General features: G+C 41.0%; 7 protein-coding genes and 2 pseudogenes across 18 annotated transcripts in view; 4 read left to right on the forward strand and 5 right to left on the reverse strand.

Annotated features, from left to right (window-relative positions):
• Positions 1-58,932, reverse strand: part of wdr90 (WD repeat domain 90) — a 102,924-nt gene extending 43,992 nt beyond the window's left edge. For 2 of the 3 annotated variants that reach the window (XM_072268872.1, XM_072268871.1), the window contains exons 1-25: positions 58,823-58,932; positions 49,059-49,156; positions 45,146-45,322; positions 43,976-44,114; positions 41,997-42,167; positions 36,582-36,705; positions 35,624-35,694; positions 33,056-33,165; positions 25,494-25,724; positions 21,863-21,922; positions 21,233-21,301; positions 19,434-19,544; positions 18,391-18,536; positions 17,153-17,210; positions 16,079-16,197; positions 13,900-14,061; positions 10,320-10,450; positions 8,164-8,280; positions 6,882-7,117; positions 5,693-5,832; positions 5,419-5,549; positions 4,649-4,779; positions 2,938-3,099; positions 1,887-2,015; positions 1,205-1,332 (exon numbers count right to left, since the gene is read on the reverse strand). In XM_072268872.1, coding sequence (XP_072124973.1) covers positions 1,205-1,332; positions 1,887-2,015; positions 2,938-3,099; positions 4,649-4,779; positions 5,419-5,549; positions 5,693-5,832; positions 6,882-7,117; positions 8,164-8,280; positions 10,320-10,450; positions 13,900-14,061; positions 16,079-16,197; positions 17,153-17,210; positions 18,391-18,536; positions 19,434-19,544; positions 21,233-21,301; positions 21,863-21,922; positions 25,494-25,724; positions 33,056-33,165; positions 35,624-35,694; positions 36,582-36,705; positions 41,997-42,167; positions 43,976-44,114; positions 45,146-45,322; positions 49,059-49,156; positions 58,823-58,856 — 3,185 coding nt within the window. In that variant the 5' untranslated portion in view covers positions 58,857-58,932. Of the gene's footprint in view, positions 1-1,204; positions 1,333-1,886; positions 2,016-2,937; positions 3,100-4,648; positions 4,780-5,418; positions 5,550-5,692; positions 5,833-6,881; positions 7,118-8,163; positions 8,281-10,319; positions 10,451-13,899; positions 14,062-16,078; positions 16,198-17,152; positions 17,211-18,390; positions 18,537-19,433; positions 19,545-21,232; positions 21,302-21,862; positions 21,923-25,493; positions 25,725-33,055; positions 33,166-35,182; positions 35,314-35,623; positions 35,695-36,581; positions 36,706-41,996; positions 42,168-43,975; positions 44,115-45,145; positions 45,323-49,058; positions 49,157-58,822 lie in introns of those variants that run through there. The other variant, XM_072268873.1, reaches the window with a different exon arrangement.
• Positions 58,933-60,977: 2,045 nt separating this feature from the next.
• Positions 60,978-147,535, reverse strand: cfap70 (cilia and flagella associated protein 70). Of its 2 annotated transcripts, none has more exons than XM_072269534.1 (28): positions 147,486-147,535; positions 138,542-138,651; positions 137,705-137,885; positions 134,686-134,784; positions 134,501-134,583; positions 131,023-131,199; positions 127,286-127,456; positions 123,902-123,996; positions 120,465-120,567; positions 119,765-119,899; positions 118,474-118,593; positions 117,013-117,093; positions 113,336-113,427; positions 109,857-109,917; positions 107,805-107,999; positions 102,510-102,641; positions 93,755-93,880; positions 92,890-93,023; positions 91,705-91,820; positions 88,887-89,057; positions 87,591-87,740; positions 83,818-83,984; positions 80,391-80,543; positions 76,897-77,067; positions 75,323-75,412; positions 73,189-73,290; positions 71,790-71,837; positions 60,978-61,229 (listed from the first exon to the last, which is right to left on the reverse strand). In XM_072269534.1, the coding sequence occupies exons 2-28, from the start codon at positions 138,617-138,619 to the stop codon at positions 61,149-61,151; spliced, it is 3,312 nt and encodes a 1,103-aa protein (XP_072125635.1). In that variant the 5' UTR covers positions 138,620-138,651; positions 147,486-147,535; the 3' UTR covers positions 60,978-61,148. The 2 variants fall into 2 exon arrangements, with proteins under 2 accessions (XP_072125635.1, XP_072125634.1); XM_072269533.1 differs by having other exon boundaries at positions 127,286-127,459.
• A 583-nt stretch (positions 147,536-148,118) lies between these two features.
• Positions 148,119-232,667, forward strand: LOC140203090 (bromodomain-containing protein 8-like). Of its 5 annotated transcripts, none has more exons than XM_072268875.1 (30): positions 148,119-148,155; positions 151,466-151,562; positions 159,785-159,854; positions 161,331-161,380; positions 161,478-161,600; positions 165,020-165,100; positions 165,259-165,323; positions 166,377-166,510; positions 169,017-169,241; positions 169,683-169,827; positions 178,834-179,010; positions 183,956-184,233; positions 184,616-184,960; positions 185,737-185,929; positions 186,894-186,940; positions 190,073-190,290; positions 190,931-191,023; positions 193,157-193,225; positions 195,894-196,071; positions 198,175-198,279; positions 199,671-199,715; positions 206,350-206,652; positions 208,551-208,644; positions 212,639-212,685; positions 212,790-212,941; positions 218,204-218,293; positions 221,642-221,710; positions 226,029-226,206; positions 231,006-231,084; positions 232,292-232,667. In XM_072268875.1, exons 1-29 carry the CDS (start codon positions 148,134-148,136, stop codon positions 231,081-231,083), a joined length of 3,771 nt encoding a protein of 1,256 aa, XP_072124976.1. In that variant the 5' UTR covers positions 148,119-148,133; the 3' UTR covers position 231,084; positions 232,292-232,667. The 5 variants fall into 5 exon arrangements, with proteins under 5 accessions (XP_072124976.1, XP_072124975.1, XP_072124977.1 ...); XM_072268874.1 differs by having other exon boundaries at positions 232,384-232,667; XM_072268876.1 differs by lacking the exon at positions 178,834-179,010 and having other exon boundaries at positions 232,384-232,667.
• Positions 232,668-233,445: 778 nt separating this feature from the next.
• On the forward strand, positions 233,446-242,801 carry nhp2 (NHP2 ribonucleoprotein homolog (yeast)). Its single transcript, XM_072269535.1, has 4 exons — positions 233,446-233,647; positions 235,019-235,088; positions 241,509-241,614; positions 242,050-242,801. The coding sequence occupies exons 1-4, from the start codon at positions 233,494-233,496 to the stop codon at positions 242,173-242,175; spliced, it is 456 nt and encodes a 151-aa protein (XP_072125636.1). The 5' UTR covers positions 233,446-233,493; the 3' UTR covers positions 242,176-242,801.
• A 7,148-nt stretch (positions 242,802-249,949) lies between these two features.
• tdrd5 (tudor domain containing 5) lies at positions 249,950-319,891 on the forward strand. 5 transcript variants are annotated; one of them, XM_072268880.1, is made up of 16 exons: positions 249,950-250,061; positions 259,133-259,371; positions 260,147-260,542; positions 260,954-261,126; positions 262,368-262,451; positions 279,810-279,866; positions 281,209-281,362; positions 281,789-281,910; positions 284,633-284,835; positions 287,767-287,979; positions 289,023-289,089; positions 293,729-293,929; positions 294,516-294,671; positions 299,721-299,865; positions 304,881-304,937; positions 317,720-319,891. In XM_072268880.1, the coding sequence occupies exons 2-16, from the start codon at positions 259,140-259,142 to the stop codon at positions 317,968-317,970; spliced, it is 2,511 nt and encodes an 836-aa protein (XP_072124981.1). In that variant the 5' UTR covers positions 249,950-250,061; positions 259,133-259,139; the 3' UTR covers positions 317,971-319,891. The 5 variants fall into 5 exon arrangements, with proteins under 5 accessions (XP_072124981.1, XP_072124983.1, XP_072124984.1 ...); XM_072268882.1 differs by having other exon boundaries at positions 319,028-319,891; XM_072268883.1 differs by lacking the exon at positions 317,720-319,891 and adding an exon at positions 309,110-309,595.
• A 3,549-nt stretch (positions 319,892-323,440) lies between these two features.
• jpt2 (Jupiter microtubule associated homolog 2) lies at positions 323,441-337,972 on the forward strand. Its single transcript, XM_072269536.1, has 5 exons — positions 323,441-323,625; positions 333,922-334,064; positions 334,876-335,018; positions 335,517-335,559; positions 336,723-337,972. Exons 1-5 carry the CDS (start codon positions 323,576-323,578, stop codon positions 336,872-336,874), a joined length of 531 nt encoding a protein of 176 aa, XP_072125637.1. The 5' UTR covers positions 323,441-323,575; the 3' UTR covers positions 336,875-337,972.
• A 4,060-nt stretch (positions 337,973-342,032) lies between these two features.
• mfsd1l (major facilitator superfamily domain containing 1-like) lies at positions 342,033-391,131 on the reverse strand. The gene is given in 15 exon segments (XM_072268885.1): positions 342,033-342,925; positions 350,255-350,366; positions 354,295-354,434; positions 355,050-355,187; positions 357,826-357,937; positions 358,285-358,385; positions 358,614-358,729; positions 361,031-361,189; positions 364,763-364,906; positions 370,636-370,691; positions 374,026-374,135; positions 377,226-377,326; positions 390,989-391,046; positions 391,049-391,078; positions 391,081-391,131. Coding segments are annotated over 15 exon segments (1,527 nt in total). The 5' UTR covers positions 391,123-391,131; the 3' UTR covers positions 342,033-342,817.
• A 25,286-nt stretch (positions 391,132-416,417) lies between these two features.
• Positions 416,418-466,903, reverse strand: LOC140203094 (lysosomal dipeptide transporter MFSD1-like; annotated as a pseudogene).
• Positions 466,904-487,482: 20,579 nt separating this feature from the next.
• Positions 487,483-534,088, reverse strand: LOC140203093 (lysosomal dipeptide transporter MFSD1-like; annotated as a pseudogene).
• Positions 534,089-549,334: the final 15,246 nt, after the last annotated feature.

The raw sequence follows: 549,334 nt of genomic DNA on the forward strand, positions 1-549,334 counted from the left end.
GAGGGGTGAAGTAGAGAGCTGGGAAGTCGATTGGTGAAAGAAATAAAGTGTCAGAAGGCCATGTAAGAAAGGGAAAGGGGAGAAGTACCAGAGGGAAGTGATTGTCTTGGGAGCTGAGTGAGGGAAATAGGAATGGGAACTGGTGAAGGTGGAGGGGGTTATCATCAGAAGTTTGAGAAATTGATGTTATGGAGGCTGGCCAAAGGGCCTGCATCCATTCAATATTGCTCCATGACACCGGAACACTCAATCATTTAATAAATTGCTTTTATAAGCAATTTATGCTGAACCTGGTGTGGATCATGTTCCTCAATGAAAGACCACAGTCTGTGCACATTGGAAGTAACATCTCTACCTTGGTAGTAATCAACACTAGCACAGCTCAAGGGTGTGTGCTTAGCCAACTGCTCTACTCTCTACACCCATGAGTGTGTGGCTAGGCACAGCTTAAATGCCATCTATAAATGTGCTGATGACACAACTATTATTGGTAGAATTTCAGATGGTGAGAGAGGGCATATAGGAGCAAGATATATCAGCTACTTGAGTGGTGTTGCAACAGCCATGCACTCAACGTCAGTAAGACCAAAGAATTGATTGTGGACTTCAGAAAGGGTAAGATGAGGGAACACAAAGCAGTCCTCATCAAGGGATCAGAAGTGGAAAGGGTGAGCAATTTCAAATTCCTGGGTGTCAACATCTCTGAGGATCTATCCTGGGCCCAACATATCAATGTAATTACAAATAAGGCACAACAGCAGCTATATTTCATTTGGAGTTTGAGGAGACACCAAAGACGTTTGCAAATTTCTACATGTTTACCACAGAGAGCATTCTAACTGGTCGCATCACTGTCCGGTATGGATGGGGGGGAGGAGGGTCACTGCATAGGATCAAAACAAACTACAGGAAGTTGTAAACTCAATCAGCTCCATTATGGGCACTAGCCTCCCCAGCATCCAAGATATCTTCAAGGAGCAATGCCTCAAGTAGACAGCATTCATCATTAAGAACCCTCATCATACAAGATATGCCTCTCTTCATTGCAACCATCACAACAAATTTCACACCATACACTAATGATATTAAACTTGATTCTACGAACATAGTTCATTATCCCAAATTACACATTTAAATTTGTCATCAGGAGCAACAGTATTAAATTAATTTGTTTTGTATAGAATACCAATAGGATTTTACTTACTTTGTCTCTTGGTCCTGAGCAGCAGCAAGGAAATCCCAGATAAATATTGCATCTCCAACACTAATTACACTTAGCTGATCTGGAGTAAAAGCTGCTTGTTGAATTGATTCAGAATGTCCAATGAAAACCTAATAAAACAGGAACGAAAATTTTCTTGAAAGTACCCGTTGAGAAAGTGTAAACATTGTGTACAAAATTTAAAAGCCAGCAGCTAAAAATAAACAGATGCACAACCATGGTGTAAACAACATGTAGTGAACAAAACTGGATGACAAGATTTAGAAATCTATCCAATATGCTGAAACATAAGACGTAATGTTGAAAAGGACAATCTAAGTGTGCAAGATTAGTTGCTGCATTGGAATAAACAACACTTGAGAGTTTTAAATAAACAAAGTCAGGGCACCTAAGTCACCTCTGGAATGGTCTTTACAACTCAAAATGTAATACCGATCAAGTCCCACTTCAAGAAACCTGACTTATTTTCCCCCCAATTTTGTGTCACAACTGGAAGTTATTACATAGTTTGGTATGGGATTGGGAATGAAAAGAAGTGTTTTTAAAAACTTCACTTCCCACTCCCCACTCCCCAACTCTTTTAATGTGAAATATTTGTATCCATCATTCAGAAATATGAGATTGGTTTAATCTGTTCAAAAAAATTAACAATGGAATTTCATACCTGGAAATTAGTTTCTAGTTTCATTTGATAGTCCCAGATTTTAATAACCTTCTCCCCAGTGGTCAGTAGATAACGAACATCTTCACTCACAGCTAAAGATGAGGGAAATGTCTTGTGAACATTAGACATCTGTTGGAACAATGCAACCTAATTATCAAGATAGCTTAAGTATGTAAATAATCAACACCAAATAGATGAAAACAAAATTTCTTTTGTGCATAGATCAAAGTCAGAAGAAGATTTGATTATGCCTATTGGTTTTAGAAATGGAAATGAAACTCAGACTTTGAATTAATAGATTTCATTCAACTATTTCTTCCAATATTTGGAGAACATATTTTCTGGAGGTCAACTGCCAAAACCAGTAAGGAGATGTAGATTCATGTTAATTAGCATTACTAAAATGAAAAAGTTGAATTTAAAGTAAACCCAAGATGGTATGATTTCACTGATTGAAGTTTGTGAATGAATTGATGTTGCTATTTTCAACTACAGCTGGGAAAACCCATAACTTTGGACATCGTTTCCCATTTGAAGTCACACCTGAAGTGGCTTCAGGAAATTCAACATCACTGATGACTTCAATTGCTGAAGCTTGGAACAAACTCGAACTCACTTATTATCAGCACAAAGATGTCACCCAAAAGGATACAATGATAGGTGCAAATTTAAATTATGTAACAAACAAAGAGAGCTTTCTTAGGTAAATTAGCGTAACAAGTTAACAAACTGAAAATGTTTTATGACTTCATCTTTAAAATTGCCAATTTAACTAAAAATTAATAGTTTCTTAATTTATATCTGAAATTATTGTGCACCAGTCAGTGTTCTGGTTGATTTAGTACAAGTTAAAGCATTGGATCCAGAATTTCCGCTATCAGTCTTGGGGAATTACTCTCTTTTCTATCATCCGCTATAAAACTGTAACTAAATTTCTAATAATCTGAAATCTATAATGGTATTTTATAATAATGCAGCATTTCTTCCTTCCAATAGTACAATTATAATTGAGTAAATTACTAACTTTATATGATTTACTATGAAAATATACCTCTCGAATTAATCTTCCACTCTTTGCATTCAACCACAATAACTTATTAGAGGATGTAGTCACTAGGAGCTGTTTGACTGTAGCAGGAGGATAGCACACTTTAATAGCAGTGTCAAGGGTGGTTGTCTCCAGGTCCAGAATACTGACATCAACAAGCATTAACTATTTAAAACAAATGAATATGAATAAAGAACAACTCCTACTGGTACAATGGGAATCACACAGAAAAACTTATATTTTAGTTGTCATATTCTGACAATTAGTTAGTTTCGTCATTACCCAACATCATTTGCTGATCAACTGAAAAACACGTTCCAGCTCACCAATAAAACCTGGAGCATGCATGGGATGGTGTGGTCACAAATATGTTATTACTAATTCATGACAGGCCTCAGAGGACAACATAACGCAGAAAAGAAGTATGTCAACTATTTTGGTTGTAAGTGGTACAAAGTTATTTTCAAATGTTAAGAGTTCAGAAGGTGTAAATGTTTAGGGAAACCTTTGTTTCAAAGCCTCTACACTATTTTAATGCCTCAGATTGGGAGTATGATTAAGTACTCATCAAGTGAATGATGGGTGCAGTGGCAACAACAAAGAAAGCAAACATAACCTAGGACTCAACAATTCACTTAGCACTGCATGTAGCAATGAACTTAAAATGTCACCCCACACCACTGCTCAATATGTACTGAATGCATCAGTAACTCAACAAACTTATCTCCCTGCTTCATGACTAAAATTGTTCTGACAGGAATATCACTTCTACTCCAAGTCGCAAAACACTGCAACTTAGATTCACATTTCTATTTCAGCATCACTAAAGGTTCAGTTCTCAGAATTGCTTGTTTAACACTATTATGGTATCCCATTCATCCCAAATAAATGGGTCTTTCCAGTTTAACTCACCCATGTTTACAGTAATGCCCACCTATGTTAATCCCATTTGCCTGCATTAGGTCTTTATCTGACTATGCCTTTCCTATCTAAGTATTGTGAAAATGCTTTTTAAATACTTCCATTGTATTTGGCTCAACCAGCTCTCTTGACAGCTTTTTTTCTCATAACTATCACCCACTGTATGAAAAGTTTGCTGCAAAGATCTCCTTTAAATTTCTCCCATCTCACTTGAAACCTGTGCCCTCTAGTTCTAGATTCCCCTGCCCAGGGGAAAAAAAACTGCTAGTATCTATTTTATCCATGCCCCTCATAATTTTGTAAACTTCAGTAAGGTCATACTTCAGCCACCCATGTTCCAATGACAATAAACAAAGCCCTCTATTCCAGGCAACATTCTGCTGAAATAATATAGTGGTTGATTCAGTTTCATATTCATCACAACTGGGAACGTCTAAGAAATAGGATTATGCCAATATCTCAAAGAGCATTGTCCAAACAAAGCCTTGCATGGAGCAGTGGTCCCTCAAGTGAATTCATGTTACTAATATTACTGCTGTTTAGGAGTATAACAACAGATACTCTTTTACAGTAAATACATTCTCACAAGGGACATTCTCACATTTTTAATTGAGTGCCCAGGCGACTTGCATACCAAGAAGCCAATATGATGCTGGGAATAACTGGTGGAAGACTTCTAACTCGTCCTCCAAGCTTACAAATGACTTAAAAGTATAATAGAACACAAAAAAGATATAACATTAATTCATTCATCAGGAGGATAAAATTGCTCTGGTGAGCAGTAGCAGATTACCTCATCAAGTGAGTGAGCATCCATCACAGTGACAATGTATTCAGATGGGCCCACAAAAGCTAAATAACAGCTATCACTGCTTACTGTTAATGCATCTGGACCATAGAAACTCCCTCTTGCCACAACATTACCTGAAACAACAGAGTAAATACTAAGCAGCTAATTTTGCGTGCTTAACTCCACATGAATTTTTTTCTTCCTAAAAGTAATTTGCTTTTAGGATTGGCACATAAAAGTATTACTTGTACAATAAGGATAAGGAATATTTGTCAGTAAGGTCTTTCTTCTACCTTGTGTTCCATTTCATCAATATATTCAAAAAAAACTGAGAAACTTAATTATGATGTTATTTTCCCTACTCAAATTGCTTTATGGATGTTAATAATTTGCATTTTATTCCAACACTTTGCCAACCACTGAGAAGCAATTTATATTTTACAAAAGAACTGCAGACAGGGAAATATTAAAAAGCTAGCCAGGGGAGTATTGAAACAATCAAAGAGAAAGGTAACAGAAGTATTGAAGATGTGGCCATCAAAGACAAGGGCTTTCTAGCTATCCTTTTCTAACTTTGCTGGGATACTAACAGTCATCCACATTGCTGTAGATCCAGGGATAGATACAGGCACATTTCTGTCCCAGAAGGACAAGAGAAACAGGAATCTAGCAATTTTATTATCACTTTTAATGAGAGCAGCTCTTTATTCAGAATTTGTTAAATTTCACAGCTGACAACCTGCAAGAACTTAACTCTTGAACCTTTCACTTACCCAGGATCCTAATAACACGGTGATCCTCCTTAGTAGCATCATACAGAGCTAATGAACCCAGAGAACCAGCGCTGTACATATACTCTCCATTGGGAGAAAATGTAAGTCCAATCACTTGCCCTCTATGCTGCCTGGAGACCAGACAGAAAATGTCAGCAAAATATGGGAAACCTCAATCATTCGCTCAAAACCAACGCAAGGTAAATAAGATATGTTGCTGAAAATTTGATATGAAACAAAACAAGATTCATTAATAGTAAAACAGAATTCTCACCGCTGTTCAGCCAAGAGACTAGAATTTCCCACATTAAAAATTCGTACCACTCCGCTGCTGAATCCACATGCAAAAACTTGTTGCGATGGATGAAATGTCACTGCACATGGATTCTCTTCAGTACTCACAAAGTCATATAACTGTTAGTTTACAAAAGACAAGTCAATTAATGACTTGAAAATCAACACGCCACTTCTGAATTTAAACTAACCTCCCTCCCTCGAGTATAGTCTTTAAGAATCAATTTTGAAAATAAAAAATGCAATGAAATGGTGCCAAGCAATCTCACAACTGATGGATCAGATGAAAGCTTTTCAGTCTTATCACATATAGGCAAATCACCAATAAAGTGATGAAACTATTTGCTATGAGTGCTCTGTACCAATAACTTACTCACTGATGCCCAAGTTGGCTTTTCCTTAATACACTCAAATCCAGGCCTCATGGCCTAAATAGCAGAATTCCAGGGTTGGTGTGAGACTAACTGCCCTTCACAGCCTGCATTTGACCAAAAGAGGCAAGATGCCCTGCTAAAATTGAAGTCAATAAGCATCCAATGGAGAGCATTTAAGTGGCTGGGAGATGTATCTGAACCAAAGGAAGATGATTGAGCCTTTTAGGAAATCAATCATTTCAACCCTATGTAATCACTGCAGGATTTCCTCAGTCCAATCATCTGCCATTATTTCATCAGTATCCTTCCTTTCATAAGGCCAGAAATAAGAACACTTGCTGATAACTGCACAGTGTTCAGTCTATTTACAATTACTCAACAAATGAAGAAATCTATTCCAGCACACAGCACATGCTTGTAGGCTAGTAAATGGCAAGTAACATTCATGCCACCCAAGTGCCAGGCAGTGACCATCTCCAACAAGAGATGATCTAACCATCAACATTTGACAATCAATGGCATTGCAGTCACCATTCAAACAGCATCTCACACAGAGAAACGTTTCTCAGAGAGCCAGTCATGAAGCAATGTACCAAGCAGTTACAGTATTTCTCTAACCATACACATATTAAACAGATATGCAACAATGATCAAGACTTCCATTGGTTTAAAAACATAAGATATTAAATTAAAATTATCACTTTAGAAAAAGACGTTTTTATGTTAATAATGAAGCTTCCAAATACACACGTGGACAGATTCAAAGCCTTATAATTTCTGGTGAGGAATACACACCTGTTGCATAGAATCCAAGTCCCACACTCGGATAGTGCAGTCTTCGGATACAGTAACAAGATGTCTCCTTATTCCATCCACTGAGAAAGCCAGAATTTTATTCATATGTGATCTCATTAGTGTAGTGTAGCCTCTGCTGGATATATCCAGATATCCAAGGTTACCTGTAGTAGTTGCTGCGAGCACTTTCAACCCTTTGGGGTCAATGGTTACAAAGCTGACACTACCTTCATGTTCTAAATATAGATACAAGGATTAGTAATTCTGAACGGTCAGCCACATATTTACTAACTTGCATTATGCTGCAATTCCTACAAAATATTTTTAAAAACACATACTTCATAACAGAATAAGACCATTCTACTACCAATAATCCATCAACAAAATATGTTAGAAACCTGTTTTTGTACCAGCTATTCTTTTGTTCAAATGAGTGCCTAGCATGTCCATATAATACATTTGAGAAATCTACATCACTAAATTTAATAATTGCCTGCTGGAGAGGAAACATGCTCATGCTATGCCTGTAGTTCAGCTGAAAGAGTCCTGCAATATTCTTTAAAGCTGAATGTAAAGATTTCCAACTCCTATATAACTCAATGACAGATTTAGTAGCCTATGTTTTAACAATGAACTTCAAAATTTTATCAATGAGCTACGAATTTGTAGAGATACTTTGAACCTCCAATAACAGCAAGTATACTTTGGACCAAGAACCTATGTAATTTTCATTTGTTCAATCAGATATTACTTTGTCATTAGATTTTACAAAATGAAGATATGTCTTAGGAACCCCTTTTAAGTGGCCTATTAAGCAATAGGATTCTATGTAACAGGTGCAAGCACTTTTAGCAGATCACTGCATAGTCATTCACAAAAAGCAGAAAGCCCCATTGATGGTTGTTAATCTTTCTGGAATCATCTTATGAACAACAAATGCAAATAGTCCTCAAGGTACATAACACCATGAAAAAACTCATTTCCTATTTCAGAAATTGTTCTTCATCTACATGGACATTTGCATCACCAAGATGAAAAAATTTATTCGGTGTAACTGTAATTGCATGTATTAATTTAACTTGGGCAAACTTAAAAACTGGCTTACAGAAGGCCTAGCAAAAGGAGGGAATTAAATGGGTTTTCTATTCTGACTTTGGGATGATGTATACAAAGTGAAGGCAGTAACTCTATTTTACAAATCTATCTGAAGTTTTAACAATTTGAACAAAACTAAATAAAATAAATATTTTGATGAAGTAGAAATTGCTATTAAAATAGTCACCTGCTTCAAGAAAGACAGTGGAGAAATCTAAGGGCCAAATACGCAAGTAACCATCTTCAGATCCTGTGGCACAGAAAGCAGCAGAAATACTGATACTATTGATGGCAATCCCAGCACCTAAAATTTAAAAGAAAATGATTTAATATTAGGTGTTTAGATATAGAAGAAACACTGATGTAAGTTCAGATATTCATATACCCACATAAGTTAAGCTGCTGCATAACTTCATTGCACTACTGAACTATTCCCTGCCCATTGCTATCACAAATATTCAGGCAGCAATGGAATAAATGTTATTTGTTTGACAACTGCAACATACACAAAATGCTAGCGGAACTCAGTAGATCAGGCAGCATCTAAGGAGTGAAATAAACGGTTGACGTTTGGACCAAGACTTTTCGTTAAAAGTTCCGTTTAACTTCCTGGTGGTTTACATTCAAAAAACCTTGCTTTAAGATTATAAATTGCATCAAAGATGAATTGACAAGATCTTTACTATATTAGCCTGACAATGCCCAATTTCAGTTAAAGCACAAATGCAGTACAGCGCCACCTTCTGTATTTCATAATGAACTACAACTACTTTTTCAATGCATCAGGAAATTAAGAAAAGGTAAATTTATGCTAATAATACACATTAATTCAAGAAGGGGATTAGGGATAATCCTGAAACCGTAGACTGGTGAGTCTCATGTCAATGGTGGGAAAGTTTAGAGAAAGGGTTCTTAGGGATAAGGTTTGTGAGCAATTGGAAAATCATGGACTAATTAGGAACAGTCAGCATGGCTTTGTGCAGGGCAGATCATGTCTTAACTTGATTGAGTTTTCCGAGGAAGCAACAGAGGTGAATGATAAAGGAAAACCTGTGGATGCAGTCTACATGGATTTTAGTAAGGCATTTGATAAGGTCCCTCATGGGAGACTCATCCAGAAGATTGGTGAATTGGCAATTTGTATTAAAAATTGGTTTGCTATAGAAGACACAGGAACTTTTTCTGGCTGGTCTGTGACTAGTAGTGTTCTACAGGGACCATATGGAGACCTTTGCTGTTTGTGATGTATATAAATGCCCTGGATTAATATGTAGATGGGTTGGTTAGAAGATTGCAGATGATAAGAATCGGAGGTGTTGCAGATACAGCGGTACGTATAGTAGATTGATTACAGATATGGACAAAGATATAGAAGATGAAGGTTAACCCAGTCAAGTGTGATGTGTTGCACTTTGGGAGATCAAAGGTAAAGAGACAGTACAATGTTAATTGCAAGACCCTTAACAGTGTTGATATGCAGAGGGATCTTGGGGTCCAAGTCCAAAGCTCCCTGAAAATGGCTACGTAGGTTTATAGGATGGTAAATTACATCATTATTGCAGCCTTGCATTTATCACTTGAGGAATTGAGTTCAAGAGGTGGGAAGGTATGTTGCAGCTTTACAAAATCTAGTTAGGCTGCATTCAGTTCTCTTTGCACCTTTATAGAAAGAATGTTGAGGCTTTGGAGAGGGTGCAGAAGAGGTTTACCAGAATGCTGCCTGGATTAGAGAACATGTGCTAGAAGGAGAAATTGGACAAACATGGATAGTTTTCTCTGAAGCGGCAGAGGCTGAGGAGAGACCTGATACAGGTTACTAAGATTATGAGAGCATAGATGGCACAGAGAGATGGTACCTTTTCCCAGAATGGAAATGTCTAAAACAAGAAAGCATGCATTTAAGGTGGGGGGGGGGGGGAAGAGAAAGAATTCAAAAGGAGATAGACAGAGCATGATGGCTTTGCACAGAGTGGTCCTGAAAAATGTGCTGCCAGGGATGGTGGAAGACGCAATACAACAGAGGTGTTCAAGATGCTCTTGGATAGGCACATGAATGTTCAGAAAATGGAAGGACATGAATATTGTGTAAGCAAGAGGGATTAATTTAGTTAGGCACTTGAGCACTAATGCAATTAGTTGGCACGACACTGTGAGCCAAAAGACCTGTTCCTACGCTGTACTGTTCCTATTGCTCCACGTCATGAACCATGAAACTACTAGTCTAATACTAGTATAATATTTTAATCAAATTCACTATAGTCTACAAAGTTCCACTTAATTGCATTTTCAGTACATATTACAGTAGGCAAGTTATTGACTTCGTATGGAAATGTAGCTTCATACCTGTATTCAGTGTCACTGTTTCCGACTGGTGCGAGTGGTTCTGCTGTGAGGGAAACAAACGACGTGCTTTCTTAATAACAACATTTTTATAATCGATTTCAAGGATGTGTCCACTTTTACTGCAGGCAAAACTGAAATTGTACAGAAATGAAAATAAATAGAATGTATTCAAATTGGTCATCACATCAATCGAAATTTGATTAAAAGAAGACCCGGATTTGTGTAACTTGAAGCCATTCTTCAGCATTAAAGCAAACACTGTACTTCTGGAGTAGAATTATTGATGGAACATAGGAAATACAGCAGCCAATTTTGCATATAGCAAATACACAATCATGAACAATGATATTGATAGTATATTTTAGTGGTGGCAGTTGAAGGATAAATATTGCCTAGAGCAGAGATTAGTACACTGACTCTACTTCAGAATGGATCTTTAAACAAAACAGGAGAGGAGGCAAGGTCACAATAAAACATCTAATCCTCAGCAGTATACTGGAGCCTCTGCTTAGATTTTGTGCTTCAAGTCTACATTACAGTATTTAATCACAGAGCATAAAGTTTCCATTGTTGAATCTGAAGCTAAGAGCACTGGCATCCCTACTAGGACCACCAAGTACAACAATATCTTAGTAACACAGACAATTGAGATAACTATCAGAGTATCCTTGGAGAAAAGAAAGCAAATAATTGTCTCATTAATTCTCCTTGGCAATTCTGTTACAGAACTTGGTAATTTTTTCTACTACAGGGGGAAACGGGAGGTCCATGAGCCAGTCCTCCACAAAAGATCAGAGGTGCAGAGGGTTAGCAACTTTAAATTACTTAGTGTTATAATTTCCAGAGGATTTGCCTTGGGTCTAGCATGCAAGTACTGTACCATTACAAAGAAAGCACGACAGTGTCTCCACTTTCTTAGAAATTTGTGAAGATTCGGCATGTCATCTAAACCTTTGACAAACTTCTATAGATCTGCGGTGGAGAGTATACTGACTGCTGCATCACGGCCTGTTATGGAAACACCTTTTGAATGGAAAAGCCTTCAAAAAGAAGTGGATATAATCCAGTCCATTGTGGGTAAGGCCCTCACCACCACTGAGCACATTTATATGGAGCATGTCGCAGGAAAGCAACATCCATCTTCAAGGATCCCCACCCATCCAGGCGATGCTCCCTTTTTGCTGCTACCATCAGGAAGGAGGTACAGGAGCCTCAGGTGCCACACCACCAGGTTCGGACACAGTTATTTCCCTCAACCATCAGACTCCTGAACCGGGGGGGAATAACTTCACTCAACTTTACTTGCCCCACCACCAAAATGTTCACACAACCAATGGACTCACTTTCAAGGCCTCATCATCTCATGTTTCTTGATTTATTGCTTATTTATCTATTATTATTATTTCATTTTTTTTGTTCTCTCTTTGTATTTGCAACATTAGTTATCTTTTGAACATTGGTTGTCCATCTTTAATGTGTGCAATTTTTCATGGATTCTATTGTGCTTCTTTTTTTTTTATTGTGAATGCCCACAAGAAAATGAATATTAAAGTAATATATGGTGGTATAAATGTATTTTAATAATAAATTGACTTTGAACTGTTCTTACAAATGAATTCTCTGTGACTTTGGTATTGTCTGTGTGGAGTCTGCATGTTCTTCCTCTGACCACATGAGCTTTCCCTAGATGCCTCAAGTATGTAGCTGAGTAGTATAATCTGGAGGGGGCAGGTGGGGTGAGGGTGGGTTAGTTGATGGGAATGATGGAAAGAATGAAAAATGGTTAATGTAAATGGATGTTTGATGAGCAGCAAAGAACGGTTTGTTTCCATGCTGTATGACTGAAAATGTGAGAACCTATCTCCATTTACTGTGAGAATTCATGCAACTGTTTGATTAATTACATTTTTAATTGCCTGACTGCACTAAATGTGTTTTTTTTTAAAAGTTAAGTGGAGACATTAGGAAACATGGTGTTTTAAATAGTCATACTTTATTGATCCCAAGGGAAATTGGCTTTCATTACAGTTGCTCCATAAATAATTAAATAGTAATAAAACCATAAATAATTAAATAGTAATATGTAAATTATGCCCAGGACCAGCCTATTGGCTCAGGGTGTCTGATCCTCCAAGGGAGGAGTTGTAAAGTTTGATGGCCACAGGCAGGAATGACTTCCTATGATGCTCAGTGTTGCATCTCAGTGGAATGAGTCTCTGGCTGAATGTACTCTTGTGCCCAACCAGTACATTATGTAGTGGATGGGAGATATTGTCCAAGATGGCATGCAACTTGGACAGCATCCTCTTTTCAGACACCACCGTCAGAGAGTCCAGTTCCATCCCCACAATATCACTGGCCTTACGAATGAGTTTGTTGAATCTGTTGGTGTCTGCACCCTCAGCCTGCTGCCCCAGCACACAACAGCAAACATGATCGCACTGGCCACCACAGACTCGTAGAACATCCTCAGCATCGTCTGGCAGATATTAAAGGACCTCAGTCTCCTCAGGAAATAGAGACAGCTCTGACCCTTCTTGTAGACAGCCCCAGTGTTCTTTGACTAGTCCAGTTTATTGTCAATTCGTATCCCCAGGTATTTGTAATCCTCCACCATGTCCACACTGACCCCCTGGATGGAAACAGGGGTCACCGGTACCTTAGCTCTCTGCAGGTCTACCACCAGCTCCTTAGTCTTTTTCACATTAAGCTGCAGATAATTCTGCTCACACCATGTGACAAAGTTTCCTACTGTAGCCCTGTACTCAGCTGATGCATCCAACTATGGCAGAGTCATCAGAAAACTTCTGAAGATGATAAGACTCTGTGCAGTAGTTGAAGTCCGAGGTGTAAATGGTGAAGAGAAAGGGAGACAAGACAGTCCCCATAAATATGTTATGACCTTAATAATTCTAACTGTAGGTGCACAGCTTAGCCAAATATTGTTATTTTCCTCTAGTATTAAAGTGATCCAAGTACATTGATTAATGGCATTGTCACAGAAGAACCTGTCATAGGAGCCAGATGGCAAGCTCTTGCAGGCAATAAAAACAATTACCCATTATTTCCAATCCAAAACGTATGCCATACTGAAAAATTACGATTTCTAGGCAACCTATACTTACATTCCATTTCAATGATTAATCTTTCCCAATGGATTATTATGTGAGCTTAACTTGTAAATTCAGAAATAACAACTCATAAGCTTGTTTAACGTTTCCAGAAGTAGCAAAAAGCATTGCCATCCATTGCTTGAAATCAACAAGAAAGCTCTTCATAGCAGCTGCAGCTCAACTTTTAGCCATATAACTATCTTACAGTCATTCTTGTGCTTGCATAAATAACTTTCTACATTACATAACTGACTACACTTTTAAAATACTTCACTAGCTTTCTATTACTTTCGGACTTCCCGAAGTTGTGAAAGGCTCTGTAAAAAGTAAAGGTCTAAATTATACATACTATATAATATGCAATATAAATTGGGAGGCCCGAATAAATCATGTGCAAGTCCTGCATAGGTTAGGTTAGATCATGGTGTACAGATGTGCACACGCTTCTATATTTGTTTTGCTCTTACAGCGTTCTATCCACAGGGTCCTTATCAGCCAGGTGTCTCTCTTCAAATGCTACATCTGTGAATGCCAAACAATGATATTCACCCAGGTTAACTGGGCAAGACCGCAGTGCCCCACTTCGAACTCGCCACAAGCGGATATTATCTCTTCCACATGACACCATCCTGTTAAACGATAAGTTAAGCAATCACTACACAGGCAGACAATAATCAATTGTCAACAATCTACACACTAGAAAATGTGGATTAAAAGAACAAAGGTATCAAAAACAAATAGTTAAAAGCAACATTACAGGTGAGCAAGACAATTAAAATACAGCATAGAATCCTTAACTAGTTGTGCTAAACTTCTATTTGCAGTCCGTACATACTGCTCTGTTAGTCTCAATACTACTACATAGAAGTAACAAAGTGTATGCAAAGAAAGAACTGAAAGGTTATAACCATTGTGAAAGACTGAAATATATTAAAGATTGCATCTTTTGAAAGAGAAACCAGTTGGAAACCTGACAACTTTCCTTCGATTATGAATGGCTTCAATAATATGGATGTATAGCAAACGATTCCAATTAAAGAAATTTAAAATTTGGAAGCTGTAAATGGTAATAAGCTGGGAAATAAAGATTTTTCTTTACTCAGAGAACTTACACTCTGCAAATCAATGGCACAGGAAGCACTTTTAAGAGGAAATTAGATGGCACACAAAAAGATAGCAAAGATAACGCACAAAATTGAGACGAAAGATGGAATGGAAGAAAACATCAGGATTTTTTTTGGGTTGTGTTACATTCGTGCGCACTGCACGTCTGTGTTTTTGTTATATGTTCTCCCTCTGTCCAGATGTCCTTGTTTCAGGTGTGCCATGCTACTGTAAATCTCCACAGAGTGCTACTGGTCCTGCTCCCTTGTCAGGACTGCTCCGACCAGAATTTGGAGAGCACAATTTTAAAAAGAGCCGGCATCTGGGAAGAAAGGGAGACAGAGTCGCTAAAGTATTGCGCTAGTTTCCATATGAACAAACTTGTAGTCTTCGTGTTCTGACCTGCATTTTCATATTGTGGATTTTGGCTTTTAGATTATTCCCTTGGATTTGGTGAACATGTGTAAATACTGTAAATAGGACCTACTGTTTATGCCTTGTCCTTCTCCCGTCACAAACAATGTACCACACTGAGGGTGCACTTGTTTTTATGTTGCTTCCCCATCACCCCTAGACAAGAGCCAACAAGGGAAGGTAACATGAACTGGGTACTTGTCTGGGATACTTCTGTTGGAGTTGGTTTCTTTTGTAAAGAATGAGTTGAAGCTTTTTTTCCCCTTTTATGAGTGATCATCATGATATCGAGTGCTCTCCGATTAAGTTAGTGTGTTCCAGCTGGCGTGTGTTCAGTCCTTCCGGTGGAACACTAGTTTGTTATTTTGCTTTGTTATTTTCCAGTTTTTGTTTTGGAGGGTAATCCTGGGTGGGGAGTTTATCACAGGTGGGGGTACGCTATCAGACATTTTGTCTCAGAGTTGAGCATTTAAAGCTGCCCCAAGCCTGGCAAGCCCTTAAAGAGCACAAACATGAGGAAATCTGCAGATGCTGGAATCTGACGAAGGGTCTCGGCCCGAAACGTTGACTGTACCCCTTCCTAGAGATGCTGCCTGGCCTGCTGCGTTCACCAGCAACTTTTATGTGTGTTCCTTGAAGAGCAGCTAGGATTTAGTTAGCATTTGTTGGTTAGACAGACAGGGACCAGAGGATGCTTGTAAACTGTGCTGTCTGGCTTGGTTGGTGTCACTCATTGTATTTGAACTCACTGCTGTTTGGGTGTAAGCCTCTCAGTGTGGATATGGACCAGTTTACTGTGCAGGCGTTTCTGAGTGATCCTACAGTAAAGCAATTAGACAAATACTGTAAGGCTGAAACAGCATTTTCTTGAGCTGCATATACGATCTATAAACAAAAAGTCCAAATATTCTCCAAAGTATGTCACGTTTGCTCTTTCATATACACAACCCAACTTCTACTCCAAAATGGAATTAAATTATAAAGCATCAAAAACAATTTGCATTATCATCCTCAGGAGAAATGTAAGGAAACATGTCGATATTATATTATGGGAAAGAAAGAAAAACATATTATAGGAAAAGAAAATGAATAAATCATCCCACAAGAAAAAAACATTGATATATTTACCTGGTGTCATCAAAATCAGCTATTTTCATCACCTGAATATCAACTTCAGTATGAGCTTTTGCCATCACTAGCACTTCACCATCCCGATTTACCTTTGACGTGTTCCAAACCACGACCATCTATGAAAAAAATACCTTTCTTATAATTTTGAGGACAACTTCAAATGCTCATTTCTATTTTGACTCTCTTGAAAACAAAGCATAATTGCTTCCATTGGCAGTTTAAACTTTCAGTCCAGTTTATACTATGTTTTTTTTCCTGTTGCTTAAGTCTAGGACTGCTTTGATAGCTTTTCTTTTAAGACTGGATCATTTGGATATGTTGATTTAAGTTCATGATCTGACATTTAATATTTTTAATATACCCTTTCTTAGCCCGGGTTTACTCTGGTCAAATTTCAAGTCTCTCATGTATTCTCATAGTACGATTCTTAACCCAGGTCTTAAAATCTGGATAAGGCTTGTGAAATAAGGAAATCTCTTGCCAAAAAAAGTAAAATCTATTCAAGGATTATGTACAACCTTATTTGAATGTATTAGTTCTTCAAACTGCTTAAATATCTCTATTTAAGCAATGAATGATAACTGCAAATGATTGATAAAAGTGACTAGACTCACGAGTACTGACTACTCTTTCAGTTTTACTTCAGTAACAGTTGCAACTTAATGCTATCATTTGTTTTACAAATAAGCATTCCAGTGAAATTTAAAAGCAGGATTACAATTTTTAACAGCTGTAACTAAAGATTTTTTAAACTTTTTAAAAAAAAGTTTAATTGCCAAATAAATTTAACAGAATATTGTAGCAAGACTGCTTATAAGCATTGCATTAATTATATGTAGTAATATGGTCATTACTGGCATCTCTTAAAGTTTCAGGTATTGGATTTACGGTCCTTCATTTGCCCCAAATGATTTTCTCATTATACCTGGTTTTGTAAATGTTATTGTTTAGTATTTATTTATTTAGGGCTAGATACTCTTGAGTACTGCATAAAGTTGCAATTAATGATCTAGATTTATTTGTATATTGACATGGTGGAAGGTGTCAACTACAAACTTTGGAAGTACTTACTGTTTTACCATGACCATCTTTTCCTACGCCGCATAGCACTCCCCCGCTGAATGAAAAACTAAAAGGAAAAGAAATTTTACTTTTCTGACATCTGAGAAAATCATTAAAGGTGCAAAATATTTCCTTTAATTGTTCTAACATTACAAGAATTATAATTTAAATTAATTTGGCTCAAGCAACAAACATTCGAAACTCACATTAAAAATGCAAAATTGTTTGGGAAGGCACTTCAGAGTGTCAATAAATGTATCCTTTGTGTACAAAGGCATTTCACGGTTGCATTCTTTTAAAAATGACATCACCTTCAATATTCATCAAAGTTGCTGGTGAACGCAGCAGGCCAGGCAGCATCTCTAGGAAGAGGTACAGTCGATGTTTCAGGCCGAGATCTCAGGCCAAAGTTCACCAGCAACTTTGATGTGTGTTGCTTGAATTTCCAGCATCTGCAGAATTCCTGTTGTTCACCTTCAATATTGTTTTTAGGGTCACAAACATAACAAAACTACAAATGTACTAGAAAAACAGTTTTGCATGGCTTATAAGGAATTTTACACAATGTGAAACATCCAGAATATGAAAGGAAATTATAGTCTTTCCTTTTGGTCACAATATATTTGTGGAATAAAGGGACGTTAAATTTACAGGTGACTCAAACAGCTCAGTAAATATTTAATAAGTAAGTATGTTCAAAGTAATTCCATTATAAACACGCAGTAGTAAATGTACCATTATAGCAATTTGGTATTTATTGCATTCCTATGCTGTTACCAAGGGCAGCAATATAATTATTTATTTCTTTATAAACCTTCTAATTTGAAAATACTATTAATATGATGGTTGGAGAGATATAGAAAAAGTTAATCTAAAATGGTTTCCAACATACCATGAATATATAGTGGAATGCAAAAAAAATACAAAGCATTAGAATGTCTGCCTCCATACATTATAGCATCTGTTAATTAAATATCTCTTATTAAGCATGATGGTGACTCTAATAAAATGCAAAAATAAATAAGGATGTACAATATATTTAACACAATAAATATTCTGACTGGATATTTAATCATTAATCCACGGCAGTTGGTACATGTTATTTCTGTACATAATCCTTCCCCATTAAGATCTACTAAGTACGTAAAACCTAAGAAATAATGAAAGTCCCTTTAACTACTCAGTTCATCTTAGTTATAACCAAGGGAGTAATGTTAAAAAAGCAATACCGTGGTCCATGCCCTTACCTGAGGGAGGATACTGAATGCACGTGGGTTTTAAACATTGCCAGGCAGTTACCTTGGTTGAAATTCCAAACTCTGATCAGACTTACATTTCCAGTTTGTGCAGATGCGAGCAGTGTTGTGCTGCCATTAAAAGACAAAGCAGATACCTAGCAGAAGGCATACAAAAAAGAAAAGAGTATTTTAACAGCAAACTTAAAAGGCATTACCTCAGAGAGCACCAATTCATTATTGCACTCTTAGCCCTCACAGGAACATAGTTTCCTATACTTTAAAGAAGGATATCTACGCAAGCATATATGACTACCAAGAACCTGACATGAACCTCTGCTCTCTATGGTGCTTTATCAGAGATCTGATGTAAAACCTGTACAGCTCAGTGTGGAAGGCTCGCTATGAAAGTTAATACCTTGGATTCACTCGGGCTGGCATAGACAGTAAGAGTCATTGTGAGAGACTGACAGGGACTTGCGCAATAAGCCAATTTCTAAGCATTCAGATTTCCAGTAAAGTAGTAGGGTGGGTAGAGTTTTTTACCAACTTACTGACACCAAAGCTGTTGTCATGTAGGTTTCTGCACAACAGTGAAAAGGACAGGAATTTCCACAAGGTTCTGGCAAAAAGTGGAAAGAGCACTGGTCTGCACAGGCTGCTGCCACAGCAGTGGTGTCAATCTTGCATCTCAGTAAACATATAATGCTATGATAACCCCTTGTAACATTAATTCTATTAACATTCTCATTCTTGGGATCACATGCTTATACTAAGCAATACCAGTGTCGATACCTCGGTTTGATTTGTTCAATAGTCTCTGGATCCTCATTCATGATGTATCAAATAGCAAGTTATAAAATGCAAAGGAGCTCATCAGAGGCAGGATCAATCACCTAGCTGATCTCATAATCCAGTGCTTGGCTGATCCAGACTACAAATGTTGGGATACAGTGAGTAACGTGTTTTGACAAGCAGTCCCTTATTTTGAAATGCATATATGTTTCTTAAAATAACACAGTAGGTATCAAGAACAATAAATGTATCCCTACTACCTTATCTGTGTGTCCAATGAAAAATCTTTGCTGTCCAGTATCAATTTCCATCACCACGACAATGGCATGACAAGGATAGGCCACTGCTGATCCAGACTTAGTCCATGCAGCCTGAAAATTTAAGAACTTTATAAGATCTATTCTACAAGTATTAGCAAAAGATTTGGTTTGCATTTCCTGCACAACCATAGTCAACTAAGCTGCAGTTAATTATGGTCACTAAAAGAAAAACAATATATTAAAAGCAAAAGAAAAATTACACATTCAGCATTTTAGTCAATCAGTAATCACAACAAGATCTAGTCATAGTCATAGAATTGTACAGAACAGAAACAGACCCTTTAGCCCATCACCTTTTTTGACTGTCTACACTGATCCCATACTAGGTCCATATCCTTCTATGTCCTGCCTATTTATGTGCCTAGATCTCTGTTAAAGAAAACAACTGTGACCTCACCACTTCTGCTGGCACCAAATTCCGAATATCAACCACATTTTCTAAAAACACTTTCTCTTCTCACGCCCTTAAAAAAAACTATTTCCCCTCACTTTAAATCAACGTCCTCATTTTTAGAGTGGAACAAAGGGGAAATCCAGACCATTTCACGATTTCTTAGAGCAAATGAGCAAACAACAGAGCTCTTAAGATAGATTGCCACTCTACTTTTGCATAAGCATTGTTCACATTGCACAAGATTAAAAAGGTAAAGGAAAAATAATGAAAAGATATCTGAATATTAATTATCGCTAATTCAGTAACTTGGTTGAATGATTCTGGAATAGCTGGGAAGGTTCCATAATTTTTTTTACAAACCATTAAAGAAATAGTTTCATCACTTAACTAAAAGAGTGATAGCCAAATTGTTGAAACATTATGCAATATGTAGAAGAACAACAGAAATTAGGACTTACAATACTACAATAAATTTAACAGTTACTAGCTTTCAAATAAAGCAGAGTGCAAAGTGCCATAAATTTTAACATTTAAATTGGAATCAGTGCAGATCATTTTACCTCTCACAGGGATAAGCTAATTCTCTACCCAAATTATGTTTGGTTAGAGAATTACTGCAAAGTAAGTTTAATTGCTTCATCGTTTTGAAATGAATTCAAAATATTTGTGGTTGTATATATTCAATATCATAGCAAGCACATTTTTTGTAACAATTGAATTAATCTATATTTACAATGGCAGATCAAAGAACCATCTTACCTTAGACATGCATTTCAAAATATGGAAAGTAATTACAAAATCAATATATAATTATTGTAATTTTAAAATCAGTATTCCTTTATAGTATTCTTTTGCCTATCTGACAGTGACTCAAATGGAGATGTCTGTATTCCATAACCTTGACTGAATGTCCTGAAGATTTTATTCTCCAAATCTGCACCTTAAAATGAACAACCTCTATTGTTTGCATTGACAGAATATACACACCTCAAAATGGACAGTTCCTATTTACTAATAAGTGGCACAGCTGTTATTGGAAAAGTATTGTAAATCTTCTGTCATGAGATTATTGAATCAAAGTGAAATTTCAAAACGTTCTCTAAGAAGATGTGCACGTGTTCTTTGTTTGATTTTTCTCTTAAATAGCAAAATGCTATTAATTAAAACTTCGGATTTCACCACCAGCAAAATTGCTTGTGAGCTGTTGTTTTTCCAATTTAAGATATCCTACCTCTAATTTATCTTTCAATCTTGAGCTGGGAGGCCCCTGACATCTGAAGTGAAAGGGCATGTAACAAGATGAAGAGCTACTGTAAGTACCATTTGGGATTCAGAACACACTTACGCATTTCACTGTGCACCCTCCATATCCAATAATCCTCTTTAGCTTTAGTATAGGGTCTGGCTGCAAACCCTGAAAAAAGTGGTTGAGAATTATAACCTTTGCAATAAAATCCAAACTTTCCAACAGTTAAGCATGTAGAAGTAATGTAAACAGAAGATTTTCTAGCTTTTATTTTGGTTACTTCATATCAAACACCAAAATGAGAACTTATAAAAAGACGATTTAAATAAAAGTTGCAGGTCATTAATAGTGGAGTCTTGTGAAAATGTCAAGCATTAATTCATATACAATCTTGCTAGTGATAAAAGACATTGCATAAAGGAAAAGCAAGGACCGACTGAAATAGGTAAAGTGTGATTAAAGGGTGCTATATTTTGAAGTGCTAAAGAATTGTGCCATTAGTCAAAAGCAAGTTATAAATTTAGTGAACCAATATTGCTCAAAGAAAAATAAATGTGTAAAGAACCTCTCCTAACAACCAGGTTATTCACCTTAAACAATTAATTCTAAGGATATTCTGAACACAATATTTCCTATTTTTATCATGCCCTGTAAAAACCCTTTAAAGTGCAGGAAACTACTACAGGTCGAACATCTGGATGAAGAAAATGTTCAAGTCAAACAATTTACCTTACGGTTTTTGAATTTTTCACTAGCAAGTCTGGTAGGTGTAGAGACTTTAGTGCGTACCTGAAAAAGACAAAATGGTCTTCGCACTGTATAACACAGAATTAGTTTGGAGATCTTTATATTTTTGTACTGCAATTCATGGCGCAATGCACTAGTACACAATCAGTATTTTTTTTTACAAATATCAATAGTACAGCCCAGGGATAAGATGTGCTTGACAAGAAACCTATCATTTTTGACTTTGCAGAAACTGCACTTAAAGTAACTTTTCCTGTCTATAGAGAAGACTAATTGCACCATTGTAGCATGCCTATTGATTGCTAGTCCCATTGTAGAAAATTATACTATTACAGAGCTGTACAAGAAAACTTGTAACATTTCAACGTTGTCCATGATATCAAGATGCCCGATTCTTGATCAAGGCACTGTTGCTACAGAACAGAATCCAAGGAATCCCATCAATGGGGTGGGAGGGAGGAAGAGTGGAGAGAAATAAATGAATACAAATAATAGGATCTACGCAGCTCCTAGCAATTGGTAAAGTATCAAAGGGCTAGGAGGAGACATCAATCGTCCTTTCTTCCAAAGCACAAAATACTGCAGATACTGGAAATGTAAATTATCAAAGCAAACAGTTCTAGCAAGTTGTTTTTCTTCCTTTCTTTATAGATTATTGACTGTGAACGTTGATAATAGAGAAAGTGGACCAGGTTTCTTTGTAGATTTGTTTCTCATATTTCCTTGCAACATAGACGGGCACCATTCTGCCCACCGGGTCTCTGCCACACACCTGCTGACTAAAGATTAAAAGATACAATGCCTATATAAAGTTTTCACCCCCCTCCCCCGGAAGTTTTATATTTTATTGTTCTACAATATTGAATCATAGAAGATTTAATTTGGCTTTTTTGACACCGATCAACAGTAAAACTAGAGTGTCAAAGGGAGAACAGATCTCTACAAAGTGATTTAAATTTATTAAAAATATAAAACACAAAATAATTGACTGCATAAGTATTCACCCCCTTTAATACGACACACCCAATGATCACTAGTGCAGCAAATTGTTTTAGAAGTCACATAATTATTTAAACGGAGATCTGATTTTGGAGACCTGTGTGCAGCCAAGGTGTTTCAGTTGATTGTAGTAAAAATATACTTGTATCTGTAACATCCAACTGCTGGTGAGTCAGTATCCAAGCAAAAATTATGCCATGAAGACAAGCAACTCAGTGAAAAGGTTATTGAAAAGCATAAGTCAGGAGATGGATACAAGATAATTTCCAAGTCACTAAATATCCCGTAGAGTGCCGTTGTCAAGAAATGGAAAGAATATGGCACAGCTGTAAATCTGCCTAGAGCAATCTGTCCTTAAAATCTGAGTGACCATACAAGAATGGGACTAGTGAGGGAGGCCACCAAGAGACCAATGACAACTCTGAAAGAGTTGCAAGCTTCAGTAGCTGAAATGGGAGAGGCTGCACATACAACAACTGTTGCCTGGGTGCTTCACCAGTTGCAGCTTTATGGGAGAGTGGCAAAGAGAAAGCCACTGTTGAAAAAAAAAAACTCACATGAAATCTCAGCTAGATTTTGCCAAAAGGCATGTGGGAGACTCTGAAATCAGCTGGAAGAAGGTTCTAGGGTCTGATGAAACCAAAATTAAGCTTTTTGGCCATCAGACTCAACACTATGTCTGGTGTAAGCCAAACACTGCACATCATCAAAAACACACCATCCCTACCATGAAGCATGGCAGTGGTTGTACCATGCTGTGGGGATGCTTGATTGCAGCAGGCCCTGGAAGGCTTGTGTAGAGGGTAAAATAAATGCAGCAAAATATATAGAAATGCTGGAGGAAAACCTGATGTAATCTGCAAGAGAATTGTGAATTGGGGGAAAATTTGTTTTCCAGCAAGGCAATGACCCCAAGCATAAAGCCAAAGCTACACAGGAATGGCTTAAAAACAACAAAGTTAATGTCCGTTCAGGGCTAAGTCAAAGTCCAGGCCTCAATCCAATTCAGAATTTGTGACTGGACTTGAAAAGGGATTGTTTACTCACAATCTCCATGCAATCTGATAGAGCTTGAGCAGTTTTGTAAAGAAGAATGGAGAAAAATTGCAGTGTCCAGATGTGCAAAGCTGATAAGAGACCTATCCACAGAAACTCAAGGATGTGGTTGCTGCCAAAGGTGCATCTACTAAATGCAGACTTGAAGGGTGTGAGTAATTATGCAATTAATTATGTGTTCAATAATTGTAATAAATTTAGACCAATTTGCAGAAATTTGTTTTCACTTTGACACGAAAGAGTCTTTTTCATCAGCGTCATAAAAGCTAAATTAAATCCACTGTGATTCAATGTTGTAATACCATAAAACATGTAAACTTCCAAGGGGAGTGAATACATTTTATAGGGACCACAAATTAAAAGTTGCAAATTTTAAATTGGGAAACTACACTTTAGGGTCTGTTTGCTTTTGATGAAGTCCAAATATTTGTTAACAATTGGGAACAGTGAGCAGCTTTAATTTCCTAGGTGTCACCACTTCTGAGGATCTGTCCTGGGCCCAACATATTGATGTAATCACAAATAAAGCACACCAGTGGCTTTGCTTCATTAGGATTGTGAGGAGATTTGATCTGCCACCAATGACTCTTGCCAGTCTCAATAGATGTTTACTGGAGAGCACATGTGGTTAGATCACAGCCTCATATGGAGGTTCCAATGTACAGGATGGGTTATACATTCAGCCAGCTCCATCATGGATACATCCATCCCCACCACTGAGGACAGCTTAAAAAAAATGGAGCCTCAAGACAGCATCCATCATTAAGGACCTTCACCATCTGTAACATACCCTTTGTTATTACTATCATCAGGGAGGAAGTAAAAGAGCCTGAAGATCCACACTCAATACTTCAGGAACAGCTTCTTTCACTCTGCCATCAAATTTCTGAACTCATGAATGTATTTCATTATTCCTTTAGTTTTGTACTATTCACTTGGTATGTTATTGTAATTTTGTATCTTTGCACTGTACTGCCGCTGCAAAGCAACAAATTTTGATAATATTCTGATTTAAAGAAAAATTAATTAAATTATACTCATTAGCATCATGTATTATGTCATATGACGTGGGCAACCAAGGTCTCATGACTACGATTATTCTTGGCAAATTTTTCTAAGGAAGTAGCTTCCCATTGCCTTCTTCTGGGCAGTGTCTTTACAAGACGGGAGACCTCAGCTATTATGAGTGGTCCTCACAGGCGTCAGTGGTCACATTACCAGGACTTATGATATGTACCAGCTGCTCATGCGACTATCCACCACCTGCTCCCATGACTTCACATGATCCTGATCAGGGTCTAAGCAGCTGCTACACCTTGCCCAAGGGTGACCTGCAGGCTAGCAGAAGAAAGGAGTGTCTTACACCTCCTTTGGTAGAGAGACGCATCTCCACTCCACCATCCAAAAATTATACTTTTTATCCAATTATCTTTATATAAATTACTTTTGAAATTTCACCTAAACTCCAATCAAAAATAGTGATCAAAAGTTCACCAACTATGAACCTAAAATTAAACTAGCAGAAATTTAAATATAATTGATAAATTTTAAATCTCACCTCTGTATCACTGCTGGCTCTGTGAATTACTGCTCTACCACTGTGATCCGCAAAAACATGAATTCCACCATCATCCGCTGGAATCACTTTCATACACTCAATACCTTTTGTTGTATCATCAGTCTCACATTCCCTGCTAACTCCACCATGACTGGATGACAATGTGGTATCCAAATGTATTTCTGGGATGCTCTTAACAACCTGAGGCGATCTCCGATACCTACACCGTTCCTGGAAAAGAAAACAACTCTTGAAGAATAGACAACAAAAAGAGGAAAAGGATTACTCTGTTAGAAGAACTTTAAATTTCAAGAAATGTTAAAGGATTTTTTTTGGAATACATTTAAGTAAAATCTGATAATGAGGTTTCATGCTCCTTCTACCATTTATGTAGGACTTCTGCAAATTCCCAATGCAAGGACTTTAGGTCCTTAATACTAACCAAAATGGCACTTTGTGTGGTCATAGACCAAAAATCAATAGAGATGTTACATGTTTTTAAGGAAGCATTGAGCACAAGGAGGCCCAGAGTCTTTTCCATTGTCTATATGGTAATCTCTTTCTAAGACATAGCCTCAAATAGAGGTTCTTTATCAGTAGTCTGGTGTTAAAAATGTGAATGAGTTGGCCTGCCCAAAAGGACTGAGTGAATGTAAATAGCAGTGCAATACTGGAGAAATTGGCATTGGTTACATTGGTTATCCTTCCAGTAAATTCTTAAGTATTTTGTGGAAAGCACCTCAAGATGCCTACAGAAAGTAGTTATTGTAAGTCTCAAAAGCAAAAAGGAAGACAGAGATCATCGCTTGCCAGGTAGACAGGGTACTGCCAGGTTTGAGATCTTGAACTTAAAATACAGGCAGTCCCCGGGTTACGAACATCCGACTTACGGACAACTCATACTTATGAACGGACTGCCATAAAGCCTATTATATTGAAAATTTGAGTTAAATACAATGGTTCGTAATAATGAACGCACGCACTACATTGTGACGCTCATGAAAACATTACACGGCTTCAGCGGTTTGTCGGCTCAAGGAAGGAGAACGCCGTCCAACATTTTAACTCGGATCACGTTGCCATCAACACTGTGTTGAGTGTGTAACTTTGTATTTGGCGTATATTTTTCTCTTATTTACCCTTGTAACAATGCCTCCAAAGTGCAAATCCGATGCAAGTGCTGGTGATGGATCAAAGAAAAGGAAAATGATCACAATTGAAAATAAGGTGGAAATAATAAAGCGATCGGAAAGAGATGAAACACCATCAGTCATTGGAAAAGAGTTAGGATTCAGTTGGTTAACAATCAGAACAATTTTAAAGGATAAAGTGAGAATAATGGAGCATTTGAAAGGCCCTGGCCCGATGACAGCTACAGTTATTACTAAGCAACGCAGTGGTTTAATTATTGAAATGGAAAGGCTATTGATAATTTGGTTAGACAATCAAAATCAGCATAATGTTCCTATTAGCATTAATTTACTGCAAGAAAAGTCTCGAAGCCTTTTCAATTATTTAAAAGCTGCAAGTAGAGCTAGTGAAGGTGATTGTGATGAACAAGTTGTTGCGAGTAGGGGTTGGTTCAATCATTTCAAAGTGAGGGCAAATTTACATAATATTGAACTGCAAGGTGAAGCAGCGAGTGATTTTCCTGAAATGTTGAAAAAAATTATTGAGGAAGGAGGTTATTTGCCAGACCAAATATTTAATGTAGATGAGACTGGCTTATTTTGCAAAAAAAAAATGCCTGAAAGGACCCACGTTTCGAAAAAGGAAAAAAGTACACCAGGGCATAAGGCATCGAAAAAGAAAAGCTCTGTACAAGCCTCTCTTGATGCCTACTTCAAGAAACTGACTTCTGTAGTAAATCTCCCTTCTCCAGCAGCAGAATCAAACCCTGACTCTCCAGCACCAGGTCCATCATAATGTTACCTCACGAATGCCCCTTCCGGTATGCAAGACATCGATGGAACCATAGGTACTTTTATTATTACTGTATTATGTACTGTATTATCATGTTTAAGATGTTTTAGCGTATTTGTAAGTGTTTCTTATGTGTTTTATATGCACAGAAAGGTAAAATATATACTATATACTAAGACAAACGTTTGACTAACTGACATTAAGTAAGACCAGATGTACCTGTTCCGACTTACGTACAAATCTGACTTAAAGACAGACTTAGAAACTGATCTCGTTCCTAACCCGGGCGCTGCCTGTATCCTTTTCTTCAATTATCAAATACAGTGCTGGCAAACTGAAGATGAATTTTATTATTGCCAGGTTAAGGAAAGAGATATTTTAGGAACTCACCAGGGTTGTACAGTGCAGGCTGACAGAGCTCATTTGTCTTCCAGATGCTGAGCACACAGCCCGCCCTTTCACATCCTCTGAATCAATGATGGCTTGGTGCTCGATCTCCAAGTGCAGCAAATGCACAACTACAAAGGTTTCAGAGACTTTGATTCTAGAGCAGAGGTTCCCAACCGTTCTTATGCATTGGACCCCCACCATGAAGGGAGGAGTCCCTGGACCCCAAGTTGGGAACTCCTGTTCTAGAGTGCAGTCACCATAAATTTAACAAAAAAAAATCCAATATTTTTGAAGATGAGTTTCGCTCGAGGGTTGTTTACGTGAGGCGAGGTTCAGATTTGTGTAAGAAAAATTGAAAAGTATCCACATTATAAAGTAGTCTTGTTTGAAATCCATCTTAAGTACTAGAAAATGGATGATGTCCACTGTGGAGAGAATCCACACTACAACTCAAAACTCCCTTTGAACACTTTCTTGAAAATTGCCAATGACTGTGGCATAAGACCACAAGACAAAGGAGCAGAAGTCGGCCATTCGGCCCATCGAGTCTGCTCCGCCATTTTATCATGAGCTGATCCATTCTCCCATTTAGTCCCACTCCCCCGACTTCTCACCATAACCTTTGATGCCCTGGCTACTCAGATACCTATCAATCTCTACCTTAAATACACCCAATGATTTGGCCTCCACTGCTGCCTGTGGGAACAAATTCCATAGATTCACCACCCTCTGACTAAAAAAATTTCTTTGCATTTCTGTTCTGAATGGGCGCCCTTCAATCCTTAAGTCATGCCCTCTCGTATTAAACTCCCCCATCATGGGAAACAACTTTGCCACATCCACTCTGTCCATGCCTTTCAACATTCGAAATGTTTTTATGAGGTCTCCCTCAGTCTTCTAAACTCCAAGGAATACAGTCCAAGAGCAGACAAACGTTCCTCATATGCAAACCCTCTCATTCCCGGAATCATTCTAGTGAATCTTTTCTGTACCCTCTCCAACGTCAGCACATCCTTTCTTAAATAAGGAGACCAAAACTGCCCACGGTACTCCAAGTGAGGTCTCACCAGCGCCTTATAGAGCCTCAACATCACATCCCTGCTCCTATACTCTATTCCTCTAGAAATGAATGCCAACATTGCATTCGCCTTCTTCACTACCAACTCAACCTGGAGGTTAACCTTAAGGGTATCCTGTACGAGGACTCACAAGTCCCATTGCATCTCAGAACTTTGAATTCTTTCCCTATTTAAATAATAGTCTGCCCGCTTATTTCTTCTGCCAAAGTGCATAACCATACACTTTCCAACATTGTATTTCTGTGCTGTAGTTTCTATGGTTTCATTTGCCACTTCTTTGCCCATTCTTCCAATCTATCCAAGTCTCTCTGCAGACTCTCCGTTTCCTCAGCACTACCTGCCCCTCCACCTATCTTTGTATCGTCAGCAAACTTAGCCACAAAGCCACCTATTCCATAATCCAAATCGTTGATGCACAATGTAAAAAGAAGCGGCCCCAACACGGACCCCTGTGGAACACCACTGGTAACCGGCAGCCAACCAGAATAAGATCCTTTTATTCCCACTCTCCGTTTCCTGCCAATGAGCCAACGCTCTATCCATGTATGTAACTTTCCCGTAATTCCATGGGCTCTTATCTTGTTAAGTAGCCTCATGTGTGGCACCTTGTCAAAGGCCTTCTGAAAATCCAAATATACAACATCCACTGCATCTCCATTGTCCAGCCTACTGGTAATTTCCTCACAAAACTGTAATAGGTTTGTCAGGCAGGATTTTCCTTTAAGGAATCCACGCTGAGTTCTGCCTATCTTATCATATGCCTCCAGGTACTCTGTAACCTCATCCTTGACAATCGACTCCAACAACTTCCCAACCACCGATGTCAAGCTAACAGGTCTATAATTTCCTTTTTGCTTCCTTGCCCCCTTCTTAAATAGCGGAGTGACATTTGCAATCTTCTAGTCCTCCAGAACCATGCCAGAATCTATCAACTTTTGAAAGAACATCGCTACTGCCTCCGCAATCTCCACAGCTACTTCTTTCAGAACACGTGGGTGCATTCCATCTGGTCCGGGAGATTTATCTACCTTTAGGCTATTCAGCTTCCTGAGTACTTTCTCTGTCGTAATTGTGACTGCGCACACTTCTCTTCCCTGCCACTCTTGAGTGTCCGGTATACTGCTGATGTCTTCCTCAGTGAAGACTGATGCAAAATACTCGTTCAGTTCCTCTGCCATCTCCTTATCTCCAATTACAATTTCTCCAGCATCATTTTCTATCGGTCCTATATCTACTCTCACCTGCCTTTTACTCTTTATATACTTGAAAAAGCTTTTAGTATCCTCTTTGATATTAGTTGCTAGCTTCCTTTCATAGTTAATCTTTTCCCTTTTAATGACCTTCTTGGTTTCCTTTTGTAAGCTTTTAAAAACTTCCCAATCCTCTGCCTTCCCAATAATTTTTGCTTCCTTGTATGCCCTCTCCTTTGCTTTAACTTTGGCTTTGACTTCTCTTGTCAACCACGGTTGCATCCTTTTTCCATTCGAAGATTTCTTCTGTTTTGGAATATACCTGTCTTGCACTTTCCTCATTTCTCGCATAAACTCAAGCCACTGCTGCTCTGCCGTCTTTCCCGCCAGTGTCCCTTTCCAGTCAACTTTGGCCAGTTCCTCTCTCATGCCACTGTAATTTCCTTTACTCCACTGAAATACCGACACATCAGATTTCGGCTTCTCTTTTTCAAATTTCACAGTGAACTCAATCATGTTATGATCACTGCCTCCTAAGGGTTCCTTCACCTCAATCTCTCTAATCACCTCCGGTTCATTACACAATACCCAATCCAGTACAGCTGATCCCCTAGTGAGCTCAACAACAAGCTGTTCTAAAAAGCCATCTCGCAGGCATTCTACAAATTCGCTCTCTCGAGATCCAGTGCCAACCTGATTTTCCCAATCCACTGGCATGTTAAAATCCCCCACAATTATCATAACACTGCCCTTCTGACAAGCTTTTTCTAATTCCTGTTGTAATTTGTAGTCCACATCACTGCAGCTGTTTGGAGGCCTGTATAAAACTGCCATCAGGGTCCTTTTACCCCGGCAATTTCTTAGCTCAACCCATAAAGATTCTGCACCTTCAGATCCTATATCACCTCTTTCTAATGATCTAATATCATTTCTCACCAATAAAGCCACACCTCCCCCTCTGCCTACCTTCCTATCCTTCCGATACACCGTGTATCCTTGGACGTTCAGCTCCCAGAGACATGCATCCTTTAGCCACGTCTCAGTGATGGCCACAATATCATACCTGCCAATCTGTAGCTGTACGACAAGATCATCCACCTTATTCCTTATGCTGCATGCATTTAAGTACAACACCTTAAGGCCAGTATTTGGTACTTTTCGCTTTGATTTCACTGCAACTTTTTTGCACTGCAACTCATCCCAATGGCTACAAATTTGCCCCCTCACCTGCCTGTCTTTCCTGACATCTTTACTGCTCACTATCTTGGATTTATTTCTGTTTTCCCTTTCCTCCGCTCTGTCATTCCGGTTCCCATCCCCCTGCCAAATTAGTTTAAACCCTCCCTAACAGCTCTATTAAACTTTCCCGCCAGGATATTGGTCCCCTTCGGGTTCAGGTGTAACCTGTCCTTTTTGAACAGGTCATACTTCCCCCAGAAGAGATCCCAATTATCCAAGAATCTGAAGCCCCGCCCCCTGCACCAGTCTCTCAGCCACGCATTCATCTGCCTGATCCTATTCTTGCCCTCGCTAGCACGTGGCACAGGTAGCAATCCCGAGATTACTACCCTGGAGGTCCTGCTTCTCAGCTTCCTTCCTAACTCCTGGAAGTCTCTCTTCAGGACCTCCTCCTTTGTCCTATCTATGTCATTGGTACCAACATGTACCAAGACAACTGGCTGCTCATCCTTCCCCTTCAGAATATTCAGGACCTGATCCGAGACATCCCGTACCCTGGCACCTGGGAGGCAACACACCATGCGGGTATCTCTATCAGGCCCACAGAATCTCCTGTCCGTTCCCCTGACTATGGAATCCTCTATGACTACCGCATTCCTCTTCTCCCTCCTTCTCTCCTGCACAACAGCGCCAGGGTCAGTGCCAGAGACCCGGTCACCGTGGGAGTCCCCTGTCAGGTCATCCCCCTCAACAGCATCCAGAACAAGATATTTATTGCTGAGGGGGACAGCCACAGGTGTGCTCTCCACTATTCGGGCATTTCCCTTCCCTTTCTTGACAGTGACCCAGTTTTCTGACCCCTGTAGCCTAGGGATGACTACCTCCCTGTAGCTCCTGTCTATCACCTCTTCACTTTCCCTGATAAGCAGTAGGACCTCTTAGGACTTCATTCCATAGGTGGAGAATCGTATTACGAATTCATGACTTAATAGTTCTCTGCCACATTTTAGAACTTCAGCAGGGATACTGCCTGTTCCTGAGGCAGTTTTTTTTTAAATTTCGGGTTGTTCCCTTTTCAATATCTTATTGGCTAGGAGAGATGGCGAGGCTGAACCAATGGGAATACCATGCAAGGAATAAGGACAGTCACATCAAGTACAAAGTTACAAATGAAGTCTTCAAAGTGTTCCATGATAAATGCAATTCCATTCTTGGTCTCAGCAAAGTGATGGCATTGAAAAATCTGTGCATATCAATAGTGGTCTCAGCAACTGGCTGCCTCAGCTGCCGAGACTGGTTACTTAGTCTCTTCTAACGTGGGTACTCATTGTACAGCAGCTACCTTGGGGATATGAAATAACAAGGCCTGGAGACAGTGGGTGGAAGCCCCAGTCCTGGATACTGATTACTGTAGCTAGAATTAGATAAGATCTATTCATATTCCATATTTGATGGCCGTAACCAAATATTACTTCGAATTGAAATTCCACTTACCCTTTCATAAAGGGTTAGAAGATCCCATGGTACTTCCTCAAAATAAATTGTATGTGAATTTATCCACAAAACACTATTTGCTACATTTCAAAAAGATTACCATTGCTTGTGAATCCTTTGCTCTATATTCAATTTGTGAGATTACTAAATAATTGTATATTCTTTGTGATATAACAATGGTAGCTGTACTTCCAAAGTAATCCACTGAAAGTAATCTTGACATCAAGACAAATTGTGCAAAAATAAACTCTGAATAAATTAAAACACTTTAAGTACTGGGTCACTAGGATTTTTGTCAGGTACTCACTGCTTCTGGGCTGGTAATTTGTTGGATGAGGGAAACTCTGTCTTTGACAGCCTTACTGACACTCACTGTGTGTGAATTCATTCTAATCGGAGTGCAATGTGTTGAATGACCTAGATAAGGTAAAACAAAACCAGAGCATATTACAGGTGAAACTGTAGTCAAAAGAGATGTAAGCTTTTAATGCCAAATAGTAGCTTCCAATTTCAAAAGCAATTCTCTACCATCATTCTCTGCTTTCTATCACCAAGCCAATTCGGTATCTAACTTACTGATCTTCTGGACCAATCTCTCATGTCTCATCTTGTCAAAAACCTTATTGAAATCTGAAGATCTTACTTAAGTCCATATAAACTACATCAACTACACTCCCTGATCAAAACATTTTATCACTTTAAAATTCAAATTGGTTATACAGGATCTCCCCTTGATAAAGCCTGCTGATTATCTGACTAACTCCTGCATTTCCAAGTGTAATATAATCCTATCCCTCATTAAATTTTCCTTTAGCTTCCTTTCGTCCTTATACCTGTAGTTACCAGGAACTTATTCCTGTTGCATATATAAACTGCTGGAGGAACGCAACAAGCCAGACTGCATCTATGGAAAAGGGTGAACAGTACACATTTTTGGCCGAGAGCCTTCGTCGGATTGGAAAGGAAGGGGAGTAGTCAGATTAAGAAGTTGGGAGGAAGGGGAGGAAGAAGTACAAGGTGACAGGTGATGGATGAAATTGGGAGGGGGAGGGGGTGAACTAAAGAACTGGGAAGTTGATTGGTGACAGATAAAGGGCTGGAGAAGGGGGAATCTGAATGGAGAGGACTGAAGATCATGGAAGAAAGAGAAGGGGTCTTCTTGACAACTGCATTGGTGCGGGTTCCTGCACCTATGCTGAGCTCATCAATTTCATCAACTATGCCTCCAATTTCCACCCTGCCCTTAAATTTACACGGCCCATTTCTGAAACCTCCCTCCCCTTTCTCGACCTCTCTGTCTCCATGTCTAGAGACAGTCTATCTACTGACATCCTTTATAAATCAACTGGCTCTCACAGCTGTCTGGACTATATCCCTTCCAACCCTGTCACTTGTAAAAATGCCATTCCCTTCTCTCAATTCCTCCAACTCCACTGCATCTGCTCTCAGGTGAGACTTTTCATTTCAGAACAACAGAGATGTCCTCCTTCTTCAAAGAAAGAGGCTTCCCTTCCTCTACCATTAACTCTGTCCTCACCCACACCTCTTCCAATTCAGACACATCTACCCTCACCCATCCTCCTGGTACTACACCAGGGATAGCGTTCCTCTTGTCCTCACCTATCACCCCACAAGCCACTATATCCAGCACATAATTCTCTGTAACTTCCACCATCTCCAACGGGATCTCACCACCAAACACATTTTTCCCTCCCTCCTGCTTTCTGCAGGGATCGCTCCCCACACAACTCCCTCATCCATTCATCCCTCCCTACTGCTTTCCCTCCTGGCAAGCAGAACAAGTGCCACACCTGTCCCTACCCCTCCTCCCTCACTACCATTCAGGGCTCCAAACAGTCCTTCCAAGTGAGGCAACACTTCATCTAAGAGTGTGTTGCAGTCATCTACTGTATTTGGTGCTCCTGGGATAGCCTCCTGTATAACAATGAGACCCGATGTAGATTGGGAGATTGCTTTGTTAAGCACATTCACTCCATCCACCACAAAAAGCCAGATTTCCCGGTGGCCATCCAATTCTACTACCCATTCCTATTCCATCATGTCAGTTCCTGGCCTCCTCTTCTGCCACAATGAGGTCACAATCAGGTTGAAGGAACCTCACCTTATATACCACCTGGCTAACCTCCAACGTGATGGCATGAACATCAATTTCTTGAACCAGTAATTGCCTCCCCACTTCACCAAGCCCTATTCTTGTGACCCTGTCACATCTCATCTCCTTTCCTGCCCATCACCTCCCTCTGGTGCTCCTCCCCCTTCCCTTTATTCCATGGTCTTCTGTCCTTTCACATCAGATTTCCTCTTCTCCAGCCCTTAACTTCTTTCACCAAATTCCCAGTTCTCTACTTCAACACCTCCCCATCTCTGGGTTTCCCCTATCACCTGCCACCTTGTACTTCTCACCTCCTCTCACCTTCTTATTTTGACTTTTCCCCCTTCCTTTCCAGTCCTGATGAAGGGTCTCAGCCCAAAATGTCGGCTATTTGTTCTTTTCCATAGATCCTGCTTGGCCTGCTGGGCTCCTCCAGCATTTGGTGTGTTGCTTGGATTTCCAGCATCTACAGATTTTCTTGTGTTTGTGACTTATTCCTGTTTCCCATCTTCAAGACATAACCACATTTGTTATTCTCTGATCTGGCACCTCACCTATGGCAAGCAAAAATTAGTACAGAAGCATACATCCACTACAACTAAAGTCCTTCTCTTTAACTAGTCCTTAGCAGTGTCAAAAACTTTGCGACTCAACCTATCTACTGGACCTTTAAATGGTAACGAAAGAACTAACAATACAAAGCTGGAAGACCTTTGAAATTCTTCATATTAATCTTGAAATTAAGTTAATTACATTTCTAACCTGTGTTATCTGGGCTTGTTTGACCCTTCTGCATTGAGTCATATGGCATCTTTACTCCATCTGAAGGAAATCTAACGGCAAACATATAAATCAAAGTAAATTCCCATGCAGCAACAAAGCCAAGTGGATCAAACACACGTTTTCTGTTTTTAATTTTTAGATTTCTAGCATTTCCAGTTTTTTGTGCTTGAGCAACATGCACCAGAATCTAAACGCTTCATTTTGCACTGATATAATTAATTATAATTAAGATTACAGTTGACAGGGTAGTTCTCAAGTTCTGCAAACAAGGTTTTTTATGTGGCAGGGGTGCCCAACCTTTTACATTCCATGCGTCAATATTTTCATGCACGAGTTCAGATGCAATTTTTTCACACGCAAGTTCTATATTAACATATTTTTACATGAATTGAATGGGGCTACAAGAGTTGTATGGCGCATCTGAACTTGTGAGTGAAAAAATTGACACGTGGAATGTAAAAGGTTGGCCACCTGTTTTATGGAAACTCAAAAAAGTAGCAGCAAGTTTATAATTGATCATTTGTGAATTCTTAGAGTCTTTCAGTAGAAAGCTCCAGAAACTTAGTCAATATTCAGTTAAATTTCTAAATTCACATTAATGTTACTAATTAACTATAAACTATTTCTCATGGCACATCACTCTCAAGTTAATTGTGAAAGTCAATGAGTTAAGAGTCTCATGCCTTGTCTATTTTGGCACATTTAACTACCTTAGTAACCAATCCCCACAATGAAGTACACATACAACACAAAAAAAATCCTGTCATTCATATATCCTTGAAAACACCTTAAGCCCAACAAGGAGGGTTTGGTTGTAGGCATATCATGGTGTTTCTCTTCTTTAACCAACATGACCAAGAAGCATATTTTCCGGTCACTCACTTATTTGTAATGAGTATTTGCTACAAATATTTTCTCTCAATGCAGCGAAACTGACCTGATATAATCATAGAGATCATGCCAATTTTCTCCTTTAGGCACAAGGAAAGCCATTTCTCGCGGCATTGGGCAAACACCATGCAGCACCAGTCCCGTCTGCTTAGCTTTATGAACTGTCACACCTGAACAGGCAGATAAAGCATTTACATAAAAGTGGCAAATCTTGATTTCTTACATCAGTTGACGTTGATTATTCATTCCATAAACTATAAGCAAGGACGCAAGATCGACTTCAAAAGGAAGTGAATACAGTAATCCTTCATCCTCTTGCTTATAGTCCACCTAAACAGAATCCATAAACATGCTGCTTTGAAATAACCCAGCAGATTGAGTGGCATTTCCAATTCCTGCGTGATTAATTTTGGCAATCTATAACGAAATTTCCTGGACACGGGTAGTTAACCTTAGGTAGCCAATGTCACCTTGCTTTTTCACTCTATTGTCCTGCTCATTCCCTTATTGTGTTATCCTACGGCTTTTCACAGTTTGCAGGGTCAAGGAAACAGAAATTAGGCATGAATGGGTCTTTTTTAATGCATGGTGTGCTACAGGAATTATACAGTGGATTCCAGTTAATTGGGTCACCACTTAATTGGGGCAGCTGCATTTTTGGGACAATTCTTGAAGAAAAATTAATCAAGAAAATAGCCCTTCGTTTATTTGGGACACAATGCTGCTTAATTGGGATAGGACACTGTTGCCGAACAGTTTCTAACTAGCCTCAGTCGCATGCCCTTCTGAAGCCATTAGACACTACACCCTGCTTAAAGCAAACAGTTTTAAATAACGTCAGTTACATGAGCTTGTGAGCTCAATGGACGCAGAATCAAACAGCAGCGATTTTTGATCATTTTGTTTTTTATTTTAACCTTTTAAAATGTTCAGATCCTTGCCAAGCTGCCGCAAGAAGATTTGACACTAGCTGAAAAAATTATCCAACTCAACTAAATTAAAAGCCCAACACAACTCATTGTCAGCTGGCAGCAATAACTGGAGTGCCGAAATCTACAATTGCACACGTATAATACATCAGCAAGATAAACTTCAGGAAGAATGGGCATTATGCGGGGGACAACAGAGAACATCCCAAAAACGAAAGCATGAAGATAAGGATCCAGATGTTGAAGAGGCCCTCAATCAATAGATTTCCATTGTAACTGCATGAGATCTATGTGTCAGTGGATCAATGTTAAAAACAAGTCCGAGGAGCTAGCTAAGAACCTAAATCACAAAGATTTTGAAGCAACAAATGGTTAGTTGCCTCGATAGAAAGGTAGGCACTAGAATAAATTCAAGAAAGCACATGGCAAGAAAAATACTGGTGATGCTGTAAGTGCTGAAGCACATGGAAATTTGCAAAAGTCCCTGACTTGCTTCAAAAATTTTATGCTCATGACATCTACAGATACAATGCTAATGACATAGGCCTTTTTTTAAACTAATCATGCGAAGCCAGACGGTTCCCTTTGTTAAAAACACGCAGCACTATCAAGTCAAAGAAAGCAACGGATCGCATAACTGTGTAGTGTACAGTTTGACATCTTGATAGTTGGCAAGGAATAAGCAGTAAGACAACTCAAAACTGTTTTGTTAATTCTGGTTTCAAGCATTCAGAATTAGAAATGCCTGAAACAGCCGGGAGTGAAAATGAAACAATTTCACTACTTCAACAAGTTAGGGACTACAAGGAAATCAAAAGCATCAACAAACATTTTAGATGTTACAATGAAATGAAGATTTGCACCATGCAATCATCAAAAGCATTATATCACAACATCAAGGCAGGAAATAGGAAGATAATGAAAGTCATGAAGTTGACATATCTGAACTTGAACTAGTCATGCAGGAAGGCAATGAAGGATCATCTATTATCTGCACGAGGTGCTTGCACTGATTTTGTTCATTTATAGCCAATCAAAAGAACATGGCATGTACATTGGATGAATTCCTCCACTGATAATTATTAGGAACTAATACACCGTTTTATACTACTTTAATAAGATTACTAGCGTTCTGATTTGTTTGGTATTTCATATAAATAATTTATTACTCTGTTAAAGAGCAGTTTGCCTTTTTTATACCTTTTAATGATTTCCATGAAACTTCGGCTATTTGGGACATCTGCTTAATTGGGCCAAAATGTACTGGTCCTGATGTGCCCCAATTAACTGGAATTCACTGTATATAAATGGCGTGGGTGAAAATACCAAAAGTATGGTTGACAATCTTGCTGACGACACAAGAAAAGTTAAGAAAAGTTTTGAGGAAGACATGCAAGAGGATGTAGATAGGTTAAGGGAATGACTAAAGATATGGCAAACGAAATTTAATGTAAAAATGTGAAAGTTTCCATTTTCGCAGGTGGATTAGTGTCTTATGAGAGTTGTCCAGCATAGGAAAAGGCCCTTTGATCTACAGCATCTGTGCTGATCATCATGCCCATCTACTTGACTACATCAATTCCATACTGCTCTGTGCCAAAAATTTTCACATAGCTGTGCAGATACCTCTTAAATATTATTACTGTGCTGCCTTCACCACCTCCACTGGCACTCATTCTAGAAGTCAACTATCATTTGTGAAAAAAAATTTACCCCTCAAAATGTGGTGTTTATTGCAATCAGCCGTGATCATATTGTGACAAAGCATGTACAAGTGATTGAATGGACTAAACCTGCCTCTGATTCATATGTTCATTATATATGAATGAGCCAAAGTTTTTCCAGACTAATGCCATTAAGACAAAAAAAACATTTTCTTTTGGCTTCAGGTCAATGGCTGTATTTTTTCCCATTCCTATTTGAAACCATCCCACGTCACTCAGATTATTTACATCCAATTGTACGCAATATTTGTGTCCAGTTTTGCCTTATCTGAGAATCTACATCACTTTCTATTGATCACCAAGGCCACTTATTGCTACTTACTACCATCACTCAATCTTACTTCCCTCTTGATTGTAACCTCTTATTTGTCTCCAGACTTTTGCTGTGTACAATTTACAATGTCTCCAAAAAATTTTCCCCAATGTTCTATTGCATACTACTTAATGTTCTCTTGAGAAACTTCTGATATTGATTTAGGGCCTTTAGCAATTGCAACTCGAGATTCACCAAATATTTTTGGTATTACTCGTGGGAAAGAGATACATAAGTTATCATTATATGCAGATGATTTATTATTATATATTTCTGACCCAGAAAAAACCATTCCTGTAACTTTATCCTTGTTGAATAAGTTTAGTAAATTTTCTGGTTACGAACTGAATCTTAATAAGAGTGAACTTTTTCCGTTAAATATGATGGTTCCAAACTATAAGTGTTTACCATTTAGATTAGTTACTGATCAATTTACTTATTTAGGAGTTAAAATTACTAAGAAGCATAAGGATTTATTAAAGGTTAATTTTTTTAGCCTTACTTGATCAGATTAAAGGTTTGATTACTAAATGGTCACCAATGTTTTTGTCATTAATTGGTCAGATCAACGCTATTAAGACGATTATTTTATCTAAGTTTCTGTATTTATTTCAAGCACCGCCAATTTTTATTCCGAAATCTTTTTTTGACAATGTTGATTCAAAAATTTCCTCATACATATGGTAGAATAAAAATCCTAGACTAGGTAAAAGACATTTACAGAAACCCAAAAAGGAGGGTGGCTTAGCATTGCCAAACTTTAGATTCTACTATTGGGCAATTAATATTCGTTATTTAAAATTTTGGACATGGAATTGGGACACAGTTTCTAGACCACAATGGGTTAATCTTGAATGAAATTCTGTTTCAGAATTTTCACTGGGTTCTATTTTAGGGACCCCACTTCCTTTTGACTTTTCTAAGTTGAACAAACAAATGGATAACCCAATAGTTAAATATACTCTTCGAATATGGTTTCAGTTTTGAAAATTTTTTGGACTGAATCAATTTATTTTAACTAGCCCTATTATATCCAACTTTCTTTTTCATCCCTCTTTTTTGGATCAAGCATATCTGGTCTGGAAAACAAAAGGTATAACACGTTTTTCTGATTTATTTTTAGATAATTGTTTTATGTCTTTTGAACAATTATCTAATAAATATAACTTACCTAGATCACATTTTTTTTAGATATTTACAGATTAGAAACTTTTTAAATACTGTTCTTACTACCTTTCCGATTTCATACTCTACTGATATAATGGAAAAAATTTTGGATTTAAACCTTTTTCAGAAAGGTTCAATAGCAATTATCTATAATATGATAAGGAAAATAAATCCAGATGTTTCCAATACAATTAAGAATGACTGGGAAAGGGAACTTAAGCTTACCTTACCTACTGAGAAATGGCAAAAAATTTTCCAACTAGTTAACTCTTCCTCTATTTGTGCTAAACATGCGTTGATACAGTTTAAAGTTGTTCATAGGGCTTATATGTCTAAGGATAAATTAGCTCATTATTACTCTCATATAAACCCTGTATGTGATAGATATCATTCTGAGATAGCCTCATTAACTCATATGTTTTGGTCTTGCCCTTTATTGACAAAATATTGGGATGATTTTTTTGATATTATTTCAACTGTCTTCAATATTGATTTACAACCTCATCCTATTACTGCCAACTTTGGTTTACCAATGATAGAAAAGCATCATTTGACCCCTTCAGCTTGTCGGATAATTGCTTTTGTTACTCTAATGGCTAGAAAATCTATACTATTGAATTGGAAAGAGATTAGTCCTCCAACTACATTTCACTGGGTTTCTGAAACTATATCTTGTTTAAATCTAGAAGAAATTAGAAGTGTCATTTATGACCCGTCTATCAAATTTGATGAGACTTGGAGGCCATTTATTCAATACTTCCACATGATGTAATTTGACCCTTACTAAACCTATTTTGTGATTTCAATATACGGGGAGAGGAGTGGAAGTGGCGACACTATTGGTTCTATCTGAGGTATCATAATAGCCCTTCCTTTTCTTTTCCTTAGTTTTCTTTTAGTTTGGGTAGATTAGTTTTTTTTAAGGGGATATACTTTTTCTCTTTTTATGATATTTTTCTATTTTATGTATACTCTTTACATATTTTATTGTTAATCTGTGAGATTTTGGGAGGTTTACTAACTATGTGTTACCTGACTGTATACTTTTATCATATAATTATTATTAATTAATACAATCCCAATTGCTCTGTACTTATTTGTTGTAATGTGTATGATGTTGAAACTAATAAAAAGATTAAAAAAGAAAGAAAGAGAAACTTCTGATCACCAATTTAAAAAAATAAATTGTCATTAAATTATTTGATGTGAAAAAAGTATTGAAGGCAAAAATCTATGAATTATTTTAAAAAACTGGGTACTGAAATGCAAAGTATTTAAGAAGTTTTTGGAAAAAATAGGATATCCATGATAATAATATGATCACTTACTTGGCTCAAACAACAAGTCACTGGTAAAGATGTTCTTAACAAACATATTAGAGCAAAGTTTAATGTTTTTCAGGTGGCTGTAGTGTCTATTTAAATAAAATGACAAAATATAACGAAGATCCATCATCAGGCACGTCCATTTTACACCAACAGGGGCAATGCCCACTAGGTCTGTTTAAAGATAAAAGGAAAAGATTACAAGCTTATCCATAGATAACTTCAATATAACTAACAGATAAGATGCATATTCAGTAGTAACTAAAGATTTATCTTTTAAACTGACTCCTATTTATCGTTAACAGAACAGCTATAATATATATGGCACCCTTAATATCTTAAATCATCTAAAGCCAGTTCACATTAAATGACAACTGACAGTAAGAGAGACTAAAAGTGTAGCCAAATGTTTAAAAAGAGAGCATTAACGTAGTTGAAAGAAACATGAAATTTAGAGCGGCAAGTCCAGAGCTCAAAGCCATTGCAGTTGAACACATGGCTGCTGATGGTAAAGTAATAAAAATCAGGAAATGTTAGAAGGTCAGAAATGCTCAGGTGAGAATTTTTAAAGATAGGAGTCAACAGGAGTATTTGAAAGCAAAAATTATATTTATTTTCAAATATACTATGTTGCTTAATCAGGTGCCTATGTAGATCTGAGAAAACAAAATTCAGGTCTGAAACTCTATTGTGATTAAATAAGTTTCTGTATAGCCAGGTTCAGTTGCTTGGAAAGGGAAGGGTAGACCACCTGTTACTCTAGACCAATGATGTTTGTGCAAACTAAACTAAATGTCCTCAGGATGTAAGCAGTACAGAAATATATACACTTATTGCCCAAATCTATTTACGGTACCTCAAGGCATTATCTTTCTTTACCAACTACCGGGACGACTAAGTAAATTGCTAACAACTTTAAAGGGCACCTAGTCCTACACAAACCAAACCAGGTTGGAATAGAAGAACCAGTTGAACTCAAACAAGAAATTCTTCAATTAGTTGTCATGTTGTTGCCCATTCATTTAGTTTGTCCATATCCCCTTGAAGCTTCTTTATATCCTCATTACTCACATTCCCAATTAATTTTGCATAAGCACACTTTGAAGTTTTTGATCCTTTCTGACAAAATACAGATTATGAATATTAGGGACCTAAATAATGCTCCCTATGGTATCAGACTAGTTGCAGCTAGCCGCTTGACCACAATCCAATTAATCTTCCCCTTGTTTTCGTAACTGAGAACAAGCTTTTATTCAACATTAGTGTATCATCCTCTTATTGAAAGCCTTCAGAAAATCCAAATATATCATATCCCCAGGTTTCCTGTCAATACTCTATTGGATACATCCTTAACAATCTCCAATAGATTTGTCAAAATACAAGTTGGAGATCTATTTTCTGTGTCTTAATATTACATCTTTCTATAGTCTGTTCTCCTTCGCCTTTCTGCTACCCTCCAAATCTGAAGGAACTATTCCACAATCTATATAATCGTGGAAGTTAATAACTAGAGTATCCACTACCTTCATAGCCAACTTTCAAAATTCTTGAATGTTGATCATCATCATCTTAGGATTTTACAGGATTCAGTCCTTTTTTTCTGATGGATTTTCTTTTAAACTAATACTAATTTATTTTTATATTTGACACTTGTTCAGCAGTATTTCTGGAAATGAAGTGTCATAATGTAGCCATATCTTTCAACATAAAATTAGACCAAGTCCTGAAAGGCATTTCAGATTTGTCATCTTTTAGAAAAGATATTACATTAACCTATTTATTCAGATTGGTAATCAATAAGGATTTCATTGCACTATTTCAAAGAAGAGAATGGAATTACTTCAATACCAATAAATCACTTGAGAGTTTTGGTAAATTTTTCACAGAAAAGAAAATATAAATTAGTACTATCTTTTTCTAAATACAAGCAATTGAGGAAATTGTGCAATAAAAATAAAGACAGAAGTTGAAAACTCCCTTACCTTGCTTTGCAGTTTTTGCAGTAGCATTATACACAGAGCCTTTCACAGCACCACAAACAAAAGGAAACTGAAGCCATGTGGCCGTGGACTTGAACTCTTTAAATAGGTTAGAGAATGAAATCCGAATGACTTGACTATCCTGAAGAGACATGGATTTAGTTACTTACAGAAAAAGTGCATGAAATTACCCCATAAGAAAAGAAGCACCAATTTTCAAACAATTTCTCTCCCAGGTGCAATGCAGCCAGTCAGTCAAAAGTTGAAAAATACTTGGTATACTATGCTGCACAAACCAATGATCCAAATTAGTGTTTGTAAATCTCAAAGCTTCCAAACATTGTTTATGAACACAGATCAAACTCTTCTTTAACTTGCATCCATCTTAATATAGGCATGGGAATAATTTGGTTGCTCATCTACTTAGTTTCAGGAATGTTAAAGAAAAGCAGCAAACAAAAAGCAATTGGAGAATTCTGCATATGCAGGCACAGTCGTAAACTAAACTGTACACAGAATGGAAACAAATGAAAATAGAACTGGCTCAGTAGCAATGGTGACCACATTCAATTCGCCTGCTATGATTTAACGTCTAGGCTGATGCTTCAAGATTGTCCAACTGAACAGTCTGAAGAACCTAATATATCCTCAGCTCTACAAAATTAAATTCCTTAAGCATCTGAATTATGGTTGCAATTGCCTTGCCTATCAAAGAATTTATTAAAATACAGAACAAAACAAACATTATAGTGGGCAAAGGTAATATAAAACCTTAAAAAATTACACAATGGACCTCTCACAGCTTATGTTCAAAGGAGGACTAAGAGGAGAGAAATGGATGCTCAAAAAGTGGAAATAAAATCAATCTCCAAAGCCAATTATAACTGACTAATCAACTTTTAGAACAGCTGCAGCATTTTGGGAGGGTCTTTAATAATTCCTCATCAATCGAAAACTTTCTAACAGATTTCCTACTGGGTCTTCCTGCACATTTTGCTTCCTTACACCTGAAACATCCATGAAAACAAGAAATTAACAATTTGACTGAAGTGTGGTGCATGATCTTGACAAACACTATTAAAGTTACTGACTTTTTGTTAAGTGCATTTAACTCCATTAATAAAATCAAGCTAACAAACGCACAACATCCAGAGGTTATTAATCAACACATACCTCAGTGACTGCATCAAAATGAACCACAAAGTATTTGGATACAGTTGGTTTGAAGAGGACATACAGGTAGCGACCAACTAGCCCAAGGGATTGAGTAGTAGTTTTTGGTAACTGTATGTAGTTACCAGCAGGGATGGAGCCTCGGATGCGATAAACTGTGCATTTCAGAGTTTTATCCTTAAAACATAAAGTTCAAAGAACATATTCAGTTAAAGCTGCTAAATCAACTTAAACCATACAAATTATGGTTACAAATATCTTATCCTACAACGAATTGATCAAAATGCCTTCGGGGAAAAGTTAATAAACCTCGGTGGTAAAAGAATAAATTGAAGTCTTTCTTTTATAAAATGATTCTACATAATGGAGCAGTAACACTGAGTAATATGGAAAATAAATTATTTATCGGCAAAATAGGCATAATCCCTTATTCAAGTTCCTTTACCTGTATACTCTTTTTAGACAGAAAGAGTAATTTTTATGGGATGTAGAAACCAATTACCTAAAAAGCAAATACTCAATTTCAAGTAAACTAAAGGTATCTTAGCACACTCACAAGAGGTTAATCATACACATATTTTTAAAATAGAAAAAGGGAAAACTCAGACAATATGCACACTCTAAAATTTCCTTCCAATAACCAACTGCAGGGACAGTGCTTAGTTCCAGCATCCTCTATGGCTGAAAAGATGTTTACAATTAAGTCACTACATTGGCTGCCACCATGGATGATGCAATTAAATAGAGGGAAATCACTATCTTCCTTGATTCTACTCTATCTAATTTTAATGTAATCTTCTCATCAAATGGAAACACTTGCAGAAAGACAACATGGCCATTTCTTGAATATCAGATGAAAACATAATTTATGTCATGAGTCTAAGAACAAACTGAGGGTCAGATAGCATCTGTGTAGGTAAAGGTTCAGTCAAAGTCAAGATCCAGCATCAGGGCTGAGAATGTAGAAGGAAGATAGCCAGCATCTTCCAAGGGGGAGGCATGAGGCAATAGCAGGTGATAGTTGGATCTAGGTGGAATGAGGGATGAAGGGCTGATGGAGCCAGGTGGGTGAGCAGGAGGGGTGGAGTTGCAAGACAAGCTGGGATGATAGAAACAGATGAGGAAAAGGGCTAAAGGTATATGACGGGAGAGTGAAGGTAGGGCAGAGGCTAAAGAGTGATGTGGACACACAAGAGGTGTACATGTTGGTCTCTGACAAAGAAAAGTGCAAGTGGAACCAGGTAATAGAAGGCTGATGGGCAGCAGACATCTGATGGGGCGGGGGGGGAATACGGGATCCCATGGGAAAATGTGTGGGTGATAGGTGGATAGAACCAGGTTAGAGGAAGAAACAGAACTGGGTGATAGGTGCTATTGAAAACAGGGTGGGAAGGCCAATGTGGAATCATCCTGTTCTTCACCTTGTAAACAAGACAATGTCTCAGTACATGGACTGGGTTTTGAGCAATGAGGAAGGGTTAATTAGCAATCTTGTCGTGAAAGGCCCCTTGGGTAAGAGTGACCATATTATGGTGGAATTCTTCATTAAGATGGAGAGTGACATAGTTAATTCAGAAACAAAGGTTCTGAACTTAAAGGGGGGTAACTTTGAAGGTATGAGACGTGAATTAGCTAAGATAGACTGGCAAATGACACTTAAAGGATTGACGGTGGATATGCAATGGCAAGCATTTAAAGGTTGCATGGATGAACTACAACAATTGTTCATCCCAGTTTGGCAAAAGAATAAATCAAGGAAGGTAGTGCACCCGTGGCTGACAAGAGAAATTAGGGATAGTATCAATTCCAAAGAAGAAGCATACAAATTAGCCAGAGAAAGTGGCTCACCTGAGGACTGGGAGAAATTCAGAGTTCAGCAGAGGAGGACAAAGGGCTTAATTAGGAAGGGGAAAAAAGATTATGAGAGAAAACTGGCAGGGAACATAAAAACGGACTGTAAAAGCTTTTATAGATATGTAAAAAGGAAAAGACTGGTAAAGACAAATGTAGGTCCCCTGCAGACAGAAACAGGTGAATTGATTATGGGGAGCAAGGACATGGCAGACCAATTGAATAATTACTTTGGTTCTGTCTTCACTAAGGAGGACATAAATAATCTTCTAGAAATAGTAGGGGACAGAGGGTCCAGTGAGATGGAGGAACTGAGCGAAATACATGTTAGTAGGGAAGTGGTGTTAGGTAAATTGAAGGGATTGAAGGCAGATAAATCCCCAGGGCCAGATGGTCTGCACCCCAGAGTGTTTAAGGAAGTAGCCCAAGAAATAGTGGATGCATTAGTGATAATTTTTCAAAACTCGTTAGATTCTGGACTAGTTCCTGAGGATTGGAGGGTGGCTAATGTAACTCCACTTTTTAAAAAAGGAGGGAGAGAGAAACTGGGGAATTATAGACCGGTTAGCCTAACGTCGGTGGTGGGGAAACTGCTGGAGTCAGTTATCAAGGATGTGATAACAGCACATTTGGAAAGCGGTGAAATGATCGGACAAAGTCAGCATGGATTTGTGAAAGGAAAATCATATCTGACGAATCTCATAAGAATTTTTTGAGGATGTAACTAGTAGAGTGGATAGGGGAGAACCAGTGGATGTGGTATATTTGGATTTTCAAAAGGCTTTTGACAAGGTCCCACACAGGAGATTAGTGTGCAAACTTAAAGCACACGGTATTGGGGGTAAGGTATTGGTGTGGGTGGAGAATTGGTTAGCAGACAGGAAGCAAAGAGTGGGAATAAACGGGACCTTTTCAGAATGGCAGGCAGTGACTAGTGGGGTACCGCAAGGCTCAGTGCTGGGACCCCAGTTGTTTACAATATATATTAATGACTTGGATGAGGGAATTAAATGCAGCATCTCCAAGTTTGCGGATGACACGAAGCTGGGTGGCAGTGTTAGCTGTGAGGAGGATGCTAAGAGGATGCAGGGTGACTTGGATAGGTTGGGTGAGTGGGCAAATTCATGGCAGATGCAATTTAATGTGGATAAATGTGAAGTTATCCACTTTGGTGGCAAAAATAGGAAAACAGATTATTATCTGAATGGTGGCCGATTAGGAAAAGGGGAGGTGCAACGAGACCTGGGTGTCATTATACACCAGTCATTGAAAGTGGGCATGCAGGTACAGCAGGCGGTGAAAAGGCGAACGGTATGCTGGCACTTATAGCGAGAGGATTCGAGTACAGGAGCAGGGAGATACTACTGCAGTTGTACAAGGCCTTGGTGAGACCACACCTGGAGTATTGTGTGCAGTTTTGGTCCCCTAATCTGAGGAAAGACATACTTGCCATAGAGGGAGTACAAAGAAGGTTCACCAGATTGATTCCTGGGATGGCAGGACTTTCATATGAAGAAAGACTGGATGAACTGGGCTTGTACTCGTTGGAATTTAGAAGATTGAGGGGGGATCTGATTGAAACGTATAAGATCCTAAAGGGATTGGACAGGCTAGATGCAGGAAGATTGTTCCCGATGTTGGGGAAGTCCAGAACAAGGGGCCACAGTTTGAGGATAGAGGGGAAGCCTTTTAGGACCGAGATTAGGAAAAACTTCTTCACACAGAGAGTGGTGAATCTGTGGAATTCTCTGCCACAGGAAACAGTTGAGGCCAGTTCATTGGCTATATTTAAGAGGGAGTTAGATATGGCCCTTGTGGCTACGGGGGTCAGGGGGTATGGAGGGAAGGCTGGGGCGGGGTTCTGAGTTGGATGATCAGCCATGATCATAATAAATGGCGGTGCAGGCTCGAAGGGCCGAATGGCCTACTCCTGCACCTATTTTCTATGTTTCTATGTTTCTATTTGCATAAAATATTAATTTATTATTATCAACAGAATAGTGCCCAAATAAAAACTGGTACCTCAGGAGGAAAAGGTTACCAAAAGCAAAACAAACAGTACCATAACTGCTGTAATATCTCCTTCTTTTGTTGACTTCTTCCATTCTTCCAATTTGAAATGTTTGAAGATGTTCACATACGGACGTTGCCACACAGACTCTGAATTGAAAAATGAGCACAACTCAACAAAATAAAATCAAACACAAAGTACATATACTTCTGATGTATTAATCTGCTGATACACTTCTATTAAATCTTAGGCAAAAAAAGTTTCTACAGATTAAAGTATTTTAGCTAAAATGTTTAGCAATTTACCAAAAGAGAAGTTCCAAGCCATAGACTTTTAAATAGGATTGGTTGTTGGCGGTATTTGTTGTCTGTGTTGCTTAATAAATGCACTAGTGAAATACCTTTCAAATCACATACATCTCTAAACCACAAATTTAAAAGTTCAACGACTACTTGGTGCTAAATTAGCAGATCTCAGTTGGGAATTGAGAACTATGCTGCAATTGGCTCCAATACATATGGATCTGACCTGGAAATAAATATTCATTCAAGGATTCCCAGTTCACATTTGCTTGGTGGATGGGAGAAAAATAAAATAGGAATAGCAGACTGTGAAGTTCTGCACAGGTAAATTTGTCAAAATGAATAAACTACACTTTTCTTTTGTTCTCAGGATACATCTAATACTTGGCAGTGCCTAGATAAGCTAGTTTTACTGCTGAGATTCTTACTGAAAAAACTCTGTCACAAATGATCCTTGTGAGTAAGATACATACAAACAAAAAAATGTTGTGTTGTATAATAAACACTATGCTCTTTATAGGTTCGAAATGATGAGAGAAATATAGATAAATCAATATTATTTTTAATTTGGTTATTCAAAACAAGGTTGCTCTGTGGATGCTCTGTAGAAATATTAACATTAAATTGAAAAACACCTAACATTTAAGATCCCCAATTTTAAAATATAAATGATCTGTAATCCTTTGAAGTAAGGTATGTGTCGTTTGCTAACAATGAAGTGCTAAAACATAACTATTTGATAAAAAAAAAATCCTGGCAACAGATGCTAAATAGCAAACAGGTGTCATAAAAATGTTGTTTTCAGCTCCTGGAATAAAAACTCTATTATTAACACAATACCACACAAAAAAAAACCGGCATGCAAAGATGTACCTGAAACAATTATCTGGAACAATAAACTAACAAGATATAATTATGACATTAAATAATGAACTGCCAAAATTAAGTCCCGAGAGATTATCTTAATTAGTTTGTATAGTCTCAGTAATGCTGACAGTAATGTTACCCATTTCTTTTCTCACCAAATTTTGGATTATCCATGTTGGTCAAAGTACAAATCAACAGATACTCTTAGTCCATCAGTCCTTGAAAATCAATCTTATAAATGTGATCATCAAATTTAATTCCAGAGAAAACTTTTATAAAATATATCAGATAGAAAAATATCTTTAAGCAACTGTAAGAAAAATCTAGGAAACAAAAATCTGGGAAAGAAGTAGAGTGTGATAATAATTTATCTTTAGCACCTGGTTAGTTTAAGGGAATGGACTATCAGCAATGTAATTGCCAGCCTTAGTCATAAAAAAGGAAAGTGCTGAAAACACTCAGTCCAGCAGCCTCAATGGAGAGAACAGATTAACACACAAATTAGGAACAAGTGTGGGCCACTCAGCCCCTCAAGCATGTTCACAAATTAGTACAATCATGACTGATTTGAATCTAAGCTCTGTATTCCTGTCAACCTGCTGTAACTTCTTATTCTTTGCTTATCATTCTACTTTTCCTTAAAAACATACAAATCTCTACTTTCACCACTCCTGAAACAAGAGCTCCAAAGACTCATGACCCTTAGAAATTACTTCATGTTTTAAATTCACAACATTTCAAACAGTAAACCCTTTTCTAAATTCCAAATCTACATCCACCTTCATCAAGATTCCTCAGGATTTTAAATGTTTCAATCAAGTCACCTCTCACTCTCCAACATTCCAGAAGAGGGAAAGCAGATTGAGAGAGATTCTAAAAAAACAATTCTAAGACTTAGGTCAAGGCACCTAAAAGCTGAAACCAACATAGACTTAATTACTTAATAGATTTAATTACCACAGATGCTGGAACCTTGGACAATGGATAATCTGCTGAAAGGACTCAGCAGGTCCAACAGCATCTATGGAAAGGGGACTTGTCCATTTTTTAGGTTGAAACCATGCATTGTGACTGAGTTGAAGAGGAGAGCAAGAAGGGTGAGACAGGAGGGAGAGTTGATTGGTACACTGTGAGAGGTGGTGGGTGAAGGATCATGGGCAGATCAAGTCAGGTAGTAGTGGGTGAGGGTAGGAATTGGGAGTTACTGCATTATTTTGTTTAACAGTACAATCATTAGTTTGATTTTTACTTTGTCAGCAACATCCGGACCAATGCATGATTACATTCTAAAGTAGCAATCTTTCACAAAGCAAACCAGCCAGTATTTTCAGTAAAATTTCAACTCAACATTTCAATATAATTTCACCTTCTGAAAAGATCAGGACAGAAGTCCAAAGGTCAAGTGCTAGGTCCAAAGCTTTTAGCAGCAATTTGCAGGAGGAAAGATCAAGAATGAGTACTTGCTGACATTTATCAACCCACACTTGAGTTGTTCAGATTCTGCAGAACGCAAGCACAAACTTAATGAAAGATGAACTCAACACCATTCAATCATCAGCAAACAATGCCCTTTATGAAAGAAGGAAGCTGGGTAATGGAGCACATGCAGGATATGCAATGAAACAGCCCTGAAGAACACGTGCTATAATGTCTGGGACAGAAATAATTAGACCATGAACGACAACTATTTCCTTATGTGCTCAAAATTGATTCCAAGCATTTATGAATTTTTCTCCAGTTCCAACCAACATCAATTTTATTCTAGTTCCTTTGATGCCTTATATAGTCAAATAATGCACTGATGTAGGGCAAAAGGCAGAAACTCTCATTTGGTCCCTGAAATTCTGCTAGTTTGTCAATTTTTGGGTTAAGATTGTGATGGAAACTGATGCCAAGTGATCCTGCTGAAAACAGTTCAGTAATGTGGTGAGTGCTCCAGTGAGTACATAATTAATAACCGTTGCATGTCAGGGGTATCTCAAAGTTCAAAGGAAATTTATTATCAGAGTACATATACATCACCATACATATACAACACTGAGATTCATTTTGTTGCAGGCATTCATAGTAGATACAAGACACATAATAGTTAATTACAGCCTGTTATGCCACTGGTGTTTAGGGCAGCAACGAAGGTCCTCCATCTCCGTCTGTCCTTGACTATCTTCTCCATTGTGCCTCAGGAGTGGTTCAGGGTCCTCATTTCTGCCTCCATGGTACAGTACCAAGTTGTCTTTGGTCTCCCATGAAGAAACACTGCAGAATCAATGAAAGACTGCACCCACTAGGATGGACAAGCAACCAATGTACAAAAGACAACAAAAAGAAAGAAAACAAAGGAAATAATAATAATAAATAAATTAGCAATAAATGTCAAGAACATGGGATGTCCATGAAAGTGAGTCCATAGGTTGTGGCAACAGGTCAGTGAGTGAAGTTATCCCTTCTAGTTCAAGAGTCAGATGATTGAGAGGTTATAACTGTTCCTGGACCAGCTGATGTGGATCCTGAGGTTCTCTTACCTTCCTCCTAATAGCAGGGGAAGAGAGCACGACCTAGGTGGTGAGGGTCCTTGATGATATAACTGCTTTTCTGCGACAGCACTCCATGTAGATGAACTGCTGTATTCACAACTTTTTGTCGGCTCTTCTGTTCAAGGGCACTGGTGTTTCCATACCAGGCCATGATGCAGCCAGTCAATAAAATCTCCACTGCACATCTATAGAAGATTGTCAAAGTTCCAGATGACATTGCAAATCTTCAGAAATTTCTAAGAAAGTAGAGACGTTGCTATGTTTTCCTGATAGCAGCAGCAAGAAGACAGCATGGCCTTGAGGATGGATGTTGCTTTCTTGCATTCCGTGTAGATGTGCTCAATGGTGGGAAGGGCTTTATCCATGATGGATCAGGCTGTATCCGGCTCTAGGATTTTCCATTCAAGGGCATTGGTGTTTCCATACCAGGCAGTGATGTAACCAGTCAATATACTCCCCACCACACATCTATAGAAAATTATCAGTTTTAGATGTGATGCTGAATCTGTGCAAACTTGTAAGTAGAGAAACTGTCTTGCTTTCTTTGTAATTGTACTAAAGTACTGGGCCCAGGACAGATCATCTGAAACGAAAACATCAAGGAATTTAAAGTTGCCGCTAAGCCTCTCTACTTCTGATTCCTCCAATGAGGATTGGCTCATAGACCTACAGTTTCTTTCTGAAGTCAATCATCAGCTCCTTGGTCATGCTGGCATTGAGTGAGAGGTTATTGTTATGGCACCGCTCAGCCAGATTTTCAGCCACGCTTCAATATGATGATTCGTCACCACCCTTGATTTGGCCAATGACAGTGTAGATATGGCTCAATGATGGGGAGGGCTTGCCTTCAAAAGGCAATGGAGCTGTGTTTGGCATCACAGTCATAAGTATAAAACAAGTACAGCACCTTTCATTGTTTTTAGTGGTTGAAAGCAAACAGAAGGAGAATGTAAATGGGTGGAATGGACATGAGACCTTCACGTTATTAGGGTGGGGAGGGGTGGAAAAAAAGAAAAATTAATTCGTTGAAGTCCTAGAAAATAACCCATAACAAAATTTCCAATTGTGCAAAGCCACATCATGAATGAATGTATCAAGAAACTCAAGTTGAAAAAGTATTTAAGTTTCCTCATAAATACCATGAGAGAGAATTTGATTCTGTAACACAAGTTTTTGGGTGATTTGTGAAATCTGTAACGGCAAATTTACAGACTCAGAAAGGCTGTAATTGTCTTGTTGTGAACATTAGAAAACCAGCTATTTTTTTCCAAATTTGATTTAATGTTAGTGCTGCACTTTCATTGGAGTAACTGGCTAAAGAAGGGACTAGTTCTAAAATGCAATATTAACACCACAGATGTTTTACAAGGGCCCTCAACCTTTCCTACGTCCATTCTATCTAGGCACGTCTTACTATGGAGCAAAACAAACTCCCCCTCATTGAGAATGGGGAGATTCATAGATCATCTTTTTAAGAGTCGCTTATTTATTCAGAATCAGAAATATTCACCAAAACTTGTAATGGTCTACATTGGGACTTAATCAGATTCATTGCTTACTTATTTGCTCAGCTACCTATAGCCTGCTGATTCCCTAGTTCAGCATGTACAATCCTACATTGCATCAGCAACATATGACATATTGGGTACCTTGGAGTTGCTCGGAAACACTTTCCACGATCATTCAGATGCCATTATTTTATTGAGGAATACACTAAGCTACAAAATGCAATGAAATTCAATTCTATCATTATTGTCTTTGAAGTGTTAGATCCAAACTGACTGAAAAACTTTCATTGGCTTAAACTTTATGAACCCTACCTAATCAGTGATTTTCAAGGAGGTCTGTAACCATGATCTTCAATCACAGAATGCAGCATTTTCCCAACATCTGATACAAGGCTAAGTGTGGATCCCCATTTTCTCTCACTCGGATAGCATTTGTTATCTGCAATCCATTGACAGTTCTGGAACCCAAAGCAGATTCCCAGAAATGCTTATGACATCCCTATGCTACATCAGAGTATCACAGGCCACTTCATAGAGAGATTCTGTCAACTTTTAATCCCTGTAATTACTAGTACTGACTTTCTAAATTCCTCACTCATAAACCTTTGGCTCTGCATTATTTCTGGTATTTTCTTTGGGTCTCATGTATTGCTATTACTTAATATGCCATTATAATATGACTTTTAGATCATAAGACACTGAAGCAGAATTAGGCCATTCAGACAATCAAATCTGCTCCACAATTTGATCATGGCTGATTTATTTTCCTCTCAACCCCATTCTCCTGCCTTCTTCCCGTAACCTTTGACTCCCTTACTAATCTACAACCTATCAACCTCTGCTTTAAATATACTCAATGGCTTGACCTCCACAGCAATTTGTGGCGATATATTCTACAGATTCACTGCCTTCTGGCAAAAGAAATTCTTCAACTCGATTACAGGCCTATGTATATCACTATTAATAATTTTATTTCTTTACAACACTAACTTTTCTCCACATTTCTTACTAATTTCCTTCCATACTCAGAGTCATAGAACACTACAGCCCAAATAGTCCATGCCAGACTATTAATCTGCCTAGTCCCATCAATTTGCACCAGACCATAGCCCTGCATATATCTCCCACCGGTATACCTATCCAAATTTCTCTTGAATGTTGAACTTAATCCCATATCTGATTTCCGCGAGCAGCTCGTTCCACACTCTCAATTCCCCACATTCCACGAAAACATTTCACCTTTCATTCTTAACCCATGACCTCTGGTGCTTCTCTCACCAAAATGCAGTGGGAAAAGCCTGCTTGCATTTACCCTATCTATACCCCTCATAATTCTGTATACCCCATCAAATCTCCCCTCTTTCATCTACACTCTCGGAAATAAAGTCTTAATCCACACAACCTTTCCCTATAACTCAGGTCCTCAAGTCCTGGCAACATCTTTGTAAATTTTCTCTGCACTCTTTCAATCTTATTAACATTTTTCCTGTCAGTAGGTGACCAACACAGCACACATTCCAAATTATGCCTCACCAATGTCTTATACAGCTTCAACATAACATCTCATCTCTTGTACTCAATATTTTGATACATGAAGGCCAATGTGCCAAAAACTTTCTTTCCAACCCTCCCTATTCTGATGCCACTTTCAAGTAATTATTGATCTGTATTCCCAGATCCCTCTGTTCTACCGCACTCCTCAGTGCTCTACCACTCATTGTGCAAGTCCTCCCAAACCTCAACAATTCACACTTGTCTGCATTAAGTTCCACCTGCCATTTTTCAGCCTATTTTTCCAGGTAATGCAGATCCCACTGCAAGCTTTGTTAGTCTCTCTCGCTGTCCACTACGCCCCCAACCTTGGTATAATCCGCAAATTTGCTGATCCAATTGGACCACAAGAACATAAGATCATAAGATATAGGCCTATTTTATCATGTGCCTCCAAGTACCCTGAGAACTCATCCTTAATAATCGACTCCAACATTTTCCCGTCCACTGATGTCAGAGTAATAGACCTATAGTTTCCTTTTTTTCGCTTCTTTCCCACCTTGAAGGGCGGAGTGACATTTGTAATTTTCCAGTCTTCTGGAACCATTCCAGAATCTAGTGATCATTACTAATGCCTCCACAATCTCTTCGGCCAACTCTTTCAGAACTCTGGGTTGGTCCAGATGACTTATCTACCTTCAGACCCTTCAGTTTCCCAACAACCTTCTCTCCAGTTACTTCAAACACTTCACACCTCCTGACACTTGGAACTTCCACCACACTGCTAGTGTCTTCCACAGTGAAGACATGCAAAATACTTAGTTTGTCTGCTATTTCGTTGTTCTCTCATTACTACCTTTACAGCGTCATTTTTCAGTGGTCCAATATCAACTCTCACCTCTCTTTTACACTTTATGTATCTGAAGAAACTTCTAGCATCCTCTTAATTCTTTTGGTAATAATCACATCATCATCCAGGTTGTTGATATAGATTACAAACAACACTGATCCTTGCACCTGAGGCTAGTCATGGGCCTCCAATCAGAGAAGCAATCATCTACTCCCATTCTCTGGCTTCCCTTGTGAAGCTAATGTCTAACCCAATTTACTACCTTAACTTGAACGCCAAGCAATTGAACCACCTATGCAGGACTTCATCAAATACCTTGCTAAAAGATCATGTTGACAACATCTACTGCCTTGTCTTCTTCAGCTTCCGTGGTAACTACCTCAAAACATTCTGCAAGATTGGTTAGTCATAACCGAGCATTTACAAAGTCAGGGTGACTATCACTAATCAGTCCAAATGCTTATATCTGGTCCCTTAGAATACCTTTCAATAATTTACCTGTATATGATGTCAGGCCCACCAGCCTATAATTTCCTGGTTTATTCTTAGAGCCTTTCTTAAAAAACAGAACACTTGCTATCCTCCAATCTTTCAGCACCTCACCAGTGGCTAAGGATGTTTTAAATATCTCAGCTGGGGCCCCTACAATTTCTGCACTATCCTCCCACAGAGTCCAAGGGAACCCTTGTCAAGCCCCGAGGATATATCCACCATAATTTGCCTCAAGACAGCAAACACCTCCTCCTCTATAATCTATACACAGCTCATGACCTCACTGCTGCTTTGCCTCACTTCTATAGACTCTGTCCATTTCCTGAGTAAATAGATGCAAAAAATCTACTTAAAATATCTCCCATTGCTTTCAGCTCCATGCATAGATGGCCACTCTGATCTTCAAGAGTAACAATTTTGTCCCTTGCTATCATTTTGCTTTTAATATATCTGTAGAAGCCCTTGGGATTCTCCTTCACCTTGTCTACTAGAGCAACCTCAAGCCTTCTTTTAGACCGGATTTCCTTAATTGTTCTCTTGCTTTTCTTATACTCAGATACCTCAATTGCCCCTGCCTGCCTCGACCTGCTATCCACCTCCTCCTTTTTAACCAGAGCCTCAATCTCTCGAAAACCAAGGTTCCCCAAACCTGTTATCCTTTTGCCTTTTAATCTGACAGGAACACACAAACTCTGTGCTCTCAAAAGTTCACTTTTGAAGGCCTCCCACTTACTAAGTACACCTTTGCCAGAAAACAGCCTGTCCTAATCCACACTTGCCAAATACTTTCTGACACCATCAAAATTGGCCTTTCTACAATTTAGAATCTCAACCCGAGGACCAGATCTATCCTTCTCTATACTGATATTGAAACCAATGGCATTATGATCACAAGATGCAAAGTGATCCCTTACATAAATTTCTGTCACTTGCCTTCCATCATTCTCTAATAAGAGATCTAGTATTGCATTCTCTTTGGTTGGGACCTCTATGTGCTAATTAAGGAAACTTTCCTGAACATATTTGACAAACTCTATCCATCCAGCCCTTTGACAGTGTTGGAGTCTCAGTCAATATGTGAAAAGTTAAAATCATCTATTATAGTAATAATATTTAAAATCACTTTAATAATTTCCTGTCATGTTTTACTAACCACGTTCCCATTCCGAGTTCAATTATAGGATTTGCCTTACCAATTACCAGTCTTATTTCATTGTAGAATATGCAAACATTGAGAATTATGAAAATAAATCCTTGCCCCTAAAAACCAGAGAACCTTGATATTTAATCCCTTCGTTTGTATTTTCGTTTAATACTTTCCTCGCACCCTTCAAATGAGATTGAAACACTACAGTAAAAATATTGCTTGAACGATGTAAAACTCCACAATGTTATCACTTTCCTTAGACTTAAAACACCCCTTATGGCACGAAAGATTGCAAATGCTGGAAATCTGGATCAGCATATAATAATCCGGATTGGAACCGCTGAGTTCCTCCAGCGTTTTGTGCACGTTAATCCTGCCAATGCCATCTTGTTCTCCACCTGGTCCTTACCCTCCCTCATTGGCCTTTCCCCCAACCCCGCTCCCATCACGCCAAGCCATCCACCTGTTTCTCTCGCACCCCTTCCTCAGCTGTTTACCCCTCCCAAAGCCCATCCATCAAGGGCCCATAACGGTTCAACCGTAACCCCCTGTCCTCCTTTAATGACGATAAAAAAAACCCTTCAGGATGTAACTACGGTTCCTCGCTATAACTAACCCTCTTACCGTGCCGCTCTCGCCTGTCCCCACACCGGTCCATAACTTGACCAACTTCCCTGGTTACGGAAACGGCAACCAATCCCGCTTCTGCTGCCGCGCAGCAGCGTGGGCCAACGGATTCGTCGCCCGCTACGTGACGCCGTTGCGTCATTACGTTGTGGCCGTTAGCCCAATCGCTCCCAGGGAGAAATTCCCGCCGCCCAGGCGTTGGTTGGAAATATTCCGCGCGTGTTTAATCGGTTCAAATGGCTTGTTAGTTAGAAGTGAGAACGAAGTGCTGAAAAACTCAGCAAGTCAGGCAGAACTCTACAGAGAGAGAGAAATAGGGTCAAAGTTTTATATCTGAGACCTACAATATTAATTTGCTTTCACCCGGAATGCGCCTGACTTGACGGGAATTTTGAACATAGGCAGCTTGTTTTTTTTTTATTTCGGTCACATGTATGAAACAATTAATGAAAATGAAATTAATGTGATAAATAATAAAGAAGTGAACGAGTTTCAACACTAAGGTGCATACGGCACCATTCCACTTTTACGTTTAATGTATTTTTGTTACCTAAGTTTCTGACCATTTAGAGCACACCGGCAATTTTTTTTCTATGCAAAGAGCAACAAAATACGTTGTTACACAGCGAAGAAGCAATGATTTGAAGCAAGCTTAAAAAAATCTTCATTTAAACCAACAGTATTAGTTTGGCATAGCTCCAGAACTATTATTAATTTTCTAGGTACATAATTTCTCTACTTCAGTGCTCATCATAGATGAGTTTGTATATTAACTCCTGGTGTATATAGGTAGGATTTCAGCTGCTATGACAAAAAATCCAAACAAATCAAATCAAAAATTGAAAGTTCATTTGACAAATAGCCTTTAATATAGTAAAATGTTTAAAGGTATTGTACTGAAACATAATATGGCGAAATCAAGTCCAAAGTCAAAGAAAGAGCAAAAAGGATAAATTGAAGTGCTTAATAAAAGCAAGGCCAAGAAATAAAAGAATGGAATTCCAGATTTAATACCTTGTCAGTTGAACGTACAAATAGTGGACAATTAAAATTATGATCAGAATTAGACTAAGTCAAGTATAACAGAGGGTGTACAAATAAAGATTGTGAAAAAACAGGGTTAGGTGAGATTACTGAGGTTTTACGTACATAGATTAGAATTTTAAACTAGAAGCATGGTTTAGCTGGGGGTAATGTGAGTCAGTGAGCATCTGATGGAGGTGGATAGTAGGAGAGTGAAGAAAACCAGTCAAGGTATATTGAATCAAGTGATCAAGTGTTAACAAGACAAGAATGAGGGTTACGGTAGAAGATGACCAAGGCAGGAACAGAGGAACAAATTATAAACATGAGAAATTCTGCAGAAACTGGAAATCTAAAGCAACCCACAGAAAATGCTGGAGGATCTCAGTAGGTCGGGAACATCTGTGGAAGTGAATGGTCAGTCAATGTTTCAAGCTGAGATTCTTCAGGAAAATGCAATGACATGGAGGTAAAATAGTGGGTAAGTATTATTTAACATGAAAGTTAATATGGAGCAGACATACCAACAGCACCTATGAATCCACCATGTTCATAGCATTATGGCGATAGGATTCCAAAAGTTTTTTCATTTAAGATGCTTTTTCTGTTTGATGTTTCCAATGGGTACATCTTACTTCCACTAATATTCATGAAACCAACATTAAAGAGTTACTAAGAAAAAGCTTAGAGATATATTATTATCTGACATATCTTAATCTCAAAGAGATATTAGGCCTTTTGTCCCAAGTAGCTAAGATTAGCAAATCTGTGATTTTGGCACAAAAGCATGAATCCATCTCCCACACTCAGTGATTGATGCTCCAAGTGCATTACATTACACATTGAGTCATCACCTTCAAAATATATAAAAATAAATAAATATATTGGAAGGATGAAAAATAATTTTGTTGATGGCGAAATTTATGACTGTGTTATGATTATTACAGTCCAGCAGTCCAACTCTGGAATATTGATTAAGAAGTGCAATGAAATTCATATAACAACATTTACATACCAATCTACAAAATGCATACAGAATGGCAGAAAAAATTAAACACAATGAGATTTACCAAGACCATCATAAGTAGCAGAAGACATGTATAAAATTTTCAAAATCTGTTTTATTCAGTGTTTATACCTTCACATGTTCATTCATTTTTGAGGATACACTAAAGTGCAGACAGGCTATGTATTAACTAAAATCATAACTTTAATTTGTATTATGAAGGTAATTGGTACAAGAAAAATAATTGACTATCAAATAGTGCTGGGTTAATGCAGGTCTGAAGGTTCCATGGATTTAAAGTGAAGGGTTTCCAAAGCCAAGTGTTTGCTGTAGTTGATGAATTTCATCAAGAAGCCGTTTATCTTTAAGATTTAACTATATGAAACAAAATATATTACAAGTTAGCTTATACTAGTATTTTTCTCAAGTTGGAAGTTCACATTTTCTGCCGAAACCTCTTGAACTTATTCAACGATTTCCTCAGCCTAATGTGTAATAATCTTAAATATATGTGTTTCATTAAAGGTGCAGACTAATTGTTATGTCAATCAAGTCAACCTTTAATTCCTCTAACAGAATAGAAGAAAAGAATAGAACTTTATTGTCAATGCTCAAGACAAAGAGATTGCATCACAATGCTTTACAGTAGCAGCGACCAGTGTTCAATTCCCACTGCTGACTGGGAGGAGTTAGTACGTTCTCCCCATGACAACATGGATTTACTCTGAGTTCTCCGGTTTCATCCCACAAACCAAAGGGGTACCAGAGGGTAGGTTAATTTGTCATTGTACATTGTCCCGTGATTAGGTCAGGGTTAATTTGGGGATTGCTGGGTGGCATGGTTCAAAGGGCCAGAAGGGCCTATTCCATGCTGTATCTTAATAAATAAATAAAAATAAACAGAGTCCGTGCCAACTGCCTTGGAGATAGAATTACTGCTTTCAATTGTAATAATTGGAAAGGTTCATTTATTATCTATGTTTGTATCCAATTTACACTTCTGAGATTCTTCTTCTCCAGATAGCCACGAAACAAAGAAAAACCATGGAAGTCAATTCAAAGAGAAACAGCAAACCCACCCCTGCCCGCATGTAGAAAAACAGCAACATGATCTTCAACCCTCCCTGCACAAAAATGCAACAAGAACATCAGCACCCAAAACTTGTCCCCGCACAAAAAAGGGACAAGAACTCCCAGCCTCCCTTTCGGCCACATCCACACCAGCTGCATCAAGTCGCAGCTCCTCAGGTTAGGGAACTGGAGATGCAGCCCGATGACCTTTGTCTGGTCAGGGAAATTGAGGAGGTGATAGAGAGGAGCTTTAGGCAAGTAGTCACACCCGGGCCTCAGGAGACAGATAAGCGGGTAACAGTTAGGAGAGGGAAGGGCAAGAGTCAGATACTAGAGAGTACCCCTATGGCTGTACCCCTTAGCAATAAGTACTCCAGTTTGAGTATTGCTGGGGGGTGGGGAATAGCCTACCTGGGGGAAGCAACAATGGCTGCTCTGGCCCTGTGGGCTCAGAAGGGTAGGGAAAGGAAGAAGACGGCACTAATAGTGGACTCTATAGTTAGGGAGTTAGGGAGTCAGGCAGGCAATTCTGTGGACGCAGGAAAGAAACATGGATGGTAGTTTGCCTCCCAGGTGCCAGGGTCTGGGATGCTTCTGATCGTATCCACAATATCCTGAAGTGGGAAGGTGAACAGCCAGAGGTCATGGTACATATTGGTACCAACGACATAGGTAGGAAAAGGGAGGAGGTCCTGAAAACAGACTACAGGGAGTTAGGAAGGAAGTTGAGAAGCAGAACCTCAAAGGTAGTAATCTCGGGATTACTGCCTGTGCCACACGACAGTGAGTATAGGAATAGATTGAGGTGAAGGATAAATGCGTGGCTGAGGGATTGGAGCAGGGAGCAGGTACTCAGATTTCTGAATTATTGGGACCTCTTTTGGGGCAGGCGTGACCTGTACAAAAAGGACCGGTTGCACTTGAATCCGAGGGGGACCAATATCCTGGCAGGGAGGGCTGCAAAGGGTATTGGGGAGAGTTTAAACTAGAATTGCTGGGGGGTGGGAACCGAACTGAAGAGACGGAAGAGGGGCGGTTGGCTCACATATAGAGAAAGCTTGGAGACAGTGCAAGAGGGAGGATAGGCAGGTGATAGAGAAGGGATATGCTCAGACCAACAGTTTCCGATGTGTCTATTTTAACACAAGAAGCATCATGAACAGTGCGGATATGCTTAGAGCGTGGATTAGTACTTGGAGTTATGATGTGGCCATTACAGAGACTCAGGGGCAGGAATGGCTACTTAGAGTGCCAGGCTTTAGATGTTTCAGAAACGACAGGGAGGGAAGCAAAAGAGGTGGGGGCACGGCACTGCTGATCAGAGATAGTGTCACGGCTGTAGAAAAGGAGGAAGTCATGGAGGGATTGTCTACTGAGTCTTTGCAAGTGGAAGTTAGAAACAGGAAAGGGTCAATAACTCTACTGGGTGTTTTTTTTATAGACTACCCAATAGTACCAGGGACATCGAGGAGCAGTTAGGGAGACAGATTCTGGAAGGGTGTAATAATAACAGGGCTGTTGTGGTGGGAGATTTTAATTTTCCAAATATTGATTGGGATCTCCCTTGGGCAAGGGGTTTAGATGGGGTGGAGTTTGTTAGGTGTGTTCAGATCCCCTCCAGTTCGCCTACCAGCCCCGACTAGGAGTTGAGGATGCCATCGTCTACCTGCTGGACCGTGTCTACGCCCACCTGGACAAGCCAGCAAGCACTGTGAAGGTCATGTTTTTTGACTGCTCCAGTGCGTTCAATACCATCTGCCCTGCTCTGCTGGGGGAGAAGCTGACAGCGATGCAGGTGGATGCTTCCCTGGTGTCATGGATTCTTGATTACCTGACTAGCAGACCACAGTATGTGTGTTTGCAATATTGTGTGTCCAACAGAGTGATCAGCAGCACTGGGGCTCCACAGGGGACTGTCTTGTCTCCCTTTCTCTTCACCATTTACACCTCGGACTTCAACTACTGCACAGAGTCTTGTCAGCTTCGGGAGTTTTCGGATGACTCTGCCATAGTTGGGATGCATCAGCAAGGGAGATGAGGCTGAGTACAGGGCTACGGTAGGAAACTTTGTCACATGGTGTGAGCAGAATTATCTGCAGCTTAATGTGAAAAAGACTAAGGAGCTGGTGGTAGACCTGAGGAGAGCTAAGGTACCAGAGACCTCTGTTTCCATCCAGGGGGTCAGTGTGGACATGGTGGAGGATTACAAATACCTGGGGATACGAATTGACAATAAACTGGACTGGTCAAAGAACACTGAGGCTGTCTACAAGAAGGGACAGAGCCATCTCTATTTCCTGAGGAGAATGAGGTCCTTTAACATCTGCCGGACGGTGCTGAGGATGTTCTACGAGTCTGTGATGGCCAGTGCTATCATGTTTGCTGTTGTGTGCTGGGGCAACAGGCTGAAGGTAGCAGACACCAGCAGAATCAACAAGCTCATTCGTAAGGCCAGTGATGTTGTGGGGATGGAACTGGACTCTCTCATGGTGGTGTCTGAAAAGAGGATGCTGTCCAAGTTGCATGCCATCTTGGTCAATGTCTCCATCCACTACATAATGTACTGGGTGGGCACAGGAGTACATTCAGCCAGAGACTCATTCCACCGAGATGCAGCACAGAGCGTCATAGGAAGTCATTCCTGCCTGTGGCCATCAAACTTTACAACTCCTCCCTTGGAGGGTCAGATACCCTGAGCCAATAGGCTGGTCCTGAACTTATTTCATAATTTACTGGCATAATTTACATATTACTATTTAACTATTTATGGTTCTATTACTATTTATTATCTATGGTGCAACTGTAACGAAAACCAATTTCCCCCAGGATCAATAAAGTATGACTATGACTATGACTATAGCATTGGAGAGGGATAGGAACAGACAAGTTAGGAAATTGTTTAATTGGAGTAAGGGGAAATATGAAGCTATCAGGGAGGAACTTGAAAGCATAAATTGGGAACAGATGTTCTTAGGGAAATTTACGGCAGAAATGTGGCAAATGTTCAGGTGATATTTGTGTGGTGTTCTGCATAGGTACATTCCAATGAGACAGGGAAAGGATGGTAGGGTATAGGAACCGTGGTGTACAAAGGCTGTTGAAAATCTAGTCAAGAAGAAAAGAAAAGCTTATGAAAGGTTCAAAAAACTAGGTAATGATAGAGATCTAGAAGATTATAAGGCTAGTAGGAAGGAGCTTAAGAATGAAATTCAGAGAACCAGAAGGGGCCATGAGAAGGTTTTGCTGAGCAGGATTAAGGGAGACCCCAAGGCATTCTACAAGTATGTAAGGAGAAAGAGATAAGACATGAGAGAATAGGACCAATCAAGTGTGACAGTGGAAAAGTGTGTATGGAACCAGAGGAGATAGCTGAGGTACTTAATGAATATTTTACTTCAGTATTCACTACAGAAAAGGATCTTGGCAATTGTGGGGATGGCTTACAGCAGTTTGAAAAGCTTGAGGATACAGATATTAAGAAAAAGGATATGCTAGAGCTTTTGGAAAGCATCAAATTGGATAAGTCTCCGGGACCGGAAGAGATGTACCCCAGGCTACGCTGGGAGGTGAGGGAGGAGATTGCTGAGCCTCTGGAATTGATCTTTGCATCATCAATGGGGATGGGGGAGGTTCTGGAGGATTGGAGGGTTGCAGACATTGTTCCCTTATTCAAGAAAGGGAGCGGAGGTAGCCCAGGAAATTATAGACCAGTGAGTCTTACTTCAGTGGTTGGTAAGTTGATGGAAAAGATCCTGAGAGGCAGGATTTATGAACATTTGGAGAAGCATAATATGATTAGGAATAGTCAGCTTGGCTTTGTCAAAGACAGGTCATGCCTTACGAGCCTGATTGAACTTTTTGGGGATGTGACTAAACACGTTGATGAAGGTTGAGCAGTAGATGTAGTGTATATGGATTTTAGCAAGGCATTTGATAAGGTACCCCATGTAAGGCTTATTGAAAAAGTAAGGCGGCATGGGATCTAAGGGGACCTTGCTTTGTGGATCCAGAATTGGCTTGCCCACAGAAGGCAAAGGGTGGTTGTAGACAGGTCATATTCTGCATGGAGGTCGGTGACCAGTGGTGTGCCTCAGCGATCTGTTCTGGGACCCCTTCTCTATGTGATTTTTATAAATGACCTGGATGAGGAAGTGGAGGGATGGGTTAGTAAATTTGCTGATGACACAAAGGTTGGGGGTGTTGTGGACAGTGCAGAGAGCTGTCAGAGTTAACAACGGGACATTGATAGGATGCAAAGCTGGGCTGAGAAGTGGCAGATGGAGTTCAACCCAGATAAGTGCGAGGTGGTTCATTTTGGTAGGTCAAATATGATGGCAGAATATAGTGTTAATGGTAAGACTCCTGGCAGTGTGGAGGATCAGAGTGATCTTGGGGGGCCGAGTTCATAGGACACTCAAAGCTGCTGCGCAGGTTGACTCTGGTTAAGAAGGCATATGGTGCATTGGCCTTCATCAACCGTGGAATTGAGTTTAAGAGCTGAGAGATAATGTTACAGCTATATAGGACCCTGGTCGGACCCCACTTGGAGTACTGTGCTCAGTTCTGGTCGCCTCACTATAGAAGGGATGTGGAAACTATAGAAAGGGTGCAGAGGAAATTTACAAGGATTGGGAGGCATGCCTTATCAGAATAGGTTGAGTGAACTTGGCCTTTTCTCCTTGGAGCGACGGAGGATGAGAGGTGACCTGCTACAGGCGTATAAGATGATGAGAGGCATTGATCCTGTGGATAGTCAGAGGATCCTTCTCAGGCTGAAATGGCTAGCATGAGAGGGGACAGTTTTAAGGTGCTTGGAAGTAGGTACAGAGGAGGTGTCAGGGGTAAGTTTTTTAAGCAGAGAACGGCAAGTGCGTGGATTGGGCTGCTGGCAATGATGATGGAGGCAGATAGGTTCTTTTAAGGGGCTCCTGGACTGGCACATGAAGCTTAGAAAAATAGAGGGCTGTGGGTAACCCTGGGTAATTTCTAACATAAGGACACGTTCAGTACAGCATTGTGGGCCGAAGGGCCTGTATTGTGCTGTAGTTTTGCTATGTTTCTATCAAGTCCCAAATGCCCCTCCCTGCACAAAAATGCAATAAGAACATCAACACTCAAATCCCCCACAAAAAACCCAACAAATGTGTAACAAGACCATTGACCCCGAACCCCCTCCTCCCACACCAAACAAAAACTGAGAAGGAATGGGCAAAAACACAGAACATACAAGCCCAAAGACAGATATCAATTTCAAAAATAAAGTCAAAATGAGAGTCTACCATAGCATTATCATGATTTAATCTTCAAGCAAGATCTTTCACATCAAAGTTGCACTTTTTCCAAACTCTTCAGAAATGATATTCCAAGATAGATGACATTGATTGAAAATGGAGATGTACAGCATAGAAACAGACCCTTCAGCCTACAATGTCTATGCTGACCATCAAGCTGTCTAAACTAATCCCACTTGCCTACATTAACTCCATATCCCTTCATCCTTTCCTTATTCAAGTACCTGTCCAGATACTCTTCCTGGTTCCATCACTTCCTGTGGCAATTCATTCCAGAAACCAACTGCTCTTTATGTGAAAACTTACTCCCCATATCCCTTTTAATCCTCTTCACTTTAAATTTTTAATCTCTAGTTTTAGACACCACCTACCTCAGAAAACAGAGGTTGACTATCTATGATCCTCATAATTTTATCATGTCAGTTCTCAGCCTCCTTTGTTCAAGTGAAAACAGACTCCGCCCATCCAATCTCTCTTTATAACTCAAAACCCTCCAATCCAGGTAACACCCTTGCCAATCTTTTTGGCAATCTTTCCAGGTTCATCACAACTTCCCTGTATTTTGGCAACCAGTACTGTACATAATACTCCAACTTACCAAAACGCATCACTTTGTGCTTGTCCAAAATTATTTTCTTCTATAATTCCCTTGTTATCCTAAGTGCAGTTGTAACCTCAGATAATCTTCTTCACTGTTCACTTAATCACCAATGTGCCACTTACTTTCTCATCCAAGTGGTTTAAACAAATATAGTAGGGGTGAGAACCAGTATGATAGAGCAGATGATGAGTCAGCAGGCTTACAAGTAGATAATCGGTGTAATATTAATGTAAGGAAGGACAAGCCAATGATGGGAGATAAATGCAGAGAGAGCAAAGAGTTAAATTGTACCACTGAGGCAAAATTCATAAGGGCAAAAAATGCAGGACAGAAGGTGCTGTATTTAAATGTGTGTAGCATTTGGAATAAGGTGGACAAACTCATGGCACAATTAGAGATTGGTTGGTATGACATTGTGGGCATCACTGAATTGTGGCTAAAAGGCAGCCATCACTGGGAGTTTAACATCAAAGGATATGCTTTGTATCAAAAGGACAGGCAGGAAGGCATAGATAGTATTGTGGTTCTATTGGTAAGAGATGGAATTACATCTTTAGAAAGAGGTAATATAGGGTCAGAGAGTGTTGAATCTTGGTGGGTGGAATTAAGGAACTGCAAGGGTAAAAAAAACATTATGGGAATCAAATATATAGACTTCCAAATAGTAGCCAAGAAGTGGGGTTGAGATTGGAAAGGGAGCTGGAAACGGCATATAAAGGGTAATGTTGCAATAGTAATGGGGGACTTCAATATGCAAGGGGATTGGGAAAATCAGGTTGGTGTCGGATCGCAGGAGAGGAAATTTGTTGAATGCCTATGAGATGGCCTTTTAGAGCAGCTTATGCTTGAGCCTACTCAGGGAAAGGCTATCTTAGATTGGTTGTTGTGTAATAACTCAGTTTTTATTAGGGAGCTTAATGTAAAGGAGCCCTTAGGAGACAGTGAGCATAATATGATTGAATTCATACTGCAATTTGAGAGGGAAAAGCATAAGTTACATGTATCAGTATCGCAATGGAATAAAGGGAATGACAGAGGCATGAGAGAGGAGCTTGCTCAGGTGGATTGGAGGAGGATACTGGCAGGGATGACGAGAGAACAGAGGTGGTTGAAGTTTCTGGGAATAGTTCACAAGGCACAGGATAGATATGTCTCACAGAAGAAGTTGTTCTCAAATGGCAGGATACTAAAAGTTTTTTCAGTTATATAAAGAGTAAAAGGAAGGTGAGAGTTGATATTGGACCACTGGAAAATGATGCTGGGCTGGAAAAGTGATGGACGACAAAGAAATGGCAGATGAGCTTAATGGGTACTTTGCATCAGTGTTCATTGTGGAAGACTCTAGCATTGTGCCAGAGGTCCGTGAGTGTCAGGGAGCAGGAGTGAGTGCTATTACTATTACAAAGGAAAAAGTGCTAAGCCAACTCAAAGGTCTCAAGGTGGATAAGTCACCTGGACCAGATGGACTACATCCCAGAGTCCTGAGAGAGGTTACTGAAGAGATAATGGAAGCATTGGTCATGATCTTTCAAGAATCTCTTGATTCTGGCATGGTCCCAGAGGACTGGAAAATTGCAAAAGTCAGTCCACTCTTGAAGAAGGGAGGAAAGCAAAAGAAAGGAAATTATCGGCCAATTAGCCTAACTTCAGTGGTTGGAAAAGTTTTGGAGTCCATTATTAAGGATGAGATTTTGGTGTACTTGGAGACTAATGATAAAATAAGTCAAAGTCAGCATGGTTTCTGTAAAGGGAAATATTGCTTGACAAATCTGTTAAGAGTTCTTCGAGGAAGTAACAAGCCAGGTGAACAATGGAGAGGCAGTGAATGTGATTTACTTGGATTTTTAAAAGGCATTTGATAAGATGCCACACATGAGGCTGCTTAACAAGATAAATTCCTATGGGGTTACAGGAAAGATACCGGCATGGATAGAGGAATGGCTGACAGGCAGGATGCAGTGAGTGGGAATAAAGGGGGCCTTTTCTGGTTGGCTGTCGGTGATTAGTGGTGTTCCTCAGGGGTCAGTACTGGGACCGCTACTTTTCACATTGCTTGTCAATGATTGAGATAATGGAATTAATGGCTTTGTGGCAAAGTTTTCAGATGATATGAAGATAGGTGGAGGCATAAGTAGTACTGAGGAAACGATGTGATTGAAGTAGGACTTAAACAAATTGGAAGAATGGGCAAAACAGTGGCAGATGGAATACAATGCTGGGAAATGTATGATAATGAATTTTGGTAAAGGGAATAATAGTGCAGACTATTATCTAAATGGAGAGAAAATTCAAACATCAGAGGTGCAAAGGGACTTAGGAATCCTTGTGCAAGATCTCCAGAGGATTAATTTACAGGTTGAATATGTGGCAAATGCAACGTTGGCATTTATTTCAAGGGGAATACAATATAAAAGCAAGGAGATAATGCGGAGGCTTTATGAGACACTGGCCAGGCTACAACTGGAGTATTGTCAACAGTTTTGAACGCCCATATTAAGAAAGGATGTGTTGTCATTGGAGAGAGTCCAGAGAAGGTTCAAGAAGATTATTCTGGGAATGAAAGGGTTAACGTATGAGGAGCATTTGGCAGCTTTGGGCCCGTACTCACTGGAATTTAGAAGAGTGCAGGGGGATCTCATTGAAGCCCACCAAATGTTGAAAGGACTAGATAAGGTGGATGTGGAGAAGATGTTTCCTGTGGTGAGGGTATCCAGAACTAGAGGGCACAGCCTCAAAATTGACGGCGACCTTTTAGAACAGAGTTAAGGGGGATTTATTTTAGCCAGAGAAAAGTGAATCTGTGGAATGCTCTGCCACAGACTACGGTGGAGGCTAAGTCCAGGAGTATATTTAAAGTGGACGTTGATAGTTTCCTGATTGGTCAGGGCATTAAGGGATATGGCGAGAAGGCAGGTGTACGAATTTGGATGGGATCCAGGATCAGTTAGGATGGAATGGCAGAGTAGACTCTATGAGCTGAATAGCCTAATTCTGCTCCTATGTCTTATGGTCTTATTTATATGGCAAATAACAGGGGACCCCTGTTGCAGCACACCACTGGTCATAGACCTCCAGTCTGAAAATTTTAGTCTTCCAATACAACCCTCTACCTTCCATTACCAAGCCAACTTTATATCTAATGGGCTGACTCACATCGAATCCCATGTGTTTAATGTTCTATCATGCAGGACCTTGTCAAAGGCCTCTCTGAAGTCCATGAGGATGTCTAATGCCTTGTCCTCATCAAACCTCTTGGTCAATTCTTTGAAAAGCTTAACCAAAATCATGAGACATGATTTCCCATGCACAAACCTATGCTGACTATCCCGACTCAACACTTGACTTTCTAAATGCAGATATATTCTGTCTCTCAGAAGTTCTTCCAATAACTTTCCCACCACTGCTCACTAGCTGTAATTACCTGGATTATCCTTGCTGCTCTTCTTAAATAAAGTCAAAACATCAGCTATCCTCCAATATTTTGATACCTCACCCATGGCTAATAAAGATACGAAACTATCTACCAGGACCCCAGCAATATCCTCCCTTGTTTGCCATAACATTCTGAGGTACACCTGGTCACGCCCAGGACATTTATCCAACTTAAGGCATGTCAAGAGCTCCAACATCTCCTCCTTTGTTACGTTGACGTTCCCCAGTATTCATTGTTACCTCCTTTGAACGCAACAACTTCCATGTCCTTCTCCACAGTATATAAACATAAAAGTGTTCCCTTAAGACCTTGCATACTTCCTGTAGTTCCACACATTGATTACCACAATAATTGTCTTCACAGAAAGCAACATTAATTTCTGTCCCAAAAGTCTCAATATCTTCAGACGTCCCACCTGTCAGGCAGCTTTCCACCTCAACTCATCTTCTTAGCACAACCCTCTATTATTATATAATAGAACCTTCAGAACAATTGGTATTGAATGAGTAAATCAAAACAAGATTGATGAGGAAACTAACCTTTGATGCATATTTATAGGTCTGCTCTGCTTCCAATTTTCTCCCTGTCTGAAATAATGAAACATGAATTAAATTAATATAATCACATTCAGACACGTTTGATAGTATTTTTGACTGCACTAAATGTTTCCATTGCATTATTTTCAAATAAGGTGCAGAAAAATTTATTCATATTTGATCTGTTTTAATCTTCTTATTACTCTACCAAGAAGTTCAATGAGAAGAATTAAGATATATTTTGAAATGGGATAATTTTCCCTTCACAAACAAGAGAAAATCTGCAGATGTTGGAAATCTGAGCCACACACACAAAATGCTGAAGGGACTCAGCATGCCAGGCAGCATCCAGGAAAAGAGTACAGTTGATGTTTCCTAATTGCTGCCTGCCCTGCTGAGTTCCTCCAGTTTTTTTGTGTGTAATTTTCCCTTCCATTACCTGGGTAGACACTGAGCCCGTTTTATATTTATTTCTATTAATTGCAATGGAAGACTGCACTTCTAACTGAAAAATTATTAGAATTTATGTTCAGTTGTTTGCTGAAAAATAGAAGTATGAACTGTAGGATATGAATATTTTGTATTGTCAAAGTAGAATTAAACCTAAAGTAAATAAAATCTCCTTCTGGAACATCCTATTTCATCTAATTAAAAAGAAAGATTAGATGAAAATATCAAACCAATAAAGATTTTGATATTCTGTAAAGGAAGATACTCATAGCTTCTCCCTTTTCTTCTAAAGATAGCCGTTCAAACACAGTTCCAAGGATTTAGGGCTCACTCCATACCCACAGCTGATAAGCATTTCATATTCTTACCAACATAATCCTAACCAGTGTTCACAAGTTCACTTGTTGCCACGAAAGGCAATGAGGTAAACTTCCCTGGTTAAGAAGTGAACATGTCAAATAAAAGTTAAATTTACATTGAATTTCATATCCTTGGGTTCACAGACCATTCCCCAGTTCCCAAACATTGCAGTCAATTTGCATATAGCAAAGATGATGTTGAATGTATGGCAAGTAGTGACCTGTTAAATTGTGTATCAATTTTACATGAAGGAAGCAAATTGGCTAGGATCTGGGCTGCTTCCCACACTCTACTTTGAATGACGTGGAGTTATTTATATCTTGCTTAACTGCCAATGTCTTGGTATATATTGCATCAGAAAGCTGGCAGCGTCAAAATTGCGACAAAATCGCACAACAATGGAATGTCAAACCTCTACTCACAGACACAAAAACATATTGGTTGGTCTAGCAAGTCCATGGCTCAGTATAGTACACCACCCTGTGTTTTTTATTGATCAACTGAGGTGTGAAATTTCAATACTTTGGAGATGAAAATAAAATTAATTCTGCCACGATATGAAATTATTTCTGTTTTTAAATATCTTCAGTACCTTTAGGCATACTAATGTGAGATAGCCCCAGACTGCTGCATTAGAGTTACACAGGATATTTGCTTCACAAAGAGCATCCTCAGCATCCGTCAATTCATTAAGCTGAGAGTGTATAAGAAAGAATAGAATTAATCTTAATCATACTATTAAAAACGTCTATAAAGATCTAACAAAAACTGAAGATAATTGACCTCAGGTGCCCTTCTAATCCAGTAGAACATGAATTCTTTTAAAAGATTACTTCACTTCATTTCAACTTTAATTTCAAGTTGCTCATTTAACTTTTATTAATTTTCCTTCCAATATTTCTCTCCTGTGCAAATGTATCATTGTAATGATCTTCAAATACAAATCAATGTTATCATATCCTGAATAGATTATTTTTAATCACCGGGTATAGCCATCTAAAATTATCACTCTTATGTTTCTTGAGCTCGTTACTGGAGATTCACTCTGTTACTTTGATCTGGCCCACACCATTAACCTGGTCCAACGCTACTTGCTTTTATTGGGATCTTGCTCCTTCCCACATCTATCTTAAGGTTTAGGGTTATGAATATGCTAAGGGTTAGTGCGGGTGGGATGTAACTGCTTATAGTTGGTGTTGGGGGTGGATTGCAGAGTGTTCAGATTTGAGGGATGTAGACCAGGTTCGTGGGTGTGTGGGCCACTAGATGGTTGTGGAAGTTGGGGCTAAAGATAGGGTTGGGGTTGGAGGTGAGGGCCTGGAGGGGAGAGTGGAGCCTGGCAGGGAGAGAGCGTTTCCAGGCCAGCATCTCCAAAGACTGGATCCCATGCTGCTGGAAAATATCTGCTAACAGGTCTGACCTGGCCTTACCTTGCAATATTACTGAAGTGCCCTGTCAGTCTAACTCTTAGGCTGTTGCCTGCCTCCCCTATGTATGTGATATGGCATTGTTTACACTGAATTGCATATACTAAGTTCTGCAGTTTAAAAGTTACCCTCTGCTCTATTCAGGCCCATGTTCCAGTCACTCTTTTGTCTTTGTTTTTTGATATTCTCAAGTGTTTGCATACTCTACAGTTTCTCCCCCCACAGTTTGGGGTTGCATGTAATTTGGTACTAACTATATGTCCCTCAAGTTTTTACCTCTCTTAAAAGTTGACACTATTGTACATTTTCCCAGTGGGCTCTCATCTGCCTCCTCTCTTAAAAGCTGACATTATTGTGTCACCCTCACTAAAACTCATATTTGTACAGTACAAACAGTTGGTCACCTCTTCTTTGGCTGGGTGTCTATTCCTGTCTGATTTATTCCCAAAATACTTTTCTACGTTAGGGACACTGTTTATATGCACATTAGAGGGATGTTTAATTGTAAACTATTATGGGCAATTTATCAACACATTTAGAACATTGCTAAACTGACTAAAAATTAAATTCTCAGAACATAGTTTTGAACCTGGATAGGAAAAATAGTGAATATACAGGCTTGAGACTTTTTTTTTACTGTGCCCATGGTCTGTTCTTTATCAAATTATGGTATTGCTCTGCACTGCTGTAACTATATGTTATAATTATGTGGTTCTGTCAGTGTTAGTCTTTTGGTCTGTCCTGTTTTCTGTGATATCACTCCGGAGAAACATTGTATCATTTCATAATGCATGTATGCATTTCAAAATGACAATAAAAGAGGACTGAGTGTTCTCATAATCTAATCTAATCTATATGAACATTATTTTATTTTTGTTTATTTCATTAAATTATTTAGTTATTTTCCAAGTAATTATAAATAAGAAGGAAAAATCAAATGTAAAGGGATTTGAATGAAATAAATGACCAAATATGACAGGTAGAAATTAAAATAGGAAGATTTGAGACTGTTGATGTTAGAACTGGAAAGTTCCAATATTTCCTTAATAGTCAGCTTAGGTATATGTACCTACTAACACCATTCACCATTTTGTCCATCCTACTTGAGACAGGATGGACAAAGGTGAGATGTCCATCCTCAGTTCCTCTGCCCTTCTGTATTGGCATGAAAGGAAACTTTGCCCATTTTGAGCTGAGTTTCTGAATCCAGTTCCCTGATGTGAATTAGGGATGCCACTTCCCCTAGTGCTGAGACTGAGGCAGCTCCAAATCTAAAATAATTCACATCGGTACTCTTACCCTATAGCAGGCAATGCCAACTCCTAGCCAAGTCAAGCAGGATGGTGCTCTCTGAGAGGCAAAGAGGTAGACAGATTTTGCCGATTTATACTGAAAAACAAAGCAAAAACAATAACTATTTTTGGGTTAAAAGATGGTTCATAGTGAGAAAGGGATGGGAAAGGGGAGGTTTGGAAGTAATAGTGGAGTTTGAAAGATGGGTTACATCAAAGTTGAGGAGAAGTTCTAAGCAGTAAGAGTAAGTGGTATTCACATTGAAACCAGTACTTGTCAGGGATAGACGCAAAGAAAGAAGCAGAAGTCTGATAGTGTACATCAGGATAAGACAACACTATGGAGCTCCAAGAAAGTGCCATAACTGGTGAAAACTAAAAACATTCACTTTAAATCTGTACATTTGACGACAGAGAAATCAGTGTATGTGCATTGTTATGGCAGAGTAAATACTTGTATATTATATTTTAATAATATTAACAGTCATAAAAATTAATTGATGGGCCACTTATAGAGGATGAAGGTGAATAAACTGAAGGCCCTGCAGAGGGAACAGTGATTACTTTACCTCTTTCACCTAGAAGATGCTTTTTGGTTACAAATAAAGAATTCAAGCTGCATTATTTACTTCCAGGTAGATCTTTACTATTACTCCAATCATGACTTTTGAAAAGTCCTGAACATGATAGAAGTATTATAGTGCAAAAAAGGCCATGCTCATTTTTGAAATTAATATTAAGAGATTTACAGACATAACAAGGAAGACAAATATATATGAACAAATTTAAAATGGAATTTCCTAAATCGAAGAGCTTTCTATGTCCAAGGGGTGATTGATAAGTTTGTGGCCTAAGGTAGAAGGAGATGAGTTATTAACTTCAAACTTTCTGCATTATCACTCAAAGAGTTGAACTGCACGTGCATGTAACGAGAGTGTCTTGGACCTCCAGGTGGTCCATAGCAGGGGTGATTGATAAGTTCGTGGCCTAGGGTAGAAGGAGATAAGTTATACCGCTCTCGTTATATGCACGTACAGTTCAACTCTTATCAATCACTCCTGCTGTGGACCACTTCTGGAGGTCCAAGATGCCGACTTCTACAAAGAAGGGATCTGTATGCTCCACGACCGCTTGGCTAAGTTTGTAAATGTAGGAAAAATAAATGTGCTAGGCTTTCTAAAATTGACTCCTTCTACCTTAGGCCATGAATTTATCAATCACCCCTCGTATGTTGAATTACATTATTATGAATCACCTATCATCATTAATATGTGATCGATGTATGTTTTACCTTTAAAGAACTACTGCAGATTAGGTTGCTATAAATTTACTGAAAAATCATTACAAGTTTAACCTTTCAGCAATACAATAAGTAAGATAAATACTAATTTTAATTAATTATGCTGTTTGCATTAGAAAAGCAACTCCATTGTAACAATGCCACCCTTGTGTTAAAATATCAAAAATAAAGAAAAATAAAAAGAGTAATATTTGAATCCATTCAGCGAACTAATTTAATTTTATTGATTCCCATTCACTTAAATTCTCAGTGAAGCTGATTAACTATTAAATTGTTCTTACAGACTCAATCTCGTTTTCCAGCAGATACATGGATCCTAGTCTTAAGCAGATGGCATGCATGTCAAATGCATCATTTACGTAACACAGCGTGCGTGCATAAAGTTCTTTAGCCTTGGCATAGTCTTCTTTCATGTAGCTTAAATGTCCTAATAAAGCCCACAGGTCTGGATTCTGAAATAATAAATTTATTGAGAAATTAAGATCGCAACTTCTAAAAGAGAAAAAATATAATGTGAAGAACTGGTTAATTTTCTACAATGTAAACCATTAAAGAACATTAGAACCATTCTCAAAAACACTGACTTGCAAATAACATGTTATCATCAAAACTTTGCAAAATCCTCCGGTCATAAGATATGCACCTGCCTTTATATGATTTATAGCAAAATTTGTTTCTGATGACACTGTTATTATCAGAGTTTTGTCACGAGATAAAATGTGCTCAATGAAATATACAATGCAAATAAGTTACTGGTTATCAAGATGAAACACATTTATTTCAAATAAAATTGATTTCCAACAATATTTCTTGCTAAATATTGGCTCCACAGAAAAAAAAACTGGAATAAAATTGTTTGTGTGTTATAACTGAAAGTACTGACTCAGAGAACCAGAGCTAATCCCATTGTATGAAAATTGTGTGGAATACATGAGAATTTTCAAAGCTTACACTGAGATTGAGCAGACTAGAGAAATAGAACAGTAAGACATTCCCAACCAAAATCACACAAGATTGTCCCTGTACAGTAATATTAAGGGTGGCAGAACTCATCATGATTTGGGGAAACAAAATGCAGCATTAGAAGACTTGAAAATGTGTTTATTTCTCCTTGGTCCATCCAGGCTGCATCAAATTCACAGCATTATAGAAGAGTAATCATTTCTGGAGTCCATGACTGCAGGAAGTTGGAAAGAACTTTAAAAGAGTACAAAATTAGTGAAAATGTAGACTGGACAGGTGACGCTCAGGGAGTGAGAAATTTAAAGGTTGCAAAAAGGTAAAGTTTGTCAATAAAAGTAGCCTGGGAATGAATATGAACACATACACACACACTCACGCATACTGTATATGGAGTTTCTGATTCTTCTGTGCGTGAAACATGCAAGTGCACACAAGCAGCAACATTAGGGGCCTCCGAACATAAGCAGCAACATTAGGGGTATCAACAACAAAATAAGGATACTGCAGCAAGCTTAATTGACATTTAAAATGAGTAAAGGATTTATTAAGAATGATAGAGAAAATAATTTCTTTTTTTTTGGCATGTGCCTGCGTGCGTGCGAGTCAGTGCGTGTGCGTCTGCGTGTGCGTGTGTACCTGCGTGTCCATGCGTGCATCTGTGATGATGTCTTTTTCATGGCTTTTACAAGGCGCGGAGCGAGAGAGAGTAAAAAACAGGATGAGGTCCTACAAGGTGAATTTAGGGAGTTAGGAGATAAACTAAAAAGTAGGACCACAAAGGTAATAATCTCTGGATTACTACCAGTGCCACGTGCTAGTCAGAGTAGAAATAGGAGGATATTTCAGATGAATACGTGGCATGAAATATGGTGCAAGGGGGAGGGATTCAAATTTCTGGGGCATTGGAACCAGTTCTGGAGGAGGTGGGACCGGGACAAACAGGACGGTCTGCACCTGGGCTGGACTGGAACCAATGTCCTCGACGGAGCGTTTGCTACTGTTGTTCAGGAGAACTTAAACTAATGTGGCAGGGGGATGGGAACAAGTGCAGAGAGACAGAGGGGTGTAAAATGAGGGTAGCAGCAAAAAGTAGTAAGGTGAACAGTAAAATTTCTAAGTTGGATGATCAGCCATGATCGTGCTGAACGGCGGTGCAGGCTCGAAGGGCCGAATGGCCTACTCCTGCACCTATTTTCTATGCTTCTATGTTTCTATGTGGCGCGCCACTCCTCACACAGACATTTTCGCAGTATTTTCCCTTTATTTTACGAGGTCAAGTTGCGATCTCAACTCTCAACCCGGCAAAGCATACTCGGGAGCGGACCTGACTAGTTTCAAACCCGGGAACCTCTGCTCCCAGGTCCGGCGCCAATGTCATTGCGCCACCAGCCGGCCTGAGAAAATAATTTCAATTATTGAGGAAACCAGACAGAGTAGAAAATTAGAATCATCAGACTTTTACAAAAATGAGTAAGCACAGCTCCATATAAAAGGCAGTGAAATTTTGTAACATGATCCAAAAAAAAGTTGTGGATGTTTGATCCATTAAAATTTAAGAGTGAAGTGGATAGATCTTTGTTAGGTGTTGGATTTTCAGATATAAGGATGATTAAAAGGAGTTGAGCTATGAATGATTATGTAAGCCAATAGTAGAATAGAAAGAAGACAAATGGACAGTTGTCCTTTATAATCAAGAGGCTGGTGTTTGAAAGTTTGCTGTACCTCTACATAGTACAGGCACCTGGAGTAGTAGATATTGTATAAGAAGGAATATGGCAGAGATTCTGATTAGCAACACACACAAAATACTGGAGGAACTCAGCAAGCCAGGCAGCATCCGTGGAAAAAGTACAGTCGACCTTTCAGGGCAGACCCTTCAGCAGGACTAGTCTCAGCCCAAAACTTCGATATACTTCTTCCATAGATGCTGCCTGGCCTGCTGAGTTCCTCCAGCATTTTATGTGTGCTGCTTGGATTTCCAGCATCTGCAGATTTTCTCTTGTTTGAGGTTCTGATTCCTGGAAATAAATAGTTGTCTTATGAGGGAAGATTGAACAAGTTGAGCTAATAGTTACTGGGTCTGGAAGAAGAAGAGGTCAGTTTATAAAAACGCCAATTCTAATGTGACTTCTAATGGTAAATGCTGAAATGTTTACTTGTGGGGGTTTGAAACAACAAAGCATACTTTCAAAGTAAGAGGTAAGCCCTTTAAATCAGCAGCTAGAGGGAAATTTCATCTCTCAGGACTTTGTGAATCTTTGGAATTCTCTGAGAGAGTCAAGAAGACTGAGTCAATGAAGTCAAAGATTATGATCAGATTAGATCTGCTGCGGCCATATTAAGTAGTGGAGCTTGCCTAAAGGGCCACATGATCTATCCCCATTTTTGTAAGTTCTTATATAACAGACTCAAGAAACTGAATGACCAACACAAATTCCAACAAAGATGTCTGCTGCTCATTTGGATAGCTCCCACCACCTCCCCCATCCCCATGTGAAAATTGCCAATAATGCATTGGAACAGAGTATCACTTAAAATAATTATGTATATGTAGTTCTTGAGTCTGTAAATTGCATTTTGTCTCAGATCCACACACATTTTTGGGATATTGGTTTATGCTTTATAGCAAAAAACCTTGAGCAGATAAATGGGCCCACGAATGACCAAGCTCCCGTTCTACGTAATAATGAGAAAGGAAGAGGAGCATGAGAAACAACAGGGTGGACTGGAGTATTGTGCAGCACTGTGTTGCTCCAGAACAGAGGGACAGAGAGATTTTCAGTCCACTTTAATTTACTATCTGAACTCATACCTGATGATTGATACGTTCTGCTTCTGCAAGACATACTTCTGCTTTTCCAAATTCCCCCTGCTGCATATGAAGTCGAGCAAGAACCACGTGATATTCACAGCTTAACCCACTTTCGCTGCAAATCAGCTCATGTGCCAAAGCTCTTGATACAAACTAATAACAATAAAAAAGATTTCAGGAGTTGACTTTGGCTCTACAACATGAGTGCAAATCTAAATTTGGTAAGTTTCTTGAAGAGAGAGAACAAAAGAACCAGATAAATTCATTGAAAATAATGCATTAATGAAGCTCTATTAAGGATTCACTGGTTGATAAACCACTTTGTTGATCAATTAGAATGATAAGTTAAGGCAGAGATTACAGGATTTATACACTTCCTGAAAATAGACTCAGACATACTTACAGTACAATATTGAAAGGAAATAGAACATGATTAATACTTGGAGACCCTCAAAACCATTAGCTTTGGAAGAGGCCTAAAAGCAGCTAAAGGAGCTAATTGGAAAGTGGAAAATTACAAGGTGCTGAATTTCTCCAATTTCCCACTTTAAAAAACCTCCATGGGAAAAAATTAGACTAATAGTAATCCAACAAGTAGTTGCTGTACACTTGCTGAGCAAGTAAAGTTGAACTTTTTTCTCTTAAGGTCTGGATTATTGAATCTTAGTTCTTCAAATTTCCAAATAACTATCTAATTTTAAACATAAATTTTTGTAAATATTTATTAGGTATATACACTATACAGTACATTTGTATAGTGTGTGTGTATATCAGAATCAGAATCAGATTTGTTATCACTGGTGTGTGATGTGAAATTTGTTAACTTAGCAGCAGTAGTTCAATGCAATATATAATCTAGCAGAGAAAAAAATAATAAAAATAAAAATAAAAATAATAATTAAAAAAAACAAGTAAATCAATTACGTATATTGAATAGATTTTTTAAAATGTGCAACAGAAATACTGTATATTAAAAAAAAAGTGAGGTAATGCCCAAAGATTCAATGTCCATTTAGGAATCGGATGGCAGAGGGGAAGAAGCTGCTCCTGAATCGCTGAGTGTGTGCCTTCAGGCTTCTGTATCTCCTACCTGATGGTAACAGTGAGAAAATGGCATGCCCTGGGCCCTGGAGGTCCTTAATAATGGAAACTGCCCTTCTGAGACACCGCTCACTAAAGATATATACAGTTTTATATCTATACAGTTGCAAGAAAAGGTTTCTGAACCCTTTCTGAACCTGGTTTTCTGCATTAATCACTCATAAAATATGGTCTGATCTTCATCTAAGCCACAATAATAGACAAACACAATCTGCCCAACTAAAAAAAAAAGATTTGACTTTTCTTGTCTTTATTGAACACATTGTTTAATCATTCATAGTCAGGCTGGAAAAAAGTATGTGAACCCTGGTACTTATAACTGGTAGAACCCCCTTTAGTAGCAATAACCTCCACCAAATGTTTCCTGTAGCTGCTGATCAGACTTGCACAATAGTTAAGAGGAATTTTAGACCATTCCTCTATACAAAACTGTTTCAGTTCATCAATATTACTGGATATCTTGCATGAAGATGCGCATGAAATGGACTGCTAGCGACGATGGTGGAGGCAGATATGATAGGGTCTTTTAGGAGACTCCTGGACAGGTACATGGAGCTTAGAAAAATAGAGGGCTATGGGTAACCCTAGGTAATTTCTAAAATAAGTACATGTTCAGCACAGCATTGTGGGCTGAAGGGCCTGTATGGTGCTGTAGGTTTTCTATGTTCCTAAGATGCAACTCAACTGGGTTAAGGTATGGACTTCAACTTGGCCATTCCAAAACACAAATTTTCTTCTTTTTAAACCATTCTGTTGTTGATTTACTCTTGTTTTTCAGATCATTGTCTTTTTGCATTATCGAACTTCTATTCAGCTTCAGGTGATGAACTGCTACCCTGGCATTCTCCTGTAAAATGTCTTGACACAACTTTGAATTCATTGTTCCCTCAGTGATTGCAAACTGTCCAGGCCCAGAGGCAGCAAAGCAGCTCCAAACCATTGATGCTCCTTCCACCATGCCCCACAGTTGGAATGAGGCTTTGGTGTGAGTGTGTGCCCTTTTCCCTCCAAACATAGCGGTGTGCATTTCTGCCAAAAAGTTCAACTTTTGTCTCGTCTGTCCACAGAACATTTTCCCAGAAGCGTCTTTTGCAAACTTGAGACGTACAGCAATATTTTTTTTGAGAGCAGTGATTTCCTCTGTGGTGTCCTTTCATGAACTCCATTCTTGTTCAGTGTGTTTCTTACAGCGGATATATGAACAGAGACTTTAGCAAGTTCTAGAGATTTCTGCAAGTTCTTTGCTGTTATCTTTGGGTTCTTTTTCACTGCCTTCAGCATTGCACAATGTGCTCTTGGTGTGAATTTTGCAGGGCACCCACTCCTAGGGAGAGTAGCAACAGTACTGAATTTCCTCCATTTGTAGACAATTTCTCTTGCAATGAACTTTAGAAATGCTTTTGAAACCTTTTCCAGCTTCATGCATCTCTACAATTCTTCTTCTAAAGTCCTCTGAAAGTTATTTTGATCGAGGCATAGTATATATAAACAGATCTTTCTTGAGAAGAGCAGTAAGCTGACTTTATGTGTCTTTTTTATAGGGCAGGGCACCTCAACAATCCACATCTCCAATGTCATCTCATTGATTGGATCATATGACTCCAAATAGCTTTTGTAGAAGGATTTACCCCAGAGGTTCACATTTTTTTTGAATCTAGACTGTGATTGTTTTTCAGAATTGATGAGAAGAAGCACAATTGTTTGTGTGGTAATAGTTTAGGCGGATTGTGTTTGTCTATTATTGTGACTTAGATGAAGATCACACTACATTTTATGAGTAATTAATGCAGAAAACCAGGTAATTGCAAAGGGTCCACAAACTATTTCCTGTGAAAAAAAAATATATACACATACACACACACTAATTTGAACTTTCATCTTAAGCAGACTAAAAGTGATCATCATCTTATATAAGATCCTACAGCTTCCTATGACAAACTCATTCATACAAAATTTTTCGTTGATTCATCTTTATCTAATTATGAACAGCAAGTTTCACTTTTTGCTTGTTAAGATCACTGGCTCTTTCTGGAATTGCCTTGAGTATCATACATGACACTGTACAAGGCCCAACTTGTATTTTGAGACTTAAACAGTGCTGCACTGGAAGTTCATTCAGTGAGAGGATGCAGCAAATGTGGTAATCACTGGGAACTTGTAAAGGCTACTTTCTCATTCTGAATACATTTTTAAAAATTTTGGTTGCCTCCATGCTTCAAACCATTCTGTCTCCATAACGATGACAATTCAATACACACCTATTTCCAAAATGTAATAAGATGCCATATTACAAGAAAGCTTTCCTGAAGGAACAATTAAAACTAACCTGCAATGCATTAACCTCCAACAGAAACATTGCTGTCTGCATGTAAATACTTCTTGTAAAGTCAGAAGTAGTCCCTTTTGGTGGCTGTTTAGCCACTGGAATGGGTACAGGTTTTTGTTGCTTTGTTATCAAGGGACTGCCAATGGGAACAGTGTTTTGTTTTGTTTCTGTAAAAGATAAAACAATTTTTTAAATCTACTACTTTAAATTCTTCATGAATATTTGTTTTGAAGTTGGAGCAACATTCAGTATTCTTGAAGTTGTTTGAACCACAGAATAGATTTTCGCAGATACCTCCTCTTATTTACCCCTCGACCATGACCCCACTAAGGAGCACCAGGCCATTGTCTCACACACCATCACCAACTTTATCAGCTCAGGGGATCTCCCATCCACTGCTACCAACCTTATAGTTCCCACACCCTGCACTTCCCATTTCTACCTCCTACCCAAGATCCACAAACCTGCCTGTCCAGGTAGACCCATTGTCTCAGCTTGCTCCTGCCCCACTGAACTCATTTCTGCATACCTCGACACTGTTTTATTCCCCCTTGTTCAATCCCTTCCCGCCTATGTTCATGACACTTCTCACGCTCTGAATTTTTTCAATGATTTTAAGTCCCCTGGCCCCCACCACTTTATTTTCACCATGGATGTCCAGTCCCTATATACCTCCATCCCCCACCAGGAAGGCCTCAAAGCTCTCCACTTCTTTTTGGATTCCAGACCTAACCAGTTTCCCTCTGCCACCACTCTCCTCCATCTAGCAGAATTAGTTCTTACTCTTAATAATTTCTCCTTTGGCTCTTCCCACTTCCTCCAAAATAAAGGTGTAGCCATGGGCACCCGCATGGGTCCCGGCTATGCCTGCCTTTTTGTTGGCTTTGTGGAACAATCTATGTTCCAAGCCCATACTGGTATCTGTCCCCCACTTTTCCTTCACTACATCGACGACTGCATTGGCGCTGTTTCCTGCACGCATGCTGAGCTCCTTGACTTCATTAACTTTGCCTCCAACTTTCACCCTGCCCTCAAGTTTACCTGGTCCATTTCCAACACCTCCCTCCCCTTTCTAGATCTTTCTGTTTCTGTCTCTGGAGACAGCTTATCTACTGATGTGTACTATAAGCCTACGGACTCTCACAGCTACCTGGACTATTCCTCTTCCCACCCTGTCTCTTGCAAAAATGCCATCCCCTTCTCGCAATTCCTCTGTCTCCACCGCATCTGCTCTCAGGATGAGGCTTTTCATTCCAGGACGAAGGAGATGTCCTCATTTTTTAAAGAAAGGGGCTTCCCTTCCTCCACCATCAACTCTGCCCTCAAACGCACCTCTCCCATTTCACGCACATCTGCTGTCACCCCCATCCTCCCGCCATCCCACTAGGAATAGGGTTCCCCTTGTCCTCACCTACCACCCCACCAGCCTCCGGGTCCAACATATAATTCTCCGCAACTTCCGCCACCTCCAACGGGATCCCACCACTAAGCACATCTTTCCCTCCCTCCCTCCACTCTCCACAGGGATCGCTCCCTATACGGCTCCCTTGTCCATTCGTTCCCCCCATCCCTTCCCATCGATCTCCCTCCCAGCACTTATCCTTGTAAGCGGAACAAGTGCTATACATGCCCTTACACTTCTTCCCTCACCACCATTCAGGGCCCCAGACAGTCCTTCCGGGTGAGGAAAAACTTCACCTGTGAGTCGGCTGGGGTGATATACTGTGTCCGGCGCTCCCAATGTGGCCTTCTATATATTGGCGAGACCTGACGCAGGCTGGGAGACCGTTTCGCTGAACATCTACGCTCTGTCCGCCAGAGAAAGCAGGATCCCCCAGTGGCCACACATTTTAATTCCTCGTCCCATTCCCAATCTGCTATGTCTATCCATGGTCTCCTCTACTGTCAAGATGAAGCCATACTCAGGTTGGAGGAACAACACCTTATATTCCGTCTGGGTAGCCTCCAACCTGATGGCATGAACACTGAATTCTCTAACTTCCGTTAATGCCCCACCTCGCCTTCGTACCCCATCCCTTATTTATTTATTTATTTTCCCTTTTTTCCCTCTCTCTCTGTCCCTCTCAGTATAACTCCTTGCCCATCCTCAGGGTTTTCCCCCCTCCCCCTTTCTTTCTCCCTAGGCCTCCCGTCCCATGATCCTCTCATATCCCTTTTGCCAATCAACTGTCCAGCTCTTGGCTCCATCCCTCCCCCTCCTGCCTTCTCCTATCATTTCGGATCTCCCCCTCCCCCTCCCACTTCCAAACCTCTTACTACCTCTTCTTTCAGTTATTCCTGACAAAGAGTCTCGGCCCGAAACATCGACTGTACCTCTTCCTATAGATGCTGCCTGGCCTGCTCGTTCACCAGCATTTTTTGTGTGTGTTGGTTGAATAGATTTTAATATCATTTGCTCCTTTATTGTATAATTTTTCTCTTCATCTCCTCCATATGTTTACTTGTGTTCATAAATGGTACATGTGAATACTTAGCCACTGAATGTTGGCACAAGAATTAAGAGCAAATATTAATTATGCGACATTTCTGCTACAGTGTTGTGTGCTTTTGTGAGGAAACCAAACTCATTGGGTCTTGTTTGAATCTGTGCCTGTATCCAATGAAAGCACAGATTTAACACATGAACTTTACTGATATTGTTTTATTTTCCAGGCAACCTCAGCATTGGAAATGTCAACTATCTTGCACATCTCTTAGACTTACAACACTAGTCCAGGTTGCATTCCCAAGGCAACCACTGTATTTTTATGGCACAGACTTTGTTTTCTGGGCCTTTACTCAATCTGAAGCCAAACCAAAGTGCTCACAACCTTGATGCCACAGCAAACTAATAGGAGGCCAAATCAGTGGTAAAAAAAACTAAGAGCAATTTTTTCGGACTAAATCAAAGCTGGTTGGAAAATGAGGACCCTCTCCAAAGTATCATCCAGTGTGTGATGGAAATCACTGGCTGTCCATTGCAAGTGAGATAACTAGAAAATTATGCATTTGGCTTGGAGGTGAGGTTTAAATACAATGCCAATAGACCAGCAGCTCCTGACAAGTCAGGGCAGTCTCCTGCGTGAATCAACCTTGTACCAACTGTCCTTGGTCTGAGGAACATAGCCTCAGCCTTCCTAAGTTCAGTGCACTACTCACTCTCAGATCCACTTGCTGATGTGCTGAGCATAGTATCTGGAAAGAGGAGGCACAGATGCACCGATTTCCTGCCCTTCTTTCAAGGTTAGACCTTACCAGGGTGAACCTTGAGAAAGGGAGGTGGAGGTGAACTGATGGGACTGATGGTAAGCTAGAGTGCATAATTATCTTTTTAATTTAATACTGTAAATAAAGTGGTTTTTTTACAAAAGTGGAACAAAATACACAAAATAAGGACCTGATGATTAAAGCCAAAAGGGAGAAAGGGAAAATAATGTGTAGTTGCATAGAAACATCCCAATTGCCACACGGTGCTGATTCTGCTACTTGAAGGTGCTGGTGATTCCAGCCATGTTGATGGTATTCAACTATAGGTCATACATAAAAGAGAATTTAAGTCCTCTGATACAGGTCATATTCAAGTTGCCTGTGGTTGGGTTCTGTTTAAATTTCAAACATGAGCAGGTTGTACACTCTTAAATTCAGGATGAATGTAAAATATAATTCTATTAAAGGGCATAATTCATGTCTCAAAGGGCAGGATATTAAAGGCAAAAAATAAGAAAATGGAAAGGAACCGGAAAAAAAAGAAATACAGTAAAATATCATTAGACCTTCGTCAATAGACTTCTTTCTTTTTTGGCTGGTTGAAGAATCAGATTTTGGAATTGCGTTGGTAGCCATCTCTTCAGGAGTTGCAATGGAACGTGCACTAATGCTGTCAGAAATTACAGGTTCACTTTGAACTAAGGCAATTTGTGGATCTAAGGAAAAAGCAAACAAGATTATATTCATGAGTGTAGGTTAAAAAATAACATGAAAAATAGTAGCAATAAGTGAAATAATCATTTGATCCTCTTCAGTACTCACAAAAACTATTGCGGTTTTAATCAACTCCAGTTTACCAGTATATCTCTATATTTCTTGATTTCCAAATGATCTTAAGTCATAAATATATTCATTAACTAAGCATCCACAGCTTTCTTAGTACAAAATTCCAAAGCTCATATTCTTCTGAAAGGAGACATTTCTCCTTATGTCAATCTTAAGGTACAATTAGTCAGCCTGAGACTCTAAATCTGAGCACGAAGACTTACCAGCCGGGAAAATAGATATTCATTATCTACAATGTCAGGTCTGCTAAAGATTTTTTTCCACATTTCATTGATATCATCTTAATTGTACTTATCTCTATAGAATATATACCCATTCTACTCCACTACGTTCAGCCAGAAGTTCAGAACAAATACCTACCATCACAGAGTGTAATCCTCGAACAATTCAATCCACAGTTGAATAATGATAAACAAAAGTTATGGAACCAGACAATATCTCAGTTCCAGCCCTTCACTTCTCTATTTCCAGTACAATTACAATTTTGGGATCTACTAACATTGTGGAAAATTGTTCATACATGTCCTCATTACAGAAAAGCAGAACAATTCAGTCTTAATCATTATTGCCAATATATCCTGACTCCAAACCATGAAAGTAATAGGGGATATTATTGACAGTGCTATCAAATGGCATTTACTCAGCAAAACCTGGAGGATATTCATGACATCCACAGGACAATGTCTTGCTCAGCTATGTTAATTAGTGATCTTCCTTCCGTCGTTAGGTCAGAAGTAGAGAAATTCAATGATGATTTCAGAAATTTAACAATCCTTCAGCAAAGAAACCACCAAGACCAAGATGATGGGGCTGATAACTTGTAAGTAACAGAGTGCTAGAAACAAGAAATTGCATCTCATCCAAAACAGAGTCCAACCACCTATCTTTGATATTAAAAAGGTATTACTCTCCATATCCTCATTCATTACCCTAAACATCAGTTTCATAGACTAGATCATTTGGTTAAATATGGGTGCTAATTGCATTCAGCTGGCAAACTATCCAAATTATTTTACCTTTTTTATCTTCCTTAGGTTCAGTTTCTGGAACCTTGGTTATTTTTGCTTTATCAACAACCACTTCATCCAGAGACTTTTTCAGTGTTTCAGTTGCTGCTTGAAGTTTTTTTGCCTCTGAAAAAGCCATTTCTGCTAGAATTGTCTGATCCTGACTTTCATAAAACAATCCTGAATACACAAAAATTCAATTGAAAACTATAAACTGATTGATATGTTTTATTAATATTTCAAACAATGAAAATATAGCAAGACATATCTAGATCTGATTAAATACCCATAAGAATTATTTTCCAATGTTTCTTACTTCATTTAGCAAGTTATAGAATCTGTTTATCATATTTGTTAAAAGAATGTACTCGTGCACATCAACTTATTTTTAACAACTAACAGCAAGGTAAATTCAAAGCAAGTAAAAACAGAAAATATGGGAATTAATCAGATCAGCAGCATCTGTGGAAAGAAAAACTGAATTAAAGCTTAAAATTAAAGTTCTTTCATCAATTCTACCCAGATCTATTAAGTATCTGCAACATCTATTTTTATTTCAAATTTCCAGTCACCATACTATCTTGGTTTTTGATGTGTAATGTAAGTATTGTGTTGCTGGGCAGTATCCTTCCAGTAATACTATAAGCTCTAAGCTTGTTTAGCTGCCTCATGTACAGCACCTTGTCAAAAGTCTTCTGAAAATCCAAGTAAACAAAATCCACTGACTCTCCTTTGTTTGTATCGCCTGTTACTTTCTCAAAGAATTCCAACAGTTTTGTTAGGCAAAATGTCCTCTCAAGGAAACCATGCTGATTTCAGCCTATTTTATGATGTGCTTCCAAGCACTCTGAAACTTAATAATGGACTCTAAAATCTTACCAACCACTTTTCAGGCTAACCGGGCTATAATTTTCTGTCTTTTTCCTCTCTCCCTTCTAAAAGAGTGTAGTGACACTTACAATTTTCCATTTCTTTGGAACCATCCCTGACTTCAGTGATTCTTGAAAAATCACTACTAATGCCTGCACAATTTCTTCAAATACGTCTTTCAGAAAAATGGGCTGTAGTCTAACTGGTCTAGGTGGCTTGTCCACCTTCAAACCTTTCAGCACTTTCTCCTTAGTAATATAACTACACTCACTTCTGCTGCTGGTGTTTTCCACATCGAAAACTAACGCAAAATACTTAATCAGTTTACCCATTGTTTCTTTGTTCCCAATACTACTACTCTGATGTCATCCACTGTCGACTCATCTCTCTTTTACCCTTACATATTAGTTGTTTTATATTATTGGCTGGCATACATACATATTTAATCTTTTTTCTCCTTATTGTTTTTAATTGCCTTCTGTTGGTCTTCTAAGTCCTCCAGCTTCCCTCTGATTTCTGGAATATCACATGCCCTCTCTTTTTCATTTATCCTGTCTTTGACTTCCCTTGTCAGCCAGTTATCACCTCCATTTAGAAAGCTTCTTTTTTGAGATAAAAAGATCCAGCATCTTTTGAAATACTCCCAGAAACTCTTGCCATTACTACTCTATCATCATCCCTGCAAGGGTCCCCTTTCAATTAACTTTGGGCAGATCTTCTTCCATGTCACACACTATTCTAACTTGAAAATGCACTCTTTCATCATCTCTGGGTCTAAATCCTGCTGCTCTTTACCTCATAGCACTAATAAGTGTATTCACCATGAGGACTGCAGAAATTCAAGGTAGTGATTCACTACAAGATTCTTAACGGAAATTGTGGACAGCTCAGATACCTTGGACTTACTCATGATGCCCATATCTCAAATTAAAAATTTAAAAAGTTGTTTTTATTGGTTGATTTGCATATTCTTAGCAGATGCAGCCTGCATTCTCAAAAACTGTTCTCTTTGAGATTTTTTATCAGTTCACTGAATAAACTGAGCTTTGAGTTCAAAGACAGATATTTTCAGATATTGGCAGCTCTTGGCTTAGCCACTAATATTGTTGAATACAGTAAATTCTAAAGTGGAAAAAACAATTGACTGTCATACTTTCTTCTACCCTCATTTCACCTCCACCTCCCTTTTCCAAAATCCAGTAGAGGAATGATTTCATGTTAAATATTGTATCAGAGTCAAAACTGTTCTGTGAAAAATAAATAAATAAACAAGTAGTAGGCACACAAAAATGCACGTTCAGACATTTCCAAAAGGCAAAGTCAGTGAATAATCATATACAATTGGATGTTATTTCAATTTGCATATTTGAAGGTAAGAATGTAAATGCAAATAATCAAATTGTTGGAACTTAAATCCAAATTTAAAAGCTGATCCAAACATTTGATTTAATGTTGTCTATAATTATCATTTTCTTATTCCTTTTGGGAGTTTTTCAGCAATAAACAATTCAAATCAAAAAATTATGACTTTCTTTTTTGAAAGCAAATGCCTAGGCATGACAGATCAGAATTCACGTGCACACATATTAATGTATAATATCTGATTGTACATCATGTGACGAAAAAGAGAATGCTACACATTTTTTATCCGGTCTCAGCACCTTTTGAATCACTATCTAAAGTAGGCTAAGAAATTATAGTAAAAAGTGGAGGTCAGTTTTCAATACAAATTATTTCTGATCTTAATTTGAAAGCTTGTGTGATGGAACTGGATATCTTTATTTGCAATTTACTTCTTAGTGTCTATAGTGTAAATAAACACCAAGATTTATCTTAGTATGCAGAATTCAATCATAGTACAAATAAACTTTATTAATGATCATTTCTAATGGTCAAACTTGTATATAAGCTCTTTAAAGATATACGACAGTGAATTTTAAGATGAATCAAGATTTACCATGCATTGTCCAAGCTAATATGTTGTTTGGTTCAAAGCATCTGGCACTCTCAAAGAAATTATCTGCTTCTTCATAGTATTCATTCATGCATGCTAGAGTACCACACAGGATAAGGCTGGACATAAAAGATCAGACTGAATCAACACAGAAATCATAATGAACAATGTAAAATCATACAGATGCAGAATTTGTGTGCAAATGTTTCAAACCAAGTCTACAGAAAAGCTACATGCTGATGTACACTCACTTCTACTTAATGTAAATCATAAGTAAACTTTTTCTACCTTCAATTCTTTACCATTGAATCACAATCTGTGACTTACTCTACATAATTTAAATTGCTGAAATTATTTATTAGCTTACTTGTGTTCATTTGTAGTGTTTAAATGCAGAATCACTTTTTTAAGAACGGTGAATGTTATATATCCTTAAGAAATTTAGGAGGTACCTGCTATATAAGAATTGATCATTCCATTCTAACTCAAGTGCAAAGAAGACTATATAGAGCAGAATCTGGAGATGTAGATTGTAGGTAAAGAATGAGTGTTGTGCACAGCTTCCACAATGAAAAGGATGTGTAACCCAAGATAGTAAAGAAGGGTGGAGCATAGAGCCAAATAATAGAGGCAAGGTGAGTAAATGATGGGAGAGGGAACCAAGGGGGAGGAATGCAAGTGAAGGGCAGATGGAGTAAGTGGAGAGAGGAATGACACGGGATGAAAGGGGAGTGGGTAATTAGGTGTTGTAGTAAGAGGGATCAGAAGGAGAGTGAAAAGAAACAGCAGAGGATGTAACCTTAAATTCGAGTAGTAGATGAATATTCCTATCAGAATCCTTCATATACAGCCCTTTGTTATCTTCAGCTATCACATCACAGCCTCTCTTGCTATTAGTGCTCCATCAGCCTATCATGTGTTCTCACCTGCATTCACCTATTGTTTGCCAGTTCTTGCTCTCCCCTGTCTCTTTATACTGGCTATCTCCCCTCTACCCTAGTCTAAATGAAGCATTTTGACTTGAAAGTTTGACTGTCTATTTACCAATCTACCCTCACAATTGTTCCCTGACATATTGCGTTTCTCCAACAGAGTGCTTTTTGCTCCAGATTCCTGCTTCTGCAGTCCCTTGCCTATTCAATTGCACTTTTTTTTGTTCAAAGCCCAATAAAAATGTAGGACTCTTACCTATTTACATGCTCTTGATCTACTGCAATAGCCTTATGGAAGCATTCTTCTGCTTTGACATAGTCATTTAACAAGAGGTAGAAAGTACCATAGTCAAACCAGTGGTCAGGACTTGACTTGTCATGTGTTAATCGCTGTAAACAAAAGGTGAATTAATATCTTTTTAGGTTTGTGACTCATAGTCAAATGATTTAAAACACATTTGAACAGGTTATGTGGATAGTAAAGGATTAGCAGAATATAGGTTAAATGCAGGGAAATGTAACGAACTGAGATAGATAACTTGTTCACCATGGAACCAAGGGTCTATTTCTTTGCTGTATAACTCTATGACTCTGTGACATCCAGTTCATCTCTGAACTATGTGTTGAATGTCTTCTGTATCCAATACCCAAAGACAAAACTTGAATGTGGAACATATGCCTCTTTCCTGATAGAAAGTTGGGCAGAAGACCAAATCAGGGGCCAAACCTCCAAACCCAAATTCAACATATCTAAACCCATTTTGATTCAGGTAGATCAAAGAGGTATCCTTGATGCAAATTAATAACAAATATTAGGTCCCCAGTCGATATTGAGCCTAATACACTTTTTATAAAATTCCTAAAACAAAACAGATGATTTGCACACTTATTGTAACTCATGAAATTTTAACCAATTTCATCTGCCCCTTAAGAGCTGCTGCCGATTTTATGGTTCTGATAATCCCATCTAACGTCTTCCTGAGAAATATAAATTAGGCTCAAGACGAAAACTGGCACTGAGGATATGGTGCTGGCAAATTGTTTCAAAACAACAAAAGCAGAGAAATAAAGACTAGCTTATTAGCTTATCTAGCGAATATATTATACATGCAAACTCTCACCTCTAAATGGTATTTATTTGCAAGTTCAAAGTTTTTGCCCGCTTCAGCTTCTTTAGCGAAGTGTTTTAATTGAGCAGAACTAAGAAATGATTCTGGAATAGGATCCGGAGGATCCACATGCAACATCTAGGCATAGAGAAAGATAATAATTTAGGCCTGAATTAGTAAATATTCAAAGCTCTGTTGACGTTATAAGATAAATGAAGAATTCAAAGAAATCACAACTTCCAATAGTCCAGCAAGAACTAAAAATTAAATAACTTGTTTTCTGAATTGTTTGCATTCTAGAGGAGAAAATATATTTAGTATTACAGCTGAAGCCCAAGTAGGATGACCAATGCAAAAATAATGGGGAGGAGAAAGTGCAGAAAATTCATGAAGATGTGCAACCTTCTGTCACGTTCACTTTCAAGGTCCTCAACCTTGCGATGAAGTATGTAAAGCAATCAGGAGAACAGGAGAAGTATTTCTGTAGAAATAACCACATGAGAAAAGCTTTCCTCTGTAATAACGGGGGACATCACTGAATCATGGCTGAAGGATGGTTGTAGTTGGGAGCTAAATGTCCAAAGTTACATGTTGTATCGGAAGGATAGGAAGGAAGGCAGAGGGGGTGGCATGGCTCTGCTGGTAAAGAATGGCATCAAATCAGTGGAAGGATGTGACATAGGATCAGGAGATGTTGAATTAAGAAACTGTGAGGGCAAGAGGACCCTGATAGCAGTTATATACAGGTCTCCCAACAGTAGCTGGGATGTGGATCACAGATTACAATAGGAAATAGAAAAGGGGTGTCAAAAGGGCAATGTTATGATCCTCATGGGAGATTTTAACATGCAGGTTGATTGGGAAAATCAGGTTGGTAATGGATCTCAAGAGAGAGAGTTTGTTGAATGCCTACAAGATGGCTTTTTAGAGCAGTTTGTCATTGAGCCTACCACAGGATCAGCTATACTGGATTGGGTGTTATGGAATGAACCAGAGGCCATTAGGGAGCTTAAGGTAAAAGAGCCCTTAGGAGCCAGTGATCACAATATAATTGAGCTCAACTTGAAATTTGATAGGGAGAAAGTAAAGTCTGAAGTAGCAGTATTTCAATGGAGTAAAGGAAATTACAGTGGTATTGGAGAGGAGTAAACTGGAAGGAGCTGCTCATAGGGATGACAGCAGAGCATTAATGGTGTGAATTTCTGGGAAAAATGAGGAAGGTGTGGGACAGACATATTCCAAAAATGAAGAGATACTCCAATGGCAAAATAGTACACCCGTGACTGACAAGGAAAGTCAAAAGCTAATGTAAAAACAAAACACAAGGCATACAACAAAGCAAAAATTAGTAGGAAGATAGAGGATTGGGAAACTTTTAAACACATACAGAGAACAACTAAAATAATCATTAGGAGAGAAAAGATGAAATATGTGAGCAAGCTAGCAAACAATATTGAAGTGGATAGTAAAAGCTTTTTCAAGTATGTAAAAATAAAAGAGATGAGAGTGGATATAGGACCACTAGAAAATGAGTCTGGAGAAATAATAACGGGGACAGGGAGATGGCAGATGATCTAAGTAAGTATTTGGCATCAGTCTTCACTGTAGAAGACACTAGCAGTGTGCCAGATGTTGTGAAGGAAGAGAAATGAGTGCAGTTTCTATTACAAGGGAGATGATGCTCAAAAAGCTGAAAGACCTAAGCGTACATAAGTCACCTAAACCAGGTGAACTGTACCCCAGGGTTCAGAAAGAGGCAGCGTTAGAGATTGTGGAAGCATTAGCAATGATCTTTCAAAATTCATTGGACTCTAGCATGGTGCCGGAGGACTGGAAAATTGCAATTATCACTCCATTCTTTAAGAAAGGCAGCAGAAAAGAAATTTTGACCAGTTGGCCGCAGGGGCGGCACTATGGTGGTGCTAGCTGGTGCTATAGCCCCAGCAGAAATTGCAATAGCACCAGTGTAGCACCACCAAGAAATTAACTGAAATTTCACATACAAATTGCAGCTGCTTTGCTTTCTCTGTATAGTTTTGAATACAGCATGTTTCTCCAGTTGATCTAGTGAAACAGCGCCCCCAATTACCATAGCAACCACGGAGCAATAAAGTTATAAATTCTGTCAGATCCACTCTACACTTCTGCTTATTCGTTCGTTGTCAATGTCTTGCCATTGCTGTCCTCAGATCTGTTAAGCTGATCTAAGATCTCTTAAGGTGGTGATGTCACTCACTCTCACTCACACGAGAGATTGACAGTATACATCCAGGTGCAGATCCATGGTCTCGCGAGACTAACGGATGCCACGCACACACATTGTGCTTTTACAAGCTAGCATGGGCCTGGCACGTGCATTATTTTGGCAGCGTGAAAAATGGATCAATTTTTAGTGAGAAAACGACCTCATCCAGAGGGATCAGTGGTGTCTCAACCTGAGCCTGTCTTAATTGAAAGTGACATGCAGAAAGAAGTAAGTGGGGATGAGGTCGACCGCAGTTCATCGAAGGAGTGTGAGGGCAAAGTAGAGTAACAAGAAATGGAGCGGGATTCAGAAGAGAACATGGATGAAGCTGCTCTTAGCGCTAGTGGAGGTTAGCCAGCAGCCTGAGGAAGGACCCTGTCGGCCAGCATTGAAAAAGTACCCTTCACTGCTCGCAACAGTTTGGCAATCAGCAAAGGAGTTTTATTTGTGGCTGGCTTGACTAACTGGAATATTCAGGTAACTGAGGCGATTAGGGAGCTGGAAGTAAAGGAACCCCTTGGAAGTAGTGATCATAATATGATTGAGTTCAGTTTCAAATTTGAAGAGGAGAAGCTGGTATCAGGTGTATTGATATTTCAGTGGAACAGGGGAAATTACAGTGGTATGAGAGAGGAACTGGCCCAAGTCGATTGGAAAAGTAAGCTAAATGGAGGGATGGCAGAGCAGAATTGGATGAAATTCCTACAAGAAATAAGGAAAATGCAGGAAAAATACATTCCAAGTAAAAAGAAAATCATGAATGGAAAAATGGCACAGATGTGGCTAATGAGAGAGGTTAAGGCAAAAATAAAAGCAAAAGAAACGGCGTACAAGGAAGCAAAAATTAATGGGAGAAATGAGGACTGGAAGACTTTTAAAAACTTACAGAAGGAAACTAAGGAAGTCATTAGGAAAGAAAAGATAAATTATGAAAGGAAGTTGGCGATTAACATAAAAAAGGATACTAAGAGTTTTTTTAAATATATGAAGAGTAAAAGAGTGACAAGGGTAGCTACGGGACCAATTGAAAATGATGCTGGAGAAATTATAATGGATAACAAAGAGATGGCGGAGAAACTGAATGAGTATTTTGCATCAGTCTTCACAGTGGAAGACATGAGCAATATACCTGATAGACAGAGGTATCAGGGAATAGAATTAGGTACAGTCAAGATTACTGGAGAGAAGGTGCTTGGGAAGCTAAGTGGACTAGGAATAGATAAATCTCCCGGTCCGGATGAGGTGCACCCAAGGGTTCTGAAGGAGGTGGCTTTGGAGATTGTGGAAGTATTGGAAATGATCTTCCAGGAATTAATAGACTCTGGCATGGTTCTGGAGGACTGGAAGGTCGCAAATGTAGTTCCACTATTTAAGAAAGGAAGAAGGCAGCAAAAGACCTATTAGTCTGACATTGGTAGTTGGAAAGATATTGGAATCAATCCTCAAGGACGAGGTTATGAAATACCTCAAGGTGCATGACAAGATAGGCCGAAGCCAGCATGGTTTCATGAAGGGAAGATCCTGCCTCACCAACCTATTGGAATTTTTTGAGGTAATCTCAAATAAGATTGACAAGAGAGAGGCTGTGGATGTTGTGTATTTGGATTTTCAAAAGGCCTTCGATAAGGTGCCGCATAAGAGGCTGCTTAATAAGATGAGAGCCCATGAAATTATAGGAAAGATATTAAAATAGGTGGAGCATTGGCTGATAGGCAGAAAGCAAAGGGTGGGAATAAAGGGATCCTATTCTGATTGGTTGCCGGTTACTAGTGGTTTTCTGCAGGGGTCAGTGTTGGGGCCGCTTCTTTTTACAATGTATATCGATGATTTGGATTATGGATTAAATGGTTTTGTGGCTAAGTTTGCGGATGACACCAAGAAAGGTGGAGGAGCAGGAAATGTTGAAGAAACGGAAAGGTTGCAGAGAGACTTAGTCAGTTTAGGAGAGTGGGCAAAGAAATGGCAGATGAGATACAACGTTGACAAATGTACGGTTGTACATTTCGGAAGAAGAAATAATCAGGCAGATTATTATTTAGATGGGGAGAAAATTCAAAAATCGGAAGTGCAAAGGGACTTGGGGGTCCTCGTGCAGGATACCGTAAAGGTTAACCATCAGGTTGGATCAGCAGTAAGGAAAGCGAATGCTATGTTGGCATTCATTTCAAGAGGAATAGTGTATAAGAGCAAGGAGGTGTTGATGAGGCTCTATGGGGCTTTAGTGAGACCTCATTTAGAATACTGTGTGCAGTTCTGGGCCCCCTATCTTAGAAAGGATGTACTGATGTTGGAGAGAGTTCAGAGAAGATTTACGAGGATGATTCCTGGAATGCAGGGGCTAACATATGAGGAGCGTTTGTCGGCTCTTGGACTGTATTCATTAGAGTATAGAAGAATGAGAGGGGATCTCATAGAAACATTTCGAGTGTTGAAAGGGTTGGACAGAGTAGATGTGGAAAGGTTGTTTCCCTTGGTGGGTGAGTCCAGGACAAGAGGCCATAGTCTTAGAATTAGAGGGTACCCAGTTAAAACAGAGATGAGGAGAAATTTTTTTAGCCAGAGGGTCGTGAATTTGTGGAATTCATTGCCACATATGGCTGTGGAGGCCCGATCATTGAGGGTGTTTAAGGAGGAGATTGACAGGTATCTAATTAGTCAGGGTATCAAGGGATATGGGGAAAAAGCCGGAAATTGGAACTAGATGGGTGAATGGTTTAGCTCATGGGGGAGCTGTGGAGCAGACTCGATGGGCCGAATGGCCTACTTCTGCTCCTTTGTCTTGTCTTGTCTTGTGAATATTCAATCACAAAAGATACTACGTTCTGCTTCGCATGCAGGCATGTCCTGTGTGGAGGACATGGGTTCCATTCTGAGTCTACATTCACTGTCACCAGTTACCGCAACTGGCGGAAAGCTACAACAGCTTTCAAAGCCCACCATGTAAGTGCAGCTCATGAGTTTGCTATGGAGGCACGGGCCAAATTCAGATAGAGAAAACAAGGTGGTTCAAGATTGGGAAATATGCTTGACAAAGGACATGCAAAGATTGTCCAAGAAAATCATGAGTATATGAGAGCAGTGGTTGAGTCTCTAGCAAGGACAGACAGTGAATGACACAGTGGAATTTCTAGCTCCAATGAGACCCTACCGCAACGCAATTATAGATTTATACAAACTAATCTGCATATCAGTGACTCTACCTGTGACGTCTGCCTCATGCAAACGGAGTTTCTCTTGCCTCAGAAACCTCAAAAGCTACCTAAGGAATAGCAGCAGCGACGCTCAGAACAGCAATTTGGCCCTGTTGGCCATAAACAGCCGGAGGACCAAAGCACTTGACATCCAGAAAATCATTGATGTTTTCACCACCAATCACAACAACAGACAGACTGTGCTTCTCTGAAAACATCAATGGTGAGTGCAGATGATTTTTAAAAAATTTGGCCAAGACTAATGCTGATTATTATTATTATTTTGTGGTGGATACCGCATAGTCCTTATGTTTCCTGAAATTCCTAAACTATTACATTTACTGCTATTAAGGCTACTGGTTTTGCTTAGACTTCCAAGCGGTGATTCTGTTAATTTTTGCTTTCAATTCAGTAGCCAAATTAATTGAGGTATTGCATGGTCAGAGTATGATTTGTCCATCTCCTGGTAAAGCCTTGCATCTGTTGTTTGCCTTATTTGACTTTAATAACGGTGTATCTTTTGACATTTTCTGTCTATGTAATACAAATAGCAGTGGACATTGTGGGTTAGTGTTGTGTTTTTCAGTTGAAAAGCACGCATTTGACGCTGATTGCGGGATTGGTGCGTGATTCACGTTGTGCGCTATGGGTCGGATGCTCTGTTGGTTTGTTTATTTATGCTCTGTGTAGCCCGGGTTGTCTCTGATGCTGTTGACGCTGTCACAGTTCACTTCTATATTATATTTACCAATTGCTGTTGCTTGTGAATCAACAGAGGCATTTATAGTAGGCACATAATGCTTGAAACTGACTTTTGAACGCCACTCGTCTGGCCTTGTGAATACATATTGCCATACAGCACATCCCTCAGCACCGTCACTGAATAATTCAGCCCCACTGTAGCACCCGTAAGAAAAAATCTCTGGCGCCGCCACTGGTTGACCGGACTTCAGTGGTTGGAAAGAGGTTGGAGTCAATTGTTATGGATGAGGTTATGGAGTACTTGGTGACCCAGGACAAGATAGGACAAAGTCAGCATGGTTCCTTAAGGGAAAATCTTGCCTGATGAACCAGTTGAAATTCTTTGAGGAGATTACACGTAGGATACATTAAAGGGATGCAGCGGATATTGTAGATTTGGACTTTCAGAAGACCTTTGATAAGGTGCCACACATGAGGCTTCTTACCAAGTTAGGAGCCTATGGTATTACAGGAAAGTTACTAACATGATTAGAGCATTGGTTGATTGGTTGGAGGCAGTGAGTGGGAATAAAAGGATCCTTGTCTGTTTGGCTGCCAGTGACTAGTGGTGTTTTGCAGGGGTCGGTGTTTGAACCACTTCTTTTTATGCTTTATATCAATGATTTAGATGATGAAATAGATGGTTTTGTTGCCAAGTTTGCAGATGACACAAAGATTGGTGGAGGGGCAGATAGTGTTGAGGAAACAGGTAGGCTGCAGAAGGAAGTAGACAGATTAGGAGAATGTTGGAAAATGCGAGGTCATGCACTTTGCTAGTAGAAATAAATGTACAGAGTATTTTCTAAATGGGGAGAAAATCCAAAAATCTGAGATGCAAAGGGACTTGGGAGTCCTCGTGCAGGACACCCTAAAGGTTAATTTGCAGGTTGAATCAGTGATGAGGAAGGAAAATGCAATGTTAGCATTCATTTCAAGAGGTCTAGAATACAAGAGCAGGGATGTGATGCTAAGCCTTTATAGGGCACTGGTGAGGCCTCACCTTGAGTATTGTGAAACGTTTTGAGCTCCTCATCTGAAAAAAGATGTGCTGGCATTGGAGAGGGTCCAGAGGTAGTTCTCAAGGATGATTCTGGGAATGAAAGGGTTATCGTAAGAGGATTATTTGATAGCTCTGGGTCTGTACTCACTGGAATTTAGAAGGATGGGGGGGGAATCTCATTGAAACCTTTTGAATATTGAAAGGTCTAGACAGAGTAGATGTGGAAAGGATATTTCCCATGGTGGGAAAGTCTAGGACAAGAGGGCACAGCCCCAGGATAGAGGGGTATCCATTTAAAACAGGGATGTGGAGAAATTTCTTTAGCCAGAGGGTGGTGAATTTGTGGAATTTGTTACCACAGGCAGCTGTAGAATACAGGTAGTTGGGTGTATTTAAGGCAGAGATTGATAGGTTCTTGATTGGACACAGCATCAAAGATTACAGGGAGAAGGCTGAGGAATGGGGTTGAGGAGGGGAAAAAAGGATCAGCCATGATTGAATGGCAGAGCAAACTTGATGGCCAAATGGCCTAATTCTGCTCCTATGTCTTATGGTCTATGTTCTTATTTTAGAAAACAGAATGGCTTCTGAAATGGATGAAGCCTTTATAGTTGTTTATATTCAGCAATCTGCTTTGAAAGGGAGAATAAAACCACAGCTATGAGGATCCCTGCAGCATCCGATGACCCTGTGATCTCGGTCTCAGAGCCGACGTCAGGCTGTCATTGAAGAGGGTGAACCCTTGCAAGGAAGCGGGGCCTGATGGAGTACCTCGCAAGTCTCTGACAACCTGTGCCAACTAACTTGCAGGAGTATTCTAAGACATTTTCAATCTCTCACTGCGACATTCATAAATTCCCACTTGCTTCAAAAGGGTAACAATTATACCAGTGCTCAAGAAAAGGAGTATGAGCTGCCTCAACAACTACTGTCCAGTAGCGCTCACATCTATGGTAATGAAATGCTTTGAGAGGTTGGTCACGGCTAGAATCAACACCTGTCTCAGGAAGGACCTGGACGCTTTGCAATTTGCCGATTGCCACAATAGGTCTACAACAGACATGATCTCAATGGCTCAAGTCCATTGCGACAAAAAAGGTAAATTTCTAATTAAGCTATAGGATGGTCTGCACAAATCCCATAAAAACATTGCATCCATTTCTAGTTACTGATCTAAAAGCAGTAGAGCGCTAAATATAAGAAACAGATGATCTACGGGATTGTAAAGTATGAGGAAATACTGGAGATTTTGTTTTTTTAAGTCTGTAATGGAAGAATTTGAAAGTTTCTGGAATTGGCTGGGGACGTGCATTAGAAAGATCTCAAGGGAACAGACATGAGGAGGATGGACTGGTTGAGGTGGGTCACGATACACTTTAGTCAGAGAAGGTGCATCAAAAACTTAAATTTCTCGGAGTCATAAAGAAACAGAACACATATAACTTTAAATTCAAAACCAAGTTATATATAGGGGGATTGCAGCACATTTGTATTCCTCCTGATTTTAGCAGTGAAAGTTAGGCCAGTGAAACAACATATTTCATCAACAATGAAACAACAGAGCTTTTCATAACTCCAGCTAATCCTTACCTTGTGCAGACAACAGTGCATCTGATCAACCAAGTAAATATACAACTCATTAAGGAATGTCTGAAGCTGTTCTCTATCCTCAAAGGCCACTGTCCGTAAGTATTTTTCTCGCACAATTTTCACAACTGCATGCTAGAGTGGAAAACTACAAGTTAGCAATTTAAAATAACACCATTTGCCATGGTAGCACAGCCTATAGCACAATGATTTTATAGCTTGGGCCATGAGAGTTTGGAGTTCAATTCCAGCACTATATATAAGGAGTTTGTACGTTCTCCATGTGACCATGTGGGTTTCCTCCGGGTGCTCCAGTTTCATCTCCCAGTCCAAAGATGTACCCGTTAATAAGTTAATTGGTCATTGGAAATTGTCCTGTGATTAAGCTAGGGTTAAACGGATGGGTTGCTGAGCATTGTGGCTCGTTGGGCCAGAATGGCCTGCTCTACTCTGTATCCCTAACTAAAATAAAATAAAATAATGTCTGAAATATTTCTATTAATAAAATAATACTAACGTTTTGACTGGGAAATGGCCTCATTCATTTTAATTTTTGTAAACGTTCTTATTTGCAGGAAGATAGCATACTCCATTTTCATCATCAATATCTGTGTTATTCTTTGATGTATATTCAAGAGGCACCAACAAAACCTGAGTCTATTTACCAAGAGGTTTTCACATCATATGAGACTCAAAAAAACTACCAACATTCGTAGCCCAAATCCCATGTACAGACAAGCTTGGGATTTAAATAATAGAGATCCTTAAATCTTGAATGTAATTCATTACAAGGGTCTTCTTTGGGTTCGGTTTTAGGAACTTTGCTTCCTTTTATTTCTTCTAAATTGTATAAACAAATGAATAATCCAATAGTTAAGCATACTTTACATATATGGTTTCGATTCCGAAGATTTTTTGGGTTCAATCAATTTATTTCAGCAAGTCCTATTATATCTAATTTCCTTTTTCAACCTTCCACTATGGATCAAGCTTACTTTGATTGGAAAACCAAAGGTATAGTACGTTTTCGTGATTTATTTTTGGATAATTGTTTCATGTCTTTTAATCAACTTTCTAATAAATATAATTTACACAGATCTCACCTTTTTAGATACCTACAGATTAGAAACTTTTTAATTACTGCTTCTCCTAATTTTCTACACTCATATCCAATGGATACTTTGGAAAAAATTTTAGATCTAAATCTTTCTCAGAAAGTGTTGAAGCAATTATTTATAATATAATTATGAATTTATGTCCTGATGTTTCCAATAAAATTAAAACTGATTGGGAAAGAGAACTTAAGATTATTATACCGATCGAAAAATGGGAAAAAATTCTTCAATTGGTTAATTCATCCCCTATATATGCTAAACATGTGTTGATATAGTTTAAAGTAGTGCACAGGGCTCATATATCCAAAGATAAACTATCGTGTTATTATTCTTATACTAATCCTGTATGTGATAGACGTCATTCCGAGATAGCTTCTTTAACTCACATGTTTTGGTCATGTCCTTTGTTGGAAAAATATTGGAAAGATATTTTTGATATTATTTCAATGGTTTTGAATACAGACTTACAACCTCACCCAATTACTGCTATTTTTGGATTACCAATGATAGACTCAAATCATTTAACCTCTTCAGCTCGTCGGATGATTGCATTTCTTAGTTTAATGGCTAGAAGATCCATTTTGCTGAATTGGAAAGAGATTAACCCTCCTACTGTATTTCACTGGTTTTCACAAACTATGTTGTGTTTGAATTTGGAAAAAATTAGAAGTGTGGTTTATGATCCTTCCATTAAATTTGAAAAACTTGGAGGCCATTTATTTAGCATTTTCATATGATGTAATTTGACCATTTCCAAACTTATTTTACTTCTCTGTACTGTTGGTTGAGAGGAATGGAGTCGTCGACACTAAGGTTTTCTTCTCTTCCATTTTTACGTTGTTAAAATTGTCCAAGTCTTTTTAGTTTAGTTGACTAATTCTGTTTAGATTAGTTTTTTTTTGGGGTGGGTTTTGTTTTTTTTTATTTCATTTTTTTTCTTTTTCATGATTTTTCTCCAGTTCTTTTTTTTTGTCCTGTATTATTCATTGTTATCCTACATGATTGGGAGTTTTGTCAATTTATACTATGTGGTTTCATAATTACTCATCTTAAGTATGACAATGTATTTCCAACAATTTTGTATTATTGCTATGTTATGTTTATATTTTATGAAACTAATAAAAAGGTTGAAAAAGAAAGAAAGAAGGAGATCCTAACAAAATGCCTGCCCTAGATCTAGTCTGGGTACTGTTTTATTATTGCCTATATGTATTATTTTCTGGAAGATTGAATAGTGATTGAATCATGTATGTGAGGCACATCAGCACATCAATATTGTTAAATGTATGAATATCCCAGAGATTCTTTAGAAGAGTTGTGTCATATTCACACTCATGTAAAGTTCTGGAGTGGTTAAGTTTATGCACATAACACCCAAACATTATTGTTAAAACTAGCTGTAAAGGGCTAAGCACTATAACCATGCCAAACTACACCAACTTGGTCGATGAATGCCTTTATGCCTGAAATTTGTGAGCCAAGATCTTCGGGTAAATGAGGCCACCATCTTACAGCATACTTTGTGTGCTTGAGCAGCAATGGATGAGTTCAAAATGTCATACAGATTATCATTCATTTCTGTCCAAAGCTTCTCCAGCCTTGTTGCCCAACGTCACTTTTTTCCTTCTTCATATTGGGGAAGTAAGTGCCTTACATACATTGGATCAAGAAATGTATAGTTCTGATTAGAGGAATGAATTATGACCTTATTTTACCAGAAAAGTTACAGCATGGAAAAATGTCATGCAACCAGCTGAATTCTTTCCATTTTTAGCCCACACAGTATCTCAACAACATCTTTGTTTACTGTGAATCCAACATCTTCACTGGTACACTGATGCAAGGTACTTATTCAATACCTTGTCCATGTCCCCCCTTCAAAATACATTGTTTTTTGGTTTATGATCAACCCCAACTCACCTCTTACAATCTTTTTGCTGTTTGCCTATTTATGGAATATTTTTGAATTCCCTTCACTGCCATTGTTGTCATAATTACCTTTCCTCTCTAACTTTTTTATTCTCACTGACCTTTCTATAATTGGCGTGTTTCACTACCAATAGAACCACCTTATGATCTGTCAAATGCCCCTTTGAGACTCTACTTTTTTTGTGCTCTACATTTGCCCCATTTTCCCACTGCCTTAATGGGGATAGAAATCTTCTTGTTTTCACCTACCACCCCATGAGCCACCGCATCTAATGCATCATTCTCCACAACTTTCACCATCTTCAGCTGGATCCTACCATTAAACACATCTTTACTCCCCCCTCCCCACCCCACAGATTCTGCTTTCTGAGACTCGCTTGTCCATTTGTCCGTCCTGGGACATATCGCTGCAAGCAACAGAAATGCTACACCTGTCCATTCACCTGCTTCCTCACCTCTATTCAAGATCCCAAACAGTTCTTCCAGATGATGCAACTCTTTATCTGCAAGTCTGTTGGGGTCATCTATTGTATCCAGTGCTCCCGGTGTGACCTCCTCTATGCTGGTGACATCTGACCTAAATTGGAGGACCACTTTGTTGAGGACATCAGATTCTCCCACCGAAAGTGGAATTTCCCAGTGGCCAAACATTTTCATTCCTATCCCCATTCTTGCCCCTTTTTTGTCATGATGAGGCCACCCTCAGGGTAGAGGTGTAATACCTCATATTCCATCTAGTTAGTGAACATCAATTCCTCCTTACGTTATTTTTTCTCTATTTTTCCCCTCCCTTCCCTTCTTCTTCCATTTCCCACTTTGGCGTCTTACCTCTTCTCCTCACCTGCTTATCACCTTCTCCTGGTGCCCCTCCTTCTTCCCTTTTTCCCATGATCCACTCTCCTCTCCTATCTGACTCCTTCTATTCCAGCCCTTTACCTTTCCCACTCACCTGGCTTCATCTATCATCTTCTAGTTTGAGCTCCTTCCCCTCCACCCAGCTTTTTATTCTGGCGTCTTCCCCCTTTCTTTCCAGTCCTGACGAAGGGTCTTAAACTAAAATATAGACTATTTATTCATTTTTTTAGATGCTGCTGATCTGCTGAGTTCCTCCTCCAACATTTTATGTGTGTCACCCTACTTTTATTTTTAAACCTTTTAAGATATTCAAAAAGGTTTTGATTTCACTACACTTCTCACGCACAGGAATGTACATTGATTTGTACCCAAGTCATCTCTGCCTTAAATGTTCAATTAGATTTTGCCTGCCAATCTTTGATTTACCTGGGCCAAATCTATTGTCATCTCACTGAAAATGCACCTTCTCCAAATGACTATTTTTGTTTAGTCAATCTCATTTTCCAAATTGTTCCAAACCTTATGATATGATGAAACTTAGAAGATTCTCAGAAAAATTTCAGGAAGAAGGTGAGGTTTATTGCTCTGGGTCAAAATTTAGAATTAAGGAGAAAGTCTCAGTTCAAAGGTTTAACAATTTCGAACAGCGAGAAAGAGTAATCCATCAGCCCTGAAGGCTGAAAATCTTTAGAAGTTTTTACCCAAGGGGTATGCATATATATTCAGTTCTGAGGCTGAGATACTTTTCTGGAGGTTACCTGGGAGAAAGATGTTAGCCAAGTCCTTTTTGACAGATGAGACAAACTCAAGAGTACTATTTATATTTCTCATATTCTCAAAACATGGCTGGAGGATTTTACTTAAAAACAAACATATTTTGTTTACAAAAATATTGTGTTATAAGATGGTAACCTCATTTACCTGAAAATCTTGACTCACAGATTTCAGACACAGAGGCATTCATCTACAGGTCGACCTTCACTAATCCGTCACCATTGGGACCTAAGGAGTGCTGGATTAGTGAAAATGCCGAATTACAGAAGGGTCATATTAAACATAATCAGTGCTGGATCATCGAAGGAACCAGATTACAGGTAGTCAGATTAGTGAAAGTTGACCTGTACTTCAATGGAAGTGTTTGGGCATGGTATAGTATTCATTCCTTGTTAATTGCAACTGGTCATAGATGCCCTTCTGTGTTTTACTCTTCACTTTTCATCATAGCAATGCAATGTTCAAGTCCAGAAGCATAAGAATTTTTAGCATTTTAAAGCATAACTGGAAAAATCTAATAGAATAATGTATTTCTACCTCTATCCAGATAACAGACAAGTACAGTATATCCTAACTCAGTTTAAACATTCTACCAGTAAAACCGAGAAACTCACTCAGATTTTACCTTTAGCTGTTCCTTGAAAGCAAAATATTTTCCTGAGGTGTTCAGCTCAAACATAAGCTTTTGCTTACGCTCCTCTTGATCCTGGAATTCATTTGAGAGTTTGCCTTCAAGTAGCTTCCGCCCAAACATTTCCTGGTATTCATCCATAATGATCCTAGCTACACTGATTATCTGATTATGGTAGTCTGTGACAGCCTGTGACATATATAAATTATCATATAAGAAATATGTATATTCCAAAATCTGAAATTCTTAACAGAATCCAATCTTAATAATACCCAGTGTCACTGGAAAAGTAAATTGATTTTTCTGTTATGCAACCTCTCAAACCATTTCAGAATCAGAATCAGGTTTAATATCACCAACATATGTTGTGGAATTTGATACTTTGCAGCAGCAGTACATTGCAATTCACAGTAATAAAAACTACAAATGACAATAAGGAGCATATATTTAAAAATAAATTAAATAAGTAGCGCAAAAATAGAGGGAAAAAGATACTGAGGAAGTGTTCATGGGTTCATTATCCCTTCAGAAAACTGTTGGTAGAGGGGAAGAAGCTATTCCTGAAACAATTGAATATATGTCTTTGGTCTCCTCGATGGTAGCAATGAGAAGAGGGGTTTCCTGGATGATGGGGGTACTTAGTGATAGATGTCACCTTCATGAGGCATTGCCTATTGAAGGTGTCTGGGATCCTGGGGAGGCTAGTGCCCATGAAGAAGCTAGCTGAGTTTACAATTTTCTGCAACTTTTTCCGATCCTTTGCAGTGGCCAGCCCCTCCATACCAGCTGGTGGTGCGACCAGTTAGAATGCTTTCCATGGTATATCTGTAGAAATTTGTGAGTATCTTTGGTGATATACCAATTCTCCTCAAACTCTTAATGAAATATAGTCGCTGTTGTGCCTTCTTTGTAGTTGTATCAATACATTGGGCACAAAAAGGGTCCTCAGAGACTTTGCCACCCAGGAACCTGAAACTGCTGATCCTTTCCACGGGTGATCCCTCGATGAGAACAGGTGTGTGTTCCCTCGATTTACCCTTCCTGAAGTCCACAAGCAATTCCTTGATCTCACTGACATTGAGTGCAAGGCTATTGCTGCAGCACCACTCAACCAACAGATCTACCTCGCTCCTGTACACCTCTTCTTCACCATCTGAAATTCTGCCAACATTAGCTGTGTCATCAGCAAAATCGGAGTAGAGCAGTGGGCTAAGCATACATCCTTGAGGTGCGCCAGCATTGATTGTCAGTGAAGAGGAGATGTGATTTCTGATCCACACAGATTCTGGTCTCCTGATGAGGAAGTCAAGGATCCAGTTGCAGATGGAGGTACAGAGGCCTAGGTTTTGGAGCTTTTTAATCAGAACTGGGGGTATAATTGTGTTGAACATACAGCTCCAATGCCAATTTAAGTTTACTGATGGCACCACTATCATTGGCCGAATCAAAAGTGGTGGTGAATCAGCATACAGGAGGGAGATTGAAAATCTGGCTGAGTGGTGCCACAACAACAGCCTTTCGCTCAATGTCAGCAAGACCAAGGAGCTGATTACTGACTTCAGGAGGAGGAAACCAGAGGTCCATGAGCCAGTCCTCATCGAGGGAGTCAGAGGTGGAGAGGATCTGCAACTTTAAATTCCTCGGTGTTATTATTTCAGATAATCTGTCCTGTGCCCAACACACAAGTGGAGCTATGAAAAAAACCACAACACAATCATTTGTGGATATAACAGTGTCAAATCATTTCACAGATAAAATTTCATGGGGGGGGGAGGTCTTTAACTGAGCACTGCACAGGAACTGACATCATTCATGCACATACACTGCATAAACATACTATGCAGCTTAAGGCTGGTAAAGATCTGGGAGCATGTCATACAGTTGTTTTGACCACACTAGCCACAGTATTAAAGTAACAAATAAAGATACTTTAAACTGAGTTAATAAATACCACAAACTATTCATTAAAATCAATACATAATTAAATTCCATTCAACTAATACATGCAACAACCCAGCGTATGCCCTTTCCAGTTCCACCACACACCTTATCTGCTCCACTTGTCCTACGAGGCAACAATGGCCGAGGAGGTATCATCTCTGCGATCCTGATTTAGAAAGACAAATAGTCAATGATATATTTTACATTTAATACACTATAGAAAATTCATACTGGGTACATTTGAAAAGTTCAGCTGTAAACTACTGTATAACATTCTTGCCATTTCTCTCATCTACTTTCCTGATGCAACATAGTTCCACAGACACCAGAAAGCTCTGGTACCTTGCTGTGGCCACCATTCTTTATGCATGAGAAGGTGCTCGCAGATTATTCTGCAGCTGTATCATGGGTAAATCCAATCCGGTTCTTATCAAAACCACATTTTCAACAAGTGCCATTGGAGTGTTTTCAGACTGGAATTCTTACTGCTTTTCCTCTTTGTAACCAATGGACAGATAACCCATTTGCACTACACCCACTGGCACCCAATTTAGATCGTAGAAACAAGGAGTAAACAGATCTCTTCAGTTTGTCAGTTAAAAAAGAAGTTGAAATAGAGCCTTGAAACAAAGAGCAAAAATGATCTAGTAATAAAGATAAATGGAACTGCAACCAAGAAACATCCTTTCTCTATAGAGTCATAGAGTAACAGAACGCTACAGCACAGAAACAGGCCCACTTAGTCAAAGGTTCATTTCATATTTCAAAGGTTCATTTTATTATTAAAGTATGTATACAGAATATAGTTCTGAAATTTGTCTCTTATCCAAATAGCCATAAAATACAGAAAACCATAGTAGATGAAAGAAATACATCACTTCCCACCCCCTGCATGAAAAGAAAAAGAAACAAAACCCGCAAATCCCTAACACCCCCAACCCCTCCTTCGCACATAAACTGACAGAACACCCAAACCCCCAGCATACCAATTCACTACAAGAAAGAATGGGTAAGAACACAAAAAAAAACAGAACTTAATGAGGCCAATGTGAACTACAGTTAGATTGAACTAGTGCAATCCATAAATATCATAATTTCAATAACATCTCCAAGAGCATCGGGACCCAGTGGCCCTCCTAGGGCAGCGACTCAAACCAGTTGTCCCTCCAAGGGCTGCAATATGAACCAGTCTGCACCAAATCATTAGTCTGTCTAGTCCCATTGACCTAGACCATGACCATAGCACTCCAGACCTCTCCCATCCATGCACTGTGCCTATCCAAATTTCTCTTAAATGTTAAAATCTAAGCCGCATTCACCACTTGCGCTGGCAGCTAATTCCATACTTTCACCACCCTCTGAGTGAATAATTTCCCTTTAAACATTTCACCTTTCATCCTTAACCCATGACCTCCAGTTCTAGTCTCACCCAATCTTAGTTAAAAAAGCCTGCTTGCATTTACCCCATCTATACCCTCATAATTTTGTATACCTCTATCAAATCTTCCCTCAATCTTCGAGGGAATAAAGTCCAAACCTATTTAACCTTTCCCTGTAACTCAGGTCATCAAGACCTGGCAACATCCTTGTAAATTTTTTAATACTCTTTCAATCTTACTTACATCTTTTCTGTAGGTAGGTGACCAAAACTGCACACACTACCCCAAATTAGGCCCCACCAACGTCTTATATAATTTCCACATAACATCCCAACTCATACATTGGTACAATACATTGGTTGATGAAGGCCAATAAATCTATCTTCTCTATAAACCTGTACTCACTTCAGATTCTGCTTAATACTACATCAACTAAAAGTCAGTTACTTCTTAATCTTCTAGATTCCAATGAACACAGTTCTAGCTTGTGCATCTTCTGCTCAAAATTTAACTTGCTGTAAAATACGTTAGATAGTTCCTGTATTCCTTCCGAGGCTTGTACTCGAAGTCATCAGGGGATGGTGCAATTCTTCCCGAGATTAATAAAAAGAACAGATACCATTAAGGTCTTTTCTAGGTAACAATTAAACATATATATGCCCTACAGTGTTTTACCAGCACCAACTTTCATTAATAAATACAGTAAAACATAATTTCCTTTTAGATACATAAAAGCTATCTTTGAAGTTGCAGGGTGTGAATGTGTAAACAAAGACTGCTCTCTCTTAGAACCATGCACAGCGACAAGTCTCTTGACACAATTGGTCTGGAAACTGATCACTATGTTTACATCCACATCAAATTCATTCTCATTATAAATGTTGTTGTCGTCGTGGCTATCCCTCAAAGTCAAGGATGATGGTCTTCGTTCTGAAGAAGTGGCCCACAGAGTGAAAATGCCTGTGCGTGTATTTGTTTAATGTGTACTTGACGTTGCACTCCTAGAAGCACACGATACTTCACAAATCAACCAACTGATTCCAATGGCATGGAAACCACGACGATTGGAGTTGATGGATTTGTTGCAGCCTTCATCTGCCTTCACAGCTGTTGAGTTCAAAGTAACTTCGTCCGCCTGTTCCACCGTTGAGGTCTTGGTTGGATTGTTCTTTGTCAGGGACCTCACCCTCGACCTTACCGCCATGGGTGACCCTAGCAGGAGCATAGAACCAGACGGCATTGCTCTCGGGATCACAGGACCACACAAGCTTCTCCACCATGTCAAGGTGACAATCCATTATAAATGTACATGGATCCTTTATCTTCACTGCTTTGATCTCTTTTTAACTCCAGAATGGATGATTTTATATTTGTCTACATTGAGCTACATTTGTCAGCTATTTCCTAAATACATATTTTATTAATAACATTTTACAATTTTATACCTCCATCTCAGATTCAGTTTAGTTTATTGTCATATATCCTAGGATTCAATGAAACTCCTTGCTCACATGATGTTCACAATGTAAACAGTATAATAAAATCAATAAATACAACGATAAGGGAAAAACAGAAATGGAGCAAAGATTATAGTGCAGTCATCTAACTTCCTGACAACAAAAGCTAACTAACAGGTCAACAGTTCCTGATTTACTTGAATTAACTTTCAAAGATAGTGGAGTAACAAGTATTCTTTTAAATCTAAATAGACAGTGGAAGGTTATTATTATGGCATCTGTAATGTTTTGCTTACTTCCATTAAAACCCAAAGTTTGCAGATGACACTACCATTCCTTACAAGTTTTGTTTTATGTTCCATTCTTTCGCACCTTTTATTAGCTATTCCTTTATTCTTTTCTTTCTGTTTATATGCTTTAGTCCAATCTCTGGAAGACCACCTCCAAGGGGAGAGGGGATGGTGGTTCTACCAAGTGACTTAACAGCATTGATGTTTCTTTGGTTGTTTGCCCTGAATATGACAGCTATATGACTATATTTTCTGGGAATTTGATATCCAGTATCAGCCTGTATCAACATTGTGTTTTCTGATACTGTAATCCTATCATGCTGTGATATACTCAGACAGTGGGCAATGTTCAATGAGAATAAAATATATTACTAATAATCAGAAGTTCATCATCAACAAGATAAAAATTGTTTATCTGAAAGAATTGTGCATATTTTCTATTTAAAGCTGAAATCTACCTTTGAGCCAGATCCTCTCGAAGTCGCTTCTGGACCAGAGGTTTAGTCAGACTAAACTCCAGAACAATATATGTCCTTGTCTCTGCATATTGCTGAAAAATTAAATGTAAAAGTGAAGATTTTCCCTGTATGCAGAGCTCAGATTTGCTAAAGAAAAATCAGTTAATTATTGTGCAAAAGCAAATGCAACAATTTCAAAACCTAATATCCACAATTAATGAACATATTTAAAGTTCAGACATTAATACTGTAATTACTGTTGTGCTCTGGACTCCCCAATTTTCAAAGATTATGTTTTGAATATTTTATTTAGAGATTTAGCATGGTATCAGGCCCTTCTGGCACAATGAGCCCACACTGCCCAATTGTACCCATCTGATCAAATAACCTACTAACCCGTATATCATTAGAATGTGGGAAGAAACTTGAGCACTTGGAGAAAACTGAACACAGTCACAGGAGAAAACCTACAAATTCCTTATAGGGAGTGGTAGAATTGGACCCATGTCACTGGTGCTATAACAGTCTGATACAAACTGCTACACTACTGTGTCATTGATAAAGCTTTCTAGCCTGTGCTATATCAGGAGCCCTTGCATAAGATACTTGGAAAGTTTATTAAGACTTGAAATAAAATTTCTTGAGGCATCTTGCTTATTTGTGAAATATTCCATCTACAGACACTTTCAGGGAAGCCTACTTTAAAAATATTACATTGCTCTTCACTACGGCCTTCTGCTATTTTTTTGGGCTACTTTTGTGTTGCTATCTACCTTTCATAAAATCTACGTTGACTGCTTCTTCAGTTTCTGTGCTGGTCAATGCTCTTGTAGCATCTAATAGCCTCCTAGTAAGCATCAATTTTGTCCAATAATTGCATGCAAATATGCCACAGGAAGGGGAGTACAAGTTGATGGAAATGAAGAAGTGAAACAGTGCTACACATGGAATGAGAGGAAGGGAAGAGAAGCTGTGTCAATTGGTGGAATTAATTTTAAAATTGCAAAAGACAACCCATTTAGTGTGGAGGCTGGTAGGATAGAAGGTGAAGAGGAGAATCCTATCCTGATTCTTGGAAGGAGGAGAGAGGGTGAAAAGTGGGCAGAAGGAACACTAGCTTCAGAATGCTAAGTATCATGGAAAATCTTGGCAAACTTCTATAGATGTGTAGTGGAAAGTGGGCTGACAGGCTGCATTATGACTTCATATGGAAACACCAATGCCTTTGAGCAGAAATCCTACAAAAGATAGTGGATTCCGCCCAGTACATTACGGGTAAAATCCTCCCAGCTATTGAGCACATCTACATGAAACTTTGCCGTAGAAAAGCAGTATCCCTCATCAAAGATCCAAACCATGCTCCTTTCTCGCTGCTGTCATCAGGCAGAAGGTACGGGAACCTCTGGACTTGCACTACAATGTTCAAGAACAGTTACTACCCCTGAACCATCAGGCTCTCGAACAAAAGGGGATAACTACACTCATTTAAGGGCTCTGTTATATTGTAATATGATGGATGTTACATTGTTATTTCATACTCGTTATTTACTGCTATTTACTTATCTGCATTTGCACTGTTTGTTTTCAGTTCCTGATGTCTATAGTTTACAGTTACTGTTCTATAGATTTGCTAAGTATGCCCACAAAAAAAGAATCTCAGGGTTGTATGTGGTGACATGTATGTACTCTGATAATAAAGTTTACTTTGAACTTTGAATGGGAATGCAAAGGAAATACGTACATATCTGGTGGTGGAATTTTGCTGTAGGTAACGGAAATTGCAGAGGATTATTTCACCCTATCAGCCTCCAACATCAGTAATCATCCTCTAGTTTTTCCAATTTAGTGTATTGCATTTGATGCCTTGTTTCATATAGAGATATCGCGCGAAACAGGTCCTTCTGGCCCATCGAGCCGTTCTACCCAGCAACCCACCTATTTAACAGTTGCCTAATCACAGCACAATTTACTGTGACCAACCAACCAACTAACCAGTTCATCTTTGGACTGTGGGAGGAAACTGGAGCGTTCGCAGGAAACCCATGCAGATCATGGGGAGAGCGTTCAACCTCTTTATTCCCAACGGTGCTGGAATAAACCTCCAAACTCCGGAACACCCTGAGCTGTAATAGTGTCACACTAACCACTACGTGCCTATAGTGCTTGTGCTGATGGTGTTGTCTCACCTACACTGCAAAAATCAAAATGTTGAGTGGATGACTCCTTTGTAGAACACCACCTTTCAATTTGTAAGAGTGATTCTGCACTTCCCGTTACTTATTGTCATCTCAATCTTATTCAGATCTCTCTGTCTTGGTCTCTAATAAGCTTCCCAAGGTGCCAAATACAAGTTCAAGAAACAGCACCGTTTTGCATTTAGAAACATTACAACCCTCAGGACTCGGTGCCAAATTCACAAACTTTGGCAGTCCAGCTTTTCCCCTTATCCTGTGTCAGTACTAGCTAGATCTGGCATAAAAAATAGTAGGCAAAACTAGGAGAGCTGCAGGCTCACAATACTAGGTTTCTGACTTACATATGGAGTTTGTATGTTTTCCATGACTCCAAGGGTTTTCTCTAGGTGCTTTGATTTCTTCCTACATTTCAAAGTTGAGCAGGTTAATATGTTAAGCAGCCACTGTGAATTGTGTAGGTGAGAAGAGTACCGTGGTGCTAGGGGAGAGTGGTAAATTTGGGAAGAATACATTAGTGAAAATTAGTAATGTAATGGGAAAGCTTTGAGAGCATATACTTAGCTGAATGACCTTCTATAATGTAACAGAATAAAAACAAGGAAGTTCACAGAGGAGAAAAATATATAAATATAAACAAATAAGAACTTTCACCTGCAACATTAACTCAGTTTTTCCTCTCTCCATGACGCTTCCTGATCTGCTGAGTATTTCTAGCACTCAGGTTTATTTCAGATCTCTTAGCATTTGGTTTGATCTGCAGCTTAATTTCCAAGTTTTTTTTACTACTCCCAACTTTCTTTACTTACACTCCTCCAGACGGATCATCTATAGTTAAGCAGCATTCATTTACCTCTTATGTGGCATTGAAAGCAACTATCCAGGTGACCTAGTTTACTCTGGTTTGCATCCCATCATGTATATTCCTTTTATTCTTTCCATCCCGATCCCTCTCTACAACTTAAAGCACAATTGTTTTCTCACTTTTACAGTTCTGGTGAAGGACCATTGATCTGAAACATTAGCTGTTTCTCTCACCATGGATGCTGCTGGACCTGCTGAGTATACCCAGCACTTTCTGTTCTAATTATGCCATCATATGCATTTACTTAAAACTTGATTGCATAATTTCCCTCTAGCCTTACCACAACCAAAATGCCACTGAAATATTGCTGCTCATAACATTTTGAGGAACAATTGTTCAAGTATTTTTCCTACCCAACCTTCCATTACCCACCTTCTGTAAGTTTTAATGTCATTGAAAACTTATGCTGTATCAGTCCTATGTTAAGCACTCTTGGATTATTGCCTCATTATATTTAACATTCTTATTATTTTGTTGAAATTATATCATAACCACCCTCATTTATCTCCAAAATCTCTCAGACTTCAATCAGCTGACTCAAATGATAAAGAAGAAAGAGATGGAAGAATATTTCATTGTTGAAATCTCTCAATGCAGGTTACAGGTTTTAGTAGACGTACATCTCCTTCCGTGTTAAGTGAATTTAAAGTTTCATGTTCAAATTCATGTTCTGCGATAAGTGACTTCACATTCACTGAGCTCTACAAAAACAAACAAAACAAATTAAAAAGGTAATGAAATACAATGGTAAATTAAGACCAAGAAATACTTCTCATTTTCTGAAAAATGGTGGGATCTTTCTTTCCAGTGTAAGGTTCCACACCAGTTCCACCAAAGGTTTATCCAATTAAATCTCACATATGCAGAATTAATTCAATTTTGTTCCCCACTGATGATCAAATTTTGATTTGCCTTTCAATACAAGTGGACTAATTTACTAATTTTTGCTAAATGGTGTGCTTTTTTTTTGCTCTTATGCTGTCTTTGGCTTTCCTTGTCAGGCACAGCTGTTTCTTTCTCCCTTTAGAATGAACTGATCCTGAGTCTTTTAAGTACTCCCAGAAGCTCTCATGACTGCTGCTCTATGTTTGCCCCGTTAGAGTCTGCTTCCAATCAATTTTGGTCAGCTCCTCTCTCACGCCTCTGTAATTACCTTCATTCAACTGTAAAACCAATACATTCAATTTTATCTTCTCCCAAAATGCAGGGTGAATTCTATCATAAAATTATCGCTGCCTCCTAAGGGTTCCTTTACTTTAAGTTTGTTAATCAAGTCTGGTTCATTACACAACACCCAATCCACAATTGCCTTTTCTCTAGGGGGCTTGACGACAAGCTATTCTAAAAAAAAAGCCATCTCATAGGCATTCCATAAATTCCTTCTCTTGGGATCTAGCACCAACATGATTTTCCCAATCTACCTGGATATTGAAATCACATGTAACTATCAAGACATTGCCTTTCTTACATGCCTTTTCTGTCTCCTGTTGTACCCTACATTCTGGCTGCTGTTCAGAAACCAGTATATAACCCCATCAGGGATTTTTTTACCCTTTCAGTTTCTCAGCTCCATCCAGAAGGACTCTACATCGTCTGATCTTATGTCACCTCTTTCCAAGAATTTGATTTCATTTTTTACCAACAATGCCACCCCTTGTCCTATCCCTTCAGTATAATGTGTATCCTTGGATGAGGTTCTGTGATACCCACAGTGTCATACCTGCCGGATTTTAGCTGCACTACAAGATCTTCTACATTACTTCATATACTGCAGGTATTCAAATCTAACATCTTCAGTCCTGTATTCAGCACCCCACTTATCAATTTTGTCTCCATATTGCCTGAAGTTAAATTCTTATCCCTTTCTAAACTCTTTGGAGACATCAGAATGCAGAATAAGTAATAACTGATTTTAATAAACAATCAATACAGAACACTAACATTGAAGGAGGGCTTAGGAAGGAAAATGAACAGTTTTAATAGAACACTGAATGACAATAAACATCTCTGATAGCATGTAATACATTATACAGCTCAAATGAATCAATGGCTTATAAGAATCTTTGTAAGATGTGTCCTACCTTCCTCCCGGTTTCCCTTGTTGTCTTTTCATCCTTGAATTTACTAATAGACATTTTATAATGTTGAGATTGTCCCTTCCCTCCAGATGTCTCCCGTGAGAAGCTCTTTTTACGTTTTGTCTGAGTCATACATTAAGAAAAGAGATCATCATGATCTGCTATGAACAACCACGGGTGCCCACCCCACCGAAGATGTAATGTCCTATTGGAAAAAGTAATGGAAATAATTATCCAGATCTACTTAAGAATACAGCCTGATCCGACAGCACGGTGTCATGATGGGCAGCATGGTATTGTAGTGGTTAGTGCAAAACTTTACAGTGCCAATGATCACTGATCGGAGTTCAATTCCTGCAGTGGTCTATAAAGAGTTTGCATGTTCTCCCGGTGACTGCATGGGTTTCCTCTGGGTGTTCCAGTTTCCTCCCACATTCCAAAGACATATGGTTAGGGTTAGGGTTAGTGAGCTGTGGGCATTACCGGTAAAAAGCAGTAAAAAGTTGCCGTAGGAAATGTGGCAACGCTTGTGGGCCTCCCTCAGCACAATCCTCAGACTTTGTTGGTTGTTGATGCAAACAACACATTTTACTGATGATTTGATGTACATATGACAAATAAAGCTAATCTTTAATGTCTTTATAAGGACAAGCTGGAGTCTCTACCATTGGAAAGATCAACAATACACTAACTTAGATGCTTCACTACAATGTAAGCTACACCATAGAAACAGCAATCTGACCTTTAATGTCAATATAGTGAACTTACAATGAGCAATAAATGATTGCATGGTCAAAGTCTCAACTTCCACTGCAGCAGTAATAGCTTTTACCTGCACTGAACGATGAATGGATAAACAGATATTGACATGGAGATAGCCTGTTCTGGAAAGGATATGTGCAAAGCTGTATGGAAGGTTGAAATTAGGTTCTCTAAATTTTCTTACAGGCATAGCAATGCCCTAAGTATTCTGATGAACTTACCCATACTGCTGTATATTACCCTCCAACATTTCATATTGTGATAAAGGATCTTTGACCTGAAATGTTTCGCTTCCCAGGCATGCAGCCAGGCCTGTTGAATGTCTGTGTTTTTATTTTATATTGGAGATTCTCAATGCCAGGAGTGTGGCATGTTTCTTTTCCTTTCATGATCTAACAAGCTAGCATTCACTCTTTAATGTTTCTAAGCAGCATGGCAGAAAATTGGGAGTTTATTCTATAAGGCATTTTATAGGTCTACCCAGACATTCCTATCCAAACTAATGCAGATCCTGTCAGTACATCAACATTACCTTTTCAAATATTTCAGCCTCATTATAAGCAACTATTGGATATGCTCCTCGAATCCGCCTCACACCTGGATACAGTAAAGGTGCCATATTTACATATGCTATTCCATGAAAGGAAATAGGACCCTCATCCTCTGTCTGCAGATAATATAAATAAAAAAATTACCACAAAGATTTAAAAGATGAACATGAATTCTGCTACAATATTTGTGATTGACTTTCCTTTGACTGAGGGTTTTTCATTTCTGGTATTCATTCATGCCTGTCAATTACTTCAGGCTAAGAATCCATGGGATGAAAGAAAACCTTCAAGCAACAAAGCTTTGATTTTGGAAAACCTCTAAAGTTCAAGTGTAAGTTTAACTGTCATTCAACTATACATGAATACCCATGGATACAGTCATTGTTTGGAGACAGTCATTGTTTAAAAATGACTTGAATGAAAATTATGGCCAATCATAAAATAAATTGGAATCCTTACAAGTGATAAGAATATTGTCAAGATAGCCTTGCAAGCTTGTATTTGACGTGATCATAAAGGAAGAGTGATCATATATTTGCTATAATCGGTATTCTTTTTGAAGAAAGTAAAGAAAGCATCCAGGAGAATTACCATATTATTCTACAAGTAGTGTATTAAGAATAGCTCATTCAATTCTTTCTGCCTCTTTTATAGATATGACTCCAGGAATAATTAACTGACCTTATCTATTTTACTGCTTTTCCCTCCTTTAGTCGGACCAGCTAATGGCACACGCTTGACCTCCACAGGTAAGTAAGTTGTGTCTGCTATATGCTTCTGTAAACTGGAAAAGAGATTTAATTATCCAAACTTTAAAAAATCAGATAAATTACTCGTAGTGTTCTACTTCCATAAGACCATAAATATATAGGAGCAGAATTAGGCCATTTGGCCCATTGTGTCTTCTCCACCATTTCATCATGGCAGATCCAATTTTCCTCTCATCCCCAATCTCTTGCCATGTCGCAGTATCCCTTCATGCGCTGACCAATCAGGAATCTATCAACCTCTGCCTTAAATATACATCAAGACTTGACCTCCACAGCTGCCTGTGGCAAAGAATTTCACAGATTCACCTCTTTCTGGCTAAAGAAATTCCTCCTCATCTCCGTTCTAAAAGGACGCCTCCTCTCTATTCTGAGGCTGTCCCCTCTGGTCTTAGACTCTCCTACCATAGGAAACATCCTCTTCATTTCTTTTGATATAATCTATCAATATTGGTATTGGTTTGTTATTATCATGTGTACCAAGATATAGTGAAAGGTTGTCTTGCATATTGTTCATACAGATCAAAATCATTAGACAGTGCAATAAGGTAGAACAAGGTAAAATAACAATGCAGAATAAAATATAAAAGCTACAGAGAAAGCACAGGGCCCGTAAACAATAAAGTGCAAGATCATAGCAAGGTAGATTGTGAGGTCAAGGTATTTTGACCGTATCCATTGACAGCAAAGGGAAATTCAACTGGACTTACAACCTTGCAAATATTTTTATACAAAATATCAGCCAAATAATTTGGATGGAAATCTTTTAGCTTGTCATAATAATATGTTTTAGATTATCAACAAATTTTAACACCAAGCTTACACAATAATATTTTAAACACACTTTGCTAAAAGAAAACACTTTTTCATCAATATGCATAATATCCCCTTAAAGATCTCTACTTCAAGGAAAATTATAAGATATAAAAAGGAAACATACTTTGCAAGACAGATCACAGCTTAATATGAGGGTAAGAGATCGTGTTGAAACTCCAGTTATAGAGTGCAGTAACAAACATTACAAAGGAAGGCAAATTTGGAAGGGATTTCAAACTTGTATATTGCAGATAGGGAGATACAAAGAGGATAGACTTTTCTACAGATGGAGATCAAAACGGTGCATTGACTGAATTGATATTGCACCAGCTACAGCTACAGGTAGCTGTTTGCATGTAACAGCGGCCACACCCCGGGCAACGGCTTCGAAAAGCCAGCTAAACCAGTTGAAGGTAGCTGACAGGTCTCAAACTCTCGGTGAGATAGGGAGTTGTCTATCCCAGCATGTGAAGACAGACCCTGGCGGATTGAGCGGACAAGACCAATGGAAGGTCCAACGGTCAAGAAGGTGGTCTCTGCAAACGTCGTGGAACGTGTAGAGCAGGACAAGACACAGAAGATGTCCTGGTCATCCACTGCACCTAGTCCCATCTCCAGCTGTCTTGACTCTGTCTTGCTACTGGATCCAGATGGGAATTGGGAAGAGAGAGTGAGACAAACACTGCGCAACTCTCCCTCACTTAAATCCAAATCACGCGCTAGTGTCGGCATCATTATAATGGTGTCGAGGTCCTCATCAACATCGACGATGGACGAACACGAACGAACACTATTGCACCAAGACCTTGAACTGAAGACACAATCTCTACTTATGCAGTAAATTGTAACAACGTCAAGCAAAACTAGACTATAGGCTATTTCAACTAGCTTTTCATAAATTAATCTCAATTTACCATACTTCTAAGTTACAAAACACTGGTTTAGCTACAAAGTATTGAGTCTATTTCTGGAAACACAATTCTGGAAGTATTTAAAGATATTAGAAAAAGTATAGATATTTATTAGGATCGTTTCAGGAATTAAAAACTTCAGGAAAAATGTTAGACTGGAGGAAGATGAGAGAATACTTGATGGAGGTACAATACACATTTATAACGAGTAAACAGAGAGGAACCCACTTCTTTGTAGATTTAAAGTAATGAGCCAAAGATTCGGATTTAGTGAGGAAAAAATATTTTTACTTGGATTAGTTATAATCTCACAGCCTTAAAGAATGGTGGAAACAATGATTCAGAGTTTTCTAAAGGGAGTTAGATAGACACTTGAGGGAAAATAATTAACGAGGTCAACGGGTCTGGAACTAGAAAATGAAAATAAGTAGTTCTGATACAGGATTTCAACACAAAACAGTTCCGTTCATCCATAGATGCTGCTTGGCCTGCTGAGTTCCTCCAGCAGATTGTGTTCTGCTGAAAAGGAATAGATTGCTCGACAGTAACTCAACACAGCTGATGGGTTGAATGGCCTTCTGTGCTTTAATAGTTCTCCTGTTCAATGATTACATAGTGGAGGTAGTGTGACCTATCCTGGTAATATCATCTGAAAGATTAGGCAAATGATAAATCTGGCATCAAATCAGTATTGCACACAGACAGACAACACTACATACTTTGGCATTTGAGAGTGCCTGCAATTGCTGCTATCACTCCCTTTTTTGCCATTGGCATAAATTAAGCCATGAATGCAAATGAGCACATTGCATACTGAATTGGAATAATTTGCTAATCATGTAACTTAAATCTTTTACCTGAACATGGTTCAAAGGATTCTTGAAGGCATAAAGCATAATAAAAACTTAAAACTCACTTTATCTTAGGTAGACGCTCAGCTAAAAAGAAATACACACTTGTAAATACCTAAAATATATAAATCAAATATACTTTGTTGCACAGTTTCAGGATTCTGCTCCAACAAAATTAAGACTTCTCCTGCCTAAAATCCAATCATGGAAAGGGAATTATTGGTATCCAAAGTCTGTACTTTAAAAAAAAATTGAAATGATACCATCCTGCATTCAGAAATTTCACCATACAAAATAAGAATCTCCAAGATAAATTGTTAATTTCAGTTATACAGTCAGAAGCATGGCAGGCACATACTTTCATTTTTCTCTCCAGAGGGAGAGATTGTGAAAACACAATATATTCTATAGATGTTGACAAGCCCCTACAGAATACTAACGTAATTGTGGTCTGGAGTTAGAATTTCAATTATACATAACTTTTCATTGAGTGAAAAACATTTTTGTGAATTTTTTAATCACTACCCTCAGAAAAAATGAAAATTACTCTAGCAGTACAACTCTTCCACTTCATACAACAGAAATCTTAAAAGCCACAAAGACAGTTCTTTTCAAAAACTAAGATGTGATTTCATGCTGACAGCAGAGACTTTAATTCCTAACAGTTTTGCCTGGATTCAACTCCAGAGTCCAGAAACAATAAAACATAATACAAATGGTTATTCAACCCAATTCCTGTTTATACTAATATTTATATAAGATACAGTAGTTACCTCGACAAAGCCTCAGGCTCCATAAAGCAGCGTTGCTCAATGTTCCATGTGACACGCTTCTTCAAATTTTCTGCCTCTGTTCTAAATGCCCAGTCCTGGATAATAATTGAAAGATATAAAATTCTCAGATGTCTTTTGTTCTATCAGGAGCAAATCTGTATCAGATGAAGCCATATTGGTAAATACCACCCAGTGTTACTACAGGTGTCATCTGTAACGTTGCTGCTTAAACTGTATTGAACAATTCAATCAGCTGGTTGTGCTTGGTTAAAGTATGACCATCTTTTCAAGTACATTCCTTCAGGTAGCTTTGTTGTTTTCAATTGGGCCCTGTATCTTCAAGACACACAAAATGCTGGAGAAATGCAGCAGGCCAGGCAGCATCTATGGAAAAGACATTTTGGGCTGAGACGTCAACTTTACCCTTTTCCATAGATGCTGCCTGGCCTGCTGAGTTCCTCCAGCATTTTGTGTGTGTTGCTTGGATTTCCAGCATCTGCAGATTTTCTCCTGTTTCTATATCTTCAAAAGCTCATTTGACTGTTGTTTACAAACAAGAGGCAAAGCAAAATCAGCAAACTTGATCAGTCCAACTTTTGATAAGGAACAATTGATAATAAGTTGAGGGGAGCTTTAAAATGCAATTTTTAATTCAATTTGCATCATTATTCCAGCTTGAGCAATAGCAGTGATGGATTTACAGAGAATGAAAGAAATATCTACCTCAGTTTCTAAGTATAGAATGTCAATTTCATTGCAGAACAACTTTGGGCTGCTGTCTGGTGTTATACTATTTGATTTTTTGGATTTAGCCAATAGTGACATGCAAGATGCAAACAGTTTACCCCTTACTTTTCTCCTCTGCCTCAAGCATACACATACCTATTTTTCCAGATACACAAGAAATGCAACCTAGTAAGGCCATGGAAGAATCGTTAAAAAAAAGGATGGTGAAGAACATCTTCAGCTTGATCTTGCACTCCCAGCCTAGAGCTTAGAAAATGAAACCGTACTATAGTACACAACACGTTGTAGATGTACTCTTTACATTATGCCATAATAGGAATATGTGGTCTGAAACAGACTTAGAGAATGCAGAGCATAAACAGCAGCTTACTGGAAGGTGCAATCAGCTTTAAGTTCTGCATGAGACACAGGTGGGGCTATCAGCAGGAGAGTAACGGGAAACACATTGAAAAACTTGCTGCACTTGCTGCAAAACTAGACTGCTAAAAAGATTGTATTTCAAATCAACTTATTATCTTGAGTACATGACTTTGCAAAGAGCTGGATCCAATTCTTTCCAAAGGGGAGGTACAGCTAACCCTATTCACTCACTTTATTCGACCCTAAATCCAATTGCAATGAAATTCAAACTGAAAATGTCATAACCTCTTTGCAGCATAAACAAAGTTCTCTCCAACATCTTAATGTTCTAATTCTGCACAAGGTAAATAGAGAGATGCAAGGTCAGCCAGCTATTATCACATTTAAAGGAATTTGAAGGATGTTACAGCTCTCCAGCAATCTGCATTTACTTATAACAAGAATTATTGAATCAACCCTCAGGAAAGTGGCAGCGATCCTACGCAGCAGAATCAATTAGCTTAATCTATAACTTTGGAGCTGCTTCCTGCACCCAAGTGGAGCTCATCGACTTCATCATCTTTGCCTCCAACTTCTGCCCTGCCCTCAAATTTAGCTGGTCCATTTCTGTCACCTCCCTCCCCTTCCTTGACCTCTCTGCCTCTAACTCTGGAGACAGCTTTTTGACGGATACATATTATAAATCCATGGACTCTCACAGCTACCTGCACTATACCTCTTCCCACCTCATTACTTGTAAAAATGCCATCCACTTCTCTGAATTTCCCTATCTCCACCACATTTACTCTCAGGATGAGGCTTTTCATTCCAGAACTAAGCTCCTTCTTCAAAGAAAGGGACTTCCCTTTCTCCACCATCAAGGCTGCCCTCAACTGCATCTCTTACATTTGGCGCACATCTGCTTTCACCCCTATCCTCCGCCATCCCACCAGGGATAGGGTTGCTCTTGTCCTTACCTACCACCCCACAAGCCTCTGCATCCAGCACATAATTCTCTTTAACTTCTGCCATCTCCAACAAGATCCCATCACCAAGCACATCTTTTCCTCACCCCCACCGCAACTTTCTGCTTTCCACAGAGATCGCTTCCTATGCAACTCCCTTGTCTATTGGTCCTTCCCCACTGATCTCCTTCCTGGCACCTATCCTGCCCCTACAGCTCCTCCCTCACTAACATTCAGGGCCCCAAACAGTCCCTCTAGGTGAGGCGACACTTCACCTGTGAGTCTGCTGGGGCTATCTACTGTATCTAGTGCTCCCAGTGTGGTCTCCTGTATATCGGTGAGACCCGACGTTGATTGGAGATCGCTTCGCTGAGATCACCCAGTGCCCACCCATTTTAATTCCACTTCCCATTCCCATTCCGACATGTCAATCCATGGCCTCCTCTTCTGGTCAGATGAAGCCACACACAGGTTGGAGGAGCAACACCTTATATTCCGTCTGGGTAGCCTCCAACCTGATGGCATGATCATCGATTTCTTGAACCCACCCACTCTCCTTCACCATTTCCCATTTCTGTTTCCCTCTCTCACCTTATCTCCTTACCTGCCCATCATCTCTCTCTGGTGCTCCTCCCACTTTTCCTTCTTCAATGGACTTCTGTCTTCTCCTATCAGAAACACCCTTCTCCAGCCCTGTATCTTTTTCACCAATCAACTTCCCAGCTCCTTACTTCACCCCTCCCTCCTCCTCCAGGTTTCACCTATCAGTTTGTGTTTTCCCCCCCTCCCCCCCCCCCCATGCTTTCTTACTCTGACTCCTCATCTTTTTATCCCAGTCCTGATGAAGGGACTCGGCCCAAAACGCTAACAGTTTTCTTTTCCATGGATGCTGCCTGGCCTGCTGAGTTCCTCCAGCATTTTGTGTGTGTTGTTTAATCTGTAACATCTTTTTTTATAACTCAAGAAATTAATCTCAATGCTGTGCTTCATGTGGCGCTGTTACTTTTAGATGCATTTCAATCTTTACACTAGATCTTTTTGCTCCACTAAGCAACTTAGCGGGTTATTTTCCAGTAAGTATGTGATAACCTTATTCTTCTTAATAAATATACTACCTCACAATTATCTACTAGTAGGTCATTTGTCCCTTATCCTTGTTCTGTATTTATGAACCTTTTCCTTTACTTTCATGCAGTCATAAACCTCATAATTTGCTGACATCCACAAATTTTGAAATTGTATTTCTGAGTTCTGAGTACATTCATATGGATGGCTGACAACAGTGATTTCAGCACCGATCTTTGTATATTACATTGCCTGCCTTATGTCTTACCTCTTTGTTGTTTAGTTCCCCGTCTTCATCTTCATATGGACAAACCTCAATGAAGGAATCTGGAATATTCTGAGCCCCAGATGCAACAATGTTGCTTATTGGCCATCTCTTTGATCTTATAATGGGCTCTTTTTCTCCTGCAGCTTTCAAAATCCCATTAGAAAAAATCACCTTCTGAAATAAAATTCAGTTGACATAATTAAATAATGCCATTTCAGATAACTTTGAACTGGTTAGATATTTAGGGAATTAATGGTTTTTGAATTTAATATGATTAGTTGAACATTTTAAGGGGATTTGAATTTTTAAAAAATAATAAAAATGCTAAACACCAATAAAGTTTTGGTTAAATCATACAAGAACTCTATGCATAATTTTGGTTTTATTGTTACAAAAATAATACAGAAGACCAAGGGTATAGAAGCAGAATTAGGCCATATGGCCCATTGAGTCTGCTCGGCCATTTCATCATGGCTGATCCAATTTTCCTCTCAGCCCCAACCTCCTATAACCCTTCATGCTCTGACAAATCAAGAATCTATCAACCTCTGCCTTAAACAGACATAAAGACCTGGTCTCTATAGCTGCCTGTGGCAAACAACTCCATAGATTCACCACTCTCTGGCTAAAGAACTTCCTCCTCATCTCTGTTCTAAAAGGACACCCCTCTATTCTGAGGCTGTCATCCTCTGGTCTTAGATGCTCCCACCATAGGAAACATCCTCTCCTCATCCACTCTATCAAGGTCTTTCACCATGCGATTGGATTCAATGAGGTCACCCCTCATTCTTCTGAATTCTACTGAATACAGGCCCAGAGCCATTAAACGCTCTTCATATGATAAGTCACCAAATCCTGGAATCATTTTCGTGAACTTCCTTTGAACCCTCTCCAGTTTCAGCACATCCTTTCTAAGATAAAGGGCCCAAAACTGCTCACAATACTCCAAACGAGTATGCTCACAATACTCCTGATGCTGTATTCCATCTGCCATTTCTTTGCCCATTCTCCTCATCTGTCTAAGTCCTTCTGTAGCCTCTCTACTTCCTCAAAACTACCTGCCCCTCCACCTACCTTTATATCGTCTGCAAACTTTGCAACAAAGCCATCAATTCCATCATCCAAATCATTAACATATAAGGTAAAAGGAATCAGTCCCAATCAGAATCAGACCCCTGTGGAACACCACTAGTCACTGGTAGCCAACCAGAAAAGGCTCCCACTCTTAGCCTCCTGCCAATCAGCCACTGTTTTATCCATGCTAGAATCTTTCCTGTAATACCATTGGCTCGAAACTTGTTAAGCAGCCTCATGTTTGGCACCTTCTGAAAATCCAAGTACACAACATCAACCAATTCTCCTTTGTCTATCGTGCTTGTTATTTCTTCAAAGAATTCCAACAGTTTTGTCAGGGAAGATTTTCCCTTGAGGAAACTGTGCTGAACATGGCCAATTTTATCATGCGCCTCCAAGTACCCAGAGACCTCATCCTTAATAATCAACTCCAACATCTTCCCAACCACTGAGGTCAGACTGACTAGCCTATAGTTTCCTTTCTTCTGCCTCTCCCCCTTCTTGAAGAGTGACATTTGCAATTTTCCAGTCTTTCAGAACTATTCGGGAATCTAATGATTCTTGAAAGATCATTACTAACACCTCCCCAATCTCTTCAGCCGCCTCCTTCAAAACCCTGAAGTGTACACTATCTGATGCAGATTACTTATCTACCTTCAGACCTTTCAGTTTCCCAAGAATGTCCTCTCTTGCAATGGTAAATTCACACACTTCATGACCACTGACACCTGGAACTTCCACCATTCCACTAGTGTCTTCCACAGTGAAGTCTGATGCAAAATACTTATTCAGTTCATCCACCACTTCCTTGTCTCCCATTACTACCTCTCCACCATCATTTTCCAGTGGTCCAATATCCACTCTCATCTTATTTTTTACACATTATGTATCTAAAGAAACTTTTGGTATTCTCTTTAACATTATTGGCGAGCTTACTTTTGTATTCCATCTTTACTTTCTTAAAGACTTTTTAGTTGCCTTCTGTTGGTTTGTAAAAGCTTCCTGATCCTCTGTCTTCCCACTAATATTTGTTCTATTATATGCCCTCTCTTTGGCTTTTATGTTGGGTTTCACTTCTCTTGTTAGCCACAGTTGTGTCATCTTGCCTTTAGAGTACTCCTTCCTCTTTGGGATGTACCCTATATATCCTGTGCTTTCTGAACTGCTTCCAGAAATTCCAACCATTGCAGCTCTGTCATCATCCCTGACAGTGTTCTTTTCCAATCAATTCTGGCCAATTCCTCTCTCATACCTCTGTAATTCCATTCACTCCACTGTAATACGGATACATCTGCCTTTAGCTTCTCCTTTCCAAATTTCAGGGTGAATTCGATCATATTATGATCACTTGCCCTTGAGGGTTCTTTTACCTGAAGGTCTCTAATCAATTCTGGTTCATTGTACAACAGCCAATCCAGAATAGCTGATCCCCTAGTGGGCTCAGCCACGAGCTGCTCTAAAAAGCCATCTCATTGGCATTCTAGAAAGTGCTCCTCTTGGAGTCCAGCACCAACCTGATTTTTCCAATCTACCTGCATATTGAAATCCCTCATTACTGCTGTAACTTTTCCTCTTTGGCTTGCATTTTCTATCTCCTGTATAATTTATAGACCACATCCTTACTACTGTTTTGAGGTCTGTATACAATTCCCATCAGGGTTTTTTTTCTACCCTTGCAGTTCCCTAGCTCTATCCACAATGATTCAACAGCTTCTGACCTTATGTTACCTCTTTCCGATGATTTGATTTCATATTTTACCTATGGGTTAACACCACCCTTTCTGCCTTCCTGACTGTCCTTTTGAAAAATGTGTACCCTTGGACATTCAGCTCCCAGCTACAATATTTCAGACATGATTCAGTGATGCCTACAACATCATGCATGCCAATCTGCAACTGTGCTACAAGTTCATCTACCTTTTGTATGCTGTGTGCATTCAAATATAACACATTCAGTGCTGCATTCACACTTCCCGATTTTGTCTGCCCCTTTTGTTGGAACTCATCCCATTGACTGCAATTTTGCCCTATCAGCAGCCTCTCCTGTTGATTACCTCTGTTTGTAAACTGGCTACCTCATCTTCATCCGCCTTTCCTATGATACTTCTTGCATTGAAAGTCATGCAGCTCAGGACGCTAGTTGCACCATACTCAGCCTTCTGATTCCTAACTTTGTCTGAGGTCTTATCAACATGTACCTCCTCACCTCTCCACTAACTGTTCTGGCACTCTGGATCCCTTCCCACTGCAACTCTAGTTTAACAAACCTTCCCACTAAGATATTAGTCTCCATCCAATTCAGGTGCAAACCATCCATTCTGTACAGGTTCCACCTTCCCTTGAAGAGAATCCAATGATCCAAAATTCTTCTGCCCTTCTTTCTACACCAACTCCTTACTTATGTATTAAGCTGTATAATCTCCCTAAACCATTATTTAGAGAGTGGTGAGGAAATAAATTGTGCTACTACGTGAAGTGGTTGAGGTGACTCACAAAGGTATTAGATTGACCAGGTTAAATGGATGAGGCAGAAAGACATGTTAATACGGTAAAATGGTGGAAGGCAGCTTATTTTGTGAGTAAATACTAAATGAGTGAACTATTCCAGTGCCATTTATAATCTATGCAAGGTACTTTCCTGGAAAATAGGGTTCTCTGTTTACCTGAGTAGCTGCTGGAAGAAATAGAGCAACTATATAATTAAATTGTGGTCCTGTGGGATTCCAGCTCTCGGGAACTGAATAAGCAGACTCTGCAGTGATCCTCAGCAAATTAGATGCTTCTAATTGAGCTTCAGAAAGTAAAGGCTCTGGGACAGACACAGTAACGTCCAGGAAAGCCTGCATATAAAACATAGCAACTGGTAAAGTGCAAATATTACAAAGTTATACTGCTAATTATACTTACTTTATATTTTAACAAATTAGTGCACATAAACAGCTCATTAGATTCTAAGATCAAACTTCCAAACTTGATGGTGGTAAGGTTGATGGATTTTTTTTCCCTTATTCTTTCCAATCACATGGGAATTCCCTATGAGCTACTCTGGAACCAAGGTGGTCGAGATATCTGTTTTCAATCATTTAGTTAGGTCACAGCTAAATAGTGCTTGGTTAGCCTGAGTCACTATGTTACAGCAGTGATGTAATAGATTCAGACATCCCACCTCTCCCGGAAGTTCCGGGAGTCTCCCGCATAGCAATAGTTGCTCCCTGACGCCGGGAAATTATATACAATATCCTGGAATAGATTTTTTTGAGAGGGAGAGGAAGAGGCAGAGTGAGCATCCTGATTGGTCTCTCTTCATGCTAAGAGTGGTCCCCAACCAATATGATTTGGCGATATGAAACGATTTGAGTCAGCTGCACCTTTCCTCATTCCCTGTCACACACTGTTGAATTTTAACGCACGCGAGGTCATCAGTGACCCAAGACGTGCAAAGGAATGGGCCCGTGACCCATTTGTGAATGTCCCCAGTGGATCATCCATGTCAGCGCAGGGAAAAGATCAACTCCTCCAGCTTGCAGATGATGGCGGGCTGAAAAGTATGTTTGACATAACATCCCTGCCAGCATTCTGGATCAAAGTCAAGGCTGAATATCCTGAGATTGCTACGAAAGCACTGAAAACGTTGCTTCCATTTCCAACATATTTCTGTGAAGTGGTGTTTTCTGCAATGAATACTACGAAAACTAAACTGCGGAATAGACTGGACATAAGGAAACCCCTTCGAGTATCGCTGTCTCCCATCACCCCTCGATAGGACCGTGTTGTTGCAGGAAAACAAGCCCAGGGCTCCCACTGATTCAGTGATATTGGTGTGTTGCAAAGATTTTATATGTTCATACGAGGAAAATATGCGCTGTGTGTTTAATATCCAAATGTTACTTAAAATGTTATGATGCTATTGACTTATGAATGACTTATAATTCAGTGGTCCCCAACCTCCGGGCCGCAAAGAATACAGTGGTGGCCGGAACGCATCCAGCACATCTTTAAGAAAAAAGCCAAAATAAACAAGGTAATTAATTAGGTGCCACCCGGCACGTAAATGTCGGCCCAGATCAGAGGCGATTGTCGATTGCGTCGTCTCTGATTTGGGCCAATATTTATGTGCCAGGCGGCACCTAATTAATTAGCTTGTTTATTTTGGCTTTTTTCTTAAAGATGTGCTGGGTGCGTTCTGGCTACCGCTGTACTGCTGCATTCTTTGTGGTCCGGAGGTTTGGGACCACTGTTATAATTGACTTATCACTACATTCATGCGAGAAAAATATGCACAGTGTGTTTAATATTAAATTCGTTAGATAAACCCCTTTAGAAACGAAATTGAGTGTATTAGCCACTTACAAGTGACTTACAGTTGACTTATCACCTATATTCCGGTCGTGTTTAACACTGCCCGCCCCACCCTGGGTCGGCCGGTCTGCAAGAATATTGTCAATATTAAACCAATCCGCGGTGCAAAAAAGGTTGGGGACCCCTGATTTAAACTAGCTGGCTAGTTGCCCAGGAGCTACGCTATTGATGTCCTACGTGATGAGGCCACACTCCCTGTAGACTTGCTTAAAGTTGTAATAGAATAAACATGATAATATAAGTACATATTTTAATGTCACATTTTCTGCATATACCCAACTTGGTTTACAGATTAGACAAAATCACTAAACAAAGTATTTCATACACCCTTGGAGGTCGACCGGGGTGGGGGGGAGTGGGGATAAGGGGTTGCGGGGGGTGGGGCGCTACCTCCCTGAAATGAGTTTTTGCAGGGTGAATGCCTGTAGTTTGATAGAGAGCAATGAGGATACATTATGATATTACCAGAGCCGGAGAATTTTGAGGAGAGATTGAATTCAGTTAGTTGTTTCTTTTAAAACAAAGATTGAGGGGAGATGAGGAAGTCTATGAAAATCAAAACAAGCTCCTTTCCTCCCTCCCATCAACACTCACAGACAGAGACAAACAGTCCTCCAACCTTAGTACAGACCACATCCATTCTTGAGGCCTCCTGTAGTCAGGGTTAACCATGAATGTTGTATCCTGGCAGTCTACATATACACAATCCAGGGCAGTACAAAATGGAGAGCATGATGTTGCCCATGCAGCATGCTCCCCCTCTCCACACAGCTGATGAATCCAAAGGACGGCAGAAACTGATATAGTTTGTCACCAGTGGCACTGCAAAACTAGTCAGCATTTGACTCCACATAGGACTGCCTTAGGGACTCCAGATTTTTCTTTGGGTTTACTTCCAAAGCCTTCCCCATGAGTGGGTATAGCCGCAAGGCAGCAAAGGTTTGAGATCAGAGTTTTCCTTCTCATAGATGAGCTGCCAACTACGGCAGACAAGCCCCATCTACCCAGAGTCAATGGTTTTAAGGCACCAGTAATCTGCCTTTGCTCTTGTCAGTGGAAACAGTTCTGCCAGGCTTAGTAGCTAAGCCACAAGTGAAGGCCAGGAGCTGGACTTGGTTGTTAGAGGCTACCTTCCCCCCATTCCCCCACCCACTCAGCCATGACAACTTCAAAGAACCTGCCTCCATTGGACTAGTGGATTTGCACATATTGGGACTTCCAATGAAACTGTATTGCTAATAGGAGCATTTCACAAAAGTATATTCTGTACTGTAACTTCCTCTCTTATCCACCAAACTAACTTGATAATATTATTAAACTTAACTAAAAACTGTTTATGACTAACAAGATGTGCCTGACCAAATTGTGCCCACCACATATCAGGATGACTGAACTAATAGCCTAGAGGTTTAAACTAATAGTCCAAAAAATGTAAGTTTGCAATTCTTCAATACAAACCAAGAATTTTATTTCAAATCCTAACATAATTTTACCAATAACAAATGACCATGGAGCTGTTTTTGTTTAAACACTATTGGTTCACTAATATCCTTAGGTAAGAAAACATGCCATCCTCACCTTGTCAGGCCCATATGTGCCTCTAGACAACGTGGTTTACTCTGAAATGGCTGAGCAAGCCACTCAGTTGTCCTACAACTGTTATATTATAGCAGAAAAATAAAATGGAATCAATCTTGGCATGTAATTTAGATGTGACAAACTCACACCAAGCCCATGCAACCACAAGTCCAGACACCACAAAGCTAGTATTTTACTGATTACCTTAATTTCATCCGATATAGTTTGTTCTAAAGGAGCTCCGCCTAAAGGGTGGATTATAACAGTCTCTGTAAACGTACATTCTCCTAAGGATGAGAAAATTTAACATCAGCTTTTACATGTTATGTGTAATCAGATTTATTGAATAGATAAATCATGTCATTGACATTTCTGCTGATATCACCCACCTTGAACCAGAGGCAGTAAGTCCACTGTAGCTTGGCCAAGTACAACAGCCTTCTCATCTTTTTTTTTCTTTTCCTTAGGCAAAACTTCAAGAACTGTTACTATAGTTATATAGAAATGGAAAAAGCATTTCAAAAAGATATTAATAATTCTCTTAAGAACTTTTAAAACATAACAAGCAGAAGATAAAGGATCATATCATGGACACAAGAGATTCTGCAGATGCTGGAAATCTTGAGCAACATCTACGGAATGCTGAAGGAACTCAGCAGGTCAGGCAGCATCTATGGAGGGAAATAAACATGGAGTTGGATGTTTTGGGCTAAAATGCAAACAGTACTTTTGGGTCAAGTGCTAGAGGGCATGCATTTAGAAAGTGTTTGATGGGTGGGGGGGGGGGTGGTGTGGAGTAAGTTCAAAAGAGATGTCCAGGAATTAAAAGGTTGAGCATGTTGGGACTAATGTTCTGAGGTGTGTAGATTTCAATGCAAGGTGTATTGTCGGAAAAGCGGGTGTGCTTAGGGCAATACATGGGACAGTGATATTGAAGCCATTAGAAAGATTTGGTTGCAAGAGGGGCAGGACTGGCAGCTATTAGGGAATGAGACAGGGCAGGCGACAGAAGTTTGTGTAGGGGAGCATCTTGTGATCATAATGCCATTAGTTTCAATATAAGTATGGAGAAGGTTAGGTCTGGTCCTCAGGTTGAGATTCTAAATTGTAGAAAGGCCAATTTTATCAGAAAGGATCTGGCAAGTGTGTCAGAACAAAGGGCAAGGATAACAGGTTTTGGGAAGCTTGGTTTTTGACAGATATTGTAGTCCTGGCTAAGAAGAAGGAGGAGCATAACAGATATATAGGCAGGAAGGAGCAAATGAGGTATTTGAGGAGTATGAGATATGTAAGAAAACACTAAAGAAGGAAATCATGAGGACTAAAAGAAGGTATAAGGTTGCTCTAACAGACAAGGTGAAGGAGAATCCCAAGGGTTTCCACAGATGTATAAAGAGCAAAAATATAGCAAGAGACAAAATAGGTCCTCTGGTCAACTATACATGGAGATAAAAGAGATGGAGGAGATTTTAAATTGATTTTTTTGTGTCTGCATTTACTTGGGAGACAGACACAGAGCCTATAGAAATAAGGCAAAGCAGCAATGACTTCATTGACCCTATATAGATTACAGAGGAGGAGGTGTTTGCTCTCCTGAGGAAAATTAGGGTGGATTAAACCCCAGGGCCTGACAAAATGTTCCCTTATACCTTGTGGGAGGCAAGTGCAAAAACTGCAGGGGCCTTAGCATTGATATTTAAAATCATCCTTTGTGACAGCTGACGTACTGGAGGAATGGAGGATAACTCACGTTGTTCTGTTGTTTAAGAATGGCTCTAAAAATAAGCCAGAAAGTTCTTGGCTGCTGAGCCTGACCTCAGCAGTAGGTAAGTTATTAGATGGTATTCTAAGGGACCGGATTTATAAGTACTTGGATAGGCAGGGCAGATTATGGATAGTCAACATGGCTTTGACCGCAAGTCCCTACAAAGGATTGTGAGGACTACTGAGAGGATCATTGGGGTCTCTCTTCTGCCCATTAGAGATAATTATCAGGGGCGCTGCACATACAGGGCCCTTAGCATTTTTAATGATCCCTCCCATTCATCCAACAATCTCTTTGACCACCTAACATCAGGCAGTAGGCTCCATAGCATTAGGACAAGAACTGTTAGGATAGAAAACAGCTTCTTCCTCCAGGCCACTGATTTCCTTGTCACAACCCAGGTCACATCACGCATGAAGCATCAGTAGCATTATACTGTTAACTTTTTAAGTTTTGTTGTAAATGCACCCCATTACTTTTTAATTTACTAATGGTAATATTACTTTATGAGTTATGTATCTGAGTTATATGTACTCTGTTGTGCACCTTGGTCCGGAGGAATGCTGCTTTGTTTGATAGTACCTGTATACATGTTTACGGTTGAATGAGCAGAAAATGAACTTGGACTTAAACTTGAACATGAACTATGTGCATAGTAGGTCTTGCCTAATCAATCTCATAGAGTTTTTTGAGGAGCTTACCAGGGATGTTGATGAAACCAAGGCAATGGATGTTGTCTACATGGACTTTAGCGAGGCCTTTGACAAGGTTCTACAGGGGAGATTGGTCAAAAAGGACAAGTTGCTTGGCATTCCAGATGAGGTAGTAATGTAGACATGTGTGAGCAGTTGCAATTTGGGAGGAGAAACCAAGGTAGAACATACACAGTGAGCAATTGTTGCCAGGCCTTGAGGATATAAGTTATAGGGTAAGGTTCAATAGATAAGGATTTTATTCCCTAGAGCTTAGAAGAATGAGGGGAGATTTGATAGAGGCAGACAAAATTATGAGGGGAGATTTGATAGAGGTAGACAAAATTATGAGGGGTAGAGGTAGGATAAATGCAAGCAGGCTTTTTCCACTGAGGTTGGCGAGACTAGAACTAGAGGTTATGAAATAAGGGTGAAAGGTGAAATGTTTAAGGGGACCATGAGGGAGAACTCCTTCACTCAAAGGATGGCAAGAGTGTGGAATGAGCTGCCAGTGGAAGTGGTGGATGTGGAATTGATTTCAACATTTAACAGAAAATTGGATAGGTACATGGATGTGAGAGGTATGGAGGGCTATGGTCCAGGTGCATAGGCAGATTAATAGTTTAGCATGGAATAGATGAGCCAAAGAGTCTGTTTCTGTGCTCCACTGTTCTACATCTCTATGACTCCACATTGTCTATCATATGGTCCAATACCATAGTATAATTAAATTTAATTCTTCAACATTCCCAGATTCACATCCAAGATATGATTATGGTTGATGATTTAAACTTGATTACTAAGAGCATGAAAACTTACTGTCCTGCACCCTTCCAATTAGGGACTGTAATGGAACTCAGTTCCACCATAGTTGTTCTTATAAATTAATGTGAGCAAACAATTATATAAATGTATGTTTACAAATCAGAGGCAAAGGAAACTGATACTCACAAAGTACAGGTTTATGCACCAGGTTGTCCAATCCTTGAGCACCAAATAAGCAATCAAAGTTCGTTGTGAAATTGTACTCTATTTCACCTTCAGCTACCTGAAATTTCCCCGAGTCTCCAAGATGGATGTTATTATAATCAGCACGGATATATGACACTGGACTGTCTATTTTACTTCCTTTCTGCAAGGACAATAGAATACACTAGACATGGGATGAAATGAAAAAAACATTTTGATCTACCTATTGTGTATTTTAAAGTTGAAATCCCAACTACAAAAGCATTCAATTTAACATGGTATTTAAATATAAACCATGGAATCTGATCAAAAATGACAAATAAAATTAAAATTCATGACAGTAGCTGGCTTAAGCACATTCCATGTGCCCTTACGTTGTTACTTGCTGTTCTACGCCATCACACATAATACCATCAGCTCCCAGAATAATGAATTTCCAGAAACATTAAATAGTGAGTTCATGCTGCAGTGCAAAAATATAATGGAGTTTCTTCTAATATGAACAAGGCATCATAATGCAATATCCAATAATCCTAAATAGATGTTGTTCTCTGCCATGACAATAGGGGATGCTACAAATGGGAGATAATCATAAAGTTATCCTTGTACAACTCTAACATGCATTTTGCTAGGACTTGTATGAATTCACTATCTGTACCTGCAACAAAGGTTTGATTTTAGTAATATAAGCAATGGGACAAAACTCACAAAGGCAGTTGCCCTTTGTTTAAACAAATCTAAATGAAAGAATCCCTTCAAGTGTGCAACCACAAACTAAGATTTAACCTCCTTCAGATAAACTACCAAGATGATACATACCAAGTTCCTGCCTCTCAGCACTGTGATCTGCACTGGCACTGGATTGCGTGCTTTGATTTCAACATCAGGGTTCTCCATGTCTACATCTGCTGTTTGCAGTAATATGTAAACTGTTTTGGGAATAAAAACAGAATTAACACTATAATGTATACACATTCCACAACTAATATGCTCACCATATAAAGATTAACCACAGATTTACTGTAGACTACCATAGACCACAGCAGGTTTTCTATCCAGGCCTCTGTACCTCCCTCTGCAATTGGATCCTCGGCTTCCTAACCAGAAGACCACAATCTGTGCAGATTGGTGATAACAAATCCTCCTCGCTGACGATCAACACTGATGCACCTCAGGAGTGTGTGCTTAGCCCACTGCTCTATTCTCTATATATCCATGACTGTGTGGCTAGGCATAGCTCAAATACCATCTATAAATTTGCTGATGATACAACCATTGTTGGTAGAATCTCAGGTGATGACAAGAGGGCGTACAGGAGTGAGATATGCCAACTAGCGGAGTGGTGCCGCAGCAACAACCTGGTACTCAACGTCAGTAAGACGGAAGAGCTGATTGTGCACTTCTGGAAGGATAAGCCGAAGGAATACATACCAATCCTCACAGAGGGATCAAAAGTGGAGAGAGTAAGTAGTTTCAAGTTCCTTGGTGTCAAGATCTCTGAGGACCAAACCTGGTCCTAACATATCGATGCAGTTATAAAGAAGGCAAGACAGTGGCTATACTTCAGTAGGAGTTTGAAGAAATTTGATATGTCAATAAATACACTCAAAAACTTCTATAAATGTACCGTGCAGAGCATTCTGACAGGCTGCATTACTGTCTGGTATGGGTGGTGGGGGGGGGGGCTACTGCACAAGACCCGAAAGAAGCTGCAGGGGGTTATAAATTTAGTCGGCTCCATCTTGGGTACTAGCCTACAAAGTATCCAGGATATCTTCAGGGAGCGGTGTCTCAGAAAGGCAGCATCCATCATTAAGGACCCCCAGCACCCAGATCATGGACTTTTCTCACTGTTACCATCAGGTAGGAGGCACAGAAGCCTGAAGGCACACACTCAGTGATTCGGGAACAGCTTCTTCCCTCTGCCATCCAATTCCTAAATGGACATTGAACCCTTGGATACTACTGCACTTTAATATACAGTATTTCTGTTTTTTGCATGATTTTTAATTTATTCAATAAAAGTATACTGTTATTTATTTATTATTATTGGTATTTTGTTTTGTGTTTTTTTTTCTTCAATATTAGGTATTGCATTGAACTGCTGCTACTAAGTTAACAAATTTCACATCACATGACGGTGATAATAAACCTGATTCTGATTTAGTTTTTTATTCCCATTAGCTGATGAATGTACAGTAACCTCCCTCCATGTTCTATATAATATTAAATAGTTTGATCAAGTGCCTAGTAAATTAGAATGTTTAATTGTTGATTCAGCAAAGGCACAAAAGTTTACTTGAACAATTAGCTAATGTCTTGCAGTGGTTTTATCACTCAGCAGGTCAGGCTGTGTCTATGGAGAGTGGACATTTCCACTCATGACTCTTCACTTCATATGTCATCTGAGGTTACTTTTGCAGACCTTTTTAGTGACTGCCAATGATTTTGTGGGAGGTATGAGAATGTGGTAAAGAGGGTGAGTAGTTTCAAGTTCCTCAATATACACATCACCAAGGATCTCACCTGGACTGTACATACTGACTGTGGTGAAAAATGCACAACTGCGCCTCTTTCACCTCAGATGGCTGAAGAAGCTTGATATGAGTTCCCAAATCCTCATGACTTTCTACATGGGCACCATCGAGAGCATCCTGACTGGCTGTGTCACCTCCTAATATGGGAACTGTACTTCCCTCAATTGCAGGGCATTGCAGAGAGTGGTGCGACCGGCACAGTGCATCCGTGGATGGGAACTTTTTGCTATTCCGGACATCTAAAGTAGCAGGTGCGTAAAAAGGGCCCAGAGGATCATCTGGGTCTCCAGCCACCCCAGCACAAGCTGTTTTAGCTGCTTCCGTCTGCAGCATGAAGGCCAGGACCAACAGACTCTGGGACAGCTTCTTCCACCAGGCCATCAGATATATCAACACACATTGATCTGATTGCATATCTGACTATACATTGGTCTGATTATGTTTCTGATTGTACATACATGTATCATCATCATCATCAGGTGCCATGCCCAGTTTGAACTCTGGCTGCCATGGCCCACACACTTCTGTTTCGGGTCAAGTGGATCAATTCATTGGTATTCATTTCTAGTTCTCTGGCTGCTGTCTCCATCATCATTTGTCTTCGTCTTCCTCTTGCTTTCTTCCCTTCAATCTTTCCCATAATTACCGTGCATTCTAACTCCTCTTTCCTAATCACATGTCCAATGAAGTTACCTTGCCTTTTCATGATCTCATACATTATTTCTCTTTTTGTGTTTGCTCTGTTCATGACATCCTCGTTAGATATTCGTTTTGTCCATGATATTCTTTGCATCCTCCTCAAAAACCACATCTCTGCTGCTACAATTCGTTTCCTCATGATACTAGATATTGTCCAACATTCTGAGCCATATAACATAACTGGATAAACGTAACATTTCAGTACTCTGAGGTGGGTTGTCATGCCTAGTTTAGTATTGGTCAGTATACTCTTCATTCTCGTAAAGGTGTCTTTTGCCACCCCTACTCTTCTTTTGATGTCCAAGTTGCACCTGCCATCTGATGTCACCCAGCTTCCTAAGTAGCAAAAGTTCTGTACTTGTTTTATATCTTCCCCATTTATTCTCAGCCTGCAGATAGGATTCTCCTTCTTTTTGGATATCACCTTACATTCTGTCTTTTTGCAATTGATAGATAGACCCATTTTTGCATTTTCTTCAACAATTATATCAATTAAGTTTTGTAGTTCTTCCTCCGTACTTGCAATTAACACAGTGTCATCTGCATATCTGAAATTATTGATGTTTTCACCACCAACTTTGATTCCCAAGATGTCTCTTATTTTTCGTAATATTGTTTCACTGTACACATTAAATAAATCAGGGGAGAAAACATACCCTTGTCTAACGCCTCTCTTGATTTTCGTAAACTGACTCACTTCTCCATCTATTCTTACAGCGGCAGTTTGTTCCCAGTACAGATTTCTGTTTAGGCGGAGGTCTTTCAAACCTAGATCTAGAGTTTTCTGTAATATTTCAAATAACTTAGTGTGCTTCAGTTTATCAAATGCTTTTATGTAGTCGATAAAACAAACAAATCTTTTTGAACTTGAATAGCTCGTTCTGACAGTATCCTTAACATCAATATTGACAAGAATAATACCAGAAAACATGAAAAAAATCGGTATTTTTCACTCTTCTTCAGAAAGCTGGAGCAATAGAATGTGAATTACATAGGAACACAAATTTAATGAGTCATATCACCAAGATACTTCTAAGAATTTTGATGACTAGAGCTAGAAGTAAGATACAAGCTGAAATAGGCAAAGAAGAATGTGGTTTTATGAAAGACAAAGGTACAAGAAATGCAATATTGATGTTAAGGATAGTATCAGAATGAGGTATTCAAGTGCAAAAAGATTTGTTTGTTTGTTTTATTGACTACACATACATTAACAAAACAATTTTAGAACATAGAACTTTTTAGAAATCTACAGCACATTACAGGCCCTTCAGCCCATAATGTTGTGCCAACCATGTAGCCTATTCTAGAATTTTGTGTACAATTTTAATGTTTGGGCAATATCCTCCCACATTTCCCTTCCTTTTTACTTATACATAGTGATGGAGATGCAACATAAAGATTTTTAGTCCCTCATTGTGAGATGGATGTAAGACATAAAAATTCTAATTCTAATTGTAAGTTGACTGCCCACTGCACCAAGAAAGGTACACGAAAAATACCTATAGACAATAGAGCAGAGATGAGAGTGAAATTTGGTTGTGATTTTGTACTTCTTCCTTTTCTTTGTCTCAGTTCATCCACAGTAGGCATTATCCATGATCCATAAAAACATAAGAAATAGGAGCAGGAGTAGGCCATCCAGCCCATTGAGCCTGCCCCGCTGTTCAATAAGATCATGGCTGATCTGTCCGTAAACTCAGCTCCATCTACCTGCCTTTTCCCCACAACCCTTAATTCCCTTACTATGTAAAAGCCTATCTAACTGCTTTTTAAATATGCTTAGAGAGGAAGCCTCAACTGCTTCCCTGGGCAGAGAATTCTACAGATTCACCACTCTCTGGGAAAAACAGTTTCTCCTCATCTCCGTCCTAAATCTTCTCTCCTGAATCTTGAGGCACTGTCCCCTAGTTCTAGTCTCACCTACCAATGGAAACAACTTTCCTACTTCTATCTTCTCTATCCCTTTCAAAATTTTGTATATTTCTATAAGATCCCCTCTCATTCTTCCGAATTCCAGAGAGTATAGTTCAGGAGTGGCGCTAAGGTGGTGCTAGCTGGGGCTATAGCCCCAGCAGAAATTGCAATAGCACCAGCGTAGCACCACCAAGGAATTAACTGCAGCTGCTTTGCTTTCTCTGTATAATTTTGAACACAGCTGTTTCTCCAGTTGATCTAGTGAAACAGCGCCCCCAATTACCATAGCACCCATGCAGCAATAAAGTTATAAACTCTGTCAGATCCACTCTACACTTCAGCTTATTCGTTCGTTGTCAATGTCTTGCCGTTGCTGTCCTCAGATCAGTTAAGCTGATCTAAGATCACTTAAGATGGTGACGTCACTCATTCTCACTCATGCGAGAGATTGACAGTATACATCCAGGTGCAGATCCATGGTCTTGCGAGACTAACAGATGCCACACGTGCACATTGTGCTTTTACAAGCGAGCGTGGGCCTGGCACGTGCATTATTTTGGCCGATGTGAAAAATGGATCGATTTTTAGTTAGAAAACAACCTCATCCAGAGGAATCAGTGGTGTCTCAGCCTGACCATGTCTTAATTGAAAGTGACATGCAGAAAGGAGTAAGTGGGGATGAGGACGACAGCAGTTCATCGAAGGAGTGTGAGGGCGAAGTAGAGGAACAAGAAATGGAGCGGGATTCGGAAGGGAACATGGATGAAGCTGCTCTTAGTGCTGGTGGGAATACTGTTAAGGATGTTAGCCAGCAGCCTGAGGAAGGACCCCGTCGGCCAGCATTGAAAAAGTACCCTTCGCAACAGTTTGGCAATCAGCAAAGGAGTTTATTCGTGGCTGGTTTGACCTGTACTCCTGGCTGGAATATTCAATCATAAAAGATGTTACATTCTGCTTCGCATACAGGCATTTCCTGTGTGAAGGACATGGGTTCCATTCTGAGTCTACCTTCACTGTCACCGGTTACCGCAACTGGCGGAAAGCTACAAACGGTACGACAGCTTTCAAAACCCACCATGTAAGTGCAGCTCACGTCAAATTTGCTGGTGAACGCAGCAGGCCAGGCAGCATCTCTAGGAAGAGGTACAGTCGACGTTTTGGGCCGAGACCCTTCGTCAGGACTAACTACTAGCTCTTCCTTCAGTTAGTCCTGACGAAGGGCCTCGGCCTGAAACGTCGACTGTACCTCTTCCTAGAGATGCTGCTTGGCCTGCTGTGTTCACCAGCAAATTTGATGTGTTTTGCTTGAATCTCCAGCATCTGCAGAATTCCTCGTGTTTATGTAAGTGCAGCTCATAAGTTTGCGATGGAGGCACAGGCCGAATTCAGATTGAGAAAACAAGACAGTTCAAGATTGGGAAATATGCTTGATAAAGGACATGCAAAGATTGTCCAGGAAAACCGTGAGTATATGAGAGCAGCGGTTGATTCTCTACGCTATACTGCGTGCCAAGGCATTGCCCAGCGAGAATACCGGGAGAATGTTGGATCTGGCAATAGGGGAAACTTTGTTGAGTTGCTCAGTGTAATAGGGAAGTTTGATAAGATTGTAGCTAAAAAAATAGAGGACAATCCTGGAAATGCAAAAAACACCCATCACGATATCCAAAATGAAATTATGGGTATTATGGCAGATACGGTCAGACGTCAAATAAGTGCAGAAACCAAGGAGGCTGGATATTTTGCCGTCATGGTGGATGAAAGTAGACTTGAATAAAAAGGAGCAAATATCAATGGTGGTGCGGTATTTGAATAACGAAACAGTGCTTGAAGAATTCTTGCAATTCACTCCAGCAGAAGGGTTGAACGCAGGGTCGCTTCTTAAAAGCATTGAACAGACACTCGCCCAGTGTGTTATTGATAAGAACACGTGTCAATGTTATGATAGGGTGGCAGTGATGTCCGGGTGCAATAACGGGGTACAAGAGAGGTTCAGGAAAGAGGTCCCGCAGGCATTATACATACACTGACGTGCTCATAGACTTAATCTTGTTTTAGTGGATGTTGTGAGCAATATACCACAAACGGGTGAGTTTTTTGAAACTGTGCAGCTGCTTTACAACTTCTTTTCAAACCCTGTTGCCCACGATCTTTTCATGAAGAAACAGAAAGAACTGGAATCAACTGCACAGCCCGTGGAGTTGGAGATTGTCAGATACACGCTGGGCATGGCAGTATACAGCTTTGTGGGCTATAAGGAAATCACTCCCTGCCATTCTAGCTACACTACAGGATATTATGGGTCAACCAAATGCACGGAGGAAAACGGAGGCCAGAGCTGTAAGTGGACTGATTGACAAGCAGTTTGCTTTACTTCTCACTCTGTTTGAGGTTTTATTCCGAGTCATCAAGTTCATGTCAGACCAGCTACAATCTCCCAGTTTGGAGCTTTCATCCGCTGTGGACTTGGCTCAGTCTGTTATCGATGCACTCTCAGCAAAACGGGGAGAGGAATCATGGAGTGAAATTCAGACAAGAGCTAGGGATCTGTGCGTCAAGGCCGATATACAGAGCAGACCAGATGAAAGCAGACAGGCCCAGCCACCCCGCCACCTACATGATTTTGCTGTTGAGGCCCAAACTGAATGCACACCTGTCACATCCTCTGATGACCTTCGCAACCACTATTTCTATCCTGTTATAGACAGACTTCTGACTGAAATGAAAAGACAGTTCTCAGTTGAGACTGGGAGTGTTCTGACTGGAGTCTCAGCATTGAGTCCCAAACACAAGTTCTTCCTAGACAAGAATTTTCTTTGGCCAATGGCCCACTACTATGGAGTGACTGAAGTGAACCTGACTGCAGAGCTACATCAGATTCGCGTCTGCTGGAAACAAAACAAAAGCAAGGACAGACAGTGAATGACACAGTGGAATTTCTAGCTCTAATGAAACCCTACCGCGATGCATTTATAGATTTATACAAACTAATTTGCATATCATTGACTCTGCCTGTTACATCTGCCTCATGCGAATGGAATTTCTCTTGCCTCAGGCGCGTCAAAAACTACTTAAGGAACAGCAGCGGTGATGCTCGGAACAGCAAGTGGCTCTGTTGGCCATAACCAGCCGGAGGACCGGGCATTTGACATCCAGAAAATCACTGATGCTTTCGCCACCGGTCACACCAACAGACTGATTGTGCTTCTCTGAAAACATCAACGGTGAGTGCAGTTGATTTTTTTAAAAAATTGGGCCAAGATTAATGCTGATTATTATTATTATTATTATTATTTTGTGGTGGATACTCCATAGTTCTTATGTTTCCTGCAAATCCTAAAATATTACATTTACTGCTAGTAAGCCTACTGGTTTTGCTTAGACTTCCAAGCGGTGATTCTGTTGATTTTTGTTTTAAACTCAATTAATTGAGGTATTGCATGGTCAGTGTACGATTTGTCCAACTCCTGGTAAAGCCTTGCAACTGTTGTTTGCCTTATTTGACTTTAGTAACTGTGTATCTTTTGGCATTGCTGTCTATGTAATGCGAATAGCAGTGGGTTCGTGTTGTGATTTTCAGTTGAAAAGCACGCATTTGACGCTGATTGCGAGATTGGTGCGTGATTCACGTTGTCTGCTGTTGCTCAGATGCCCTGTTTATTTTTTTTTGTTCATGCTCCGTGTAGCCCAGGTTGTCTCCGATGCTGTTGACACTGTAACAGTTCACTTCTATATTAGATCTATCAATTGCTGTTGCTTGTGAATCAACAGAGGCATTTATAGTAGGCACATAATGCTTGAAACTGACTTTTGAACGCCACGCGTCTGGCCTTGCGAATACATATTACCATACAGTGCATCCCTCAGCACCATCACTGAATAATTCAGCCCCTCCGTAGCACCAGCAAGATAAAATCTCTGGCGCCGCCACTGGTATAGTTCCGGGCGTACAATTCCAGAGAGTATAATCCAAACAATATACAGATATTCCCAAATGTCCAATAATTTAATTCCGTGTGAATAGCAGTTTAAAAATGTAAAACCCCTCCTAATAATATGTTTCCAATTCATTTTCTGTGGGGAAATAACCATCCTTTAAAGAAGTTAAATGCTTTTCTTTGCTCAATTATGCGTTTCTTTTCTAGGTAATTGTTGATCCTCAATCCGACCGTGTTGTTCACGATCCTCTCTTAAATTGGTCAAGAATTTGCTGCGCTGCTCAGGACTGACGCACTCGGCAAGGGCAGTTCGCCTTTGCGGAGAAACTGTAGTTTCAAGTTGGTAAATTTTCATCAGAACATCATAGTTTTGTCGATGTTCCCCCAGATGCTGCCGGACCGATTTACTGAGAATTGCAGCGTGTTTGTGATGCTCCAGCACAGGCAGTGTTTTATATGTTTTTAAAATTCTGACAAAACAGTGTATTTTACGCAAAAGCGCACTTTCTACATGCCAACCCCTTTATGCCGATCTGTAGGAGCTCTTCCTCTTTATTGCTGATTTAATTAGAATCCCTATCGTTTCGATGTACGTGACAGATAGAGCTAATTTAATCTAATCTTTTGAGATTTCACCGTCTGACAGTCGCTTCGACAAACTTCATCTCTCACCTCAGCTCTCGCCACCCGCCACGAAAGGGCCCCTCGCCTTGTGCGTCGCCGTTGCCATGGTGACACAACGATCAACGTCCTGACGTTCCGTGCGGGCTGACGTCCGACGTGCCGTGTTTCGCCTCGAAGTATCCTCGTTTGCAACAAACCCAACGAAGAATAGGATAATCCCAAATTACTGAAGCAATGAAATGCAATTTACATGAATTTCTAATAGTTTGTCAAAATGCTGTGCCAGACTTTATATTGCCATTCATTATCTTCAAGTTTAAATCCGCACTCGTGGGCCAAACATAATATATTGCATTCATCTTCGGATCTTAACATAACTTGAATACGTATTGAGTTCCGTGCCACAGACAGGAGAAAATCGAAACACACAAAATGCTGGAGGAACTCAGCTGTTGGTGCACTGCAAATATTAGAAATATTGCTTTTATTCAATCCATTGTTCGGGCAGTTGCTTGGTAATTACGAGCGAGCCGCAAAATAATAGGTGGCCCGTACGTCCTATCTTTAAAAAAAAATCCTTCATTAATTATATAAATTCTTAATTGAGGGGCTCTCAATCTATAGGGATTGAACTCATAAAATCTGGTGTTACGTCACGATTGTTCTCTGGGTCAAAGGTCACACTCGGTTGCTGGGATGATGGCGGCGGGGACTGGCAGTGAGTAGAGCGGATAGAGAAATGGTGCCGAGGGAGGGACAGGGATTCAGTTGCCGAAAATCCCGTGTAACTGAATGTGTGTCTAAGGGAAGCGTTACCTGAAACGGCGGTAAAGTCGTGCAGAAGAAAAAATATCCTCAGCGCTTTGTGCTGATCGGCCGACTGTCCTTGTTTTCTTATAATATAGTTCGTCCGTGTGTTCAGTACAATCTTGTTTTCAACTTAGAACGTGTGATCGGATACTGGTCGAGTAACATTTCAGATACGTGTTAGACAGCAAGTGCCATTTTGAAATAATTATCAGTAGTATTAATTCGAAGGGAGTGAACCTAGCAGTCAAGTCTGCAGGAGTAGGCCATTGCATCCCTTCCTCGCCGGTGCTTTTATCTCAATGTAACTTAACTGCGCTAACTTCATTTTCTTTTAATAAAAATATATATTAATATAATATATTCATATATAAAATATTCTAAAAAGTCAATCTTTTTCTTAAATATACTCAACGACTAATTTCTCACAGCAATCTAGGACAAGGGAATTCAGAGGATTTACCACCCTTACGCTGAAGAAATATTTTCTAAACTCTGTCCTGAACAGCTGACACATTATTTTGAGATATTTTAGCCAACTGAATTATCAAGGCAGCAATTACTCTGCCAAGACCCTTCAGCATTACAAAAATTGCTTAGATTCTTGGAGAGTTCTTGGAGGATTGGAAAATTACATATGTAAGTTTGCTACTTAAGGAAGGAGGGAGGTGAAACAAGAAGAAACAGTCTAATATCTTTCATGAGAAATGATGTAACTCATTATTAAAAAGGTAATAGCAGTGCATACGGAAAATGAATACACAAGAGTTTTATATCGTATTTGACAATTTGGTCGGAGTTCTTTGAAGCTGTAATAAACAGTGGCTAAAGGAGAACCAGTAGATGTAGTGTATTTATGGAATTCTGGAAGGTATTTGGTAATGTGCCACATACAATTCACTGCACAAGATAAGAGCAAGTGTAATTGGGGATTATATATTGGCATGGGTAAGACCATTGAGATACATGGATAATTTTTGATTTGATATCAGAAACTAGTGGCATGTAGCAGGCAAACACGAGGAATCCTGCAGATGCTGGAAATTCAAGTAACACACATCAAAGTTGCTGGTGAACGCAGCAGGCCAGGCAGCATCTCTAGGAAGAGGTACAGTCGACATTTCAGGCCGAGACCCTTCGTCCAACGAAGGGTCTCAACCTGAAATGTCGACTGTACCTCTTCCTAGAGATGCTGCCTGGCCTGCTGCGTTCACCAGCAACTTTGATGTGTGTGGCATGTAGCAGGCATCAGTTTGGCTCCTCAATAATTACAATCTACAGTATATCCCTTAATTGCAGGTAACTTTGGAATACATTTATTTCTAATTACTGTTAAATTTTCCTCAGTATTCTTAATTGCAGACTTTTCCCTATTATTTTGCATCTACACATGGAATTACTTTTCCTGCAGTTTGGCCTCAGTAATCACTCCTAATAATGTTTTAAAGCATACTTGGTGAAGGAAGATGAAGGTCTATGCAGGAGTAAGTTGGAGATTGTAAAATTGGCAAAAAATAACACATTGTGATCATAACATGGATTTTGCAGTGTTTTGATGGCTTCTGACCTGGAACTTTATGAAGTTTCTTCAGAGATCTCACAATCTTCATGGCATGGGCTTTGCTTTTTCTGTATATTTCAGTGAGGAACTTGTTGGGTATGATGAATAAACTCTTCTCGGGCTTCCAGCTGGGTACAGGTTTTGATGACAAACTGTGTCATCTTCATCGGGGTAATGCCTGGGCATGACTACTCTGGTGGTATTTATACCGTGTAGTCTGTCCCTCCTAATTGGTTAGTCCTCATCTAATCAGGTTTCCGCTCTCCCAGCTTGCTTACAATCGAATTTCAGCTTTTATTTAGAGTGAGACCTTCGTCTTTGTTAAAATTCTGGACGGAAAGAATTTGAAGGAAAGGAGTTCTATTTCAATGGCTTCCTTTACCAGGCAGTCCCAAAAGCCATTGCCGTGGCACAGATGTTTCTAATACGATGGAATCCAGATGGTAGCCTCGGACATGGCATCTCTTGGAAATCTACTCACACAGGTTTATACCTCAACAATAGCAGTCATCATTATATCTCCCAACGTAGAGCAGTCTTTCTACTTTGATTAACTGTGCAAACATTATTTTGGACCTGGAGAGTCTCCACGAGGAAATAGAACGATTACACACGAGGTTCCTACAGAATGGCTACAAGGTGAAGGAAATTAATCGGGCCCTTAAAAGGGCCGACTGAAAAACCAGGAAGCCTAACAACAAGGAGGAACCCATCGCTATGGCCTGTCTTCTCTATATTTCCATGGTTTCTGGAAGGATCGCCAGGATCCTGAAGAAATACCGGCTTAAGCCTGAGAAGAGTTTGTTTTTCATATATGCTGGGAAAGCGCTAGATGCTTTTTGTTGAGGATGGCATACTGCTAGTTACAATCTTTCCATGCTTATTATAGTATCTGTGAGGGTAAATTAGCTGGTTGAGAGGATCCACATCCTATTTACAAAGTGATGTGGTATCAGAGCCTTGTGAAACATTCATCTAATACTGGGGTTGGACTGAAGCAAATTTGCTATGAAATCGTCGACAAAATCCTTGACAGGCCGTGGGGCTTGACTACAATCTATAAATGCTGCAAATTTTCCAAGACTTCTGGAAGTCTCTGACTTATCAAACATTGAAAGCATATTAAAAATCAAATAGAATATAAAAAATGTTGCTGGCAGAGATGAATCAGCAAATTTGAGATTTCCTAACTTATATGATGAGAAATGAGTATAATTCTATGTGCAAATGATGACACTTCTCAGCATTTTCTCGCCCTTTGAGCTTTGTGATAGTTAAAGCGGTCTAGATGATAGCAAAAAAATGATGTCATCATTTGGGCTATAATCCTCCAATCTTTGAGAATTTTCAAGTAAGGAACAAGGAAAGACACAGTCCAGAGTTAGTATTTTAAATATTTTACCAAGCATGAGTTAAAAATTGGAACATAGATTATTTAAAATATATTATTAAAGATCACCATTTACTTGACATATAATTTTAAAATACGAATTGTGCTTTGCTTTTTTTTAGTTTTCTCATTAACTAGTATTTGTATATAATCTTTTTAAAAATCTCACAGAAACATAAAGAAATTAATTATTAACTTGGAAAATATGACACATATGTTTTATTGTGTTTAATCTGTCAACTGCTAATTTGGGACATTTTCTCCCCAAAGAGCACAAATTGCTGAGTACTGGCCCAACCGAACCATGGTCAATTCGAGAAAAGTTATGCTTGGCATCATCAGTGATGCGGAGTGGAGATCAGAACTGGTAAGAGATACTAAATGCAAATGCAACAATGATACTTAATGTGCAAATTGGCTTAATATTTCAATCTGATACAAAAATTATCTATGAAATACTTGGATCACAGTCTTGTCCTGCCTTGTCATGGAAGTAAATGTAAGACCGAGTAGCACCTGTTCCAATTCAGGCACGAGCATCTGAATAATTATATTTTCTTTCCAACGAGAGACCACACCATGACAAGTACTGATTATTATTTAGCTGATCATTGTCAAAATACTAGAAGAATTCAGCAAGTCAGGCAGCATCTATGGAGGGGGATAAACACCCAATGTTTCAGGCCAAGAACTTCCATCAGGACTGGAAAAGAAGGGGGAAGAAGCCGTAATAAGGTGGGGGAAGGCAAAGGAGTACAAGCTAGCAGGTGGGGGGGTGGTGGTTGACGAAGTCAGTAGCTGGGAGGAGATGGGTGTAAGGGGTATAGGGCTGAAGAGGAAGGAATCTGATAAGAGAGAGCAGTGGACATGGAAGAAAGGGAAGGATGTGGGAACCAAAGGGAGGTTCCCCTCCACTCTTCCTCCCTGCCAACTTCCATTCCAGTCCTGATGAAGGTTTTTAGCCTGAAACATTGGCTGTCTATTCCCTTCCATAGATACTGAGTTCCTCCAGCATTTTATGTGTGTTGCTCAAGGTTTCCAGCAGTTGCAGACTGTCTTTTGTTTGTGATCATTGCTCGATCTGCTTTGTTGTTTCCTTTGCCCTGGCCCTGAAAGCACAGCAGCAAGAGAGACAGAGCCACAAAAAGATCTGAGTTGTAAGCCTCAAGGATTCCACAAAGTTGGCTCCAATGAAGTTCAGATTCAGATTTATTTATTACATGTACATTGAAACAATACAGTGAAATATGTCATTTGTGTTAACCAACACACCCAAGCATCAACAACAAAAGAGCAAAATAAATTACCAAAACAAACCCTTTCCCAACCACCTACCCTCTCACATACACAGACAGGTGTCCAACCCCAGGACAAGCCACCTTCAGACCTTGGCTCTGTGCTCTCAAACAGGCAGATATCAGACCTTCAACCTCCAGAACTTGGTCTGGACTCAGACTCGATATTTGGTTCACTGACTTTGGTCTTCAACCTCTTTGGCTGCCTGGCTCCAGACTCACCGAGCTCTCAACTTTGACCTTTGGCTTTGCACTCTAGACTTCAGTGACCTCTGGGTATCAACCCAGTACTTCATAAACACAGGAAATTCTGCAGCTGCTGGAAATCTAAAGCAAAATGCTGGAGGAACTCAGCAGGTCAGCCATCATCCACGGAAATCAACAAGCGGTGGACGTTTCAGGCTGAGACCCTTCTTCAGGACTGGAAAGGAAGCAGGAAGATGCCAGAATAGATAGCCCCCGTGGGGGAAGGGTAGGAGGATAGCTAGAAAGTGATTGGTGAACCTGGGGCTGGGAAAGGTAAAGGGTTGGAGAGGAAGAAATCTGATAGGAAAAGAGAGTGCACCATAGGAGAAAGGGAGGGAGGAGGGGCACCAGGGGGTGTAGTGAGAAGAGGTAAGAGGCCAGAGTGGGGAATTGAAGGAGAGGGAAGGGGGGAAATTTTACTGGAAAGAAAAATCAATTTTCATGTCACCAGGTTGGAGGCTACCCATATTGAATATAAGGTGTTGCTCCTCCACCCTGAGAGTGGCATTATCGTGGCACAAGAAGAAGCCATACAGCAAAAAGTCAAAATGGGGATGGGAATTAAAATGTTTGGCCATCGAGAAGTTCCATTTTTGGCAGATGGATTAGAGGTGCTCGACGAAGCCACCTACCAATTCATAATGGGTCTCACTAGTGTAGAGAAAGCCACATCAGGAGCACTATATACAATAGACAACCCCAGCAGGTTCGCAGGTGCAGTGTTGCCACACCTGGAAGGATGGCTTGGGACACTGAATGGAGGTGAGAGAGGAAGTGAATGGGCAGGTGTGGCATTTTGGCCACTTGCAGCTATAAGTAGTACTTGCCCCAGTAACTGCTGATCACCGGTTTGACCTTTGGGCCTTGACCGACCTGACCTCTGGGATCACTGACCTTCAGCTGTGGAGCACTTCGGACCTTGACTTCCAGACTCGCATGGACCTCTGATCCCAGAGACCTGGGGCTGTCACTGGCCTTCATGGCTCCTGCCCATGTAGACCTCCAACTCACATAATACTTCATGTGTAACCAATCAGACAACATGATGACATTAACCATCAGAAGCTACTGTGTGAACATGGGGTCTGGACTGCCATCTGGAAGCCCATTATAATTAGTATCTGTGAAGAGACCCTTGGAGCGATTAGATTTAATGAGAATGACAAGGAGACTAAAGAATTAATTAGTAGTACACAGGAGTTCTTGAATCAGAAGCTTCAAAGGAAAAGAAATAACTCCATGTCCAAGTTACAAAAAAAAAATGACTAAGAATGGATAGTGGTGGAAGGAAGACCAGCAACTTGCCATCATGTATGTAGATATTGAGACCATCGAGGTACGGCATAGGAATGGGCATTTTAGCCTATGATGTTGGTGTTGACTTGTGATGTCATTTTAAATTAACCTCACTGATCTGCACATTTTCTATATCCCTTCATTTCCCATCTGATCATGTGCCTATCTAATTGCTTCTTAAGTGTTGCTGTTGTATCTACTTCAACCACCGCCCTTGACCATTTGGTCAAGGGACCTACTACTCCCTGTATATTTTTTTTAAATTGTAGATCTTTAAACTTCGGCCCTCTCACTTAGACCTAGGCCATCTAGTATTTGACATTTCCACCCTGAGGGAAAAAATGCTCAGACTGTCTGTCCTATGAATGCCTCTTATAATTTTATATATTTCTATCATTGTCCCTCAGCTTCAGTGCTTCAGGGAAAACAATCCAATTTTGTCCAGTTTCTGCTTACATAAAATACTATCCTATCTAATCCAAGCAATACTACAGTGAAGAGCTTCTGCACCCTCTCCAAAGTCTTCACAACCTTCCTGTAATGGAGCAACTAGAATTGCATTCAATGCTCCAAATATGACCCAACCAAAGTTTTACACAGCTGCAACGTGACTTTTATATTCAATATTCCAACTGATGAACACCATTTTTTAACCAGCCTATCTACTTTTCAAGCTGCTATGAACTTGTACCCCAAAATCCCTTTGTACATTAATGCTCCTTAAGGGGCCGTGCCATTTAGAGTAATACAGCATAGAAACAGGCCCTTTGGCTCAACCCACCCAAGCCAACCCCCCACGCTAGTCCAATCGGCCTGCTTTTGGCCCATATCCCTCTAAACCCCTTCATTCCTGTCTATTTACTGCACATATTCCTGTTATGTTTAACCTCTCAGTGTAAGGATGGATTGATAAATATTTGAAAAGGCCTTAAGCCAACTGAAAAACAACAAAGCCACTGTTGTCGAATGTGTCCATGCTGGTCTTTTAAAGTTTGTCAGGGAAGAACTTAAGACACCAATTGTCAGCTTCATCTCCCACATCAGGGAGGAGAAAATGCTTTTAGCACTCTTGTCACAGTACACTGTTGTACCTCACCTCTAACAAGCTTCCTGCCGTGGTGGAGCTAATTTACAGTACAGATAGGAAGCTATTTAGCCTTTGTCACTTGTTTTCCAGAAGCAACGCCACTTAAAACAGTCATCAAGCTGCAGTATGCAGGCAATGTTGCATATGAATATATTGGGAGGCTGAGCTGCAGGTTATTGCTGAGGCATATGAGAAAATAAACCTTATGCCATCTGTAAAACCTGCATCAGCTGAAGGAAAGTGCAGTTACAAAATCCTAGCAACTTGGACCACCTTCCTGTCAAGGCCGACATCCATGATGAAATCGACCATAGCTTTGAGTGAGCTGGCATCACTTTTGGTTGACTCAGGAAAAGATTACCTGTAGATCAGCACCTCATACCCTGAAAAAGCTCATGATCCGTTGGGGCCCCTGCAATTCCTGCTTATTCCTGTATGCTTCTAAAATATGGTTAACAAACAATAGGAATTAATATTGAAGTCTGTTTTCAGGCCTACTTTCCCTGCAATGAGGCTTTAATTACCTTTTGTAATTAAAGCCAATAAATGGGGCATATCCTTCTCATGCTCAAAATTAAATTTCTAAAATAGATCTCTACTTCAAATTTATGACAGTAATAGATTACAAGGTAGATAGAGGAACTGATTCAAGGACATTCTCAAAATCATCTTAGATAAAATACAGTATCTCCAGCAGCTTCCTGGCCCATTGCTGCTCAAATCAGGGAACGCTCATTTGGAATGACTCCCAAGAGCTTTGAGTCCTTTTGTGAGAAACAGGCAGAAATGTGGTGTAAATGACAAAAGCAGACAAAACCTATTACAAACTATCCTTCCTCTTGCGGCATCAAATAGCTCTTGGTCTAACTGTGGCAAAGTCTATTAACCCTGCATTTGACTCATAATCTATCTGGGAAATGGTGTAGAGCCAAGTTATCCTTTGCTAAGAAGTAGATTTGTATATAAAACATAAAAGCTTAAATAGAGGCTGCTGTACACCTTCTCAGTAAATAGTTCAGAGGATCAAAGTTCAAAGTAAGATTTATTATCAGAGTACATACATATCACCACATACAACCCTGCGATCCTTTTTCCTGTGGGAATATTTAGTAAGTCTATAGAACAGTAACTGTAAACAGGATCTGTAAACTGTAAACATCAGGAATTAACTAGGAAATTAACATACTTTATTTTCTGTTGATTACCCAATTTTGAATCAGCCATGATCAAATGTCAGAACAGACTTGATGGGCTGAATGGCCTAATTCTACTCCTAAATCTTATGGTGCTAATAATCTGTCTGAGATTGATGAAGTGAAAAATTGCTTTTGTCTGCCATTTGTAAGGTTCTTGCGTGGAAGATGGTCATGCAACTCTGAGCAGCTTTAGTTGGGAACTATCAACTAAATTGGTAAATTCAGTTTGAGTAAGAAAAACCAGTGTTTCAGTTGCATTTGTGACAAACTCCATACGTCCTAGGACATTTCCAGGTAATTACTGTTTGAAGTATAATCGTTTTACTGTAGGAAACTTTGCAGCTAATTTGTAATGAATAGATAAATTTAGTTTTTGAGAGATAAGTATTTAGTGGAATTGATAACTCCCTTACTCTTAACTTTTATAGAGTCATGATATTTTTACTTCAAATTAAGAATAGACAGTGCCATAATTTAATTTCTTAAACAATTTCAGTGCACTGAAGTACATAACAATCCTGGAGTATACTATTTCATTTTCAATTCCTTGTTACATGCCAGTATTATAGAGATTTATAAAATCATGAAGGTGATTTTTCCCAGTTTAGGGGAGTTAAAACTAGAGGGCAGAAGTTTAAGGTGAGAAGGGAAAGATTAAATGGTGCCCCAAATGGCTTGTTTTTCACATGAAGAGTGCTGAGCATATGGCTGTCAGAAGAAGCAGAAGAGGCAGGAGAAGTACAAGTTTTAAAAGATATTTGGACAGCTATATGGATAGGAAGGTTTGTAGGGGGCAAGTATCAGCAAACGGGTCAAGTTTTGATTGTGCATTAGTCAGCTTGGACAAGTTGAGTTGAGGGACCTGTTTGTGGACTGTATAACTTATGACAACAGTATTAAATAAAGATGAGAGTGCTATTAACTTGGTAATAGCTAATAATATACTTAACAGAGAAGTGATAGGAAATGTGCTACTGAGTTGTGCACCCTTTGTTTAATCTGTACCATAATCAAGAATAGCAGGATCCTGTTGTTGTCTGATTGAATTTGGCATTTCTGCTTTGAAAAGTAATAGTTAAACATGGTTAGTAATTGAAAATAACAATAAGACCATAAGACATAGGTGCAGAATTAGATCATTCAGTCCATCTGCTCCACCATTCCATCATGGCTGATTTATTATCTCTCTCAACCCCTTTCTTCTGTCTTCCTGTATTTTTGATACCTTGACTAATCAAGAACCTATTAACCTCTACTTTAAATATACTTAATGATTTGGCTTCCACAGCTGTCTGTGGCAATGAATTCCACTGATTCTCTACCCTCTGGCAAAAGAGATTCCTCCTCATCTCTGATCTAAATAGATGTCCCTCTATTCTGAGGTTGTGCCCTCTAGTCCTAGATTCCCCACATCCTCTCTGTCCAGACCTTTCAGTATTTACTAGGTTTCAATGAGGTCCACCCTCATTCTTCTAAACTCTAGCAAGTACAGGCCCAGAGCCATTAAATGCTCCACGTATATTAAGTCTTTTATTCCCGAAATCATTGGACTCTCTCCAATGCTAGCACCTCTTTTCTTGAGATAAGTGGTCCAGGACAGCTCACAGTACTCGCAATTGCAGTCTGCCCACAGCCTTATAAATCGTTAGTATTATATCCTTGCTTTTATATTCTCGTCCTCTTGAAATGAATGTTAACACTGAATTGCCTTCCTTACTACCAACCAACTCGACGTGCAAGTTCATTTTTAGGGAATTCTGCATGGAGACTTGCAAGTCATTTTGTACACCTGATTTTTGAATTTTCTCCCTGTTTAAAAAATAGTCTATGCCTTTATTTCTTCTAACAAAGTGCATGACCATGCACTTCCCAACACTGTATTCCATCTGCCACTCCTTTCACCATTCTCCTAATTTGTCTAAGTCCTTCTGCAGATTCACTCCTTTCTCAACACTGCCGACTCCTCCAATTGTCTTTGTATCAACTGCAAACTTGGCTTAAAGCCATAGATTCGATTATCCAAATCATTGACATATAACGTGAAAAGAAGCAATCCCAGTGCCGACCCTAATAGTCACTGGCAGCCCATCTTCTATCCATGGTGATACCTTTCCTGTAATACCATTGGCTATTACCTTATTAAGCAGTACTTTAGTCAAAGGCCTTCAGAACATCCACGTATACAACATTTTTCTCAATAAGTAAATGAACAAGTATAATGTTTTTGTGTTATTTTTTCAATTGGGTCCTCTTTATCTAGTTTTAGGACTTGTGTGATCTGATCATATTTTTGGACATTTTTATGCAGAAATAGAAAAAAAATTAAAAGGTTCACAAACTTACTATAAATAAATGATCTTTGGAACGTAGAAGATTGAGGGGGGACTTGATAGAGGTATTTAAAATTATGAGGGGGATTGATAGAGTTGACGTGGATAGGCTTTTTCCATTGAGAGTGGGGTAGATTCAAAAGAGGACGTGAGTTGAGAGTTAAAGGGCAAAAGTTTAGGGGTAACATGAGGGGGAACTTCTTTACTCAGAGAGTGGTAGCTGTGTGCGAGCTTCCAGCAGAAGTGGTTGAGGCAGGTTCGATGTTGCCGTTTAAAGTTAAATTGGACAGCTATATGGACAGGAAAGGAATGGAGGGTTATGGGCTGAGGTCGGTGGGACTAGGTGAGAGTAAGAGTTCAGCACGGACTAGAAGGGCCGAGATGGCCTGTTTCCGTGCTGTAATTGTTATATGGTTAAGTATAATGTTTGTGTTCTTTTTTTCAGTTCTCTTTATCCAGTTTTAGGACTTGTGTGAAGATCTGATCATGTTTTAGGACATCTTTATGCAGAAATAGAAAAAAAAATTAAAGGGTTCAAAACTTTTTTCACCATTGTATATACCTGAAATAACTTTTGGTGTCCTTTTAATATTATTGTTAAGCTTCGTATTTCAGAGGCATTGATTGTGTGGATAGTCAGAGGCTTTTTCCCAAGGCTGAAATGGCTGCCACAAGAAGGCACAGGTTTAAGGTGCTTGGGAGTAGGTACAGAGGAGATGTCAGGAGTAAGTTTTTTACACAGAGAGTGGTGAGTGCGTGGAATGGGCTGCCGGCAACGGTGGTGGAGGCAGATACGATAGGGTCTTTTAAGAGACTCTTGGATAGGTACATGGAGCTTAGAAAAATAGAGGGCTCTGGGTAACCCGTAATTTCTAAGGTAGGAACATATTCAGCACAACTTTGTGGGCCGAAGGGCCTGTATTGTGCTGTAGGTTTTCTAAGTTTCATCTTTTCTCTCCTTATAACTTTTTTAGTTGCTTCTATTTGTTTTTTAAAAGCTTCCCAATCCTCCAACTTCCCACTAATTCTTGCCCTCTCCTTTGCTTTTATGCTGTCTTTGACTTCCCTTGTTCTGATTTTTATGAGGTGCACAGGTTATGATGCAAATTTTACAACAATTTGTCAATTTGCTTTTTCAGGGTATCAGTTAGCAGAGCAATTAAACCTTTTGCAGAACCTGGACGGCCACCGGATTGGTTTTCACAAAAGGTAATGATTAAAGAACAGACAAATTCCTTAATAATCTTAACATTTAAAAAAATATTCTTATATCGTTCTCTGGCTATATCCACACTGGACGGGATAAATCTGTAACCGAAGCTTTTTCTCTTCGTTTTGACCCTCCATCCACACTGAAGCGGCGTTTTCCTCCCCTGAAAACAGCTTTTCTAAAACGCTGTCCAGAGTGTGTAAATCTAAAAACGCTGGTTGGTTGGTGATATATGTACAGGGTAACCGGAGCTTTTTAAACACGCTGTCATGTTGTGCTGGAACAGATGGTGGTGGCAGCACGGCCTTTCATTGTTTTCTTGAACGCATATAGCATGCTTTATAACAGTTGAGGATGTCGTCGTATTTGGTTTGGCCCACGTTCTCCACTGCTTTGCTGACTTTGTAGTTATTTGTAACTCGCAGAAGCAGCTCGACTTCATCGTCTGTCCAAACGAAGAAGTCCAGTCTGCTTTTTCCAGCGGAGGTTTTCTTTATATTCCTCGAAGACATTGTTGAAAACTTTCGCTGTTATAGTTTTTGACCAATGGAAATAGCACAACACCGCCACGGAAATAGTATACCGTTTCCTCTTCACTTGTTTTCTGTAGATGTGTCCTGCGAGGTGATTCGCCCAAATACCTGTTTTAATGTGGATGGAGGTATTTTCAAAAACGCCTGGTGTGGACGCCTATCGTTTTTACGTGAAACCGGCGTTTTCAAAATTATCCGGTCTGGTGTGGAAATGTAGCCTTTGTTATGACTATGATTGCTATGCTAGGTTAAACTTCAGCTATATTATCTCTTGCCTTTTGATTAATATGTGGTTTTCTACTTGATAATGATTTTTCTATCAGACTGACTGGATGAAATAACAAATTGTTTCAGTTTATTAAATAACTTCTCCAACTCCAGTTCTGTTTCCAAGAAGAATTTGATCCCAAAGTTTTTATCACACCCAAAGACTACTTCCACAACAGCAGCTGCTTTGCACTATTTCAGTCTTTGACATTGAAGCACCTATCAATGGCAATTTTATTTGAAAGTAGTTTTACTCAATATTATTAATGCCAATCACAAACAAGAAAAAATCTGCAGATGCTGGAAATCAAAGTAATACACGCAAAATGCTGGAGGAACTCAGCAGGCCAGGCAGCATTTATGGAAAAAAACAGTCGAGGTTTTGGTCCGAGATCCTTCATCAGGACTGCTAATATTCACTTTATTGATGCTAATATTGACTTTGCCACTATTTATTTTTTCCCTTTCAAATCTTTATTCTTTGACAGCAACTATTCTTTCATGCAAAAAGAGCACTCATGTAAATGATTTCCCCTATTTATTCACAGATTCTGTACAGTGTCTTGATTTTATCTAATCTTCCTTAATTCTTACTTTCCCTGTCTACATTGCTTTGTCTACCTATTTCTGACCTTGTGCTTGACTGTGTGTTCATAATTTTTCTCTTTATTTTAGCATTGTGCATCGCAGTACTCTGAATTGTTGGAAACAACAGAAACACCCAAGTAAGTCTGCAACCCAGATATGTGTCTGTGTCTGTAAACATAATTTTGAAGTAAGGGAATGGTTTGTAATTACAAAAACTAAATAACTTCTTCACAGACGGAAGCGTGGTGAGAAGGGAGAAGTTGTGGAAACTGTGGAAGATGTAATTGTTCGCAAGCTCACCGCTGAGCGAATTGATGAACTAAAGAAACTTATTAAAGAGACTCAAGAGAAATACAGGTCAGGGCTTCACGCATTAATTAATTCATTATTTTGGTTAATATACATAAATGATTAATACATAAAAGAATATAATGTGGGTTTGTTTTGAGGAAAGAGGAAAAATAGCCTTAATTTAGTCAAGCATTCTTATTTTTCACTTTCAGAAGTTTATCCTTTAACAATATATTAACTTCCCTGTAAAATAGGATACCTTTTTTTTCCTTTTAAATACATTTTCCTTCTATTTACAATTTTTAAAGATCTTTTCCTGTTCTTGGATTTTTGTTTAATATTTTTATTGTTGCTCAAATGTTTTTGACTCCTCCACTTACAACTGATATTCATTGAGTTTATATCATATTTATTGCATGTATTTCTGATCAATTATGATAAGTTTAATAGAAAGTTACTTACCTGGAATAAATAAAAACAAGAAACACATCTTAAAGTGGTCAAAAGAAACTGCATTATTAAATCTTCAAAATATGACTACTCAGATTTATTTGGCTATTTAACTCGAAGAATATTTCTCAATCAGCTGATTGTTATCCATGGAGAAAAAATTGTAGCCAGTTTTCTGCACAGCAGAGCGCTGCATTATAAAGAAAGGATTAAGAAGGTGGAAGAAAATTAATTTTCTTTAATACAATTTATTTATAATTACTCAAATTTGAGATCCTGAACTACTACTCTCAATTTCAGCAAATAATTGTATGTATAGAAATGTTCTATTGATACTTAAATATCTTGAGATGTGTGCCTACAATGACTTGCTGTACATTCCCAAACCAAAAGCCGTGGATAAACCAGGAGGTACATTGGCTGCTGAAGGCTAGACCTGTGGCATTCAAGTCTGGCGACCCAGTCCTGTACCAGAAAACCAGGTATGATTTGCAGAGGGCTATTTCAAGGGCGAAGAGACAATTTTGAGCAAGGTTGGTGACAAATTGGATGTATAACAACTCTGGCAGGGTTTACAAAACATTACTTCCTACAAAGCGAAACCCAATAGCATGAATGGCAGCAATGCTTCACTACCAGATGAACTCAATGCCTTCTAGGCCCCCTTTGAAAGGGAGAACACAACTACAGCCGTGAGGATCCCTGCAGCACCCGATGACCTATGATCTTTGTCTTAGAGTCCGACGTTAGCTGTCTTTAAGGAGGGTGAACCCTCGCAAGGCAGAAGGTCCCGATGGAGTACCTGGTAAGGATCTGAAAACCTGAGCCAACCAACTGGCAGAAATATTCAAGGACATTTTCAACCTCTCACTGCTACAGGTGGAAGTTCTCACTTGCTTCAAAAAGGCAACAATTATACCAGTGCCTAAGAGGAATAATGTGAGCTGCCTTAATGACTATCGCCTGGTAGCACTCACATCTACAGGGATGAAATGCTTTGAGAGGTTGGTCATGACTGGACTGAACTCCTGCCTCAGCAAGAACCTGGACCCATTGCAATTTGCCTATCGCCATAATAGGTCAACGGCAGACGCAATCTCAATGGTGCTTCACACAGCCTTAGACCACCTGGACAACACAAACATCTACATCAGGGTGCTGTTCATTGACTATAGTTCAGCATTTAACACCATCATTCCCACAATCCTGATTGAGAAGTTACAGAACCTGGGCCTCTGTACCTCCCTCTACAATTGGATCCTTGACTTCCTAACCAGAAGACCATAATCTGTGTGGATTGGTGATAATATCTCCACCTCGCTGATGATCAACACTGGTACACCTCAAGGTTGTGTGCCTAGCCCACTGCTCTACTCTCTCTGTACCCGTGACTGTGTGGCTAGGCATAGCTCAAATACCGTCTATAAATTTGCCGATGATACAACCATTGTTGGTAGAATCTCAGATGGAGACGAGCGTGTACGGGAGCGAGATATACCAACTAGTGGAGTGGTGTCGCAGCAACAACCTTACACTCAACATCAGTAAGAACAAAAAGCTGATTGTGGACTCCAGGAAGGGTAAGACAAAGGAACACATACCAATCCTCATAGAGGGATCAGAAGTGGGGAGAGTGAGCAGTTTCAAGTTCCTGCATCTCTGAGGACCTAACCTGGTCCAAACATATCGATGAAGCTATAAAGAAGGCAAGACGGCATCTGTACTTCATTAGGAGTTTGAAGAGATTTGGTATATCAACAAATACACTCAAAAACTTCTATAAATGTACTGTAGAGAGCATTCTGACGGGCTGCATCACTGTCTGGGATTGGGGCGGTGGGGTGGGGTGGGGTTACTACAGCACAGGACTGAGAAAAGCTGCAGAGGGTTGTAAATTTAGTTGGCTCCATCTTGGGCACTAGCCTACAAAGCACCCAGGACATCTTCAAGGAGCGGTGTCTCAGAAAGGCAGCATCCATTATTAAGGACCTCCAGCATCCAAAGCATGCCCTTTTCTCACTGTTACCATTAGGTGGGAGGTACGGAAGTCTGAAGGCACACACTCAGTGATTCAGGAACACCTTCTTCCCTTCTGCCATTCGATTCCTGAATGGACATTGAACTCACTTTTTAAATATATATTATTTCTGCTTTTTGCATGATTTTTAATCTATTCAATATACGTATACTGTAATTGATTTACTTGTTTATTGTTATTATTTTCTTCTATATTATGCATTGAACTGCTGTTGCTAAGTTAACAAATTTCATAATAAACCTGATTCTGAGGTGCTAATTGAGTAGGTAGATTGATTGGTGATTTTTTAATTTGAATGGCATAACAGTGTACTCTTAATGTATAAAGAGTGCCTGATACATTTGGTACCTCTGGTCTGATGTAAGTAGGTAACCATATAACATTATAACCATATAACAATTACAGCACGGAACCAGGCAATCTCGGCCCTTCTGGTCCGTGCCGAACTCTTAGTCTCACCTACCCACCAACCTGCACTCAGCCCATAACCTTCCATTCCTTTCCTGTCCATATAGCTATCCAATTTAACTTTAAATGACAGCATCGAACCTGCCTCAACCACTTCTGCTGGAAGCTCGTTCCACACAGCTACCACTCTCTGAGTAAAGAAGTTCCCCCTCATGTTACCCCTAAACTTTTGCCCTTTAACTCTCAACTCATGTCCTCGTTTGAATCTTCCCCACTCCCAATGGAAAAAGCCTATCCACGTCAACTCGATCTATCTCCCTCATGATTTTAAATACCTCTATCAAGTCCCCCCTCAACCTTCTACACTGCAAAGAATAAAGACCCAACTTGTTCAACCTTTCTCTGTAACTTAGGAGATGAAACTTGTGGCAAGGCTTAGGTTTTGATTTGGTTGTTTGGGGTCCAGCATAAAGCTGAACATTTCTAAAATTTATGAGAGTTAATAGACAAAAAGTGTTGAAACGTTGTGACAGAATATGTTTGAACCTGCAACAGAAAGTTAATTCATGTTACAATTTGGATTCCATAGAAAGGTGAAGAGAGAAGCAGAGCTGATCCAGGCTGGCCATGTGGATAGCAAGCTTCAGGAAACATGGAATGAAATTGCTGCGTAAGTATAAAAAATACGAATCAATCAAAAGTTATTAGTTTTATGATTTAGCAGTAATGCTTGTCAGACCTTTTACGTTACTTGGATTAAAGTTCCCCCATATGAATTATAGTAATTTATAAAACTTAAATTTTAATCTTTTTTTATGTTCTTATTAGGAAGAAGAAACTTGAAGAGGAGGAGGCTGAAATGAAAAGGCGTGCAACAGAAAGTGCTTATCAGGGTATGAGTCATTCATTAATTCTGTACTATATTTATTGCACAAATGTAAATTAATGTCATGGTTTTGTCATGCCTTTTATACAGCCTTTTTCCATCATAAGATCCTATTGTCACAGTAGTAAACTCATTAATTTCTACAATCTAGTAGTAGAAAATTTTAAACTACATTTTTTATGACCCTGATTTCCAAAGTATTTGTGTAAAGAAAATAACAAAAGGTGTAAGAATTTATATTTTGCAAAAGCACATCTAAATTTTAGTGAAATTTCTTCCATTGCCTTTCTTTATGTTTTTATGTAACGCTTACTAAGTTAATATAAGCCATGCAAACCTTTAGGTAATTATGTAAGTATAGAGAGGTTTAAATTTTTGTTAGAATGAAAGAGGTTAAGAGGAGAGTTCAAACTTCTGTGCATTTTGAGCTCATGAGTACACAGGTAATTGCGAAAGCATAAGGGTACTTGCCTTCATTGGCCATAGCATAGAATAAAGAATGTTATGCCAAACTGCATAAAAACATTAGTTCGCTCACAACTGGAATATCATGTCCAGTTCTGGTTACCACACTAAGGGAGCACTAGAAAGTGTACAGAGGGGATTCCCTGCAGCAAAGGTATACAAAACTAAAGTAACTAGATTTAGAGTAAGGGATAAAACCTTAGATCTCCTTGTTCCACAGCTCAGTATTTGGTGCAATTAACAGCTGATTATAAATGCAGTTGGTTACAGTTGATTACAGTTGGTTATAAATACTTTTGAGGCTCAGTAATCATTAGACGCCCTGTTTGCATTGATGCTTAAAATGTGAGGAGATTTTGGTAGTAATGTCATTCATGTCTATTATCATTCTGGGACTGAGAACATCAGTGTTAAGATGGGGTACATTATGTGGATAAACTATATTTACAGTTTAATGAAGGTTGATGTAAAAGTGTAAAGACAACTGAAAAGTAGACAAATGATAACATAGCTATAAATTTATTTTCTTTAACAATTGTTTTCTGGTGAATATACTTATTTGTCAAAAATCAATGCAATTTATTTTGTGTTGTAGCCCGTCAAGCAGCAAAAAATGCCCCCAAGAGATTGACTAATTTGCCTATCCGGTCTCCAATGGAGTCGAATTCTCCTGGAATAGACTATTCTGTGACAGATACACAACAGGCCAGTGAGGACAGCCACACTAGTGTATGTATGAGGCCATCTTCCCTTCGTGATGCTTTTTGTTTCAGTTTGCTATATGTCAAAATGTATTTTGTCATCAATTAAGGAGAATTAATTTGGGCTGTATAATAAAGTATAGAGCCTGTTATTCCCTGACGGAGACATTTTTTTAAAATTAGGGCAATTTGGTTATTCAGTCATTCATGCAATTACATGTTAAAAACATTTATTAAGTTAATAAGTGAATTGTAGCACTTGTGAAAAGCACAAGGACTATGAGTAAATCGGTAAGCCCTGACAAAGAATTGAAGCAGGCATGATGGGTCAAATGCATTATCTATGTTCTATTATTCTGTGTTTGTGAAAATACCTATTAGCTGCATTTTTTGTCCATGTTCATCATTCTCAAAGATTATGGATAACGCTCTGACAAAAAAAACTAAATAAATTCTAAGAGGAGTATGCAAGCAGTAACATCTTTGAGGATCTTAAGAAAAGGATTGAATTGGGACTGGTTAAGGAGGAGGTGGATATTGTGAGGGACACATTAATGACAGTTTTAAACACCATCTGGATCTAAGAGAAGAAAGACATTGACAATAAGGACCTGTCAAGTCAGTAGTTGTTATGGTGGATGGTCGCAGAATATCAGGAGAATGCCGAAAGTGGTAGGTAAACAGACTGACATTACAGTTTTAATATAACAGCTGAAAAGTCAATTATAAATTCTGGAAAAAAGTTAACGTAACTGAAAACTAAACATAAGATGATGGATCCACCATTAGAATTATCAGTGGAAATAAAAGGTATAGATAATTATAAAGGCTTAGATCTTGCTGATTGTTGCCTAGATTAGCCACCAAGATGGCTGTAAGTCCCAGAGTACTGCGCTAGCATTATCAAGCCTGGAAATCTGGTGGAGTGCTGAATCTCTCAGTTGGCTGTACTGCTTACTTCCACATTTCGGATCTGGAGCATGACCAGATTGATACTTGCTGCCCTCCCTGCCTGTTTTCCCACCACTGTCAAAGCTGTCCAGGTTTATTTTTGGGTGGTCTCTCTGAACAGGGGTGATATTGGCAGTTTGCTTCTTGCCAGTTAAGTACAGGTATTCAGTGGCACACATGCATTCTTCTAAACAGGGAGGATTAGGTCAGCAAGACCTGATTCAATTAAAAAAATTACTAGAAAAACTTTAAAAGAGGCAGCTTCTATGGAGAGCGAGAAACCAAAGTTAATATTTTAGGTTGATGACCCTTTATCAGACGATCTGAAACAGAAACTTTATTTCTTTCTCCACAGATGCTGTCAGACTACTGAGTATTTCCACCATTTGTTTTTATTCAGATTTGCAATTTTACACTCACCTTTAGTCCTCTAGAAACTTGAGTTATTTAAATGCCTGCTTTCTTTACTCTAACTTAGCTGACTCACAGCATCCATGATCTTATTACAGGAGGATGGATTTGTTGGCCGCTGCAGGGCTGCAGGCATCTTCTGCTCTTTCGGCACTTGGTTCATGGCTGTATTTCCAACTTGCAAACTGTTGGTTATGAACAAACCCTGTCAAATCTGGGGAAGGCCTGTAAATGTCAGAGCAGTCTTGAGTGGTCACCTTCTGCTGGTATCAAGCCTTTATGACCCATTGGCCCCCTTCACTGACTGATGTGCACTGGCTTCAGGGGCATTCAAATTTGTGACTTTAAGATTCTCATTGTTTTCAAATTTCTCTAACTTGAAACGCCACTTCTTATGTTCACTCCAAGAACTTTTCTCAAAAGGCCTTCTTGCTCATATCTAATTTTATTAGATTTGCTATTAGAGACTGCATTCTGTTGTGTGGGCTTTAAAAGCTCTCAGACCCTTTCCCCAAGCTCACGTATCTTTCCGCCTATAAGATGCTCAACATCTTTGAGTAAGGTTTTAGAGGGCAGTCCTGATGTGTCCTTAAGTAGCTTTTTCCTTTATTTTCCTGTAAAATGCCTTATTAAGATCTTCATCTTTATTAAAGATGGTGTGTAAACGAAAGGTGTTGATTTATCATTTGTGACTAGGGAGGCTTCTGCACCTCCCAAGACTACATGTAATGGGAATATTTGAGTGTTTGCAATTCCCACACAATTAGAAAATAATTTTTGTATTCAAAACTGAAAAACTTAATTCATTGCAAAACAGAAGATGCTGGAAATACTGTTTCGGGAGTACCTGTAGAAAGAGAAGCAGTACTAACGTTTCTGGTCCGATAAAGGGTCTTTGCCCTGAAATTTTAACTCTGTTCACCGCATTTTCTGTTTTTATTTTATAACTGCAGTTTTTCTTAAATTTGTAACATCATTCAGTGAACCAGATTAGTTTAGATAGATGATCTGAGATTCACAAGGAAACCTCTACTTTAAGCTTCCAAAGTAGATTTCCCTTTTAATTTGATGACGATTAAAAATGTGGTGTGCTGGTCCTGTCTTAAAGGTTTATGTGTAGGCTTGTGCTTACTTGGAAAGGTATGTAAGAGTTTGTCTTTTCCCTTGTACAGTTGGTGTCGATGAACATTGGAAGTGCTCCGACTATTCCAGTGATCTCAGCCCCTGAGACTCCTGGACCTGCTGTTACCTCCACTAATCTTGAAACTCCTCTGACTCCTGTTTTGGAGGATTCGCCCCAGAAAAAGTTATTGGGGCAGAAGGCCACGCCTCCACCCTCTCCACTGCTATCTGAGCTCCTGAAAAAAGGGAGTCTCCTGCCTACCAGTCCTAGGCTTGTAAGTAACCAGCAGGTTTTTATTTAAAGAAACCTAAGTGAAAGATGAAAAGGCCCATAGTGTAGGAAAGCGCAGACTGAAAAGAGGATTAGATAAAACATACAGTAATGGGTATAAAACCATGTTGATTGAAAGGTAAGGAGGTGCACTATTTTGAAGTAATTCTGTGGCAAGTATAGTCACTCCCTGTTAAAACCTACACGATGAGTATCCTGTGATCATACATTTTTTTGGGTCTTTTTATTACCAGAGAACTACTATTCTGTACATTGATTATGACTTATACTGAAATATAGAAATCATAGTATACTTTCGCAGTCAGCCTAATAAAAGTGTGTTTTTTGCTGATACGTCCATATATCGTTTAGGATATCAGTGAATGATACGTCTTATTTCATAATAACAGGCATTTTCTCTCTTTTGCACCTCTTCGTTTTTCAGGTCAGTGATGTTGATCTCCAGATGAACTCTACGCATGTTACTAGTCCCAATGTTCATGTTGAAATGGGAACAGGTGTATCAACCCTGCATGTTCCAGAGCTGCAGCCAACTTGTACCAGTGTACCAGTATCTCCAGCACCTACAGGTAATACTTACCATTGTTCTTATCTAGTTCAATACTATTTAACATAGAAATATGACAGGCTAGTTATTTCACCTATGGAATAACTTCTTTCAATTATTTTTGTTTAAATATGTGGCACTTGAATTTATAGTTCACTCTTAGGGTTTGTACTTTTGTTGTAATTTTGTCTTTGGGATTGATATCTACTAGATATAACCTTAGCCAAAGGTGAGATTAAAGCTGAATTGTATTGGAAGGGGGGGTCATTTTATGTTAAATAATATTAAGATTAGTTATTTTCCAATGTTCACTATTTTTAGTAACTTGAATAAACTGAGAGAAAAGAGATACTGTTAGAAATAAGCAAACTATGGAATAAAAGCTATTGTCAGAATGCAAAGTAATTCTTAAAATTATTAATAATATTCTGGTTTACATTTCCTCTGTATCCCTATTTTGCTATTCTTTAATCTCTTCCCCAGCTCCTCTTCACCCAACCTTTCTTTACAACTAAGTATTGTATTGAAATTTCTTGCTTCTAAAACAAAAATTTCTTAATCAATATGTTCCTTTTTTGTCTGTTTGTCATTTGTATGTGTACTCATATATTCAGCTTTGTGGTCCATATGATGTTCTGTGTCATGACATTGGCACTGGTTAAATAGCTTATTGATTTAGATACTAAATATGCAGCTGACATTTAGAATTCAAATTCTATCATGATAGTTGAAAAAAACAGAATTGTAGAACTCAGCTGTTCTTTAGTGCCCACTGGGGTGGGACTGCTACTCTGACAGTCTGATTGCCACATATTTACTCCAGCAATACAGCTCTTGACTTTCCTGTAACAGGAAGATCAGCAGTGTTCACCATAAATTTAGCCCCCAGTCTTGTTGATGTTCCATCGGTAACTTGTTTAATATTTCCTGAATTGGATTCAATCAGGCAAGCGTTACATCAAATTGGGAGGTGCTAGCTTTGTTGTCTACAGAATTTCACAAGTAATATGAGCAAGGTAATGCTGGAAGGCCAAGAAATTTGCCTTCAAAGTGCTAAGTGGTGTTCATTTCTCGACCTTTTAGAACCATCTGAGATATTCAATCCCAGCCTTTTTGTTGGGACTTTAAATAACATTAAAGACAGAACTAAGGTGTCAAGCAACACACATCAACGTTGCTGGTGAACGCAGCAGGCCAGGCAGCATCTCTAGGAAGAGGTACAGTCGATGTTTCAGGCCGAGACCCTTCGTAAGATGTCAACTTGGCCAGTGAAATTATCAATAGTGCCATACCCATTTTTCACATTTTAACAACCTCTCTGATCTGAAAATCAAAGATCAGTGTTTGGTCTCATTGATAACTGTGTACACAGCTTGTTCCAGGCTTTCCTTGCACCGGGACATTTTCGCAATGAATACAGACTTACAATAAAATTTGTCTGAATCTACCACTCTTGCTGGATGACATTGAGATGGAATGTAAGTTTTAAAGGCATTGCAAGTAACCATGAGGAACATATGGGAGAAGGACCAGAGAACTCATTGCCCAAGACTGTGGTTACAGATCCTACATTTTCATCTACACCCCTGTGTAGTAAGCTCTGTGTAGGTGATATTTCAATAATACAGAGATATATGACTTGCCGTTATGTCAGGACTACTGTCACAGCTGAAGTCGTGGTGGCCATCGCTCTTAACCTTTTTGGCTAAAGATCATTCCACTCTCCTGCCACTGACTATGCAGCATATCACAGTTTGCTGTTCTTTGTTGCAATCAGGTGTTTAGTCAAGAAGACAGAACTTTATCTACTTTTCCTTCAGGCTGGGCATGGACATTTGCTTCCTTCGCAACCTCCTTCAAGGTGCAGAGACTCAAGTTTGCACACTTAAGCATTCCTTACACATCCTTCTCTGGCAATCTTTGCCAGGAACATCTGGCTATAGCCTAGGATGGTCTCCGTGGCCTTTCTGTAGATTTTGTTTTCCTGTCAAAGTTCCTCTAAAACAGGGGTTCCCAATCTTTTTTATGCCATGAACCCATACCATGAATTGAGGAGTCCACCGACCCCAGGTTGGGAACCCCTACTCTTAAAAAATTGGGATCATTTTCATTTTTTCTCTCATCGATCATCATTACGTAATCTGTTCTCTGAGAAGCCACACTCCTCAATCTTTGGAATAATAATGTGTGTCAGGAATTGTCTTTAAGGACATGTAAACAGCTGCATGATATTGAAGCAGCTTAGCATATACTCAAATGGGACATTGTTACACCAGGAAAGCCAATAACACTGTTTAATTAGGATGTTGTATTCCTAATGGTACTTTTTAAAACATGCTTCACTCAACACACAATGACGTTTTTGCAATTAGAAATGCTTTATTGACACATTTTAAAATTGGTATTCTTGCCAAGCTGAAGTAAGTAGGAAGTCTTATTTTTATTTCACCCTTTTACAACCTTATGTTGAACTAGATCACTTTATAGTCAATTAAGTACATTGTTGAGGTGTGATCGATGTCGTATGAAATTAATAGCAGCTGGTTTAAACACAAGCTTCCAGGGGAAAAGAAAACTACTTAGGAACTGAAGCTCAATGCCCCTGCTGGGGCACAGGCCACTGACAGCAGTTCAGCAGAGTTCTCTGTCCTGGGACATTTTTTCAGGTTATCCCCAGGTGTAGCCCATGAGAGATCCGTCCTCACCCAGGCCTTTGGAACTTCTGTGATGTTTCTGTAGCACTGGGTTTATATGAGATGGGATTCCAAGCCCCCCCCCCAATGCCTAACCCTTTCACATCCATAGCGGAGTAATGTGCTTTTTTTCAGTAATGTAGATTGAAAGTAAACATTAACCAGGCCACTGTGCATAACTTCACTGTGCTTTCAAAAATATTGTGCTAATCCAAAATATTACTGCATTAGGAACAATAATAAAAAAGTGAAAAACTACAGATGCTAGAAACTGAATATGCTGGAAGTACTCAGCAGATGAGACAGCATCAACATCATGGCCTCATATTTTGACTTTGTACTCTCCAGCCTGACAGTATCAATATTGCTTTCTCTAACTTCCTTTAACCCACCCCCTCTCTTCCACCCATCTTTGTTTTCCCTTATCCCATATAACAATTACAGCACGGAAACGGGCCATCTTGGCCCTTCTAGTCTGTGCCAAACGCTTACTCTCATCTAGCCCCAGCGACCTGCACTGAGCCCATAACCCTCCATTCCTTTCCTATCCATATACCTATCCAATTTTTCTTTAAGTGACAATATCGAACCTGCCTCTACCACTTCTACTGGAAGCTCGTTCCACACAGCCACCACTCTCTGAGTAAAGAAGTTACTCCTAAACTTTTGTCCCCTAACTCTCAACTCATGTCCTCTTGTCTGAATTTCCCCTACTCTCAATGGAAAAAGCCTATCCATGTCAACTCTATCTATCCCCCTCATAATTTTAAATACCTCTATCAAGTCCCCCCTCAACCTTCTACGCTCCAAAGAATAAAGACCTAACTTGTTCAACCCTTCTCTGTAACTCAGGTGCTGAAACCCAGATAACATTCTGGTAAATCTTCTCTGTACTCTCTCTATTTTGTTGACATCTTTCCTATAATTCGGTGACCAGAACTGTACACAATACTCCAAATTTGGCCTTACCAATGCCTTGTACAATTTTAACATTACATCCCAACTCCTATACTCAATGCTCTGATTTATAAAGGTCAGCATACCAAAAGCTGTCTTCACCACCCTATCCACATGAGATTCCACCTTCAGGGAACTGTAGCCCCTTTACTTTTTTACTTTCCCCTTCCCACTACAACCTGCTAACTCCTTCACCTTCCTCCCTCTAGACCTCTACAGTCTTCTCTCAGATTCCTTCTTTAACCCTTTTCTGCCTACTGCCTTCTAGCTCCTCACATCATTCTCCCTTTTCTCTTCTGCCTTCCCCCTCTCAGCTGCCAGCTTGTGCTCCTCCTCCTACCCCCACCCTATTATTCTGGCTTCTGCCGTCTTCCTTTCCAGTTCTGATGAAGGGTGTTGACCCAAAATGTCAACTGTTCATTTTCCTCCATAGGTGCTGCCTGACTTGCGGAGTTCCTCCAGCATTTTGTGTTTGTAGCATCAACATCGTAGAATATTTGTAAACCTGTTTTAAGTTAGAGAGAAGGGAAGGAGTGGGAAGACAAAATGAATGTCTGTCATAGAGTTGACCAAGAAAAGCAGAATGCCACACCTTCTGATGGTTTGTTCATTCCCTATCACAAAGATTCTTATTGTTTCTACAGTTCTCTGTAGCTGAAAACTTGTCTGGTTTCTAAGTATTCCTAACTGTGTTGAAAAGTCACCAATCTAAAATGTTAGTTTTTCAGTGTCCTGGCATCATACCTGACCTGCTGAGTATATCCAGTATTTTCTGTTTTTATTTCTGCAAGAACAAGGTGGATTTAGTTGATTTGATACAGAGATTCCACTGGTTTTCTGAATCTGTTCACTAGTAGCAGTGTGACCTTTGTGTATATGAATGCAATGGGTCACTTTGTAGGTAATTAAAAAGAAAATGGTTTGTCATATCAAAGAAATTCTATGTACATGCTCCTTTATTATAAAGGCACACATGTGAAAAGGAGCAATCATTTAGCAAAAAAGATTTCCATTGTCTTTAATGAAGGATGGAGCCATAGAAATAAGCTACTACTGATTTGGGCAAAGGGTAATAGTGAACCCATGTATGAATCCCAGGAAAATGCAGACAGTATGAAACAAAGGCATGAGATAGTCAGTACTTAATGTGTTTTTCTCTTCTGCATGATCAAAGAATCTTGGTGAAGTTATTGTACATCATCAGAAACTGAACCATGAAGCCCTCTCATTAGATATTGTGAAATTTAAAGTATATTAATCAATGTCTGCCACCATTTAAACTGTCCTGGATAATACCCGTTTAGGCTTTGGTATTTTTGGTATTATGTCACTGAGGGTTCAGTTATGTGAAGGCCTGGAGAAGCTCAGCCTGTTTAACTTGAAAAGGGAAAGATTAAACAGAGGTCTTTAACTTAATTAAGAGTTTCAACTGAGAGAAAGTTTCCATTGGTACGACTGGAGGAAACATTTAATAAAATTAGATGATCAGAAGAAAGATGAAGCAAAATATTTTTCATGCAGCAAATTAAAGTGGTCTGGGAGCATTTTGATTTTATTGGAGATAGGTTCAATCTTAATGTGCTAAATACAATTGAATATATAATTAGAAGGGAAGAAATTGAAAATGAGCAAGACAGTGGATTTCTTTGAGAGAGACAAAATAGGTTTGATTCCAGCTTTTTACCCCATTATATACTGTACTATATCAGGTCTTCTGCACATAATTTTCTCTGAATCAACAAGGCAGGTTATAAAGTTGCTTTATTATGCAGAGAGCAAGCAAGTATCCTAGGGAATAGTCAAAGCATGTTCCATTTAATTTATTCTCAATTCCGTCTTCAAAGTAAGAGTAGGTAACAGTCCACCTTTTTTTTGAAATGGTGCCTTAATTGTTTTAGACATTCCGTAACTAGAAGGTAAGCTGTAATTTTAGCTTCTAACTTCAGGTCACAAGGCTGCATTCCACAGACTTACTTGAAATATCAGTAGTCCTGTGGCCCATTTTCCCCATTCTCACTCTTCTTATGGTCCCATAGTCCAAACTGGTTCCCTTGGCTCTTCCTCTGCCAAGGAGGATTTAAAGAGAGCACCCAATTGTTGAGCTGGATGAGTTGATTGATTTTGACAGCTTTGAAAATCATCAAAATAGTTTCTCTGCCTGTACATAATAGACTTTTTTAAAGCCTATTGAAATTCAGTTAGATTTTCAAGCAGTTCATTGTAAGTGCAAATTTAAATCCCAAATCCTCTTTGAAAGATGGGAATATGAAAAATCTCAGATCATAGTATTGTTTGGCTCTCAGTATGCTCTGATATGTTCTATTAATTTGGTTATTGGTACACTGACTATTACAAAACATAAGGGAAAGAGTGGATGGACTTCTTGGCAGTGACTTTACTTAAGCACCGTGCAAAGTTGTCTTCACTGATATATTTAGATTGGACACGTTATTGATGATACAGAAGCTGGGTAGCAATGTGAGCTGCCTGAAGTTGCAGAGGCTTTAGGAGCTTAAAGACAGGACAGTTGAATGGGCTAGGAAATTGAAAGATGTTAGTGTTCAGGAGAACCTAGGTGCCTTTGACCTTGTACGTGAAAGTTAACATGAAAATTAAGCGCATAACTGGAAAAACAAATGATAAATTGTCTTTTATTTCAAGAGGATTTGAGTACAAGAGTAGAGATATTTTTCTCTAAGTATATGCTCCAGGTGGTGAGACTGCATCTGGAACATTGTGTACAGGTCTGGTTTTCCTACCTTACAACCAATGAAATGCAGTGAAAGATAGACCATATTGTTTCTGGATTAGTCATACCAGGAGAGATTCAAGAGCCTTGGCCTATAGTCTCAGGAGTTCTGCCATAGATTGAACTGGTGCTTGACAGTGTTCTCACAGCATATCTACCACCATGCAAAGCTATTTATTATAGTTATCAGTATTATAGATCCACCCTGCCTGCCTCCTTTCTCAAATCAGTGACATCCTTCATCGTTTAGTTGGGAGGTGTTACTGTGTTGAACAACCTGGCTATATACACAGTAGATCTAATGCCACAAGTCTGAGTATTTGGGAGCCTCGTAGAATTAAATACAGCTGTAATCTATAATTTCATGTCTGAGCAATTTCTGTCCATCTCCATGAATTACAGGAAATCAAATCCTGTCAAGAACAGAGGCCAGCATATTTTAGAGACTTAAAGCTACAATATGCAAAGCACCAATAGCATTTTCCTGTCAGTAGAACTAAATGGCTATACAACCAACAAATCAAGGCTTCACTTCTCTTAGTATAGGATTGCTTACAATCTGGCAAAAAACCCAGAAGGATAAGGCCTCATGGACGGTATAAGGCTTCATGGATATCATTGTGTTAATCAATGTTAGTGACCCACATGTGCAAACCAAACTGAAATATTAACTGAAACATGTCACATAAATAATGGTATTTAAATAGTCTGGTATATTCCTTATGATATCAATACCTAAACAAATGCAAGGCTATTGTCTGTGATGATACCACCCTTGTCTCTAATATCCTGTCATTCTGAATGCACTGATTACTAAGGCAACTTATTCCAGTGCAGTTATGACATTGAGGAAAATTGCCTAGTTATATTGTGTTCCTAAAAAAAATTCCACGATCCCATTTATTAATCAACTAATGAGGAAAGTGCTGAATATTCAAGTGAGCTGACTCTGAAATGTTTAATTAAAGGTTCTGCCAGAGCTGCTTGGCTTGCAACCTTATTTCCATTATTATACAGGTGTACAACTGATTCGCTGTTCTTGGTGAAAAAGCTCCCAGCACAACAGTTTTTATTGAGTTTAACATGAAACTCTCTAGAGGCTGAAAACATAACCTGATGCAGATGATTATAATTATCAATTTATCAATCTCAGGACAATGCTGTAAGAATTATTGAGACGGCATTCTTGACCCAGCAATATTCAGCTGTCTGACTTTGCTTGTAACATGTCTGTGAAGCACATTAATTAACTTTTAGGACATGAGAATATCTAGAGTACAATGGAAAGCTTGCTTCTCATCTGTTGCTACAACTACAAAGAACTGAAGGACAATATGGTCTGTTTTGTGTATCCCCAACTTCTGACTTTGTTGTTCATCCCGTTTACCACCGCACGGCAACAATTCATGTTTACTTCAGTAATATTTTCAAGCCATTGGCTGGACAACCAAGAAGCACAAGATCAATAAATTCATAAATTGGATGTTTCGCTCTTGGCCCTGCATGATTCTGAATTGCAGATGTGCCAATGATCTTTCATTGTTGGCTGAAATATTTAGTTTTTTGGTGTTGAGTTCAGCAATTACAGATTTTTAATACTTGAATTCTACTAAATGTAAGTAATCTTCAAGTAACAGTTTCTAATTTTGTAAAAATAATTATTACCCCCCAACCTCCATTTGCTCCTGATTAATGTTGAAATAGGTGCTCACAATCTTCTGATTGGGCAGGGAGCTGTAGATCAATCACTGCACAAGTCTGTCAGATTTACCATTTTCATTTTGTTTCTGTACCCTTAATCCTACATTCATCATAGTTTGAGTTGTCAATATTTACATTTTTTGTATTTTGTCATGAATGGAATTGTGTATGTTCCCTTTCATTTTGTGTAATTCCAAAAATAGGTGTTTAATGTATTAGTATCTGCTTGCTTTGGTGGGCAATATATTGATAAGGAAATGAGTAATCTGTATAATTTGTGTGTGGATATGGTCAGATGAAGTCATATTTGTTTAAAATGGTACCACTGGAATTCTAGGCTCTGTATTAGAGCACTGGTTGTGTGTATTGCATGCAGTACAACAGAAAGCGAGACTTAATTATACTCATGTATGGGGTGTAGTTTGGGAAAGATTTAGTTGTGGTCATTATATGACCTGTACTGTTTTCATTGGAACCTTTACCCCGCCTTTCAGAATGAATAATATGAAGTTATGCATTCTTATACAAGTTCTTTACAACGACTGGATGCTGTAAAGCAAATGAAAATGCCTTGCCATGTATAATCTCTTTCATAGCAGCCAATTTGCGCATAATAAATTCTCATGAACAATTTTGTATTGACAGATAATCTGTTTGTCCAAATGTGCTGGCTAGAGCTTAATTTAACATCTCCACTGAAAGATATTCTAACATACTCTTGCCGTGGGGTTTTAACTAAGACTTCTGCGTCTAGTCCCTGGATTGGGAAATTTTTCCCAAGCTGTACCCCATACATGAGAGCAATTTATAGGTTTCGGTTCACAGTGGGTTCAGTTGTCATTCAACTAAGTAAAGAATGTGTGTTGAACATCGTTCCTCTTGCCTACCTGCATGAGCCTTGTATCTTTCTTTGTGCACTTTATGTTAGGAGCCCCTACTCTGTCAAGGCTTTTGGAGGTCGGCCTCTCGCAGTTCACATCACCTTTCGTTCCTTTCTCTACCACCAGCCGTGAGGCACCACCTCCAGTTAAACCTATGCAAATTCTAACTGACCAGGTGTATTCAGCCACCACCGCAACCATGACGCAGAAGAACAGCAGGACAGGTCTGTCACTAGGCAGTGTAAACCAATCATTACAAGATCTCAAAAAAAAAAACAAATCCTGTTCATTTTAAAGATTGTCCCAAACATTTGCTGTTGGATATAGATGAGAAATACCATCAAGTGTGGAATTTAAAACACCTAAAAAAAATTAAAGATCTGATGTCTTTTGATTCAAAAATGCCATGTGAACTTAGATTGGACAAAAATTAATGACATCATAATTCATCCTCTTTTGAATCTGATTTTCAATCAAAGCAGTGTGAAGACACCTTTAGAGTATTTTCCTAATCTTAGTCTGATGGAGTTTTTGTGCAAGCTGCTTTTGTACCCTCCTCACTCTAAACCATCATGCTTGTATTTTTGAAAATTGTACGTGCATAATAAATTTCCTGAATTGGAGAGACTCCATGAAATAATAAATGAACAATATAAGGTGTTGCTGATGTATTACTATGGAAATTCATTATGGCTTGGTATAAAATGCAATAATGACAGCTGTTATTTTGGGCGTGATGTGCTGTCAGAATATGAAGTCAATGAGAGCTCCTAGTTCCAAAAGGGAATTGCAAATGGGAATCTCGCCTGGGCTCTTGACTTTGCAGTGTGTTGTTTTATGGCATTTTAAAGAGCTTCATTTCATGATAGTAATGTACACTTTACATAAGACAAGTTAAAACTTCGGTGAATAGGGTGAATTATGTTCCAGGAAGTGTAATGAAAAAGATAGCATTTATTTAAGATTTTTTTTTGCAATTTAGGCAAATTACAGCCCATCAAATAGTTTTTGATGCATAATCTCTTGTGCTCTTGGTGTACTGGCTTGGTTGTAATTTAATGAATACAGTTACTATTTTTGAATAGCACGTTCTTTCAAATACCATTGTAATAATAAGCAGGTAATCTATAGAAGTGATGTCATTACAGAATGAAAAATGGTGAGTACAATTGGGATAGCTCTCATACTCTTGGTACTATAGGACCTTTTGCATTGTTTTGATAAAGCAAAAAGGGCATCAGGTTAATACAAAGTTGGCTCTGAACAAAATAACATTCTTTAACATTACAGTGATACTTATGCCAAGATATTTGTGTTATAGTTTCTGGAGTGGGCTTGAACTTGCAGCCAGTGACTCCCAGTTTTATTTTGTTCTTTTGAGCAAGGAGGTTCTGAGCAGGGCATGTATCAAACTAAAGGGAGGCAATTGAGTGTGATTTCTGAAATGTATGAATGTGAAAGATATATGATGATTGAGAATGTGTAATGCTACTAAATCTTGAAGGTCATAAATAATAACATTAAATTAATCAGGGCCAACATGTAATTTCCAATAGAAGATCCTTCTTATTGGTTCTCAAGTTACCTTGGATTGCTTTTCTTTCGTAACAATGGGCAGTCTTAATTATATAAAAGCAATATTAACCCGTATTGCAGGATTTGTCCAGATTCTTTGTAAAAGGGCTTTTAAGTTACATAATTCCTGTAGAATGAAACTTTGTTCTTTGTGATAGAAGTGTAGTACTAGAATTAATTTTGTTGAATATTGGTAAGAATTAATGGAAAACTGGAAAGGTTGAAATATGTAGATCTTGAAGGTTGAAATTCACTGTGAAAAGATCATTAAAAGTTTATAATTATGTTTTATATATAGATGCATTAAATAAAAGCAAGCACATGGTTGTTAAATTTGTACAGTACATCAGTTAGACACTAGTTAGAGAATATCTCATCAGAGTGACAGTACAGCCCTTAATAAAAACAGTCAAATTAGAAATGGGTATGCTAGTCTGAAGAAAAATTGAATAAAATGAGTGCATTTAACAAGGTTGAGATTTAATGGAAGTTTTCTTTGTAATTGAAAATTTTGATACATGCATAATTTTGCCAATTAACTGTAACATTAGTAACAAGTTTTATCTCAAGGACATGAAAACAGGTAGAAGAAACGTTCATTTCTTGCAGCATTTAAATTGAGAACAAAGCAAGCGCTTCTGTTTAGGTGAAGTAGGAAAAGAAGACGGCACATAATTTGAGATTTAATTAGACAAAATATTTTAACAAGATCTATAGATGTTAATCCATTTAAGGTATATGTAAAATCCTATGTATGAATGTCCCTGCTGTCAGTATCTTTTCATTTTAAATTATACAACTGCAGAGATTGGAAAACATAGTTATTGGCAAAAGAATTAAATACTTTTAAAAAAAAACTCCAAAGAAGTTCAAGGTGTAACTCGTATCCATAGAAGCAGAATGGAATGGGGAGGAATAATATCCCATAGTGTCATCTATGGGCCAGGTCTGAAACTACAGAAAGACCTAAAATTGTTTAAGTGGTCCTCCAGCAGGAAAACATTTAAACTGTGATAAGGGAATTAACATTAAAATTCTTATAGGTCTTTTGTTTGGAATGATTACAGAACAGATGGATATTCATAAAGTATGGATAAATGTGTATTTTGCACTTCACAGAAAATGATTAAAAGGAATAAATGACCATCTGATTATAAAAGATGTACACAACTTCGATTAAAAAGAAATTGAATGCATATTTGTGAAGAGACAAATTATGTGCTTTTAAAATTCATTTTATGAGACCTGAGAGATATTGGTAAGGCTAGCCTTTATTACTCATTGTAATTGTTGTTGATTTGAGTGTCTTGCTGGGTCACTTCAGAGTCCTTTCATTGTTGTAGCTGTGAAGTCACAGAAAAACCTAGCTGGGTAAGGATGGCAGATTTTCTTTCCTGACATGTTTGAGTGAATCTGATGCATTTTTTGTTTTGTGGACATAATTGTTAATGATTTTTAAACCAATTTATTATTAGAATTCAAATTCCAGAGCTTCCATGGTGGGATTTGAAATTGGAACCTTGGTTGTTAGCCCAGGTCCCTGGATTACTGGTCTGCTAATTTGACTGTTGCAATATCACTGTGACCTAAAGGGAAATTGGAATAGAATGGCTGAAGAACTAGAACCACGCTAGATGTGATGATTCAAGTGGTCTTGTCCTGTGCTGTAGTTGTTTTTGTAATAAGCAAACAATATCTCACCTTTTGCCTTTAACAGAGAACCTGACCAAATTGTCAAGTGCCATTCTTTGCCATATTTCTCAGTTGTTCTTGCTGATTAACTGATTATAATGTTTAAATTATTTTTTTTAACCAAAGGGATGGAATTTCAGATAATAATGTTGGATAAATAACTTTATGAGCAGCATTTAAATGGAAGCACGAGAAACGGCAGATGCTGGTAATCTGGAGCAACGTGCAAAATGCTGTAGGAGCTCAGAGGATCAGGCAGCAATTATAGAGGGAAAGGGACAGTTGACATTCTGGGTCAAAACCCTTCATTAGCACTGGTTCCAGGTCATGAACCAAAACATGAACTGTACCTTTCCACCTATAGATGCTCCCTGACATTCTGAGTTCCTTCCAGCATTTGAGGTGATATGCATGATTTAGTCTGGGATTGATATTGGTAGATCTTCAGAGCCGCCCAAATCTTTTCCTGATTGTGATGGTGTCTAGTTCAGGAAAATAATGGAATATTAAAGAGCTGGAAAAAGTTATTGTGAAGAAATTGTCTGTGATAGTTTTTTTTGTGGATGAAACTCAAGAGCAAACATTCTAAGTTTCATAATAATCTTTGCTTTCCATTGCAGTGCATCTGTAGATCCAGTCAGGGGTCTGATATTCCTGCACAATACCATTCTAAATTTGAAAGGATAGTTGAAATCCTACACACCAAAAGAAACTACTTACATGGAGTAGAACCAAACCATCTTTTTCACAACTGTTAGCATCCTGACATATTTGATTATAGTTCACATATCCCTTACTTAAATTGGTATTTACAGATGCATCAAAAATTATTTCCAAGATTTCTGCTATGTTTTAACCTGATGCAAGCTATGGGCATTTATTAACCTGCCGTTGCTTTTTGGGACAATCTTTAACGACATTAGAGAGAATATGGATTGGATAAAAATATTCACAGTTAGTAATTATTTTACAGTCATTGTATTTTTTGTAGTTGCCAATTTGTGATTTAATCTTAATGACTTTCTGTTACCTTTTCCAAGTACCACATACTGAGGCTTGGTGACATTGCACATTGCATCATCCTGTGGCACAGAAAAAATAATTCCTGCAGTTTGTATAAAAGCAGTGTCTCCTAATGTCAGTTGTTTAGCAGGAGTACTGCTGATCGAATGCCAAGCATCTCCACATAGGAAATGCAATTGAGGGAGAGCTGCCCTGCATTGTTCAAGATTCGCTGATGGTTAACTTTTGTGAGGTCTTCAAAATTGTCAGCTGGATATGTTATTCAACAGAGGAATTCAAGGATGTAATGGGAAAGATAATCTGTAGGCTGTCTTGATAATACCCTATTGAAGTAAGGTAAATACACAAGGAACTGAGCATTTGTTCATTTGAACTTCTTTATTCAAGAGAGGAAGATGGAAAGGACAATGGCACGTACTGTACCTTAACTATTTTGTGGTAGGAACTGTTATGAGGGGCAGTTACTTTATATTTTTTTAAATAACTAGGGTGCCCTGGAAGGATCATGGAATAATTCTGTGCACCTTTTAGTAAACTGCAGGCTGCTGTGGCTTTCAAGTAGCAGATCAGTTACCTGTAAGGTTATCAAGAACCTGTACAGGTTATCAAGAATTTTGATATTTATTGAAAACAGGGAATGAGAAATTTTTGGGATATTCTATGCAGAGATGTGTTTTGAGTGAAGTGCTTACAATGATTATTTGTTCAAAGTTGTTCAAAGTTCTGTTGTACATATGGGCAAACTTCTAAATATCAGGATCTGATGTTAATTATGTTACTATATCATAATGTCTGCACTACAAGATATCTGGTTAGAATTGCGATTAAAAATACTAATTTTTAGAGAATAATTGATTTTTCTGATGCTTATTTCTACAGTTGAGGAAACCACCATTTGTGTTCAGGTAGAGAGTTGTGTGGAGCAGCCAGCTCTCTCAGTATCTGGAGATCTGGCCAGTTTCTCTGTGTTAATTGACTCTGGAGAAAGCAGGTGTCTGCCACCTGGCACTCTGCAGATTGCAAGACAAAGAGAGAACGTAGCAGATCAGCACCGGTCAAAGCAACTTGAAGGCAGTGTTAATACTGGAGTATCTGATTATGCCAGCGTACTTCACTTGGGAAACCCTGCAGATATCCTAGCAATTATTGAAGAAAAGGTAAATAAAGATTTATACTCCATCGTAACATTTTATTATCCTTTTGAGTCTCCTCCCTTTTCCATATATCACTCTGAAGGATAGCTAGGTGTTTGGCTTCCAAATTACTGCTTTGTTGTATGTGAAACGGCTGGTGCTCATATGTGTGATCTGAGGGAAATTGTGAATGTGAGGTCAGTATCTGACATTGAAGAGTACAGCAAAACTGCCTGACCTTTTAAGAATCATAACCACTTGTAGAACATGCTTCTGTTGACTTGCTTTAGGAATTTCCAAATTATGTAGGCCATTTGAGGGACCAATAGGAAAATGAGAATTGATACATGAAATAAGGACAATTTTTGAGCGGCTTAAAGGTCATCTTCTGTTGCTTTTTTTTTAGGTTGAGGAAACACCAGAGCTGATTGACCTTCCTCCTGATGTTGGAGAGCGGATAGCGGCTGCTGAGGGAAATCCTGCCTCCCTCTTTCAGGCAGAACAGATGATAAAGGAGGAAACTGAAGAAATCCAGCCACAGACTCACAAATCAGAGCGCCGATCCAGTGAAGAGACGCAAATTTTGGCTGGATTGGACTCTGCTGACAATTTAGTTATCAAAGGAATTAAACAGGAATTACCAGAGCAAGTCGAGCAAGAGCAAGATCAGGAGGAAGAATCCAATTCAGGACACTTGCAACAAATGGGAAATGCAGGAAAAATGACAACTTTTCGAGGCCTGAAATCTGAGGTGAGATGGCATAGAAAGTTTACGACAAATTATATGCCTTCATATTTTAATAAATAAGTACGTTAAAATAATTGTATTGGAATGATACCCAAGGGAAATTGATTATTAAAGATGCACACTGTAGATATTTTGAAATGCTGAAAAATGATTGACAATATTTATGAATAACTAAAAATACTGCCTGCCCGTTTAATTCTCTTTAAACATACTGAATCAGTGAGAATAGTAAATTTACCTTCAGATGTTGAGAAATCCCGACAAATATATCGTAGCAGTGGTTGGTGGCCAGCTGTTTCGGTGATGTTACTTGTTAATTGTTTAACTCTTAGGCTTTAGTCCAGTAACATGAAATTGCTAAGGGTGCTCAGTGTGTCAGGGAGAACCTGTGGAGAGAAAAAGTAGTGTTAACATTTCAATTCAGTAACTATAATCTGAATCATTACTAGAATTGTCACTTTTTATTTCAGATCCTAGCAGCTGCAGTATTTTTTCTTCTTTAATGATCTAGGAATGATTTAGTTCAAAAATGAAGTAATTTGTAACTTGGAGGTGATATGATTGTGCCATACTCTCATCTCCATGCGAGAGGTCATGAGGCTTGGAGGAGCAGTCAAGGTCCTCCAGTGTTAAAGTTGAGAATACTGACTAGAGAGTGGGGCATCAATCAACCTGGTCCAGGATGGTGCTGAGCTGCAAAAAATCTAGCTAGGCCATAGCTTAAATTTGAAATATATATTCTGAAAATCAGAATTTTCATTTTGTTTCCATCATGATAGGTACTTGGAATGGAACATGCTTTGCCGAGGAGTACCATGCGAAGTAAAAGCACATCTGAGGAAACATCACATCCCTTGCCACGGAGCACTGCACGAAGCAAAAGTACCTCTGAGGAAATTGGACACATGTCACCCAGGAGCATAACACAGTGCAAAAGTACTTCTAATGAAGTGGGACAATCTGAAATTGTAGGTCAGTGGAATAGGAAGTGAATGGGTCTCATTTGTGATAAAATATGGTTAATGAAACACCAACATAATCTAGGACACAATCATTTTCCTCTCAATAACATATAATGATTTTTGATAAAGTTATTTAAGTTTTATTGTTTCTCTCCCCTTTGTGAATATCTGTCAACCTTTAGCATTTTCTGTGCACTAACTTTGAATCCTACCTCCTATAGAGGTAACCTTTGCCAGACCTCATCACTCTTACCTTATCCAACTCTTGATATCATGCTATATTTGGAATGTTGAACATAAAACACAATGGCACAGTATTGACCCTTGAACCTACGATGTTGTGCTGACCTTATAAAGTTCTCTAAGATCAATCTAACCCTTCCCTCCTCCAGAGCCCTCCATTTTGCTATCATCCAAGTGCCTATCTAAGAGTTTCTTAAGTGCCCCTAATGTATCTGCCTTTACTACCACCTCGGGCAGGCTGTTCCACGAACCGTTCACTCTCTAGAAAGCTTAACTCTGATATTCTCTCATAGTTTCCTCCAATTACTTTAAAATGACGTGCCCTCACATTAGCAATATTGTCTGAATAGACAATACTCATTCTTGACATTTGCCTCTTCTCAACCCACCCATTTTAATTAAAGACAGTTGTCAATGATTATTCAACTGACTTTTTAAATTTCTGTCATAAAGCATTTTTCCCTCCAGTCACTGTTCAGCAGTACTGCCTGATAACATTGGTGAACTATCAGGCTGACACACATGAACCTACAAATGGAAACTAATACCTTCCATTTGTGAAGTACTGAGTATTATGCATTAATTTGAAATGTTCCTTATAGCCTTGAGGTAATGAATATTCGAGTGGCGATTATATTTTCTGCTAATACTAATTTTATGTGTTATGTTATTAACTGTTCAGTCATAATATTGACATTAATGTCAGATTGCATTTTGCTTTCAACCTTTAGAAGCCACAAAGGACGAGTCTGGATTAGTTTTAAAGGGCCAAATCAAGGTACTGACCACCTGATATTGTTTCTGTTTGCTGTGATTGTGGATGTTAATACATCAGTAACTTGTTCAGTTGTCATTCGCTTAGGTTCATACTTATTCTGTAGAGAGAATATCTTCATTAAATAATCATAATCTTATAAAATCAGTAATTTTATAAAATTGCCAAACATAAATGCTATTTTCTTCATCATTGTGTTACTATTTTGGTGCTCTGCTGGCAAAATATACAACCATATTTCAAAAAATATTGTAGTTTGGATATATTTTTAAAAAATTAACATCAAATGTTAAGGGAAACAACCATTTTAAAGGGAAAAAAATAAGAGAAAAATGTGTGAATTATCTTTAAAAAAGGTCATTGTCAACCTTGATATAATATTTAACCTAGAAGCTTTAACCCATGTCAAAGCTAAAAAGCCTATTTGAGGTTCAATAACATTCTGCAATTCTGGCTCAATAGCAACTGATTTGCTGCTGGTGCTAGAATTCACAGTATAAGGCCGATGCTAGTTTGGCTTTCCAAAATGCATCACAATTTATCTGTTGAAATCCATTTGATATTCCTCAGCTCCCTTCCCTAAGTGATCAAGATCCCCTTGTAATCTATGATAACCTTCTTCACTTTCAACAGTGTCTCCTAATTTTGTGTTCTTGCAAGCCTTCTGATCAAGCCTTGGGCATTTGCATTTGAATTAGATATATAAATAATGAATATCAAGGTTAACAACACTGACCTCTTTGGTACATCACTTCCCAGCAGTCTCCATTCAGACAAAAAACCTTTGACCTTCTGCTTCCTATCTTCCAGTCAATTTTGAATCTACCAAACTAGCACTTACTGAATTCTATGAGGCATAACCTTCCAGACCAGAGACACAGAGTATTTAACTCTATGTATGTTATAGCACCCAGTTTTGTGCATAACTCAAAAAAGCAGAATTTCCTTTTAATGGCAAGAGAATTAATAGTTTTAATGTTCAAGGAATATGGGACATAAGTTATTGAAATCTAACAAGCAGGTGTTGCAAGGAATTAGGACAAGCAAAGCATGCAGGCCTGTATTAGAGGATTTGAATTCTGGAGGGCAGAGGTTTTACAGCAATTACGTAATACTTTAGTGAGTTCATAGCTGGAGTCCTGTATATAGTTTTGATCATCTTACCTAAGAAACAGCTTATTTGCCATTCATGGGGTGCAGTAAAGATAGAGGTTTACTATATAGGAAGAGATTGTTATAGGATAGGCCTGTATATATTTGAGCTTGGAAAAAGATAAATAAGAATAGTTTTCATTGTATATTACAAAATTCTTGTAGAGCTTGTCAGGCTGGATGAAGGATAATTGTTTCCCTGGCTAAAAAAAATTCCTGGAGGGCTGTTGAGGCTCAGACATTGAAAAGAGATCAAGAGGTTTCTGGATATTCTGGTTTCTGTGGGAATAAAGGGATCCTATTCTGGTTGGCTGCTGGTTACCAGTGGTGTTCCACAAGGATCCGTGTTGGGGCCGCTACTTTTTACATTGTACATCAACGATTTGGATTATGGAATAGATGGCTTTGTGACTAAGTTTGCTGACGATACGAAGATAGGTGGAGGGGCTGGTAGTGCTGAAGAAACGGAAAGTCTGCAGAGAGACTTGGATAGATTGGAAGAATGGGCAAAGAAGTGGCAAATGAAGTACAATGTTGGAAAGTGTATGGTTATGCAATTTGGCAGAAGTAATAAAGGGGCAGACTATTATTTAAGTGGGGAAAGAATTCAAAGTTCTGAGATGCAACGGGACTTGGGAGTCCTCGTACAGGATACCCTTAAGGTTAACCTCCAGGTTGAGTCGGTAGTGAAGAAGGCGAATGCAGTGTTGGCATTCATTTCTAGAGGGATAGAGTATAGGAGCAGGGATGTGATGTTGAAGCTTTATAAGGCGCTGGTGAGACCTCACTTGGAGTACTGTGGGCAGTTTTGGTCTCCTTATTTAAGAAAGGATGTGCTGAGATTGGAGAGGGTACAGAGAAGGTTCACTAGAATGATTCCGGGAGTGAGAGGGTTAACATATGAGGAACGTTTGTCCGCTCTTGGACTGTATTCCGTGGAGTTTCGAAGAATGAGGGGAGACCTTATAGAAACATTTCGAATGTTGAAAGGCATGGACAGAGTGGATGTGGCAAAGTTGTTTCCCATGATGGGGGAGTCTAGTACGAGAGGTCGTGACTTAAAGATTGAAGGGCGCCCATTCAGAACAGAAATGCGAAGAAATTTTTTTAGCCAGAGGGTGGTGAATCTATGGAATTTGTTGCCACGGGCAGCAGTGGAGGCCAAGTCATTGGGTGTATTTAAGGCAGAGATTGATAGGTATCTGAGTAGCCAGGGCATCAAAGGTTATGGTGAGAAGGTGGGGGAGTGGGACTAAATGGGAGAATGGATCAGCTCATGATAAAATGGTGGAGCAGACTCGATGGGCTGAATGGCCGACTTCTGCTCCTTTGTCTTATGGTCTTATATTAGGTGAAGTAAGGGATATGAGAATGGTGGAGGAAAATGGCGCTGATGTAGAACCTCAGCCATGATCTCGTTAAATGCAAAGTACATTTGAAGATCAGTGTGGTCCATTTCATTAAAAACCATTTCCCATTTTTCACTTGCACTTGTGCTCTACGGTGTGTTGCTTGCATGGTATATAATGATGGTCTCAGACAGGTAAAGGAAGCCCCAAGTTATTTCCTTTCAGCACTCTAGTGATGTGGAGGTAGAAGTCACAGTAGAAGATAGTCTGCACAACCCAAACTGATCAAAGAGCCCTTCCGTCTGGTAATGCCAAAACCAGTTGCCAAGATATCCTCTTTCTATTTGTACATGGTTCAAGAGTAATGTAAGTAGAATCCTAGAAACATGTTTATTTGTTTTGTTCATCAGTGCTCTACATAAGTTGGTCTTTCTCGTGTCCAACTAAAAATCCATCTATTTACACCACAGATTATTATTGGACTGTTTGCCATTGTAATAATCTACAATCTATGGAAAGTGATGGGAATGAGAAGTTTCTATGATTTTCTCTTAAGTAATATGTTGCAATAGTGTTAAGTATTGAGTTAACAATTGTTATCTGATTGACAAGAATGTGTCCTTGTGCTTTACAGCTGCAGGATATGCTTATTCCCAAAGAGGAAGATGGAGCTAGTGAAGCTGCCAGTGTGGATGAGACCAGGGAGGAGGAACCAAATGAGGTTTATATGTCAGAAACAGATAATGAACCACCTGTCAGTGAGAGTGACGATGGATTCAGCATTCACAATGCCCATCTGCAATCATCAGTTCTTGCTGATTCAATACCAAGCAGCCCAGCTTCCTCACAGTTGTAAGTTTACAGAGGTTTTTTCTAATCCTTGAGAAATGTAAGATATTTATGCACGTAACATCATATTAATATTTGGTTTATCACTGCGTAATAGAACTTTGGACATCGTTCTAAGTTGCTTCTATTTTTGAAATGATTTTTATCTGTTGGAAAGTATGTTGAGTTTACTTATTACTTTGAATGTATGAACTTACTATTTGGGGATTTGAATTGTTGCATATTAAGCAAAAGCATTTACCACCACTTAGTGATAAATTCCACAATTTTTCCTAATGTTGCTATCAGGCTAACCATTTCCTGTTTTCCCTCTTTCCCCCCCCCCTTTAAATAGTGGAGATGCATTATTACCTTGCAATCTATGAAGAAACATTTTAGAATCAATAACGTGCAACTTCTGCCTCCAGAGCCACCTCCTTCAAGCTCTAGGATGCAGATCATTTGTCTCTGTCGATTAATTGCCTTTTGATTGCCTTAATTTTTTCCAATACAGGCTATTTTGTGTCAATTTCTTTGAGCACCTCACTCTCAGTACAGTTCTCCATTATTTCTAGAGTTTTCTGTGCTGTAGGCTAATATAAAAAATAATGTGTTATTTGCATTATTACTGTCTAATTTTGTTTACCTTGCCCACCATCTCTAGTTCAGTTTGCAGTGAAGACCAGGAAGCCATTCAAGCTCAGAAAATTTGGAAGAAGGCTATTATGCTAGTATGGAGAGCAGCTGCTAATCACAGGTTGGTGTCATTCCGCAATGCTATCTCTGTTTGAAAGGAACATTTACAAGTAACACCTAAATTGCAACTGGAAATTGTTCATGATTGAGGTTAACAACAGTATGATTGTGCACTTATGTGGTGTCTTTAATGGAGGAAATGGCAATAATTCAGTAGTATATTTTCATAATTAACCAGTACCGATAATGGAGACAGCACAGTGCATTAATGGGTGATATTCTGAGCACAGTGGAGAAAAGCATCACCACATTGCGTGAACTCTGAAGGATTCCTATAAACAGATTTGTCCTGCTTTCTGTAATGGTGACAAACTTGAGAAAGTGCCAGTTTTGCTGCTTTACCAGAGCAACTTGGCTGGACCCCAAGTATTTTTCTGGAACACTTCTTCATCTTTGCAGCTGGGCTATTGCTGGGGTAGATTGACTTTTTGTATGCTGTCCACTCAGCCTTTAATTGAGAACATATAAAGTGATCTTAATTGACTGAAGGTTGGGCTCAATAAAAGATGGTAGTAAATCCTTCAATCACAGTATATCGGGCTCTGCTGTCAATAAAGTGATGGTGTTAAAGTTGCATGCTACTCCCAATATTTGTTAAAGATCAGCTTTATTTGTGCATTGAAACATACAGTGAAGTGCATTGTTTTATGTCAAATCAGCAAGGATTATGCAAGGTAGTCCACAAGTATGACCACACTTTTGGGGCAAAGATAGCATGCCCATGACTCACTAACCCTAACTATGAGCCTTTGGAATGCGGGAGGAAACCAGAGCACCCAGAGGAAACTCACTTCATCATGGGGAGAAAGTACAAACTCCTTACAGACAGCAGCAGGAGTTGAACCCTGATCTTATAGCTAGCGCTGCAAAGCATTGCACTAACTGCTACACCACTGTGGACAAATGTTCAATCGGCCATCACTCTATCTGATTTAATTTGATGTGATGGCTAGCGGGCCTTTCTGGTTGTGAGATTGTTTGACTTGGATTTTCAAAGTTCAAAGCATATATGCATTATACAGCCCTGAGATTCATCTTTTCATACACAGCCACAAAGCAAAGAAACACCATGGAGCCCGTTCAAAGAAAATAATAAATACCCAATATGTAAAAAAAAAGAACAAATTGTGCAAATGGCAAAAAAAAAGCAAAGAACAGAATATTAAAGATCAAACCACAGAGTCATTTAGGCAGTCTAGGAATGTTCAGTTTAATTCAGTTCATTTCAGTTTACCACTGTCATTCATTGAGTGCAGGCCGCATAGCCAGTCTACCCCAATCAAAATTGCACAAAATAGCAATAAAAAAATGGAGAAACCAGAAACACATATAACATGAACAGCAGTGTCCAATCTACAAACAGCGTTGATAAAACCTAGCCCATGACCCAAACTTGGCAGCATGGAGCAAGGGGAGGGAGAGAGAGAGAGAGAGAGGCCGACCGGTCAGATGTAGGCAAACTGCACTGAACACCCACTTGCCTTCCGCTCTTGTCCTCATTGATTTCAATCTGAGTCAACGATTTAGTCGGTGAGATTGGTGAGAAATGGAGTCGATCATAGGCTCGCACACTGCCACCAGGTTTCCTGGCCTCCATGCTGCACACTGCTATAAACCTCACTGAACTCTCCCAGAGACCTCAAGGCACCAGATTGCTCAATCAGCCCGAAAATGTACCATCAAAATGTAAATTACAGGTACCAATAATAGCAGAATCGTATTAGAAGAAAGAGGTTAAAAAAAAGTAGTTTCGTGAGCGGTCTGAAGGAAGTCACCTTTGGTTGTGTTGTTTGCTGCCGCCATCGTCTTCAAGTTTTTTCTTTAGTCATTGAGCCATCAGTATTTGTGAGAGGATATACTGAGTCATAATGTTACAACTTGTGGAATACAATCTGCTATTCTTACTACTAACCAGTCTTTGAGTTGCTGGATTTTTTGAACTTCTTACATTTATTGTGATAGATGGTGTCCTTTTCCACCATGAGGACATTACTGGCCATTCTTTCCCAAAGTGGCATAATTTTGGATTAGCAGTGATGCTAATACACTTATAGTTGACTGCTGATCACAGAATCATGTTGATGTTTTACAACTTTTACCACTACTGTTTCAAAATTTGCTCTTCCTTTTTCAGATATGCCAATGTATTCCTTCAGCCGGTAACGGATGATATTGCCCCAGGATATCACAGCATTGTGCACAGGTCAGCTTTTTGAACAAGCAAAGCAAATTCATGATGATTCTGCAGGTTTTCATAAACAGAATTTTGCCCATTAGGGCTCCTGTTAAAATTTGATGGACTTGACCAAATTGACTTAATACTTTTGTGGGGGATTAATGTTAATGATGCTGCAGGAGTAACTGTGATTCTAGGTGCTTTTTGCAAAAATAGTTGGATTCTACTGAATTATTTATGTCTACTGATGATTGAACCTTTATAATGAAAATTTGTAGTTTTAATAATCATCTTCCTTTTCAAAGATCTACTCAAAACTATACTTACCTGTGAAAGGAATCCACATGACAGTATTAAAACTAAAATGTAGATTGTGATTAAAATATCTTGCTAAAATTGTTCTAGCATGAACTTGCATTGCAGAAAATTATTTAAATTGTATAAGCCATTTCACTGTAAAATAATAATCAACATTTTTATGAAAGATTTATGAAACATTTTTATGGTTTTGTTATTACTATTAATTTATTTTTAAAAAATCTTAAACTTCGATCAATTTGGCTCTACTACAAAGGCATCAGAAAAATAGGTGTACAAGTATGGGTTATCTGTAAAATTTATTTTTGTACAGTTTTAATTATGCCAATATTAGGTATCATAATTTTAAGGACAATAAAATATTTCAAAGTGATCCAGTAATTTTGAGTTTTGAGATGTATGTTGAATTGCAGAACATTACATTGTGTACTTTGTACTCTTAGTTATCGTGCACTGGGAAATGCTAAATGAAAGCTTAGATCTTCAAATAAGTGAGCAAGTGATGTGATCAAGTAAAGTTGAAAAATTTAATCTGAATTCAAAAATGTGATGAATCAGTAAAAATATTATTATTACTTTGTGAAGATGCAGCTTGTTGTGAGTTTGCTGCTAAAGGAATAATGAGTGCTGCACACAGACTTTTTTCAGTTTAAGCCTTTGACTCTGAAAATCATTAACATGGTCAGCAATCATTGAGACAAAGGCAGTTATTCTATCTTTTAATGTAAATACCTCATCAGTTATGAGTGTCAGTTTGGAGATAGTTAATATAGAAAATTATTCTTTGAAGATTAGCTTGTTTGAGCAAAAATGGCCCCAATCTTGATCTGACAGATCCCTTATGAAATTAGCCTTTCCAGTCTCTGTCCAGTTGTGTATATAAATTTATAGATGTAAGCTCCAATAATTCACTGGAAAGATTTACACTACATATTCAAAATACTTAATCTGATTCTTAAAATCTAATGTGGGAGTTGGTATTTAAAACAAAATGCGATAAGTATTCCATCTGGTAGCATTAGCTTCCCACATCTCAAACCTAAAATTAAAATAATTCAAGGTTAAATATTTGGATTTGCTTCTTAACCCTATGTTAGTTGCTGTCAGGAATTAAAATACTGTGCACTGAGTTAACATGTGAGTCATGGACCATCACAATGCAATGGAAAAAAGAATCAATGCAGCAGAGATGTGGTTCCTCAGAAGAATGCTATGCATATCATATATGGACAGGATAAGCAACGAAGAAGTTCTACAGAGAACGAAAACAAAATGTACATTACTTTAAAAAAAAAATCAGAAAACAGCAATCAAGATTCTTTGGACACATGCGAAGAGTGACATCAGAGCACTTAGTTACAACTGGAAAGCTGGAAGGAAAAAAGAAGCAGAGGCAGACAGAGAATGAAAATGATAGATGGAATAACATCATGGTTAGAAATGGGAGGCAACAACTACAATTCGGAGGGTCAGGGACCGTGATGGATGGAGAGACATGATCGCCCACGCCGAACGGCAAGGCAGCTGAATGAATGAATTAACATGAAGTGGTTTAGGATGGCGTGTATGTACAAGTATATTTTAGGTTGGGTAGATGCAGTTATTAAGGATGTAAGGGAAGGGAGATTTTAGGTAATAGTCATTCTTATAACACCATAAGATACAGGAGTGGAATTAGGCCATTTGACCCAGTGAGACTACTCTGCCTTTCAGTCATGGCTGATTTACTTTCTCTTTCAACCTCTTCTCCTGCCTTCTCCCCATAATCTTTACTATTCAAGAACCTCTCAACCTTCGCTTTAAATGTACCCAATGACTTGGCCTCCACAGCTGCCCACAGCAATAAATTCCACAGGTACACCATCCTCTAGCTAAAGAAATTCCTCCTTTTAAAGGGATGTCCTTCATTTCTGAGACCCTCTGGTCTAGACTTTCACAATTATAATTGGAAACATCTTCTCCACTATACCTTATCTAATCCTATCAATATTTGTATCACGGTGACCAGGAATATTAAAGAGATAAAACCAAAGTGGAATTCCAGTAGATTAACTGATTGACCCTTTGCTTGACAGTGGTGCGTCAGGGTGAACTGAATATAAGGTGCCAATCTGTTAACAATCCAGTTTCGTGTATATCAAGATACAACTTAAAATGAATGTCTGTGGGAGCCACAGAAGATAAACTCTATACCCCCAGTGAAACATAATATAATTATTAGAAATCTCAACATTTTTAATGCACAGGGAAGTTATGCTAATTGTGCTGTCAAAAAGCTAAATGCTATATTACCAGGAAGTCATTACATGGGAAGGTGGTAGTGATACACAGGTTATCTGTACTAACTGTTGTGTTTCATCTCATTTTTTTTATATAGGCCAATGGATTTGTCAACAATCAAGAAAAATATAGAGACTGGTCTAATTCGCACAACAGCAGAGTTTCAGCGGGACATAATGCTGATGTTCCAAAATGCAGTGATGTATAATAGTTCTGACCATGATGTGTATCATATGGCATTAGAAATGCAACGAGATGTCTTAGAACAAATTCAGGTAGAATACTCACAATTTGTAGTATGTCATATAAATCAAAATAATGAAAATACACAAGTTAGACCAGCCCAATTTTTTTTTGTAAAATCAAACACAATCCTAAAAAATATGAAGCAGTGCATTTTGAGAGAACCAAAGGGTTAGAGTATATAAAATGAATGGTAGGACCCAAGGAAGTAGTGGGGAGCAGTTGGAGCTCCATGTAGGTACAGGGCTGTGGATCGCTGAAGGGCAGCAGTTCCAGAAGATAAGGTGATGAGGATCATTTCCTTCATTACAAGAGCAGGAAGGTTATGGTATAAAAATATATAACATTAGTCCACAATTGGAGTACAGTGCACAGTAGTAGTCTCCACACCACGCAGGAAAGCTTCTATTCACTTTCTGGCACTTTGCTGTAACCTTCAAAACCATGGCAATTTAAGTTTTCAAGTACATCTAAATATTTCTCAAATCTTACAAGAATACCCATCTCCACCACTCATCAGACTGCTTTCCAGATTTCAGTTATCCTCAGGTGAAAATATTTGTACTCTCATTCCCTCTAATGTTAGACTGTACATCTGTAATGCTAGATTGTACATCCCAGTATCTTCTGGGGTGGAGCATTTCACCTACAAAGAGATTTTGGATAGACTAGGATTGTTTTCCTTGCTGTGGAGAAGACCAAGGGGGACCTGACCGCTCTATGCAAAATTATGGGGGGCATGAATGAGATAAATAGTTTGAAACTCCTCCCCTTAGCAAAGTGGTCTATAACCGAAGGTCTGGGTTTAAGATGATTCAGTGACTCTGTAAGTATGGTCTCCACAGTATTCTGTAGATACTTCTTATAATCAGCAGAACTCTTGTAGCCTAGTGACAGGGTAATACCTTTTATGGCCAGCACTATAGCTACTAGATATTGCTTGCTGGAGTTGCTGTTGAGAATAATTTCCTTTCTGATTTGTAAGCAAAAAAATTAGTAAGAGATATCACTGTGATGGTAATTTAGTCAATTTATGCACGTGTAATTTAACAATATTTGCTTATTGTTCATAAATAACAAATTATATAAAATAATATAAAGTAAAGCAAGCAACAAGTGTGTTTTTGATCAATTTGTATATTTCCGTAGTTATTGAGTGGTTTTCTTGATTAAATTAATATGAGTATGCTAATAACACACACAAAATGCTGGAGGCACTCAGCAGGTCAGGCAACATCAATGGAAATGAATAGGTACTTAATGATTTAGACTGAGAAGAAAGGGGGAAGATGGCAGAATAAAAATGTGGGGCGAGGGGAAGGAAGCTAGCTAGAAGGTGATAGGTGAAGTGGGTGAGAAAGGTCAAGGGCTAGAGAAGAAGGAATCTGATAGGAGAGGAAAGTGGACCATAGGGAAAAGGGAAGGAGGGGACCCAGGGGAAATAATAGGCAGGGGAGGAATTTGTTTACCGGGAGGAGAAATCAATACTCATGCCATGGGGTTGAGAGTCTACCCAGGTGCATATGTGTATGTTAACTACATTTACCTGATTTGTTAGTGTAAGCCTGGCATTTTCTACAACAATTAATGTAGGTCATGAAATCAATCATGTACCCACATCTGTGTTTGGTCAGTAATTTCAGTGGAGTATTGTGCATATAGGTCAGTTTTCATTTGCTATTTTACTTCAGTACAATGAATAATAAATTAGAAGGCACTCCAAAATTTGATTGCGTGTTCATTAAACAATTTAGTCTGCTTCTATTAGTCATCTTATTTGACTTTCTTGATTTCAGTTGAAATATGTTTATTTACCTAGTTTCATAACCACCTATGGTAATCCTTTTCTGCATTCTGTAGTCTCCATTTCTATATGAATAAATCTATATATTTTATAACTAATATTAACATGATATATAATTCATAACTTATTCTTTTAAATAGTCCCTTTACAGTTGATTGTGAACATAGAAAACTGGGCAATAATTCTGAGTGCCCTTCTTCTTCTACAACTTGAGAAAATGATCTAACATAATATAAGAAAAACAGTGTAAGCTTAATAAGCCAGTGGTAATATTGTTCTTTTTTGGCTTTAGGTCTAGCTTCATCTTCCTCTTTCTTTTCCCCTCTCCCAGCAATTTTTAGCCACTCAATTAATAATGCAGACCTCAGAATCTGGAATCAGTGCTAAGAGCCTGCGTGGGCGTGATTCAACACGAAAGCAGGATTCTGCAGAGAAGGTCAGTCACAAACCATCACTACTATTGTTTTTATTGTGTTGAACCATGAATCCTGTGCTGTTTTTTTAAAACAACGAACCATTAAATAGCAGACATTACAGGATTTGATCTGAATTAAGAAATTCATTGTCATAAATTACCAGTTGTATACTGAACAACTTATAAGGGTAATCCTTGGAACTGAAGCTTAGATTCATTTTTCCTTCATGTATGGGGCGGGGAGAGGAGAAGCCACATGTAATATATTATTTCAGTGAATTATTTTAAGTTACCCGACACAGTTTGGATGTTGGGCATTCCCAATCAAATGTGTCCCTTAATGTTTTGTGGCTGCTTGTTTCCAAATGTTGCATTCCTGTGCAGCTTACAACATAGAGCTATTGGAGAAGCCACAAAATATTATTTTGTAGTGAACCTGGATAGTGCATGTTATCGCATCCTAATTTTAGAGTTGCTGAACAATGGTAGTAAAGTGGTTATAGATCTATGAGATCACAGATAATGAATAAATGAAATAATTCTTTATCAATTGGGTAATGTGCCAAACTGTTCAATGGTTGGAGCAAACATAGCTGGTAATAGTTATTCAGTGGAAGTTCATATTCTAACCTAAAATTTGGCAACACCTCCTGAGAAATTCCTCTCTCCCAAGATTAGTTGTTTTGTCCATTTTAAGTTCTGAAGATATGGTACCAACTCTAAAACTAATATTACTACGAACAGTTCTTAATGATGAAGAATGGCTTTGTATCCATAATGTAATGTTAAAGTAAGTATTTAAAATTACTTTAACAGATTTACTTTTGCTTACCCTTTTGTCACTTTTCCTCATACGTTCTCCATTTTCCCCTCTCATTTCGCGTGTTTCTATCTCGCCATACATTTACTTTCCCTTAAAGACATGGGTTAAAAGTGCTAAAAACAAATTTGGTTTTCAGCAGCTGAATGTTGTTTAGTGCCACAGGAATTGCGTTTCTAATTTTAATTTGCAGTTTGTAAGCTAGGGTATTTTCAATAATCTTAGATTCTTTGTACCATAGTCCAAGACCAATCATGGCTGTAGAAAAATTCTAAAATCCTAGCCAGGGGTATAATTATAGACAAAAATGTTATAGTATTCTTCTGTATAATATGATCAGCTTAACTCCCACTTGACACATGTCTTACATGCATTTGGAATGCCCTAACTTTCATTACTAATGGCCTGAATTTTCCAGTTCTAGCTGTAGCCCAGCGATAAACAATTCAGATAAATGGATCACTGACCACAATAAAATTACATTTTAGAAATACAGGTTGATGGCTCCAGGAGAGAGTGTAGCTGGTTTGCTTTCGTGTTTGCTCAGGTTGAATCTGATTTGATGTTTTTTTTCTTGTTTGTCCTTTAACAGGACAGTGTCCCAATGGGCTCTCCTGCCTTCCTTCTCTCTCTTTTTGTAAGTATTCAATGCAGTGTACAGATAAGTCACTTTCAGGAGGTGTCAGAATCTGAAGTGCATGCTTTGCTTGGTGTATTTACCGCAGATTATTAAAGTCAATCAGTGGTAAATACTGATTTACTGGTGTAAGTCCTGACACTTTTTCTGTGCAACTTTATTTTGATGAGATTTTTCCAGTTTATTTCATTAGATTCAATAATATCTGATATTTCATTATTATATAAATGTCATACTGATCACAATTCCAAGGGTTTTGCGTGAAGTCAGTGCCAGTTCATGGTTGGTTGAGCCAGTAAGCTGATGTTCAGTTAGGTTCTGCTTGAAGGAAGACTTTTCAATTCAGTTATGGAAATAAGCAACCAAAGAGGAACTTCAACTAGTTCAACATTTGTTTTAATGTATGAGAAGTTAATGAATGGATGTTCATAATCCTGCCTGCCAAGTCTTCAAGATGTGTAAACCAATGAGCCAATATAAGAAAGTATGTAGATGCACATTTGAGTGAACAGATGTAGCTAATACAACAACCTGTTGTCTTACAGGAAAGCCTAATATTTTACAGAGCATTCACTTCAGTATTTGTAGAGGTTTCTGGATGGGATATCACACCAGCATAATTCCCTTTGCATCATGTTTTGGGGATTTCTCAAATATTAAAATACTAGATTTTTGGAAAGTTGCTTTTGGAACACAGTATAATTTCAAATGTAGTCGTGTTACTCAGAAGCTTCAATAGGAAGGGGAAACCTAATTGTGTCACTAATGGGTTATGTCAACAATGCAGCATTCTGTCAGACAAATCTTGCTTCTTTATTATGGTTATTATGACTTTCTGTCTTTTTTAAACATAAATTTGTTAGTGTTTGCTAGTATAATCGAGCTATTTCAGTGCATTGGTCAGTTGGTGAATTCATGAGAGGATTTTCATGAAGTAAGAGTCAGCAGAAAATATTAGTAAAGTGAAATGGGTACCAAAATTCACAAAAATGCAGATATGAATATTTCTGCTAGTTTATCTAAAAATGCATCTTTTCTCTTTACTACTCAATATAATTGTTTTAAAAACTTGGATCAATATTTGGCTGTAATCTGAACCAGCAAAAAAAAATCAGTAGTGATGACTGGTTGTGTCTCTGTTCCTCCAACACTTTAACATTAATGATCTAATTTTATGTTGTATTTATATAGAATCAGTAATTAGTTCCTAGTTGCCATGATTTTTTTTAAATTTAGTGATTCCATTGTTACATGCAAATAAGTGGTTCTTAAGTGATTCTGGTTATGAGTAGTCTTACATTTTTGAATACATTACATTAGATCACCATTTTAAGCAAGTTTAGTTATATATTTCCAAACAAATAGAATTTTCTAGAAGCATCATAACTACCCTGTCATATTCTACTACATCTCCACTTTCCATTTTATCAAGTTAACGCATATTGCAACATAAATACAACACAAAGCAATGATCTGTAATCTGCCATTTAAATTAATTTGTTCATATACATAAGAAAATAAACATGAAAAATCAGGTCCTAGAACAGTGGACTGTTTCTCATAAACAAAAGAAATTCTGCAGATACTGGTAATCCAGAGTAATGCACAGCTTATAATTGTCAATTATAAGAAATAATTATAGTTATCTTCCAAAACTTCTAATAATTTCCATATTGTGGTAGTTTGAAGACAAACCTCACTAGATTTTCAAGTGGGGTCAGTTTAGGCTTTAGGACTGACTTAAACTTTTTGAATATGCCATACATGTACATTGAGATTTTCCTGTGAATGAAATGATGATTGATATTTGTATGTGAATAACAGATATTGAGAAGATACAAAAAGCATTTTGTACTCATTTGGTGTTAATTTTGTCAGAAGTGGAAAATATTGCTGAGCATTTTGAACAGCTTGTAGTCAGAGGTTAGGAGATGAGACTGATTCAACTGGATTAAATATTGCATCAATCAAAGTGCCTTTTATACAAAGACATTTTGAGTGGAGTACATTTTAAATGGGAAAGGTAGGGTGAAATGTAAACATAATATAAAAGATTTTATTTATCTTATATCTGTCATTTCAGTAAGAATATGTTCTTTAAAAATCACTCCATGCTAAATGGCATTCTGAATTGGACAACCATTTGAATTGGTGCTAGTTGATATTGTGAATGTTTGATATTATGAAGTCTGTATGTCCATTATTTTGAGGGAGCTGCTTTAAAACAAATTACTTCATTCTTTGAGGATCTGAATCAAATATCTTGTGTGGTCATATATGCTACAAAGTTATGGTGAAATAAAGTCCTACTGCACATAAAGATTTTAAAGGGTGAAAATTAAGCCAATTAGAATCTTTAAAGATTACCTAATACGTTCTGATGCAGCATTTTAAATTTTATTGCCACACTTTTAAAGAGCTGACAATTTTCATAGTAATATCTTTAAATTGTTTTCCACATTTTGGACCTAACAAAGACATCTGATTTTAAAGAAGTCGATGACTTAAAATCCAATTAAATACTTCCTTAATAATTAATGTATATCACAAACATCATTAGATTTGTGTCACTATTTCTTCATTATGCTCCAGCTAAGTAAATATGTCCTAAGTATGAATTATCAGGTTCTATATTGACTTCTGTTTGGAAATACAGTGAACTGGCTTCAATGGTAAACTGATTTCCTAAAATGTTCCAATCATTCTTCTTAATTATCCACATTTTCCAAGTACATACTTGTATTTCAGTTTCATTACATCCAATCCATCTTTGCTGATATACGCGAGAGTCTTCAGTTACAGTACAAAGATTTTAATGGAGTGGATTACCCACATTAAGATAATTACCACTTCAAGCAACAGGTAGAATTACATCCTCCTGCTTTCTAAATTTTGTAAGAAATTTAAAACAACTTTAAATAAAAATTGCATTCCAGAATAATTTAAGTGGCAGGAGAATGGGGTTGAGAGGAATGATAAACCAGCCATGATGGTGGACTCAGTGGGCTGAATGACCCGTTCTGTTCCTACGTCTATTGGTCTAAATGGACAGACGCTGTTCCAGCATTTAGTTCCAAGCACTAATTCATTTTTTTGTCATTTCATCTGTACAGAAGATTCTAAATGGGTATTTTCCTCTAACCTGATTGCAACAATTAACATCTTTGGAGAGGTCGTTAGCAGATGATGATATCACTATACTGGCTGAACTACATGGAAATCTTGGAGTTTTGTGTGTTCTGAATATTCTTTTATTTCAGCAACTGCATGTTACCTAAACACACATAAACTTCTGTTTTAAGTCAATCAATGATTTTTTTTTTAGTTTAACTGAAACTCGTTTTTAAAAGCTGTCCTATGTTGACATTTCTAGTTTCCCCATGTATTTCAGCCAGCAACAGCAAGCGCTGTGACCTATCTGATGACAAAATACTGTTAACGATCTCTGCAAAGCAGTTAATTGCTTTTACCAGGTGAGTGGAATGCATTGTTTAAATTTCTTTGCTCAAGTGAAGAAGGTGCTAGTCTAGGAGTGTTTTATATATTAAGGTTCTTGTTCTTTATGGAAAATAACATTTTCAAGCAGTTGCTCAATTAATTTTGCTTCTGAATCTGTTAATACACTGGCATCAATCAGTTCTTTTATCAATTGATTTAAGTATGGCATTCTATAAAGTCCTTGCCCTTGTAACGTGGATGGTTTTGTTCTTGTTCATTGTTTTCATGTAGTCTATAAGTAAAGCCCTTTTATTTCCTACTGCTAAGAAAACAATGTAAGCTATTTGTTGCCAATTTGTGCTTTTCAGTTCTTTTCCTTCTAGCATATGTGCAATCTCGCTCATAAATGAGATACTCAGTTAACAAAGAAAATACCTACAGCTGTAAATATTCAATGCCTCCCGAATAGGCAATGAAAAAGAGTAATTGTTTTTTCCATTAGGATGGTGGTACAAGAGGACGTCGCTGTGCGATTGAAGCAGATATGAAAATGAAGAAGTGACTCTCTCCAATTGGACTTGATGTGAAATGTGCAGCACTGTATGAAGCTGTACTACCTTCATCTGTATGGATGGGAATAACTTGTACAGCCTCATTTTAGTGTACAGTTTTTGTTCTGAGAACAATGTATGTGCTGAATAAAATTATTCAAACAGCCTGAAAGGCTTTGTGACTTTTGGAACGTTATATAACAAATGAATTTATGTTAATAACTATGGGAAACAGAACAGCTATCACTCACATTAATTAGCTTTGGGAAGTTTTGGGGAATTTCTATTTATGTTGGAAGTGGCGCATTGCATTTGTGCATTGCTTGAGCTTTTTAAAGAAGGACTTTTTCTTGAATATCCATCATAGGTTTTGAAGTTTAAATTTCTTTGTTGAATTGCCTCTGTAATCGGGTAAGTACCTTCTGTTATGAGTGGAAAGATGAAATTTAAAATAGTTTTTATAGAATTTCAGATTTCTAAGTTTGTTACAAGATAAAAAGTTGCAAGAATAAATTATTATTAATATTACAGAGCAGGCCTTCAATACAATTCAAATTTGAATATGCATAATAACTGAGTTGTATAGTCTCTATAGGATGATGGTAGATTATGCTGCATCTTTCCAGTTAAATGATTCAGCTTAAACTGTGAGGTATACTATTATTAAATTCCATTTAATAGTGTTGATAATATTAGAAGGTGTGATTGTTATATCAAAATGTGCAGCAATACACATTTATAAAATTTGGTTCAAAGAGTATTGTTGGAGGATGCTTCAAAGAAGCTATATTCTACTGTCAGCCCCCATTAAAATGGATTAAAGGTTTTGATGCTTGTACTATTTGCCAACACTGGGTAAATGTTCTGTGTCACTTATCTTCATGAACACAATGCCCGAAAGATAAATTTCTAGCAAAATTTGAGTTCTCTTCTTCAGGTGTGTTATTTTCATTGTGCATGCATAATATGTATGTGCATGGTAACATAACGCTGTCATACATGACAGTTAATTTTGTTACTTATGGCTTAATCATTTACAATAGAAATGCACTTGTTATATTGCATTATATTTTAAATTATCTGAATTCCCTTCTAGTTTTATAAAATTTACATGAATAAAGGGAACTGAACTAGTCTGAACATTAGTCCCCATATCTATGAAGTAATTTAAATAAATCATTGATTAAACATTTGATGTAGAATCTAAATGCTGGTTGTCCATTAGCTTCCAAGCGATGTGTCCCATCATATTGATATGTAACATCCCAGCAGAAGAAATGCCAGTAATGTTTATTACATTTGCAAATATTTGAATTTGTCTTTCTCATTATGTAAATAAAAATTTACAGTGCATGGTAAATATGCTAGGTTACTATATCTGCATCCAGCATTTTTATCTGAAACCTTGTATTAATTACTGTATGTCTGATCCTTTAATATGATATAATTAAAGTATAATTATGATCTTACTGTCGTGTCATGATAACTAGTAGTTGAACATTTAATAAATCTGTAGACATTTTACATTCCATGCCAACCGTTATGCCCAAGCTCTTTTAGGTATGGTGTTGCCTGAGGCTTGACTTCCTTTGAACAACAGTTAACCTCTCTTCTACTATCTAGTTAGTAAATTTATATTCAGTCATTGCTGGGGTGTTGGTTGGTTCACCTCCAAATAGCACTGTTACCCCGAGTCAGAAGGTTGTTGGTTTAACTCTTAAAAGCTTGACTACTTAAGTTATGCTGATTTAAACCCTCATACTGAAGGAATGCGGTGTTGTCAAAGGTGTGCAATCTTATCAATGAGGTAACTTTGTCTACTCTTTTGTAAAATACCAGTGATTGGAGTGAGTATTGTGAGGTGGTAAAGGTACAAGTAAATAATGATATTGAATTTGATGGAATTTTACTAGGTTTTCAAATGGCTTTTGATAAGTTTCCTGAAAAAAAATCAGAGGAGACTGAGTTGTGAACAAGTGGTGGAACGGGTTGCTAGCAAGGCTAGTATTCTTCCACAAGGACCCTGCTAGGATCACTATTGTTCACAATTTATACTGATGATAAATACTGCAATAAAAAATATGCCATGTGTTATTTTGTGGAAAGAATCAAATTTGAGAATAGATGAGCGTATTAATTACTGAAGACAACAATAAGTTACAGGAACTCAGTGGGTGAGCAGCATCTGTGGGAGGAAAGGAATTGTCGTTTGAATGGGTGCAAACTCTGCAAAACTGATACAGATTCAAAAAATAGTGATGTACCTACTGTGAGAAATGCCACAGTGATACTTTGAGCAGGACTTGATTTGAGAAATGGGAGCCTCACCCTGTAGTATTTTTTTATCTGTAGAGACCTCAGCATTCTAACTTGAGATAATTGAATTGGGAATGTGATCATTACTCATCACCATTCTGCCTTGCTTTTAGATGAAAAAATATTTAACGTAGAAAATCAGTCTAAATGTTCAGATTAACTTATGTAACTGTCATAATGAGATGATAATTATGGTTTAGCTGTAGAAAATTGTTAGAATTTTCAATCTATGTGATTATAATGTGTAATTGGCTTCTCAAGTATTCAAGAAAGTATATTGCTAACTAGTGAGTTTCAGAAGTTTATTTCGTACATACTTCTTTCCATAGGCTTTGGAGGTGGAGACTGATATTGCTAAAGAGGAACAAGAAATTGAAATACAGAAAGAAATTTACAGACAGATCCTGGGAATGAAGTCTGAAAGTAAGATAGAAAAGCATGGATCAGTAGGCGAGGATCAAGGGAGTAATGACATTTTTAAAGTCCAGACAGAACATTGTGAGAAAATGGAAATGTGCCTGGAACCTTTAGGGAAAGAGGAGTCAGAACATTTTAAGAGCGTAGAGTATTCCCAGGAGCAAGTTGAAGCAAGAAAAATTGACTCGGAGAAAGTGTACTTAGATCTGGTGAAGGTAAGATATTAATGCTTTGGATGTAAAATATTGAACCTATGTTTACAGCCGCCCAAGCCAAATATAACCCATTTATATTCTTAATCTCTGTTTTATGTTTGTAAATCCTTTCTGCATTCCAGTCATTACCCTGAATACTGTGCACTCTAAATTGGCTTTATAATTTCTGGTGTAATCCCCCTTTATCATAGACCTTTTGAAAAAACAAAAGGACCAAAGGGTATGATCACATTGCTGCTTCGTAATTCTATGGACTTAGTTTCGATCCTGACTTTGTGTGCTGCCTTTGTGGAATTTCTACATTTTCCCCATGACCGCAGGGTTTTCTGTCTGATGCCCTCATTCCAAGGATGCACTGGTAGGTAGTTTAACTTGTGATTGTCTCTTTAGTGCAGGGATTTCCCAGCCTGGGGTCCACAGACCCCTCATTTAATAGTAGGGGTCCATGGCATAGATAAGGTTGGGAACCCCTGCTTTAGTACATGCAGGTGGCAAAATGTCAAAGACGAGGGAGAATAGGTAGCAGGGATATTGGGAAATAAGCAGAGAGGGAACAGGACTGATGGGGTTGCTCTGCTGGAGAATGGGAATATGGACCTCATGGGCCAAGTGGCATTCTTCTCTATCATAATAAGTACAGTAAGTAATTAATTAGTCACATTGACTGCTTCATCTTTATTCATCTTGCTAGTTACAATCTCAATAAAGCCTTAAGTCTTTTAAAATACATTTCACTTCCATAAAACTATGTTGACTCAATCATAATAATACTGCCGAAGTCGAGACTCAGACATTTGTAATGAGCTTCAGATGGAAGTGTCAAGAGAATGATTCACCTTGGCTTCATTGTGAGATTTCCTTCATCAGAAAGGTTAGTCTCCAGCAAATTAAGTTTGTGTCACATGATAACAAGGAACAAGTGTAAGCATTAGGTACAGCAAAGACTATTCAGCAACATTCCAGTACTGAGAATTTATAGTATAGAACTAACCACTGCAATACAATTACAATATTGGCATGTGTCCAGCATTGTGAATAATTGAAAACATAGGCAGTTCCAGAAATCCAGTGTGAACTAATGCTCTATCAGTCTATGTTCAGTCATATGTAAAGTGATGCAAGGTGTCAATGCCCATGCTATCAGATCATGCGTAACATGCTCACCAATGGTTGGTTAGTTAATTCAGTCCCCATTACAACTTCAGTCCAGATTTGGACAAAAAAACGGAATTCTGGAGGTGAAGGAGAATTGATGGGCAGGTGTAAGAAAGAATTAGTTGGAGAGGTGAAGGAAGAGGGAAATAGGTTTAATTGGATTGCTCCCTTGGGTGCTTGCATGGACAAGAATACCTGAATTATTTTATGTCAAGGAGCACCTATGAAACTGAAGCCAATGAGAATCAAGGAAAAAAATCACAAGACATTAAATTTCTTCAAAGCAGTGTCCAGGCCAGTTCTAATACAAATTGGAAAGGCTTACTATGGAGAATTATTGAATTCAAGTTCTGAATCAAGGGAGCTGTCCCTAGTCTGAATCCTTGAGTTTATGTTAGGCTTCCTTGGAACAGGATAAGGATAAAAGGCCAAATATAGAGAGAGTAGAGTTTGTTGAGAATGGAGAATTGAAATGGCAGACAACTAGAAGTTTAGATCACCCTTGTAGGTTGAATGAAGATCTGCAAGCCACTGCTGAATCTACAGTTTGTTTCACATTATGAACATTGAATGCCATTCCGAAAATTGTGGTAGCTGAAGGTAGTGTTTATGTTCTTGGAAACAGCAGTGACCAGTCAAAATAGTTACTGAAAAATTAATACTTTACCTTCATATTTGATTATAAGAACTTATAAGTAGCAAATATTGTTAATTCCATGGCTTTCAATTTCTTGTTTGTCTAGTGCTTTGAGGGCAACTGCAGTTATCTTGCACTTTATCCAAAGGGCAATCCACTTCTAGAAGCACAACACAATATTGCAGGGAATGAACAAATGGGTAAGTGCCCACCGGAAGACTTTCCAAAAAAAAAATCCTTTAGTTTCATATTTTACAGAGACAATTATATGTATTTTACAGGACAAATATCCTCTTCTATTGCTTCATTTTTATCTTTCATATTCTTTACTGTTCTTAAATTGTTCAGAATTTGTATTAATAATTGGTTCTCCCACATCTCCAATTAGGAGTGGCACTGTCTACTAAACTTTTTTTTTATTCAGCAACTTTATTGTCAATATCAGATCTCAAAATGCCACAATCTACTTTTATTATTGTCTACTGATGATCTGGTAGAATGATTTAAAACTAAATATGTGGCTTTATATTTGAAGCTGTACTGTGAGCTAGAAACTTACTGTACAGTATATCAAATGAATAGATATTGTATAATTGTATTAATTGAAATCTTTTTTCAAGTAGTGAGTAATTCTACCTGAGAAAGCATTTGAAAATTATTGGCACCATCATAATTGCTGCATATATGTAATTCTCCTTAGTTGACAACTTAGTAAAGGATTAGAGAGGTAAGTAGTAGGTACTAGCAATGCAAAATATTCTTCAGCATTCTCAAGTACCTTTCACTTACTTTGGTTCCCTTAGGGCTCAAGATTAAATGCACAAATAGAGTCATAGACTGAATATAATCTGTGCAAGGACAGACTTTGAGTGACAGTTATTCATTGCCTGCTTCCTTGTATTAATTTAAGGAATCAATTTAAAAGCATCATTGGAGCAACAGGCATTATTGATGATTTTACTTCTTGTTTCTCTAGACATCATACTGATACAGCAAACCTTATATATCTGTGCTAACTCCCAAGATCTCAAATATATTTGAGAAATTTCAATGCAGGATCTGTAGAGTGTAGTTAACAAGAAAAACTGGCCGAATTTGACACAAGTTATTACAAAATCTGCAGTTTCAAATGGAGGGACGAATAATGGTGCCTGATAGTGAAATGTCATACTATAGGAATGCACATCTGATCTTGAGGGGGTGAAATAGGTTGTCATAGCATTTCAGTTAGAACTTCGTTCTGCATTAAAATATTATACATGACATCAGAATATTGGTGGTCTGAAGTAGTTAAGTATTCTATTTCTAGTGCTGATACGCTGTAGGTGGAAATCCAGTGTCATTTCACATGAAGCATCAATGCATTTCAAAATAATTATCTATGCAGGCATATTGTGTACAAATGTGGTTCACCCCAGGCTGGGTGTGGAAGGCTCATCTCTCTGCTCTCCACAATCTTTAGCCATAACAGAACCTTCAGAACTGAGGAGGGCTGCATTTGAATGTGACCTGACAATCAGCAATGCCAGGGCTTTACAAGGTGTAACGTCTGAAATGGATTTTAATATTTTTACATTGTAATTAAAACAAAAAACAATAAGTAATATACAAATATTAAAATAAAACTAATTTTAAAAAATTAACTTTACTTTCTCTCTACCTCTTAAATCTGCACCTTTATAATCTTCAATGAAATTAATAGGTCTCATTGGCCATAGGATCTGAAAATCCTAGCAGGAGGGAATTGTGCCACTAGATTCGACACACACTAGCAGAACAAGCTGTTAGATTTGGCCTTTGAATCAGAGAACAGGATCTAGCCCATAGTTCCTTTTATTCTATTGAGATCACTACCGGTTATTTCCACAATAATGAACCATCCTTTTCCCCATTTCTCTTGAAAGTGTTGTTTCTTGTTGGGGCAAGATTCCACAGGATACAACAGTAAATGGCCATTCATGGTATGGGTATAACTGCAGGCTGCTTGACAATTCTTGGTGTTATCTAATTTCATATGATATTTTCATAATTCATTTTCCAACAAAATGTTGGAAGATAACAAATATAAGTAGGATTTTTTGAGATATTTTTCCTCCTCTCTCTACCCGAGTCCTGAGCCAATTATACCTTTGCAGTTGCATGCATGAGTTCATAGAATTGTACGGCATGGAAACAGGCCAGTTGATACATATTGTCCATGCTGACGAGTGGACAACCTTCATTTAACCTCATCACGTTGTACTTGTGCATAGCCCTCTATACCTTAACAATTGAAGTGTTCATCTGGACACTTCTAAAATGCTGTCACTGATCCAGTATTAAGCACTCTGTCAAGCAGTGCATTCCAGGTATTTCCCACAATCTGGGTAGAGAAAATTCCCTTCTTAATCCTTCTGAATATCTTATCCCTTAATCCAAACCTGTGTCCTCTAGTTTCATCTAACTGAGGAAAAGTTTCTCGCAGTCTACCCGAGCTGTACCCTCGTGATTTTATATTCCTCAGTCATATTTCCTCTTAACCTTTTAGCTTCCAGAGAGAAAAAAACTCTAGCATGTCTTGTCTCTCTTCAATACTGAATTTCTCTATCCCAGACAATATCCTGGTGAATTTCCTCTGTACCTTCTCTGCAAAATTACACCATCCCATACCTTCGTGGCCAGAACTGTATGAAGTACTCCAGCTGACATTTGGCCAAAGTTTTATAAAGTTGAGGGAATGCCTCCCTCCTTCTGTATTCAGTGCCTGGCTATTAAAGGCCAATATCCTGTATACCTTCCTAACTACATTGTCTACCTGTGTTACCACCTTCAAGGATATATGGACTTGTATTTTGAAGTGCCTCTGTTCCTCAATGCTCCATAAGACTTACCATTCATTATGTATGTCCTAGTCTCATTCATCATCATCAGGTGCCATGCCCAGATTAAGCTTTGACTGCCATGGCCCACACACTCCTGTTTCAGATCAAGTGGATCAATTCATTAGTACTTCAAAAATGTATGATGTCACATTTATCTGGATAAAACTCCATCTGTCATCCTTTAGCCTTTTTCACTAAAACATTGATACCTCTGCAGTCCTAGATTAACTTCCATGCTATCAACAACTACACTAATTAAGTAATATTCACACCCTTATTAATTTTGCCTCCCATATCCGCATCAGTGACTATACTTCATTAGGACTTTGAAGAGATTTGGTATGTCAACAAATACACTCAAAAACTTCTATAGATGTACCATAGAGAGCATTCTGACAGGCTGCATCACTGTCTGGTATTGGGGAGTGAGTGGCTACTGCACAGGACCGAAAGAAGCTGCAGAGGGTTGTAAATTTAGGCCATTCCATCTTGGGTACCAGCCTACAAAAGTACCCAGGATATCTTCAAGGAGCGGTGTCTCAGAAAGGCAACATCCATTATTAAGGACCTCCAGTACCCAGGGCATGCCCTTTTCTCACTGTTACCATCAGATAAGAGATACAGAAGTCTGAAGGCACACACTCAGCGATTCAGGAACAGCTTAGTCCCCTCTGCCATCTGATTCCTAAATGGACATCGAACCCTTGGACACTACCTCACTTCTTTAATATATATTTAGGTTTTTTGCACAATTTTTAATCTATTCAATATATGTATACTGTAATTGATTTACTTATTATTATTTTATTTTTCTATATTATGTATTGCATTGAACTGCTGCTTCTAAGTTAACAAATTTCACGACACATGCCGGTGATAAAAAACCTAATTCTGAATTCTGATTCCAAATAATTATTGTATTTTACAAACACCAAGGGTCCCTGCACCAATCCTTCATATACGCCAGCATCCAATTCGAAAAACATTCTCTACCTTCGTCCTCTGCTGCACATTTCTTAGCCAATGTACCATGGATCCCGTAGGCCCTTGTCAAAAGACTTTAACAAAGTCCATGTAAATGATATCTACTGCCCTGCCCTCATCGATACACACTGCTACCTCTTCAAAGAATTTATCTGATAGGATCTGCCCTTGACAAACATGTCTTTGATTAGTCCCTGCTTTCAAAGTGTTCACTAATCCTGTTCCTCAGAACTTTTTTCCTAGTATCTGTTCAATACATTGGGTTGCTAGACATGAAATGTGACCATTAAAGCTTTACGATTAGAATATTTTCCATCTAAAGAATGTTGACTGTATCTTCATATTTCAGAGATATCTGAGGTAGAATACAACACAATGAGAGACAGTCTGCAGGAGGTATGGTCTCAACATAAATTTTAGTAAAAAGAACATTGTGAAGTTCATCACTGATGCAAGAAGCCATGAAATAATATTTTCTGTGATATTTTGACAAATTTTAGGAAGAAACCACCAGTGAAGAAGAGTTTTGTGATGTTGACCTTTCAGAATTTGACATAGAACTGTCTCTCTCTGAGAGTGGTGTTAGCTTCAGTTCGGAGCAGTTCTTGGTCTTGGATGAGTCAGCAGCAAGCAGTCACACATCCTCCCAGCTGTATGTATCCAAAAATATCTATGAGAATATGCTGAGTTTTATAAAACCAGCCATTTAGTCATTGTCTTGAAATATATGAAATGTAAATAAGATTCAAGAGGTTCATATCCCTTAATGAGAATTTGCATAGTAACCCTCTAAAATATCTGCATGTATGGTACAGTGTCAAATCTACCAAACATCTAACTACAATAACGTCTAGGATTTTCTTACTGTAAGGGCAACTTCAAGTCACTTCACCTTTCATGCATATACTGTGATATATATTCCGAAAAATGTATCTTACAAAAATGTCAGAACAATAAACTGATGCGCTGAGTACCGTAGGAAGCTCATTCCCTCACCCAGTTAATGACATATATTGACAGAGTGGAGGAAGGGGAAAACAGAAATAAATCTAAAATAGTGAGCAGTAAAGATGTCAGGAAAGACAGGCAGGTGATGGGGCAAATTTGTAGCCATTGGGATGAGTTGCAATGCAATAAAGTTGCAGTGAAATCAAAGCAAAAAGTACCAAATACTAGTCTTAAATGCACGCAGTATAAGGAATAAGGTGGATGACCTTGTCGTACAGCTACAAATTGGCAGGTATGATATTGTGGTCATCACTGAGACGTGGCTAAAGGATGCATGTCTCTGGGAGCTAAATGTCCAAGGATACACGGTGTATCGGAAGGATAGGAAGGTAGGCAGAGGGGGTGGTGTGGCTTTATTGGTAAGAAATGATATTAAATCATTAGAAAGAGGTGATATAGGATTGGAAGGTGCAGAATCTTTATGGGTTGAGCTAAGAAATCGCAGGGGTAAAAGGACCCTGATGGCAGTTATTTATAGGCCTCCAAACAGCTACAGTGATGTGGACTACAAATTACAACAGGAAATAGAAAAGGCTTGTCAGAAGGGCAGTGTTATGATAATCGTGGGGGATTTTAACATGCGAGTGGATTGCGAAAATCAGGTCGGCACTGGATCTCGAGAGAGAGTTTGTAGAATGTCTGCGAGATGGCTTTTTAGAACAGCTTGTTGTTGAGCCCACTAGGGGATCGGCTGTACTGGATTGGGTATTGTGTAATGAACCGGAGGTGATTAGAGAGCTTGAGGTGAAGAAACCCTTAGGAGGCAGTAATCATAACATGATTGAGTTCACTGTGAAATTTGAAAAAGCGAAGTCGAAATCTGATGTGTCAGTATTTCAGTGGAGTAAAGGAAATTACAGTGGCATGAAAGAGGAACTGGCCAAAGTTGACTGGAAAGGGACACTGGCGGGAAGGACGGCAGAGCAGCAGTGGCTGGAGTTCATGCGAGAAATGAGGAATGTGCAAGACAGGTATATTCCAAAAAAGAAGAAATTTTCAAATGGAAAAAGGATGCAACCGTGGTTGACAAGAGAAGTCAAAGCCAAAGTTAAAGCAAAGGAGAGGGCATACAAGGAAGCAAAAATTAGTGGGAAGACAGAGGATTGGGAAGTTTTTAAAACCTTACAAAAGGAAACTAAGAAGGTCATTAAGAGGGAAAAGATTAGCTATGAAAAGAAGCTAGCAAATAATATCAAAGAGGATACTAAAAGCTTTTCAAGTATATAAAGAGTAAAAGACAGGTGAGGACATATATAGGACCGATAGAAAATGATGCTGGAGAAATTGTAATTGGAGATGAGGAGATGACAGAGGAACTGAACGAGTATTTTGTATCAGTCTTCACTGAGGAAGACATCAGCAGTATACCGGACACTCAAGGGTGTCAGGGAAGAGAAGTGTGCACAGTCACAATTACGACAGAGAAAGTACTCCGGAAGCTGAATAGTTTAAAGGTAGATAAATCTCCTGGACCAGATGGAATGCACCCGCGTGTTCTGAAGGAAGTAGATGTGGAGATTGCGGAGGCAGTAGCGATGATCTTTCAAAAGTCGATAGATTCTGGCATGGTTCCGGAGGACTAGAAGATTGCAAATGTCACTCCGCTATTTAAGAAGGGGGCAAGGAAGCAAAAAGGAAATTATAGACCTGTTAGCTTGACATCGGTGGTTGGGAAGTTGTTGGAGTCGATTGTCAAGGATGAGATTACAGAGTACCTGGAGGCATATGACCAAGATAGGCAGAACTCAGCATGGATTCCTTAAAGGAAAATCCTACCTGACAAACCTATTACAATTTTTTGAGCAAATTACAAGTAAGCTAGACAAGGGAGATGCAGTGGATGTTGTATACTTGGATTTTCAGAGGGTCTTTGACAAGCTGCCACACATGACGTTACTTAACAAGATAAGAGCCCATGGAATTACGGGAAAGTTACATACGTGAATAGAGCGTTGGCTGATTGGCAGGAAACAGAGTGGGGATAAAGGGATCCTATTCTGATTGGCTGCCGGTTACCAGTGATGTTCCACAGGGGTCCGTGTTGGGGCCGCTTCTTTTTACATTGTACAGCAATGATTTGGATTATGGAATAGGTGGCTTTGTGGCTAAGTTTGCTGACGATACGAAGATAGGCGGAGGGGCCGGTAGTGCTGAGGAAATGGAGAGTCTGCAGAGAGACTTGGATAGATTGGAAGAATGGGCAAAGCAGTGGCAAATGAAATACAATGTTGGAAAGTGTATGGTTATGCACTTTGGCAGAAGAAATAAACAGGCAGACTATTATTTAAATGGGGAAAGAATTCAAAGTTCTGAGATGCAACGGGATTTGGGAGTCCTCGTACAGGATACCCTTAAAGTTAACCTCCAGGTTGAGTCGGTAGTGAAAAAGGTGAATGCAATGTTGGCATTCGTTTCTAGAGGAATGGCGTATAGGTGCAGGGATGTGATGTTGAGGCTTTATAAGGCGCTGGTGAGACCTCACTTGGAGTACTGTGGGCAGTTTTGGTCTCCTTATTTAAGAAAGGATGTGCTGACGTTGGAGAGGGTACAGAGAAGATTCACTAGAATGATTCCGGGAATGAGAGGGTTAACATATGAGGAACGTTTGTCCGCTCTTGGACTGTATTCCTTGGAGCTTAGAAGAATGAGGGGAGACCTCATAGAAACATTTTGATGTTCAAAGGCATGGACAGAGCGGATGTGGCAAAGTTGTTTCCCATGATGGGGGAGTCTAGTATGAGAGGGCATGATTTAAGGATTGAAGGGTGCCCATTCAGAACAGAAATGCGAAGAAATTTTTTTCGTCAGAGGGTGGTGAATCTATGGAATTTGTTGCCACGGGCAGCAGTGGAGGCCAGGTCACTGGATGTATTTAAGGCAGAGATTGATAGGTATCTGAGTAGCCAGGGCATCAAAGGTTATGGTGAGAAGGCGGGGGAGTGGGACTAAATGGGAGAATGGATCAGCTCATGATAAAATGGCGGAGCAGACTCGATGGGCCGGATGGCCGACTTCTGCTCCTTTGTCTTATGGTCTATATTCATGAACCACTCTCCAAATAAAATAATTCTGCAAACCATTTACTGAGGCTTTTAAATAGCAGAAAATTTAATGACATTTTCTGCAATCATGGAATCTCTGAATCATAGAAATGTACAGCAATGAACAAAGCCCTTTCAACCCACATGACCATGATGCCTCTTAATGCTAATCCTCATTTGCCTGTGTTAGGCTCATATCTCTATGTGCCTTTCCTATCCAGATATCTGTACAAACACCTTTTAAATGTTGTTATTGTATCTGGAGATTGAGGGATGGAGAGAAGAACTCAAAAGTCAAAGATGTGTGTTTATATGACAATGTAAACAAGGAGAGGAGATTTTGGGAAAGGAATTCAGAAGGTAGTTTTCATCTGCATGAGAGAAGTAGGGGAAAAGCACAACCTGGAATTAGAACACTAGAAGATACAAGTAGAAATACGTAGCTAAAGAAAATTAGTAGATTTAGGCAGACCACAAGAAAATTGAAGCTTCTCTTTAAAAGAATATCTGTTAACATTACAGTTGTACAGTGGCTTTAGTATTGAATTAGCAAGCCAAAGCTCATGACTTTAGTTTCCCATGGTGGGAAATTATACAAATTAATTTATTCCTCTCATTGTTGGCAACAGAAGAAATGACCATGATTGCTGTAAAAGTACAATTAGTGACTGATCAGCTTAACCTAGGCTGTTGTACATGTGATGTTGGCCCTACTGTGCATTATTAACTTAGTCCCTTCCAAGTATATCCCACAATTTGAACAAATAAGAGAAAACTATATCACCTTTGATTATGGGAGTTATATAATGTCTTAGGTTAGATTGAAATGCTCAACTCTGTTAAAGGATAGATCCCTCTGATGTTGGGTACAACCGGATGATATTTTGAATGATCTTGTGATCTGAGTTTATTTGGCGAGATCTGGGCAGTAGTAGAATATTTTGTAAATTGGGATAGTGATCAGAAAGAAATAGAAGAAAACAGATTAATAATGAGAAATGCCTTTGATTAGTGATATTCCAGTGCTTGGAAATAGGTCATAAATGGATTACCAATCAGTTTCACTTAATACTTTTATATTGAAACAACAACAAAAATAGTGGAAATGCAAAAATAGTGGAGAATGGCTACTGATGGTTCAGGTCTGAACTCCTGACTAGAATGCATAAGTTCCTGTCTTTGCTCCAGATTTTCAACATCAGTTCTTTTAAAAAAAAAAAGATACTATTGGCATTCTATATAGTGTAGTTCACTGTATCCTTTACATACTATTGAAATGCAACCTATTATTGAGTATTTTTAAATTATTGTTTATCTGTGTGTGTGTGTGTGTATATATATATAAATAATTTCATTGCAAGATATATCATTAGACTGCTTTCAAACACCTCTCATGCTGAGATCAAGATCAGAACAGTGAAAATCTACTCACCTGCCTTTTCGTTGCAATTGGTGCATTCCATGGAAGGTCAGATAAGTTGAAAGGAGAAAATATTTTGGGGTTACGTTCATATACAAATATAAAATTTGTTTGACTATGATTTATGAGTTATCAGGTTTCCATCTCAGAATATGTCAATTGCTGAAGCTCGTTAGTTGAGAAATTCCAGAGAAGACAAACTAATCAAAGATCAAGATGAGACAAACAGAAGTGAAAGTTAGTGCTGAGAAAATTCATTTGCCTATGGTCAACAGTTTATAGTGCAGATTCTTGACATACAAGTGACAAATTGTGCATCAAGCAGGCAAGGGAGAAAAGTAACAGAAAAAATAGAACAAGTCAAATGAGATATTACATATGTGCCCATTAATAACAGATTGAATTCTTTTGCAGTGTAGTTTTCATTCTAGTTTTTTTTTATCAGATCCACGAGATTTGACCAGGATCAAATTTCAGCTCAGAGGAATTGGAAGAGGACAGTGTTGCTCATGTGGAAGGAGACAGCCAGTCACAGGTCAGAATCAGAAATAAAATTGAAAAAGTATTTAATTGGTGTTTTACATCTTAAGACCATAAGAAGGTTTAAGAAACAGGGTAAGAGAGGTAAGCAATTTAGTTCTTGTAGCTGGTCCATTCAGTGGGGCTATGGATGGTCCAGGGTGTGGGTTCTCAATCTGGCATCAATGGACCCTTTGATTAATGGTAGGGTTCCATGGCACAAAAAAAAAGTTGGGAACCCCTGGCCTAGTGCCTCACTTCCAAAGATATGCTTTTGAGTGGATCCCATAATTTCTTTACTTAACAAAAGATACCAGTGTAGAATCTTCATAAGGACCATGAAAGTGACAATTTTATAAAATTTCATATCCAGCAAGTTCAGTGCTGGTTAGTCACGTCAGTTATAGGATCTATCTTGGTAATCTAGGTGTATGGTTCATAAAGCATCTGATATTTCAAAATGTAGACAATTTTTTTTAGTTCTGCTGTGCTCTGGAGTGTGCTTTGCTACATATAACATTTGCTATTGTTTGATTATTAATAGCCTTGTATTTTGTACTCTTTTTACTTCCAGGTCTTGTTTCCTATAATTCTTTCATCTTTATTGTCGCCAAACAATTGGTACTAGAGCGTACAATCATCACAGTGATAGTTGATTCTGCGCTTTGCGCTCCCTGAATTACAAATCGATAGTAAAATACTAAAATTTTAAATTATAGATCATAAATAGAAAATGGAAAAGGGAAAGTAAGGTATTGTGTATTGATGTAAAGTTTGTTTTGGACCTTTTTGTATAAATTGACTGCTATACATTCTTCTTTACAACAATGATTCCAATTCAAAAAAACGTAATTGATTGTGAAGTGCTGTGGAATGCTGGAACTTCATGAGAAGCACTCTGTGAATGGAACTTAGTCTTCAAAGGATGTATACTGGAAGATCCTTTTGTGGGGTTTTGTAGATAGTAGTTTACAACACAATGAGAATGGAGACAATTTATAAGGGAGTGTGTGGGTGACCCTTAACTACTTACTTCCTCCGTGTCCTTGCATCCCAAGATATACAGTTTGAAAGGTCATTATTTTAAGAGTCTTTTAAGAGTATTTTTAAGACTTCTTAAGAGACTTTTGGATAGGTACATGGAGCTTAGAAAAATAGAGGGTTGTGGGTAACCCTAGTAATTTTTAAGGTAGGGACATGTTCAGCACAACTTTGTGGGCCAAAGGGCCTGTATTGTGCTGTGGGTTTTCCATGTTTCTATTATAAGGCAGCAGGTCTTTACATTGTGACCTGACGCCTTAAAATTTGAATAATATTGATTTATAAGCTGATAAGTAATTGTCTGATTTTCACCTGAGAAGATTACAAAATGGCAGTTGTAAGCCTCGATCCTTGTGCCTTTTTTATTACACTGATAGAGCCAAAGGTAGAACTGTGTCAAAAGGCCATCAATTCTATTAAGATTGTGTGGTTGCTATATGAGCAAGAAGAACATGTGCAACAAATTAATTGACAACTTCATTTCTGATCTTTAGCTATGGAGCTAATTAATAGAAGTCTTATTTTGTCTCCTACTTAAAATATCCTTCCTCCTTAATATCGATTCTAAGATCCTTACGATTGAGCGGTGTGATGTATTATTATTAACAGGGAGTGTGCTCTCAAAACTTCTCAGTACTATCTCATGAGGGCCAGTTTTATTTTGGCAGCTCTTGTTATCCTTTGTTCAAGTGTGCCATCTTCATACTATTTCATAATTCAATTTGTCTCTATTCATTTTGCTTTTGTGTGACACATCTTCCCAGTATGACAAGTGGTTAAAATTTATTTTGAGCCTTTACAAAAGCTGAAGCAATTTTGCACTCATAAGTGGACATTTATCATTGAGTACACATATCTTTTTAAATTTGGACTGCTATTTGAGTAATTATTAGCACAAGACTCAAGTTGCACTTGAAGATGTTGAAATCTGGATCAGTTGTTCTGACTCTTCAAGGTCTAATTGTGAAAATATATAAAATTGCCTTTAGAGTGAGGATAATTTCTGCAATTGCCACTGCTTGTATTTTTTGTGAATTTCCTGTTCACTATCCTCTATAATTCCTGTATTTTAAAGAGGAATGAGTCTATCAAATAGTTGTAATTAAATCTTTTCATCAGTAGCACTATTCCCATCAATGAGGGCATATGACAATATGTAAATTTATAAAGTTAGTGGGAAATGACATTGGAAATATAGAAAAAATGACTGAATATTTTACAATGTTTTTACAAATGGCAATTATGTTACATCAGTATGCCTTCCGTTCCAATCTTGTTTCACCTAGAGATGCACAGGACCTTTTGCAACCCACATGTAATAGCAAGGGATGTTGTTTCCTATGTGGTTAATACATACAATAAATATTATAAGACTATAAAACCATAAGATATAGGAGCAGAAGTAGGCCATTCAGCCCATCAAGTCTGCTCCGTCATTCAATCATGGACTGATCCAATTCCTCACTCCCCTGCCTTCACCCCATACCCTTTGATGCCCTGGCTAATCAAGAACCTATCTACCTCTGCCTTAAATACACCCAATGACTTGGCCTCCACAGCCGCTTGTGGCAACAAATTCCACAGATTTACCACTCTCTGACTAAAGTAATTTCTCTGCATCTCAGTTCTAAATGGACGTCCTTCAATCCTGAAGTCGTGCCCTCTAGCCCTAGGCTCCCCTACCATGGGAGCCTATCTCCAGATTAGATATGCCATATCTAATCTTTTCATATTTTACAGCCTTCTACTCCCTCTGTACCAGGGCTTAACCCCAAACATTCTTAGGCAACCTGCATGATTAGAAGACAAATTGGCTAAGCTGAACTAATATAGAAATAACTAATGGAACATTCAGCGATCTGAAACCTGCAATCTGGCTCCAAGTCTGATTAGAAAAAGAACAAAAACAAAATGTTCAACAGTCACAAGGAAACAAATAATCTTGAAGGAGTAAGTTTACAATCCTTACAGTTGGCAAGAACTTCACCACCAAAACCATATTTTGAAAACTGCACCTTATCAGAAAATCATGCATGGGATGTGTGCTAAATTTCTAGCTGATGTAGCTCATCTCCAATCAGAATTTGAACTAGGAAAAAATATCTTTAATGGAGAGAAAAGAAAGAGAAAAACAGAATGAATTGAGTTGCATTGTGGATCATTGTTTTTCTCGGTGTAATATTCATTGATGTTATAAAATATGTTTTCTGACTTGGGGTAAAGATCCATTAATGATATAATATGGTTGTTCATAGTTCAAAGCAGAATGAAACATAACTTTCTGCCAGTATATTTGTTATGCTGATCTATTCTGGAATTGCAGATTTGCTAGTTTGTTTCTGAATCCAATAACTGAAGAACGAGTTCCTGGATATCACAGCCAGGTGCACAGGTAAGAGAATAAGGAAAACAGGATAACATTGTTGGGGGTATAAGTAAATTATAGAGGAAGAAAATAAGTGCAAAGTAGTGAATTAATTTTGTATAAGTGCCATCAAATTATGCATTACATGCTCATTGGACAGACTTAGTGCATGTTAAGATTTCACACTGAGTTAGTTTATCACCAAGAAAAAAATCTTAAAAGCATTTACGAATGAAAAATTCATATCTCTATTGCTCTATGGATAAGGTTTTGCTCTAAAACTAGTTTGGATTATTGTTGCAGGCAGACAAAATGATGAGTCATTTAAGATTACTACTTCCACAGACAATGCATAATCAATTCTAGAACACTGGTAATATAAATACAATTCTTTCTTGACATTTAGTAAGCTTGGACAAGCTTCCCCATGATTGTAACTCATTTACACGGTTACTTTAAATTAACAGCTGTGAACAGTTCTCTTATTTGATACAGGCTCTCTTTGCCATTTTAAACATGTATTGTGCGACCTAGCAATTTTCTATTCTGATAACATGTAGCTCGGTTGCAATCCCATCACTTAAAACTTTAAAAATTGCAAAGGCTGTCATAAAACCTCTTTAAAAAGACACATTGATCAGGGCTAAAATTTTACAAAGCCACTCTTGACTTAAAACATTCATTTTACTTACTACGAATGAAGTTCCAAGGAAAAAAACTCATTAATAGTGACATTAATCTGGAAAGGTACTGTAATTAATTGGTTTTGGATACATTGAATATGATGGGAGGAAGCTCGGTCTACCGTTAATGCCAACTGGATTTGTTGAGCCAACTGATTTGCTTCTGGTATGTATTTCTTGTTTGTGTGTGTTATAGAAATAAATGTTCTTAAATTTTCTTTGCACGATTAGAGCATTGATAAGAAATATCATTCCTTGGTAAAACCTCATCAGATCTTATCATGGTTTAAAGGAACTATAGGTTAATTGCGATATTATTCTCCAAATATTCTCCAAATATTTGCCACATTAGAATGTGGATGGTTCTGCAAGCTGTTTCTCTTTTCATTATTTTTCTGATCATTAAAGCATTTCTTTTGTATTTTTAAAAATTAAGCCTGAAAGCTCAGCAAATCATTGAACACTTATGGATAGAACATTTAATTAACTCCATTTTACTCTGTCCCCATTTGTTTACATTTTAGTGTAACCTTTCAACAAGACCCTGATGTTTTTTAATATCCAACATTGTAAATTTGCACACGTTTTAATAGCTGTATCATGAATTGTGTTGCTGGAAAGCAAACATTAGGAAATTTAAGCATTCATATTTTAGCTTCTGCTCGATAATCTAATGGCTTCCCCCCACCCCCCGGAATCAAAAGAATTTTTATTTGGGCAGCAAAAATTTAGTTTCTACTTTTAATTAGGGAATTGATTTGAGGAAAAAGAACATAACAACCAAAATAGTGTGAAGGAAAATGTGAAACAATTTCTACATTCTCATGGCAGTTTACAAAGATTATTTTCCTTAGGGCTGTTGAGCCAGCATCTTTTAAGATGTTTTTAAAAATCTTGCTTTTCTAAAAAATCTCAGTGCCCCTTCATAAAATTGTGCAAACTACCAAGAATTGTTTTAATTAAAAAGGGATAGAAAGGGGGAAAAAAGGGGAGGAGGGGTGCCATTACTGGTCAGGGATACTATTACAGCTACAGAAAGGGTGGGTCCTCTTTTGAGTCAAGATCCCCTTTTGAGTCAATATGGGTGGAAGTCAGGAACAGGAAGGGAGCAGTTACTCTATTGGGGGTATTCTATAGGCCCCCTGGTAGCAGCAGAGATACAGAGGAGCAGATTGGGAGGCAGATTTTGGAAAGGTGCAAAAATAACAGGGTTGTTATCATGGGTGACTTTAACTTCCCTAATATTGATTGGCACCTGATTAGTTCCAAGGGTTTAGATGGGGCAGAGTTTGTTAAGTGTGTCCAGGGCAGATTCCTGTCACAGTATGTTAACAGGCCGACCGGGGGAATGCCATACTAGATCTAGTACTAGGTATGAACCGGGTCAGGCCACAGATCCCTCAGTGGGTGAGCATCTGGGGGACAGTGACCACCGCTCCTTGGCCTTTAGCATTATCATGGAAAAGGATAGAATCAGAGAGGACAGTAAAATTTTTAATTGGGGAAAGGCAAATTATGAGGCTATGAGGCTGGAACTTGCGGGTGCGAATTGGGATGATGTTTTTGCAGGGAAATGTACTATGGAAATGTGGTCGATGTTTAGAGATCTCTTGCAGGATGTTAGGGATAAATTTGTCCTGGTGAGGAAGATAAAGAATGGTAGGGTAAAGGAACCATGGGTGACAAGTGAGGTGGAAAATCTAGTCCGGTGGAAGAAGGCAGCATACATGAGGTTTAGGAAGCAAGGATCAGATGGGTCTATTGAGGAATATAGAGAAGCAAGAAAGGAACTTAAGAAGGGGCTGAGAAGAGCAAGAAGGGGGCATGAGAAGGCCTTGGCGAGTAGGGTAAAGGAAAACCCCAAGGCATTCTTCAATTATGTGAAAAAGAAAAGGGTGACAGGAGTGAAGGTAGGACTGATTAGAGATAAAGGTGGGAAGATGTGCCTGGAGGCTGTGGAAGTGAGTGAGGTCCTCAATGAATCAGTTTTCACCATTGAGAGGGAACTTGATGAAGGTGAGGACAATATGAGTGAGGTTGATGTTCTGGAGCATGTTGATATTAAGGGGGAGGAGATGTTGGAGTTACTAAAATACATTAGGACGGATAAGTCCCCGGGGCCTGATGGAATATTCTCCAGGCTACTCCATGAGGCGAGGGAAGAGATTGCTGAGCCTGTGGCTAGGATCTTTATGTCCTCGTTGTCCAAGGGAATGGTACCAGAGGATTGGAGGGAGGCGAATCTTGTCCCCTTGTTCAAAAAAGGTAGTAGGGATAGTTGGGGTAATTATAGACCAGTGAGCCTTACATCTGTGGTGGGAAAGCTATTGGAAAAGATTCTTCGAGATAGGATCTATGGACATTTAGAGAATCATGGTCTGATCAGGTACAGTCAGAATGGCTTTGTGAAGGGCAGATCGTAACAAGCCTGATACAGTAGAGTTCTTTGAGGAGGTGACCAAGCATATAGATGAGGGTAGTGCAGTGGATGTGATCTACATGGATTTTAGTAAGGCATTCGACAAGGTTCCACATGGTAGGCTTATTCAGAAAGTCAGAAGGCATGGGATCCAGGGAAGTTTGGTCAGGTGGATTCAGAATTGGCTTGCCTGCAGAAGGCAGAGGGTCGTGGTGGAGGGAGTAGATTCAGATTGGAGGGTTGTGACTAGTGGTGTCCCAGAAGGATCTGTTCTGGGACCTTTACTTTTCGTGCTTTTTATTAACGACCTGAATGTGGGGGTAGAAGGGGGGGTTGGCAAGTTTGCAGGCGACACAAAGGTTGGTGGTGGTGTAGATAGTGTAGAGGATTGTCGAAGATTGCAGAGAGACATTGATAGGATACAGAAGTGGGCTGAGAAGTAGCAGATGGAGTTCAACCCGGAGAAGTGTGAGGTGGTACACTTTGGAAGGACAAACTCCAAGGCAGAGTACAAAGTAAATGGCAGGATACTTGGTAGTGTGGAAGAGCAGAGGGATCTGGGGGTACATGTCCACAGATCCCTGAAAGTTGCCTCACAGGTAGGTAAGGTAGTTAAGAAAACTTATGGGTGTTAGCTTTCATAAGTCGAGGGATAGAGTTTAAGAGTTGCGACATAATGATGCAGCTGTATAAAACTCTGGTTAGGCCACACTTGGAGTACTGTGTCCAGTTCTGGTCGCGTCACTATAGGAAGGATGTGGAAGCATTGGAAAGGGTACAGAGCAGATTTACCAGGCTGCTGCCTGGTTTAGAGAGTATGCACTATGATCAGAGATTAAGGGAGCTAGGGCTTTACTCTTTGGAGAGAAGGAGGATGAGAGGAGACATAATAGAGGTGTACAAGATAGCCAGCGACTCTTCCCCAGGGCACCACTGCTCAATAGAAGAGGACATGACTTTAAAGTAAGGGGTGGGAAGTTCAAGGGGGATATTAGAGGACGGTTTTTTACTCAGAAAGTCATTGGTGCGTGGAATGCACTGCCTGAGTCAGTGGTGGAGGCAGATACAGTTGTGAAATTTAGACTATTAGACAAGTATATGGAGGAATTTAAGGTGGTGAGGGTTATATGGGAGGCAGGGTTTGAGGATCGGCACAACATTGTGGGCCAAAGGGCCTGTACTATTCTGGGTTCTATCATACTGTGCCCTTATATTGCAGTCAATCATTGTTACTTTATTACAGACCAATGGATTTATCCAATATAAAGAGAAATATTAAAAAAGGACTGATCCGCACAACAGCAGAGTTCCAGCGGGATATCATGCTGATGTTCCAGAATGCAGTAATGTACAATAGCTCCGACCATGATGTTTTTCACAAAACAGTGGAAATGCAGCGAGAAGTCTTAAAACAGATCCAGGTACTGTACTACAATAGGTCCTTCTCCAATAAAACACTCCTTATTGAGGTTTTATTTAAAATAAAATTCAAGCAAAGAATTAAAGTATAATATGATAAACCAAGTTGAGTAATAAATTTGCCTTGTTGTTTATTTTACTTAAGTTGTAAGAAGCTATTAAGAAAGTGAACAATCCTAAAGTATACCTGACTGAAAATACTACATTACTGTTACTGGTGAGAAAATGCAATATTTGGTGAATGCCATTCCATCACTTTTTATTAAATTCCTGAACAAAATGTTGGTCTTAGAAGGTACATTTAGCAATTAGCCAATAGGTCAGGTGCATTACTTGAAGCAAAGTGAAGCTCTACAAGTATTTGCAGCTTCTTGTGTCTCCTTACTTGGTGATTGTCTGGGTTAGTATGATCACGTCTGTACCCATAGCTTTTGGAATTAAAATGCACCAGAACTTGTGCTTTACATTAAGCCATTGACATCCAAAAACATACGAACATAGTTTAAATACAGGAAAGCACTTTCAGCACTACAGGTTATCATGCAGGATGGCCAAGACAAGGTCAGCCCATATTAAGCTGACAGATTTTGCCTGATGGCAGTTCAGTATCGAACTGCTGATGCAACCTTTTAATAATGGCATGAACATATGCAGAAATGAGAACTTTGTGATACGGATGGGTGATAAAATTCGCTGCCGTTATCCTGAAAAATTACTTTGTGAAGAGTCCATTTGAGTTAAGGTCATCAGGACTCCCAAGGGTTCAGTTATATATTATTCGGTTTTATTGGTACATTTCTTTTTGAAATGAACAATTTAAAAATTAATATGGTAGTATGGCATTGATTTTTTTCTCATATGTACCAAGACATTGAAGTCTTGAATTTGAAAAAAATAACAATAAAAGGAAACATTTTTTGTTGAAGGGATAGTTAGTACAACTTAAAGCCATGTCATTTCGGTAAGAGTTTAGGAGACATTTTTGTGCAAAGAGAGGTAGAATTGTGGATTACCCTCCCATGGAATAAGAGTTAATTTTAAATCTGAGATCACAACAGTTTTGTTAACCATGGAAACGGAGGAATATATTTCCAGCATAAGTAGATAGAGATCAACATGGTCTATATGAACGGTGAAATAATATCGGGGGCTAAATGTCATACTGTGTAGTATATCTGTAAATAATACATTATCTCACAATACATTGCACTGTATGTATATAACGGTCAGTCTACTGAATGAATCCTTTATCAGTTGGATCTGCATTATGTGGCATTGACCATTGAGTGGTGCTGTAGTAATATATTTCCGAGAACAGCAAGCATTTTACCAAAGCTAATCCATTGAAGTGTGAATTCAACTCGATAATCTCTCCTGTTTAATGAGAATATTGATACTGATGCTGTGTCTCTTTTGCCTATATGTTGACAATCAGCATAAAAAACTGAACCATACTATCTGGCACTCTCAGCTACTGAATAGCATTTGGTACAATCACTTACCGGTCTGGTGTTGATCTAACTTCCACTGCAATGCTGGAACCTTATCACTTATAGTTACTGCACCTTATCCAGGATCAGAGGGAGAAATTAATTGCCAGTGCTTTGCTGCTAATTCTCTCAATATTCATGGTTTAAGTAATTTCTACATTACATCCCAGTTTCCTTGGTGATCAGCAATTTACACTCACAATGCTCCTTTAAGATCATAAAATGTCTGAAAGGATTTTCAGAATGTAATCATTCGCTGAGCCTAAGAAGTAGTATTCAGCTGTCAAAATGCATACTCTCAGTGGCTACTTTACCTGTACATCTGCTTGTTAATGCAAATATCTCAACCAATCATGTGGCAGCAACTCAATGCATAAAAGCATGCAGGCATGGTCAAGAGGTTCAGTTGTTGTTCAAACCAAACATCAGGCTGGGGAATATATGTGATCTAAGTAACTTGAACCGAGGAATGATTGTTGGTGGTAGACAGGATGGATTGAGTATCTAGAAAATGCTGATCTCCTGGGATTTTGACACACAACAATCTCTAGAGTTTACAGAGAATGGTGTGAAAAATATAAAACAGTCATTGAGTGGCAGTTCTGTGGGTGAAAACACCTAGTTAACGAGAGAGAGGAGAATGGCCAGACTGGTTCAAGCTGACAGGACGGTAACAGGAACTGAAATAACCATGTGTTACAACAATGGTGTGCAGAAAAGCATCTCTGAATGGTCAAGTTGAACCTTGAAATGGATGGGTTACAGCAGCAGAAGACCACAAACATATAGTCAGTAGCCAATTTATTAGCTACGGGTAATAAGGTGGCTACTGAGTGTATTTGTGGGAATTTCTGATACTGATCCCGTTTTAAAATGAGATAGTCTCACAGAACTTAGTCTGACTCAAGCCTAGTTACATTCATTTTGGCTACTTTGAACAAACCATACCCCTTGCATGCCCAACACCAGTTTCCCAAAACAGATGCTCTATTCTGAACTCTGTCATTGGACAACATTACGACATAGGAAAATGATGAAGAATGTTGGATTCTAATGTACTTGATTTAAGGTTCTTTTGAAAATCAAGAAAGTGGCACAAAGTATGTTGCTTCACAATTGTTTTATTAAATGCTAATAGAACAAAGAGAATTGGAAACATAAGAGTAGTGAAAGTCTAGTAGCAAAGAACAGATAAAGACTAAAAGGTGTATTCAGCCCTCCTATAGATAAGAGACATTCCATTCAAATATATTTTGATAAGAGATAACCAATCAGATAGCACCTATTCAAATAATGCAATACCAAGCAATTTCCAGAAAAAGACCCAACTGTAACCACTAAGGGACACACTGAACAGTTACATGTATATAGATAATTATATGATAAGTATATAAAATACTAGCATGCATAAACTTAAACTGCAAATAAAATAACAATTATACAGTCTAATCAATCATTTCCCCCCTTTGATTCTAAATCACACATTTAGAGTCATTACATCTGAAAATTCAGAGGCATAAAAACTTAAATGTACATTAAAAATAAAATAATCAAAATACTTTCCAAGATATCAAAGGGTGTTCACAGGATTATGTCATGGTTAGGTAGATTAGTGTGAGCTTGAATGATCTCATTAATAATAAAAAGATGATGTAAATCATGATAAGACTTATCAAGACAAAGAATATGACTCATAATGTTGAATCAACCTAGCTTCCTAGACTTAAATAAATTCAGTCAAAGACATCCCATCTATCAGACTGATGTATTTTAGCTGCTTCTTTATGAATATGATTGGCCAAATCAGATATATCTTCAGACTTGTCAGGTATGTAAGTACAACACTCCTTGCCTGTAAATGCACATGTTCCGCCCTTAACTAATAAGAGAAATTCTAATGCCCTTGGCTGTCGAAGAACCATTTTACACATGGTGTCAATTTCTATTGTTACTTTTCTCAAGGGCATCAGCAGTATCATTGCTTACCCTTTCTAAAGCTGCAGAAACATTCTTAACAATGTATACTGCTTGCCACAGCATAAAGTTGAGGCAAATTGAGGCAAAACTAGCTCCTCCTGAGAAGTATACATTATCTCGGAAGTATACATTATGAGTATTTGGCACATTGTGAGCAGGGAAAATTGGCAAAAATATAGAAACAGCAAATAATACTAGAATAAACATCATCATGTCCAATTGATGTCGACTGCGTTTGAGGTCTACTGGCTGGTTAGAACAGCTGTAGCTCAATAGTGTAGGTACTGAGACAGAGATTTCTAGCATGTTAACCTCAGTACTTGTCGTCCTCGTTGGCTACCACTTTAGCTCGCTTGCAGTGGCTGGCATGTATACACTTACTTTTACCTTTTACCTTCTACCTTCACCACTGAGTTGGTAATTAACTACTTAATAAGGACCTTCCATGGAGTCCCAGTGGTACCCGATGTGGTTTCATAATCCAAATTACAAGCATCCACACAAACTGAGGTTTGGGGTGGGAGCGCAGTCTCAATCTCACGGGTTTGGCAGGACCAGAATGTGTCTTCCCTAGACTTGCGCAGCCAAGGAAACCAGCAGGGTTTCACTAAGAAGCTTCCAGAGAACTATAACCACTAGGAGACACATTGAACAATTGCATATACATACTGTGACCACTAGGAAACATATATATAGATAATTATATAAAATACCAGCAGGCATAAATTATCAAACTATAAAGAAAATAACAATTACACAGTCTAATCAAACAAGAATTTACCCAAAGCATCCTTGAAGGAATGTAGCATCCCCACTGGCTGTTGGGACTCTCTGGCCTGGGACCTCTTGAAGTGGAAAACAAGCATTCATGTGGTAATGAGACACCTGGCCATGTATCAGAAGAATACAGGAGTTCTGCGTAATTTACGGAGGGAGTACACCACCTCTCAAATTAACCACACCTGGCCCGCTGACCACTACCTGCCCCAACTGTAGAAGAATCTGTCATTCCCTCATTAGTTATCTGGGAATCCAAAAAGTGAAAGGAAGTCGTGTTTGGTCCCAAGAAAAAGGCAACTTTGAATGAGAATACTGCAGCCAAAAGCTACATAACTTGGAAACATCTGGTGAATACCACAAAAAAGCCAAAGAAAGAGAAAGGATATAAAATGTTGAATGTAGGAATTGGGTTCAAATTTGATGATGTGTATAACAAGATGCTGCACTCCTCTCAGCATTGTATCTGATCCTTGAGTGGATTTTAATGCAATTTCGTGATCTTACAGAAGTTGTTATGGGCTTGTAATATTAACTGTTGTCTTTTTCCTGTATAGGATATACTGGAAGTAGTCGAACTAGGTGACAGTAACAAAAGCCACAGTTGGAAGAGTTTGCATCTCATGCAAAAATGAGGTAATGAATTTTGCTGCAGCTTAGTGCAAAACAAATGTTTTATTATTATTTTGTACATTCTTAGTAACAAAAACGCACAAATAATTATTTGCTGTTGAAATTAAAATGGCCAAATGTTTAATTCCAATTCCCATTACCATTATGACATGTCAATCCATGGCCGCCTCCTGTGTCAAGATGAGGCCTCCCTCAGGGTGGAGGAGCAACATCTTGTATTCTGTCTGGGTACCCTCCAGCCGGATGGCATGAATATCTATTTCTCCCCACCTTTTCTTCATTTCCCACTATGAACTTTCACATCTTCTCACCTGCCTATTATTTCCCCCGGATCCTGTCCTCCTTCCCTTTCTCCCATTGTCCACTCTCCTCTCCTGTCAGATTCTTTCTTTCCCACCCATCTAACTTCACCTATCACCTTCCAGCTAGCCTCCCGTCCCCACCCCACCTTTTTATTCTGGCATCTTCCCCCTTCCTTCTCAGTTCTGAAGAAAGGCCCAAAACCTCAACTGTTTACTCTTTTGCATGGATACTGCCTGACCTCCTGAGTTCCTTCAGCATTTTGTGTGTTTCTTTTCTTGTAAAATAAGATGAATTAATAATTCATGTTATGCCTCCTATAGAGGAAGCATAAGGAAGTCACTTATATTTAGTTGTGTGTCAGTACCCCTACTCTACCTCGGTAAAATCAGAATGTAGGGCTTAACATGGAATTGCAATCAGAAATGTATATTATAATTTGCATGTACTTTTGTGTACCCATACGATAAGCAAAAAGTCATATCCAAAATTTGTAAAATATATCAATATTTAAAACATTGTCTATTTCAGATATCCTGTCAGGATACTTTTATTAAACAAATATAGTGCCCACTCTTATTCAAACATGTCCGCTCTTTATTTGAGGGAGTTAACTTATAACATCAGTATTTTCAGTTTAACCTTCATTTGGGAAATGGGTAGCCAACAACTTTTTGTAATTTTTAATTTATTTATGAAGCTATTGAATAAATGGGCACGATTTTGTTTCTAGAACAATATATTTAGTTTCTGCTGAAATCATGCTTTGTTGATAAAGAATTCTGTGCCACAGTAGGGTTGTGAACCTATACAGTTATTGAAGAACATTAATGCCAGAAATATTTGTAGCTAAATAACCTCAGCATTTTCAATCACTTTAGAAAACTAATATATATTTTTTGATTTACAGTATTCCTGCTGTTGAACACATTGTTGGAGGAAATATTGAAATTAAGTGTTTTGTAGTGTTTTGCAGTTTTTTGAATTTTGTTTTATTTGTAGCAATGGTCATGATGTTGCATAGCCTTAAAGAGTGAGCGACTTGGGTGAAGAGACAGAACTGAGTGCACTCAAGTTATCACAAGGTGCAGAAGAACCACAGGAATGCAGAATGCTGTTTTGTTAACCTATTGTCCTTGCCTCAAAACAAAAAAGTTCCTTAATTTTAATTTTCGATGAAGTTGAAATCACTTAGTGTAGTTGATTCAGATTTGTAAATAAACTGCCTGTTGTTTGCATTTCATCTTTTGTTTGTTAATAAAATTTAATGATTCCATTTTGCAGAATAGTTTATTTCTTTGCTTTTCTCACACATTTCTATATCCTCCATCATATCAAAGTGGCAAATCGATCAGATTAATCTAATTTAATCGTTTTTTAATGATTAGGAAATATATGATCCAAAGGGAGGTTATTTGGCACCTTGGTTATTTGTTCCAGCCATTTCTTACACGTACACCAGCTCTTCACGCTTACAGGCAATTATTAACTTTAATAACGATTGTGCTGGAATTGTGCACCGAGACGAGTTTACTTTCCTTATTGAGCATGCTCAGTGTTAATCTAAGTACTATAGGCATGTTTAATAAAAGAAGCTTGTCTGTATTGAACACTGATTGCTGCATCTTGGGGCACTTTCTCAGGAGCCTTCGTGATTCGTATATATCATCTGGTTTTATGCAAAACTACAGCTCAGGATTGATTGTCGATCTGGTGGCACATTGCATCGTTCTTGAAGACGATTTAAATAAGGAGTTATTAAATGTTGCAATAACTGATCATATCCTTTCACTGTTGTAACTACTCACCTATTTGAAACAAATGGTTAGAAAAACTAATATAATAGACTTTTAAATTCCAAGAGAATTCAGGGACATGGGAATACGAGAATAGAGATGTAACAACACCATTGGCACAGAAGACCCAGATTAAAAGAGAAACGCATCCAACTCCCACGCTCAATACTGCCAGCTTGCTTTATATTACGCCACTTCCTCCCGATAATTGACGTGTGAGTGGCCGAATAACACCACGCCTTTCTCTACTTGTGAAACCGGATGTCGCCGCCCAGTTAGCATGTGGTGACCAGTTCGGAGCTGGGAAGTGAGCGGAATGAAGTCTCCGAAAATAAAGGAGAAACTGGACGACACAATCGAGCCAGAACCCGAGAAAACTTACGAGGAATTAGTGGCGAATGTAAATGCAGTTGCCCAGCCGCTGGCATCGAGGAAGCTGACCAAGAGGCTTTACAAATGTGTGAAGAAAGGTGAAGATCCGGGAGGGTTGGCTGAGGCTGAGGAGGGGTGTGGATGAATAGGGTAAAAAGAGTTGAGAAGTGAGGGGAGCAGGATTGGAAGGGAATGTGGGTGAGGAGTTTGGGTGGTAGCGAGATTTGAGGGTATTGGTGATGGGGTCTGAGCAGTGAGGGGGCGCGGGATGGTGTGGGTGAAGATTGAGGAGGCCGGGGTGGTTTTGAGGCTCTGAAAAGTACCGTTACTGGGACCCTGACGAGTGAGGGAAACTGCGGGTGCTGTAATTGGAAGGCTGAAGAATGAGAAGGTGAGTGTGAGCTGAGAGTGAGGAATCAATGATTGAAGCTCATAGGTGTGATTGACGGTTTGAGGAGTAACAGTGAGGAATGCGAGTGCAGGGGTTGGGCAGAGGGCTGAGGAGTAAATGTGTCTTGGATGAGGAGGGCTGAGGAGTAAATGTGTCTTGGATGAGAAGGGCTGAGGAGTAAATGTGTCTTGGATGAGGAGGGCTGAGGAGTGAAGGTACCAGGGAGGGAGACGGCTGAGCGACTTGTCAGGGTGAGGGATTTCTGAGGAGTGATTGCTGTGGAGTCAGAAGGTGCACGACTGGGAACTGCTGAGGAATGAGATGAGGGTTTGCAGTGTGGGGTGCAGTGGGAGGGATCTGCTATCTGAATCAAGGTTAAGTGGTTGGAGATGTTTGCTGAGAAGGGTATGTGGCAAGGGATGTCGGTTGAAGAGTGGAGTCAGTTGTTACCTGCTGAGGGTTGTGGGGACTGTGACAAAGTGTATGGGATAGAAGAAGGAGTTATTGTACTGGTGGAGTTAAAAATAGAAATTGGCTACACTTCAATTTTCAATGCGTTTTAGATCTGATATATGATGTTCCTGTTGAATCTGTCTTGTTGGTCTGATTTTTAAGTAAATTTTTATATATATACATGCTTTGAAAGTGTGCCTTAATATTCTCAAATCAGACACCTATGAGTCTATTAAGAATGCTCTACAATATAAAAGAATAATTCAGAAATTGAAATAGGGTTAACACACAATTGCATAGTGGCAATAAATATCTAACGTATGTCATTGATAATTTGTAGTGTTTCTTTCTGCATCTAAATCAAATTAAGATGTAGCAACATCAGTTAGTCTGACCAGAAGTCTTTCAAACTTAACTTTTAAGAAGTAATTGACATTCATACTGCTTGAGTATTCTATCTGTTGAAAGAAAAGTAACTTCTGAACTAATGTAATGAGTTGTCAGTCCAACTCCATTCCAAGGCATAGGAAACAAAAGGAGAAAGAAGTACTGTTGTGAATTTCTTGGACATGCCAGCATCTTTAGCTACATCTAATTCCAGTCATTTTCACTCTTTCATTGTTAGCTGTGAAAGTGAAGCAGATACGCCGAGGAGTGAAGGAAGTTCAGAAATTCATCAACAAGGGTGAAAAAGGGTGAGAATGAAGAACCCATTCATTAATGCATCTTTCTTGGTCGCTTGGGATTTGTCAACCTTTAATTCATTGACCTTTAAATAGCAATATTTCTTTATTGTTGCTGATTTCCTTCTGCTCCTCCCTCTTTGATTCACTAACATATATGGGAGATCGTGTCCTTCTTTGAGAAGACAATAAGTATGTGTTTAATTGTTCTGCCATTTTTAAATTACCAATTATAATTTCCAGTCTCTGACAGTAGGTGTAATTAGTCTTCATATATTTATGAGGCTTTTATTGTCAGGTTTTATGCCTCTAGCTTACTGTCATACACATTCAAGATTGTTCAATATCATTTCCAGCACCCAGGTGTACAGCAGAACAAAATAATTGTTACTTCAGATCCGATGCAGCACAAAAAAAAAGAAAAAGAACACGATAATAAAACATACAATAAATATAAATACATAAAATAGCTTAGATACATTGACTGTTTATGCAATTAGAGACACTAGGTACAGGAGTGTCTGTACATAAGGTGACCAACAGGAAATGATAAAGTAGTGGGGTGATTAGTAGGTGGAGTTGTTGACTGTTTTTGAGACTTCTCCCTTATATTCAATTTTTTTATCTCCTTTGCTGAATTCTAACCCGACTTTAATCCCTGGGCCTGCTGTTCATTTTTTTTTCCTCTGACAGTTTGATGTGCCTCTTCTTTGGATCTAGTGAAGGTAGAGCAGGGATGTGGTATACATGGATTTTAGTAAAGAGTTTGACAATGTTTACCATGGTAAGCTCATTCATAAAGTCGGGAGGCATGGGGTCCAGGGACTGTCGGCTGCGTAGATTCGGAATTGGCTTGCCCACAGAGGGTGGTAGGAGACGGAGCACATTCTATTAGAGGTCAGTGACCACTGGTGTTCTGCAGGGATCTACTCTTGGACCCTTGCTCTTTGTGATGTTTGTAAATTACTTGGAAGGGTGGGTTAGTAATTTACAGATGATACATCGGTGAATTTGTGGGTAGTGTACAAGATTGTGGGTTACAACGGGACATTGATAGGATGTAGAGCTGGCCTGAGAAGTGGCATTTGGAGTTCATTCTGGAGAAGTGTGAAGTCCTTGGATCCCACAGAGTAGCCACACAAGTTGATAATGGTTGTTTAGAAGGCACATGGTATGTTGGCCTTCATTAGTTGTGAGACTGAGTTCAAGAGCCACGTGGTAATGTTGCAGCTCCATAAAACTGGTTAGACCACACTTGGAGCATTGTGTTCATTTCTAGTCCCCTCAGGAAGGATGTGGAAACTTTAGAGGGGGTGCAGAAGAGATTTACCAAGATGCTGCCTGGATTGTAGAGCATATTTTATGGGGATAGGTTGAGTGAAGTTGATGAATGATGACTTGATAGAGATCTACAAGATAAAGAGACATAGATAAGAGTGGACAGCCAGAGACTTTTTTTCCCAGGGTGGAAGAAAGGTTGGGGGGGGGAACATAAATATAGGGTGATTGGGGGAAATGGGGATGTCAGAAGTCGGCTTTCTTACTGAAAGAGTGTGCTTTCAGGGATGGTGGTAGAGGCAGGCGTATTAGGGACATGCAAGACTCTCTTGCATAGGCAATTGGATAAAAGTAATACAGGTGTCCCCCGCTTTTCGAACGTTCGCTTTATGAAACCTCACTGTTACGGAAGACCTGCATTAGTACCCTGTTTTCGCTAACAGAAGGTTTTTTCACTGTTACGAGAAAAACAGAGCGTGAAAAATGGCGGTGTGCGAAAAAATGGTGGCATACGAAAAAAAAAAGCAGCGCGCGCCCCGAGCAGCCAACCTCCTCGCCCGGAACTGCATTCTAGCCGCCATTGCTTAAACACGTGCTTTATCTCGATTTAGTGCATCCGTTAGCGAGATGAGTTCTAAGGTATCGGAAAAGCCTAAAAGAGCTCATAAGGGTGTTACATTTAGCGTAAAACTAGACATAATTAAGCATTTCGAACGTGGTGAACGAAGTAAGGACATTGTCCGCGCGTTGAACTTGCCTGCATCCACCATTCGCACTATTTACACTCAGAGAGAAAAAATCTTGAAAGCTGCCGATGTTACTGTTGGTTCTGCTCGTAGCAAAGTGGTCTCTCTTAGTCGGCATCCAGTAATGGATAAAATGGAAAGTCTATTGCTTGAGTGGATTGATGGGTGTACAAAATGTGGTGTTCCTTTAAGTTATCTTATACTTAAGGAGAAATTAGTCAATCTTTTTAATCAGCTGAAACAGAAAGCACTGGCCGATGGTGATGAAAGTATTGCGAAAGTGGAATTTAAAGGTAGTCACGGGTGGTTTGATCGGTTTCTGAGGCGAGGGCAGCTTCATAGCTTAACGTTTACCGGAGAGAGTGCTTCGGCTGGTAACTGAAGCTGCTGAAAGGTTCCCAGCAGAACTGAAGAAAATAATTACAGAAGGTTGTTATTTTTATAAGCAAGTGTTTAACTGTGACGAAACTGCAATTTATTGGAAAAAATTGCCGATTGAGACATTTATTTCAAAAGAAGAAAAGCAGGCTAAGGGACACAAGGCATCGAAGGACAGGTTTACCCTAACGCCTATTATTAGCGCCACTAAGTCTCTACTAGTGTACCATTCAGAAAATCCGAGGGCACTTAAAGGCGTTGATAAGAAAACACTTCCTATTGTGTTCTGTTCACATCCAAGCAGTTGGAACACCCAAGTGCTTTTTTCTGAGTACATGAGCAGATACGTTAGTCCTTTTGTTGAAAAATACTGTAGAGAAGATAACCTCGATAATAGGTGTCTTGTGATTGTCGATAATTGTGCTGCTCATCCATCTGCCATTACCAAGTATGGCAGTAACATTCGTGTTGCGTTCTTACCGCCGAATACGACATTGTTGCTGCAGCCATGTGACCAAGGCCTAATAGCCACCATTAAGGCTTACTATACGCAAAATGTGATGCGTTTTATTGTAAGTGCTATTGACAGAGAGGGCAACTCCGAAGCAACTTTGCGAGAGATCTGGAAAGACTACAATATAAAACTGGCAATCGCCAACGTTGGAGATGCTCTCGATAGGCTAACAGTCTCGATGAGAAATGGCATTTGGAGGAAACTATGTCCCAAAGCAGTGAACGATTTTAAAGGCTTCAAACCATCAACAATAAATACGACAATAGTGAGCTTGGCTAAGGAGGCTGGGTTTGTGGAAGTTGACGAAGATGATGTTGAAGAGGTTTTGGCATCCCATGACCAAGAATTGACAGATGAAGAGCTGATGCAATTGCAAGAGGAAAGGATAACAATCGAAACCGAACGCAGCAGCGAAAATGAAGTCATTCAGGGACTGAACGTGAAGCAGTTGCGTGAGATTTTCGCTGTGATTGACAGCGCTGCAGTGATTGCAGAAAAGTATGACTTTAATTTTGAAAGGGCATGTAGGTTTAGGACAGATTTGCAGGATGTTTTGAGTGCTTACAAAGAATTCTAAGATCTAAAAATGCGCGAGGCTCAGCAGTCAAGTATACTGTCGTTTTTCAAGCCTTGCACATCAGCCCCAGCAGACGACGAACCTCGACCTTCGACATCGAGGTAGGCAGACATAGAAGATGATGACCAGGCTGCCCTATTGGAAATAGACTATGATGAGATGACACCCCGGTCTCCTCTACCTCCCACCACCCCAATTTCTGATGACTCAGCCTAACACACCATCCCGATTCCTGTAAGTGAAACTACACTGTACATATATTATTTCTACTTTATATGGGCTGTGTATCTTTGTGTGATTTAGTATGATTTGTTACTTGGTATGATTTGTCAGCCTCATAGCTTAAAGGTTACTGGAGAGAGTGTTTCTGCCAACAGCGCCTGTGCCGACAGCACGTGTGTGAGATTTTCGCTGCACTGAACTGTGCTTCAGTGATTGCAAAAAGTATTTCTACTTTATATGGGCTGTGTATTTTTGTGTTATTTAGTGTGATTTGTTATTTGGTACGATTTGGCAGCCTCATAGCTTAAAGGTTACTGGAGAGAGTGCTTCTGCCGAGAGCACATGCGTGAGATTTTTGCTGCGCTAGACAGTACTTCAATGATTGCAAAAAGTATTTCTACTTTATATAGGCTGTGTATTTATCATACCATTCCTGCTTTTACTATATGTTACTGTTATTTTAGGTTTTATGTGTTATTTGGCATGATTTGGTAGGTTATTTTTTGGGTCTGGAAACGCTCAAAAATTTTTCCCATATTAATAGATGGTAATTGCTTCTTCACTTTACGACATTTCGGCTTATGAACCGTTTCATTGGAACGCACTACCTTCAGACGGTGGGGGAAACCTGTATAGGGGCTTTGTGGGGTGGAGGTGTTAGATTGATCGTTGAATAAAAGATTGGCACAACTTTGTGGGCTGAAGGGTGTGTACTGTGCAGTACTATGCTCTAATACTACCACCTTTAAATATTATATATTGCCTATTCACCATCAACCTAATTGTTCTATCAATCTCAATTTCTTTCGTAGCCACTTTGCAACCCATACCCCAGTAGTTTCCTTTATTGAAATTCAGGACCCTAGATAATGATAACTACCACTTCTATCTTTTTTATCTTTTTATTTTTTTGAGTAATTGTTGTGTTATAGGCAGTCCTCCTAAGGACCACGTGCAACAAGATTGTTCATTATTCTGTTCTCATTGGCTATATCCAGTCTGTGACAACCTGTTTCTTCTTGTTCCTCAATGCATTGGTCAGAAAAATTATCACATACGCACGCCATGGGTTCCTCCCCCACAGTGTAATAGATTAAAACTGGCCCTGAATACACTTGTATCCTAATTTCAAGCATCTTTGACTTACGGTTTAATTTCACTCCTAGATAACCATTACTCTTCGAATCCTGTAAGACAAGTCCTGCCGATGTCTTCTGTCTCTTGGTGTTTTTTCTAATCCTACCCATACAGATTCTACGTCATGGTTTGCAAGCCTCACCATTGCATTGATTTTGTTTTTACAAACGAAAAAAAAATCCCATTGACCCATCTTTCATGTTATCCCATACTCCTGAATACTGTAAAACTTCCTGAAAGTTTGATTCCCATTGAGGTTCACCATGCAGCTATCTCTCCATAGTAGTTGTATTGTTAATATACCATCTTTATTGCAAGTGCTATGCACATTAAGGCACACTTTTACATTATTAACTCTCCTAGCTTTTTTTACACTATGGTCCTGTTTGTCCCTCACCCTTCTTTTCTCTGCCTTCCAGTTTTGCTTCCTTTCTCTCATTACTTCCAACCTGTCTCCCAGTTCAAGTATTGCTGATGCTCTGCAGTGAATTAATTGTCAGCTTCAGCTTCATAACATTGTTAATCTGTAACTGTAGCTGTAAAGAATTCCTGCGCAAAAAGTCTTTAAAGGGGACTGAAAGTGCTCAGGATTTCCCACACAGGGCAAGAGCAGCTTTCAATGGGTCTGAACTTTTCCATGAATTAGCTTTAAATTACCATAAGAAACTCAACTGAAGGAACGGGTTCAAGTTGTGAGACAAAAGCAACTACTGATGCTGGAATCTGGACCAAAACTTAAACTGCTGGATAAACTCAGTAAGTCGAGCAGTATTTGTGGAGGCAAAGGGATGGTCAACATTTCAGATCAGGATCATCCAGCAGGACAGAGTGTAGAGCCCGAGAGTGATGCCTTTATGGAGGTGAGAGGAAGGAGCGAGGCTGGCTGGTAGGTGAAAGATGATGGATAGACGAAGCTATGGGAAAGGAGAAAGGGTTAGGAAAAGAGAAGAAACATGGTAACATGAGGAAACCTGCAGCTGCTGGAAATTCAAGCAACACAAAAAATGCTGGTGAATGCAGCAGGCCAGGACTGACAAAGGGTCTCGGCCCGAAATGTCGACTGTACCTCTTCCTATAGGTGCTGCCTGGCCTGCTGCGTTCACCAGCATTTTTTGTGAGAAACATTGGGTAGATAAGTGTGTGGGTGATAGAATTAAGCTGGTGGGGGAAAGTAGTGAGTTGTGAGTAACAAAGGTGAGTGAGGGAGGATAGAAAAGTTGAACACAGGAAAAGAGCCTGGTGGACAGTTGGAGGTGGGAAAGGAACGCTGAGAACAATTCAAAAATTCAGTGTTCCTAATCATCAGTTATAAACTTCCCCAAGAGGAATATTGAGGGGCTGTTCTTGCTTGCAAAATCTTCTTTCATCTATTTCACTGGTAATTTTTATGATTATATTGTAGCTGTAGGTATAATTTAACTTTTATGAAGTGCAGAGTTCGTATGTGCCTAATGGATGTACTGACCTATTAATTAAACAAAAATCTAGCTAAGCTGCATAAATTTAAATGTCATTTTGAGGAAACATAATTATCCCACTTTTTTGCGGCATTCTCCTTATAAGTTGTGTTTTTGTTGCAGGATAGTTGTTTTGGCTGGTGATACAATGCCAATTGATGTTTACAGCCACCTTCCAGTTTTGTGTGAAGATAATAACCTTCCCTATGCCTACATTCCTTCTAAAGTGGTAAGGATTACTTTTCTCTCCATAGTATAAAAGCATGATGATATTTTCTGCAAGTGAATATGAAGAAAACCTTGCAGATGACTGGATAATGATTATGGAAAAACAGTCTTAGTCCAGATTTGACAAATTTAACAAAGAAAATGGTGCAACTGTGGAAAGACTGAAGTAAAAAATTTCATTGGGTGAAACTGTTTGGTGTTCCATGTAACTTGTGTCATTCCATACACATTAAGCTTGTATGAATGCTAAACATATAAGAATAAAAAGCTATTGAAGGAAATTGAAATGCAAATTATTGTTGGAAATAACTTAATTTTTTCCTCTGTCCATTGCAGCACAATTCTGATTATCAGATCGTGTAGTCAGTGTTGTGCTGTTAAGTTTACATGAGTGACTGGGTCATTAAGTTTAAATGATATTTGTGCTTTTGTGTAGGATTTGGGAGCTGCTGCTGGAACCAAACGACCAACGTGTGTAATACTGATCAAACTTCACGACGATTATAAGGACTCTTACACTGAGTGTTTAAATGAGGTGCAAGCACTGCCCCGTCCTGTATGAAGAAATGTTTCAACAATATTACAGCCCTTCTCAACTAACTGCATTGGTATTGTATGCATTGTGATAAACAGTGCATCAGAAGAATTTGTACAAATCCCTTTTTTCTTTTTTAATTATGCTGACTTAAAAGAAATGTGCAGCAAATAAATTGATGTGCTTTTATTGATTTCTACCTTTGCTGAATTTGAGATGATATTAATTCAATTCAAACATTCAGGGGTCTTTTTTTGGATTAGGTCTACAATAGGATGAGATTGAGCTGCCCTCCTGATTACCATTACAACTACAATTGATTTAATAATCAGGTCTCCACATTAATTAAGGCAGGCAACAGGATGGAGATCTAATAGTTCTTCAGTACCATCATACTACAAGTATTCATTTAAAGAAGTTGCAATGATGGAAAGAGGGGCCCTGAAGCAATCATCAGATTCATTGTGTTATAGTTAACTTGTTCCTCTTTAAAAACTATAGCTTGACTTTATTTGTTGCCATTTTCAGAGCAAGTCCTGTATTTTTTAGTACCATTGGGTGAAGTGAACACATTGCACTTAGCAATAATCCCTATTTCTTATTGGAATAGCAGCAGAACGATTAGTGAATAAAATAATGTCTGTGGCAATTAATCTTGGGTATGAAGTTTGTGAAAATCTTCACTAAAAGAAAATGAGAACAAATATTTATGTAAACAAATGGTTCATTGGTTTATTTTATTTAGTGTAAGCTACATTCTGTAAGTAACTTTTATTCCTTGGAAATGTTCCTCTGGTTAAGAAGGGCAGTAAAGACAAACCAAGAAATTATTGGCATGTGAGCCTAACGTCAGTAGTAGAAAATTATTGGAGAAAATTATTAGAGATAGGATTGACTTGTGTCTGGGAAACCATATATTTATTAGGGATAGCTAATGTGGTTTTGTGCAGAGGAGTTCATGTTTTACAAACCTAAGTTGTTTGAGGAGTTGATGTACGTGATTGAAGGAAGGGCAGTGGATGTTGCATACTTGGTCCTCAGTAAAGTTTTTCATGTAGGCTAATCCAGAAAACTGAGGCACATGGAATTCATTGATGTGCGATGAAGGCAGAGCAGTGGATGTGCTGTATATGGATTTTAGAAGGGCATTTGATGAGGTTCCCATGGTAGGCTCATTCAGAAAATTAGGCAACATGGGATCCAGGGAAACATGGCTGCATATATTCAGAATTGGCTTGCCCATGGAAGGCAGAGGGTGGTAGATTGAGTATATTCTCCCTGGAGGTCAGTGACCAGTGGTGTTCCACGGGGACCTGTCTGGAACCCCTAACTGTGATTTTTATAAATGACTTGGATGAGGAAGTGAAAGAGTGGGTTTGTAAGTTTGCAGATAACAGTAAGATATTGGTGTTTCGATAGTGTAAAACATTGTTTTGGGTTACAACGGGGCATTGATACGATGTAGAGCTGGTCTGAGAAGTGGCAGATGAAGTGTGAAGTTTGCAAGATCAAACAAAGGCAGAATACAGGGTTAATTGCAGGATTCTTAACAGTATGGAGGAACAGAGGGATCTTGTTCAAATTGACAGAGTGGTTAGGAAGGCATATGGTGTGTGGGCCTTCATTAGTTGTGATTGAGTTCAAAAGCTGCAAGACAATGTTGCTTTATAAAACTGGTGAGACAACACTTGGAGTATTGCATTCATTTCTGGTCACTTTATAGGGATGATGTGGAAACTTTAGAGAAGATGCCCAAGAGATATACCAGGATGATGCCTGGATTAGAAAGCTTGTCTTGCAAGGATAGTTTGAGTGAGCTAGGGCTTTTCTCTTTGGAGCGAAGGAGGAGAGGTGATTTGATAGAGATGTACAAGATGATTGAGTGGACAGCCAGACTTTTTCACATGATGGAAATAGTTATTACAAGGGGGCACAACTTAAAGGTGTTGTGAGGAAAGTATGGGGAGGTGGGGATGTCAGGCAATTTTTTAAAACAGATTGGTAGGTGTGTAGAATGTGCTGTCAGTGGTGATGGTAGAGGTAGATACATCAGGGGCATTTTAAAAAAAAAAACCAGTAGGCACGTAGATGAAAGAAAAATGGAGGGCTATGTGGGAGGGAGGAGTTAGATTCATCTTGGTTAAGGGGATGGCAGAACATTGTGGCCAAAGGGCCTGTACTGTTGGTTGTTTCAGCACTTTACTGGCTCCTCTGTTTTATACATATTATTTGACATAGGCATATTTGTTTATGATATAAAAATTAGTGGAGTTGTTGATGTGTGGAAATTTGTCCAAAGATTTAGCAGGATATGAACCATTTGGAAATGTCAACGGATGACAGGTGGAGTTTATTCTGGACCAGAGTGAGGTGAAGGTCAAATCAATGAAAATATACTGTACTGATTCCAGAGGAATTTTGGAGCGCACATCCATAGCTCCCTGATTGTGACAACACAGTTCATATGGTAAAGGTGTATGGCATACTTGCCTTCATTCGGCAGGAAGTTACGAGGCAGTTGTATAAAACTTTGGGTAGTCCGCATTTGGAACATAGTGTGCAGTTCTGGTCATCAGAATTACAAGAAGGATGTGGAAGAGGTTCACCAGGATATTGTCTGGAATATTAGCTATAAGGAGATGTTGGACAAACTTGGAATGCTTCCTGGAGGAAAAGACTGGGGTAACCCAATAAAAAGGTCATAAAAGTATGAGATACAGAGATACACTTCTACCCGGAGTGGAAATGCCAAATACGCAAGGGTGTGGGTTCAAGGTAAGAGGGGAAATGTTTAAAGGCGATTTCAGAGGTTCATTTATTATCAAAGTATGTATGCAGTATACAACTCAGATGCTTCTCCAGATAGCCACGAAACCTAAAAGAACAATGGAAGTCGGTTCAGAGAGAAACAGTAAATCCGTAGTCCCTTGCTCAAAAAATAACAGCGATATGATCATTGACCCCTGAATTCCCCTCCCTCTGCACAAACACAAGAACATCTGCCCCCAAATCCACCCCCCCCCCACATGAAATGCAACAAGGACATCGACCCACAGATTTAGGAAACAATTTTTTTTGTTTATGCGGAGAATGATGTGTCCGAAACATGGTGCCACAGAAAATGGTGGAAACATGATAGTGATGTTTAAGAGGCATTTAGACAGACTGGAGTAGACATGGAGGGATGTAGACTATGTGCAGACAGAAACGCAGTTTAAATTGGCATTGTGGGCCAGTTCCTATGCTGTTCTGTATTAATGTGTATTGGGAGTGAGACATCAACAGCTTGTATTGTACAGGATATAACAGTCCAGAACTTTTCGTGGGCAAATTTTGTTTCAGCCAAAGGGTACTATGTGGGTTTGACGTAGGGAACGCCCAGGATGTGGGATATATGTACCTGGTATGGATGCACTACCATCGCAGTAGTGAGGCTTCACATTGTTCAATGCTTCTTCAAAGCATGAAATACAGGTGCAGAGTTATCAGAATCAGGTTTATTATGGCCAGTATGTGACGTGAAATTTGTTAACTTCGCAGCAGCAGATTAATGCAATACATAATCTAGCAGAGAGAAAAAAATAATGAAATAAAAATAATAAGTAAATCAATTACACATGTTGAATAGATTTTAAAAAACGTGCAAAAACAAAAACAGTATATTAAAAAAAAAGTGAGGTAGTGTCCAAAGCTTCAATGTCCATTTAGGAAACGGATGGCAGAGGGAAGAAGCTGTTCCTGAATCACTTGAGTGTGTGCCTTCAGGCTTCTGTACCTCCTACCTGATGGTAACAGTGAGAAAAGGGCATGCCCTGGGTGCTGGAGAACTTTAATAATGGACGCTGCCTTTCTAAGACACCGCTCCCTAAAGATGCCCTGGGTACTTTGCAGGCCAGTACCCAAGATGGAGCTGACTAGATTTACAACCTTCTGCAGCTTCTTTTGGTCCTGTGCGGTAGCCACCCCCACCACCACCATACCAGACAGTGATGCAGCCTGTCAGAATGCTCTCCATGGTACAACCATAGAAGTTTTTGAGTGTATTTGTTGACATACTAAATCTCTTCAAACTCCTAATGAAGTATAGCTGGTGTCTTGCCTTCTTTTTCACTGCATCAATATGTTGGGACCAGGTTAGATCCTCAGAGATCTTGACAGCAGGAACTTGAAGCTGCTCACTTTCTCCACTTCTGATCCCTCTATGATGATTGGTATTTGTTCCTTCGTCTTACCCTTCCTGAAGTTCACAATCAGCTCTTTCGTCTAATTGACATTGAGTGCCAGGTGGTTGCTGTGGCACCACTGCACTGGTTGTCATATCTCACTCCTGTATGCCTTTTCATCACCACCTGAGATTCTACCAACAATGGTTGTATCGTCAGCAAATTTATAGATGATATTTGAGCTATGCCTAGCCACACAGTCATGTGTATACAGAGAGTAGAGCAGTGGGCTAAGCACACACCCCTGAGGTGCGCCAGTGTTGATCGTCAGCAAGGAGGATATGTTATCACCAATCTGCACAGGTTGTGGTCTTCCGGTTAGGAAGTCGAGGATCCAATTGCAGAGGCCCAAGTTCTGCAACTTCTCAATCAGGATTGTGGGAATGGTGGTATTAAAGTTGAGCTATAGTTGATGAACAGCATCCTGACGTAGGTGTTTGTGTCGTCCAGGTGGTCTAAAGCCATATGGACAGCCATTGAGATTGTGTCTGCCGGTTGACCTTTGGTGACGATAGGCAAGTTGCAATGGGTCCAGGTCCTTGCTGAGGCAGGAAGTTCAGTCTAGCCATGACCAATCTCTCAAAGCATTTCAGCTCTGTCGATGTGAGTGCTACTGGGTATTAGTCATTAAGACAGCCCACATTATTTTTCTTAGGTACTGGTATAATTGTTGCCTTTTTGAAGCAAGTGGGAACTTCCGCCCATAGCAGAGAGAGGTTGAAAATGTCCTGCTAGTTGGTTGGCACAGGTTTTCAGAGCCTTACCAGGTACTCCATCGGGACCTTCCGCCTTGCGAGGGTTCACTCTCTTTAAAGATAGCCTAACATCGGCCTCTGAGATGGAGATCACAGGGTCATCAGGTGCAGCAGAGATCTTCACTGCTGTAGTTGTGTTAAGAGAGGTGAGAGATGTATCTAAAAGTTGTCTTGGAAATTTTACAATTAATTGCACTTAATTCCCCCTGCTGCATTTTGACATCAAATTCTGACCCAGTGTCTTAAATCTTTTATTTAATATGAGGAAGTTCTATCTAATAAAGGATTGACTTCTAGATGCAGACTGACAATGTGGACAAGTGAAGTCAAATAGTGACGATGTGCTTATGTGGAACTTGTTTTGACTGTATGCTGCTGTATAGAGAAGAACTAAGGTAGATTTTTGGTAAACTCCATAATAATGGAAGGTAGGAAGCTTTTTCATCTACAGTTGCCAAAAATAAAAGAAGGACTCTACACAAGCCATCAGTATCAGCTGGGATAAACACAGAAGATTCTGCAAATGTTGGAAATCCAGGGTAACACGCATAAAATGCTGGAGGAACTCAGCAGGTCAGGCAGCATCAATGGAGAGAAATAAAGAGCTGACTTCAGGCCCAACTGACGAACAGGAGGCAAAGAGTGGGAATAAAGAGGGCCTTCTCTGGTTGGCTGCTGGTGCCAAGTGGTGTTCCACAGGGAATGGTATTGGAAATGCTTCTTTTGACATTATATGGCAATGATTTGGATGACAAAATTGATGGTTTTATGGCCAAGTTTTGAGATGATACAAAGACAGGGGTAGGCAGTGTTAAGGAAGCAGGGTGGCCACATATGTACTTAGATTGGGAGAACGAGCAAAGAAGAAACTAGAGTGGTGTTGCAGCAACAACGTGGGACTCAACGTCAGTAAGATGAAAGAACTGATTGTGGACTTCAGGAAGGGTAAGACAAGGGAACACATACGAATCCTCATAAAGGAATCAGAAGTGGGGAGAGTGAGCAGCTTCAAGTAGGTGTCAAGATCACTGAGGACCCAACCTACTACTACTATGTCGACTCAGGCCTAGGGGGCCGGCATCGGGCACGATGGCGGACTCTCCACCTCTCCCTCTCCCTCATCAGTGTGTTCAGTTCATCTACATTAGCCGCGCTGCTGGCTTTTAGGAGCATGTCGACCATAGTCTTGGGAGGGCACCCAGGGTTCATCCTCCCATGCTTGTGTTCCCATATGATGACTAGGCTGGCAGGTAGCTCAGGGTGGTGTAGACAGTGCCCTGCTAGTTGCAGTCTTCTCGCCTTGATTTTAGTGGTGAGCATCGGTAGGTTGTTATAGAGCTCGACGTTCGTCATGTGCTGTTGCCAACTCACGTCGGGAGCCATCTGGAGCATTCATGTATAGCAACCATCTAGAGACTTTCGCATCGTCTTGATGAGTGTCCACGCCTCACATCCGTACGTGAGAATGGACTCTATGACTGCTATGAAAATCCACTTTTTAAGCCCTCTTGTCAGGTTCGACTTCCAGATTTCCTTCATGTCGTTCATAGCCCCCAATGCCAGCGCCTTCCGTATCTTATGTCCTTCTCCGAACTCATCATTCTTGACCCGAGGTACTTGTAGTCAAAGACTTCCTTAATGGTATCATTCTCTACGGTCTTGAGAGTATCTTTGTCGCAGTTAAACGCCATGTACTCTGTCTTTTTAGCGTTTAAGTGAAGTCCAACTTTATTGCATTCTATTTCCACTTTTGTCAGTAGTTGCTGTGCTTCCTCCAACTGATCAGAGAGCAGGACTATGTCATCTGCGAAATCAAGATCTGTGAGTGTAACTGGTCTGACCCTTTTGGTTCACCCTGGTTTTATGGTAAAACCAAGCTTGTCATGATCTTTGGTAGCTTGACGCAGAGCCTAACCTGGTCCCAACATATTGATGCAGTTATAAAGAAGACAAGATTGCGACTATACTTAATTAGGATGTTGAAGAGATTTAGCATGTCAACAAATATACTCAAAAACTTCTATAGATGTACTGTGGAGAGCATTCTGACAGGCTGCATTACTGTCTGGTACGGTGGGGGGTGGGGTGCTACTGCACAGGACAGAAATAAGCTGCAGAGGGTTGTAAGTTTGGTCAGCTCCATCTTGGGTACCAGCCTACAAAGTACACTGGACATCTTCAAGGAGCGGTGCCTCAGAAAGGCAGCGTCCGTTATTAAGGACCTCCTGCATCCAAGGCATGCCCTTTTCTCACTGCTCTGGTTTCCTCCCACAGTCCAAAGACCTAGATTACTTGATCGTCCTAATTGTCCTGTGCTTAGGCAAGGGTTAAATAAGTGGGTAGCTGAGCGGTAATTAATTAATAGAGATTATAGGGAGTAAGCAGGAGAATGGGGTTTGAGGGATAATAAATCAGCCATTCTGGAATGGCGGAAAAGACTCGATGGGCCAAATGGCCGTGTCTGTTCCTAACTTTTATGGCTCTGATGCATTCAGCGATGCTTGTACATTCATGCGTTGGAAAAGTTGAGGGATATTGCACCGTAATTATGAAGGCTCAAGTAAGATCAAATTGTAATTATATTCATTAGTTAAGAGGAATTACCTTTAAAAATTCATATTTCACGCAGAATAACGTTGTTTATCGATACAATTCAGGGGATGGACGGCATATTTAAAGCTGGAGAAGTTTTCTAGGGATAAAAGTGGCAGTGTGCAAAAGAATTCGTTTGCCTAATACTTTCAGGGAGCTGTTAGAGAGCGGAACGGGGTGTACAGCACCACGGGGAAGCGTTTCTCTGTGGCACGTCACCATAGGAGCGGGAATCGGTGATGGGTGTGGACATGTGACGCCTTCACTGATAGCTTTTACCACGTGCCTACGGTGATTGATGGCTTTTCAGATACTACCGGATCCGATTTTATATTTAGAATTGGTGAGTCTTCCACTGGCGGCGTTACTACAGTCGACAGTTCCCGAAGTGAAAGAAATGTCAAAATTGTTGTGTATCGGGCGTAATAGGGACTGAAGCGGATCTGGAACAATTTACAAAAAAAGGCCCAGATAAAATTGGTAACCAGGTTTTCCTTAGTAATGATATTGATATTTACATTTACAGCGACGTATAATCCAAGCTAATCGTAAATTGTTAAAACAACTGTCAAGGACATATTAGAATTTAACAAACTGATGGGGTGTTTTGACCGAGTTTTGCGGTAACACACGAGGCATAAGGCTCGGGACAGACTTTTTAAAAAAATGTCATTTTATGTAACAATTTTGTCCTCAAATCATCCATCTAAAAATGAGTAAAGCGCTCTGATCCCTTCCTCCCATTGATTAATCTAGATTCTCTTTCAATTTATCAAGAGCTTAATCACTCCCCTAGTAACAAACTTAGCACATTACTTATAAGTTTTAATTCCCCGTTGGAGCTCTTTGTCACAGGCTTTTCACTATATTTTAACAATGTCCTGGTCTGTATACAGTTTTTGGTCATATTTAGTACTGGTTTGGTATGGCTTTTTCATTTTCTGAAAATGAATTCTAGGAATTTATTTCTTTTTAATGACTTTAAGCTCTATGCTTTTTATTTAGGCCTTCTAAGTCCCCATGATCTGTCAATTTAGATTGTTATTTCAGTATTAAGTGACCGTCCTTTTCGAATAAAATATAGTACCTCACGGGTCTGTTTCAATTCATTTATTATCCATTTGCCCACTCTACAGAGTGATTTTCCCCTTCCTCCCTCAAATTTAATGTCATTCACAAATTTATTGAACTGTGACCAAAGCAGGAAATAGCAAATGCATTCTGCAGGTCAAGTAGCATACAGGAAGAGAGAAATAGTCAATATTTCTCGTTAACAACCCTTCATCAGAACTGGAAAATTGAGAAATGAAGAAAGGGAGAGGGTGGAAGGAACTGAGGGAATATGCGTTGTAGGGTGTAGACCAAAGTTGTCAAGAGGGCTATTAGATAAATATTGGTTGTTGGAAGTGAAAAAGAAGAAAATACGAACTGAAATATCTAGCTGAATATCAGGCTGGCTACCTGAAATTGTTGAATTCATTATTAAGGCTCTTGGGAAGATGGTGCCAGCGAAGAATGCTACATGGATAACACTCTCCAGGTGGTCTATGAAACTGTTTCTTTCACTTTCCTTTTACGTCTTTTTCTTTTAAATGTGGTTCTGGTACTGTTGGAGCCTGTGATCTACAGTTTAATAGCGAGTTTTTGGCCGATTGAGCAATCTGCTCTCTGACCAGATGGAGGAAGCACAGCAACTACTGACAGAAGTGGAAATAGAATGCAATAAAGTTGGACGTCACCTAAATGCTAAAAAGACAGAGTACGTGGCGATTAACTGCGACGAAGGTACTCTCAAGACTGTAGAGAATGATACCATTAAGAAAGTCTTTGACTACAAGTACCTCGGGTCAAGAATGATGAGTTCGGAGAAGGACATAAAGATACGGAAGGCGCTGACATGGAAGGCTATGAACGACATGAAGGAAATCTGGAAGTCGAACCTGACAAGAGGGCTTAGAAAGTGGATTTTCATAGCAGTCATAGAGTCCATTCTCACGTACGGATGCGAGACGTGGACACACACTAAGACGATGCGAAAGTCTCTAGATGGTTGCTATACACAAATGCTCCGGATGGCTCTTGATGTGATTGCCACAGCACATGACGAATATCGAGCTCTATAACAACCTACAGATGCTCTCCACTAAAATTGAAGCGAGAAGACTGCAACTAGTGGGCACTGTCTATACCACCCCGAGCTACCTGCCAGCCTAGTCATCATATGGGAGCCCAAGCATGGGAGGATGAACCCTGGGTGCCCTCCCAAGACTATGGCCAACACGCTCCTAGAAGACAGCGGTGCGGCTAATGTAGATGAAGTGAACACACTGATGAGGCAGAGGGAGAAGTGGAAAGTCCGTTATCGTGCCCGATGCCGGCCCCCTGGGCCTGAGTCAACGTAGTAGTAGTAGTAGTAGTAGTAGTGAGCAATCTGGCGCTTTGCTGACTCTAAAAAGGTTCTGTGAGGCGAGCGTCCTTGAGACCAAGAAGCTTGGAGATGGGGTGCGTGCATGTGTTCGACTCCATTTCACACTAATTGAAGCTTCAAGAAAGATTGAAACACAGGTGAATGATTGTTCAGCACCACCTACCAGCCTCGCTGCTGCCAGAGGAAGGTGTCTGCATGTGACAGTCTCTTTCTCCTTCGATGCAGTTGGAGGATGACACTGAAGTTGTGGGTCTGTGGTTTGGGGATTGGACGGTAGTTCTCGGTCACTCCTTTTTCTGTTGCTATTTTGGGCGACTTTGAATTGGGACAGTTTGCAGATGAAAAACACTGAGCTGAACTGAATACGTTGTGTTTTAGATATTGTGTTTTATATTCTGTGTTTTTGCTCATTCTTTTTTGTTGCTGTTTGCACAATTTGTTCTTTTGCATGTGTGTGTGGGGGTAATATTTTTCTTTGAATGGGTTCTATTGTTTTCTTTGTTTTGTGGCTGTTTGTGGAGAAGTTGAATCTCAGTGTTGTGCACTGCATGCATATTTTGATAATACTTTGAATCCTTTAAGGCAAGTGTTAACATCCATCATTTACTGTTTATCTCTAAATATCTTGGTGAAACCAATTTCTTTTGAAATTCATACTTTTTTCTGATTTTTTTTCATTAGGGTCGAGTTCTAAATTTTTGCTGTATCATTTTAGTGTTTCTTCTACAAACAGGTGTTCAGCTGACCCGCTTTAGGTGCCTCAGCATATCTTCTCTTATATTTGTATGCGGCCGTAATTACTTACTAGTGCTCTAACCAAATGCTAAATATGACACTATTGTTTCCAGATTTCTATAAATGCATGGAAGTAATCCATCTAAATTAGGTGTTTATGCCATTATTAAAATTAATTAGTTTAATACCTCTCCCTAACTTTATGTTAAGTACATTTATATAGTTATGGCTGGCTGGTGGCGTAGTGGCATCAGTGCTGGACTTCGGAGCAAAGGCTCCTGAGTTCAAATCCAGCCGGCTCCCCTGGCATGCTGTCCATCCATGCTGGGTTGAGCGTCAAGCTAGCAACTCGACCTTGTAAAAAAGAAATTGCCTGCTGCAGAAACATCAACAGCAAAAAGTTGATGGCCTATGCTCTCTCGTGAGTTTAAAGGCAATTTCTTTTTCAGTTATATAGTTACACTTTAAAGTGTTCTGGTCTACCTGACTGGTGTTGTTTGTAATCACTGATGCAACATAATTATTTAATAAACACAAGTTATTCTGCAGATGCTGGAATTCCAGAGCAACACACACAAAACTGCTGGAGGAACTCAGCAGGTTGAGCAGCATCTATGAAAATGAATAAACAGTTGAAAACAGTTGACGTTTCAGGCCAAGACCCTTCATTAGGACTGGAAAGGAACGGGATAGACTCCTGTGTAAAAAGGTCGCGGGGGGGAGAAGAGGAGGAGGACAAGCAAGGAGGTGATAGGTGAAGCCATGTGAGTGGGACAGGTAAAGGGTTGGAGAAGAAGGAATCTGATAGGAGAGGAGAGTGGACTATAGGAGAAAAGGAAGGAGGACATGCACCAGGAGGAGGTGATAGGTTGGTAGGAGAAGACGTAAGAGGCCAGAGCAGGAATAGAAGAAGAGGAGAGGGGGAAGGGAAAAGAAAAAGAGAAAAAGTTACCAGAAGGAGAAATCAGTGTTCATGCCATCAAGTTGGAGGATAGCTAGATGGAATATGAGGTGTTGCTCTTCCACCTTTTTAAAATTATTTATTAAAATTACTTAATATTTCTGTTCTTTCATTGTCACTTTATGATTTTTATCTTGTCTTAATCCCTTGATCAGAGTCAGGTTTAATAGCGCTGGCATGCGTCATGAAACTTGTTAACTTAGTGTCAGCGGTACAATGGAATACATAATCTGTCTAGGTACCATATTCGATGCGGACTTTGGTGACCATGGTTTTCCATATAGATCTATCCTTCGTTTTTTAGATGATTTCTATTTCCTCGATGTGTAGCCACCTCGCTATCCGTTGATGTACATAAGCCGGGGTCTTCCTGTAGGTTTGCTCCCCTCAATCTTTCCAGAGAGTATGAGTTTTTCTAGTTCATCTTTCCACATGATATGTTCTAGGAATCTGAGTTGTCTTTCTCTTATTGTTGGTATGAGTGATCGAACTGCTTGGGCTCTTCTGAGAACTTCTTCATTTGATGTGTGTGTGGTCCATGAAATTTTTAACATTCTTCTGAAGAACCATAATTCAGCTGCTTCTAATCTCTTTTCCATTGCTGGAGAAATGGTCCAGCATTCACTTCCATAAGTCAGGATAGAATAAATGTAGCACTGCAGTATTCTGTTTTTAGTGTACGTGCTCATCTTTCTGTCTGTTAATATGGTCTTCATTTTTTGGAAAGCTTCTTTCGCCATTCTATTCTGTATTTGATATCTGTGTCGCACCTGGAAGTTATTAGGCTGCCAAGATATTTGATTTTGCTGACTTGTTTGATGTTTGTATTTCTGATCTTGATCACACATTGTGGGATGTTTGTCTTTCTGGAGATGACCATGCTTTCTGTCTTCTTGGTGTTGACTGTTAGAGGCCTCTGCGATTACTTTCTGCTGCCACTATAGTGAGTAGTTCTTGAAGTTTTGTTTCTGAGTCAGCCATTAGTACGATGTCATCAGCATATCTGATGTTATTTATATTATAGCCTCCAATTGTGAATCCTTTGATGTCTTTGATACTTGTCAAGATATTTTCACTATACAGGTTGAATAAGTCTGGAGAAAAGACACAACCTTGCCTGACTCCTCTCATGATATTCACATACTCACTCACTTCTCTTTCTATTCTGATGGATGCTGTCTGGTCCCAGTATAAGTTTCTTAAGAAACATATATATTTCCCATCTATGTCAAGATCTTGAAGCATTTCCAGAAGATCTTGCTGTCTGACAGTGTCAAAAGCTGTATTTGTAATTGATGCAACAAAAACAGACCATCAAGCTAAGAGACAGCGAAGAGGACAAACAACTTGATAAGACAATAAAAAGAAAATGCAGAGAAGCTAAAGACAGATGGCTAAATGAGAAATGCTCAGAGATCGAAATGCCACAAACCCATAACCCTGGAACAAAGTTGATACACAATAAGATTAAAGAACTAACAGGGAAGTTACCTTGCTCGGCAAGTGGACACATCAAGGCAAAAGATGGCAGCTTAATTATGAATAAAGAAGAAATCCTAAACAGATGGACAGAATATATAAAAGAACTTTTTGAAGACCAAGGAGGAGAAAAACCGAACATAAAGAAGAATCTTGAAGGACCTAGCATTCTAAAATCAGAAATTCGAGCAGCCGTAAATAAAGCAAAACATAACAGAGCAACTGGTCCAGACAACATCGCTGTTGAAATGATACTGGCCTTAGAAGATTTTGGAATAGAGAAAATAACAGAAATAGCAAATGAAACCTATGATCATGGGGAGATGCCTGATGATTTAAGTAAATCAATGTTCATCACACTTCCAAAGAAAGAGGGAGCAACGGAATGTGGGTTACATTGTACAATAAGCCTGATGAGCCACGTGGCAAAAATTATTCTCAGAGTAATCATGATGAGAGCAAGACGCTGTATCAAACCAGAAATCAGTAAAGAACAATGTGACTTTGTGGAAAACACTGGAATACATAATAATATAGAAAAAATAAGTCAATTACATCAAGTATATATATGTATGTTAAATTAAAAATAATGCAAAAACATAATTTTCTTTAAAAGTAAGGTAGTGTTCATGGGTTCAATGTCCGTTTAGAAATCAGATGGCAGAGGGGAAGAAGCTGTTCCTGAATTGCTGATTGTACCTTCAGGCTCCTGTATCACTTTCCTTATGGTAGCAATGAGAAAAAGGCATGATGAGGGGTAATGGGGGTCCTTAATAATGGACATCACCTTTCTGAGACACCGCTCCTTGAAGATCTCTTGGACACCACAGAGGGTAATACCCAAGATGGATCCAAGATTTCCCTGAATCCCTATCAGACATTCCCTTTATTTAGGCGTTAGTAGAAAATTCATACCTTTACTATTTCATAGTTTCATGTTGCTTTCCTAATTAACTTTTGATTTCACACTGAGTCTTATAATACGGTGGATTCTGGTTAATTTGGATGCATTGGGACCAGTACATTTAGGCCCACTTAAGCAGCTGTCCCAATTAACCTAAAGTTTCATGGAAAAAGTTAGAAGGTGTATATAAAAAAAAGACAATCTACTGTTTAAGGGTTTATGCATTTAAATGAAATGCAGAATAAATTAGAACACTTCCAATACCACTACAGTGCTGTAAAATTCCTTTTATTTCTTATTAGTTATCAATGGAGTAATTCATCTGACATGTTCCTTTGATTGACTATAAATGAACAAAATCAGTGCAGACTCCCAGGGCAGATAATGGACTGCCTTCATGCAATGCTTTAGATGGTTGCATTCTCCAAATCTTCATTTTCATTCTAATATTCAAGTTGATTGTTGATACCTTTGTAATTCCTAACTTGTTGAAGTAGTGAAATTGTTTCATTTTTACTCCTGGCCAAATGGCTGGAATGCTTGAAACCACAGTGAGCGAAACAGTTTTGAATTGTCTTAATACTTATTTCTTGCCAAATATCAATGAAAAAACATTACTGCTTTTTGACTATATTCTTTCATAGTCCTCTGGTTTTGTGTCTTGCTATCTTAAAAGCCCTGACTTTATGTGTCTGTTTTGGCTCCGGTGAGGAGGATATTGTATTGCAATAAAAGTTTGGGTTAGATCAATCAATGCTATGCCAGCCCAGTTCAACAGTTTATATGTGCGTGTTCTGTTAAGCAATATTTTAATAATTAAATAATTTTATTTGAAATAATCTCAAATAGATCAATGTTTAAAACATTTACCTATGGCCCTGGTTGGTTTGAGTTTTAATTTTATACCAAAGTAGAGCTCTCTTCTGTCATTTCACAATAGATGAAATTGCCCATGACAATTTCGCTGTTTCTATTCACAAACAAGAGAAAACCTGCAGAAGCTGGAACTCAAAACAACACAGACAAAATGCTGGAGGAACTCAGCAGGCCAGACAGCATTTATGGCTGTTTATTTTTATGTAACACCCTGGTTAAGATTTTTACTGCTATGCTGTAGGTATTTCTTTTTAACAGTTCTGTAAGAGCAGCTTGTTTGGGTTTGAATTATGATAAGATGCTTGTTATTCAACTTAGGAATGTGTGTCAGCTAATGAGGATGGTAGAATTAGGGGGAGAAGTTTTTGTTGCCAGGGGCTGGGAGAAGACAGAAAAAAAGATGGCTGAGAATGCTGTTCTGTTGCATAAGGTGCTTTGTGCAGATGAATGCCCTCAAAGAAGAAGGACCAGTACTCCCATGGGAGACCAGTTTGCTCGAGATGGATTTCGAGTGACAGTTGGAAGGTGGTGTGCTTTCACGCAGACCGAGGGTCCAGTGCATGAGTGATAAGGCAGGTTCAAGATGAGGGCCAGCTTGAGTGCGCATTTGACTGTTTAAGAGTAATGGCCACTTTCTGTTTTTTTTTCTTTCTTTCATTTAATAACTGTTTGCTTAAATTAACATTTTAAAATATACTTTATAACTGTGTGTAGTGTACAACCTGTTATTTCTTGCTGGAGGCAGTAAATCACACAACATTCACACAAACTGGGGTTTGGGTGGGCGAGATGTCCCAACCTCATGGATGTGGCAGGACCAAAGTTGTATACGCCCTAGATGGATGAGGCCGGAGAAAGGTGGGTTTGTTGCCGCGGAATCCAGTGGCTGTTAGCGAGGGGCTAACGAGCCGTATTTCCAGAGAAAAAGGGGGTTTCATTCATTTATTTCTTCCTTCACATTATATCTATTTCTGTCTTCCCTTTCCTTTTTTTCAGTTTTTCTCTATTGCAGATATAATTTCTAAAATGTTTGCTACTTCACCCCACGCACCCTACCTACCATCTCTCTTTCCTATTATATTTTGTAATTTTAAATTACCAGCTCTGATTCTACTACAACACTGTATCATTAATCCTTACAATATCCTGTGACCATATATTGCAGACAGCTTAACCACGTGAATAAAACTGTGCCTCATGTTTGCTTATAAATACCTGCTTTTCACACTCCTGAGAGTTTGTCTTCCTTGGGCTGTTGCAAGGTCTCCTTTCTGTTTCATTTCAATTAGGTTTAATTAGCTTCTTGTACATCCCTTCAATCAACCCCATAATGGAATTTTAAAGCTTTTGCCATCTCCCTATTTACACTTGCTGTTAACCATTTGTGGTTTATGTAGCACATATCCTATCCATGCATCTGCACAAGCATTGAGTTTAGTGCAGAAATAGGATAATTCTAGCACTTAATATTTCTATCATTTTAAAATTACAGTTTTAACTTTTCAATATATTGGAATTATAGATATAAGATGGGGGAGAAATAAGTTAAGCACTGGAAACAATGATCAGGCACACTCACTTTACAGATATAACAGCTGTAAAGCCCTTTCACATCATCATTAAGAATTGTAAGCTAATATTTTTGTACTTAATAGGATAATGGATGAATAAGAATTGCATTTTATTTTGTGTGGGATATGGTGGGGTAGAAAATTTGGAATTGCTAACTAGGAAAGGATAGCTGCTGTGCAGCAATTGGATTTATTGATTGATTCTTTTTTGCAAAATACTTCATTTGTTTTATCTTTTTGCAAATTTCTCTTAAAAAGACATGCATTTCTTCCAGTTATTCGTGAGTAGTTGTTTACCTGAGTAAATAAAACTTTTAATGTTCTTTTATTTTGAAATCCTCTAAACAGGTCAGATTCAAATTCTTAATCCTGATTGTTCTCTTGAAAGTTTTCAACGGCCAAGTATTTTTTATTTAAGAGAAGTTGTTCAGATTTTATTTATTCTTTATAAATATCGTAGTGTGAAGATGTCAGACCAGCAGGAGCTGCTGGAGGTTACCAAGAAGGAGGTGCGGTCTCTGCTGATTTCTTCCAAAAATAATTTGACCCTTGCTGACCTTGAAAAGGATTACCAGACCATGATGGGAAAGCATCTACCTTGGCATGCTTTAGGTTACAAATCTGCTCTGGAGTTTGTCTCAAGCATGCCAGATACTATCAATGTTCTCACACCTGCCAACAACATCATCCTCCTGAAAGGTATGCCTTCATTCTTTGTTTAATGCAGAAGAATAATTAATTTAGAACATTTTTGTTATTTTGCTATTCAGTCAAATGGGCTGTTCTTTGTTAACACCATCTCTGACTAAGAAGGTAGAACAGAAATTTTGCTATAAGCCTTGAATCATTGCTGCTCAATTGGGTGTCACATGTTCTAGTCTTCCGTTTTTTAGATGATAGAAAAATTACTCTTTGTTGAGATATTTGGCTTCCAAGATGTGGAAGGTTGTTCCTGCTATTTCTTAAATTAGTCATTGTTCCTGACGGAAGACATTGGCAGGGAGTGTATCTTAGATAATTATCTAAGATAATACCATTCCCATAAAGTAGTACCAAAGAATGCTAACATATTACCAATAGAGGAGGCGTAGCCTCAATTCTCAATTTTCTCTGCGTAACATTTCTTCAGTTCCAGGCTGGAGTGCTAGCCTAGATGCTGTACTAGAATCTCTGGAGTGGAACTGAATTAATAAACTACTAATTTTGGTGAGATTGCTCCTACCTTCTATGCCTTTAAGAGCTTTATTTAAATCTAAAGCAAATGTCTGTCGGGGACTTATATAGATTTATCATTTTAATGGATTTTTTTAATGTTCTCAGTACTACTGCCTGAAATCATGATTATCAAGTGAAATTTTAATAATGGCATTCAATCATTATACTTGGTGAAAGGTAATGTGTACTTATTATGTGAATCGTGTCAGATTTTCTGTATATGTATATACAGTAATAATCCTGCCTTTTTTCACCTCAGGTGTTGGTAATGAAGCAACAAAAGGAATTGAAGAATTGGTGACAAAAGCAAAGGTTTCCAACAAGACTAAAACTACCTTGAGGAAAATAAGACCTAAATATGAACCAAAACAGAATGTCCTGCCTAGGAGGTGCAATACCACCCCAGTTTTACCTGCATTGGTGAAATGTGAACTTCGAGAACTAGTGGCATCCTTTCCTCAAGGCGTTCTGCTGTCTGATTTTGACAGGTTTTTTTTGGAAAAATACGGAAAGCCGTTTCAGTACACACAGTATGGCTTTTTCTCCTTGCACGAAGTTCTCAAAACAATTTCAGAAGATGTTGAGATACAACAGACACGCCAGGGTTCGCTGCTATTACTGAGAAACAAAAATAAAGGAAGTCCACTGAAACAAGGTGTGTTTTGAGTTGCAAAGAGTGTACTTTGGTTTTATTAATTTTAAAGTTAATTTGATTTATATTGCTTTTTTAAAGATTTAAACGACTCAACTTTACCCAGTTGTTAATTTATTCCTCCCAGTGTTCATACATTCAAGAGAAACTTTGAAATTCATAGATGTTAATGTTGTTCTTTAGCTGACTATGTATGATAAATTGTAGAATTCCACTGGGGGGAAAATCTTTTTTCCCCTTTGTTCAGCTTGTTGAAATTAAGTGCCTGTCAAAGAATCATGAAGTAACATTAATATTTGCTATGACAGACTAGATGTTGTGTGATACTACACAGAATGGTAACATAAAACTGGAACTTGGTTCTTCAAGTTTTGCTGTGATTTTCTTGTAATCCCCTATTTGCTGTTCATATAGGTAAACAATCTAACCAGTCCGTCCAGACCAATGAATCCCAAGCAAAGGCAATAACTGTGCAACCAGACCCCAGCAAAACACCCACAAGTAAACCAGTTTTGCCACTTTCAAAATTGGAAAATACAGCAGGTACTGCTCCAGACCCAGAATATTTTGAGAGAGATATGAAAAAGGTCAGCATTTAGTTTGGTGTTTGTAATCTATATTTCGCATATAGAGCTTCATTATGTTGTTACACACAACAATGGTTCCTCACATAGCCATCATAATTGCAGATCAAATAATTGCATGTTTTTGCCATGTAGAATTGGAAAGCACGAGAGAATGGCCCTGTATAGCTTTTACAAATTTAATCCTGCCATTTACAGTTAGGTGTTTATCTGTGCTTTTGATCAAAGAATGTTGTAAAGAAAATAACTGGAGAGCAGAAAAATAAAAGAATGAACCCAGTGAATTGTGTAGCATTCACTCATATCTTGATGTTTTGGCTGTTTAAGGCAATATATTGATGTTGATATGTTTCATTATGTTTAACAATATTTTCTTCCTCCATATTTTTAATTTGTATCTGTGTCTTCTTTCTCTATCATAAATCAGGGCTTCTGTGTCTCTGTTTCTCCAGACTTTCTGCTGATTTTTGTTATGTATTGTCGGCCCTATTGCATGTATATTTACTTTCCTTGTAGTACATTGGTTTTCTTTGCAGTATTTTCTTACCGTTGGATAACTAATGTCATTTTTTCCTGTTTTCACCTTTGAGCTATAGGTACCCCTGTATCAGCATCCTGAATCTATTTTATCCAATTAGATTGTGGATTTGGGGTGCTGAATAGCCTACTTGTTTGATTAAAATTTATATATAAACATATCTGATAAACTGGAAGCATCACACCAGTAAATAATCAGGGTGATTTACATATTTGCAAATTGTAAAATTAATTAAAAATTTGCCTTGTGCAAATCGGGTATTATGGTAAAGAAAATGCTAGAAACACCCAGATCAGTCATAATTTGTTGCTCCTGTTTTATATGTAACCTTTGTTGCTGTTTTGATGAAAGATATGTACCTTAAGCATCATATCATCTGTTTTCTCTACAGGTATTAGCTATCTCACTAGGTTTTGTCTTTGTGTTCATTGCATTATATTTGAGAAGCTAAATAGCTATATCTCAAGCAAGCAAAAATAAATCTGTTCCATCATGACCAGCTTTCATTTAAATCAGCTGCCAAAAGACGGCTTACTAAAACACCAGGTAGCCCTTAATCTTGGAAATGACTGTTGACAAGATAAAGGACTACATGTCAAGAATGCATTGAGCAATAAGAATAACAATTTTATTTGTTACATTTATCTTCGACGTTTAATTGATGATATGAAATGACATGTTGTCAACCTCTGTTTTTGTGTTCAAGGTTAAAGCAGACTTGAGGACTGTAATTATAGACAAAGGGGTTGGAGGGACCATGGATTCAAAAATAAAGGAGAAAATTCTTTTCGTAAGTAGAATTCAAACATTGTATCACAACTGTTTTTCTGAGTAGTGCTAAAGTGGTAACACTAAAACTGTATATAGTGCTCTGCAGCCTCACCAACATCTTGCACAAATGCAACATAATACTCAGTACCCTGATTGATGAAAGCAAATGTCTTCTTTGTCATCCCAACTATCTTTGACACTACTTTCAGCAAACTGTGTACCTGGATTCGTGGGTCGCTCTGTTCCACACATTCTGCAGGGTGCTACCATTCACTGTATAAATCCTATTTTGTTTGACTTACCAAAATGCAGCAGCTCACACTTATCCAGATGAAACTTCATTTGCTAGTCCTCAGTCCACTTACCTGGCTGAGTAAGATCCCTTTGTAATTTGTGATAACTTACTAAACTGTCTAACAATACCACCAATTTTAGTATCATCCACAAGATAGGTAACTGTGCCTTACAGGAGAAAATCTGCAGATGCTGGAAATTCAAGCAACACACACAAAATGCTGGTGGAACGCAGCAGGCCAGGCAGCATCTATAGGAAGAAGCACAGTCGACGTTTCGGGCCGAGACATCGACTGTATTTCTTCCTATAGATGCTGCCTGGCCTGCTGTGTTCCACCAGCATTTTGTGTGTGTTGCTTAACTGTGCCTTATACTTTCTCATCCAAGTAGTTTAGAGTGCCTTGAAAAAGTATTTAACCCCCACAGTTATTTACTGTCTCATTTTATAAGTTAAAATATATTGAAGTAGGAATTTTTTGAGCTAATCTACAAGTCATCGTGCATCATGTCAAATCATAAGAAAAATTCCAAAACATGTCAACAGTTTACAAAAAATAAAAAACTAAAATTGTGAGGCTGAAACAGATCCTGGAAAGGTGTAATAATAACAGAGTTGTCGTAGTGGGAGATTTTAATTTCCCAAATATCGATTGGCATCTCCCTAGAGCAAGGGGTTTAGATGGGGTGGAGTTTGTTATGTGTGTTTAGGAAGGTTTCTGGACACAATATGTAGATAAGCCTACAAGAGGAGGAGAGACTGTACTTGATTTGGTATTGGGAAATGAACCTGGTCAGGTGTCAGATCTCTCAGTGAGAGAGACAGAATTATGATCACTATCTCCTTTACAATAGCATTGGAGAGAGATAGGAACAGACAAGTTAGAAAAGCATTTAATTGGAGTAAGGAATTATGAGGCTATCAGGCAGGAACTTGGAAGCTTAAAGTGGGAACAGGTGTTCTCAGGGAAAGGTACGGAAGAAATATGGGAAATGTTCAGGGGATATTTGTGTGGAGCTCTGCATCAAGTTGGCATCAAGTTGGATAAGTTGTTGAGACCGGATGAGATGTACCCCAGGCTACTGTGGAGGCGAGGGAGGAGATTACTGAGCCTCTGGCGATGATCTTTGCATCATCGATGGGGGCGGGAGAGGTTCCGGAGGATTGGAGGGTTGCGGATGTTATTCCCTCATTCAAGAAAGGGCGTAGAGATAGCCCAGGAAATTATAGACTAGTAAGTCTTACTTCAGTGGTTGGTAAGTTGATGGAGAAGATCCTGAGAGGCAGGATTTATGAACATTTGGAGAGGTATAATATGATTGCTTTGTGGATCCAGAACTGGCTTGCCCACAGGAGGCAAAGAGTGGTTGTAGATGGGTCATATTCTGCATGGAGTTCGGTGACCAGTGGTGTGCCTCAGGGATCTGTTCTGGGACCCTTACTCTTTGTGATTTTTATAAATGACCTGGATGAGGAAGTGGAGGGATGGGTTAGTAAGTTTGCTGATGACGCAAAGGTTGGAGGTGTTGTGGATAGTGTGGAGGGCTGTCAAAGGTTACAACGGGACATTGATAGGATACAAAACTGGGCTGAGAAATGGCAGATGGAGTTCAACCCAGATAAGTGTGAAGTGGTTAATTTTGGTAGTTCAAATATGGTGGCAGGATATAGTATTAATGGTAAAACTCTTGGCAGTGTGGAGGATCAGCGGGATCTTGGGGTCCGAGTCCATAGGACGCTCAAAGCAGCAGAGCAGGTTGGCTCTGTGGTTAAGAAGGCATATGATGTATTGGCCTTCATCAGTCATGGGATTGAGTTTAGGAGCCGAGATGTATTGTTGCAGCTGTACAGGACCCTGGTCAGACCCCACTTGGAGTACTGTGCTCAGTTCTGGTCGCCTCACTACAGGAAGGATGTGGAAACCATAGAAAGGGTGCAGAGGAGATTTACAAGGATGTTGCCTGGATTGGGGAGCATGCCTTATGAAAACAGGTTGAGTGAACTCAGCCTTTTCTCAATGGAGCGACGGAGGATGAGAGGTGACTTGATAGAGGTGTATAAGATGATGGAAGGCATTGATCGGGTGGATAGTCAGAGGCTTTTTCCCAGGACTGAAATAGCTGCCACAAGAGAGCACAGGTTTAAGGTGCTTGGGAGTAGGTACAGAGGAGATGTCAGGGTTAAGTTTTTTACGCAGAGTATTGAGTGTGTGGAATGGGCTGTCGGCAACGGTGGTGGAGGTGGATACGATAGAGTCTTATAGAGGGCTGTGGGTAACGCTAGTAATTTCTAAGGTAGGGACATATTCGGCACAACTTTGTGGGCCGAAGGGCCTGTATTGTGCTGTAGGTTTTCTGTGTTCTCTGAAAAAGTATTCATCCCCTTTGTAGTTACTGCGTTAACATTGCTTGGGTGCAATATAATGTATTACCTTACCAGCTTGCTCAGTTTGCTGATGTAGAAAATTAGGGTATCACCTGATTCAGTGTATTTATAAGTATGTATTCAATGTAGCACCCCCTTCTCTCTGTAAGATCCAATAGTATAGTAGAGTTTTAACAGACCAAACCAAAATGAAGACAATAGAGCATTCAAGACAAGTTAGGGAAATGACAACAAATTTGGGGAGGGGTGCAAGACCATCTCAAAGGCACTGAATTCAGTGGAGTTCCTTGTGGAAAGGTAGAAAAAATATGAAATCACAGCCACACTGCCTGGGTCAGGCCACCCCTCTAAACTTAGTTGCCGGGGAACAATGGCACTTGTATGAAATTCTACAATAACAGCAACAGTCACTGAGCTGCAGAAGTCAGTGGCTGCAACTGGAGGTGAAGTTCATGGCTCCACAATCTCTTAAGACCTTACACAAAAAGGGTATTTATGGAAGAGTGGCAAGGACGAAGCCCTGGCTATATTTTTTAAAAAAGCATATCCTTGCTTCTAAAGACTTTGCAAAAGGTCACTTAGAAGACACTGTCTTGCGGTCAGAAGGTCTTGCGATCAGATGAAACTACAGTGAAGGTTATTGGCCTCAAAACTAAGTGGTGTGTGTAGTGTTAATCTAAACTGTGCATCAGCCAGGTAACAGCATCGCTACTACAAAATATGATGGAGGTTAGCATCATGTTATGAGGATGCTTTTCAGCTGCAGGGACTAGAACTATGATCAGGATCGATGGGAAGATGAATGCTGCTAAATACAGAGAGGTCCTGGATAAAAGCCTGCTAGCCTCTGCCAGAAAGCTTAAACTGGGGAGAAAGTCTGTCTTTCAGCAGGACAACGACCCAAAGCACACTTCCAGAGCAACCATGGAGAAGCTTCTGATGAAGAAAACTGATGTCCTTGAGTGGCCTGTCAAGACCTCAAGATTACTGTCCACCACCGCTCCCCAACTGGCCTGGCACAGCTTGAGCAATTTTGCTAAGAGAAATGGACAAAACTTGTTCCATCACATTGTGCATAGTTATTAGAGACTTGTCCAGAAACTACTAGCTGTAATAGCTGCATGAGGTGGTTTAACTAAGTACTGAGTCAAGGAGGATAAATATTTTTGAACTGCTGACATTTCAGATTTTGAATTTTTAACAGTTAAATTGATCAAAATCCCTAATTGTAATACTCATAAATGAGTGGAATATATTAGGATTAGTGAACAAAGGGTTGGGGGCTGAATACAAGGGGCTGTATATAAATTATGAACAGCAAGTGTCCCAACAAAGATCTTTATAATTTGTTTGCTTAGAAGCAAAGTGCACAAATGATATAAATACTGCATTTCTGTTTTGACTGTAAGCGTTCTTTTAGGAATTATTTATAATTTCTTCATGCAATATAAAGTGTATCAGACATGCAGCCAAAATTTAAAATCTCACTTGACAAAATAAAAATAAGTACTTAAATTTGCAGTTTTGTTTCAGAAACTGCCTAAAGAATATGTCATAAAAAGTTGTATAAATAATTTTACAAGAAAGGTTTTGTTAAGTATATCAGGAGCAATTCTGGCAAAACTAAAACTGTGATTATTCAAGACGCAAGTTACTTCTGATTTTTAATCTTGTATCATCTGGTTCTTTCTCCTTGATGCTGCAGTAAATGACATTCCTCTTCCTGAAAGTATAGTCTTCACTGGAGTGATTCTTTACTTTGGCTCAGTGTTCTCTTCAAGATGCCACCTTGTTTCTTGAGCAAACTGTGTGCTAAAAGTTCTGCACAGTGTTCTTTAGCAAAATGATTTGTTTGATGGGTCCTTTCTTGTATGCATTACAAGGAAATCACAAGATAGTGTTGAAATTACCATATTTATTAAAACAAATTTACTTGTGGGGGTTGTAAGAGCCCAAGGTAGTGGAAGAAGTGTGTTAACATGGATTAAAAATTGGTTGAAAAAGTAAGTCCTTTTCAGGCTGGAAGCATATATAAGTGGAATATATTAGGATTGGTTTTTGGCCCTCAAATGTTTGCTATTTACATTAATGATCTGTAGGAGGGAACAATATGTAATATTTAGAAGTTTGCTGATACGAAAATGGGTGGATGGGAATATTGTGATGATGGCATTGTGTTTCTGTAATGGGATATAGATTGAACAAAAATCTGGCAAATGGTTTATTGTGAGGAGGTGTGAGGCCATGTTTTTTGGTAAAAAAGTCAGAAGGCGAATTATTATCTGAATGGGAAAATGCGTGTTTTTTAAGTGATCCAGGTGTTCTAGTGCATGAATCACAGGAGTTATTGGACAGTCCCACAGGTAATTAAGAAGGTAAACTGTATTTTTTCCTTTATTGTAAGGTTGCTAGAGTTTAAACCTAGGGAGGTTTTGTGCAGTTGTACAGGGATTGTTGAGGCCATACCTGAAATACTGTACACAGTTTTGGTCAACATACCTGAAAAAGGGTATGGTTGTGTTGGAGCAGATCAAAGGAAATTTAACCAGACTAATTTCTGGACAAGATGGATAACAATGTTGGTCTTTGTGTTCTTGAATGTGATGGTGTGAGTCCTGAGACTCATGTCCCTCCTTCCTGATGGCAGCAACAAGAAGAGACCATGGCCTAGATGGTTGGTGTCCAAAAATACTTTGGGCAAATATTATGTTTCAGCAAAGGACTTTTCAGCTGTTCTTGAAATTTAATGTACAAAGAAAGAATAGTGAAGGTGAATTTTTGTGCTAAAGAAGAAATAGCTGCTAATTGACATCTTTAAGTGTATTAACTAGTTAAAAAGTGAAAAATTATTATCACTATAATTGGTTTATCATTGTTCCATGTGCTAACATATAGTGAAAAGCTTGTCTCACTGTTTATAGAGGTCAAATCTTTACACTGTGCATTGAGCGAGAATAGGGTGTAGAAAAATAACAATGCAAAATAAAGTGTAGAAGCTACCGGAAAAGTGCGGTTCAGGTGATGATAAAGTGCAAGATCATAATGATGTAGCATTATATGCCACGTTTAAAAAGCGAGTGGCACCTGTTGAGACTTGTTTGCAGAGCGCAAGATCGTGGAGTGAGTTGAAGATAGTTCCTTGTAGACTTTATGTGCTAGTTTTAACAAGCAAGATCAGCCTGTCGGGACTTGTCTGCAGAGCGGAAGATTGCTTGGGTAAATAGTAACTTAGCAAGTGCTGATTTTAAAAAGTAAGGTTTAAGCAGAGTGACCATTGTGTGATGGACAGTGTTAGAGTGGTCAGGCTTTGGCAAGAACAGGCGGAGGCTAGTACTTAAGTTTTAAAAGTTAGAGGTATAACAACTGTAGGGAGGATGGTAGTTCAGGCAGTGGAATTCTCCTCCAATGAGATGTGGCATTTCAAGGTACCAAACATCTGCAGGGAGTGCACCCAACTTCAGCTCTTGACTGATAAAGGTCAAGGAACTGAAGCTGGAGCTGGATGTACTCCAAGAGGTTGAAAATCTCATGGATGAAACCTTTACTGAAGTGTTCACACTCTCATAGTGGCACTTTGGCTGGCTCTAAGGCTCAGCAGGGAAGGGTAAAGTCAGGCAGTGCGACAGTGATAAGAGACTTGATAGTTAGGGGGATGGACAGCAGATTCTGTGGCCTCAAAAGAGAAGCCAAGATGGTGTGTTGCCTCCCAGGTGCTAGGGTCCAGAGCAGCTACAGAAGATACTTAAGAAGGAAGGTTAGCAGCCAGAGATTGTGGTCCACATTGGCACCAATAACATGGGTAGAAAGGGGGAAGAGGTCCTGTGCAGTGAGTATAGAGAGTTAGAGGCTGAAGAGCAGGACCTCCAAGGTAGTAATCCCTGTATTAAGATTCAAGATTCATTTATTATCTAAGAATGTATAAATTATATAACCTTGAGATTTGCGTGCTCATAGGTAGCCACAAAGCAAGAAACCCGAAAGAACCCAATTAAAAGGGAAAAAAAAATTAAAAAAGACCAACACTCAACGTGTAAGAGTAGAAAAAAAAATACAAAGCATGCAAATAATTGAAATGAACAGCAGCATTCCGAACCAAAATTAAATCCTCAGATCTGGAACCCGGGGCAGCCTGGAGTAGGCCCAAAGCCTCGCTTATTAGTTCAGCATATTAGCAGACACAGAGCATAGCAGCCAGGGCAGTCTTCATAGTTTCAGCGCCATGGAGATGACCTTCACAAAGATCAAGCGGAGTCAGCTCTTGTCCCAACACCACATGCTAGTCAGGGCACAAATAGGTTGATAGTATAGATGAATGAGTGGCTGAGGAAGTGGTGTAGAGAGCAGGGTTTCGGAATTCTGGATCATTGGGATCTCTTCTGGGGAAGGTATGATTTGTATGAAAAGGTCAGGTTACATCTGAGTCCAAGGGGGAACATTATCCTTGTGGACATGTCTGCTAGAACTGTTGGGAAAGGTTTAAACTAATCTGGCAGGGGGTGGGGGTGGGAACCAGAGTGATAAGGCTGAGGATGGACTGTTGGTATACAAGTTGATGCAGTGTGTAGTGAGATTGGGAGAAAGTACAGGCAGATGATAGGGCAAAATAATAGTCAATGGGATGAGTTAAAGTGTAACATACGGTTCATATTGAAAAGGATGATGAATACAGGACTGAAGGTGTTATATTTGAATGCATACAGTACATGGTATAAGGTAGGTGATCTTGTAGCACAGAGATTGTCAGGTATGACGTAGTGAGTATCATAGTTAGCTTAACATCCAAGGATACACTTTGCATCAAAAGGCACATAGGCGGAGGGGTTGGGGTGGCTCTGTTCTTAAAAATGAAATCAAATCCTTAGAAAGAGGTGACATGGGATCAGAAGATACGGAATTCTCGTGGGTGAAGTTTAAAAACTACAAGGATAAAAAGACCCTGATGGGTGTTAAATCCAGGATCCCAAACAGTAGCCAGGATGTGGGATGCATGTTTCAACAGGAAATAGAAAAGGCCTCTAATAAGGGCAATGTTATGGTAGTTATGGGGGACTTCAATTTGCAGGTAGTTTGGGGAAAATCAAGTTGGTGCTGGATCCCAAGAGAGGGAATTTGTAGAATTCCTACAAGATGGCTTTTTAGAGCAGCTTGTGATTGAGCCCCCTAGGCGAAAGGCAATTCTGGATTAGGTGTTGAATAATGAACCAGATTTGATTAGGGAGCTTAAGGTAAAGGAACCTGTAAAAAGCATTGATTAGAAGATGATAGAATTCACCCTGCAGCTTCAGAGTGAGAAGATAGTCAGATGTATTACATTAGAGTAAAGGGAATTACAGAGGAATGAGAGAGGAATTACAGAGGGGAGCTGGCCAGAGTTGATTGTAAGGGGACACTAGCAAGGATAACGGCAGATCAGCAATGGCTGGAGTTTTTGGAGGCATTTTGGAAGGTACAGGATAGATACATCCCTAAGATGAAGTATTCTAAAAGGAGGATAAAGCAACTGTAGCTGACAAGAGAAGTCAAAGCAGCATAAAAGGAAAAGAATGGGTATATAACAGCAAAAATTAGTGAAGGATTGGAAAGCTTCTGAAAATAAACAGAAGAGAGAAAAGATGAAGTATGAAGGTAAGTTAACCATTAATATAAAAGAGGATACCAAAAGATTTTTTCAGATATATAAACAGTAAGGAGAGGTGAAAGTAGATATTGAACTGCTGGAAAATGATGCTAGAGAGGTGGTCATGGGGGACAAAGAAATGGCAAACAAACTTAATTAGTATTTTGTGTCATCCTTCCCCGTGAAAGACACTAGCAGTATGCTAGAAATTTAAGAGTCTTGCGCAGAAGTGAGTGTGGTTGCTATTATCAAGGAGAATGTTTTAGGAATCTGAAAGGTCTGAACGTAGATAAGTTACATGGGCCAGCTGGACTGCACCTCAGTGTTTTGAAAGAAGTAGCCGAAGAGATTGTGGAGACATTAGTAAGGATCTTTCAAGAATCACTAGATTCGGGAATTGTTGCATTAAGAAGGGAGGGAGGAAGAAGGCTGGTTAGCTTAAAATTTCAGTGCTTGGGAAGATGATGGAGTCCATTATTAAGGATGAGGTTTTGGGGGTGCACGATAAAGTAGGCCGAAGTCAGCAAGGTTTCTGTTGGAATTCTTTGAGGAAATAACACTTTGGTAGGACCAGCCAGGGTAGTTATTACACAATGGCACTGAGGAGTGTGGTAAAACAAAGGGATCTGGGAATACAGGTACATAATTTGTTGAGAATGGCGCCACAGGTAGATACTATATGTTTGTGTAGAAATCTTTTGTCATTTTGGCCTTAATAAATCAATGTATTGAGTACAGAAGATGAATGTTATGTTGAATTTGTATAAGACGTTGGTGAGGCCTAATTTGGAGTATTGTGTACAGTTTTGGTCACCTATCTACAGGAAAGTTGTAAATAAAGTTGAAAGACTTCAGAAAAAAATTACAAAGATGTTGCCTGGTCTGGAGGACCTGAGTTATATGGAAAGATTGAATAGGATTATTCTTTAGAATGTAGAAGATTGAGAGGAGATTTGATAGAGGTATACAAAATGATGAGGAGTATAGCTAGGATAAAGGCAAGCAGGCTTTTTTCACTGAGGTTGGGTGTGTCTACAACCAGAGATCATGGGCTAAGGTTGAAAGGTGGGAAGTTTAAGGGGAACAAAGAGGAAATTTCTTCACTCAACGGGCCGTGAGAGTGTGGAATGAGCTGCCAGCACAAGTGGTGCATGCGATTTTGATCTCAATGTTTAAGAGAAGTTTGGATGGGTTCATGGATAGTTGGGATATGGAAGCATATGGTCCAAGTGCAAGTTGATGGGAGTAGGCAGTGTAAATTGTTTCAGCATGGACTAGATAGGCTGAAAGGCCTGTTTCTTGCTGTACTTCTCTCTGACTAACAGGCAGAGTAGACAAAGGAGAGTACGTGGATGTTGTTTACTTGGACATTCAGGAGACTTTTGACAAGGTGCTGCACATGAGGCTCCTTAACAAAATAAGAGCCCATGGTATCACAGGAAAGATAGTACTATGGGGAAAGCATTGGCTGATTGGCTGGAGGCAAAGGATGGGAATAAAGGGAGCCTTTTCTAGTTGGCTGCGAGTGTTCCACAGAGGGCTGTGTTGGGACTGCTTTTTATGTTATATGTCAACATTTTGAAGGCCTGAATTGATAGCTTTGTGGCCAAGTTTGCAAAGATAAGACCATAAAATATAGGAGCAAAATTAAGCCACTCAGCCCATCAAGTCTGCTCCACCATTTCATCATGGCTGATGTATTTTCCCTCTCAACCCTATTCTTCTGCTTTCTTCCTGTAACCTTTCACAACTTGGCTAATCAGGAACCTGTCAATCTCTGCCTTAAATAGAACTAGTGACCTGGTGTTCACAGCTGCCTGTGGCAATGAATTCCACAGATTCATCACTGTAAGGCTAAAGAATAAGAATCCAAATCAGAATCAGGTTTATTATTACTGGCATGTGACGTGAAATTTGTTAACTTAGCAGCAGCAGTTCAAAGCAATACATAATCTAGCAGAGAAAATAATAATAAAATTTTTAAAGATAATAATAAATAAACAAGTAAATTAATTACGTATATTGAATAGGTTTTTAAAAAAATGGGAATACTGTATATTTTTAATAAAGTGAGATACTGTCCAAAGATTCAATGTCCATTTAGGAACCAGATGGCAGAAGGGAAGAAGCTGTTCCTGAATCACCGAGTATGTGCCTTCAGGCTTCTGTACCTCCTACCTGATGGTAACAGTGAAAAAAGGGCATGCCCTGGGTGCTGGAGGTCCTTAATAATGGACGCTGCCTTTCTTAGACACCGCTCCCTAAAGATGTCCTGGGTACTTTGTAGGCTAGTACCCAAGATGGAGCTGACTAGATTGACAACCTTCTGCAGCTTCTTTCAGTCCTGTGCAGTAGCCCTTCCATACCAGACAGTGAGGTAGCCTGTCAGAATGCTGTCCATGGTACAACTATAGAAGTTTTTGAGTGTATTTGTTAACATGCCAAATCTCTTCAGACTACTAATAAAGTATAGCCGCTTCTTGCCTTCTTCATAACTACATCGATATGTTGGGACTAGGTTAGATCCTCAGATATCTTGACACCCAGGAACTTGAAGCTGCTCACTCTCTCCACTTCTGATCTCTCTATGAGGATTGGTACGTGTTCCTTTGTCTTACCCTTCCAGAAGTCCCCAATCAGCTCTTTTGTCTTACTGACGTTGAATGCCAGGTGGTTGCTGCAGCACCACTCCACTAGTTGGCTTATCTCACTCCTGTACGCTCTCTTGTCACCACCTGAGATTCTACCAACAATGGTTGTATCGTCAGCAAATTTATAGATGTTATTTGAGCTATGCCTAGCCACACAGTCATGTGTATATAGAGAGTAGAGCAGTGGGCTAAGCACACATTCCTGGGGTGCACCAGTATTGATTGTCAGCGAGGAGGATATGTTATCACCAATCTGCACAGATTGTGGTCTTCCGGTTAGGAAGTCGAGGATCCAGTTGCAGAGGGAGGTACAGAGGCCCAGGTTCTGCGACTTCCTCCTCATCTTCTGCAAATTCCTTCTCACCTCCTTTCTAAGTAGACATCCCTCTATTCTGAGGCTGTGCTCTGTGGTCCTAGACTGTCCCACCATAGGAAACATCCTCTCCACATCCACTCTACTGAGGCCTTTCCACATTCAATAGGATTCATTGACGTCCCCCCTCATTCTTCTGAATTCCAATGAGTATAGTCCAGAGCCATCAATCAGTCCTCGTATGGTCATCCTTTCATTCCTGGAATTATTCTCATGAACCTCCTTGGAACCCTCTCCAATGTCAGCACATCCTTTCTTGGATAAAGGGCCCAAAAGGAGGGAGGAGAAGATGGCGGTGCGATGCAACGCGTGCGGCCGTTCCGAATGATATCGTATGTGTTAACTGGGGGCTGTGCACAATCCTGATTTGATAGAGACAGCCGTGAGAAGCACGGAGGAACACCTGGAGAAACTTCTGAAATGCCTGCTTCGCTGCCGCTGCTACTGTGCGATCAAGAATCTCCGGAGGGGAAGGCCCTGAATCCTTGGCTTTGCCTGTTGCCGGGGCCGGGGTCGAAGTGCTCGGCAGAGATGGTGCTTGGCACTCGGTGTCGGAGAGCTGGTCGGAGGCTTGGAGTTTTCGGACGGACTCGGAGACAGACTGTGGTCGGATGCTTCCAGGATGCTGCATCGGCAAGTTTGCGGTGCTGGAGGTTCACCGTCTGCGTGAGATGATGGGACTTTCGAGAGACTTTGAGACTTTTTACCGTGTGTCCATGGTCTGTTCTTTTATCAAATTACGGTATTGCTTTGCACTGTTGTAACTATATGTTATGTGGTTTTTGTCAGTTTTTCAGTCGGTTTGTCATGTGTTTCTGTGATATCATTCTGGAGAAACATTGTATCATTTCTTAATGCATGCATTATTAAATGACAATAAAAGAGGACTGCGTGTCCTCATAATCTAATCTAATCTAAAAACTGTTCACAATACTCCCAAGTGAGGCCTCATTAGTGCTTTATAAAGCTTCAGCATTATATCCTGATTTTTACACTGGTGTCCTCTCAAAATGAATGCTGACATTGAATTTGCCTTCCTCACCGTTGACTCATTCTGCAAGGTGACTTTCAGGGAATCCTGTATGAGGTCTCCCAAGTCCCTTTGCACCTCCGAGTTTTGAATTTCCTGCCCATGTCATTAATAGTCTATGCTTTTGTTCCGTCTATCAAAGTGCATGACTATAACCTTCCTGACACTGTATTTCATCTGCTGCTACTTTGCCCATTCTCCTGATCTTCTAAGTGCTTCTGCAGACTCCCTGCTTCCTCAATACAGAGAAACATAAAAAACATACAGCACAATGCACAAAGCTGTGCTGAACATGTCCCTACCTTAGAAATTCCAAGGCTTTACACATAGCCTTCTATTTTTCTAAGCTCCAGGTAGCCATCCAGGAGTCTCTTTAAAGACCCTATCGTTTCCGCTGCCGCCAGCAACCCATTCCGCGTACTCACCACTTTATGCAGAAAAAAAAATTTACCCCTGGCATTTCCTCTATCTACATTCAAGCACCTTAAAACTATGCCCTCTCATGCTAGCCATTTCAGCCCTGAGGGAAAGCCTCTGACTACCACACTGATCAATGCCTCTCATTATCTTGTACACCTCTATCAGGTCAGCTCTCATCCTCCGTCGCTCCAAGTAGAAAAGGTTGAGTTCACTCAACCTATTCTCATAAGTCATGCTCCCCAATCCAGGCAACATCCTTGTAAATCTCCTCTGCACCCTTTCCATAGTTTCCACGTCCTTCCGATAGTGAGGTGACCAGAATTGAACACAGTACTCCAAGTAGGGTCTGGCCAGGGTCCTATATAGCTGCAACATTACCTCTCAGCTCTTAACCTCAATCCCATGATTGATGAAGGCCAATGCACCGTATGCCTTCTTAAACACAAAGTCAACCTGCGTAGCAGCTTTGAGCGTCCTATGTACTTGGACCCCAAGATCCCTCTGATCCTCCATACTGCCAAGAGTCTTACCATTAATGCTATATTCTGCCATCATATTTGACTTACCTAAAATGAACCACCTCACACTTATCTGGGTTGAACTCCATCTGCAACTTCTCAGCCCAGTTTTGCATCCTATCAATGTCCCGTTGTAACCTCTGACAGCCCTCCACACTATCCACAATGCCCCTAACCTTTCTGTCATCAGCAAATTTACTAACCCATCCCTCCACTTCCTCATCCAGGTCATTTATAAAAATCATGAAGAGTAGGGGTCCCAGGACAGATCCCTGAGGCATCTGCCCTTCCACATATCTTTGTATTGTCTGCAAACTTGGCCACAAAACCATCAATTTCATCATCCAAATCATTGATATATAATGTGGAAAAAAATGAAGTGATCCCAATAACAACCCCTGTGGAACACCATTAGTCAATGGCAGCCAATCAGAAAAGGCTTCCTTTATTCCCACTCTTTGTCTCCTACCAATCAGCCAATGCTCTATCCGAACTAGTTTCTTTCCTGTAATACTTTTATCCTGTTAAGCAGCCTTATGTGCAGCACCTTGTCAAAAGCCTTGTGAAAATCCAAGTCCCCAAAATCCACCAATTCCCCGCTGTCTATCCTGCTTATTATTTCCTTGAAGAATTCTGATGCACTTTTCAGGTCAGGCTAACTGGCCTGTAATTTCCTTTCTTCTGCCTCCTGCCCTTTTTGAAGTGTGGAGTGACATTTGCAATTTTCCATTCTTCTAGAACCATGCCAGAATCTAGTGATTCTTGAAAGATCCTTACTAATGCCTCCACAATCTGCCCAGCTACCTCTTTAAGAACCCTGGAGTATAGTGCATCTGGTCCAGGTGATTTATGTACCTTCAGACCTTTCAGCTTCTGAAGCATCTTTTCCCTGGTAATAGCAATTGCACTCATTTCTGACCGCTTGACACTCCCAAACGTGCAGCATACTGCTAGTGTCTTTCACAATGAAGGATGACGTAAAATACTTACTACTTTTGTCTTCTATTTCTCTGTCCCCCAATATCCATTCTTGGCTCTCTTTTACTCTTTATACAAACAGAGCCACCTTACCCTCTCTGCTTACCTGCCTCTCTTTTTGATACAGTATGTACTCTTGGATGTTAACTATGATCTTGTTTCAGCCATAACTCAGCAATGCCCACGTAGTCAAACCTGCCAACCACTTAAGTGCACTACAAGATAATCTACCTTATTCCATATACAGTGTGCATTCAAATATAAAACCTTCAGTCCTCTATTCATGAGCCTTTTAGATTTTGTCCCCATGTTACACTGCAACTCATCCTACTGACTGCAATTTTGCCCTATCAACTGCCTGTCCTTCCTGTCAGTCTCACTGCATCGAGTTATATACCAACTGCTTCATCCTCAGGCATATCACTCTGGTTCCCATTCCCCTGCCAAATGAGGTTAAACCCTGAAAAAGGATCTAATGCCTTCCCAGCATACATGATGAATAAACTCTTCTTGGGCTTCCAGCCAGGTACAGGTGTCAATTAAAACCGGCGTTTCAGTGACAAATTCTGTCACCTCCTTTAGGGATGATACCCGGGCATGTCTACCCCTGTTGTCTGTTCCTCCTGATTGGTTAGTCCTCATCCAATCAGGTTTCTGCTCTCCCACTTTGTTTACAATTGAATTCTAGTTCTTGCTTAGAGTGGGTCCTTCATCTTTTTTAAAATTCTTCTTCTCTAGTTTTATTTCAATGGCTTCCTTTACCTTTAAATTTGTTGGGGGCTGTGAGCATCACATCATGAATTCGGAGCCAGAGAGTCTCCCCAATGAAATTAGACAATTACACACTATGTTCCTACCAAATGGCTACTAGGTGAAAGAAATCAATCAGGCCCTTAAAAGGACTGACAGAAATCAGGAAACCTAACAATGAGGAGGAACCCATCACTGGCCAGGTGGGAAGCATGGTGGAAACCTGCATCAAGGAGCACAGGAGGTGTATCCGTTTGGGTTATACAGAGAAATCAGGAGTAGCAGAACACAACATTCACAATGGCTATTGGATTGACTTCGGCATCAACTGCTGTGCCATGCCAGTGACTTTTGAGACTGTCTGGTAAAGGAACCATTGAAATAAAACTAGAGGAAAAGAATTTTAACATAGACTAAGTTCTCGCTCTAAGTAAGAACTGGAATTCAATTGTAAACAAGGTGGGAGAGTGGAAATTTGATTGAATGAGGATTAACCAATCAGGAGGGATGATGGTATAAGTAACGCTGGTCTAGATATGCCCAGGCATCATCCCTGAGGAGGAATGCAGAGTTTGTCATCAAAGTGTCGGTTATAATTGATATCTGAGAAGAGTTTATTAGTTTAAACCCCCCCGAACAGCTCCAGGAAATCTGCCAGCTAGAATATTGGTACCCATTGGGTTAAGGTATAACCTTAAGAGATCCCAATGATTCAGAAATCTGAAGCCTTGCTCCCTGCACCAGCTCCTCAACCATACATTTATCTGCCAAATAGGTGGTGAGTATGGTAGTGCCGAGGAAGCAGGGAGTCAGTAGAAGGACTTGGACAAATTGGGAGAATGGGTAAAAATGTGGCAAATGGAATATCGTGTAGGTAAGTGTATGGTCTTACACCCTGATAGAAGGAATAAAGGTGTAGACTATTTTCTAAATGAGAAAATCCAAAGATCAGAGATGCAAAGGGACTTGGGAGTCCTTGTACAGGATTTTCTAAAGGTTACCTTGCAGGTTGAATTGGTGGTAAGAAAAGCAAATGCAATGTTAGCATTTATTTTGAGAGGACTAAAATGTAAAAGCAAGGATGTGATATGGAGACTCAAGCCATTGGTTAGACAGCAGTTGGAGTATTGTGAGCAGTTTTGGGCCCCATATCTAGGAAAAGATGTGCTGGTATCGGTAAAGGTCCAAAGGATGTTCACAAGAATGATTCCGGGAATTAAATAGTTATTGTTTGAGGAGCTTTTGAAGGCTCTGGGCTGGGGGTACTCGCTTTAGTTTAGAAGAATAAGGAGGGATCTCATTGATACCTATCAAATATTGAAAAGCCTATAGAGTGTGGATGTGGAGGAGCCTAGGACCAGAGAGCACAACCTTAGTATAGATGGTCGTCCATTTAAAACAGATGAGAAACAATTTCTTTAGCCAGTGGGTGTGAATCTGTGGAATTCATTACCATGGACGGCTGTGGATGCCAAGTCATTAAGTAGCTTTAAACCAGAGATTCATAGGTTCTTGTCAAAGAAGGCATGAGAATGGGGATGTGAGGATGATAAATCAGTCTTGACGAAATGAAGCAGACTTGATAGACCGAATGACTTAGTTCTATTGCTATGTGTATTGGTCTTGATTTTGAGGCCAATAGTCCATCTTTTTGTACAAGAAGATTAAGGACCTGATAACAGTAGAATAGAACCTGTCCTTGAGCCTTATGTATGTGCTTTCAGGCTTTTGTATCTGTTGTCTGATGGGAGAGGGGAGAAGAAAGAATGTCATGGAGTACTGGGATGCAGCAAATTCATGAGAGAAGCAGTGGAATGAAAGTGGAATAATTTGCTTACTTCTTTAAACCACTGGAAGCTAAATGTGTGTACAGGCTTCAAAGATTTCCCAAACTTATTTACAATTTTGATGTATGGCATAGACTACAATTTGACTAAAGAAAAATTATCATTGTTCAGTGGAAAATTATTAAGATCTATTGCTTTTTTGTGCATAATTTTACGTTCAATAGTTCTGAATTATAGCATTTAAAATTGGTAGAATGATATGTTTTTTTTTGCCTATTTTTGCTTATAGTATATAGTGTATTGTGGAAATTCTGGTGCAGAAGATTTATTACAGTTGAAAGTTTACAGTAGTTTCTGTAAAAAGCTTGTGACACCTACTTTGTACTACTGTACTTTGTTTCTTTCAGTTTTTCTTTAAGTTGATAGGCTTTTGTTCAAATCTATGCAATCCTTATTAAGGAGAGATCTTGAATAATGTGCTTAGCTGCAAATTATTATTTTAATTTATTTTTGAGCTGAGAAAATAGAGCACTTAGGAGCATAGTCATTAATGAATCTATTCTGTTGCTATTTTAGACTGTAGCACAAAGACCGAATGGATTACTGGCATCCAGACTTCCCATGGAATATAAGGTAACTTGGAGAATTTTTTTGAACATATAGATATCTGTATATGAGAATAAAACAGAGAGATTAATCATCATTGGTTTGTCTGTTCTTTATATGAAACATAATAACGAAATTGTTTAAAATGCTAATTTATTGAAAGTCTGATTTGTCCAAGGCCGAAATACTCTACACTTGACTGAAGAATACCTGCTGAGTTGTATCGAATTTCCTCACAAATCTTAATAGCTATTTTGAACTGTCACTTCTGGAATGTGCCCTTTTTGCCATATGGATCTATTTTTGTCAAAGACTTCTATCACTAACATTTTTATAATAGATTCTAACTCGTTGATTACAAATGCAATTTGGAATTTAGTATTAGATTATGAAGACATGTAGTCCTCTTTTATTGTCATTTAGTAATGCATGCATTAAGAAATGATACATTATTTCCTCCAGTGTGATATCACAAAACACAGGACAAACCAAGACTGAAAAAACTGACAAAACCACATAATTATAACATATAGTTACAACAGTGCAACAATACCATAACTTGATGAAGAAGTCCATGAGTACCATAAAAGTTCAAAGTCTCTCAAATGTCCCACATCTCACGCAGACGGGAGAAGGAAGAACTCTCCCTGCGATGCCGACCACGGTCCAACTCTGAGTCATCCGAAAACTTTGAGCTCTGATCAGCTCTCCGACACCGAGTACTGAGCGCCATCTCTGTCCGAACGATTCAACCTCAACCTCGGTCGTCAACAGCAGGCAAAGCCAGGGATTTTGAGGCCTACCCTCCGAAAGATTCCTGACCTTGCAGTAACGACAACAGCGAACGAGTGTTTCAGAAATTTCTCCAGGTGTTCCTCTGTGCTTTCACGTCCCTCTCCATCAAATCAGAATTGTCCACGGCCCCTATTTAACAGATACGATATCATTTTTCACCGGAGGACTGCGCACGCACAGGTGCACTGCTCTCTTTCCTCCCGCCATCTTAAAGTGCCATCATTAAAGTGTTTTCCAGTTTTATTTTAAATGGTACCCAATGAACTTGCCTCAGCATCTTATAGAAGTTTGTCCTCATTTCATTTTGTAGAACTTAATTTATTTCTGACAGGATTAAACCAGGAGAAAAACTTCTACTAATGGTCAAATTACAGTCAGACTTTTAATCCAGAAGTGCCACCAGCAAGTACGCATCAACCAAATTTTTCATGGGAATATTCCAGTTCTGAATAAGCCATGGAAAGCTGAATTAGAATAATCTGTTGAGTGGAAAGAAATGCCAAAGACAGCAGATTTAACAGTTGCATTATGTAATGAATATTTCAATCTGAAAAATATTGTTCTTTACTTTCAGAATATTTTTGGAGTGGACCTTCCCTTAAAAGAATTGGGCTTCTACAGTGTGACTGAACTTGTTGGCGCCTTAAATGACATCTTCTATGTGGAACGTGACTCCATAAATCAGGACTGGCTAGTCTTTGACATCAGGCACTCCAGTGTTCTTCAACGTAAAGGCTAATTGCTCAGTATTTAGCTTTGAGAAGAAGTAAATTCTGCAAATGCCCCTAGGATTCCTAAAGTCAGTCATTTTATTTTAATGTTTATATGCCCACCTCTGTTTTAATCTAAAATCAAAATGACATTTTTCGGTAAATCTCCATCAATGTTTATCAATGTCCCTTGAAACCTTAGCAATGTCAGTTACTTTAAAATGCTGTTATAAACAGACCTGATGGGTAGAATTTCTCCAGAAGTCAAAGTATCATTTTAGTTTTCCTTCATCTTTTAATGTTAAGAAGCATGCACTATCATATGCTTATAGTACTCCAGGTGGGATTGAATTATTTTATGTAATAATATGCTTTGGAAAATTAGTGTTTCCTAATTTTCTCTGAAATTCACTTATACACAGGCATTTTTAACTTTTTCTCTAGACCTACAGAAATCACAGTTTAATAAAACCAGTGCATTGACGCATGGAGGTTGGAAGAAGCACCTTGAAGAAAATATGGAGCCTCAAAAGAACAGTGGTATAAAAACAATTAGCTTAGAAATGGTAAAGTTAAAACCTTTCCAATTTTAATGCTATTTCTCAATCCCTCATGTTCTGTCACTACTTCAATACCTAAAATTTCCTTTCTCTTGCAATATGGAAATAGGACCTGAAATTAATTCCTTTTTCCTTTCTTTTTTGGTGTGGAAAATAATGTTCAAATTTCTTGCTGCTCTAATTATATCTTTGTAATCAATGTGTTCAACATTATCTGGATGTGACAATGTGGTCTCAGTGGTTGAAGGGTATACGACTGATTGTGGCAGATCTGGTGAGGGGTGGAAGAGAGTTTTACTAAAGTGTGAGCTCAGGAAGTGCGAGTAACTGGTAGCTCACTGCCACAAAGATTTTCTTTAAATTCCTTTTGACATATTTTGTACACCATTTCCATTGTCAGAAATACTCTTCTTATCACAAGTGATTGATTTGTTCTTGATTAGCCAGGGCATCAAAGGGTATGGGAAGAAGTCAGGGGATTTGGGATGACTGGAAGAATTGGATCAGCCATGATTGAACGGCGGAGCAGACTTGATGGGCTGAATGGCCTACTTCTGTTCCTATATCTTTTGGTCTTATCATGACTCCCATGAAGAAGTTTGGCAGCGATTGCTGAGAGTGTGGAGCTTGACTTTTCAGCTACAAGTCTATAGCAACACACACAAGATGCTGAAGATACTCAGCAGGTCAGGTAGCATCAGTGGAAAAGAATAAACAGTCAACATTTCGGGGCTGAGACCCTTCTTCAGCCTGTAACAATGTCTGATGAAGCATCAATTCTGACATTGGAACTTCTTGTGGATATGGTCTCTCTGTAATCCTTGGGCACTGTTTTGAGATATGAAGTAACTTTCCTGCAAGAGAGTAGTTGGAGACTCCAAGTTAATGGTCAACCATATCAATGCTGTGAAGTTTTTGATGAAAGTTAAACTGTAGTTTTGAGATTATGGTTCAGGCAGTGCTTGGCTGACATTCGTCATCATACCAGCCAAGATTAACTATCTCCATGGAATAGCGTGGATTTCATTCTGGGATGAGAACATCAAGAATGTATACTGAAACTTGTATATTCTTTGGTTAAATGTAAGATTCTGCAGATGCACACAAAATTCTGGAGGAACTCAGCAGGTCAGGCAGCAGCTCTGGTGAGGAATAAGCTAGGTTTTGGGCCAAGAGCCTTCATCAAGACTGGAAAGAAAGGGGGAAGATGCCAGAATGATCTCTGCTGCCGTCTGACTCTCTGACCATGTGCACGCCCAGACATGCACTTTTTAGCTTGTATTACTTCCCCTCTCCCCCCCCCCCCACCGTATTCTGGCATTTCCCCCCTTCCTTTCAAAATCTGATGAAGGGTCTTAGTCCAAAAGGTCAACTGTTTATTCCTCTCCATTGATGTTGCCTGAGCTGCTGAGTTCTTTCAGTATTCTTTGGTAATCACATTTGTAGTGTTGTTTCAACATGTGGTGCTTCAGTCGGTATCCTTCCTATAAAACTATCCTTATTCTGCTAATGTTAACTTAATTTCTCGCAAGTTCGGCACAAATGGGTCAAGAATGGTTCAATATTTCTTGAAGGTACTGATATGCTCCAGCTGCAGGTGATGGGAGTATCAGAAAGTCTGATTACTATGAACTGAATGGTGAGTATGAACAATTACACAAAACCAGGACAGAGTTCTGCAAATAAGATGTGAATTATTAGGAATATTGTTGCATTTGCACAGAGTGATCAATTGACAATAGCAAAAGAACAGGATTTTTGGAAGTTATAGTTATGCACTTAACTACTTTGGATCTTAACACCATTCTCTGGGCACCTTTGCATAGAAAATTACGTGCCAAAAACATTTCCTTGCTGAACTACGTACTTAAACTATTTCAGCTTGTTAAATGTACCCAACTAACAGGTTTGTAAAGCTTGATGAAAATTTGTTTCACTTAGTGCAAGTTGTTTGGTTGATCACTTAGATATAGACCAATCAGAATGTTATTGATGTTTTTTGACCCAACAGCTTAAAGATCGGAATCCGATCTCCATTCAGCTTGTATTCCTTCCCTCCTCCCCACCACCATATTCTGCTTTCTTTCCCCCTTCATTTCCAGTCCTGATGAAGGGTCTTGGCCAGAAACGTTGACTGTTTATTTCTTTCACTAGATGCTGCCTAACCTGCTGAGTTCCTCCAGCATTTTGTGTGTGTTACTCAGGATTTCTGGCGTTTACAGCATCTCTTGTGTTTATCAATCGTCTGTACTTCTGATATATTTCTCACTCCAGTTTTTGGGATATGGTAGAATTATTGAGTTTATTCTTTGTACTCTAAATAAATTGATAGTTTTGGTAATTTCAATTCCAGATCCAGTAATTCTTGGGAAATATAGTTTCTCAACGTCAAACCTTTGTTGCCTAGGAAGCTTTGGCACACAATCAGTAGCTTTGGATAAGTAGTGTAAAATGTCGAACACCAAATCAGAGAGCTCAGTGGCTATAGAGCATGCAAGGTTCTACTGTCTGAAAAACTTTGGAAATATTTAATTGCTTGATGGAAAGGTAAATTGGGACATGTATTCCTGTACTATCTGAGGAATCTATTATCAGAATAGGTAATTAGAGTAATAACAAGTATAGAGATGACATTTAATTCTGACAATATTTATAAGGAAAAATACAGAAGGCTATGTTTTTATTAACAAGGTAATGCATCTGTCTTAATATGTTATCCTTTCTACAGCTCACAGAGAATTATTGTTCATCAGAATCTGAAATTCCACCAGATGCTGTACAAGATGGAATTCTCTACAAGCTACCGGAGTTGGAAGAAAACTCCTTCGCATGTGTGTTTGTAGAATGTGTAACTTCACCCAGTCAATTTTATATCCGTTTCTATGGAAAATTGACCTCTGTGATGCTCGAAGATCTGATGATTGAGATGAGGTTAAATTTTTTAATTGTTTCATATCTACAGTTGAAGTCAGAAGTTTATATACACCTTAGCCAAATACATTTAAACTCAGTTTTTCACAATTCCTGACATTTAATCCTAGAAAATATTCCCTGTCTTAGGTCAGTTAGGATCACTACTTTATTTTAAGAATGTGAAATGTCAGAATAATAGTAGAGAGAATGATTTATTTCAGCTTTTATTTCTTTCATCAAATTCCCAGTGGGTTAGAAGTTTACATACACTTTGTTAGTATTTGGTAGCATTGCCTTTAAGTTGTTTAACTTGGGTCAAACGTTTTGGGTAGCCTTCCACAAACTTCTCACAACAGGTTGTTGGAATTTTGTTCCATTCCTCCAGACAGAACTGGTGTAACTGAGTCAGGTTTGTAGGCCTCCTTGCTCGCACACGCTTTTTCAGTTCTGCCCACAAATTTTCTGTCGGATTGAGGTCAGGGCTTTGTGATACCCATTCCAAAACCTTTGACTTTGTTGTCCTTAAGCAATTTTTGCACGACTTTGGAGGTATGCTTGAGGTTGTTGTCCATTTGGAAGACCCATTTGCGACCGAGCTGATGTCTTGAGATGTTGCTTCAATATATCCACATAATTTTCCTTCCTCATGATGCCATCTATTTTGTGAAGTGTACCAGTCCCTGCTGCAGCAAAGCACCTGCACAGCATGATGCTGCCACCCCCATGCTTCACAGTTGGGATGGTGTCCTTCGGCTTGCAAGCCTCACCCTTTTTCCGCCAAACATAACGAGGGTCATTATGGCCAAACAGTTCAATTTTTGTTTCATCAGACCAGAGGACATTTCTCCAAAAAGTAAGATTTTTGTCCCCATGTGCACTTGCAAACTGTAGTCTGGCTTTTTTATGGCGGTTTTGGAGCAGTGGCTTCTTCCTTGCTGAGCAGCCTTTCAGGTTATGTGGATATAGGGCTCGTTTTACTGTGGATATAGATACTTGTCTACCTATTTCCTCCAGCATCTTCACAGGGTCCTTTGCTGTTGTTCTGGGATTGATTTGCACTTTTGGCACCAAAGTACGTTCATCTCTAGGAGACAAAATGCGTCTCCTTCCTGAGCGGTATGACGGCTGCATGGTCCCATGGTGTTTATACTTGCGTACTATTGTTTATACAGATGAAAGTGGTACCTTCAGGCATTTGGAACTTGCTCCCAAGGATGAACCAGACTTGTGGAGGTCCACAATTTTTTTTTTCCTGAGGTCTTGGCTGATTTCTTTTGATTTTGTTTGTTAACTTCTGACCCACTGGAATTGTAATATAGTCAATTAAAAGTGAAATAATCTGTAAACAATTGTTGGAAAAATTACTTGTGTCATGCACAAAGTAGATGTCCTCAATGTCTTGCCAAAACTATGGTTTGCTAATATGAAATCTGTGGAGTGGTTAAACAATTGAGTTTTAATGACTTCAACCTGTGTATGTAAACTTCTGACTTCAACTGTATCTTCGTCTTTCTAAAAATGAGTAGTACATTTAAAACTGAGTAGTACATTTAAATGTAACAAGTGTTTCATAATTAGATTTGAATCTAAAATAAAAACTCTAATTTTCATTTTGGAAAAAGTTAATCATTAGCTTTCTGAATTCAAATGTAAAATTAAACTGGTTCACATATGCAAAAATATGCTTTACAGGGGTACACAACACTTAGGTCCCTTATCAAGTTCAGGAACAGTTAATTACCCTACAAGCATCAGGCTCCTGAACCACTGTAGATAACTTCACTCACTACAACTCAACTTGCAGACAAGGACTTTTTATAACTCAAATTCACAGTATTTTTTAAATTTGCATAATTTGTCTTTTGCATATTGGTTGTTTGTCAGTCTTTGTTTATGTGTAGTTTTTCATAAATTCTGTTGTATTTATTCAGCTGCAAATCTTTGCAAGAAAATAAAACTCAAGTTAGTAAATGGTAACAAATATGTACTTTGATAATAAGTTTTATTTTGACTTTGGATAGTTTGATATGGGAAATAGCCTGTTTAAAACCAAAACCAGGATGTGTCCGAGTATTCTGAAAAAGAAATTTGATTAATGGGTTAACGTAGATGAAATGAGATGATAATTCAATGATATCACTTGGAATTTTGAACACTGATATTTCATAGGAAAAGTGGATGATAAATGTGATTGCCAGTTAGGTTTCCTAATTCATGCCTTTGTGGCAGAAGATGGCTGAATAAATTAAAGTGTTTCTTTGCTAATAATTCAGAGGTTTCTAAGCAATTCATTCTGCCATTCGATTTCTGAATGGATATTGAACCCATGAACACTACCTCACTTTTTTTTGCAACACATATTTTAAGTTAACTATGGTGGCATAGTGGCATCAGCGTCAGACTTCGGGACGAAAGGCCCCGAGTTCGAATTCAGCCGGCTCCCCTGCACGCTTTCCATCCGTGCTGGGTTACAAGCTGGTGATCTCTTTGGAAACTCACCCGGCAGAAGGCAATGGCAAACCACTGCTGTAACTTGCTTCATACGCGGTTCCCCACTACGTCAGGGAGGCATGGAGGCAAATCATCTGCTAAACGGAGAAACTCCGGGTGCGACGTACCTTTCCTTTCCTATTTAATGGACACATATTTACTGTAATTCAGATTTTTCTTTATATTTATTTATCATGTATTGTACCACTGTCGTAAAGTTAACAATTTCATGACATATGCTAAACCTGCTTCTGATTCCTTTGTTACCCACCAAATATAGTACTTGGGGGGGATTAACTGGATCTACCCATTGCAGAATGGATTCAATTCTTTAATGCTTTTTAAAATTTGTGTAACAAGGCCTGAATAATCCCTTACAAGCAACAGATGACCATATGCTGCAGGCAAAACTGCAGAATAAGCGTCATTCCATTTGGTGAAATTTTGTTTATTTTTCAGACGATGCTATTCCTATGAGGAGGTCTCTGAACGCTATGTGATGCCAGATTCATTTATTCAGCCAGGGCAACTCTGTTGTGTGCGGAATAGTGATGATCTATGGTGGTACCGTATTATTATCCATCAGGTGCTGGATGAAAAACGGGTGGAAGTGTTCTATGTAGACTTTGGTGATATTTCTCTTGTGGAGAGATCCAGACTGAGATTCCTCAAGTAAGATTCCTCTTTTACATGAGTTACCTCTGTGCTACTGATTTGATCTGACTGGTTCCATTTACAGTACTTTAGATTGTCTTCATTTGGATACTTGTAGAATTCTTTCCACCTTTTAAGAAGAGCATTGCATATTTAAATAAACCTCTTTCCAATCACTGAATTTTTGATATTGAAGGAATAAATTATACACTGGATGTAATTGTCCAATCAAGTTCAACCTAATGTTGTGTACATTATGGTTTCAGTGAATGCTAACATTCAAAAAGTGAGGAAAAAATGTAAACAACTGTATGAAACAAGCTTTAGGGCTTAATAGGTGAATTGTATGTTGTAATACTGTATGCAGCTTTTTTATTTGGACTTCAGGCATATAACCTTTATATTATATATAAATTGAATCACCTCCCATTTGTAATCAGTTAATGGTGTAGATATGTACACATACAATACTTACCGATCTGCTTTTCTTTCTTCTGGGAATAAGACCATAATATATATAGTAGCAGAATTAAGCTATTCAGCTCATCAAGTCTGCTCAGCCATTTGATCAGGACTGATTTATTTTCCCCTCAACCCCATTTTCCTGCTCTCCCCGTAACCTTTGACACCTTTACTAATCAGGAACTTATCAACCTCTGCTTTAAATATACTTTCTCTCATCTTGTTCTTTCTGTTGTTTTTTTAAACTCTTCCAAATCCCCTAGCTTTCCAATATTTTGTTGCTGTATTGTATGCAATCCCTTATGCTCTTTTGGCTTTGACTTTGCTTGACAGTCACAGTTCTTACATCCTCCCTTTAGAATACTACTTCTTTCGATGAACCGATCCTGTGTCTTCCAGATTATCGGTAGAAACCCCAGTCATTGCTGCTCTATTGTCATCCCTGCTAATGTCTCCTTCCAGTCAACTTTGGCAAGCTCCTTCCTCATGCTTTTGCAGTCTCATGACTTTCTCATGCCTCTGTACTTTACAAGTACACTTTTAAAAATTAACAGAACCTTTCTATTCCCAATTGTAATGTTGCATTATATCTTTCTTAGACATTGTTATTCAAAGCTTCCTGCCCAAGGAGTTCCATCAACCCTAATGTGGCTGCAACCAGTTGAGGTAGGACAGCAAAGAACAGAAGCTGTATCAATTCTGTCTTTATTTTTAAATTGATATGCACTGCATTTGTTAAGTCCAAATAGGTTATTGAGTGACTTAATAACTCACTCAATAGCTTTCATTCCTGTTGTTAACAATTTTCACGTCACATGCCATAGTCATAGTCATACTTTATTGGTCCCGGGGGAAATTGGTTTTCATTACAGTTGCACCATAAATAATTAAATAGTAATAAAACCATAAATATTTAAATAGTAATATGTAAATTATGCCAGGAAGTAAGTCCAGGACCAGCCTATTGGCTCAGGGTGTCTGACCCTCCAAGGGAGGAGTTGTAAAGTTTGATTGCCACAGGCAGGAATGACTTCCTATGACGCTCTGTGTTGCATCTCGGTGGAATGAGTCTCTGGCTGAATGTACTCCTGTGCCCAACCAGTACATTATGTAGACATTGTCCAGTGCCGGTAATAATAAACCTGATTCTGATTCTGATTCAAGCAAAGAAGGTTTAGAAGGTGGGATACTGTTCTACAAAGTAACTCAAATGTAACATGATGTCATTGTAAAGTTATTTTTTCATTTATTTTTGCATAATAGTTATTCTGTTAGTTACAGTTAAATACCAAAACATAGCTACTTAGAAAGCACTTATGTTGAATCGATGCTGGCTGGTGAAATTGTAGTATGATAAAATACATAATGAATATGGCTATAGTAATTTTTAATAAAAATGTGTACAGAGCAGGGTTTCTGACCACATCTCCTCCATCAGTAAATCTGTTTTTCCCCCCTCTGTAACACTGATACTTTCTCTGCCTTACCTTGTCTACTGATGAATGCTTGTTTTTTTTAATCTCAGACTATTCAGATATTTGACTGTCTGGCTGCCTAATTTCTACTAAGATGTTGTTGTCCAAAACATTGCGCCTGCAGCTTGATTCAAGATTAACTTACTCATTATGCTTGTAGGTGTTGTTTCCACTCTGATTAATTTTAAGTCCATCCACAGTCTGACCTGTCATAATCTTTGATTTCCTGCATTACTCATCTCTTCAACAATTTCCAGTCCCAATATGCCATCTGAGTGTTTTTCATTCCTCTAATTAAATTCTCCACTATTGGATCCTCCTCTGTTGTTGACTCGTTGCATGCTCTAGCATTCCTTCCCTTCATCTTTTCACCTTTCTGTTGTACTTTAAGAAGATTTTTGATTATGCTTCTTCGATGAAGCCTTTCATCATTTGTCCGATGTCAGTTATTGTGACATAGTGTTGAACTTTAAAATTTTCATTTGGTATCATCTCAATTAAATGCAGGAGACATTTAGTACATTGGAAGCAATAAATAAATACAATGTTGTCATTAATTGAGCAAATCACGGACATTTTCTATCTGCCCCTGGCCCAGGCAGTTGTCCCCACAAGCTTCAAGATTGCCACCATCATGCCAGTGCCAAAGCATTCCACTGCCACGGGCCTGAATGACTTCCGCCCAGTTGCACTCACCCCCATCATTGCAGTGTGGTTTGAGAGACTGGTTCTATCACATCTGAAGTCCTGTCTGCTCACTACCCTGGACCTCCATCAATCTGCCTATCACACCAACAGGTCAACAGAGGACGCCACCTCCATGGCACTTCACTCTGCCGTGACCCACCTGGACAGCCCTAACTCTTAAATCAGAATGCTGGTCATTGACTTTAGTTCAGCATTCAATACTGTGATCCCCTACAAGCTGATTGCCAAACTTTGCCAGCTTGGTATCAGCTCATCCCTCTGCAATTGGACCTTGGACTTTCTGACTAACAGGCCCCAGTCAGTTCAGTTAGACAACCTCTCCTCCTCCACTCTCACCCTGAACACTGGTGTGCCTCAAGGCTGTGTGCTGAGCCCCCTTCTGAACTCCCTTTTCACCTATGACTGCGTTCCTGTATGTGGTTCTAACTCCATAATCAAGTTCACAGATGACATCACGGTGGTTGGCCTGGTCAGAGGGGATGACGAGAACGCCTACAGGGATGAGGTCCACCACCTGGCCGCGTGGTGTGCCAACAACAACCTTGCCCTTAACACCAAGAGCAAGGAGATTATTGTGGACTTCAGGCATGCTAGGAGCCACACTCACGTCTCCATCTACATCAACGGAGCTGTAGTGGAATGTGTATCAAGTTTCAAATTCCTTGGTGTCCACATTTCCGAGGATCTCACCTGGTCCCTGAACTCCTCCATCCTGATCAAAAAGGTGCAACAGTGCCTTTATTTCCTGTGGAGCACCAAGAAAGCTCACCTCTGACCCAGGTTACAAACGGACTTTTACCGCAGTATCATTGAGAGCATACTCACCAACTGCATCTCAGTGTGGTATGGTAATTGTCCCGTATCGGACTGCAAAGCACTCCAGCATGTGGTGAAAACTGCCCAGCGGATTATCAGCACCCAATTGCCCACCATTGTGAACATCTACCATAAACGCTGCCTGGGCAGGGCGAAAAGCATTATCAAGGATGCATCTCACACTAACCATGGACTTTCTACTCTCCTCCCATCCGGTAGGCGCTACAGGAGCCTCTGCTCCTGCACCAGCAGGCACAGGAAGAGCTTCTTCCCTGAGGCTGTGACTCTGCTGAACCTCACATCACAGCGCGTAGCAGTATTGCACCCATATTGTACTGTCTCAGTACTTTTATATTTGTGTGCTGTAGCAAAATGCTACAAACCCATAACCCTGAAACAAAGTTGATGCACAATAAGATTAAAGAACTAACAGGGAAATTACCTTGCTCAGCAAGTGGATGCATCAAGGCAAAAGATAGCAGCTTAATTATGAACCAAGAGGAAATCCTGAACAGATGGACAGAATATATAAAAGAATCTTGAAGGACCTAGCATTCTAAAATCAGAAATTCGAGCAGCCGTAAATAAAACAAAACATAACAGAGCAACAGGTCCAGTCAACATCACTGTTGAAATGATACTGGCCTTAGAAGATTTTGGAATAGAAAAAATAACAGAAATAGCAAATGAAATCTATGATCATGGGGAGATACCTGATGATTTAAGTAAATCAATGTTCATCACACTTCCAAAGAAAGAGGGAGCAACAGAATATGAGTTACATTGTACAATAAGCCTGATGAGCCACGTGGCAAAAATTATTCTCAGAGTAATCATGATGAGAGCAAAACGCTGTATCAAACCAGAAATCAGTAGAGAACAGTGCAGCTTTGTGGATAACACTGGAACCAGAAATGCAATTTTCATGCTACGGATGATCTGTGAATGAGCCATCCAGGTACAAAAAGACATCTACCTATGTTTTATTGAGTATACAAAAGCTTTTGACACTGTCAGACAGCAAGATCTTCTGGAAATGCTTCAAGATCTTGACATAGATGGGAAAGATATACGTTTCTTAAGAAACTTATACTGGGACCAGACAGCATCCATCAGAATAGAAGGAGAAGTGTGTGAATATGTGAATATCATGAGAGGAGTCAGGCAAGGTTGTGTCTTTTCTCCAGACTTATTCAACCTGTGTAGTGAAAATATCTTGAGAAGTATCAAAGACATCAAAGGATTCACAATTGGAGGCCATAATATAAATAACATCAGATATGCTGATGACATCGTACTAATGGCTGACTCAGAAACAAAACTTCAAGAACTACTCACTATAATGGCAGCAGAAAGTAATCGCAGAGGCCTCTCAATCAACACCAAGAATACAGAAAGCATGGTCATCTCCAGAAAGACAAACATCCCACAATGTGTGATCAAGATCAGAAATACAAACATCAAACAAGTCAGCAAAATCAAATATCTTGGCAGCCTAATAACTTCCAGGTGCGACACAGATATCAAATACAGAATAGAATGGCGAAAGAAGCTTTCCAAAAAATGAAGACCATATTAACAGACAGACAGATGAGCACGTACACTAAAAACAGAATACTGCAGTGCTACATTTATTCTATCCTGACTTATGGAAGTGAATGCTGGACCATTTCTCCAGCAATAGAAAAGAGACTAGAAGCAGCTGAATTATGGTTCTACAGGAGAATGTTAAAAATTTCATGGACCACACACACATCAAATGAAGAAATTCTCAGAAGAGCCCAAGCAGTTCGATCACTCATACCAACAATAAGAGAAAGACAACTCAGATTCCTAGGACACATCATGTGGAAAAATGAACTAGAAAAACTCATACTCTCTGGAAAGATTGAGGGGAGTAAACCTGGAAGAAGACCTTGGCTTATGTACATGAAAAGCATAGCCAGGTGGCTACACATCAAGGAAATGGAAGTCATCCAAAAAACAAAGGATAGATCTATATGGAAAACCATGGTCACCGAAGTCTGCATCGGATGTGGTACCTAGACAGACAGACAGTGCTGTAGCACTTACTTTTTATTTGCAGTTACTTTGTAAATAACACTGTTCTTTGCATTCCTGGTTAGATGCTAACTGCATTTCATTGGCTTTGTATCTCTACTCGGCACAATGACAATAAAGTTGAATCTAATCTAAAATATAACCTCATTTTAATGAATTTCAATATTTTGCACTGGAAATTAGTGCTATTAGACATGTTGCCTCTCCAGATTCATACTTTAATAGAGTTAATTTTCCTTTGATAGGATGATTGGAGCACAGCTGCTAAAAATCAGTTCCTGAAATTTTGTGGAAAACAACCATTAGTGGCCTTGATATATGGTTACATTAATGACGTACTGCACCTATTCCTTTGTGATACCTCCACGGATGAAGATATTTATATTAATGATGTTCTTAAGAAAACTGGTCATGCTGAACCCTGCCTTACAAACAACACGAATGAGGTATAGTCTATAACTTATCTATAAATAACTTAGTAAGATAATATATTTTCTTAAAAACACATAGTTCTAAATGCCACTTGTATTCCCATCGTTTTAGGAGTTTCTTCTGACTCAATATTCTAGGTTTCATATGCTGTATTTGCTCAACATAATTTTTTTTAATGGATTTTGAAGATCACCATGAAAGACAGAAACGTAAGAAATTCTGCAGATGCTATAAAATCCGGAACAACCCACACAAAATGCTGGATGAATTTACCAGGTTAGACCAACGTCTATGGAGAGGAATAAATAGTTGACTCTCTGGCTAAGACCATTTGTCGGGACTGATGAAGACTCTCGGCCTGAAATGTCAACTGTTTATTCTTCTCCATAGATGTTGCCTAATCTGTTCAGTTCCTCCGGCATTTTGTGTTGCTACCGTAAAATATACTGGTGTTGACTTTAAAATGAATGAAAAAAGAGAAATTTATCTCTCAAATTGATTATGCACAAAGTTTTTTAAAAAAAGTCTTTTGATGCAGCTCCAGTAACAACAAATTATTTTTTGTCTTTTGGTTATAGTTTCTTTCTGCTTTTTTTTTAGGGATTTGGGCGATTTAATCCAGTTACAAAGTATTTGAAAAATATGCCATCAAAAATGGAGCCTACGACAATTTCACTTGAAAGCAAGTCTAGATCCTCCCCAGCAGAAGAATACCCCAAAAATTTAGACACCTCAATAAATGGGAAGAATATGCAGGTGAAATTATTTATTTATGTACTCTATGTAATGATCTATTTGTGTTTTAAAATAACCTAAAATTACATAGGTGCACTCGGACCACACATTCAGGTTAAGCAGATCATAGAGTCATAGGGCACTATAGTACAGAAACAGGCCCCTTCACCCTTCTAGTCTGTACTGAACTATTAATCTGCCTAGTCCCATTGACCTGCACCCAGACCATGGCCTTCCATATCCCCCTCACCCATGTACCTATCCAAATTTCTCTCAAATGTTGAAATTGACTCCTCGTCCACCACTTGCGCAGGCAGGTCATTCCATGTTCTCACCATCCTCTGAGTGACGAAGTGCCCCCTCATATTCTTGTTAAGCATTTCACTTTCACCCTTAACCCTGACATCTAGTTGTAGCCTCACCCAACCACAGTGGAAAAAGTCTGCTGCATTTACCCTATCTACACCCTTCATAATTTTGTATACCTGTATCGGTGGAGGGGGGGGGTCGGAGGAAGAAACATGGGTGACAGGTGAAACCAGGAGGGAGGAGGAGTGAAGTAAAGAGCTAGGAAGTCAATTCGTGAAAGAGATACAGGGCTGGAGACGGGGGAATCTGATAGGAGAGGACAAAAGGCCATGGAAGGAAGAAAAGGGGGAGGAGCACCAGAGAGTGGTGATAGGCAGATAAGGTGAGAGAGGGAAATGAGAATGGGGAATAGTAAAGGAGAGGGAGTGGAGGACATTACCAGAAGTTGGAGAAATCAACGTTTATGCCATCAGGTCATGATCGCGACAGTAGAGGAGGCCATGGAGTGACATGTCAGAATGGGAATGGGAAGTGGAATTAAAATGGGTGGCCACTGGGAGATCCTACTATTTCTGGCGGATGGAGTGTAGGTTCTCGGAAAAGCGGTCTCCCAATCTACATCAATTCTCACTGACATACAGGAGACCGCACCGGGTACAGTAGATGACCCCAATAGACTCACAGGTGAAGTTTCATCTCACCAGAAAGGACTGTTTGGGGCCCTGAATGGTAGTGAGGGAGGAGGTTCTGGGCAGGTGTAGCATTTGTTCCACTTGCAAGGATAAATGCCAAGAGGAAGATCAGTGGGGAGGGACAAATGGACAAGGGAGTCACTGAGGGAGTGATCCTCATGGAAAGCAGAAATTTGGAGGGAGGGAAAGATAACCTTGGTCAGGGGATCCCATTGGAGATGGCAGAAGTTACGGAGAATTATGTGCTCGATGTGGAGGCTGGTGGGGTGGTAGGTGAGGACAAGGGGAACCTTATCTTTGGTAGGGAGGCAGGAGGATGGGCGAAGGCAGACATGCGTGCAATGGAAGAAATGTGGTTGAGGGCAGTGTTGATGTTGGAGGAAGGGAAGACCCTTTCTTTGAAGAAGGAGGGCATCGCCTTCATTCTAGAATGAAAAGCCTCGTCCTGAGAGGAGATATGGCGGAGTTGGAGGAATTGAGAGAAGGGGATAGCATTTTTACAAGTAACAAGGTGGGAAGAGGTACAGGCCAGGTAGATGTGAGAGTCAGTGGCTTTATAATAGACATCAGTAGATAAGTTGTCTCCAGAGATAGAGACAGTGAGATCGAGAAAGGAGAGGGAGGTGCAGGAAATGGGCCACGTAAATTTCAGCGCAGGGTGGAAGTTGGAGGCAAAGTTGAGAAGTCAACGAGCTCCACATGGGTGCAGGAAGCAACATCAATGCAGTCTTCGATGTAGCGTAGGAAAAGTTGTGAAGTGATACCAGTATAGGCTTGGAACTTGGACTGTTCCACGTACTGCTCACTCTGAATAATTTTTCCTTCGGCTTCTCTCAGTTCCTTCAAACAAAAGGTGTAGCCATGAGCACTTGCATGGATCCCAGCTATGCCTGCCTTTTTGTTGACTACATGGAACTGTCTATTTTCCAAGCCTACACTAATGTCACTCTCCAGCTTTTTCTATGCTGCCCCTACACCCCCACACCCTCTCCCTCACTACCATTCAGGGCCCCAAACAGTCCTTCCAGGTGAGACAAAACTTCACCTGTGAGTCTGTTGGGGTCATCTACTGTATCAAGTGCTCCCGGTGTGGCCTCCTGTATATCAGTGAGACCTGATGTAGATTTGGAGACTCCTTTGCCAAGTACCTGTGCTCTATCCACCAGAAAAAGCAGGATCTTCCAGTGGCTTCCCATTTTAATTCCACTTCCCATTCCTATTCCGGCATATCAGTCCATGGCCTCTTCTACTGTTGCAGTGAGACCACACTCAGGTTGGAGGAGCAACACCTTATATTCCATCTGGGTAGCCTCCAATAATGGCATGAACATCAATTTCTCAAACTTCTGGTAATGCCCCCTTCACCATTCCCATTCCACCCCTCACCTTATCTCCTTACCAGTCCATCACCTCCCTCTGGTGCTCATCTCCCTTCTCTTTCTTCCATGGCCTTCTATCCTCTTTTATCACATTTCCCCTTCTCCAGCCCTGTATCTCTTTCACCAATCAACTTCTCAGCTCCTTACTTCACCCCTCCCTCCATCTGGCTTCACCTACCACCTTGTGTTTCTTCCTTCCTTCCCTCTACTTTCTTATTCTGACTCCTCATCTTTTTTTTTCTCCAGTCCTGACGAAAGGTCTCGGCCCGAAACGTTGACTGTTTACTCCTTTCCATAGGTGCTCCCTGGCCTGCTGATTCCTCTGGCATTGCATGTGTGTTGCTTGGATTTCCAGCATCTGCAGATTTTCTCTTGTTCACAATACTCCAAACCAGGCCTCTCCAACGTCTTAACACAACTTCAACATAACATCTCATCTCCTGTACTCAGTACTTTGATTTTTGAAAGCCAATGTGCCAAAAGCTTTCTATATGACCCTCTCTACCTGTGATGCCACTTTCAAAGAATTATGGATCTGTATTCCCAGATCCCTCTATTCTACTGCACTCCTCCTCAGTGCCCTACCACTCACTGTGTAAGACCTACCCTGGCTGGCCCTCCCAAAGTGCAACACTTCACACTTGTTTGCATTAATTTCCATCTACCATTTTTCCAGCTGGTCCAAATCCTGTTCCAGATCAGATTACACTGGAACAACAGAACCTACTGAAAGATATCTGTGATATGAGGAAGAAAGATAGGCAGATAAAAGATTTTGATCTTAGAGGATTGGATATGTTTGATAAAACAGGAGGAGAGGATTATGTGAAGGGTGCTTGTATTGCAGTGGAAGGTTGAATGAGATGATGGAAAATAGTGGAGAAGAGATGGATAATAAAAAGTTGAGTATCATTATATTGACCACAGTAGTGAGAAACTGCACAATCAGGAGCCAACTCCTCCTCCAGATGGAAAGAGAAGTGCAGTTGCCAGCAGAGGTTGAATATTTGTACAGGGTGCAGATTTGCTTTTGGTAGAAAGCTGCAAGAGAAGTAGCTCTTTGTCATCTTGAAATTGATTTTCTTATAGAATGGAGAAAAATTATTGTTTGTAGAAGACTAGGATTTGCTCTAAACTCAAATTTGTTCTCAGCAGGAATGATGATGGGAAGAAATAACTTCAGCTGGTGGAGAAAGTGGGGGTTTGCACACTTGTGGTTTAAGAGGGGCAAAAGAATAAACAGTTGACGTGGCTACATGACCTTTGTCGCAAATGGCTTTTTATGGTAATATTGTATCAAGCCTGCACTCTAACCTGAAAACATTGAGTCTATATTTTGTCAAATTAGCCATTCCAAAGTAAAATTAGTAAATATTGAAATGCTACTTGAAGCAACCAAATGCACTCCAATGTAACTCCTGCAAGGGGGAAAACGATATTTTAATTTTTTATAAGGTTTGGAATTGCTTGTTTAGATTAGATTATGAGAACACTCAGTCCTCTTTTATTGTCATTTAGAAATGCATACATGCATTAAGAAATGATACAATGTTTCTCCAGGGTGATATCACAGAAAACAGGACAGACCAAAGACTAACACTGACAGAACCACATAATTATAACATATAGTTACAGCAGTGCAAAGCAATACCATAATTTGATGAAGAACAGACCATGGGCACAGTAAAAAAAAAGTCTCAGTCCCGAGTCGATCGACTCCCGAGTCCCCGATAGCAGGCGGCAAAAGGGAGAAACTCCCTGCCATAAACCTCCAGGCACCGTCAACTTGCCGATGCCTTGGAAGCAGCTGACCACAGCCAACACTGAGTCCATCCGTCCGAAAACTTTGAGCTTCCGACCAGCCTCTCCGATACAGCCTCCCGAGCGCCATCCTGTGCCAAGCACCTTCGACCTCTCCCCGGCCGCTGAAACACGCAAAGCCGAGGATTTCAGGGCCTTGAGCTCCGGAGATTCCGGTTACCACACAATAGCAGCAGCTTGTATTTGATTTACCAAATTTACCACACATCCAGTTTGTTCCATTATTACAGTTAAAGATTTTCCCAAATCTTTGACAGCATCTGCATAGGATCAAGTGAAGAAACTGAATGCAATGGACTTTCAGCTATTAATTAGATAAAAAGGAAAAAAGAAAACACGAGTAGGTTTTCTCAGTGTTGTTCAGTAGAACATTAATAACTAGAAACTGTTAGCAGCTGTCTCTGTGACCTTTTCTGAATAATTAGAATCGGTATTATCTCTTTCTGAGTTAAGGATAGACTTGTCTGCCTCAAGATACATCACGTGCCTTCTATGGTTTTACAAGTAATTAATGGAAAACCTGCCATTTAACATAAAATAATGTTTGTCACTGGGAATGACCCTTGATCACTGGGTCAGATAGTGTTTCCAGATTTAACAATCTCATTGACCACCTACTCTTCTGTCAGTATTGCTGCTCCTTCTACCACTTTAACTCTGCAGGAAATGCTGGAACATAATAACTATCTTTCTCAAACTTCAAACTCCCAATCATCTAATCTGTATTAGAGCAACCATGAACCTAAAATGAGATACATTAAAATTGCAAGAAACATTGGTTAAAGTTAGTGTATTTTAGTTTGTCGCCACTTTCTTTTAACAAGATTGGTTCTGTGTTTTCCTTCCGTTTACTCTGTGTGTAATTGCAGCAAGACCTCTGTTCTGAGTCATTGAACAGTGCGGATTGTCTCCAAAATTCTGAGGCAGGGGTAAAGTCACAAGATGATGTCTACTTCTCAATAATTGACTCCAGACCAGAGCAATCCAGTGCTGATGTTCCAATTGCCCAGCCTGGTGAGTGTAACAGTGTACTTTTGAAAATGATGGATGGAAAGGCTAACATTTTTTGAATTGTACACATGAAGGTTATACAGGAATTAATTTTTTAATTCTTTAAAAAAACTGTTTTCATAATCAGTGACTTGAATGAGCTGTTAATACTGAACCAAATAACACAAGAGAGCCAAGTTAATAGCAGCATATTATTGCATGTTCATTAATGAATTGTTCCTTGCTGCCAGTCAATACAGGTACACCTCAAGGAGCTGTGCTTAGCCCACTGCTCTACTCTCTACATTTATGGCTAAGCACAGCTGGAATATCATTGAAGTTGTACATTTGCAGATAGCACTACATGTTGAGGAGACGTACAGGAGTGAGGTAGATTGGCTTGCTAGAGTGACGTTGCAACAACAAACTTGCACAACATCAGTAAGACCAGGAAATTGATTGTGGACTTCAGGAAGGGAAGTTGGGATAACATGCACCTGTCCTCATTGAGGGTCAATAGTGGAAAAGGTGAGCAGCTTTAAGTTTCTCGCTGTTGGGTGTCAACAGCTCGGAGGATCAGTCATTGACGCAACCACTAAGAAAGCATACCAGCAGTCCTACTTTGTTAGGAGTTTGAGGAGGTTTGGTATGTCACAAGAGACTTTCAAATTTCTACAGATGTACATTGGAGAGCATTTTAACTACCAGGTAGTTGCATCACAGCCTGATATGGAGCCTGTAATGCACAACTCTGTCGAGGGTTGTAGACTCAGCCAGCTCCATCATGGGAACAGCCCTCTTTGCGATTGAAGGCATTTTCAAGAGGCATTGCCTTAAAAAGACAGCATCCATCACTAAGGATCCTCACTATCCAGGACATACCCTCTTCTTGTTACTACTGTACCATCAGGGAAGGGGTGCAGAGCCTGAAGACCCACACTCAACAATTCAAAAACAGCTTCCTCTCTGTCATTAGATTTCTGGATGATCCATGAACCTGATTATTCCTTTTATTGGTGCTATTTATTCAATTAGTAATTTATAGTAATTTGACTTTTCACTGTACTGCTGCTGCAAAACAAATTTCACGTTATATAGGACAGTGACAACAAACCTGCTTCTGATTCTGACCAGAACATAAACATCACTTGAAGGTTAAGATTAGAATTTAGATGGTCACATTCACAGATGCACACTGGCAAACAATGGCCTCCTCAAATGGGTGTATATTGGACAACTGACTGTAAAGAAAAGTTATAAATACAAAGAGTTTTTTCTTAATTTAAAAATTGTTTTTAGTTTCATTTTACAAGCATGGGAGGTGCTATCAGTCTGCAAATCCTGAGAAACAAATGTTGACTTGAATGGTTTTGAAAAACAGTCCATTTTTGGCTGCCCACAAAAATTCATCTCCATTTTACATTTGTTTTATGATGGCAAGGGGGCCATGATCCCAAACAACTGATGTATAACAAACAACAGGAATTCTGCAGATGCTGGAAATTCAAGCAACACACATCAAAGTTGCTGGTGAATGCAGCAGGCCAGGCAGCATCTCTAGGAAGAGGTACAGTCGACGTTTCAGGCCGAGACCCTTCGTCAGGACTGATGTACAAAACAACCAAGACCTGGGACCATTTTCTGATTTTCAGTCTTTCTTGAGCTAAAGCTGTATCTCACCTCCAGCTTTTAAATCTATGGCAACTACACTCCAAAATCCTCCATAGTCAATCTGTGGTGTGCAGATGACGCATGTATTTGCATGCACTACTAATCTGCGCTCCCAACTATCATGAATTTGTTAATTAAAGTGTATGAGAGGAAAGGCCTCTCATATATGAGATGGTGTTACCCTGGAAAATGTGTGCTGCTTTCCACATCTCAAGAACCACTTCTCAAAAAAAAGGCAGATATCAATGATGAAGTTTACCATTACCTTCAGAATACCAGCACAGCCTTCGGTTTTTATTTGTTGGAATGAGGGGAAAAAGTAGTTTGAAGATTTCAGATCTGTCACAAAATTCAATTTCTATAAAGTAGCAGTAATCTATGCCTTCCTATATACTCTGAGACATTGCCTGTCTACATCAGACATCTCAAGGTTACATGGTTCTGTTAATTATCAGAGAATATACACAGTATACAAGCTGAAATTCTGTCTGCAGACATCCACGAAAAACAGAAAAACCTCAGAAGAATGAATGACAGAATAATGTTAAAATCCCAGTCCCTCTCCCCCACGCGAGCAGTATCAGAACATCAATTCTCCCCCTCCCCTCCCCCACCCATTCAGCAAAAAAGCGTCAGCACCTACCACCCACCAATAGCAAAGCACCCAAAGAGAGAACATGATCTACAATCAACAAAAACTATAATTCACCCAACAGTTCAACATGCCACAAGATGTCCCTCTCACTAACAAAGGACAGAGATTTCACCCATTCCACAGGGAAAGGTGAGACCAACAGTCACTATTATGACGTTACATTCGGCCACGTCGCTTTTTATTCTGAGGTTCTCTGACTCAAGAATCGCCAGCAAACTCTCCCCACTATTGAGAGAGAGTGGTCGCTTGAACACAGAGACCTCTGTCCGCGAAATCCTGATGTTTCTCCCGCATTGCCGCATTCAGTCGTCCATGGGACCATGCAGGGTCACATCCCGGAGGCACGTCTTGTATGCCGCACCTGGAGAATATCGGAAAACAGTCAGTCGATGAGCTCCAGGAGCGGGAACACATCTGCCGTGAAAAACCGTAGTTTGAGCGACATTGCGGATCAGGGACCTCGATAGAACCCAGCTGCCTTGAAAAAGAAAAAAAGAGACATTAAAAGAGAGGAATTTAAGCTGTTTCCACAAATGAGCTCGAAAAGGCAGCAACTGGCACGATCTTAACTCTGCTCACTTAGGTTTCAACTAAGGTTGTCTCAACATAATCCTCAACTTATTGAAGGACAGGGAACCAACATCCTTTGTATTGAGACCCTTGTTATACTGAGCCTGCTGGGTTAAGCAAGCCACATCATTCCTGTGCCCAACAGGAGACTCCCAAAGTAGACAAAACAATTTAAAATCCTGTCACAAGAAGAAAAGACTAGGTTCACAGAGGAAGCGATGCAAGAATCTGCTCACAGCCTGTCAGGAATCCCTGACGTCCTCTGCTCAAAGTGGAAAAGAAGAATGTTGTTAAGAGCCTTGGGACTATAGATCAGGAGCACATGGAAGTCCTACATAAATGCGAAAAAAAGGTGAGCAGCTGAAAAGCCACCTTTAGGCACCTTCTGCCCATCTGTGCAGGAATCTGTTGTTCCCATGTTGGGATCATCAGTCATTTCAAAGCCCAAAAATCTGTAGAGGAAGTATAGACCAGAAGGCATAGGAGCAAATTAGGCTATTTGACCTATTGAATCTGCTGTAGCATTCCATCATGGCTGATTTAGTTTCCCTCTCAGCCCCATTCTGCTGCCTTCTCCATGTAACCTTCGATGCCTTTACTAATCAACCTCTGCTTTAAATATACTCAATAACTTTACCTCCACAGCTGTATGTAGCAATGACTTCCACAGCTACACCATTCTCTGCTTAAAGAAATTCCTCCTCTGTTCTAAAGGGTCACCGTTCTATTCTGAAGCTCTACCCTCTGGTCCTCGACTCTCCCGCTATTGGAAACACCCACTCCATTTAGGCCATTTAATATTCAGTGGATTTCAATGAAATCTCCCTTCATTCTTCAAAACTCCAGCGAGCCCAGGCCCAGAGCCATCAAACACTCCTCATACATTAACCATTTCATTCCTGGAATCATTCTCATAAACCTCCTCTGGACCCTCTCCAATGCCAGCAAATCCTTTCTAAGATATGCACCCCTAAACTACTCAGAGTACTCTAAATACGGTCTGACCAATTCCTTATAAAACCTCAGCATTATGTCCTTGTTTATTTATATTCTAGTCCTCTTTAATTCCAACATTGCATTTACCTTGCTTACTACTGACTCAGCCTGCAAGTTAACCTTCAGGGAATCCTGCACTAGAACTCCCAAGTCTCCTTGCACTATTTCTGAATTCGCTCCCTGTTTAGAAAATAGTGTATGCCTTTATTCCTTCTATCAAGGTGCATTACTATACACTTCCCTACACTGTATTCCATCTGCCACCTCTTTGCTCATCCTTCTAATCTTTGCAGACTCCTTCTTCCACAACACTACTTGCCCCTCCACCTATCTTTGTGTCATTTGCAAACTTGACCATGAAGTCATCATCAACTTAAAACTTGAAAAATAGCAGACCCAACACTGACCCCTGCTGAATACCACCTGTCGCCGGCAGTCTGTAAGCGGTTTGTGCGTTCTCTCCATGACTGTTTGGGCTTTGTCCAGGTGCTCCAGTCTCTTCCCAAATATGGTTAGAATTAGTTACTTGTGGGCATGTTGTTTTCACACCAGAAGCATGGTGACTTTTACAGGCATCTCCCAGAAGAATCCTCATATTTTGATTTGATGCCAGCAGCTTGTTTCACTGTCTGTTTCGATGTACTTGTGACAATAAAGCTAATCTGTCTCCTCTGTAAGAACCTGGGTACCATGCAGACAACATGGCCTTTGCGACTCTCGATTCTTGCAAGAGAGACGTAGTGTCTATTCCCCTAGTTCTACTATCTCCAATCACAACTACATTTATCTCTTCCCCCCCCCACCTTGAATAACTCCCTGAATCACTGTTGTCCCTCATCCTTCCTACAGTGTCCCATCCTCATTCTCATCCTCACAGGGAATATCCTTCCTGCAGTGTCCATTGTCATCATCATCCTCACAGGGAGTAACAATCTCAATCAACCTGTCCTTGATCTGAAAGATGAGTGTGTTGTTAACTTGGCTGGAGTGAAAAATCATGGCTGTAGATTTTGCATTTCAAGCTTTAGTTTCAAATTTTGACCTAGCTTTATGTGTTATGCTAGGGGTGTTTGTATACTTGCAGTTATTATTGGATATTATTCTATTCTTAATGGTCTTAGCTAATTCTGCTTTCATCATATTGTAGATGAATCTTCCAAGTTAGGAGAGGCTCAGCTCCGTGCAAATACAAATAACAAGAAAGGTAAGCATCAGAAGTGTTGAAAATTCTGTTTATTTGCATTAAGTAATTCAATTTAATTCTCATTTGTATTCTCGGTCTATCACTCTTTTGCTGAGACTGCATTCGAATCCAGGCAATCCTGCTGTAAATGAACCACTTGACGGTTGAAGAGTGATATAGAGTATGTCATCTTCAATGAGTTATTTCTGTTGGTCTGTGATTGGGAATTTGCGAGAAAGTTGAAAAGGCCAAACTTGCATAATTTGTGCACGTTAGAATAATTGGCAAATTAACAGTTTGCTATTTTTGAAATTTTATACAGACAAAAATATTATCAGTTGAATATACAGGTATTTTCTATGAAAGTTGTTGAAGGAGGAATGTTATTCTGAATTTTGTTTTCTTAATAATGGCATGGAATCTTTTGTATTGGTAGAAGTACTCTGGTTGGAAAGCTTTAAGGGAATCGACTTTAACAGTTCATCTGAAAACCGGTTAAGCCAGACAAATGCATTTTTAAAACAAAACTTTGTCCTCTGACAGAAAAGCAGATTACTATTTAAAATAATGCAATAACTTGAATGGCATTAGCTATCTGGAAGTGACATTTTTCCTTTGTTCATATAAATTCCTGCTGAAATAATCACACAGCATAAATCCACTATCTGAAATAATCCTTGCACCTCAAATGAACCACAGAACACTACAACACAGAAAACAGGCCATTCAGCCCTTCTAGTCTGTGCAGAAACTTTATTCTGCTAGTCCCTTTGACCTGCACCCAGTCCATAACCCTCCATTCCTTTCCCATCCATGTATCTATCCAATTTCTTCTTAGAACTTAAGAGTGAGCCCGCATTTACCACTTCAGATGGCAGCTCATTCCACACTCCCACCACTCTGAGTGAAGAAGTTCCCCTAATGTTCCCCCTAAACCTTTCCCCTTTCACCCTAAAGCCATGTCCTCTCGTATTTAACTCTCCTAATCTAAGTGGAAAGAGCCTACTCACATTTACTCTTGTCTATACCCCTCATAATTTTGTAAACCTCTATCAAATCTCCCCCACCATTCTTCTACGTTCCAAGGAATAAAGTACTAACCTGTTCAATCTTTCTCTGTAACTCAACTCCTGAAGACCCAGCAACATCCTAGTAAATCATCTCTGCACTCTTTCAATCTTACTGATATTCGTCCTATAGTTAGGTGACCAGAACTGCACGCAATACTCCAAATTTGGCCTCACCAATGTCTTATACAACCTCTCCATAACATTCCAATTCCTATACTCAATACTTTGATTTATGAATACCAGGATGCCAAAAGCCGCCTTTACAACCCTGTCTACCTGTGACGCCACTTTCAGGAAATTATGTATCTGAACCCCCAGATCCCTTTGTTCCTCCGCACTCCTCAGTGCCCTACCATTTACTGTGTATGTCCTACCTTGATTTGTCTTTCCAAAATGCAACACCTCACACTTGTCTGTGTTAAATTCCATCTGCCATTTTTTGGCCCATTTTTCCAGTTGGTCCAGATCCCTCTGCAAGCTTTGAAAGCCTCCCTTGCTGTCCACAACGCCTCCAATCTTAAGTGTCATCAGCAAACTTGCTGATCCAACTTACCACATTATCATCTAGGCCATTGATATAGAGAACAAACAACAATGGTCCCAGCACAGATCCCCGAGGCACACCACTAGTAACAGGCCTCCAGTCTGATGAGCAATCATCCACTACCAGTCTGTCTTCTCCCACACAGCCAATTTTGAATCCAGTTTACAACCTCTCCATGGATACCTAGTGTCTGAACCTTCTGAACTAACCTCCCATGTGAGACCTTGTCAAAAGCCTTACTAAAGTCCATGTAGACGACATCCATAGCCTTTCCTTTATGTACTTTCTTGGTAACCTCCTCGAAAAACTCTACAAGATTCGTTAAACACAATCTACCACGTACAAAGCCATGCTGACTATCCTTAATCAGCCCTTGGCTGTCCAAATACTTGTATATCCAATCTCTCAGAACACCTTCCAATAATTTACCTACTACTGATGTCAGGCTCACTGGCCTGAAATTACCTGGTTTACTTTTGGAGCCTTTTTTAAACAACGGAACAACATGAGCTACCTTCCAATCCTCCGGCACTGCACCTGTGGCTAAGGACATTTTAAGTATTTCTGCCAGGGCCCCTGCAATTTCTACACTAGTCTCTCTCAAGGTCTAAAGAAATATCATGTCAGGCCCGGGGGATTTATCTAACTTTATTCGCTGTAAGGCAGCAAGCACCTCCTCCTCTTTAATCTCTGTATTCCATGGGACTACTGCTTGTTTCCCTTCCTTCCATATATGCTATGCTAGTTTCCTGAGTAAATACTGATGCAAAAAAACTGTTTAAGATCTCCCCCATCTCATGAGGCTCCACACATGGACAACCACTCTGATCTTCTAGGGGATCAATTTTGTCCCTTACTATCCCTTTACTCTTAATATACTTGTAGAAAACTTTCGGGTTTACCTTCGTATTATCTGCCAAAGCAACCTCATGTCTTTTTGCATTCCTGATTTCCTTCTTTTCTTACATTTTCTATAATCTTCAAGTACCTCATTTGTTCTTTGTTGCCTATACCTGCTATACACCTCTCTCTTTTTCTTAACCAGCTCACCAATATCCCTTGAAAATCAAGGTTCCCTATGCCTGTTAACTTTGCCTTTAATCCTGGCAGGAACATGCAAACTCTGCACCCTCAAAATATCTTTTTTGAAGGCCTTCCACTTACTGAATACATCCTTGCCAGAAAACAACTTATCCCAATCCATTCTTTCTAGATCCTTGCTCAATTCCACAAAATTGGCCCTTCTCCAATTTAGAACCTCAGTTCAAGGACCAGACAAATCCTTATCCATAATTAACTTGAAACTAATGACATTATGGTCACTGGACCCAAAATGTTCGCCTACACATACTTCTGTTACCTGACCTGTCTGGTTCCCTAATAGGAGATCAAGTATTGCATCAACACACATCAAAGTTGCTGGTGAACGCAGCAGGCCAGGCAGCATCTCTAAGAAGAGGTACAGTCGACATTTCAGGCTGAGACCCTTCAACAGGACTGTACCTCTTCCTAGAGATGCTGCCTGGCCTGCTGCATTCACCAGTAACTTTGATGTGTGTTGCTTGAATTTCCAGCATCAGCAGAATTCCTGTTGTTTAAGTATTGCATCATCTCTTGCAGGTACCTCTATATATTGATTTAGAAAACTTTCCTGAACACATTTGACAAACTCCAAGCTATCTAGCCCTTTCACAGTGTGGGAGTCCCAGTCAATATATGGAAAGTTAAAATCCCCTACAATTATAGCTTTCTATTGCTTACAACGGTCTGCTATCTCTCTACAGATTTGCTCCTCCAGTTCTCTGACTATTGGGCAGTCTACAATACAACCCTATTACTGTGGTCACACCTTTCCCATTCCTCAGCTCCTCCCACATGGCCTCTGTAGACAAGCCCTCCGAGCTGTCCTGTCTATGCACAGCTGTGATATTTTCCCTGACTAGTAATGCCACTCCTCCCCCTTTCATCCCTCCCACACTATCACGTCTGAAACAACGGAACCCCGGAACATTAAGCTGCCAGTCCTGCCCCTCCTGCAACCAAGTCTCACTAATAGCAATAATGTCGTAATCCCACGTGCCAATCCGCACCCTAAACTCATCAGCACTTACAATACTCCTTGCATTGAAATAGATGTACCTGAGAACATTTCTATCATGTACAAACCTTTGATTTCTGTCCATACATGCAGTCCTCCCATGACCTTTATCCTCCTCCACCTCACTGTCTGCTCTAACACTCTGGTTCCCCTCCTCCTGCTATTCTAGTTTAAACTGAAAGGAAATTAAGAACTTGGTGGCATGGTGCGAATACAATAACCTATCCCTCAACGTCAGCAAGACAAAGGAATTGGTTGTTGACTTCAGAAGGGGTAGCAGACCGCACGACCCAATCTACATCGGTGGTGCGCAAGTGGAACAGGTCAAAAGCTCTAAGTTCCTTGGGGTCAATATCACAAATGATCTGACTTGGTCCAACCAAGCAGAGTTCACTGCCAAGAAGGCCCACCAGCGCCTTTACTTCCTGAGAAAACTAAAGAAATTTAGCCTGTCCCCTAAAACCCTCACTAATTTTTATAGAATCACCGTAGAAAGCATTCTTCTAGGGTGCATCATGACCTGGTATGGAAGTTGTCCTGTCCAAGACCGAAAGAAGCTGCAGAAGATCGTGAACACGGCGCAGCACATCACAGAAACCAATCTTCCGTCCGTGGACTCACTTTACACCGCACACGGTCGGAGCAGTGCTGCCAAGATAATCAAGGACACGACCCATCCAGCCAACACACTTTTCAACCCTCTTCCCTCCGGGAGAAGGTTCAGGAGCTTGAAGAATCATATGGCCAGATTTGGGAACAGCTTCTTTCTAACTGTGATAAGACTGCTGAACGGATCCTGACCTGGACCTGGGCCGTACCCTCCAAATATCCGGACCTGCCTCTCGGTTTTTTTGCACTACCTTACTTCCCATTTGTCTATTTTCTATTTATGATTTATAATTTAAATTTTTAATATTTACTTTTAACTATTTTTAATATTTAATATTTGTAATCCAGGGAGTGTGAAGCGCAGAATCAAATATCGCTGTGATGATTGTACATTCTAGTACCAATTGTTTGGCGACAATAAAGTATAAAGTATAACCCCCCGCAGAGCAGCACTAGTAAATCTACTGGCAAGGATGTTAGTCCCCCTCCAGTTCAGGTGCAAACCATCTCGTCGGAACAGGTCCTACCTTCCCTGGAACAAAGCCCAATTTTCCAGAAACATGAAGCCCTCCCTCCTGCACCATCTCCTTAGCCATGTATTTAGCTGCACTAACCTCCTATTTCTTGCCTCACTAGCACGTGGCACGGGTAGCAATCCTGAGGTTGCAACCCTGGAGGTCCTGTCCTTCAATTTTGCACCTAACTCCCTAAACTCTCTTTGTAGGACCTCCTCCTCCTTCCTATCCATGTCATTCGTCCCTTCATGGACCATGACATCTGGCTGCTCACCCTCCCTCCTGAGAGTACCGAGAACTCGATCCGAGATATCACAGTCCCTGGCACCAGGGAGGCAACAGACCATCCGGGATTCTCGATCTCTCTCACAGAACCTCTTATCTGTCCCCCTAACTATCAAATCCCCTATCACTACTGCTCCCCTCTTTTCCCTCCTTCCTTTCTGAGCTGAGGGTCCAGTCTCTTTTTTGTTGGCATGTGCTTGCATGCATGCGAGTCTGTGTGTGTGTGTCTGCGTGTCCATGCATGCGTCTATGATGTCTTTTTCATGGCTTTTTACAAGGCGTGGAGCGAGAGAGAGACTGTGTGGAGTGCCACTCCTCACAGACATTTTCGCAGTATTTTCCCTTTATTTTACGAGGCTGAGTTGCGATCTCAACACTCAGCCCGGCACGGATGGAAAGTGTACTCGGGAGCGGACCTGACTAGTTTCGAACCCGGAAACCTCCGCTCCCGGGTCCGGCGCCGATGTCATTGCGCCACCAGCCGGCCCGAGGGTCCAGTCTCAGTGCCAGAGATGCGACCACTACAACTTGTCCCTGGTAGGTTGTCCCCACCAACAGTATCCAAAACAGTACACTTATTGTTGATGGGAACAGCCACAGGGATGCTCTGCTCTTTCTGTCTATTCCCCTTCCCTCTCCTGACAGTCACCCAGCTACCTGTCTTCTGACTTTTAGGGGTGACTGTCTCCCTGAAACTCCTGTCTACTTCTGCCTCATGAATAATCCAAAGTTCATCCAGCTCCAGCTCTAGCTCCATTTCCCGAACTCAGTTTGTCAGGAGTTGTAGCTGAATGCACCTTTTACAGGTGTAGTCATCAAGGACAATTGTGCTGTCCCTGACTTCCCACATACTGCATACAGAGCACTCAACTGCCCTAACTGCTGCCTCCGTTACCTACTCCCAAGTTAATTTAATTAAGGGAACTTACCCAGCCAAACCTCACTTGGGAGCAAGCTCGTCCTCAGCCTCTGCAAGCCAAAGCCTCAAAGTTCCACTCCTACCCTGAGCCACTCACACACTGGCTGTTCCTCACTGGCCATTCCTCCTCCTCTTCTTCTGGAAGCTTAGATGCATCTAGGCGTATTACAGCCCTCCGCAGGATGTACAATTAATTATAATTCCCCCTGCAAATGCTGTATGTGCTCATTAGATAGCAATGCCACAGATTGTTTTTCTTCCCAAATTTTGTCACGTAGTTTTCAAGTAATTGCATTACCTCAATTACATTAATTTCATCTGAATATTTGTAAAACTAAAAGCTTCTTGTTTGAGAATATTCATTGTCACATGCTTAACATTTAAAAATTGCTGTTTTCCAAGTCTATCTGCTATTTCCAAGTTCTCCTTTTGAGTCAAAGCCTGTAGTTGTTTACAGAAATCTTGAAGTTCTTCCTCATTTGTTTCCATGTTTTCATTTTATAATCCAAATGTAGATGATTCACTTTGCAACAAATTCCTTTTTTCTTTTGTAACTTTGGAATAAGTTCCTCCATTTTTTAAATCTGTTTTCCTTGTCACTGAATTTTTGACAACAAGCATCTTTTTCAGAAACCTTCTCCTTTAAATGCAGTACCATTTCGTCCAATCTCTTTCCATCTCACAGTTGTTCTTATTGAGTACTTCTATTTGTTGATGGAGTTCTTCACATTTACCCCGGATTTCAACCATGTTTCTTGTATACATAAAATCTGAGGTTTTTCCTTAAGTTCTGATACATACTTCGTAAATTCTTGACCATTTGTGATAAGACTTCTTGCATACCATTGTAATATATACGTGTTTGTATGTGTATATATATATATATATATATATCTCCATTAATTTCCCGCCTCTCCTGCCTGTGAACTGTTTGATCCTCCATTCAGTGTTTCTTTGACTGCTTCCCACCTAAGCCCTGTAATACCGTTATTTTTCTGCAGACTTGACTATAATTTTAATTTTTTTGATTATTTTGTCTGTTTGCACTGAACAGTTAATTGCATCTACCATAAACAGTATGAAATCCTTCTTACTCATTATTAGTGTATCCTTATTTATCATATTACAGCCCTCACAGTTCACCAGTTTATTTTTCCCTGTATTTATTTGCTTGACGGCCTTTTTTCAGCAAATTCTTTCACTGCCTCTGCATAACCAATTCTCAGCTTCTTTCTTGCTATTAATGCACCCTCGATAAGCTGCACTGTGTTCCTTGCAGCATTTCAACCTAGCTGCCACCTCGCATTTCCCATATTCATGTTCTCCAGCGCATCTACCATATCTTTGTTTCCCTCTGCAGACCGCCACAATATGCCCAAATTTCTGACATTTAAAGCATCTTAAAGGCGGTGGTATATATATTCTGACCTCATAACACATAGACCCTAAATAAACTTTAGTCGGAAATCTCCCTTCATCAAAGTTAATCATAATCTATAAACTATAAACTCAGGATGAGGCTTTTCATTCTAGGATGAGGGAGATGTCTTCCTTTTTAAAGAAAGGGGCTTCCCTTCCTCCACTATCAACTCTGCTCTCAAACGCATCTCCCCCATTTCACGTATATCTGCTCTCACTCCATCCTCTCACCACCCCACTAGGAATAGGGTTCCCCTGGTCCTCACCTACCACCCCACCAGCCTCCGGGTCCAACATATTATTCTCCGTAACTTCCGCCACCTCCAACGGGATCCCACCACTAAGCACATCCTTCCCTCCCCCCCTCTCTCTGCATTCCGCAGGGATTGCTCCCTACACAACTCCCTTGTCCATTCGTCTCCCCCATCCCTCCCCACTGATCTCCTTCCTGGCACTTATCCGTGTAAGCGGAACAAGTGCTACACATGCCCTTACACTTCCTCCCTTACCCACCATTCAGGGCCCCAAACAGCCCTTCCGGGTGAGGCAACACTTCACCTGTGAGTCGACTGGGGTGATATACTGCGTCCGGTGCCCCGATGTGGCCTTTTATATATTGGCGAGACCCGACGCAGACTGGGAGACCGCTTTGCTGAACATCTACGCTCTGTCCGCCAGAGAAAGCAGGATCTCCCAGTGGCCACACATTTTAATTCCACATCCCATTCCCATTCTGACATGTCCATCCACGGCCTCCTCTACTGTAAAGATGAAGCCACACTCAGGTTGGAGGAACAACACCTTATATTCCGTCTGGGTAGCCTCCAACCTGATGGCATGAACATCGACTTCTCTAACTTCCGCTAATGCCCCACCTCCCCCTCGTACCCCATCTGTTACTTATTTTTATACACACATTCTTTCTCTCACTCTCCTTTTTCTCCCTCTGTCCCTCTGAATATACCCCTTGCTCATCCTCTGGGTCTCCCTCCCTTGTCTTTCTTCCCGGACCTCCTGTCCCATGATCCTCTCGTATCCCTTTTGCCTATCACCTGTCCAGCTCTTGGCTCCATCCCTCCCCCTCCTGTCTTCTATCATTTTGGATCTCCCCCTCCCCCTCCAACTTTCAAATCCCTTACTCACTCTTCCTTCAGTTAGTCCTGACGAAGGGGCTCGGCCTGAAACGTCGACTGCACCTCTTCCTACAGATGCTGCCTGGTCTGCTGCGTTCACCAGCAACTTTGATGTGTGTTGCTTGAATTTCCAGCATCTGCAGAATTCCTGTTGTTTGCCTATAAACTATAACACTTTTTTCCATTTCTTATAGCTTTCAAACATTTGGCCTCAATAATTTTTGCTCCTTTTATGTTCTGTTTAATCTCATCCATAGTAACTTTTGTTGGTATCCCCAAAATAACTCCTCTAGTCCACTTTCTGTTCTTGGGGATTGAGCATTGTACTTTTTTGCAAATTATTTTATTTATCACTTTGCCTTGCTGAGCACTATCTCAACAAATCACTAATAGCCATCCATTTCATAAAACCTTTGCTCTTTTGACTTCACCTATAAGTTTGTTGATTATCTTCATCAAATGAATCGGGTTCCATTCACCAAAAGACACTCCGTCTTCGCTCAGTTTTATAATTGCTTTAATCTCATCTTTCCGTTGTTTTGCTATCCTATTTTGTTTGTTCCCTGACTCATCAGAGTTTGATATCTCATACCTCTGTTTTCTTTCTCTTTCCACTCCATTCCTCTTTCCAGCCAACCTCCATCTCTAACTCACTTCCACTCCGTCAACCAGCAATTCATCCTGCAGGATACGTTCTTTATCAACTCAGCAGTTGCGGCCTCCATGGTCTTTTCTCACTAGCAGTTCCTTCTTCACCTCTCTCCCTCAGTTCAACTCAAAAGGGGCCTGGCCACTCCTCTTCTTTTTTGTTTTATGGCAGTTGACAACCAGTTTTTTTAGTGTATTACCCCCACCTGCTAGGCTTGTGGTGTTCCAAGCAAATATGTCCTGGAGTTCTCTACTTTAGACAATCTAGTTCAGCCTACAGTTCTCTATTAGCATCACTCTGTAGTTGCAATTCCTCGTGAGTACTTAATGTGCTCATTAGATAATGCCGCAAACTGCTATTCTTCCCTAATTTTGTCACGTTTTCATGTAGTTGCATTACCTCGATTACATTGATTTTATCTACATCACTTATAAGACTAAAATAGTCTTGTTAAAGAATAGTAATTATTGCACGTTATAGTTTTAAAATTGCTGCTTTTCCAAGTCTATCTGCTTTTTCAGGTTTTCCTTTTCTTGGATCATAGCCTGCAGTTGTTTACTGAGACCTCGGAGTTGGTCATTTGCTTCCATGTTTTCATTTTATAATCTGAATGTAGATAATTCACTTTGCAACAAATTCCTTTTCCTTTTGTATCCTTGTAATAATTTCCTCCATTTTCCAATCTCTTTTCCAACTCACAGATGTTCTTGTCGGGTACTTCTATTTGTTGTTGGAGTTCTACACTTTTACCTTGGGCTTCAACCATAAAATCTGAGGATTTTCCTTAAGTTCTGAAACACATTTCTTCAATTCTTGACCATTTGCGACAAATATACTGCTGTTAAGATTCCATCTCCCCTGCCTGTGAACTGTTGGATCCTCCATTCAGCGTTTCTTTGACTTCTTCCCACCTAATCCCTTTAATACCAAGATACTTTTCTGCAGACTTGAGGATAATTTTAATTTTCTCAGTTCTTTTGCTTGTTTGCACTGAACATCCACCATATAAAGTACGAAATCCTTTATATTCATTAATAGTATATCCTTATTTTTCATATTACAGCCCTCACAATTCACCAGTTTATTATTCCCTGTATTTATTTGCTTGACAGCCTTTTTTCAGCAAATTCTTTCACTGCCTCTGCATAACCGATTCCTTGAGTTACTTTTACATATTGTATCTCAGCCACCTTCTTGCTATAAATGCACCCTCGATAAGCTGCGCTGTGTTCCTCGCCACAATTGCAGCATTTCAGCCCCGCTCCCACTTCACATTTCCCATATTCATGCACTCCAGTGCATCTCCCACATCTTGGTTTTCCTCTGTAGACTGCTGCAATGTGTCCAAATTTCTGACATTTATAGCATCTTAAAGGCAGTGGTATATATATTCTAACCGCATAACACATATACCCTAAGTAAATGTTAGTCAGCAATCTCTCTTCATCAAAGTTAATCATTACCAATAAACCATCACACTTTTTTCCCCATTTCTTGTAACTTTCAAACATTTGGCCTCAATAATTCTTGCTCCTTTTATGTTCTGTTTAACCTCATCCATAGTAACTTTTGTTGGTATCCCCAAAATAACTCCTCTAGTCCACTTTCTATTGTTGGGTATTGAGCATTGTACTACTTTGTCATCTATTTTACTTAATCTTATCACTTTGCCTTGCTGAGCTCTATCCCAACAAATCACTAATAGCGATCCATTTTGTAAAATCTTTGCTGTTTTAATCTCACCTATAATTTTGTTGAGCATCTTCATCAAACAACTCAGGTTCCAATCACCAAAAGGCACCCCATCTTCACTTAGTTTTATAATTGCTTTAATCTCATTTTCTTTCCATTGTTTTGCTGTCCTGTTTTGATCATCCACTGACTCCTCAGAGTTTGATATCCTGTACCTCTGCTTTCTTTTCTTTCTCTTTCTATTCCATTCCTCTTTCCTGCCAACCTCCATCTCTAGTTCACTTCCACTCTCACCAAAAACTTCCTTCAACAGCTTGGCTCTTTCCTTGATGTTCTCTCCCTCCACCATTTTCCAGTGAACTCCACAATCAACTCTTGCTATGTGATCAAACTCATTCAATCCACCCTGGCCACTCCTCTTCAGTTACCCCTCCTTTTATTTGTCCCTGCCAATTATCTCAAGTACTCACTCCCTCTAATCAATTGAATAACACTCTGTTTATCCCTTCAGTTGCCCTCCGCGCTCCTTTTAAAGCAAACTCACCTCAGCTCCTCAGCTGCTTCCCAGCACTCAGCACTTTCCCGAGCCCCTCGCTCCTCCTCCTCCTGCTGCGATGGTCCCGTGATCACATTGATGGTCATCTGGACATGCTTGAAGACAGACATTGAGTGCGGGCAGAATTACTACCTAGGAAATATTGTAAAAGGAAGGTTGCCTCCATGTAAAGTATAACAAAGTTAGAATATATTTTTGACAACATTTTGGGGCTTATTTATAGCAATCTTATTTTCTATAAGGAAGGGCAGGTTTCTAGAGTTTAAACTCATGTTTTACATTTCTAAATTTCATTAGGGCAAAAGTTTACATAATGTATTTCAATGTATATTGGAAATAAGTGATGTAAATAACATTTCTGGCTTTCAGTTACTATTTTACTAGTAGTCAATTATTAATTTTGTTAAGCTGTGTAACATAATGTTATTGCCTCTATTTTATAAAGTAATCAATGTAAATGAGTATTCAAGAAAATAGAAGTGGAGGTGTATATAAAAAGAAGAAAATTCAGAGATTCAAAGTACATTTGTTATCAAAGTGTGTATGCAGTATACAACCCTGAGATTCATCTTCCCAAAAGTAGAATCAATTTTAGCACTGTCCCATTTAATTTTAACCAAAAGTTAAATATGTAAGTTTGAGAAGATAAACAGGTGCGTAAAAAGCAAGTTGTGAGTTGTGTTTGAATTTGATTTTGTATACTAAATCTTATTGTGGTCACAGAGAAACAATTGAAATATTCAACTGGCATTGTATTTGGAGTCATAGAGCAATACAGCATGGGCATAGGCCCTTCAGCCTAATGAGTCCTTGCCAACCACAATACCCACCCATAGATTCACCACTCTCTCACCTTAAATCTATCTCAGTTTTGGACTCCCCTAACCTAATCTTATCTATATCTGTCATATTTTTAAAAATTCTATATAGTTACCCCTCAATGTATCATTTTCTTCATCCCTAGCAAGGGTTGACTTGCTGATTAAAGAATTTGCACAAACCACAAGCAGTGAAGGAAATGGCTACGAATGGAGAAAGAGGAAGTCTGTGAAAGGCAAATTTAAATGATAGTGCACCAAGTGCATGAATCAAAAAAATCTAAAAATTTAATATATCAGATCTGGAAACTAGAGATAATTGAATCAGTGGTCTGGATGCAGTCAGACAGATTATTACTATTAGCCTTGTGTTTAACTGAGTGTATCATATTCAATGATTAAGAAACTACCCAACACAAGTTGGAGAGATTTTAGCATATTGATTGCTGTATGATACCAGATATAATTTAGAAAAATGCTGTTTGTTTTTAAATAGCTTTCGGTTATATTTGTGAAACTCCGCAAAAGGAATCTGTCCAGACCACTACAGGCTCTTGTTCATTGTTCAGTGATGTCCCAAGAAAGTCTGCTTTGATCTCGCCTGTGTTATCAGGGCAGAGTGCGTTTCGCTTGGCTCTCAGCTGTTCATCTGCAGCTTTGGGTCCTTCTGCACGCATGGCAGGAGCTCTTCATCATTTAGCATGGCTGCCAGCAAAGAAAAGTTTACAGTCCCCAGATCCAGAGTAGTAAATGTTTAAAATAACTTGCTGCATGGATTGTGGAGAAGAGAGAAATGTTGTCTGTGCAGACCACCAGTAACCTACAAAATGTCTTGAAATTAATTTTCTCCTCAAAGGCCATCTGCAGTGCTCAGATTGAACATAAATGGCAGCAAGTTACAATCAGTCCACAAAAAGACAAATTTCATCTCACCAAAAATTTGAGATAGGAAGCCACTGGTGGTCTTGAATCAGAGGTTTCTACCACTTATTTTTATATTTCTTTGAAGTGCAGTGGCAATGTATTGTATTGTCACTTTATTGTTGTAATATTGTTGTATTTTGCTGGAGAGTAGCCCATTTTTTTTTTTGTTCAAATTTTTGGAATGGAACCTGGAACCTGAAGCATTGGAACTAAACTCTTTAAGCCACAGATGGTGCCACATGATCATTCACAAAACATATTTCTTCAAATCCTAAGTGCCTTAGTTCTACATTTTTGAGGTGTAATCAGGGTGCGTGGGTTTCCTCTCTTATCCCAAAGACGTGCAGGTTGCTAATTGGCCATTGTAAATTGCCCAAGTGTGGTGGTGAATGGTAGAATCTAAGGTAGTTGAGGCGAATGTAGGAAGAATAAAATGGGATTCGTGTAAATGGGTGCTTGATGGTCAGGAAGGGTCTCTCCCTGCTGATTGGCTCCATGACATTAATAGTAGCAAAAAGATGGCCAGGTTGTTCATATAAGTCATTGGCTGAGGAAGGAATGTATAAAACCTGGTATGGGATCTCTTGTGTTTCCTTCTTTACAATAGTAAACACACTGCAATAGCTATTAAGTTGAAAATACTATGTAAATAAGGGTAATTTCTTAAGGAACTGATAAAATGCTCTGAAGCAAATGTGCTGAAGTTTTTGTCATCATGTGGCGATAATCTGTGACGCAATGAATATTGTAGTACTTACCCTTACCACAACTCAATTCTTCATTGGCTTCCATATGTTTCAAATTGTGTATTTAATTATTTATATTCTGACTTTAAATTTATTCAGCAGTATTTAAAACTAATCCTTTTCCAAATCACTAGGCCACAAAATCCAAATGTGAAGCAGTAAATAGAGCAAAACACAGTCTGCTGGGGAAATTCACCAGAATTCACCAAACATTATCTGTTATGGGAGGGAGAAGAAGGAATTGCCCATATTTCAATTATCGAGACCATGCATCAGGGGACCCAAATTCCAAATTGTTTGTTGCTCCAGATTCCAGCATCTGCAGTCTCTTCTGTGTCCTCAATGGAAGTAGACATGAGAGTGATCTGTGACCCAGACTGGGCTGTCATGAACTAACTCGAAAAACACTCTGGACAAATTTGGTGATTTCTTCATAGTTTTGCAGTAAATTTTTCTCATAGTTGTTGAAAAGTATTAGGACTTTTCATTGACAAAATTTAATGAAGTTATTTACAAAATATACTTGACTGCAACTTCAGCAAAATGTGCAAAAGTAAAGACAAATATGTCTCTGGTATACATGCTATAGTTAGTCACAAAACTGGAAGATTTTGGATTTATATTAAGTCAGTCAATTCTGTCAGGCTACCAGCAGGAGCATTATAAAGAGTTACAGAGAGCTGATCAACCACTGGTAAAATAATTATTGGTTAACTTCGGCAAAATCATTGTGGCACAATTTGTTAAAAGTTCTTGCGTGAAAAAGATAACCAGTCTTGATTTCTCTATTGATGAAAGGATAAAAGCTTGAGAATTCTGAGGCTTGTAATAAACTGGAATGATTTTTAAGGCTGTATTTCATCAGATTAGTTTCTAACTTTGGTAGTCATGATTCTCTCTATCCAATTAGGTTATTGTTTTCATTATTTTTCTGTTCTTTTGGGAGATTCTTTGATTTTGTTAAAAATAAACTATTTTCTTTGTTTTGCATTGTTCTGTAAAGTAATTCCTGATTGACATTTGAGAAATGCATGAAAGAAACTTAGAAATAAAAGTTATTTGAGATGTTTAGCATTTTTCTTCTGCTTGCAAAATTTTGTTCTACCCATCAAGTTTCATGGAATTCAGTTGCAGTTCTTAATATTCCCATCCATTTAGTATATTTCTGGATGCCTCCAGGTGATTTCAATGCTGGCTTTTATTGTTGGCAAATTCAGTCAGCTTCACCCAAACTACCAGAATAGGCACTCATTACTTCAGTTTAATATGCACTCAGTGTCCACTTTATTAGTTTACTAGACACACATCTCTGTTTCCCACACAATTATCATGGCAGATCACAACTAACAACAGTGTGATGGAAGGAGTTGTGGACAATGCTATCAAAAATAGTTCCCCGATGCAAATAATGGATTTCAGCAGGAATATATCAGAACCAGATCTATTATCACCGACATTTGTCGAGAAATTTGTTAGCAGTTCAATACAATACATAATGCAGAAGGAAAATAAATAAATAAATTGCAGGGGTCTATCTGGCTATAGACCTCACCATGACTGATTCAAACATGAAAAGATACAGAGTTTTAGTTGTGCAGAGGGTGATAATGGTGCTATTCAGTTGCCATTATCCAGAAACTAAACTGTGACAGCCACCTTACTAGATGCACCTGTACATCTGCTCGTTAATGCAAATATCTAATCAGCCAATCACATAGCAGCAATGCAGACATTGGTCAATAGGTTCAATTGTTGTTCAGAACAAACATCAGAATGGGGAAGAAATGTGATCTAATTGACTTTGACAATGGAATGATTGTTGGTGCTAGATGGGGTGGTTTGAGTAACTCAGAAACTGCTGATCTGAAGATTTTACGCACAAACACTGCTCTCTGGAGCAGGGATTCCCAACCTAGTGTCCACAAACCTCTTGGTTAATGTTAAGGCTCCATGGCATAAAAAAGGTTGGGGATCTCTGCTCTAGAGTTTACAGAGAATGGTCTGAATAACAACAAACAAAGTGGGTGGCAGATCTGGGCAAAATATATAAAAATGAGAGAGGTCAGAGGACTACCCAGACTGGTTCAAGCTGACAGAAAGGCAACAGCAACTCAAATAACCATGTGTTACAACAGTGGTGTGCAGAAGACCCATCTCATGAATGCACAACACATCAAACCTTGAAGTGGATGGGCTACAGCAGTAGAAGACCACAAACATACACTCAGTGGCAATTAAGTGTATCTTGCAATTTAACATCTTGTTAACAACTGCATGGATTCTTGAGTGCTTGAAGCCAATGGAAGATGGGGAGGTCCCATTTTAAAAAAAAACACGATGCACATTGGTAATTAGTATCATGGTGTGGGGCTAGGAAATAAAGGTAGTTGAAAAAAGGGATAGATATAAGAGCAGTCTTGCCCATCCAAAGCAGAATAAAGACACTTGAAATCAAATACTAGATGAAATACATCACAGAATAATTTGCAATTAAATACTAATGATGCCATAAATGGGTGTGCAAACAGACATGGTAGTGGCAGGAGGTCTATGAATTGGGGTAAATGAAAATGAAGATTATGCAGAACTCTGGCAAACCTTACATAGTTGAAAGCTGGAGACCATCCAAAAGTTGTTAATCATAACTGAGCCCTTAAGTGTGGTTCACCTTGCACTTAGAAGGGCAGATGTCAAAATTCCAAATGAAAAGCTACTGGATATTTGTTAAATCAGAATTCCAGGGAAGATGTACGGAATGTAAATAAATTAAGATTGCTCATTATAACGAACAGCAGAAGAACTAGACACTGAGAGTTTATGGCAAGGATAGCAAAGCTGATATTTAATGCAGGAAAGTATGAAGTGTTGAATATAATAAGGAAAGTGATATGGGTATTGCATCTCATGGTTAAACCTGAAATCCAGGGATATATGGGAATCTTACTAGACTTCATTCCCTTCTATATTATTTAATTTTCATTAAAAAATATTTTTGTCCTATTACAGTTAGATAAGAATCAGGAACAGTAGTTGGCCATCAGCCTCATTTTGTTTGTTTATATATTGAGAGGCAGAACTGAATAGGGTCTTCCAACCCTTTGAACAGCACTACCCAGCAGTCCCTGATTTTTATCCTAGCCTGATCACAGGACAACTTAAAAAAAAACCTATTAACCTACCAACTGCTACGTCTTTGGACTGTGGGAGTAAACCTGAGCACCCAGAGAAAACCCACATAGCCACGGTGAGAAAGTACAAACTCCTACAGGCAAGTGTCTGCACCACCATTCATCAAAATCATGGGTTATCAACCCCAGTTCCACTTTCCCTGTACTCACTATATTGTTTGCCTTTGTAATCATCTGAAATCAAAAATTACAATAATTCACTACTGAATGAAGAATTTTCATTTCATCCATCTTGAATGCTCTACCTCTCATGCTGAGACTGTGATTCTGGTCTGGTCGTACCTTCCTCTGCTAGGAGAGATGCTTGCTTGTTCAGCTTTCAATAGGATCGCCTGTCATCTGTGGAATTCTCTGCCACAGGAAACAGTTGAGACCAGTTCATTGGCTATATTTAAGAGGGAGTTAGATATGGCCCCTGTGGCTAAAGGGATAAGGGGGTATGGAGGGAAGGCTGGTGCAGGGTTCTGAGTTGGATGATCAGCCATGATCATACTGAATGGCGGTGCAGGCTCGAAGGGCCGAATGGCCTACTCCTGCACCTATTTTCTATGTTTCTGTTTCTTCTAAACTCAACAAGAGATTGGCAATCTCTTCTTGTACAACAAACCTACCATTTCAGAAAGTAGTATGTTTCGTCCAAAAGTATATGTTTTATTTTCGATAGAGAGATGAAAACCACGCAATACTGATATTACTAAGGCGCAGTAAAAGCCAACATACTATTTGTCTGACTAACTGTTTGCACTGGGATGTTTTCAGTAAAATGTAAAGATTTTTCAATTTGTCATCATTTCTATTCTGTTTTTCCCCTTTAATAGTGACAAAGGAAATTTTCTACATTTTATTCCATTTGTCGTATTTTTAAAAATATTTTCACTTGGTTATATGATCTGATTACAGGCCTACTTTTTAAAGATGGTTTATTGGGTCTCAGCACATGTACACTTTGGCGCGGATTATAAAAAATCGCGGGTATATTATACAAAAAAAGTCCTTTTAAAATAATAATAGAAACAATAATAGAACTATGATAAATTCACAGTTTTAGCAACAACATTTGGCACATGACAGCACTATAAAAATCATTTTCAATATGCGTCTAACGTTACTTCCTTATCGATGACTAGTAGTCATTGTGCTACTTCAAAGAAACGCTACCGGATTCGAAATTATCCAATCCGAATGCAGATTGTGCTGGATGGGCGGGACTAATTGGCAGGAAACGACCGATACCAAACTTTAATTGGGTAGCGGCCGTCATTAATTGAAGAGGAAATGGTCCAATCGTATAGTAGGATTTGCTTCCTGCTCGCAAACTATCCAATGAAAAGTGAAACAAGCCAGTTGAGGGCGGGGTTATACTGATCACCGCGGGGAAGAAGTTTCTCAGAGCCGGCTTTAAAGGATTAGTGTAGAGCGGGTGGTTCAGACGTTGTGTCCGGAGGCGCTTGGATAAGAGACGCGGGGTAGTGGTGGTGATAGTAGTTTAGCAGCATGACTTCGACCAATACTTTTCAGGGTTTGGAGAACCGCCCCAACTCCAGGTAAGAGCAGAACGTATTTGGTGACCCAGACCGGACAGTGGCGGGTTCCTTTCCTAACCCAGGGAGTTCCCCGGAAAGTTAGGCCGAAAGCACAGTGTATATCCAGGGAAGCGAGAGCTGAGGCCTTATATAGCCCGTTCCCTGTCCGAACTTTCTCGAAGTTTACTAGCCGCTGCGTTTGTCCCTCTCCAAGTGGTGCCATCCTTTGAGCCAAACTAAGAACGGTGACTCAACCGCGGTGTATGAGCTCAGTGCGTCTCTCCCTATCTGTAATTCGCCTTAATCACTAGTCGCACATACTGCGTTTCACGGAGTCTCTATTCCGCCTGTCGATGTACAGTGTCGCTGTGCTCCAGTGTTCACAAAAGCACGCCAACTCCACTGAGATCGTAGGCTTGAGGTTCTCTTGTCACCCATCTAATGGCGAGTTCCCAACACATTCTTGCTGTCTGCTATGTATGTGTGGTCGTTGGCTATTCAACTTTGGAATCTCTGGCATTTGATAAACGGCGGCCTTCAAGAACAGCGAGGAGACGAAAGTGCACGGTTAGGATCGAAAATTCTGCATGTGTGTTGCTGTCACCTCCTTTAGATGAGGGTTGGCATTGCCCAAGTTCTGGTCTGGCGCTGCTGGGACGTTGTGATGGTCTGAATTTGCGGACAACCGTTCTGACGTCGACCTCGAACCTTTTAAACCTTAAGGATGAAAATGGGAGCAATTCTTGAGGTGTTGGGGGGGGGGAGGTAGAAAATGAATTTTCTGGTTTTCTACCCTGGTGTTATTTGCTATTCCGTGGACAAAAGGGCAGTTGAGCCCGTGGGGCCATGAAGTCTATATTTGCTTTCAGCCTGGCGGGAAACTACTTGATTGAAATATAAGACCTTCTTCAATCTCGACAGGGTGGAAGTGAAGATGTTTCCTGTTGTGGACGAGTCTGGAGCTAGTAGTCACTCCCTTAAAAAGGATCTCACAATTCCTGGAGTTACTCAGCAGTTCAGCCAGTGTGTATGGAAATGAATACACAATCCATGTTTCGGGTTGAGACCCTTCTTGGGGACTGGGAAGGAAAGGGGAAGATGCCGGGTTAAAAGTGGGAGAAGGGTGAGGTAGAAAGTGACTGGTGAAACCAGGTGGGTGAGCCAAGTAAAAGCCTGGAGAGGAAGGAATCTGATGAGGGGAGAGTGGACCATGGGAGAAAGGGAAGGAGGATGGGTGTCAGGGGGAGGTAAGGAGCCAGAGTGGGGAATAAAAACACACTGGAAGGAGAAATCACTATCCATCCTATCAAGTTGGAGGCTACCTAGAGAATGACTCCTCTACCCTGAGAGTGTGCCAAAAGAGGAGGCAATGGACTGGTGTGTCGGAATAGGTATAGGTATCAAAATGTTTGGCCACGGGGAAGTTGTGCTTTTGGTGGTCCCCCAATTTAAGCCAGGTGTCACCACCATGGAGGAGGCCACATCAGAATCACTAGATACAATAGATGAACCCCAGCAGATTCGAGGTGAAGTGATGCCTCACCTAGAAGGATTATTTGGTCCTTTGCATGGAGGTAAGGGGGGAGGTGAATGTGCAGATGTAGCATTTCTGGTGTTTGCAGGGATATGTGCTGGGAGGGACAAATGGACATGGAAATCATGGAGGGAGTGGTCCCTGCAAAGAGTGGGGGAGGGGAAGGAGAGGTAAAGTGTGTTTGGTGGTAGGATCTTGTTGAAGATGGTCGAAGTTACAGAAAGTGATGTGTTGGATGTGGAGGCTCAAGGGGTGATAGGTGAGGACAAGAGGAACTCTATCCCTGTTAAAGGTGGGGGGAATGGGATGAGTGTGGATGTACAGGAAATGGAGGTGTTGTTGAGGGCAGCATCAATGGTGGGAGAAGGAAGCCCCATTCTTTGAAAGAATAGGAAATCTGTTCTGGAAAGGGAAACCTAATCTGGGAACAGAATTGAGAAAAAGGAATAGTATTTTGTAGGAGACGGGGTGAGAAAAGATGATCAAGATAGTTGAGGAAATCTGTGGGTTTAAAAAAAGCTTGTGTCCAGAGACTGAATGGAGACCATAAAAGAATGACCTTTAAAGGGTCACCATTTAAATCGGTGATTTTTCTCCTCTCCTCACCCCCCCCCCCCCCCCGTTGTGATATTTCTTCCTTAAATGACACTTGAAACCATCTTAACTATCTTTTGGGGAGAGGTGGCTAGCTACTTGAGAGCAAAGGGCTGGAAGGTTGTCTAGGTGAATGAGAATGCAAAGTTGAGGATGTGTTCCGAAACCTTGATCTTACCGAATGATGGACAGGGCTCGATGGGGTTGATTTGTATGTTTGAGCAAAGTTGATAATAGATTGGGCAAGTGCGAACCTCAGTAAATGAGTTGTCTTTTGAGCAATCCTGATTAGAAATAGCCACATGTGCTTCACTGCAGATGCTCACAAATGGATTATCTGGGAGGGTGGGGGGGACTTGTTGGTATTTGCCACCATGATGTAATAAAAGTATTCTGCGTTTCTTATTGTATGTGAAGGTCATCTGAGGTTTTTAATGCCTTGTATCTTTCTTTCAGAGTGTTTCAAAGTATGAAGTCATAGGTTTTCAACTAGCTGCTGTATCTCTTCCCCCACCCCCCCCAAGTTAGGTTAAGGATGTTGAACTTCTGTGTTCAACATTTTCTGTTTTTGTTTTGACCTGGCTGAGGGTTAAATGGTCAAAAGGCCAGGATTATCTCCGAACTTTTGGGTGGTTGGGGGCACATGTAGGGAATCCTTTTAAATGGGCTGTTGACATGGTGCCATCAGTAGTGTTCCTTCAGATCAGTTCTAAAATGTTAAACTAGATTTTTAGTTCTTGAGTTTGACCCCAAGCTCCTGAACTGACTGAGTGTTACCAACTGAGCTGTAGCTGATGTGTAAGTGATTGATTCGTCACACTGGTGACATTCTTGTGTCTTCGATGCCTTTGCAAGAATTATGTAAATGGAGGGAAACCTCGTGGTTGGATTCTGATTGTTGAGAACTGTTACTCTTAACCTAGGTGTTGAAACTCTCACTCTCTGCTCAGATTAATGCAAGCATCTCTAGATTCAGAAGGATAGGGAGGATTTATTGTGAAAATGCCAAGCTTGTTTCATGTTTGTGGGTGTAGTAAACACTAATACACCTTTTCTGCAAGAGCTGATAATCTTGTCAAGGACTGTTTCTTATCACGAAAAAGAGAAAATCTGCAGATGCTAGAAATCCAAGTAACACGTGCAGAATTTTGGAGGAACTAAGCAGGTCCGGCAGCATCTATGAAAAAGATTACAGTTGATGTTTTGGGCTGAGGCCCTTCAACAGTTATTAACTTTGAACTTTTGACCATGAGCTATAATCTTATTTGGCCATGTATGCTGAAGTAATTGGTATCTTGTTTTGAAGGGTTCTCAAAGGATTTGGTATTCAGTGAGCTTCCAAAGATTACAAAATAAAGCTGAAGCCAGTAATATTGGAAATCGAGGATGTAATTTTGAATTGATGAGGAAAGTTAATTCTGTTCTGCTCACAAGACACGAAATTTCTGTGCTCTTTGAAGATTCCTTTAAAATATTTTGTTGGGCCAAGTAGTCCTAGATGTTTTTCCCTCTGCCCAATTGTCACAAAAGACCTTGTATTGAAGATGGCATGGACCCCGAACATATTCGTGACAACCCCTTGATTTGTGGTCAAAGGTTGAGAGCCTTCAAATAGTCAGGGCTGCATCATGTTATGGAACTTGAGCTCACCTTCTCTGTATAAATGATGTGGATTGAGTTGTTGCTTGGGGCTATTATTTTTGTACTTGTTGAAATTTAGCAATTCAAGTATGTTGAAATGCTGGAAATAGTTGGTCAATGACAAGAAGATCTGCAGATGCTGGAAATCCAAGCCCCACACACAATGCTGGAGGAACTCAGCAGGCCGGGCAGCATCTATGGAAAGATTATGGGTTGATATCTGAGGCTGAGGCTCCATCGGGAGAAAAAGATGAGGGTGGAGCAATGTGGGGAAGGGGAGGAGGTGAAAGGTGATGCTGGGGGAAGGGTGAAGTAAACAACTGGGAAGCTGGTAGTTGAAAGAGATAAAGGGCTGGAGAAGGGGGAATCAGATGGAGGGCAGAAGACCATGGAAGAGAAGGGGAGGAGCACCAGAGGGAGGTGATAGGGCAGGTAAGGTGACAAGGTGAGAGTGAATGGGAATGGTGAGGGAGGAGGCAAGTTGGTCATGTTACATTTGATTTTAAATGATATAAAATTTCATACTGACCTTGTGTCAGAACTGGCAGTTTTCTGAAACAGGTTTATCATTGACATGTGAAATTTGTTTTTGGAGCAGTGTCGTGTAAGACATAAATTTCTTGGTGACAAAAAGAATGCTGCAATGGTGGCCATGCAGAAGTTTGATGGTAGAGGGGAAGGCAACGTTGATCAAGCTCTGGTATCTCATCCCTGATGATAGTAACAAGAAGAGGGCATGTCCGAGATTGAGCATCCTTAATGAAGGAGTTTATATTTTTAAAGTTGAATTATTAGAGAAGGGGATAGAGGATGGTGAAAACATTGGTTTGGAAGGTAGCAACTAGGAGAAATTGAATGAGCTGAGGTGGTGCTGACACATGCCTGGATGAAGGGAGGAGGTGGTGAGGAATGAAATCTGAATTTCCTAAGGGAGAGGAGGGGAAGAAATCTCTACACAAACTGTAGGGACAAAGTTAGAGTGGCCAATTATCTATTGAAGATGTGGTTGAATATAGTGCCCTGAAGAATGCTTTGTCAAGTGGCCAAGTGAGTTGTTGCTCCTCGGGTTTGTGTTGTGTAGAAGATCAAAAGTGTGAACTAAGTCTGGAAGTTGGATGAATAACACTAGACAACAGATATTACTTCCTGAATACTTCGGGTGTATCTAATCGGGTTTTTTGGGCTGCTGATCATGACAATCACTATGAAATTTCCTATCATGCACTATTTTCTTTGAAATAGCCTATATTTGTTTCAATTCATAATTCAAGTCAATTTAAAATTTTGTCCACAATGTAAGCTGAAAAGTTTTCTCTCTTGTCCAGACGTGCTCAGGCGGGGTAAATGCTGCATGGCAGGATGAGGTTTTAGAAAGGCTATAAGTTTCTGTAGGATTTCAGTGAGACATATTTCAGAGAATAACAGATGCCAAGATTAAGGCAGGCATTTTTTTGTTGGTCCACAAATCAAACAGGTCATCAATGATGGGTAATTCAAAGAACTTCTAGTGATTTTTATCTGGTCCCACATGGAAGGCATTCAGGGTTATTGAAAATTTTCTTGGCAACTACAGATCATCAACTATGTGCAGCTGGTTGACAACATGTTTCAAGCATACAAAACCATGAAGTGCAACATGTCACTAAAGATTCATCTTCTGCATTCCAATTTAGACTTCCCTGAAAATCTTGGTTCTGTCAGTGACGAGCATGATGAAAGGTTTCACCAGGATATTTTGGTCATGGAGAAAGAGTATCGGGGCAACTGGAATCATAAGTGCTGGCTGATTATTGTTGGACTCTTAAGTGAGACACAGTACAAATAAAAATTGTAACTTTTTTTTAGCTTGGCTGAACTTTTGCAAAGTTTCAGCACCATTATGCAATTAACACATCATATTCAATGAAATTTAACTTGTTTCTCAATTCCTACATGATACAAGTAGTTTGAAATTGTGTTGCACTTCAAGTGGTAAACAAAAACATCCTGAGGAAGTAACTTCCAAAAAAAAAAATTGTTGTCCAGTGTAATTATTGATAAGCAACAGAAAGGTTGGTCACCCTTTGAGCTGTACAAGTGCTATCAATGCAGTTTGCTCTTGCCTGTGCAGAGCTGACCACATTGAGTACTAAGTGCAGTATTCTGAGTATGAGGCGATTGTTGCCTCAGCTGGAAATGGTGTTTGCGTACCCGGAAGATGTTGCTTTTTCATTTAGAGTCATCCTTGTGCTACAATGATAGCCTGAACTTTCTCCTGAGTTTCTGAATTCCCTCTGCTCTTCAGCTGAAAAGCAAACTTGCTACACCTGCAGCATGCTACTACCCAGACTGGACCCCCTACAATTCTCCCACCGACACAACCAATCGACAGATGAAGTGGAGCCACAGCCCTACACACAGTCCTTATGCACATCTGGAGAAGGATGCTTGTGTGAGAATGCTGTTCTTGGACTACAGTTCAGCATTCAACACCATAATTCCCTCCGGGCTCTACAAGAAGCTCCGACCTCAATCTTCACCCTGCCTTGTGCAGCTGGATCCTGGACTTCCTGTCAGATCACCAGCAGGTGGTAAGAGTGTGCTCCCTCACCTCTGACCCTCAACACAGGTGCTCCTCAGGGCGGTGTCCTAAGCCCCCTCCTTTATTCTCTGTACACCCATGACTGTCACCACATTTGCTAACGATACTACATTGATTGGCCTAATCTCAAATAATAATGAGGCAGCCTACAGAGAAGGAGTCATCAACCTGATACAATGGTGGCAAGAAAACAACCTCTCCCTCAATGTTGCATAAACTAAGGAGCTGGTTGTGGATTACAGGAGAAATGGAGACGGCTAATCCCTATTGACATCAATGGATCTGGGACTGAGGGTGAACAGCTTTTAAATTCCTTGGCATAAACGTCACCGAGGATCTTGCGTGATCTATACATACTGGCTGTGTGGTCGGAAAAAGGCACAACTGCACCTTTCACCTCACAGTTGAAGTTTGGTATGGGCCCCCAAATCCCAAGAACTCTCTACAGGGGCACAATTGTGAGCATCCTGACTGGCTGCATCACTGCCTCATATGGGAACTGTACTTCCCTCAATCGCAGGACTCTGCAGAGAGTCGTGTGGACAGCCCAGCGCATCTGTGGATGTGAACTTCCCACTATTCAGGACATTGACAGAGACAGGTGTGTAAAAAGGGTCCGAAGCATCATTGGGGACCTGAGTAACCCCAACCACAAACTATTCCAGCTGCTACCATCCAGGAAATGGTACTGCAGCATAAAAGCCAGGACCAACAGGCTCCAGGACAGCTTCTTCCACCAGGCCATCAGACTGATTAATTCATGCTGATATAATAGTACTTCTATGTTATATTGACTGTCCTGTTGTACGTACTATTTATTATAAATTACTATAAATTGCACATTTAGAAAAAAAACAGATTTTTACTTGTGTATGAAGGATATAAGTGCTAAGGATGTCGGGAGTAAATTTTTATTTATGCAGAGGGGTGACTATGGAATGGGCTGCCAGCGACGGTGGTGGAGGCGGATACGATATTTTAAGAGACTCCTGGATGGGTATATGGAGCTTAGAAAAATAGAGGGCTATGGGTAACCCTAGGTAATTTCTTAGGCAAGGACGTGTTTGACACAGCTTTGTGAGCTGAAGGGCCTGTATTGTTCTGTAGGTTTTCTATGTTTCTAATAAAGTCAATTCGATTCAATTGGGGCAGCTCAAATTGAATTGAAGGTATCCTTAAATAAGTGGATAGTGAAGGTTGTACATTTTCCTTATTGATAGGGACTGAAGTAACCTTTAACCAGTTTAGTGACATTATGGTTCATTAAGTTTGCTGGTCACTTCATATTAATTACCTTGTGCAATCTTAAATGATCAATTTTGTAGTTCCACTGCCTGTGAGCTTTGTTGAAATGTGGCAGATATTCCAAGAACAAAACTGAAGAGAAGTGAAACTGCTTAGACTGCTGTCACATTTTAAAATTGTTCTTCAGATTTTTGGCGTGGGGTTCATTTCTTTTAAGACAGACTTTTTAGATTTGGAAGAAAGGTCACCTACAAATTGTGGTGTACTTTGTAGTAGATGGGCAGTTTTTGTAATGGAGTTGGTCATACAACACAAATGTACATTTTGGTCTATTGTATCCATGCTGACCTTTGTCTGTCTGCACTAAGCACCACAATCTGGTTTGAGCAATGACAAAGTTCTATGCTAACTGCCTTTTCCAAAAACTACCTCTAGAAAGTATGTTAGGCTTCACACCTTAAATTTCTTCCCCTGGCAGTTAATCTAATCGACGATTCTAACTAGCCCCTACACATTCTATTACCCTGTCACAGCACTGTAAGCAAGTCATTTTTATAATGGTGTTTACATTATAAATGATATTTATGCACATTTTTGTCTATACTTTAACCTTAGCTTTATCTTTATACAATTTTTTTTTTTTTTTTGCATGTCATGCCCTGACCAGCACCACATTAAATTTCTAATAAATTTGCATGTATATAGCAAATTTAATCCTTGCTCCTTATTTGGACTGCTTCACTCCTAAGTATCTGGTTAAGTGCCTCTTAAATGACCACCTATGTTGGTGACTTCCAATATCATCCAGACCATTTTTTAAAAATGGTTTGGATAATATTGGAAGGCACCAACATTTATATAAAAAAAAGTTTGCCTCAGAAGCCCTTCAAAACTTGTCCTTTTTTGTTTTAAATAAACCATATACTTCTCTCAAAATCCTCTGCCTATGTGAATCTATTCACCAGGATGAGTGAGAAGAGTAAGCAATTTATCCTGCCTCTGACACAACTGCTGTGCTTGAGTTGATTCTGATCACATGGAAGCTGACCATTGTTTACAAATGGTCAGAATTGACAAAGGTGAAGTAATATCACGTGCTATCAATTAAGAGATAACATGTTGACTTGGAAACTAGTCATTTCTGTACAGCAAAAACAAGGGTAATGCAGAATCAAAACAAATCACTGGAAATACTCAGCAGGTTAGGCAGCATCTGTGGAGAAGGCTTCATTTCAGTTGACCTTTCCCAGCATTGCTTGACCTAGTTTGAAGTAGCAACCAGAATCGTATTGACTTGAGTTCTCAGTGCACTGGGGAGCACACAACATGTTTAAATAGTTTAAGGATCCTGCTACCTCACAACTAGTTTTTCCGACTGTGGAAAAATCTGAGCATCCCACATTGGCTTAGCAATCACCTCAGAATCCACAAAACCAGAGCAGGAACAAATAATCAGTAATATCTAGGAATAGCAGTAGGAAAAGATCCATTTACACTAGGTTTGAAGCAAAGAAACTCCAAAGCTCTCCATGGCAACAGTGATCTTTGGACAACCTACTCATGCACTGAAGACCAACAGCCAATGACAGATACAAAACTCTCCAAATCCATGCTCCAACATTGGCAACTTGTCCCATCCCAACCTCCCTGGTATTGTGCTTCTAACTCCAGGAGGCTGGCTATTTTACTTGCTTGCCTGATGCACGCTTTAATTGACGAGAGATCCCAAATGGATTCTGAGGGCAGAGAAAGGAAGCAATATTTCCCCATCTCCTGGGAACTAGTGACCTACCACAGCTCAGTGGAAGAGGATTTGAGATGGCACACAAGTGGGCAGTGCAGAGGCTAGCATGAGCCGTGCACCAGCTCCCAAACTACTCTCCCTCATCCAGTCCTGCCTGGGGGTAATATGAGCACCAGAGTGAAAATAAGTAACTCAGATCCACTAAAAGGGAGGGGATGGTTGGTTAGGTAACAGTACAATTAAGTGAAAATACTTGCCGTGTTAAATATTGAGATTTCCCCATCTTGGAGGTGAGCACAAAAAAAAATATCTTGTTTAAATTCATGGAAATGATTTGTATGAGTTTGTTTAATTTTGTGCATAGTGAACACTCCAGCCCCCTTCCAATGGGCAAGACAGTGGCAGAATTTGCTAGTGAAGTTGGCTTTATAAGCTTGTGGAAAATTCTAAGTGGATAAGGATGATAATGGAAAAGTAGAGTGTGTGCCTGCCATATGGGCCCAGATTTCTTTTTACTGGATGCAAGTTGTACCAGCTGTGTTCCAATGTCCAATGAAACATTTGTGCATACAGGTGATTTGGGTACTAAGCAGTACAATTGAGAAATATTAGTTTTATCTATGCATCAATTTGCCGAAAAACAAATTATATAAAATGCTTCTCTAATATGGAACATTTTATTTTGCAAGAAAGATGATTGTTTCTCTGAACCATTAAACAGCCTCTAGGGCAGGGGTTCGCAGCCTGGCTCCACAGACCACCTTTTGGTCCATGGCATAGAAGGGGTTGGAAACCCCTGCTCAAGGGCGTTGAAGCAAAATGGAGATTCAGTGGCCTCGCGCATGCTAAAATGAGAATTAATATTGACAATGGGTATTCGTCTTGGTAACGAATTTTAAGGTAGTTGTACTTGTACAGAAAGAGGTTAATTGAAATGGAAAATCTGTGTTGCATTAATAAATCCCTTTTCCTTGTTAGCCGAGTGCTTAAACCGCCTGGTGGTGGCTCTAGCAACATATTTGGTGCCCCTGAACAACTAGCCAGCAAACCTCACAAGATGGCATCTAATATTTTTGGACCACCAGAAGAAATCTCTGTGCCAAAAAGATCCAATCCTCCAGGTAAGGAAGACAAATGGAACTTTATTTCCACACTCTATCCTTCATGTCTAGCGCAGTACTGCTGCTACAGAACAAACTTCATGACGTTTTGTCAGTGATACTGAGCCTGATTCTCGGTGTTTAAGAACAAGGGACGCTCCCTGGAGAGTGCAGCAGCACCCCAAGTGGACTTGTGAGCATCGTTGTTACTTAATCACACTGTTCTGCCTTGCATGTTCGGTACTAACCACTGAGGGTCAGTAAAATAATTGCAGATGTGTGTCTTAAAATATTCCCACTCCAGCTGAAAATTTGTTTGTAAATACTGAAGCTCATGCTGCTTTAACTTGGGATGCTTTAACTTGGGATACTTTTCCCTTTCCACATTTCAGGATTTAAGAACCAGTTGTATTTGGCAGTGGAACATTTTGAACTCTTCAGTCCCCTTCATTTTGCCCTATCATAGAAATATAGGGCACCAAAAGGATACCATGTACTTCGACTTGTCTTTGGACTCCTTGGTGAAGACATTATTAATTACTTAAGTTATTTCCCAGCTTTTTGACACAATGGATTCTAAATCATAAACTTGCTATTTTAATTTTATAACATCTCTAATAGTTCATAACCTCTGCCATCAGATTCTGAATTGTCCGTAAACCTTAGCAGGTCTCTTGTACTATTTATTTTAATGTAACTTGTGATTTTTTTCGTCTTACTCTCTACTGCTGCCACAAAACAACAAATTTGATGTACTGAAAGTTAGTGATAATAAACCCGATTCTGATTATAAACTAGACATTGATTTAACATCTTGCTAAATCTCTTTTAGGTGGAAAAGACAGTGGGATTTTCAGTGAACCCAGTCCTGTTCCTTCCCAGCAAAGCACCATTCCAGCTGGTGGGAGAAGTATTGATATCTTTGGAGAGCCAGCTCCTCCCACTTCAGTTCGTACTCACCCAAACAAACCAAAGGTACATTTCATAAGCATGTTAACTTTCATTCAATGCTTGCCGGAAAGATTCCAAACTTTCAGATATTTACTACAAATCATGAAGTTTTTGCTGTGACCTGAAAGTCAAATTTCAGTGCACAGCATTGTTTAAACAATCACATTGCTGTGTGCTACTGAGTAATTTAAAAATTCATTTTCAGTTAATTGTGGTTTTCATCACATAAAACAGTATCAATAATACAACTTTTGAATAATGCAGGAGTCTGGGTGAAGTGAGTAGTGTACAGCAGGAATGCTTCTCGTTGTTGCCCGGAGAGCCTGCAGCACAATCAATTGAACCTTGTCTTTCAATCAAAGGAGACCAGTTGAGCCTCAATATTTCTATTCATCAAATCTACTAGTATTTTTAAATCAAGACTAAAATTATTTCTGTGAATAAACTGACTGAAGCTTCAGTTTTCTTTTAATACTCTTGTGCTACAATACCTTAATTTGATTTGTACATTTTTTTAAACAGGACACCAACATATTCTCTGCATATGAAGAAAATGAAATGAAAGGTGAGATGTTGGCATGAATTTCACTTCGACAGCCCTTTGGGATTGTGGATGACCTGTTCCACTCTAGTCCTGCAGTTTCTGAGTCCTGTCTGCAAATTGCAGACTCCGTTTGGTGGGGCAGGTGTTACTTGGTGGGGGAAGGGGTGGTTGGGATCTTGCACTACTCCTGTTCACATGAAGCCATGCGTGTTCCCTTGTGACGGTTGGAGTACTCTTGACTGCCCAGATGCTGCTGCTGTTTTGAGAATTGTGCACCAGGCATTTTTTCCAAGTTTGGAGGATGTTTAATTCCCGGAGTAGGATAGTGAAGTGCAGGGCTGTGAAGGAGGAAAGTGTTAGATTGATCGTGGAGTAGGTTAAAAGGTCAGCACAACAATTGTGCACCGAAGGGCCTGTACTGTGCTCTAGGGATCTGTTTTGAGTCTTTGAGACCACTCTTTGAGTGCAATGGCATGTTTAAATTACTGGACTAGTATCCAGAGCCCTGGGCTATTTAATATAGAGATGAGTGATTGAAATACAGAAGATGAATAATTTAACTACAAGTTGATAAATCTGGAATTGAAGTTTAGTAGATTGTATGAAGAAGACTTGGGCCAGTTTGATGGTGTAGTGGCATCAGCGCTGGACTTCAAGTTCAAACCCAGCCGGGTTCCAACCTGGGCAACAGCAGCAGCTGTGCAGGAGAAAGGCCTGGCAATCTACTTCCGTATCTTGTCATGGAAACCCTATGGACCCTATGATCCATGAGGTCACAAAGAGTTGGACTAGACTTAACCATTGAAATGAAGCAGATTTTGTTATGAAACATCCATGATATAATGGAATAAGTAATCTTGTGGTTTGTCTTGAGTTAGTATATTTTACTACTGTCTGTAAGAAAGTGTTTAAGAGGTGGACAATAAATACCAGTGGGTATGCATAGTCATATATTTTTTAATTAGTCTTTCATCTACTCATCTTGCTTTGAGTTTAAATGGCAAGATTGATGGGCCAGAATGTGTGGCAACACGAGCGGGCTGCTCCCAGCACACCGCTGGATATGTTGTTTCTTAACACAAATGGTGCATTTCACTGTTTCAATGTACATGTGATAAACTGCTTATTTAATTCAAGATTTAAGTTTATGGGGGAGGAAAATAATACTTGTGCTGTTGCTGCAGATCAAGGAGAACAAGAAAGTGAAAAGAAGGATGAAGAGAAACGAAAGGAGCCGACAGTGGATGATCACGAACCTCATCTGGGTCCACGCCCACGATCCCACAACAAGGTCACTCAGCCTCCTGGTGGTAAATCCACACTTTCATTGTTCTAGGGATTCTCCATGCCCAGTGAACCCTCTCCAGCTTTCCAAAATTCTGTTTGGAACACAACGTTCCCTTGTGTACACTTAGTTGTGCCCAGAATATTTGCTGAACAGCATTTGATTTACATAGCATTTTCTTGTCTTTTCTCTTTCAAAGAGGTTTTTTTTCCCCCAAAAGTAGCTGCTCATTTCATTTCAACCAGAATTTTATGGCCTATTGTTTCTGACGTATTCTAAAACTTAAATTTGTACCTTCTGCAAATGTGGAAATTTGTTTGTATTAAAGTTGTTCTCCAGACAAGATATTGATAACTACTGTATGTTGAGCCTCAATGTTATACAAGTCCTCTGCTAAGGATCAGTTTTTTTAACTACCTGTTTCTTTTAATGGCTACATTTATTGGGTTCTGTAATTGGTTACATGCTGATCAAATGCACTTTTTGCATGGATGTATAAATCGTGTAACAATAGGCCTTTGTTCACCAAGATTGCAAGGCAGTGTGAAATCTGGATTGTTTCCTTTTCATAAAATTAATTGACGTTAACATTATAAGCAACTTGGTTGTCTCAGCTGTCTTGAATACAGTTTAAATACCCCCTGCTAATGTGTGTAAACTGGAAGATTTAGTTCTGAAATATTTATTCCTGCAATATGTTGGACAGAATCTTTGTAGACTTGGCCAAGCCATTTATAAACAGGTTTCTTTTGTTGAAGTATTTATAATTATACAGGATATTCTGAAATGACTATCACATCTATACGGAAGTTAATGATGTGCTGAAAGATTGTTACAGTGATCCTCATACTTTTCCAAACAGTCTTGATGGTACAAATGTATTAAATAGATGTTATTTCTCTTCCATCCAATACTGTACTCAATATTTTGTCATGCTCATTAGTGCCATGGACTTCAGCTGCTGCAGAGTTTCGAATATTTTAATTCACTCAAGTTGTGTGCTCATGGTAGGTTAGTTATTGCTAATGAAAGAGCTGTTTCTTTGTATTTTTAATGCAGCTGTCTGTAAGGTGCAGATAACTGGATGGTAATGGCCAAGAATAAGATTACCTCAATAAAAATTGTATTTTTCTTTTTGGTGTTTGTAAATCTGATTCTCAATTTGTTTTTGGGTTAGATGTAAATCCACAAACAGGGCATCTTTAAAAGTAAATTTGCTGACTTCCACTCCTAGATCTGCATAGGTGATGCATTTCCTTTACTTTCTATAGTGTAATTAAAGGTTAAGAACCAACATAACACATGTAATTTGACAATGTTTAGGGTCCAAGAGTAAAGTCTCTTTAGCTATTTTCCCTTGTCAATAATTGCCTGAAATGGCATCTTAAGTTTTGTATGTGCATTACTTTTAATTCCAGGGGGGAAAGATTTAGAAATATTTTTAGCTAAAGTTATATCTTCTGAGTTCTTGAGCAATGTAGTTTGGTGTGCAACATCTGCAGTTGGTTGTGCTACAGGGATTTATACAGGGATTGGTGCTGTAATTCTACTCTCCATCTGAAGTAAATTTGTATGAATTGCAGGCCCTGAACCTGGCAGTTAGATTTACTAGTGTCACAGAGCAAGTTGTGACATGAACACCAGGCATACAGAGTATAATGTGGGGGGAAAGGTAAAGCTGTTCTTTTGGTTGTGGGAAAAGTGAGAGTGCGCTGAGGTTGGAGCTTGGAGCTGCTGAGGGTTTGGTGTCACCTTCGTGCACAAGGAAGGCTTGAGTACAGAGGATTTGAGTATGCTATTGTTAGGGCAATGGAATACAAAACTAAAGATTGTCTCAATTGTGTTGGTCTTGATGTAGAGTATCTCTTAGTGTATTTTTTTTGCTGTATCTTGAGTCTCAAGTAGATGAGATGATACAATAGACATACCTCAATTGGGTGCTAATAGAAACTTGGGATCTGTCCTTCTATTGAGCTGAGGTATTGAGTAAGAAGTGATTGAGGTCCTGCGGAAGCCATTTGTTGCTCAAAAGCATTTTTCTTTTACCCCAGTATGTGATCAACATCAAAACAGGAAACAGAAAAGCCTATGAGCATTTTAGAGATTTCTTCAAAAACTTTAAACAAGGGAGCTCCAGCTCATTAAAAGTATGATGCCTATTGACAGCAATTATAGTTGATCAGCCAAACACCATCCCCTGAATATTAATAAAATGATCCTGAATTAGTAGGTTTGGAAATGAGAACCTAATATATTGGGAGAGTTTGTCACTGAGACTCTGCTTGCTAGAGCTTAGAAGAAGGAGCTGGTTGGGGGAAATCTCTTTGAAACCTATTGTGGGTGAGTCTAAGACCGGAGGCCAGCCTCAGACTCAAAGGCTGTCCTTTTAGAGCAGGTGAGAAGGAAGTTATTTAGCTGGAGAGTAGTGAATCTCTGAAAGGTATTGGCAAAGACAGCTGTGCATGTTAAGTCATTGGGCATATTTAAAGTGGAGGTTGATGGGTTTCTGATTAGTGAGGGTGTGAAAGGTTACAGGGAGAAAGCAGGAGAAGTGGGGTTGAGAGGGAAAATCAGTCTTGATGGAATGCCCTAATTTTGCTCCTATTTTATGGTCTTGTCTCTCTATAACCTTTTACCCAGGGGGTAGATGTAATGGAGGTGGAGATTGGAGTGAATGCTGATGAACACGCAAGTCTGGCCATAGCTTATCCTGGATACATAAACAGAAATTCAATCTGGATCTGACTGGAGCCAGAAAGTAAGCTGGATAAGAAGGTAAATGTAAACCATGACCTCTGGTCATATTTAGCTGGGTTGGCAGGAAATATGATTCCTAGACACAGTCCTGCTTGTGAGGGCTGGTATCAAATTTCCATTTTGCTAGTTTAAAAGGTTTTGTGGCTTATTGAGTGTAAGATCTTGGAATAGAAGATTGCTTATGGAAGCACTTAAACAAATAGGAAATAGTAAGATTCCAATACCAATAAAGCCAATATTGCAAGCAGTCACCCTGCTTTACACCTTTAGAGCTGCGAGTATAATACAGATTTGCTATCTGGGCAGTACAGATTGTGGCAGAGTTGGCTGATTTATACATTAGTGTAAACTGGGAAAGACTGAGTACAGGAAGTACAGTAAATGCAGTTTAAACTAGATTAGCTGTTAGAGTAGGTAGAGATCATAGCCCATGATTGATCTCATCAAATATACCAGCTTCCAATTAATGTGAGTGATGCATGCAACCAGTGCTTACCATGATGTATGCTTCAGTGGTAGGAGCATTGCAAGGGACTAGGCACCAGATGGCTTAAATTCAACTTTCACTTTTCCAAGAAAAAAAACTTTGCAGCATCAAGAAGTGATGGAGAGAGAAAATTGAGTTTCGTAAGATGTAAGAAGTATATCAGCCGGCCATCCAGGGATTTTTTCTTCATTTCTGTGAGGGGAATTAATCATGTATTGGTTTATTGTCACTCCACTCTTTAAGAAAGAAGGAAGGCAGCAGAAAGGAAAGTATAGACCAGTTAGCTTGACCTTAGTGGTTGGGAAGATGTTGGAGCCAATTAGTAAGGATGAGGTTATGGAGTACTTAGTGAGATAGGACAAAGTCAGCATAGCTTCCGTAAGGGAAAATCTTGCCTGATGAACCTGTTGGAATTCTTTGAGGAGATTACAAGTAGGATAGATAAAGGGAATGCAGTGGATGTTGTACATTTGGACTTTTAGAAGGCCTTTGACAAGGTGCCAAACCTGAGGTTGCTTATTAAGTTACAAGCCCATGGTATTACAGGAAAGCTACTAACATGGTTAGAGCAGCCTTGATGGGCCAAGTGGCCTAATCCTGCTGTTATGGCTTAAGGTCTTCAGACTCCTGTACCTCCTGCCTGACGACTGCGTTGAGAAGACCTAGCCTGGATCATGAGTGCCCCTGATGGGTATCCCCTTCCTGAAATATTGCTTCTTGTGGATGTTCTTGATGGTGGGGAGATCTGTACCCATGACAGAAGTGGCTGAGAGCACTACCCTCTGTAACCTCTTGCATTCCTGTGCATTGGATTTTCTGTAGCATCAGGCCATGTTGCAGTCAGAATGCTTACCACTGTACATCTGTAAAAGGCTGTCAGGGTCTTTGATAACATATCAAATCTCCTTAAACTTCTCAGAAAGTAGAGACAATGCACTTTTGTCATGATTGGCCCAGGTTACATCCACCAAGATGGATGGAGTTGAATTTGAAGGGATTTCTCCAAGAGATTCTTCATGTCCCACCAGCCACAGCCTTTGTTGTGACAGCAGGGGGTGGGGGGATGAAATCTGGTCCATCTCCTGGAATATAGATTTGCTAAGAAGCTCTGGAAATGTATGCAGTGGCCATTGGCAAGGTTCATCTTACATAGTTGTGCGAACTCAGGACTCTATGTTCTCTGTTCTGTACTCTTGCCACATCCGCACACTGAGGTCAACATCATTGCCCTGTGATGAACTCAATGAAGAAAACACTTTGTCCTTCTTCCAGTGTCCACAGTGCGAGGTTGTAGGGACAGCTTATTCGGGTGTGGATCAGAAATAACATCTCCTCCTGGCTACCAATCAACCTTGGCACACCTCAAGGATGCATACTTAGCCCACTGCTCTACTCTGTCTAACCCCACGGCTATGTGGCTAGGCATAGCTCAAACACCATCTGTAAATTTGCCAATGACACAACTATTGTTGGCAGAATTTCAGATGGTGATGACGAGGCGTACTGGAGTGAGACAGATCAGCTGGTTGAGTGGTGTCACAACAACTTTGCACTCAACAAGAAGTCCAAGGAATAGACTGGACTTCAGGAAGGGGAAGTTGAGGAAACACACCCTGGTTCTCATCGAGGGATCAGAAGTGGAAAGAGTGAACAGTTTCAAGTTTTTGGGTATTGACATCTCTGAGGATCTATCCCGGGTCCAACATACTGTTGCAATTACGAAGAAGGCACTTCAGTGGCTGCATTTCAGTGGGAGTTTGAGGAAACTCAGTATGTCACATTTGTTTCTGTGCTTCAAGAGATACCAATAATTGTCCACTATTTCAATGAGAAACAAAAAGCAGCCATGAAAATGATTGCTTTCTCAGCTAGAGACAAAATGGTCTGCAAGATAAGGACATATCAGCACACCACAAACTATAGGAAGCTCATTAACAAAATGAGGGTAGAAATGACGGATTCTGAAGCTAAATTTTATTATCAAACTAACATATATATTGACAATTCTATAATTTCAGTGTAATATTGACTTACAACCATCATCACAGCTTGACCAAACCACTTATAAAACCAGTCCAAGTAATAGTGTTTATCTTGTGTAAAATCTAGAACACTCTTGAATTAGAAAAATATATCCAAACACATTAACACACAGTTCTCTCTCACTCGCATAAAACTATGTTTCTCTTAAATCACCATATAATCACTAAAAGCAAATATACTTTAACGTAGTGCCTAAGATTAAGGCTATGTCATGGCATGACATTGCACATTTACCTGACAAGTCCTTATGGATTGTAAAACATTCCCTTTTGCAAATCTATGTGCATCAATCCCAAGAGTGAGTTCAAAACAGAGGAACAGAAACTCTAAGCTTCTTTTATTCCTTGAGAATGATCAAAAAGACTATCTGTAATCTTACAGCAAAAAACCTTGTATCTGCAGCAATTGCAACAAATAAATTACCCATAAGAGTCAAATTTGTGAGGGACACTTAAGAAACACTTGGATTGAAAAAAATTGGAGGACTATGTGGGAGGGAGGAGTTAGAATAATTTAACCTTTGTTAAAAGGTCGGCACAATATCTTGGGCCATAGGAGCATATGATCTATGTTCAGTTAAAAAATGTTGATTTTGATATGATGTGACAATTGATTATACTGGGAGAATCACACTTCAATAAAAGAAAAGAAACCAGTTAATCTGGAGAATTGTCCAGTTTCTCAAACCAAAACAGCTAAATCATTCCTCAGTTGTCATTGTCTCTGTCTGTTAACAGGGGAGATGTCTCTGATGCTGTTTGGTTTTCCTCTTTTGTAGCTTCAAGCTGCTTGGTGGTTTTGTTCAATGTGTTACCCTGAAAGGAAAGATAGAAGGAAATATCAATGTTAACTGACAGCTGTTGATACAGGAAGACTTATGTGATCCAGGAGAGGGAACAGAGATTGTATTTCTATAAAACACCCCATATCGCCCCATATTGTAGATGTAAGACTGGCAGTACATATGCCAGCAACTGCCTTCTGGGAAATCACCTGTGGACTTGCTACCAAAGAGTCGAAATCTCCAAGGTTATAGGTAAGAGTAGGTGTGAATTAAACACAACTGAAATCACTTCGATTATAGCGAATACTAAAAGGTATTGCAAAAGAAAAACAAGATGTGCTGCAATCATCGTGAGAAGTCATTCCTTGGTGATGCAGCGTGAGATTTTAAAAGAACTCAGGTGCTTATAAGATTTTTCGGTGGGCTGTAATCATAACGATCTATTAGGCACTCGGCAGGGACCAATAAGGAAAAGTGAGTTGTAACAGGAGTGGCAATTGTGTGAGTGGACAGTGGTAAGAGTAATCAGGCTTGGGCAAGGGCAGATTTTGGAAAATACAGGCAGAGATTCTAAGTAAATTGTCTGTAAGTTTCTTTTCTCTGCTAGTACATAGCTAATCCGCTGAGAATGGGTCCAGAGTTAGTGGTATCTTCCTTGTGCGAGATATGGGAAATTTGGGAGATCTCCAGTCTCCATGATAACTATATCTGCACAAAGTGCATTGAGCTACAGCTCCTTGGAGTCTGTATAAGGGAACTGGAGCTGCAGCTGGATGACCTTCAGCTCATACAGGAAAATGAGGAGGTGATAGATAGGAGCTACAGGGAGGTAGTCAGCCCTAAGTTGCAGAAGGCAGGTGCCTGGGAGACTTGTCAAGATATGGAAATGAAATGGGCAGCCAGTATTCATTGGAATTTAGAAGAACAAGGAGTGACCTAATTGAAAGCTATCAAAAGCTGGAAGTGTCATGGTCTGGTCCGTGAAGTTCATGGTCTGGTTCATGGACTCCAGACTTCGGGTCTTCCGGCTGTCCCTCGTTTCAGTTGGGCTTAATCATAGGCACCTGATGCTTGTCTTGGGGCTGGGAATATAAGTGGCCCTGGGTTCGACTGTGGTGGCTGGTTTGTCTTGTCAGTATCCCGTCCTCATTTCTGTGGGGTTAGTCAGGCCATCTTTGCCATTACCCTGCAGTTGGATCGATCCCTTCCTGTCCTTGCCTCCATTGGGTAAGCCAGGCTGTCTTTGCTGTTACCCTGAGGCTGGACTGTTCCCTTCCCTTCCCCTTCCTTCTGGAGCCTTGCCTGCAATCTGTGTCTGGAGCCTTGCCTGCAACCTTGTCAAATTCAACCACTGGATTGAGACCGGAGTCTTGCCGTATCAAGATAAGGAACTGTCTATCGTTGAGTTGGAACTGTCTCTGTGTCCATGCCTTCGCTAGGTAGGTCAGGCCGTTTGCCGCTACCTAGTGTTGAGAACTGTCTCTGTGTCCACGCCTTCGCTAGGTAGGTCCGGTCGTTAGCTGGTACCTAGTGTTGGGAACTGTCTCTGTGTCCACACCTTCGCTAGATAGGTCTGGCTGTTTGCCGCTACCTACTGTTGGGAACCGTCTCGTGTTCAGCATTCTGTGTATGAGCCCCGGCCGTACGTCCTGTTCCCAAGGAGGGGTCCCGGCTCTGTGTTCCATGTTCCTGTCTCTCAAATCCAAAGCTCCATGTTCCCGTGCTTGAGACGAAGGCTCTGTGTTCTGTGTTCCTGTCGTCCCAAGTCCAAGGCTCGGCTGTTCCTGAGTACCAAGTCAAGGCTTCGTGTTCTCCTCCTGTCCATGTGCTTCATCCTGTACTGGAGTTCCCTTGTCTTGCCCAGGAGTCTCTCGTTCTGTCCTGTAGCCTTACCTAGTCCTGTCTCCCAAGACCCCATCATATCCTCGCCTAGTTCCGGGGTCCAAGCCCGAGTCAAGACCCAGGTTCTGGGTCTTTGTCCAGTCTCTGGCTCAGAGTCCAAGCCCAGGCTCCTAGTTCCCAGTTCCTTGTCCTGGTCCCACTTGCCTAGCCAATATCCTAGCCCAAATCTGTGTTCTTCTCCCAGCTCTCTAGTCAAGTCCTGTTCCTAGTACTTCAGTGTCTGTGTCTTGCATTTGGGCCCGCCACCAGCACCCCACTTATGACAGAAAGGCCTCGATAGAGTGGATGTGGAGAGGATGTTTCCTATGGTAGAAAAGTCTAAGACCTGAGGATACAGCTGCAGAATAGAGGGGCATCCTTTTAGAATGGAGATGAGAAGGAATTTCCTCAGCCAGTGAGTGGTGAATCTGTGGAATTCTTTGCCACTTGCAGCTGTATGTATATTTACAAGTCTTTATGTATATTTAAGGCAAAGGTTGATAGCTTCTTGATTGGTCTGGGCCTGAAGAGATACAGGAGAAAGACAGGAGATCAGGGCTGAGAGGGAAAATGGATCAGCCATGATGAAATAGTAGACTAGACTCGATGGGTCAAATGGCCTATTTCTGCTCCTCTATATTATGGTCTGAAATACTTATGGTCTGACATTCTCATATTCCTGGCATTCTGCTAGTGTCTTCACAGAGAAGACTAATAGAAAAAACATATTAGGTTCATCTGCCATTTCTTTGTCTCTCATTACTACCCCTCTAGCATCATTTTCTAGCAGTCCAATATCCACTTTTGTCTCTCTTTTACTCTTTATACATCTTAAAATTTGTTTTTGATTCTCCTTTTATATTATTGGCAAGCTTACATTTGCATTCCATATTTACCTTCTTAATGACTTTTTAGTTGCCTTCTATTGATTTTTTTAAACTTTCCCAGTCGTCTACCTTCCCACTACTTTTTGCACTATTATATGCCCTCTCCTTGGCTTTTATGTTGGCTTTGACTTCCATTGTTAGCTATGGTTGTGTCATTTGCCTTTAAAATAATTCTTCCTCTTTGGGATGTACAGTATATATCCTGTGCCTTTTGAATTGCTTCCAGAAATTCCAGCTATTGCTGCTCTGCTGTCATCCCTGCCAGTGTTCTTTTCCAATCAATTCTGGCCAACTCCTCTCTCATGCCTCTGTAATTCCCTTTATTCCACTGTGACACTGAGACATCTGACCTTAGCTTCTCCTTTTCAAATTGCATGGTGATTTCGATCATTTTACCCTAAGGTTTCTTTTACCTTAAACTCTCTAATTATTTCAGATTTATTGCACAACACTCAATCCAGAATAGCTGATCCCCCAAGCGGGCTCAACCACGAGCCTCTCTAAAAAGCCATCTGGTTGGCATTCCAGAAATACCCCTTCCTGGATTCCTGCACCAACCTGATTTTCATAGTCATAGTCATACTTTATTGATCCTGGGGGAAATTGGTTTTCGTTACAGTTGCACCATAAATAATAAATAGTAATAGTAATACTACTATTAGTAAGTAGTAAATAGTAATAGTCATGGAAATAATAAATAGTAATAGAAAAATAGTAATAAATAGTTAAATAGTAATATGTAAATTATGCCAGTAAATTATGAAATAAGTCCAGGACCAGCCTATCGGCTCAGGGTGTCTGACCGTCCCAGGGAGGAGTTGTAAAGTTTGATGGCCACAGGCAGGAATGACTTCCTATGACGCTCTGTGTTGCATCTCGGTGGAATGAGGCTCTGGCTGAATGTACTCCTGTGCCCAACCAGTACATTATGTAGTGGATGGGAGACATTGACCAAGATGGCATGCAACTTAGACAGCATCCTCTTTTCAGACACCACCGTGAGAGAGTCCAGTTCCATCCCCACAACATCACTGGCCTTACGAATGAGTTTGTTGACTCTGTTGGTGTCTGCTACCCTCAGCCTGCTGCCCCAGCACACAACAGCAAACATGATCGCACTGGCCACCACAGACTCGTAGAACATCCTCAGCATCGTCCGGCAGATGTTAAAGGACCTCAGTCTCCTCAGAAAATAGAGATGGCTCTGACCCTTCTTGTAGACAGCCTCAGTGTTCTTAGACCAGTCCAGTTTATTGTCAATTTGTATCCCCAGATATTTGTAATCCTCCACCATGTCCACACTGACCCCCTGGATGGAAATAGGGGTCACTGGTACCTTAGCTCTCCTCAGGTCTACCACCAGCTCCTTAGTCTTTTTCACATTTTCCCAACCTACCTGCATATTGAAATCCCCCATGACTATTGTAACATTGCCCTTTTGGCATGCATTTTCTATCTCCCATTGTAACATGTAGGCCACATCCTTACCACCATTTAGGGAGCCTGTATACAACTCCCATCAGGGTGTTTTTACCCTTGCAGTTCCTTAGCTCTATCCACAATGATTCATCACCTTCTGAATCTATGTCACCTCTCTAATGATATAATTTCATTTTTCCAAGAGACACCTGACCCTCTCTGCCTTCCTGCCATTCCTTTCAATGCAATGTGTATCCTTGGACATTAAGCTCCCAGTTATAATCTTGTTTCAGCCATGATTCAGTGATGCCTACATCATACTTGCCAATCTGTAACTCTGCTACAATTCCATCTACCTTATTCCATAAACCGCTCACATTCAAATATAACACCTTTAGCCCTGTATTTTGGCATTCTTCTGTGATTTTGCCTGCTTTTTACATTGCAACTCATCCTGCAGACTGCAATTTTGCCCTATCATCAACCTCTGCTTGTTAGGAGTCTCACTGCACATTGCCACTGTTTGTTAACCAAGTACCTCATCTTCAGTACTATCACTTTGATTCCCATCCCCCTGCCAAATTAGTTTAAACCCACCTGAATAACTCCAGCCTTCCTGCCCACAAGGATATTAGATCCCTTTGGGTTCAGGTGTAACCCATCTCTTTTATACAGGTCATACCTTCCTCAGAAGAGATCCCAGTGATCCATAAATCTGAAACCCTGCCCCCTGTACCAGTTCCTCAGCCACACATTCACCTTCCAAACCATTCTATTCTTACCCTCACTGGCACTTGGCACAATCTGCAATCCAGAGATTGCTACCCTGAAGGTCCTGTTTCTCAGCTTTCTACCTAGCTCCCTAAAATCTCTCTTCAGGATCTCCTCACCTTTTCTACCCAAGTCATTGGTGCCAGTATGTACCAAGAGTTCTGGCTGCTCACCATCACTCTTGAGATTGCCATGGATACGATCCAAGACATCCCTGATCCTGGCACCTGGGAGGGAACAGATCATCCAGGTGTCTCTCTCATGCCCATAGAACCCCGTCTCTATTCCTCTGACTATGGAATCTCCTATCAGCTCTGAAGTTCTCTTCACCTCTCTGCTCTTCTGAGCCACAGCACCAGACTCAGTGTCAGAGATCTGGTCCTTGCAGCTCCCCCAGTAGATCATCCCCCTCAATAGTATCTAAAGTTATATCCTCAGTACTGAGGGGAATGGCCTCGGAGGTGCTCTGCACTGGCTATGCATTTCCCCTCCTTCTCCTGACAGTCACCCAGTTACCGGTCTCCTACTATCTACCTCCCTGTAGCTCCAGTATATCACCTACTCATTCTCCCGTATGAATCAAAGGTCATCAAGCTGCAGCTCCAGTTCCTTAATGCATTCTCTCATGAGCTGCAGCTACTGCACCTGGTGCAGGTGTGTTTACCTGGGAGAGCAGAGTTCTCCCAGACTTCCCACAACCTACACACAGTACAAAACACTGCCCTGGAGCCATTCTCAGTATACCATGCACTAATAGATGAGGAATGAACAAATGAAGAAGGAGAGGAAGAGAAAAAGTAACTTACAAGTCAATCTGGCTCACCCAAGCCTGACCTCGCCTAAGGCTGATAAGCCAAAGCCATTCTAAAGGCAAGAACACTCACAAGAATGGCCACTCCACTTGCACTTGAATTATTCTTATTGGCCCTTCATAATTAATCCTTCTTGCTAATTGGTTGCACATCAACTCAGAGAAACTACCGTGAAACTCTGCCTTCAAAACCTCGATCGCCTTCCTAATGAAAAAGTAGCTCTTTTTACGCACCCCTGGTGTGGATTGTCCAACTCAGAAAACAGGCTCGAAGCTCTGCTTTTTAAATCTGGAACATGGACTTGACTGAAAGGTAGCTCATTTTACCAATGTCTCTTGCTGATTGGTCACTCCTAAAATCAGAAAAACTGCCATGAATCTCTGCCTTCAAAATCCCAATCACTTTCCTGATTAAAAATAAATTCTTTTTACGCACCCCTGGTGTGGGTGTTTCAACTCACAGCATAAGTGAGTGTCAGGGGGCATATGTGAGTGTCATTGCTATTACTAAGGTTAAGATTCTTGGAAAGCTGAAAAGTCTGAAGGTAGATAAGTCACTTGGACCAGATGGACCAGGTTTCTGAAAGATGCAGCTGAAGAGATTGTGGAGGCATTAGTAATGTTCCGACAAGAATCACTAGATTCTGGAATGGATCTTGAGTGTGACAGCATTGCAAATGTCATTCCAAGGGAGGGAGGCAGAAGAAATGAAATTATACGCCAGTTAGCCTAACTTCAGTAGTGGAAATATGTTGGAGTCTATTATTAAGGATGATGTTTCAGGAACTTGAAGGCACATGACAAAATAGGCCAAAGTCAGCATGGCCTCCTTTGGGTGAAATCTTGCCTGACAAATCCCTTGGCATTCTTTGATGAAATAACAGTCAGGATAGAGAAAGGAGAGTCAGTGGATGTTGTTAATTTGGCTTTGCAGAAGGCTTTGGACAAGGTGCCACACATATGGCTGCTGAACAAGATTGGAACCCATTATCTTACAGGACAGACACCAGCAAGGATAGAAGATGGTTGACTGGCAGGAGGCAAAGAGCCTGAATAATGGGAGCTTATTCTGGTTGACTGCCAGTGACTTGTTGTGTGCCACAGGGGTCTGTGTTGGGACTGCTTCTTTTCACATTGTATATCAATGATTTGGTTGAAGGAATTGATGGCTTTGTGGCCAATTTTACAGACAATGCAAAGATAGTTGGAGGGGCTGGTAGTGTTGAGGAAGCAGGGAGGCAGGCTGCAGCCCCATTCTGAGGACTGAAATATGAACAGAACCATACAATTCCCCTCCCAAGGCATGAACCAAATTAGTGTAGTGTGGGTTACCATGTAACAGCTTGCCCCATGACTATCTGGCGCATCATTTAATAAATAATGCGATTGAGCGCGTCCTACGTTGGTGCCGGAATGTGAGTTGACACTTGTGAGCCGCCCCCAGATACCGTAAGCTGTGTTGGTTGTTAATGCAATGGATGCATTTTACTGAATGTTTTAAGAATATGCGATAAATAAATAAATATGAATCAGTATCAGAAGCTGAATATTTCTCTCCATTTAAGTCTTTGCCTTAAAGTGAGACCCTTACCTGTCTTGTGTCCAGTACATTGAGAATGATGGAAGTGATGAAACAGCAGATGGTGTTGGCCAGCATGAAGATCATCATCCACTGCCAGCGCCACACTGGGATCTTTGGATCACTGCAGGTCAAACACCGAGACTTACTTGTGGAGAACGGAGCAAAGGAAAAACTGTTCCCTTTGAAAATACTTTGAAAATGCATGTGGTGAAAGAGACAGTAATCAGCATTCAGGGTGACTGGACAACATGTCAAAACATTTATCTTCATTTCAGAAAAACCAGGTCATGGACTCAACAAAACCATTTTCCTGAATTCCATACTGATTTTCCTATTTGGAAATAAGAAAACATTTTTAAAATGTTAAAAAATGAAACTTTCAGCCTTCTTTATTTTCCACCCTCACTGTTCCCCAACAGAAGACCACAGCTCTGTACTATGTTCTCTTCTTGGCTTATTAATCTTCAAACCCCCCCTCCATACCAAACCCTCACTTTCCAGATCCTCACACTTGCATATTCTCTCATTCTACCCACTAAGACCCAAAATGGGCCATTTCCAGAGATTCTTCTGACATCTCACTCAGTCAGAGATCTCTATCCAATTGGCAGTCCTTTTAGCCTGCAAAACCTTGGGGAAATTGGACCGTAAAAATGAATACCACCTACTGATTCACAGGTCAGGAAAATGAACTGCCACTGTTGGCTTCATAGATCAAAGGGCTTTACCTGCCCCTCTATTAATGCAGATGAGATCAAAAGGTTGGCAGTTCCGTAATCCAAATCTGTAGAACATTCAATCTAAACCTTTATTCTGCTTCATAATAAGTTTTTGTTTCTTTGTTTTAGGTGATAGAAGAATGGAGGATATGTAGAAGGGAAGGGTTAGATTCATCTCAGAGTAGGTTAAATGTTGTTGTTGTTCGTCCATTGTTGACGTTGATGAGGACCTCGACACCATAATGATGCTGTTGAGACTAGCGCGTGATTTGGATTTAAGTGAGGGAGAGTTGCGCAGCGTCAGCCTCACTCTCTCTTCCCAATTCCCATCTGGATCCAGTGGCAAGACAGAGTCGAGACGGCTGGAGATGGGACTAGGCGCAGTGGATGACCAGGACGTTTTCTGTGTCTTGTCCTGCTCTACACGTTCCATGACGCTTGCAGAGACCGCCTTCTTGACCGTTGGACCTTCCATTGGTCTCGTCCGCTCAATCCGCCGGAGTCTGTCTTCACATGCTGGGATAGACAACTCCCTATCTCACCGAGGGTTTGAGACCCGTCGGCTAGCCTCACCTGGTTTAGCCAGCTTGTCGAAGCCGTTGCCCGGGGTGTGGCCGCTGTCGCATGCAAACAGCTATGGGGAGCCACAGGTGAGAGCTGAGTGCCAGGTGGGGACCAAAGGTGGACTAACCACCCTGAAGTTTAGTTTAGGTTAAATACCGACAACATCATGGGGTGAAGAGCTTGTACTGTGCTGTACTGTTATGTGTTCTAATACAATCCTCAGGTAAGATTGATTAAAAATAAATCAGTATATGATGGCAGAAATGGAAATGACTATTTAAAGCATTTCACATGCCCTTTTGGTGAACATCTTGGAGATGGGTCTTTTTTTAAACATTTTTAAACTGCTTGGTGGAATACTCCAGTAACATTGCTGGCTCCTGAAACAGGTGAAGGAAACATTGAAGGAATGTGGAAGTCATTCAAATTAGTTTGCTAAAACTATCCTGCAGCAATGAAATTAGAGTAGGCAATAGGATAAGACCATCAAACTTAATGCAAAAGGGCAGAAGTTTGTGAAGTTTATTCTAATTGGTCAGATTGGGTTAAAGAGTGGATATATACAAGTACTTGCCAACTGCATAAAAACATCGTCTTCAAGAGGCACGCATTTAACAAGATAAGGCAGGAAGTGAGTAAATCATGTTACTAGTGTAGAACTGGGTAGTGAAAACTCTCCAAAGTATATTAATCGCCTGCAATTACAACAGAAGTAATCAGAGAGACAGACTTGTATGGAATAGGAAATTCAAGGAAGTCAGAAAGATTGTTACAGAAACATAATGTGCCCTTGGAGAAAACAGATGAAATTTCTCATGTAAGAGAGAGTATGCAGTTCAACTTAACAGTAAATAACCACTAAACAGAATACCTGCAAGATAAACCCATAAAAAGTTTTACGGATGACAGAATCTTTCAGCTAAGCAAAAATAAACCATGAGGGTACAAGAGTGGCAGGAATCACAAGTTGCACAGGAGAGAATTATGTTCACCTCAGTAAATCATGTAACAAGTGCAGAGAGAAGAAACATTTTGCAAAGAAATACCACAGAAACAAAAACACTTGCACACAGACAACCAGAGCAGTTGATAAGGAACCTGGAACAGTTGATTTTCTTGTCAGTGTTGTCAATGCTTTTGGATGGTGAAAGATGTCTTACACTTAGTGTTAGCAAATTGTAATGATCATCAAAAACATTGGACTCAGGCATGGTGCCAGAGGAGTGGAAAATTGCAAACGTCATTCCATTCTTTTAGAAACAAGGCAGACAGCAGAAAGGAAATTATAGACCAGTTAGCCTGACTTCCGTGGTTGGGAAGATGTTAGAGTCAATTGTTAAGGATAAGGTTATGGAGTACTTGGTGACACAGGACAAGATAGGACATAGTCAGCATGGTTTCCGTGAGGGAAAATCTTGCCTGATGAACCTGTTGGAATGCTTTGAGGTGATTAAAAGCAGGATTCATAAAGAGGATGCAGTGGATGTTGTATATCTGAATTTCAGAAAGCCACACATGAGGCTGCTTACCAAGTTAAGAGACTGTTTTACAGGAAACACAGGAGACCTGTGTAATTCCATTTCAATTACACAAAAAAAGCAAATAAAGGTTTAATTTCGTACACATTAGAACCACTTCAGCTTGAGGTTGAAGAGTACAGTGCGGCCACTCTGGGTCATTGATTTTATTCAAAATTGCAATGTAAATATTTCCTGCAGGATACCCCCAAAGCCGTTGGTAACTTGACCGTGTTCAGGGAGTAACTGAACTGTACAGCCATACAGTATACACTTCATGGCTTGATCACTGGTCTTTGTGAATGATATTACAATTGCTGTTGGGGAACCCAGGATACAAAGGAGAAGGGAGAGAGACAAATCACAGGGTATTTCTTTGTTCAGTATTCATTGCTCAGATGACTCAGGTACATAAACAAGAGAAAATCTGCAGATTCTGGAAATCCAAAGCAACACACACAAAATGCTGGAGGAACTCAGCAGGTCAGGCAGCATCTATGGAAAAGAGCAAATAGTCGATGTTTCGGGTTGAGGCCCTTCATCAGGACTGGAAAAAAGGATGAGACATCAGAATAGGAAGGTGTAGGGAGGGGAGGATGAAGTCCAAGGTAATAGGTGATTGGTGAAATTGGGAGATGGGGAGCGGTGAAATACAGAGCTGGGACATTGATTGGTAAAAGAGATAAAGGCCTGGAGAAGGGGGAGTCTGATAGGAGAGGACAGGAGACCATGGAAGAAAGGGAAGGGGGAGGAGCAGCAGAGGGAGGTGATGGGCAAGTAGGGAAATAAGATGAAAGAGGGAAATAGGAATGGGGAATGGTAAAGAAAAGGGGGAGCAATTATTGGAAGTTTAAAACATTGATGTTCATGCTATCAGGTTGGAGGCTACCTAGATGGAATATAAGGTATTGCTCCTCCAACTTGAGTGTGGCCTCTTCACAACAGTAGAGGAGGCCATGGACTCAGATTGATACCATAGTTGAACAACTCAAATGCTATTCACTATCAAAGCACTAGTTTGAGGAATCATTCATGTTCAGGACATGGGAAAGTGAACAGGACACATGGAAAAGAGGTCCACCACAAAGATCCAGTTAATGTTAAGTTTAGGGACCTGAAGGTTTTCTGACTCAAACAGTTATAGTTCGCATTCTGTCACAGCTATCGTTTTCAATTTAGTCTTCCTATCAGAAAACTACATCTAAGTGTATCAAGCAGTCTGGGTCTAGTATAGAATAAAAAAGCTTACCTGAATTTGGTTCCAAGTATCTGTCCTACAATCAAGTTGCAAAGACCAACACCAATCATTTGCACTGATGTAGCGATTCCTAAAGCCGTTCCAAGGTTTGCTAAAGGAACCACTAAAATGATGGAGGGCCACAGACTTGCCTGTGGAAATAATCAGAATTTACTGATAAAAATAGCAATTTAGTACCTAAAATCAGAAAATGACTGCAAAGGTATTATCACAATATGCTCTTGCTGGGTTGACAATGAGTTTGCTGCATAAACTACTACAATATATTTAAAGTGTATTTTAAATACATTTGTAATTTGTAATGATGAATGCTTTGGTGGATTGGTATTGGTACTGGATTAGTATATTATTCTCACATGTAGCTGATAAGGTGTTCTGCATACTGTTTACACAGATCAAGTCATTACACAGTGCATTGAGCTAGAATAAGATAAAATATTAACAATGCAGAATAAAGTATAAAAGTTACTGAGAAACTGCAGCGTGGGTAAATAATAAAGTGCACAATTATAACGAGGTAGATTGTGAGTCCAAGAGTCTATCCTGTCATACAAGAGGTCTGTTCAACAGTCTGATAACAGTCAGGTAGAACCTGTCCTTGAGCCCATGGTATGAGCTTTCAGGCTTTTGGATCTTCTGTCTGACGGGAGAGGGGAGAAAAGAATGTCTGGAGTGGGTGTGTAGATAGTGACAGAATTTAATGAGAGCTACTTGTCAGTGGAGAGAAAATAAAAATAACATCTTACAGCAGCAAATGAATAGGTGACTCCCAGCCATATCATTGAAACCAATGGTGGTACGAAGGTGAATGCCAAAAGTGCGAAAACAGGGACTGTCAACACAGCACACAGCGAGACAAACATTCCTCTTAATCCTATGTAATCCTGAAAAAGAATTTTTAAACATTTAATTGATTAATTTGTACATGAATATAATACATTAGAACAGTTGGGAGAAGTGCTGATTGTTGGTGACTGGGAGGGTGTGAAGCCTAGTTCAGGCAGTATAGCAAACCACACAAATAATTACTGAAAATCCTTACTTCTTTTTAGTTATAGACTGGTAAACTAATCTCCCTTAGCATGTTTTGTATCCTGTCTTAGTTTTTAGTGTTTACCATAGTACATATTTAATATATTTGTTGATGTTTCTTCTTTCTTACGCTGGAAACACGTCTCACAGAGTCTGTGGCTATCACATGGCCAGATCTGGAATATGTCATGGCTATAGGTTAGAGTTCTCCAAGTCTGCTACTTTGGGCTTGTTTCAATAAAGAAATGCTGGAGAGGGTCATACCAGGTGGGGAACTGACAAAATCAACGGTGGATTCTTTACTTTCAGTTTTACTTTCAGTCAGTAAGTTCAACTGTAATCATTTCAAAGTACTTTAATAAAAAGAACAAAAGGTAAAGTTACAGTGGTGTGCAAAAGTTTGGGCACCCCGGTCAAAATTTCTGTTACTGTGAATAACTAAGTGAGTAAAAGATGACCTGATTTCCAAAAGGCATAAAGTTAAAGATGACACAATTCTTTAATATTTTAAAGCAAGATTACTTTTTTACTTCCATCTTTTACAGTTTCAAAATAACAAAAAAGGAAAAAGGCCCGAAGCAAAAGTTTGGGTACTCTGCATGGTCAGTACTTAGTAACACCCCCTTTGGCAAGTGTCACAGCTTGTAAATGCTTTCTGTAGCCAGCTAAGGGTCTTTCAATACCTTTCTGGGGGATTTTTGCCCAATCTTCCTTGCAAAAGGCTTCTAGTTCTGTGAGATTCTTGGGCTATCTTGCATGCACTGCTCTTTTGAGGTCTATCCACAGATTTTCAATGATGTTTATTTCAGGGGACTGTGACCCCAAGGCAAAACCTTCAGCCTGCGCCTCTTGAGGTAGTCCATTGTGGATTTTGAGGTGTGTTTAGGATCATTATCCTGTTGTAGAAGCCATCCTCTTTTCACCTTCGGCTTTTTACAGACGGTGTGATGTTTGCTTCCAAAATTCGCTGTTACTTAACTGAATTCATTCTTCCCTCTACCAGTGAAATGTTCCCCATGCTACTGGCTGCAGCACAAGCTGAAAGCATGATCCACCCCTGTGCTTAACAGTTGGAGAGGTATTCTTTTCATACAATTCTTCACCCTTTTTTCTCCAAACATACCTTTTCTCATTACGGCCAGAAAGTTCTATTTTAATTCCATCAGTCCACAGGACCTGTTTCCAAAATGCATCAGGCTTGTTTAGATGTTCCTTTGCAAACTCCTGATGCTGAATTTTGTGGTGAGGACGCAGGAAAGGTTTGCTTCTGATGACTCTTCCATGTAGGTCATATTTGTGCAGGTGTCGCTGCACAGTAGAACAGTGCACCACCACTCCAGAGTCTGCTAAATCTTCCTGAAGATCTTTTGCTTTGATTTGCCTTTCTAGAATTCCTCCAAGCAGTTCTCTTGGAAAGTTTTCTTGGTCTTCCAGACCTCAACTTGAACTCCATCATTCCTGTAAATTGTCATTTCTTAATTGCATTATGAACTGAGGAAACGGCTACCTGAAAACACTTTCCTATCTTCTTATAGTCTTCTCCTGCTTTGTGGGCATCATTTATTTTAATTTTCAGAGTGCTAGGCAGCTGCTTAGAGGAGCCCATGGCTGCTGATTGTTGGGACAAGCTTTGAGGAGCCAGGGTATTTATAAAGCTTTGAAATTTGCATCACCTGGCCTTTCCTTACAATGACTGTGAACAAGCCATAGCCCTAACAAGCTAATTCTGGTCTGAGACCTTGGTAAAAGTTATCTGAGAGCTCAAATCTCTTGGGGTGACCAAACTTTTGCATGGTGCTCCTTTCCTTTTTCTCACTGTAAAATTGTACAAAACAAAAATAATACACTAATCTTGCTTAAGATGTTGAAAAGAATGTTTCATCTTTAACGTTATGACTTTTGGAGATCAGTCCATCTTCTACTCACTTAACTATTCACAGTAACAGAAATTTTGACCAGGGGTGCCCAAACTTTCGCATGCCACTGTAATAGTACAGGCAAGTGTGAAGCCAGTAGTTTCATGGGCCTGAACTGAGATAATGCTCATTGCATTCTAGACATGGTATGGTATTAACAAGAAAGTGAAGAAAGTCCGTTCTCTATAAGTAAACAATGATAATAGTGGATTGAATGTGATAAGCAATGATAATGAATAAATATGTAAACCAAATTTGTATTACTCAGCAAATAATCACAAAATTATTTGATGGTATGGGAACAGGAAATATTGTTAGAGGGACATGGGATGTAACTTGGATTCTTCTGCTATCTGTTTGCTTCATACTTTACTGAAACCCACACTTTACAGTTCAGCCTGAGCTCAATACAATTACTGTCTATGAAAAGGATGTCTGACATTCCTGCTGATCACAACCTACCTTGCAGTTAGAATAGGGGTTCCCGACCTGGGGTCCATAGACTCTTTGCTCAATGATATTGGTCTATTATGGTTGGGAACTCCCGAGTTAGAACAAAGCAGATGATACTCACAAACAGCATTCCGGCTATGGGTAGTAGAAGCATCGAGGTATTGAACACAGCACCAGTGATGTAGGAAGCTTCCTGAAGACTGTACCTAGAATACTTATCCTGAATGAACTTACTGAAAAATAAATGCCAAGATATAAGAGATATAATTCAAATAGTCACCTGCATCTAGTTTTCTCATTACATGAGTAATCCTGGAGACTGTTGCAAAGAATTAATCAGCAATTCAAACTTACAGCAGTGTGCGATAAGGACTATCATATAAAAGACAAAGTGTCAACTATGAGTGGAAAATCACTGCTGTACTATTGTAGACCATCTCGATTTATAAAAATAAAGAGACCCTACAGTAGGTGTTAAAGAGAAACTTGCAATGATTCTTTTTCAATTAAATAGCAAGATCAGACCATTCAGAAGATGGTATAAACACTTTGGATGTTTAATACATTGAACTCTACTCACGTGGCATCAGCAATAAATGGAAGGAATCCATTATAGAAGAACATGAGGGTAAGAACCAGCAGCCAGTAGCGGAGAGACAAATGACAAATATCCTTTAGCCTCTGGGGAGAAGGAACAAAAAGGTCAGACAAGACCCTGTGGGGGAGCTGTAGTTAGATCCCACTCAGGCTAAATAATGTAAATAGATCTTCTAGTACACATCTTCCAGAGGTCTACTTTGAGGACCAATGATTACTCACCAAAATAGTTGATTACTAAAGATATTTGTTCCATATTCAAAAGAAATATTTTTTTCCAAAGTTAAATCCCAAGCCAGTGATTCTACCCACCACTTTTTTGGATTCCTGCTGGAGGACAACGTCAAGTCCCAGCTGCTTTGCACCATTTCTATCCAGGATGCCAACGATGATGGCTGAGACAAAGCCAAGAACACACAGCAAGGTTCCTGAGAAAATGAACAAGATATCCACACTACTGCCAAAAATACACCACAACAGATAGACACAAGAGCTGTCCCCCCCCACCCCCCGATACATAATTTGGCGATGAGGTCTGGAGTTCAGGGTCCTCTCATTGGCAAATCCTGAGATCAATATGAAAGATTGAAGCCTGAAGGTCGATTGGAAGTCCAGAAGTTGAAACCTGATGGTCGATGCCCTGGATCTACAAGTTTTGAATCTACTGGGGAATGAGAACCCCTCGTCCACGAATCTGCCTGAGGACGAGCAGCCTGTTCTGGGGTTGGAGGACTGTCTGTGTGGGTGTGTGGGAGGACAGAAAGGGCCTTGTTTTACAGTTGTTTTGTTATTGTTGTCTTCTGTTTTGTTGTATTCTCTGTTGTTCTGCTGAATGTTGTGGGCATGCTATGTTGACGCCGGATATGTGTGGTGACACTTGCGAGCTGTCCCCAGCACTGGTTGTTAATGGAAATGACACACTTCAGTTCATGTTTCAATCTACTGTAGATGATATAAATTAATGAATCTGAACCACTGACCTCATTCTAAAATCACAAGGTGATCTAACTGGGAATTCTTTTAGCACCTAGAGATTCAAGAAAATCAATATCAAAGTTAATTGGGAAATAACACTGTAACACTACCCTTTCCATAAAGCCTGTTGATTACTGGGCAGCGTGGAGGACTAAATCCGCCAATTAGATCCTAGCCTAGTCACAGGACAATTATGATGTGTAATTAACCTACAAACTGGTACATCTTTGGGCTGTGGGAGGAAATCCATTTGGAGAAAGTGCAAACTCCATATAGGCAGCAGCGGGAATTGAACCTGGGTCACCCATACTGCAGAGTGTTTTACGCTACCATGCCATAGTGGCTGTGACACTTTCTTCCCTCTGTTACAGTGGAAAGCCCCGCAAATAGCATCAGGTCATGATTTATAATCTATTGACATCACTGACAAGATCAGTAATTGTTGTCAATTTCAATTGCCCTTGACATGGTGGTGTCGATATGCCTTCTGGAATCACTGTAGCTCATGTGATTATAGGTATTATCTGTGGTTCAGAGTGCTATTAGCAGTCAACCACATTGCATTGTGGTCTGAAGTCACACATAGACCATATAACAATTACAGCACGGAAACGGGCCATCTCAGCCCTTCTAGTCCGTGCTGAACGCTTACTCTCACCTAGTCCCACCAACCTGCACTCAGCCCATAGCCCTCCATTCCTTTCCTGTCCATATACCTATCCAATTTTTCTTTAAATTACATTATCAAACCTGCCTCTACCACTTCTACTGGAAGCTCGTTCCACACAGCCACCACTCTCTGAGTAAAGAGGTTCCCCCTCATGTTACCCCCTAACTCTCAACTCATGTCCTCTTGTTTGAATCTCCCCTACTCTCAATTGAAAAAGCCTATCCATGTCACCTCTATCTATCCCCCTCATAATTTTAAATACCTCTATCAAGTCCTCCCTCAACCTTCTACGCTCCAAAGAATAAAGACTTAACTTGTTCAACCTTTCTCTGTAACTCAGGTGCTGAAACCCGGGTAACATTTTAGTAAATCTTCTCTGTACTCTCTCTATTTTGTTGACATCTTTCCTATAATTCGGTGACCAGAACTGTACACAATACTCTAGGTTTGGCCTTACCAATGCCTTGTACAATTTTAACATTACATCCCAACTCCAATACTCAATGCTCTGATTTATAAAGGCCAGCATACCAAAAGCTTTCTTCGCCACCCTATCCACATGACCAGACCAGACCAGTTAAGTAGTTGCTGAGGGACATTAATGACTCAGATGGGGTTTTATTTCAATATGATGACTTAATTCTATTTTTGCCATTTTATTCCAAATAGCTTTAAATAAATTAATTCAATTAATATTGTAAAACTTGCTATGGTGAGATTTAAACTAAATTCTTTGCAACAATCGTGCAGAAGACGCAAGTTTCAAATCATCATGTTTGCAAAGCATTGAAAATTGTGGCATTAATTCAATTCATTTACTAGTTATGTCAGAATGAGATTTATACCGACATCCAATTTAACTATTTATCAGAAAATGACTCACGACATAGTTCTAGCATTATCTGGAAAGTTCAATTTGGTTGTTAAAACTAATTATGAGAATAACAAATTGCACTCATGTAGTGTCTGTAACCAGTGTTTAGTAATCTGATTTAATGTGGTGATAGGAGAGCACAAGACTGATTTCACTTTCTTTGCACAATTTTCAAGTCCATGCCTTCAAGTCCATCATATTCATCCGTACCTGCCCAAAGAGTCCACTGCAGCCCAAAATGTGCTTCAAAAGATGGGGTGAATAAAAAGTTGAAGACACTGCCAAGACGGGAGAAGGCAACTTTCAGCCCAAAGGCCAATGACAACTCCTTATCTTTGAACCAGAAAGCGATAATACAGTCCTGAACAACTGAAAGAGTGGAAAAGAAGAGAATGTGAGTGAGAAAAGGCACTGTTCAATTTAGAGCTAATGGATAAAGCTAGATTTATTATATCTGCAGAATTAGCACAAAAATTACCATTTAAAAATTATTGTATAGGTATGAATGTAGGTTTGGCCAGAAAAGCCCTGATCTATTGTCCTTAGAAGCCTGGTCATCTTGATTTTACTTTACTTTATTGTCACCAAACAATTGATACTAGAGTGTACAATTATCACAGCGATATTTGATTCTGCGCTTCGTGCTCCCTGGAATACAAATCAATAGTAAATATTTAAAATTTAAATTATAAATCATAAATAGAAAATAGAAAAGGGGAAGTAAGGAAGTGCAAAAGAAAACTGAGAGGCAGGTCCAGATATTTGGAGGGTACGGCCCAGATCCGGGTTAGGATCCGTTCAGCAGTCTGTCTTATCACAGTCGGAAAGAAGCTGTTCCCAAATCTGGCTGTATGAGTCTTCAAGCTCCTGAACCTTCTCCCGGAGGGAAGAGGGACGAAAAGTGTGTTGGCTGGGTGCGTCATGTCTCTATTATCCTGTTAGCACTGCTCCGACAGTGTGCGGTGTAAAGTGAACTTCTTCCTAGCTCCAAAACTCCAGCCATCTTCTGAAGGACAATTAAAGACGGGCAGTAAACCCTGGCCTTACCAGCAATGCTAATGCCCACTAAAATGTATGAGACAACATGTATCTAAGGGTACTTAAAGAGGTCCATCCTGTCATTATTTTTCCTTGAAGACCAGTGAAATCCCTAAAGACTGGAGATGGGTGAATGTTGTCCCAGAACGTCAGAAGGATGACCACACTTATCCTGGTAACTATAGACCAGTAAGCTTCATGTGTATTATAAGTAAGATGATGGAAACAATAATGAAACATAGACACAAAGAAACATAGAAAATAGGTGCAGGAGTAGGTCATTCGGACCTTTGAGCCGGCACCGCCATTCAGTATGATCATATCTGATCATCCAACTCAGAACCCTGTACCTGCCTTCTCTCCATACCCCCTGATCCCTTTAGCCACAAGGGCCATATCTAACTCCCTCTTAAATATAGCCAATGAACTGGTCTCAACTGTTTCCTGTGGCAAAGAATTCCACAGATTCACCACTCTCTGCGTGAAGAAGTTTTTCCTCATCTCGGTCCTAAAAGGCTTCCCCTTTATCCTCAAACTGTGACCCCTCATTCTGGACTTCCCCAACGTTGGAAACAATCTTCCTACATCTAGCCTGTCCAATCCCTTTTATATGTTTCAATAAGATCCCCCCTCAATCTTCTAAATTCCAGAGAGTATAAGCCTAGTCGATCCAGTCTTTCATCATATGAAAGTCTTGCCATCCCAGGAATCAATCTGGTGAACCTTCTTTCTACTGCCTCTATGGCAAGAATGTCTTTCCTCAGATTAGGGGACCAAAACTGCACACAATACTCCAGGTGTGGTCTCACCAAGGCCTTGTACAATTGCAATAGTACCTCCCTGCTCCTGTACTCAAATCCTCCTGCTATGAATGCCAGCATACCATTCGCCTTTTTCACCACCTGCTGTACCTGCATGCCCACTTTCAATGACTGGTGTACAATGACACCCAGGTCTCATTGCACCTCCCCTTTTCCTAATCGGCCACCATTCAGATAATAATCTGTTTTCCTGTTCTTGCCACCAAAGTGGATAACCTCACATTTATCCACATGAAGAATGAATTGGAAAAGCAGCTGATAAGAACAGGCAGCATGGGTTCGGAGAGGGGAAAATCATGTTTCACTAATATGCTGGAGTTCTCTGAAGAAGCAGCTAAAATTTATGATAGCAACAGAGCAGTTGGTATCATTCACGGACTTTTAGAAGGCTTTTAACAAGGCAGCTTTGGGCCTGTACTCACTGGAATTTAGAAGAATGTACGGGGGGGGGGGAATCTCATTGAAACCCTCCGAATGTTAAAGGGAGAGGGTATCCAGAACCAGAGGGCACAGCCTCTAAGTTGAGGGGTGACCTTTTAGAACAGAAGTTAGGTGGAACTTTCTTAGTGAGCGAGCAGTGAATCTGTGGAATGTTGTGCTACAGACTGCGGTGGAGGCCAAGTCCGTGGGTACATATAAAGCAGAAGTTGATCATTTCCTGATCAATCAGGGCATCAGGGGATATGGCGAGGAGGCAGGTGTATGAGGTTGAGTGGGATCTGGGATCAGGCATGATGGAAAGGCGGAGCAGCCTCGATGGGCTGAATGGCCTAATTCTGCTCCTGTGTCTCATGCTCTTATGGTACCCCACAACAGGTTAATAATCAAATTACAGGAGATTGGCATTCAGGGCAAGGTGTACAAATGGGTGCAGAATTGGCTCAAAATCAGAAATCATTTTCTCACCGAGAAGATGTTAATAGTGAGGTTCTGCAGCGATGAGTTTTGGGGCTGTTACTGTTTTTAATTTCCATTAATGGTTTGGATAAGCACATAACAAATAAACTAGTAAAGTTTACTGATGACGCAAAATTAGGGGGAGTGGCTGATAATATTCTGGCAGCAGAATCAATACAGTTAGATCTAAACAAATCCAGATGTGGGCAGATAAATGGCAGATGAAATTTAATGTAAGTAAATGTGAAGTATTACATATAGGAAGTAGAAATATTAGACATAAATATACAGTGGGGTTCTTGAGTTAGAAAGTGCACTGAATGAGAAGGATACGGGGCTCCTGGTAGACTCATCAATATCAACATCTAGACAATGTACAGAAGTGATTAGGAGGGCTAATGGAATGTTGGACGGTAGAATGCACTCAGTGGAGTTCAAGTCAAGAGATGTTCTTAAGCTGCATAATGCATTTGAGGGGCCACACCTTAAACACAGTGTACAGTTTTGGTTTCCATATCGTGCGAGGGATGTGAAGGCACTGGAGCGAGTCCAGAGAAGGGTGATGAGACTCATTCCAGGTCTGCAGCATAAGATAGATTGAAAGAATTAAATCTTTTTAGCCTAAGTAGATGTAGAATTGGAGGAGACATGATAGAAGTGTTACAAATCAGTAAGGGTATAAGTAGGTTGGATGACAGCTGCTACTTCAAAATTAATCCATCATCAAGGACACGGGGCCATAGGTGAAGACTGGTTAATGGAGATTTCAGACTAACATCAGGAAGCATTTCTTTACACAGTAAGTTGTGGAAACATGGAACAAACTATCTAGTTGTGTAGTTGAGAGTAGCACCTTAGAAACTCTCAAATCTAAACTCGATAGTTACTTCAATGCAATATTGGATAGGAATTTGGCAAGCTTTGTTGCACCAAATAGCCTGCTCTTGTCAAAAACTTTCTCATGTTCTTGGATAACTACAAGCATCCAAGCTCTCAATTTTTTCAAAAACTGATGTCACATTTTCATCCAGTCGTTTAGGAAGGAAGGGTAGAAATCAATTCAAAATAAAAGTAATTAAGATGCTGGACTGAATGAGTGAATAATTTTAACTCTTCAGAAAATCTGTACTAAGCTACTGACTATTCCTTGTCAGTCTGTTAACAACAGATTGAAACTGGTACTTACGATAGAATGACCCACTGCTTGCGCCAACGAGAAGTCGGCCAATGATCATCAATGGAAGTACGTAACTGGTGCCTTTGAAATGGGATCCTAAAGCAAAGGTAGCCGAGCCCAGCACAATAATAAAGTAGAACAAGATGACACCAACTACAGGGGAAAAGAAATAAGACTGTTCAATCAAAAGAACATCACAGAAGGTTTACTTCAATATTCAAGTTTCAAAAATTGAAAGTACGTTTACTCTCAAAGAATGGATACATTATATAACCTTGAGATTTGTTTGCTTCTAGGTAGCCAGAAACTTGAAAGAACCCAATTAACGAGAAAAAAAATAAAAGACCTACACCCAAATCACAAGAGAAAAGAAACAAAACAAAAATCATGCAAACAACTGTTAAAAGCTAGAGTCCATCAACACGTATTCCTGAACAACTAGTTTCTTCGGGAGATTATTTCATTCATTTACTACTTTTTAAAAAGCCTTTTCCTAAATCATTTTAAAAATGTTGGTGGACCCTTATCTTGAGCTCTGATCTAATTTGGAAAAAAATCATAATTTTGGTATCTATTTTGGTTGATGTTGTACACACTTAATTTATAGACTCTAAGAGTAAAAGATTTGGTCATCTTTTTGTTGTGCTTATCTTTACATATCATTTCACTGTTGTTATGCTTTTCTCCTTTCTCTCATAAGCATGCTAATACAGTTTATTCAAATTCAACATCAGTGAATAATTCATTTTTAAAATTTATTGATGGAGATACAGCACGGAAAGGGCCCTCCCGTCCCTTCGAGCGGCGCCGCCCAGCAATCGCCCAATTTAACCGAAGCCTAATCGCAGGACAATTTGCAATGACCAGCTAACCTACCAACGGGTCATCTTTGGACTGTGGGAGGAAACCGGAGCACCCAGAGGAAACCAATGCAGTCACAGGGAGAACGTACAAACTCCTTATAGGCAGCAGCGTGAATTGGACCCAGGTTGCTGGCACAGTAAAGTGTTGTGCTAAGCACTGAGCTGCCGTGAGGAAATGAGGAAAACATAAATACGAGTTTGGACTCTCAACTGGCATGGGTGACCATGAAGTGCCAACCAACTCAAGCTTAAGATTCCATGTCCATTACAAGCAAAGGATTACATCAAAACTCTGAATGCTCTTGCATGGTGGAAAATAATTCAGTAGTTAATTGGGGGTGGGGGGGTGGGGGAGAAGATCCAAGTACAACATCTCGGAGCCTCTGAGGCATACTGAGGTGGCATGGCAGTGTAGTAGTTAGTGCAATGTTTTTCAGAGCCAGCCGTAAAATCGATTGGGGTTCGATTCTGGCCATTGCCTGTAAGGAGTTTGTACGTTACTCCCATGACCACATGCATTCTCTCCTGGTGCTCTGGTTTCCTCCCACATACCAAAGACGCACAGTTAGTGTTGGTGAGTTGTAGGCATGCTGTGTTGGTGCCAAAAGCATGGTGACACCTGTGGACTTCCCAGCAAAGTCTTCGCTGATGTGATTTGATGCAAATGATACATTTCACTGTCTGTTTCTCTGTACATGAGACAAATAATGGTAATCTCCCTCTCTCATCCTTAATGATGGCAGCATGTGATTGCCAAAGTTGAGAATGAACAATTTCACCATTCTCCTGAAAACTCCCGATCACACATTTTAAGGAGCGCTGCCACAAGTAAGCAGCATCCATCATCAAAACCCTCACCCTCTTTTCACTAATACCATCGGGCAGGAGATACAGAAACCTTGGATCCAACATCACCAGGGTCAGAAACAGCGATCACTTTACACCCATCAGGCCCCTGAAATGGCATCAATAACTTCATTCATTATTCCTCTGAACCAATTCTACAACCTGCTGACTCGCTTTCAAGGACTCTCTGCAATTCATGTTTTGAGTACTAGATTTATTTTACAATTTGTCTTCATTCAGTGCAGTGGATACAGCCCAGTCTATCACGGGTAAAGCCCTTCCCAGCATTAAGCACATCTCCATGGCACCGCTGTCCCAGGAAGGCAGAAACCACTCACCCAGGCTGCACTCTTCTCACTGCTGCCATCAGGAAGAAGTTACAGGAATCTCAAGACCCACACTACCAGGTTCAGGGACAGTTATTACCCCTCAACCAGCAGGTTCTTGAACCAGAAGGATAACTTCACTCAAGTTCACTCATCTCATTACTGAAATGTCCCCACTACCCATAGACGCTCTTTCAAGGCCTCTTCATCTCACATTCTGGATATCTGTTGTTTATTTATTATTAGTATTGTTACGAACTGTAATGTTTTAGAAACAAACCTGCAGTAAGAGATATCACACTGGGTCAGGTTTTAATGTTAAAACTACTAACATTTATTAGTATCTACTTATAATATAGTAACGCAACCAAGATAAACACAAGTTATCAGTGTTATGTGTATATGTGTGTAAATATAACTCCCAAACTATTGAGCTTGGGGGAACAAAGCCTAGAGTTTTGAGATGGTAAAGTAGGAACGTTCAATAATCCACGGAATAAATGATGGGAGAGAGATATTTATAATCCAGGGTGAAAGGTAGAGGAAAGATAAGTACAAAGTATTCCATAGGTCCCACGTCAAGTAAAATGAGATAACAGTCAACGTAGATCTTGTCTGTTGTGACGTTCCAAATCCACATACAAATTATCACTGAAAGTGACCTGTCACAGGAATATCGTCTTCCAGTGGTTACCACACAACATACCCAGGCAAGGGCTACACAGGTGGTCCCACAAGATACCCCCAAAATCCACTCCTATGGATTATACAAAATGACAGTCATACATTCGTTGTGCACTGCGTGCCAATGTTTAACCCACCCTTGTGGGCATAGGAGAGTTCCAAGCCTCAGCTGCGACAAACTGAAGCTACCGGCTTCCCCAGTCTCTCTCTACTACTCTGTCTCCCTCTCTTTCTCTCTCTCTGTGTAAAAATCTGAAGCAAACATCTTCGGTCTGTGACTGACGTCAGAGTCCCGCCTCACTCAGGCACTTAAAGCGACAGTCCACAGTAAATGAAACCTGCAGGTTTCTTTTGAATTTCCACAGTTTGTTGTCTTTTGCATATTGGATGTATGTCCATCCTGTTGGGTGCAGTCTCCCAGTGTAGAGTGCCCACCTGCTTCAAAACATCCACCATTGTCCCTGAACCAAAGAAAACCAAGGTAGCATGTCTGAATGATTGACGTCCTGTCACACTCACCTCAGTCATAAGCAAATGCATTGAGTGGCTGGACACCCTACAATTCACCTACTGGCACAACCAATCAACAGACGATGCCTTAGCCACAGCTCTACACACTGTCCTCACTCACCTGGAGAGGAGGGATGCTTATGTGAGAATGTCGATTTTGGACTACAGTTCAGCATTATGGTTTGTACATTGAGACAGACACGCAGCATAAAGATTTTTACTCCCTCATGTTGTGAGATGGATATAGGAAAGAAAATAAATTCTAAATTCTATTGTGTTTCTTCGACTTACAGTGTATGCCCACAAGAAAATGAATCTCAGGTTATTTATGGTGACATATACGTACTTGATACTAAATTTACTTTGAACTTTACACACTGGTGTTTGTCATTCTTTGCCTGTTTATGTATAGTTTTTTCATAAATTTCTGTTGTATTTATTCTTTCCTGTAAGTGCCTGCAAGAAGGTGAACCTTGTGATAGTACATGGTAAGGTGTACGTAACTTGTGACAAACTTACTTTAAACTTTGAGCATAATCTCTGGAGATCCTGTCAAACACCTGGCTGGACTCTCCAGAACCTAGTTGTTGTTTGAATGAATGCAAGTCAGACACAAATAACATACTATCTGATTATCATGCATTTGTTTTTGCAACTTCCTGAGTGATTTTCAGATTTTTTTGCTACACGTTTTTATGCAAGCGATGTTGTTGTGATTTATTACTGAGATCAAAGAGCAACAGATCAATCTCCCCACTGTGCTCCCCAAAACAGATTCAGGCCAGGTCAGTACCAAGGAGAGAGATTACCTGGGAGTACACAGTACAGCAGACTCACTTCCTGTGGAAAGAAATAATCCCCCAGCACTGTAAGTTCAATTAGAATCTCAGACATATTTTATACACAAAATAGATGTGATAGGTGTTGTTTTACACAGTATCTGATCTCCCTTTCAATAGCTACTAGTGACTCTTATTACTTTCAGGTGCATCAAACCGCATTAAATAAACCTTGCTCTGGTACCACCCTCTGACAGCGTCGAAGAGAGAGATATTCGAATGGTGAGGCGCTCTCTCAGGAGTAGCAAGCAAGAGGGAGAGAGACATATACACGGACACTTTCCTCTGGCAGCAGTGAGTGAGGGACAGGCTGATAGATGGCACGGAATACTTGTTCGCCTCTATGCTTGCAATCTTCCTGGACAATTTAATCAGCAAACAATGGGGTCAATTATGGGCTGGCGACCCATCTCTAAACTTCTTGGCCTCAAGGCCACTTGAGCACAGTTGATAAAACAGTGTGCTCAGTACAGTTCTGAAATGATTTAACACCTTCAGAAAGCAACACCTCTGGAACCCAACACCACCAGCACACAAGAGGTTATGAGGGGAGATATTAAAATCTTGATAAAGTTTAACATTGTGCTTCTTAAACAATAAAGGATACACCATAAAACAACCTGGTTGGTTAAGTCATTCAACTAAAAGTAATAAGGCAGTCTCTTTTGGGTTTAATTTTAACACTTTTTGAGGATCAGTCATCAATTGATCTGTTACCTGTAGTAAGTTTCCACCTGAAGTCATTGTTGCCTGTATAAATGGTAATTTAACCATCCATTTTACACTAAAGGAAAATTTTTTAAATGTCCTCTGAGAAAATCTCAAATCTGTAGTGATAATTTGATTTATATCTGGAAATATAGTGCATTTTGTTTAGAAACTGGGCACTGGAAACTCCCAACGTACTTAGAAGTATAAATTAATATTCTACCATTCAGGCATTTGTCTACTGGGCATAGCATCCAAAGTTCAGCTCCACTGAAGTCAATTAGCTCCTGTGGTTAGCAGTTGTAGAACCTGACGGTTCTCAATTATGTGTATACAGACATATCTCCTGCTTCTAATTTCTGATCGTGTTTATTAATGTTAATCTTAACTTAACTACGGTGTCTTAACTGTACAATTTTATATAACATCTAATTCACTACGCAATTGATCAAACACGACATACAATTGCCAATGCACTAATGCAGGCAGCATTCAGATAAACAAGATCCACTTGCGAGTTTTAAAAATTTTAGAACCAATAGAAGAAAATGAAAATTATTTTCACTTTGATGGTTATCATGCTTAGGCCCTTGGTTCTGGCAAAAAAAAATGCATTGTTAATCTTCCCATGCAAAAACAAAACAGAGCACTGGAAGTATTTCATAGGTCAGGTAGCATCCGTGGAGGAACAGGTATTTGACAATGTTCTGTGTTGACCTATTATCCTGCATCAGTCCAGGGTCTTGACCCCAAACCTGTCAATGTCCTGATGAAGGTTCTCAGCTCGAAACATCGACTGTTTATTCATTTCCATAGAAGCTGCCTACCTACTGAGTTCCTCCAGCATTTTGTGCGTTACTATGAAACATCAATTTATACTTTTGCCTCCATTGAAGCTGCTTGATATACCAAGCTTTCCTGTTTTGTTTTTGTTTGCTCTAGAATCCAGCACTTGCAGTTTCCTCTTCCCATGCAGTTCATTATAGGCTGGGAACCCAAGAACAGGAAATCCCAGGGGAACTCCCACACCACGCAGAAGGTGCAGAAGGAGGCTTTATTACTGGACTGAGGACCTCTTTGTTTAAATTCATACTGTTCATACTCACTGCTATTTCCCAGCTTGTCTGTGAAAAACCCAGCCAGTATCACCACCACAGCACTTCTAGAGGAGAGATGAAGTAAATAAATGAAAATGAATGATGAGGGCCTCAACTAAAATGTTAATGGTACATTTCTCACAACAGATGCAGCCAGAACTGCTGAGCTCCACCACCATTGCTCCAGAGTACAGCATCTCTTGTGTCTTGTGTATCCAAGAACTTTGTGCCTTCCTCCTCCTTTCTCCACCTTTGACAGAGGAGAGCTATTTCCATCTTTGCAGTATGCCATAATTTAAATACCTTACAATTTAAATTTTATATTAAATAAATATATCATGTAAAAATGGTATAATTTTTGTGCCAATTGAACACAAGGTGTCAATCTCAGATATACAATTGGATTCACTCAAAACTAGAGCTCCTTATTACAACGGTGGAAACTAAGCTTCAGACAGTGGTTAAAATGGTTCACAACTCATTCTTCCAGAAGATTCTCCCAGTTTGAAAAAATGTATAAGCATTACCAGCATAAAATGCACATGGACACTTACATGGATAGAGAAGGTTCAGCGGTATTTGGGCCAAAAATGGGAAGTGGTACTGGTTTAAATGGGCATGGACCAGATGGGTTAAAGATCCTGCTTCCATGCTCCAAGGCTCTATGACAACAGGGTATAGACCAGGAGTGGCCAACCTTTTGCACACCATGCGTCAATTTTTAATGCATGAGTTCAGATGCGCCTTACAACTCTTGTACCCCTATTCAATTCTTGTAAAGATACGTTAATATAGACATATTTAGCATTTTTACATGATATATTTATTTAATATAAAAACAAGATAAACACTACTTACCTTAATTTAAAAAATACATTTTGTCTTCTTTTGATTTCTTCCTTTATCTTAATCAGACCCAAGCACTCGTTTCAGTTTTCCTTCTATTTCAGTCTGATGTTGTGTTTTATAGTGTCTATTAAGATCATGGCTTCCATTATGTGAGAAAGTGTTTTCACAAACAATGCACAACGGTTTTCATGTTGAACCCGCTATGAATAAGAACTCATTTTCCCACTGTTCATTGAATTCACTTTCTGCTTTTCTTTTGTTCATTTTCTTTTGCACTGTGATGGGTCACTGAATGTAAAAACAAGGCTTGATATTCGATAAAGTACAAAACTGCAAATGTTCACAAAGGACGAACAAAGCACAACTCCATAGTGCACGAGTGTCAATTGTAAACTGACTGACAAAAACCTACGATGCACTGCTGGTGCAGACGCCTGGCGCCTCAGGATCAAACAAGTATCAAACGTGTATTGAACAGTTATGGAACGACTGCAGAACAAAGGTCCTTCTTTCCTAGTTTGACTCACTGAACTTTTTTTAAATTGAAAACAGATTAATGTGAAAGATGATAGCACGCACCAAAAGATGTGCATGATATAGTAAAATTGCTAAAAATAATTGCTAAGTTTTTGTCATAAAGTGGTGGCTGGGGACGGACCCAAGTGCAAGATACAGACACTGAAGTACCAGGGACGGGACTAGGATACAGGGTGAGGGCTAGGACATGGACACGAAAACCAGGAACCCGGAACAGGACAGGACAAGAGAGCTAGGAGCCCGGGCTTGGACTCCGAGCCAGAGACTGGACAAGGACCCAGAACCTGGGTCTTGCCTCTGGCTCGGACCCCAGAACTAGGCAAGGACGTGACTTGGCTGGCAGGCAGGATGAGACTGGAGTCTTCAGGCTTGAAACTTGAGGCGAGGCTGAAGACCAGAGATTTGAGGCAAGGCTTGGCTAGAGGCTTGGGATCTTGAAGCTCCTCCTGGGCAGGGTGCGGATCACCTGGGCAAGGCGCGGATCTCCACCAGACGGAGGCAAGGGACAGGAAGGGACAGAACCAATTGCAGGGTAACGGCAATCTGGCCTGACTTACCGGACGGAGGCAAGGGACAGGAAGGGACATAGATACAGGATGGCTCCAAGACAAGACTTCAGGACAGGCGAGGTGAGAGTTACCAGCAAGACAAGGCAAAGCTTCCGGCAATGCAAGTCGAGACAAGAACTTCAGGCAAGGCGAGGCGAGAGTTACCAGCAAGACAAGGCAAAGCTTCAGGCAAAGAAACAGAAGGCAGGGGAAGGGATACAAGGAGTAAGGACAAGAATAATCCAGCAGCCATGCCCTGGTCTCTGGAGTTATTTAGGAAGCCAGCTCCAACGAGAATTCGTGCTCAACAGAACCGAAACAGGGTAGACAGGAAAACCTGGAGCAAGGGTCGATGCACCGGACTGTGAACAGGAATGTGGACTTCACGGACCAGACCATGAGAGTTTTAGTTTTATTCTCAGTAAAACCCATTCCTAGCTCGAAGCTACTTGAATACCTGTTATAGATTTTTTTTCTACAAATCAGGTTTTGATTAATACTTTTTGCATTACTTTTTTATTATTATCACTGGGGTGTAATGCGCCACTTCTAATCATCTAATGCGCCACTTTTGGCACGTGTGCCATAGGTTGGCCATCCCTGGTAAAGACTATCCTTGTTGTAGAAGGCGGCAAAACCTAATTGAGCTTCTTTCTCTCCTCAAATTGCAAACAAATAATCATCACTGTAAATTATAAATACATATAAATTAAATGCAGGTGAACACAAGTGAACCATGATAAACTTGGTGCCTTGCCTTTCCCATTGAGAACAAGTAAGAACAACACAATGTCAGATGGTCCAGAACATGGTACATTGATTAGTGCAGCAGAGAAAGAAGGCCAGGAAAGGAATATAAAGTTGCTCAGCATTCACTGAATATTCCAGCCATTTAACTAACCACAAACAGATAATGACACAGTAGTGCAGCAGTTTGCTTTACGCTACTACAGTGCCAGTGACCCGAGTTCAATTCCACCATGATCAGTAAGAAGTCCCTGTGACTCTGCAGGTTTCCTCTGGGTGCTCTGGTTTCCTTCCACATTCCAAAGACATACTGGTTATAGTGAGTTAATTGGTCAAAAGGGTGTAATTGAGTGGCGTTGGCTCGTCCAACCCAATGAACCAGTTACCGTGATGTATCTCCAAAATAAAATAAAGATGTTTTAGAGAGAAGGTGCAAGAAAAACATAGTCTGAAAAGTTATAGTAACAAGAAATTCCACAAATAGGGCCTTTACACAAAACCCCCTGTGGTGTTAAATGGAATTCACTAGGATTACCATACTCCATTTCTGGTTTGACAAGACTATTGGTAGCTCGACTAATTTATTGATGATTTTGAAAGGGAGCAGCTGGGAATAGAGGTCTGCACTGAAACTTATTACCAAGTTCAAAGCATAGGAACAGAGTCAAAATGAAGAGGGCATTGTGGAAGTGTATATTCTGTTAAATAGTATACTTACGTCCATGCACAGGTAGCAAAGAGAAGGTTGTACTGCTCTGGGGTCATTCCCAATCCTTCCACACAATCTGTTGTCCCATTAGTCACGGTAGAATTAAAACAAGTGATATTCTGGAAAGACAGAGGTCACAACACCGTCAGGCAGAGACAACAGAACAAAATTTATCCAATAACTTTAAACTCTTCATAACCATGACGCTCATCCATTTAGGTTGTGTGACCAGTATCAATACTTCATCGTTAAATCCTCAAGTTCATTGTCTTCACTCACACAATATCAGTTGTAAGTTTACCAACACTAAATCAAAGGTGTAAATGAAATTGTGAAAAGGCACTAAAGGACGAGAAGACAAGCTTACATTAAATTTAAAAAAAGGGAAAGGCAAAGGCTTCTGAAAATCCAAATAAGCAACATCCACTGACTTTCCTTTGTCTATCCTGCCTGATATTTCCTCAAAGAATTCCAACAGATTTGTCAGACAAGATTTTCCTGTGATAGACCAAGCTGACTTTGGCCTACTTTGTCATGTGCCTTCAAGTATCCCAAAACCTCATCCTTAATAATACACTCCAACATCTTTCCAACCACTGAAGTCAGACTAACTACCCTATAATTTATTTTCTTCTGCTTCCCTTCCTTCTTGAAGAATGGAGTGATGTTTGCAATGATCCAGTCCTCAGGAATGAGTGATTCTTGAAAGATTAGTACCAACGTCCCCACAAAGTCTTCAGCTATCTCTTTTAGAAACCCTGCAGTGTAATCCATCTGCTCTAGCTGACTTAGCTACCTTCAGACTTTTCAGGTTCCCAAGAACCTTCTCCTTACTAATAACAATGACACTTCTGCTCCTGATCACTCTAACATTTCTGACATTTTGCTAGAGTTCTTCTATAGTGAAGACTGATGGAAAATACTTCTTAAGATCATCTAACATTACAAACTCTCCAGTGTCATTTTCCAGTGGTCTGATACCTTTGACATCCCTGATCAGCCACGGTTGCCTCTTCTTCCCTTTAGAATTCTTGTTCATCTTTGGGATGTATCTTTTCTACATCTTCCAAATTGCTGCCAGAAACTCCCACCGTATCTGTTCTGCCGTCATCCCTGCTAGTGTCCCCTTCCAATCAACTTTGGCCAGCTCCTCTTTCATGCCTATGTAATTCCCTTTCCTCCACAGTAATGTTGATACATCCACTTTTAGCTTCTACTTCTCAAACGGCAGTGTCAATTCTATCAATAATGATTACTGCCTCCTCAGGGATCCTTTACCTTAAGCTCCCTACCAAATCTGGATTATTAGATAACATCCAGTCTAGAATTGCCATTCCCCTAGTAGACTCAACTACAATCTGCTCTAAAAAGCCTTCTTGTAGAAATTCTACAAATACCCCCTCTTGGGAGTACCAACCTGATTTCCCCAATACACCTGCATATTGAAAACCCTCATGACTATCACATCATTGCCTTTTTTTAAAATCTCCCATTGTAATTTATATCTTATATCCTGGCTACTGTTCAGAGGCCTGTATACAACTCCGATCTGGATCTTTTTAGACTTGTAGTTTCTTAACTCTACCCACAAGGATTCTACACCTACCAATCCTATGTCACCTAGGGATTTGATTTTGTTTTTATCAATAGACCTACCCCATCCCATCTGCCTACCTGCCTGTCCTTTCAATACAATATGTATTCTTGGATGTTAAACTCACAACTATGATCTTCTTTCAGCCATGACTCAGTGATGCCCACAGCATCATATGTGCCAATCTCCAAATGCACTACAAGGTCATCTACCTTATTCCATATACTGCGTGCACTCAAACCTTCAGTCCTGGGACCATCAATCACTCTTTTTGATTTTGGCCCTCTGTTACACTTTAACTCATCCTACTGACTACAATTCTGCCTTATCATCTGTCTGTCCTTCCTGACAGTTACACTACACACTGCATCGGGGTGTACAACAACTGCCCCACCCTCAGCCCTATCACTCTAGTCTCTAACCCCCTACCAGATTAGTCTAAACCCTCCCCTAGGGCTGAAGAAAACCTGCCCACAAGGATATTGGTTCCTCTCAAGTTCAGGTATCACCTGTCATTTTTGTGCAGCTCATATTTATACCAGAAGAGGTCCCAATGATCCAGAAATCTGAAACCCTACCCTTTGCACTAATTCTTCAGCCATGCATTCTATTCTTACCCTCATTGATGCATGGTACAGGCAGCAGTCCAGAGATTACTATCCTAGAGGTCCTGCTTTTCAGCTTTCTACCTAACTCCCTAGATTCTCTCTTCAGGACATCATCCCTTTTCCTTCATGTGTCGTTGGTACCAAAATGTACCATTACTTTCATCTCTTCAGTCTCCGCCTGTTGAATGTTGTGGACCTGATCCGAGATATTCCTGATCCTGGCACCTGGGAGGCAATTTGCTCTCCGGATGTCTCTTTCCTGTCCACAGTCTGCTCTCTGCTCCTCTAATTATGGAATCCCTTCTGTATTCTCAGCCCTTCTCACCCCTTCCCTTCCCCTTCTGAGCCACAGAGACAGACTCAGTGTTGGAGATCAGGTCACCGCAGTGTTCCCCTGAGAGGTTGTTCCCGAACAGAATCCAAAGTGGTATACTTATTATTGAGGGGAATGTCCACAGAGGTACTCTGCACTCTCTGCCTTTTCCCTTTGCCTCGCGTGACAATCACCCAGGTACCTGCCTCTTATAGCTCAGGATGACTACCACCCTGTAGCTCCTATCTATCACCTCATTTTGTCGTATGAGCCGAAGGTTATCCAGCTACAGCTCGGTACACTTTGTGCAGATGTAGTTATCAGGGAGAATGGAGATCTCCCAAAGTTCCCACATCTCACACAAGGAACAGACCACTAACTCTGGACCCTTTCTCAGCAAACTAGCTATGTATTAACAGCAGGAAAAATAACTTCCGAGAAACTTACTTAAAACCTCTGCCTCTGCTTGCCCAAGCTCGAGCCGAAGCCTGACAACTCTAACACAGTCCACTCACACGTGCTGTGTGACTTCTTGCTCTGAATATTTCAGAGCAATTTGCAGAATACTAGATGCACAAGGCAAGACAGTGTTGTGGCTTGGACAGATACGCAGGATTCAACATAGGCAAATTACTTGCATAATATTAAAACTAGATAGTTTACATTCTCCTGCACTGGGAATTTCAGTACTCACCCCCTGGAACTTGTCCTGAAGCACACTGGGAATTGCATCGCAGAAGTAGGAAGCAAAGCTTGGTAGACAATTGAAGAATAGTAACAAGAATCTGTAGTAGGCTGAAGTGGGAGGCATGTGTCAGACCATGCAGAATGAATGAATAGAACATTACAGTTATACAAAAATTGAACATGTTCCTTGGTAAACAAAAACAAAACACTTACAGAAAATGCTGAAAAAAACTTAATAAGTTCTTATCTACCATCTAGGCACTAAACAGTTTTCTAGAATAAGCACTAATTTTCCAGCTATTTGCCCTTTTCCTATCATGCATCTGTAAGGCAAAGCAAGTTCATTTGTACAGGACTTTTCAAACACAAGGCAGTTCAAAGTGTCTAACAAAGAACAAGATATAAACACATTATTTCTCTCACATGGCATAATTTTTCCTTGGCGTTTGAAAAGAATGTAAACTATGATTTTATAGTGCTGTCAGACAAAAGAAACACCAACAATGTTATGATTGGATATTTCAATTATTATCTTTCCCTTAATCCAACACAACGGTCTAGAATCTCGATTCAATGGAAATGCACCAACACTCCACGTACAAATGGGAAATAAAATCCACGTCCCCCGCTACACAAAAAAATTAGCAATCACTTTTCTCGCACCTGTTTCAGACAGGTCTCAAGTCTCTGGACTTGAGCAGCTAGATGAGAGCCAATCACAACAAAGAATTTTTAGATCATAATACATAGAAACCTAGAAAACCTACAGTACAATACAGGACTTTGGCCCACAATGCTGTGTCGAGCATGTATTTACTTTAGAAATTACCTAGGGTTACCCATAGCCCTCTGTTTTTCTCAGCTCCATGTACCTGTCCAAGAGTCTCTTAAAAGACCCTATTGTATCTGCCTCCACCATCGTCGCCAGCAGCCCATTCCACGCATTCACCGCTCTCTGCGTAAAAAACTTCCTCCTGACATCTCCTCTGTACCTACTTCAAAGCACCTTAAAACTGTGCCCTCTCGTATTAGCCATTTCAGCCCTGGGAAAAAGCCTCTGACTATCCACACGATCAATGCTTCTCATCGTCTTATACACCTCTATCTAGTCACCTCTCATTCTCCGTCGTTCCAAGGAGAAAAGGCCAAGTTCACTCAACCTATTCTCATCAGGCATGCTCCCCAATCCAGGCAACATCCTTGTAAATCTCCTCTGCTCCCTAAACCAAGCAACATCCTTGTAAATCTCCTCTGCACACTTTCTATAGTTTCCACATCCTTCTTGTTGTGAGGTGACCAGAACTGAGCACAGTACTCCAAGTGGGGTCTGACCAGGGCCCTGTATAGCTGTAACATTACCTCTCGGCTATTGAACTCAGTCCCATGGTTGATGAAAGCCAATGCACCGTATGCCTTCTTAGCCACAGAGTCAACCTGCGTAGCAGCTTTAAGGGTCCTATGGACTCGGACCCCAAGATCCCTCGGATCCTCTGCCAAGAGTCTTACCATTATACTATATTCTGCTATCAAAATTAACCTAGCAAAATGGACCTCCTCATACTTATCTGGGTTGAACTTCATCTGCCACCTCTCAGCCCAGTTTTGCATCCTATTGATGCCCAGCTGTAACCCCTGACAGCCCTCCACACTATCTACAACATCCCCAACCTTTGTGTCATCAGCAAATTTACTAACCCATTCCTCTACTTTCTCATCCAGGTCATTTATAAAAATGACGAAGAGAAGGGGTCCCAGAACAGATCCCTGATGCACACCACTGGTCACTGACCTCTGTGCAGAATATGACCCATCAACAACCACTCTTTGCCTTTTGCGGGCAAGCCAATTCTGAATCCACAAAACTAGGTCCCCTTGGATCCCATGCCTCCTTATTTTCTGAAGAAGCCTTGCACAAGGTACCTTATCAAATGCTTTGCTGAAATCCATATACAGTACATCTACTACTCTACCTTCATCAATGTGTTTAGTCACATCCTTAAAAAATTCAATCAGGCTCGTAAGGCACGACCAGTCTTTGACAAAGCCATGCTGACTATTCCTAATCATATTATGCCTCTCTGAATGTTCATAAATTCTGCCTCTCAGGATCTTCTCCATCAACTTACCAACCACTGAAGTAAGACTCACTAGTCCATAATTTCCAGAGCTATCTCTACTCCCTTTCTTGAATAAAGGAACAACATCCACAACCCTCCAATCCTCCAGAACCCCTCCAGTCCCCACTGATGATGCAAAGATTATTGCCAGAGGCTCAGCAATCTCCTCCCTCACCTCCCACGGTAGCCTGAGGTATATCTCCTCTGGTCCCGGTGACTTATCCAATTTGATGCTTTCCCAAAGCTCCAGCACATCCTCTTCCCTAATATCTACATGCTCAAGCTTTTCAGTCCGCTGCAAGTCATCCCTAAAATCGCCAAGGTCCCTTTCTGTAGTGAATACTGAAGCATAGTATTCATTAAGTACCTCTGCTACCTCCCCCAGTTCCATAAACACTTTTCTACTGTCGCACTTCATTGGTCCTATTCTTTCATGTCTTACCCTCTTGCTCTTCATATACTTGTAGCATGCTTTGGGGTTTTCCTTAATCCTGATACCAAGGCCTTCTCATGGCCCTTTCTGGCCCTCCTAATTTCATTCTTAAGCTCCTTCCTGCTAGTCTCTATCATTACCTTGTTCTTTGAACCTTTTGTAAGCTTTTCTTTTCTTCTTGACTAGATTTTCAACAGCCTTTGCAGACCATGGTTCCTGTACACTACCATCTCATTGTCTCATTGGAACGTATCTATGCAAAATATCTCACAAATATCCCCTGAACTTCTCCCACCATGACTACCCTGTTTTACAGAGGTGAACTCAGAAACCAGTCCTTAATAAAAACAAAATAGTAAATAAACATTGTAACATGCATTACCAGAGACTAGAAATTAGTGCATTATAAACACATGTTACTAAATATTTATTTCATCATTGCAATTAAGGAGATTACAACCAATCTTCATAGTTCCTTTAGTTGCCAGAATGTTTGATGGGTGAATATTTTAGTGGGCACATGGCCAAGTGGTTAAGGCATTGGACTAGGACCTGAAGGTCGTGAGTTCGAACCCCAGCCGAGGCAACGTATTGTGTCCTTGAGCAAGGCACTTAATCACACATTGCTCTGCAACGACACTGGTGCCAAGCTGTATGGGTCCTAATGCCCTTCCCTTGGACAACATTGGTGTCGTGGAGAGGGGAGACTTGCAGCATGGGCAACTGCTGGTCTTCCATACAACCTTGCCCAGGCCTGCGCCCTGGAGAGTGAAGACTTTCCAGGCGCAGATCCATGGTCTCGCAAGACTAATAGATGCCTTTACTTTAGTATGCAATTAAAATGCTCTAGAATCTGAAGCAATTAAGTGCAGAATCCATGGGGTATTTTATACTCGGATAAGTTTGCAAAAGCCTAAATTTCGATTATAAAGTTATCAGATTGGGTTGATTAACATAGGTACTAGGACCGCCACTGACTCCTATGTCCAGACCACCACTGGGCAGATACTCCCAAGACCCCGAATGTAGCAGAACCCTTATCACTCAGTGTGAGCTGACATTCCAAGCCCATCCTGGAAGTTTTGGTGATGAGGTAGAAAAACTGGCGTACACGGTAAATCTCCTCCATGGACCAACACTCAGCCTGTTCAACGCTTTACGGGTGCAAAGATATCCTGCGTCCTAATCCTTTCGACATTCCTTTGCAGAGGTAAGGAGAGTTTTTGATCTTTTAAACTGGAGTCAGGAGAATACCCACCGACTCCTGGACTTGTACCAAGGCAGAGGGATGGTGGGGGCCTATGCAGTCAAATTACGCATGTTTGCTGGAGTGACAGGATGGAATGGGAGATTGCTCATCACTGCCTTCAGTCCCAGACTGAACACAGGGGTCCGACACGAGATCGCTGTCCGTGATGAGCAGGATAGTCTGGATGACCCGAGTAATCTGGCTATTCGAGTTGACGACCTGGTAGCTGAGTGGCACAGGGAAATAATGTCTCAAGCTTCCTACTCGCCGTCTGATCACAGTGTTCCCTCACCTTCTCCCTGATTACCCAGCGCCCAGTTCACGGAGGTGCCTGTGTAAGTGGGACGCATGCGCTTATCTCAGGAGGAACGAGATCTATGCAGGAGAACAGGTTCCTGTGTCTATTGGAGTGATCCAGGACAATTTTGAGCATCTTATCTGAACCGTCCAGTAAAAGAGGATACCCATCAGCGGGGAGGGGAGTCCTGATGGGTTGGTTCTCTGCAATCAGCTTCCCCGAATTGTGCAATACGCCAGCTTCCTTGCTCGGACCCATAAACTTCAGGCATTTGTCGACTCCGGTGACCCCGGGAATCTCATGAACATCTCTCTGGCTCAAAGATGGGGAGTTCCTACTCATGAATTAAGAGAAAAGATCAACGTCACGGCCATGCTCAGTCGACTTCTGGGCACCGGCCAGGTCCTCCTTCCACCGAACCCTCCAACTTGTGCTCGAGGACAACACAGTGAAGAACTCTTCTATCTGGTTGATTCGTCTGAACTGCCACTGGTGCTTGGTCCTCCTGGTTATCCCTAAATAGCCCACCGGTTGATTGGTCTCTTAAAGCACTTCAAGAATGGGGACTGGCATGCCTGTCCACCTGTCTGCGTCCAGCTCAATCCGCTCCATGAATCTCCTCCTGTGTCAGCTAAGGATGAGGACCTGTCTGGGATTCCGGCCGAATATGCTGATCTTCTTAAGGTCAGTGAAAAGGTCTCCCTTCCTGCACATGACTGCACCCTTTACTTCCTATCCGTTAATTGTCCTCCCCGGGGCTGCCTCTTTTCCTTCTCTCGTCCTAAAACAGTGGCCATGGAAGAATACTTCAAGGAGGTATTAGCCTTGGGGTTTAAGGGTCAGCACAACATTGTGGGCTGAAGGGCCTGTACTGTGCTGTACTGTTCTATGTTCTATGATTTATGTTTATCCGTCCATCAACCTCGCCAGCAGGAGCAGGCTTCCTTTTAGTCCGCAAGAAAGATGGCAAGCTCTGTCCCTGTATCGATTATCGGCCCCTAAACAATATTAAAGTACTGTGAGGAACAACTACCCTCTTCGCCTGCTTGCCTCTGCGTTCGAACATCTCCAGGGACCCTACAACCTGTCTCTGAATGTGAACAAAACAAAAGAAATAGTTGTTGACTTCAGGAGATCACGGAGCGACCACTCTCCGCTGAACATACTTTATACTTTATATTTTATTGTTGCCAAACAATTGGTACTAGAACGTACAATCATCACAGCGATATTTGATTTTGTACTTCCCACTCCCTGGATTACAAATATTAAATATTAAAAAGTTAAAATTTGTAAATATTAAAAATTTAAATTATAAATCATAAATACAATAGAGAATAGACAATAGGTGCAGGAGTAGGCCATTTGGCTCTTCGAGCCAGCACCGCCATTCACTGTGATCATGGCTGATCATCCACAATCAGTATCCAGTTCCTGCCTTATCCCCATAACCTTTGATTCCGCTATCTTTAAGAGCTCTATCCATCTCTTTCTTGAAAGCATCCAGAGACTTGGCCTCCACAGCCTTCTGGGGCAGAGCATTCCATATATCCACCACTCTCCGGGTGAAACAGTTTTTCCTCAACTCCGTTCTTACTGGCCTACCCCTTATTCTTAAACTGTGGCCTCTGGTTCTGGACTCATCCATCAGCAGGAACATGCTTCCTGCCTCCAGCGTGTCCAATCCCTTAATAATCTTATATGTTTCAATAAGATCCTCTCTCAGCCTTCTAAATTCCAGAGTATACAAGCCCAGTCGCTCCAATCTTTCGAAATATGACAGTCCCGCCATCCCGGGAATTAACCTTGTGAACCTACGCTGCACTCCTTCAATAGCAAGAATGTTCTTCCTCAAATTTGGAGACCAAAACTGCACACAATACTCCAGGTGTGGGCTCACCAGGGCCCTATACAGCTACAGAAGGACCTCTTTGCTCTTATACTCAATTCCCCTTGTTATGAAGGCCAGCATGCCATTAGCTTTCTTCACTGCCTGCTGTACTTGCACGCTTGCTTTCAGTGACTGATGTACCAGAACGCCTAGATCTCGTTCTACTTCCCCTTTTCCTAACTTGACTCCATTTAGATAATAATCTGCCTTCCTGTTCTTACCACCAATGTGGATAACCTCACATTTATCCACATTAAACTGCATCTGCCCACTCACCCAGCCTGTCCAAGTCACCCTGCATTCTCATAACATCCTCCTCACATTTCACATTGTCACCCAGCTTTGTGTCATCGGCAAATTTGCTAATGTTACTTTTAATTCCCTTATCTAAATCATTAATATATATTATAAACAGCTGCGGTCCCAGCACTGAACCCTGCGGTACCCCACTGGTCACCACCTGCCATTCCGAAAGGGACCCGTTAATCGCTACTCTTTGTTTTCTGTCAGCCAGCCAATTTTCAATCCATGTCAGTACTCTGCTCCCAATACCATGTGCCCTAATTTTGCTCACTAATCTATGTGGGACTTTATCAAAGGCTTTCTGAAAGTCCAGGTACACTACATCCACTGGCTCTCCCTTGTCCATTTTCATAGTTACATCCTCAAAAAATTCCAGAAGATTAGTCAGGCACGATTTCCCCTTCGTAAATCCATGCTGACTTGGACCGATCCTGTTGCTACTATCCAGATGTGTTGTAATTTCATTTTATAATTGACTCCAGCATCTTTCCCACCACCGACGTCAGGCTAACTGGTCTATAATTCCCTGTTTTCTCTCTTCCTCCTTTCTTGAAGAGAGGGACAACATTAGTCACCCTCCAATCCACAGGAACTGATCCTGAATCTATAGAACATTGGAAAATGATTACCAATGCGTCCACGATTTCTAAAGCCACCTCCTTAAGTACCCTGGGATGCAGACCATCAGGTCCTAAGGACTTATCAGCCTTCAGACCCAACAATCTATCCAACACCATTTCCTGCCTAATATAAATTTCCTTCAGTTCATCCATTACCCTAGGTCCTTTGGCCACTACAATATTATATCTGGGAGATTGTTTGTGTCTTCCCTAGTGAAGACAGAATCAAAGTACCTGTTCAACTCGTCTGCCATTTCCTTGTTCCCCATAATAAATTCACCTGTTTTTGTCTTCAAGGGCCCAATTTTGGTCTTAACTATTTTTTTTCCTTTTCACATACCTAAAGAAACTTTTACTATCCTCCTTTATATTCTTGGCTAGTTTACCTTTGTACCTCATTTTTTTGTCTCCACATATTACCTTTCCAGTTAAATAGAAAATAGAAAAATGGGAAGTTAGGTAGTGCAAAAGAACCGACAGGCAGGTCTGGATATTTGGAGGGTACGGCCCAGATCCGGGTCAGGATCCGTTCAGCAGTCTTATCACAGTTGGAAAGAAGCTGTTCCCAAATCTGGCCTTACGAGTCATCAAGCTCCTGAGCCTTCTCCCGGAGGGAAGAGGGACGAAAAGTGTGTTGGCTGGGTGGGTCGCGTCCTTGATTATCCTGGCAGCACTGCTCCAACAGCGTGCAGTGTAAAGTGAGTCCACAGAAGGTTTGTGTGATGTGCTGCACCGTGTTCACGATCTTCTACAGCTTCTTTCGGTCTTGGACAGGACAACTTCCATACCAGGTTGTGATGCAGCCTAAAAGAATGCTTTCTACGGTGCATCTATAAAAATTAGTGAGGCTTTTAGGGGACAGGCCAAATTTCTTTAGTTTTCTCAGGAAATAAAGGCACTGGTGGGCCTTCTTGGCAGTAAACTCTACTTGGTTGGACCAAGTCAGGTCATTTGTGATATTGACCCCGAGGAATTTAAAGCTTTTGACCTGTTCCACTTGCGCACCACTGATGTAAATTGGGTTGTGCGGTCCGCTACTCCTTCTGAAGTTAACAACCAATTCCTTCATCTTGCTGACGTTGAGGGATAGGCTATTGTCTTCACACTATGCCACCAGGTTCTTAATTTCCTCTCTGTACTCAAACCCATCATTACCCAAGATCCGGCCTACAATTGTTGTGTCATCAGCAAACTTATATATTGAGTTTGATGGAAACTTGGCTACACAATCATGGGTGTACAGCGAGTACAGCAGGGGGCTGAGTACACAGCCTTGTGGGGCATCGGTGCCTCAGAGTGATTGTAGAGGAGAGCTTGTCCCCTATCTTTACAGCCTGGGTCCTGTCTGTGAGGAAGTTGAAGATCCAGCCGCAGATCTGAGTGCTAAGGCCCAGGTTCCGGAGCTTAGGAATCAGTTTATTTGGAATGATGGTATTAAAGGCAGAGCTGTAGTCAATGAAAAGGAGTCTTACGTATGTGTCTTTATTCTCCAGGTGTTCTAAGGAGGAATGTAGGGCCAGAGAGATGGCATCTGCCGTTGAACATTGATGGCTCCTCTGTTGAGATCTTTAAGAGCACCAAATTTCTTGGTGTTCATCTGGCGGAGAATCTCAGCTGATCCCTCAACACCAGCTCCATAGCCAAGAAAGCCCAGCAGCGTCTCTACTTTCTGCGAAGGCTGAGAAAAGTCCATCTTCTACCCCCCATCCTCACCACATTCTACAGAGGATGTATTGAGAGCATCCTGAGCAGCTGCATCACTGCCTGGTTCAGGAATTGCACTGTCTCAGATTGCAAGACCCTGCAGCGGATAGTGAGGTCAGCTGAGAAGATCATCAGGGTCTCTCTTCCCACCATTACAGACATTTACACCACACGCTACACCCGCAAAGCTAACAGCATTGTGAAGGACCCCACACAACCTTCACACAAACTCTTCTCCCTCCTGCCATCTGGCAAAAGGTACCAAAGCATTCGGGCTCTCATGACCAGACTGTGCAACAGTTTCTTCCCCCAAGCCATCAGACTCATCAATACTCAAGAGTCTGGACTGACATCTACATCATTTATTATTATATTGTAATTTGTCCTCTACTGTGCCTATTGTCTTGTTTATTAATTATTGTACTGCCCTGCACTGTTTTGTGCACTTTATGTAGTGCTATGCAGGTCTGCAGTCTGGTGCAGTTTTTATGTTGTTTTACGTAGTCTAGTGCAGCCTTGTGCTGTCTCACATGTAGTGTAGTTTTGTGTTGTTTCATGTAGCGCCATGGTCCTGGAGGATCGTTGTTTCGTTTTTACTGTGGACAGCACCAGCAGTTTATGGTCGAAATGACAATAAACTTGACTTGACCTGACCGGGAGATTGATTCTGGAGATCGTGATGCTGAACAGCTGATCCAGCGCTACAACCGCTCCTGGAGACGAGCCGGAGCTTCTCTGCTGCGCGCTCAGAAACAACAGACTCGGCAGGCTGATCAGCTCCGCCGACAGGCGAGGCGTTCGCTTGCTAGATAGTTCCTTGGTCAATACTGTGCGGTGGCTCCTGGCATCTCACCGGGCATGGGGCAAGGTCCAGTACATCGTTATATATCGCAATACATAGCTATTGCTTTCGGCCGCGGCGTTGGCATCTAACTTTCATTTCGGCAGTTCTGGTTAACGACTCTGTTGGCTCAGCGTTTCTTGTTTTCCTTTTCCTTAAAATCCTGCCAAGTTCGCACTGAACTCCGTGAGCTGTCGACTCGCTTCAGTGTCTCTCTCTCCGCACTTGCGCCATACCCAAATGCTATGACACTGGCAACCGTGAATCACAGTACCAGGCCGTGGCGTTATCGGCTCGGATTCAATCAATACTATAACTATAGAAGTTTGTTCGTGTTCAGTAACAGGTCAAACCTCCTAAACCTTTAAGAAAGTAAAGATGCTGGTGTGAATTCTTCTGATTGTGGAACACTGTAAAGATGACAACTTTCGAACAGTGCATTGGATTAAAGACGAAGCAAGATCTACACAGGAAATGTGCCATGGAGGAATTGCTGCAAACACGGTAGATTCGTAAAAACCCGTCCGATGACCTAAACTGGCTCAGATCCCACACGCAAATCCATCACAGGTACAGCTTTGAAAAAGAAGAGAAAATCTGCAGATGCTGGAGGAACTCAGCAGGCCAGGCAGCATCTATGGACAAAAGTACAGAGGCGTTTCGGGCCGAGACCCTTTGGCAGGTCAAGAGAAAAAAAAGAGACAAGGAATAGATTTATAAGGTCGGGGGTTGGGGGGGTGGCGCGATAGAGAAACACAGGATGATAGGTGAAACTGGGAAGGGATGGGACGAAGAGCTGGGAAGATGTTTGGTGAAAGAGAGACGGTTTGGGAAGGGAGAGTCTGATAGGAGAGGACAGAAGGCCATGGAAGAAAGAAAAACGGGGAGAAGCACCTGAGGGAGGCAAGGAGATAGGGCGAGAGACGGAAAAGGAGATGAGGAATGGCGAAGCGGGGGGGGGGGGGGTGCATTACTGCATGTCTTTTTAACACCCCGTATTCCCACACCGACCCGTCAGTCCTCAGCCTTCCCTGTTACTAGTTGAGCCACGTCTGATTATGCAGGTGATTTTACATCGTAATCTTCAAAACCTTTCCATGTTTACTGCATTGAGACTGATTGAATTCACAGTGCAGACACAAACAATGAATTAAATGTCTCTTGTACTGAGCAGTTCAGCACCAAAGTAGATAGAGGTTATGGTCAATTTTCAATTAGATGGCCAATAGTGAAGATGAACATTCGTGTGTTCCTTATGTGAAATGACACAAACAAAACATTATCTTATCTTAACATTCTTTCTTTTTAACGTACTGTGTAATAAAAGCACATGTAATTCCAACCAAACTTTGCCTTAGCCAGTGTAATCTTAGCCTTTGGCATATGTTAGGTCAGCGGCCCCAACCACCGGGCCGCAAGGCATGCGCTACCGGGCCGCAAGGAAACGATAAGATTTGTCGATATGAGTCAGCTGCACCTTTCCTCATTCCCTGTCACGCACTGTTGAGCCATTACTCACGCGAGGTCATGACCCGCGCGTCATCCCTGTCAGCGCGGGAAGAAGATCAACTCGAGCTTGCAAATAACGATGGGCTGAAAAGTGTGTTTGACATAACATCTCTGCCGGCATTCCGGATCAAAGTCAAGTCTAAATATCCTGAGATAGCCACGAAAACACTGAAAACATTACTTCCAATATATTTCTGCGAAGCGGAGTTTTCTGCAATGAATGCAAGGAAAACTAAATTGCAGAATGGACTGGACACAAGGAACCCCCTTCGAGTATCGCTGTCTCCCATCACCCCTCGATGGGACCGTCTTGTTGCAGGAAAACAAGCCCAGGGCTCCCACTGATTCAGCGATATTGGTGTGTTGCAATGATTTTATATGTTCATACGGGGAAAATATGTGCTGTGTGTTTAATATCCAAACGTTACTTAAAATGTTATGCTATTGACTTACTTATATAACCATATAACAATTACAGCACGGAAACAGACCCTCTCCGCCCTTCTAGTCCGTACCGAACGCTACTCTCACCTAGTCCCATCGACCTGCACTCAGCCCATAACCCTCCATTCCTTTCCTGTCCATATACCTATCCAATTTTTCTTTAAATGATAATATCGAACCTGCCTCTACCACTTCTACTGGAAGTTCGTTCAACACTTACTTCAAGCTCCCCTGCTAATTGACTTATCACTGTATTCATGAGAGGAAAATATGCGTTGTGTGTTTAATATTAAATTCGTTAGATAAACCCTTGTACAAACGAAACTGAGTGTATTAGCCACTTATCACCTATATTCCGGTCCTGATTTACACCCCCCCCCCAACAGAATCGCCAAAACAATTTGCAGGAAAAATATACAAACAACAGGAATTCTGCAGATGCTGGAAATTCAAGCAACACACATAAAAGTTGCTGGTGAACGCAGCAGGCCAGGCAGCATCTCTAGGAAGAGGTGCGGTCAACGTTTCCAGCCGAGACCCTTCGTCAGGACGAACTGAAGGAAGAGTGAGTAAGGGATTTGAAAGTTGGAGGGGGAGGGGGAGATCCAAAATGATAGGAGAAGACAGGAGGGGGAGGGATGGAGCCAAGAGCTGGACAGGTGATAGGCAAAAGGGATACGAGAGAGTCATGGGACAGGAGGTCCGGAAAGAAAGACAAGGCGGGGGGGGGGGACCCAGAGGATGGGCAAGGGATATATTCAGAGGAACAGAGGGAGAAAAAGGAGAGTGAGAGAAAGAATGTGTGCATAAAAATAAGTAACAGATGGGGTACGAGGGGGAGGTGGGGCCTAGCAGAAGTTAGAGAAGTCGATGTTCATGCCATCAGGTTGGAGGCTACCCAGACGGAATATCAGGTGTTGTTCCTCCAACCTGAGTGTGGCTTCATCTTTACAGTAGAGGAGGCCGTGGATAGACATGTCAGAATGGGAATGGGATGTGGAATTAAAATGTGTGGCCACTAGGAGATCCTGCTTTCTCTGGCGGACAGAGCGTAGGTGTTCAGCAAAGCGGTCTCCCAGTCTGCGTCGGGTCTCTTATCCTTACTTATCCGTGTAAGCGGAACAAGTGCTACACATGCCCTTACACTTCCTCCCTTACCACCATTCAGGGCCCCAAACAGTCCTTCCAGGTGAGGCAACACTTCACCTGTGAGTCGGCTGGGGTGATATACTGGGTCCGGTGTTCCCGATGTGGCCTTCTATATATTGGCGAGACCCAACGCAGACTGGGAGACCGCTTTGCTGAACACCTACGCTCTGTCCGCCAGAGAAAGCAGGATCTCCTAGTGGCCACACATTTTAATTCCACATCCCATTCCCATTCTGACATGTCTATCCACGGCCTCCTCTACTGTAAAGATGAAGCCACACTCAGGTTGGAGGAACAATACCTTATATTCCGTCTGGGTAGCCTCCAACCTGATGGCATGAACATCGACTTCTCTAACTTTCGCTAAATCCCCACCTTCCCCTCGTACCCCATCCGTTATTTATTTTTATACACACATTCTTTCTCTCACTCTCCTCTTTCTCCCTCTGTCCTTCTGACTATACCCCTTGCCCATCCACTGGTTCCCCTCCCCCTTTTCTTTCTCCCCGGACCTCCTGTCCCACGATCCTCTCGTATCCCTTTTGCCTATCACCTGTCCAGCTCTTGGCTCCATCCCTCCCCGTCCTGTCTTCTCCCATCATTTTGGATCTCCCCCTCCCCCTCCCACTTTCCAATCTCTTACTCACTCTTCCTTCAGTTAGTCCTGACGAAGGGTCTCGGCCTGAAACGTCGACTGTACCTCTTCCTAGAGATGCTGCCTGGCCTGCTGCGTTCACCAGCAACTTTTATGTGTGTTGCAGGAAAAATATAATCGGGAGGCACACGCATGCGCACTAGTGCCAGCGCAAGGCTTCATGGTCATTGTAGTCTCCCTGGATAAACAAAACGCATTTGACTGCTATTCTTGTCCGTTGGCAACCCTACCCCCCCCCCCCCCAGGGTCGGCCGGTCCGCAAGAATATTGTCAATATTAAACCGGTCCGCAGTGCAAAAAAAAGTTGCGGACCCCTGTGTTAGGTCAAAAAAATTCATTCTAGTCTAAATCTTAATCTAGTCCCCACTCAGGAAGAGCAACAGTCCAATACAGCGGAGGAGCTAGTACCTCTGCACAGAATTCCAGTGCCAGATTCGGCGTAGCTCAAACGAGCAATACTCTTCAAGCACACTGTCTTACTGAGAAACTTCACGGCACAGAAAGCGATCAGTCTATCCGACTACCAGACAGAAATATCTGAACATTTCAATGCTGACCTCTTTCTGCTGGCTGAGCCATGTTGGAGAACCTGTTCCTTTCCCGAAGATAGACTTGACACGAATCCGAGTGTTTCGGTATTTGTTTTCACAGTCTCAGACTTTGCACAGCTGAGCGCGACAGCTGACGTCATCGCCGGGAACATCAGGACTCCGGCAGTATATTAGTTTTATAAATAACACAAAGTTCAGGAGGAACTCAGCAGGCCAGGCATCATCTAAGGAAGAGGGTATCGTCGACGTTCCGGGCCGAGACCTTTCATCAGATTCTGCCTGGCCTGCTGAGTTCCTCCAGCATTTTGTGTGTGTTGCTTGGATTTCCAGCACCTGCAGATTTTCTGTCGTTTTTATAAAATTCAGCCCAGCGGATTGCCGGCGGTTTTGAACATATTCATTTTTTTCTTTTTCATTAATATTGCAAATTTGACAAGGTGTGTTTAGAATGAGAATTGATCATTGTTGCGAGATGCCTGTTAGAAAAGAAAGTTGTAACGTACTAACTTACAGTACGGCAGACAGAATTGTGATTTGACTGGACGGTAACTTTTACTTTAAAGCCGATTGGATCGTAAACCGTTTTCAAAGGCTGTGTCACATAGTTAATCATTGCAATATGTTGCTCTGTGCTTGAACTTTAAGTGACAATTGAACTAGGTGGCTTGGCAGGTAGTCGAGAAGGGTTTTCTTTCAGATTTAGCTGGACTATCAGTCCCACATTGATACGATCTTAGTGGGGACTAGACAACAGGGTAACCCGTTGGGGTACCCTTTGAGAGAAGGGTAGTGCAGTCTGATGTGACCAGTATGAACAATACATTTTCCTGAATGCTGTTGGTATCGCTTTGCTTTGGAAACTGAAGTAGAAAACCTCAGTTTATTAAAGAAGAACGTCGCGCAGAGTACTGCACAGAGTCTTATCATCTTCAGAAGTTTTCTGATGACTCTGCTATAGTTGGATGCATCAGCAAGGGAGATGAGGCTGAGTACAGGGCTACGGTAGGAAACTTTGTCACATGGTGTGAGCAGAATTATCTGCAACTTAATGTGAAAAAGACTAAGGAGCTGGTGGTAGACCTGAGGAGTGCTAAGGCACCGGTGACCCCTGTTTCCATCCAGGGGGTCAGTGTGGACATGCTGGAGGATTACAATTAACTGGGGATACGAATTGACAATAAACTGGACTGGTCAAAGAACACTGAGGCTGTCTACAAGAAGGGTCAGAGCGGTCTCTATTTCCTGAGGAGACTGAGGCCCTTTAACATCTGTCGGACGGTGCTGAGGATGTTCTACGAGTCTGTGGTGGCCAGTGCGATCATGTTTGCTGTTGTGTGCTGGGGCAGCAGGCTGAGGGTAGCAGACACCAACAGAATCAACAAACTCATTCGTAAGGCCAGTGATGTTGTGGGAATGGAACTGGACTCTCTGACGGTGGTGTCTGAAAAGAGGATGCTGTCCAAGTTGCATGCCATCTTGGACAATGCCTCCCATCCACTAAATAATGTACTGGTTGGGCACAGGAGTACATTCAGCCAGAGACTCATTCCACCGAGAAGCAACACAGAGCGTCATAGGAAGTCATTCCTGCCTGTGGCCATCAAACTTTACAACTCCTCCCTTGGAGGGTCAGACACCCTGAGCCAATAGGCTGGTCCTGGACTTATTTCCTGGCATAATTTACATATTGATATTTAATTATCTATGGTTTTATTACTATTTAATTATTCATGGTGCAACTGTAACTAAAACCAATTTCCCCCAGGATCAATAAAGTATGACTATGACGTAGCAAAGCAAATATAGCTCCTCCTCGTTTAACGAAGGACACTTTTAATGGCATCATTTCTGGTTTATCTGCCACCCTTGTGCCTCTGGTTGTCATTCTGGAGACGTGCAGTCCTTTCATCCCCCTCTTCTGCTGTTTGTTGTTTGTCTCTGATCCTGGAGATATGCATACCTCTCCTCCTCTGTCTCTTCTTCTGTCATCTTTTGTTGTCCTGACTCTTTGATCCTGGAGTTGTCTCATCTGATTCTTGTTCCCTCCCTCTCCTTGCCGCTTCCCGACGACATTGGTGATGTGGTTGGCGCTCTCCTAAATGGACGTGACATAGTCACCGCTATCCTTCGGCTGCAGCAAAGGGTTTTATGGGTGTCTCGAAGTACATCATTACGATAAGATTTAATGATCTCTTATTGATGGGTGGCAGTTAGATCTGTCCCAGTCCCGCACATGCTGACGGGATTAGCAGAATGTGACCACTCGAAATAGAGCTGCCCTGCCCTTTTGCTCCGGTAGGTGTCGCTGCTGAGGCTGGCCGTGCGCATGTGTCGGGCTGTCGCATCCCAATTTCCATGATGGCGGATCGGCTCTGGGGTGAAAGCGAGCCTGTTGATTTTTCCAAATGAGTAATTTTATACGAATATATAACCCTAAACTTTGCCTGCATTCTGTAAATTAGCGCATTTTAATTTGATATAGCAAAAAAAAGTGCCGCTGTAATGCACCGTTTGTGCTAATTGGAAATCACAAACAGACAGACAGAGCATGAGAGTTCAGTAGTATATAGATGAGGGCACATATTTCTTTGAGAATAAAGATTTGCCAATAAAAATCTGGAAATGAGCAGACTGGCTTTTAGATCATAGAACAGTAAAATACAGAACAGGCACAAAGGTGAAAGAAAGTTGCAGGGCTATTGGGAGGAAAGGGTTTTGGAGTAGAGTCATAGAAAAATACAGCAGAGAACAAGCCCTTCGGCCCATCTAGTCCATGCCGAACCATTTAAACTACCTCATCCAATCGATCTCCACTGGGACCGTTGCCCCCCCCCACCATCCATATACCTGTCCAAACTTCTCTTAAACGTTGAAATCAAACTCACATGCACCAATTGCACTGGCAGCTCATTCCACACTCTCAGGAGTCCCTGACTGAAGAAGATTCCCCTCATGTTCCCCTTAAACTTCTCACCTTTCATCCTTCACCCATGACCTCTGGTTGTAGTTCCACTTAACCTTGGTGGGAAAAGCCTGCTTGAATTTAGCCTATCTATACCCCTCATCATTTTGTATAACCCTTATCAAATGCCCCCTCAATCTTCTACGTTCCAAGGAATAAAGTCCTATCCTATTCAATTTTTCTTTATAACGCAGGTCCTCTGGACCAGACAACAACCTTGTAAATTTTCTCTGTACTCTTTCGGCCTTGTTTACATCTTTCCTCTAGGTAGGTGACCGAACATGCAAACAATACTCCACATTTGGTCTCTCCATTATTGTATACAATTTCAACAGTAGGTGAAAGGGTCAGCAGATTCATCTTGTACAACTGTGTAAATGCAGTATGCTCTGCTCTTTTCAGGTTAGCATTCTGAGATAAATGTCAGCTGCTTTTGGAAGATGAATAATTTAGTGAAGGACACACTTTAAGTATCCACAATGATAGTGGCCGTCACATTACAAAGGACAGGTTTTAAGTGTTCAGTGACTATCATTGTGGAGAGCAGTTGGTCAAATTTGGTTTCCTGCTTCTCAGGCAGGAAGAGAGACATGAATGCTACAAGTACATATGTGGATCTGAAGAAATAAACATTGTGATATATTCCTAAACACTGCATTGTGATTCAAATGATGAGTGAAATACGTTTACAATTGTAGGTAATTGTGAAGATTTTTCAGTTTTCTCCAACATCTCCAAGACGCTTTACTTTTTGAAAATCCAATTTTACTGCTGCTTTTGTGATTAATGGTAGAAATTTGTTGTACATGCTCTATAATACTAATAAATGAGTGTGTTCTGACATTTCATTATGGCAAATCCAGTTTTCCTCTCATCCCCCATCTCTTGCCATGTCCCAGTATCCCTTAACACCCCGAGCTATCAAGAATCTATCAACCTCAGTCTTAAATATACACAAAGACTTGACCTCCACAGCTGGTTCTGGCAAAGAATTCCAAATTTACCACTCTCTGGCTAAATGGATTCCTCCTCATCTCCATTCTAAAAGGTTTCCTCTCTATTCTAAGACTGTGTCCTCTGGTCTTAGAATCTCCCACCATAGGAATAATCTTCTCCACATCCATTCTATCAAGGCCTTTCACCATTCAATAGGTTTCAATGAAGTCACCCCTCATTCTTCTGAATTCTAATGAGTACAGGTCCAGAGCCATCACATGCTTTTCATATGACAAGCCATTCAATCCTGGAATCATTTTCGTGAATCTCCTTTGAACCCTCTCCAGTTTCAGAACAACATTTCTATGATAAGGGGTCTAAAACGGCTCACAATACTCCAAGTGAGACCTCGGCAGTGCTTTATAAACTCTCAACATTACATCCTTGCTTTTATATCCTAGTCCTCTTGAAATTAATGTCAACATTGCATTTGCCTTTCTCACCATACACTCAACCTGTAAATTAACCTTTAGGGAATCCTGCACAATGACTCCCAAGTCCCTTTGTTCCTCAGTGTTTTGTATTTTCTCTCCAAAGAACTTTCTTCTACCAAAGTTTGTGACCATACACTTCCCAACAGTGTATTCCATTAGCCACTTCTTTACCCATTGTCCTAATCTGTCAAGGTCCTTCTGTAGCCTCTCTACTTCCTTAAAACTATCTGTTCCTCTACCTATCTACATATCACCTGCAAACTTTGCAACAAAGCCATTAACTCCATCATCCAAATCACTGACAAATATCGTAAGAGGAATTGAACCCAATACAGATCCCCTGTGGAACACCACTAGTCACTGGCAGCAAAGCAGAAAAGGCTCCCTATATTCCCACTCTTTGCTTCCTGCCAATCCGCCACTGCTTTATCCATGCTAGAATCTTTCCTGTAATATCATGGGTCTTAACTTTTAGTTGCTTTGTGTTGGGTTTTAAAACTGCTTAATCTAACTTCCCACTAATTTTTGCTCTGTTATATAGTCATAGTCATACTTTATTAATCCCAAGGGAAATTAGCTTTTGTTACAGTTGCACCATAAATAATTAAATAGTAATAAAGCCATAAATAATTAAATAGTAATATGTAAGTTATGCCAGGAAATAAGTCCAGGACCAGCCTGTTGGCTCAGGGTGTCTGACCCTCCAAGGGAGGAGTTGTAAAGTTTGATGGCCACAGGCAGGAATGACTTCCTATGACGCTCTGTGTTGCATCTTGGTGGAATGATTCTCTGGCTGAAGGTACTCCTGTGTCCACCCAGTACATGTAGTGGATGGGAGACATTGTCCAAGATGGCATGCAACTTGGACAGCATCCTCTTTTCAGACACCATCGTCAGAGAGTCCAGTTCCATCCCCACAACATCACTGGCCTTACGAATGAGTTTGTTGATTCTGTTGGTGTCTGCTACCCTCAGCCTGCTGCCCCAGCACACAACAGCAAACATGATCACACTGGCCACCACAGACTCGTAGAACATCCTCAGCACCGTCCGACAGATGTTAAAGGGCCTCAGTCTCCTCAGGAAATAGAGACGGCTCTGACCCTTCTTGCAGACAGCATCAGTGTTCTTTGACCAGTCCAGTTTATTGTCAATTCGTATCCCCAGTTAATTGTAATCCTCCAGCATGTCCACACTGACCCCCTGGATGGAAACAGGGGTCACCGGTGCCTTAGCCCTCCTCAGGTCTACCACCAGCTCCTTAGTCTTTTTCACATTAAGCTGCAGATAATTCTGCTCACACCATGTGACAAAGTTTCCTACCATAGCCCTGTACTCAGCCTCATCTTCCTTGCTGATGCATCCAACTATGGCAGAGTCATCAGAAAATTTCTGAAGATGACAAGACTCTGTGCAGTAGTTGAAGTCCGAGGTGTAAATGGTGAAGAGAAAGGGAGACAAGACAGTCCCCTGTGGAGCCCCAGTGCTGCTGATCACTCTGTCGGACACACGGTGTTGCAAGCAGTCGTACGGTGGTCTGCCAGTCAGGTAATCAAGAATCCATGACACCAGGAAAGCATCCACCTGCATCGCTGTCAGCTTCTCCCCCAGCAGAGCAGGGCGGATGGTGTTGAACGCACTGGAGAAGTCAAAAAACATGACCCTCACAGTGCTCGCTGACTTGTCCAGGTGGGTGTAGACATGGTTCAGCAGGTAGATGATGGCATCCTCAACTCCTAGTCGGGGCTGGTAGGCGAACTGGAGGGGATCTAAGTGTGGCCTAACCATAGGCTAAAGCAGCTCCAGAACAAGTCTCTCCAGGGTCTTCATGATGTGGGACGTCAATGCCACCGGTCTATAGTCATTGAGGCCGCTGGGGCGCGGCGTCTTCGGCACAGGGACGAGGCAGGACGTCTTCCACAGCACAGGAACCCTCTGGAAACTCAGGCTCAGGTTGAAGACACGTCAAAGTACTCCACATAGCTGAGGGGCACAGGCTTTGAGCACCCTGGTACTGACACCATCCAGGCTTGCAGCCTTGCTTGGGTTGAGACGTTTCAGCCGTCTTCTCACCTGTTCAGCTATGAAGCCCACTGTGGTGGTTTCGTGTGGGGAAGGGGTATAGTCATGAGAGCTGGGTGGGGGACTGTGAGGAGGGATAGGAGGGGAGAGTGGAATATGTGTTGGTTGGGGGCGGACAACAGATGCCTCGTGGGGGATGGGCAGGGGCCACAATGTCAAATCTGTTAAAGAACAGGTTAAGTTCATTGGCCTTGTCCACACTGCCTTCAGCTCCTCTGCTGCTAGTTTGCCAGAACCCAGTGATGGTCCTCATCCCACTCCAGAGCTATCTCATGTTGTTCTGCTGGAGTTTCCACTCAAGCTTCCTCCTATACCTGTCTTTAGCCTCCCTGATCCTGGCTTTCAGGTCCCTCTGTATTGCCCTCAGCTCCTCCCTATTTCCATCTCTAAACACCCTCTTTTTAGCGTTCAGGATGTCCTTAATGTCCTTTGTCATCCATGGCTTGTTATTTGAATAACAAAGGACAGTTCTTGTCAGAACATTGCAGTCCACACAGAAGTTGATGTAATCAGTGATACACTCTGTGAAACCCATCAATATCCTCTCCATGTGGCTCACAGAGTGCCTGCCAGTCTGTCACCTCAAAACAACCCTGGAGCGCCTCATAAGCCTCCTCCAACCATTTCCTCACTGTCCTCGAGGTTGCAGGTTTCCTCTTCAGCAGAAGCACGTAGCAGGGTTTTAGATGCCCTCTCTTTGGCTTTCATGTTGGCTTTGACTGCTCTTGTTAGTATGGTTGTGTCATCTTCCCTCAAGAATACCCCTTCCTCTTTGGGATGTATATATCCTGTGCCTTAAGAATTGTTCCAGAAATTCCTGCCATTGCTGCTGTTCTGTCATCCCTGCCAGTGTTCTTTTCCAATCAATTCTGGCCAATTCCTCTCTCACACCTCTGTAATTCCCTTTACTCCACCGTAATACTCATTCATCTGACCTCAGCTTCTCCTTCTCAAATTTTAATGTAAATTTGATACATTTCCCCTTCTTGGAATCCAGCACCAATCTGATTTTCTCCATCTACCTGCATATTGAGACCACCATGACGATTGTATCATTGCCCTATTGTCATGCACATTCTATCTCCCATTGTAATTTGTAGACCACATCCTTACGACTTTTGGTGGGGGGGATCTGTATACAATTCCTATCAGGGTCCTTCTACCCTTGCAGTTCCTTAGCTCTATCTACAATGATTCAATACCTTCCAACCCAATGTCACTTCTTTCTAATGATTTAATTTAGTTTTTTACCAACAGAGCAACATCACTCCCGCTGCCTTCTTGCCTGTCCTTATGATACCATGTATATCCTTGGACATTAAGCACCCAGCTATAATCTTCTTTCAGCCATGATTCAGTGATGCCTACAACATCATCCTTGCCAATCTGCAACCGTGCTACAAGTTCATCTACCTAATTTTGCATACTGTGTGCATTCAAATACAACACCTTCAGTCCTCTGTTAAACCTTTTCAATTTTGCCCGCCCTTTATGTTGCAACTCATCCTGTTGCCTGCAATTTTCTCCTATCAAATGCCTCTCCTCACTACACATTGCCTCTATTTGTAAATCAGCTACCTCATCTTCATCCACCTGTCCTACGATATTTCTTGCATTGAAATATACATAGCTCAGGACATTAGTTGTACCATGCTCAACCTTTTGATTCCTAAATTTGCCTGAAGTCTTACAAACATCTGCCTCCGCAACCTCTCCACTAACTATTCTGGCACTCTGGTTCCCATCCCCTGCAATTTTTGTTTGATCACCACTGTTCAGCATTAACAAACATTCCCACTAGGATATTAGTCCCCCAGAAGTTCAGGTGCAAACTGTCCTTTTTGTCCAGGTCCCACCTTCGATGGAAGAGAGCCCAATGATCCAAATATCTTATGCCGTTCCTCCTACACCAACTCCTTAGCCACGTGTTAACTGTGTAATCTTCCTATTTCTGGCCTCACTAGCACGAGGCATGGGTAACAATCCTGAGATCACAGCCCTGGAAGTCCTGCCCTTTAACTTAGCACCAATCTCTCTGAATTCCCCATGCAGAACCTTGTCACTCATCCTACCCATGTCATTGGTACCTGCATGGACCAAGACCTCTGGCTGTTCACTCTCCCACTTAGGAATGCTGAGGACTTGATCCGAGATTTCCCAGACCCTGGCAGCCAGGAGGCAACATACCATCCGGAAATCTCGTTCTCGCTCACAGAACCTCGTGTCCATTCCTCTACCTAATGAATCCTCAATCACCAAATGTGCCTTTACTCCCCCCCACCCCCGCCTGACCCTTCTGAATCACAGAGCCTGACTCAGAGCCAGAGACATGACCACTGTGACTGTCCTCTGTTATGCCAGCCCCCTCTCCCCAGTAGTATCCAAAGTCATATACCTGTTTAGATATAGAAAAGTTATTTCCCATGGTAGGGGATTCTAGGACAAGAGGCCACGATTTCAGGATTGAAGGACATCCTTTCAGAACTGAGATGTGGAGAAATTAAGTTGTAAATCTAGTCAAGAAGAAAAGAAGCTTACGAAAGGTTCAAAAAGCTAGGTAATGATAGAGATCTAGAAGGTTATAAGGGAGCAGGAAGGAGCTTAAGAAAGAAATTAGGAGAGCCAGAAGGGTCCATAAGAAGGATTAAGGAAAACCCCAAGGAATTCTAAAAGTACGTGAAGAGCAAGAGGATAAGACATGAGAGAATAGGACCAATCAAGTGTGACAGTGAAAAATTGTGTATGGAACCGGAGGAGATAGCAGAGGGACTTAATGAGTACTTTGCTTCAGTATTCACTAGGGAAATGACCTTGGCGATTGTAGGGATGACTTACTGTACAGTGGAGTGAAAGGCTTGAGCATATTGACATTAAGAAAGAGGATGTGCTGGAGCTTTTGGAAAGCATCAAGTTGGATAAATATCTGGGGCTGGATGAAGTGTACCCTAGGCTACTGTGGGAGGTGAGGGAGGAGATTGCTGAACCTCTGGCGATGATCTTTGCATCATCTATGGGGATGCAAGAGGTTCCGGAGGATTGGAGGGTTGTGGATGTTGTTCCATTATTCAAGAAAGGGAGTAGAGATAGCCCAGTTAATTATAGACCAGTGAGTCTTATTTCAGTGGTTGGTAAGTTGATGGAGAAGATCCTGAGAGGCAGTATTTATGAACATTTGGAGAGGCATAATATGATTTGGAATAGTCAGCATGGCTTTGCCAAAGGCAGGTTGTGTCTTACGAGCCTGATTGAATTTTTTGAGGATGTGACTAAACACATTGATGGAGAAAGAGCAGTAGGTGTAGTGTACATGGATTTCAGCAAGGCATTTGATAAGGTACCCCATGCAAGGCTTATTGAGAAAGTAAGGAGGCATGGGATCCAAGGGGACATTGCTTTGTGGATCCAGAACTGGCTTGCCCACAGAAGGCAAAGAGTGGTTGCAGACGGGTGATATTCTGCACAGAGGTCAGTCACCAGTGATGTGTCTCAGGGGTTTGTTCTGGGACCCCTGTTCTTCATGATTTTTATAAATGACCTGAATGAAGAAGTGGAGGGATGGGTTAGTAAATTTGCTGATGACACAAAGTTTGGGGGTGCTGTGGATAGTGTGGAGGCCTGTCAGAGGTTATAGCGGGACATTGATAGGATGCAGAACTGGGCTGAGAAGTGGTAGATGGAGTTCAACCCAGATAAGTGTGAGGTTGTTCATTTTGGTAGGTCCAATATGATGGCAGAATATAGTATTAATGGTAAGACTCCTGGCAATGTGGAGGATCAGAGGGATCTTGGGTCCGAGTCCACAGGACACTCAAAGCTGCTGCGCAGTTTGACTCTGTGGTTAAGAAAGTATACGATGCGTTGGCCTTTATGAATCGTGGGAATAAGTTTAGGAGCCAAGAGGTAATGTTGCAGCTATATAGATCTCTTGTCAGACCTCACTTGGAGTACTGTGCTCAGTTCTGGTCACCTCACTACAAGAAGGATGTGGAAGTCATAGAAAGGGTGCAGAGGAGACTTACAAGGATGTTGCCTGGATTGGGGGGCATGTCTTATGAGAATAGGTTGAGTGAACTTGGCCTTTTCTCCTAGGAGCGATGGAGGATGAGAGGTGACCTGATAGAGGTGTATGAGATGACGAGAGGCATTGATCGTATGGATAGGCATAGGCTTTTTTCCAGGGCTGAAATGGCTAGCACGAGAGGGCACAGTTTTAAGGTGCTTGGAAGTAGGTACAGAGGTGAAGTCAGGGATAAGCTTTTTACACAGAGAGTGGTGAGTGCGTGGAATGGGCTGCTGGCGATGGTGGTGGAGTCGGATGCGATAGGGTCATTTAAGACACTCTTAGGCAGGTACATGGAGCTCAGAAAAATAGAGGGCTATGGGTAACCCTAGGTAATTTCAAGGTTAGGATATGTTTGTCACAGTTTTGTGGGCCAAAGGGCCTGTATTGTGCTGTAGATTTTCTATGTTTCTAAATGACTCTAGGCAGAGGGTGGTAAATCTGCGGAATTTGTTGCCATAAGCGGCTGTGGAGGCCATGTCATTGGGTGTATGTAAGGCAGAGATAGATAGGTTCTTGATTATCTAGGGCATCAAAGGGTACGGGGTGAAAGCAGGGGAGTGGGGATGACTGGAAGAATTGGATCAGCCCACGATTGAATGGTGGAGCAGACTTGATTGGCCGAATGGTCTTATGGTCTTATGTTGCTGAGGGAGATGGCCACAAGGGTACTCTGCACTGGCTCCTTTTAACCCCATTCCTTTTCCTGACTGTCACCCAGTTTCCTGTGTCCTGCACCTTGGGCGTATCCACCTCTCCATCACCCCTTCAGTCGAATGGTCTGGAGTTCATCTGGTTCCAGTTCCATTTCCTTAACGTGGATTGTTAGAACCTGCAGCTGGATGCACTTCTCGCAGTTCTGGTCGTCAGGGACGCTGGAGGTCTCCCTGCCTTCCCATATCTCGCAGAGGAACATTCCACAATCCTGCCTGGCATCTCTATTGTCCTCGCTGAGAAGGAAAGGAGAAATAATTTAACCTTGAGGTTTTCTTTTTTTAAACCTTCTCTGACACTAGCCTCTCTTCGCTGAAGCCTCAAAGAGCTAAAGTTTCAAGGTCACCTATTCGACTCAGTCCACTCAGATGCCGGCCGCTGCACTTGCCCCTGCCTATCTTTAATTTGCTCTTGCTAATCAATCCCAATTGCCGACTGGTCGCTGGTTAACGCTCTATTTCGCTGAAGCGACCCACTGCTCCCTTTTCTACCAGAGCAGTGGTCCTGAGTGAAATTCCCCCCCTGAAAAATTCTGATGTTCAGGTTTGTTGCTGGTCAAAGCTTGTTGTTGTTATGTTGTAGTTATAAAGTCAAAGAGAATTAATAACAATAATGTATGTTATTTTGCTAAGCAATCGTGTCAGGAATAACTGAATATATAAGCAATGCACAATTGACCACATACTTATTGTAACAAGCAATAAGATATGAATATTTTACTTATGTTGGAAGAAAATACGTGGACCAGACTCCCCCGGGGATTCCACAGTAGCCCAGCCATTTTTCATAAGGTCATAGCGCAGACTTTAGAAAAGCTCAATATAACGCCCTATCGGTCGACCATCTTACAATATGTAGATAATCTACTCATTGCTTCGGAAGATGAAGCAGGTCATTCGAGGTGATAGCCAGTGTTTTAGAGATACTGTGAGATGAGGGGTTTAAAATCAGCCAACACAGTGCTGAGATAGGTAAGCAAATCGTACAGTATCAGGGCTACACCATTTCCCAGTGGAGGAGCTGTTTCAATGAGCGAATGAAGCAAACCCAAGCGCAGGACACAGGCATGGAGATTGAGTTAGGATGCTTATGCGGACATGAACATTGAACAGCAAACAGGAGGGATTGTGACATGGAGCCTTGACACAGAGAGACGGAGTTTCATAGGTAAACTTTGAAACTGGAGCAAAGCTTAGAACACACAGTCCTAATTGGCCGGGAAACATTAATTACCATGCAGGCAAAACCAACGATCTGGCGACTAGTGGTTGTCACGCTGGGGTTCTTATACTACAGGTCTTGATGGAAACCAGGTGTGCTGTCATCAAAGAGAATTAGAAGAAAATGGGAAATTAGCAGACGGAACCATGGCACAAACAAAGGAAATTAGAAGAAAGATAGGGAATTAACGATCGGGACCATGACAGAACCACCCCCCACCCTCACAAATGGGAGTCTCCAGGCGAACCACCAGGCTTGTCCGGATTGTCTCGATGGAAATCATGGAGGAGGGAAGGGTCCAGGATGAAGGAGCAGGGAATCCAGGAGCGTTCCTCTGGGCTGTATCCCTCCCAATCAACCAGTTCCTGGAGGCCCCTGCCTCGGCGGCACACATCCAGTATTTACCGGACGGTGTACGCTGGGTGGTTGTCAATGACCCGGGCGGCTGGAGGAGGTTCAACAGGAGGGCACAAAGGGCTGACAGATACAAGTTTCAATTGGGAGATGTGGAACGTGGGATGAACGTGCATGGATCCGGGCAGTTTGAGTCTGACCACCGAGTGGCTGATGACATTCTCAATCTCGAATGGTCCCAGGTAGCGAGGAATGGGAATGGGGTCATTCTTGAGGGGAATGTCTTTTGACAAGAGCCAAAACTTCTGCCCAGGCTGATAATTTGGTGCAGGAATTCGAAGGTGATCGGTAGTCCTCCGGTTGCGGTCAGTTGAGCGAAGCAAGGCCGTGCATGCATCCTTCCAGATCCTGCGGCACTGGCAGAGATGGGCCTGAACAGAAGGCACAGCGATGTCATCTTCATGTGTGGGAAACAGAGGAAGTTGGTAACTGAGGGAGCATTTGAAGGGAGACATTCTGGTGGCGGTGCTGACCAGGGAGTTGTGGGCGTATTCCACTCAAACAAGATGGGTGCTCCAGGATGATGGGTTGGCGGTTATTCAGTGCAGTGCTGCTTCCAAATCCTGGTTTGCTCATTCTGTTTGACCATTAGTCTGCAGATGGAAGCCGGAAGGCAGCTTTACTGAGGCTCCAAGGGCTTGACAAAAGGATCTCCAGACTAGAGAGATGAATTGGGGACCCCGGTCAGAAATAACATCAGAGGGAATTCCATGAGGGTGGAAGACGTGATGGACAAGGAGGTCAACTGTTTCATGGGCTGTAGGGAGTTTGGGAAGGGCTATGAAGTGCACAGCTTTGGAGAAGCGGTCCACCATGGTGAGTACGGCAGTGTTCCCATGTGAAGGGGGTAGTCTGGTAACAAAATCCAAAGCAATGTGCGACCAAGGGCGGCCAGGGACAGGTAGGGGATGAAGCAATCCAGCAGGTGGTCGGTGGGAGGCTTTTCTTCGGGCGCAAACAGAACAGGCAGAGACGAAGGAATGGGTGTCAGCGCCCGTGGAGGGCCACCAGAAATGTCGCTTCAGAAGGGACAGAGTTCGGCCGATTCCGGGATGGCAGGCGAAACGAGAAGTATGCCCTCACTGGAGAACCTGAGACCGAACAGAGTCAGGCACAGAGAGGTGATTGGGGGGGTCCATTGCCCGTGTCAGGTTAAGTCTGTTGTGCCTCTTTGACTATGGATTCGATCTCCCAGGTGAGGGCAGCCACTACACAGGATGGTGGAAGTATGGTCTCAGGGTTGGGAAGGCCCTCCTCAGCGACGTATTGACGGGAGAGTGCATCGAGCTTCCCGTTCTTGGACCCTGGATGATAAGTGAGTGTGAATCTAAAATGGCCAAAAAATAATGCCCATCGGGCTTGGCAGGAGTTGAGGTGTTTGGCGGTTTGGATGTATGCGAGATCTTGTGGTCTGTCCAGATGATGAATGGATGTTCAGCTCCCTCCAGCCAGTGTCTCCACTCCTCCAAAGTGAGTTTGACGGCCAGCAACTCCCAGTTCCCTACGTCGTAGTTCCATTCATTGGGGGATAGCCGGCGAGAAAAGGAGGCCCAGGGATGGAGCTTTTGGTCTGGGATGGAGCATTGGGAGAGAACCGCTCCCACCCCAGAGTCAGAGGCGTGGACTTCCACAATGAACTGGCGAGGTGGGTCTGGTTAGACCAGGATGGGAGCGGGGGTGAAACGTCTCTTCAGCTCCAAGAAGGCTGAGTCTGCTTCGGGGCTCCAGTGAAAAGGGGTCTCAGGAGAGGTGAGCTGAGTAAGGGGCGCTGCCACCCGGCTGTAATCCCTGATAAAGTGACGATAGAAGTTTGCGAACCCCAGAAATCACTGGAGTTGCTTGAGTGTCATGGGTTTTGGCCGCCACCACCGCCCGGAACTCTTCGGGATCCGCCCTCACTTGCCCGCTCTTGTTGATGTACCCCAGAAAACTGACAGAACGGACATGAAACTCGTACTTCTCAGCCTTCACGAATAGTTTGTTCTTCCAAAACCTCTGTAGAACCTGACGGACATGGTGGATGTGTTCCTGAAGACTGTGGGAGAAGATTAAGATGTTGCCCAAATAAACAAAAATGAAATGGTTAATAAAGTCTCTAAGGACATCGTTTATCAGAGCTTGGAAGATGGCAGGGACATTGGTGAGACCGAATGGCATGAGCAGGTATTCGAGGTGACCAAGAGAAGTGTTAAAAGTTGTTTTCCACTCATCTCCCTCCCTTATCCTGACCAGGTGGTAGGCACTTCGTAGGTCCAACTTAGAGAAGATTGTGGCTCCGTGAAGGGGTTGGATAAGGGGCAGTGGATAGTTATTCTTTATGGTGATGCTACTCAGGCCCCGGTAGTCAATGCAGGGGCACAGTGAGCGGTCTTTCTTCCCCACAAACAAGAAACCTGTGCCTACAGGGGAGGATGAGGGTCGGATAATGCCCACCGCGAGAGAGTCATTTTGGTAAGCCTCCATTGCTTCCCTTTCTGGCCGGGACAGGTTATATAGTCGACTGGTGGGTAGAGGGGCTCCAGGGAGAAGGTCAATTGTGCAATCGTAAGGGCGGTGTGGAGGTAGGGAAAGAGCCGGTTGTTTGCTGAACACTTCTCCCAGATCGTGATAATCTGCTGGAACCTTGGATAAGTCGGGGGTTTCAGCGGCAGACAAGGTCGCGGTGACTTTCACAAGGGAAAGGGCCAATTGTAGACAAGTGGAGTGACAGAACGGACTCCAGCTGACTATCTTCCCGGTGGACCAGTCAATGTGGGGATTATGGCGGCTTAACCAGGGGTACCCAAGAACTATAGGAGCTTGAGGAGAGGAAATTAGGTTAAATCGTACCTGTTCCCAATGGTTCCCGGAGAGAATAAGAGACAGGGGTGGTGTGCAGTGTGTGACTCGGCCCAGAAGTCTACCGTCCAGTGCCCGGGCTTCCAGAGGGGTACTCAACGGCTCCCGAGGAATTCCGGCCCGGGAAGCTATGTTTTCATCCAAAAGGTTTCCCTCAGCGCCAGAGTCCACGAGAGCTGACAGTGGCAGGGACTGTGGGTTGTAACGTAAAGTAGTTTGGATCTGCATCCGGGTTCGGGGGACAGAAGGGAATGTTGTCTGGCTCACCAGGGTCCCCCTTTCTACTGGTGAGCCTTCCCTTTTGGCCGAAGGGGACAGGTAGCATGGAAGTGGTTGGACTGGCCGCAATAGAGACACTCTCCCGCTCTCAATCTCCGGAGTCGCTCTGTGGGAGAAAGACAGTTCCATCCCAGCTGCACGGATTCCTCTCCCGGGGCAGTGGAAACGGCTGGGCTGGGAGGTATTCTGGGAGCAGGAGGAGAAGAGAGGATTGTGCTGGTGGGAGACGGTAATGAGTGCCCTGGAGTGACCAAAGGTGGTGGACGACCAGTTCTTTCCCTATGGCATTCTCGGAGACGATTGTCCAACCTGGTGGCTGGGGAGATGAAGGAATCCAGGCTGTCGGTATCATCTCTTGCTGCCAACTTGTCTTTCACCATGTCGCTGAGACCATTCCGAAATACCCCTTGGAGTGCCTCATCATTCCACCCCGAGTCGGCCACTAACATCCGGAACTCCACAGAATATTCAGCAACACTGCGTGAGCCCTGACAGAGAGTGAGTAGACACTTAGTGGCATCTTTACCATGGACGGGGTGGTCAAAGATCTTTCTCATTTCCACGATAAAGGTGGGGAAAAAAGAGCAGATATCCAGTTGATTATCCTAGACTACCGTAGCCTATGCTAAGGCACGTCCCCACTACAACCCCATGATGTAAGCTATCTTTGACTTATCCATGGAGTACGTGGATGACTGCTGTCCAAACATCAGGGAACATTGCAGAAGGAAGGTCCAGCACTTCTCAAATTCCCAGCATAGTGTTCTGGTTTAGTTACGTGCGGCTCTCTTGGCGGGGGTGTGGCTGACATGTAGAGGGTTGCCACTACAGGCTGTCTGGGCTGGTTAGACAGAGTTCCAGGAGTGGATGGGGTAAAATGGGTGGCTACACGGTTCACCTGGTCACTGACCTTCATTACGTTAGCAGACAGGGCACGGAGGTTCTCCATGACATCGCAGAGAAGTTGATTGTGCAGACACAGTAGGGAGCCCTGGCTGGCGAGGGCTTGTTGCCGGGTATTCACGTCTGCTGGGTCCATTGTGTCCAGATTGTTCTGTTGCAATGAGCGAATGAAGTGAACCCAAGCGCAGGACACAGGCATGGAGATTGAGTTAGGATGCTTACGTGGACATGAACGTTGGACAGCAAACAAGAGGGATCTTGACACAGAGCCTTATCACAGAGAGATGGAGTTTCATATGTAAACCTTGAAACTGGAGCAAAACTTAGAACGCACGGTCCTAAGCGGCCAGGAAACATTAATTACCATGCAGGCAAAACCAACGATTTGGCGACTAGTGGTTGCAACGCCGGGGTTCTTATACTACAGGTCTTGATGGAAACCAGGTGCGCCGTCATTAAAGAGAGTTGGAAGCAAATGGGAAATTAGCAGTCGGAACCGTGGCACAATCGAAGGAAATTAGGAGAAAGATAGGGAATTAACGATTGGGACTGTGACAGGAAAGACATGTCAGATGACAGACGTTCGGCAATCAGCTTCATGCCCCACCCAGTAAACGTAAGGGGAGTGATAAGGTAATGGCTCTATTCAATTACTGCTGTGATTTCATTGCAGTGTCCCAAAACAGGCCATGATTAAAGGAGGGAAGCCCCCTCTGGAGAAGTAAGATGGGGGCCAGATGAGGAAAAGGGTTTTACAGATATCAGGTAAGCCCTGATCTCTGCACCCACGCTAGGATTACTGGATGTGGCTCGTCCCTTTCACCTATACTGCAGCAATGAGGGAGGGTACTACAACTCAGTAGTGGTGCAGGACCATGGAGCATAAGTATGCCTGTTGCAGCAGGACTCCCCCGCTGTGTAGCAGCTTTAGACTGCGCCGTGTGGGCAGTTGTAATGGTGGGGTAACTCGTACTTCACACACTGCATACCATTGTAGAGCTCTGAATACGGGGAGGCTGACAGCAGAAGGGCAGCTCCAGCCTTTGCGTCCAGTACATAATTCTCCAAAACTTCCGCATCTCCAACGAGATCCCACCACCAAGCACATCTTCCCTCCCCCCCACCTCTTTTTGCTTTCCGCTGGGATCGCCCCCTAGGCGACTCCCTTGTCCATTCATTCCCCCCCTCCAACTGATCTCCCTCCTGGCGATTATCCTTGCAAGCAGAACAACTTCTACTCCTGCCCCTACATCTCCTCCCTCACCACCATCCAGGCCCAAAATAGTCCTTCTATGTGAGGCGACACTTCGCCTGTAAGTCTGTTGGGGTCGTTTACCGTGTACGGTGCTCCCGGTGTGGCCTGTTGTACATCGGTGAGACCCGACGTAGATTGGGAGACTGCTTTGCAAGCATCCACACTCCGTCCGCCAGAAGAAGCGGAATTTCCCGTGGCCACCCATCTTAATTCTATTTCCCATTCCCATTCTGATATGTCAGTCCAAGGCCTCCTCCACTGTTGTGATGAGGCCACACATTGGTTGGAGGAACAGCAGCTTGTATTCCGTTGGGGTAGCCTCCAACCTGATGGCATGAACATTGACTTCTCTAACTTCCGGTAATCCCCCCCCTTCACCATTTCCCATCCCTTTTTCCCTCCCTCTCCTTGCCTGCCCTGGAGTGCTGTGTGCAGTTTTGGTCTTCAAATTTGAGGAAGGACATTCTTGCTATTGAGGGAGTGCAGCGTAGGTTCACAAGGTTAATTCCTGGGATGGCGGGACTGTCATATGTTGAAAGATTGGAGCGACTGGGCTTGTATACTCTGGAATTTAGAAGACTGAGAGGGGATCTTATTGAAACATGTAAGATTATTAAGGGATTGGACACGCTGGAGGCAGGAAGCATGTTCCTGCTGATGGGTGAGTCCAGAACCAGAGGCCACAGTTTAAGAATAAGGGGTAGGCCATTTAGAACGGAGTTGAGGAAAAACTTTTTCACCCAGAGAGTGGCGGATATATGGAATGCTTTGCCCCATAAGGCTGTGGAGGCCAAGTCTCTGGATGCTTTCAAGAAAGAGATGGACAGAGCTCTTAAAGATAGCGGAATCAAAGGTTATGGGGATGAGGCAGGAACTGGATAATGATTGTGGATGATCAGCCATGATCACAGTGAATGGTGGTGCTAGCTCAAAGGGCCGAATGGCCTACTCCTGCACCTATTGTCTATTGTCTATTGCCCATTGACTCCCTCTGGTGCCTCTCCCCACTTTTTCTTTCTTCCATGGTCTTCTGTCTTTTTCACCAATCAACTTCCCAGCTCTTTACTTCATCACCGCCGCCCCCCCCCCAGGTTTCGCGTATCACTTGGTGTTTCTCTCTCTCCTCCCCCCACCTTTTAAATCTACTCCTCTGCTTTTTCCCCCAGTCCTGCTTAATCGTCTTGACCTGAAACGTCGACTGTACTCTTTTCCAGAGATGCTGCCTGGCCTGCTGAGTTCCTGTAGCGCTTTGTGTGTGTTGCTCAGTGTGAAGGAAACACCGCTGGAAGGGGAAACAGAGGAAATTTTTATAGTTGGGTCTCGGAGGTACTGTTTGTCTGTCTAGGTACCATATCCAATGCAGACGTTGGTGACCATGGTTTTCTATAAAGATCTATCCCTCGTTCTTTGGATGACTTCCATTTCCTCTGTTACGTGACCACGGTTTTGTTTACTGTGGGTGTCACTTTAAAACGCCTGGATGAGGCAGGACTATGATGTCAGTATAGTAAGCTGCGACAGACCGCTGGGACTTTCAGAGAGAACAAGGAGCGAGAGAGAGAACAAGGAGAGAGAGAGAGAGAGAGAGATGGAGAGAGAGAGAGACACACACACACACACACACACACACACACACACACACACACACACACAGAGGACCAGAAGCTGACCACAGGAGCTTGCTGCAACAATGGGTAAAGTCTGATACTTCCCCATGCCCAAAGGATTGGGTTGATCAATGGCACACAGTGCACATTGGATGTGTGACTGTCACTTCGTATGATCCATAAGTGGATTTTGTTGGAGTATCCTGGGGCGGCCACTTTTGTTAACCCTTACATGGTTTCAGATATGTTATGTGGTAACTACTTGTGCTGGGGTATATTCCGTGACTGTCACCTTGTGACATTTCTACGTGGATCTTGGGACGACTCAAAGGATAAGGTCTTTGGTAACTGTTACTTCATTTTCGCAGCATGGAACCTGTGGAATTCTTCATAATCGCCTCCTCTCTACATTTTAATGTGAATTTACAAGTTTCTCCCGTCACTTATTTCGTGGATTCGTGGTGAAGGAAACAGGTGAAGAATTAGCTTCAGGAGTACTGCCAGAGAGTTGCTCAGCTCAGGTAGCGGATGTGGTAGCCCCGATAGAAGCACTGGGCTACAGTAAAGGCAAACCAGTAAATATATTTACAGAAGGCTAGGAATTCCACAATGGTTCCACCTACCTTGCCACCCTCAGAGTTCAGGAATGGTAGAAAGGATGAAGTGAACAATCAAAAATGCCTTAGCCAAAGCTATAGCTGAGACGGGAAAGACATGGGTGGAAGTGTTTCACAGGGGCTGAGACACATGTTGGGTCTCAGCCCCTACGAGTTGTTGATGCCACTCTCTTATGGGGCAATTACGGGTTGCGCTGAGCCTGGGGCTTACAGGGATGGAATGACACGATATGTGAAAGACCTTTGTAACCAACTTAAAGTGTTGAAGGACCGACCAAAACAACACCAGCACCAGCACATTGCTGATCAGAGCGAGCCAGAGGGAAAGGAGATAGTCCTCCCAGAGCCCGGTGACCAAGTCATGGTGAGGGTGCCGCCCGAAAGGGCAGGATTTGCTCCCTGATGGATCGGAGCACTGATGGTACAAGTGACAGTTGTGTCTGTGTGCAGACTCTGTGAGGCTGCCAGTGGAAACACTGGACTCAGGTTAAACAGAAAACCTAAGGTATGAAAACCAGCCCGCCACGCCAGACCTGACCACAGCTGATGAAAACATTCCATAGGAAACGCAAAGGCAGAAGACACCGAGAGCATGACAGAAACCTGTGAATAGCATGCTAAAGTGTGATGGTGACAGTACTCCGTAATGAAGACTGGTTGCTGAAGCTGATGAGTTGAATAGCATAGACTAAGAAAGATATGGGAAAAAAAATTGATGGGGGTGGGAAATTAAGCAGAAGCAGAGACAACAGGTTCCACACCATCGGTAGCATTGAATTGAATTGACTTTATTTCTTCCATCCTTCACATACATGAGGAGTAAAAATCTTTATATTTCATCTCCGACTGAATGTGCAATGTGTGAATTATAGTAATTTGTAATAAATAGTGTGTACAGTAAGATATACACAGAACAGTCAATATAGCTTTGAAATACATTGTGTCAGTGTGAGTTAATCAGTCTGATGGCCTGGTGGGAGAAGCTGTCCTGGTGCTTGTTGGTCCTGGCTTTAATGCTGCGGTACCATTTCCCAGATGGTAGCAGCTGGAACAGTTTGTGGTTGGGGTGCCTCGGGTCCCCAGTGATCCTTCGGGCCCACTTACAGACCTGTCACTGTAAATGTCCTGAATAGTGAGAAGTTCACATCCACAGATGCGCTGGGCTGTCTGCACCACTCTGCAGAGTGCTGCAATTGGGAGAAGTACAGTTCCCATACCAGGCAGTGATGCAGCCAATCAGGTTGCTCTCAATTGTGCCCCTGTACAAAGTCCTTAGGATTTGGGGACTCATAGCAGACCGAGAAAGATTGCACACGGCATCTGAAGGCTGTCACCCCTGGCCTGAATGGGGAGTGAATTCAAATGAGCTGGGCCCTTTCTGCAGTTGGGCCAGCGATCGACTGAACAGTTCGGAAAGGGGTGCCACCCGGGAGAGGTCCTTGCAGTCATTCAAATGGAGACCACACCAAATCCTCCCTGTACCTCAATAAGAGGGCCTGTGTGCCTGAAATGTTTACTTTGCTGGTGCTCCTGGAAAGAGAGAGAGGGGTTTAGCTACCAGAGAATGAAGGGGTGAGTGTGAGGAATGTGATTAAACTGCAATCGGCCAGCAGGGGATAGACAACAGGCAGAGAAAAAAGCCGCATTTCTGAAAACTGTTCAAAATTCCTGGACAATCTTCCTGCTTTGCATTTTGTAGATAGCGATTAGGGATGATAGGGTAGATGTAGGTGCACATAAAATAATTAGGGTGGGGGAATTTTGAGACAGGGCATTTTTGCTGCCCTATTGAGTATCTCATCTTTTGGTTGGTCTTTCCTGGTACACATTTATTTTTGCCCAGGATGAACAAGAGGGGGTACGTTAGAACGATTTTTGGTTTTAGCACGTTTACATTTTGCAAATGACTTTGGCTACCAGTCTCCTCATCTGAGTATGTATTGTGGATTTTATTTGGAGTGCAGCTCTGAACAGTGGATTCCTGAAAGCCATGAATCTCTAGGTAATGCAATTAAAATTCACCTGGATGTCTGTGATGTGCATGTGAAGAGGGAGGTGTGAAATTTGTATGTAGTTTCAAAGAAAGCATTGTCCATACTTTGTAAATATGGAATTGTTCTTTTGATGTTCAGCACATAAAATACCGAGCTCCATGTTGTTCCTGCAAGACCTTTCGACCGAAGGCTTCTCTGGACGATGGGCGAATAGACACGGGAATCATGGAGCGAGTGATCCCTGCAGAGAGTGGGGGGGGGGGAAGGTAAAGGTGTGTTCCATGTTAGAATCTTGTTGAAGATGATCGAAGTTACAGAAAGTGACGTGCTGGATGCGGAGGCTCAAGGGGTGATAGGTGAGGACAAGAGGAACTCTATTCCTGTTAAAGGTGGCGGGAAGATGGGATGATTGTGGATGTACAGGAAATGGAGATGATTTTTTTTTGTCATGCACTCTATTGCTGCTCAAAACAACAAATTTCATGATATACTGTTTGTTAGCGATAATAAACCCGATTCTGATTATAAACTAGACAATGATTTAACATCTTGCTAAATCTTTTTTAGGTGGAAAAGACGGTGGGATTTTCAGTGAACCCAGTCCTGTTCCTTCCCAGCAAAGCACCATACCAGGTGGTGGGAGAAGTACTGATATCTTTGGAGAGCCAGCTCCTGCCACTGCAGTTTGTACTCACCCAAACAAACCAAAGGTATATTTCATAAGCATGTTAACTTTCATTCAATGCTTGCTGGAAAGATTCCAAACTTTCAGATATTTACTACAAATCATGAAGTTTTTGCTGTGACCTGAAAGTCAAATTTCAGTGCACAGCATTGTTTAAACAATCACATTGCTGTGTGCTACTGAGTAATTTAAAAATTCATTTTCAGTTAATTGTGGTTTTCATCACATCAAACAGTATCAATAATACAACTTTTGAATAATGCAGGAGTCTGGGTGAAGTGAGTAGTGTACAGCAGGAATGCTTCTCGTTGTTGCCCGGAGAGCCTGCAGCACAATCAATTGAACCTTGTCTTTCAATCAAAGGAGACCAGTTGAGCCTCAATATTTCTATTCATCAAATCTACTAGTATTTTTAAATCAAGACTAAAATTATTTCTGTGAATAAACTGACTGAAGCTTCAGTTTTCTTTTAATACTCTTGTGCTACAATACCTTAATTTGATTTGTACATTTTTTTAAACAGGACACCAACATATTCTCTGCATATGAAGAAAATGAAATGAAAGGTGAGACGTTGGCATGAATTTCACTTCGACAGCCCTTTGGGATTGTGGATGACCTGTTCCACTCTAGTCCTGCAGTTTCTGAGTCCTGTCTGCAAACTGCAGACTCCGTTTGGTGGGGCAGGTGTTACTTGGTGGGGGAAGGGGTGGTTGGGATCTTGCACTACTCCTGTTCACATGAAGCCATGCGTGTTCCCTTGTGACGGTTGGAGTACTCTTGACTGCCCAGATGCTGCTGCTGTTTTGAGAATTGTGCACCAGGCATTTTTTCCAAGTTTGGAGGATGTTTAATTCCCGGAGTAGGATAGTGAAGTGCAGGGCTGTGAAGGAGGAAAGTGTTAGATTGATCGTGGAGTAGGTTAAAAGGTCAACACAACAATTGTGCACCGAAGGGCCTGTACTGTGCTCTAGGAATCTGTTTTGAGTCTTTGAGGCCACTCTTTGAGTGCAATGGCATGTTTAAATTACTGGACTAGTATCCAGAGCCCTGGGCTATTTAATATAGAGATGAGCGATTGAAATACAGAAGATGAATAATTTAACTACAAGTTGATAAATCTGGAATTGAAATTTGGGAGTGGTGATCATGAAATTACTGGATTGTATGAAGCATACTTAGTTATGAAACATCCTTGATAAAATGAAATCACTGACCTTGTGGTTTGCCTCGAGTTTGTAGGTATACTTCACAATTATCTAAGAAAGTATGTTTAAGAGGTGGAGAATAAATATCAATGGGCATCCACAAATCATACCGTACATTTCATTGTTCTAGGGATTCTCCATGCCCAGTGAACCCACTCCAGCTTTCCAAAATTCTGTTTGGAACACAACGTTACCTTGTGTACACTTAGTTGTGCCCAGAATATTTGCTGAACAGCATTTGATTTCCGTAGCATTTTCTTGTCTTTTCTCTTTCAAAGAAAGGCATTTTTTTCCAAAGCAGGTACTCATTTTATCTAACTGAAGAAACATTTGGTATCCTCTTTAATATTATTGGCTAGCTTACTTTCATACTCCACCTTGACCTTCCTTTTTAAGTTGCCTTCTGTTGGTTTTTAAAAGCTTCCCAATCCTCACTAATCTTTGCTGTACTACATGCCATCTTTGGCTATTATGTTGGCTTTGACTTCTCGTTAGCCATGGTTGTGTTACCTTTCCTTTAGAATACTTCTTCCTGAGAGCTGAGAACTGACTTGATAGAGGTGTAAAAATTGATCAGATGGACAGCCAGACACTTTTTCCCAGGAAGCAAATAGCTTTTACAGAGGGGAATAACTTTACAGTGTTGGAAGGAAAGCGTAAGGGGAGATGTCAGAGGTAGATTTTTTTTTAAACAGAGTGGTAGGTGCATGGAACACACTGGCAGGAGTGGTAGTACAGGCAGATATATTAGGGACATTTAAGAGTCTGTTAGGGATGAGAGCAAAATGATGGGCTATGCTGGAGGATAGTGTTAGATTAATCTTGGGGTAGAAGCAAAAGATTGGACAACATTGTGGTCTGAAGGGTCTGTTCTGTGCTGTACTGTTCTCTGTTCTACACGGGCAGAGAAGAAAATAATGCTTTCATTATTAGATTTTGCAACAGCAGTACAGCACATTTCATGAAAAACATAACATAAACTTAAATTGACATATTATACCTAACTTCCATGATTAAAGAGAGTGTAAATTGAGATCGAGAGAAAGAAATATAATCCACAGTGGTGTTGGGGTATTTCATGTTCATGGATAAATGACACACACGAAGTGTAATATTGACTTACAACCATGATCACATAGATTGACCAAACTGCGCATAAGATCATCCAAGTAATAATGTTTATCTTGTGTAAAATCTAATATACTAATATAAAATCTAGTATACTCTTGAATTAGTGTCTAAGACTTCTGAAGTATTAAGGCTATGTCATGTGTTACGTACCCCGTAAATGGGTTGCCAAACCAGCAGAAATGGACCACTTAGTTGGAGTCTGGATTACTGGACCTAAGAAAGTTTTGTTAAAGAAATAAGTAACACAGTACTCTAATAGTAAGGATATAAATGCAACAGGTTGGCAGTGATAAAACACACATATACACAGAACTAGGATAATAGGATCAATCAAGCTCTATCGCAGTCTAGGGGTAAAATGATCAGTCTCAAGTGACACAGAGTTCAGTTCAGTTTAGTTCAGTTCGCAGTAATCGCTGTTGTGCCGTTGGGGGGAGGGAGAGAGAGAGAGAGAGAGCGAATGATGATATTCAAATCGGATTCAAACAGACCTTTGATATTCCTCGCAGTTAGCTTTCGGGCGAGCCCTTTGTAATGTCTTCTGAGGTCACCGACTGTGACCCCTCCGTTCGAGATACGATCATTCTTCTGCAGTGAACCTGGCACCCAGGCAAGGGCGGACACACACACCAGGTTCCCGCCGATCGTACCTTTCCACCCTGTGCGTCTATGGTCGGTCCCGCAACCAGACCTCCAAAACTCCCACCAACTTGTGGGGGGACACACCGCACTTCCAGGGTCTCGTGATCTTGTGGTGTTGTGGTGCGTCGCTTGCCTTATTGAACCTGTTCTTTTTATCCCCTGCTGGGGTATTGCCTGTCCATCAAAGTTCAAACAGTTCAGGTTCAAAGCAACCGGTCTGACAATACTCGGAACTGTGTCTCTTTTCGTTAATCTCTCTCGTCTCTCATATTAGCATTTTGAATATTTCCCCATTCTCTCTCTCTTATCGGCATCAATCTTCTGATAACTTGGTCTTTTGTCACACATGGCATGACATTGCATATTTACCTGACAAGTCCTATAGGATTGTAAAACATTCCCTTTTGCAAATCTACGTGCATCAATCCCAAGAGTGAGTTCAAAACAGAGGAACAGAAATTCTCAGTTTTTATTCCTTGACAACGATCAAAAGATTATCTGTAATTTTACAGCAAAAACCCTTTTCTCTGCAGCAATTGCAACAAATAAATTACCCATAAGCTACAAATGCTGTAAAAGTTGACTAACACCTGAGAACAGATTAGATCATTTGCTGAAAATTATTACAGCACCATAGGCATTATAGGACTTATTTAAAATGTCCCAAATTGGGGTAGTGGTGGAGTCAAATTTATTAGGGACATTTAAAAGACTCTTGGATAGGCACATGGATTGAAAAAAAAATTGGAGGACTATGTGGGAGGAAGGAGTTAGAATAATCTTTGAGTTCTTAAAAGGTCGGCACAACTTCATGGGCCATGGGAGCTGTACCGTTCTATGATCAGCTAAAAAAAATGTTGACTTTGAAATGACACATGAGAATTGATTATACTGGGAGAATCACACTTCAGTATCAGAAAAGAAACCAGTTAATCTGGAGAATTGTCCACTTTCTCTCTTAAACCAAAAGAGCTCAATTATTTCTCAGATGCCATTGTCTCTGTCTCCTGACAGAGGATGTGTCTCTGCTGTTTGGTTTTTCCCTTTTGTAGCCTCACGTTGCTTGGTGGTTTTGTTCAATGTGTTACCCTGAAAGGAAAGATAGAAGGAAATATCAATATTAACTGACAGCTGTTGATAGAGGAAGACTTATGTGATCCAGGAGAGGAGACAGGGATTGCATTTTTATAAAACGCCCCATATTGTAGATGTAAGACTGGCAGTACATATGCCAGCAACTGCCTTCTGGGAAATCACCTGTGGACTTACTACCAAAGAGTCGAAATCTCCAAAGTTATAGGTAAGAGTAGGTGTGAATTAAACACAACTGAAATCACTTCGATTATAGCGAATACTAAAAGTTATTGCAAAAGAAAAACAAGATGTGCTGCAATCATCGTGAGAAGTCATTCCTTGGTGATGCAGCGTGAGGTTTAAAAAGAACTCAGGTGCTTAGAAGATTTTTCGGTGGGCTGCAATCATAACGATCTATTAGACACTCAGCAGGGACCAATAAGGAAAAGTGGACGGTGTTAAGAGTGATCAGGTTTGGGCGAGAGCAGATTTTGGAAAACACAGGCAGAGGTTCTAAGTAAGTTGTCTGTAAGTTTCTTTTCTTTGCTAGTACATAGCTAATCCACTGAGAATGGGTCCAGAGTTAGTGGTATCTTCCTTGTGCGAGATATGGGAAATTTGGGAGATCTCCAGTTTGCATGATAATTGTATCTGCACAAAGTGCACTGAGCTACAGCTCCTTGGAGTCTGTGTAAGGGAACTGGAGCTGCAGCTGGATGACCTTCAGCTCGTACAAGAAAATGAGGAGGTGATAGATAGGAGCTACAGGGAGGTAGTCACCCCCAAGTTGCAGGAGGCAGGTACCTGGGTGACTTGTCAAGGTATGGAGATGAAATGGGCAGCCAGTATTCACTAGAATTTACAAAAACAAGGGGTGACCTAATGGAAACCTATCGAAAGCTGAAAGGCCTCAACAGAGTGGATGTGGAGAGGATGTTTCTTATGGTAGGAGAGTCTAAGACCAGAGGATACAGCCGCAGGATAGAGGGGCATCCTTTTAGAATGGAGATGAGGAGGAATTTCCTCAGCCAGTGAGTGGTGAATCTGTGGAATTCTTTGCCACCAGCAGCTGTGTGTGTATTTATAAGTCTTTATGTATATTTAAGGCAGAGGTTGATAGCTTCTTGATCAGTCTGGTCATGAAAGAATACTGGAGGAAGACAAGAGATTGGGGCTGAGAGGGAAAATGGATCAGCCATGACGAAATAGTAGACTAGACTCGATTGGTCAAATAGCCTATTTCCGCTCCTCTATATTATGGTCTGAAATACTTATGGTCTGACATTTTCATATTCCTGGCATTCTGCTAGTGTCTTCACAGAGAAGACGAATAGAGAAAACATATTAGGTTCATCTGCCATTTCTTTGTCTCTCATTACTACCCCTCTAGCATCATTTTCCAGCAGTCCAATTCCACTTTTGTCTCTTTTTTTAATTTGTTATACATCTTTAAATTTGTGTTTTTTTCCTCCTTTTATATTATTGGCTGGCTTACTTTCGCATGCCATCTTTTCTTTCTTAATAACCTTTTAGTTGCCTTCTGTTGTTTTTTTTAAACTTTCCCAGTCCTCTACTATCCTACTACTTTTTGCACTATTATATCCCCTCTCCTTGGCTTTTATGTTGGCTTTGACTTCCCTTGTTGTCCATGGTTGTGTCACTTGCCTTTTAAAAAAATTCTTCCTCTTTGGGATGTAAGTGTTATGTGCCTCTCAAATTGCTTCCAGAAATTCCAGACATTGCTGCTCTGCTGTCATCCCTGCCAGTGTTCTTTTCCAATCAATCCTGGCCAACTCCTCTCTCATGCCTCTGTAATTCCTTTTATAGGTACCTGTTAGTCTCACGAGACCATGGATTTGCGCCTTGGAAAGTTTCCAGTGCGCAAGCCTGGGCAAGGTTGTATTGAAGACCAGCAGTTGCCCATGCTGCAAGTCTCCCCTCTCCATGCCACCGATATTGTCCAAGGGAAGGGCATTAGGACCCATACTACTTGGCACTGGTGTCGTCGCAGAGCAATGTGTGGTTCAGTGCCTTGCTCAGCGACGCACACGCTGCCTCTAGTGACCTTCAGATCACTACACGAACACCTTAACCACCTGGCCATGCACCAACAATTTCTTTTACTCCACTGTAGTACTGATACATCTGAATTTAGCTTCTCCTTCTCAAATTGCAGGGTGAATTCGATCATATTATGATCACTTTCCCCTAAGTGTACTTTTATCTTAAGCTCACTAATTAATTCCAGTTTCCTTGCACAACACTCAATCTCGAATAACTGATCCCCTAGTGGGCTCAACCATGAGCTGCTCTAGTTCCTCAGCTATGCATTCACTTGCCAAGTCATCCCATTCTGACCTGCACTGGTAAATGGCACAGGCTGCAATCCAGAGATTGCTACCCTGTAAGTCCTGTTTCTCAGCTTTCTACCTAGCTCCCTAAGGTCCCTCTTCAGGATCTCCTCACCTTGTCTACCCAAGTCATTGGTGCCAGTATCTACCAAGAGTTCTGGCTGCTCACCCTCACCCCTGAGATTGCTGTTGACACAATCCAGGGAGGCAACATATCATCCAGGTGTCTCTCTCGTGCCCACAGAACCTCATCTCTGTTCTTCTGACTATGGAATCTCCTATCAGTTCTGGAGTCCTCTTCACCTCTCTGCTCTTCTGAGCCACAGCAGCAGATTCAGTGCCAGAAAGCCGGTTATTGCAGCTCCCCCCTGGTAGGTCGTCATCCTCAGTAGCATCTGAAGTTGTATACTTATTGTTGAGGGGAACAGCCGGAGGTATACTCTGCACTGGCTGCGCATTTTCCCTCTTTCTCCTGACAGTTACCCAGTTACTTGTCTCCTGCAAGATAGGTGTAACTACCTTCCTGTAGCTTCTGTCTATCACCTCCTCATCCTCCCATATGAGACGAAGGTCATTGAGCTGCAGCTCCAGTTCCTTATCACGTTCTCTGAGGAGCTGCAGCTGAGTGCACCTGGTGCAGATGTGTTTATCTGGGAGACTGGAGGTCTCACAGGCTTCCCACATCCCACGCACAGTACAAAACACTGTCCCAGGCCATTCTCACTATATCATGCACTAATAGATGAGGAATGAACAAGTAAGAATAGAGAAAAAGTAACTTACAAGTCAATCTAGCTCACCAAAGCCTGACCTTGCTGAAGGCTGATAAGCCAAAGCCACTCTAAAGGCAGGCACACTGACGAATGGCCACTCTGCTTGCACTTGAATTATTCTTATTGACCCTTCATAATTAATCCTTCTTGCTACATGGTCGCACCTCAACTCAGAGAAACTACCATGAAACTCTGCCTTCAAAACTTCGATCAACATCTTAGTTAAAAATCAGCTCATTTTATGCACCCCTGGTGTGGATTGTCCAAATCAGAAAACAGGCTCGAAGCTCTGCTTTTTAAATCTTGAACGCGGGCCTGACTGAAAGGTAGCTCATTTTACGCACTGCCTCTTGCTGATTGGTCACTCCTAAAATCAGAAAAACTGCCACGAACCTCGGCCTTCAAAATCCTGATCACGTCCCTGATGGAAAAGTAGTTCTTTTTACGCACCCCTGGTGTAGATTGTCCAACTCAGAGCACAAGTGAGTGTCATTGCTATTACTAAGGTAAACATGGAAAGCTGAAACATCTGAAAGTAGATATGTCACCTGGTCCAGTTGGATACACCTCAGTGTTCTGAAAGAGGTAGCTGAAGTGGTGTTGGGACGGCTTCTTTTCATGTTGTATGTCAACGATTTGGTTGAAAGAATTGAAGGCTTTGTGGCCAATGTTATGGACAACACAAAGATAGGTGGAGGGGCTGGTGGTGTTGAGGAAGCAGGGAGGGTACAGAAGGACTAAGATAGATTAGGCAAATGGGCATAGAAGTGGCAGATGGAATACAGTGTAAGGAAGTGCATGAGCATGCATTTTGGTTGAAGGAATAAAGGCATGGACTATTCTCGAAAAGCAAAGAAAATTTTAAAATCAGTAGATTTAAGAATCCTCATGCAGGATTCCCTAAACATTAGCTTGAAGGTTGAGCTGGTGGTAAGGAAGGCGAATATAATGTTACCATTCATTTTGAGAGGACTACAATACAAAAGCAAGGATATAATGCTGAGGCTTTGCTCGGCACTGGTGAGGCCTCAACTGGAGCATTGTGAGCAGTTTTGGACCCCTTATCTAAGAAACAGTGGAGAGGTTCCAGAGGAGGTTCACGAGAATCTTCAACATCCTCACAGACAGGACCCAGGCTGTAAAAATAGGGGACAAGCTCTCCTCTACAATCACTCTGAGGCACCGGTGCCCCACAAGGCTATGTACTCAGCCCCCTGCTGTACTCACTGTACACCCATGATTGTGTAGCCAAGTTTCCATCAAACTCAATATATAAGTTTGCTGATGACACAACAATTGTAGGCCGTATCTCGGGTAATGATGAGTTTGAGTACAGAGAGGAAATTAAGAACCTGGTGGCATGGTGCGAAGACAATAACCTATCCCTCAACATCAGCAAGACGAAGGAATTGGTTGTTGACTTCAGAAGGAGTAGCCGACTGCACGACCCAATTTACGTCGGTGGTGCGCAAGTGGAACAGGTCAAAAGCTTTAAGTTCCTCGGGGTCAATATCACAAATGACCTGACTTGGTCCAACCAAGCAGAGTTCACTGCCAAGAAGGCCCACCAGTGCTTTTACTTCCTGAGAAAACTAAAGAAATTTGGCCAGTCCCCTAAAATCCTCACGAATTTTTATAGATGCACCGTAGAAAGCATTCTTCTAGGGTGCATCACAACCTGGTATGAAAGTTGTCCTCTCCAAGACTGAAAGAAGCTGCAGAAGATCGTGAACAGGGCGCACCACATCACACAATCCAATCTTCCGTCTGTGTACTCACTTTACACCGCACGCTGTCAGAGCAGTGCTGCCAGGATAATCAAGGACATGACCCACCCAGCCAACACACTTTTCGTCCCCCTTCCCTCCCGGAGAAGGCTCAGGAGCTTGAAGACTCATACGGCCAGATTTGGGAACAGCTTCTTTCCAACTGCGATAAGACTGTTGAACGAATCCTGACCTGGATCTGGGCCGTACCCTCCAAATATCCGGACCTGCCTCTCAGTTTTTTTGCACTACCTTACTTCCCATTTTTCTATTTTCTATTTATAATTTATAATTTAAATTTTTAATATTTACTAATTTTATCTATTTTAATATTTAATAGTTGTAATCCAGGGAGTGGGAAGCGCAGAATCAAATATCGCTGTGATAATTGTACATTCTAGTACCAATTGTTTGGTGACAATAAAGTATAAAGTGTAAAGAATGATCCCAGGAGTGAAAAGGTTAACATATGAGATGCACTTGATTGCTCTGGTGCTGTACTCTCAAAAGTTTTGAAGAACGAGGGGAGATCTCTTTGAAACCTATCGACTATTGAAAGGCCTAGTCAGAATGGAAGTGGAGAGAATGTTTCGTATAATGGAGGAATCTAGGACCACATGGCACAGTCTCAGAATAGAGAGACATCCACTTAGAACAGAGATGAGAAAACATTTATAAAACCAGATTGTCTTGAACCTGTGGCATTCATTGCCGCAGATGGTTGTGCAGGCCAAGTCATTGAGTATATTTAAGGCAGAGGTTGATGGGTTCTTGATGAATCAGGATATCAAAGTTTACGGGAAGAAGGCAGGAGAATGTGTTTGAGAGGGATAGTAAATCAGCCATGATGGAATGGTGGAGCAGGTTCAAAGGGTCAAATGGCCCAATTCTACTCTATATCTCATGGTCTAAATATCACATGAGTTTAGCTTAAAATAAGTGAGAAAGGGAATAACAGTGAGGAAATAAAGAAAGATTAATAAGGGAGAAAAAAGTGATGTAAAAAGAAGGCAAACATTTTATAAACAGAGTATTTGTTTCTTGGTAAGCTAACAGAACAGACACTTGTGGGCTGCCCCTAGACATCCTCGGGTTGTGCTGGCTGTTAATCCAAAGGATGCATTTTACTGAATGTTTTAAGAATATGCAATAAATAAATAAATATGAATCCGTATCAGAAGCTGAATATTTCTCTCCATTTAAGTCTTTGCCTTAAAGTGAGACCCTTACCTGTCTTGTGTCCAGTACATTGAGAATGATGGAAGTGATGAAACAGCAGATGGTGTTGGCCAGCATGAAGATCATCATCCACTGCCAGCGCCACACTGGGATCTTTGGATCACTGCAGGTCAAACACCGAGTGTTACTTGTGGAGAACGGAGCAAAGGAAAAACTGTTCCCCTAATACTTTGAAAATGCATGTGGTGAAAGAGACAGCAATCAGCATTCAGGGTGACTGGACAACATGTTAAAACATTTATCTTCATTTCAGAAAAACCTGGTCATGGACTCAACAAAACCATTTTCCTGAATTCCATACTGATTTTCCTATTTGTAAATAAGAAAACATTTTTAAAATGTTAAAAAATGAAACTTTCAGCCTTCTTTATTTTCCACCCTCACTGTTTCCCAACAGAAGACCACAGCTCTGTACTATGTTCTCTCTTTGACTTATAATCTTCAAACCCCCATATCGATCCCTCACTTTCCAGATCCTCACACTTGCATATTCTCTCATTCTACCCACTAAGACCCAGAATGGGCCATTTCCAGAGATCCTTCAGGCATCTCACTCAGTCAGAGATCTCTATCCAATTGGCAGTCCTTTTAGCCTGCAAAACCTTGGGGAAATTGGACCCTAAAAATGAATATCACCTACTGATTCACAGTCAGGAAAATGAACTGCCACTGTTGGCTTCATAGATCAAAGGGCTTTACCTGCCCCTCTATTAATACAGAGGAGTTCAAAAGGTTCATGTTGCAATGAATGAGGTGAACCCAAGCGCAGGACACAGGCACGAAGGTTGTGTTAGGATGCAGACGCGGGCGTGAGCGTTGAACGGCAAACAGGAGAGAGTGCAGGAAGGAGGAGATAGGCAGAACTGATCTTGACATGGAGCGACTGAGTTTCACGGGTAAACCTCGGAAATGGAGTAGAACTTAGAAAACTTATCTTGACGCGAAGAGACTGAGTTTCACAGGTAATTATCGGTACTGAAGCAAAACTTAGAATGCTCAGTCCTAAGCGGCTGGGAAAAGTTAATTACCGCACAGGCAACACCAATGATCTGGCAACTAGTGGGTGCAAAGCTGGGGTTCTTATGCTGCAGGTCTTGATGAAAACCAGGTGTGTTGTCATCAATGGAAATGAGGAGAAAATGGGGAATTAAGGGTCGGAACCGTGGCACAATCAACGGGAATTAGGAGAAAATGGGGAATTAACAGTCGGGACTGTGACAGTTGGCTATTCTGTAATCCAGATCTGTAGAGCAGTCAATCTAATCTTTTATTCTGCTTCAGAATAAGCTTTTGTTTCTTTGTTTTATGTGATAGAAGAATGGAAGGCTATGTAGAAGGGAAGGGTTAGATTCATCTCAGAGTAGGTTAAATGTGGCACACCATCATGAGCTGAAGGGCTTTTAATGTGCTGTACAAGGAAGTAAGCAAGATTGTTACAGAAACATAATGTGCCCTTGGAGAAAACAGATGAGATTTCTCATGTAACAGAGAGTATGCTGTTCAACTTAAAAGTAATGAACCACTAAACAGAACAGAATACGTGTAAAGTAGATAAATCCACACAGTTGTATAGATGAGAAAGTCTTTCTGCTAAGCATAAAAAAATTGAGAGCCCAAGAGTGGGAGAATCATGTTCCCCTTAATAAATCATGTAACAAGTGCAGAGAGAACAAACACCTTGCAAAGAAATACCACAGAAAAGAATCATCTGGACAGAGACAACCAGAGCAGTTGATAAGGAACCCGGAACAGTTGATTTTCTTGACAGTGTTGTCAATGCTTTTGGATGGTGAAAGATGTCTTCCAATTAGTGTTAGCAAATTGTAATCATCTTTCAAAAAACATTGGACTCAGGCATGGTGCCAGAGGAGTGGAAAATTGCAAATGTCACTCCATTCTTTTAGAAACGAGGCAGACAGCAGAAAGGAAATTATAGACCAGTTAGCCTGACTTCCGTGGTTGGGAAGATGTTAGAGTCAATTGTTAAGGATAAGGTTATGGAGTACTTGGTGACACAGGACAAGATAGGACAAAGTCAGCATGGTTTCCGTGAGGGAAAATCTTGCCTGATGAACCTGTTGGAATGCTTTGAGGTGATTCCAAGCAGGATTCATAAAGAGGATGCAGTGGATGTTGTATATCTGAATTTCAGAAAGCCACACATGAGGCTGCTTACCAAGTTAAGAGACTGTTTTACAGGAAACACAGGAGACTTGTGTAATTCCATTTCAATTACACAACAAAAGCAAATAAAGGTTTAATTTTGTACACATTAGAACCACTTCAGCTTGAGGTTGAAGAGTACAGTGCAGCCACTCTGGGTCATTGATCTTATTCAAAATTGCAATGTAAATACTTCCTGCAGGATACCCCCAAAGCCATTGGTAACTTGACCGTGTTCAGGGAGTAACTGAACTGTACAGCCATACAGTATACACTTCATGGCTTGATCACTGGTCTTTGTGAATGATATTACAATTGCTGTTGGGGAACCCAGGATACAAAAGAGAAAGGAGAGAGACAAATCACAGGGTATTACTTTGTTCAGTATTCATTGCTCAGATGACTCAGGTACATAAACAAGAGAAAATCTGCAGATGCTGGAAATCCAAAGCAACACACACAAAATGCTGGAGGAACTCAGCAGGTCAGGCAGCATCTATGGAAAAGAGCAAATAGTCGATGTTCCGGGTTGAGACCCTTCATCAGGACTGGATCAAAAAGATGAGACGTCAGAATAAGAAGCTGTAGGGAGGGAAGGAAGAAGTCCAAGGTAATAGGTGATTGGTGAAATTGGGAGATGGGATGTTGATTGGTAAAAGAGATAAAGGCCTGGAGAAGGGGGAATCTGATAGAGGACAGAACGTGATAGAAGAAAGGGAAAGGGGAGGAGCAGCAGAGGGAGGTGATGGGAAGGTAGGGGGATAAGATGAAAGAGGGAAATAGAAATGGGGAATGGCAAAGAAAAGGGGGAGCAATTATTGGAAGTTTAAGAAATTGATGTTCATGCTATCAGGTTGGAGGCGACCCAGATGGTTTTGCTCCTCCAACTTGAGTGTGGCCTTTTCGCGGCAGTATAGGAGGCCATGGACCCAGATTGATACCATAGTCGAATAACTCAAATGCTATTCACTATCAGAGCACTAGTATGAAGAATAATTCATGTTCAGGATATGGGAAAGTTAGCAGGACACATGGAAAAGAGATCCACCACAGAGCAATTTTCCAAATAAAATGAGAGAGAAGATACAAAAGCAAATAAAACAGATTGTGCCAGAATCAGAAATACACAAAAACAGAAAATGCTGTAAGAACTTAGCCACTCACGCAGCTTCTGTGTAAGAGGAACCAGTTAATGTTAAGTTCAAGGGCCTGAAGGTTTTCTGACTCAAAAAGTTATAGTTCACATTCTGTCACATCTGTAATTTTCAATTTAGTCTTCCTATCAGATAACTATATCTAAATGTATTAAGCAATCTGTGTCTATATTGAATATGCAACATTTTAACTGTCACCATGCAGTGGGGAACCTGTATCTCTCAGTTCTGAAATGGTTAGTGGATCTAGTAAGATGGCAGAAATAAAACAACATAAAATAATACATCAAATAATGCAAAATAAAAAGGAATTAAGTACATGTATTTCAGATTACTAAACTTTATAGAATGAAAAAGCTTACCTTAATTTGGTTCCAAGTATCTGTCCAACAATCAAGTTGCAAAGACCAACACCAATCATTTGCACTGATGTAGTGATTCCTAAAGCTGTTCCAAGGTTTGCCAAAGGAACCACTAAAATGATGGAGGGCCACAGACTTGCCTGTGGAAATAATCAGAATTTACTGATAAAAATAGCAATTAAGTACCTAAAATCAGAAAATGACTGCAAAGATATTATCACAATATGCTCTTGCTGGGTTGACAATGAGTTTGCTGCATAAACTACTACAATATATTTAAAGTGTATTTTAAATACATTTGTAATTTGTAATGATGAATGCTTTGGTGGATTGGTATTGGTACTGGATTAGTATATTATTCTCACATGTAGCTGATAAGGTGTTCTGCATACTGTTTACACAGATCAAGTCATTACACAGTGCATTGAGCTAGAATAAGATAAAATATTAACAATGCAGAATAAAGTGTAAAAGTTACTGAGAAACTGCAGCGTGGGTAAATAATAAAGTGCACAATTATAATGAGGTAGATTGTGAGTCCAAGAGTCTATCCTGTCATACAAGAGGTCTGTTCAACAGTCTGATAACAGTCAGGTAGAACCTGTCCTTGAGCCCATGGTATGAGCTTTCAGGCTTTTGGATCTTCTGTCTGATGGGAGAGGGGAGAAAAGAATGTCTGGAGTGGGTGTGTAGATAGTGACAGAATTTAATGAGAGCTACTTGTCAGTGGAGAGAAAATAAAAATAACATCTTACAGCAGCAAATGAATAGGTGACTCCCAGCCATATCATTGAAACCAATGGTGGTACGAAGGTGAATGCCAAAAGTGCGTAAACAGGGACTGTCAACACAGCACACAGCGAGACAAGTATTCCTCTTAATCCTATGTAATCCTGAAAAAGATTTTTTAAACATTTAATTGATTACTTTGTATATGAATATATAACATTTGAACAGTTGGGAGAAGTGCTCATTGTTGGTGAGTGGGAGGGTTTGAAGCCTAGTTCAGGCAGTATAGCAAACCACACAAATAATTACTGAAAATCCTTAATTCTTTTTAGTTATAGACTGGTAAGCTATTCTCCCTTAGCATGTTTTGTATTCTGTCTTAGTTTTTAGTGTTTACCATAGTACATATTTAATATATTTGTTGATGTTTCTTCTTTCTTACACTGGGAACACGTCTCACAGAGTCTGTGGCTATCACATGGCCAGATCTGGAATATGTCATGGCTATAGGTTAGAGTTCTCTAAGTCTGCTACTTTGGGCTTGTTTCAGTGAAGAAATGTTGGGAAGGGTCATACCATTTGGGGAAATGACAAAATCAACGGTGGGTTTTATTTTTCTCTTTATTTTCAGTCAGTAAGTTCAACTGCAATCATTTCAATGTACAATAATGAAAAGAACAAAAGATAAAGTTAACTGTACAGGCGAGTGTGAAGCCAGTAGTTTCATGGGCCTGAACTGTGATAATGCCCATTATTTTCTGGACACGGTATGATATTAACAAGAAAGTGAAGAAAGTCTGTTCTGTATAAGTAAACAATGATAATAGTTGATTGAATGTGATAAGCAATGATAATGGATGATTAAATATGTAAACCAAATTTGTATTGCTCAGCAAATAAACACAAAATTATTTGATGGTATGGGACAGGAAATATTGTTAGAGGGACATGCGATGTAACTTGGATTCTTCAGCTATCTGTTTGCTTCATACTTTACTGAAACCCACACTTTAAAGTTCAGTCTGAGCTCAGTACAATTACTGTCCGTGAAAAGGATGTCTGACGTTCCTGCTGATCACAACCTACCTTGCAGTTAGAATTGGGGTTCCTGACCTGGGGTCCATGGACTCTTTGCTGAATGATATTGGTCCATTATGGTTGGGAATTCCCGAGTTAGAACAAAGCAGATGATACTCACAATCAGCATTCCCGCTATGGGTAGTAGAAGCATCGAGGTATTGAACACAGCACCAGTGATGTAGGAAGCTTCCTGAAGACTGTACCGAGAATACTTATCCTGAATGAACTTACTGAAAAATAAATGCCAAGATATAAGAGATATAATTCAAATAGTCACCTGCATCTAGTTTTCTCATTACATGAGTAATCCTGGAGACTGTTGCAAAGAATTAATCAGCAATTCAAACTTATAGCAGTGTGCGATAAGGACTATCATATAAAAGACAAAGTGTCAACTATGAGTGGAAAATCACTGCTGTACTATTGTAGACCATCTCGATTTATAAAAATAAAGAGGCCCTACAGTAGGTGTTAAAGAGAAACTTGCAATGATTCTTTTTCAATTAAATAGCAAGATCAGACCATTCAGAAGATGGTATAAGCACTTTGGATGTTTAATACATTGAACTCTACTCACGTGGCATCAGCAATAAATGGAAGGAATCCATTATAGAAGAACATGACGGTAAGAACCAGCAGCCAGTAGTGGAGAGACAAATGACAAATATCCTTTAGCCTCTGGGGAGAAAGAACAAAAAGGTCAGACAAGACCCTGAGGGGGAGCTGTAGTTAGATCCCACTCAGACTAAATAATATAAATAGATCTTCTGGTACACAGCTTACAATGGTCTACTTTGAGGACTAATGATTACTCACCAAAATAGTTGACTACTAAAGATATTTGTTCCATATCTAAAAGCAATAACTTTTTTGCAAAGTTAAATCCTGAGCCACTGAATCTACCCACCACTTTTTGGGATTCCTGCTGCAGGACAACGTCAAGTCCCAGCTGCTTTGCACCACTTCTATCCAGGATGCCAACGATGAGGGCTGAGACAAAGCCAGGAACACACAACAAAGTTCCTGAGAAAATGAACAACAGGATATTCAGATTACTGCCAAAAATACACCAAAACAGATAGAAATCTGAAGTGGTCCCACAAGTGAGACGCGCTCTCGAGGTTCTACAATCGGCCATTATTCAGCATGCTAAAAGCTTGGCCTAAGATTTCAGCTTGGATTCAGAAGCCTGGGATCTCGAGTAACTGGAGAAGGGGAGATCAAGGGTCGGTGTCGCCACAGGAAACCCGTGTGTCGTTGGGGGAGTCGCAACATCTGCCGTGTGCCTGGGAACCCGGGATCTTTGCGATCTTTAGGCACAGAGCTCGAAAAAAGTGACGTAACAGACTTTTAATATCATAAACCAGCGAGTTGTTTGTTATGTCTCCCCGCTCATTGGAAAATGGAGTTACCTCTTTCTCCCTTATCAGGAGAGAGACAGCCTGCAGCACATTGAATTATTGAGTGAAGAATGTAGTCTTTGGGGTAACTGCAGGTCTGTGTCTTTGCTGTAGCTTTGCTCACGCTTGAGTGCTGGTAGCTGGTGCGCTTTATTTTTGCCGGTGGGGGAAGGGGGATTGTTGCTCGCTGCCGCTTATGCGTGGGAGGGAGGGGAGCTGGGGGGGGAGACTTTGGGGTTCTAACATTTAATTGTCGTTCATTCCTGGGACACTCCTCTGTTTTCGTGGATGGTTGCGAAGAAAAGCATTTCAGGATGTATATTTTATACATTTCTCTGACAATCAGCAAACTGTGTGGCAGCAACTCAATGCTCAAATGCACGCGCATACGTGTCGAAGAGGTTCCGTTGTTGGATGTGTGATGAAGGACACTCATGGATGTCGGGTCAGCAAGTACTGTGGATGAGGCCTGGTAGCCCACAGGTCATCTAGTTCCCAGACTGAATGGGTCCTGGGATTGCATGTCCATGCTTGCAGGAGACACAAGAGCTGCAGCCCCACCAGATACATGATTTGGCGACCAGGCCTGGAGTTCAGGATCCTGTCATTGGCAAATCCTGAGACCAGTATGAAAGATTGAAGCCTGAATGTTGATTGGAAGCCCGGAAGTTGAAGCCTGATGATGGTCGATGCCCTGGATTTACAAGTGTAACATGCTGTAAGGTTTCACGGCTAAGGCTAATGTAATGGCTTCTATGTAATGTTCCACTGTTAAGGTAATGGTTTCTCTGTAGCAGCAATGTTTGGGTTATGACTAGAGATAACAGGACTTTGGAATTCAGTGGCTATCCAATAGGAGAAATGTTCTATCTTGTGTGTCTGGGAGCTGGGTTTTTCGCGGTTTTTTGTCGCGGAGAGAGGAAGAGGGAAGACGCGTGTGGAGAGAGCTGGTAGACCACTGGATGGAGTGGGCTGGGATCTGAGGGTCTGAAGGTCGGCGACGTTCGGAGGAGACCAATGGTGGAAGAATGACTATTGAGTGAGCTCCAACGTATTTTTGACTTTCACTTGGGCCCTTTATTTTTTGGTTTTGTTTATTTTCATTACTAACCCTATATTCAGATTAAAATTCATAAAATCTATCACTTAATTGCATATGGGGTACTGTCTGATATTTTGTGTTGTGGGTTTGTAACTGGGGGTATGTTACACAGCATCCACACAAGCGTGATTACCCAGTTTGGCAGGGCCGAAGACTGACTCCCCTAGATGAACGTGAGCTGGGCCAGCCTGAGGGTTACACAAGTTTTGAATCTACTGGGGAATGAGAACCCCTTGTCCACGAATCTGCCTGAGGACGAGCAGCCTGTTCTGGGGTTGGAGGACTGTCTGTGTGGGTGTGTGGGAGGACAGAAAGGGCCTTGTTTTACAGTTGTTTTGTTATTGTTGTCTTCTGTTTTGTTGTATTCTCTGTTGTTCTGCTGAATGTTGTGGGCATGCTATGTTGACGCCGGATATGTGTGGTGACACTTGCGAGCTGTCCCCAGCACTGGTTGTTAATGGAAATGACACACTTCAGTTCATGTTTCAGTCTACTGTAGATGATATAAATTAATGAATCTGAACCACTGACCTCATTCTAAAATCACAAGGTGATCTAACTGGGAATTCTTTTAGCACCTAGAGATTCAAGAAAATCAAGCATCAAAGCTAATCAGGGGAAGTAACACTTTAACACTACTCCTTCCATGAAGCCTGCTGATTACTGGGAGGCGTGGAGGACTAAATCGGCCAATTTGATCCTAGCCTAGTCATGGGACAATTGATGACGTGTAATTAACCCACAAACTGGTACATCTTTGGACTGTGGGAGGAAATCCACATGGAGTATGTGCAAACTCTATATGCAGCAACTGGAATTGAACTGGGGTCACCTGTACTGTAAAATGTTATACGCTACCATACCATAGTGGCTGTGATGAAGAGAGGAGAGAGTTGGGAATGGCTTGGCCAGGCTTCATTGTCTACAGTATCTGGGTGGCTAGGATCAGTAGACGGACAGTTCGTAGCACCTTTCCCCCGATCAAGAACTGCTGAGGCAGGGTGTGGGAGACAGAGAATGGAGAGAACAAAGTAAAATTAGGGACAGGAATGATCTTGGCACTTTCTTCCCTCTGTTACAGCGGAAAGCCCTGCAAATAGCACCAAGCCATGACTTATAATCTATTGACATCACTGACAAGAACAGTTGTTATTGTCAATTTCAGTTACCCTTGACATGGTGGTGTCGATATACCTTCTGGAATCACTGTAGCTCATGTGATTATAGGTATTATCTGTGGTTCAGAGGGCTATTAGCAGTCAACCACATTGTATTGTGGTCTGAAGTCACACATAGACTAGACCAGTTAAGTAGTTGCTGAGGGACGTTAATGACTCAGATGAGTTTTACTTCAATACCATATATAACCATATAATAATTACAGCACGGAAACAGGCTATCTCGGCCCTTCTACTCCGTGCCGAACTCTTACTCTCACCTAGTCCCACCAACCTGCACTCAGCCCATAACCCTCCATTCCTTTCCTGTCCATATATCTATCCAATTTATCTTTAAACGACAACATCGAACCTGCCTCAACCACTTCTGCTGGAAGCTTGTTCCACACAGCTACCACTCTCTGAGTAAAGAAGTTCCCCCCTCATGTTACCCTTAAACTTTTGCCCTTTAACTCTCAACTCATGGCCTCTTGTTTCAATCTCCCCCATTCTCAATGGAAAAAGCCTATCCCCGTCAACTCTATCAATCCCCCTCATAATCTTAAACACCTCTATCAAGTCCCCCCTTAACCTTCTATGCTTCAAAGAATAAAGACCTAACTTGTTCAACCTTTCTCTGTAACTCAGGTGCTGATACCCAGGCAACATTCTAGTAAATCTGCTCTGTACTCTCTCAATTTTATTGACATCTTTCCTATAATTCAGTGACCAGAACTGTACACAATACTTACCAATGCCTTATACAATTTCAACATTACATCCCAAATCCTATACTCAATGCTCTGATTAATAAAGGCCAGCATACCAAAAGCTTTCCTCACCACCCTATCCACATGAGATTCCACCTTCAGGGAACTATGCACTATTATTCCTAGATCCCTCTGTGCTACAGCATTCTTCAATGCCCTACCATTTACCATGTAAGTCCTATTTTGATTAGTCCTACCAAAATGTAGCACCTCACATTTTTCAGCATTAAACTCCATCTGCCATCTTTCAGCCCACTCTTCTAACTGGCCTAAATATCTCTGCAAGCTTTGAAAACCTACTTCATTATCCACAACGCCACCTATCTTAGTATCACCTGCATACTTACTAATCCAATTTACCACCCCATCATCCAGATCATTAATATGCATGACAAACAACATTGGACCCAGTACAGATCCCTGAGGCACACCGCTACACACCGTCCTCCAATCTGACACGCAGTTATCCACCACTACTCTCTGGCGTCTCCCATCCAGCCACTGCTGAATCCATTTTACTACTTCGATATTAATGCCTAACAATTGAACCTTCCTAACTAACCTTCCGTGTGGAACCTTGTCAAAGGCCTTACTGAAGTCCATATAGACAACATCCACCGCTTTACCCTCGTCAACTTTCCTAGTAACCTCATCAAAAAATTCAATGAGATTTGTCAAACATGACCTTCCACGCACAAATCCATGTTGACTGTTCTTAATCAGACCCTGTCTATCCAGTTAATTATATATACCATCTCCAAGAATACTTTCCATCAATTTACCCGCCACTAACGTCAAACTCACAGGCTGATAATTGCTAGGTTTACTCTTAGAACCCTTTTTAAACAATGGAACCACATGAGGAATACGCCAATCCTCCGGCACCATCCCCGTTTCTAATGACATTTGAAATATTTCTGTCAGAGCCCCTGCTATTTCCACACTAACTTCCCTCAAGGTCCTAGGGAATATCTTGTCCGGACCTGGAGACTTGTCCACTTTTATATTCCTTAAAAGACCAGTACTTCCTCTTCTTTAATCATCATACTTTCCATAACTACCCTTCTTGTTCCTTTACCTTACACAATTCAATATCCTTCTCCTTAGTGAATACTGAAGAAAAGAAATTGTTCAAAACCTCCCCCATCTCTTTTGGCTCTGCACATAGCCGTCCACTCTGATTCTCTAAGAGACCAATTTTATCCCTCACTCTCCTTTTGCTATTAATATAACTGTAGAAACCCACCCTTTGGATTTATTTTCACCTTACTTGCCAAAGCAGCCTCGTATCTACTTTTAGCTTTTCTAATTTCTTTCTTAAGATTCTTTTTCATTCGTTATATTCCTCGAGCACCTCATTAACTCCAAGCTGCCTATATGTATTGTAGATCTCTCTCTTTTTCCGAACCAAGTTTCCAAGATCCATGGCTCTCTCAAACTTTTAACCTTTCCTTTCAACCTAACAGGAACATAAAGATCTTGTACCCTCAAAATTTCACCTTTAAATGACTTCCATTTCTCTATTACATCATTCCCATAAAACAAATTGTCCCAATCCACTCCTTCTAAATCCTTTCGCTTCTCCTCAAAGTTAGCCTTTCTCCAATCAAAAATCTCAACCCTGGGTCCAGTCCTATCCTTCTCCATAATTATATTGAAACTAATGGTATTGTGATCACTGGACCCGAAGTGCTCCCCAACACATACCTCTGTCACCTGCCCTATCTCATTCCCTAACAGGAGATCCAACACTGCCCCTTCTCTAGCTGGTATCTCTATGTATTGCTGCAAAATCTATCTTGCACACATTTGACAAACTCCAAACCATCCAGCCCTTTTACAGAATGGGCTTCCCGGTCTATGTGTGGAAAATTAAAATCTCCCACAATCACAACCTTGTGCTTACTACAAATATCTGCTATTTCCTTACAAATTTGCTCCTCCAGTTCTCGGTCCCCATGAGGTGGTCTATAATACACCCCTATAAGCGTCACTACACCTTTCCTATTCCTCAATTCCACCCAAATAGCCTCCCTAGATGAGTCCACTAATCTATCCTGCCAGAGCACCGCTGTTATATAACCTCTGACAAGCAATGCAACACCTCCCCCTCTTGCCCCTCCTATTCTATCACACCTGTAGCAATGAAATCCTGGAATATTTAGTTGCCAATCACACCCCTCCTGCAACCACATTTCACTAATAGCTACAACATCATATTTCCAGCTATCAATCCATGATCTAAGCTCATCCACCTTTCTTACAGTGCTCCTAGCATTAAAATAGATGCATTTAAGAAACTCTCCACCTCTTAATCTCTGTTGATCCTTAATGGAGCAAACAACTTTGTTATCTTTTTCTTCCTTGCCCCCTACATCTTTGGCCTGAGTGCTCTTGATCTCTGTCCCCTGCCTATCCTCTCTCACACACTGTCTACTAGCTTTCTCCATTTGTGAACTAGCCTCCTCTCTCCTAGTCTCTTTAATTTGATTCCCACCCCCCAACCATTCTAGTTTAAAGTCACCTTGGTAGCCCTCGCAAATCTCCTCGCCAGGATATTGGTCCCCCTAGGATTCAAGTGTAACCTGCCCGTTTTGTACAGGTCACACCAGCACCAAAAGAGGTCCCAATGATCCAAAAACTTGAATCCCTGCCCCCGCTCCAATCCCTCAGCCATGCATTTATCCTCCACCTCATTGCATTCCTATTCTCACTGTCACATAGCACAGGCAGTAATCCCGAGATTACTACCTTTGTGGTCCTTTTTCCCAACTCCCTTCCTAACTCCCTATATTCTCCTTTCAGGACCTCTCCCCGTTTCCTACCTATGTCATTGGTACCTATATGTACCACGACCTCCCACCTCTCCCTCCCACTTCAGGATATCTTGGATGCGATGTGATGACTTAATTCTATTTGACATTTTATTCCAAAATAGCTTTAAATAAATGAATTCAATTAAAATTATAAAGCTTGATATGGTGAGATTTAAACTAAATCCTTTGCAACAATCTTCCAGAAGACGCAAGTTTCAAATCATCATGTTTACAAACCGTTGAAAATTGTGGCATTAATTCAATTCATTTACTAGTTATGTCAGAATGAGATTTATACCAACATCCAATTTAACTATTTATCAGAAAATGACTCACGACATAGTTCTAGCATTATCTGGAAAGTTCAATTTGGTTAAAACTAATTATGAGAATAACAAATTGCACTCATTTAGTGTCTGTAACCAGTGTTTAGTAATCTGATTTAATGTGGTGATAGGAGAGCACAAGACTGATTTCACTTTCTTTGCACAATTTTCAAGTCCATGCCTTCAAGTCCATCATATTCATCCGTACCTGCCCAAAGAGTCCACTGCAGCCCAAAATGTGCTTCAAAAGATGGGGTGAATAAATAGCTGAAGACACTGCCAAGACGGGCGAAGGCCGCACTCAGCCCAAAGGCCAATGACAACTCCTTATCTTTGAACCAGAAAGCGATAATACGGTCCTGAACAACTGAAAGAGTGGAAAAGAAGAGAATGTGAGTGAGAAAAGGCACTGTTCAATTTAGAGCTAATGGATAAAGCTAGATTTATTATATCTGGCAGAATTAGCACAAAAATTACCATTAAAAATTATTTTATGGGTATGAATGCAGGTTTGGCCAGAAAAGTCCTTAGTTATTGTTCTTAGAAGTGTGGTCGACTGGATTTTATGAACTTCTTCCCCGCTCCAAGACTCTAGTCATCTTCTGAAGGACAATTAAAGATAGGCAGTAAACCCTGGCCTTACCAGCAATACTAATGTCCACTGAAATGTATGAAACAACATGTATCTAAGGGTACTTAACATATATCTAAGGGTCTGTCTTTGTATATACAAACCTCTAATGTATTTTTCCTTGAAGTCTGGTCACCTCACTATAGGAAGGATGTGGAAGCATTGGAAAGGGTACAGAGGAGATTTACCAGGATGCTGCCTGGTTTAGAAAATATACATTATGATCAGAGATTAAGGGAGTTAGGGCTTTACTCTTTGGAGAGAAGGAGGATGACAGGAGACATGATAGAGGTGCACAAGATAATAAGAGGAATAGATAGAGTGGATAGCCAGCACCTCTTCCCCAGGGCACCACTGCTCAATACAAGAGGACATGGCTTTAAGGTAAGGGGTGGGAAGTTCAAGTGGGATATTAGAGGAAGGTTTTTTACTCAGAGAGTGGTTGGTGCGTAGAATGCACTGCCTGAGTCAGTGGTGGATTCAGATACACTGGTGAAGTTTGAGAGACTGCTAGACAGGTATATGGAGGAATCTGAGGTGGGGGCTTATGTGGGAGGCAGGGTTTGAGGGTCGGCAGAACATTGTGGGCCGAGGGGCCCGTACTGTGCTGTACTATTCTATGTTCTATGTAAAATCCCTAAAGACTGGAGATGGGCGAATGTTGTCCCAGAATGTCAGCAGGGTGACCACACTTACCCTGGTAACTGTAGACCAGTAAGCTTCATGTGTATTGTAAGTAAGATGATGGAAACAATAATGAAGAACAAGTTGGAAAAGCAGCTGTTAAGAATGGGTACGTTAGCAGAAAGCCAGCATGGGTTCAGAGAGGGGAAATCACGTTTTACTAATATGCTGGAGTTCTCTGAAGAAGGAACTAAAATTTATGATAACAACAGAGCAGTTGGTATCATTCACGGACTTTTAGAAGGCTTTTAACAGGCAGCTTTGGGCCTGTACTCACTGGAATTTAGAAGAATGTGCGGGGGGGGGGAATCTCATTGAAACCCTCCGAATGTTAAAGGGAGAGGGTATCCAGAACAAGAGGGCACAGCCTCTAAGTTGAGGGGTGACCTTTTAGAACAGAAGTTAGGTGGAACTTTCTTAGTGAGCGAGTAGTGAATCTGTGGAATGTTGTGCTACAGACTGCGGTGGAGGCCAAGTCCGTGGGTACATATAAAGCAGAAGTTGATCATTTCCTGATCAATCAGGGCATCAGGGGATATGGCGAGGAGGCAGGTGTATGAGGTTGAGTGGGATCTGGGAACAGGCATGATGGAAAGGCGGAGCAGCCTCGATGGGCTGAATGGCCTAATTCTGCTCCTGTGTCTCATGCTCTTATGGTACCCCACAACAGGTTAATAATCAAATTACAGGAGATTGGCATTCAGGGCAAGGTGTACGAATGGGTGCAGAATTGGCTCAAAAACAGAAATCATTTTCTCACCGAGAAGATGTTAATAGTGAGGTTCTGCAGCGATGAGTTTTGGGGCTGTTACTGTTTTTAATTTCCATTAATGGTTTGGATAAGCACATAACAAACAAACTACTAAAGTTTACTGATGACACAAAATTAGGGGGAGTGGCTGATAATATTCTGGCAGCAGAATCAATACAGTTAGATCTAAACAAATCCAGATGTGGGCAGATAAATGGCAGGTGAAATTTAATGTAAGTAAATGTGAAGTATTACATATAGGAAGTAGAAATATTAGACATAAATATACAGTGGGGTTCTTGAGTTAGAAAGTGCACTGAATGAGAAGGATACGGGGCTCCTGGTAGACTCATCAATATCAACATCTAGACAATGCACAGAAGTGATTAGGAGGGCTAATGGAATGTTGGACGGTAGAATGCACTCAGTGGAGTTCAAGTCAAGAGATGTTCTTAAGCTGCATAATGCATTTGAGGGGCCACACCTTAAACACAGTGTACAGTTTTGGTTTCCATATCGTGCGAGGGATGTGAAGGCACTGGAGCGAGTCCAGAGAAGGGCGATGAGACTCATTCCAGGTCTGCAGCATAAGATAGATTGAAAGAATTAAATCTTGTTAGCCTAAGTAGATGTAGAATGAGAGGAGACTGATAGAAGTGTTCAAAATCATTAAGGATAAAGCGGATGACAGCTGCTACTTCAAAATTAATCCATCATCAAGGACACAAGGCCATAGGTGAAGACTGGTTAATGGAGATTTCAGACTAACATCAGGAAGCATTTCTTTACACAGTAAGTTGTGGAAACATGGAACAAACTATCCAGTTGTGTAGTTGAGAGTAGTACCTTAGAAACTCTCAAATCTAAACTCGATAGTTACTTCAATGCGATATCGGATAGGAATTTGGCAAGCTTTGTTGCACCAAATAGCCTGCTCTTGTCAAAAACTTTCTCATGTTCTTGGATAACTACAAGCATCCAAGCTCTCAATTTTTTCAAAAACTGATGTCACATTTTCATCCAGTCGTTTAGGAAGGAAAGGTAGAAATCAATTCAAAATAAAAGTAATTAAGATGCTGGACTGAATGAGTGAATAATTTTAACTCTTCAGAAAATCTGTACTAAGCTACTGACTATTCCTTGTCAGTCTGTTAACAACAGATTGAAACTGATACTTACGATAGAATGACCCACTGCTTGAGCCAACGAGAAGTTGGCCAATGATCATCAATGGCAGTAGGTAACTGGTGCCTTTGAAATGGGATCCTAAAGCAAAGGTAGCCAAGCCCAGCACAATAATAAAGTAGAACAAGATGACACCAACTACAGGGGAAAAGAAATAAGACTGTTCAATCAAAAGAACATCACAGAAGGTTTACTTCAATATTCAAGTTTCAAAAATTCAAAGTACGTTTACTCTCAAAGAATGGATACATTATATAACCTTGAGATTTGTTTGCTTCTAGGTAGCCAGAAACTTGAAAGAACCCAATTAACGAGAAAAAAAATAAAAGACCTACACCCAAATCACAAGAGAAAAGAAACAAAACAAAAATCATGCAAACAACTGTTAAAAGCTAGAGTCCATCAACATGTATTCCTGAACAACTAGTTTCTTCGGGAGATTATTTCATTCATTTACTACTTTTTAAAAAGCCTTTTCCTAAATCATTTTAAAAATGTTGGTGGACCCTTATCTTGAGCTCTGACCTAATTTGGAAAAAAATCATAATTTTGGTATCTATTTTGGTTGATGTTGTACACACTTAATTTATAGACTCTAAGAGTAAAAGATTTGGTCATCTTTTTGTTGTAGCTTACCTTTACATATCATTTCACTGTTGTTATGCTTTTCTCCTTTCTCTCATAAGCATACTAATACAGTTTATTCAAATTCAACATCAGTGAATAATTCATTTTTAAAATTTATTGATGGAGATACAGCACGGAAAGGGCCCTCCCGTCCCTTCGAGCGGCGCCGCCCAGCAATCGCCCAATTTAACCGAAGCCTAATCGCAGGACAATTTGCAATGACCAGCTAACCTACCAACGGGTCATCTTTGGACTGTGGGAGGAAACCGGAGCACCCAAAGGAAACCAATGCAGTCACAGGGAGAACGTACAAACTCCTTATAGGCAGCAGCGTGAATTGGACCCAGGTTGCTGGCACAGTAAAGTGTTGTGCTAAGCACTGAGCTACCGTGAGGAAATGAGGAAAACATAAATACGAGTTTGGACTCTCAACTGGCATGGGTGACCATGAAGTGCCAACCAACTCAAGCTTAAGATTCCATGTCCATTACAAGCAAAGGATTACATCAAAACTCTGAATGCTCTTGCATGGTGGAAAATAATTCAGTAGTTAATTGGGGGTGGGGGGGGGGAGAAGATCCAAGTACAACATCTCGGAGCCTCTGAGGCATACTGAGGTGGCATGGCAGTGTAGTAGTTAGTGCAATGTTTTTCAGAGCCAGCCGTAAAATCGATTGGGGTTCGATTCTGGCCATTGCCTGTAAGGAGTTTGTACATTACTCCCATGACCACGTGCATTCTCTCCTGGTGCTCTGGTTTCCTCCCACATACCAAAGACGCACAGTTAGTGTTGGTGAGTTGTAGGCATGCTGTGTTGGTGCCAAAAGCATGGTGACACCTGTGGACTTCCCAGCAAAGTCTTCGCTGATGTGATTTGATGCAAATGATACATTTCACTGTCTGTTTCTCTGCACATGAGACAAATAATGGTAATCTCCCTCTCTCATCCTTAATGATGGCAGCATGTGATTGCCAAAGTTGAGAATGAACAATTTCACCATCCTCCTGAAAACTCCCGATCACACATTTTAAGGAGCGCTGCCACAAGTAAGCAGCATTCATCATCAAAACCCTCACCCTCTTTTCACTAATACCATCGGGCAGGAGATACAGAAACCTTAGATCCAACATCACCAGGGTCAGAAACAGCGATCACTTTACACCCATCAGGCCCCTGAAATGGCATCAATAACTTCATTCATTATTCCTCTGAACCAATTCTACAACCTGCTGACTCGCTTTCAAGGACTCTCTGCAATTCATGTTTTGAGTACTAGATTTATTTTACAATTTGTCTTCATTCAGTGCAGTGGACACAGCCCAGTCTATCACGGGTAAAGCCCTTCCCAGCATTAAGCACATCTCCATGGCACCGCTGTCCCAGGAAGGCAGAAACCACTCACCCAGGCTGCACTCTTCTCACTGCTGCCATCAGGAAGAAGTTACAGGAATCTCAAGACCCACACTACCAGGTTCAGGGACAGTTATTACCCCTCAACCAGCAGGTTCTTGAACCAGAAGGATAACTTCACTCAAGTTCACTCATCTCATTACTGAAATGTCCCCACTACCCATAGACGCTCTTTCAAGGCCTCTTCATCTCACATTCTGGATATCTGTTGTTTATTTATTATTAGTATTGTTACGAACTGTAATGTTTTAGAAACAAACCTGCAGTAAGAGATATCACACTGGGTCAGGTTTTAATGTTAAAACTACTAACATTTATTAGTATCTACTTATAATATAGTAACGCAACCAAGATAAACACAAGTTATCAGTGTTATGTGTATATATGTGTGTAAATATAACTCCCAAACTATTGAGCTTGGGGGAACAAAGCCTAGAGTTTTGAGATGGTAAAGTAGGAACGTTCAATAATCCACGGAATAAATGATGGGAGAGAGATATTTATAATCCAGGGTGAAAGGTAGAGGAAAGATAAGTACAAAGTATTCCATAGGTCCCACGTCAAGTAAAATGAGATAACAGTCAACGTAGATCTTGTCTGTTGTGACGTTCCAAATCCACATACAAATTATCACTGAAAGTGACCTGTCACAGGAATATCGTCTTCCAGTGGTTACCACACAACATACCCAGGCAAGGGCTACACAGGTGGTCCCACAAGATACTCCCAAAATCCACTCCTATGGATTATACAAAATGACAGTCATACATTCGTTGTGCACTGCGTGCCAATGTTTAACCCACCCTTGTGCGCATAGGAGAGTTCCAAGCCTCAGCTGCGACAAGCTGAAGCTACCGGCTTCCCCAGTCTCTCTCTACTACTCTGTCTCCCTCTCTTTCTCTCTCTCTGTGTAAAAATCTGAAGCAAACATCTTCGGTCTGTGACTGACGTCAGAGTCCCGCCTCACTCAGGCGCTTAAAGCGACAGTCCACAGTAAATGAAACCTGTAGGTTTCTTTTGAATTTCCACAGTTTGTTGTCTTTTGCATATTGGATGTATGTCCATCCTGTTGGGTGCAGTCTCCCAGTGTAGAGTGCCCACCTGCTTCAAAACATCCACCATTGTCCCTGAACCAAAGAAAACCAAGGTAGCATGTCTGAATGATTGACGTCCTGTCACACTCACCTCAGTCATAAGCAAATGCATTGAGTGGCTGGACACCCTACAATTCACCTACTGGCACAACCAATCAACAGACGATGCCTTAGCCACAGCTCTACACACCGTCCTCATTCACCTGGAGAGGAGGGATGCTTATGTGAGAATGTCGATTTTGGACTACAGTTCAGCATTATGGTTTGTACATTGAGACAGAGACGCAGCATAAAGATTTTTACTCCCTCATGTTGTGAGATGGATATAGGAAAGAAAATAAATTCTAAATTCTATTGTGTTTCTTCGACTTACAGTGTATGCCCACAAGAAAATGAATCTCAGGTTATTTATGGTGACATATACGTACTTGATACTAAATTTACTTTGAACTTTGCACACTGGTGTTTGTCATTCTTTGCCTGTTTATGTATAGTTTTTTCATAAATTTCTGTTGTATTTATTCTTTCCTGTAAGTGCCTGCAAGAAGGTGAACCTTGTGATAGTACATGGTAAGATGTACGTAACTTGTGACAAACTTACTTTAAACTTTCAGCATAATCTCTGGAGATCCTGTCAAACACCTGGCTGGACTCTCCAGAACCTAGTTGTTGTTTGAATGAATGCAAGTCAGACACAAATAACATACTATCTGATTATCATGCATTTGTTTTTGCAACTTTCTGAGTGATTTTCAGATTTTTTTGCTACACGTTTTTATGCAAGCGATGTTGTTGTGATTTATTACTGAGATCAAAGAGCAACAGATCAATCTCCCCACTGTGCTCCCCAAAACAGATTCAGGCCAGGTCAGTACCAAGGAGAGAGATTACCTGGGAGTACACAGTACAGCAGACTCACTTCCTGTGGAAAGAAATGATCCCCCAGCACTGTAAGTTCAATTAGAATCTCAGACATATTTTATACACAAAATAGATGTGATAGGTGTTTATTTACACAGTATCTGATCTCCCTTTCAATAGCTACTAGTGACTCTTATTACTTTCAGGTGCATCAAACCGCATTAAATAAACCTTGCTCTGGTACCACCCTCTGACAGCGTCGAAGAGAGAGATATTCGAATGGAGAGGCGCTCTCTCAGGAGTAGCAAGCAAGAGGGAGAGAGACATATACACGGACACTTTCCTCTGGCAGCAGTGAGTGAGGGACAGGCTGATAGATGGCACGGAATACTTGTTCGCCTCTATGCTTGCAATCTTCCTGGACAATTTAATCAGCAAACAATGGGGTCAATTATGGGCTGGCGACCCACCTCTAAACTTCTTGGCCTCAAGGCCACTTGAGCACAGTTGATAAAACAGTGTGCTCAGTACAGTTCTGAAATGATTTAACACCTTCAGAAAGCAACACCTCTGGAACCCAACACCACCAGCACACAAGAGGTTATGAGGGGAGATATTAAAATCTTGATAAAGTTTAACATTGTGCTTCTTAAACAATAAAGGATACACCATAAAACAACCTGGTTGGTTAAGTCATTCAACTAAAAGTAATAAGGCAGTCTCTTTTGGGTTTAATTTTAACACTTTTTGAGGATCAGTCATCAATTGATCTGTTACCTGTAGTAAGTTTCCACCTGAAGTCATTGTTGCCTGTATAAATGGTAATTTAACCATCCATTTTACACTAAAGGAAAATTTTTTAAACGTCCTCTGAGAAAATCTCAAATCTGTAGTGATAATTTGATTTATATCTGGAAATATAGTGCATTTTGTTTAGAAACTGGGCACTGGAAACTCCCAACGTACTTAGAAGTATAAATTAATATTCTACCATTCAGGCATTTGTCTACTGGGCATAGCATCCAAAGTTCAGCTCCACTGAAGTCAATTAGCTCCTGTGGTTAGCAGTTGTAGAACCTGACGGTTCTCAATTATGTGTATATAGACATATCTCCTGCTTCTAATTTCTGATCGTGTTTATTAATGTTAATCTTAACTTAACTACGGTGTCTTAACTGTACAATTTTATATAACATCTAATTCACTACGCAATTGATCAAACACGACATACAATTGCCAATGCACTAATGCAGGCAGCATTCAGATAAACAAGATCCACTTGCGAGTTTTAAAAATTTTAGAACCAATAGAAGAAAATGAAAATTATTTTCACTTTGATGGTTATCATGCTTAGGCCCTTGGTTCTGGCAAAAAAAAATGCATTGTTAATCTTCCCATGCAAAAACAAAACAGAAGACTGGAAGTATTTCATAGGTCAGGTAGCATCCGTGGAGGAACAGGTATTTGACAATGTTCTGTGTCGACCTATTATCCTGCATCAGTCCAGGGTCTTGACCCCAAACCTGTCAACGTCCTGATGAAGGGTCTCAGCTCAAAACATCGACTGTTTATTCATTTCCATAGAAGCTGCCTACCTACTGAGTTGCTCCAGTATTTTGTGCGTTACTATGAAACATCAATTTATACTTTTGCCTCCATTGAAGCTGCTTGATATACCAAGCTTTCCTGTTTTGTTTTTGTTTGCTCTAGAATCCAGCACTTGCAGTTTCCTCTTCCCATGCAGTTCATTATAGGCTGGGAACCCAAGAACAGGAAATCCCAGGGGAACTCCCACACCACGCAGAAGGTGCAGAAGGAGGCTTTATTACTGGACTGAGGACCTCTTTGTTTAAATTCATACTGTTCATACTCACTGCTATTTCCCAGCTTGTCTGTGAAAAACCCAGCCAGTATCACCACCACAGCACTTCTAGAGGAGAGATGAAGTAAATAAATGAAAATGAATGATGAGGGCCTCAACTAAAATGTTAATGGTACATTTCTCACAACAGATGCAGCCAGAACTGCTGAGCTCCACCACCATTGCTCCAGAGTACAGCATCTCTTGTGTCTTGTGTATCCAAGAACTTTGTGCCTTCCTCCTCCTTTCTCCACCTTTGACAGAGGAGAGCTATTTCCATCTTTGCAGTATGCCATAATTTAAATACCTTACAATTTAAATTTTATATTAAATAAATATATCATGTAAAAATGGTATAATTTTTGTGCCAATTCAACACAAGGTGTCAATCTCAGATATACAATTGGATTCACTCAAAACTAGAGCTCCTTATTACAACGGTGGAAACTAAGCTTCAGACAGTGGTTAAAATGGTTCACAACTCATTCTTCCAGAAGATTCTCCCAGTTTGAAAAAATGTATAAGCATTACCAGCATAAAATGCACATGGACACTTACATGGATAGAGAAGGTTCAGCGGTATTTGGGCCAAAAATGGGAAGTGGTACTGGTTTAAATGGGCATGGACCAGATGGGTTAAAGATCCTGCTTCCATGCTCCAAGGCTCTATGACAACAGGGTATAGACCAGGAGTGGCCAACCTTTTGCACACCATGCGTCAATTTTTAATGCATGAGTTCAGATGCGCCTTACAACTCTTGTACCCCTATTCAATTCTTGTAAAGATACGTTAATATAGACATATTTAGCATTTTTACATGATATATTTATTTAATATAAAAACAAGATAAACACTACTTACCTTAATTTAAAAAATACATTTTGTCTTCTTTTGATTTCTTCCTTTATCTTAATCAGACCCAAGCACTCGTTTCAGTTTTCCTTCTATTTCAGTCTGATGTTGTGTTTTATAGTGTCTATTAAGATCATGGCTTCCATTATGTGAGAAAGTGTTTTCACAAACAATGCACAACGGTTTTCATGTTGAACCCGCTATGAATAAGAACTCATTTTCCCACTGTTCATTGAATTCACTTTCTGCTTTTCTTTTGTTCATTTTCTTTTGCACTGTGATGGGTCACTGAATGTAAAAACAAGGCTTGATATTCGATAAAGTACAAAACTGCAAATGTTCACAAAGGACGAACAAAGCACAACTCCATAGTGCACGAGTGTCAATTGTAAACTGACTGACAAAAACCTACGATGCACTGCTGGTGCAGACGCCTGGCGCCTCAGGATCAAACAAGTATCAAACGTGTATTGAACAGTTATGGAACGACTGCAGAACAAAGGTCCTTCTTTCCTAGTTTGACTCACTGAACTTTTTTAAAATTGAAAACAGATTAATGTGAAAGATGATAGCACGCACCAAAAGATGTGCATGATATAGTAAAATTGCTAAAAATAATTGCTAAGTTTTTGTCATAAAGTGGTGGCTGGGGACGGACCCAAGTGCAAGATACAGACACTGAAGTACCAGGGACGGGACTAGGATACAGGGTGAGGGCTAGGACATGGACACGAAAACCAGGAACCCGGAACAGGACAGGACAAGAGAGCTAGGAGCCCGGGCTTGGACTCCGAGCCAGAGACTGGACAAGGACCCAGAACCTGGGTCTTGCCTCTGGCTCGGACCCCAGAACTAGGCAAGGACGTGACTTGGCTGGCAGGCAGGATGAGACTGGAGTCTTCAGGCTTGAAACTTGAGGCGAGGCTGAAGACCAGAGATTTGAGGCAAGGCTTGGCTAGAGGCTTGGGATCTTGAAGCTCCTCCTGGGCAGGGTGCGGATCACCTGGGCAAGGCGCGGATCTCCACCAGACGGAGGCAAGGGACAGGAAGGGACAGAACCAATTGCAGGGTAACGGCAATCTGGCCTGACTTACCGGACGGAGGCAAGGGACAGGAAGGGACATAGATATAGGATGGCTCCAAGACAAGACTTCAGGACAGGCGAGGTGAGAGTTACCAGCAAGACAAGGCAAAGCTTCCGGCAATGCAAGTCGAGACAAGAACTTCAGGCAAGGCGAGGCGAGAGTTACCAGCAAGACAAGGCAAAGCTTCAGGCAAAGAAACAGAAGGCAGGGGAAGGGATACAAGGAGTAAGGACAAGAATAATCCAGCAGCCATGCCCTGGTCTCTGGAGTTATTTAGGAAGCCAGCTCCAACGAGAATTCGTGCTCAACAGAACCGAAACAGGGTAGACAGGAAAACCTGGAGCAAGGGTCGATGCACCGGACTGTGAACAGGAATGTGGACTTCACGGACCAGACCATGAGAGTTTTAGTTTTATTCTCAGTAAAACCCATTCCTAGCTCGAAGCTACTTGAATACCTGTTATAGATTTTTTTTCTACAAATCAGGTTTTGATTAATACTTTTTGCATTACTTTTTTATTATTATCACTGGGGTGTAATGCGCCACTTCTAATCATCTAATGCGCCACTTTTGGCACGTGTGCCATAGGTTGGCCATCCCTGGTAAAGACTATCCTTGTTGTAGAAGGCGGCAAAACCTAATTGAGCTTCTTTCTCTCCTCAAATTGCAAACAAATAATCATCACTGTAAATTATAAATACATATAAATTAAATGCAGGTGAACACAAGTGAACCATGATAAACTTGGTGCCTTGCCTTTCCCATTGAGAACAAGTAAGAACAACACAATGTCAGATGGTCCAGAACATGGTACATTGATTAGTGCAGCAGAGAAAGAAGGCCAGGAAAGGAATATAAAGTTGCTCAGCATTCACTGAATATTCCAGCCATTTAACTAACCACAAACAGATAATGACACAGTAGTGCAGCAGTTTGCTTTACGCTACTACAGTGCCAGTGACCCGAGTTCAATTCCACCATGATCAGTAAGAAGTCCCTGTGACTCTGCAGGTTTCCTCTGGGTGCTCTGGTTTCCTTCCACATTCCAAAGACATACTGGTTATAGTGAGTTAATTGGTCAAAAGGGTGTAATTGAGTGGCGTTGGCTCGTCCAACCCAATGAACCAGTTACCGTGATGTATCTCCAAAATAAAATAAAGATGTTTTAGAGAGAAGGTGCAAGAAAAACATAGTCTGAAAAGTTATAGTAACAAGAAATTCCACAAATAGGGCCTTTACACAAAACCCCCTGTGGTGTTAAATGGAATTCACTAGGATTACCATACTCCATTTCTGGTTTGACAAGACTATTGGTAGCTCGACTAATTTATTGATGATTTTGAAAGGGAGCAGCTGGGAATAGAGGTCTGCACTGAAACTTATTACCAAGTTCAAAGCATAGGAACAGAGTCAAAAATGAAGAGGGCATTGTGGAAGTGTATATTCTGTTAAATAGTATACTTACGTCCATGCACAGGTAGCAAAGAGAAGGTTGTACTGCTCTGGGGTCATTCCCAATCCTTCCACACAATCTGTTGTCCCATTAGTCACGGTAGAATTAAAACAAGTGATATTCTGGAAAGACAGAGGTCACAACACCGTCAGGCAGAGACAACAGAACAAAATTTATCCAATAACTTTAAACTCTTCATAACCATGACGCTCATCCATTTAGGTTGTGTGACCAGTATCAATACTTCATCGTTAAATCCTCAAGTTCATTGTCTTCACTCACACAATATCAGTTGTAAGTTTACCAACACTAAATCAAAGGTGTAAATGAAATTGTGAAAAGGCACTAAAGGACGAGAAGACAAGCTTACATTAAATTTAAAAAAAGGGAAAGGCAAAGGCTTCTGAAAATCCAAATAAGCAACATCCACTGACTTTCCTTTGTCTATCCTGCCTGATATTTCCTCAAAGAATTCCAACAGATTTGTCAGACAAGATTTTCCTGTGATAGACCAAGCTGACTTTGGCCTACTTTGTCATGTGCCTTCAAGTATCCCAAAACCTCATCCTTAATAATACACTCCAACATCTTTCCAACCACTGAAGTCAGACTAACTACCCTATAATTTATTTTCTTCTGCTTCCCTTCCTTCTTGAAGAATGGAGTGATGTTTGCAATGATCCAGTCCTCAGGAATGAGTGATTCTTGAAAGATTAGTACCAACGTCCCCACAAAGTCTTCAGCTATCTCTTTTAGAAACCCTGCAGTGTAATCCATCTGCTCTAGCTGACTTAGCTACCTTCAGACTTTTCAGGTTCCCAAGAACCTTCTCCTTACTAATAACAATGACACTTCTGCTCCTGATCACTCTAACATTTCTGACATTTTGCTAGAGTTCTTCTATAGTGAAGACTGATGGAAAATACTTCTTAAGATCATCTAACATTACAAACTCTCCAGTGTCATTTTCCAGTGGTCTGATACCTTTGACATCCCTGATCAGCCACGGTTGCCTCTTCTTCCCTTTAGAATTCTTGTTCATCTTTGGGATGTATCTTTTCTACATCTTCCAAATTGCTGCCAGAAACTCCCACCGTATCTGTTCTGCCGTCATCCCTGCTAGTGTCCCCTTCCAATCAACTTTGGCCAGCTCCTCTTTCATGCCTATGTAATTCCCTTTCCTCCACAGTAATGTTGATACATCCACTTTTAGCTTCTACTTCTCAAACGGCAGTGTCAATTCTATCAATAATGATTACTGCCTCCTCAGGGATCCTTTACCTTAAGCTCCCTACCAAATCTGGATTATTAGATAACATCCAGTCTAGAATTGCCATTCCCCTAGTAGACTCAACTACAATCTGCTCTAAAAAGCCTTCTTGTAGAAATTCTACAAATACCCCCTCTTGGGAGTACCAACCTGATTTCCCCAATACACCTGCATATTGAAAACCCTCATGACTATCACATCATTGCCTTTTTTTAAAATCTCCCATTGTAATTTATATCTTATATCCTGGCTACTGTTCAGAGGCCTGTATACAACTCCGATCTGGATCTTTTTAGACTTGTAGTTTCTTAACTCTACCCACAAGGATTCTACACCTACCAATCCTATGTCACCTAGGGATTTGATTTTGTTTTTATCAATAGACCTACCCCATCCCATCTGCCTACCTGCCTGTCCTTTCAATACAATATGTATTCTTGGATGTTAAACTCACAACTATGATCTTCTTTCAGCCATGACTCAGTGATGCCCACAGCATCATATGTGCCAATCTCCAAATGCACTACGAGATCATCTACCTTCTTCCATATACCGCGTGCACTCAAACCTTCAGTCCTGGGACCATCAATCACTCTTTTTGATTTTGGCCCTCTGTTACACTTTAACTCATCCTACTGACTACAATTCTGCCTTATCATCTGTCTGTCCTTCCTGACAGTTACACTACACACTGCATCGGGGTGTACAACAACTGCCCCACCCTCAGCCCTATCACTCTAGTCTCTAACCCCCTACCAGATTAGTCTAAACCCTCCCCTAGGGCTGAAGAAAACCTGCCCACAAGGATATTGGTTCCTCTCAAGTTCAGGTATCACCTGTCATTTTTGTGCAGCTCATATTTATACCAGAAGAGGTCCCAATGATCCAGAAATCTGAAACCCTACCCTTTGCACTAATTCTTCAGCCATGCATTCTATTCTTACCCTCATTGATGCATGGTACAGGCAGCAGTCCAGAGATTACTATCCTAGAGGTCCTGCTTTTCAGCTTTCTACCTAACTCCCTAGATTCTCTCTTCAGGACATCATCCCTTTTCCTTCATGTGTCGTTGGTACCAAAATGTACCATTACTTTCATCTCTTCAGTCTCCGCCTGTTGAATGTTGTGGACCTGATCCGAGATATTCCTGATCCTGGCACCTGGGAGGCAATTTGCTCTCCGGGTGTCTCTTTCCTGTCCACAGTCTGCTCTCTGCTCCTCTAATTATGGAATCCCTTCTGTATTCTCAGCCCTTCTCACCCCTTCCCTTCCCCTTCTGAGCCACAGAGACAGACTCAGTGTTGGAGATCAGGTCACCGCAGTGTTCCCCTGAGAGGTTGTTCCCGAACAGAATCCAAAGTGGTATACTTATTATTGAGGGGAATGTCCACAGAGGTACTCTGCACTCTCTGCCTTTTCCCTTTGCCTCGCGTGACAATCACCCAGGTACCTGCCTCTTATAGCTCAGGATGACTACCACCCTGTAGCTCCTATCTATCACCTCATTTTGTCGTATGAGCCGAAGGTTATCCAGCTACAGCTCGGTACACTTTGTGCAGATGTAGTTATCAGGGAGAATGGAGATCTCCCAAAGTTCCCACATCTCACACAAGGAACAGACCACTAACTCTGGACCCTTTCTCAGCAAACTAGCTATGTATTAACAGCAGGAAAAATAACTTCCGAGAAACTTACTTAAAACCTCTGCCTCTGCTTGCCCAAGCTCGAGCCGAAGCCTGACAACTCTAACACAGTCCACTCACACGTGCTGTGTGACTTCTTGCTCTGAATATTTCAGAGCAATTTGCAGAATACTAGATGCACAAGGCAAGACAGTGTTGTGGCTTGGACAGATACGCAGGATTCAACATAGGCAAATTACTTGCATAATATTAAAACTAGATAGTTTACATTCTCCTGCACTGGGAATTTCAGTACTCACCCCCTGGAACTTGTCCTGAAGCACACTGGGAATTGCATCGCAGAAGTAGGAAGCAAAGCTTGGTAGACAATTGAAGAATAGTAACAAGAATCTGTAGTAGGCTGAAGTGGGAGGCATGTGTCAGACCATGCAGAATGAATGAATAGAACATTACAGTTATACAAAAATTGAACATGTTCCTTGGTAAACAAAAACAAAACACTTACAGAAAATGCTGAAAAAAACTTAATAAGTTCTTATCTACCATCTAGGCACTAAACAGTTTTCTAGAATAAGCACTAATTTTCCAGCTATTTGCCCTTTTCCTATCATGCATCTGTAAGGCAAAGCAAGTTCATTTGTACAGGACTTTTCAAACACAAGGCAGTTCAAAGTGTCTAACAAAGAACAAGATATAAACACATTATTTCTCTCACATGGCATAATTTTTCCTTGGCGTTTGAAAAGAATGTAAACTATGATTTTATAGTGCTGTCAGACAAAAGAAACACCAACAATGTTATGATTGGATATTTCAATTATTATCTTTCCCTTAATCCAACACAACGGTCTAGAATCTCGATTCAATGGAAATGCACCAACACTCCACGTACAAATGGGAAATAAAATCCACGTCCCCCGCTACACAAAAAAATTAGCAATCACTTTTCTCGCACCTGTTTCAGACAGGTCTCAAGTCTCTGGACTTGAGCAGCTAGATGAGAGCCAATCACAACAAAGAATTTTTAGATCATAATACATAGAAACCTAGAAAACCTACAGTACAATACAGGACTTTGGCCCACAATGCTGTGTCGAGCATGTATTTACTTTAGAAATTACCTAGGGTTACCCATAGCCCTCTGTTTTTCTCAGCTCCATGTACCTGTCCAAGAGTCTCTTAAAAGACCCTATTGTATCTGCCTCCACCATCGTCGCCAGCAGCCCATTCCACGCATTCACCGCTCTCTGCGTAAAAAACTTCCTCCTGACATCTCCTCTGTACCTACTTCAAAGCACCTTAAAACTGTGCCCTCTCGTATTAGCCATTTCAGCCCTGGGAAAAAGCCTCTGACTATCCACACGATCAATGCTTCTCATCGTCTTATACACCTCTATCTAGTCACCTCTCATTCTCCGTCGTTCCAAGGAGAAAAGGCCAAGTTCACTCAACCTATTCTCATCAGGCATGCTCCCCAATCCAGGCAACATCCTTGTAAATCTCCTCTGCTCCCTAAACCAAGCAACATCCTTGTAAATCTCCTCTGCACACTTTCTATAGTTTCCACATCCTTCTTGTTGTGAGGTGACCAGAACTGAGCACAGTACTCCAAGTGGGGTCTGACCAGGGCCCTGTATAGCTGTAACATTACCTCTCGGCTATTGAACTCAGTCCCATGGTTGATGAAAGCCAATGCACCGTATGCCTTCTTAGCCACAGAGTCAACCTGCGTAGCAGCTTTAAGGGTCCTATGGACTCGGACCCCAAGATCCCTCGGATCCTCTGCCAAGAGTCTTACCATTATACTATATTCTGCTATCAAAATTAACCTAGCAAAATGGACCTCCTCATACTTATCTGGGTTGAACTTCATCTGCCACCTCTCAGCCCAGTTTTGCATCCTATTGATGCCCAGCTGTAACCCCTGACAGCCCTCCACACTATCTACAACATCCCCAACCTTTGTGTCATCAGCAAATTTACTAACCCATTCCTCTACTTTCTCATCCAGGTCATTTATAAAAATGACGAAGAGAAGGGGTCCCAGAACAGATCCCTGATGCACACCACTGGTCACTGACCTCTGTGCAGAATATGACCCATCAACAACCACTCTTTGCCTTTTGCGGGCAAGCCAATTCTGAATCCACAAAACTAGGTCCCCTTGGATCCCATGCCTCCTTATTTTCTGAAGAAGCCTTGCACAAGGTACCTTATCAAATGCTTTGCTGAAATCCATATACAGTACATCTACTACTCTACCTTCATCAATGTGTTTAGTCACATCCTTAAAAAATTCAATCAGGCTCGTAAGGCACGACCAGTCTTTGACAAAGCCATGCTGACTATTCCTAATCATATTATGCCTCTCTGAATGTTCATAAATTCTGCCTCTCAGGATCTTCTCCATCAACTTACCAACCACTGAAGTAAGACTCACTAGTCCATAATTTCCAGAGCTATCTCTACTCCCTTTCTTGAATGAAGGAACAACATCCACAACCCTCCAATCCTCCAGAACCCCTCCAGTCCCCACTGATGATGCAAAGATTATTGCCAGAGGCTCAGCAATCTCCTCCCTCACCTCCCACGGTAGCCTGAGGTATATCTCCTCTGGTCCCGGTGACTTATCCAATTTGATGCTTTCCCAAAGCTCCAGCACATCCTCTTCCCTAATATCTACATGCTCAAGCTTTTCAGTCCGCTGCAAGTCATCCCTAAAATCGCCAAGGTCCCTTTCTGTAGTGAATACTGAAGCATAGTATTCATTAAGTACCTCTGCTACCTCCCCCAGTTCCATAAACACTTTTCTACTGTCGCACTTCATTGGTCCTATTCTTTCATGCCTTACCCTCTTGCTCTTCATATACTTGTAGCATGCTTTGGGGTTTTCCTTAATCCTGATACCAAGGCCTTCTCATGGCCCTTTCTGGCCCTCCTAATTTCATTCTTAAGCTCCTTCCTGCTAGTCTCTATCATTACCTTGTTCTTTGAACCTTTTGTAAGCTTTTCTTTTCTTCTTGACTAGATTTTCAACAGCCTTTGCAGACCATGGTTCCTGTACACTACCATCTCATTGTCTCATTGGAACGTATCTATGCAAAATATCTCACAAATATCCCCTGAACTTCTCCCACCATGACTACCCTGTTTTACAGAGGTGAACCCAGAAACCAGTCCTTAATAAAAACAAAATAGTAAATAAACATTGTAACATGCATTACCAGAGACTAGAAATTAGTGCATTATAAACACATGTTACTAAATATTTATTTCATCATTGCAATTAAGGAGATTACAACCAATCTTCATAGTTCCTTTAGTTGCCAGAATGTTTGATGGGTGAATATTTTAGTGGGCACATGGCCAAGTGGTTAAGGCATTGGACTAGGACCTGAAGGTCGTGAGTTCGAACCCCAGCCGAGGCAACGTATTGTGTCCTTGAGCAAGGCACTTAATCACACATTGCTCTGCAACGACACTGGTGCCAAGCTGTATGGGTCCTAATGCCCTTCCCTTGGACAACATTGGTGTCGTGGAGAGGGGAGACTTGCAGCATGGGCAACTGCTGGTCTTCCATACAACCTTGCCCAGGCCTGCGCCCTGGAGAGTGAAGACTTTCCAGGCGCAGATCCATGGTCTCGCAAGACTAATAGATGCCTTTACTTTAGTATGCAATTAAAATGCTCTAGAATCTGAAGCAATTAAGTGCAGAATCCATGGGGTATTTTATACTCGGATAAGTTTGCAAAAGCCTAAATTTCGATTATAAAGTTATCAGATTGGGTTGATTAACATAGGTACTAGGACCGCCACTGACTCCTATGTCCAGACCACCACTGGGCAGATACTCCCAAGACCCCGAATGTAGCAGAACCCTTATCACTCAGTGTGAGCTGACATTCCAAGCCCATCCTGGAAGTTTTGGTGATGAGGTAGAAAAACTGGCGTACACGGTAAATCTCCTCCATGGACCAACACTCAGCCTGTTCAACGCTTTACGGGTGCAAAGATATCCTGCGTCCTAATCCTTTCGACATTCCTTTGCAGAGGTAAGGAGAGTTTTTGATCTTTTAAACTGGAGTCAGGAGAATACCCACCGACTCCTGGACTTGTACCAAGGCAGAGGGATGGTGGGGGCCTATGCAGTCAAATTACGCATGTTTGCTGGAGTGACAGGATGGAATGGGAGATTGCTCATCACTGCCTTCAGTCCCAGACTGAACACAGGGGTCCGACACGAGATCGCTGTCCGTGATGAGCAGGATAGTCTGGATGACCCGAGTAATCTGGCTATTCGAGTTGACGACCTGGTAGCTGAGTGGCACAGGGAAATAATGTCTCAAGCTTCCTACTCGCCGTCTGATCACAGTGTTCCCTCACCTTCTCCCTGATTACCCAGCGCCCAGTTCACGGAGGTGCCTGTGTAAGTGGGACGCATGCGCTTATCTCAGGAGGAACGAGATCTATGCAGGAGAACAGGTTCCTGTGTCTATTGGAGTGATCCAGGACAATTTTGAGCATCTTATCTGAACCGTCCAGTAAAAGAGGATACCCATCAGCGGGGAGGGGAGTCCTGATGGGTTGGTTCTCTGCAATCAGCTTCCCCGAATTGTGCAATACGCCAGCTTCCTTGCTCGGACCCATAAACTTCAGGCATTTGTCGACTCCGGTGACCCCGGGAATCTCATGAACATCTCTCTGGCTCAAAGATGGGGAGTTCCTACTCATGAATTAAGAGAAAAGATCAACGTCACGGCCATGCTCAGTCGACTTCTGGGCACCGGCCAGGTCCTCCTTCCACCGAACCCTCCAACTTGTGCTCGAGGACAACACAGTGAAGAACTCTTCTATCTGGTTGATTCGTCTGAACTGCCACTGGTGCTTGGTCCTCCTGGTTATCCCTAAATAGCCCACCGGTTGATTGGTCTCTTAAAGCACTTCAAGAATGGGGACTGGCATGCCTGTCCACCTGTCTGCGTCCAGCTCAATCCGCTCCATGAATCTCCTCCTGTGTCAGCTAAGGATGAGGACCTGTCTGGGATTCCGGCCGAATATGCTGATCTTCTTAAGGTCAGTGAAAAGGTCTCCCTTCCTGCACATGACTGCACCCTTTACTTCCTATCCGTTAATTGTCCTCCCCGGGGCTGCCTCTTTTCCTTCTCTCGTCCTAAAACAGTGGCCATGGAAGAATACTTCAAGGAGGTATTAGCCTTGGGGTTTAAGGGTCAGCACAACATTGTGGGCTGAAGGGCCTGTACTGTGCTGTACTGTTCTATGTTCTATGATTTATGTTTATCCGTCCATCAACCTCGCCAGCAGGAGCAGGCTTCCTTTTAGTCCGCAAGAAAGATGGCAAGCTCTGTCCCTGTATCGATTATCGGCCCCTAAACAATATTAAAGTACTGTGAGGAACAACTACCCTCTTCGCCTGCTTGCCTCTGCGTTCGAACATCTCCAGGGACCCTACAACCTGTCTCTGAATGTGAACAAAACAAAAGAAATAGTTGTTGACTTCAGGAGATCACGGAGCGACCACTCTCCGCTGAACATACTTTATACTTTATATTTTATTGTTGCCAAACAATTGGTACTAGAACGTACAATCATCACAGCGATATTTGATTTTGTACTTCCCACTCCCTGTATTACAAATATTAAATATTAAAAAGTTAAAATTTGTAAATATTAAAAATTTAAATTATAAATCATAAATACAATAGAGAATAGACAATAGGTGCAGGAGTAGGCCATTTGGCTCTTCGAGCCAGCACCGCCATTCACTGTGATCATGGCTGATCATCCACAATCAGTATCCAGTTCCTGCCTTATCCCCATAACCTTTGATTCCGCTATCTTTAAGAGCTCTATCCATCTCTTTCTTGAAAGCATCCAGAGACTTGGCCTCCACAGCCTTCTGGGGCAGAGCATTCCATATATCCACCACTCTCCGGGTGAAACAGTTTTTCCTCAACTCCGTTCTTACTGGCCTACCCCTTATTCTTAAACTGTGGCCTCTGGTTCTGGACTCATCCATCAGCAGGAACATGCTTCCTGCCTCCAGCGTGTCCAATCCCTTAATAATCTTATATGTTTCAATAAGATCCTCTCTCAGCCTTCTAAATTCCAGAGTATACAAGCCCAGTCGCTCCAATCTTTCGAAATATGACAGTCCCGCCATCCCGGGAATTAACCTTGTGAACCTACGCTGCACTCCTTCAATAGCAAGAATGTTCTTCCTCAAATTTGGAGACCAAAACTGCACACAATACTCCAGGTGTGGGCTCACCAGGGCCCTATACAGCTACAGAAGGACCTCTTTGCTCTTATACTCAATTCCCCTTGTTATGAAGGCCAGCATGCCATTAGCTTTCTTCACTGCCTGCTGTACTTGCACGCTTGCTTTCAGTGACTGATGTACCAGAACGCCTAGATCTCGTTCTACTTCCCCTTTTCCTAACTTGACTCCATTTAGATAATAATCTGCCTTCCTGTTCTTACCACCAATGTGGATAACCTCACATTTATCCACATTAAACTGCATCTGCCCACTCACCCAGCCTGTCCAAGTCACCCTGCATTCTCATAACATCCTCCTCACATTTCACATTGTCACCCAGCTTTGTGTCATCGGCAAATTTGCTAATGTTACTTTTAATTCCCTTATCTAAATCATTAATATATATTATAAACAGCTGCGGTCCCAGCACTGAACCCTGCGGTACCCCACTGGTCACCACCTGCCATTCCGAAAGGGACCCGTTAATCGCTACTCTTTGTTTTCTGTCAGCCAGCCAATTTTCAATCCATGTCAGTACTCTGCTCCCAATACCATGTGCCCTAATTTTGCTCACTAATCTATGTGGGACTTTATCAAAGGCTTTCTGAAAGTCCAGGTACACTACATCCACTGGCTCTCCCTTGTCCATTTTCATAGTTACATCCTCAAAAAATTCCAGAAGATTAGTCAGGCACGATTTCCCCTTCGTAAATCCATGCTGACTTGGACCGATCCTGTTGCTACTATCCAGATGTGTTGTAATTTCATTTTATAATTGACTCCAGCATCTTTCCCACCACCGACGTCAGGCTAACTGGTCTATAATTCCCTGTTTTCTCTCTTCCTCCTTTCTTGAAGAGAGGGACAACATTAGTCACCCTCCAATCCACAGGAACTGATCCTGAATCTATAGAACATTGGAAAATGATTACCAATGCGTCCACGATTTCTAAAGCCACCTCCTTAAGTACCCTGGGATGCAGACCATCAGGTCCTAAGGACTTATCAGCCTTCAGACCCAACAATCTATCCAACACCATTTCCTGCCTAATATAAATTTCCTTCAGTTCATCCATTACCCTAGGTCCTTTGGCCACTACAATATTATATCTGGGAGATTGTTTGTGTCTTCCCTAGTGAAGACAGAATCAAAGTACCTGTTCAACTCGTCTGCCATTTCCTTGTTCCCCATAATAAATTCACCTGTTTTTGTCTTCAAGGGCCCAATTTTGGTCTTAACTATTTTTTTTCCTTTTCACATACCTAAAGAAACTTTTACTATCCTCCTTTATATTCTTGGCTAGTTTACCTTTGTACCTCATTTTTTTGTCTCCACATATTACCTTTCCAGTTAAATAGAAAATAGAAAAATGGGAAGTTAGGTAGTGCAAAAGAACCGACAGGCAGGTCTGGATATTTGGAGGGTACGGCCCAGATCCGGGTCAGGATCCGTTCAGCAGTCTTATCACAGTTGGAAAGAAGCTGTTCCCAAATCTGGCCTTACGAGTCATCAAGCTCCTGAGCCTTCTCCCGGAGGGAAGAGGGACGAAAAGTGTGTTGGCTGGGTGGGTCGCGTCCTTGATTATCCTGGCAGCACTGCTCCAACAGCGTGCAGTGTAAAGTGAGTCCACAGAAGGTTTGTGTGATGTGCTGCACCGTGTTCACGATCTTCTACAGCTTCTTTCGGTCTTGGACAGGACAACTTCCATACCAGGTTGTGATGCAGCCTAAAAGAATGCTTTCTACGGTGCATCTATAAAAATTAGTGAGGCTTTTAGGGGACAGGCCAAATTTCTTTAGTTTTCTCAGGAAATAAAGGCACTGGTGGGCCTTCTTGGCAGTAAACTCTACTTGGTTGGACCAAGTCAGGTCATTTGTGATATTGACCCCGAGGAATTTAAAGCTTTTGACCTGTTCCACTTGCGCACCACTGATGTAAATTGGGTTGTGCGGTCCGCTACTCCTTCTGAAGTTAACAACCAATTCCTTCATCTTGCTGACGTTGAGGGATAGGCTATTGTCTTCACACTATGCCACCAGGTTCTTAATTTCCTCTCTGTACTCAAACCCATCATTACCCAAGATCCGGCCTACAATTGTTGTGTCATCAGCAAACTTATATATTGAGTTTGATGGAAACTTGGCTACACAATCATGGGTGTACAGCGAGTACAGCAGGGGGCTGAGTACACAGCCTTGTGGGGCATCGGTGCCTCAGAGTGATTGTAGAGGAGAGCTTGTCCCCTATCTTTACAGCCTGGGTCCTGTCTGTGAGGAAGTTGAAGATCCAGCCGCAGATCTGAGTGCTAAGGCCCAGGTTCCGGAGCTTAGGAATCAGTTTATTTGGAATGATGGTATTAAAGGCAGAGCTGTAGTCAATGAAAAGGAGTCTTACGTATGTGTCTTTATTCTCCAGGTGTTCTAAGGAGGAATGTAGGGCCAGAGAGATGGCATCTGCCGTTGAACATTGATGGCTCCTCTGTTGAGATCTTTAAGAGCACCAAATTTCTTGGTGTTCATCTGGCGGAGAATCTCAGCTGATCCCTCAACACCAGCTCCATAGCCAAGAAAGCCCAGCAGCGTCTCTACTTTCTGCGAAGGCTGAGAAAAGTCCATCTTCTACCCCCCATCCTCACCACATTCTACAGAGGATGTATTGAGAGCATCCTGAGCAGCTGCATCACTGCCTGGTTCAGGAATTGCACTGTCTCAGATTGCAAGACCCTGCAGCGGATAGTGAGGTCAGCTGAGAAGATCATCAGGGTCTCTCTTCCCACCATTACAGACATTTACACCACACGCTACACCCGCAAAGCTAACAGCATTGTGAAGGACCCCACACAACCTTCACACAAACTCTTCTCCCTCCTGCCATCTGGCAAAAGGTACCAAAGCATTCGGGCTCTCATGACCAGACTGTGCAACAGTTTCTTCCCCCAAGCCATCAGACTCATCAATACTCAAGAGTCTGGACTGACATCTACATCATTTATTATTATATTGTAATTTGTCCTCTACTGTGCCTATTGTCTTGTTTATTAATTATTGTACTGCCCTGCACTGTTTTGTGCACTTTATGTAGTGCTATGCAGGTCTGCAGTCTGGTGCAGTTTTTATGTTGTTTTACGTAGTCTAGTGCAGCCTTGTGCTGTCTCACATGTAGTGTAGTTTTGTGTTGTTTCATGTAGCGCCATGGTCCTGGAGGATCGTTGTTTCGTTTTTACTGTGGACAGCACCAGCAGTTTATGGTCGAAATGACAATAAACTTGACTTGACCTGACCGGGAGATTGATTCTGGAGATCGTGATGCTGAACAGCTGATCCAGCGCTACAACCGCTCCTGGAGACGAGCCGGAGCTTCTCTGCTGCGCGCTCAGAAACAACAGACTCGGCAGGCTGATCAGCTCCGCCGACAGGCGAGGCGTTCGCTTGCTAGATAGTTCCTTGGTCAATACTGTGCGGTGGCTCCTGGCATCTCACCGGGCATGGGGCAAGGTCCAGTACATCGTTATATATCGCAATACATAGCTATTGCTTTCGGCCGCGGCGTTGGCATCTAACTTTCATTTCGGCAGTTCTGGTTAACGACTCTGTTGGCTCAGCGTTTCTTGTTTTCCTTTTCCTTAAAATCCTGCCAAGTTCGCACTGAACTCCGTGAGCTGTCGACTCGCTTCAGTGTCTCTCTCTCCGCACTTGCGCCATACCCAAATGCTATGACACTGGCAACCGTGAATCACAGTACCAGGCCGTGGCGTTATCGGCTCGGATTCAATCAATACTATAACTATAGAAGTTTGTTCGTGTTCAGTAACAGGTCAAACCTCCTAAACCTTTAAGAAAGTAAAGATGCTGGTGTGAATTCTTCTGATTGTGGAACACTGTAAAGATGACAACTTTCGAACAGTGCATTGGATTAAAGACGAAGCAAGATCTACACAGGAAATGTGCCATGGAGGAATTGCTGCAAACACGGTAGATTCGTAAAAACCCGTCCGATGACCTAAACTGGCTCAGATCCCACACGCAAATCCATCACAGGTACAGCTTTGAAAAAGAAGAGAAAATCTGCAGATGCTGGAGGAACTCAGCAGGCCAGGCAGCATCTATGGACAAAAGTACAGAGACGTTTCGGGCCGAGACCCTTTGGCAGGTCAAGAGAAAAAAAAGAGACAAGGAATAGATTTATAAGGTCGGGGGTTGGGGGGGTGGCGCGATAGAGAAACACAGGATGATAGGTGAAACTGGGAAGGGATGGGACGAAGAGCTGGGAAGATGTTTGGTGAAAGAGAGACGGTTTGGGAAGGGAGAGTCTGATAGGAGAGGACAGAAGGCCATGGAAGAAAGAAAAACGGGGAGAAGCACCTGAGGGAGGCAAGGAGATAGGGCGAGAGACGGAAAAGGAGATGAGGAATGGCGAAGCGGGGGGGGGGGGTGCATTACTGCATGTCTTTTTAACACCCCGTATTCCCACACCGACCCGTCAGTCCTCAGCCTTCCCTGTTACTAGTTGAGCCACGTCTGATTATGCAGGTGATTTTACATCGTAATCTTCAAAACCTTTCCATGTTTACTGCATTGAGACTGATTGAATTCACAGTGCAGACACAAACAATGAATTAAATGTCTCTTGTACTGAGCAGTTCAGCACCAAAGTAGATAGAGGTTATGGTCAATTTTCAATTAGATGGCCAATAGTGAAGATGAACATTCGTGTGTTCCTTATGTGAAATGACACAAACAAAACATTATCTTATCTTAACATTCTTTCTTTTTAACGTACTGTGTAATAAAAGCACATGTAATTCCAACCAAACTTTGCCTTAGCCAGTGTAATCTTAGCCTTTGGCATATGTTAGGTCAGCGGCCCCAACCACCGGGCCGCAAGGCATGCGCTACCGGGCCGCAAGGAAACGATAAGATTTGTCGATATGAGTCAGCTGCACCTTTCCTCATTCCCTGTCACGCACTGTTGAGCCATTACTCACGCGAGGTCATGACCCGCGCGTCATCCCTGTCAGCGCGGGAAGAAGATCAACTCGAGCTTGCAAATAACGATGGGCTGAAAAGTGTGTTTGACATAACATCTCTGCCGGCATTCCGGATCAAAGTCAAGTCTAAATATCCTGAGATAGCCACGAAAACACTGAAAACATTACTTCCAATATATTTCTGCGAAGCGGAGTTTTCTGCCATGAATGCAAGGAAAACTAAATTGCAGAATGGACTGGACACAAGGAACCCCCTTCGAGTATCGCTGTCTCCCATCACCCCTCGATGGGACCGTCTTGTTGCAGGAAAACAAGCCCAGGGCTCCCACTGATTCAGCGATATTGGTGTGTTGCAATGATTTTATATGTTCATACGGGGAAAATATGTGCTGTGTGTTTAATATCCAAACGTTACTTAAAATGTTATGCTATTGACTTACTTATATAACCATATAACAATTACAGCACGGAAACAGACCCTCTCCGCCCTTCTAGTCCGTACCGAACGCTACTCTCACCTAGTCCCATCGACCTGCACTCAGCCCATAACCCTCCATTCCTTTCCTGTCCATATACCTATCCAATTTTTCTTTAAATGGTAATATCGAACCTGCCTCTACCACTTCTACTGGAAGTTCGTTCAACACTTACTTCAAGCTCCCCTGCTAATTGACTTATCACTGTATTCATGAGAGGAAAATATGCGTTGTGTGTTTAATATTAAATTCGTTAGATAAACCCTTGTACAAACGAAACTGAGTGTATTAGCCACTTATCACCTATATTCCGGTCCTGATTTACACCCCCCCCCCAACAGAATCGCCAAAACAATTTGCAGGAAAAATATACAAACAACAGGAATTCTGCAGATGCTGGAAATTCAAGCAACACACATAAAAGTTGCTGGTGAACGCAGCAGGCCAGGCAGCATCTCTAGGAAGAGGTGCGGTCAACGTTTCCAGCCGAGACCCTTCGTCAGGACGAACTGAAGGAAGAGTGAGTAAGGGATTTGAAAGTTGGAGGGGGAGGGGGAGATCCAAAATGATAGGAGAAGACAGGAGGGGGAGGGATGGAGCCAAGAGCTGGACAGGTGATAGGCAAAAGGGATACGAGAGAGTCATGGGACAGGAGGTCCGGAAAGAAAGACAAGGCGGGGGGGGGGGGACCCAGAGGATGGGCAAGGGATATATTCAGAGGAACAGAGAGAGAAAAAGGAGAGTGAGAGAAAGAATGTGTGCATAAAAATAAGTAACAGATGGGGTACGAGGGGGAGGTGGGGCCTAGCAGAAGTTAGAGAAGTCGATGTTCATGCCATCAGGTTGGAGGCTACCCAGACGGAATATCAGGTGTTGTTCCTCCAACCTGAGTGTGGCTTCATCTTTACAGTAGAGGAGGCCGTGGATAGACATGTCAGAATGGGAATGGGATGTGGAATTAAAATGTGTGGCCACTAGGAGATCCTGCTTTCTCTGGCGGACAGAGCGTAGGTGTTCAGCAAAGCGGTCTCCCAGTCTGCGTCGGGTCTCTTATCCTTACTTATCCGTGTAAGCGGAACAAGTGCTACACATGCCCTTACACTTCCTCCCTTACCACCATTCAGGGCCCCAAACAGTCCTTCCAGGTGAGGCAACACTTCACCTGTGAGTCGGCTGGGGTGATATACTGGGTCCGGTGTTCCCGATGTGGCCTTCTATATATTGGCGAGACCCAACGCAGACTGGGAGACCGCTTTGCTGAACACCTACACTCTGTCCGCCAGAGAAAGCAGGATCTCCTAGTGGCCACACATTTTAATTCCACATCCCATTCCCATTCTGACATGTCTATCCACGGCCTCCTCTACTGTAAAGATGAAGCCACACTCAGGTTGGAGGAACAATACCTTATATTCCGTCTGGGTAGCCTCCAACCTGATGGCATGAACATCGACTTCTCTAACTTTCGCTAAATCCCCACCTTCCCCTCGTACCCCATCCGTTATTTATTTTTATACACACATTCTTTCTCTCACTCTCCTCTTTCTCCCTCTGTCCTTCTGACTATACCCCTTGCCCATCCACTGGTTCCCCTCCCCCTTTTCTTTCTCCCCGGACCTCCTGTCCCACGATCCTCTCGTATCCCTTTTGCCTATCACCTGTCCAGCTCTTGGCTCCATCCCTCCCCGTCCTGTCTTCTCCTATCATTTTGGATCTCCCCCTCCCCCTCCCACTTTCCAATCTCTTACTCACTCTTCCTTCAGTTAGTCCTGACGAAGGGTCTCGGCCTGAAACGTCGACTGTACCTCTTCCTAGAGATGCTGCCTGGCCTGCTGCGTTCACCAGCAACTTTTATGTGTGTTGCAGGAAAAATATAATCGGGAGGCACACGCATGCGCACTAGTGCCAGCGCAAGGCTTCATGGTCATTGTAGTCTCCCTGGATAAACAAAACGCATTTGACTGCTATTCTTGTCCGTTGGCAACCCTACCCCCCCCCCCCCCCCCAGGGTCGGCCGGTCCGCAAGAATATTGTCAATATTAAACCGGTCCGCAGTGCAAAAAAAAGTTGCGGACCCCTGTGTTAGGTCAAAAAAATTCATTCTAGTCTAAATCTTAATCTAGTCCCCACTCAGGAAGAGCAACAGTCCAATACAGCGGAGGAGCTAGTACCTCTGCACAGAATTCCAGTGCCAGATTCGGCGTAGCTCAAACGAGCAATACTCTTCAAGCACACTGTCTTACTGAGAAACTTCACGGCACAGAAAGCGATCAGTCTATCCGACTACCAGACAGAAATATCTGAACATTTCAATGCTGACCTCTTTCTGCTGGCTGAGCCATGTTGGAGAACCTGTTCCTTTCCCGAAGATAGACTTGACACGAATCCGAGTGTTTCGGTATTTGTTTTCACAGTCTCAGACTTTGCACAGCTGAGCGCGACAGCTGACGTCATCGCCGGGAACATCAGGACTCCGGCAGTATATTAGTTTTATAAATAACACAAAGTTCAGGAGGAACTCAGCAGGCCAGGCATCATCTAAGGAAGAGGGTATCGTCGACGTTCCGGGCCGAGACCTTTCATCAGATTCTGCCTGGCCTGCTGAGTTCCTCCAGCATTTTGTGTGTGTTGCTTGGATTTCCAGCACCTGCAGATTTTCTGTCGTTTTTATAAAATTCAGCCCAGCGGATTGCCGGCGGTTTTGAACATATTCATTTTTTTCTTTTTCATTAATATTGCAAATTTGACAAGGTGTGTTTAGAATGAGAATTGATCATTGTTGCGAGATGCCTGTTAGAAAAGAAAGTTGTAACGTACTAACTTACAGTACGGCAGACAGAATTGTGATTTGACTGGACGGTAACTTTTACTTTAAAGCCGATTGGATCGTAAACCGTTTTCAAAGGCTGTGTCACATAGTTAATCATTGCAATATGTTGCTCTGTGCTTGAACTTTAAGTGACAATTGAACTAGGTGGCTTGGCAGGTAGTCGAGAAGGGTTTTCTTTCAGATTTAGCTGGACTATCAGTCCCACATTGATACGATCTTAGTGGGGACTAGACAACAGGGTAACCCGTTGGGGTACCCTTTGAGAGAAGGGTAGTGCAGTCTGATGTGACCAGTATGAACAATACATTTTCCTGAATGCTGTTGGTATCGCTTTGCTTTGGAAACTGAAGTAGAAAACCTCAGTTTATTAAAGAAGAACGTCGCGCAGAGTACTGCACAGAGTCTTATCATCTTCAGAAGTTTTCTGATGACTCTGCTATAGTTGGATGCATCAGCAAGGGAGATGAGGCTGAGTACAGGGCTACGGTAGGAAACTTTGTCACATGGTGTGAGCAGAATTATCTGCAACTTAATGTGAAAAAGACTAAGGAGCTGGTGGTAGACCTGAGGAGTGCTAAGGCACCGGTGACCCCTGTTTCCATCCAGGGGGTCAGTGTGGACATGCTGGAGGATTACAATTAACTGGGGATACGAATTGACAATAAACTGGACTGGTCAAAGAACACTGAGGCTGTCTACAAGAAGGGTCAGAGCGGTCTCTATTTCCTGAGGAGACTGAGGCCCTTTAACATCTGTCGGACGGTGCTGAGGATGTTCTACGAGTCTGTGGTGGCCAGTGCGATCATGTTTGCTGTTGTGTGCTGGGGCAGCAGGCTGAGGGTAGCAGACACCAACAGAATCAACAAACTCATTCGTAAGGCCAGTGATGTTGTGGGAATGGAACTGGACTCTCTGACGGTGGTGTCTGAAAAGAGGATGCTGTCCAAGTTGCATGCCATCTTGGACAATGCCTCCCATCCACTAAATAATGTACTGGTTGGGCACAGGAGTACATTCAGCCAGAGACTCATTCCACCGAGAAGCAACACAGAGCGTCATAGGAAGTCATTCCTGCCTGTGGCCATCAAACTTTACAACTCCTCCCTTGGAGGGTCAGACACCCTGAGCCAATAGGCTGGTCCTGGACTTATTTCCTGGCATAATTTACGTATTGCTATTTAATTATCTATGGTTTTATTACTATTTAATTATTCATGGTGCAACTGTAACTAAAACCAATTTCCCCCAGGATCAATAAAGTATGACTATGACGTAGCAAAGCAAATATAGCTCCTCCTCGTTTAACGAAGGACACTTTTAATGGCATCATTTCTGGTTTATCTGCCACCCTTGTGCCTCTGGTTGTCATTCTGGAGACGTGCAGTCCTTTCATCCCCCTCTTCTGCTGTTTGTTGTTTGTCTCTGATCCTGGAGATATGCATACCTCTCCTCCTCTGTCTCTTCTTCTGTCATCTTTTGTTGTCCTGACTCTTTGATCCTGGAGTTGTCTCATCTGATTCTTGTTCCCTCCCTCTTCTTGCCGCTTCCCGACGACATTGGTGATGTGGTTGGCGCTCTCCTAAATGGACGTGACATAGTCACCGCTATCCTTCGGCTGCAGCAAAGGGTTTTATGGGTGTCTCAAAGTACATCATTACGATAAGATTTAATGATCTCTTATTGATGGGTGGCAGTTAGATCTGTCCCAGTCCCGCACATGCTGACGGGATTAGCAGAATGTGACCACTCGAAATAGAGCTGCCCTGCCCTTTTGCTCCGGTAGATGTCGCTGCTGAGGCTGGCCGTGCGCATGTGTCGGGCTGTCGCATCCCAATTTCCATGATGGCGGATCGGCTCTGGGGTGAAAGCGAGCCTGTTGATTTTTCCAAATGAGTAATTTTATACGAATATATAACCCTAAACTTTGCCTGCATTCTGTAAATTAGCGCATTTTAATTTGATATAGCAAAAAAAAGTGCCGCTGTAATGCACCGTTTGTGCTAATTGGAAATCACAAACAGACAGACAGAGCATGAGAGTTCAGTAGTATATAGATGAGGGCACATATTTCTTTGAGAATAAAGATTTGCCAATAAAAATCTGGAAATGAGCAGACTGGCTTTTAGATCATAGAACAGTAAAATACAGAACAGGCACAAAGGTGAAAGAAAGTTGCAGGGCTATTGGGAGGAAAGGGTTTTGGAGTAGAGTCATAGAAAAATACAGCAGAGAACAAGCCCTTCGGCCCATCTAGTCCATGCCGAACCATTTAAACTACCTCATCCAATCGATCTCCACTGGGACCGTTGCCCCCCCCCACCATCCATATACCTGTCCAAACTTCTCTTAAACGTTGAAATCAAACTCACATGCACCAATTACACTGGCAGCTCATTCCACACTCTCAGGAGTCCCTGACTGAAGAAGATTCCCCTCATGTTCCCCTTAAACTTCTCACCTTTCATCCTTCACCCATGACCTCTGGTTGTAGTTCCACTTAACCTTGGTGGGAAAAGCCTGCTTGAATTTAGCCTATCTATACCCCTCATCATTTTGTATAACCCTTATCAAATGCCCCCTCAATCTTCTACGTTCCAAGGAATAAAGTCCTATCCTATTCAATTTTTCTTTATAACGCAGGTCCTCTGGACCAGACAACAACCTTGTAAATTTTCTCTGTACTCTTTCGGCCTTGTTTACATCTTTCCTCTAGGTAGGTGACCGAACATGCAAACAATACTCCACATTTGGTCTCTCCATTATTGTATACAATTTCAACAGTAGGTGAAAGGGTCAGCAGATTCATCTTGTACAACTGTGTAAATGCAGTATGCTCTGCTCTTTTCAGGTTAGCATTCTGAGATAAATGTCAGCTGCTTTTGGAAGATGAATAATTTAGTGAAGGACACACTTTAAGTATCCACAATGATAGTGGCCGTCACATTACAAAGGACAGGTTTTAAGTGTTCAGTGACTATCATTGTGGAGAGCAGTTGGTCAAATTTGGTTTCCTGCTTCTCAGGCAGGAAGAGAGACATGAATGCTACAAGTACATATGTGGATCTGAAGAAATAAACATTGTGATATATTCCTAAACACTGCATTGTGATTCAAATGATGAGTGAAATACGTTTACAATTGTAGGTAATTGTGAAGATTTTTCAGTTTTCTCCAACATCTCCAAGACGCTTTACTTTTTGAAAATCCAATTTTACTGCTGCTTTTGTGATTAATGGTAGAAATTTGTTGTACATGCTCTATAATACTAATAAATGAGTGTGTTCTGACATTTCATTATGGCAAATCCAGTTTTCCTCTCATCCCCCATCTCTTGCCATGTCCCAGTATCCCTTAACACCCCGAGCTATCAAGAATCTATCAACCTCAGTCTTAAATATACACAAAGACTTGACCTCCACAGCTGGTTCTGGCAAAGAATTCCAAATTTACCACTCTCTGGCTAAATGGATTCCTCCTCATCTCCATTCTAAAAGGTTTCCTCTCTATTCTAAGACTGTGTCCTCTGGTCTTAGAATCTCCCACCATAGGAATAATCTTCTCCACATCCATTCTATCAAGGCCTTTCACCATTCAATAGGTTTCAATGAAGTCACCCCTCATTCTTCTGAATTCTAATGAGTACAGGTCCAGAGCCATCACATGCTTTTCATATGACAAGCCATTCAATCCTGGAATCATTTTCGTGAATCTCCTTTGAACCCTCTCCAGTTTCAGAACAACATTTCTATGATAAGGGGTCTAAAACGGCTCACAATACTCCAAGTGAGACCTCGGCAGTGCTTTATAAACTCTCAACATTACATCCTTGCTTTTATATCCTAGTCCTCTTGAAATTAATGTCAACATTGCATTTGCCTTTCTCACCATACACTCAACCTGTAAATTAACCTTTAGGGAATCCTGCACAATGACTCCCAAGTCCCTTTGTTCCTCAGTGTTTTGTATTTTCTCTCCAAAGAACTTTCTTCTACCAAAGTTTGTGACCATACACTTCCCAACAGTGTATTCCATTAGCCACTTCTTTACCCATTGTCCTAATCTGTCAAGGTCCTTCTGTAGCCTCTCTACTTCCTTAAAACTATCTGTTCCTCTACCTATCTACATATCACCTGCAAACTTTGCAACAAAGCCATTAACTCCATCATCCAAATCACTGACAAATATCGTAAGAGGAATTGAACCCAATACAGATCCCCTGTGGAACACCACTAGTCACTGGCAGCAAAGCAGAAAAGGCTCCCTATATTCCCACTCTTTGCTTCCTGCCAATCCGCCACTGCTTTATCCATGCTAGAATCTTTCCTGTAATATCATGGGTCTTAACTTTTAGTTGCTTTGTGTTGGGTTTTAAAACTGCTTAATCTAACTTCCCACTAATTTTTGCTCTGTTATATAGTCATAGTCATACTTTATTAATCCCAAGGGAAATTAGCTTTCGTTACAGTTGCACCATAAATAATTAAATAGTAATAAAGCCATAAATAATTAAATAGTAATATGTAAGTTATGCCAGGAAATAAGTCCAGGACCAGCCTGTTGGCTCAGGGTGTCTGACCCTCCAAGGGAGGAGTTGTAAAGTTTGATGGCCACAGGCAGGAATGACTTCCTATGACGCTCTGTGTTGCATCTCGGTGGAATGATTCTCTGGCTGAAGGTACTCCTGTGTCCACCCAGTACATGTAGTGGATGGGAGACATTGTCCAAGATGGCATGCAACTTGGACAGCATCCTCTTTTCAGACACCATCGTCAGAGAGTCCAGTTCCATCCCCACAACATCACTGGCCTTACGAATGAGTTTGTTGATTCTGTTGGTGTCTGCTACCCTCAGCCTGCTGCCCCAGCACACAACAGCAAACATGATCACACTGGCCACCACAGACTCGTAGAACATCCTCAGCACCGTCCGACAGATGTTAAAGGGCCTCAGTCTCCTCAGGAAATAGAGACGGCTCTGACCCTTCTTGCAGACAGCATCAGTGTTCTTTGACCAGTCCAGTTTATTGTCAATTCGTATCCCCAGTTAATTGTAATCCTCCAGCATGTCCACACTGACCCCCTGGATGGAAACAGGGGTCACCGGTGCCTTAGCCCTCCTCAGGTCTACCACCAGCTCCTTAGTCTTTTTCACATTAAGCTGCAGATAATTCTGCTCACACCATGTGACAAAGTTTCCTACCATAGCCCTGTACTCAGCCTCATCTTCCTTGCTGATGCATCCAACTATGGCAGAGTCATCAGAAAATTTCTGAAGATGACAAGACTCTGTGCAGTAGTTGAAGTCCGAGGTGTAAATAGTGAAGAGAAAGGGAGACAAGACAGTCCCCTGTGGAGCCCCAGTGCTGCTGATCACTCTGTCGGACACACGGTGTTGCAAGCAGTCGTACGGTGGTCTGCCAGTCAGGTAATCAAGAATCCATGACACCAGGAAAGCATCCACCTGCATCGCTGTCAGCTTCTCCCCCAGCAGAGCAGGGCGGATGGTGTTGAACGCACTGGAGAAGTCAAAAAACATGACCCTCACAGTGCTCGCTGACTTGTCCAGGTGGGTGTAGACATGGTTCAGCAGGTAGATGATGGCATCCTCAACTCCTAGTCGGGGCTGGTAGGCGAACTGGAGGGGATCTAAGTGTGGCCTAACCATAGGCTAAAGCAGCTCCAGAACAAGTCTCTCCAGGGTCTTCATGATGTGGGACGTCAATGCCACCGGTCTATAGTCATTGAGGCCGCTGGGGCGCGGCGTCTTCGGCACAGGGACGAGGCAGGACGTCTTCCACAGCACAGGAACCCTCTGGAAACTCAGGCTCAGGTTGAAGACACGTCAAAGTACTCCACATAGCTGAGGGGCACAGGCTTTGAGCACCCTGGTACTGACACCATCCAGGCTTGCAGCCTTGCTTGGGTTGAGACGTTTCAGCCGTCTTCTCACCTGTTCAGCTATGAAGCCCACTGTGGTGGTTTCGTGTGGGGAAGGGGTATAGTCATGAGAGCTGGGTGGGGGACTGTGAGGAGGGATAGGAGGGGAGAGTGGAATATGTGTTGGTTGGGGGCGGACAACAGATGCCTCGTGGGGGATGGGCAGGGGCCACAATGTCAAATCTGTTAAAGAACAGGTTAAGTTCATTGGCCTTGTCCACACTGCCTTCAGCTCCTCTGCTGCTAGTTTGCCAGAACCCAGTGATGGTCCTCATCCCACTCCAGAGCTATCTCATGTTGTTCTGCTGGAGTTTCCACTCAAGCTTCCTCCTATACCTGTCTTTAGCCTCCCTGATCCTGGCTTTCAGGTCCCTCTGTATTGCCCTCAGCTCCTCCCTATTTCCATCTCTAAACACCCTCTTTTTAGCGTTCAGGATGTCCTTAATGTCCTTTGTCATCCATGGCTTGTTATTTGAATAACAAAGGACAGTTCTTGTCAGAACATTGCAGTCCACACAGAAGTTGATGTAATCAGTGATACACTCTGTGAAACCCATCAATATCCTCTCCATGTGGCTCACAGAGTGCCTGCCAGTCTGTCACCTCAAAACAACCCTGGAGCGCCTCATAAGCCTCCTCCAACCATTTCCTCACTGTCCTCGAGGTTGCAGGTTTCCTCTTCAGCAGAAGCACGTAGCAGGGTTTTAGATGCCCTCTCTTTGGCTTTCATGTTGGCTTTGACTGCTCTTGTTAGTATGGTTGTGTCATCTTCCCTCAAGAATACCCCTTCCTCTTTGGGATGTATATATCCTGTGCCTTAAGAATTGTTCCAGAAATTCCTGCCATTGCTGCTGTTCTGTCATCCCTGCCAGTGTTCTTTTCCAATCAATTCTGGCCAATTCCTCTCTCACACCTCTGTAATTCCCTTTACTCCACCGTAATACTCATTCATCTGACCTCAGCTTCTCCTTCTCAAATTTTAATGTAAATTTGATACATTTCCCCTTCTTGGAATCCAGCACCAATCTGATTTTCTCCATCTACCTGCATATTGAGACCACCATGACGATTGTATCATTGCCCTATTGTCATGCACATTCTATCTCCCATTGTAATTTGTAGACCACATCCTTACGACTTTTGGTGGGGGGGATCTGTATACAATTCCTATCAGGGTCCTTCTACCCTTGCAGTTCCTTAGCTCTATCTACAATGATTCAATACCTTCCAACCCAATGTCACTTCTTTCTAATGATTTAATTTAGTTTTTTACCAACAGAGCAACATCACTCCCGCTGCCTTCTTGCCTGTCCTTATGATACCATGTATATCCTTGGACATTAAGCACCCAGCTATAATCTTCTTTCAGCCATGATTCAGTGATGCCTACAACATCATCCTTGCCAATCTGCAACCGTGCTACAAGTTCATCTACCTAATTTTGCATACTGTGTGCATTCAAATACAACACCTTCAGTCCTCTGTTAAACCTTTTCAATTTTGCCCGCCCTTTATGTTGCAACTCATCCTGTTGCCTGCAATTTTCTCCTATCAAATGCCTCTCCTCACTACACATTGCCTCTATTTGTAAATCAGCTACCTCATCTTCATCCACCTGTCCTACGATATTTCTTGCATTGAAATATACATAGCTCAGGACATTAGTTGTACCATGCTCAACCTTTTGATTCCTAAATTTGCCTGAAGTCTTACAAACATCTGCCTCCGCAACCTCTCCACTAACTATTCTGGCACTCTGGTTCCCATCCCCTGCAATTTTTGTTTGATCACCACTGTTCAGCATTAACAAACATTCCCACTAGGATATTAGTCCCCCAGAAGTTCAGGTGCAAACTGTCCTTTTTGTCCAGGTCCCACCTTCGATGGAAGAGAGCCCAATGATCCAAATATCTTATGCCGTTCCTCCTACACCAACTCCTTAGCCACGTGTTAACTGTGTAATCTTCCTATTTCTGGCCTCACTAGCACGAGGCATGGGTAACAATCCTGAGATCACAGCCCTGGAAGTCCTGCCCTTTAACTTAGCACCAATCTCTCTGAATTCCCCATGCAGAACCTTGTCACTCATCCTACCCATGTCATTGGTACCTGCATGGACCAAGACCTCTGGCTGTTCACTCTCCCACTTAGGAATGCTGAGGACTTGATCCGAGATTTCCCAGACCCTGGCAGCCAGGAGGCAACATACCATCCGGAAATCTCGTTCTCGCTCACAGAACCTCGTGTCCATTCCTCTACCTAATGAATCCTCAATCACCAAATGTGCCTTTACTCCCCCCCACCCCCGCCTGACCCTTCTGAATCACAGAGCCTGACTCAGAGCCAGAGACATGACCACTGTGACTGTCCTCTGTTATGCCAGCCCCCTCTCCCCAGTAGTATCCAAAGTCATATACCTGTTTAGATATAGAAAAGTTATTTCCCATGGTAGGGGATTCTAGGACAAGAGGCCACGATTTCAGGATTGAAGGACATCCTTTCAGAACTGAGATGTGGAGAAATTAAGTTGTAAATCTAGTCAAGAAGAAAAGAAGCTTACGAAAGGTTCAAAAAGCTAGGTAATGATAGAGATCTAGAAGGTTATAAGGGAGCAGGAAGGAGCTTAAGAAAGAAATTAGGAGAGCCAGAAGGGTCCATAAGAAGGATTAAGGAAAACCCCAAGGAATTCTAAAAGTACGTGAAGAGCAAGAGGATAAGACATGAGAGAATAGGACCAATCAAGTGTGACAGTGAAAAATTGTGTATGGAACCGGAGGAGATAGCAGAGGGACTTAATGAGTACTTTGCTTCAGTATTCACTAGGGAAATGACCTTGGCGATTGTAGGGATGACTTACTGTACAGTGGAGTGAAAGGCTTGAGCATATTGACATTAAGAAAGAGGATGTGCTGGAGCTTTTGGAAAGCATCAAGTTGGATAAATATCTGGGGCTGGATGAAGTGTACCCTAGGCTACTGTGGGAGGTGAGGGAGGAGATTGCTGAACCTCTGGCGATGATCTTTGCATCATCTATGGGGATGCAAGAGGTTCCGGAGGATTGGAGGGTTGTGGATGTTGTTCCATTATTCAAGAAAGGGAGTAGAGATAGCCCAGTTAATTATAGACCAGTGAGTCTTATTTCAGTGGTTGGTAAGTTGATGGAGAAGATCCTGAGAGGCAGTATTTATGAACATTTGGAGAGGCATAATATGATTTGGAATAGTCAGCATGGCTTTGCCAAAGGCAGGTTGTGTCTTACGAGCCTGATTGAATTTTTTGAGGATGTGACTAAACACATTGATGGAGAAAGAGCAGTAGGTGTAGTGTACATGGATTTCAGCAAGGCATTTGATAAGGTACCCCATGCAAGGCTTATTGAGAAAGTAAGGAGGCATGGGATCCAAGGGGACATTGCTTTGTGGATCCAGAACTGGCTTGCCCACAGAAGGCAAAGAGTGGTTGCAGACGGGTGATATTCTGCACAGAGGTCAGTCACCAGTGATGTGTCTCAGGGGTTTGTTCTGGGACCCCTGTTCTTCATGATTTTTATAAATGACCTGAATGAAGAAGTGGAGGGATGGGTTAGTAAATTTGCTGATGACACAAAGTTTGGGGGTGCTGTGGATAGTGTGGAGGCCTGTCAGAGGTTATAGCGGGACATTGATAGGATGCAGAACTGGGCTGAGAAGTGGTAGATGGAGTTCAACCCAGATAAGTGTGAGGTTGTTCATTTTGGTAGGTCCAATATGATGGCAGAATATAGTATTAATGGTAAGACTCCTGGCAATGTGGAGGATCAGAGGGATCTTGGGTCCGAGTCCACAGGACACTCAAAGCTGCTGCGCAGTTTGACTCTGTGGTTAAGAAAGTATACGATGCGTTGGCCTTTATGAATCGTGGGAATAAGTTTAGGAGCCAAGAGGTAATGTTGCAGCTATATAGATCTCTTGTCAGACCTCACTTGGAGTACTGTGCTCAGTTCTGGTCACCTCACTACAAGAAGGATGTGGAAGTCATAGAAAGGGTGCAGAGGAGACTTACAAGGATGTTGCCTGGATTGGGGGGCATGTCTTATGAGAATAGGTTGAGTGAACTTGGCCTTTTCTCCTAGGAGCGATGGAGGATGAGAGGTGACCTGATAGAGGTGTATGAGATGACGAGAGGCATTGATCGTATGGATAGGCATAGGCTTTTTTCCAGGGCTGAAATGGCTAGCACGAGAGGGCACAGTTTTAAGGTGCTTGGAAGTAGGTACAGAGGTGAAGTCAGGGATAAGCTTTTTACACAGAGAGTGGTGAGTGCGTGGAATGGGCTGCTGGCGATGGTGGTGGAGTCGGATGCGATAGGGTCATTTAAGACACTCTTAGGCAGGTACATGGAGCTCAGAAAAATAGAGGGCTATGGGTAACCCTAGGTAATTTCAAGGTTAGGATATGTTTGTCACAGTTTTGTGGGCCAAAGGGCCTGTATTGTGCTGTAGATTTTCTATGTTTCTAAATGACTCTAGGCAGAGGGTGGTAAATCTGCGGAATTTGTTGCCATAAGCGGCTGTGGAGGCCATGTCATTGGGTGTATGTAAGGCAGAGATAGATAGGTTCTTGATTATCTAGGGCATCAAAGGGTACGGGGTGAAAGCAGGGGAGTGGGGATGACTGGAAGAATTGGATCAGCCCACGATTGAATGGTGGAGCAGACTTGATTGGCCGAATGGTCTTATGGTCTTATGTTGCTGAGGGAGATGGCCACAAGGGTACTCTGCACTGGCTCCTTTTAACCCCATTCCTTTTCCTGACTGTCACCCAGTTTCCTGTGTCCTGCACCTTGGGCGTATCCACCTCTCCATCACCCCTTCAGTCGAATGGTCTGGAGTTCATCTGGTTCCAGTTCCATTTCCTTAACGTGGATTGTTAGAACCTGCAGCTGGATGCACTTCTCGCAGTTCTGGTCGTCAGGGACGCTGGAGGTCTCCCTGCCTTCCCATATCTCGCAGAGGAACATTCCACAATCCTGCCTGGCATCTCTATTGTCCTCGCTGAGAAGGAAAGGAGAAATAATTTAACCTTGAGGTTTTCTTTTTTTAAACCTTCTCTGACACTAGCCTCTCTTCGCTGAAGCCTCAAAGAGCTAAAGTTTCAAGGTCACCTATTCGACTCAGTCCACTCAGATGCCGGCCGCTGCACTTGCCCCTGCCTATCTTTAATTTGCTCTTGCTAATCAATCCCAATTGCCGACTGGTCGCTGGTTAACGCTCTATTTCGCTGAAGCGACCCACTGCTCCCTTTTCTACCAGAGCAGTGGTCCTGAGTGAAATTCCCCCCCTGAAAAATTCTGATGTTCAGGTTTGTTGCTGGTCAAAGCTTGTTGTTGTTATGTTGTAGTTATAAAGTCAAAGAGAATTAATAACAATAATGTATGTTATTTTGCTAAGCAATCGTGTCAGGAATAACTGAATATATAAGCAATGCACAATTGACCACATACTTATTGTAACAAGCAATAAGATATGAATATTTTACTTATGTTGGAAGAAAATACGTGGACCAGACTCCCCCGGGGATTCCACAGTAGCCCAGCCATTTTTCATAAGGTCATAGCGCAGACTTTAGAAAAGCTCAATATAACGCCCTATCGGTCGACCATCTTACAATATGTAGATAATCTACTCATTGCTTCGGAAGATGAAGCAGGTCATTCGAGGTGATAGCCAGTGTTTTAGAGATACTGTGAGATGAGGGGTTTAAAATCAGCCAACACAGTGCTGAGATAGGTAAGCAAATCGTACAGTATCAGGGCTACACCATTTCCCAGTGGAGGAGCTGTTTCAATGAGCGAATGAAGCAAACCCAAGCGCAGGACACAGGCATGGAGATTGAGTTAGGATGCTTATGCGGACATGAACATTGAACAGCAAACAGGAGGGATTGTGACATGGAGCCTTGACACAGAGAGACGGAGTTTCATAGGTAAACTTTGAAACTGGAGCAAAGCTTAGAACACACAGTCCTAATTGGCCGGGAAACATTAATTACCATGCAGGCAAAACCAACGATCTGGCGACTAGTGGTTGTCACGCTGGGGTTCTTATACTACAGGTCTTGATGGAAACCAGGTGTGCTGTCATCAAAGAGAATTAGAAGAAAATGGGAAATTAGCAGACGGAACCATGGCACAAACAAAGGAAATTAGAAGAAAGATAGGGAATTAACGATCGGGACCATGACAGAACCACCCCCCACCCTCACAAATGGGAGTCTCCAGGCGAACCACCAGGCTTGTCCGGATTGTCTCGATGGAAATCATGGAGGAGGGAAGGGTCCAGGATGAAGGAGCAGGGAATCCAGGAGCGTTCCTCTGGGCTGTATCCCTCCCAATCAACCAGTTTCTGGAGGCCCCTGCCTCGGCGGCACACATCCAGTATTTACCGGACGGTGTACGCTGGGTGGTTGTCAATGACCCGGGCGGCTGGAGGAGGTTCAACAGGAGGGCACAAAGGGCTGACAGATACAAGTTTCAATTGGGAGATGTGGAACGTGGGATGAACGTGCATGGATCCGGGCAGTTTGAGTCTGACCACCGAGTGGCTGATGACATTCTCAATCTCGAATGGTCCCAGGTAGCGAGGAATGGGAATGGGGTCATTCTTGAGGGGAATGTCTTTTGACAAGAGCCAAAACTTCTGCCCAGGCTGATAATTTGGTGCAGGAATTCGAAGGTGATCGGTAGTCCTCCGGTTGCGGTCAGTTGAGCGAAGCAAGGCCGTGCATGCATCCTTCCAGATCCTGCGGCACTGGCAGAGATGGGCCTGAACAGAAGGCACAGCGATGTCATCTTCATGTGTGGGAAACAGAGGAAGTTGGTAACTGAGGGAGCATTTGAAGGGAGACATTCTGGTGGCGGTGCTGACCAGGGAGTTGTGGGCGTATTCCACTCAAACAAGATGGGTGCTCCAGGATGATGGGTTGGCGGTTATTCAGTGCAGTGCTGCTTCCAAATCCTGGTTTGCTCATTCTGTTTGACCATTAGTCTGCAGATGGAAGCCGGAAGGCAGCTTTACTGAGGCTCCAAGGGCTTGACAAAAGGATCTCCAGACTAGAGAGATGAATTGGGGACCCCGGTCAGAAATAACATCAGAGGGAATTCCATGAGGGTGGAAGACGTGATGGACAAGGAGGTCAACTGTTTCATGGGCTGTAGGGAGTTTGGGAAGGGCTATGAAGTGCACAGCTTTGGAGAAGCGGTCCACCATGGTGAGTACGGCAGTGTTCCCATGTGAAGGGGGTAGGCTGGTAACAAAATCCAAAGCAATGTGCGACCAAGGGCGGCCAGGGACAGGTAGGGGATGAAGCAATCCAGCAGGTGGTCGGTGGGAGGCTTTTCTACGGGCGCAAACAGAACAGGCAGAGACGAAGGAATGGGTGTCAGCGCCCGTGGAGGGCCACCAGAAATGTCGCTTCAGAAGGGACAGAGTTCGGCCGATTCCGGGATGGCAGGCGAAACGAGAAGTATGCCCTCACTGGAGAACCTGAGACCGAACAGAGTCAGGCACAGAGAGGTGATTGGGGGGGTCCATTGCCCGTGTCAGGTTAAGTCTGTTGTGCCTCTTTGACTATGGATTCGATCTCCCAGGTGAGGGCAGCCACTACACAGGATGGTGGAAGTATGGTCTCAGGGTTGGGAAGGCCCTCCTCAGCGACGTATTGACGGGAGAGTGCATCGAGCTTCCCGTTCTTGGACCCTGGATGATAAGTGAGTGTGAATCTAAAATGGCCAAAAAATAATGCCCATCGGGCTTGGCAGGAGTTGAGGTGTTTGGCGGTTTGGATGTATGCGAGATCTTGTGGTCTGTCCAGATGATGAATGGATGTTCAGCTCCCTCCAGCCAGTGTCTCCACTCCTCCAAAGTGAGTTTGACGGCCAGCAACTCCCAGTTCCCTACGTCGTAGTTCCATTCATTGGGGGATAGCCGGCGAGAAAAGGAGGCCCAGGGATGGAGCTTTTGGTCTGGGATGGAGCATTGGGAGAGAACCGCTCCCACCCCAGAGTCAGAGGCGTGGACTTCCACAATGAACTGGCGAGGTGGGTCTGGTTAGACCAGGATGGGAGCGGGGGTGAAACGTCTCTTCAGCTCCAAGAAGGCTGAGTCTGCTTCGGGGCTCCAGTGAAAAGGGGTCTCAGGAGAGGTGAGCTGAGTAAGGGGCGCTGCCACCCGGCTGTAATCCCTGATAAAGTGACGATAGAAGTTTGCGAACCCCAGAAATCACTGGAGTTGCTTGAGTGTCATGGGTTTTGGCCGCCACCACCGCCCGGACCTCTTCGGGATCCGCCCTCACTCGCCCGCTCTTGTTGATGTACCCCAGAAAACTGACAGAACGGACATGAAACTCGTACTTCTCAGCCTTCACGAATAGTTTGTTCTTCCAAAACCTCTGTAGAACCTGACGGACATGGTGGATGTGTTCCTGAAGACTGTGGGAGAAGATTAAGATGTTGCCCAAATAAACAAAAATGAAATGGTTAATAAAGTCTCTAAGGACATCGTTTATCAGAGCTTGGAAGATGGCAGGGACATTGGTGAGACCGAATGGCATGAGCAGGTATTCGAGGTGACCAAGAGAAGTGTTAAAAGTTGTTTTCCACTCATCTCCCTCCCTTATCCTGACCAGGTGGTAGGCACTTCGTAGGTCCAACTTAGAGAAGATTGTGGCTCCGTGAAGGGGTTGGATAAGGGGCAGTGGATAGTTATTCTTTATGGTGATGCTACTCAGGCCCCGGTAGTCAATGCAGGGGCACAGTGAGCGGTCTTTCTTCCCCACAAACAAGAAACCTGTGCCTACAGGGGAGGATGAGGGTCGGATAATGCCCACCGCGAGAGAGTCATTTTGGTAAGCCTCCATTGCTTCCCTTTCTGGCCGGGACAGGTTATATAGTCGACTGGTGGGTAGAGGGGCTCCAGGGAGAAGGTCAATTGTGCAATCGTAAGGGCGGTGTGGAGGTAGGGAAAGAGCCGGTTGTTTGCTGAACACTTCTCCCAGATCGTGATAATCTGCTGGAACCTTGGATAAGTCGGGGGTTTCAGCGGCAGACAAGGTCGCGGTGACTTTCACAAGGGAAAGGGCCAATTGTAGACAAGTGGAGTGACAGAACGGACTCCAGCTGACTATCTTCCCGGTGGACCAGTCAATGTGGGGATTATGGCGGCTTAACCAGGGGTACCCAAGAACTATAGGAGCTTGAGGAGAGGAAATTAGGTTAAATCGTACCTGTTCCCAATGGTTCCCGGAGAGAATAAGAGACAGGGGTGGTGTGCAGTGTGTGACTCGGGCCAGAAGTCTACCGTCCAGTGCCCGGGCTTCCAAAGGGGTACTCAACGGCTCCCGAGGAATTCCGGCCCGGGAAGCTATGTTTTCATCCAAAAGGTTTCCCTCAGCGCCAGAGTCCACGAGAGCTGACAGTGGCAGGGACTGTGGGTTGTAACGTAAAGTAGTTTGGATCTGCATCCGGGTTCGGGAGACAGAAGGGAATGTTGTCTGGCTCACCAGGGTCCCCCTTTCTACTGGTGAGCCTTCCCTTTTGGCCGAAGGGGACAGGTAGCATGGAAGTGGTTGGACTGGCCGCAATAGAGACACTCTCCCGCTCTCAATCTCCGGAGTCGCTCTGTGGGAGAAAGACAGTTCCATCCCAGCTGCACGGATTCCTCTCCCGGGGCAGTGGAAACGGCTGGGCTGGGAGGTATTCTAGGAGCAGGAGGAGAAGAGAGGATTGTGCTGGTGGGAGACGGTAATGAGTGCCCTGGAGTGACCAAAGGTGGTGGACGACCAGTTCTTTCCCTATGGCATTCTCGGAGACGATTGTCCAACCTGGTGGCTGGGGAGATGAAGGAATCCAGGCTGTCGGTATCATCTCTTGCTGCCAACTTGTCTTTCACCATGTCGCTGAGACCATTCTGAAATACCCCTTGGAGTGCCTCATCATTCCACCCCGAGTCGGCCACTAACATCCGGAACTCCACAGAATATTCAGCAACACTGCGTGAGCCCTGACAGAGAGTGAGTAGACACTTAGTGGCATCTTTACCATGGACGGGGTGGTCAAAGATCTTTCTCATTTCCACGATAAAGGTGGGGAAAAAAGAGCAGATATCCAGTTGATTATCCTAGACTACCGTAGCCTATGCTAAGGCACGTCCCCACTACAACCCCATGATGTAAGCTATCTTTGACTTATCCATGGAGTACGTGGATGACTGCTGTCCAAACATCAGGGAACATTGCAGAAGGAAGGTCCAGCACTTCTCAAATTCCCAGCATAGTGTTCTGGTTTAGTTACGTGCGGCTCTCTTGGCGGGGGTGTGGCTGACATGTAGAGGGTTGCCACTACAGGCTGTCTGGGCTGGTTAGACAGAGTTCCAGGAGTGGATGGGGTAAAATGGGTGGCTACACGGTTCACCTGGTCACTGACCTTCATTACGTTAGCAGACAGGGCACGGAGGTTCTCCATGACATCGCAGAGAAGTTGATTGTGCAGACACAGTAGGGAGCCCTGGCTGGCGAGGGCTTGTTGCCGGGTATTCACGTCTGCTGGGTCCATTGTGTCCAGATTGTTCTGTTGCAATGAGCGAATGAAGTGAACCCAAGCGCAGGACACAGGCATGGAGATTGAGTTAGGATGCTTACGTGGACATGAACGTTGGACAGCAAACAAGAGGGATCTTGACACAGAGCCTTATCACAGAGAGATGGAGTTTCATATGTAAACCTTGAAACTGGAGCAAAACTTAGAACGCACGGTCCTAAGCGGCCAGGAAACATTAATTACCATGCAGGCAAAACCAACGATTTGGCGACTAGTGGTTGCAACGCCGGGGTTCTTATACTACAGGTCTTGATGGAAACCAGGTGCGCCGTCATTAAAGAGAGTTGGAAGCAAATGGGAAATTAGCAGTCGGAACCGTGGCACAATCGAAGGAAATTAGGAGAAAGATAGGGAATTAACGATTGGGACTGTGACAGGAAAGACATGTCAGATGACAGACGTTCGGCAATCAGCTTCATGCCCCACCCAGTAAACGTAAGGGGAGTGATAAGGTAATGGCTCTATTCAATTACTGCTGTGATTTCATTGCAGTGTCCCAAAACAGGCCATGATTAAAGGAGGGAAGCCCCCTCTGGAGAAGTAAGATGGGGGCCAGATGAGGAAAAGGGTTTTACAGATATCAGGTAAGCCCTGATCTCTGCACCCACGCTAGGATTACTGGATGTGGCTCGTCCCTTTCACCTATACTGCAGCAATGAGGGAGGGTACTACAACTCAGTAGTGGTGCAGGACCATGGAGCATAAGTATGCCTGTTGCAGCAGGACTCCCCCGCTGTGTAGCAGCTTTAGACTGCGCCGTGTGGGCAGTTGTAATGGTGGGGTAACTCGTACTTCACACACTGCATACCATTGTAGAGCTCTGAATACGGGGAGGCTGACAGCAGAAGGGCAGCTCCAGCCTTTGCGTCCAGTACATAATTCTCCAAAACTTCCGCATCTCCAACGAGATCCCACCACCAAGCACATCTTCCCTCCCCCCCACCTCTTTTTGCTTTCCGCTGGGATCGCCCCCTAGGCGACTCCCTTGTCCATTCATTCCCCCCCTCCAACTGATCTCCCTCCTGGCGATTATCCTTGCAAGCAGAACAACTTCTACTCCTGCCCCTACATCTCCTCCCTCACCACCATCCAGGCCCAAAATAGTCCTTCTATGTGAGGCGACACTTCGCCTGTGAGTCTGTTGGGGTCGTTTACCGTGTACGGTGCTCCCGGTGTGGCCTGTTGTACATCGGTGAGACCCGACGTAGATTGGGAGACTGCTTTGCAAGCATCCACACTCCGTCTGCCAGAAGAAGCGGAATTTCCCGTGGCCACCCATCTTAATTCTATTTCCCATTCCCATTCTGATATGTCAGTCCAAGGCCTCCACCACTGTTGTGATGAGGCCACACATTGGTTGGAGGAACAGCAGCTTGTATTCCGTTGGGGTAGCCTCCAACCTGATGGCATGAACATTGACTTCTCTAACTTCCGGTAATCCCCCCCCTTCACCATTTCCCATCCCTTTTTCCCTCCCTCTCCTTGCCCACCCTGGAGTACCGTGTGCAGTTTTGGTCTTCAAATTTGAGGAAGGACATTCTTGCTATTGAGGGAGTGCAGCGTAGGTTCACAAGGTTAATTCCTGGGATGGCGGGATTGTCATATGTTGAAAGATTGGAGCGACTAGGCTTGTATACTCTGGAATTTAGAAGACTGAGAGGGGATCTTATTGAAACATGTAAGATTATTAAGGGATTGGACACGCTGGAGGCAGGAAGCATGTTCCTGCTGATGGGTGAGTCCAGAACCAGAGGCCACAGTTTAAGAATAAGGGGTAGGCCATTTAGAACGGAGTTGAGGAAAAACTTTTTCCACCCAGAGAGTGGCGGATATATGGAATGCTTTGCCCCATAAGGCTGTGGAGGCCAAGTCTCTGGATGATTTTAAGAAAGAGATGGATAGAGCTCTTAAAGATAGCGGAATCAAAGGTTATGGGGATGAGGCAGGAGCTGGATAATGATTGTGGATGATCAGCCATGATCACAGTGAATGGTGGTGCTAGCTCGAAGGGCCGAATGGCCTACTCCTGCACCTATTGTCTATTGTCCATTGACTCCCTCTGGTGCCTCTCCCCCCTTTCTCTTTCTTCCATGGTCTTCTGTCTTTTTCACCAATCAACTTCCCAGCTCTTTACTTCATCACCGCCCCCCCCCCCAGGTTTCGCGTATCACTTGGTGTTTCTCTCTCTGCTCCCCCCACCTTTTAAATCTACTCCTCTGCTTTTTCCCCCAGTCCTGCTTAATCGTCTTGACCTGAAACGTCGACTGTACTCTTTTCCAGAGATGCTGCCTGGCCTGCTGAGTTCCTGTAGCGCTTTGTGTGTGTTGCTCAGTGTGAAGGAAACACCGCTGGAAGGGGAAACAGAGGAAATTTTTATAGTTGGGTCTCGGAGGTACTGCTTGTCTGTCGAGGTACCATATCCAATGCAGACGTTGGTGACCATGGTTTTCTATAAAGATCTATCCCTCGTTCTTTGGATGACTTCCATTTCCTCTGTTACGTGACCACGGTTTTGTTTACTGTGGGTGTCACTTTAAAACGCCTGGATGAGGCAGGACTATGATGTCAGTATAGTAAGCTGCGACAGACCGCTGGGACTTTCAGAGAGAACAAGGAGCGAGAGAGAGAACAAGGAGCGAGAGAGAGAGAGAGAGAGAGAGAGAGAGAGAGAGAGACAGAGACAGAGACAGAGACAGAGACAGACACACACACACAGGACCAGAAGCTGACCACAGGAGCTTGCTGCAACAATGGGTAAAGTCTGATACTTCCCCATGCCCAAAGGATTGGGTTGATCAATGGCACACAGTGCACATTGGATGTGTGACTGTCACTTCGTATGATCCATAAGTGGATTTTGTTGGAGTATCCTGGGGTGGCCACTTTTGTTAACCCTTACATGGTTTCAGATATGTTATGTGGTAACTACTTGTGCTGGGGTATATTCCGTGACTGTCACCTTGTGACATTTCTACGTGGATTTTGGGACAACTCAAAGGATAAGGTCTTTGGTAACTGTTACTTCATTTTCGCAACATGGAACCTGTGGAATTCTTCATAATCGCCTCCTCTCTACATTTTAATGTGAATTTACAAGTTTCTCCCATCACTTATTTCGTGGATCCGTGGTGAAGGATACAGGTGAAGAATTAGCTTCAGGAGTACTGCCAGAGAGTTGCTCAGCGAGATATGGGAGATTTGGGAGATCTCCAGTTTCCATGATAATGATATCTGCACAAAGTGCACTGAGCTACAGCTCCTTGGAGTCTGTGTAAGGGAACTGGAGCTGCAGCTGGATGACCTTCAGCTCGTACAAGAAAATGAGGAGGTTATAGATAGGAGCTACAGGGAGGTAGTCACCCCCAAGTTGCAGGAGGCAGGTACCTGGGTGACTTGTCAAGGCATGGAGATGAAATGGGCAGCCAGTATTCACTAGAATTTACAAAAACAAGGGGTGGCCTAATGGAAACCTATTGAAAGCTGAAAGGCCTCAACAGAGTGGACGTGGAGAGGATGTTTCCTATGGTAGGAGAGTCTAAGACCAGAGGATACAGCCGCAGGATAGAGGGGCATCCTTTTAGAATGGAGATGAGGAGGAATTTCCTCAGCCAGTGAGTGGCGAATCTGTGGAATTCTTTGCCACCAGCAGCTGTATGTGTATTTATAAGTCTTTATGTATATTTAAGGCAGAGGTTGATAGCTTCTTGATCAGTCTGGTCATGAAGGAATACTGGAGGAAGACAAGAGATTGGGGAAAATGGATCAGCCATGACGAAATAGTAGACTAGACTCGATTGGTCAAATAGCCTATTTCCACTCTTCTATATTATGGTCTGAAATACTTATGGTCTGACATTTTCATATTCCTGGCATTCTGCTAGTGTCTTCACAGAGAAGACGAATAGAGAAAACATATTAGGTTCATCTGCCATTTCTTTGTCTCTCATTACTAACCCTCTAGCATCATTTTCCAGCAGTCCAATATCCACTTTTGTCTGTTTTTTTAATTTGTTTATACATCTTTAAATTTGTGTTTTTTTCCTCCTTTTATATTATTGGCTGGCTTACTTTCGCATGCCATCTTTTCTTTCTTAATAACCTTTTAGTTGCCTTCTGTTGTTTTTTTTAAACTTTCCCAGTCCTCTACTATCCCACTACTTTTTGCACTATTATATCCCCTCTCCTTGGCTTTTATGTTGGCTTTGACTTCCCTTGTTGTCCATGGTTGTGTCACTTGCCTTTTAAAAAAATTCTTCCTCTTTGGGATGTAAATGTTATGCGCCTCTCAAATTGCTTCCAGAAATTCCAGACATTGCTGCTCTGCTGTCATCCCTGCCAGTGTTCTTTTCCAATCAATCCTGGCCAACTCCTCTCTCATGCCTCTGTAATTCCTTTTATAGGTACCTGTTAGTCTCACGAGACCATGGATTTGCACCTTGGAAAGTTTCCAGTGCGCAAGCCTGGGCAAGATTGTATTGAAGACCAGCAGTTGCCCATGCTGCAAGTCTCCCCTCTCCATGCCACCGATATTGTCCAAGGGAAGGGCATTAGGACCCATACAACTTGGCACTGGTGTCGTCGCAGAGCAATGTGTGGTTCAGTGCCTTGCTCAGCGACGCACACGCTGCCTCTAGTGACCTTCAGATCACTACACAAACACCTTAACCACCTGGCCATGCACCAACAATTTCTTTTACTCCACTGTAATACTGATACATCTGAATTTAGCTTCTCCTTCTCAAATTGCAGGGTGAATTCGATCATATTATGATCACTTTCCCCTAAGTGTACTTTTATCTTAAGCTCACTAATTAATTCCAGTTTCCTTCCACAACACTCAATCTAGAATAACTGATCCCCTAGTGGGCTCAACCACGAGCTGCTCTAGTTCCTCAGCTATGCATTCACTTGCCAAGTCATCCCATTCTGACCTGCACTGGTAAATGGCACAGGCTGCAATCCAGAGATTGCTACCCTGTAAGTCCTGTTTCTCAGCTTTCTACCTAGCTCCCTAAAATCCCTCTTCACGATCTCCTCACCTTGTCTACCCAAGTCATTGGTGCCAGTATCTACCAAGAGTTCTGGCTGCTCACCCTCACCTCTGAGATTGCTGTTGACACAATCCAGGGAGGCAACATATCATCCAGGTGTCTCTCTCATGCCCACAGAACCTCATCTCTGTTCTTCTGACTATGGAATCTCCTATCAGCTCTGGAGTCCTCTTCACCTCTCTGCTCTTCTGAGCCACAGCACCAGATTCAGTGCCAGAAAGCCGGTCATTGCAGCTCCCCGCTGGTAGGTCATCCTCCTCAGTAGCATCTGAAGTTGTATACTTATTGTTGAGGGGAACAGCCGGAGGTATACTCTGCACTGGCTGCGCATTTTCCCTCCTTCTCCTGACAGTTACCCAGTTACTTGTCTCCTGCAAGATAGGTGTAACTACCTTCCTGTAGCTTCTGTCTATCACCTCCTCATCCTCCCATATGAGACGAAGGTCATTGAGCTGCAGCTCCAGTTCCTTATCACGTTCTCTGAGGAGCTGCAGCTGAGTGCACCTGGTGCAGATGTGTTTATCTGGGAGACTGGAGGTCTCACAGACTTCCCACATCCCACACACAGTACAAAACACTGTCCCAGGCCATTCTCACTATATCATGCACTAATAGATGAGGAATGAACAAGTAAGAATAGAGAAAAAGTAACTTACAAGTCAATCTAGCTCACCAAAGCCTGACCTTGCTGAAGGCTGATAAGCCAAAGCCACTCTAAAGGCAGGCACACTGACGAATGGCCACTCTGCTTGCACTTGAATTATTCTTATTGACCCTTCATAATTAATCCTTCTTGCTACATGGTCGCACCTCAACTCAGAGAAACTACCATGAAACTCTGCCTTCAAAACTTCGATCAACATCTTAGTTAAAAATTAGCTCATTTTATGCACCCCTGGTGTGGATTGTCCAGATCAGAAAACAGGCTCGAAGCTCTGCTTCTTAAATCTTGAACGCGGACCTGACTGAAAGGTAGCTCATTTTACGCACTGCCTCTTGCTGATTGGTCACTCCTAAAATCAGAAAAACTGCCACGAACCTCGGCCTTCAAAATCCTGATCGTGTCCCTGATGGAAAAGTAGTTCTTTTTACGCACCCCTGGTGTAGATTGTCCAACTCAGAGCACAAGTGAGTGTCATTGCTATTACTAAGGTAAACATGGAAAGCTGAAACATCTGAAAGTAGATATGTCACCTAGTCCAGTTGGATACACCTCAGTGTTCTGAAAGAGGTAGCTGAAGTGGTGTTGGGACAACTTCTTTTCATGTTGTATGTCAATGATTTGGTTGAAAGAATTGAAGGCTTTGTGGCCAATGTTATGGACAACACAAAGATAGGTGGAGGGGCTGGTGGTGTTGAGGAAGCAGGGAGGGTACAGAAGGTCTAAGATAGATTAGGCAAATGGGCATAGAAGTGGCAGATGGAATACAGTGTAAGGAAGTGCATGAGCATGCATTTTGGTTGAAGGAATAAAGGCATGGACTATTCTCGAAAAGCAAAGAAAATTTTAAAATCAGTAGATTTAAGAGTCCTCATGCAGGATTCCCTAAACATTAGCTTGAAGGTTGAGCTGGTGGTAAGGAAGGTGAATATAATGTTACCATTCATTTTGAGAGGACTACAATACAAAAGCAAGGATATAATGCTGAGGCTTTGCTCGGCACTGGTGAGGCCTCAACTGGAGCATTGTGAGCAGTTTTGGACCCCTTATCTAAGAAACAGTGGAGAGGTTCCAGAGGAAGTTCACGAGAATCTTCAACTTCCTCACAGACAGGACCCAGGCTGTAAAAATAGGGGACAAGCTCTCCTCTACAATCACTCTGAGGCACCGGTGCCCCACAAGGCTATGTACTCAGCCCCCTGCTGTACTCACTGTACACCCATGATTGTGTAGCCAAGTTTCCATCAAACTCAATATATAAGTTTGCTGATGACACAACAATTGTAGGCCGTATCTCGGGTAATGATGAGTTTGAGTACAGAGAGGAAATTAAGAACCTGGTGGCATGGTGCGAAGACAATAACCTATCCCTCAACATCAGCAAGACGAAGGAATTGGTTGTTGACTTCAGAAGGAGTAGCCAACTGCACGACCCAATTTACGTCGGTGGTGCGCAAGTGGAACAGGTCAAAAGCTTTAAGTTCCTCGGGGTCAATATCACAAATGACCTGACTTGGTCCAACCAAGCAGAGTTCACTGCCAAGAAGGCCCACCAGTGCCTTTACTTCCTGAGAAAACTAAAGAAATTTGGCCAGTCCCCTAAAATCCTCACTAATTTTTATAGATGCACCATAGAAAGCATTCTTCTAGGGTGCATCACAACCTGGTATGGAAGTTGTCCTCTCCAAGACTGAAAGAAGCTGCAGAAGATCGTGAACACGGCACACCACATCACACAAACCAATCTTCCGTCTGTGTACTCACTTTACACCGCACGCTGTCAGAGCAGTGCTGCCAGGATAATCAAGGACATGACCCACCCAGCCAACACACTTTTCGTCCCCCTTCCCTCCCGGAGAAGGCTCAAGGAGCTTGAAGACTCATACGGCCAGATTTGGGATCAGCTTCTTTCCAACTGCGATAAGACTGCTGAACGGATCCTGACCTGGATCTGGGCCGTACCCTCCAAATATCCGGACCTGCCTCTTGGTTTTTTTGCACTACCTTACTTCCCATTTTTCTATTTTCTATTTATGATTTATAATTTAATTTTTTAATATTTACTAATTTTGTCTATTTTTAATATTTAATAGTTGTAATCCAGGGAGTGGGAAGCGCAGAATCAAATATCGCTGTGATAATTGTACATTCTAGTACCAATTGTTTGGCGACAATAAAGTATAAAGTATAAAGAATAATCCCAGGAGTGAAAAGGTTAACATATGAGATGCACTTGATTGCTCTGGTGCTGTACTCTCAAAAGTTTTGAAAAATGAGGGGAGATCTCTTTGAAACCTATCGACTATTGAAAGGCCTAGTCAGAATGGAAGTGGAGAGAATGTTTCCTATAATGGAGGAATCTAGGACCACATGGCACAGTCTCAGAATAGAGAGACATCCATTTAGAACAGAGATGAGAAAACATTTATAAAACCAGATTGTCGTGAACCTGTGGCATTCATTGCCGCAGATGGTTGTGCAGGCCAAGTCATTGAGTATATTTAAGGCAGAGGTTGATGGGTTCTTGATGAATCAGGATATCAAAGTTTATGGGAAGAAGGCAGGAGAATGTGTTTGAGAGGGATAGTAAATCAGCCATGATGGAATGGTGGAGCAGGTTCAAAGGGTCAAATGGCCCAATTCTACTCTATATCTCATGGTCTAAATATCACATGAGTTTAGCTTAAAATAAGTGAGAAAGAGAATAACAGTGAGGAAATAAAGAAAGATTAATAAGGGAGAAAAAAGTGATGTAAAAAGAAGGCAAACATTTCATAAACAGAATATTTGATTCTTGGTAAGCTAACAGAACAGACACTTGCGGGCTGCCCCTAGACATCCTCGGGTTGTGCTGGCTGTTAGTCCAAAGGATGCATTTTACTGAATGTTTTAAGAATATGCAATAAATAAATAAATATGAATCCGTATCAGAAGCTGAATATTTCTCCCCATTTAAGTCTTTGCCTTAAAGTGAGACCCTTACCTGTCTTGTGTCCAGTACATTGAGAATGATGGAAGTGATGAAACAGCAGATGGTGTTGGCCAGCATGAAGATCATCATCCACTGCCAGCGCCACACTGGGATCTTTGGATCACTGCAGGTCAAACACCGAGAGTTACTTGTGGAGAACGGAGCAAAGGAAAAACTGTTCCCCTAATACTTTGAAAATGCATGTGGTGAAAGAGACAGCAATCAGCATTCAGGGTGACTGGACAACATGTTAAAACATTTATCTTCATTTCAGAAAAACCTGGTCATGGACTCAACAAAACCATTTTCCTGAATTCCATACTGATTTTCCTATTTGTAAATAAGAAAACATTTTTAAAATGTTAAAAAATGAAACTTTCAGCCTTCTTTATTTTCCACCCTCACTGTTCCCCAACAGAAGACCACAGCTCTGTACTATGTTCTCTCTTTGACTTATAATCTTCAAACCCCCATATCGATCCCTCACTTTCCAGATCCTCACACTTGCATATTCTCTCATTCTACCCACTAAGACCCAGAATGGGCCATTTCCAGAGATCCTTCAGGCATCTCACTCAGTCAGAGATCTCTGTCCAATTGGCAGTCCTTTTAGCCTGCAAAACCTTGGGGAAATTGGACCCTAAAAATGAATATCACCTACTGATTCACAGGTCAGGAAAATGAACTGCCACTGTTGGCTTCATAGATCAAAGGGCTTTACCTGCCCCTCTATTAATACAGAGGAGTTCAAAAGGTTCATGTTGCAATGAATGAGGTGAACCCAAGCGCAGGACACAGGCACGAAGGTTGTGTTAGGATGCAGACGCGGGCGTGAGCGTTGAACGGCAAACAGGAGAGAGTGCAGGAAGGCAGGAGATAGGCAGAACTGATCTTGACATGGAGTGACTGAGTTTCACGGGTAAACCTCGGAAATGGAGTAGAACTTAGAAAACTTATCTTGACGCGAAGAGACTGAGTTTCACAGGTAATTATCGGTACTGAAGCAAAACTTAGAATGCTCAGTCCTAAGCGGCTGGGAAAAGTTAATTACCACACAGGCAACACCAATGATCTGGCAACTAGTGGGTGCAAAGCTGGGGTTCTTATGCTGCAGGTCTTGATGAAAACCAGGTGTGTTGTCATCAATGGAAATGAGGAGAAAATGGGGAATTAAGGGTCGGAACCGTGGCACAATCAACGGGAATTAGGAGAAAATGGGGAATTAACAGTCGGGACTGTGACAGTTGGCTATTCTGTAATCCAGATCTGTGGAGCAGTCAATCTAATCTTTTATTCTGCTTCAGAATAAGCTTTTGTTTCTTTGTTTTATGTGATAGAAGAATGGAAGGCTATGTAGAAGGGAAGGGTTAGATTCATCTCAGAGTAGGTTAAATGTGGCACACCATCATGAGGTGAAGGGCTTTTAATGTACTGTACAAGGAAGTAAGCAAGATTGTTACAGAAACATAATGTGCCCTTGGAGAAAACAGATGAGATTTCTCATGTAACAGAGAGTATGCTGTTCAACTTAAAAGTAATGAACCACTAAACAGAACAGAATACGTGTAAAGTAGATAAATCCACACAGTTGTATAGATGAGAAAGTCTTTCTGCTAAGCATAAAAAAATTGAGAGCCCAAGAGTGGGAGAATCATGTTCCCCTTAATAAATCATGTAACATGTGCAGAGAGAACAAACACTTTGCAAAGAAATACCACAGAAAAGAATCATCTGGACAGAGACAACCAGAGCAGTTGATAAGGAACCCGGAACAGTTGATTTTCTTGACAGTGTTGTCAATGCTTTTGGATGGTGAAAGATGTCTTCCAATTAGTGTTAGCAAATTGTAATCAGCTTTCAAAAAACATTGGACTCAGGCATGGTGCCAGAGGAGTGGAAAATTGCAAATGTCACTCCATTCTTTTAGAAATGAGGCAGACAGCAGAAAGGAAATTATAAACCAGTTAGCCTGACTTCCGTGGTTGGGAAGATGTTAGAGTCAATTGTTAAGGATAAGGTTATGGAGTACTTGGTGACACAGGACAAGATAGGACAAAGTCAGCATGGTTTCCGTGAGGGAAAACCTTGCCTGATGAACCTGTTGGAATGCTTTGAGGTGATTCCAAGCAGGGTTCATAAAGAGGATGCAGTGGATGTTGTATATCTGAATTTCAGAAAGCCACACATGAGGCTGCTTACCATGTTAAGAGACTGTTTTACAGGAAACACAGGAGACCTGTGTAATTCCATTTCAATTACACAAAAAAAGCAAATAAAGGTTTAATTTTGCACACATTAGAACCACTTCAGCTTGAGGTTGAAGAGTACAGTGCGGCCACTCTGGGTCATTGATCTTATTCAAAATTGCAATGTAAATATTTCCTGCAGGATACCCCCAAAGCCGTTGGTAACTTGACCGTGTTCAGGGAGTAACTGAACTGTACAGCCATACAGTATACACTTCATGGCTTGATCACTGGTCTTTGTGAATGATATTACAATTGCTGTTGGGGAACCCAGGATACAAAAGAGAAAGGAGAGAGACAAATCACAGGGTATTACTTTGTTCAGTATTCATTGCTCAGATGACTCAGGTACATAAACAAGAGAAAATCTGCAGATGCTGGAAATCCAAAGCAACACACACAAAATGCTGGAGGAACTCAGCAGGTCAGGCAGCATCTATGGAAAAGAGCAAATAGTCGATGTTCCGGGTTGAGACCCTTCATTAGGACTGGATCAAAAAGATGAGACGTCAGAATAAGAAGCTGTAGGGAGGGAAGGAAGAAGTCCAAGGTAATAGGTGATTGGTGAAATTGGGAGATGGGACGTTGATTGGTAAAAGAGATAAAGGCCTGGAGAAGGGGGAATCTGATAGAGGACAGAACGTGATAGAAGAAAGGGAAAGGGGAGGAGCAGCAGAGGGAGGTGATGGGAAGGTAGGGAGATAAGATGAAAGAGGGAAATAGAAATGGGGAATGGCAAAGAAAAGGGGGAGCAATTATTGGAAGTTTAAGAAATTGATGTTCATGCTATCAGGTTGGAGGCGACCCAGATGGTTTTGTTCCTCCAACGTGCGTGTGGGCTTTTCGCAGCAGTATAGGAGGCCATGGACCCAGATTGATACCATAGTTGAATAACTCAAATGCTATTCACTATCAAAGCACTAGTATGAAAAATAATTCATGTTCAGGATATGGGAAAGTTAACAGGACACATGGAAAAGAGATCCACCACAGAGCAATTTTCCAAATAAAATGAGAGAGAAGATACAAAAGCAAATAAAACAGATTGTGCTGGAATCAGAAATACACAAAAACAGAAAATGCTGTAAGAACTTAGCCACTCACGCAGCATCTGTGTAAGAGGAACCAGTTAATGTTAAGTTCAGGGGCCTGAAGGTTTTCTGACTCAAAAAGTTATAGTTCACATTCTGTCACATCTGTAATTTTCAATTTAGTCTTCCTATCAGATAACTATATCTAAATGTATCAAGCAATCTGTGTCTATATTGAATATGCAACATTTTAACGGTCACCATGCAGTGTGGAACCTGTATCTCTCAGTTCTGAAATGGATAGTGGATCTAGAAAGATGGCAGAAATAAAACAACATAAAATAATACATCAAATAATGCAAAATAAAAAGGAATTAAGTACATGTATTTCAGATTACTAAACTTTATAGAATGAAAAAGTTTTCCTGAATTTGGTTCCAAGTATCTGTCCAACAATCAAGTTGCAAAGACCAACACCAATCATTTGCACTGATGTCGTGATTCCTAAAGTCATTCCAAGGTTTGCCAAAGGAACCACTAAAATGATGGAGGGCCACAGACTTGCCTGTGGAAATAATCAGAATTTACTGATAAAAATAGCAATTAAGTACCTAAAATCAGAAAATGACTGCAAAGATATTATCACAATATGCTCTTGCTGGGTTGACAATGAGTTTGCTGCATAAACTACTACAATATATTTAAAGTGTATTTTAAATACATTTGTAATTTGTAATGATGAATGCTTTGGTGGATTGGTATTGGTACTGGATTAGTATATTATTCTCACATGTAGCTGATAAGGTGTTCTGCATACTGTTTACACAGATCAAATCATTACACAGTGCATTGAGCTAGAATAAGATAAAATATTAACAATGCAGAATAAAGTATAAAAGTTACTGAGAAACTGCAGCGTGGGTAAATAATAAAGTGCACAATTATAACGAGGTAGATTGTGAGTCCAAGAGTCTATCCTGTCATACAAGAGGTCTGTTCAACAGTCTGATAACAGTCAGGTAGAACCTGTCCTTGAGCCCATGGTATGAGCTTTCAGGCTTTTGGATCTTCTGTCTGATGGGAGAGGGGAGAAAAGAATGTCTGGAGTGGGTGTGTAGATAGTGACAGAATTTAATGAGAGCTACTTGTCAGTGGAGAGAAAATAAAAATAACATCTTACAGCAGCAAATGAATAGGTGACTCCCAGCCATATCATTGAAACCAATGGTGGTACGAAGGTGAATGCCAAAAGTGCGAAAACAGGGACTGTCAACACAGCACACAGCGAGACAAGTATTCCTCTTAATCCTTTGTAATCCTGAAAAAGATTTTTTAAACATTTAATTGATTAATTTGTATATGAATATATAACATTTGAACAGTTGGGAGAAGTGCTCATTGTTGGTGAGTGGGAGGGTGTGAAGCCTAGTTCAGGCAGTATAGCAAACCACACAAATAATTACTGAAAATCCTTAATTCTTTTTAGTTATAGACTGGTAAGCTATTCTCCCTTAGCATGTTTTGTATCCTGTCTTAGTTTTTAGTGTTTACCATAGTACATATTTAATATATTTGTTGATGTTTCTTCTTTCTTACACTGGAAACACGTCTCACAGAGTCTGTGGCTATCACATGGCCAGATCTGGAATATGTCATGGCTATAGGTTAGAGTTCTCTAAGTCTGCTACTTTGGGCTTGTTTCAGTAAAGAAATGTTGGGAAGGGTCATACCATTTGGGGAACTGACAAAATCAACGGTGGGTTTTATTTTTCTCTTTATTTTCAGTCAGTAAGTTCAACTGCAATCATTTCAATGTACAATAATGAAAAGAAGAAAAGATAAAGTTAACCGTACAGGCGAGTGTGAAACCAGTAGTTTCATGGGCCTGAACTGTGATAATGCCCATTATTTTCTAGACATGGTGTGATATTAACAAGAAAGTGAAGAAAGTCTGTTCTGTATAAGTAAACAATGATAATAGTTGATTGAATGTGATAAGCAATGATAATGGATGATTAAATATGTAAACCAAATTTGTATTGCTCAGCAAATAAACACAAAATTATTTGATGGTATGGGACAGGAAATATTGTTAGAGGGACATGCGATGTAACTTGGATTCTTCAGCTATCTGTTTGCTTCATACTTTACTGAAACCCACACTTTAAAGTTCAGCCTGAGCTCAATACAATTACTGTCCATGAAAAGGATGTCTGACGTTCCTGCTGATCACAACCTACCTTGCAGTTAGAATAGGGGTTCCTGACCTGGGGTCCATGGACTCTTTGCTCAATGATAGTGGTCTATTATGGTTGGGAACTCCCGAGTTAGAACAAAGCAGATGATACTCACAATCAGCATTCCTGCTATGGGTAGTAGAAGCATCGAGGTATTGAACACAGCACCAGTGATGTAGGAAGCTTCCTGAAGACTGTACCTGGAATACTTATCCTGAATGAACTTACTGAAAAATAAATGCCAAGATATAAGAGATATAATTCAAATAGTCACCTGCATCTAGTTTTCTCATTACATGAGTAATCCTGGAGACTGTTGCAAAGAATTAATCAGCAATTCTAACTTACAGCAGTGTGCGATAAGGACTATCATATAAAAGACAAAGTGTCAACTATGAGTGGAAAATCACTGCTGTACTATTGTAGACCATCTCGATTTATAAAGAGACCCTATAGTAGGTGTTAAAGAGAAACTTGCAATGATTCTTTTTCAATTAAATAGCAAGATCAGACCATTCAGAAGATGGTATAAACACTTTGAATGTTTAATACATTGAACTCTACTCACGTGGCATCAGCAATAAATGGAAGGAATCCATTATAGAAGAACATGAGGGTAAGAACCAGCAGCCAGTAGCGGAGAGAGAAATGACAAATATACTTTAGCCCCTGGGGAGAAAGAACGAAAAGGTCAGACAAGACCCTGAGGGGGAGCTGTAGTTACATCCCACTCAGACTAAATAATGTAAATAGATCTTCTGGTACACAGCTTACAATGGTCTACTTTGAGGACTAATGATTACTTACCAAAATAGTTGACTACTAAAGATATTTGTTCCATATCTAAAAGCAATAACTTTTTTCCAAAGTTAAATCCTGAGCCATTGAATCTACCCACCACTTTTTGGGATTCCTGCTGCAGGACAACGTCAAGTCCCAGCTGCTTTGCACCACTTCTATCCAGGATGCCAACGATGAGGGCTGAGACAAAGCCAGGAACACACAACAAAGTTCCTGAGAAAATGAACAACAGGATATTCAGATTACTGCCAAAAATACACCAAAACAGATAGAAATCTGAAGTGGTCCCACAAGTGAGACGCGCTCTCGAGGTTCCACAATCAGCCATTATTCAGCATGCTAAAAGCTTGGCCTAAGATTTCAGCTTGGATTCAGAAGCCTGGGATCTCAAGTAACTGGAGAAGGGCAGATCAAGGGTCGGTGTCGCCACAGGAGACCCGTGTGTCGTTGGGGGAGTCGCAACATCTGCCGTGTGCCTGGGGACCCGGGATCTTTGCGATCTTCAGGCACAGAGCTCGAAAAAAGTGACGTAACAGACTTTTAATATCATAAACCAGCGAGTTGTTTGTTATGTCTCCCCGCTCATTGGAAAATGGAGTTACCTCTTTCTCCCTTATCAGGAGAGACACAGCCTGCAGCACGTCGAATTATTGAGTGAAGAATGTAGTCTTTGGGGTAACTGCAGGTCTGTGTCTTTGCTGTAGCTTTGCTCACGCTTGAGTGCTGGTAGCTGGTGCGCTTTATTTTTGCCGGTGGGGGAAGGGGGATTGTTGCTCGCTGCCGCTTATGCGCGGGAGGGAGGGGAGCTGGCGGGGGAGACTTTGGGGTCCTAACATTTAATTGTCGTTCATTCTTGGGGCACTCCTCTGTTTTCGTGGATGGTTGCGAAGAAAAGCATTTCAGGATGTATATTGTATACATTTCTCTGACATTAAATTGTACCTTTGAACCTTTGAAGTGGCAGCCAGATCTGCTGCAGCCTCTTTCAATTGCACTCAGTGACTACTTTATTAGGTTCACCTGTACATCTGCTCATTAATGCAAACATCTAATCAGCAAACTGTGTGGCAGCAACTCAATGCTCAAATGCACGCGCATACGTGTCGACGAGGTTCCGTTGTTGGATGTGTGATTAAGGACACTCATGGATGTCGGGTCAGCAAGTACTGTGGATGAGGCCTGGTAGCCCACAGGTCATCTAGTTCCCAGAGTGAATGGGTCCTGGGATTGCATGTCCATGCTTGCAGGAGACACAAGAGCTGCAGCCCCACCAGATACATGATTTGGCGACCAGGCCTGGAGTTCAGGATCCTGTCATTGGCAAATCCTGAGACCAGTATGAAAGATTGAAGCCTGAATGTTGATTGGTAGCCCGGAAGTTGAAGCCTGATGATCGATGCCCTGGATTTACAAGTGTAACATGCTGTAAGGTTTCACGGCTAAGGCTAATGTAATGGCTTCTATGTAATGTTCCACTGTTAAGGTAATGGTTTCTCTGTAGCAGCAATGTTTGGGTTATGACTAGAGATAACAGGACTTTGGAATTCAGTGGCTATCCAATAGGAGAAATGTTCTATCTTGTGTGTCTGGGAGCTGGGTTTTTCGCGTTTTTTTGTCGAGGAGAGAGGAAGAGGGAAGACGCGTGTGGAGAGAGCTGGTAGACCACTGGATGGAGTGGGCTGGGATCTGAGGGTCTGAAGGTCGGCGACGTTCGGAGGAGACCAATGGTGGAAGAATGACTATTGAGTGAGCTCCAACGTATTTTTGACTTTCACTTGGGCCCTTTATTTTTTGGTTTTGTTTATTTTCATTACTAACCCTATATTCAGATTAAAATTCATAAAATCTATCATTTAATTGCATATGGGGTACTGTCTGATATTTTGTGTTGTGGGTTTGTAACTGGGGGTATGTTACACAGCATCCACACAAGCGTGATTACCCAGTTTGGCAGGGCCGAAGACTGACTCCCCTAGACGAACATGAGCTGGGCCAGCCTGAGGGTTACACAAGTTTTGAATCTACTGGGGAATGAGAACCCCTTGTCCAGGAATCCGCCTGAGGACGAGCAGCCTGTTCTGGGGTTGGAGGACTGTCTGTGTGGGTGTGTGGGAGGACAGAAAGGGCCTTGTTTTACAGTTGTTTTGTTTTGTTATTGTTGTCTTCTGTTTTGTTGTATTCTCTGTTGTTCTGCTGAATGTTGTGGGCATGCTATGTTGACGCCGGATATGTGTGGTGACACTTGCGAGCTGTCCCCAGCACTGGTTGTTAATGGAAATGACACACTTCAGTTCATGTTTCAGTCTACTGTAGATGATATAAATTAATGAATCTGAACCACTGACCTCATTCTAAAATCACAAGGTGATCTAACTGGGAATTCTTTTAGCACCTAGAGATTCAAGAAAATCAAGCATCAAAGCTAATCAGGGGAAGTAACACTTTAACACTACTCCTTCCATGAAGCCTGCTGATTACTGGGAGGCGTGGAGGACTAAATCGGCCAATTTGATCCTAGCCTAGTCATGGGACAATTGATGACGTGTAATTAACCCACAAACTGGTACATCTTTGGACTGTGGGAGGAAATCCACATGGAGTATGTGCAAACTCTATATGCAGCAACTGGAATTGAACTGGGGTCACCTGTACTGTAAAATGTTATACGCTACCATACCATAGTGGCTGTGATGAAGAGAGGAGAGAGTTGGGAATGGCTTGGCCAGGCTTCATTGTCTACAGTATCTGGGTGGCTAGGATCAGTAGACGGACAGTTCGTAGCACCTTTCCCCCGATCAAGAACTGCTGAGGCAGGGTGTGGGAGACAGAGAATGGAGAGAACAAAGTAAAATTAGGGACAGGAATGATCTTGGCACTTTCTTCCCTCTGTTACAGTGGAAAGCCCTGCAAATAGCACCAAGCCATGACTTATAATCTATTGACATCACTGACAAGAACAGTTGTTATTGTCAATTTCAGTTACCCTTGACATGGTGGTGTCGATATACCTTCTGGAATCACTGTAGCTCATGTGATTATAGGTATTATCTGTGGTTCAGAGGGCTATTAGCAGTCAACCACATTGTATTGTGGTCTGAAGTCACACACAGACTAGACCAGTTAAGTAGTTGCTGAGGGACATTAATGACTCAGATGAGTTTTACTTCAATACCATATATAACCATATAATAATTACAGCACGGAAACAGGCTATCTCGGCCCTTCTACTCCGTGCCGAACTCTTACTCTCACCTAGTCCCACCAACCTGCACTCAGCCCATAACCCTCCATTCCTTTCCTGTCCATATATCTATCCAATTTATCTTTAAACGACAACATCGAACCTGCCTCAACCACTTCTGCTGAAAGCTTGTTCCACACAGCTACCACTCTCTGAGTAAAGAAGTTCCCCCCTCATGTTACCCTTAAACTTTTGCCCTTTAACTCTCAACTCATGGCCTCTTGTTTCAATCTCCCCCATTCTCAATGGAAAAAGCCTATCCCCGTCAACTCTATCAATCCCCCTCATAATCTTAAACACCTCTATCAAGTCCCCCCTTAACCTTCTATGCTTCAAAGAATAAAGACCTAACTTGTTCAACCTTTCTCTGTAACTCAGGTGCTGAAACCCAGGCAACATTCTAGTAAATCTTCTCTGTACTCTCTCAATTTTATTGACATCTTTCCTATAATTCAGTGACCAGAACTGTACACAATACTTACCAATGCCTTATACAATTTCAACATTACATCCCAATTCCTATACTCAATGCTCTGATTAATAAAGGCCAGCATACCAAAAGCTTTCCTCACCACCCTATCCACATGAGATTCCACCTTCAGGGAACTATGCACCATTATTCCTCGATCCCTCTGTTCTATTGCATTCTTCAATGCCCTACCATTTACCATGTAAGTCCTATTTTGATTAGTCCTACCAAAATGTAGCACCTCACATTTTTCAGCATTAAACTCCATCTGCCATCTTTTAGCCCACTCTTCTAACTGGCCTAAATCTCTCTGCAAGCTTTGAAAACCTACTTCATTATCCACAACGCCACCTATCTTAGTATCATCTGCATACTTACTAATCCAATTTACCACCCCATCATCCAGATCATTAATATATATGACAAACAACATTGGACCCAGTACAGATCCCTGAGGCACACCGCTACACACCGTCCTCCAATCTGACACGCAGTTATCCACCACTACTCTCTGGCGTCTCCCATCCAGCCACTGCTGAATCCATTTTACTACTTCGATATTAATGCCTAACAATTGAACCTTCCTAACTAACCTTCCGTGTGGAACCTTGTCAAAGGCCTTACTGAAGTCCATATAGACAACATCCACCGCTTTACCCTCGTCAACTTTCCTAGTAACCTCATCAAAAAATTCAATGAGATTTGTCAAACATGACCTTCCACGCACAAATCCATGTTGACTGTTCTTAATCAGACCCTGTCTATCCAGTTAATTATATATACCATCTCTAAGAATACTTTCCATCAATTTACCCACCACTAACGTCAAACTCACAGGCTGATAATTGCTAGGTTTACTCTTAGAACCCTTTTTAAACAATGGAACCACATGAGGAATACGCCAATCCTCCGGCACCATCCCCGTTTCTAATGACATTTGAAATATTTCTGTCAGAGCCCCTGCTATTTCCACACTAACTTCCCTCAAGGTCCTAGGGAATATCTTGTCCGGACCTGGAGACCTGTCCACTTTTATATTCCTTAAAAGACCAGTACTTCCTCTTCTTTAATCATCATACTTTCCATAACTACCCTTCTTGTTCCTTTACCTTACACAATTCAATATCCTTCTCCTTAGTGAATACTGAAGAAAAGAAATTGTTCAAAACCTCCCCCATCTCTTTTGGCTCCGCACATAGCCGTCCACTCTGATGCTCTAAGAGACCAATTTTATCCCTCACTCTCCTTTTGCTATTAATATAACTGTAGAAACCCATCCTTTGGATTTATTTTCACCTTACTTGCTAAAGCAGCCTCGTATCTTCTTTTAGCTTTTCTAATTTCTTTCTTAAGATTCTTTTTACATTCGTTATATTCCTCGAGCACCTCATTAACTTCAAGCTGCCTATATGTATTGTAGATCCCTCTCTTTTTCCGAACCAAGTTTCCAAGATCCCTTGAAAACCATAGCTCTCTCAAACTTTTAACCTTTCCTTTCAACCTAACAGGAACATAAAGATCTTGTACCCTCAAAATTTCACCTTTAAATGACCTCCATTTCTCTATTACATCATTCCCATAAAACAAATTGTCCCAATCCACTCCTTCTAAATCCTTTCGCTTCTCCTCAAAGTTAGCCTTTCTCCAATCAAAAATCTCAACCCTGGGTCCAGTCCTATCCTTCTCCATAATTATATTGAAACTAATGGTATTGTGATCACTGGACCCGAAGTGCTCCCCAACACATACCTCTGTCACCTGCCCTATCTCATTCCCTAACAGGAGATCCAACGCTGCCCCTTCTCTAGTTGGTATCTCTATGTATTGCTGCAAAAAACTATCTTGCACACATTTGACAAACTCCAAACCATCCAGCCCTTTTACAGAATGGGGTTCCTGGTCTATGTGTGGAAAATTAAAATCTCCCACAATCACAACCTTGTGCTTACTACAAATATCTGCTATCTCCTTACAAATTTGCTCCTCCAGTTCTCGGTCCCCATTAGGTGGTCTGTAATACACCCCTATAAGCGTCACTACACCTTTCCTATTCCTCAATTCCACCCAAATAGCCTCCCTAGATGAGTCCACTAATCTATCCTGCCAGAGCACCGCTGTTATATAACCTCTGACAAGCAATGCAACACCTCCCCCTCTTGCCCCTCCTATTCTATCACACCTGTAGCAACGAAATCCTGGAATATTTAGTTGCCAATCACACCCCTCCTGCAACCACGTTTCACTAATAGCTACAACATCATATTTCCAGGTATCAATCCATGATCTAAGCTCATCCACCGTTCTTACAGTGCTCCTAGCATTAAAATAGATGCATTTAAGAAACTCTCCACCTCTTACTCTCTGTTGATCCTTAATGGAGCAAAGAACTTTGTTATCTTTTTCTTCCTTGCCCCCTACATCTTTAGCCTGAGTGCTCCTGATCTCTGTCCCCGCCTATCCTCTCTCACACACTGTCTACTAGCTTTCTCCATTTGTGAACTAACCTCCTCTCTCCTAGTCTCTTTAATTTGATTCCCACCCCCCAACCATTCTAGTTTAAAGTCACCTCGGTAGCCCTCACAAATCTCCCTGCCAGGATATTGGTCCCCCTAGGATTCAAGTGTAACCCGTCCTTTTTGTACAGGTCACACCAGCACCAAAAGAGGTCCCAATGATCCAAAAACTTGAATCCCTGCCCCTGCTCCAATCCCTCAGCCATGCATTTATCCTCCACCTCATTGCATTCCTATTCTCACTGTCACATAGCACAGGCAGTAATCCCAAGATTACTACCTTTGTGGTCCTTTTTCCCAACTCCCTTCCTAACTCCCTATATTCTCCTTTCAGGACCTCTCCCCGTTTCCTACCTATGTCATTGGTACCTATATGTACCACGACCTCTGGTTCCTCTCCCTCCCACTTCAGGATATCTTGGACGCGATGTGATGACTTAATTCTATTTGACATTTTATTCCAAAATAGCTTTAAATAAATGAATTCAATTAAAATTATAAAGCTTGATATGGTGAGATTTAAACTAAATTCTTTGCAACAATCTTCCAGAAGACGCAAGTTTCAAATCATCATGTTTACAAACCGTTGAAAATTGTGGCATTAATTCAATTCATTTACTAGTTATGTCAGAATGAGATTTATACCGACATCCAATTTAACTATTTATCAGAAAATGACTCACGACATAGTTCTAGCATTATCTGGAAAGTTCAATTTGGTTAAAACTAATTATGAGAATAACAAATTGCACTCATGTAGTGTCTGTAACCAGTGTTTAGTAATCTGATTTAATGTGGTGATAGGAGAGCACAAGACTGATTTCACTTTCTTTGCACAATTTTCAAGTCCATGCCTTCAAGTCCATCATATTCATCCGTACCTGCCCAAAGAGTCCACTGCAGCCCAAAAAGTGCTTCAAAAGATGGGGTGAATAAAAAGTTGAAGACACTGCCAAGACGGGAGAAGGCCACACTCAGCCCTAAGGCCGATGACAACTCCTTATCTTTGAACCAGAAAGCGATAATACGGTCCTGAACAACTGAAAGAGTGGAAAAGAAGAGAATGTGAGTGAGAAAAGGCACTGTTCAATTTAGAGCTAATGGATAAAGCTAGATTTATTATATCTGGCAGAATTAGCACAAAAATTACCATTAAAATTTATTTTATGGGTATGAATGCAGGTTTGGCCAGAAAAGTCCTTAGTTATTGTTCTTAGAAGTGTGGTCGACTGGATTTTATGAACTTCTTCCTAGCTCCAAAACTCTAGTCATCTTCTGAAGGACAATTAAAGATAGGCAGTAAACCCTGGCCTTACCAGCAATGCTAACGTCCACTAAAATGTATGAAACAACATGTATCTAAGGGTACTTAACATATATCTAAGGATCTGTATTTGTATATACAAACCTCTAACGTATTTTTCCTTGAAGTCTGGTCACCTCACTATAGGAAGGATGTGGAAGCATTGGAAAGGGTACAGAGGAGATTTACCAGGATGCTGCCTGGTTTAGAAAGTATGCATTATGATCAGAGATTAAGGGAGCTAGGGCTTTACTCTTTGGAGAGAAGGAGGATGAGAGGAGACATGATAGAGGTGTACAAGATAATAAGAGGAATAGGTAGAGTGGATAGCCAGCACCTCTTCCCCAGGGCACTACTGCTCAATACAAGAGGACATGGCTTTAAGGTAAGGGGTGGGAAGTTCAAGGGGGATATTAGAGGAAGGTTTTTTACTCAGAGAGTGGTTGGTGCGTGGAATGCACTGCCTGAGTCAGTGGTGGAGGCAGATACACTGGTGAAGTTTGAGAGACTGCTAGACAGGTATATGGAGGAATCTGAGGTGGGAGCTTATGTGGGAGGCAGGGTTTGAGGATCGGCACAACACAGTGGGCCGAGGGGACTGTACTGTGCTGTACTATTCTATGTTCTATGTAAAATCCCCAAAGACTGGAGATGGGCGAATGTTGTCCCAGAATGTCAGCAGGGTGACCACACTTACCCTGGTAACTGTAGACCAGTAAGCTTCATGTATATTGTAAGTAAGATGATGGAAACAATAATGAAGAACGAGTTGGAAAAGCAGTTGATAAGAACGGGCACGTTAGCAGAAAGCCAGCATGGGCTCAGAGAGGGGAAATCATGTTTTACTAATATGCTGAAGAAGGAACTAAAATTTATGATAACAACAGAGCAGTTGGTATCATTCACGGACTTTTAGAAGGCTTTTAACAGGCAGCTTTGGGCCTGTACTCACTGGAATTTAGAAGAATGTGGGGGGGGAATCTCATTGAAACCCTCCGAATGTTAAAGGGAGAGGGTATCCAGAACCAGAGGGCACAGCCTCTAAGTTGAGGGGTGACCTTTTAGAACAGAAGTTAGGTGGAACTTTCTTAGTGAGCGAGTAGTGAATCTGTGGAATGTTGTGCTACAGACTGCGGTGGAGGCCAAGTCCGTGGGTACATATAAAGCAGAAGTTGATCATTTCCTGATCAATCAGGGCATTAGAGGATATGGCGAGGAGGCAGGTGTATGAGGTTGAGTGGGATCTGGGATCAGGCATGATGGAAAGGCGGAGCAGCCTCGATGGGCTGAATGGCCTAATTCTGCTCCTGTGTCTCATGCTTTTATGGTACCCCACAACAGGTTAATAATCAAATTACAGGAGATTGGCATTCAGGGCAAGGTGTACGAATGGGTGCAGAATTGGCTCAAAAACAGAAATCATTTTCTCACCGAGAAGATGTTAATAGTGAGGTTCTGCAGCGATGAGTTTTGGGGCTGTTACTGTTTTTAATTTCCATTAATGGTTTGGATAAGCACATAACAAATAAACTACTAAAGTTTACTGATGACACAAAATTAGGGGGAGTGGCTGATAATATTCTGGCAGCAGAATCAATACAGTTAGATCTAAACAAATCCAGATGTGGGCAGATAAATGGCAGATGAAATTTAATGTAAGTAAATGTGAAGTATTACATATAGGAAGTAGAAATATTAGACATAAATATACAGTGGGGTTCTTGAGTTAGAAAGTGCACTGAATGAGAAGGATACGGGGCTCCTGGTAGACTCATCAATATCAACATCTAGACAATGTACAGAAGTGATTAGGAGGGCTAATGGAATGTTGGACGGTAGAATGCACTCAGTGGAGTTCAAGTCAAGAGATGTTCTTAAGCTGCATAATGCATTTGAGGGGCCACACCTTAAATACAGTGTACAGTTTTGGTTTCCATATCGTGCGAGGGATGTGAAGGCACTGGAGCGAGTCCAGAGAAGGGCGATGAGACTCATTCCAGGTCTGCAGCATAAGATAGATTGAAAGAATTAAATCTTTTTAGCCTAAGTAGATGTAGAATGAGAGGAGACTGATAGAAGTGTTCAAAATCATTAAGGGTAATCATCAAGAAGCATTTCTTTACACAGCGAGTTGTGGACATGTAGAACCTATTTGTGTAGTTGAGAATAATACCTAAGAGATTCTCAAATCTAAACTTGATAGTTACTTCAATACAATATCTGAATAGGAATTTGGCAAGCTTTGTTGGGCCGAATAGCCTGTTTTGTCAACAACTTTCTGATGTTCTTGGATAAGTACAAACATCAAAGCTCTCATTTTTTTCAAAAACTGATGTCACATTTTCATCCAGTTCTTCAGGAAGGAAGGGTAAAAATCACCTTGAAAAAAAAGTAATTAAGATGCTGGCTGAAATGAATGAATTTTAGCTGCTTAGAAAATCTGTACTAAGCTACTGGCCATTCTTTGTCAGTCTGTTAACAACAGATTGAAACTGATACTTACGATAGAATGACCTACTGCTTGAGCCAACGAGAAATTGGCCAATGATCATCAATGGCAGTAGGTAACTGGTGCCCTTGAAATGGGATCCCAAAGCAAAGGTAGCCGAGCCCAGCATAATAATAAAGTAGGACAAGATGACACCAACTACAAGGGAAAACAAATAAAACTGTTTCAACAAAAGAACATCTTAGAAGATTTACTTCAATAGTCAAGTTTCAAAAATTCAAAGTACATTTATGCTCAAAGAATGGATAAATTATACAACCTAGGTAGCCAGAAACTTGAAAGAACCCAATTAACGAGAGAAAAAAATAAAAGACCAACACCCAAATCACAAGAGAAAGGAAACAAAACACAAATCATGCAAACAACAGTTAAAAGCTACAATCCATCAACCCATATTCCTGAACAGCTGGTTTCTTTTTTTTAAGTGCTGGGAGATTATTTCATTTATTTAATGCTTATTAAAAATTCTTTTCCTAAATCATTTTTAAAATGATGGTGGACCCTTATCCTGATCTGTGACCTAATTTGGAAAAAAAGCATAATTTTCATATCTATTTTGGTTGATGTTGTACAGACTTAATTTATAGAGTAAAAGATTTGGTCATCTTTTTGTCTTAGATTATCTTTACATATCATTTCAATGTTGTTGTGCTTTTCTCCTTTCTCTCATAAGCATGCTAATTTGGTTTACTAAAATTCAACATCAGTGAATAATTCATTTTAAAAATTTATTGATGGAGATACAGCACAGAATAGGCCCTCCCGTCCCTTCGAGCACCGACCAGCAATCGCCCAACTTAACCCTAGCCTAATCGCAGGATAATTTACAATGTAAACACAAAATAATCTGCAGATGCTGGGGTCTAAGCAACACTCACAACACGCTGGAGGAACTCAGCAGGTCAGGCAGAATCTGTGGAAAAGATCGATTGATGTTCCGGCCCGAAACGTCGACCGATCTTTTCCATGGATGCTGCCCGACTTGCTGAGTTCCTCCAGCGTGTTGTGAGTGTTACAATTTACAATGACCAGCTAATCTACCAATGGGTGCATCTTTGGACTGTGGGAGGAAACTGGAGCACCCAGAGGAAACCAACGCAGTCACAGGAAGAACTTACAAACTCCTTGTAGGCAACAGCAGGAATTGAACCTGGATCACCGGCAAACGAAAACATAAACACGAGTTTGGACTCACAACCGGCATGGGTGACTATGAAGTGCCAACCAACTCAAGCTTAGGATTCCATGTCCATTATACAGTAAAAATAAACACCCAGATCCAAGGGATGCCACAGGCAAAGGATTATACCAAAGCTCTGAATGGTCTTGCATGGTGGATTATAATTAAGTAGTTAATAGGAGGGGAAGGATACAAGAACAACTTCTTGGAGCCTCTGAGGCATACTGAGGTGGCATGGCAGTGTAGTAGTTAGTGCAATGTTTTTCAGAGCCAGCCGTAAAATCGATTGGGGTTTGATTCCCACCATTGCCTGCAAGGAGTTTGTACATTACTCCCTTGACCACGTGGATTCTGTCCTGGTGCTATCCTTTACTTAACAAAGAAGACAATGGTCGTCAAGATGGAGCTAGGGAACAATAATTCCTCGGGCAACATCTTCCAGATAGTTAATCATTTCAGTTTTCCTATGTCTTCTACTTATTCATCTTATCTTAATTTTGTTTTTGAAACTGTTGGAGCTTTGGACTTCCAGTCTGTAGTTCGATTGAATAAACTAGCACTCTGATGTTCCCGAGAAGACTCCAGAAGAAAAGTGCAAGCACAAACTACCATGAGCAGAAGCTCAGGGCGCGGTGCCACGATCGACAACACTTCACGCCAATTAAAGAGTTGAGGAAGATTAAAACATCGAGGCAAATGCGGAGGAGAGCAAGCCAGTCCATCATGGGTAAATCCCTCCCCACCACTGAACACATCTACATAGTATCGCTGGCGCAGGAAGGCAGAATCCATCACCGAGGATTTCCATACACCTAGGCCATGCACTCTTCTCACTACTGCCATCAGGAGGAAGCTATAGGAATCTCAAGACTCACACTATCAGGTTCAGGGGCAGTTATTACCCCTCAACCAGCAGGTTCTTGAACCAGAGGGATAACTTCACTCAAGTTCACTCATCCCATTACTGAAATGTTCCCACAACCCATGGACTCACTTTCAAGGTCTCTTCATCTCACATTCTCGAAATCTGTTGTTTATTTATTATTAGTATTATAATTCTTCTGAATTTCCACAGTTTGTTGTCTTTTGTATATTGGATGTATGTCCATCCTGTTGGGTGCAGTCTCCCAGTGTAGAGTGCCCACCTGCTTCAAAACATCCACCATTGTCCCTGAACCAAAGAAAACCAAGGTAGCATGTCTGAATGATTGACGTCCTGTCACACTCACCTCAGTCATAAGCAAATGCATTGAGTGGCTGGACACCCTACAATTCACCTACTGGCACAACCAATCAACAGATGATGCCTTAGCCACAGCTCTACACACTGTCCTCACTCACCTGGAGAGGAGGGATGCTTATGTGAGAATGTTGATTTTGGACTACAGTTCAGCGTTATGGTTTGTACATTGAGACGGAGACGCAGCATAAAGATTTTTACTCCCTCATGCTGTGAGATGGATATAGGAAAGAAAATAAATTCTAAATTCTATTGTGTTTCTTCGACTTACAGTGTATGCCCACAAGAAAATGAATCTCAGGTTATTTATGGTGACATATACGTACTTGATACTAAATTTACTTTGAACTTTGCACACTGGTGTTTGTCATTCTTTGCCTGTTTATGTATAGTTTTTTCATAAAATTCTGTTGTATTTATTCTTTCCTGTAAGTGCCTGCAAGAAGGTGAATCTCGTGATAGTACATGGTAAGGTGTACGTAACTTGTGACAAGCTTACTTTGAACTTTGAACATAGTCTCTGGAGATCCTGTCAAACACTTGGCTGGACTCTCCAGAACCTAGTTGTTGTTTGAATGAATGCAAGTCAGACACAAATAACATACTATCTGATTATCATGCATTTGTTTTTGCAACTTCCTGAGTGATTTTCAAATTCTTTTGCTACACGTTTTTATGCAAGCGATGTTGTTGTGATTTATTACTCAGATGAATGGCAGCAATGCTTCACTACTAGATGAACTCACGGCCTTCTATGCACGCTTTGAAAGGGAGAACACAACTACAGCTGTGAAGATCCCTGCTGCATCTGATGACCCTGTGATCTCTGTCTCAGAGGCCGATGTTAGACAGTCGTTAAAGAGAGTGAACCCTTGCAAGGCAGAAGGTCCCGACGGAGTACCTGGTAAGGCTCTGAAAACCTGTGCCAACCAACTAGCGGGAGTATTCAAGGACATTTTCAACCTCTCACTGCTACAGGCAGAAGTTCCCACTTACTTTAAAAAGGCAACAATTATACCAGTGCCAAAGAAGAATAATGTGGGCTGCCTTAACGAATATTGCCTGGTAGCACTCACATCTACAGGGGTGAAATGCTTTGAGAGGATGGTCATGACTAGACTGAACTCCTGCCTCAGCAAGGACCTGGACCCATTGCAATTTGCCTATAGTCACAATAGGTCAACAGCAGATGCAATCTCCATGGCTCTTCACACGGCTTTAGACCACCTGGACAACACAAACACCTACGTCAGGATGTTGTTCATCGACTATAGCTCTGCATTTAATACTATCATTTCCACAATCCTGATTGAGAAGTTGCAGAACCTGGGCATCTGTACCTCCCTCTGCAATTGGATCCTTGACTTCCTAACCGGAAGACCGCAAACTGTGCGGAATGGTGATAACATATCCTCCTTGCTGACGATCAACACTGGCGCACCTCAAGGGTGTGTGCTTAGCCCACTGCTGTACTCTCTGCATACACATGACTGTGTGGCTAGGCATAACTCAAATAGCATCTATAAATTTGCTGATGTTACAACCATTGTTGGTAGAATCTCAGGTGGTGATGAGAGGGTGTACAGGAGTGAGCTATGCCAACTAGTGGAGTGGTGCCACAGCAATAACCTGGCACTCAACGTAAGACGAAAGAGCTGATTGTGGACTTCAGGAAGGGTAAGATGAAGGAACACATACCAATCCTCATAGAGGGATCAGAAGTGGACAGAGTGAGCAGCTTCAAGTTCCTGGGTGTCAAGATCTCTGAAGATCTAACCTGGTCCCAACATATAGTCATAAAGAAGGCAAGACAGCAGCTATACTTTATTAGGAGTTTGAAGCAATTTGGCATGTCAACAAATATGCTCAAAAACTTCTACAGTTGTACCATGGAGAGCATTCTGACAGGCTGCATCACTGTCTGGTATGGAGGGGCTACTGCACAGGACCAAAAGAAGCTGCAGAAGGTTGTAAATCTAGTTAGCTCCATCTTGGGCACTAGCCTACAAAGTATCCAGGGCATCATTAGGAAGCGGTGTCTCAGAAAGGCAGCGTCCATTATTAAAGATCTCCAGCAGCCAGGGCATGCCCTTTTCTCACTGTTACCATCAGATAGGAGGTACAGAAGCCTGAAGGCACACACTCAGCTATTCAGGAACAGCTTTTTCCCCTCCGCCATCCGATTCCTGAATGGAATTTGAAGCTTTGGACACCACCTCACTTTGTTAATATACAGTATTTCTGTTTTTGCACATCTTTTAATAATCTATTCAATATACATAATTGATTTACTTGTTTATTTATTATTATGTTTTATTTAATTTATTATTTTTTCTCTCTCTCTGCTAGATTATGTATTGCATTGAACTGCTGCTGCTGTTAACAAATTTCACGTCACATGCTGGTGATAATAAACCTGGTTCTGATTCTGAGATCAGAGAGCAACAGATCAATCTCCCCACTGCACTCCCCAAAACAGATTCAGGCCAGGTTAGTACCACGGAGGGAGATTACCTGGGAGTACACGGTACAGCAGACTCACTTCCTGTGGAAAGAAATAATCCCCCAGCACTGTAAGTTCAATTAGAATCTCAGACATATTTTACACACAAAATAGATGTGATAGGTGTTGTTTTACACAGCATCTGATCTCCCTTTCAATAGCTACCAGTGACTCTTATTACTTTCAGGTGCATCAAACCGCATTAAATAAACCTTGCTCTGGTACCACCCTCTGACAGCGTCGAAGAGAGAGATATTCGAATGGAGAGGCGCTCTCTCAGGAGTAGCAAGCAAGAGGGAGAGAGACATATACACGGACACTTTCCTCTGGCAGCAGTGAGTGAGAGACAGGCTGATAGATGGCACGGAATACTTGTTCGCCTCTATGCTTGCAATCTTCCTGGACAATTTAATTGGCGAAAAAATGGAGTCAATCATGGGCTCGTGGCCAATCTCTAAACTTCTTGGCCTCGAGACCACTTGAACATACTTGATAAAAGAGTGTGCTCAGTGCTGAGGGATCATTGCTTCTAAAATGATTTAACACCTTCAGAAAATGCCTTTGGAACCTTACACTACCAGCACACAAGTTGTTATCACAAGACAAGACAAAGGAGCAGAAGTAGGCCATTCGGCCCATCGGGTCTGCTCCGCAGCTCCCCCATGAGCTAAACTATTCACCCATCTAGTTCCAATTTCCGGCTTTTTCCCCATATCCCTTGATACCCTGATTAATTAGATACCTGTCAATCTCCTCCTTAAACACCCTCAATGATCGGGCCTCCACAGCCACATGTGGCAACGAATTCCACAAATCCACGACCCTCTGGCTAAAAAATTTTCTCATCCCTGTTTTAACTGGGTACCCTCTAATTCTAAGACTATGGCCTCTTGTCCTGGACTCACCCACCAAGGGAAACAACCTTTCCACATCTACTCTGTCCAACCCTTTCAACATTCGAAACGTTTCTATGAGATCCCCTCTCATTCTTCTATACTCTAATGAATACAATCCAAGAGCCAACAGATGCTCCTCATATGTTAGCCCCTGCATTCCAGGAATCATCCTCGTAAATCTTCTCTAAACTCTTTCCAACATCAGTATATCCTTTCTAAGATAGGGGGCCCAAAACTGCACACAGTATTCCAAATGAGGTCTCACTAATGCCCCATAGAGCCTCATCAACACCTCCTTACTCTTATACACTATTCCTCTTGAAATGAATGCCAACATAGCATTCACTTTCCTTACCGCCAATCCAACTTGGTGGTTAACCTTTAGGGTATCCTGCACGAGGACCCCCAAGTCCCTTTGCACTTCCGATTTTTGAATTTTCTCCCCACCTAAATAATAATCTGCCCGATTATTTCTTCTTCCAAAATGTACAACCGTACATTTGTCAACATTGTATCTCATCTGCCATTTCTTTGTCCACTCTCCTAAACTGACTAAGTCTCTCTGCAACCTTTCCGTTTCTTCAGCATTTCTTGCTCCTCCACCTATCTTGGTGTCATCCGCAAACTTGGCCACAAAACCATTTAATCCATAATCCAAATCATCGATATACATCGTAAAAAGAAGCAGCCCCAACACCGACCCCTGCGGAACACCACTGGTAACCGGCAACCAATCAGAATAGGATCCCTTTATTCCCACCCTTTGCTTTCTGCCTATTAGCCAATGCTCCACCCATTCCAATATCTTTCCTGTAATTTCATGGGCTCTCATCTTATTAAGCAGCCTCATATGCGGCACCTTATCGAAGGCCTTTTGAAAATCCAAATACACAACATCCACAGCCTCTCCCTTGTCAATCTTAGTCGAGATTACCTCGAAAAATTCCAGTAAGTTGGTAAGGCAGGATCTTCCCTTCATGAAACCATGCTGGCTTCGGCCTATCTTGTCATGCACCTCGAAGTATTTCATAACTTCGTCCTTGAGGATTGACTCCAATATCTTTCCAACCACCGATTTCAGACTAATAGGTCTGTAATTTTCTTTTCGCTGCCTCCTTCCTTTCTTAAATAGCGGAACTACATTTGTGACCTTCCAGTCCTCCGGAACCATGCCAGAGTCTATTGATTCCTGGAAGATCATTTCTAATGCTTCCACAATCTCCAAAGCCACCTCCTTCAGAACCCTTGGGTGCACCTCATCCGGGCCGGCAGACTTATCTATTCTTAGTCCACTTAGCTTCTCAAGCACTTTCTCTCTAGTTATCTTGACTGTACCTAATTCTATTCCCTGATACCTCTGGCTATCAGGTATATTGCTCATATCTTCCACTGTGAAGACTGATGTAAAATACTCATTCAGTTCCTCCGCCATCTCTTTGTTATCCATTATAATTACTCCAGCATCATTTTCAATGGGTCCCATATCTACCCTTGTCACTCTTTTACTCTTCATATATTTAAAAAAACTCTTAGTATCCTTTTTTATGTTAATCGCCAACTTCCTTTCATAATTCATCTTTTCTTTCCTAATGACTTTCTTAGTTTCTTTCTGTAAGTTTTTAAAGGTCTTCCAGTCCTCATTTTTCCCACTAATTTTTGCTTCCTCGTACGCCGTTTCTTTTGCTTTTATTTTTGCCTTAACCTCTCTCGTTAGCCACATTTGTGCCATTTTTCCATTCATGATTTTCTTTTTCTTGGAATATATTTTTCCTGCATTTTCCTTATTTCTTGTAGGAATTTCATCCAATTCTGCTCTGCCGTCCCTCCATTTAGTTTACTTTTCCAATTGACGGGCCAGTTCCTCTCTCATACCACTGTAATTTCCCCTGTTCCACTGAAATATCGATACACCTGATACCAGCTTCTCCTTTTCAAATTTGAAACTGAACTCAATCATATTATGATCACTACTTCCAAGAGGTTCCTTTACCTCCAGCACCCTAATCGCCTCAGGTTCGTTACACAGCACCCAATCCAAAACAGCCGGTCCCCTGGTGGGCTTCTGGACAAGTTGCTCCAAAAAGCTATCCTGTAGGAATTCTACAAACTCCCTCTCCTGAGATCCATTACCTTCCCGACTTTCCCAATCCACTTTCATATTAAAATCCCCCATAATTATCTTGACATTGTCCTTCTGACACGCTTTTCCTATTTCCAGCTGCAACTTGTAGTCCACATCCCGGCTGCTGTTTGGAGGCCTGTATATAACTGCTATTAGTGTCTTTTTACCCTTGCCATTTCTTAATTCTACCCATAAGGATTCTACCTCTTCTGATCCTATGTCCCTTCTTTCTATTGATTTGATATCGTTACTTACCATCAGGGACACGCCACCCCCTTTACCTACCTTCCTATCCTTCCTGCACACTGTGTATCCTGGGATATTCAGCTCCCAATCACATCCATCATTTAGCCATGACTCGGTGATGGCCACAATGTCATACCTTTTAACCTGCAGCTGTGCAGCAAGGTCATCCACTTTATTTCTAATGCTGCGTGCATTTAAGTACAGTACATTTAGATCAGTACCTGTTGCCACTTGTGCTATATATCTATTTTGCAGCAAATTATCCTGTATATTCACCAGCCTGTCCTTCTTACCATCTTTTCTGCACAGTATTTTTGACTTATTTCTATTTTCCTCTTCCTCGATCCTAACACCTTGGTTTCCTTATGAGGGGAGACAGTAAAATCCTGATAAAGTTTAAGGTTGTGCTTCTTAAATGATAAAGGATACACCATAAAACAACCTGGTTGGTTAAGTCATTCAACTAAAAGTAATAAGGCAGTCTATTTTGGGTTTAATTTTAACACTTTTTGTGGATCAGTCATTAGTTGATCTGTTATCTGTAGTAAGTTTCCACCTGAAGTCATTGTTGCCTGTATAAATGGTAATTTAACCACCCATTTTACACTAAAGGAAAATTTTTTAAAAGTTCTCTGAGAAAATCTCAAATCTGTAGTGATAATTTGATTTATATGGAAATACAGTGCATTTTGTTTAGGAACTGGGCACCAGAAACTCCCAAAGTACTTAGAAGTATAAATTAATATTCTACCATTCAGGCATTTGTGTACTGGGTACAGCATCCAAAGTTCAGCTCCATTGATCAATTAGCTCATGTGGTTAGCAGTTGTAGAACCTGATGTTTCTTAATTACGTGTACACAGACATATCTCATGCTTGCAATCTCTGATTGTGTTTATTAATGTCAATCTTAACTTAATCATGGTGTCTTAACCTGTACAATTTTATATAACATCTAATTCACTACGCAATTGATCAAATATGACATACAACTGCCAATGCACTAATGCAGGCAGCATTCAGATAAACAAGATACACATTCTGCAGAAGGTGTGGAGGAGGCTTTATTACTGTGCTGAGGATCTTTTTGTTTAAATTCATACTGTTCCTCATACTCACTGCAATTTCCCAGCTTGTCTGTGAAGAACCCAGTCAGTATCACCACCACAGCATTTCTAGAGGAAAGATGAAGTAAATAAGTGCAAATAAATAATGAGGGCCTGAACTAAAATGTTAACAGTACATTTCCCACAACAGATGCAACCTGAGCTGCCGAGCTCCTCCAGTGATGCTCCAGAATACGGCATCTATAGACTCTTGTGTCTTGTGTATCCAAGAACTTTGTGCCTTTTAAAGTATTAATGTTGGAATGAACTCCTGCACATCCTCCTTCCTCCACCTTTGACAGAGGAGAACTATTTCCATCCCTGCCATCTTTGCAGTATGCCGTAACTTAAATACCTACAATGGTATAATTTTTGTGCCAATTGAACACACGGTGCCAATCTCATTTATACAATTGGATTCACTCAAAACTAGAGCTCCTTATTACAACGGTGGAAACTAAGCTTTAGGCAGTGGTTAAAATCGTTCACAACTCATTCTTCCAGAAGATTCTCCCAGTGTGAAAAAATGTCTTAGCATTACCAGCAGAAAATGAACATGGACACTTACATGGATAGGAATGGTTCAGTGGGATTTGGGCCAAAAATGGGAAGTGGTACTGGTTTAAGTGGGTATGGACCAGGCATGTCAAAGGGCCTCTTTCCATGCTGTGAGGCTCTATGACAACTGGGTATAGACTGTCCTTGTTGTAGAAGAAGACAAAAACTAATTGAGCTTGTTTCTTTCCTCTAATTGCAAACAAATAATCATCACTGTAAATTATAAATACAAAGGAAACTAAATGCAGGTGAACACAAGTGAATCATGATAAACTTGTTGCCTTGCCTTTCCCATGAAGAAAAGCAAGAACAACACAATGTCAGATGGTCCAGAACATGGTACGTTGATGAGTGCAGCAGAGAAAGAAGGCCAGGAAGGGAATATAACGTTGCTGAGCATACACTGAATATTCCAGCCATTTAACTAACCACAAACAGATAATGACACAGTGGTGTAGCAATTTGCTTAATACTACTACAGTGCCAGTGACCCGAGTTCAATTCCACCACGACCAGTAAGGAGTCCCTGTGACTCTGCAGGTTTCCTCTGGGTGCTCTGGTTTCCTCCCACATTCCAAAGACATACTGGTTATAGTGAGTTAATTGGTCAAAAGGGTGTAATTGAGTGGCGTTGGCTCGTCCAACCCAATGAGCCAGTTACTGTGATATATCTCCAAAATAAAATAAAGATGTTTTAGAGAAAAGGTGCAAGAAAAACATAGTCTGAAAAGTTATAGTAACAAGAAATTGCACAAAAAGGGCCTTTACACAAACTCCCTGTGGTGTTAAATGGAATTCAGTAGGATTACCATACTCCATTTCTGGTTTGACAGGACTATTGGTAACTCGACTAATTTATTGATGATTTTGAAAGTGAGCTGCTGGGAATAGAGGTCGGCATTGAAATTTATTCCCACGTTCAAAGCATAGGAATGGAGTAAAAATGAAGAGGGCATTGTGGAAGTGTATATTCTGTTAAATAGTATACTTACGTCCATGCATAGGTAGCAAAGAGAAGGTTGTACTGCTCTGGGGTCATTCCCAATCCTTCCACACAATCTGTTGTCCCATTAGTCACGGTAGAATTAAAACAAGTGATATCCTGGAAAGACACAGGTCACAACACAGTCAGGCAGAGACAACAGATAGAAATTTATCCAATCAGCTTAAACTTTTCATAACCATGCCTCTTATCCATTCAGGATTTGTGACCAGTATCAGTACGTCATCATTAAATCCTTAAGCTCATTGTCTTCACTCACACAATATCAGTCGTAAATTTACCAGCGTCAAACCAAAAGAAAGAAATGAAATTGTTAAAACGCACTAAAGGTGAATGACAAGCCAAAGTGGAGAGCAACCACTTGGGATGGTTTAAAGAACTTTGAAACTATACATGAGGAGCACAAAACAGTCCTGCACAAGATATATAAGGAGTGTATCATTTCACAAACTACCCACCCGCCTGCTCCATTAGCCACCTCCATTTGTGGAAGGGACCAACGTTCCCATATTAGCCTCATTGGTCAACACTGAAGGAGAGTGGATGCTCATCATCCTTAATCCCAAGGAACTACCTGAAAGTATACAATGAGCCTCCATTGGCTGCTTTACACAATTTCAGTTTGTGCAGTTTCAAATAAGATGCAAAGCAGTAATATAGTAAATTGGTCACATCTCATAGTTGGCATCATCAATAGCATACCATGCAGATTGATCAACCCAAGTCTTACCTTCTCAGCTAGTGGGTCATTCCAAGTATTAATCACTCTGAGTGATCTCATTCTTCCCTGCATTTGCACAGTCATCCGAATCCACAGATTCATCACCCCCTGTCTGAAAAAATTTTTCTTCATCTCTGTTCTAAATGGACATCCTCTACTCTGAGACTGTGTCCCCTGGTCCTAGACTCCTCCACTATAGGGAAATTTCTCTCCACATCCACTTGATATAGGCCTTTCAATATTTGATAGGTTTCCTCGTTCTTCTAAATCCAGCGATTACAGGCCCAGGGACATCAAACGATCCTCATATTACTGAGAATTACCTCATATTACCTTTTCATTACTGAGATAATTTCTGAGAATGTCCTCTGGACCTTCTTCAATACTACCACATTCTTTCTTAGATTAGGGGCCCAAAACTGTTCACAGTACTCCAAGTGCTGTCTGACCAGTGCCTTATAAAGCCTCAGCATTACATCCTTACTTTTGCGTTCTAGTCCTCTCGAAACGAATGCTAACATTGTGTCCCTTACCACCAACTTAACCTGCAAGCTAGCTTTTAGGAAATTCTGCACAAGGGACTTTCAAATCCCTTTGCACCTCTGATTTTTGAATGTTCTCCCAATTAAAAAATATTCCATGCCTTTATTCCTTCTACCAAAGTGCATGACAGTGCACTTCCCTACATTAATATTCATCTACCACTTCCTTGCCCATTTTCCAAGCTGTCCATATTCTGAAGCAAATCCCTGGTCTCTCAACACTACATGTCCCTCCACCTGTCTTCGCATGGTCAGTAAACTTGGCCACAAGCCACCAATTCCTTCATCAAAATCATTGACATGTGAGATAAGAGGCTGAACCTGCGGCACACCACAAGTCACCAGCAGCCAACCAGAAAAGGTTCTCTTTGTTCCCACTCTCTGCTTCCCGCCAGTCAACCAATCTTCCATCCCTGCAGGTATCTCTCCTATAATATCATGGGCTCTTATCTTGTAAAGCTGTCTTATGTGCAACACCTTGTCAAAGGCCTTCTGAAAATCCAAATAAGCAACATCCACTGACTTTCCTTTGTCTATCCTGCCTGTTATTTCCTCAAAGAATTCCAACAGATTTGTCAGACAAGATTTTCCCATAATAGACCAAGCCGACTTTGGCCTATTTTGTCACATGCCTTTAAGTACCCCAAAACCTCATCCTTAATAATACACTCCAACATCTTTCCAACCACGAAAGTCAGACTAACTGTCCTATCATTTTGTTTCTTCTGCCTTCCTTCCTACTTGAAGAGTAGTGTGACATTTGCAATGATCCAGTCCTCAGGAACGAGTGATTCTTGGAAGATTAGTACTAATGCCCCCACAAACTCTTCAGCTACCTCTTTTAGGAACACTGGGGTGTAAATCCATCTGGTCTAGGTGATTTACCGACCTTCAGACTTTTCAGCTTCCCAAGAACCTCCTCCTTACTAATAGCAAGGACACTTCTGCCCCCTGCCAGTCTTGCATTTCTTGCAGTGTCTTCTACAGTGACGACTGATGCAAAATACTTCTTAAGGTCGTCTGCCATTATAAACTCTCCAGTGTCAATTTCCAGTGGCCTGATACTTTTGGCTTCCCTTGTCAGCCACAGTTGCCTCATCCTCCCTTTAGAATACCTCTTCATCTTTGGGATGTATCTTTTCTGCATCTTCCAAATTTCTGACAGAATCTCCAGCCATTTCTGTTCTGCTGTCATCCTTGCTAGTGTCCCCTTCCAATCAACTTTTGCCAGCTCCTCTTTCATTCCTATGTAATTCTCTTTCCTCTACTGTAATACTGATACAGCTAATTTTAGCTTCTAATTTTCAAGCTGCAGTGTGAATTCTATCATTTACGATCACTGCCTCCTGAGGGATCCTTTACCCTAAGCTCCCTAATGAAATCTGGATCATTAGATAACATCCAGTTCAGAATTGCCAATCCCTGAGTGGATTCAACCACAATCAGCTCTAAAAAGCCTTCTCGTAAACATTCTACAAATACCTTCTCTTGGGAGCACCAAATTGATTTCACCTGCATATTGAAATTCTCCATGACTATTGCATCATTGCCTTTTTTAAAATTTCCATAGTAATTTGTAGCCCACATCCTGGCCACTGTTCGGAGGCCTGTATATAACTCCCATCAGAGTCTCTTCATATGCGCAGTTTCTTAAATAGACCCATAAGGATTCTACACCTTCCAATCCTATGTCACCTAAGGATTTGATTTCATTTTTGTCAATGGACCTACCCCATCCACTCTGCCTACCTGACTGTCCTTTCAATACAATATGTATTCTTGGATGTTAAACTCACAACTATGATCTTCGTTCATCCATGACTTAGTGATGCCCACAACATCATTTGTGCAAATCTCCAATTGCACTACAAGATCATCTAGCTTATTCCATTTTCTGCGTGCGTTCCAACCTTCAGTCCTGTATCAATCAATCACCCTTTTTGATTATGGCCCTCTGTTACACTTTAACTCATCCTACTGACTACAATTCTGCCCTATCATCTGCCTGTCCTTCCTGACAGTTACATTACACACTGCATCGGGGTGTATATCAACTGCCCCACCCTCAGCCCTATCACTCTAGTCTCTAACCCCCTACCAGATTTAGTCTAAACCCTCCCCTAGAGCTCAAGAAAACCTGCCCACAAGGATATTGGTCCCTCTCAAGTTCAGGTTTCACCTGTCATTTTTGTGCAGGTCATATTTATACCAGAAGAGATCCCAATGATTCAGAAATCTGAAACCCTACCCTTTGCACTAATTCTTTAGCCATGCATTCACGTGCCAAATCATTCTACTCTTACCCTCAATGATGCATGGTACACGCAGCAGTCCAGAGATTACTATCCTAGAGGTCCTGCTTTTCAGCTTTCTACCTAATTCCCTATATTCTCTCTTCAGGACATTATCCCTTTTCCTTCATACGTCGTTGGTTCCAATAAGTACCATAGCTTTCAGCTCTTCAGCCTCCCCCTGTTGAATGTTGTGTACCTGATCCGAGATATTCCTGTTACTGGCACCTGGGAGGCAATTTACTATCCAGGTGTCTCTTTCCTGTCCACAGAGTCTGCTCTCTGCTCCTCTAATGCAGAATCCTTTCTGTATTCCTCTCACCCCTTCCCTTCCCCTTCTGAGCCACAGAGACAGACTCAGTGCCAGAGATCAGGTCACCACAGTGTCCCCCTGAGAGGTTGTTCCTGAACAGAATCCAAAGTGGTATACTTATTATTGAGGGGAATGTCCACAGAGGTACTCTGCACTCTCTGCCTCCTCCCTTTGCCTCTCATGACAATCACCCAGGTACCTGCCTCTTATAACTCAGGATGACTACCACCCCGTAGCTCCTATCTATCACCTCATTTTGTCGTATGAGCCGAAGGTTATCCAGCTACAGCTCGGTACACTTTGTGCAGATGTAGTTATCAGGGAGAATGGAGATCTCCCAAAGTTCCCACGTCTCACACAAGGAACAGACCACTAACTCTGGACCCATTCTCAGCAAACTAGCTATGTATTAACAGAAGGAAAAATAACTTCCGAGAAACTTACTTAAAACCTCTGCCTCTGCTTGCCCAAGCTTGAGCCGAAGCCTGACAACTCTAACACAGTCCACTCACACGTGTTGTGTGACTTCTTGCTCTGAATATTTCAGAACAATTTGCAGAATACTAGAGGCGCAAGGCAAAGACAGTGTTGTGGCTTGGACAGATATGCAGGATTCAACATAGGCAAATTACTTGCATAATATTAAAACTAGATAGTTTACATACTCCTGCACTGGGCATTTCAGTACTCACCCCCTGGAACTTGTCCTGAAGCACACTGGGAATTGTGTAGTAGAAGTAGCAAGCAAAGCCTAGTAGACAGTTGAAGAATAGTAACAAGAATCTGTAATAGGCTGAACTGGGAGGCATGTGTCAGACCATGCAGAATGAATGGATGGAACATTAATATTAACATTTTACTTACAGTTATACAAAAATTAAATATGTTCCTTGGTAAACAAAAACAAAACACTTACAGAAAATGCTGAAAAAAACTCACAAAGTTCTTATCTACCATCTAGGCACTAAACAGTTTTCTAGAATAAGCTCTAATTTTACAGCCCTTTTCTTATTATTAAAGGCAAGGCAACTTTTTGTACAGCACTTTTCAAACACAAGGTGGTTCAAAGTGCTTTACAAAGAACAAGATATAAAAATCAAACATCATATTTCAGACAATATAAAGAGAATAAAATCACACAAAAATAGATATGATAAATAGTTTTTGAAAAGAATAAAAGTTACAGTGCAGGAGATTCTAATTAAAAACTACATCAAAAAGAAAAGTTTTAAGCATCAATTTAAAAGAGCTTAATGTTGGGGCAGACTTCGGATCCTCTGGAAGGTTATTCTCGATATGTGGAACATAGTAACTAAAAGCTGCTTCACCGTGTATAGTTTTGACCCTGGAGACGGTAAGAAGACCCACCCCAACTGATCTGACAGCTCAGAAAAGTTCATAGTGGAACAGAAGATCAGAGATGTATTTTGGCCCTAGATCATTCAGTGCTTTATAAACTAGTAGTAATATTTTAAAGTCAATCCACTGATGGATAGCTGTTATTAGTACTCACACTTGTTATTACCTGATCAGTTTTAAACAAATTCCATATCTGCTTTAGTCTTGCACCTCAGTCTCCCCCAGAACTCTGCTTTCAAAACTGACACCTCTCCATTCTTCCCCAGTTCTCAGGATCCATCGCTGATCTGAAAGTTTAACTGGTTGCTCTTTCCACATGTACTGCTTGACTGTCTGATTTTCTCCAGTAGTTTTCCTTGACAAGGACATTATTTCTCTCACATGGAATAATTTTTCCATGGCATATAAAAAGAATGTAATCTATGATTTTATTGTGCTGTCAGACAAATGAAGCACCAACAATGTTATGATTGGACATTTCAATTATAGTCTTTCCCTCAATCCAACACAACGGTCTAGAATCTCTAATCAATGAGAATGCACCAACACTCCACGCTCAAATGGGAAATAAAATCCACGTTTCTCCCCCCCCACACACACAAAAAATTTAGCAATCTCTTTCCTGGCATCTCTTTCTGACAGGTCTCAAGTTTCTGGACTCGAGCAGCTAGATGAGAGCCAATCACAACAAAGAATTTTTAGATCATAGAACATAGAAACAAGGAAAACCTACTGCACAATACAGGTCCTTTGGCCTACAATGCTGCGTCGAACATGTACTTACTTTAGAAATTACCCAGGGTTAGCTATAGCCCTCTATTTTTTCTCAGCTCCATGTACCTATCCAAGAGTTTCTTAAAAGACCCTATTGTATCCGCCTCCACCACCATTGCCAGCAGCCCATTCCACGCACTCACCACTCTCTGCGTAAAAAGCTTATCCCTCACATTTCCTCTGCACCTAGTTCCAAGCACCTTAAAACTGTGCCCTCTCATGTTAGCCATTTCAGCCCTGGGAAAAAGCCTCTGATCATCCACACGATCAATACCTCTCGTCATCTTATACACCTCTATCAGGTCACTTCTCATCCTCCATCACTCCAAGGAGAAAAGGCCAAGTTCACTCAACCTATTCTCATAAAGCATGCTCCCTAATCCAGGAAACATCATTGTAAATCTGCTCTGCACCCTTCATGTAGAGAGGTGACCAGAAATGAGCACAGTACTCCAAGTGGGGTCTGACCAGGGTCCTTTATAGCTTCAACATTACCTCTCAGCTCTTGAATTCAATCCCATGATTGATGAAGGCCAATACACCATATGATTTCTTAACCACACAGTCAACCTGCGCAGCAGCTTTGAGTGTCCTATGGACTCGGACCCCAAGATCCCTCTGATCCTCCACACTGCCAACAGTCTTACCATTAATACTATATCCTGTCATCATATTTGACCTATCTGAATGAACCACCTCATACTTATCTGGGTTGAACTCCATCTGCTACTTCTCAGCCCCGGTTTGCATCCTATTGACATCTCGCTGTATCCTCTGACAGCTCTCCACACTATCCACAACTCCCCCAGCAAATTTACTCACCCATCCCTCCACTTCCTCATCCAGGTCATTTATAAAGATCACGAAGAGAAGGGGTCCCAGAACAGATCCCTGAGGCACACCACTGGTCAACAACCTCCATACCGAATATGACCCGTCTACAACTACTCTTTGCCTTCTGTGGGCAAGCCAATTCTGAATCCACAGAACAAGGTCACCTTGGGTCCCATGCCTCCTTATTTTCTGAAGAAGCCTTGCACAGGGTACCTTATCAAATGCCTTGCTGAAATCCATATACACTACATCCACGGCTCTACCTTCATCAATGTGTTTAGCCACATCCTCAAAAAATTCAATTAGGCTCGTAAGGTATGACCTGCCTTTGGCAAAGCCATGCTGACTATCCCTAATCATATTATGCCTCTCCAAATGTTCATAAATCCTGCCTCTCAGGATCTTCTTCATCAACTTACCAACCACTAAAGTAAGACTCACTGGTTTATAATTTCGAGGGCTATCTTTGCTCCCTTTCTAGAATAAGGGCACAACATCTGCAACCCTCCAATCCTCCAGAACCTCTCTTGTCCCCATTGATGCAAAGGTCATCTCCAGAGGCTCAGCAACCTCCCCACTCGCCTCCCACAGTAGCCTGGGGTACATCTCGTCCGGGTCCAGTGACTTGTCCAACTTGATGCTTTTCAAAAGCTCCAGCACATCCTCTTTCTTAATGTCTAAACGGTCAAGCTTTAAGTCATCCCTACAATCGCCAAGATCCTTTTCCATAGTGAACACTGAAGCAAAGTATTCATTAAGTACCTCCGCAACCTCCTCCGGTTCCATACACACTTGTCCACGGTCAGACTTGATTGATCCTATTCTCTCACATCTTACCCTCTTGCTCTTCACATACTTGTAAAATGCCTTGGATTTTCCTTAATCCTGCTCACCAAGGCCTTCTCATGGCCCCTTCTGGCTCTCCTAATTTCATTCTTAAGCTCTTTCCTGCTAGCCTTATAATTTTCTACATCTCCGTCACTACCTTGTTGTTTTGAATCTTTTGTAAGCTTTTCTTCTTGACTAGATTTTCAACCGCCTTTGTACACCATGGTTCCTGTACCCTACCATCCTTTCTCTGTCTCATTGGAACGTATCTATGCAAAACATCACACAAATATCCCCTGAACTTCTCCCATCACAACTACCCTGTTTTACAGAGGTGAAACCAGAAACCAGTCCTTAATTAAAATTATACAAAATAGTATATAAACACTGTAACATGCATTACCAGAGTAGAAATCATAAACACACATTACGAAATATTTATTTCATCACTGCAATTAAGAAGATTACAATCAATCTTCATAAAAAATTAGTTCCTTTAGATGCCAGAAAGTTTGATAGGTAAATGCCTTAAAATGCTCTAGAATGTGAAGCAATTACGTGCAGAATCCATGGGGTATTTTATACTCGGATAAGTCTGTAAAAGCCTAAATTTCGATTATAAAGTTATCAAATTGAGTTGATTAACATAGCACTAGGACAGCCACTGACTCCAACATCCAGACCACCACTGGGCAGATACTCCCGAGACCCCGAATGTAGCAGAACCTTTATCACTCAGTGTGAGCTGACATTCCAAGCCCATCCTGGATGTTTTAGTGATGAGGTAGAAAAACTGGCGTACACGGTAAATCTCCTCGATGGACCAACACTCAGCCTGTTCAACGCTTTACGGGTGCAAGGATATCCTGCAGCCTAATCCTGTCGACATTTCTTTGCAGAGATAAGGAGAGTTTTTGATCTTTTAAACTGGAGTCAGGAGAATACCCACCGACTCCTGGACCTGTACCAGGGCAGAGGGATGGTGGGGGCCTATGCAGTCAAATTACGCATGTTTGCTGGAATGACGGGATGGAATGAGAGATCTCCCATCCCTGCCTTCAGTCGCAGACTGAACACAGGGGTCCGACACGAGATCGCTGTCCGTGATGAGCAGGATTGTCTGGATCAGGGGTTCCCAACCTTTTTTGCATTGCGGACCAGTTTAATATTAATAATATTCTTGCGGACCGGCCGACCGGGGGGGGGGGGGGGTAGGGTTGCCAACGGACAAGATAGCGGTCAAATGCGTTGTTTACCCTGAAAGACTACAATGGCCATGAAGCCTTGCGCGGGCACCAGTGCGCATACGCGTCGTGACCCGCCGATTCTCACCCCACCTGCCCGCCCAGCAAATCCTTTTTGGTGATTCTGTTCGTGGGGGTGGGTGTTAATCACTACTGGAATATAGGCGATAAGTGGGTAATACACTCAATTTTGTTTCTAAAAGGGTTTATCTAACGAATTTAATATTAAACACACAGCGCATATTTTCCTCGCATGAATACACGGATATGTCAATTAGGGGAGCTTGAAGTGTTGAATGAACTTCCAGTAGAAGTGGTAGAGGCAGGTTCGATATTATCATTTAAAGAAAAATTGGATAGGTATATGGACAGGAAAGGAATGGAAGGTTATGAGCTGTGTGCAGGTCGGCGGGACTAGGTGGGAGTAGCATTCGGCATGGACTAGAAGGGCCGAGAAGGCCTGTTTCTGTGCGGTAATTGTTATAGGGTCACTTATAAGTCAATAGCATCATAACATTTTAAGTAACATTTGGATATTAAACACACAGCACATATTTTCCCCCGTATGAACATATAAAATCATTGCAACACACCAATATCGCTGAATCAGTGGGAGCCCTGGGCTTGTTTCCCTACAACAACACGGTCCTATCGAGGGGTGATGGGAGACAGCAATACTCGAAGGGGGTTCCTTTTGTCCAGTCTATTCCGCAGTTTAGTTTTCATTGCATTCATTGCAGAAAACTCTGCTTCGTAGAAAAATGTTGGAAATGAAAGCAATGTTTTCAGTGCTTTCGTGGCTATCTCAGGATATTTAGCCTTGACTTTGATCCGGAATGCCGGCAGAGATGTTATGTCAAACATACTTTTCAGCCCGTCGTCATTTGCAAGCTCAAGGAGTTGACCTCCTTCCCACCCTGACAGGGATGACGCGCGGGTCATGACCTCACATGCGTAATGGCTGATCAGTGACCGGGACAGGGAATGAGGAAAGGTGCGGCTGACTCATATCGCCAAATCATATCGTTTCCTCACGGCCCGGTAGTGCATGCTCTGCGGCCCGGTACCAGTCCGCGGCCTGGTGGTTGGGGACCGCTGGTCTGGATGACCCGAGTAATCTGGCTATTCGAGATGACGACTGGGTAGCTGAGTGGAGCAGGGAAAGAATGTCTCAAGCTACCTGAGACATCACAGGTCGCCGTCTGATCACAGTGTTCCCTCACCACCTCCCTCATTAACCAGCGCCCAGTTCACGGAGGTGCCTGTGTAAGTCGGACGCATGCGCTTATCTCAGGAGGAATGAGGTCTACGCAGAACAGGTTCCTGTGTCTATTGGAGTGATCCAGGACAATTTTGAGCATCTTATCTGAACTGTCCAGTAAAAGAGGATACCCATCAGCAGGGAGGGGAGTCCTGATGGGTCGGTTCTCTGCAATCAGCTTTCCCGAATTGTGCAATACGCCAGCTTCCTTGCTCGGACCCATAAACTTCAGGCACTTGTCGACTCCGGTGACCCCGGGAATCTCATGAACATCTCTCTGGCTCAAAGATGGGGAGTTCCTACTCATGAATTAAGAGAAAAGATCAACGTCACGGCCATGCTCAGTCGACTTCTGGGCACCGGCCAGGTCCTCCTTCCACCGAACCCTCCAACTTGTGCTCGAAGACAACACAGTGAAGAACTCTTCTATCTGGTTGATTCGTCTGAACTGCCACTGGTGCTTGGTCCTCCTGGTTATCCCTAAATAACCCACCGGTTGATTGGTCTCTTAAAGCACTTCAAGAATGGGGACTGGCATGCCTGTCCACCTGTCTGGGTCCAGCTCAATCCGCTCCATGAATCTCCTCCTGTGTCAGCTAAGGATGAGGACCTGTCTGGGATTCCGGCCGAATATGCTGATCTTCTTAAGGTCAGTAAAAAGGTCTCCCTTCCTGCACATGACTGCACCCTTTACTTCCTATCCGTTAATTGTCCTCCCCGGGGCTGTCTCTTTTCCTTCTCTCATCCTAAAACGGTGGCCATGGAAGAATAGTTCAAGGAGGTAGTAGCCTTGGGGTTTATCCGTCCGTCAACCTCGCCAGCAGGAGCAGGCTTCCTTTTAGTCCGCAAGAAACGTGGCAAGCTCTGTCCCTGCATCGATTATCGGCCCCTAAATAATATTAAAGTACTGTGAGGAACAACTACTCTCTTCGCCTGCTTGCCTCTGCGTTCGAACATCTTCAGGGAGCAACCATATTTTCCAAAATTGATCTGAGCAATGTTTATTATCTGTTTTGGTATCAGAGAAGGATGTGGGTGGAAGACAGTTTTCAACACCTCGCTGGCCACTATGAGTACCCTGTCATGCTCTTCTGTCTGGCCAACGCCTCTGTTGTTTTTCAGACCTGAGTTAATGATGCGCTCAGAGACATGTTGAATCAGTTCCTTTTTGTGTGTTTGGATGACATTCTTATCGATTCTCACTCTCATCAGGAATACATCCAGCACGTCCAGTGGCTCCTCGAGGATAACCTATACGCTAAGCCAGAGTAGTGCGAGTTGGTGTTTTGGGGCTATATACTTACCCCATCCATTGTTCGAATGGAGCCGAGAAAATATCAGGCGGTTACGGAATGGCCCAAACCATCTACAGTCAAACAGGTCCGGCGTTTCATGGGCTTTGCGAACTTTAATCGCCGCATCATCCAGAATTTCATCTCTACGGCGGCTCCCAAACCTGCACTCACCAGGAAGACATCTGCAAGATTCCATTGGACAATTGGTGCCGATCAAGCATTTTCCGAACTAAAACAACGTTTCACCACAAACGCGGTCCTTCGACACCCAGAACCATCACCTGACCGGGAGATTGATTCTGGAGATCCTGATGCTGAACAGCTGATCCAGCGCTACAACCGCTCCTGGAGACGAGCCGGAGCTTCTCCGCTGCGCGCTCAGAAACAACATACTCGGCAGGCTGATCGGCTCCGCCGACAGGCGAGGCCTTTCAAGCCAGGAGAGGAGGTCTATTTGGCATCAAGGAATCTTCCCCTGAAGGCCAAGAGTCGCAAATTGACCCCGCGCTACGTGGGACCATTTGTAGTAGAAAAATCTGTCAACAAGGTCTCGCATATTTGCGCCTACCTGTATCAATGAAGATCCACCCTGTGGTTCAAGTTTCCCAGCTCAAGCCTGTCACTACCTCTCCCCTGGCACCTGTCACCCCCCCCCCTTTCCTCCCCGCTTGGTGGATAATTCCTTGGTCTATACCGTGTGGTGGCTCCTAGCATCTCACCGGGTATAGGCAATGTCCAGTGCCTCGTAGATTCAGAAGGGCATGGTTCTGAGGAACGTTCTTGGATCTTTTGCAAATGACATCTTGGAGAAGTCACTCATCTGGGACTTCTTGCGGCACAGGTCTATGGTGTCTGGTTGGGGGTGGCGGGGGAGGGGAATGGAGTCACAACCGCGGATTCTGCTGCAGGGTCGACGCGCCACAGCAGGTTCGGAAATTGAGCTTGTGAATATGCACGTTCCAGCTAATTACTGTTTTATTAACTCCCTGCTTTTCGTTGCAGTCTTATCGAGATTTGAGTAAAGCACAGTAATGTTACGCTCCCTGCTTACTGTCAGCCTTGTCCGAGAAAGAGACGAGCGGATCTTCGTTTGGTATTTAGCTATTGTTTTCAGCCGCGGCGTTGACATCTAACTTTCATTTCGGCAGTTTTGGTTAGCGACTCTGTTGGCTCAGCATTTCTTGTTTTCCTTTTCCTTAAAACCCTGCCAAGTTCGCACTGAACTCCGTGAGCTGTCGACTCGCTTCAGTGTCTCTCAGCACTTGCGCCATACCCAAATGCTATGACACTTGCAACCATGAATCACAGTACCAGGCCGTGGCATAATCGGCTCGGATTCAATCAATAGTGTAACGATAGAAGTTTTTTCATGTTCAGTAACAGGTCAAACCTCCTTAACCTTTAAGAAAGTAAAGATGCTGGTGTGAATTCTTCTCGTTGTGGAACACTGCAAAGATCACAATTTGCGAACAGTACATTGGATTAAAGACGAAGCAAGATCTACAAAGGAAATGTGCCATGGAGGAATTGCTGCAAACACGGTAGATTCGTAAAAACCCGTCCGATGATCTAAACTGGCTCAGATCCCACACGCAAATCTATCACAAGCACAGCTTTGAAAAACGAAAGAAAATCTGCAGATGCTGAAGGAACTCAGCAGGCCAGGCAGCATCTACGGAAAAAAGTACAGTCGACGTTTCGGGCCGAAACCCTTTGGCAGGACAAGAGAAAAAAAAAAAGATGAGGAGTAGATTTAAAAGGTGGGGTCTGGGCCTGAAACGTCAACTGTACCACTTCCTAGAGATGCTGCCTGGCCTGCTGCGTTCACCAGCAACTTCGATGTGTGTTGCTTAAAAGGTGGGGGGGGGGGCGATAAAGAAACACAGGATGATAGGTGAAACCGGGAAGGGATGGGACAAAGTAAAGAGCTGGGAAGATGTTTGGTGAAAGAGAGACAGCTTGGGAAGGGAGAGTCTGATAGGAGAGGACAGAAGGCCATGGAAGGCAGAAAAACGGGGAGAAACACCTGAGGGAGACGATGGGTAGACAAGGAGATAAGGCGAGAGATGGAAAAGGAGATGAGGAATGGCGAAGTGGGAGGGGGGTGCATTATTGCATATCTTTTTAACACCCCCTATTCCCACACCAACCTGTCAGTCCTCAGCCTTCCTTGTTACTAGTTGAGCCACGTCTGATTATGCAGGTGATTTTACATCGTAATCTTCAAAACCTTTCCATGTTTACTGCATTGAGACTGATTGAATTCACAGTGCAGACACAAACAATGAATTAAGCGTCTATTGTACTGAGCAGTTCAGCACCAAAGTAGATAGAGGTTATGGTCAATTTTCAATTAGATGGCCAATAGTGAAGATGAACATTCGTGTGTTCCTTATGTGAAATGACACAAACAAAACATTATCTTATCTTAATATTCTTTCTTTTTAACGTACTGTGTAATAAAAGAACATGTAATTCCAACCAAACTTTGCTTTAGCCAGTGTAATCTTACCCTTTCTTTGGCCTATGTTAGATCAAAAGAATTCATTCTAGTCCAAATCTTAATCTGGTCCCCACTCAGGAAGAGCGAAAGTCCAATACAGCTGAGGAGCTAGTACCTCTGCACAGAATTCCAGTGCCAGATTCGGCGTAGCTCAAACGAGCAATACTCTTCAATCACACTGTCTTACTGAGAAACTTCACGGCACAGAAAGCGATCAGTCTATCTGACTACCAGACAGAAATATCTGAACATTTCAATGCTGACCTCTTTCTGCTGGCTGAGCCATGTTGGAGAACCTGTTCCTTTCCCGAAGATAGACTTGACACGAATCCGAGTGTTTCAGTATTTGTTTTCACAGTCTCAGACTTTGCACAGCTGAGCGCGACAGCTGACGTCATCGCCGGGAACATCAGGACTCCGGCAGTATATTAGTTTTATAAATAACACAAAGTTCAAGAGGAACTCAGCAGGCCAGGCAGCATCTAAGGAAGAGGGTATCGTCGACGTTCCGGGCCGAGACCCTTTATCAGATTCTGCCTGGCCTGCTGAGTTCCTCCAGCATTTTGTGTGTGTTGCTTGGATTTCCAGCACCCGGAGATTTTCTCTCTTTTTTATAAAAGACAGCCCAGCGAATTGCTGATATGAGGTGCCGGGTATTTTGAACATATTCTTTTTTTTCTTTTTCATTAATATTGCAATTTTGACAAGGTGTGGTTAGAATGGGAATTCATCATTGTTGTGAGATGCCTGTTAGAAAAGATCCTATTCTGGTATCTGTCCCCCACTTTTCCTTCGCTACATCGACGACTGCATTGGCGCTGCTTCCTGCACGCATGCAGAACTCGTTGACTTTATTAACTTTGCCTCCAACTTTCACCCTGCCCTCAAGTTTACCTGGTCCATTTCCGACACTTCCCTCCCCTTTCTAGATCTTTCTGTCTCTGTCTCTGGAGACAGCTTATCCACTAATGTCTACTAGAAGCCTACTGACTCTCACAGCTACCTGGACTATTCCTCTTCTCACCGTCTCTTGCAAAAACGCCACCCCCTTCTCGCAATTCCTCCGTCTCCGCCGCATCTGCTCTCAGGATGAGGCTTTTCATTCTAGGACGAGGGAGATGTCTTCATTTTTTAAAGAAAGGGGCTTCCCTTCCTCCACTATCAACTCTGCTCTTAAACGCATCTCCCCCATTTCACGTACATCTGCTCTCACTCCATCCTCCCGCCACCCCACTAGGAATAGGGTTCCCCTGGTCCTCACCTACCACCCCACCAGCCTCCGGGTCCAACATATTATTCTCTGTAACTTCCGCCACCTCCAACGGGATCCCACCACTAAGCACATCTTTCCCTCCCCCGTCTCTCTGCATTCCGCAGGGATCACTCCCTACACAACTCCCTTGTCCATTCGTCCCCCCCATCCCTCCCCACTGATCTCCCTCCTGGCACTTATCCGTGTAAGCGGAACAAGTGCTACACATGCCCTTACACTTCCTCCCTTACCACCATTCAGGGCCCCAAACAGTCCTTCCAGGTGAGGCAACACTTCACCTGTGAGTCGACTGGGGTGATATACTGCGTCCGGTGCTCCAGATGTGGCCTTTTATATATTGGCGAGACCCGACGCAGACTGGGAGACCGCTTTGCTGAACATCTACGCTCTGTCTGCCAGAGAAAGCAGGATCTCCCAGTGGCCACACATTTTAATTCCACATCCCATTCCCATTCTGACATGTCTATCCACGGCCTCCTCTACTGTAAAGATGAAGCCACACTCAGGTTGGAGGAACAACACCTTATATTCCGTCTGGGTAGCCTCCAACCTGATGGCATGAACATCGACTTCTCTAACTTCCGCTAGGCCCCACCTCCCCCTCGTACCCCATCTGTTACTTATTTTTATGCACACATTCTTTCTCTCACTCTCCTTTTTCTCCCTCTGTCCCTCTGAATATACCTCTTGCCCATCCTCTGGGTCCCCCCCCCTCCTTGTCTTTCTTCCCGGACCTCCTGTCCCATGATCCTCTCGTATCCCCTTTTGCCAATCACCTGTCCAGCTCTTGGCTCCATCCCTCCCCCTCCTGTCTTCTCCTATCATTTTGGATCTCCCCCTCCCCCTTTCATATCCCTTACTCACTCTTCCTTCAGTTAGTCCTGACGAAGGGTCTCGGCCTGAAACGTCGACTGCACCTCTTCCTACAGATGCTGCCTGGCCTGCTGCGTTCACCAGCAACTTTGATGCGTGTTGCTTGAATTTCCAGCATCTGCAGAATTCCTGTTGTTTGTGTTAGAAAAGAAAGTTGTAATTCATTAACTTACAGTATGGCAGACAGAATTGTGATTTGACTGGGCGGTAACTTTTACTTTAAAGCCATTGGATCGTAAACCGTTTTTAAAGGCTGTGCCACATAGTTAATCATTGCAGTATGTTGCTCTGTGCTTGAACGTTAAGTGACAATTGAACTAGGTGGCTTGGCAGGTAGTCAAGAAGGGTTTGCTTTCAGATTTAGCTGGACTATCCAGTCTCTCATTGATACGATCTTAATGGGGATGAGGGCACTTATTTCTTCGAGAATAAAGATTTGCCAATAAAAAACTGGAAGTGAGTACAGTGGTTTTTAGATCATAGAAGACTACAATACAGAACAGGCACAAAGATGAAAGGAAAATGCACGGCTATTGGGAGGAAAGAGTTCTGGAATAGAGTCATAGAAATGTACAGCAGAGAACAAGCCCTTTGGCCCATCTAGTCCATGCTGAACCATTTAAACTGCCTAATCTAATCGATCTCCACTGGGACTGTTGCCCCACCCCCATCCATATACCTATCCAAACTTCTCTTAAATGTTGAAATCAAACTCACATGCACCACTTGCACTAGCAGCTCATTCTACACTCTCAGGAGTCCCTTACTGAAGAAGATTACCCTCATCCTTAAGCTTCTCACCTTTATTCTGTCACAATGGGGTGCTGGAAACGCACCCAAATGCAAGACACAGACACTGAAGTACAAGGAACAGGATTTGACTAGAGTAGGGACGTGACAGGATTCAGGCAAGGAGCAGGGACAAGAACGCAGACTTGGGCTAGGGAAAGCGGGACCAGGACTAGGAACTATGGACTAGGAGACAAGGCTTGGACTCCGAGCCTGAGACTGGACAAGGACCCAGAACCTGGGTCTTGCTTCAGGCTCGGACCCCGGAACCAAGCAAGGACATGACGTGGCTTCAGGACAGGACGTGGCTGGTGTCTAGAGGCCTGAGCTTGGAGACAGGCTGGGGTCTTTGCTCTTGAGGCTTGAGGCTGGGTTCTTGGGTCTTGAGCTTGGCTGCAGGATCCTCGAGGCTTGGGTTCTTGAGTTCTTGGAGCTTGGCCGCAGGATCGTCGAGGCTACGGTTCTTGGAGCTTGGCTGCAGGATTGTCGAGGCTACGGTTCTTGGAGCTTGGCTGCAGGATTGTCGAGGCTAGGGTTCTTGGAGTTTGGCTGCCGGATCGTCGAGGCTAGGGTTCTTGGAGCTTGGCTGTGGGATCATCGAGGCTAGGGTTCTTGGAGCTTGGCTGTGGGATCGTCGAGGCTAGGGTTCTTGGAGCTTGGCTGTGGGATCCTCGAGGCTAGGGTTCTTGGAGCTTGGCTGCGGGATCCTCGAGGCTAGGGTTCTTGGAGCTTGGCTGCGGGATCCTCGAGGCTAGGGTTCTTGGAGCTTGGCTTGGGATCCTTGAGGCTTGGGTTCTTGGAGCTTGGCTGCGGGATCTTCGTCTTGAAATGTGGAGGCTGATAACTTGGAGGCTGGAGCCGAGAGACCGACTGGGAACTGAACATCAACGTAGAGCCGGGACTTGTCCTCGAAAAGCCGGGACTCATCGTTAACATGACACCAACATGAGACAGGACAGTACATAGACGTAGAGCCGGGACTTATACTTAGACAAGCCGGGACCTAACCTCTCCACACCAAGGTGGGACAGGTCCACCTGCTGGGTAACGGCAGGATGGCCAGACTTACCCAACAGAAGCAAAGACAAGACAAGACAAGACATGTCCCCGCACAGGGCAATGGCATGACGGCCTGACTTACCCCATGAAGGCGAGGACAAGACAAGACATGACGTCCCGCAGGGCAACAGCAAAACGGCCTGACTTACCCTACGGAGACGAGGACAAGGAGAGACAAACACCAAAGAATGACAGACAGATCCATCTCTGCTTCAGGGTGCTCCGAGTCGCAGTTACAGCCAGCAACCTCCACTGGCTACGGAAACAGCCGGATTCCCACCTAGCTTGGAGTGGCTGGCAGCCACTCAGTTGGCCCGGGAAACAGCCGAATCCATACCACAAAGACTGCTCCAACAAGTGGCAACAAGGCTCCATGAAGCAGTGGTCCTACAACCGGGTCTAGAGATCACAAATGGTTTCACCAGCCTTCCATAAGCAAGTTGCTCCAAGAGGGACTGACAAGACAAACCAACAGCCCACACTCAATCCCAAGGCTACTTACATTGCAAGCCCACAGATGGGAATCAGGTGCCTATGATCAACTCAAACAAGGGACAGCTGGAAGACTCGGAGTCCTGAGTCCACGGACCGGACCGTGAACCGGAATGCGGACTTCACGGACCAGTCCATGACATCATCCTTAACCCATGACCTCTGGTTGTAGTCCCACTTAACCTTAATGGGGAAAGCCTGCTTGAATTTACCCTATCTATACCCCTCATCATTTTGTATAAATCTATCATATGTCCCCTCAATCTTCTACGTTCCAAGGAATAAAGTCCTATCCTATTCAATTTTTCTTTATAACTCAGAGTCTCTGGACCAGGCAACAACCTAGTAAATTTTCTCTGTACTCTTTCAACCTTGTTTACATCTTTCCTGTAGGTAAGTGACCAAGCATGCATACAATACTCCACATTCGGCCTCACCATTATTGTATACAATTTCAACAGTAGGTGAAAGGGTCGGCATGTTCATCTTGTACAACTGTGTAAATGCAGTATGCTCTGCTCTTTTCAGGTTAGCATTTTGAGATAAACATCAGCTGCTGTTGGAAGATGATTAATTTAGCCAAGAACACATTTCATTAAGTATCTACAATGATAGTGGCCGTCACATTACAAAGGACAGGTTTTAAGTGTTCAGTGACTATCATCGTGGAGAGCATTTGGTCAAGTTTGGTTTCCTGCTTCTCAGGCAGGAGGACAGACATGAATGCTACAAGTACATATGTGGATCTCAAGAAATAAACATTGTGATATATTCCTATGCACTGCATTCTAATTTACGATATGAATGAAATATGTTTACAATTTTAGACAATTGTGAAGATACTTCAGTTTTCTCCAGCATCATCCCTTTATAGACAATAGGTGCAGAAGTAGGCCATTCGGCCCTTCAAGCCAGCACCGCTATTCACTGTCATCATGGCTGATCATCCACAATCAGTATCCAGTTCCTACCTTATCCCCATTACCTTTGATCCCGCTATCTTTAAGAGCACTATCCATCTCTTTCTTGAAAGCATCCAGAGACTTGGCCTCCACTGCCTTCTGGGGCAGAGCATTCCACAAATCCACCATTCTCTGGGTGAAAAAGTTTTTCCTCAACTCCGTTCTAAATGGCCTACCCCTTATTCTTAAACTGTGGCCTTTGGTTCTGGACTCACCCATCAGCGGGAACATGCTTCCTGCCTCCAGCGTGTCCAATCCCTTAATAATCTTATATGTTTCAATCAGATCCCATCTCATCCTTCCAAATTCCAGTGTATACAAGCCCAGTCGCTCCAATCTTTCAACATATGACAGTCCCGCCATCCCAGGAATTAACCTTGTGAACCTACGCTGCACTCCCTCTATAGCAAGAATGTCTTTCCTCAAATTTGGAGACCAAAACTGCACACAATACTCCAGGTGTGGTTTCACCCGGGCCCTGTACAGCTGCAGAAGGACCTCTTTGCTCCTATACTCAATTCCCCTTGTTATGAAGGCCAGCATGCCATTAGCTTTCTTCATTGCCTGCTGTACTTGCATGCTTGCTTTCAGTGGCTGATGTACAAGAACACCCAAATCTTGTTGTACTTCCCCTTTTCCTAACTTGACTCCATTTAGATAATAATCTGGCTTCCTGTTCTTACCACCAACTTCACATTTATCCACATTAAACTGCATCTGCCATGCATCCGCCCACTTACCCAACCTGTCCAAGTCACCCTGCATTCTCATAACATCCTCCTCACATTTCACACTGCCACCCAGCTTTGTGTCATCTGCAAATTTGCTAATGTTGCTTTTAATCCCTTCATCTAAATCATTAATGTATATTGTAAACAGCTGCGGTCCCAGCACTGAACCCTGCAGTACCCCACTGGTCACCACCTGCCATTCTGAAAGGGACCCGTTAATCGCTACTTTTTGTTTCCTGTCAGCCAGCCAATTTTCAATCCATGTCAGTACTCTGCTCCCAATACCATGTGCCCTAATTTTGCCCACTAATCTCCTATGTGGGAATTTATCAAAGGTTTTCTGAAAGTCCAGCTACACTATATCCACTGGCTCTCCCTTGTCCATTTTCATAGTTACATCCTCAAAAAATTCCAGAAGATTAGTCAAGCATGATTTCCCCTTTGTAAATCCATGCTGACTCGGACCGATCCTGTTACTGCTATCCAAATGTGTCGTAATTTCATCTTTTATAATTGACTCCAGCATCTTTCCCACCACTGACGTCAGGCTAACCGGTCTATAATTCCCTGCTTTCTCTCTCCCTCCTTTCTTGAAAAGTGGGACAACATTAGCCACCTTCCAATCCACAGGAACTGATCCTGAATTGATAGAACATCAGAAAATGATTACCAATGCGTCCACGATTTCTAAAGCCACCTCCTTAAGTACCCTGGGATGCAGACCATCAGGTCCTGGGGACTTATCAGCCTTCAGACCCAACAGTCTATCCAACACCATTTCCTGCCTAATATGAATTTCCTTCAGTTGATCCATTACCCTAGGTCCTTTGGCCACTACAATATTATATCTGGGAGATTGTTTGTGTCTTCCCTAGTGAAGACAGATCCAAAGTACCTGTTCAACTCATCTGCCATTTCCTTGTTCCCCATAATAAATTCATCCGTTTCTGTCTTCAAGGGCCCAATTTTGGTCTTAACTACTTTTTTTCCCTTTTCACATACCTAAAGAAGCTTTTACTATCCTCCTTTATATTCTTGGCTAGTATACCTTCATACCTCTTTTTTTTTCTCCACATATTGCTTTTTTAGTTATCTTCTGTTGCTCTTTAAAAGTTTCCCAGTCCTCCGGCTTCCCACTCATCTTTGCTATGTCATACTTCTCTTTTGTTTTTATACTGTCCTTTACTTCCCTTGTCAGCCACGGCCTCCCCCTACTCCCCTTAGTATCTTTCTTCCTCTTTGGAATGAACTGTTACTTTACTTTTTCAAAATCCTATTTTACTGCTGCTTTTGTGATTAGTTAATGGTAGAAATTCCTTGTACTTGCTCTATAATACTAATAAACAAGTGTGCTGTGCCATTTCATTATAGCTGATCCAATTTTCCCGTCATCCCCAATCTCTTGCCATGTCCCAGTATTCTGTAATGCCCCCAGCTACCAAGAATCTATCAACCTTTGCCTTAAATATACATAAAGACTTGGTCTCCACAACTGCTTCTGGTAAAGAATTCCACAGATTCACCACTCTCTGGCTAAAGGAATTCCTCCTCATCTCCATTCTAAAAGGTTTCCTCTCTACTCTAAGACTGCATCCTCTGGTCTTAAAATCTCCCACCATAGGAATAATCTTCTCCACATCCACTCATCAAGGCCTTCCACCATTCAATAGGTTTTAATGAGGTCACCCCTCATTCTTCTGAATTCGATTGAGTATGGGTCCAGAGCCATCAAAAGCTTTTCATATGACAAGCCATTCAATCCTGGAATAATTTTCGTGAATCTCCTTTGAACCCTCATCAGTTTCAGTACAACCTTTCTGAGATAAGGGGTCTAAAACTGCTCAACGCTTCAAGTGAGGTCTCAACAGCATTTTATAAAGTCCAAACATTACGTCCTTGCTTTTATATTCTAGTTCTCTTGAAATTAATGCTAACACTTCATTTTCTTTCCTCACCATACACTCAACCTGTAAATTAACCTTTAGGGAATCCTGCACAAGGACTCCCAAGTCCTTTTGTTCTTCATTTTTTTTTGTATTTTCTCTCCATTTAGAAAATAGTCAACCCTTTCTTCTACCAAAGTTCATGACCATATACTTCCCAACACTGTATTCCATCAGCCACTTCTTTACCCATTTTCCTAATCTGTCAAGGTCCTTCTGTAGCCACCCCACTTCCTTAAAACTATCTGCTCGTCTACATATATCTGCAAACTTTGCAAAAAAGCCATCAACTCCATCATCCAAATCACTGACATACTGAATATCATAAAAAGAATTGAACCCAATACAGACCCCCTGTGGAACACCAGTTGCCACTGGCAGCCAACCAGAAAAGGCACCCTTTATTCCCACTCTGCTTCCCACAAAATGCCACTGCTTTATCCATGCTAGAATCTCTCCTGTAATATCATGGGTCTTAACTTTCAGTTGCTTTCTGTTGGATTTTAAAACTTCTCCATCCTCTAACTTCCCACGAGTTTTTGCTCTGTTATATGCCCTCTCTTTGGCTTCTCTTGTTGTGTCATCTTCCCTTTAGAATACCCCTTCCTCTTTAGGATGTATATTAAGAATTAGCCTTAAGAATTGTTCCAGAAATTCCTGCCATTGCTGCTCTTCCGTCATCCCTGCCAGTGTTCTTTTCCAATCAATTCTGGCCAATTCCTCTCTCACGCCTCTGTAATTCCCTTTACTCCACCGTAATACTCATACATCTGACCTTAGCTTCTCCTTCTCAAATTTCAATGTAAATTTGATACGTTATGATCACTTGCTCCTAAGGGGTATTTTACCTTAAGCTCTCTGATGAATTCAGGTTCATTACACATGCCCAATCCAAAATAGTTGAATCCCTAGTGGGCTCAACCCTGAGATGCTCTAAAAATCTATCACGTAGGAGGTCTAGAAATTCCCCTTCTCGGAATCCAGCACCAACCTAATTTTCCCAATCTACCTGCATATTGAAACCCCCATGACGATTGCATCATTGCCCTATTGTCATGCATTTTCTATCTCACGTTGTAATTTGTAGACCACATCCTTACTACTTTTGGGAGGGTCTGTATACAATTCCCAACAGGGTTTTTTTCACCCTTGCAGTTCCTTAGCTCTATCCACGATGATTCAACACTTTCCAACCCAATGTCACTTCTTTCTAATGATTTAATTTAGCTTTTTACCAACAGAGCAACATCACTCCCACTGCCTTCTTGCCTGTCCTTATGATACAATGTATATCCTCAGATATTAAGCTCCCATCTATAATCTTCTTTCAGCCATGATTCAGTGATGCCTACAACATCATCCTTGCCAATCTGTAACTATGCTACAAGTTCATCGACCTAATTCTTCATACTGCGTGCATTCAAATACAACACCTTCAGTCCTCTGTTAAACCTTTTCAATTTTGCCTGCCCTTTACATTGCAACCCATCCTGTTGACTGCGACTTTCCTGTCAACTGCCTCTCCTCACTACACATTGCCTCTATTTGTAAATCAGCTACCTCATCTTCATCCGCCCGTCCTACGATATTTCTTGCATTGAAATATATGCAGATCAGGACATTAGTTGTACCATGCTCAACCTTTTGATTCCTAACTTTGACCTAAGTCTTACAAACATCTGCCTCCGCAACCTCTCCACTAACTGTTCTGGCACTCTGGTTCCCATCCCCTGCAACTCTCATTTAATCACCACTGTTCAGCATTAACAAACCTTCCTGCTAGGATATTAGTCCCCATCAAGTTCAGGTGCAAACTGTCCCTTCTATCCAGGTCCCATCTTCCCTGGAAGAGAGCCCAATGATCTAAATATCTTATGCCCTTCCTCCTACACCAACTCTTTAGCCACGTATTAAGCTGTGTAATCCTCTTACTTCTGGCCTCACCAGCACGAGGCACCGGTAGCAATCCTGAGATCACAACCCTGGAGGCTCTGCCCTTGAACTTAGCACCTATCTCTCTGATTTCCCCATGCAGAACCTCGTCAGTCATCCTACTCGTTTCATTGGACCAAGACCTCTGGCTGTTCACCCTGCTACTTAAGAATGCTGAGGACTTGATCTGAGGTTTCCCAGGCCCTGACAGCCGGGAGGCAACATACCATCTGGAATTCTCTTTCCCACTCACAGAACCTCGTGTCCGTCCCTCTAAATAACGAATCCTCAATTACCAAATGTGCCTTTTCCCCCCCGTCCTTCCCTTTTGAATCACAGAGCCTGACTCAGAGCAGGAGACATGACCACTGTGTCTGTCCTCTGTTATGTCAACTGCCTCTTCCAACAATCTTCAAAGTGATATACCTGTTGTTGAGGGGCATGGCCATAGGGTTACTCTGCACTAGCTCCTTATCTCATTTCCTTTTCCTGACTGTCACCCAGTTTCCTGTGTCCTGCACCTTGGGTGTATCCACCTCTGTATCACCCCTTCAGTCGAATGGTCCGGAGTTCATTTGGTTCCAGTTCCAGTTCCTTAACATGGATTGTTAGAACCCCCAGCTGGATGCACTTCTTGCAGTTCTGGTCGTCAGGAACACTGGAGGTCTCCCTGCCTTCCCACATCTCGCAGAGGAACCATTCCACTATACTGCCTGGCATCTCTACTGTCCTCGCTGAGGAGAAATAAAGAAGAAAAAGAGAAGGAAGTTAACCTTGAGCTTTTCTCTTTCTTCAAACCTTCTTTGACTGAACATATAGCAGTAAAGTGTCTTCCTTTTTATCTACCACGGGAGTTCTCTGGGGTCATTTTGGTAGCAGTTTACATGCCACCTCAGGCCAATGTCAAGCAGGCTTTAGATGACCTGAGCAATCGGATCAACATGCACGAAACAGCGCACCCAAATGCCTTCACCATCGTTTTGGGAGATTTTAACCAGGCCAGTCTGAAAAATTACTAAGCAACTACCATCAACAGATCACTTGCAATATCAGAGGAAACAACACAGTGGACCATTGCTACACCACCATCAAGAATACCTACCGTGCTATTCCACACCCTCACTTCAGGAAGTCTGATTACCTAGCTGTACTTCAACTTACCTGAGTACACCCTATCCTCGTTATATGCGTCTTCATAGTTATGCGAAGAACCTATGCTTCTTTTTTGTTTCATGGCAGTGGGCAACCAGTTTTCGGTGCATTACTGCCACCTGCTAGTCTTCTTGTGTTCCAACCAAATATGTCTTGGAGTTCTCTACTTTAGACAATCCAGTTCAGCCTGCAGTTCTCTAATAGCATCACTCAATTCCTCATGAATGCTTAATGCGCTCATTAGATAATGCCGCAAACTGCTATTCTTCCCTAATTTCGGCACGTTTTCGTGTAGTTGCATTACCTCAATTATAATGATTTCATCTACATCACTTGTAAGACTAAAATCATCTGGTTAAAGAATAGTAATTATCGCACGTTATACTTTTAAAATTGCTGTTTTTCTAAGTCTATCTGCTTTTTCAGGTTTTCCTTTTCTTGGATTGTAGCCTGCAGTTGTTTACTGAGACCTCGGAGTTCTTCTTCATTTGTTTCCATGTTTTCATTTTATAATCTGAATGTAGATAATTCACTTTGCAACAAATTCCTTTTCCGTTTGTATCTTTGTAATAATTTCCTCCATTTTCCAATCTCTTTCCAACTCACTGTTGTTCTTGTCGGGTACTTCTATTTGTTGTTGGAATTCTTCACATTTACCTTGGGCTTCAACCATAAAATCTGAGGATTTTCCTTAAGTTCTGAAACACATTTCTTCAATTCTTGACCATTTGCAATAAATATACTGCCATTAAGATTCCATCTCCCCTGCCTGTGAACTGTTGGATCCTCTATTCAGCGTTTCCTTGACTTCTTCCCACCTAATCCCTTTAATACCAAGATACTTTTCTGCAGACTTGACGATAATTTTAATTTTCTCAGTTCTTTTGCTTGTTTGCGCTGAACAATTAATTGCATCCACCATAAAAAGCACGAAATCCTTTCTACTCATTAATAGTGTATCCTTATTTTTCATATTACAGCTCTCACAATTCACCAGTTTATTATTCCCTGTATTTGTTTGCTTGACAGCATTTTTTTCATCAAATTCTTTCACTGCCTCTGCATAACTGATTCCTTGAGTTACTTTTACATATTGTATCTCAGCCGCCTTCTTACTATAAATGCACCCTCGATAAGCTGAGCTGTGTTCCTCACCACAATTGCAGCATTTCAGCCTAGCTCCCACTTCACATTTCCCATATTCATGTACTCCAGCACATCTCCCACATCCTTGTTTTCCTCTGCAGACCGCCGCAATGTGCCCAAATTTCTGACATTTATAGCATCTTAAAGGCGGTGGTATATATAACACACATAACCACATAACACGTATACCCTAAGTCAAGGGTCCCCATCCTTTTTTGCATTGCGGACCGGTTTAACATTGACAATATTCTTGCGGACCGGTCGACCGGGCAGGGTTGCCAACGGACAAGATAGCGGTCAAATGCGTTTACCCTGAAAGACTACAATGGCCATGAAGCCTTGCGCGGGCACCAGTGCGCATACGCGTCGTGACCTGCCGATTCTCGCCCCGCCTGCCCGCCCAGCAAATCCTTTTTGGCGATTCTGTTCGTGGGGGTGGGTGTTAATCACTACTGGAATATAGGCGATAAGTGGGTAATACACTCAATTTTGTTTCTAAAAGGGTTTATCTAACGAATTTAATATTAAATACACAGCGTATATTTTCCTCGCATGAATACACTGATAAGTCAATGTGTGTGTGTGTGTGTGATTGGGTGAAGGGATTTAGAATGTATGTCTAGTGCACATTCTGGAGCAGAGGGTGGCGGTAATGCACCATTAAGCTGGATGCCAACCGCCGTAAAACAAGATACGGAGAGAGAGAGGACAGGGGAGCTTGAAGTGTTGAATGAACTTCCAGTAGAAGTGGTAGAGGCAGGTTCGATATTATCATTTAAAGAAAAATTGGATAGGTATATGGACAGGAAAGGAATGGAAGGTTATGGGCTGTGTGCAGGTCGGCGGGACTAGGTGGGAGTAGCGTTCGGCACGGACTAGAAGGGCCGAGAAGGCCTGTTTCTGTGCGGTAATTGTTATAGGGTCACTTATAAGTCAATAGCATCATAACATTTTAAGTAACATTTGGATATTAAACACACAGCACATATTTCCCCCGTATGAACATATAAAATCATTGCAACACACCAATATCGCTGAATCAGTGGGAGCCCTGGGCTTGTTTCCCTGCAACAACACGGTCCTATCGAGGGGTGATGGGAGACAGCAATACTCGAAGGGGGTTCCTTATGTCCAGTCTATTCCGCAGTTTAGTTTTCGTTGCATTCATTGCAGAAAATTCTGCTTCGTAGAAAAATGTTGGAAATGAAAGCAATGTTTTCAGTGCTTTCGTGGCTATCTCAGGATATTTAGCCTTGACTTTGATCCAGAATGCCGACAGAGATGTTATGTCAAACATAATTTTCAGCCCGTCGTCATTTGCAAGCTCAAGGAGTTGACCTCCTTCCCACCCTGACAGGGATGACGCGCGGGTCATGACCTCACATGCGTAATGGCTGGTCAGTGACCGGGACAGGGAATGAGGAAAGGTGCGGCTGACTCATATCGCCAAATCATATCGTTTCCTCACGGCCCGGTAGCGCATGCTCTGCGGCCCGGTGATTGGGGACCGCTGCCCTAAGTAAACGTTAGTCGGCAATCTCTCTGCATCAAAGTTAATCATTACCGATAAACTATCACACTTTTTCCCATTTCTTGTAACTTTAAAACGTTTAGCCTCAATAATTTTTGCTCCTTTTATGTTCTATTTAATCTCATCCATAGTAACTTCTGTTGATATCCCCGAAATAACTCCTCTAGTCCACTTTCTATTGTTGGGTATTGAGCATTGTACTTCTTTGTCATCTATTTTACATAATCTTAACACTTTGCCTTGCTGAGCACTATCCCAACAAATCACTAATAGCGATGCATTTCATAAAATCTTTGCTCCTTTATTCTCACCTATAATTTTGTTGAGCATCTTCGTCAAACGAATCGGGTTCCAATCACCAAAAGACTCCCCATCTTCACTTAGTTTTACAATTGCTTTAATCTCATCTTCTTCCCATTGTTTTGCTGTCCTGTTTGGATCATCCGCTGACTCATCAGAGTTTGATATCCCGTACCTCTGCTTTCTTTTCTTCCTCTTTCCATTCCGTTCTTCTTTCCCGCCAACCTCCATCTCTAGTTCACTTCCACTCTCGCCAAAAACTTTCTTCAACAGCTTGGCTCTTTCCTTGATGTTCTCTCTCTCTGCCATTTTTCCAGTCACAACTACGACTCCGGCTCAGACTCTGTGCTCTGCTCGACTCCAGGTCTGCTCACTCTCACCACCGTTCAACTCCGAGGAACCTATTTCTACCAACGTCTCGTTATATGCGTCCAAAACTCAGTTATGCGAGGAGCACTGCCTTCCCGCCAATACAAGACACGTGTGCACACCTCACAGTTGGGACGAGAAACACCGCTTTCCCGCCAATACAAGTCAGGTGCACGCGCCTCACAGTCTCTCTCCCACCACTCTCGCATTGGTCTTGGCAAGGTGTGGATGCGCGATCTTAAACTTCTGTTGGTTTTACCTACGGTGCAGTGATTTTGCGCTTGAAATACTTAACCATGCCTCCTAAGCATCTGATGTCATGTTTTGGGCCATCAGCTGAGCGGCAGAGAATTGCTTTCACACTTGAAAAAAAGTTGGAAATTATAAACAGCGCGGCGTCAGCTGAAGGTAACACAGCTCTGGGACGCTACTGCCGGGAACAGAATCTTGCCTTTAAAGTTCTTTTGTTGCTTGACAATGCACCAGCCTATCCTAAATATTTGGACAGCATTCATCCTAACATAACAGTGCGTTTCCTGCTGCTTAACACAACATCACTGATTCAACCACTCGACCAAGGTGTGATCCACATTCAAGGCGTGGGTATTTTTTTTTACGGCAAACTATCTCTCAGATGCTGCAAGCAACAGACGATTTTGAAAATCCCAGGAGTTTATCACTGGTGAGGGAATGGTGGAAATCGGAACACTTGGCACAAATGGCGATTGGCATGGACCCACGTTTAGAATAGAGTCAGCATTTCGGTCATTCCCTGCCGTCAACCCTTCTTCCCTACAAGCAAATTTAAAACAAAATGCTGCCAAGCGAACAACCCTCACACTTTATTCAGATCGTCAACACCTTCTGCCGGCAGTTCTAAGAATTCTGTGAGTCTTCCTTCACCCCTTGCTGTGCTTGATGCGATCCTGACGACCACAACCATCCACCTCATCTGTGTAAAGCTGCCCACCACCACAACAACCACTTATCTCCTGGAACGAACACACCTGCCACTGTTGGTGAGTACTGTACACCCTAGGATGTTAACTTTCTATGATTTATTACATTGAATATTACCTTAAATTGATGAAA

The sequence above is a fragment of the Mobula birostris genome, chromosome 9, assembly GCF_030028105.1.
Source record: "Mobula birostris isolate sMobBir1 chromosome 9, sMobBir1.hap1, whole genome shotgun sequence".
Classification (NCBI taxonomy): Eukaryota; Metazoa; Chordata; class Chondrichthyes; order Myliobatiformes; family Myliobatidae; genus Mobula; species Mobula birostris.

Excerpts from the sequence above, each read along its gene's own strand:
- tdrd5 (XM_072268880.1), top strand. The coding sequence starts at position 259,140 with ATGTCAGACCAGCAGGAGCTGCTGGAGGTTACCAAGAAGGAGGTGCGG. Across the intron at positions 262,452-279,809 it reads TAAAGGAGAAAATTCTTTTC|ACTGTAGCACAAAGACCGAA; the intron begins GTAAGTAGAATT and ends TTGCTATTTTAG. Across the intron at positions 287,980-289,022 it reads TCCAGACTGAGATTCCTCAA|ACATTGTTATTCAAAGCTTC; the intron begins GTAAGATTCCTC and ends TATCTTTCTTAG.
- cfap70 (XM_072269533.1), bottom strand. The coding sequence starts at position 138,619 with ATGGAGAACCCTGATGTTGAAATCAAAGCACGCAATCCAGTGCCAGTG. Across the intron at positions 137,886-138,541 it reads TGCTGAGAGGCAGGAACTTG|AAAGGAAGTAAAATAGACAG; the intron begins GTATGTATCATC and ends TTGTCCTTGCAG. Across the intron at positions 61,230-71,789 it reads CCTATAAATATGCATCAAAG|TTAAATCTTAAAGATAAACG; the intron begins GTTAGTTTCCTC and ends TGTTTCATATAG.
- jpt2 (XM_072269536.1), top strand. The coding sequence starts at position 323,576 with ATGACTTCGACCAATACTTTTCAGGGTTTGGAGAACCGCCCCAACTCC. Across the intron at positions 335,019-335,516 it reads CTCACCCAAACAAACCAAAG|GACACCAACATATTCTCTGC; the intron begins GTACATTTCATA and ends TTTTTTAAACAG. Across the intron at positions 335,560-336,722 it reads TGAAGAAAATGAAATGAAAG|ATCAAGGAGAACAAGAAAGT; the intron begins GTGAGATGTTGG and ends CTGTTGCTGCAG.
- nhp2 (XM_072269535.1), top strand. The coding sequence starts at position 233,494 with ATGAAGTCTCCGAAAATAAAGGAGAAACTGGACGACACAATCGAGCCA. Across the intron at positions 235,089-241,508 it reads ATCAACAAGGGTGAAAAAGG|GATAGTTGTTTTGGCTGGTG; the intron begins GTGAGAATGAAG and ends TTTTTGTTGCAG. Across the intron at positions 241,615-242,049 it reads CCTACATTCCTTCTAAAGTG|GATTTGGGAGCTGCTGCTGG; the intron begins GTAAGGATTACT and ends GCTTTTGTGTAG.
- LOC140203090 (XM_072268875.1), top strand. The coding sequence starts at position 148,134 with ATGATGGCGGCGGGGACTGGCA. Across the intron at positions 151,563-159,784 it reads CGGAGTGGAGATCAGAACTG|GGTATCAGTTAGCAGAGCAA; the intron begins GTAAGAGATACT and ends TTGCTTTTTCAG. Across the intron at positions 159,855-161,330 it reads CGGATTGGTTTTCACAAAAG|CATTGTGCATCGCAGTACTC; the intron begins GTAATGATTAAA and ends TCTTTATTTTAG.